Consider the following 576,716-nt stretch of genomic DNA (forward strand, 5'->3'; position numbering starts at 1 on the left):
CAACCATTTGGTAAGTCCAGTGCAGCTGTAAAGCCAAATTCCACCCCCCCACCAATCGCCAACCCCCACTGGGAGCACAGATTTAAAAATTAAAAGAGCCAAGGTAAATTGGGGACTCTTTGGTTTACAATTGTCTGCAAAATCATCCCTAGCAACTACTGACTAGGAGCCTAGAGATTCAGATTTACTCCCCCTCTTCTCCTTAGCTCTGTACTCTGAAGCCTTTGGAATAATTGGTCATAAAAAATAAATTGGGATATCCTAGAATGGCAGAAGGGTGACACCCTAAACGCCGTTGAGTTATAACAGCATCATTCCAATTCATAAAGCGCCAAGGGGCAAAGCCTTGTGGGGACTCTGGGCAACTGCTGAGTGTCAGAGCAGAAAGCAGCGGAGACAACATGTGCACAAATGGGAGGGGCTGCGTTCCGATAAAACTTTATTTGTGGGTATTGAAATTTCCATTTGAAAAATGGAAAAACGACCCTACAGACACAGCCATCAGGTCGGATTCTGCTCACTGTCCAGAACACCCACTCCTGATTTTTAAAAAGTATTTTTATTCATCTTACTTTATTATTACTTCATTTAAATAAAGTTGACACACATTGTTACATCAGCTTTGGGTGTACAACGGAGTGATGCATTAGGCTGTGCTCACCGCAAGTGTACTCACCACCTGTCACCATGCGACTCTGTGTCCTGGGCTCCCCTTTCGTCCCCATAATGCCTGCTTCTCTTTTAAAGGATGGTCCTTAAATAAACATTGAATCTTACCAACTCCTTAGAGAACAATGTACCTAAAGTGTCTCCTCTCCATGTTCTAGGGCTGAGGGGCTCTCTGTCTCCAGGGTTCAGGAAACCCCCTCCAAGTGACTCATGAGCTGTCTGGTACCGTTTGTGGCATCTCTCCCCTCCTTCCATAACAGGTGCTGTCTCAGAAGGAGCAGAGGGAAATTCAGAAAAATTCTTATCACTCCAAACGAAGGGGATCCCAGGCTGCCACCACCATTAAGAAAGAGCTTCTTTTAGCCTCGTGACTATTGCCAAAATGGAATAAGCTCTATTCCGTTGCTGTAACTCACTGCTACAGCATCCCCCTGCTGTGCAAGGTATGATGCTAGATGGATGCTCTCGGCTCCTAGCCTCGAGGAAAGGGACTTAGCATGTCCTTGGGGAGAGTGACATGTAGGGCACTAAGGATATAATATGCTATAGAAGCAACAGACCCACAGTTGCGTGGTTTTTTGATCTGTAATTGGGTTGGTTTGTATTTTGAAAGGTGTTTTGAAATGAGTCACAATAACCATGGGTGCAGCATTCACAGGTTGGTGCAGAATGAGGCGTGAGTGCTGGGTGAGAAGGGGAGAGGACAGAAAAGGAGAAGACGGGCTGGAGTGCCCTCCCCTCAGTCAGCACTGGCCCGGAGTGAGGGTTCATCTCCCTTGACAGAGAAGACAAGGCCACAAAGGCCAGTGGGTCTTCTAAGTTCACAGAGCTGGCAGCTGCACCCACTGTTCCTGGGTGGGAAGGACAGGTGGGCCGGACTTCTCTGATCAAACTGGCTGAACCCACGGGGTTGACATCAGTTTACACTGACTATCTCCAGTTCCTCCTCTTACGGAAGTGGACACTCAGTTGAGTGTCCGGTAGAGTCTCATGGATATTTTTTCCAGGTCGCTAAGAGCTCCCTCTTCACTCTCAACAGAGTGTGGCTGAGCATTAATGAAATGGTCATCCTACTATTTAATGAAGGTAAAGAACTTAAGGTTCTGGACATGCCTGCAAATGCCTGCCAAGCCTCCTGGACAAGTAAGAGGGAAGGAGTCCCCAGACCCAGCTGGAAGACCACAGGCCCCCTAAGATGGCCCAAAGCTTGTGTCCAATCATGCTTGTTTTCTTCATCCAGCTCTTTCCCAAAGTATTGGTTAAGTTCAAAGTCTTTTTCTTTTTTTTTTTTTTTTAAACACTGTGCAGCCATGTTCTTCATGCATACAAAGCTCATGGCTTGTTTTCCGAGAAACCAGTTCCGGAGCAAGACCAGACCAGGTGCAGCACATCTGCACATCTGCCCCACCCCTCCTCATGGAACAGTGCAGACCCTTCCAACAGTCCCGGGGAGCAGCGACAGCAAAGCTCGAAAACCCTTTTCACCTTGAAGTTCTGGTTTGACATTGGGTGCTCTTGGAGGAAGGAAAAGATTAGAAATGTTTGGTGTTGAGAACACTTGGTGTTGGACAGCAAATACCCAAGTCTGGACAGAAGAGAGTTAAAGGTAAACATCAAGTGGTCCCTAGAAATACAGTGGGACTCTGACCATCCTGGCACTCAACAAAGGGAGGAGAGACAGTGGGTGACAATAAGGGGAGGAGAGACAGTGGGTGACACTGCTCTGAGCAGATTTCTTGAAGCGTGAACTGAGGACTTCCTGGGGATGTGGTGACTACAGATTCTTGATCCGTGTCCAGGAATCTGAGAACAAGGTCAGAAGCTACATCTATAAAGACTCCAGGATCTTCTAATCTAAAACGCATACTTGAAAGAAATTGATTTTGAAACGTGTTTCAATACACTCTGACCATTCTTGTTATGCCTTTTCTACACCACCATGTGGTTGCTTAATGGGCCTTTTTCCCGAGATCCCTGAAGACACATTTTGATTAATGATGGAAAGAATCAATCAGTCAATCAATCCATCCATCACAGAGGGGCAAAGAAAAGCGAGGAAGGGAGAATCAATCATATGAACATCCAGCTGTCTACAGTGAATTGCCCCTCCCCCTCAGATAACACAGTTGACTGGGCTCATGGGATTCAGAGTATTTCCCCCTGGTATTGTCCTGGTGGGTTGCAGGCCTCATCTCCCCATGGCCTCACCTTCTGCTCAGCCTATTTGCTGCAGGGCGCCATCAGATATCTTTTTCTCCACGATGCAGAAAAGATGGAAAAGTGCTGAAATTATTTCACCACACACTGTTAACCTTCCAAGATTCTGCACCTAATTCTAAGGGGCACAGGACTCCCCACGGACGAGGAAGTCTCCCACAACAGCTGTGTGTTCTGCTATTGAACTCAAATCTGACGCTATCTACCCAGAGATAGCATCCAATCCCACAGGTTAAGGACTCGTTCCACAACACTTCTCCCCCAGCACCCCAACTTCAAATGCCAAGTGTAAGCCCAGATAGTCACCCATGTTTCTAACTGCCCAACTATGGATTGGAGCTTCCAATGACCCCCCTCCTTGGATTCTACTGATTTTCTAGTGTGGCACACAAAACTCAGAGAAACATTTTACTTAGTAGAAGAATAGTTTGTTAAAAAAGAATGTAACTCAGGCTGGAAGAGAGGCATAGGGCAAGGTAAGGGAAAAAGGGCAGACCTTTCATGCCCTCTCTGGGGCACCACTCTCCTGGCGCCTTTCTGTGTTCACCAGTCTGGAAGCTCTTCCAACCCCATTCTTTGGGTTTCTATAGAAGCTTGGTTACATACAGATGATCGATTAAATTATTGGCCACTGATGATTGACTCAACCTTGAGCCCCTCTCCCATGCCCGAGGTTAGGAGGTGAGATTGAAAGTTCTGAACTTCTGATCCCACATCTGGTTCCTCTGGTCACCAGCCCCCATCCTTGTGGCTACCTGGGGGAGGGGTGAGGAATGTTTTCCAAAAGAGACGTCATCTATAAAACAAGCAATGCCTTTATTGCTGTCATCACTTAGGGACTTTCAAGGGTCTTAGGAGCTCTGTGCCAGAAACAGGGATGAAGACCAAATATATAATTTTTATTATAAGCCACAGCACCACATCCTCTTTCACAGGTTGATTTTGGGTGGAAAGTGCTTTCCGTTCGCTTGTTACTGAGTGGGGCAGGGAAGCAATGATGTCTTATCCGTGTGTTCTTTGTCAAAGTCCAACCATCAACACAAGACTGGTTTATCACCAGAACAGATGGAAGGTTGTCTGTCTGCCCATAGCTTCTCTTCAGAAGAGGCTGAAGCTCACACACGAATTCGACCTGAAAACCTCGCATCTTACGCCTCCCTCTTCTCCCCCTGCTTTCCTTCTGAGTTCACTTCTCCTGCCACGTTTGCTGGAGGCTTGTGAGGTGTCGGCAATAAAAAGGAAAAGCGTGGGGTAGGGGTCGGGGGAGTATCTGAGTGGAGAGGAGAACAGGAAGTGCAGAGATGCTGCTCACCAGCCCTGCCCAGCCCAGCTGGTGCCCGTCTGCCTGGCAGTCTCAGCGGAAGGTCCGAGAAGCCAATGCATTTCAGACCTTTTATGTCTCTGCAAACTGTATGGCTCAAGGAGAAAAAATGAATATGGCTTTACCTCTGAGAGAACCCATTTAGGACCGATTTGCCCTTTCAAGTCCTGCAAGTGTGACGCCAGAAGATGTGGGAGGCTCTATTTAACCTCCACCCCAAACCCAAACCTCAGCCGTGGTCAGGGTGAGGAATCAGCCAGCACTGGCCTTCCCTCTCACCCACAATGGGGTCAAGCAAGGCCAGACCGGCTGGGAGCCCTCTGAAGGATATTTATTGGTAGCAAAGCCGCAGACACTGCTTTTTCCAGAGCAAGGCTGCAGCAGGCTAGCGGACTTGCCCTGGCCTGCTGTTTTCCCCTGGGGGAAGAGAAAGGAAACCATATGCTAACTTTTTGTGAGCTTCTGTAACGAGTCTGAACGGATGTTAAGGGAGTCATGGAGATGCTCCCTGTTTAGCACGACCTTTGTCCACACGCTCTGGGGAGAACGAAAAGCCCTTATTCATTCAAGGCTCTTCCTCCCACTGGCCAGACACAAGTCAGCCGCTTGACGATTCTACCAAGAGTCTTCTTTGTTGACTGGAGAAGACTGTGAGCCTTTCTTTATACCTTCCGGAGAGTGATGGCCAAATGCTATCTATCAGCATGGACAAAAGCCTAAACATACAGGCTGTAACTATACCAGTTTGTTTGTTTGTTTGTTTGTTTGTTTTTAGTTAGCTGTAAAAAATGAATTTGCGGGCGCCTGGGTGGCTCAGTGGGTTAAGCCGCTGCCTTCGGCTCAGGTCATGATCTCGGGGTCCTAGGATCGAGTCCCATGTCGGGCTCTCTGCTCAGCAGGGAGCCTGCTTCTCTCTCTCTCTGCCTGCCTCTCTATTTGTGATCTCTCTGTCAAATAAATAAATAAATAAATCTTTAAAAAAAAAAAAAGAATTTGCTCGGGGTGATGACTGCTACAACAGTAAGGGGTGACGTATGCCTCGAATGTGGATCTAGAAAGATCCGCATTCACACAACCACCTCACTCTGCTATATGTACCTGGGTCTTATTGGGTTGTTTTTAAAATCCCAGACTCTGAGGGAAAAAATGCCCAAATGTTACTGTGTGGGACAATTAAAATTAGTTTTCTCTTACTTCCTGTTAGACACATTTTCCAATGTTCTGCAAAAAGCCATCTAATACCTTTGTCATCAGAAAGAAGGAGACGTGTTCTTGGCACTGGGACGGCTCTATGTGGTGCCATGCAAATGGGCTCCCTTTGTGGCAGGTGCTCTGTTCCGTGGCATGGAGGCGTCACCTTCGTGAATCCTGCAGGTGGAATCCATCGTCAAGAAGTCTGCCACCACGTGGGCAGACCTGCCCTCCCTCAAGAATATGGCTAGACCCAGAACCAATCCAGCCCTGGAGTTAGGTAGGGAAGCAGAGGTTCATGAGGTGTGACTCAGCCACACTTCCAAATCCCATTGTAAGCAGGCTTCCAGAAACGATCTTGAAAGTTCAAGAGCCTCTTTCTCCAAAGAAGACATCCCAATGGCCAGCAGACACGTGAAAAAAAATGCTCCCCATCACTCGGCATCAGGGAAATACAAATCAAAACCACAGTGAGATACCACCTCACATCGGTCAGAAGAGCTAAAATGAACAAGCTGGGAAACAACAGATGTTGACGAGGATGTAGAGAAAGGGGAGCCCCTTGCACTGTTGGTGGGAATGCAAGCTGGTGCAGCCACTCTAAAAAACAGTATGGGGGGGGGTCGTCAAAAAGTTGAAAATAGAGCTATCCTAAAACTCAGCTATTGTACTACTGTGGATTTACCCCCCAAATACAAATGTAGTGATCTGAATGGGCACGTGTACCCCAATGTTTATAGCAGCAATATCCACAATATCCAAACCATGAAAGAACCTAGATGTCCATCAAGAGATGATTGGATAAAGAAGATGTGGTATGCACACACACACACACACACACACACACACACACACACTGGAAAATTACTCAGCTGCCAAAAAGAATGGCATCTTGCCATTTGTGATGACGTGGATGGAACTAGACAGTATTATGCTAAGTGAAATACATCATTCAGAGAAAGACAAATACCCTGTGATTTCACTCATATGTGGAATTTAAGAAACAGAACAGATTAATATAGGGGAAGAAAGGAAAAATAACATAAGATAACCATAAGAGACTCTTAATTATAGGAAACAAATTGACTGAGGGTTACTGGAGGAGAGGTGGGGGGGATGGGGTAACTGGGTGATGGGCACTAAGGAGGGCATTGAATATAGTGACCACTGTGTGTTATATGCAACTGATGGATCACTACATTCTACCCTTGACACTAATAGTACATTTTATGTTCACTAAATTGAATTTAAATTAAATTTTTTAAAGTTTGAGAGCTCTCAGCTTTAATGAGAGCTATCATCAACCATCCAGTCTTGGCGAGGGGTCTGGGAACAAGATTTGAAGAGAAAGAAAGGAAGATGAATGGGCTGCCTTTGGCCCAGCTGATTCTGTCTCTAGCTCATAATAGTGGCCATTGTCAGAAATCATCGTGAGACTTGCCTCACATTGGTTTAGCAAGTCATTTCTCCAAACTGTAGTTGCCTTGAGCACAAATTGGGTACAGTAAGTGTTTGGATTTTCTAGGTAGATCTATATGGGCTTCAGTTAGGAAACTCATGAAAATATTCCCTCTTTCCGTCTCCCAACACTAAGCTTTAATAGCATATACTAGACAAAGGCATATTCAGATACTTAGTGAAGTAGAAATGCTCACCTGGTAGCTCCTTACTCCAACATTTTTCTAAGCACTTTCATATATTATAGTCCTTTTGAACAGATTCTAAGCAGAATTTCCCAGACCCCTTGCAACTAGGGTTTCTGGAGGGATTGGAATTTACCACTCAAATGCACTCATGCAGCCTTGAAGAAGCACCTGAGTTAAGTTGGGGGGGGGGCGGTGGGGAGAAGCAGGACTCATAGGCATTGTTTAGTTTTGCAGCTAACAGGTTGGATAGTAGCTTTTTTTTTTTAATTTTTAATTTTTTATAAACATATATTTTTATCCCCAGGGGTACAGGTCTGTGAATCACCAAGTTTACACACTTCACAGCACTCACCAAAGCACATACCCTCCCCAATGTCCATAATCCCACCCCCCTCTCCCAACCTCCCTCCCCCCAGCAACCCTCAGTTTGTATCCTAGGATCAAAGCTGGGCCAGTGTGTTTCTGGAACCAGTATTTGGAATACCTACTTCCTGATCCTTGGAGTATGTCTAAGGGATAGGACCTGGAGCCTTGTATTTGTTACAGTTGCTTTGCCGATCCTCTAGATTCCTCAAATTTTCTTAGTGGCTCTGTCCTGCACTCCTGTTTTCCTGAGAGTCATTTCTGGGGGCCCAGCCTATAATCCCACTCCTTTAGCCCTTCTGACAATTTTGTAAGCAGCTAATTCTCTGTATTGAATCATTTTCTACTTAAAATAGCTATTGTGGACCCTGTTACCTGTAACGGAACCCCAGCTCTCAGTAGTGGTATGCTGAATGCCCATAATATGCCAGGATCTGTGCCACCGAGACTACAGATATGAATTAATCTGTATTGAGCACCTCTTCAGTTTCACACATCATTCTGATATCCCTTTCCTTCAAGACCTTATTGGTGATAACTACATTTGGATATGTGTAAAAATAATGACAGATGGTTCATTATTATGTAACCAGTTGGTGTTATAATAGGAGATCTAAATACAGTTAAGGAGGAGCAGAAAAGACAGAGAAAGAGTTGGTTTCGGAAGTGGGGTTGCACACCCCCATCCTTGTAGGACTACTACCAGCTGCTGCTGGACCTGCTACATTCTCTGCTTGTGCACCTGCTGCGGTTTGCCCCCTTCCACTCCAGCCAGCTTGGTCTTCTCATGATTTCCCACTTCTCTGTCTTTGCTCATTTTAATCCCCAACACTTTAAGTGTGCCTCCCTGCCAACCAAGATTGGCTTTCTCATTCAGCTCTACTTTCTCTGTGTTCCTGTATTACTGGGGGGCCACACTCACAGTTTTGGGCTCAGTCTCTGTCGTGTGGGGCCTGGATAGTTTGTCACTGTCATCATTCTGCTTATTCAGCTCCCCCGGCCCTTGGAAACAAGGGACTATTCATTAGGCATGTGACAGTCGCTGCACAAGTGGGTAGACACACTTGATTTGCGAGTAGCCACCATATCATGATTCACCTGCTTATGCACAGGCCCTCACCCTTGCTGTCCTGAAATGAGATCAACCACAACTGGAGTTCAAGGAAGATGGGGGGACCAGTTTAAAATTGAAGAGAGGACAAGAAAGGCAGGAAGAAAGGGAGTCATGCACAAGAAAGGAGATGAAAAAGGGAAAGGTAAAAAATACTTTGAACCTGGCTGGCTCAGTCTGAAGAACATGTGATTCTCGATCTCAGGGTTGTGAATTTGAACCCCGAAATGGGTGTCGAGCTTACTTTAAAAAATAAATAAGTACACTTAAAAATTAAAAAAAAAAAATGTTTGCTCTTAGTCTAGACAATACTTTTCTGTCTTCATTTGGTGGCATTTCTATCCTAGATGGTACCAGTCTGACTTTCTAAGGGCCCAGTCAGAATATATGAGTCATGCTGGATCCTTATGATGCCCACAGGAGTGTAAAAACAGAGTCCAAGTTCCCAAGAAGCCCCTCCCCACAAATTAACCCCCCCCCAGCCTGCTATTTGTAACCCTCATCAGCTAAGGTTATGCAAGCCACTGGCATTTTCTAAGCATCAGTTATTCTATTATCCCAGGACCAAGAACAAAACCCTATCCATCCTTTTCTGCCCACCATACCGCTAGGAAAATCAATCTGTCTCTCTTCCACCAGTAAGCTCAGAAAAATAGAATACTTCCCCTGGGAGCAAACTGGGGTTTGGAAGGTCTTACAATATTTAGGTCATCTACTCATCCTCCACATAGTCCCACACACAGTAGTCCATGTGACCAGCGAAATGTCTTGTCGGCAGCTGACCTGCATATGGCATGAGCATGGGTAAATACTAGCCGACACCCGGAGATACATGGGTCTTCAATGGGTCCAAGGTTTTTTAACCTGGAACTCATAGGCCCTTGCTTTTAACCCAGAGAGATTGCTTGTGCTGTTTTATGATTCTTCCCCAGGGTCTCTTTCTAGACATCACTTACTCATCTAGACACTCCCAAGAGTGAGATGCGGATATGTGGTATGACAGTGTGTATTCAGGGTTATCCAAAGACACAGAACCCACAGGCAATGAAAGGTGTGTGTGTGTGTGAAGGTATTTATTATAAGAAATTGGCTCACATGATTATGATTGTGGACAAGTCTTAAGATCCGTAGAGTGGGTCAACAAGCTAGAGACCACTGAGAGCTGATAGTTTCATTCCAGTCCAAGTCTGAAAGCCCAAGAACAGGACAGCCTATGGTGTAATTCCTGCCCAAAGACCAGCAGGCTAGAGATCCAGGTAGAGCTATAGTTCTAGTTCTCATCCAAAGGCAGAAAAAAACCCAAAGTCTCTGTTCAAGGCAGTCAGGTGGGAGAAATTTTTTCTTACTTGGGGAGAGTCAGCCTTTTTTTATCCTGTTCTGGCCTTTAATTGAGTGGGTGAGGCCCACCCACTGTAGGGAGGGCAATCTGCTTTACTTAGTCTACCAGTTTAAATGTTAGCCCCCTTTAAAAACACCTTTGCAGAAACTCCCAGAATGATGTTTGACCTAATGTCTGAGCACCCCTTGGCCCACATATTGACACATAAATTAACCATCACAGGGTGCCCTGAGGACAGACAGCTAGAAACCCAATCACGGGCTTCCATTATTCCCCCCAAGACCCCACTCAGGGTCTTTTCTCTCTGTTCCATAGTCCTCATCACAGCCCTTGTCAGAGCATAAAGCTGTTGGTTTGTGTGTCTCTCCCACTAGACTACAAGCTCCTCAGTGTTTCCACAGTGCTGCTAAGACCTTGCTATGAAGTCACACCAACTAGGTCAACGTCCTGGCTTTCCTACATTTCTTTCTTTTTTATTTTTCCTGAAGATTTTATTTATTTAATTGACAGAGAAAGAGAAAGAGCACAAGCAGGGGGAGCAACAGACAGAGGGAGAGGGAGACACAGACGCCCCGCTGAGCAAGGAGCCCGATGCGGGATCTGATCCCAGGACCCTGGGAACATGATCTGTTGGCTCTCCTACTTTTAGCTGGATACGTGGGCAAGTTTTCTAACAACACTGAGGTTCAGTTTTATTTGTGAAAAGGCAGCCTCACAGGAATGCCGTGAGGATTAAATGACATAGTAAATGGGAAGTGCTTAGTGCTGTCTGGTACACAGTAGGTCCTCAGAAAAGAGTGGCCATTACGGTCACTCACTGGGGAGCTCCCAGCATGTGACTAGCCCCATCCAGTCAGATCTTCTGTTCACAGAAAGACTGACTTCAATCAGGGAACTCGTTTTTGGCCAATCACTTTTGAAAGGAGCAGAGCCCCAGACAGTCCATTATCAAGCATTTGATTTCCACTTGAAGGAGAAACAATATTCAGGGGAATGAATCAGCGTGGGACAATTTCATCTTTTTCCATCAGTAAGAATGTGTCTTTCTCAAGAAAGAGACTTTAGTTCCTTGTTAGTCTGAACCCAGTGGTGGGTTCAGGTCGCCTACCACAACCTTCCACCTGCGGCTGCCGAGTGAGTCTAGGAGGGGGATCTCCCTTCAGACCCTGCCTCTCTCTACTCTGTATCTCAGTTACTGCACCTGTAACGTGGGGCCAATCACCTTGTCTATGCTTCAGGGTGATCTCTTGTGATAGGATACCTGTGTCAGGGAATAATGGTAAAAGGGGTGGGAGAGTACACAGTGTTACAAACACACACGCACACACACACACACACACACACACACACACACACAGCAGTAACACTACATGGGAGGAATTCAGCCTGAAGGCCTTGAATAACCAAAACTAATTCTTACATGGGAATAAATGTAAAGTGGGAGAAATAACTTCTCACAGCATGTAAATCAACAACCGAAGTTGTAATGCTTTAGAAAATTATCTGGCATCATCTCTAATTATTTCAGCGAGCTCCCTTTCTTCTGAAGCTAATAGCATAGTGTACCACAGTGCCTGGCCTTCATCATAGCTTTTTGTTTCTAGTTTTCATTCCAACCCATCCTTCAGCACTAGCACCACCAATTTAATAAGCTAAAGATATAAAGATAAGCAATTTAAAAGATGCTAAAACATAACCACAGTGAATTTCAAAATAACAGCACAGTGGCCCCCAGCTTCACTCTGGCTGGAGCCCCTGGGCATATTCCACTGTGTACTTTAGAATTAGCTCTTTATTTATCAGCTAGAGAGCACTGCCTCAGGGACAGAACATAAACACAGCTTATCATTCAATAAGCCCAGTATGAAAGCTGGGTATTATGTTTTGAACCATGTCCCTCTTAAAAGATACTGAAATCCTAAGCCCCATCCTTGTGAATACAACCTTATTTTGAAATAGCAGATTTGCAGATGATGAAGGTGTAAGATAAAGTCAGTAGGGTGGGCCTTAGTCCCGAATGACTGGTTTTCTTATGAGAAGGGGAAGTTTGGACACAGAGATAGACACACCTAGAAAGAGGATAAGGACGATGTGAAGACACAGGTAGAAGATGGCTACCTACAAACCAAGGAATGCCTGAGAATATTTTATCAATTATTTAAATATCAGACAGCGTATGATCTGCACAATAAGCAGTAGTAACCTAATGATCTAAAAAATGTTTGAGGAAGAAGGATGTGTGGATCTCTGGACTTCCTACAGACAAAGAGTGTGGGGCTCAGAGCGAAAGAATTAAGTGTTGATATGTACATAATAATAGAATTGATAACTAATATTTATTGGGTAGTGCCATGTGGGAGGCACTGAGTAAGCCCTTCACGTGCATTAATTCATTTAATGTGCACAAGAGCCCTATGTAATAGATACAGTGATCACCCCCATCTTTTGAATGAGGGGAATGGTCGCAGAGAGGTTTAGTTACTTGCCTAAGGTGGCATAGGTAGCAAGTGGGAATGCCATGCGTTAGTCCCTCACAGTCAGGCTCCAGAGCACACCTCTTATGGCCAGAAAGACCTGAAGCCATTGGTTTTACAAGTTGTGGTTAATTCCATGATTTGCCTCTGAGATAATGGGTGGGTGACCCAAGGCAGGTGGATACGTATTTACGGATGGCCTATGGTGACCAGGTACTATTCTGGGTGTCCAGGATCCCAAGCTGAACTTGATGTAGACCCTTCCTACAGGCAACACATCATCTATCAGTTTCATTTTCATCCCACTGTATTGTCTTAGTTCTGTCCCCCACAAAACTGAGACCTACTAGAAAGATTTCTATAATACCATTGTAATGGTTAGTTTTATGTATCAACTTGACTAGACCATGTACCCAGGTATTTAATCAAATGCTACTCTAGGAATCCCTGAGAAGGTATTTTGTAGATGTGGTTCATGTCTGTCATCTTGATGGTAGATAAAGATTAATCTTGACAGTGGGGGTGCACGTCATCCCATCAGATCCATTAGATCCATCCATTCAAGATCCTTAGAGCAAAAACTGAAGTTTCTCAGAGAACAGGAGCTCTGCCTGAAGACTACAGGGCTGACTGGTACTTGCTCCTGTCAGTGTATTGCAGAGAGCTCAACAGTCATCACTGGAGTCTTCCCGAAGCCTCCACTCCTCCCCCTTGTCTTCTCACATCCTTCACAAAGCCAGATGACATGGCGCCTGCAGGGCCACAGGACCACTTAGCTATCCCAGGTCTTCCAGGTTTTATCCAGGCCAACAGACTGTTTCTGAGAACAAAACGTTTTCTTTGCAGATCCAACAGAGCCAACACTCCTCTTATACTGTAATTATAATTTAAAAAGTGTCCAGTGTGGGGCACCTGGGTGGCTCAGTCGGTTAGGCTAACTCTTGATCTCCACTCAGGTCATGATCTCAGGGTCATGAGATCAAGCCCTGGGTCAGCCTCCCTGCTGGGTGTGGAGCCTGCTTAAGATTCTCTCTCTCCATCTTCCTCTGGTCTTCCCCACATGCTCACGTACACATGAGCTCACTTGGTCTCTCTCTAAGAAAAGTGTCCTGTGTGACTGGCATGGGTTTGTTGGACACCTCACTGCCCACAGGCTGGGATTTCCTCATTTTCTAGAAGCTCCTTACCATACATATTCATCATAAATATTGATCCCATACTTACCCCCTGAAGACTTGTCATACTTTTATATTTTCAAGACTGTTCAGTGTTAATATTTGCTTTGTCTTCCAGGATTACATCCATTCCCCATATATGCTTCCCTCTACGTAGTCATAAAAATCAAAAGCCTGAATCAGTATGCGCCATCAAGTATGCCAAATAGTTCAAGCATATTTATGGCTCCACGTCCAGTGGGCACTATCTACCCCATTGTCTCCATGATAGCATCTGCTCTGGAGCTCCGCCCCTAGAGGCAGCAGACTGTTTCCACACTGCACCCCTGGCCAGGCCATCACTTGGGTTTCTGGAAGTAGGATAAGCCTCATTCTAGAATTCTTCAAATATAATTGGTAAACATCTGAGTTTAAGCAAGAAGGTCCATTGTATAAAGAAATGATTGATGTGTGTGCAAACAGCATGTTGGAAGGAAGGAAGAGAGGTAGGAAGGAAGGAAATCAGTCATCATGGACCACCAGGCAGAAAACAGAGATGCCAGATTTTGTGCCTCTTCAAAATCACTGTGAGCATTTGATGATACCTGGTAAGTTTAGAGGTACAGATAGCCTCATTCCCAGCAGATGCCAGACCAGGGCCTGGCACTCTGCCAACAAGATGGCCAAATCCAGCTGGAGTAATATGTATGACCCTTAAGTTGAAAATGGTTTTTACATTTTTATAGGGTTGTTAAGAGAAGGGTGGTGGGGAGAGATGAAATGGTAGGACTTATCAAAAGCTGTGTGGCCTGCAAAGCTTAAAAATACACAGGATCTAGCCCTTTCCAGAGAAAGTTTGCTGCTCAATCTCAGGACCCTGAGATCATGACCTGAGCCAAAATCAGGAGTCTGACGCTTAACTGACTGAGCCACCCAGGTGCCCTGTAGCATTGCTTTTAATCACTAGAAGTCAGAGCTGGTCTCACTCATGAACAAATAGATACCTCCCTTAGAATAAATGAAGTGGCCATGAGTATTCAAAAAAGAAATTCTCACATGTAAAAAGCATATTGCAGATTAAGAAATGGAATATGATAGGCGCGCCTGGGTGGCTCAGTGGGTTAAAGACTCTGTTTTCACAGCATGGAGGTTCCTCAGAATGTTGAAAATAGAACTGCCCTATGACCCAGCAATTGCACTATTGGGCATTTACCCTAAAGATACAAATGTAGTGATCCAAAGGGGCACATGCACCCGAATGTTTATAGCAGCAATGTCCACAATAGCCAAACTATGGAAAGAACCTAGATGTCCATCCACAGATGAATGGATCAAGAAGATGTGGTATATATACACAATGGAATACTATGCAGCCATCAAAAGAAATGAAATCTTGCCATTTGCGACAACATGGATGGAACTAGAGCGTATCATGCTTAGCGAAATAAGTCAAGCAGAGAAAGACAACTATCATATGATCTCCCTGATATGAGGAAGTGGTGATGCAACATGGAGGCTTAAGTGGGTAGGAGAAGAATAAATGAAACAAGATGGGATTGGGAGGGAGACAAACCATAAGTGACTCTTAATCTCACAAAACAAACTGAGGGTTGCTGGGGGGAGAGGGGTTGGGAGAAGGGGGGTGGGGTTATGGACATTGGGGAGGGTATGTGCTTTGGTGAGTGCTGTGAAGTGTGTAAACCTGGTGATTCACAGATCTGTACCCCTGGGGATAAAAATATATGTTTATAAAAAACAAAAAGTTAAAAAAAAAAAAAAGACTCTGTTTTCAGCTCAGGTCATGACCTCGGGGTCCTGGGATCGAGCCCCGCATCGGGCTCTCTGCTCAGCGGGGAGCCTGCTTCCTCCTCTCTCTCTGCCTCTCAGCCTACTTGTGATCTCTGTTAAATAAATAAATAAATCTTAAAAAAAAAAAAACCAACACATTCTTTAAAAAAAAGAAATGGAATATGATATTCTTTCTATGAAATTTGAAGTGGAACATCATTTATGGAACTTACATAAGTAGTAAAAATATAAAGAAATACATAGGAAGGGTAAAGATCAAATCCAGGTTAACAGCTGCCCCTACAGAGGGAAAGGGGTAGAGGCTTCAATTTTATCTAGAATCACAAGTAGATGGACAGATCATAGATTGCTATAAACAGAGGTTGGTATTCCAATATCATTGCCTGGATTTTTCTGGACACCAGAAATAGTTTATAATAGTGATCTTTAAAAATATTACTGCTGATCTTCCTAATGGATATTCCAGGAAGCCAAAGTCTTTTAGGGTTACAGTGTGGGTCACATGAAAGAAACCCTGCATTTCCTGGTTCCCTTTTCAAGGATAAATTTATGGAGTGAGGGAGATTTTTAAAAATCAACCAGGTTTTTCTGATTTTAGGAAGAAAAGTCAGCAGGGTCCATGCCTGATTAAGGAGGTTTTTCTACCTCTTCTCCCAGAAATCCTTTTATCCCCTCGGAGTTTCTGGCTGAAAAAAGGGAATATCGCATCTTTCTGGAAACAGCAGGAAATGCTGGTCAACATCTTCATCAAAAGACTGTGGACAGGGGCACCTGGGTGGCTCAGTGGATTAAGCCGCTGCCTTCGGCTCAGGTTATGATCTCAGTGTCCTGGGATCGAGCCCCGCATCGGGCTCTTTGCTCAGCGGGAGCCTGCTTCTCTCTCTCTCTCTCTCTGCCTGACTCTCTGCCTACTTGTGATTTCTCTCTCTGTCAAATAAATAAATAAAATCTTAAAAAAAAAAAAAAAGACTGTGGACAGGTGGAGGCCAATGCAGGGGAAAGCAGGAGTGAGGGCCACTGGGGTGGTGATGAGCAGGAGGTGGGGAGTTAAGAGAGAGCAGGCTCTGCCCTTCAGTGGCTCACAGCCAGACCCACTGGAAGAGAACAGAATGCAAGCTGAGACAGCAAGAAGAAATCCTCCAGATGACGCTTCCAGATAGGAGCTGCCAGGGAGAGGCCAGACCTGTGAATAAAACCTCGAGGCCAGCGGGAGGTCTCTGCTAATTAGAGTATATAATTTAAGAGGTGAACGCAGCACAAAGCCCTCGAGGGACTGACTGCAGGTTTAATTAAAGATGATCTTCCACAACCTTGTCCTTCGTTTAAGATCACTGGCCCGGAGAAATGCTGGGGAAAACAGGTATGCCTCGTTAAACGAATCTCCTCCTTTTTTGAACCTCGGATCCGAAGGCCATTTCCCGCTCATAATTTGGCCCACTGGGATGGCTGTTGGATTTAGGATTTTTGCTCAAGGACCACCTCCCTATGCCTGCCAAATAGGACCCACCAGGAGGGAAAAGTAATACACGTACATTTCAATATTAAAAAGTAGAAAGTCTAACCCACAGACAACAACAATCAAAACACAAGTTTTTTCAGGACCTCGAAATGTCTGACTACAGAACTCCAGAGCTTGAGAATTCTGGGGTACGGATGCTTGTCCCTCACAGGCAAGTGCTCCAGACTTACTTCTAAAGACACCTCCTGCATGTACCCCAGTGCCTTACGATGCCCCTGAACTTCCTATGGATTCCTCTCTTGTGGGTTAGCAGAAGCAGATGAATCATGGGAACTGACCAAGAAGGAAAAAAAGGGAGGAGGAAGAATTAAGAGTCTTTAGGGAAGTGATTGTTTTTTTTTTTTTTAACTGAAAATGAGCAAGAAAAGTATTCTGAGTACTTACATGTCGTCTTTTCCTAATTATAGAATCGTAACAGGTGCTTTTTATAGAACAGGCTTATAGACCTGTAAAATCTAATCTTGGATTTAGATTGGAGTCTGCTTTAGACTCTCTCTCCCATTCCCTCTGCTCCTCCCCACCACTCTCTCTCTCTCTCAAAGGAATAAATAAGTGAATGATTAAGTGAATAAATAAATAAATCTTTTTTTTTTTTTTAAGGAAAGTAAATACTCAGACACGACAGAAATGTAATCAATAGTAAGTGGTCTCCCCAACACCTGACCCTATATTGTTATCAGGATAACAATTGATGACAAAGTATTCTTCTACTTTTTAAAAATGTATATGATCATATGTATATATTGTTTTTAAGAAGTGGGATTACAGGGACGCCTGGGTGGCTCAGTTGGTTAAGCAGCTGTCTTCGGCTCAGGTCATGATCCCAGCATCCTGGGATCGAGTCCCAGTCGATCCTTGCTTAGAGGGGAGCCTGCTTCTGCCTCTGCCTCTGCTGCCACTCGGCCTGCCTGTGCTCGCTTTCTCTCTCTCTGGCAAATAAATAAATAAAATCTTTAAAAATAAAAGTGGGATTACATTAAATTCTCCTGTGTAATTTCCTTTTCTCTCCTGGCGACCAACACCATGTTGGTGTATCTTTCTTAGAAAACCCATATAATGTTTGTAGATAGGCATGAGTTGGTTTCCATTTTTCTCTATTACAAAAACACTAACAAAGAAACTTTACACATATATTTGTATAAGTATTAGGTACATATTAAAAAGTGTAACTATTGAATAAAAAATATTAACATTTTATATTTTAATAAATATTTCGAAGTTGCCCTCCTAAAGTATGGTATCAGTTTATATGCCTCCTCTGCTCAGTCTATTGGCAAAGACTTTGCCCTCCTTTTAGCTTGACTTCTTGCAAATGGAACATGAAGCTGCTCACATCACAGGGTTGCTGTAGGAGATAACTGAAAGTCAAATGACATTCAAACTGCCATTGGTCAGGTCCCCATTTCCCACTTTAACTAGCCCTCACAGCCTCATAACCTAACCCTCCTCCAAAATAAGGAATTGGATGAAAGTAAACATGCTTATAGTTTAAGGCTTCTACCTGGGATATGGGCGGGTTAACTTGAAGGAGAATGGGTGTCTGGTTGTAGGATCTCTGGCACTGACGTGGTGGGGGTGTTACAGAATTAGAGCGGAAGGAGAGCTGGGCTTCTGGAAGTTCACCGACTGGTGCCGCTGACTCCATCAATTCTACTAACCTAAGCTTGTTCCTTAGAAGATTTTTCCTTTTGAAATCCAGGGCACACAGCTTAGCCTCATAGCCACCATTTAGGAGGAGAACAGAGGGAACCGGCATGACTTTAAAAACCTGATGGGCAGTATAGTGGGCAAGCTCCATTCATCTTCTTGAGAAGCCAATGTGCTCTGATAACTACAGGTAATTTAAAAGCTTTTATGGAGCCTTGGGTGGGACCCAGTGAAACTTCCAATCCCAGGCAATTCAATACAAGCATCTGAAAATTTAGTCATAAAACATCCTTTCCTAAACCATAGCAGACATTAACGTTGACTTTCCCAATGACCAATGAATAACCCTCAAGGACTTTTCACTAAAACTGACAACACAGAAATTATAAGCCCCTCTGTAATGAAATTAGTATCTGAGGGAGACACTGAATTGATTATTGGTTAGGATTTTAAAGCCCCTTCCTTTCTGCTTGTTTGTGTCTGGATAGTCATCACCGAATGAACATTAAGTTTGATATTATTGACAACAAAATGGGAATTCCAGTTCTTTCACAGTTTCTGCCTCCAGGGTCTGGATCTCATTAGAAATATGACTTTGTGTGGCCCACAGTAGGGGTGGATGGGTCATTCTGAATCTCAGGGAGTGGGAGGGGGAGCGAATACTCAGGCAGGGCCATTTCTGCTGCTAATATGACATGTGCCTCGTGGCATGAAGTATCTTTAGTATTTCCGCCATACAAAGACCATAAATCATGGACCTGTGCTTTGGATTAAATGAGACTCGTGATAAGACACAAGCAAAACAAACAGCTAAGAGCTTCCTTCCTCCTAGAAGGTATAAAATATTTTATGGGATTTAAATTCCCAGCCCCAATTAAACACCAGCCCCAATAAAACACAATAGTTTTCTTTCTTTGCACACCTATGAAACAACAAAAGAATGTTTCAAAGAAGTGGCTTGTTCTTGCCTTCTTTTCCTCTTTTTCTCCCCCCAGGGACAAGACGACCAAGTATGGACTTTTCTCCCACCCGTTGCTCTGCCCCGTATACCAGTATTCACATGCCCATCTCAACGTGTTTGTTTGAGAAGCTAAACAAGATGGCAGCAGGGACTGGAGGCGGGGGTTAGGCTGAGGAAAGATCTTTCTGCAGGTGCCCTCTGGCACCCACCGCAGGCTTGTTAGCCAACGGGGCTGGCGGTTGAAGCAGACTGTGGAGCTGGGCATGTTGGAGGTGAAGCTGTTCTGGAAGCTTATGATCATGGGAACCCCTGCACAGAGCCCAGTGCTGACGGCAGAAGAGGAAAGACACCTGGATCTGCCTCCAGAACATTGTGCCTGTTGTTCTCTGCCAGGCAGGCTGTTACTTGCTCCTGGGGCAGTGTGTCTGGGAGAGAGTCCATCATCCATGGAAGGAATTCAGCGAAGTGGAACATCTGAGCATGAGGTGGGAGGGAAGGAGTTTGGGGAGTGCATTCGGGGAGGTCTGAGGCTGAGGAGGAGAGGCCGGCCTTGCCACCAGCTCTTTGGGGGGCTCCTGGCAACTCTGGCTTCCTGCACAGCTGTGGCCTCCAAAGTTCCACGCCCTGGTTCTTCTCCAATTTTTTGGTATGGACATTTTGAAAACCCAGTGATAGCACAGACCCTCTCCTCCCCAAATTGTCCGTGCCTCTCTGCCACTTTTTGTATCCTTCTCCTTTCTGACACATGATCTCTCTCTGCTGCTCTGTGTATGGTTCCGTCTCAGTCTGTTCTCTCTCTCTTTCCTGCAAAGTCTCAGAGGTTTTGAGGACTCCCCGAAGCCTCCATGAGCTGTAGCTTTAGGAAAATTTAGCTTAAAGTTATTGGCAGGGAGTTCTCAGTACACCTATTCAAACAGAAAATAAGATTCAGAAGGGAAAAAAAAAACCAATTTCTCACTCATCACTAATTTCAGGAAGAGAGAGGTCTCTAGGGCTTTGAGGTATTCTGTTTAAAGTGAGGCAAACCTACACTACCGATTGTACATTTTGGTCCCCACCCCCACAGCCCGAACACTGATCCCCTCTGGGATTATAGCTGGAAAGATTAAGGCTCTGTGCGAAGGGCTATAAAAATATTTCTTAAAGATAAATTATCTTATTTATCTCCTTATCCATGAGCGATCAGAAAGGGGGTTTTGTCAGTGATGTCCCCTTTTAGGAATATAATCAGCCACAAAGGAGCATTTTCCTGCTACTAACAATAGAAAAACCAAATAATAAATCACTTGGGCTCAAGCCACTTGTGACCCAGAAGGGTGTGTTGGGTTACACTTTCTATGAATCATCCTGCGAACTGACAGGAACCAATCTGGTAGCAGCAGATATTCCATGAACTCTTTTTCTATTTTTGGCTTCAGAAACTGGGCGTACTGGGCTACACAAAGATATGACGGTCACATACCTGCTGTTGGAGTTCAGTTTGGGCACTTCAAAACTACAAGTGATAATGTGCTACTCGTATTATTCAGCCCCTGCCTGCTCTTTGTTTTAGAGGGAGAAATGTATTTCTGTCTTCCAATACTGACATTAATTCAAGCATGCAGAAACACAAGAGACCTGTGTAGAATTGTCTCCCAACAACAATCACACAGAATTAAAAATATGTATGTAGATGAGATCAAGTCTATATAGCCATGATGGTAAAAGTGTACTTTTCTTTACCCTCATGTGCTTGCTAGGAATATCTACCTCTAGAATCTACCAGAACAAGGTCAGTCCTGAGAAGGCCATCCAACAGAGTCACTCCTGAAGATGAAGGAAAACTGTACTTGAGATTAATCTAGACTTCTTTCTCCAATGGATCCAAGGAAAGCCCTAGAAAACCTGATTTCCAGGATTGGATTTGTAGTTGCTTTAACGTCAGTGTTCTAGTGAAATGCCTGTCCACCATGTTGTAGTGAGAACACCATGGAGACAAGAGAAGGGTTGAACGATCCAGTCTTTTAAAAATAATTCATCCTCAGTCGAGATATGCCATGATGGCTTAAGTACACTGAGAAAGTGAAACGTTTCTGGCATGTGCATCCAAATAGAGGTGGAAAGAAACCCCACCAAGTCTGGAGAGACTCTGAGAAGCCAGCCATTTTTTCACAGGCAGAATACAAACACACAGTAAGGGATATCCTGAAGCCCAAAGGAAATGGCACTCGTTTTTAGTAAAAACTCTGCAGGCCCCAAGTAAATTCGAGAAGAGGAAAGCAATGGGGAAACTACTGGTATTCCTACTTATGTCCAATTTGAAACGGGCTTTTTACAAAGTTTCAGTTACTGAATACATTGAATTATTTTGGTTTTTTAAGACTGCAGACCAGGGGTCCCTCCAACCCCAAAGTACTTCCCACCAGGCCTTCTTAGGTCCTTTGTGCCATTAGAGGGCCCTGAGTCTAGTGACCAAAGATGGGGAAAAGGAGGAGGCAGTGGGTTTGGGAAGAGGGGAGAGAGCACCTCCAAAGCGGCTGCTCTCAGAGAAGTTTCCTGAGAAGTGGAGGGAATCCTGAGGATCTTTGCCTCAGAAGCAAAAATGATGTGAGGATAGAGATGTGTCCATCAGCTGTGCGGCCTGCCTTTCCCCAGCTGTTAGTCACACAGAAGCCTGGCTCAAGGTCTGGGAGTCTTGCAGAGCAAGAAAGTGGCAAAATCCTAGCACTGGGTGGGGAGCAGTGCCCACCACAGAGCTAAGCCATGGAGCACATTTCTGGCCCCCCACTGGCAGCCTCACTGGGGGACATCTCCCAGAAGCTATCCCACCTGCTTCTCCAGGTGCTGGGCTAAGTGCCTGGGCCATACTGGCCGCTCTCGGTGGTGGCCCCTTTGGTCATTGTCTCCTGGGGACATGGTAGCCATGGTTCAAAACAGCACATGTTCCGAACCACTGGGTCTTCTGGGAAACAGCCAATATAATCGTGTACTTATCTATTGTTGATAACGGATTCTGCACAGCACGCTATCTTTTATGGGGGTTTTAGAAGTAAATGACAATCAGGTATCTGTGTTACAGGAATTGAGAAACACCTTCCTTGAGCTGTTCTTCCTCCCAATTTTGCCTCCTTGGGAAACTGATGGGAGGTATTCCATGCTGAGCCTCCAAGGCCAAGTCCAAGAGCTTTCTGTCAGGGGAGAGAGGGCAGGGGACAACAGCACAAAGCCTGGGAGCCCCTCTTCTCAGGAGTGAGAGAGAGCCCATAGGGAGCCAAGGAACTGCCAACCACAGAGCCTCCCACTCCCCACCTCTCAGCTCAGGGGCTTGGCTCACTTTTGATGCAGCTCCTGGCTTTTACTCTTATGGGGGGAGCTGAGAGCAATCCCCCTCTAAGGGGCAGAAAAGCCTAACAGTCAAGGGGCTTTGAATCAGACATAGCCCTGGGTTTCAGTATCAGCTCCGGGACCACATGACCTCCAGGAACCTGCTCAATGTGTCTGAGTTTACTTCCTCTTCCATAAAATGAGGATAATGCAATTTACCTCATAAGATTCATTTCAGGATTAAATGAAATAAGGCAGATAAGTACCCAGGACAGTGATAAGTAAGTGGGGACTATTATTATAATTGTTATAAATGGATCAAATTTAAACTTAGATTTCTTCACACTCAAGTGGAGCACCAAACTAGAAGTTGGGTACTTTGGAGTCATTCCCCTAGTGCTGGACTATAAACTCTTCTCCAGCAGAAGACAAAATGAGAAATAGTCAATGTGTTAAAGCCACAGATGCCACCTGCTGTAACAGCATCCAAGTGATGAACTGAGGTCAATGAGGTCAGACTTGTATGCCAGACTCCATGAGAATGAGCCAACGGCCCAGCTGGTGCTCAGTCTGGGAACTTGAAAAAGAAAAATGTCCAAGGTCTGTTCCTTCAAATTTTGATTAAATGGGCTACGACTTGTTTTTAAAGATTCCCAGGTGATACAAATGCATATTCAGTCCTAAGAACTGCTATCCCTGCCAAGAAGGAAACAGTTGAGTTTTCTTGAAGAATCTTTTATTATATTGATTCAGTTGCGAACATGTATTGACCCCTTGGATGGACCAGACTCAGGACTAGGTGCTGTATTTCTAAGACTTGGTCCCAATCGCAAGGATCCTAGAGTCTAAAAGAAGAGATGAACAGGCGAATAGACAGTAATAATATGGCAGGTACTTGCTGTGATTCGGGGTAAATACTAGAAGCTTGGGAAGGGCTGTAGACCAGTTTTCCAGATAGAACCCATGCATGGTCAGGGTATTCCAGACTGAGACAACAGTTTTGCAAAGCTTCAGGGGAGAAAATACCTATGTTCTGGAAACCCTAGTTATTCAGTAAGACTGGATGTTAGTGGAAAGCCAAAAGATGAGGAAGGAGAGGCAGGGACTAATGCCTTGTAAGAAATGCAGAGGAGTTTGGGTTTTAAGTAGGGGGTAGAGTGTAGAGTGATCTTAGCTGTCTTTCAGAAAAATTATTCTGGCTACTGAGCAGATCAGAGATAGGCAAGATTGGACATGGGGAAGCCAATCCCCAAGATGGTTACAGAAATCAAGGCAAGATTTAACTAGGGATATGAGAGGTATTAGCAGAGGAAGAAGAGCCTGGTGATTGAGGGTGTACTGGAGGCAGAGATAAGGAATCAAGGAGGGGTCAGGGGAGTCAGGTGATGCAAGGCCCTCAGTGACAGAAGGACAAGAGTAAGCTGTGTGGCAGCAACAAAGGGCTTCCTGCTTCATTAGCCTATAACCTGAGCTGGTCAGGCCTAGCGGAAATCTGGCACATGCAGTACTTTTGTGTTTCTAGGGTGCATGGCATTCTCGCATAATTGGAGTATCTGATTAATTTGAAATTTTCTTCAGAATTTCTATCATATGGGTAAAAGGGAGTTTAAGTTAAATGCAAAGCCCGTGGCCCGAGAGAGGCCCCAGAGCACACGGTCAGGCAGGACCAAATACACAGAGCTCATTCTCACTTTCCTTCCCAACCCAGGAACGTGTCCCAACACCTCTGCTCTCCTTAGGAGAGACCCAGGATCAAAGGCCTGAAAATTTCCGGGGAATGAAAAGCGAGGTGTAAGGACTCGGTACCTCTGTCTGCGGAACATCTCAAAGACTCAAATTATCCTTCAAACGTGGCTTGCAATGCAAAGGTGGAAGCAGATTTGTAAGCAGCTCCATTTATTTGAGTAAATAGCTTGTAAATAAATCATTGGTAAACATTACAAAATTAAATACATTTTCCAAAGCTTGCCAGTATACATAAAATTCACAAACATAGTTCTTTTAAAAAATAAAATATGTTCAGAGCACCCTTGTTATAAAATGTCTGACTCCTGTCCTCTGACAGGGCCGCCTAGAGATGCCTTACAGTAGGTGGAGTTTCTGTGGGGAGGCGGTGGGGGCCTCCGGGGGGGAAAGGGAGAGTTTCTACTCTGACCTTTTACCCAGCCCACATCCATCTGAATTTTGACCCGTCTCCAAGGAACTGATCTATCACTGGGAGGCAGGGGCCCTAAGCCTAGCTCCAAGCAAGGAGGCCGGGGTGCATAACTGGGGCCAGGAGCCAGAATCCTCAGCACATGCCATTGAGAGGAGCCAGAAATGCAATCTCCCCACCCTTCCAAAGCAGCCAACACTCCTATATCAACTTTCTTGAAAGCAGGGGAGGCTTTCTCACCTCTTACCATGTTCAACCCTCCGTTGACCCGCTCTGGTCTAATGCTACCCAGGCATGGAATTGACCAGAGCTATTTCTAAGGAGGAAAATAGGTGATTTGTTAACTTCCTTATGACCTGCTTTCATGGACAGAGAAGAATACACAGTATTTGGTTGAAAGCAGAGAGTTAATTGCTACACAGTGCTCCCTTTTTCCACTGTGAGACACCCCTTGCCGTGGGCTTCTCTAGAAATCTGAGTAGTTCTTCAAGTGAAGGGTTCATAAAATTTTAAAATACCACGAACGAGGCAAGAAGTACATGACCTGGCAAAGCATCTCAATGAATGAAATAATATGAAGTCCATGAATTAAGCCCTTGACCAACTCAACTTTTTGTGGCGTAGCTCATTAAAATAATGGATACGCTGAATTCTTTCACTTTGGTGCAGAAAGTGAATGCTGGAGGTCAGCTGAAGTCACATGAAGAATAGCTAGTGGCTTCTTGAAAACCCATGTGCTGTGACCTCCAATTAAAGGACAACCACAAGTGTATCCCATCAATGTGAAATAAAACCCACGTCTACATTTTAACTTAGTCGCATGTAGATATATACAAGTACGAGAAATTTGACATCTGAGACAACTGTACAACTTAAGAAAAAGTATTACCAAACGAGTCGTGAGAAAACCATCATCCCTGTATAGTTAGGTTCTAAACCTGCAATTTCTCAAAGAGTATGCTGCTGGGATCAACCCATTCCTGCGTGTCTGCCTGGTTTGATAATCCTTGGTCGTATTGAAACCAAAGACCTGCTGGTCTTGCTATTAAAATAGTACACTAACAAAACCTCCCCAAACAAAAAAGGAACACTCTTGAATAAATGTCTAATAGGCACCCCCCCAAAAAAGTTTCTCATAAGGGCAACTATGCTTTAATAAATGTCTTCATGAAGCCCAAATCCCAGGACCCTTCTTCGTCTCTGGGAGAGTTGCACCCTGTGCCAGCATTACATGGTCTTCTTCTGTGGAGGGCTCAGCTTCCTCATGCCTCTTATTCGAGAGAGCAGCTCCTGGATAAATTCCTAGAAGAGAGAAGAAGGAGTTAATATGACAGTCTCACTCTACTACAATTGGGGATTAAAATCTGCTTGAAGTCATTGTGGTCAATGGCAGTTATTTTAGGTTGATGAGTTTGGTGGGAGGTGTCAAGCCCAGGGTCTTCAGGAAAGGACATTTTTAAGCAAATGAAGCATGCTTGAACCTCCACTACCATCAATACCTTCTCCCTGTTGCTCTCTTTGGGGGAGAAACACAGGCTGCCTTCACCCACTGACAATGTCTACATGGCCTCTGAAGACATTTGTGGTTTTAGATCAGCCTTCTCAACCTTTAATAAACCTTTTATAGGAGCACACAGTCACCCAGGGAGCTTGTGGCTTCTGACTCAGTAGACCCAGGCTGGGGCCAGAAACTCTGCATTTCTAACTGGCTGCGAGGTGATGCCCATGTTAGTCTCTGGACCATGCCTGGAATAGCAAAGCTTGACCAGTGGTTCTCAGATGTAAGTCCTCATCTAAATCACCAGGGGGATTTATGAAACCAGAGTGCTGGGCCCAAGAATTTGATTCAGTAGTTCTTGGGATGGTGGTTGGGGGGCAGGGGGTGGGTCCTGAAAATGTGCACCACTGAGAAGTTCTCAGCAGACACCTGCTCCTGGCTCCAAGGATCCTTCTGAGAACCACTTACCTAAATCTCAAAAGAGACTTCTGACTTCTCTTGACTGCTAATCAGTTTTTTTTAAAAAAAGCCAAACACGTTTTACATTTACAATTCAGTATATTCAAACACATACCTGCAATAAAAATCTAAAGAATGAATACTTAATATATAGAATACACCCTCTATTTTCTATTCTAATTTCATTTAAAGGGGTTGCAGAGGGAGATCCACTAAAATGATTCCATGTCCTAGTCACAGACGAACACCCAAAGATCAAAGAACAATCTAGAATAGCTCCTATGTTCTACCATCAGGAATCTTTCCTTGTCACCTTCTGTTTTAAAATATTTGCTATCTAAACAGTCACATTTATTAGATAATAATTACTGTGTCTTTCTATTTTATATGTCACAGACAAAGAGGAAAGCCAGACTTTCTGATCAACAAGTGGCAGTCGTGGGTACATCAGGAATTTACCAAGAGTGAAAACACTAAGAAATCTTCCTCTCCACTTGGCCTTCTGAGAAACCATGCTCAATCTCCCCTTCCAGTCATGAGCTCCCATGAGCTCCCAGGCCAAGTGATCCCAGCAACTACTCTCCAGCTCTAAAACACAATAAGCTTAAGCATTCAGTATTTTGTTAGCCACCCAAATTTTAACGTTTTTGCTCTTATAAAGTAATATGTGCTTTTTCTAGACAACTTGGAAAATATAAGCCAGCAACAATTACCCTCAGAACGAACGACTAACGTATTTTCCCTTATGCAAATGGATTTTTACCTAATTAAGATCACACTGAATAAATATGCCCTTTTCTTCAACGTAGCATTATGCCAGAAGCTTTCTCCCACAACACTAAATAGCCTTCCTAAAAATTTACCTCAATGGTTATACGAGCCTTTATTATATGGATATTCTACCATCTGCTTAATTCCTCCATTATTGGATATGTGGTTGGTTCCGGACTTTTCAGAAGTAGAAACAATGTTACAATTAACATCTCTGTGTATAAATCTGCAGTTTTGAATATTCCCTTTGGAGAGCTTATCCAGAAAAGCGTTTGCATCACCACCATTTCTGATCTTGGGCAGAGTGGAACACATATGAGGCCCTGTTTTAACTTTCTGAACATTATTTTAATTTAAAAAATTCTTAGGATAAACTAAAGCCAAATTTTCACACTTACATTCAGTTTTCATTGTGTCAAGATAAGTGCATTTCCTGTTTCTCCTCTTGCTATATGGTTTCGACAATATAATTTGTAACATATACTTTCAGTTTTATTGATTTGGAACCTACTACTCAAATGAATTCTGTAGAAAGTTCCAGCACTTGAGTGTAGATCTCCTTTTTTTTTTTTTTTTTAAAGCAAAGGTCAGAATCACAAATCCTATCACTTATCCTGTTAATAGCTAGTAATTCTTCTGCACTATTTCTATAGCACATTTTTTATAAAGATCATTATAAAAATAAAGATTAAACATGATAAGAAATAATATATCCTAAACTACAGACCTTTCTTCTTCAAGACAAAAGTAATTTGGTAATTTAAATAAGATTCAAATTATCTCAAAAAAATCAATCATGAGGTATATTAATCTCAGTGATTAAAAAGTTCAATAAATAGGGGAGCCTGGATGGCTCAGTGGGTAAAAGCCTCTGCCTTCGGCTCAGGTTTTCTCCTGAGATCAAGCCCCACATTGGGCTCTTTGCTCCATGGGGAGCCTGCTTCCCTTCCTCTCTCTTTGCCTGCCTCTCTGCCTACTTGTGATCTCTGTCAAATAAATAAATAAATAAATAAAATCTTTAAAAAAAAAGTTCAATAAATAACTTGCATTTATAAGAAATTAACATCAATGAAACTCTTAGTTTTATGTCAACTAATTTATGTTAATATACTGTATTACACATATTTTAAAGTGTTCATTAAATTTGTATGAGGTATTCCGCAGAGTTAAAAAAAAATAGCAAGATCAGTACTTATGCCCTATATAGAAACTTATGCAGGATTTTAATGATTACAGATGATTCTCAAAGAAAAACCAAGAATCTCTAATCAAAAATACTTTGATGACTCTTGTTCCTGTTACTCAAAAATTCTCTATGTAAATAAGAACCTAGCTCATTTACTTCTAAAACAGGTCACTCAGCCTTGTGTTGTGGACAATACTTGAGTCAGAGAAGGGCTGCCCCTTTGAGGAAATGACATCTGATGTGAGACCTGCATTAACAAAGAGAGGCCAGCTCAGAGAAAGTCTGGGGGTCTGGGTCACGGCCCATGTTCAAAGGCCCTGTAGAGAAACAAGCAAAGAAGTGGGTGTTTCTGGCAAAAAAAAAGGCCAAGAGGAGTAGGGTGGGAGCCATGCTAGGGGTGTTAGGGGCAGCTTGCCAGGGTCTCGCTGTCCACAGTAATATGGGTCAAGGCCAGTTCATGGGTTACCACCCACAGTTTGTAAATACATGATGTAGACCAAGGCTAAGAGATGCTGTAACCCCCAAGCACATATACAAGTAGTATAAATATAAGTAAATATAGATCCATCTTCATAGTATATATGTAATATATATTTCTATATTCTATAATATGAATGACATAGTGTGACTACTTAAATGTAAATCAATTAAAATAAAAACATTTTAAAATTCAGCTCCTTATTCACACTAGCCACAATTCAAATAGTCAGTAGCCACATGTGGCCAGTGGCCACCATAGCAGACACTGCAGCTATAGAATATTTCCATCATTTCAGAAAATTCTATTGAATACGCAGGAGCAATGCTAAGGCTCAATGAGATAAGCTTGGAGGAAAGTGGAAATAGAGGGGAAAAGAAGGCTAAAGACCAAAGCCAGAGGTGCCCTAGCAAGCAAGGTCTGGAAGAAGCACTGGCCCAGCAAAGGAGACTGAAAAGGAGAAACCAAGGAGAAGGGGGGAAAACCCAAGACAATGTGCTGTTAAGAAGTCTTCTACTTTTTTGGTTTCTTTTATGCAACATAATTATTTTGAGATTCAGCCACATTATTGGATTTATTTATTAAAATAGCTCCTTTTGGTTGAGACTGAAATCCATAAATCAGTTTGTGGGGGAAAAAAAACAATGAATGTTCTCAGCAACGTTTTCTAAATCTCAGTGTACAGAGATTACACATCTTTCGTCAGATTTATTCCTATGTGTTTAAATTATTGCTGTTATTGTAAGTAGTATATTTTTATTCCAATTTCCAACTGTGGCCAGCCATAGATTTTCATAGACTTATCTCACATCCTGCAAGCATGATGAACTCCCTTGTTTATTCTAGCAGCTTTTTGTAGACATTTACCTTTTGCAGATGTTCTTTCTAGAGTTTAGAACTTTCCCTTCTATTCCAAGTTGGCTGAGAATTTTTAACCACGAATAGAGAGATTGCATTTTGCCAGATGTTTTTTCTGTATCAACTGACATAATTATAGGAAGGGCTTTTTTCCTCCTAGTTCCTTACCACAGTGACTTACATTGATTGATTTTTGATATTTTGAGCCTTCTAAGTACATATATGTACTGTTACATTCAATTGGACAAAATTTTCTTTAGAAATTTTTCAGCTATGCTCATGTGGAATAGTTGTGTACATTTCTTTTTTTATGTCTTTGTCTGGTTTTAGTATCAGAGTAGGACCGTCCTCATAGAATGAGTTAAGAAGTATTCCTTCTTTCTCAAGTTTCTGGAAGACTTTGTATAGAGCTCGTATAATTTCTTCCTTAAATGTCTGGTAAAAATTCCCCTGTGAAGCCATTTGGGTCTGGAGGGTTTTTGTTTGTTTGTTTGTTTTTTGTTTTGCTTTGTATTGGTAGGTTGTGTCTTTCAAAGCATTTGTCTATTTCATAGATGTCGTTGAATTTATTGGTAAGAGGTTCGTAACCTTGGTTGAAACTGTACTGATGTCATCTCTCTCATTCCTGACATTGATAATTTGTCTCCTATCTTTATTTCTATTTGGACTAGAGGTTTATCAATTATATTGCTCTTTTCAGAGAATGAGCTTTTGTTTCACTGATTTTCTTTATTCAGTTTCTGTTTCATATTTCACTGATTTCTGCTTTCATCTTCATTATTTCCTTTCTTCACCTTACTCTGCTTTTAATTTGTTCTTCTTCTCCTAGTTTCTTAGGTGTATTTTAAAGCCATTTATTTAAAACCTATTTATATTATATATAACACTAGAAATAGGTTATATATATATATATATATATATATATATATAAATTTATATATATATATTTTTTTTCACCTCTAATCACTGCTTTGGCTGCATCTCACAAATTTTGGTATAATGGGTTTTTACTTCATTCATTTCAAAATCATTTCAAATTTCATATTTGATTCCTTCTTTGGCCCAGGAGTTATTTAGGAGTATGTCATTTAGTTTCCAAATATTTGGGGATTTTCCAGACATCTTTCTGCTACCGATTTCTAACTTAATTCCATTATTCAAAGAACGCACTTTGTTTGACTTGAATCTTTTAAAATTTGACACTTGCTCTGTGGCCCAGAATATGTCTGTCTTGGTAAATGTTCTGTGTGCATTTATAAAGAAACAGGCTAACTTCAAGCAGACCTTCTACCACTGTATTCATATGGCCTCCTGCCATGTGACATGTACACATAGAGAACACACCAAAAGAAGGGATGAACAAAGTGGTTCCCCCAGATGCAATATTTCTACAAGAAAATGATTCCCTAACCACAGAGGTCATGATTTTTTGTGACACTCAAAAAAGGACCTTCATGACTCTTTTTTGACCTTTTAATCTCCAACTACAAGGAGAGGTGAAGATGGAGGCAAACCCCATGGTTCATGTGGGTTCCTGTATCAGGATCTGGCTCTGGTCATGCTCAGTCTTAAGAAAACAAAGGGAATTCCTATTTGCTGAAGGCCTTCTCCGTGTAGCCTACTTATACATACCACCGTATTTAATCTAATGTAGTTTTATCGTGTCTGTTGTACAGATGAGAAAAATAGATGTTCTAGTTCATTAAAAGCCCTCGTCCAAGGTCACAAAGCAAATATTTGTGACCGGATCTCTTGAAGTAAGTTGAACTCCATAACTAGGTACCAAGTCCCCATCATGTGCCAGACTCCACCCTACTTGCTGGGATGCAGAGGAAGGGAGAGGCCCCGCCTAACAGGGGCTCTCAGGCCAGCAGGGAAGGAAGACAGAGAAATAGGTTCTGTCCACCTAAGACACGGGCCCCAGTGCTCAGTGTGTATGTGAGAGCCCTGTGGGCAGGCGACAGCACGCAACATCCCTGACCAGCCCAGGCCTGGGACCGTCCCTGCCTCTCCCAGGGACGGTCATAAATCTAGGAGACTTTGAAAGAGGAGAAGTTCTGTATCAATACAAGGTATCTAGAATCTAGAACCACTGCCCTGGAGTGACAGCCCAGCTTCCTCTCCCTCCCCCTCTCTCCTTACAGGTATCCTTTTTTTTAGTTGAATCTCTCTCTACTGATCTGTAGGATCTGACCATTCTAGTTTCCTAATGTTTGAAACAGTATTTTATAGCAAACTGCTGGAATTTGAAGGAGGCAAACAGACATTGCCCTGACCCATCATTTCAGAATGACTGGCATCTATTTTGTTAGGCCACCTGAGCAGTTTTGTCCAAATACTCTCCAAGATCCCAGGTCTGCAACAACCACCCCCCACCACCCCCGCCCAGCTACACTGTCTCTGTGGGCTGCTGAGGGCCAGGCTGTGCTCAGGGCCCCGAAACTTGACTCTTGTTAAACATCTCGTGGGGCGCCTGGGTAGCTCAGTCAGTTAAGTGTCTGCCTCCAGCTCAGGTTCTGATCTCAGGGTTCTGGCATCGAGTCCCCGGTCAGGCTCCCTGCTCAGCAGGCAGTCTGCTTCTCCCTCTCCCTCTCCCTCCGCCCCTCCCCATGCTTGTGCTTGTGCTCCCCCCACTCTCTCAAATAAATAAAATCTTAAAACAACAACAACACCTTTCTAAATGACTCTGGGCCCCTACCCCCGACCTCAGTCCTGGGCACCACTTTCATATCTGAGCTGAGAACACTCTGCATTCCCGTTTCACCCATTAACCTACCTGAGGACGACTCCTTCCCACAGTATGTACCTTTCTATTTTGTCTGGCATAGTGCCATGTTCTCACGAGCACTGAATTTCTATCTGGGGTTCGGACACAACTCATACTTCCTGGGCACCCTCTATGTGACAAGCACTCTGGGCATTTTCATGTACTGTCTCATTCAATCCTTATAACAGTCTTATAACATAGACTCAGAGAGGTTTAGAGGTTTGCCCAAGGTCACAGAGCTACTGAATGGTCAGACTAAGGTTCAAACCCTACATTTCTAGAAGCCATCAGAAACCTGGTCTCATCACTGGGGAACGGATGGTACAATTCACTCTCTCTGTGTCATGATGCCCGGGGGGGGGGCATCTTTTTTAGTAAGCAACCAAGATGAGTAATTTTAGTCTAACTGCAAACCAAACTAAAATGACTTCAAGTGTGTGTGATAAACACAGTGATCCTTTAATGTTTACACATGGGGAAGGGCTGACCAGAGGTGTAGAGGACTGTTTCAAAGGTAAGCTCTGGGAAGCTGTCTCCAGGGCACGAACCTGCCCTCCATTCTGCTCACAGCCTCTTCCCAACACATGAATATCTCAGAAGCCCTAAGTTGCTGCCTTCTAGACTCTAGCGAACTCATAAATTAGAGAAGAAAAAGCGGAGGAGGAAGAGGACGGAGCAAAAAGGAGAGAATGAGAGAAGGAAACAGGGAGAGGAGAGGGAAGCCGGAGTCTTGACCTTTCTTCTGCCCACTGAAACCCAGGTTCTGCCCAGCCAGCCGACTCCTCGGGGCTCCCCACGGCCACGTGCCCCTGCCAAGCTCTCTTCATCGGACCCTGCTCTGATGGAATGTGGCCATTCCCCAAAGCCTGGTTCCCAGCCTTCTCAAGGCACTGTCTCCCAGTCAGCCCATTTCCTCATACTCTCAGGCCTCCTCTCTCTTCCCCCTTGAGATCCAGGCCTGCATTTCCTGTGGCTCCCGGAGGTCTCCACAGGGAAGTTCCATGGGCCCACCGGTCTCAAAATGACCAAAAGCAAACTCACTGTTACCTATCCTTTCTTCTAACTGTCCCTCACCCTGAGGAATTCACAGTTTTTATTATTGGGTCCTGAACAAACCATCATAAAGATCTCATTTACCCCCCAACTAATCTATAAGTTTAATGCAGTTCCATCAAAATATAAAAATTTAAGAATAGTCAAGATATTTTTAAATTTTTTTATTAACATATAATGTATTGTTTGCTTCAGGGGTACAGGTCTGTGAATCATCAGTCACACGTTTCACAGCGCTCACCATAGCACATACCCTCCCTGATGTCCATCACCCAGCCACCCTATCCCTACCCCCACCCCCCAGCAACTCTCAGTTTGTTTCCTGAGATTAAGACTCTCTTAATGGTTTGTCTCCCTCTCTGGTCCCATCTTGTTTCATTTTTCCCTCCCTTCTCCCTGCCCCCACCCTGTCTCTCACATTCCTCATATCAGAGGAATCATATGATAATTGATTATCATCAATTATGATGAGAGATCATATGATAATTGATCATATGATAATTGTGAGATCATATGATAATTGTCTGTCTCTGACTGACTTACTTCGCTTAACATAATAGCCTCTAGTTCCATCCACATTGTTGCAAATGGCAAGATTTGGGGGTTTTTTGATGGCTGCATAATATTCCATCCTATGTATATTGAATAAGAAAATCCTGGCCCTTGCTAAGAACTGATTATAAAGCCCTGGCAAGGGGCACCTGGGTAGCTCAGTCGGTTAAGCATCCACTCAGGTTGTGATCTCAGGGTCCTGGGATCGAGCCCCAGCATTGGGTTCCCTGCTTAGCAGGGAGTCTGCTTCTCCCTCTGACTCTCCACCGTCTGCTCCCGCTCATACTCTTCCTCTCTCTCTAAAATAAGTGAATTATTTTAAAATAAAATAAAACAAAATAAATTCCCAATAATTGTGATAGTGTGCAGTGATAGACAAACAGCAAGTTCTGCATATCAGGAAAATCTGATATAGAACACAAGATGATTTCCTATCAGTGGGAGTAAGGGCATAAGGATGGACTGACTGTGTAATAAACGGTACTAGAACAACACAGCTAAGGTCAAGTTAGATCTCTATTTCACACCATACACAAAAGTAAGTTCAAGATGGTTTAAATATCTGAGTGTGAAAAATAAAAGTGAAAAGTTGTAGCAAAAAATGTAAGATGATTATCTTTTTTTTTTTTTTAAGAGAGAGAGAGTTCAAGCTATGGGGGGAGGGGCAGATGGAGAGGGAGAGAGAGAATCTTAAGCAGGCTCCATGCCCAGCACAGAGCCCAACCCTGAGATCATGACCTGAGCCAAAATCAAGAGTCACTCACTCAACCTACTGAGCCAATCAGGTACCCAAAGGAGACTGTCTTTAAGACACTGGAGTAGTAAAATCTTTCTTAGGCGCACATCTTTTAAAAGCATATGCCATAAAGGATGTCAGGGATAAATCTGATTTCAATTAAAATGTAAAACTTCTATACACAAAAGACAACACAAGCAAAATAAGCTTCACAGTTTGTGAAACATATTTGCAACCTACACAAAGGTCAAAGGATTGTCATCCACAAAATATAAACAACTCTTAAAAATCAATAAGAAAAACACAAACAACTTGAAAGCAGACAAAGGATTTGAAATGGAAACCCCCAAAAAGGAAACATAAACAAACAATAAGCTCATGAGGAAAAAAATGTGTTCAATCTTACTAGCGAGCAGTCAGGAAAAGGTGTGCTAAAACAATGAGATCTCCTCAGATTGGCAAAAAATTCTACCGTTTGGCAATACCAGGTATGGGGATGACGAGGTTAAAAAGAATTCTTAAATTCTGCTGGTGGGCAAGTAAGCCGGAGCCAACTTTTAAGAGCAACTCCATTTCTTGGTATATTCCTGGGAGACTCTTTGTATGTGAGTCAACAGATCAGAAGTTTTTATCACATCACTATTCATAATAATAAAAAACTGGACACAGCGTAAATGAGTGTCCGCAGAAGAAGGGGGTAAGTACATTAATACATCGGAATGCCATAGAGCAGTGAAAATGAATGAACCAGAGCCTCCTACATCAGCAGGAGCAAATCTCAGAAATCTAATATTGGGCAAAATAAGCAGGCTGAAGGAAATTTGCAAAACATTACTTACATAGTTCTACAGCATGCAAGATAATCCACAAACCTTTCTATCTCTCCTGCTTCGTTGCCAGAGCCCCATTCCTGTCTTCCCTAGCATGCTGTGTAATATACAAGAGTTCCTGGGCAAAGGTTTGCAAAGTAAAGGAATACATGCGTGGACTCATTAAATCACACAATAGTGGCCGTGAGGGGAAGGGGCAGAGAGGGGAGTCACTGGCATCCCTGTGCACTGATTCTGCATGTGTGTGCATGCATGGGCATGTGTGTGTGTGGGGTAAGGGGGTTGTACAAAGTATCTATTGGCCCCCACTACTATGGAGGAAGGTTCTAAAGGTTCTCCTTTAAGCACTGGAAAACTAGCCAACATGGGGGAGTTAGGCAAGAGGAGAAGCATCCGGGGAAGCATGCAGCCCAGGAAGCGCGTGTGCACACACGGGTTCACAAGCGCATGCACACACGCACAGAGAGCTTAAAGAAACAATAGAAAGAAAAGAAACAGTTCCAGTGACCCCGTAAACCTGACTACATAACACGCAGCCCCCTGACTCATGAGAGACTTCAAAGAGCCAAAGCATGTTTGTGAAGGGATTTGGCAGCAGCCGTGAAAACAGACGGTCCTTCCTCGCTCTGGAGTTTCTGCCGGGTGGCACTGTCATGGGGCACGGCGTCCCAGTGCCACGTTCTGCTCTGCGCTCGCATCCCCGCATCCCTCCTGGGCCCCGTGGCTTTCAGCTTCCACCCCCTCCCGCCTGCCCCGGCCAGGACCAGAGGCGGCAGATGGACACTCAGTCTGTAATTACCACCGTGGCCAGGCGTCTGGGACCTTTCCCTTGTCACTCACAGTGATTCATGTTACATTCATTGATGTTCTGCGCTGCCGTAACAGTGATGGTTCCAACGGAAAGTAGGAAAAGGAGAAACCACAGTATCTTTGCAGATCACTGCTTTGTGCATAATTAAACCAACTTCTGTCATAATTTCAGTATTTAGAGTCATTTAAAAAAGACAAATGGATATTATGTGGCAGCCCTTGAATTATAAGTCTTTCCCCACAAAAGGACTTTTTGAAAGATATGCTTAAAACTGTTGCTTGGTGCGTACTGTCACAGATCACAATAGTTGTGCAGATCAAGTGAGCTCCCGTAAAAGGTGGGTATTATAGAGGGCACGGTTTGCATGGAGCACTGGGTGTGGTGCAAAAATAATGAATACTGTTATGCTGAAAATAAATAAAAAATAAAATTTTTTTTAAAAATAGGTGCCCAGCAGAACTCTGCAGAACTCTGAAGGCTCAAATCGCTTTTCCAAAAAATATCATCCACCCCTGATACAGAGTCCAGGGTGGAGTGGAGAGAGAGAGAGCAGGTGAAGATTCTGAAGGCTGGGATCCGTGTGGCTCAGTGACTCCCCCTTGTACTGTCCCCTCTTTGTCACCCCAATCAATGCATCAGTCACTTCCTTAAAAGGCATATTCACGGGGACCATCTGCTTAGTCTCTCTGCCCAACGACAGCAAACCCAAGTCAACCACCCAACTTTTACAGATCAACCTGACAGTTCCCAAAAGCCTGACATGCATCAGAAGACATGGGGATCAGGCAAAGCATGATCAGGGAGAGGGGAAGAAGAATTTCCAAATCCACTGAAGTTTAAATAGGTGAGGGTGATGGAAAGGCAGTACTCGCTTCTTTCAAAAGTGATGGCAACAACTGAGAACTATTCCAAATGGCAAAACGTCCCTGCTCCAAGAACCAACCAGGCATTTAGAAAAATCACACTGTAAGTTTTTATCAGCTTGCGTATGCACGTCACTGACAACAGACAGGCAGTGAATCAGCACTGACAAACAGCTTTGGGGGGGTTCCCCAGCCCTGTGTCCTCCAACCCAACCAGGATTTGCTCCCTACCCTCTGATGCATTTCAGAACCACAAGTGCCAGCATCACTCACAGGTGAATATTTAATTGTCCCCCTCTTTTTAGAGGGTTTGGGGAGAGTGTTGTTTATCTTTAGAGAGGTTCGTCTGCTCACCGTGCACAGCAGAACGGTCCATTTTCATGATCTGAAAAGAGGTTTATGAAATCTGTTACGGGGAATAGTTTTATGCCTGCTCTCATTATAACCCCTGCTGCCCACAGAAATTCCAGAAGGTCATAAGTGCATCCTGGTTGTTTCCTTCTTTCCTTCTTCAAACTTAAAGCCACTTGACACTGTGCTGTCCATTTATGTTCTCGACTGTCTGCCTTTAGAGATTAATTTGTTTTGCTGGTGAAAGTGGTCCCATTAATCTATTTTAGAGACTCGGGCCACTGCTCTTAGACTAATTATTTTGTACCCGGAGTCTAACCTTCATTTGTATGTGGCACAACCGTTCACCTGCCCTCTCCATACTCAGCCTCTTCGGCATTCAATTCTTCCTTCACTTACTAATGACTGGCTTCTCAGAACTAGTACACTTGCTATTTGGACAATGTAAAATAAAACCCACATCAATAATCCCACTGCAATAAACCACCAGTGGAGTAAATCCAGCAAAATTTTAATCTCTAACTTTATAATCACTAAGAAAAACTGAAATAATTTTATCAAGGGCCCCATTATCAATGAAAGAGAATATTACTTGTTACCAACACCTAAATCTTGTTAAAATGACATCTTACTGAATTTACAAGTGGTGAGATTTGTTTCTGATTATGACTCCCTTTTCTAACGATTTAGAAATCCAAAAGTCATGTGTCAAATTGTCTTTAATTGGCGTTCTCTCTTCTGTCCAAATTAAGTCCAAACTCAAGAAGAGAATGTGGAGCTGTTTATAATTTGGGTTGATCAGCTTCAAAAACATGTTCATTCTGAATTTAATGAACAAGGAAAAGGCCATAAAATCACCAACACTCAAAAATGCCAGCCGCTTAAAGACCCACTGTCCTTGAAAGCCTGTACTGCCTCCATCGTATGTTTTTTAAAAATAACCATCGTTAATTACTGGGGGGAAGGGGTTGGGTTCCCTGGGTGGCTCAGTTGGTTAAGCAACTGCCTTCAGCTCAGGTCATGATCCTGGAGTCCTGGGATTGAGTCCCGCATCAGGCTCTCTGCTCAGAAGGGAGTCTACTTCCCTTCTAATTCTCCCCTTCTCATGCTTTCTCTCTCACTTTCTCATTCTCTCTCTTTCAAATAAATAGATAAAATCTTTAAAAATAATTATAATAATTACTGGGGGGGCATCTAAAGCCAGACCTATATGGCTCATCCTATAATAGCATCTACCTCTTCTTTCCTTATGTTCCAATATTGTCATCATCATCATTATCACTCTTCTCATGCCCATCCTGCTTGGTAAAGAACTTCACCTTGCCCCAGAAGAGGTCGTCTTTGCCCTCAGTTTCTGGGAGGTGAGCTCTAAGCTCTTGGACTGCCTTGCCTGATTAAAGTATCTTTGTTTACCCCAGGGCTCTTGACCCACACTAGAGAGACTAACAGTGTGATTTATTGGGGGAGGGGCTTTGGGTGATGTGATATCAGCTCAGTATACCAAGGGACTGGTAACTGAAGTCAAGCTCATGGGCAGTCTATGTAACCAAGTCCCAGGAAAAACTCTGGGCATCAAGGACCTGGTGAGCTTCTTCCCTGGTTGGCAAGACTCTGTACACAGTGTTGCACGTCATAGCTAAGAGAATCAGTGCTGCCCAGGATGCCACCGAGACAGGACAGCTGGAGGCCCCGTGTTTGGAACTTTCCTGGACTTGTGTCCCATGTATCCTTCCCTTGGCTGATTTTTATCTGTAGCCTTTGACTGTAACAGAATGAAAGAAGCATATAGAAGCACACAGTGAGTGCCGTGGGTCCTTCTAGCACATTGTCAAATATGAACAGGGTCTTGGTGACCTCTACACTTACAATAGGTGCTGGAAATGAGGATGCGCTTGTGGACTGTTCCCTAACTCTACAGAACATGCTGAATAAAGACGGAAGGAGACATGTGGAGTTTTGCTCCATGACTTCATGTCCTTGGCAAGCTTACTTAACCCTTCCGGGTTGATTTCCTCAAGGAAGACAACCTGAACCAGGTTTACAAATATTCCAAAGGAGTGCTGGTGCTGACCTAGTAAGAGTTCAGAGAAAGGCAGTGAGAGACAGAGTGCAGATGGGGACTCAAATATGGGTCCAAGTGCGAGCTTCAGCACCTCCGGGCTCCTTCTCCCTGAGCAGAGGATGCCTGGTGCCTAAGGAGCCCTCAGGAGAAAGTATGTGAGTGACGGGCATATGGGGGCCAAAATCCTTTTGGCTACTTGGTAAAGCTACTCCTGTTTCTGGTTAATAAATCCCAGTCCTTTATTACTAGCCACCCTAATTACACTAGAATATAACAAGGCTTTCCTACCCAATGGCTACAACTTCTAGAATGTCATAGTCATTGATTCCAGGCTTTTCTTGGAAGCTCCCAATGTCCTCACTCTTCGGAAACATTGTTCTAAAGCTGACAGCTTCCAACAGGTGTATTTCAACTCATTAATCCAGCATTCAGGCTCTCTTCCCCATTCCAGCCCCAAACTACAGTCTTTCTTGAGCAAACCCCATGAGAGCTGAGAAGAAAGATTTCTCTGCATGGAGTCACTCTGACCCATTTATAATGGAGTGAAATGGCTATGCCCTTGTCTTTCTCTAGCAAGTGCGGAGCCACTCAAAGCACATTCCAGTAGGCAGTTTGGTAACTAACTTGGAAAGCGATGGGATAAGCTGACATCCTGGCATTTCTGGCCTTTATTCCTATTTTAATATCCTTTGAACAGTTAATTCTCACCACAGTCAACTGTGAACTTAGGAAAGACTGTTTTCTCAATGGATGCCCAGGTTCACTGCGTTATCTAAGTCCCTAGATTCATTATAGGCACATAGATGTTCAATAAACATTTGTTGGGCAAACGAGTAGAGAGAAGATAGCAAAATGCCAAGCCATGTCTCCTCTGGTCACACACGCAAACTTTCTATGTTAGAAATACCCAGTTTATCTCTTCTGTCCACCGCAATGAGCTCAGAACAGGAGCTCTGAGCACTACCATGACTTCCACGTATACACAGCGGAACGATATTTTGCAAGATGGCTTAAAATGCTAAATGGAGCAAGACCAATGTGAGCGGGGTGAGTAACAATGGGCCCCACAAAAGTCGGTCAGAAAAGTGAGATGCAGTCACCAAGATGCCGTGGCGAAAGAGGAAGATCCTACCTTCCCACCATCAACCTGGGTAGAACAACAATGTACGCCTGCATTTTCGAAACCACTAGTCAATTTCTACTGCAAACCACGATCAGACATCCATTTCCTGCATCATCATGTGGCTGTGACATTTCCGTGACCCCACAGATTACTAGGACCCAGATATGCCTCTCACCACCTACTCATAGGCAGTCATCCTGTGTAAAAGCCTGATGCGTATCAACCTACAGACTCTGATTGCTAAATGCACAGAAAAAAAAAATATGATGTTTATCAGAGAACAATGGCAGAGCCATCAACTATAAAAGGAGATTCCTACGAGTCCATTGACTGGACTGACAACTCCTGTAACAGATGGTAAGACAGATGCCCTCGAGCCCAAATTAAAAGCATTTTCTGTCCACCATAGCAGTAAGTGGAAATGCTCCTGTGTGATCCTAAGATTTCAAAACCATGCAAAGTAAGAATGAGAAATAGGACAAGAAGCTCTTCCCCAGCCTGGCTAGCTGGCCCCAATAGCCCATCTCAGATTTCTATAATGTTCACCAGGCTGTCACTACTGATCATTCAAATCCAAATATCAACCAAAATTAAATGACTCCTTTTCCTCTTGCATTATATAGAAACATTATTTTTCTACATTTAAATCAGCTCTGTTTTGGGATGCCTGGGTGGCTCAGTGGGTTAAAGCCTCTGCCTTCAGCTCAGGTCATGATCCCAGGGTCCTGGGATCAAGCCCCGCATGGGACTCTCTGCTCAGCCGAGAGCCTGCTTCCTCCTCTCTCTGCCTGCCTCTCTGCCTACTTGTCATCTCTGTCTGTCAAATAAATAAATAAAATCTTAAAAAAAAATCAGCTCTGTTTTAATATCAGCTACATCAGAAATGTCATCTACTCAGGGGGAAAAAAAATTAAAACACCATTCTTACTAATCAACCACAAATACATTAGTGTGGTGACCACAATTACATTGCTTTGTCTTGAAAGGCCTAGTCAGAAAAAATTTGCACATTGACAGTCCACAGCTAAGAATATGAATCAAAATGAGAACATACAAGTTCTTTTTTGATTAACCAGTGCCCTCCCTAAAATGAAACTATGGACCCAAAGCACATGACACACCAAAAACAATATCACTTCTGTGAAAATAGCAAGTTCTTTAAAGCCCACTCTTCAGGCTGAATAATTCAAGATGTCATTATTGGTGATCTGGGGCATTTTTCATATTTAATATGTAATGGAGAAATATTACCTTATATAGAACAAGATTTGACTAACATGTGTCAAGCTCTATGCTGGGTGCTCTTGTACATATCCTGACTTCTCCAACTATTAATTATATCACTTCAGGCAAATGACATAGTCCTTCTATGTCTCAAATTCCTGATAACAATAGTGTCAACCTCACAGTTTTGTTGTGGAGAAGAAATAAGTTAATACATGTAACGTACTTAGATCAGTCCCTGACATGTGCTTAGTAATTATTGAGCTATTATTATTATTATTACTATCTCTAAAATTATCAGTGCAAATACTGGTTATGAAAACCCAGAGAGGTGGTTATTACCTCCATTTTACAGGGGAGGAAATGGAGGCTCAAGAGGTTGAGAAAAGGCTGAAAGTCACACATATGTAGTGCTGTTGCTCACATAAAACTCTTGTTTTAGAGGGCGCCTCGGTGCTCAGACGGTTGAGCATCTGATTCTTGATTTTGACTCATGTCATGATCTCAGGGTCCTGGGATGGAGGCCTGGGTGGGGTTCCACGCTGAGCAAGGGGTCTCCTTAAAGATACTTCTCCCTCTCCCCCTTTCTCACTTGCATACTTTCTCTCTCTCTCTCTCTCAATCTCTCTTTAATTTTAAAGAGTATTGAGAGTCACACTTTAAAATTTAAAATTTTAAAATTAAAAAATTTTTTTAAAAATCTCTTAAAATTAAAAAAAAAAAAAAAAAAAACTCTTGTCTTAAAGCCCAGTCTTCCTACCACCCACCCCACCTCAGCAAGGAGACTATAAATAAATGTCCCTGAATCAGCAGAGATATTTTCCTTACATTGGTTAACTTCAAAGTGACATAAAACTGTATGCAAATTCCTTTGATCAAAAAAAATAGCACCTTCATAATGGGCTACTTTGAAAAGAACATTGTTAATTGGTAGGCACTTAGTTGAGATAGGACCAAGTCCTTTGAGGTCCTAAATGTCTTTCCAAGTCTAGTAGCTTAGGGAGCCAAGCAGGGGGAAAGAATGAGCACAAGATCAGGGGTCTGAAACTCAGGGTTGAGTCTTCCCTTTGCTCACTGCTGTGAGGTCAGAGACAAAATAACTTAACTTTCTTCTTCAGGTCAGGACTGTGAGGATTAAATAAGATAATGTTTATTACTGCGATGTGAACTCTAGAGCTTTGGGAAAACAATAAGCTATAATTTTTACCATCATAACCCAACTGCCAACCTTTTCTGAAATGACCCCTTTAATGGATGAATGAACTTGACAGAAATTCCTTAGCATTTGTCACCATTTCTATTTCTAGAAACCATGAGCTAAAGGACAGAGAGAAGTTCACATGTAAATGCTTTTTCTTCTTTCTTCCTTTGGAACTCCAAAGAGAATTCAAATATTACATCTTTCATCTCTTAAACCTCATCATAAAAACCAGATGAGGAATACTTTTATTCTTGGGGGAAGCAAGACTCATTGTTTTCATTTAACTGCCTGGCTTTTAACAAGTGTGAATATTTTGCTTCCTAGATACTGCACAATTGGAAGAGAATAGGTCTCATGAAAGCCCAACCTTTCTTACCTAAATACCAGAACATGAACTGTCCCACTAGAAGGAGAAGTGAAGAAGGGAATGATTAACTGAGTAAATGGCACGTCTACACCGAGTCTAAATCTACTTTCAACAGCAACCCTCCCACCCCCACATCACACGTGATCAGTGACACAATCTATCACCTTTCTTGACTATTCTACTATTCTTGTTTAACCTTTCACAACAATTTAATATAACTCTCCAAATATATAATTTCTTTTTTTAAGATTTAATATATTTATTTGAGAAAGAGAGGGAAAGCACAGAGAAAGCGAGAGGGAGAAGCAGACTCCCCACCCAGCAGAGAGCCCAACACGGAGCACGACCCCAGCACCGAGATCATGACCTAAAGGCAGACACTTTAACCAAATGAGACACCCAGGTGCCCCTAATTAATTTAACTCTTCCATTAATTCCCCAGATAACTATAAACAAAGAAGTTCTTTTCCCAAAAAAGCTGATGGTGAGGTCTCTTGCCTCCATCCTTGTCCTTGTCTCCAGAAAGCCTCTAATCTAACTATCAACTCCTCAAGGAGTTTATATGGTCCAACTCTTAAAAAAACAAAAACAAAACCTGAATCTTTTCAGTAAAAAAGTGTTCAAATAGTGACATTTTGAGTTGAGTTGGGACCACTTCTTTTGCACATATACACACCATCACCACCACCACCACCATCACCAAAAAAAAGTTGGTTTGTAACCTGATCACTCCATGGTGAGACCCACCAGTAGACAAGCTGTGCTCATGCTACATGAATTTAATCAGTTTACTGGGTCCTAACGCTCTTGGACAAGTTGCCAAAAACAGGCAAGGACAGATGAAAACAAAAAGAAAAAAGTGAGATTCAGAGCAAACAGAGACCACACAGGGAGCAGAAAAATCTTAAAAACAAAAATAAAGAAATCAAACATTTGTTAATATCCTCAAAGAGAAAAAAATTATAAAATGTGTCCATGAAACACTAAGAAATAGTAAAACAGAATAGTGAACAGAGAGCAAGAAAGTGCTCTTAAATATTAAAAATAACACAGCTGAAATTTTAAAATATCAGTAAAAAGACTAGATAGTAAAGTCAGAAATCTCTCAGAAAGTAGAATAAAAAATCAAGGAGACGGACAATGAAAGGAAAAAGATAAGAAATTAGAGGCTCCACCCAAAAGACGTAACATCTAAATAAAAGGAGAGCCAGTACTATAGAATACTGAGGAAGAAATTGATAATAAATAAATAAATAAATAAATTTTGAAGAATTGAAATACATATAACTACAGACTAAAAGAGTTTGCAAAGTACCCAGCATGTGAATAAAAAAGGACCCACACTGAGGTATATCACCGTAAAATTTCAAAGTGTGGATCATCTTAAATGTAATTGAGGGGGGAAAATAGGTCACATACAAAAGTCTGAGAATGGAAGTGGCATCAGACTTTTAATATGAGAAATGATTAAAAAATAGGATAATGCCTTAAAATCCCAGAATTCTATACCATCCAAACGATTAATCAAGATACATTTTTATACAAGCAAGGGTTCAAAACATTTACCTTCTATGCATCTTTTCCCAAAAACCTACTGGAGGATGTACTCCCACAAAAATGAGGAAGACTGGGATTTAAGAAACAAAGCATCAAACAGGACAACAGTGAACAGAAATCTTATTACAGTAGCTACTCAGTAGACCCAGAGAATAACTTCTCCAGATTGTTGCATAAGGGTACTACGAGGAAAGCCTGGGTGGGAGCATAGTAATGACAGGTTTGAGTATACAGAGAAGAATCTACCTGTTTGACAAAGATATTGGAGAGTTCATTAAAAAATAGCAATAGGCACTAGACAAAAATAAAAGACAAGATAGCATGAACTCCAGAAAAAACAAAGAGCTATACAAAAAAGGAGCAATGGTTATATGTTACTGTTTGGCTTAGCAGTGAAAAAATATCTGTTTAAATCATAATACTGTAAACCTTGACCACTGATTCAACAAAATACTGGTCAATAACTTTATCAAGGGGATGAGGAAAATGAATTACAGGGAAAGTGAGAGAGTTATCATATTTCTCCTTAGGTGAATAAATGAAAAAAAAAAGCAGTTGCATATTTAGGAATACAAGAGTAAATAGTAGGAAAACAGCCAAAAGTGTTGATGTATAAATCTATTTGAATATAATATATAAATATAAAATATATACCTTTAGGAAGAGGGACTGAAGAATGAAACAGGCAATGTTATATTTCCTTTATAAGCGTAGTTGTATATATGGCTTTCAAAACTATGACTATATGCTACATTGATTTAAAAAATATACTTAACATCTTTACAATTTTAAAATTAGAATTAAAGATCTCTACGATACAATCAGCATTAAGGAACACTGGAGACTATAAGAATAAAGCTCAAGTAAGTAACTGGCCCAAGCCAAACAATCACAAAACACCATATTCATTTTAATCTTATACAATCTAGGGGAAGTATGCTTTCCTCTCTCTTTGTAGCTACATCACTTCAAAAATCAGAAGTCCTAGTACCACTGCTCCAATGTTGCGAAAAACATTGGATGGATATTCTATTTCTCTGATTTATCATAGGATCAAATGAAAAAGACTTCCTTTATCAATTTTTTTCATGATTGATCAAATCCCTAATTTCTCCACCATGCTTTCACTCTTTGGAGTATACCTTAAATGCTTTGGTCTAACCAAACTAATACCCACTGTTTTTTATACTAATATTTATCCACTTGATGGTAAATACGCAAACACGGGCATAAAACTTCTTCCAATAAAGGCAATGCTTCTGAATGACAGACTTCACTTAATATTTCTTAAAAATGCATATCTATTTAATAAAAGAATGCATTCTCCAGTTACAGATCTAACACTTTACTAACATTTTCCTAAAACACTAACAAATCACTAAAATGATTCCAAACCCTCTCATAATTACCTTTGAATTTGGCTTTTGGGGATTACTGGGTGATTGGTATTAGGGAGGGCACTTGATGTAATAGGTGTTATGCACAACTGATGGATCACTAAATTCTACCCCTGAAACTAATAACAGAGTATATGTTAATAAAATCAGATATAAATAAAGAATTTTTTAAAAAGACAAGCAACACACCCAATTCCATTAGTTTTAAATCTTCTTGAACCAGATAAGCCTGGGCATACATTTAAGGAAGTTAATACTAGTCAAGCATGCACTTGACCTACAGGTAAGAAAAATTCCTTAGTATACATATAACCAAACCATGTATTGTTGTTTGGCTTTAAAAATATGCAAACTGGTTTAATAAAAACGAATTCAAACACAGCATTTAGGAAAAGCGATTTGTTTACCTCTGTTGGTTTGTAGCAGTCTACAAGAGCTTCCTAGAATAAAATACACAGAAGGTAAGTTTGATTATTTTAAAATCCATTATCATTTAAAAAGTGAAATTAAAAATTATTTTATCTTCATGGTGTTCTACTATGCATGGTAAATCCAGATTTTCTATCGACCATCTAGAAAAACACTTTATCTCAGCACCTGTCGGGTCGTCTTGAAGATATCGAAAGTTGTACATTCCTACGCACGAACGCTTTGCACTCTTCAGAACACACACGTGCCTTTCCTTTGGGCTACTAAAAGTAGCTAAAGCCCCTTTGAAGTCCTTAATTTTATAAAAAACCTTCTATAGGCCACTACATTTTCTGCAGAACCTGCTGCCTGCTTTACTTTTTCTAACTTTCGTAACTAGATGCTAATGCAATCGTAAATTTACCAACAAGGAATGATCACTAAGCTGAGACTGTTCACCACACAAGGGACACTAGTAATTATTAACACACGGGACACATTAATACATTAAAATGTGTCCTTTTGTTGCCTTTAGAGATCCCTTGCCGTTGGTGATGACCAACGACCATTAGCAGTAATTATCAGTGACCACAAAGAGCCATGACAGGGCAGAAGCTAATTGGTTTTAGAAACTCCCAAATGCAGATATTAAAATGATAGATCTGACCTCCTGTGGGAAGGGAAAGAAATGTTGTCTTGCTTTGGACTGAGGAAATAGGAGACAGCTTCAACATCCGCTGTTGTACTAGGAGGTTACCAGGCAAGTGTACTCTAACAATCTTTCTTTTATTAGGTTGTAAACAATCTGCTCTAGAAACTGATTTCCTGGGTGAGAAAATCCAAAACCGGGAGACCAGAGTCCTGGCTTGGGCGCCCCAGATCTGGCCCAGCACCTCTCCTCTCACATAACTGGAACATCACTTCCTGTCCTGGCAAACGGATTTCTGGAAGCAAGAACCAGCTCTTCCTCCAAGAAGATGTGGCTGCAGAATCTCATACCGGGTAGGCGGTTTGAGAACTGACCATAGTCAAGAACTGCTTTACCATCAGAGACGCCGTGCAGGGGGAACGGATACTGAGCACCCCCCCTCCTCTCCTCTCGGCCCACTGCCTGCTCGGGTCCTGGTGCTAACACCGCCCTAGGGCAGGATCAGTGCACACCGGGTTCCGGAGATGCAAGCCGATTCAAGCACTCACAACAGGCAAGTTCTAGATTTTGAAAGCGGCTTACCCGTAACTTTAAAGCTCTCTCTTCTTCACTGTCAGCATCAAGAAGATCATCAATGTCAATTTCTACTTCTGGCATTTCTTCTTCCTGGTTCGGGGAGGCAAATGGGGAGGCATTCTATTTAGTGAGAAACTACATCGCACCAAACCAACCTAGTTGACTTATTTAAAGAAATAACTAGATCACGGATGGGGCAGGGATCAACAATGGAAGGAGAGACCAGATGGAAGAAGAGGGAAAGCAGGGGATGGGGAAGAAGTAGGAGAAAGAGAGAAAGTGGGGAGAAAGGGGAAGCCAGAAGAAAAGGGAAGAAAAAGAGGGAGGGGGTGAGTGGAAGGAAGGAGGGGGAAAAGAAGGGGCAGGGGAGAGGGAGCAAAAAAGATTGAAGAGTCCCAGAACAGTAGAAAGTACTTCAAAGATGACAATTTCCTACGTTATGGCAGAAAGCTACAATTATGGGTAGAGGATGGGCGTCAGAAGATTACAGAAAGAACAGCGACACCTTCCCGGTAGGGGTCACCTCCTCCCCAGCTCCTCCCCGTCGCAGGGATGGGTCTGCAGAAGCTAGAGAGAGACCTCTATGAGGAACATCTGGGCTTAGTCGCTCAGTACTGGCTGCATCACGTGGTCCTCGGGGGCAAGGCTCACTTCCTGAGTGTCTCCTTTCTAGTTAGATGCGTTCACTAATAGTGCTCAACCATTCTCTTTTTTCTATTCCAACAAACAAGAGGACCCAAGCATTTGGAGGAAACCAAGGAATATGATATACTGGTGCGAAATGGTAAGAAATGTATGTATTGGTCTCTACCCTGGTTCCTGGCACAGAGCTCCTAAAACCCTCATGAATGGGGGTGCCAACATTTGTTCTAACATTTAGTCTCTGACCCCAGTTCCTGAAACAGAGCTCCTAAATCCCTTAGGATTTCCTGGCTGGTAGGAACATCTTGAGTTTTAATGAGGTAACTCTTGGTGGGCTCCTGGATGGGAGCTGCTCACAAGAAAGACCAAACCATGATCGGAAGTTTGGAACTTTCCACCACACCCCTCACCCATCCTTCTAGAAAAGGGGGGGCTGGAAATGGAGGGAGGCACAAACGTAGCCTCTATCCAGGTTGAGGCTGCTGAGCAGATCCGCACTCCATGGTCAGGTTGCTGGGAAACCCCACACTGGATGTGCGTGCTGCTTCCGTGCGTCCATCGGTGGCTTCCAGCCTCCCTGGCGGCCACCATGTCCCCTCCCCCACAAGCTGGTGCTCTGTCACTCAAAGCTGCCCATGCCCCACCTCCTATTTTTGTGTGTATGTGAAATCTCATCTGAAAGGAGTCATTTAGAAAGCCACAAACAGAGGGGTGTTAGAGCTCCAAAGGGTCTACCTGACTTCCCACAGTGAAAGGACGTGTGGAGACTGAAACACCAACAGAGAAAATCACCAGTTTCTGAAACAGCCAGTAGCCCACAAACACAGACCACAGCTAGGGAGCCACAGTGTGGACGGAGCCCACAGGGAACCTCCCCAGGCCCATGAATGCTGAACCAATGGCCATCAGAGCGGAGCCAGCGCACACTGGCTTACGTTCTGGTAAATGTGGTTAGAGTTACATCCACAGCGCAATGTGGCTCTAAAAACTACCATATAAGGCCAAAATACCCACAGCCAGTTTCAGCTGCTTCTACTCAAGGAAAGCAAAAGAGACAAACCCACAATTTCCTATCTGACAATCCACACAGAACCCTCTTCCGTTTCTCCACTCCTCCCCCCAAAACAGTCATCTGCATTTGGCATTAATTTTTGGTGAGGACACGAAGTCTATATTTAAGTCAAGGTTCAATGTCGGGGAGCAGGGAACAGAATACAGAACCTGCTTGAAGAATCACAGCTAGGGGAAGCTCAACGTCTGCTATTCGTAAAGGAAATGACAGAGTAAGTCAATAAGGCTCTCCTCAGAAGAGTAAGGCAGTGGGTTTCCCTGCAAACATTATTCAGCTCTGATGCCCGGCCAAATTTGGCCAAATGGGCCTTTACTTGCTAGCAAAGCAGACTCCCACCCCTGCAGGAGGCATCCGCCATACTCTCATTAAGGAACGCCGAGTGGCTCTCCCTCAGATACTATGTTTGACCCATTTTCTCCAGCCCGCGAGATCTGGGCTGTCCACTTTGGCAACGGCATGTGGTATTTTCATTTAAATTCACTAAATGAAATCCAATTAAAAATTCAGTTCTGCAGTCTCATTAGCCACACTTCAGTGCCCAGCGGCCACACGTGGCCCGTGGCTCCTGCGCAGATGCGAAGCCTTTCATTCCATTGGACAGGACTGCCCTAGAGTCCACTCACCACCTGGCCCAGATATTGGGAAGCAAAGCCTCCTTCCCTCTCAAAGGAGCTTGACAGGAGGAGAGAAAATGCCCGTATCACAAGGTCAATACCATTACCAAGGGTATATGGCAGGGAAAACCTAGGTTTGGCTTTCCTGAAGCAGACTGTCTTCACCGACTGAGTAATTACAACAATCATTGGGCATGGACACTTTCTACCAAATGAGGATGCTTCTCATTACCACCACCCCGTCTGTCAGTGGCTGGGAGGAGTCCGAGCTCCGTGTACACCCCAGGAGGGTGGAGTACGGGTGTGCTCTGAAGATCGGTGATGGCGAAACCAAAGCCCGTGGCACAATGACATGGAGACATGGGCCATGGAAGTAAACATGGGAGAGACCTGGGGAGCAAGGAATGATCTAGTATCAAGTAGAGAATCCTATGTATATTTGGAGGCACCTGGGTGGCTCAGTGGGTGAAGCCTCTGCCTTCACCTCAGGTCATGATCTCAGAGTCCTGGGATCGAGCTCCGCATCAGGCTCTCTGCTCAACAGGGAGCCTGCTTCCTCATCTCTCTCTCTCTGTCTGCCTCTCTGCCTACTTGTGATCTCTGTCTGTCAAATAAATAAAATCTTTAAAAAAAAATAACCCTATGCATATTTGGTATTTAAAATTTTTAATGAGGAATGCAGAAATAGTCCACATTTCATGGAAATTCTCTTTGGCGCTCTTCAATGTATAGAGCAGTGTCACCAAATAAACAACTTTAGTGACAGATCACATTGTCGACGAGGGAGTAACCACAGCCACAGCTTACTCCGATGTCCTCGTGTTTAGCTGTGTTTGAGGATTTCCCCACATTAAAAATAAACCAGGGGTTATGGTAACACTAAGTGAAACCATCTCCTCAGGATCCCTAGGCTAAGTCACCAGCCAACATATCCCCCTTTTAGTCATAGGCCTTCCTCTTGGTACCACAGAACAAGCCCCTTGATCATCACCACCCATCTTCTTGTTCATACATCTGTTGGGAACCCACTATACGCGAGACATTGTGGGTCAGGCCCTGTGAGACTCGGCCTGCAAGGGACTGTCTGTCAGTCGAAGCTTGAAACAAAATAACATACAATGGCACCTAAAGAGAAAGACAAACCCCAAGTTCTTGAGTAATTCAAGAGAGGGAAACCTTCCTCCAAGGGCTGCCTGGGAGGGTTTCACCAAGGAGCATGTAAGCTGGCCTTGAGGACTGGCAGGATTTGGAGAGGGTTGTGGGGGAAGGAGAGTGTCCACAAGAGGCAAAATGTACACAAGAGGCAAAAATACAATGTGAGTTGTAAATATGGCATGTAGAAAGGTCCTTGGCCCAGGAGTCAGACAGCTCTGTGTTGTCAATTTGAATGCCTATGGTGAGCAGAGGGGTTACAGAAATGAGCACTAAGGCAGCTGGGGGCACTATAAGGAGTAGTGAGGAGCAGGGCAAACTGGAATAAATATGCCATGAAGAAAAACAGCAAAGAACACTCTATTCCTGCCAATTAGAGCCACCAGATTTTCTAACTTCTCAGAAGTTGAAATAAAACATTGCAATATTTTAAAAGTTGGCTAATAATCCCTTAAAATCCTGTCAAGGACAAACAAAATCCATCCCCCTGCAGGCTGCAGTTTTTCCTCATCCTGCAGAGCCTGGCCCACAGAGGGCTCCGGAGCAAGGCTGGAAACTGCAAGAAGGGGAGCCCGCTGCAGGGCCGCGGGCCAAGGGAGGAGGAGAGGAGAAGCGGAGGCCTGCGGAGAAGCACACACTCACCCCAGAGTGAGCGAACCGGGCTTGAATGAGTTGTGGCAAGAACGAAAAGATCTTAAAGCAGGATTAACCGGGAGAGAAAACGGATGGCATCTGGAAGTGAGCAGGGTAGCAGGTGAGGGAGAAGGAAAGGGTAAGAGAAGATCCAGGTTTCAAGCCCCAGAGGTGTTGGGGGAAAATGCCATAATAAGGAGCACATCTGGGACCTGAAGTGCTGTTCACAACCAGCAAGCAGTTCAGAGGTAACCGATCTGCCATCCCCGCTCCCCGCCCCAAAGCTCCCAGCTCTGGAGCAGATGCCAGAGATGCAGGACCCCTGCCGTTGCCACTGCAAAGGGACACGCTACAGTGCTGAGCAGCAGAGGCCCAGCCCGGAGCGCGCAGAGGCTGCGGCCTGGAGGCGGCCATCTCTGCTGGGAGCGCACAACAGGCCCCGGCATGAGGACACGCTCAGGCCGCCCACGCAGGCTCCCAAAGCTTGGCCAGCCTGTGGGAACACACACACCCTTGCACACGCACACATTCTCACATACTCTCATGCATACATACACCCTCTCCCACGTGCATTACACACACACACACACGTGTGCATTCACATGCATACACTCTCATAGGCACATGTGGACACACTCATGCACATTCTCATATATATGAATACACTCACAAGCACACACTCACATACACCCACACCCAGGCTCATACACACACTGTCACATGCACACACACTCACATCTCTCACTCTCATGTGCACAAACTCATATACACACACTCTCACATGCAGTCTCCCATTGCGCACACACACACATGCTCACACTCTCTCACATGCACACATGTATACACACTCTTACATGTGCACATGCACTCAGATGCACACAGTGCCATGCTCATACACTCATGCACACACATTCACGTGCGCACACACACTCACATACCATATACACACACACTTGCCAGAAAATTTACACCATGAACCCTGTTCTGCGTCGTGTCAAGTGTGCTTGCATTTTAAAAAAATACAGCTCCGCGGCGATGATGGGGCCAGGAGCGCAGGAGCTAAACCAGCTTGTACACGGATTCTGGTTTTCTAGCTCTGGGACCCACTGCCTAACGGCTTCCCAGAAGTGCCAGAGGCTCCCGGTTCTCAGCAAGCCTCCAGCTCCAACAGGGCTGTGAAGGGCTGCGGGACGGGAGCCTGTGACCCTGGCGGGGCGCAGATGGACACACACGGGGTGGGACACGCAGGCGGCAGGGTAGAGCACCCAGGCGGCAGGGCAGGGCTGAGCAAGGGCCTGAGCCCACAGCCGCATTCACAGCCGCCTGCTGTGAACATGCAGGGCAACTGGCTTAGGAAGAACATAGAGAGAAGAGAGGCGAGCAGAAGCCCAGGGGTTCCGGGAGTTCCCTCTGAAAATATTTACATTTCAGGTTCTCATTTTAATGACAATCCCCAAAATTTCTGGTCTGGACGACCACCCTTTAACCTTCAACTCGACTCTGTCTACACATTGGCATCAAGCAGAACGATTGTAACCGTCCTGGGGCTAATGAGTGGAAGGCCAAAGGTTTAACACCGAATGGATGTTAAACACAGAGACCTGTTAGATTCCTACCCCCGCGAGTATGCCCACCAGGTGAGGCCAGAAGACCTCTCTCACGGGATGCACAGGGGCAGGGCGGGGCCTCCTTCCTCACTTCGAAGGAGTGACATTAGCTGCCACAGATAAATTCATGTTGTGTCCCTGCATTCCACTGGCTGGGTGCTTTCCAGTCAATTTGCAATTTTTATTTGATTTTATAACTGGAAAAACCATTAGCATGAAGAGTTACGCTTAGTTTTAAGTATCACATATTTAAATATTATATTACATGTTTAAGTAAGTCCTGGAAACTGCCAGAAATCCTTCCCACTTAAAAAGGAACCTGGCCTGCCCTACGGCACCTTGCTGTGGAATTTCAGAACATCGGGGATCAAGAGGAGACACTGGAAATGTCCAGAAAGGGAACAGGTCACGGAGGCAGGCAGAGAATCAGTGTCATCAAGCAGGGGAGCAGTAATTTCAAAATCCTGAGGGAAAACGATTTCCAAATGGGACGCCTCCATGCCCACAAACTGCCAACCGAGAGAGAAACACCACAGACATTTCAAGACACCTCAGGTTTTACATCTTAATAGATGCGCCTCCCATCTGAGGAAGAAGTGCTCCAGTGAAACAAAGAGCTAGGAAAGGCATCTGTGGTTGATCTGTGGTTGGCAATGGTGCAGACTGGAGGGCACACGCCCCAATCGAGCTGGAGGAGGGTACCTGGGAGGCCGGAAGTGAAGAACAAAGCGCGTGGGCCCTCAAACCTGGGAAGCTGAGCAGAAAGAACGGAGCTGAGTGTACTGGGCAACGGAGGCTTGGGGTCGGGCACACACCTGCCTGGGGCCAGGCATTGATGGCCTCACGTGGATCCAAAATGGGGCAACACATGAGGTCATCCCAGCTCCGATGCCCTTGGCAAGTCCTATGATCCCACATTACCAGCCTTTCCATTAATACCCACTCATTTTAAAATTTAAATAAGCTTCAAGGGTTGAAGCTGGCTTCAAGCCAAAAACAGTAACCCCCAAACTCTTCCTTTAAAAAAAAAAAAATGAAAGAGCCTAACGAAACTTGATCCTGTGGCGAAGGGACTGTTAAGGTAACACCCACGAAGGATGCTCTTCTTGCCATCCAGAAGAGCAAGTCTCTGTCTCCCTTTATCCCAGACACCTCCCAGCTGAAGTTCACCTCCAGAGCACGGAGAGCACCCCTCCATGGTCACCACCCACGTCCACCTAGTACCCCACACAGAGAGCCACCCCTGTCCTCTTGCAAAGAAAACATGATGTGATACAGGTGAGCAACACTGACGTGATTTGATAAACACCATAAACTGTTCTAATATGTTGATAGTTCACGTGCTTGATTTGGTACTTCCCACCATTATCATTGAACAAATGACCTGTCACACAGCCTCAAGTCACAGCAGCCCAGGGGAGAGCTGCCGCCTTAACATTCAACAACAGAAAATGAATGCCGACTCACAGAAAGATTCGCGTTACTGGTCTTGTGAGATTATTCTAGGAAAAGGCATATCTACGGCAAACGCTAAGAGCACCAGGAAGACCCACGCAACATCTACTGGCGGCATACCTACCACCGCCGAGCACTTTCTAGACGCCAGAGAGAAAGAACAGACAACCGACAAAAACACCCGTTCTTGTGGAGATCAAACCTTGGAAGGGGAAGACACACAAGAAACATGGAAGCACCACAGACAGCACAGCAGACAGCGGTAAATACTTTGGAAGAAAAATAGGCAGAGGGGAGGGACAGGGAGCAGCAAGACTAGAATTTTACCCCTGGTGAGAGAAATATCCGAATAAAAGACCTCGGAGAGAGAGAGGGACGCGGGTTGGAGGTCCGGAGGGAGACATCGAGGGGGACTAGCAAGGGCTCAGGTGTATCTGAGAGCTGCCAGGAGTCAGGCGTCACTAGAGTGGGCTTGAGGTGGCACCCCGGTGAGGACTGACTTGTCCAATCCGTGAGAGAAAAGCCACTCTGAGTTGGAGCAGAGTGGTGGTGCGATCTGAGTCACCTTTTAGAAAGGATCACGCCAGGCTCTGCGAGCTATGGGCGTGAGCAGAGTCCCCGTTAGAGGCGGCCGAAATCACCTGGTAAGAGACCATGTTGCCGTAGACCAGGCGACAGAAGTGCAGTACGTAATTCTCCTCCTACTTGGTTCGCTGGAAGTCAAGGCTGGCCGCTGAGATGCTAAGGAAAGGAGCCGCTGTGCGGGAAAGCAGCAGGATGGCGCCAAGCCGAGCTAGGGAGGTGCTTTCCTGGATGCGAACCCCATTCCCTCTCCCCCAGGTCAATTGTTCCTCTGCTGACGGGCTACACGGCACAGGCCTCTGCCACCCCCAATCTCTGCCACTCCCCAAACCTGCACAGACTCAAGGATCAGTAGTAACACGACCTCAGACGTGGCTAAGGTTTCCGAGTCCATCTGATCAGCGGATCCTTCTTTTAAAAAATTTAATGTAAATGTTTCTTCTGGCGCATCTTTCACTCCTTACCCCTGAAAATTGCATGTAAAGACCTAACACATCACCAACTTACTCAAAACCACAAGGATTAAACGGGCAGGGCAGGGACAAATGTAAGCAAAAATCCCCAGAAGCAGAGCTTTCAGGAAACAGTAACACTTTGCGTTTCTGCGTTCTGCGTATGAACGCTCAACATGCACAGCGGGTCATGAACAATGCCAGAGTGACCAGAAAAAAAATCAGAGGTTGTGTTCTTAAGCAGGTATTTGACAATAAGGGAGAGCTAAGGCAGTTCGCAGAGACGGCGAGGACGGCCTTCTCAGCCAAGGCAGAATGGATGTCCCAAAGGTTCTGGCTGCACTGGACGGCCACCGCCCCCTGTGCTGACTCACAGCAGGGGGACGCCTTTAGGTCCCCAGCCCCCAAGAGCAGCACCTGCATCACCAGGAGCACCATGTGCAAGCTCCCAGACCAGCACGGAGAGGGTGGTGGACACACACGCTCAGAAGCAGAGGACAGGAGGGATCAGGTGGGTCAAGAACGTGGACAAGACAGTGGGGCCATGAGCTCAAGTTGCTGTGAAGCCGCAGGCAACAGCTAAGGACATGGGGAGAGAATACAGGGCTGTCCCAGAAGAGAGGGCTGCTGTCACCCACGGGGAACAAGAGGCAATGGGTGTGCAGCCTGTCCCTAAGAAGTCACACTGGGCTATGACCTGCTTCTCCTCCCTTTAGTCATATGGCCGAGACGGTCTTTGGATGGATGATGATTCATTCCTACGCTGAAGGGCCCAGCAGAACTCTTCAGGCTGGAAACACTCAGACTCAGGGTGTCACAAAGGCAGACATCTGTTCCAGCTCAGTTCTTAGAAGGCAGTCCTCCCGCACTTTCAAACCGGTCACCGCACTGTTCGTGACTCAGTCGTTCCAATGGGAAACCGCGTGACCAGGGTGTTGGGATTACGGGAACACAGAATACTGAATGCGGACATTTTCCCATCTCCTATCTTGGGAAAGCTGCTACATCTGCTATGGCTACATGTGTTCGGGGTTGACAGGTACACAGAAGAGTAAGACCGAGAAGGAGTCGTAGAGCTGCTATTTGGAAGAGACGCCAGACACCAAAAAGAAACTGTGATTCCCCTCTGGAGACTTCCAGGTACAGACCAGCAGGCACGGCGCACTTGCAGTGTGGCAGGCAGACTGTGGGTAATATGAGCTCTCAGGTCACAAAAGAGACACGGAGGACCCTTATATACCTATCGCTAAGAGAAAGAAGCCAACAGGGAAAGGCTCCATGCCAGAGGATTCCCACCATATGACGTTCTGGAAAAAGGCAAAACTATGGAAGCAGTGGAAAGATCAGCGGTTGCCAAAGGCTTGAGGGGAAAGGAGGGATGAACGGGTGGGGCACAGGACAGTTAAGGGCAGTGAGAGTGTATGACATTGTCGTGGTGGATCAGTGTCCTTAGGGTCAAGCCCATAGAAGGGACAACACAAAGAGTGAGCCTCAATGAACACTCTGGAGAGTGGCTGAGAAAACTGTATCAAAATCCTTTTTAAGTGGAAGGCAGGCAGGCAGCGACAAGGGGTTCCCCCGGCCCCGCCCTAAGGGGAATCCATCTTTACTAGGATTTTACACCACCCTGGAAGGAGCCCTCCACCCTTTCCCATATTATAGATCGGTGACAAAACCCTGATTGGATGACAGGTGCGGGGGGGTGGTATTCAGAAGGAAACAGCCCGCCAACAAGCCCTTAAAACCCCCTGGACTTAGAAACTCTGGTGGCAACCCCCTTGGGCCCCCTCCCTCCTTGGGAGCTCTGTACTCTCACTTTGCTATCACTCAATAAACCCTTGCTTTGCTGCCCACCAAAATATATATATATATATATATATATATATATATATATATCAATACTGGCTCAACTGTTGTAATAAATACACCAGACTAATACTAGATTTAGCATCAGCGGAAGCAGGAGGAGGGAGTGTATGGGGGTACTTTCCGGAAGCTCGGTACCTTCTAGGGTACAGGTGAGAGCTCAGGGCCACCCACTGGGACGTTCTGCCTGAGGAAGAGAACTTGCCAGAAGTTCCTTCCATTACCTCCCTCACACGGCCAGGGAGGGGAGGGTCTAGAGGAGCTCTTGCTCCAGGGACCACAGTGGGGTCAGAGGGCGGGTCCCTGGGCACACTGGGCACATCCAACATTGGTCAAAGTCTAGACTCAGAAAGAAAGGCCAGCCAAAGAAAGTGACTCACCAGCACTTCTGTGCGAAAGGAACAGACCGAATGGAGCGCTGCTTCACTAACGGCCACGATCATTTCCACGTAATAAGTGCTACTCTGCCTCCGCGAGGTCACCGTTCCAGGAAGCGTGGCCCCGGACCCCGCCTGCTCCTCCATTCCCCTCATCTAATCCATCGCCAAGTCTATCTGTTCTCTGGCTTAAATGGTTCCTGAACCTGCACTTTCACCTCCTGCACTACCCCACACCTATACTAAATCATCTCTTGCCTGAATTATTGCCCGTTTCTCCCAACGGCTGCCACACATCCAGTCTCATCGCTCTATCGGTTCAGCCTCCACTCTGTACCAGGGTAGCAACTTTAAGAACACGAATCTGGCACTGCCCTGCCGAAGACCTTTCGGTGGCTTCCCATCAGTCTTTAAAACCCATAGAAGGGACAACACAGTCTTAAAACCAAAATTCCTGGCACGGCTTACGTGGCGTGCTGGGTGCCTGCCCCTTACCCCCCACCCTGCCCTGTCCTGATCCCTCAACATGCTCCCCGCTGAGGCCTCCACAGGGCCTTTGCACATGCATGTGTGATATGCTCTTCTCAATAGCTGAAGTCAGCAGTCACTTCCTAAGAGGGAACGTCCTTGGTCTCGCTTGTGCCAAGGTTAACCCCCCCACCCCTGAAACTGTATTCCTAAGACCACACACTTCTTTGTTGCAGGTACCACACAGGTCAAGTTTTACACTTGTTGGTGTCCCTCCCTAAACTGTAAGTCCCCAGCGCAGTGCCTTGCATGGAGTCCGGCACACGGGAAGCCCTTGCTAATCATTTCTTGAATTAAAGTCTGAACAATTCACTGAGTTAGGTCTTATCCTTGCTGCGGTTTCTGGAAATGTTTGAGTATCTTGACTCACGGGCTGAGGGCTTAGTTTCAAACTCAGACAAGCTGACCCCAATCTGCATGGCTTTATGCCAACATGTGTGTTCTCCACCTTTCAGAATGCAGCGTGCTGAGCAAAAGATGTGTCCCTGCCGATTTCAGCGACTGTGGGCGCAGCAGGAGAAGGGCAGAGCCCTTTCCAGAGTGCTGGACGGCGGCCAGAGGGCCCTCCAGGGACTGCTTCACTATCATGGCTTCTGGACGCTCCAACACATCAGAAATAGCCCAGGCACTCACCAATCTGGAACCCGGGAGGTGATTCCAAGTTTCCATGATAGCTGGAAGACCTGAGCCTCATGTGTTACAAACATGGTGGAGAGGGTCGGTGGGAGCACTGTTTTTTCCTGGGGCTGTCACAGAAAAGCCCACGTCCACACTGGAGGATATGATCCATCAGGACAGACAGTTGGGATGTGGGCAAGGGACCCGTGTCTGTACTCGTCTACATTACCTACTGGTCAGCAGTGCGGATGGGAACTGGACAGAGCTACCCTAGGGTGCCAAGTGAAACCTAAGTCTTGGACAGAGAAAGATTCAAGATTATAAGGGAGCGGGGAAAAGGCCAGTTGTTCCACAGAAGCAAGTAATTAGGAAGCTACTTGGGAAGTGGCTGTGATATATTGCCAGTCTCCTGGGGCTAAAATAGAGTTTATTTAAGATCTGGTGCTTTGGAAGTTTAGCCGATTTTTAATTGTAGGTCTAGTAATTTATTTTGTGACTGCTCTTCTACAAAAGTACTCAATTTTTTAAATGTCAACAGGTTTCAGCCATGCCACTGAATAGTTAGAGTGTACTTGAAGAGCACGGCAAAAGGGTCCCCACGGGACTCGATGGCGCAGTACACAAGAAATCAAAGGTGTGGAAAATTCCGGGTGTGTGATCAAAGCAGCGGGAATGAGTCAGAGTTCCTTCTTGGATTGTTGACTCCCCACTTGAAAAGCCTACTTTCAGAGCACTCTGCGGCGAGAAGCAGGAAGCACTCCTTCTCAAGTCCTGACCTGCAGAACACCTGCCTCAGAAGCCTCATGTGAAATCACAGACCCCTGAGCACTGCCCCCCACCCAAGAGCCACTGGACCACAGCCTCTACACAGGTAACGGGAGCCACAGAAGATTCACAATCCAATTAGTTTGCTTCAGAAGGGGTTGAGTGTCTTTGCAGAAAGGGAAGACATTCCATACCAGAGAAGGGCAACAAAAAGGAAGAGCCACTCCTCACATAGGGTGTCCACTCCCCATCTAGAACCTTCGTTCTACCATGGTGGGCTGGGTGCTGAGGATTCTACCACCAACGAGACATGAGACCCCCACCTGACGTTTGGGGAGCAAGACAAAGGCAAATGGAATGGCAGCTACACAGAAGAACACTGTGGCACGTGGTTTGGCTGTGAAACACAAGCAAGAAGTGGCTGTTCCGTCCTACTCAATCAGGGGCCACACAAAGACCGATACCCGCTCAAGGCCACTGTTGCTCGGCCGCATCTCCTTTCTGCTTTTCCTAGACCCTCCGTGAACAGATGGCACTGCTGGGCTCACCTGAGTGTCCCTCAGCTCCTGCCAGGGGCTCCATTTTGAAAGTGAGTCAAAAAACCCATCCTCCACAGCGTTTGTCATTGTACAGGTCTTCAACACAGGATGAGGCGCGATCAGGGGGAATGCCAAAAGAAAAACAAAGCTCTGGCAAGGGAACTGAGCCCTCTACACACCTCTCACCATGGAGCAGCCCTCCTGTCCCCGTGGAAGGAGGTCTTCTGATATCGGGTAGCCAGGCCACACACAAAACCCTGAAGCCAGTCTCCTCCTCACAGCCTGTGGTGACAGGGGGACAGATGTCATAACCAGATTGTTTCCACCCTGGAAAGCAATGCTTCAACCGCTTGCATACCCACCACCAGCTATCCCATAACAGTCTGGAAATCAGCAATTTGCCAATCCTATAAATCAACCCTTTAACTCTGGGGCCACCCACACCCATCTCCCTAATCCTACAGATCCCGGGCAAGCAGCAAACATTCAATTCAGTTCAAACTCAGTGCCTTCCCCACATGAGCCCAGAGCCCCCCGGAGCCAGAGATCCACTGGTGTGGACCTTCTGGGAGTGGCTGTTGATGAAGGGGGTACACAGCATCACTTCCTAGACAAACACCAGCAACTAGAAGATCAGCCTTCACCCACAGTGGATATGTAGCAGGTTTTCCTTGAACTCAACAGGCCAGAGCTGAGCCTCTTACACTGGGCTCTTCTGACTTTTTCCTCCCCAAGAAAATACTTCCCCCATCCTCCATCTTGAGGAATGCAAGTTCAGGAGATAATCCTTAGGAACACTGGGTTGAGATTTAAGTGCCCCCCACCTTAAGGTTATGGGTCTGGGAACCAAAAGGGGGAAGCCAGGGACAGAAGTTTGAGCTTCAGTCTGTGGCAGGTGGGAGGTCACGTTTATGTGAAGAGATGGGGAGAGAAAGAGCGAGCGCCCAGACCTTTCTTATACCTAGAAACTCTCATCTGTCTTCCAAAATGCTGTCAGCCCTGATTATGAAAGAGTTTCACCTTCGATTCCAGGCAAGTCGCACAAAACACAATTCCAGTCTTTCCAAAAAGGCCAATTCTGTTATTCTGATTCATCGCAAAGTAAGCTTCAACTAAGACAGCAAGTTGTTACCTCCTATGCATCTGTCACTTTTGCTACTGGAACAGACACTCATTTTAGCACACAAGTAATGGCAAATGCACAGAAAGAAAGGGATGCCATGCTTTATTTTTAATTTCCACAAATGGACTGATCTCCATGTCAAAGGAAAAAAGCGGTGACAGATAACAAAGGTGCCTTACTCCAATCTATGTTTTTATTCCCAGAAAGAGGGGTGACATGGTCAAAGCTTTCCCCAAATCCTTATTTAGTTTCTTCCGGGCGGGGAATAATTTGGATTGAAGATGACATCTTCTAAACAATCTTACAAATTAAAACAAAACAAAACAAAAACCCCAAAATCAAAAGTTCTCTGGAACAGAAATTAATTAGATTTAAGAATCTGATGCCCTGCAGTCTGCTAACTTCTGACATCAATGAGAGAGGAGACAGAAGGCCTCACACCTAGTGGGCACTCCATAATTGTCTGTTGAGTGTCCAATCACATGATTTATCTCAAGTCCCAAAGGCTCTTTGCACTTGCAAGCTAATTCAGTTGTCATAAAGGCAAGCAAGGTAGAAGATTTATGATTACCTGGTTACCCCAAATGACCACAAATCCTTGCCAACCTCTAGGCTGTTCCAAGCAGCCCAGCTAGTAGTTCGGCAGGCATAATGATGGTATATTATGAAGATGCCCTTTGGAAGGCCTTGGAGATGCTCTTATTTAGAAAGTGAAGGTCTACCAGGAGTACGGTTCTTAGTCGGCCTCTGTAACACAGACCAGGAGAATCCCATCTCTCCACTCACGGAGATGGGTTCTTCAGCCCAGAAAGGGACCAGCCTGAAGGATCTTGGGCCCTCCATCCTCGATACCCAGTGCACATCAGAAGATGGGGTGAAAGGCATTCGGGCTGACCCACTGCCCAGGACCCAATCTGGGTCTGGATCTCCTGTCCTCTGGCCTCCCACAGCTCTGCAGTCACGGACACATTACATTCCATCATGATCCCTAGCACATTAAAACCCTAAAGCCCATCAAGATGTATATATCCGTTGTCTCCACCACCACAGTAAGAGGTCCTTGAGGGTAGGGACTATGTCTTATTTTGTAACGCTCACACCTATCCGGCCCATGTACCTGCATGGTGAATTTTTTATCAAGTGAATAAATGGAAGTTCTCACCAAAATAAAATAGTTAGGCCTAGAACTACCTTTAGACACATTTTCTAGGATACTGACGTTAAGAATAAAAGGAAATCGTGTAACGCCATGAATACTTAATTTCTTCTTGAAATTGACCCAGAACTGGAGATAAAATGGTCGTGCAGGTTTATGTAAGAAAAGGGCTATAAATAGAAACTTCTCTAGCTGTGTTAGTAAAGAAAATGCGAGGGAAAGTAGAAATATATTCTTTTTATAACTCTTGCCTTCATTGATTGAGAGACAATGAGACAGCCTCTTGGATCAATTACAATTTATGAACTGGCTCCATCTCACCCAGAAATTTCTTGTCAATAACTACATTCAATGTGCATGAGCACTTCAGTGAGCAGACTTCCCCCTTGACTCATTGAGATGCTCAAGAACAGTAAATATCTAGCACCAAGCAATTTTTTGATTATTTTTTTTTTACCCAAGTGTAGTTGATGTACAATATCATATTAGTTTCCAGCATAGAACACAGTGACTCAACATGTATATTCATTACAAAGTGATCTCCACGGTAAATGTTGCTATCATCCCCCACCATACAAAGTTATTACATATTACTAACTATATTCCTATATGCTCTACATTGTATCCCTGTACCTTATTTATTTATTTTATAACTGCAAGTTTGTAGCTTCTGCGCCCCTTCTCTTATTTCCTTCATCTGCTCCCTCCCCATCCCCACCTTGTTCTGGCAACTACTGGATTGTTTTCTGTATCTATGAGTCTCTTTTGTTTTATTGTTCATTTGTCTTGTTTTTTTTAGATTCCACATACAAGGGAAACCTCAGGGTATTCTCTTTCTCTGATTTATTTCACTTGGAATAATACCCTTTGGGTCCATGGGAAATGGCAAGATTTCATTCCTTTTTGTGGCCAAGTAATATTCCATTGTATATAAATACATCTTCTTTATCCATTCATCTTATCAATGGACATGGACTGCTTCCATAACTTGGCTATTGTCATAAGGCTGAGGGCTAATCCCTGAGGCCTCCAGTAGGTAAAATTAGAAGTGGAGAACCAGCAAAGTGACTGAAGAGCGTTTGGTGCTTGGGAAGCCAGAAGAGGAACATGCCTTAAGGAGGAGGGAATGAGATCACCTGTGCCAAGCTATGAAAGTGAGACAAGGACCAAGACTGGACCATTGGGTTGAGCAACAGGGAAGTCACGGTTACTCAACAAAGCAGCTTTGGAACAGGGCTGAGGCAGAATCCCAGAGTCAGTTCCAGACACAGTAGGAGACTGGGACTGGGTTTGGTATTCAAGAAAGCAGCCATCCTACCCACCATCTCCAGTTTCAAATACCTGTGGTCAAAGTTGGTCTGGAAGCAGATGACCCTCCTTCTGACCAAGCAGCAAAAGTTCAAGAGCAGCCTAGCACTATATCACAAAGCTTAGGTCACTCCCCTCATCTCATCACACAGGCTCACACCATTACACTATCACACCACACAAGAAGCAGGCTGAGTGCAGTGCAGTAAGGTATCATGAGAGAGAGAGAGACCATGCTCGCAAACTTTTATTTCAATATGCTGCTGTAACCATTCTATTTCATTACTAGTTATTGTTGCTAACCTGTTACTGTGTCTAACTTATTAATTAAACTTTATCACGGGTAGGAACACATAAGGGAAAAACACAGTATATGCAGGTTTTGGAGTTAGGTCCAACTGGAGGCATCCAGGAGCAGTCTTGGCAGGTATCCCCTGCAAAAGTGGGGAGCCGCTGCGCAGAAAACTTTCTCAAGTTGTTTTGAAGAGAAGGACAGGGTTGTTAGCGAACAGGAGGAAGTGCGGTCAAGAAAGGATTCTAGACTTTTTTTTAGGGATGAAGAAATAATAGCATGTTTCTACTCCGCGGGGAACGAACAAAGCAGGAAAGTGAGGAAAAGCTACCAGAACAATATCCCTGAGTAGACCAGAAGGGTGGAGTCCTCTGCAGAAGGGAGGGTCCTTCTTGGGCTGGAGACAGCTCATCCGCCGCACTAGGAAGTGAGCAATGTGTGTGGGCACACGAGCCCGTGGGGCCCGGGGAGGGCCCTCCAACTGTCCCCGTTTTCTCTATGGGAAACCAGAAGGCTGAGGCGGGGCCTGTGGAACGTAGCTGCCTCTGGCATCTTAGGGAACAGGAGAGCAGCCAGCCTGGGCTAGCTGGTGCACGCAGGGCCTGTCTCCAGTTCATCATCGTGAATTTACAGTGTGTCCAGGCAGAGTGATAAGAGTGAGGAGAGAGCCCCAAGCCAGAATCTCTACACAACAAAGTCTGGCTGCCTCCCTTTTGTCCTCCAAGATGAAGTCCCAGCAACACTGGGTACCATAGGTAATGGGTCCTTTTCCATGGGCCTCAGGCACCTCCTTGCAAATTGCTGTCCTCTCATGAAATATCTGCTCTCAATAAATGCATATCCAACGTCACTTTTGCCTTCAAGTGGGAATAGTACTTCCAGAACACCGACTTGCGGCCGAGCAGACCAGGGGCTTGGTCCCAGCCCCGCCCATCACTCGCCATGTGACCTAAACCTCTCTGCGACTCTACTTCCTCATCCATAAAACGGGACTAAGTAAGAACAGTCCTCACTGGGCTGCCCAAAGGATTAAGTAGTATGTCCTGTGCCTCACACTGTGTCTGCCTTATTCTGTGTGCTTCACCAGCGAGAGCTACGATCAGTCTGAGGAAGTCAAGAGCAGACCCAGGCCAGAGAAAGATGGGTCCTGATCAAAATTCCTTATCACATCTGAGCAATGCCTTTGTTGGCAGAGCTCAAAATGTAAGTTTTATTAGTGGTTGTTCAGGGTTCCTGACCTCTGTCCAGATGACTGCTTAGTACCACCTGTCAACACCCGCTAAGATTCAGTAAATCAGTCCCAGAGCAGAGACTATTACGTTCATTGATTAATAATAAAAAGACAAAGTTTCAAGCCATAAATCAGCTGTGAATGAGTGACTTAGAGTCAATGTGTATATTTTCTTCAAGAAACTTGTGTAAAAGCCAAATTATCACAAAGCATGGTCCTAGATCTGGTCAAGAAGTACCAAGTGGGGTATTATTTTTTCAAAATAATAATAGTTCCTATTTGTAGTACCACTGTGCTGGGCACCATGCCAATAACTTCTACCATCAAGAATTTAATTACAGCTCATCTCGACCCTCGCAGCAGGTGCTATTATTACAAATGAGGACATGAAGACTTGGAGAGGTGACAGGATTTGTCCTGGGTCAGGCAGCTTGATCTACAGGTGGTTTGAACCAAAACCATCTTTCTTCCCTCTTTAATGTGCAAGTGGAGTGGGAAACTAAGGTCCAGCTAGGAGCCTTGCTGAACAGGGACCCTCTTGGCCTTCCCCTTCCTATAGCTTCCGGGACCTCTTCTTGTCTGGGAGGGGAGTGGACGACGACCCAGACCAGATTGGTGTGATCCAGTTCAACCCCACTAGGGAGGGGGTAGCTGAAAGAGTCAGTAGAGAACCAGCCAGAATTACAGTTCCAAGCTACGGTTGTTGATGTTAAGGTGTGTATGGCTTTCAAACTGCATCCAAAATTGTGTGGGGACAAGGAAACATTCGAAATTGGTCTGAAGGAAAGTTTTAAAGGTTCCAAATGAGAGTAGCCTAGAATGTGAAGTCAGAAAATGTTCCCACTGCAAGAGGAGTTAAAACACGGAGAGATGGAGAGGAAAAGGGAGTTGAAGGAAAATGGAGGAGGAGAAAACCAAGAGAGACTATGGACTCTGAGAAAAAATCTGAGAGTTTTGTTTTGTTTTTTTATTTGACAGACAGAGATCACAAATAGGCAGAGAGGCAGGCAGAGAGGAGGAAGTGGGTTCCCCGCTGAGCAGAGAGCCTGATGTGGGGCTCGATCCCAAGACCCTGGGATCATGACCTGAGCTGAAGGCAGAGGCTTTAACCCACTGAGCCACCCAGGCGCCCAGAATCTGAGGGTTTTGGAGGAAAGGTGAGAGGGAGGTTGGAGGGCACATATTGCATAAAGCACTGGGTGTGGTGCATAAACAATGAATTCTGGAACACTGAAACGAAATTTAAAAAATAAAAAATGTTTTAAAAAGAGAAGTTAAAACAATCGATATCAACATGATGAACTTAGCCGTCGCCAGAAATCCCTCTGTCATACAAGATGGTGTGGTAATATATTACAGATGAGACTTGGGTATTTTTCTAGCCCTCCACGAGGAGGCTAGAACTGTTGCTAGATTTAATCAGGGACACCCAGGTGTCTTCCTTATCCAATCAAGAGACCAGAGTCCCCCTCAAATCCAATAACTGTGACCATGAAAAATGGCACGAGGATGTCAATTAAGTCATCAAAGAACACTGCAAATCTTCTCTATTGCATTAGGTCCTCTGTCTGAGTGGGTGCTCTGTCAACAAAAAGAAATATAGGAGGATGGGGAGTGAACGCAAAACACTGGAAACTTATCGCTCTGCACCTGGCACTTTTGGGGAGAAGGGATTGCACAGACCCTCAAGGGTTGATTTCAGTTATATCCAGAAAAACGAGCGCAAAGGAGTGGGAATTTCGTGCGCGAACAAAGTATTGAGCAGAGGGAAGGCGGCTCCCTTTGTTCTGTTCATCACCAGCCAAGCTTCTGATTTCCATTCCCGTCTCCCAGGTGCACTGCCCACCTGGACAGCGTGTCCTGAGCAAAGGACCACTGTCACCTTCCTGCTGGACATCACGCCCTTCCACTGGCAAGTCCCGTCTATCCTACCTCCAAAGAACACCCCATCGGCACACCCCGCCACATCCCCACCGCTAACATCTTGGTCCCCCTCGGCCCCCTCCAGCTCTTCACTCCTCTCGACCTTTGCCACTTGCCATTCCCCACACAGCAGCCACACCGCACTTCTCAAAATTCTAATCTGCCGTCAAGTCATTTAGGAACATAACTTCAAGTTTCTGAACGTGTCGTATAAACGTTTGTGTGACCATCGGATTAAACTATTACCAAAAGAAGAAAGATTTGAATGAACAGAGTATCTCACCACAAAACTGACAAAAGCAGCAGCAGATTTGTCTGTTCTAAACTAGAAACCCTTCACGCTTTAAATCCATACGTACAAAGTTAAATTTTGACAAGATAATGAATTGTAGCAACCACCTAATGAAACAAGCCCTGAGAATAATCAGACCTCTCTCTCTCTCTCTCTCTCTCTCTCTCTCTGCTGTGACTGAGTCTCTGTTACCGTATAACATTCCACTTCAGTTTTCTCACATGGCTAAATTTTCTGTGTGAGTGGAAAAAAAAAATACTGGAAATGATCAGATTTAAATGCGGGTATTCGGTGTAAAATAGAACTTGAGGTTTAAAACAGAAAGTAATTAGTTGTGGAAATGTAAATCATACCAAGAAGTAAGGCATGTAAGAAGTAGTGAACAAATCCAGCATAAGTTAAATTTAAAATTTCAAGGCATTTTGTTTCGAGGCATCTTTGAGCTTGCCGAGCAGACACTATAAGCAAAACTCCTCTCCTGAGATGAAAAAAATTACGGGCCAGAAGTTATGGTCACAGTTAAATGGTGGCAGACGAGGCCAAGGAGTACTAAGGGCATCTGGTCCCTTTATGATTCTTTTGATGGATGACCGTGTGGGGATGAGGTGACGGAACTATGTGGGAATGATGGGGACAGGGGGGAAAGAGCCTTGGCGGGAGCACAGGTGACAGCCATGTTCACCCAGTGACAACCACTCTTTCTGTGTGTCTCCCTTCACAGCACCTTTTTTTCTAGGAGATAAAAATCCTAGGCGTGTACCTTCTAATAATGAAGTTTTCTGTTCAATACACTTTTGTAATAGTAAAAAAGTAAAATTCTGAACTGACCACCTCATTCCCCTGTGTCTGTGGTTTCTAACTAAACTTAAAATCTGACTCCCTTACTTGGCCCACAAAGTTCTCACGGTATGAACCCTCTGTGTCTCCCGATTCTACTGCGCCTGGAACCATCTCTGGACCACGCCCCTCCTCTTCACCTCAGGTGAGCAGATTTCTCAGCCTTGGAGAATCTTCTGGGGGAAGCCCTCCCCTATCTGCTCTCTCCTTCGCTTACTCTCTGGCATACTTCTCTTTGCTGCTTCTTCCCTCAGGCTGCCATCATTTTATTAGCCATTCTGCCACCTAACCTTAGAACCCCAGCTCCCAGCTCAGGACTGAGCCCAGAGGGGCCAGTCCCCAGAGGCTTGTTTATGCTTCTTACGGTGGATTAAAGGCCATATAAACCCTGAACACACGAAAGGTCTCAGCAAAAACCCAATAAAATAATGAGTCAACCGAGGGGCTTTTCATGTGAATCACTCTCCTTGGAGGCCCAGCTCTAGATTACTTAGGATATTTTCTCTTCAGACAGATAGTTATTTCCTTCAAAGTGGATGAGTTCCTCAGAGCTTTGGAAGGAAAACTCCATTTTGAAGCTTCCTGGGATTCATGCCTTTTCTCACAGACTAAATTATTTTGAATGAGGATGGAGATGCGGCATGGAACAATCCATTTGAAGAGTGACAGTAACAATTAGGAAACACTCTCTTTGTCAGCAAAATCTCTCTCTGGCCACAAGTATCTTAGTGGCTCCTTCAGGCTTGGCTGGTCCCTCTAAGGTTAGATGTGGAGTGAGACTGGCTTTGGCCAATGAACTAGGTGGTGGGAGCGATGGGTGCCCTTCCTGGTGGAAGCTTTTGGAGTCAGTGGGTGTCTCTCAGGGTCCTCGCCCTGGCCTACTAATTACAGAAGCATGTTTCTAGATGCAGCCTCATGGGTCTGGGTCCCCGAGTGACATTGAGGAGCGGAACCCCCACATCAGGTCAACACTGGTTACACAGCTTGAGTGGGAAATACAAAGTTATTATTTTTAGCTGGGAAAATTTGGGGTCACTCCTAGCCTATCTGGACTGACACAGCGAGCTGATTTGTCTCCAGTTGCCAGAATGATAAATGATCTTTCGGTTCCTGTCACAGGCAGGAGGCTGGAGAGCCACCATGCAGCAGCCTAGAGTCTCCAGTACGGGGCGAGGCCAGCTCACAATCTTCCAACTAACAGGTATTCACTGATGTGCGTTTTTCATCAGATGCTAAGCTGAGTGCTAGGGAGACAGTGGACTGTCGCTAGAAGTTTCCAATGGATGCTGTGAGGAGGGTCCCCCTGGCAAGCTGAACAAAGTCGGGAAAGCATGAGGTGGCTGGCAGGGTCAAGAGTATGGGGGAGATGGCCTGGGCCTCAGCGGGGGCAGCTGCACAGGTGCACGGGACAGGGTGGGTGACTCGGGGATCAGAACAGACTACCGCAGGCCCTCTCCCAGGCAGCCACTCCCTGCATCCCCCCAGAGCCTACGCGATAGGAAGCATCACCACTGTCATTTCCTACACAAAGAAAGTGACACAGAAAGAAGTTACATTAAAAAAACAAAACAAAACCCAGTTACATTAAATAACACCCCAGCTGCACTGAGAGGCAAGGGCGTGAAAAACACACACATTAGAAATTAGGAAGGGTAATAATAAGCTAGAGTGGAAAGGGGAAAGGCCTGCCGTACAGGGTGACAGCCGAGACCCAACCACAGGTGGCACGGAGCTGAGAGAAGCTGCTGGCTGCCCAGACAAGGAATCAAGCCTATGAAAGGGGAAGTGGCCATTCCAGTCCTGCTGGGGGAGTCAGGACCATGACTTCCTGCTTACTGGTCTCTCAGCTGGGCCAAAGGCATAAAGTCATCCATCCATTAACTCAGTCACCCATCCTCTGGGGCACCTGCCGTGTGTGTCACTGTGTGCTCCAAGATACAACAGTGAAGAAAATGGGGCTGTGGCTGCTCCGAAGGAGCCCTTCTTTCCAGTGGAGAAAACAGACCTAAACCAGAAGTGGGGGGTCGCACAAAAAACGGGGTTCTCTTAGCACATCTCAGGCAGGAAAAAAGCTCAAAACATGGGTCAAGAGGCACCTGGGTGGCTCAGTCGTTAAGCATCTGCCTTCAGCTCGGGTCATGATCCCAGAGTCCTGGGGTCAAGCCCTATATCAGGCTCCCCACTCAGCAGTAAGCCTGCTTCTCCCTCTCCCACTCTCCCTGCTGGTGTTCCCTCTCTCGCTGTATCTCTATCAAATAAATAAATAAAATCTTTAAAAAAAAAAAAAAGATTTTCTCAAAATAGTAAAAAAAAGAAGAAAACAACAACAGCAAAAACACATAGGTCAAGTGGATGCCACCCAAATGCAAGATGTGGTAAATCACACCCTGTGGTCACAAGGGGAATGAGGCAGGGGAGGGGACAAAGGGCCAGGCATCCATATTCACCGGAAGGTGACAGGAAGTGCTCACCCAACAGAAGTCAGACATGCCCCTGAGCAAGAGGCAGAGTCTGTGAGTGAGACCGCTCCCACACTCCATGCATGAGCCACCGCAGCTCGACATCGTAACAGGCCCAACGATGAGCGTCACATATCACATGCTACCTGGGACACCTGTTCACCAGGTGTGGTGTTCACAACACTCTGACATGACACCACCCCTGCAAACAGACTACCGCAGGCCCTCTCCCAGGCAGCCACTCCCTGCATCCCCCCAGAGCCTACGCAATAGGAAGCATCACTGCTGTCATTTCCTACACAAAGAAAGTGACACAGAAAGAAGTTACATTAAAAAAAACAAAACAATTAGTTTTGCAAATTAGTTCCTGGAGAGTACAGATATTAACTTCTGAGTCCATCTAGATCAAAAGAGAAAATACCCGATTTAGCTTGTCAAATTCGGCAACTCCTCTTCTTCGAAAGCTCAAAGAATCGCTCCCCTGACATCAAAAAGGACCACTCAAAATGGGAGAAATGTGTGAAGAGTCAAAAGGTGAGCATCACACCACAGCACATCCCTTCACCTTTGCTAAGTTGTTGACAATAAATAGGCTTAAAAAATAAAGTTAAATTGAATTAAGTTGAAAGGCTTATAAATGTTTGCCTCAATATGAATTTGATATAAACCACTGAATCTTTTCTATGCTGTGCTTACTTATTTCAAGAAATTCCCCAGTCTGATGATTCAGGTAGAAACCCACACTCAGATGTTAGACAGTTAGGTCTGTAATGACTCTACACCATGACATGTGGAAGCACTTTTCTGAACATTGAACTTGCCTGAATTCTTAAAACAAAATGCAAAATTTTATTTTCCATTCTATTTCTTTTCTGTCAAGGTAGAGAGTTAGAGTTGGATTTATAAACCCATTTTCCCCAACTCATTTTCCTTTTTTATAATTTTCAGGCGAACTGTACTATAGAAAAGTCAACTGAAATTTATAACTAACATTAGCCACAGTGGCTTGCTAACAGTCCAAGATAACTCATATTAAAAAAAAAAAAAACACTCCCTTTCAAAAGTGAAAAATGTAAGGTACCACAGTAATCAGGAAAGCTATAATCCACAAACCAGCCAAATATTTATGCTTTAAGTGGGTATTTATGGAGTGCTACAATTATATTGTGCTTACTTGGTGAAAGGTACTATACTCTGCACTACATTCACACCATACCATCTCATTTACTCATCACAGTGACCCTGTAACGTAGGTACACACCTATATTATTCCTATTTTATAGTTGGAGCAAGGTACCCAGCTTGGAGTTGATAGAGCCAGATTCAAACCCAGCAGGTCTGGAAGGACAGGGTGCACCTTCAGCCACCATTCTAAGATTATTCTGTTTTTGACCATAACCTAAAGATCTATACATACCAACTGATTTGGTGAAAGTGGCTGAATTCAGTCAAGTAACAAAACCAAGCTTTCTTTTTCTTTAATATAATTTGCACCCAGGCTAGTTAGCGGTACAACCCAGATCAGACATAGCACTTCTAAAAAACTAATTCATATTCTACCCCAGCATCGTGTTTCTCACTTTATCTAGCAACTGCTATGGGAGAAGAAGAAGAAAGGGGTAAACATATTGCAAACCATTTACTGCACAGAGTAATTTTATTTCAAGTCTTAAATTAGAGAAGCAATGAAAAAGAAAACCTGTCATAGCTCCAAATCCAAAATAAATCAAGTCACATTAATGAAAGATCTTAACAAAGATACACTCCAAGCATGCTCTGTTTGTCAGAAAGATAGCTCACACAGACTCCAAGCCAACATCAGTGGCTCAGCTCTCCAGCATGCTACAATCAAGGCGAAGGACAGAGCATCTTCTTATATCCGGAAACAAGACGGCTAGGTTCATATGTGTCGTTTTTCCTAATTAAGGTATAAGCAAGAAAACCATTACGTGCCAGAAACCATTTCGTAACTTGGGAAGTGGGCTACCTGGGGAACAGGAAGCGGACGAAAAGGGAAGAGCTAGGACAACAGAAAAGAACGATGTTCATTCACAGTTAAGTATTCAAGACAAGATTTTTCAAATGTTCTGCCATACTTTTAAAATGCCTCCTCTCAGGACATCCTGAATCTCAGAGCAGAAAGGAAGGAAGAGGCCCACTGGCAACCCCACCACTCACCCTGAAAAAGCACAAATATCCATTGCGCCAAGCAGGAACTCGGGTGCGTGGCAGGCTAGGCAATGCACACCCAGAATCTCTCCTAAAAACACAGCCTTGCTGGAAGCAGCCAGCCACTTCCTGGCAAATAGATGAAAATAGAGGGAATAAAAATTTCAATTCTGGGGACGCCTAGGTGGCTCAGTCTGTTAAGCGCCAGACTCTTTTGATTTCTGAACAAGTCATGATCTCAGGGTCATAAGAGCAAGCCCCAAGTCAGGTCCGCGCTGGGTATGGAGCCTGCCTTAAGGTTCTCTCTCTCCCTCTGCCCCTCCCCATCCTGCATGTGCTCTTTCTCTCTCTCTCTCTCTCTCTCTCTCTAAAAAAAAAAAGTAATTAAAAGAGTTGCAATTCTGAAGATAGAGATACTTGATTTCACCTAAAATACACACACACACACACACACACACACACACACACACATCACTTACTTCTAAATTTAAATCTGACCATTACTTCCAAAGGGAGAAGCTGTGGTTTCTCTACCTTCCTTTCACCCAAATCAACCCAAACTTTGACATTCTGTCCTTATTTCAGATGCACGGTGACAAGAATGTGGACACTGATGAATTTTCCTAGTGATGATGCAGAGTATCACTGTCACATCCTGTTTCACCCAGAGCCCCTCTTACACCTGCGGATGTGGTCCAGGATCACTATTCAGCAGTAAAAACGCACCGCTCCGAACAGGCTTCCTTCAAATTCAAACCTGCAGTCTGCCCACTCTACACGCTACTCCCCCAGCCACACTGCTGGTGACAGTCCTAAAAACCTCTGCAATCATCCTCATGTCACTCACATCAAGGAGCTTATTATAAAGACTGTGTTCCCTGTGTCACCCACCGAAGGGACCCCAGGTAGGTCCTCAAGACACACACTCAAAACAGCTACTCCAAGAAGGGCTTGTGTGGCTGGGACAACATTTGCCGCAGAGAAACCAACCAAAGGCAAACTTGGGAGCTCGTGAGGTTTATCTGCAAATGGAGAGCACCGTACGCAGCCCCGGAGAAGATACAAAACTACCCCACACCTTACACCCCAAAGGGCTTGCATTTCACTAAAGCACTCTCCCCAAACATGACCAGGTGTAGCTCTCGTGACTACGCTTTCATGGAGGGAGAACTAAAATTACCCCTTTTGACAGATGGAGAAACTGAGACTTGTCATATGTCCACAGTAACACAGCTGGAGGGGCAATCCAGACCTTTCTCCACTGCTACTCCTCTGCCTCAACTCTAGAAACAGCTGACATTTCCTGAGCGCTTACCATCAACGAGACACTATGATAAATGCTTTATTACATAGAACACCTTGGTTCACTCACAACATCTCGTTACCCACTATTTGACAAGTGGAGAAACCAAAGAGCAGAGAGGCCAAGTGATTTCCCCAATTGCACAGTCAGTGTGTGACTCAAACCACATCTTCCTCACACTATGGTTGGCATTATTCTTGGGTTTCATCACGCCTATTCTAAAAATACTAATAAGCTTGTTTCATCTCAGGGATGTAAGAGTCACCGTGCATAGAACCAATTATTTGTAACAGTCTGAAAAGCAATAAGACTTAACATGAGACATACACCTCAGATTCAGAGTCTAACAAATGGTAAAGCTACAGAGTTAGTTTCCATTTCAAAAGGCCCTTGTGGGGGCGCCTAGGTGGCTCAGTGGGTTAAAGCCTCTGCCATTGGCTCAGGTCATGATCTCAGGGTCCTGGGATCAAGCCCCGCATTGGGCTCTCTGCTTAGTGGGGAGCCTGCTTTCCCTTTTCTTCTCTGCCTGCCTCTTTGCCTACTTGTAATCTCTGTCTGTCAAAGAAATAAATAAAATCTTTAAAAAAAGAAAAGAAAAGATAAGGCCCCTGTGGCCAAGCCCCCAGGTCTAGACACTTACTGGGACTCTCCACACAGGGTAGTCCATCCTCCTCACTGTGAGGATGAAGGCCTCTGTGGGTGGTCTCTCTTCCCTGGGTCTCTTCCCATGCCTCCCCATGCTGGTTCTACTCTTAGGACAGGCAGACCTCACAGGCCTCTCTTCATCTCAAGAGGAAGTGAATTGGGAGGGTATTTTAGGAAGCAGAACAGAGCTTTGAAAAGGACTGCACTCATAGTAACAGGCAGACTCTAGAAAGCGAACAAGTGCAGCTGGCTGGCTTTCCCTGGAGAGCTCGCCCTGCCTGCGGCATCCACTGTTTGGAACCCATCCTCCGAGAGAGGTACCTCCAAGAGGATCTCATTTTTCTCCTTTTCTGTGAATGATGAGTCACCTGTAAGATCTGAAAATCCGCATATCAGATGTGGATGCCTCCAGACCTCCCTGAGCTGGGTCGGGGTTGGAGAGAAACCACTAGGAGCCACACTCTCCTCTTGGGTGACCACTTCAGTGCACTCACACAGTAACCAATGGCACAAAGATCCTCTGTAGTATTTCTGGACACAGAATTTTGTATTGCCATGATAATTTTGAAATCCAGGTATAATCTTATCTTTAATGATTCCCCAAAAACAAGAGAGGAAACAGAGAGCAATCAAGGTGATACGTCTATTACATGGTTAGGTCAGACACACAGCCATTTCTTTGGTTGAGATGTTTCCAGTAGGTCTATGAATGAATCGCACTGACTTAAGTTGAAGGACGGAGCTAAAGAGGCTCATGCATATTAGGAGAGTAACAAGTCTCCACCACTGTAACTCCTTTCCCCTCCAGGGATCGCCCAGAGATCCTTGAGCTGGTCCTGCCCCTCTCCGTCATCCCACATAGGGTTCCCATTGACCTTGTGGCCCCAACACCCTCCCCTGCCCACATGTGGTGTTTCCTCCAGCCTTTCTACATGAGCTGGGTTATCAGCCAGGCCATCTGGATGCTTCCTTCATCTCGGTCTCCCCACAAGGATCCCAGGTGGGCCCGAGACTGGTCACTGTAAGCCTTTCCAATATGGTGCCTATCCCCGATCACAGGACGCAGACAGACAGGAGGACACAAAACCTCCACACAAAAGCCCCACAGTATCTACTGGGGTGGTGAGGGGCCACACGGGGGTCAGGAGACACACACACAAAGCCCTCTAGGAGATGATGGTCACAGCACTCAAGTTGTGGCAGAAAGCATGTTCATGAGTAAGGTAAAACATCAGACTGATGAGCAACTGGACAACTGCCCAGAATAGAGGGAAGACATAGACCGCAAAGAGAAGCCCATCTCCTTGGCTGGCAATGGGGTCTTGGTAGTGAGGTCTGTCCCCATCTCCTCACTAGGAGAGTCACTGGACAGGTGGGCCTCTGGGGTTCTGATGTAGGTCTGATCAGTCCCATTAAGGTAGCTCCCCCAACCCACTCTCTAGCTCCCTCTGCCAGGAAGACAGGGACAGGAATGCACAGAAAGGAGAAGAGAAAAAAAGCCTAGGCATGAAACCATTCCATGTTCACAAAAGCTCTATCACCCGGGACACTCCACACATGACCCCGTGTTGTCAACAGAGAGAGGCGAGTCCTCCGTCACACTGGCAAGAATTCTCACTTCTTATCTACCAAGATAGTTCCCTTCCCAATATAAACCTGGCCTGAAGGTGCCACTAAGACCCATATATAGGCCCAAATTATCATTTCATTTTCCATCTCCTCTTCCCAGGTTGCTTCACAGAAACAACAACAGATAGAGAGAGAAGCAGTATATCTTAGTTCTTCCAGAACTTTCAAGATGCATCTCTTTTTTTTTTTTTAAGATTTTATTTATTTATTTGTCAGAGAGAGAGAGGGAGAGAGAGCGAGCACAGACAGACAGAATGGCAGGCAGAGGCAGATGGAGAAGCAGGCTCCCTGCCGAGCAAGGAGCCCGATGTGGGACTTGATCCCAGGATGCCAGGATCATGACCTGAGCTGAAGGCAGTTGCTTAAACAACTGAGCCACCCAGGCATCCCCAAGATGCATCTCTTGAAGCAGAAGCTCATTCCCATTCTGGCTGTCACACGGCATCTGGGAAAGGCCCGCTTCCTTTCCACTGAGTGTTAAGGCTGGCTTACTGGTGTCTGGAGGGCAATGTGGAGTCAGAAACTTCTAGAATAAAACCACCCAGAGAGAGATCTTGGAAAGTAGGTTTAAGTTGTAGGCTGGGTAACACGGACGTTAGAATTTCTGGTACAGAGAAGGCAGCGAACAGGACGTGGAGTTAGGAACACAGGAAGCCAGAAGCCGAAGGCTGGCTGACACACAGGGCCAACGTGGGCTACTTGCCTGGTGGGACTGCCTTAAATAATTGGCTGTTCCTAGTGATCCAGCTTCCCATTTCCCAGGGTGGCCTCATCGGTCCTCCACCCAGGGTCCTCCACAGCACAGGAGTCTCCTGATTCAGCCCCTCCGTCCAGTCCTCTGTTAGACAGACCTCTGTGGCAATGACAGGGGCCTGCCCTTCCATGGGTCTCACTCCCAATAACACTTAAAAGAACATCTCGTTTCTATGAAATGAAAGAGTGTGTCTGAATGGGAACGAGTTGAAGACGATCACAAAACTCTGCCGGCTCCAAGACATGAATCCACTGATTCACCCAAACATCACAGGAAGAAACAGGTTATGCATTCGACCAACAAGTCCTTCAAACAAACTAAGGAAGCTGTCACAATTACTGAGCCCGATTACCTCCTCGGCACTTTAAATAAGACTGCATGGAGTGCGGCATCTGGGGGGCTCAGCGCATTAGGTGTCTGCCTTCGGCTCAGGTCATGATCCCAGGGTCCTGGGATGGAGCCCCGCCTCAGGCTCCCTGCTCAGCAGGATGTCTGCTTCTCCCTCTGCCCCTCCCCCCCAACTCTGCTCCTGCGCTCGCTCTCTCTCTCTCTCGCTCTCTCGCTCTCTCTCAAATAAATAAATAAAAGCTAAAAAAAAAAAAAAAAAGATTTCACAGACAGAAACAGGATGTTGCTTTTCTGTCATCTCTTTGACACCAAGACCTACAGTCATGGGGAAAGGCCAAGTTAAACTGAATGATAAGCCGCGAAGCCGGAAAAAAGACAAGAGGTGGTTGCCGAGGGAGCCAGACACAAATTGTACCAAGGGTGACCTGCCTCAAGCTTAGTTTTTAGGGGCAATTGCTGGCTTGGTAACTCAAGGAGGCCATGGGGCACCCCTGCAGAGAGGGCATCCTTCCACACTGTTCTGTCCAGATTAGCCAACAGGGTGGCTGAAAACATTGCATGGGCTCCTCAATCCCAACCCCCGCCGGCCCCAGCCCCTCACCTCCTAGAGCCCAACAGGGTCCCTCCTATTCACTGTTATCAGGAGAACTCCTTCCCCAAAAAACCAGGTAATGAGTCAAAAGGGAAAACCTACAAGAACGGGGGGAAAAAAAAGAAAAGGACAGAGGCATGTCGGGCCAGTACTCTAAAAAGCCACAGTGGAGTTGTGAATTCTTCTTGAGCAGAGGAACATAATTATGACTTAGGTGTGGCAGCTGTGGGGATCCTGCTGCCAACATGGGCTACTTGCCTGGTGGGACTGCCTTAAATAACTGCCAAAGAGAGAGAACCTTGGAATGTTCGGGACCCACCAGAGCAATCGCAACCAGCAAGCCAAACATCAGTTCCAAATACCAGAGGTATGCTTGTGGTTAAACCGCATTACCCAAAACAGGCCACGGGTATGACATCCAGGTTTTATTTTAACTGATTCTAAGAAAAACACCAGCCTTAAACCTAGCAGAGTGAGAAGCCATGTGCTATGGTGACCCGATAACACAGGGTTAGATGCTGTAAAATGATTAAGCATTAGAACAGAGCAAACACACAAAGTAGGAGTTCTGATAATGCCCTACCACCCCCCACCCCCGGTCCTGGGGGGACCAAATCCCCACCCAGAAAATGCCAGAGCAACTTCCTTGCATTTAGAAATCCTCCACACTTGGGAGCTTGCCTTTATTTGGGTTTTTAATTGGTAAAGTATTGTATTACAAAGGAAGTTACTAAGCAGTCCTAAAGAGCAAGAAGTTAAAGATTTATAAAGACTTATACTGGCAATGAACTCAGAAAAAAAAAAAAAAAAAGACACTCAGCACATCCAAGTTCTGTAGTCTTTGTAGATGACCTCTGACCTCACAAAAAGAAGAGGTGAGTTCTGAGGCCACTGTGACCCCATTGAAGGAGACCCAGGAGATCCAGCCCACAGGGGACAGTCCTTCCTGCCCCCCAGCTCCTTGGTGTATCTCAGTGAGTTACTGATCTCTCTGTGCCTCTGTGCCTCGTTCCTACCCTTTTAAAATGGGACTGATGAAAATATGCGCCTCAGATGTTTGTTAAGAGGGATGAAGAGTTAATGTGGCCGGTGGGGGTGGTGGCACTGGGTGGCTCAGTCGGTTAAGCAACTGCCTTTGGCTTGAGTCATGATCCTAGGTTCCTGGGATCGAGTCCTGCGTCGGGTACCCTGCTCAACGGGGAGCCTGCTTCTCCCTCTCCCTCCGCCTGCTGCCCCCACTGCCTGTACGCTCTCTCTCTCTCTGTCAAATAAATAAATAAAATATTTTTTAAAAAAGAGTTAATGTGGGAAAGGCCTTAGAATTGAGCCCAGAACCTAAATAAACACTGATGACCATTATTATTGTTGGTTTGGGTTTTATTTGGTCAAGAGTGATTCAATGCCACAGCAGCTCTATAAGCAAAGCTCGAGCCATCAATAATATCTTTCAAATAGAATGAGACACTTTCACTATTTATTATCAAGTGATATTCCAGGAAATCACACTTAAAACACATTTATTCAACAGAGACTGTACACTGGAGTTTTTGGATGACATAATGACATAATACATTATAAACCAAAGTTCCCTGGAAAACAGTATAGAGATTCCTCAAAAAGTTGAAAATAGAGCTACCCTATGACCCAGAAACTGCACTAGGGGGATTTACCCCAAAGATACAAATGTAGTGATCCGAAGGGGCACGTGCACCCCAGTGTTTATGGCAGCAACATCCACAATAGCCAAACTATGGAAGAGCCCAGGTGTCCATAAATAGGTTAATGGATAAAGAAGATACACACACACACACACACTCTACACAAATATTATGCAGCCATCAAAAAACTGAAATCTTGCCATTTGCAATGACATGGACAGAACTAGAGGATATTATGCCAAGCAAAATAAGTTAATAAGAGAAAGACAATTATCATATGGCTCACCAATATGTGGAATTTAAGAAACAAAACAGAGGATCATAGGGCAAGAGAGGAAAAAATAAAACAAGACAAAACCTGAGAGGGAGACAAACCATAAGAGGCTCTTAATCATAGGAAAAAAACAGGTTTTCTGGAGTCTCTACCCACCTCCCCCTCCAGCAAACCTATTTATTTCCTATGGGGTAACCAGGTGATGGGCATTAGGGGCATTAGGGAGGACATGTGATGTAATGAGCACTGGGTATTATATAAGACTGATGAGTCACAGATCTGTACTTCTGAAACCAATAATATATGTTAATTTTTTAAGTTAAAAAAATAATAAAATAAAAAATTAACCAAGTTCCCACTCTCTAGGAGCTTACAGTCAAATTGGGAAGATTAGATGCACACCCATAAGAAATCACACACACAGGAAGCATATGGTAAGTGCCAGCTGAGAGATAAAGCCTTTATTCTAATTGATTTATAAGTATTAAGAAGGCTGGGTAAACAAACTGATTTCAGTCTAAAATGAAAAAAATAACTCTTGGAAATGAGATTTCAGTTTGGCTTTGGAGGATGAGTAGAATCCTCACTAAAAAAATGGAAGGGTTTGGTGAAGAAATGTGGGAATGGCATGAGCAAAACTCATGGGGCCATCTTGAATTTGAGACGAGAGACTGGAGTGCTCAAGAACTTAAGGTCCACAGTTAGACTCTCTCAATGCAAATCCTTGTTCAACTACATACTGGCTGTGTGACCATGGCCAGTTACTCCCGTTTCTATGCCTCAGTTTCTAACTGGTCTCCTTCATAGGTACTGCCCTAAAGACCGAGTAAGATAAATAATGAAAGAACATAGTTCCTGCACACAGCAGGACTCAAGGTTGGCAACTGTGAGATAGGAAGCAATGTTAGGGAGGCTGCCAAGAGATCCCCCAGTCTGCAGAAGAGGGCTAAAGTAGAATCTGGGAAGTAGTGCAAAATCATGTTTGAAGGGTTAGAAAAGAGGCTGTGAGGAGCTCAGCTTTCAGCCAGGAAGGGTCTGAGCTACCTCAAAGGGGTCCATTTTCCGATGGTTCCCTGCCCGTTCTGGGCAGCTCCCAAGAAGGTCAGAAAATCTGGGGACAGGAATCCAATAGTAATATGCCAGGGTCCACAAGCAAGTTAGTAGTAAGTAGCTGAGGCTAAGCTCAGGCACTTTCATGAGAATGGAAAAGCAGGGTGGGTATAAGGGACTAGATTAGGTGGCTGAGAGTGGGTGGGACATGAGAGGAGCCAACGACAAACACCACCAGATGCGATCTGAGAGATCCTGGATTAGGTCCTGCTAGAGAAAAAGGACATTAGTGGAAAAAACCCCAGGGAAATAGAAATAAAGACTGTGGTTGAGCTAATAGTATTCTACCAGTGTTGACTTCTTGGTTTTCATAAATGTACATGAAAAGATGTTAACATTGGTGACAGGGGAACGGGAAAACTCATCAGTGTCTCTGCAACTCTTCTGTAAATCTAAAATTACTTCAAAAACAAACACAACCCAGGTCTGTTGGGGTGATTCAGCACACCATCAATAAAAAGAGGGAAGCCATAGTAAGTGCCAGTTTGGCCTTAAGATGATTTGACTGAGTAACACTAAGAGCAATATGGCTGATGCTAGACCCAGGAGATACCCAAGCATGGGATGTGAGAACCTGACCTCACCCCCACATCTGGCCACCCGATGAAGCTGGATGAATCTGGCCTTTTAGGGACACGGAGCAGCCTGACTGTCCCTTCAGATTCCTTTCTGGGAGCCCATCTCTGCACCCATTATGCACAGCACCCACACACCCACTGCTTTCCTGTTACAGATCTGTGCCCACCAGGAGAGATGTCAGATAGAATTTCCAAAGAATTTTATCTTCAGACTAAGGAGCTTCTATTTTGAGGCCCATAATAAACCAAGTCTTCTTAAGGAAAGAAGAAATATCCATAACACCAACTCCCAATAGCCCAAAGGAAGAAGAATCACAAGCTGGTGAGCAGAGCAGAGCTGGGCTTCAGATTCAGGTATGCCTTGCTCTGCAGGCCATGTGCTTCCCACCACTCCACAGGGCCCCATATGGGAAGTCTAGTGTGGTCTGCCGCATTAACACACACACACCAAAATACAGCTTTACAGAAGAGCTCCACCACGTCATAAAGGCACCAGTGCCCCAGGGTTAGAAAGATCTAGAAATCTGTCTGGTTTCATTAGCCCAAGAGAATCAAATATTTCCTATCTATAGGAAATTAAAATATTAGTTCTGAATGTCAGAAATACCATATAATGAGTATATATGGATATATATATAGGTTTTATATATATACATACCTATGAATACATAAGCCTGTATAATAAATATCCTTTATAGATGGGTGTTGAAACAGTAAAATAAACTCTTCATCAAAAAATCGGAACTACAAACCACCCACCACATAACAAGCACTAATAAACGTTTGCTGATTTTACTTAATGACATGGAGGTCTTTGAATGAATCTTTTCCCAATAAAACATGTCTTGTCCTAAATCATGGAATCAGGAATCATGTTCTTTTCATGAGAATGAAGCTGGAGAGCAACAGGAGAAAGACACTAAATTCCAGGGATGGTTTGGGGCGGAGAAGCCCGTGTCCCTCCACCGTCAAGCGCAAAGGTCAGCGGTAGATTCTGTACCAGGACAGGAGAAACCTGAGCGGCGGAAGCCTGGGACTATCCTTTCACTGGCTGTAGATGGAATTCAAGTGGCGGGTGAAGAGGTCAGAATGGATGGGGGGGAGGGTCTCTCTTAACTAAAGGTTTCTGGGATTCTCTTGGAGAGTTGGTTGGACTGTGGTTATGCTCGGATAAGATGGTGTCACCTCCCTCAGCTACAAGGGACTGGGTATGTGCCGGAAACGGCTCACAGCTGACGAGAGACAACTGTTAACCTTCCAGGGATTTTATAAGCCAACTACCAAGCACAGCCCCTGAAAATTAAATTATATAAACATACAAGGAAGTTAGTGACAAGTAAAATAAAGTTAATAAATGCTCAAAGTTTAGCACTTTTTAATGACTTTATTACCTTTCACTCCAGTCTACACTTCGGAGGTTGCTTACATCTACTGGGTCTGTATGGAGGAAATATTCGTCCCTGCTCCACACTCGGTGACTTCACAGTGGTAGCCTGAGATCAAATTGGTGGGGTGGGGGGGAGGGGCACTAATCCACACCAACAAAAGGCACAAATGCTATAAATCAGGGTTGGTTGGTTGGTTTCCTGAGGACCAGCTGTTGAACATTTACCAGCAACCCACTGGATACCTGTGTCCTTCAGAGACAAATGGGAAACTGCACTGTGTTGGGCAGGGGTGGGGGAGGGGAGGAAAAGCAGTTGGGCAGGGGAGGGAGGTGGAGGGACCAGGGTAAGGAAGAGTGGGGAGACAGAACAGCAGGAAAGGAAGCAAGAAGAGCGAGACAGAGAGAGGGGGAGAGCGAGGAAGAGAGAAGGAAGACAGAGAGAGAGAAAAAAATACTTATTATCCTGAGGAAAACAATGGTTCTCTATAAGCAAGTTATTTTAGATAAACTACACTGTGCCTCTTTTTCTGAAAATCTCTCTAACATATTACTCATGTATCTGCCTTCTGAAGCAGAGGCTACCAACAGAATTAGTATTTTCTTAATGACTCAGGTCAGCTCTGTGAGCAGACGTTCCTTTGTGCTGCATTATTACCCTCCAGGCCACTGGCACGCATGGAGCTCTTTCTGTCTTCTGTGAGACGGCTCCAATCTTCTGAGCTTTTTATAGATTCTCTGTCAACCCCTCACCGTCAGGCTGTCAGCTGTCACTAGGAGACTTTTTCCCAGTACTTCAAGCGAGCAGCATGGTGTGCGGCTTCTAGAGCCTGGTGAGTTAAGAAGTCAGGAGGCCAAGCTTGTTGGAATTGTGGCTCAAGGAAGAGTTGACATGCTCTCCCCAGCCCAAGACTCCCCCCCCAATAAATGAAAACATAAACTGCAGGGCAGCTCCTCAGGTTCTCGAAATCCCCCATCTGCTTTCTCCCGGGTTCTTTGCTGTGTTTGAAATGGCTGAGGTTGCAGAATTAGTGGCCTCGGGATAGCTGAGGTTTCGCTAAATATGCTACACGTTCAAGGAGAGAAACTAAAAACAAAACAGAGCCGACGTTGACTAATATGAAAGCAAATAAAAGTTCTATCAAGTAAGTGACAGTCGATAGCACAGACACCCTGTTCTCTTGCCAGTCTCTTTGCTTTGCCTGAGGCAGAGGGCAGAGCCAGCCATGGCCCGGCTCCCTGGCTGTCTCTTCCAGAGTCCACAAAAGGCTCCGAACCGGAGGAACTGGAAACTATCAGAAACCAGGCAGCAGGGGCGCCTGGGTGGCTCAGTGGGTTAAGCCGCTGCCTTCAGCTCAGGTCATGATCTCAGGGTCCTGGGATCGAGTCCCGCATCGGGCTCTCTGCTCTGCAGGGAGCCGTCTCCCTCTCTCTCTCTGCCTGCCTCTCCCTCTACTTGCGATTTCTGTCTGTCAAATAGATAAATAAAATCTTTAAAAAGAAAAAGAAAAGAAACAGGCAGCAGTAGGTGAGAAAGAGCTGACAGGGGCAGCCCCACCTTCCAGCAGCTAATGCCAAGCGCAGGCCCCAGCTTAGACCATCAGCCCACCCCAGCCCACCCCACCACACCTCATGAACACCCCTGGGGGGAGGCAAGGAGCAGAGAGGTCCTGTGATGTGAACCAGGGCCCTACCATAACCAAGCAAGATGGCGGCAGTGGAGACGCCATCCATAGACAGGCCCCCTGATGGACAGGTACCAGCAACAGTGGCCCTTAGCATGCCCCCCATTTGTAGTGCAATCTGATGTAAGGACAACTGACTGGCCCCTTCTGGGCACAATGCCAGCCTCCAGAAAACACACGTCTCCATTACACTGGATGTGGTCTTGGGGCTGGCACTAAATTCTGAAAATAAGGAAAGCATTTAACTTCTCATTGGATCCACTAATAGTGCGCTTTTTAAAAATAAATAATGTGCTTTTTTTAAAAAAAATTTAATCACTTTTCTTTTGTAGGGTTCAATTTGTTTTAAAATATTCTGATAGCAACATAAAAGTTCTAATGCTTAGGCCTATTGCCTGTTTACCCAGACTGTCACACACAAAAAATTTTAAATAACTACAATAGAATAAGCTATCCTAGCAATAGAAGAAAATTCCAAAAATTGCCCTTCTTGTACTGAGTATTTAACTTGTAAAGAAAGAAGCATTTAGCTTATAAAGAAAGAAACAACAAATATTCTAAAATTAAAAATGGAAACTCTGGAAGGAATCCCATTATTTAGTAGTTCTCCTTTATGCCTGGTACATAGTAGACCCATAACAAATTTTAATGGGTGACTGGCTGGATGGTTGAATAGATACAGTACTACCGCCTAGATGGTCTGAAGTTAGCTGACCTTCCCTAGGACTTCCACCAGCAGGATGACTCCAAAACCATATTGGGGCATGTTGAAGAAATATAATTAACTAGTCAAAGTCTTTTCTAAAATGAAATCTGAGTATCTTTTCTTTGAGCCTGAGCCTAGAGATTTTAAATACACTTGTCTACAGGCAAGTTCAGACCTGCCCCTTGAATAGCTGATATTTACTAACCATTTACCATTTTAGTGCACGGGTCACCGTGCCAGGAAATGAAAACGGAAGTATTGTGCGCAAGACGGGAAGGCTTAACCCAACATGAAAACACACTCAGCAGAATCTGTAACAGACCCACAGAGAAGCGGTCCCCTGATTTGTGACAATAGTGCACTGGAGAGAGGATGACACTTAATGAATGGTACAGGGTCAATTGGAGGGGAAAAAATGAATCTCGATCCCTACCTTATACCATAAAAATCAATTTCAGATAGATTACAGATCTAAATATAAAAGGTTAATCAGCGAAGCTCCAAAAAGTAACATACAAGAACATCTCCATGACCTTGAAGCAAAGATTTCTCCAACAGGATGCAAAATGCAGAAAACTGGTAAACTGAACAATATTACTATTAAAAACGTCTATTCATCAAAAGACACTTACCATTACAAGAGTGAAAAAAAAGGCAGCTCACAAGGTGGGAGAAAATACTCAAACAACATGTTATTTCTGACCCAGGACGCTTATCTAGGATGTATAAAGATTAGTAGCCAGGATTCATAAAAATCAGTACGACTGACAACTCTACTCAACGTTTTACTTTTCAGTGGGCCAAAGATTTGAACAGGCAAAGAGGATCCCCAAAGTATCAATAAGCGTATGAAAAGGGGCTGAACTTTCTAAGTCCTTGGGTAAATGCCAACTAAAACCCCAATGTGATGGTCTCCCTAAGAGTGAAAGTGAAAAAGAGAAAGCACCAAGTGTTGGCAAGGATGGGAAACAACTGGTCGTCTCCTTACCTCGGTGGGAGTGTAAGTCAGTCTAATTACTCTTGGCTGACATATATACAATCCTCTGGAAATATACAGTCTGCAAAGCCGAACATATGCACTCCTACTAAGCCAGCAATCTCGCCACGATGCGTAGAACCCAGCAGAAACGCAGACATATGTTCACCAAAAGACGTGTGCAGTAACGTTCACAGCACCTCGATTCGGAACGGCCCCAAACTGGAAACCTTTCAAATGCCCATGAGAAGCAGAACAGATGAAAGAGAAGTGTGACCACTCACACGTGGAATGGGATGGCCACTAAAATGAGCAAACTTCAGTGACATGTACCCCCAGGGCCTTTGCCACTGCAGTCATCTCTCATCATAGAGGTTCAGGTGCCCGCGTGACCGCTTACCTTGGGAGGCCCATCTTTGGTCCCACCAAACAGGCCACAGCGTACCCTTTATCCCCCAGGCCTGTTCTGTTTCCTTCACAGCACTTCTCCTGAGCTGAACCCACTTCGGTTTGCTTACTGTGTTTGTGTTTGGAGCACAGACTCTTGGCGCCTTTGGTTCACTGCAGGGTCCCCGGCACCTGGGCCCTGCCGTCTGGCATAGTTACCCAACTGATCTGAAGCTTATATCCACAGAACAGCCTGCATGCAAATGTGTGTATCGGGTATATTTATAATTGCCCAAAACCCAAAGCAACCAAGATGTCCTCCAACAGCCAAATGGACAAATAAAATGTGGTACATTTATACAATGTGACATTATTCAGTTATAAAAAGAGCTGAGCTACCAAGTCACAAAAAGACGTAGATGATTATTAAATGCCTATTGCTAAGTAAAAGAAGCCGGGCTGAAAAGGCTTTATACTGTCTGGTTCCAGTTCTATGCCCTTCCAGAAAAGGCACAACTACAGCAATGCTAAAAAGATTGGCGGTTATCAGGGGCTTGGGGAGAAGTAGAAAGAGCTGAATGGGTGAGGCACAGGAGACTTTTTTACGGCGATGATATTATTCTATGTGATATTGTTTTTTATTATTAATTTTTATTTTTTATAAGTTTTTATTTTTTTATTAACATATAATATATTATTAGCCCCAGGGGTACAGGTCTGAATCATCAGGTTTACACACTTCACAGCACTCACCATAGCACATACCCTCCCCAATGTCCATAACCCAACCACCCTCTCCCTACTCCCTCCCCCCGGCCACCCTCAGTTTGTTTTGTGAGATTAAGAGTCTCTTATGGTTTGTCTTGTTTCAATTATTCCTTTCCTACCCCCCAAACTCCCCATGTTGCCTCTCAACTTCCTCATATCAGGGAGATCATATGATACTTGTCTTTCTCTGATTGATTTATTTCACTAAGTATAATACCCTCTAGTTCCATCCACATTGCCGCAAATGGCAAGATTTCATTTCTTTTGATGGCTGCATAGTATTCCATTGTTATTCTATGTGATATTGTGAGAGTACACATGACACTCTACATTTGTTGAAACCCAGAGAACTCTACAGTGCAAAGAGTAAGTCTTTCGTATGCACATTAAAAAAAAAAAATCATTTAGGGGATTGGGGGATCTCAGGAAGGGATGCAGAATGTGACAAACTAATCTTACCAAGGACACCATGATTTCCCAAAGCGTTACCAGTGCTTAGTTGGCAAAGGTAAAGAATAGAATATGAACAAAATTGTTAGCTTACTTTTTCCTTAATTATTTGCACTTGAAAATAAAAACATCTACTGGGTATTTACCCCAAAGATACTGATGTAGTGAAAAGAAGGGCCATCTGTACCCCAATGTTTATAGCAGCCATGGCCATGGTCGCCAAACTGTGGAAAGAACCAAGATGCCCTTCAATGGACGAATGGATAAGGAAGATGTGGTCCATATACACTATGGGGTATTGTGCCTCCATCAGAAAGGATGAATACCCAACTTTTGTAGCAACATGGACGATACTGGAAGAGATTATGCTGAGTGAAATAAGTCAAGCAGAGAGAGTTAATTATCATATGGTTTCACTTATTTGTGGAGCATAACAAATAGCATGGAGGACATAGGGAGATGGAGAGGAGAAGGGAGTTGAGGGAAATTGGAAGGGGAGGTGAACCATGAGAGACTATGGACTCTGAAAAACAGTCTGAGGGTTTTGAAGGGGTGGGGGGTGGAAGGTTGGGGTACCAGGTGGTGGGTATTAGAGAGGGCACGGATTAAACGGAGGACTGGGTGTGGTGCAACAACAATGAATACTGTTACACTGAAAAGAAATTTAAAAAAAAAAAGGAAAAAAATTTAAAAAAAATAAATAAAAACCTCTTGGCTGCCTCAGAAAGGGGAGAAGGCAAAGCCCCAGAAAATTTGCTCTTAACATGGTAAAGCTCTGTGACAGGGGAGCTGGTGTCCTTGAAGGCGGGGAGCCCTTTCCTCACAGGTGACGACAGGCATACCCACGCCCACCGCCTTTTTAAAAGAACCATAGATTTCTCACATACAAGGAATGCATTCATTGGTTTACATACATTGTAAACAAAATAAAAATTATAATAATGACACTAAAAACACTATTAATATTTATTACCCATCTTTGCAACCCTTTTTCTAGGCATACATGGAAGATAACCTATAAAAAGGACTTTGATCCAGAATGAATGTTATATGATAATAGATATATTATCACTTAACTCACAGGCAATAATTCTCTTGAACTGAAAAGGTAATTCTCTTGAAGCAGCCCGGCAACATTTTTTATCCCGAGGCACTGGCAAGGTTATTCCATAATCATAAACCCTGGTGTGTGACCAAAATTTTCAACCATGGCCTAATTTTTTTTTTTTTTCAAAACAAAAACTTCAAGAGCCTCTGTTCTCTTTTTGGCCAAAGAATGTATCTTTACCTTGAGTATTTGTAATAAGAAGACTGAATCGATCGTGATAAAAAGAGCAGAGATGTTGCTAATGGTACTTTCATAAATACCGCGCGCTTCTTCTGGGATGATTTTCTTAACGTTATTAACCCTCAAAACATCCCTGACAGGGCTGGATCATTTAAAAGAGGAAATTAAAGGAAGCCAAGGATGACGCCTCAGAAACTTACTGTGAATAAAGGCAGGTGCAGGGAGCCTGCTTCATCCTTCTGGGCAGACCAAGCCCATTTCTGCTCCAGGGCGATGCCCCATCTCCCTTATAATGTGATGCCCGCACCAGGCCGGACATCTAGGCATTTGTTTATTTTTTTTTTTTAAGATTTTATTTATTTACTTATTTGTCAGAGAGAGAGAGAGCGCACAAGCACGGGGGGGGGGGTGGGCAGCAGGCAGAAGGAGAGAGAGAAGCAGGCTTCCCACTGAGCAGGGAACCTGATTCGGGGCTCCATCCCAGAACCCTGGGATCATGACCTGAGCCAAAGGCTTAACCCACCGAGCCACCCAAGCCAGGCATTAAGCATTTAAAAGAAACCCAAGGTCAAAACCAATAAGGGATTCTGAAATGAGACAACTTATTTCCTACCACCAGCAGGAAGCCATATGTAGGAACTTTCCCATTTGTTCTGATTTTGTAAAGTGGGGCCAGAGAGAAAAAGACAGCCGGCATTCCTTGAGAAGAAGGCTGGTCTACACCCCACACACCAGACCTGCTCAGAGCCCCCAGCCTCGCACCTGCGGCGGGGGACAGTGGCTTCATCATAATAACTGACTTGAGAACCAATACTTTGCTAAATGTTCTATGTATTCTCTGTATCTCTTTTTTTTTTTTTAAAGATTTTATTTATTTATTTGATAGATCACAGGTAGGCAAAGAGATAGGCAGAGAGAGAGGGGGGAAGCAGGCTCCCCTCCGAGCAGAGAGCCCGATGCAGGGCTCGATCCCATGACCCTGAGATCATGATCGGAGTCGAAGGCAGAGGCTTAACCCACTGAGCCCCCAGGTGCCCCTCATTCTTTGCCCTCCTTCAGTGTCTTTAACTGCTTCAAGCAAGGTGTCAATGACAAACAGACCAGTTCCTCATTTTCTTCTTCTTTAGAGCAAAACGAGTTAATTCAAACTTGGGATATTTCACTTAACAAAGTGCAGCCCACTCTCCCTCTCTGATTTTTATATGAGAATATCCTAGAGGTTTGAGACATGAATGGCAGGTAAATGCTTTTAAAGTCTCAGGCTAGTTTAGACGATGTTCTGTTTACCTAAATACACACGTTTTTATTTAAACATCCATCCATACAAACTGCTTCTGGCAGAAGATTCCTGAATGCTGAACCATCTGGGCTTTGCTGCAGAAATGGGATATTCTAGCTTAACAAAAGGCACTTGTCTACCAGAGATAGTACATGTTATTTTATTTTTTAGTTGTAATATTTGTAGACTCTTTTCGTTGTGGCAAGCATAATCCTGTTTTCACACCAAATCAATGACTCATCTTCTCTTGACTTGTCAGAGAGCTGCCACACCCCATCACCAACAGAAGAAAAACCAGCTGACTAATGAGAATTGTTAGGTAGAGCACTGGCCCTAAGAACCAAAGATCACCTTTACCAATCTGAAATCTCAACACCTTACCTCTTTGGCTTGAAACAGATCGGATTCTTTTAACATCTGCAGAAATGAATGGAGCATCTACATCCATTGTACGACTGACACATAAAATAGAAAAGATATTAACAGATGATTGAAAAAGCAGCTCAGGGCAAAAATATCCTTTAACAAAAGCGAAGGAAGCTGGTAAGACGTCTGTACATTTTATTTAGAAGCCTCGTTTCTCTACTTCTATCACGTGACAGGTAAAAGCTGACGCTTTCAAACAGGTTGGAGAAAAGACCCACTGTGCAACCAATGCTTTATTTAAAGTGAGTTTCCAACTTCACCTCAAAACTCCATCTGTGTGGACAGCTGAAGAGCGCAAGGGCTCCCGTATACTGTTTGTGCAGACTTGGCCATCCAAGAAATACGCAGTACTCTTCCTATGATATGGACCTGAGAATTGATAGATTTGAATTTTTCCAAAGAAATGCCTGAATCCTGTTGATGATTCATCTAATGAATTGGGAACAAATATATAGAATGGGATCCTGTAAACTGTTCAACTAAGATGAAGCATGTTTGGAAATGTATCCAATGATTAGGCACAAGAACTCTGCTCGAGGCACGGGGGCAGACGTTCTAGAATAGCTGGAAATGACCAGAGTGGTGGGAGGTGACCCTCGAGGTCATGGTTTCCAAGTGTGAATCTTCCTCTTTTTCCTGCCAGTAACTTACACTCGGGCAGGGAACTGAGTCTCTCTGAGCCTCAGTTCTGTTGTTTTATTTTATTTTTTTTTAAGATTTTATTTATTTGAAGGGGGGGGGAACACAAGTGGGGGGAGAGGCAGAGGGACAAGAAGACTCCCTGCTGAGCACAGGTGTGGACTCCGGGCTCTTGGACTCCAGGACCTTGAGATCATAACTGAGTCCAAGTCAGATGCTTACCCGAATGAGCCACTCAGGTGCCCTTGAGCCTCAGTTCTGTTGTTTTAAAAATGAGGTAGCTACTGGGGCACCTGGGTGGCTCAGTCCGTTAAGCATCTGACTCCTGATTTCAGCTCAGGTCATGATCTCAGGGTTGTGGAACTGAGCCCTCACTAGGCTGGGAGTTTGCTTAAGATTCTCTCTCTCTCTCTGACCCTCCCTTCCGTGCTTGTGTTCTCTCTCTTTCAAACAAATAAATCTTTTTTAAAAATGAGGTAGCTGGGCGCCTGGGTGGCTCAGTGGGTTAAGAACACTGCCTTCGGCTCAGGTCACGATCTCAGGGTCCTGGGATCGAGTCCCATATCAGGCTCTCTGCTCAGCAGGGAGCCTGCTTCCCTCTCTCTCTCTCTCTGCCTGCCTCTCTCTCCGTCTACTTGTGATCTCTCTCTGTCAAATAAATAAATAAAATCTTTAAAAAAAAATGAGGTAGCTACTTATATGACAGAGTCTTTGTATGGATTGAAAGGGTTATCTGATGGATTGCCTTACGGATTGCATCATCATACAAAATAAACAAATATTATTAAGAGCAAAAAACTCTGCTTTCCACTCCCCCCCAGAACTGTGCATGAAAAATCTCAATTTATTTTATTTTCTATCCTGTGTCATGCTCATTCTCAAACTAACTATAAAATGTCATTCTAGGGATAAATTCCCCAGTGAAAATCAATTTGTTTATACAGATTTCTTCAGCCCCTTTTTTAGGCTACTTCATCTTTTTAAAAAAATTAAATTAAAAAAAATTTTATTTCCTAAAGCTGCTACCATTTGCCCTCTCAGATGCTCATTTTATATCAACGCAAGTTAAAAATAAATACCACTATTACTTCATTGTGAACGGCCAAGGTAAAGGACAAATAAAGGAAGAGGAAAAGCCTCCCAAGAGCCAATATTATAAGTTAGACACCAAAAATTTTTAACTCAAATACGCCAGCTCTTCTTAAAGGTTAACCTAATTAAATTTTTCTTTAAAAGGCAGATAGGGTACCTATGATATCAGCAGTGTCAAGATTTCAAATTTAACCTAGAAGTCAATAGTGGGAAGTGCTGGAGGAGGGAAATAAAGTGTTTTGTTTTTTTCTTTTGTTTTTTTTTTTTTTGATGATTTGAGAATTTATTTACAATCATTGAAAGGAGATGGTTCTAAAAAACATACAAGGAATTACAGTCTCCTTAAACTTGGAATGTTTATTACATATATTTCAACATTTAAATAGAAGCCCATTTTCAAAAGCAATTTTCTACTACTTTCTCATAAAAATATAAAAAGGGACAACATTCATATTTTTAAAAATCCATATTTAGCCCAAATCAGGGTTTTTCTACAAATGGTACCTCTTTCCAAAAAGCTTAAAAGACATCACAGAATGATGTCATGCGAAACTAAGTAATTTCACCACAGCAGATTATTTTACTTTTAAGAAACATTGTGCAGTATTTCTAACTTACATGCTACATTTCAACTGTGTATATGGTATGTAAACACACCAGATTAATCCAAGGCACTCATATTTATGTAGTAGAGTGTCAGATATGACCAATTTCCATGTAAACCATCAAGCTGAGATCAAGAGTTGGAAATAAGGTGTTTCAAAAGGCTTCTCAATCTGATTCTTCCTATCCAAGCCATGTTACCCAAGAGACTACACCAAGGGAAGGATGGATACACTCTCATTGAGCTACTGGAATTAGCTCTGCAAGTAGATGCTCCTTTGGTGAACTAGCCTAATGCCTGTCTCACGTTTGCCTTAAGAGAGAAAGACCCTTCGGTTACCGCTTTAAGTATCACCCTGTCTTCAATAAACCCCATTTTCTGCAGTGCAGGGCACCCCTATCATAGAAGCTCTGAAGCGTACAGCCTAAAAACCCTAGACCACCCTCATTTTTTCAGATAAGGAAAGAAAACCTGAAAACAGAAGTCTGGCATGAATATGACTTGCCAAGACCATCCAGCTAATTAAGCAGCATCCCAACTAGTTCAAGTCCCACAGGCCGGGGTCTCTTCCCATGACATCCTGGGAACAATGGACGTGCTTTGAGTCCATAGATTTCATAAATGCCAAGAAGGTTCCAGAGCCCACAAATAATATATTCATTGATTCCTGTTCATTGATTCCTGAAGTTCGCTTGTTAAGCGATTATTTTGTCTTACTTAAAGCCCTACTTCCTATAGATAATTAAAGTGTGCTTAGTCATTTACATTTTCAAGTGAACAAATTTATCATATCCTTTCCTGTGAAAGGGCTTTGAGTAAAAGAAGCAGCACAGAGTCACTATGTAGTAAAAGAACGTACTGAACTAAGACAACCGCAAACAGGACATAGGCTCTGCCCTCATAGGATTCGATCACATGGACACCTCCATTCTTCTCCTGTAACAGAAAGGATTCCTTTCTTTTTCTTTTGCCCTTAAACAATGTTAAAGGACAAAGGCTTCCTAGTCCCCTTTCCTCATTTTGCAAATATCTGCTGGAAATGAATGAACCCCATCAACCAACCCACCAATCCATCAATCTTCCAAAGTTCCTTCCACAGTTGGCCCTGAGGAATCTTCAAAAAAGGAAAAGCCCTTCATTGATCATTTTTTTCCTCAACCATAAAGTCATGTGTTAGAGATGAACCTGCACTCCGGTGTCTTCTTTTTTCTCAGGTCTTACACAGTGAAACAGATTTCCAGAGCACCAGTCCTGACTCAGAAAAACCTGGTGAGACCTTACTGGCCGAAACTTTGAAGCGGACGCAGCAATCTTGGCTCTCATTCCCTGTCCTAATAAGACTTGTATGAGCCTGTTGCTCTGAATCTTATCTCCTGATGGAAAAGAGCTCGGCCCCTCTTGGCCCAGCAAGCACAGCCACTCTCAGGGAAATGAACAGTGACTGTGCAAATAAAACAGGATTCTTGTACATACTGAAAATATAAAATTATAGAGAAGAATGGCAGTAACCTGTGATTACGTCCTCGGAAGACTTTCATCCCCCTGCCTCTGTGCTTTATTCCATTGCCACTTCCTTGCCATTCACGGGCTCATAGGGCTGCACAGATATAATTCACAACCAGGGGAGTGAGCTGAAAGTTTGAGTCAACAATGCAAAGGTAGACTTATAACCCAGGCAAATCCAAATGACATTAGTGTAGTTAATTGAGGTGTGTCTTTCTGAAACGCACAGTTCCAGAAAACGGTCTGGAGGACGAGTTTCGGTCACACTCACTTGAGGGCCAGGTGCTAGACACCTTAGGGCACCCAGGTGTGTGGGGCCTCAGGGACCACCCCCCCAAGATCATACCCTCATGAAGCTGCAAGAGACAGGATTACAGACGTGTTCCAAGAAAGGGGGAAGGAAGCACAAGCTCCTGGAGGCCAGTCAGACAAGCTGCCATGAGGCAGAGTAAGGTCTCACCAGAGAAGCTTCTAGAGGAGATACCCCAAGGGTGAGTCTGAAGAACAGGTAACAGGTGGACAAGTGAGGTAGGAGAGGTAGGGAGAGATGGTCTGGCAGAAGGAGAAGCAAGTCTGAAAGAGTCCTGTCTGCCCTGCATGAGGATCTCAGGGGGAGGGGACAGGGGCAAGAGATGGGGTTACAGAGGCAGCAGGCAGGGCGAGCCCCTGAGCACTGGTTGCAGCCGAAGGGCTCATCTTTTGCCATGAAGGCCCATGGGCCATAAGAGGATCCAGTCTGGATTTCAGAAAAACACTCTGAATGGCCGCAGTGAGGGACAGCTGGAGGGGAGGGCTCCGAGGGGGAGGTCCCGGCCCAGGAACCAGAGACCACTATCTGTTCCTGATTATGTCATCCAGAAGGACGTGGCCTCTGACCGGAGCCTATTGGTCAAGCCCTCCATAGCTCTATTCCTTGCAGAGTTACTGCAAGGATGGGTTATCCAGTAGGAACTCAATAAATGGAGCTGCTGGGCGCAGTGGCAGCATCACAGCTATGTGCCTCTGGGGTCAGCATGATCGTAGACAGGGACAGGTCACAGCTTCTCTGGTGCCCCACGATTGCAGAGGAAGAAGAGGAGGTCTGCATAGGAAGGTAAACTCATCTACCAACCAGGGAACCATGAGGTTTCCGTGGAGCATCTAAGTGCAGTTGTCCATTTCTTTCTTTTTTTTTTTTTTAAGGTTTTATCTATTTATTTGACAGAGAGAGAGAGCGAACACACAAGCAGGGGGAGCAGCAGGCAGGGGAGAGGGAGAAGCAGGCTCCCTGTTGAGCAGGGAACCCGATGTGGTACTCCATCCCTGGACCTTAGGATCATGACCTGAGCTGAAGGCAGATGCTTAACCGACTGAGCCACTCAGGCGTCCCTGGAGATGTCCATTTCAAAACTCTCTGAGTATGTCTGGTCCTCAGAAAACTGATCTGGGCTAAAAATACAGATTGAAGAGCTGTCAGCATATAGCCAGCAACTGAAGCCACGGGAATATTCGTACCACCCAGAAAGAGTGTGCAGGGTGGGGGGGGGGGAATCATCACAGAAGGCAGCGCAGGGGTCCAAAGACAGACCCTGTGCAACATCAGACCAAAGAGATGGACAGAGAAGGAACCCAGAAGGGGGCTGGCGGAGTGGGAGACCCAACGAGGCTGCCCCTGGAGCCAAAGGTTTCCCCAAGGAGGGGCAAAGGGTGCCTACAGAGGCAGGAGTCCAAGGAAAATAAAGACTCATGAGGTCCCCCTGGACTGAGGAACAGCACGGTCCTCAGGACAGCTGTGGTGCATCAACAGTGTCTGGAGAAGGATCCAGGAAAATAGATAGTAAGAGTAGCAACCAGAGGGGATACAGGATTGAGGAAGGGAAGCGTTTTTCATGGCAGGCAATGGCTGCTCCTGGTTCTAGCAGGGAGCTGGGCTGCAAACCCGTCCCAGGCAGGAGAGAGATGAAGGGAAGAGGGCCCTGGGCATCCGCACTGGCTGGTGCAGGACAGGGCCAAGGACTGGGCCGCAGGGAAGGAAAGAGCAGGGAAAAGTTGCCTTGAAAAGACAGATGATGGTTTGAAATAGCCGTGAAATAATCAAGCACGGCCTGGGGAGACTAGGGAGTAAACCGCAAAATGAGATGGTGCCCACAGTGGGAAGAAACCATGCAGACCTGGCTCTTCCCTCCTCTCCAAACAGGGGCTCCTCTGCGGAGCGCTGTCAATGAGGTCTGGTTGGCCAAGAGCAGCCAGGTGGTTTCAGAGCTGGGAGAAAAGCAAAAGACCCTGGAAGCAAAAAATGTGAATCTCAGGCAAGAACCCGAGGCAGAGCTGGTGTGTCGGGGCACAGCAGAAGCAGAGGGAAAGAGGGTGGGCAGGAGACAGGGGGAACATCAGATTCTCAAAAGAATTCCCTCGATCTAAGCTGAAAAAAATCAATGCACTGCAACCACAATTTGTAAACTCCTGTTTGGAGCAAGTAAGTCAATGAAGGTACGTGTACTTTTCAACAACGCTGAAATAAAACAGTCATAATGCAAAAGTGGGATATGAATTACTGTAACAAAACCATAAATCTGGTTTTTCTTTTCCTAGCCGTGACTCTTAACAAAGAAATGCCACCAACTCATTCAATGCTAAAACATGTTTTCTGGTGATTGACTCTTTTTCATTCATTTCAGTAAAGGCTTAATGACTGAAGAACTGTGCTCTACCACACCAGGACAGGCGCAGAGAAAATTAATGCAGATTGAAGTTTAATTTCTCTATACATACAAGAAAACCCACCAGAACTTCCAGAATAAGGAAGATTCTAGGAGAAAAGGGAATGATAGACGATTTGCCCATGTTCAAGTTCAAACACATACCAACATCCCTGACCCAAGTATCCACTCATCTTCTCCAAGTTCTACCAGCAAACAGATGTGAATGCCTTCTCTCTTCCTTCCTGTCCTCTGTCCACATGACAGAGAATAAGTGATAGTGGCTGGTTATGGTTCCAGGTCCAAGGGCAACTGCATACCTACTGTGTTCCAGATCTATGTTCCATGCCTTTCCCATCTGGTCCACACAACAACCCTGCCAAGAGGGCAAGGTGATCCCCTTAAATAGAAGGGGAAGATGGGGCTCCAAGAGGTTATGGAAATTGCCTAACTCTCACGACCACTGAATGCTGGGTCACAGTGAGACTTCAGGCTCTTCAAGCAATGGAGCACTGACTCTCTTAACTGCCGCCTTCACCCCGAATTTCCCTAACTCTGTTCCAAGGGGAAGCATGTGAAGTACTTTTCTTCCCTTGGCAATGGAGAATTCTTTTATTCATAGACTTCCGACATGCTTCATTGATTCCTTACAGATTGCATTTATGGAGGTTTAAAAAAAAACAAAAGCAGGTTTTTAAAAAAGTCTATTCATTCTCCAATACCCAAACCCATGATGCTTCACCAAATAACCCACAAACCAAGCTCTCGTCAATAGGTTCTACCTTCTGGCTCAGGTACTAAGAAAACAGCAAAACAGGAGAAGGTGATGTCGTAGAGTGGGACTCTATATACAAAACAAGGACCTGAACTTCAAACTAGAAGCCTCATCCAGGCATAAGAACAGCTCCCTGATGGTGGGATTTCCCTGTACACGCAAGATCAGTCAACTCAGGGGCTCCAACAGCCACTTCCGGGGAGTAGACAATACACGGAAGTTCTTGGAAGGTGCCCAGTGCTGTCCTGCCTTGAGGAGCAGTCGGTGCATGGGGAAGGGATGGGGGAACGTGGACCTGCACGGGCACGTTTCAGCCGTGGGCCCTGGGGCAACTTTCTGGCATCTCCATGACTCAGTTTCTATACACACAAAATGAGAATATCGGAAACTGTGACTAGGAGTACATGAACCATACTTGATGCATTGAGAGCATTTCATAAACACCAGCTAATTCTATTACATATGTTCAGGTTTTTCTTTCTAGAGGAGTATTTTTTTTTAAGATTTATTTATTTATTCTAGAGAGACAGAGGGGGAGAGGGACAAAGGGGGAGAGAGAGAGAATCTCAGGCAGACTCCCTGCTGAACATGCAGCCATGCGGGGGGCTCGATCTCACCACCCTGAGATCATGCCCTGAACTGAAATCAAGAGTCAAACACTTAACTGACTGAGCCGCCCAGGTGCCCCTTAAGGAGTATTTTTAAAACTGCATGCCACTGTCCAAAAATGTTATGGAATCTATTTATTTTTTAAATTAACTTACTTTGTTAGAGAGAAAAAGAGCATGAGCTGGCAGGGAGAGGGCTAGGGAGAGAGAGAATCTTAAGCAGGCTCCATGCCCCACAGAGTGGGAGGTGGGGCTCGATCTCACAACCCTGAGATCCTGACCTGAGTCAAAACCAGGCATCAGACACTTAACTGACTGGGGCACCCAAGTGCCCCTAAAATCAACTTAGAGAGTCACAACCAGCAATTCTGGAAAAAGAAATAGAACAGAATATTGTATTTAAACACGAATAAAGTCCTCTTTTGGATGACGCTTGTCATTTTTTCTCTAGCATCCACAGTAATATTGAGCACAGCTTTGTGAATCCATGTGTCTTTCATACATCCATGTGCCCGTGTGTCAGGCAGCAGTCTAAAGGGTATTTCTTTCTAGGGTCACCATCAAAACATTTGGAAAAACACTGATTTACAGAACGAACAATGACAGGGAGTCAGGGAATAGGCAAAGGTATAACATGACAGGAACCACATTTTAAAATGCAGACAGCTGGGGCACCCGGGTGGCTCAGTCGTGCAGCATCTGCCCTTGGCTCAGATCATGATCCCGGGGTCCTGGGATCCAGCCCTGCCTCCGGCCCCCTGCTTGGCAGGAAGCCTGCTTGTCCCTCTCCCACTCCGCCTGCTTATATTCCCTCTCCTGCTGTCTCTATCTCTCTCTCTCTCCAATGAATAAATAAAATCTTTGAAAATAAAAAAATAAATAAAATAAAATGCAGACAGCTGCAGAGGGAAAGCCTAAATGGACCCTCAGGGTAACCGAGGAAATGCCCTCCGCACACAAGTCTGTTTACGGGGAGCTGCTACAGGAATTGCAATAATCTGAGGTTAACAACAGGCTTTTATTTCCAAAGCAAACCAAATTGCAACACTGGAAGTACAGATGTTATCTGGATGCTGGGCAAGATGAGAAAAAATGATTATGACTTACCCATCTTGCAATACTTGTCAAAGGAGATACAGTGCCAGATTTCAAATGTTCTTAAAAACTGTCTGGGTTTGGACGAGATATGAAAATGTCTCAAAACAGAAATCCTTCAATGTGGCTACAGATCCATCCTCTAACAGTTCCATTATAACCAAATCCCTGGCTGGAAAATTTAACTATCTGTACAAGAAGATGAAATGGAAAATAACTATAAACATAACTAAGCATTTCAGAACTTAGAAAAACACTTCTCTATACATCCAAAAGCCTGTTTGATGTGGTGTGCCGCAATACTGCCCTTACACTGGTCCTGGGTCTTAATCTCCCCACACCCAGCCCCCTGCAGAGTTCCCAGGACCCACTGGACCCACCAGAAGTGCTGCCCTTCTTGTTTCAGGCCCCACTACAGCTCCCCAGAGTTTCCTGATCCAATACCAAGCCTTTTCCAGAGCATGAATAGGCTCCTCCTGGATCTGTCCCCCCAAGGGGGCCTTTGCCACCACTGGCCTGAGCCAAAGGTATGACAAAGAGGGACAGAGGGTATAGACAGAGAGTGGGTATGGGAGTGGACACAATGCTCTTCACCAGGTGAGACTGTACCACGGGGAGAAAAGAAAGCAGGCCCAAGGCCTGGGGATTCTCCAGCTGCATACCAGCTGTGAGCCCTGGGAAGTCCGAGAATTCAAAATTCAAACTTCGCCTTCCAAGTCACTATGGAGATATCACTGTCAAGGTAGGCAGACAGAGTAAATTTTATATCATGCTTGTTACAACTGCATTATCTTTAAATAGGTAGACCTCTGCTTTGAGGGCCTCCATCTGTTCTCTTTGCCTGGGCCCCTGCAAACTTACGAGGCAGGCCTGGTGCTGAGTGGGTTCATATGGCCATCCCTGTGCCCTGCCGTTCACCAGCTCTGCGGGCTTGGGAGAGCCGCTGACTCTGTGTCTCAGTTTCCTCGTCTGGAAAGCAGATAACAGCACCCTCTTCATAGGGTTGTTGTAAAGACTAAATCAATTAGTCCGCACACAGTGTCGAGAGCAGCGCCTAACAAGCACTCCACACATGCCGTCTCTAGATTTTTCTCCATATCGAATCGACGGTCACTGCAAACTTCGAACTCAGACTACAGCCAGGAAGGTGTTCTGTGTATTTCTTCCTTCCCACTCCTGATTTAAACATCGTGCTTTACGCCTCTCCAAAAGATCACTATTTTCTGTTCCGGAAAGGACAAGTCTTCCAACTGCTGACCGGCCTGATAGACATTCTTCTGAAATTAAATAGGGGTTCATCATCTCCCCCAGCTTGGCAGAAAGCTCAGGCCTCTGGCCAGTTTGAAGTCTGGCAAATTCGCTTTCTGTGTCAATTGCATGAAATGAAAATTTGACAACATTACCAATTTTAATTGTAAAAGGGACAGTCCCTACCCTCTGTATTCATGAAATTCAGAGCTATTAGCCCAAGACAGTCCCTCTCGATTAAGAGCAGAGGCTGAAATACTTGAAGCCATCAGCAAGGAAAGGCTACCAGACCAGAGAAACTAAGCTAAAAATAGAGCCCCACCAGTGCAGAAATAGAGGGAAGAAAACAATTCTCTATATGTCTACTTAGGAGCCCACATGCTTTTTGTCATTAAGGGAAGCTGTATTGTCAGCTTGGTAATTAATTACAAACTGCCAACAACCTTCTCAATGACCAATATTCCTCCAACCTACAGTGAGAGAGCAAACAACTTGAAGAGAACACTTGCCACATTGTAATGGCACACTGAGGGCACAGAGCCCCCTCTCAAATCTCTAGTTCGCTGTAGGTCAGAAGGTCTAAAACGGGAAGCGAAATGTACAAGGAAAAGATTCAAGGTCATGTTTACCCTTTCCAATATATTTTTAACCTACACATTCAATACAGTGAACATCCAATCCACCATCCACCCCCTCCGCCAATTATTCTGAAGAATTTTTAAGATTTTTGATTTGCCAATATGCTAAGGGGCCAGAACTCTCTAGCTTCCCCCCAACTACCCCTAATTAGTCTTCCCTAAAAGGAGTGCTGCTCAAGCACTGTGCATTTCAACAGCAGTATTTCTATTAAATCTTCTCCAAATCCAAAATGGAGTATAAAGGTCAGTATGAAATAAATAAAAATTAACTGGATTCTACAGAGGCAAGACCGAGCACATCCATCCACCCAACAGTCATCCCATCTAAATCAAATAGTGTTTCTTGCAAGAGTTTTGCCAACTTCCTACCAAAAAAAAAAAAAAAAAAAAAAAAATCAATCCCAGGAACACTTCCTGTGTTGGCCAGTGTTTATTTACGCAATTAAGATGGCTTTTTGTAAGAGCCAGGCTGGAGAAAAAATATATTTTTACAAGCCCATTAGTCATATAGTCAAGCTTCATTATATGCTGATCATTCATCAGTAGTCCCTAATGAGGATGCTGTTGCCTCCTACCATGAGAACGTGAAGGAAAGGATGTGTTCACAATAGGCCATAAAATGTGTGAAAAACAGAATACCCCAAACCAGGAGAAAAGCCAATGAGTTCATCTGGCTCTCTCGCTCTCTCTCTCTCTCTCTCTCTATTTTTTTTTTTTTTTTTTTTTTTTTTTTTTTTTTTTTTTGCTGAACAGCGTTAACAGCCCTATGGACACGAACCTGCTTTAACTGAGAAGCCGTCTCCTTAATTATTAATTCCCTCCATTTTCCCACCCTTCCCAAACTCCACGCCCTTCAGAGAAGTACAATACTTCATTCAGAATCGCTGTTATTAAAGACTCTCCTGGGCAATCATTTTGGCTTCAGGCATTTTTCTAGCAGACGTCTGCTACAGCTTATTCTAAATCTTCCTCCTAACACCAGGCATCTCTGCAACCGTCGGACTCGGGTGTGAACCTTAGCCCCTGAACGGTGGGAAGTCACAGGGTCCTCGCGGAGGGAAGCTGGTGGATTCCGAGCATCGCGCAAACCACCCGCAGAGCTACCTTCCTTTCATCCAGAACCTTTCGAGGCTGCCAAAAGCTCTCACTCGGCTCCCATCAATGGGAGTAACCGAGCTCGACCAAGGGAGTTAAAATCTGCTTCAACAAAGCCTAACGTGTGCGGCTTGGGGAAATGCAAGGATAAATTATGGGAGCGCGCGTCGGGGCTGGTTGCAAAAGGGAAAGCGTTCATCTCCTGATTTTGATGTAGAATTTCAGGAACCAAGGGGTCCTCTGGGATCCCCAGAACCTCTCCTCTCCGATAAGCAGCTTTCAGGTCCCTTCCCTGCTCCCTCCCCACAGAAGCCGGGATTGCTAGGATCTCAGCAGTTAAGAACTGTTCTTGTGGGGTTAGGCGCAGCTGGCGTGAGCCCTTCCGAGCCCCGCTGCGTGGAGCTGCCTCTGGAGCCTAGAAGCGCCCCCCCCCCCGCCCCCGGCTCCGAGAAAAGCAATGTGCTAAGCAAAACCCATCCTTCCTTACTGCCATCCAAGGGGCCCGCACCTCTGAGGGCACCGGGCATCTGGACCCAGGCAGAGGCGTCCCAACTGTCGCGCCCCGGCGCCAGAGGGCACCCCGGAGAGAGCACGCCCTGCGCCTAGCTCCCAGAGCTGGGTCCCAGGGGGTCAGGGGCCCAGGGACAGAGAATTCCTGTGTGGGCACCGAGCGGCGAGGGAGGCCCACGACCCTCCCGGCCCCGCGCTCAGGTACCTCGCAGCCATACAGCTGACCCAGCTGCTCCACGATCCACTCCTCCAGCACGAGCCGCTTCCGAAGCTCCTTGCGATCGTATTTCACTGTCACTTTTCCCTGCTGGTGGCGTCGCTGCTGCTGCTGCTGCTGAACCTGCCCCGCCGCGGTCGCCGTGGCCACCGGCGCCGAGTCCTCCCTGGAGGAGCCTGAGCCACTGCTCGAGCCCGGGCTGCCGGCGCCGCCCCGGGGACTCTGGAAGAAAACCCGCGCGCCGCCGCCGCCGCCGGCCCCACCGGCCGCCTCGCTGCTGCCCGTCGCCACCGACATGTCCCCGCGCGCGCCAGAGCCCGAGTGCTGCCCGGAGGAGGGGCGCGCAGAGCGCGCCCGGCGCCGCTACCACCTCCGGCCGGGCAGCGGCATGCGAGGGGCTCGCCCGCACCTGCTCCGCGCGCCGCGCACGCCCGGCAGCCCGGCTCCAGGGGAGGTCGGGAGGAGCCGAGGCGACAGCGAGGAGGACGGGCGGGGGAGGGCGGGGAACAGGGAGGGGCGGGGACCGCAGCCTTAAAGACGCCGCGGAGGACCCTCTCGCTCCAGCCCCGGGAGGCGGATCCCGCGCGTCGCAGGCACTGGGCCCGGGGCGTGGGAGCGGCGCGCGGAGGCGGGAATGTGTGCGCGCAGGCACGCGCAGCCGCCTGCGCGTAGACACCGGAGAGGGCTGTCTCGGGTCTGGTGCCAGAGATGGTCCGCCGCGCGGATGACGGTGTCCTCTCCTGCCAGAGACGCGGAATTGCGCTTTTGGCCCCCAGCGGTGCGGGAGCGCACGCTACCCGCCGCCTCCTGCGGCGTCGGCCCCGCGCTGCCCCGGGGGCAGGGTTCCGCCGGGAGCGGGACGCGCGGAGGGACGGCGCCGCAGGTTCCTCGCGAAGCTTTCCTTGCCTCTCCCTCTTCGGGTGGCGGGGAAGCGTCTCTCTCCCTCCTGGCCCCACCCTCCAGCTCCAAACACATTCCTATTCATGCCACTTCCTCTCTCAGATTGTGAGAAAAATTGACGAGGCGATGTTTGTGCAATCAGACGATCAAAGCGCCTGAGAAATTCTCTTCAGACCAGTTTTTCTCTCCTTACAAAGTGTCTGTTTATTCGGAGACAGAGCATTCTTATATCTTTGTATCTAAAGGACCGCAAGCTTGATCCACCGCTTGGCTAAGAGGCTGGGGACCTCCAGACAGCAAACATTTCTCTAAAGGAGTCAGTGCTGTTCACTGGGCTTACATTTCTAGTATTGTATTCCCTGCCTAGTTTGCTTTCCTCTCTCTCTCAATACCCCTGCCAAGCTACCCCTTTTTACCGGGGAAAGCTACCACACTAATTTTACTCTGAAAACATCAGGCTGCCAAGTAGAGTTACAAATGAATGAGCTTATTATAAGGTTTAGGGCAAAGAGATGGGAAGGGAAATTATAAACAGAAAAGTGCATGTGTATGTGTGTAAAATTATAGGGAGACACTACTATATGTCTCCTCTGCATTGCATTTCTGTTCAGGCAACAGAAAGGAAACACAAAGGTGCTCCAACACAGGTAAGTGGCTTTCAAGAACTTTTTGAAAAAGCTGGTGAGGTTTACCAGCAGCTACTCAAAAAAGTTTCTCGGAAGGAAAGTAGATAAAGTTGATTTCTTCTGAGCATTTTCTAGGGTATCCCTCTGTGGGATTCTAGACCAACAGCTGCAAAGGGAAATAAAAGACATAACCAGAAATTTTCTCCCCAGCTTTTCTGGCTCTGCAGTCAACTGGTGTGCAGGGCTTCTCTACCCAGATTTATGATCACCTTTGTTCCGTCCCTTTAAGGTTTTCACCAAGAGCCTGAGAAGGGATTTTCCCCAAGTTCCATGCCTGAAGTTCCTCAGCAGGACAAGGCAGGCCCTGAAGAGTGAAAGGAAAGGATCTAATGGGGGATTGTGTCAAATGGGATGGCTGGTGCGGGGGCCCTGGAGTCCTATCACCATTAGAGGGGGTCAAGGCTGAAACCTTTCTTCCCATGGCAGAAGCCAGCTGTCCTCAAGTTAGGTTCCCCACCCAACTTTTCACAGACAAGTACTAGGATTGGCCCCTAGAGACTGATGACTGTTTTCCACGTCACCTCCACACCCACCTGCCTGGGGCATCAGAGGTGTTCTAAATTCTGAGTGGGTAGCCAAGAGGGTGAGCTCCTCTGCTGGCAGGGAGGAAAAGGTTGGAAGGCAGGGGTGATCAATGACAGAATGAGCTTGTCTGTCTCCAGCCATCTGGCCCTGGTCCAAGTTAGCTAGCACCAGCTTTAAGCGGCCGAACCAACCAGGAGAATTTCAATCAAAACAAAATCAGCTAAAATTATAGTTAGCGAAGGAGAAAACTGCATAAAATCTGCATAAAAATCTGCCCCTCATTCTGGCACTAGGACCAGGCTCTACCAATATTTTGAAAAATTGTGCCTATGATCCAGGAGTATGGCAAAGAGTGGAAAATTCCAACCAATTCCAGCTCCTTTGAGTCTCTGGACAATGAGTTCAGTCATTCAAGAACAACTTCAAAGAGTTTATGAAAATTCACTAAGTTCTTTCTGAGAAATTCTTGTGTCAATTTTTTTTTTTTTTCACTGTGTAGGATCCTTTTTTCCTTTGTGCTTAAAACTCAGCTTTCTCTTACGACTTCAAAAATGACAGGTACTAAGAGATATGTAAGAAGAAACTTAGGGTTTTCGGCATCTTCACTTGTAGGAAAATAGCCTGTGAGGAGTCAGTCAGTGTCTTCCCTCACAAACACTGACCTTCAGTGGCCCAAATGAGTCACCTTGACTTACAATTAGGAGTTGAACTAACATGAAAGTTCCTTTTCCTGTAAATCCACTTGCCCCACCCAGGACATGATATACACTCGGAGGGAATTCCCCACCACACAGACACACACAGACAGACAGATACACACACACACATGCACACAAACACACACACGCACACTTTAATTCCATGTTTCAAAATATTTGGGAGTAAGGGGCTTATTCACAGACCAGAGACCCTTTACATAGATGACTATATTCAGCAAAACCAGCAATATTTCTCATCTTCAAGACTATTCATTTTTGTTCAAGGCAAGCATTTTCATTTCTAAACTTTTTAGACAAGATTTTTCACATGCTGGTTAATCAAAAACAATGAATGGTTTTTAGTGACTTGAATGGTCTGAGAATGTTCTAGAACACAAGAGATGAGCTTTTTCCTTAAGGCAGTTACTCACTACTGTGAAAGCAACCTAAGGAAGATTCATCAATATCTTTTCTTCATAGCTTCACACTTTCTTAAATTGCTCTCTGATTTGGAGAAAGTATCTTTTATGAATTATATATAGTTCCTTCATCTCTGAAAATGATCTTTATGCCCAAAGTTTGTTAAATAAGATGACTTTATCAGGGGTCCCAATTTTCTTCACCCCCCAAGGGAAGCAAAGATTAAATACAAATATTTATGCTCAGATGCAAATTTCCTTACTCCTTACAGACTAGATGTGGCAATAATTATGCAACACTTGGTAACCTACCTTGAGGCTGTGATAATGATAGTCCCTAGGGCCCAGGAACCTGAACAGAGAAATCTTATCTGGACTCGTGAATGTCAGCGATAAGCTTCCTACATCCGAATTCTCGGCAAAAGTGTGGTAAAGCCAAAAGACAAATCAAAAGTAATTTCAAGTCTGGTTTTCATTGTAAAAATAGAAGAAATTCAGTCTGTCCTGTTGGATTCTATCTGTTACCCATAGCATTTTCTCTTTACAGAACACAGTCCATTATTTCATTATTCTTTATGCAGTGAGAGCGCTAATGTTGATAGCCTACCAATGTCATTTTTCTTTTGGCTACCGTTTCATCCTCTTTTTCTTTTCCTCCTCTAAACTCTGGGATTTTGATTGTATTGTGCATTACAATTTGGAATCATAATTCCCAAACAAACTTGGCCACTGCTTGTATAAGTAACCAGAGCAACAGCAGTCATTGTGACCATTCTACAGTTTTGTCTCCACAATTACCAGAAGTTCTTACCCGACTGTTCAGAGAGGATGGGGGTTGGAGCTGCAAATCCAGAGCTTCATCTCATCCCTTCTAACAGAGGCTAAATGTCCTACACCTTCTTCTAAGCCTAGCTTATATTTTGTCTTTCTGTAACACTAGGGCCAAATTTGTCTGTGGAGGAGCCCGTTATCCCCCACTTGGCCGATACCTTCTTGCCCTCCCCATTTCATTGCCAGACATTTTGGAAGAGCTGCCCATTCCTCCCTTGTGTCTGTCTTCCCCGGTCACCATTAAGTCCCCCACAGTCCAGTGGCCACCACAGACTGAAGGCACCAACCAAAGTCACCAAGGAACTCCATGTTGCTCAATTTAATGTGTGCCTTCCAGCTCTTACCTAACTTGACCTCCTGCCACATTTGACAATCTTGAACCTCTCCAGGCTTTTCAAACTCTCTCCTCTTTTGGCTCTTGTGCCGACATCCTCCTGGTTTCCCTGCCACGTCTTTGTCTGTGTCTTGTGAACTCCTTTTCCAATACCCCTGCCTTTAAGATTCTATCCTCTTCTCTTTGATCATTCACACACTTTCTCCAGATGATTTTGTCTCTGGCTAAAGCTTCCATTTGGACAAGCTACCATCTACGTGCCACCAACCCCCCAAATCATGAGCTAGAGCAGGTTTCTGGTCGAAGCTTCAGATCCACAGAAATACTGTATTTCCTGCCAAAGCACTGAGCATAGATGTGTGTAGTTAAAGTACACAGGTGTACACCTATATCAGTTCCTTAGAGAACAAAATACAGTAGTCCCCCCTTCTCCACTGGGGTATATTCTCAGGAGCCCCCCTCATGGACATCAGAAACCACAGACAATACCAAACCCTATATATGCTATGCTTTTTTTCTCTACACACATACTTACGATAAAGTTTAATTTATAAATTAGGCATAGTAAGAGATTAGCAACAATAACTAACAATGAGGGCTCTTGGGTGGTTTAATTGGTTAAACGTCTGCCTTCGACTCAGGTCATGATCCAGGGATCCTGGGATCGAGCCCTGCATCTGGCTCTCTGCTCAGTGTGAAGCCTGTTTCTCCCTCTCCCACTCCCTCTGCTTGTGTTCCCTCTTGTGTTGTGTCTCTCTCTGTCAAATAAATAAATAAAATCTTTAAAAAAATAAATAAAATAAATAATGAAATAGAACAATTATAACAATATACTGTAATAAAAGTTGTGTGGATGTGGTGTTTCTGTCTCAAAATATCTTATTTGTACTGTACTCAGTACATCACTCTCGTGATGATGTGAGATGATAAAAGGCCCACGTGATGAATGACGTGAGGGGAGTGACATAGCGTTCGTTGTGCTGCTGTTGACCTTCTGACTTGTCAGAAGGAGGAACATCCACTTCTGGACCGCCCTTGACCATGGGTAACTGATACCACAGGTAAGGGGTAGGGGAGCTACCATACATAGTTCAGTGAGTGTGTGTTTGGCCATGGACTGCCCAGTAAAGGGTGCTCTGGCTCAGCATTTTCCAGACATTCAATAAAAAGCACATTTATGTCATGACCCAAATATATATGCATCCACATAACTTACCCAGATTCCATGTAATACACTCCTGACATGACCTAGTCTCTTCTGTCCTTTTCATTATTTGGAAGGAATGCCGGTTACGATCTACTGACTGATTTCCCAACCCACTGAAGGGTTGCAGCCCTGAGTCTGGAAAGAGCTGCTGCCAGCCAGAGCTGTGCCTACGAGAACAGGTCTTGGCTCTCCTTGGTCTTCATGGCACACTCCAGGCTGGTTATTTATTCCCCTGGCACTCTCTTCCTGCCGTGATTAGGTTATCAAGTGTTCTGGTAAACAACTCTGACCCAAAATGGCTGACCTAGGGCATGTGTGTGATCCTCCTGAAAGCGCCATGAGAGAACTAAAGAGGAAAAATATTCTGGACATAAAGGTATACCTTTTGCCGGACCTCCGTGCTCCTCACTCAGGAAATGGTGGAAGGCCTGGAGGGTAAAGATCAGGAGGACACTAGGCATTGGTAGAGCCTCCGGCTTGAGGACAGGTATGTTGTGGTGGTTGTCAGCCTGAATCTTGCCTCCAACATGCCTGGATTGAATCTGGCCTCTGCCACTTAGGCACTGTGTGACCTTGGCAAGTCACTTCACCTCTCTGTGCCTTCACGTCACCATCTGGAAAATGAACAACAGTGCTTGTCTAACATGTTATTCTGAGTGAAAATGAGTCACAGGAAATAAAACAGTGCCCTCTGTTATGCGTGAACAAAACATGCCATAAATGCAGAGGAGAGGACACACTGTTGTTCCAACCATGTCCCCAAGAAATTATGGCCACAGGCACATCGTGATTTCAGAGATGTGAAGCAAGCAGTTGGAAATCATCTCCATAGGCATCCTGTTGAGAGCCACTCTACAGGTGACTCAGCTGTTGTTCCCATTGGCAAATCCCAGTAAAGAAAGGTAAGATGTGTCTCCAACGGCTTACTCAGTTGGGACCTGCACCTGCATGTCTTGTAGTCACCCCCAGTTAATAGAGTCAACACCATCTATCCCAGCTGAACCTACTTCACTTCCAGTTTCCCTTCTGGAGGGGCTGTCTAACAACACTAGAAGTTCAACAACTGTCTAACAACATCTAGAAGTTCCTGGTCTTATCCACCATGTCCAATCCACCCGTAAGCAAACCCTAATGATCCCATGCTTGTCTGGGTCCGATCTGCCCCTCCTCTCTGACCACGCATTCCGCCTGGGTCTCTCCTATGGTCTCCTCACTTGCCTCCACACCTTGCCTTCCACTCATTCTTTCTATTGCTCCCACAGAGAGCTTTCTAAAAGCAAATGTGATCATATCATATGCTTAAAATTCCCTCCATTTTCCCTGTTCCCGTCAGGCTATAGTCCAAAGAACTTCACATCGCCCATAAGGCTTTTCTTGCTTTCTTTCCTAGTACCTGTTCTTCCCACTGCATCCCCAGACACAAACCCCTCACTCTACCCAACACCTTACATAGCCTGGGGTTCCCAAATACAGAACATTCCCTGCCTGATTTTGTCTGTGCCTACAACATCCCATGCCAGTTTCCTGTGGCGCCAGCCTGACCCCTCACACCCCCAGCTGGGGTTAGTCACCTCCCTGACTAAGCCCTTCCCACTTTCCTAACAAGGTCTCACTCTCATGTCTGCCCCTTGGCCACCACCCATCACATCGCGCATCAAACCTTTCTGTGATCAAGTCTCTGCTCAAATGTCACCTCCTCAGACAGGCCTTCTCTCTGCACCTCTTGCTCTGGCCTCTTGCTCTCTTTCTTTCTCTTTTTTGCTCTTATGACCACTTGAAAATTATTATATGTCCTGCCGAAGCGAGCACCCACTTGAAAATTATATGTGTAATTATGGAAGATATTACATTTTATATATTACATGTGTATTACATAACAGCACACATTATAGGATGACGGAAGGAGTCTATTGGGTCATCTGTCTCTCCCACCAGATTATAAACCCCTGAAGACAAGTATGTGGCCGAATGGAGTGCGTGTTCTCAGGACCAACAACAGTGCTTACAACAGGGTCGGCACCCCAAACAGTGCGTGAGTAAGACTATCTCCACTTCTGGTTTGGCACATTTTTTTTCTTGATCGTCCAATAAAAATATGCAAAAATGCAGATCTCATCACTCCTCAGTACAGACCCAATCTGGTGTTGGGTGTTCTTATAAATCATAGGAAGTTATACTTCTCCCTTCTACAGAAACACTTCCAGGATTCTTACTAGGTTTCTGTAGGAAGCAAAGGAAACGGTGACCACCCAAACTTCCCAAGACCCTATACTTGAGCTGGAGTCTTCTGTTCCTCCAGCATTAGTCTTGGCTTTGGAGCACCTGGTTTGTTGGAGGTTGTTATGAGACACGGCTGAGGCATCAGGTGTGAAATCAAATTATCATTCCAACTCTACTCCTATCAAGACTCCACCATCAGTTGGTGGCAGTTTCCCCAAGCTATTATTTTCAAGCTGTAAAAGGAGGACTGGTCAGAAGGCCACCAGCTTAGGCCATCTGTGAAGCAGCACCAGTTTTGTTTCTTTCCAGGTCATTGTGGGAGGAGGTGTGGTCTTTCCTGTGGGGCACAGCTGGTCTGTAGCTTGAACTACCTTCAACACACTGAATCTGATTTCTGCCTTCTTACCCCGGGCTGTACCACTGGTCCTATGACAACGTCAAATGTCTCTAGAACTTTTTAGACACCATTTCTTGAGTTCTGCACTTACCTCAGCAAGGACTAGACACTAACAGTTCTCAAGTTGGCACCAGGTCAGGAACCACGCCCCACAAAGCACCGTGCCATTTTGTAATTACAAATGGCTTATAAACTTCAGTAGTTATAGTAATAGCAATAATAATTGGGCATCGTCCTCTAGTTAAAGAGAAAGAGCCACTGGTTTTATTTCCTCCTCTGGAAATCTTTGATAAATTCAAGCTTAGTCCAAAGCTATAAGCAATTTAAACGGAATGGTATTGGCATAAAGACAGACACACAGATCCCTGAAACAGAATAGAGAGTCCAGAACAGAGCACCTGGGTGGCTCAGTGGGTTAAGCCTCTGCCTTCAGCTCAGGTCATGATCCTAGGGTCCTGGAATCGAGCCCCGCATCGGGCTCTCTGTTCAGGGGGAGCCTGCTTCCCCTTCTCTCTCTGCCTGCCTCTCTGCCTACTTGTGATCTCTCTCTCTATCAAATAAATAAATAAAATCTTTAAAAAAAAGATATAAACCCACATATATATGGCCAATTCATTTATGACAAAGTAACCAAGAATACACAATGAGGAAAGCATTCTCTCTACAATAAATGGTGCTGGGAAACCTGGACAGCTACATGCAAAAGGATGAAACTAGACCAGGATCTTATTATAAGGTCATAAGATACAGAAAAATTAACTCAAATGGATTAAAAATTAATTCCAAATGCTTGAGTGTAAGACCTGACACCATTAAACTCCTAGAAGAAAACATAGGTAGTAAACTTCTTGATATCAGTCTTGGTAATGTGTGTGTGTGTGTGTGTGTGTGTTTAAAGACATCTTTTTTTTTTAAGATTTTATTTATCTATTTGACAGAGATCACAAGTAGGCAGAGAGGCAGGCAGAGAGAGGAGGAAGCAGGCTCCCTGCTGAGCAGAGAGCCCGATGCGGGACTCGATCCCAGGACCCTGAGATCATGACCTGAGCCGAAGGCAGCGGCTTAACCCATTGAGCCACCCAGGCACCCTGTGTGTGTGTGTTTTAATCTGACAGCAAAAGCATAAGTAAATAAGTGGGACCATATCAAACTACAAAGCTTCTGCTCAGCAAAGGAAATCATCAACAAAATGAAAAACAATCTGCTGAGTGAGAGAAAATATATGTAAATCATGTAACTGACAAGGGACTAATATCCAAAATATATAAAGAGCTCATACAACTCAAGGGCAAAAAAAAAAAAAATCTAAATTAAAAAGTGGGCAGAGATCTGAACATTTTTCCAAAGCAGACATACAGAGAGCCAACTGGTACTTAAAAAGATGTTCAACATCATTAATCCAGGGAAATGCACAACAAAACCACAAGATATCATTTTCTATCTGTTAAAATGAGAATATCAGAAAGACAAGAAATACTAAGTGTTGATGAGGATGTAGAGAAATATGAGCCCTGATGCATTGTTGGTGGGAATGCAAACTGATGCACCCACTCTGGAAAACTGTATGGAGGTTCCTCAAAGAATTAAAAATGGAGCTACCATAATATCTGGCAATTTCACTTCCAGATATTTATCCAAAGAAAACAAAAACACGAACTAAAAATACCTGCATCACGTGTTTATCATAGCATTATTTACAATAACCAAGATATGACAACAACCTAAGTGGCCACTGATGGATAAATAGCAAAGAAAATGGGACATAGATCTCTTTGCACACCATTGCTGGAGAGAAGGGCGTGAGAATCCTTGCTTTAGAAATCAGCATCCCTATTCCCATATGCGTCTCTCAAGACTGTGGGGATTATCATGTTGTGTTGATTGTGTTGTAGTGTATGTTGCATTGTGTTACGATGGGCTCCATCCCAGTGGACAGCAGGCTGGTTATTCATGAAGGGCTTGACATTCCCAGTGTCAATTGTCTCAAGATCTGGAAGGTCCTTCTTCTGTAAAGCGAACTCTAGTTGCTGCAGAGGGGGATAGGAGAAAATGTTTTTTTCCTTGGCCTTGTGATTACACTGGAGAAGATGTCTAGAACTAATTCTGTTCTACTTACGGTGTCCTCCATGGGTCAGTAGACCCACAACAGGGTCGGCAGGCCCTGAGTTGGTCTTATCTGGAGCAAATGATACAGGGTGAGAATATTTTGAGTCTAACAATAACAAAAAGCTACTCATCACTGACCTCTATTAGGTGTCAGGCATTTTATTATAAATGCTATCTCATTAAACTTCCTACAATCCCACATGATTATGTACCTACAACAATGATGACTATGTTCATTTGAAAGATAAGGAAATCAAGCTACTGGAAGCTAAGTAACTTCTACCTCTAACCTAAGGTTTTATAGGAAGTGGAGCTGGGATCTTATTTTGCATCTGCGGGCCTAGTTAATAATAAAATCTGACTTGAATGTCCCCTGTCTGCCCTCAGTTCTATGCAGGGGTTAGGACAGGGCTATGTTTAGGGCAAGGCCACTGTGTTGTGGGAATACAGCATCTCCTTTCCTTCCATTTTGGCTTGGCTCGGTGGAGCCTGGAATCATTGTGAGAGACCCCCAGGGGGACAGTCAGCCTCAGAGGAGCCTAAGCCCACCCCTCCCAAGATTGCTAGTCTACTTCCAAGTCTAGAGGAGCCAAGTTTTGTTTTTATGGACGAAAAAACTTTTCCTCTCCCCTTCTCTTCTTTGAAAACTGATAACCTCTGAAAAGATCAGCAATTATATATGGCATCTGCTGGCTGTCCAGTTCCATGTTCCCTGCCACGTGGGAGGCAAACCTGGTGCTAGGCCCACCCCACACAAATTAGGTCAAAGCCTCTGGAGGCCAGGACTGGGAGCTGGTGCTGCTCGGAATTCCTGGGTGATTTCCCCGTGCAGCTGGGGCTGAGGACCACCACCACAGACCACCTGGGGACAATCCTATGTGTGACAACTTTCTCAGCCTTCCTTCATTCTTTCCCACTCTTAACTCTCCTCTGGAGTTTTGCTCCACCAAAACTTTGGAATCATCATCATTGACTCTGCAAAAGTGCTTAATCAAGTATGCCAATTTCTCTAAAATCTGCACTATTCAGTCACAGTGTGCATCTCACTGTTCCATCTGAAACCAGCAAAGCAATTTGCCCACCGTTTTGAAATATAAAGGGTAGATACTTATTGATAGACAAAACACCTTGATTATAGAATAATAAAGGAATTACATAGAGTTATATGATGGTATAAATAAGTAAATCTCTCATATCACCAAAAAATCGAATTAACTAACTAGGAGGGGAAAAAAAAAAAAAAACAACCTTCCAGGGTATGGTCTATCAGAACAATGTGTAGAAAATCGTATCGAGGGACACCTGGGAGGCTCAGTCTGTTAAGCATCTGCCTTCAACTCACATCATGATCCCAGTCCTGGGATTGAGTTCCACATTGGGCTCCCTACTCAGTGGGGAGCCTGCTTCTCCCTCTGCCTGCCACTCCACCTGCTTGTGCTTTCTCACTCCCTCTCAAAAAAATAAATAAACTCTTAAAAAAGGAGAGAGAGAAAAGAAAATCGTATTGATCGAATGATAACGTGTTGAAAAAGTAGAGAATGGTGTGTCTTTCTGGCTTTCATATTTAAGATAACAGAAAAATCCATCGTGCTGTGTTGCATAAATAATGTTTGGAAAACAGACTGAATTATAACGTTCTATGTCATGGTACAACAATAATGCTACAACCCAGAAAATAAGCCAAGCAGTAAGTGTGCCTGATGTCCTCAGTGTAGACAGCCAAGCAGTAAACTGTGGAGTAAGTAATAAATGTCATTAACTTCCTCTGCCCCAACTGCCCTACCCATAGGCAGGGAAAATTATTATTATTATTTTTAAGATTTTATTTATTTATCTGACAGACAGAGATCACAAGTAGATGGAGAGGCAGGCAGAGAGAGAGGAAGGGAAGCAGGCTCCCTGCTGAGCAGAGAGCCCGATGCCGGGCTTGATCCCAGGACCCTGGGATCATGACCTGAGCTGAAGGCAGAGGCTTTAACCCACCGAACCACCCAGGTGCCCTGACAGAGAAAATTATTAAAATTTCCACAAATGCCCTTTGGCTGTCTGAACCCTTCTGAAGGTTTCATACAGAAAAGCCCAGAAAGGCTGCAGAGCATAATGAACGGAGATAAGCCTCAAGGAACTTCCAAAACTGTCACTGTATGTATCACAGAACTGCGATTATAATCACAGCCATCGTTTCAGAAAATAAAAATGCTGGTACATTCATGCTTCTGGCGAACCAAGAAATGTAGAGTCTTTCCGCGAATGAGGGTGAGGATCTAATTCGCCTGTTTGTGCCTTATCCCCTATTCCGTCCTATACAATCGGTCAGGCTGGGCCGTCTGCCATGGCTAATCCCGGCATGCAGCAGTGGGTGGGTCCCAGGCTGTGAGCCAAACTGTGAGTGGGTGATGTGTGTCCTTCTTCCTGATTTCTGGGTCTCCCAGGGGCATATTGCAAGTGCCTGTCCCTCCATCACAGCATTTCACCCGCAGAGGTTTTCACAAAGCTCTCTCTCCCCTGCCAAATGCCTTCGGCTCCTCCCCTCCTCCCTGCCCCCCAACTTCCCAGCCCCCATCCCCCACCAGCCCTTTCTCATCTTTCAGCACAAATGCAGATATAATTAGCCAGGATGAAGCCATCCTGAAGTAGGGTGGGCCCTTAATCCAACATGCCTGGAGACCTTATAAGAGGAAAAGAGACCCAGGGATGCAGACACCCACAGAGAAGACCGTGGGTGACAGAGACAAAGATCAGAGTGACGCACCTCCAAGCCAAGGAATGCCAAGCATTGCCAGGAGCCCCTAGAAGCCAGAAGAACCAAGGAAGTCTCTTTGCCCAGAGTCTTCAGAAAGATCATGGCCCTGCCAACAACTTGATTTTTTTTTTTAAGTGTGAGCTTCCAGAACTGGAAAAGAATAAATTTCTGTGGTTTGAGCCACCCAATTTGTAGTACTTGGTGAGTCTAGCCCTAAGAACTAATACAGAACTGAGAAAAGCAAAAGTGTCCCTGGTGGCAGGCCAGAGCCTCCTGCAGACTCGAGGTGGAGATGAGTTTCTTCTCCAATGTCAGCTCAGGTTTCCTCACAGGGCCACTTAGCACGAGGCTTGGAACTGGGTTATGAAGCCATGTCCATGCTCCACAGGGAAGAATGACATCAGGCACTAGCATTGTCCACCATGGACCGCAAAGAGAGAGGGACAGCTCACGCCCAACCTGCTGGTGGCACTTCCCAGGCTCACAGCCCACGTTTTCTGGTCGGTGACACCCACTCATCCATGATCCCTCATCCATGGTCCTACCACGTTGCAGAGTTTTCTGTTTTTCACTTTATAGGTAAAAAAAAAAAAAAGAAAGAAAAGAAAAAAGAAAAGAAAAGAAATACAACATAATATACTTAAAATTAGAAGTTAACTTTTTCAGGACGCCTGGGTGGCTCAGTTGGTTAAGCAGCTGCCTTCGGCTCAGGTCATGATCCCAGCATCCTGGGATCCAGTCCCACATCGGGCTCCTTGCTCCGCAGGGAGCCTGCTTCTCCCTCTCCCTCTGACTCTGCCTTCCACTCTGTCTGCCTGTGCTCGCTCTCGCTCTCTCTCTCACAAATAAATAAATAAAATCTTTAAAAAAAAAAAAAGAGTCAAATTTTCTAAAAAAAAAAAAAAAGTTAACTTTTTCAAATATAATCTGTAAGAAAAGGTGGAATTATTCATTCTGATACAAAGGGACTGAATGTCAGCTGATTTCTTAATAACTGGAAACCAGACCCAATACCTTGTTAGTAGACTAAAGAATGTTGCAGAAAGATCTGGCAAGAGAGGACCAGCTTGTAAAAGTTTAAATAGATAAGACACAAAGTCAAAATGGTTCCATAAAATTTGTGAGGCTGGAAAAACACCATCTCTAACCAGTAGGGTTAAGATGATAAAATCTTGGAAGAAAAACAAAGAATGATTTGGCTTACTTGGTACCCCTACTATCTAGCATAGTATTTGGCAAGTAGTAGATTTAATAATGAATACATGACTACATATGTTAATTTAAAAAAACTCATTTATTTAAATACCAAATACTACTTGGACATAAAAATACCATCTTGATAAGCTGTAACTCACTATATTCTTCCACTCAAGCTTATTAAGAGAGGAACATTGAGAATCACGTCAACATTCTGAAAGTCAATACTCAAGGAGAATATTAATACTACCACTGTAATAACAACAGCTATCCTCATGTACGCTCCTAAATGTCAGCTACTTTCCAGATTGTTTCTCTACATCTACTGACTATGCAATCATCACAACTCATTATTTGTAGATAAGGCAACGGAAACACAGAGAGGTCAAGTACTCACCCCAATGTAACTTGCCAGGGTAGCTCCCAATGCTATGCAACCTCTGATCAGAGTCATTCCTCCAGCAAATCCTCCGGGAGTACTCATTCATCGCAAGTCTGGCCATTGCACTGAGACAAGCACCACGGAGTCGTGGCAGGGAAAATTACTCCTGGTCGCAACGCACCCATGTTCCTGCAAATGCCAGATTTGGACACGCCATGACATCCTTCATAAAGCTGATGTTCAAACTCAGCAAGCTTTCACTTCCTCAATTCTCTCTCCTCACTGAGTAAGGCAAGCACAAAGGAGCCTTTCCAGTATAACACACCATGAACAAGGTATGAAGCATGGTGTGATTGGAAAGGACCTGGAGATGTGACTTGGTCTTCCTGCAGGAGAAAAGGCAGTGTTTGCAAATAAATTAATTTAGTTTATTTAAAAAGCTGAACCATTTGTCTGCTTAAGTGGCTATCTTTGCAGATGTCACAGGTCCCCTGGACATGGTAAGAATGGCCAGATTGCAACTAAATTTTAGACAGGTGAGGGCACAGCAGTGATGGTTCTATTTGCATGATGAAGTGATGACTTCCTTTTGCCAAACCTCCTGCAAGTTTAAGTAAATGTTTTTTAGTACAAATGAGAAATTAGAATGGGATGGAGGGGATTTTTGCTAATGGGTATGCTTTACCTGATGGGTAAGATAATATGTGGAGTGTATTTATTTATGGACTCCTGGAATGGGCTCCCAGGACACCTCCTAGGTTAGAGTTAGGCAGCTGAGCCTTTACTGGCATTCAGTGATATCTTAAAACTATTCAGAAGTACTGTAATCAACACATTCATTTTCTTGGAAATAAATACCATGCATGGATTTTACATGGCACTTGTCCCCACAAGTGTGGCCATCAGCCACACGCTCTGCTTATGCACCTGCTTACTATCTGTAATGCAGTGTGTGTTCATGAGAAGAGCTAACTGCTATGGCCAAGACCCAAAATACATAATGGTTCCACCCCTCCAGAAGTCTGTGCTGGACTCCCATATTAACTCTGGTTGGATGAACAGCCCCCCCCCCCACAACAGCCCCCTCCATGCAGTCACTTAAAAGAGACTCAGGCTATGAAAATTCTGTCATCGCCAACTATGACTTTCAAGGGAGTCCCAGGTATAGAAAGCAAGCCTTTCCAGAAAAGGAAAGCCTGGAAGACAGCGTGGGGTAGGTTTCCACAGACCAGGCCAGGAGATGGCACACATCACATTCTGTTGGGTAGGACTTTGTCACAGGTACCACCTCTAAGGGCAGGGTGTGAAATTTGATTTATAAGAAATATTTATTGGGTCATTTAGATGGCCAGAGTATATTTCTTATATGTATTTGGGTTTCCTCCATAGTTTCTGTCTCAAAGCTCCCAAAACCCTTGCAATGTTTTAAGTGTTGAGAGTGATAAAGGTATCTTCTGTTACGTTAGTAACCTGGCTTTGGAAGCTCACCAGGGGATGGCGGCCCCTGGAGTCCGCCCTGTGAATACAGGGTTGGAACTTCGGGTCTCACTTCCTGACCTCTGGGGAGAGGCAAAGGACTGGAGGTTGAATCAGCTGCAGATAGCCAATGATTTAACGAACCACGCCTAGCTAAGGAAACCTCCACAGAAACCCCAAAGGGCAGGGTTTGGAGAACTTCCCGGTTGATAAACACTTGGCAATTTGGAAAGGGTGAAGCCCCAGGGAGGGCATAGTAGCTCCACACTCTTTTCTCACTCCTCGCCCGATGCCTATCTCCCATCTCTCTGTTTCTGAGGTACACCCTTTTCCACTAAACCGGTGCTCGAGTAAAATGTTTCTGAGTTCTGTGAGCCAGTCTAGCAAGTAAATCAAACCCAAGGAGATATGGGAACCTCTGATTTATAGCTGGTCTGTCAGAAGTACAGGTGACACCTGGAACTTGCAACTGGCCTCTGAAGGTGGGGGGTGTCAATTGTATGTGACTGAACCCTTAACCTGTGAGATCTGGTACTATATCTGGGTACTATCAGAGCTGGGTTGAGTTGAGGGCACCTGGGTGGCTCAGTTGGGTAAGTATCTGCCTTCAGCTCAGGTCATGATCCCAGGGTCCTGAGACTGAGTCCCTCATTGGGTTCCCCACTCTGTGGAGAGTCTGCTTCTCCCTCTAGCCCTCCCCTCTTCTTGTGTGCTCTCTAATGCCCTTGTCTCAACCCAATTCTGACAGTACCCGGATATAGTATCAGATCTCACAGGTTAAGGGTTCAGTCACATACAATTGTCCCCCCTCCCCCACCCCACCTTCAGAGGCCAGTTGCAAGTTCTGGGTGTCACCTGTACTTCCAACAGACCAGCTATAAATCAGTGGTTCCCATGCCTCCTTGGGTTTGATATTTGCCAGACTGGCTCACGGAACTCAGAGAAACATTTTATTTACTCGAGCACAGTTATTTATTTGAGAGAAATAAATAAAATATTAAAAAAAAGAAGTGACTTGAGCTTAATTCTCATACACCCTACTGGTAAAAGAGAATTGCTTGGTGTTCTGTGGGAAACACACACACACACACACACACACACACGCTGGAGTTGGGTCCAGGAACCTAAAAGGCAAGGACACCTTGGACACCTGGGAAATAGAGTTCAGCCATGAAGTCTCCAGGGAGAAAAGGGGAACACAGACTTTGATGAGCCCCCCCGCCCAATGGTCTTTGCTACATAGAGCTATGAGATTATGAATAAACCCTGAACCTTATGTCCCACTTGCAATAAAGATGTTCCATTCTGAACAGTATAGCTATAGGAAGAGTTTTAGTTGCTACTTTCAAGTTCTGTTTTTAGGCCTTTTCTGGACAAATAAAAACTGACAAAAGTCTTCACTATTGCAGTAACCCTATTAGGTCCTGGCATTAGAGAAACCTGGATTAGAATCTGGGCTTTGACAGTAGCTGCTGGATCTGGGCAAGATACTCAATTTTCTTAGCCTCAATAAAATGAGTACAAGAATAATAGCTGTCACATAGAGGTCTTACAAGGATGAAATAAAATCATGGGCTTAGATTCTGTATTATGGAGTGATTAGCATGGGGCCTGGCATGGCTGTTCCCACATTCTCCTAGGAGATCTACCACCAATTGACGGAATTCTGATTTCACTAAATTGCACAGAATTACACAGTGTTACACAAAATCACGCTCTGCTCAGAACACCAGAGCTACCGGGCGTCCATCAGTGGTTTACATCTCCTTAAAGCATCCAGTCTCAAAAATACCATCTTGATGAGGTAGGGGTCCCACTCTGGTTAAGCTCTGCCAGGACCGGCTCTACCATCTGGGGCGGGTGCCTAGTATGAGGCCCTTGTTCAAAGATAGTAATAATTTCAAGAGCATTAAACCTTGCATGAGGCCCTTCCAAGCATGGGTGCTGTGTGACTGTTCAGGTCACACACGCATAAGGTCAGCCCTGGGCTCCACCCATACCACCCCAACCGGCTGCCTCCCCAGAACTGATTTTCTGTGACTTTTAAGGAACTTCCCAAGCAATACAGCTTCTGAGTTGGTTAGAAGTGTTGATATCAGCCTCTCCGTGAACCATGTTTCATCAGGTCCTGCTCGTGCTGGGGCGGGGAGGGAACAACAGGACAAGCCCACCCACTTCGGAGTTTCACCCCAGGCCATCCTCAGAGGTCCAGGCCACCTCAGAGAACTGGGGACAGACAATAAAAGCCTTTTTTCCTCCCCCACTCCCCCGCAGATGGTTTGTGCGCCTGGAGAACAGTGCTCCCTTCCAGACGTTCCCTACCCAGGAGTGAGAGCCTGACTCCTGACTGTGAGTTCGGGTTGCTAGCTGTGAGCTGGAGGCCCCAGCGCCTTGGCCGGGTGAGAGGCACAGAGCGCTCTCCTACCCCAGCAGCCCCAGGAGGAGCAAACACTTTAGGATTTGTTCATGCTTTCACTGTGGGTTTCTGTTTGATTAATTCTGCATTCCCAGGAAGTGCCCGTGGCAGTTTCAACAACACAATAGCTCTTGTGGAGGTGTGGGTGGAGTGGATTTGGGGGGGTGGTGACAGCTTTGAGGGCACCTGATTGATGCCAGGAATAGGAAAAGGCAGTTGGCCCCATTCTGTCCCAGAAGCATGCTGTGCCACCAAGAGCCAGTCTGAGCAGGCCAGCCCTGGGGGACCGGGAAAGATGGGGCAGGAGCTAGAGGGGCAAACAGCTGACCCCACCCACAGGCTCAGGCTGGCAGCTTTCTCTCCCAGACCATGGGGCCTAGGACATTATTAGGACAGAGAGTTAGGGCCATGTGCGGGCTGGCCTGGAGTGGAGCATGAGCTTCAGAGAGGATCTGAGCTTCCAAGGACGACTGGAAGGACTTAGAACCCTCTGTGGCCCCCTTACACCCTAGGGCTCAGATAAGTTATCAGACTGCCTAAGGCCACTGTTAACTGATGCTTAGCCACATTTGACCTAAGTGAGCATCAGTAGATTAAAAACCTAAGTGGTTTGAGGTGGGCGAGTGATTAGGGGTTGTCTGTATTCTTATACTGGAATTATTAACACCGTTTCCAAAAATCTATCCATGCAATATGGAGCCAAGTGAAAATTTGCCAATATGGCATTTTGCAGATTCACTCAAAGTAAATGAGGTATATTATCTTGCCTAAATTACCCAGTATGGTTTGAACACTGACTACATTAACCATAAAGACTTTAACTTTCATTTCTCTCTAAATTGTATAGCTCCGTGGCAAATGTTTAAATTAGAGACGGCTTGTGTTAGCAAACATTTTAAAGGAAACGTGCGTACCCTTAAAGTATTTGTTTCGATTTTTAGCTTTCTAAAGTAGGAGAATTAATCCTTACAGAATTTCGTGCAGTGTTTTCCATAATCCTTGCCTCTAAAGCAATGCAGAATTTCCACTAATTAACTGAATGATTCAAATGCACTGGTTAGGATCGTAAAGATCCAGCTTATGACTGCGCCTGGTGTGTGAGAGCGTAGAGAAGGAAGAAGGTAGAGAAAGGGAAAACAAGGTGCGGGGAGATTCAGTGTCTCATCTCCCCATCAGCCAGGGCCCCTTCAGAAGCAGATGGCAGTGGGCCAGGCCACCTTTTTCAAGGCCAGAAGGAAGTAGCCCACGACCTCATTCTAGCTCATTCCTTTCATTCTAGCTGGGTTTGTCTCCAGGCATACTTGTCAAGGCAACACTCCTGGCACGTCCACATGTGCCACCTTGTCTTTTGCAGGTTAGCTCTAGGGGGGTTTCACCCTTGTATGGACTTCTCAGCACATTTTCTCTCTTTCTGGGTTTGATGAAGAATGTCTTCCACAAGGTTCTTCAAAGTCATGCCATCTCCAGCAAAGCAACCAGGCACGATGGTAGACATAAGAGGCACAGAGGTCCAGGTTGACCTGATGGGCCCTAATGGCAGTAATAATGTATCTGAGGGAGGAGCCAGGGTGGTCCCGTGGAGGGAGCAAAGAGAGTCTTGTGGGGGGAGCAGGTAGGACAAGCAAGCCAGGAGGCAGTGCTAGGGGTCCAGGCACAAGTGAAGCAAGAAACTGAGGCAATCTCTCTATGCTGAGCATTTGACCAAACCGTGATGATTTATCCTTTATACCACTGAGTTTTACTTCTACCAAATGAATAGTCATATGCTACATATTGCTAAAAATTGATAGGACTGAAAACACAAGACTATGGATTCACAAAGAACCAGTAAAATCAAACTGCACATGGCATGTATATTTGTTGTCTACTACCACACAGCAGATTACCTCAAAACTTAGTGGTTGAAAACAAATATAAGCATTCGTCATCTGCCCCAGATGGTATAGGTCAGGATTTGCAGAGCAACTTGGCTGGGATGGTCTAGCTTCCATCTTTCCTGAATTAAAGACAAGATGTTGGTTGAGGCTGTAATCACCTGGAGGCCTAGCCAAGGATGGAGCATCTACTTCCAAGAAGGTTCACTCACATTGCTGTCAAGTCAGTGCTGGCTGTTCATTGGCACATGGACCTCTCCAAATGGTTACTTCAGGTTCTCACAACCTGGAGACTGGCTTCTCCCACAGCAAGTGATCTAATAGGGCAAGGTGGAAACCAGAATGTCTTTTATAATCTAGCCTTAAAAGTTATACCCCATCAAAACCACAATATCCCATTGTTTAACATGGGATTGCTCCCTTATTCAGTGAGTCATGGGAGAAGAACCAGAAATACCAGGATGCAAGGACTATTAGAGGTCATCTTGGAGGATGGCTGCCATACCATGGGAAATGCATGTGTAGGTAAAAATTCACTTAACACACATTCTTGAGGGAAAATGATCACCTGAAATCTTCAAAAAATTTGTTCAAGTTTCAATTCCATCCTGCATTTGAGCCAGAAGTCCTTGTGGCAGAAATGACCAAACTCTACATTCCTTTCAGCTTCATGCCCACCCATGAGAGACGAGGGCTCAGGCTTCATAAAATACTCAAAGGTCATTGGAGGAGAAAAGGCAGGAACACCTTTCAAGCACCACATGCTTGAAAAATACCGCCACGATAAAAGACTGCTCTTAATCAATAAATCAAAGCTAAGGAATAATTGAAATCCATTGAAACTCAGTTCTAATACAAAAGCCAAAGAGCAATTTGCTAACATAACACAGATGAAAAGTGATAGCATCAAACTCAGAGAAATGGAAGAGATAAAGGAATGAAGAAAAAAATGTCCTGATGTTAACAAAGTCACTTTCACTAAGTGTGATTGGGAATTTTAAGCCATGGTGGCCAAAGTGAGAAGGGGGAACATTATTATATTCTGTTAAGTAGCAATGCGTTCAAAGAAAGTTTCAATTAATTGCAAGTGACATCCATAAATCAACAATTATGTGCAATCCAGTGATACATATTATCTATAGAGGAGATCTAAAAACCAAGAAAACATGGTTCCTGTGTTCAGGGAATTTATACTTCAGGGAGAGAGATAAACAAACAAGATACGCACATAAGCAAACCATGAGTCCCCAAAGGAAAGTATAGGCAAGGGATTTGGGGAGTACTGAATGAAGATGAACCAAGGAAGCCTTCCCAGAAGAGGTAGCAAAGGAGGGAGGCATTGAAGGATACACAGGAAGTAGACAGGGAGGACCAAAGGGGAGAGGAATGGGAAATAGAGCGATTCCGTGGAAGAGCTTAAACAATGAAACAGAGATTGGCAAACGCAGGACTGGTTTGGAGAAACCATCTAGACTGTCAGTAGAGTAAGAGATTGGAAGTAGTCAGGGTAGAGGGTTGTCCTTGACGGGAGAAGAGAGTGAGGGTGTGCATTGGGATTAGAAGGGAACTTAATGCCATGAATTTATGGGAAAGCCATGGAAACCAGATTGGCAAGATTAAATCCCAGCTCTATCACTTATCAGTTGTATGAACTTGAACAAGTTACCTAAACTCTCTGTCCCCGAATTTCTTCACCTGAAAAGGGGGATGAAAATAATAGTACCTACTTTATTGGTTATGTAATTCAATGACATCATATATGTAATGTGCCACAGGAGTGCCTGGGGCAATGAGCCGCCATTGTCGGCTTCTTCTTCTCCTTCTCTTCTCCTTCTCTTCTCCTTCTTCTTCTTCCTCTTCTTCTTCCTCTCCTTCTCCTCCTCCTCCTTCTCCTCCTCCTCCTCCTCCCCTTCTCCTCCTTCTCCTCCTCCTCCTCCTCTTCCTTCTCCTTCTCCTCCTCCTCCTCCTTCTTCTTCTCCTTCTCCTTCTTCTTCTTCGTCATCATCATCACTATCATTTGTTCTGTGAATAGAAAGTAGGGCAGATCTGTGGAATGTTGCAAAAGTAGCATGGAAAGGACTAATGACCTATCAGATGTGGAATTATGAAGTGAGAGGAGTGCAAATGGATGGTTAAATTTATATTCCCAGGTGAACTGAGAGGATAAAGATTGCACTGAACATGCATGATGAACACAAGCTAAAGAAACAAATTAAGCCTCCAAATCCTAGGCTTAATACAGTAATGAATTATTTCTCACCTGGGAGACATCCCCTGCACTGGGTTGTGGGAAAATTCAATCGACTCAGTCACCCAGGGAGAGGGAATGCCCACCATCTTGGAGCTCCAGCTCTGGAAGAGTAGCCTCCCTGGTCACTGTGACAGGGGATAAGATTGGTGTCATTCACCGACCAGATCACTGCTGGCCCACCTAACCGCAGGGGAAATTATATGGCTATTCAGTGAACAGTAAATGCCTCTGAGGGCCATGGAATGACTGAATGAGTTTGAACGAGGAAAGAATAAATTTGGTTTGGGATGTTGTGTTAGTCCTCTAGGGCTGCCATAAGAAAATGCCAAAGATTGGATGGCTTAAACCATGGAAATTTATTTTCTCACAGTTGTAGAGGCCCGAAGCCCAAGGTCAAGGTGCCAATAGCTTTGTTTACTCCTGAGACTTCTCTTCTTGGCTTACAGATGGCCTCCTTCTTGCTGTGTCCTCACTTGGTCTTTCTTCTGTGCCCATCCCTGGTGTCTCTATGTGCATCCAAATTTCCTCTTCCTACAGGAACACCAGTCCAGTTGGATTAAAGTCTCAACCAACAGCTTCGCTGTAACTTGACCTCCTCTTTAAAGGTTCTATCTTCAAATACAGTCATGGTCTGAGAAATGAGGGGTTGGGGCTTCAACATATAAATGGTCGAGGTGGGGGCCACAATTCAGCCCATAACAGATGTGCAGAGTTTGGCCCAACTGAAGCAATCATCTCACGGTTGCCTTAATAATAAATCATTTTTATCAGATGTTGGGAAGTTTTGCCTTAAATCAAATGAGTCCATTCAATCTAAGAAGCAGTGATCATAAATGCTATTTCTGTCTAGTTTCTGAAAGAACCAACAAGTTAAATGCCCTAACCATGCAACAAAAGTAAATTTTCCTGTTAGGTGAAAAAAGAAAAATCTGACTTCTGGAATACACATGTGTTAGCGAAGAATGGAACTCATTCACAGCTGGGAAGTAAGTAATGGATTTAACCTGGCATTCATTAAAGAAATTGAGGCCACACTGATGATTCTAATTAAAATAAAATTATTCTCCATGTCACGCAGTAAATACCGACAGAAGGCAACACGTCCATACTTACTTCCTTAACGGCTTTTGTTAGACTCTGACTGGAATCTCTCCTAGAGATTTGTCCTTTCTCAGTCTACAGGCTGCACACACTTGAAAGAACAGTTTCAAATTCAGTCCTGAGTAATGTACAGAATTGCCTAACCAATATGTTGTCACAATTGAAACTAATATAACATCCTATGTTAATTATCCTTCCATAAAATAAATAAAAATTACAAAATAAAAAAATTCAATCATACAAAGTAAGCAAAGAAAAACAGATGACTGAATTTCCTTTCATTCACATGTTTTGGCATCACAGAAAAATAGCTGAATTTTCTTATAACTAGAGTTATAAGAAAAGGTGCCTCGTGAACCTTCAATGAAACTCAGTCCGGTTGCCCCCTGCATTTTGAGGGGGCTGTATCTTCCATATTTTACATCTCTCAATGCCTCTGCTCAAGGCTGAACATAGCTGGCCCACGGGAAATCTGTGTTATTGCAACATTAGCAATAGCTTACATGTTAACTGCTTTCCAACAGCCACTCAGTTAAATCTACCCGCCCCCCTCGCCAAGGGAGTTTGACCAAAATCATCTTTTTTTCCTCCCAACCGGTAAGTGAAACAGGAAAGTAAGGTCAGGCTAAGTGCCAAGAAAGCCCTCCTGGACAGAGACTGTCTTCTTTGGGTGTGCCTTCCTGTGGTGTTCATGAAGAATGTTCTGTGTTGTAGTCAAATATCACCACCACATCTCCAGACACCACTAAATGAATACACATAGTCACACTGTAGCATGTCATAAACACTTGTGTATGGGGGACCAAGAGCAGTCCTGAGTGTCTAAGAGCCCACCTCCCAGCAGGTTACAAGTACATAAGCCATGGTAGGAAGGAGAGGGAATCACCTCACAATTATGGTAGATGTGGTGAACAAGCAAGAGACAATTTTGGTAATTGTTATAAAAAACCTCAGGTCCCACCCAGGCAACTTCTTTTCTGTTGGTTGAGGATTGCCAGACCACGTGACTTCTCCTGTTCCATGCCCCACTCCCAACCCCCTACTACGGGTCTCTGGACAATCAGTGACATCCTCCCAGAGTCCTCCCAAGACAACTGGCAGAAGAGACTAAAAGCAGAGCAATAGTCAGGAGGCCACTTGTGCCGCAACCCAGAGCAGAGGATACGAGGGCCTGGACTAAACCACCTCAATGAAGAGAACAGAGAGGACAGACTTCCAGATAGGAAGGGGTGGACTTGGGACTTCACAGCTAGCTGACTGTGGGAAAGGGTTCCAGCCCTGTGTTCCAGTCAGATGCCTCTGACCAGGCAAAAGGGCAAAATATTGGTGTTGGTTTCTGTCTCCAATAAGTTGCATGGTAAATTCTAGTGGAAAGATTTTTTTTTTAAGATTTATTTATTTAAGAAAGAGAGAGAGAGAGAGAGAGAGAGAGAGAGCAAGCATGTGGGGGGAGGGGCACAGAGAGGGGGAGGAAAAAGTCCTGAGCAGACTCCATACTGAGCATGGAACCCAATGTAGAGCTCAATCCCACAACACTGAGATCATGACCTGAGCTGAAACTAGCAGTCAGAGGACTAAACAACTGAGCCACCCATGTGTCCTTCCTATGGGAATATTCTTAAGGATAATAAAGTAAATGGACCCTCAGCTCAGAAGAGAGACTGAGATGAAAATTTTGAGATGGGAATCATACAGACATCTGGGCTGCGGACAGGCTCTAAGGGACAGTATGTGTCTTGTGAGGCACCACCAGGTGATGGCATTCAGAAGTGTGATGTCTTGGTAAATCTTCAACTGGAACATTGTGTTGTTTTTCTAGTTCTGAGTAGACATATTAAGAAAATTTTACTGTACTAAGACTACTACCAGGAAGAAATAAAACAAGGCTGAAGACAATGGCTAACTAAATATTTTCGATCTATTTCTAAGATTTTCTATCTTGATGACCAAACCATTGTCCCATGCAATAAACTTGTGTGGTGTTACTGCTTCTCCATCTGTATGGGACATCTTATTTACCACTTTGGACCCCCTCAACCTCACCTGTCTTTTGTTTCAGCCTCCACTAGGGTACCCACTGATGGCTCCAGTCAGCTCCACGTACACTTCAAAGCTCTTACCACCCAAACTAGCACCTCTCTGTGGATGCAGAGCGGGATGCCTCAGAACCCACCTGGTGCCCACAAACATGGACGATGGGACAGTTAACATCTCACAGGCAAACCCACAGAAACTGGGGGCCAGTCCTTCCCTTTCCTTCCCCAGATGGGCAGTCTTGAGATGCATTTCCTATGGCTCCTCAGGGTGTCCCAGTGATCCAGGGACCAGTGACCACTGCTGCAGGCAACTCAGTAACACAGCCTTCCTTCTTTCCCAGAGACCACACTCCCCAGGAAATTCTCAATACGCTTTCCATTCTTCCTCTGCCTGTAGCAGTCAGACCCATTCCTCCTCAGCCTTCTATCAGCTCACTCACACAGAAGCAGTCTTGGCCCAAAATGATATCCTGGCACAGATCCTGTTTTCAGGGATCCCTTGGTCTTTTCTCTGGAAGGTATTACTGAGAATAAGAGCCTCTGTAATTCACTGCAGAGATCTGGGATCCCTATCTGGGAAACCACCAACTCCCACGCATTCTGGTCCACCAGGCTGTGACCTCCTGTCCTCCGGAATCAGTGAATTCCAGGCCTTTTTTTTTTTTTTTTTAATCCTGATGCACAGAAAGAAAAAATATTTTACATAGTGCTTAAAACTTTTTATCAATCTACTTATGAACACATTTCAGAGTTATTTTTACAGTCTTGCTGTTCAAAACACCAAAGGCCTCTAGCGAGCCACTCAAAGATTTACTTGTGGTGGGGACATTTTGTGGACAAAGAGAATGGTTATTCTTAAACTAACAACTAAAAGAAAAGGAATGTTTAGATAAAGGTCACTAGATCCTTAACTGATACTGACAGTCAGTTGGGTGGGTAAGTAACCAGTGTCCTTGATCAAGTCTTAATCCCATTAACTTCAGAAAATCTTCAATGTTCTAACAGAAATGCTAGTTTCTTCCCGGAAAGAAGTTGTAGATTCCATCACTTGGGGATCCAGGACAATTTTCTTTTTATAGTTACAACCCAGAAAATGCTTGCCTATATCACTGAACCAGAAGTCTGAAGATAACGATTTTTGTCCTTATCAAGCTAAAAATGTTTGAATTTTCTCTTACTTTCTCTTTCCTAGAAAAAAAAAAAAAGTGTTTTTCTTCCTTCACAACACACTGGTAGTTCCCAATCTGTAGTATGCAAAACGCTGCTGGGAACTATTCTGCTTGTGTGCCAAAGAGAAAAATAATGCCAGGGACTCACTTTACGACGTTGTGATTTACTTACAAGAATTTGAATTTGGCATTTGAAATGGTCATTGCCCTTAAAGTGCGGAAGCCTTCATTTAAATGTTTGATGTTTCCTATTACTTGTCAAGGTCAAAGTGTCTTCCAGGAGACACATCTGAAATGTATAATAGAAGCCAATATTAAAAGATAAGAAAGTTCACATCAGTTCTACTCATAATAGTGGAAAACTGGACAAATGTCCATCAATATTAGAATGACTATGCAGATGGAAGAATTGTGATAAACAAAGGGATGATCCTCACCATTTCAAAAACAAACAAACAAATAAAAATACTGGCACACATAGCCATAATCATCATGGTGACAAAGCAAGTCAGACATGAAAGAGAACACACTGTATGATCCCATTTATAGAAAGTTACAGAATGGGCAGAAATAAATCAATGGTGACAGAGTGGCCACCTCTAGAGGGGAGGGGTATTGGCTCTGAAGGGGCATGGAAACATTGATTTTTAATCTGGGTAGCAATTACATGGAGATAAACATATACAAAATTGTGTACTTTTGTATATTATAGCACCCCCCCAAAGAAAACTAAAAAACACAAGGAATATGCTCTAAAGGAATTCTCTTTAAAGATAACTTCTTTAGGAGTGAGTATATGATGAATTCCTAAGTTTCATGAACGACATCACACGCTTCATAATGCCACGGGCCTTTGCAGCATGCTTTGCCTGTGTCCCCTCGCATGAATATGCATGGCTTGTTACTGGTTCATTCCATCCTCACTTTATCTCTACATGGTGCAAAAAGTCAGGCGTTCTCACTCTAATTATATAAACAAATTCAGGCTCAAAAATATGAAAAGGCTTCTTCAAAATGACACAACTCCTCATGGCCAACCAGAACTACACCTCAGTCACCTGAATGCAAATCAAACAATTCTTCACAGTTATCAGCCATCTTTCTTTCACCCAAGAATGCAAGGACAACCCTAGGAAGACCCTCATTGTCATCTCCTTCTGATCCCCCCCTCTCCTTCCCCCCAACCTCTCATCCCCCCTTTCTTACTTAAAGGAATGACTGGCGGGTGGCACTTATCGGGTAACTGCTCGCAAAATGAGTAAAAGAAACCTCATTTAAAGTGGAGTTTGCAAGCCCTGAGTGGGAGCTTTCATGCACTTGCCCAGAACCAGCCAGGAGCAAGCCTAGCTTGCGTTCCTTAGCGGGAAGAAAGAAGAGTTTCTCCCGACCCAGCAACAACCCCGCCAATGAGAACTGCATAACTCAGCCAATGAGAAGTAGCCACGACTCCAAACCCTTACTCTCCTCCAATGGACTTTCCTTCTAAACAGCTCCTCCCATCTATCTCCTTTCCTCTATAAAAGCAAGATCCTCTTTTGTTCTACAGACTTGCTTAAAGGTTATCACACTTTGGCCAACCTGGTTTGCAAATTCTTCTGCTTTTCCTGAATAAATGCATTTTGCTGACAAATTAACTGGCTATTTTATTTTTAAGGTTGACACTATGAATAAAGCTACCATGTGTTACAGATATATTACATGCAAATAATGTTTCCCATTGTCACGGTTGGTTTACTCCTCTCAACAAACTTATGGGTATATTTATCACCACTTTATAATGGCAGTAACTGATATGGGCAGAGACTCAGTAATCTGCCCAAGGTCACAGCAGGTAAATGGGAGGCCTGGGGTGATTCAAATCTGGATCTGCCTGACTTCAAAGTCTGAGTTTCATTGTTTTTGTTGTTGTTGTTGTTGTTGTTTCTGTTTTTGTTTGATTGTTTATTTGTTTAAACGAATCATTTTTCCAAACAGGATGAGGAAGTTTTGTTTGGGGATTTTTTTTTTTTTTTAAAGAGATTTTATTTATTTATTTATTTATTTGAGAGTGAGAGAGGGAGAGCATGCACAAGGCGGGGAGGAATGGGGACTAAGAGGTAGAAGCAAACTCCCTGGTCAGCAATAGCCTGACACAGGGCTTGGATCCCAGGACCCTGGGATCAAGACTTGAGCCAAAGGCAGACACTTAACTGACTGAGCCACCTAGGTGCCCCCAAAGTCTTGGTTTAAACAGTAATACTCCTACCTCTATTAGGATACTCCTGGTTCTTCTATCAAGTTTCAACACGAAGCAATTTCTTTAAGTGCACACAACGGTGTCCCATCTCGGGCCTCTTTGTTGAGCTCCAGGTCTTCAGCCTGTGGACAAACTGTCACCTAGTAGAACTCTTGTATTTGGATCCCAAGAAAAGAAATCCTTCTTGATGCACCACGAAGATATTGATGGGGTCAGAAGCAACAGAGAATCTGAGAAGACAACACTCTTGCCAACATTTAAGTAAACCTATTTACTTGTACAAAATTAGAGAAAAATTATTCCATGTTCCCATATAGGCAGTACCAACTAAAATGTTAAATGCAAATCTCATCCTTCATAAAAGAATATGTATTAAAAATGGAACCTGTATTTTAGTACTGAGAGTTTTGAGGTGAGACTTTTCCATGTGCTGCTCCAATATCATTCACATGGCTCCCATAGGTTGTCCATATCATGACAGAGGCTTCCCCTCAGCTCTCTGTGATTTGGTGGTGGGAAAGAGAAGCTCTTGACCTCCAGGAGCTGGCCTGACATGCACAGCTAGGCCCGGACGTTATTCTGTTAGACATAAACAATTTCACAGAATATCAATACCAGACAAAGTCATTGTGTGACCAGGATGGACCACGACAAAAAACAAGAGTCCTTCATAATAATGTCTGAGTACGAGTATAGACAAAAATAAGAACACTGCTTAAACAAAAATGACCACCATCTTCCTGTCCCAGGTAATGTCAATGACTGTTGCTTCTTTACCAGTCATAGCTCTAGCTAGCCTCCTCTGTTCTTTTTGCCTTCCCAATGAGAATTATTATGATACCCAATCACAGAATTGTTTTAACTTAATGACAGCATCCAATGCAAAGCAAAGTTACCCTTCCTCAAGCCGTCCCAAAAAATCAATGAATGCAAGACCAGACGCTATAATTCTTTTCTCATGTTCACTTACTAAGATGCCTCAAGGTTGCCATGGAGTGTGTCCTCCCCACCACAACGAGTAACAAATCCAACCTTTTCAACCACATGTGAGTTCCTGGTGCCCTTTGGCTAAAAAGCAATGTCATCACCATCATCTACCTGCCTTCCCTTTTCCACCACTGTAAATAACAAATTTAGGAAACAAGATGAAACATATTTCAGTATAAGTTGATTAATCCTTCTTTAAAGATTGACTTCTCTGTAATTACATTATAAACCAATGTCAAAGGGTATCAATGAATGAGCAAGCGCTTTTACTTATGAACAAAAACCTTAATGAGGACCTATTAAGCAGGTTTTCCTTCCAGCTTCTATGCTATGTAAGGCTCAACCTAAGATGAAGTACAGAGGGGGATGATAAAGAGTGTTCGCATCTGGAGGAAAGACCCCAAGGAGGGGCATGCAGAAAGCCTAACCCAACAACTGGAAGGAAGTAAAATGTAGGTCCCTCACTATTCCAGGCATGAACACAGCAGTGAGCCAGGTGGAAAGTTCCTGCTCACTGGAGGCTTACAGGGACAGACAACCAAGAAGCAAACAAACAGGTTAATGTAGATCATGAAAGGAAAATGAGACTAGGGGATAATGTGAGAAGGGCTCCCTTACATGGTGTGGGCTCGTAAAAGATCAGTTAAAACTATTTAGAAATACCTGAAGAATAATAAAAAGATGATGAGCTTTATCTTTTCCTTACGATGCATAGATGCCAGTTCGGTGCCACCAGACTTCTGGAAATTTCTATGAAGAATTCTAGGTGACATAACAACACTTTTTAAAACCATATCATATCCCATGACCAGTTGGAGCTGGTTGCCCACTGGGAGCCCAGTTGGTGCCATCACTCCTGGACCCTGTCTGACTGACCACAGTTTTAAATACATGTGTTATCCACCCCTCCTCAAAATGAATATGGATGACGGCCCGCTGCCCTGCCCTACGCAAATATCCAGCTTCTAGATAACACTTCGTTGTACTATGGGATTGCTCACCTTGTGGGGAAAACCCAACACTGAGGAACACAAATGATCTGGTCATGGTTACTGAGCATTGTACTCTTCCACAAATTGGCTCAGAATCATGTCCTGGAGTTCTTCAGAATTCCGGTGTGGAAGGTCAGCAGGGCGGGGGAGACAGAGCAGCCATCCAAAGAACAGTGATGATGTGTATGTGTTTAAAGCATTTGCCCTACCGCCCGGCAACTCCCTCATGCTTAATTAACGTGTAGACTCTTCCTAAAAGGGGATAAGATACTAAGACACTAAGATACTAAGCAAGTGAGGTCCAAAACAGAACAGGATTCAGATCAAACCACCACTGAGAAGCGGAGATGGGGTCATGAGAATCCTTCATGCAGCATCACACCAAGTTGCCTCTCCAGGGCCCTGCCTTTTGTAACTTCCTTCTCACCTGGAGTTCTCCTACAGGCAGTGGCCACCACAGCCAGAAGCAGCCCAGAGGCGCCTGGTTGCCCGGATGATTACCTGGATGATGTCATCATTTGTCATGAGCAGGGGAGGTGGGCTTCTGCAGTCACCCTGCCCCAGAGCATTCCCCACAGCCTGCATGCCACTTCTTCCAGCCACGTCTGCAGGCCCAGGGTTCCCAGTGTCTCCTCATTGCCCAAGAAGGAATTCCAGAACCTCCCGATCTTGGCTCAGAACCTCATTCCAACATAATTTTTTCCCACCCCAGTCACCATCAGGCTTCCTTTGGGCCAGGCTTTCTCCTCTCACTGAGACCTGCACCATCTCATGCTGAGCCTTAGTCCTTAATGTTCTCCCCACCAAGGCTATTCCACCAGGTTGACATGACCAAACCCCACCTGCCATGTTTTAATACCCAGTTCTTCAGACTTCCTTCCCTGTAAGCCTTTCCCCTACTGTCCCAGATGAGACCGATCCTGCCTTCTCTGAGTTCCATGGCACCAGCTCTGGACCTCCATCTCCCACTTGTCACCACCTGCCTGTTAGGTGATTCAACTCCCCTAAAGGCCCTGGCTTCTCCAAGTCTAATTCCTATATATTTCCTCCAGAGCAAACAGTGTGGTTCCCTGGCATGGTGGAGTGTTTAGTAAATACTTATTGAATAAGTGGAAGATTGCATAGTCATTGCATATGATAAGACACATGACATTGGAATAACGTATCTGTTCTCTCTTTACTCTTTCTTCCTTTCTTCATTTGTTTTGTTTATTAACCTGTGGTTGTCTTCTAAACTAAGATAGCCTCTGTTTCCAAAGTTCCACCTGTAAAGTCCAGCTGTTCCAAGAAGTCTGTTTCTTTCTTCTCTCCTCCTCAGCTCCATATAAAATCATAGTCTTTAATGAGAACGGATAAAAACAGAAGATGAAAAAGCCAAGTTCAGAAGGAGGTGGAATGTTACCAGGGCTATATCAAGATGCTGTGAACTTCACTGAGAGTCAACAAGTATGTTGGAGAGCACGCTGAGATTCATCTCAGTTCTCACCTGGTCTTTCCACCACTGAATGTCAGGGTCCTTTCTGAGACCCCAAATCACTCTGCATCCTGCTATCTCTTTCTTAGTCCAGGTGGCCAAGACTCAGACTGCCTTTGTCCCTTGACAGAGTAGCCCTCCTCACCTCCCCTCAGGGCTGTGCTCCCCCAGGCTCCTAAGACTCAACCATCACCTTGCCACTGTCTCCTCCTCATATTTTTTTGCTGCCCAGGAAGCAAGCATGGGTAATTCACAAAGTATTTTCACAGTGAGAAAACTAGCTAAGCAAACACAGAACGTCCACAGCGACTCCAGAAGTTCTTATGGCCATGGTTCCTGATATCTGGGACATAGCCCTCCACTTCTGAGCTTAAGTTTGGGGTTCATCTCTCCCCTCACTCTCCTCTGTCCCATGAAGTGTCACAAGCCTTTGCCTCCCCTGCAGTCTCTGTTCCTGTGACAATCAGGTGGATAAGCCATCACCCCCTCTACCAAGTGGGAAATCCTTGGCCCATTTCTACTTAAAGAAAAATAATTAGAAATGAATTCATAGTTGCCAGGTGGGAGAATTCGAGTTGCTACTAGAAATATCACTTAGCTGTTACACACCTGTTACAGGGAAGAGTGGGACCTCTTCCATGAATGCAGGGGAGGGGCAGAAGGAGAGAGTGACTCTTAAGTGGGCTGCACACCTAGCACAGAGCCCAATTAGGAACTTGATCTCACGACCCTGAGATCATGACCTGAGTGGAAACCAAGAGTCAGACACTTAAACAGAACCCCACCAGAAAGCCTTTTAACCTGGTAGAATTTCATGTCTCTGGAACAATTAGATACATTTGCCCAAAGCCAGGGAAATAAATGAACCAGTTGTGTCGTCCTCCTACTTCTCAGCAACCACCTTTTATGTTGACAGTTTCCTCTTATTTCTTTGAATATCCATTCCATCCAGCCCAATACAGTGTCTTCTCCATCACAGGTTTGTCATAACACATGTCAAAGCAGTTGGGACCATCCCAACAGAAACACTTTCAGGAAACCAAGAGTCACACAGTGATGGATTTACTCTGGCAGAGGGGCCGGTGGGGGGCCTGGCAGTCGCTGAGGAAGCTGTTTCTGCCTGGATGGCTTCCCGGGGCATCAGGCAGAACAGTGCAAAAGAGGGGAGACTCTGCCCCCAAGAAGGGGAGGACCTACCTCATCCCTCAAATGTGATTAGGACTCAAGACTCAACTTCCCACCAGGTTGAAAGAACAGAGGAGGTCTGTGCCAGTAGAGTCAGTCATCTCCCTTATGAGCAAACATGTGGATGTGGCTTTAGAGAAATCTGTGGTAGGAACAAGAAAAGTTTAAAAAGGGGAGACATCGTCTGTAGCACCACGGGTAAGAGCTCAGAGAGCTCTGGCTGGAATCTGGCTCCAGCCCTACTTTGCACCTCGTCCTAGCGATTAAACCTTAGGAAGCTTCATTATCCCAGTTCATGAGTAAGAATAAAACACTTCCCACCTGACCACATTGTCATGTGGTTTTTAAGGCCAGGAATCCATGCAAAACGCTTAGCCCAGCTGTTTACACAAAGTCCAGGCTAAATGAATGTTGGCTGCTAGTATTGTCGTGATGATTATGATTATGATTTTTAGCACATATGATGTTCCCTGGAAGCTCCAGCTTCGAGGGCATGGAAAGAAAAGGGGACTTTGTCCTTGGGCTAAACTGGGAAGTATCAGTAAATTAAGAAAAATCAGGGGTGCCTGGGTAGTGCTGTCGGTTAAGCACTGGACTCTTGGTTTCTGCTCAGGTCTTGATCTTGAGATCTTAGGGTCCTGGGACCCAGCCCCACAGTGGGCTAGGCACTCAGCACTCGATCCCAGGACCCCTGAATCACCACCTGAGCCAAAAGGAGACTTAACCTACTGAGCCACCCAGGCGTCCCAATAAATAAATATTATTTTAAAAAATCAAAGTGGCCCTACATGTTTATATACAGGCCATATGGGGACTCATATCTCAGACCCCACGTTTCATGGCTGGATTTCTTGGGACTAATTATCTCACGGAGTGATGAAAGGACCTGATCTGGACAATAGCCCTAACCCTTTAAAAGCTTTTCTCAACCTTTTCTTCTCAAGGTGCTTATTCTCAAGTTTTAAAACATAATTGTAATGAGCACCACAGTAAAATCCTTGCCTTCAACTAGACTTCAGAGTGTCAATAAATAACCTAACTTTGCACTTACTTCTCTGAGAGGCTAGCAAGCCTTGGTTGGAGGAAACATCTCCCTTCCAGGCTAAGCAATAAAGCCAGCTTTATCTTCAAGAAAAATACCACAGACTTAACACAAAACAAAAAGCACAGCTGTTGAGTGTGCATTGATTCTAGAACATCTCTGCTTCCGAACTGAAGAGAGTTGTCATGTCATGGCCTCCTGAAATGCCCCTCTTTGGGGTCTTGTAAAAAAATATTCCCAAATTGCACATCATTTTTGACAGTTTAACTATGAAATATGTGGGCAGATTGAAACGGAGCCCCCAAACTGGTTGACTTCCAAAGAAAACTACCATAAATTGGAAACCTGAATATAGCTATTCATCCATGGGCCTTGGGATATGAATGGATCATTAATTAGGGCCAGGAAAAAAAAATGATGCTGTCTCGGACAGGATGGCAAAAAGGAAAGACTTTCCCTAACTAGCAGGAGTTCCTTGTAGGCAGGGACCATGGCTGATGTCCGCCCCCGCTCCAGGCCCTGGAATAGATCCACAAATGGGGAATGAATGAAAACAAAATGGGTGTGCAAAAGATTTGGGCTTGAGCCGCTGCTCTACCTCTTTCAGAGAGTGCACTCCTAGAAAAATCCTCCTAGAAAAAAAGTTCCACCTCGGTAACACAGAAACTAAAAACAACACACGTCCCTTAAAGATCATTATGAGAATTATAAGCTAATTCAGATGCAACTTTATGACAAGCTACAAAAAAAGTTGTAGAAGAAAGGGAGAAGGGGAAGTGGCATTCCCTTAATGCCTGTTATCTGCTCAGTGTACTGACAAAGTTGTTTCCTGTAGGTTATCTTATGCAACAGAATACAACGTGAATGACTACTACGTGTCCGTTAGTGAATATGTCTTGATCGACTTATTTTCTAAGTGGATTCAGCTCTTTCCCCCAAATCCATCATCTTTTTGCTGGTGAAGTGGGCCCAACTCCTTGACCAGTATTGCTCAAAACCTGCCTGAGGCTCCCAATACCTGGGATAAGCCACATCTGAAGGGAGAATGCCAAGAGCTGGGGGTCTGGCCCAGGTGTTCAGGCGCCCGAACGCTGGGAGGCCAGGGATTATGTGGGTAACTCACTCCAAGGCAATTGTATCTTGGTTTCTGACGGCCTCTTTGAAATCTAAATTGTTCTCGGCAGGTGTAATGAACAGGTCAAATTAGCCGTGAACAAACAGTTCAATAATGAACCTCAGAAAAGATAACCCAACTTATCTTTTAGGCTCAAACAGAACTTTTATAAAGATCTGTTTGTCTTCCTCCTCATCTCACCGCTGTTCAACCACACCTTACATTCCCCTTCTAGAAGGTGGTGAAAGGATATGCCAGCAAGTAAGATTCCTAGACTTATTCAAGAAAGGACAACCCCCCACCTACAGCAATGCTATAAGAACTAAAGGAGGCAACATATTTAGAGAAAAAGAACAATTCTCATGTGATGAGCCCTTGCCACATGACAAGCACTGTGTGAGGTGCTTTATATGTGCGAGGGAATCTACATGAAATAGCTAACATCCCCACTCTACAAATAAGGAAACAGTGGCTTAAAGAAGGTAAATAATTTGTCCAAGGTCAGAAAGATGTATTGAGTAACAGACCCAGAAATGAAATCAGATCTGACTCTCCAATCTCTTCTTAACCAATTCCCCCACTTCTGCACCCCCCCCAGAGCCTCTGGCACTTACAACCACTCAGTCGATGTTAATTTCCTTTATGAAAACTTGCCCATCGATTTGAACGTGTGTATGTGTGCATGTGGTATATGAATACGTGTGTGTATGAGTGTGTGTGTGTGTGTGTGTGTGTGTGTGTGTGATCACTATTGAGCTCTCTGATCACTGATGTGCTTGGAAATCCTTTTTCTCACAAAGGCATGAACTAGACAGGGTTTGACAGTTGCTCAGATTCTAATCACCTTTTCAGGTATAGAATACGTGATGGTTTACAGTATCTGAGAGACTCATTTAAATTCTGATTCTACCTCTTCCTGGCTACGTCAGTAGAGTTTCCAATTCCACACAAGAGAAACCGTCTGTAGCAGAGAGAGCCTGTTGAAAGACAGTCCCCCTGAACCCCGTGGGAGGGACTGGAAATCCAGGTTTGCCAACCACCGAAACCAGACTGGGCAAGGCCCCTCCAGGATCCCCCATAGAACATTCTGTCTAGGAAGCCACACTTGCCCAGTGGTCACTCGCCCCACACTGCTGCTGTCAGTAATCCTGTCTGTCCCTGCACTCAGGGGCCTCTCCTTCCAAGCTGGAATCGCAGGCAGAAGCATTAGTCAGCTGGCTCCCACCACAAGCCAACCACACACTGCCAGAGAACAGGAAGAGAGAATACGGTCCTCACCGTCTCCACTCTTCCCACTGTGGAGCTGGGGTCCCATAAACATTAACCCCCTTCCCACCTTTACTTTCCTGGCCTTGTACAGAGTCCTGCAAACAGCCCAGCCACCGGCCAGCCTCTGGAAAGAGCAAGCAGGTTAACAGGGAGCCATCCTCTCTTCACACACCCCGCTCTTTGCTAGAGTGGCCGCGGGATGTAGGGTCTGCACAGGCTCTGAACTCTTGTAAAGCATAGATCACAAAGAACGTTGTTGGCATTCTGCTAGAAGTTTAATAACAGAAAGGCAGCAGCAAATCAGTGCAGGAAGCATTCTGAGAGTTTCTTTTAGAAGTAACCAGGAATGCAGAGAGACCATTACACTTGTTGCCAAGCAATGGGAAGTTCAAACCTGCCGGCTCTGATGAACCAGCGTCTTCTTCGACTTTTCAGTTCACCTTTCCATGGAGTAAATGCAGACATGGAGTAAATTATTTTCTGTGCCAACTTGCAAGACAAGGGCCAAGCGGGTGCCTTAGAAGGAGCTGTCCAAACAGGAGCTTGGCTTTGCAAGGGTGGAAATAGGGCCATGTAAGGGAAGGGCAGAGAGGAGGAAGGCACCAAAGCTCCGGCCTCAGCCTGCTGTGCTCAGGCCAAGGGCAGATCTGACATTGGTTTCCCTGACTCGTGCCCCAGCGTGCCTGTGTGTGTAGACTTCTCCATCCCCATAAACAGGGCTGCAAGGAATCCTGCCTCCTTACAGCCAGGCTCACTGCCTCCACGGAGCTTCCAATGGCTGGTCCTGATGCATAAGCTAAAAAAAAAAAAAAGTAAAAATAAATAATAATAAATAAAAATGTAAAATAAATAAAAATTAAATTAAATTAAAAATAAATAAATAAATAAAAATTTAAAAATAATAACAAGCATTAAAAAAATTTGGTATTTCTTTTCCTTTCACTCTGGATATATCATACCGGGTCTCGCTGTGGAACAGCTAACATGGTGAACACAGTCTAAAAGAAATTGCACTTAATCCCAGATGACCGTTTCCATATTCTCATCCAAGAGCGCATAAAGACAGATCACCTTGTAAGAAGAATGAGCTTCTGCCCCCCACCACATCCTGGAGTGAAGTAACCGTGTTTACAGGAAGAAAACACACAGCACCAAGGTTTGCTTCTTTCTTTTTTTAAAAAATATTTTATTAATATTTTATTTATTTATTTGACAGACAAAGATCACAAGTAAGCAGAGAGGCAGGCAGAGAGAGAGGAAAAGAAGCAGGCTCCCTGCCGAGCAGAGAGCCTGATGTGGGGCCTGATCCTAGGACCCCGGGATCATGACCTGAGCCGAAGGCAGAGGCTTCAACCCACTAAACCACCCAGGCGCCCCTAGGTTTGCTTCTTTCTGAAGCTGGAGAGTAGGTTTGGAAAAATGAATGGCAGCTCAAATTTGAAATGGAGAAACAGCCTGGTTATTCCTAAGCATGCTTGGCAGGGGAGTAAAATAATATTCCTTCCCCCTGTAAGATACTTTGGGCCACCTTTTTTTCTTAAAATTTTCTTAAAATTTTTAAATTTTATATTAAAATTTTCTTAAAATTTTTAAATTTTTAATTTAAAAAATAATGATAATTTGCATACCCCTCCACATTCTGAATTCTAAGATGCATCGTTCATATTTGCACTTTCTCCTGTATCATCTCCTGGGGGCCCATAGCTTGGCAGCTGCTTGGCAGAAAGGAAATGGGCAGAAAACAAAGGATCTATAGTTGTTACTGGCTATTCACCGCCATCAAGTACATTTTTAAAAACACAATTTTCAAAAGTATGGATCGTTTCAAAACCCAGATTTTAAGAATAAACAATGACCTTTCTCTGACTACACCGTATGTAGAGAGATTGGGAAAAAGTCATTCAGTAGAGAGGAATTGCATAAACCATCTTCAGAAAAGCTCTGCTGTAAGACTTTGCTTTAGGGCAGCCCTCTCGGGTCCCCTCTCTCTTCGGGAGCTTCATACTATCACTTTACTCTCGCTCAATAAACTTTGCTTTTCTGCCCACCAAAAAAAAAAAAAAAAAATACAAAAAAACAAAACAAATCTTTGCTTTAGACTTTCAGTGCCAAATGCAGTGTCACCTTATATCCAAATGAGCAAACTGACTCGTGGCAGTCAATCTATTTGTCCCAGTGCTACCGAAATCCACGTTTGGCAGCCCCTGCCTCAAAAGACCAACACTCGGGACGTGAGTTTTGGTTGACAAGGAATATGAGCTTCATATGAGGGTCTGGAGACCTGGGGAGATGGCAGACTCTTTTCCGAAGACCTGCTCAGAGGTTTCCTCCTGGCCCAGGGACTTAAGGGAGCTTCCTCAGTTAAGGGAATGCAGTGGTCACTGACATTTCTTGATTATGTGCAGACTGATGATGTCAGCTACAGAGTTCTCTTGGTGCTCCCAGGTTGTGTGAGAAATTCTAGCTCCTTGGTGTGGGGACCAGAAGTGGAGGGAGGGGCATTATGCAAGAAAGCCAGAGTTTTTTCTGGTGGTGACAGATTTTAGTCTAATTTGTAGGGGAGCAAAAAAGATGCATGGATTATCTTTTCTCTCAACAATCTCAGACCGCTAGCTTTTCCTTGTCAAACATACCCCTCTGTTGAATGTTCTGGCCAACCCTAATTTGTGTTTATAAGTGTTACAACAATCAAGATTTTAGGGACACCTGAGTGGCTCAGTCAGTTAAGCATCTGCCTTTGACTTGGGTCTTGATCTCGGGGTCCTGGGATCAAGCCCTGTGTTGGGTTCCTTGCTCAGTGGGGAGTCTGCTTCCCCCTCTGCCGCTCCCCCTGCTTGTGTTCATTCTCTCTCTCCCTCTGTCAAATAAATAAATAAAACCTTGAAAAGAAATTTAAAATTTGTTTTGAACCTAAAATCATTAACATTATTATACCCTCAACTTCTAAACAGGTGGCATTCAGAAGGTCGTCTGCCTGCCATTTTTATTTTTATTTTTTAAGATTTTTATTTTTAAGTAATCTCTGCATCCAACTTGGGACTTGAACTCACAAACCTGAAATCAAGAGTCACATGGTCTACCAACTGAGCTAGCCAGGAGCCTCTGCTTGCCATTTTTAGAACCCAGAACTTGCCTTCTATCAGAAGTCATTCTACAAGTGGGAACTGGATTCCCAGCTCATTCTTGCCAGGGGTCTAAATCCATATTTCACTGAAAGAGCTCCACTAGCTCACTGAGCATGTAGGGCCCTGAAATAGGAGGCCATTTCTTTCCCATGCCTTCATTCCTATGGAGACCAACACTATTCCCTTTCTTTACCTCTCCCAGTTTTCACTTAAAATTTATTTTTATTAAAAAAAAAAAAGAAACCAGATACGAAATTCCAACTGTCTGATCAAAGCAAAAGCCAATTCTTCAATGATCATGCACTGATTTTTTTTCATTGGGACTCTTCCTGCTGTTGGGTGAGAAGAACCTCCCTAACTCCCGTTATGATCAGACAAACGGGGAGTGGACCGTGTGCATTAGAAATAGAGGAAAATTTTGTATTGCAAATCCGGTAGACAAAGAAGGTTCCTGAAAATCCCACCACTTTCCTACCACTGTCCAATGTGCCATCTATGGAAGATACTGAACACTTGGAAGCACTTGGATCTGGCATTTGGTGTTTCTTATGGTTTGGCGCCAGTTTCCTTTTCGAACTGCACCTTCCATCACTTTGCCGCAAGGAGCTGTTATAAGTGCTCCCCCAAACACGCTCTGCTTACAGGATCATTTCTGTACGCTGGCAGGAATCCCTGCCCCATCCTGTTGACATGTCATCCAATGCCTACTCCAAGTCTACCTCGCCCTGAACCTTGTCTGATTTCTCTAGGCTCTCATGTTCTGATTGCAGTCTAGTTGTTTATGTTATTCATGTTATTTATTTATTTATTTATTTATTTATGCTAAATATCAGTTCTTTGAAGACAGAGGCTATGGTGCAAGAACAAGAACATGTCTTGTTTGTCTTGTTCTTTCTATAGTGGCTTGCACGTGGTCTTTAGTGCCATGGGTGTTCACTAAATAGCTCTTGGATGTAATTCAATCATGAGTTAAAGACTCCTAAGTTCCACTCTAACTGGTAGGTGCCCTGTCACCAGTATGTTTATTCCAATTCGAAAGCAGAGGAAGACCTTTTAAAAGGTACTCACAGGGGCTCCTGGGTGACTCAGTTAAGCAACTGCCTTCAGCTCAGGTCATGATCCAGGGTCCTGGGATTGAGCCCTGCATCAGGCTTCCTGCTCATTGGGGAGTCTGCTTCCCCGTTACCCTCTCTCCCTCCCCCCAACTAGTGCTCTCTCTGTCTCTCTCTGTGTCTCTCTATCTCTCTCTCTCAAATAAATAAATAGTACTCACCAAAGGAACAGCAAGCTTTCAAAGATCTCTCTCAAGCTTCAGTTCTTCATGGTTTGCTGGGGTAAAGAAGAGGGGTGTCAGCCTCCTTCAGAGGAGGACAGACCAAGAACGAAGGAAAACCAAACTCCGCTATCCCACCCTGACTGGGCCCCCCTGTTCATCAAGCCCTATTCTCATTACAGATCAGTTCCCTGAGCATGTTGTGAAAGGAACCATCACAAATCCTTTTGGCACCTTGGAGTACCTTGAAAACACTGCACCTGCCTATTCTTCATTGTCATCAAAAGTACTTGCAGGGGCACCTGGGTGGCTCAGTGGGTTAAGCCTCTGCCTTCGGCTCAGGTCATGATCTCAGGGTCCTGGGATCGAGCCCCACATCGGGCTCTCTGCGCTGCAGGGAGCCTGCTTCCTCCTCTCTCTCTCTGCCTGCCTCTCTGCCTACTTGTGATCTCTGTCAGATAAATAAAGAAAAAATCTTTTAGGAGAAAAAAAAAAAAAGTACTTGCAAACCTGGGGATTTTCCCTGTGCCAACTAGGAGGGCCATTCACTGAATCACGTGTGGTTGTTTTATAACAGACCCATTCACTTCTCCTGGCAAAGCCCTCTGATGTGCCAAAACCTACTTCAGACGCCACCACCTCCGTAAGGCTTTTCATGACCCCTCGTTCATTCAACTCATTAAACACCTGTGATGTGCTAATCACTGGTTAGTGCTGGAAGCACAGCTGAGCAGGGGCACCATGGTTCCTGCGCTGTGGATGTCATATCTAGCACAATGCAGAGGCTTGTAAGAGTGAGTCAAACTTGTGGGAAATCAGAGTAAGCTTCTTTGAGGAAACAGTGTTTTCTACTCTGTCTGTATTGCCCTTGCCCGTTACAGCAGTCATCCCAGAGTTTGGGGACCATGGACCCAATCAAAATGTGCGTCCAAGATAGGGACACTTACCAATAACATACTAACCACAGAGCTGGGCACGTGGTGGGGCCCAGTAAATGAAATGAGTGGCCCAGCCCTGGCCTCTGGGTCACAAGCAGACAATGGTCATCTAAGAAAGATAAGCACCAGAGTATCATATCCCAATCATATCAAACAGATGTCATGGGGGAGCTTTTGGGGGGTGTACTTAGAAATAGCTCTGGGTGACCTGCCCGCAGGCCAAGAGGAACTCGCATCCCAGTTACTCAGCTGTGGGGTCATCAGCCTCTGATCCTGACAGAGACCCAGCCATGAGACAAAGCCTTCCATCTAAATGGTCTAACTTTGGGATTAGAGGGAACTCACACCTCAAAAATATTAAAGGGCCTCTCTGCACCCAGCATGTCCCTCTCCCGCACATTGCCATCAGCTAAGGTCTTGGATGGAGAGCTGCGTTCTTCTCTCCCCCTGCCCTGACTCCCCCCACATCCCCTTCTGCAGTGTGACTGGGGCTGAGAAGTCAAGTTACTGCCCTACACGACCTTGCAAACTAAGTCCCAAGTGTAAGGGTGTTTCCTGGCCTTTCTAGAAGCAGTCAACTTCCCATCCAAGTTATTTTATCCCACACAAGTTGAGAACTCCTAAAGGCTGTCAAAATCTTCTCTGAGACCAGCACCATCTCCAGAGAATTTGCTGTCTTTCTAAAGAGCACACAGAACTAATTAGTACAAAATTAATTAAGGAAGGCTGAAAACAATTGCCAACAGATGAGCTGCTTTACATCGGCTTACTATACTCAAATGTGTGTTCTTCACAGACGCTGTTCCATCAAGGAACTTTCTAGCATCAGGTTCAGCAACTACCTGGGCTGGAGCCAGCAGGATCTGAACAAATTCCCCTTTCTAAATATTGTCTCAGTGATGTTTGAACTCCTACCAGCTGGGATGGGGCCAAAACCAAAGAGAGGGAAACTTGATAAAAAGTTCTAGAGAATCATAAACCAGAATAATTTTACATTTGGGGACCTACTATTAAAATATTTATTTATTTGCTCATGCATCCATTTACTCATTTATTCATGGATTTTAAAACATTCTCCATGCCAGACTGTGCTAGGTGACAGGGACACGGAGTCATACAGGCACAGCTCTCAAGCCATCTCAGGATACAGTCGCACAAACACAGGGGAGAAAAAGGGGGAAACCAGGTGTGCCACCTGGCAGAAGCACATAGCAGAGGTTCCTTGGAGAGGTGACATGGAGCTGGGCTGTAAGTGGGGGACAGGAGTTCACCAGCCATTGAAGTGGGGGGACACAGTGCAAATAGAATGGACCCATGAATAGAACATGTAACTTCTGTAATCTTCAATTTCTTTAGGAATAAAGTGAGAGAAGTCATCGTCCCAATCTAATGACGTTCCAGAGGGGACTAGAGAGCTATGCGGAGCACAATGCCTGAAAATCACTGAGCACTCCCAGGGCTCATGCTCCAGAGGATCCTGGTTCCCATCAGTCGGGAGTAGACTGATGGAGATTCCTGCTTGCTCTTACCCATTCCTGCTCTGGCCTGGGTGTCTGTTTCTAGGTGTCATGACTCAGAATTAGCCAGTAGCCAAGGAATAATACGAAGCTTGGCAGTGGAAGCAAACTGATGAATCACAAGTCATAGACCATGCAGGCAAAGCAGCAGTCTTTTCTGTTTCAAGATTTTATTGATTTATTTCAGAGAGAGAGAGAGAGAGAGAACATGAGCAGGAGGAGGGGCAGAGGGAGAAGCAGCCTCCTCACTGAGTGGGGAACCCTGCTCCCTGACACGGGGCTCGTTCCCAGGACCTTGAGATCACGACCTGGGCTGAAGGCAGATGCTGAGCCACCCAGGTGCCCCAGCAAGCAGCAGTCTTGAAATCACTCGTGGTGAACCCGCATCCATCCCTCAACAGAGTGCCTTTGCCAGATTCCAGTTTTGGGCTCCACCTCTCTGTTTAATTGTGCTACAGTACACATAAAATTACCATCTTAATTTTTAAGTAGACACCTCAGTGGTATTAAATACCGTCACATTACTGTGGAACCATCCCCCCATCCATCCTCATAACTCTTGGTCTTCTAGAACTGAAATTCTATACCTGTGGAACACTAGCTCCCTATTCTCTCCTCCCTCCAGCCCCTGGCCACTGCCATCATACTTTCTGTCTTCATGATTATGACTGCTCTAAACTTCCTCATGTAAGTGGAATTATACAACACTGTGTGTGTGTGTGTGTGTGTGTGTGTGTGTGTGTGTGTACCACATCTTGCTTATTCTTTCACCCATCAATGTACCTAAGTTGCTTCCATGGTTTAGTTATTGTGAATAATGCTGCTATGATCATGGCATACAATCACCTCTTTGAGACCCTGCTTTCAATCCTTGTGGGTGTATATTCAGAGATGGATTTGGCAGATCATATGGTAACACTAACTTTAATTTGTTGAGGCACTACCATACTGGTCTCTACAGCAGATAGACCATTTTTACATTCCTACCAACAGTACACGAGGGTTCCAATTTCTCCACACACTCGCCAACACTTGATTTCAGTTCTTTTGTTTTCTTCTTTTAATATTTTCTTTTTAAGAAATCTCTACACCCAGCATGGGGTCAAACTCTCACCCTGAGACCAAGAGTCTCATCTTTTTCTAACGGAGCCAGGCCGGCGCCCTTTCCTGTTCTTTTGGTAGTAACCATTCTAACGGATGTGAGGTGATATGTCGTCGTAGTTTTGATTTGTGATGTTGAACATCTTTTAATGTGCTTCCTGGACATTCGTGTATCTTCTTTGGAGAAATGTCTGTTCAAATCCTTTGCCCATTTTCATTTTTTCTTCAGGGTCTGAAGAGTTTTATTCCAAAACTAGAAAGTTCACTTGCTCTTGTGTTGTATGCCAATATTATATTCCCACTTGGTTTTTTTCTCCTGGGGCAAACAGATAACTGGTCTTCCTTTCCCACTAGCTGGAGTAATCCTTGTATTCATGGATAAAATCCAGCAAATCCCCAGCAGTGGCAACGTCTCATGCTAGAATTTAATGAAGATAGTAGAAATGATTTTCAGAAAGGCCACATAGACACTAAATGCTAAATAATTAAAGTTGGGATTCCAATACCAGGTAAATAACTCTGATCCTCTAAGATGATTTAAACGGTCTGTAGAATAGTTCAATAAATCTCAGGATTACTAATAGAAATGCAAAAAAATGACTCCTTGAACACTACATCAAAAACCAGTGATATACAGTATGGTGACCAACACAACACAATAAAAAAAATTAATGCAGAAACAAATTCCTGATTTCTTCCTCTTTCTGTAGCATATATAAATAAAAAGTTATAAATATTACCTTTTACATCCTTATTTAACCTATCATTTTCTATGAAACTTTGCCTATTTTCAAACTGGGTTGTTTGTCCTTTTGCTGTTGAGTTTTAGGAGTTTTCTATTTATTCTCAAGTTTAATTATCATTTATGTAATTGGCAAATATTTTCTCCCATTCTGCAGGTTGCCTTTTTACTCTCTTGATATTGTCTTTTGTGCAAAAATTACTTTAATTTTTATGAAGTCCAGTTTGTCTATTTTTTCTTTCATTACTTATGCCTTTGGTGTCCTATCCAAAAAATCACTGCAAATCCAATGTCAAGAAGCATTGGTCCTATGTTTCCTTTCCAGAGTTCTGTTGGTTTTGGTCTGACATTGGGTTAATTTTTATGTATGGCGTGAAGCAAGGGTCCAGTTTCATTCTTTTCATATGGATACCCAGTTTTTTCAGCACCATTTGTTGAAAAGCAGATTGTGCCTCTTTCCACAGCATTTTAAACTACACATCTGTTACCTGGTTTGAGCTAACAATCATGCCAGGCAAATACAATGGGTATTTTGATTTCTTTACTTTTAAGTGCATGTCTTTATTGCCGAGGGACCGAGAAACTAAATCCCTTGCCTAAGTCATACAATTGGTTAGTGGCAGAGCAGGGACTAAAATTATGGACAGCACAATGTTCTTCATTCCCACCAGACCATATTTTTCTGAACTTTTTAATTGGCTATTGCTGGGGTTGGGAGTGGGAAGGAATAGCCAAGGTTAAATCAAGAAGGAAGGTGTATAAAGCCCAAACCACATACATAAATCAGAAGTTTTCTTTTTGTGCTTTAGTTTTCTTGGATATCAAATGAGATTGTTAAGGAAGAATTCCTAATGTTTCCCCAACGTATCACTAGTGGCAGAAAAATGCAACAAGCACTTGCTGTATATCTAAGGACCAAGAAACCTAGCCCAAAGCAGGCCTCTTCAGGACAGAAGTTTCTTTGAAGTTCCATGATTTCACTAAAGAAAAACATATGTACAGGTCCGCATTTTGCTCCACAATATCCTTGGATTTGTTTTTAATATTAGTAAGCTTATCTCATACAAATTTCTGGCTAAAACTAATTCTCCAGGGAGACATATGGCCTTTTCCTATGGATTTTTTGGTACTTCCTGTCACTCGAGTGTGTACTAACACACACTCCATGTGCAATGCAGGCAATTAGAGATCTCTTCAACCTCCATCTCCACATCTTATCATCCTGTGCCTACACTTCAAATAAAAGGGTGTGAAATCACACTTAAGTTTCGTAATGAGTACTGATGCATGAACCATTAAAAGTAATGATTTTTAGATTTGAATGAGCTCCCAAATGAGAAGAACCCCACCACCCACCTGTACCCACACCAGCCTGGCCCAGGACCAGAATATCTCCTGAGAGAGGACAAGTCAGGTACCAGGTAAAGAGTGGTCTACATGAAAGTCATCTACATGCTGATGAACAAGCATCCCACTGATCTTCAGCATAGCTCGCAACAGCTGGGACTTCAGACCAGACGTGAACCACCACTCCATCCCTTATTCAGCACCCAGCCAGTCTATCATCACCTGCTTATGAAGAGCATCCGTGCTTCTTTTGATAGCTCTGAGGAACCAAAAGGATTTCTAAAATTGTCCTTCAGTTCTTCCTTTCATGGAAGTCCCCAGTGCATAAATAAACATCTGCTCAGTTTGGGCAACTGTCATATGTCAAAGCCACAGTGACAGTTACAATTCCCTGAACATGCAGCACTGAGATTAATTGTCGGCGATAGTTAATGGAAACATTTTTTTAACCTGGGAGATGTTTCATTTGCCTAGATTTTCATTATTTCTGAACTGGAGGGCAGTTTAGTGTATTATTAAAGGTCATTTATATAGAGACATTTATTTGTTCCCTTGAAATTATGTTAACTGGGAAAAAAGAGTATAGGACATTATATAAACCCTTATCACAGAAACAGATACTGAAAGGTAATCTACAATGAAGTTGCTTATATTTCTTGTTTTTTAGAAGTATCATCTCTGTGAGAGTTAAAAATGATTCAATTAAACATATTATCTTAATTAATTATTTTCAATTATCACTCATCCATCTTTATCCATGTCCAATATTTATTACAGTCAAATGTGCATTTCTTTGAAACAAATTTTCTTTGGGGACTCAAATCGCTGTGTGTATCCTACCACAAGGTTAATTCATTTCCAGAGGTCATCTCCCCTAAGTATTCCGAAAGCCTATAGTGCTGTCAGACACTGTAAATAAGGACATTTTGTCATTCACCAAATATGAAAATCCTGGGAGCACTTCTCGCTGCATGAGAATCCACAGCAAAAAATAAAGTCTTTTTGTTTTTGTTTGTTTTGTTTTATGAATGTGACTCTTTAAGCTTTGTAAGAACAGTCCAGATGAGTATAACAAAACCATCCACAACCACTTTCCCAAGCCACACACATGCAGGCAGCCAAGGAAAAAAGAGCATTTCTTCACTTGGTTGTCACAGAAGACTACATTCACTTACAGGATCTGCTCACACACTTTTCTCACCCTCTAAAAAGACTGACTGCATTCAACCTTACTGTCTTCCACCTCACCATTTAGCAGAAGTGCCCTCTGGTGTTATTCTTGATGTTAGCTACCAAAATCACCGGCTTCTTTGTCCTGTTTCAAAGAGCTTAGTGGTGGTGGTTCTATACTGTTTCTCTTAAGTAGCATCTAGAGATAAATTAGAAGTATAAGACTTTGAGGAAAAAAGAAAAAGGAAGAAAGAAAGAAAGAAAGAAAGAAAGAAAGAAAAGTGCCTAGAAGCCAGACTCTCTAACCTATTTACTTTTTTTCTTAAAGATAGATTTATTTATTTATTTATTCATTCATTCATTCATTCATTCATTCATTCATCTGGTGGGGGGGGGCACACAGATGGAGAAGAGAGGCAGACTCCCGCCAAGCAGAGAGCCCAATGTAGGGCTTGATCCCAGGACTCTGAATCATGACCTGAGCCAAAGGCAGACGCTTAACCCACTGAGCAACCCAGGTGCCTCTCTAACTCACTTACATAATAAAATGCTGATAAATATCCTCCCCCAGTGCCTCATGCTGTCCAGTAATGGACTTGGAGGGAAGACAAAAAGACAAAAAAATTAGGACCCTGAGAAATTAAATGACTTGCGAAGGTGATACAATGAGTGGGTTTATCATGTAGATCCTCTGTTACCATGCAGTATAAAGAGCTAAAATAAAAGTCCTCAGGACTTATCACGAGCCAGGCAGCATGCTAAGTCTTTCACACACATCCTCTCCTTTGAGCCACACTGCGAACGGTCTGAAGTAGTTACTATCATTATACCTACTTTTCAGAAAGAGAAGAATAAACTATGGAAGAGGGGTGGTGGAAACGTACATGCTTGGGCTCACACAGACACAAGGTTTGAATTAAGTAGCCTGATTTCAGAACCTATGCTTGAAACCACTACGAATCTCACTGCCTGTACAGAAATGTGTGCGTACATGTAGATATGTAAGTATAGACACAGATGTGGGGATATGCATATACTTTATATGCATGATATACCAAAAAGCAAGATGTAGGGTATTTTGCATATTTTAAAAATATGTGGACACAAATGTTGTTGTTGTTTTTTTTTTAATGGGCAACATTAAACAATAACATGTGTGAATGTTTGCACTTGGACCCAAACACAAGGAAGTGGTTACTTTGGGGGAAGGTCGGGGTTAGGTTGGGATGGGGTACTGGGGGACCCGCAGGGGTGGCTGGCAAAAGTCTACCCCTTAATCCAGATGATGGATACATGGGTGTTCGCCTTATAACAACTCACTAAACTCATTAAGCAACACCAAAAAAATAAATCAATAACATGATGACTGCAGGTCCCTGGGTTCCACGAGGCAGGGGAGCAGCGCCTGACCTGACATCCCCTCTTCTTTCTGGTGAGCCTTCCTAGGCTACAGAGACTCACAAATCAAAAATTCTATTTCCCAGACTCCTCCACAACCCGAGTCTTGGATGTGACAAATGTCGCAGAGTTGGAGCAGAGGCCGGGTTTCTGTGGTTCCTGCTTGTGAACCTGCATTAGCTGAGGTCCTGGGCTCTGGTCAGTGGCTTTGTGGAGCACAGGGCAGGGCCCATGGCACCCTTTTGTGCAAATGGCCACAGGCACAGTGTGGTTCTGGAGACAGCAGCCCCAGCTGTGGTGTCCGCTGTCAGTGACCTCCTGGTTGCACTAGTTTCTTATCCTTATCTTGGTGGCTTCCTAATTGTGGCAGTCGTGGTGTGGTCATGGAAACAGCAGCTCTTTGAACATAGAAGGGGTAGGTGTTTGTGGCTTCTGCAGGCTTCAGACAGACTCCTGGGGCAAAGCAAAGCAAAGGCATATTGAAGTCCAGGGCTTGCCAACAGTGGAGCCACTGAGGAACCCCCTCCCTGCTCTTTGGGTGGGAGTCCTGAGACACTGGACCTGAGGCCAAAGTGGACTGCAGTAAACCAGTCCTCCAACACACTACAGTCCAGCTCCAAAGCGTCTACACTGCCAAAAATATCTCAATTCCTACAAAGTAATGAAAGGGATTCTGGATTCAGAGTTACCAAGTGCCCAATAGAAGTCATTTCTGGAGGAAGGAAATAATAATCCTAGACTTCTTATTCTCTCAGCAGCTGTTTCCAAAATATAAAGTCCAGCATATTGACGAAGATAGCCAAACACAGGGGAAATAAGACAGGAACGAGAACTGGCTGAAAATTACACGAGAAACAGGAAACACACCGCAGATCTAGATTAGTGCTTTAACTATAATGCAAGCCACAAATGGGACCTCACAGGCAACTTTAAATGTTCTAGTAACCACATGGAAAGAGTAAAAAGAAACAAGTGAAAATAATTCTTAAAACCATTTTATTTAAAACAGTGTATTTTACATCAAATTTTTATTCTTCCTAAATTTTTACTTTGACATGTAATCAATATAAAATTATTAATGAGATAGTTGAATTTTTTTTACTAAATCTCTAAAATACTAGAGTGCATTTTACACATACACTACATCTCAGATCAGACTAGCTGTATCTCAAGCGTTCAACAGCCAAAATGACTAGTAACTGCTGTCTTGCATCCTGCAGCCTCAGGTTTTAGAATCATCAGGCAAGAGTGTTGAAATAGCTATGCTCACTGTGCTTAAAGAGCTTCTAAGAAGTGAGATTGGAAAACATGAACATAGAACTGGAAGTTATATAAAAGTGACCCAGGCTATTTCAACTACGGAATAATCTATACCTGTAAAATCCAGTAGCTAAAATTAAGAACACAGAAAACGCCTTTCATAGCAGATTATACATGCCTCAGGAGAGAACTGTCCACTGGAAGGCAAGTCAGAAGAAATTATCCAGAATAAGGCACAGAAAGACCAAAGAGTGGGAAAATACCGAAGAGTGAGAAAGAGAGTACACACCGTGAAATGGCTCAGCACACAATGAACTGCGATCCTAAAGGGAGAGGTAAGAGAAACAAGGGAAGAAGTCAGATCTGGAGAAATAATAGCTGAGAATTTTTCAAAACTGCTTAGAACTCTCTTGTCGACTTGATTGGCTTCCCACTGAAGGTAATTGTATCAATAGTTGCTTTTAAATTTTTTCTCTTTTTTCTTCTTGAAGAGCTTGAAGATTTTCTGCAGTTTCACCAGATTGTGCCTTCAAGTGAATTTATTTTTCTATATCCTGCTTGGGATTTCTTGTGTTTCCAGAAATTGAGGATTAATGTCAAAAGATTCATATCATGACATGATTTAATGTCCACTAAGTCATGAGTTCCCTTTGGCAGAGCTCCATCTCTAGGAAATCTCGGTAGCCTATTGGAGGTTGTATTATCATGTATATTTCGGAGGAATATTATGTGTGATTTTGCTAAATACACATGGATCTCTGCCCAGCCAGAAATTATTTTTAGGTTATTTTGTGGCTTGGAGATTCCTGGATTGGTCAGGCAGAGTGAATTCTAAACTGAAAGCCAAGTAAGGACAGCATATAGTTATTAATTCTTAGGGGAGTCCTTTATTTGTTTATTTTCTTTTTACACACAGGACCCAGGCCAAGACAGAGAAATATGCCTGCTTGGTCCTTTTGCATTGTGTCCTTGTGCTGCTGAGCAGATCTTTTTCTAACCCACCTTTGTCCTGTATCTCACCTATATGCCACCTCAGTTCCAGCTCCTCACCTTGATAAAGCCCATAGCCTAGCCTCTGGTCCCTGAGTCGGAGTAAAATCTCACCCTCTTGCGTCCCTTTCCTACCCTTCCAGCGCCCTCTGGGAAAAACCACAGTGTCCACCCTTGGCTTACCACTCTGCTTTTCAGTTCTTTTTTTCATATTTGGCCCTTATAAATTTCCCTCTCATGTAAACTCAGTTGTGCTTATTAAAAAGGATTTATATATTCCTCTCACCTTGGAGATGGAGAGCCAAAACTCTGAACCTAAAATATCCTACCTCTCACTTAAAGATGGGTAAATTCATCCTGAATCTTAACCAGCTAGGACACATAGGAATAGCAGCGATGGATGATTTTCATGTGGTCTTATCCAGGATAAATTCCAAGAGAATAAATTCTAACCTGACCTATGTCAGTGGAGTGGGCTCTATCACAGCAACCTAAAGATAAACATTAGACTGTTATGCTGAAAATAAATTTTAAAAAATTAGATTTTTCTCTGCATTTCCCTCTTCCCTTCTCCCCACCTAAGCAAGTAGCTTTCAGGGCCCTTTTCCTCAGGGGGCAGAGTAGAAAATAAAAAAGACCTCTTTCTTTTTTCCAAAATCCTAAGCTCTGAGAGAAAGGCCTAGGCAGAGTCTTTAAGAAACATCAAGAGATTTCCCCCCCATACCTAGAGGGAGCCCACGGGGATGGTAATGAATCAAAAAAGTCTAAGAAAAAAGTTTATTATACACACTGCCACCTGAAACCTCTGTTTAGGATTCCTGTAATTCTGCCACAGGTTTCTGCCCTTTTACCCTTCTTTATCCTCTTCCCTCTCCTCCTCCTCTTTTCCCAAGACATGTCTCTGACTACTCATACTATGGCCCAGCCCTTTTGCTTCCCCACCAATGGCTACCAAACAAATGATTAGCCCTGGCTTTGTGAGAAAATGAGCATCAGTTACAGTAAACTTGGACTCAGCTGTGGAGTACCAGTGGCTGGTTTAATGTTTTCTAGGAGGGGAAGTAGAGAGGCTATTAAAATTGCAAAGGTGAGGGGTCCCTGGGTGGCTGAGTCAGGAGGGCATCTGACTCTTGAATTTGGTTGGGGTCAAGATCTCAAGGTCGTGAGATCAAGCTCCTTGTCAGGCTCCACACGGAGCACGGAGCCTGCTTAAGATTCTCTCTCCCCATCCTCCCTTCCCCCCCACCCCACTCACATGTTTTCTCTCTCTCTCTCTTAAAAAAAAAAAAAATTTGCAAGATGAATCTTACGGGCTCAGAATGGAGACCAAGGAGAGTCCTCATAAAAAAGAAGATAGTTAAGGGAGAATTCAAATAACATGTAAAAAAATGTTCTCCGAGCAGGAACCAAACTGCAAGTAGACGCCTTTGAGACAAGGTTTACTGTTATGAAGAGTTAATAAATATTTTGACAGTAACTAGAATGGATGGCATTCTCTGACAAGAGTAATTTTTTAAGATGTTCAATATTGTGGGACAAAAAAAGAAAATGTAACACAAACACAAAAAATCAGAAAAACTGGAAAATAAAACGATCTGATTCATTAAATACAGGTATAATTACATGTTTAGCACATGCCTGCTAATAAAGCAAAATATCTTCATGAAAAATACATATTACTAGTTTTTTATTTGATGTCCATACTCCTTTTTATTATAAACATACATTCCCTCTGTTGATCATCTCCATCCCTTCCTGCAGAAATCAGATGTAACTCTTGTCATTCTTGTTGCTGTTCTTTGCTTGTTAGTTTGTAGGGAGGAGCAGGGACCTTACCCAGAATGCTTTGCAAAAAAATAATTTAAAATCATCTGATTTCTAACAGAAAATTTTCGTGGTTTTCTTGCTCAGCTGTTGCTATGCCACGTGGTATCTGCCACCTTGAGCTGAACAGTCGATTATGCAGTTTCTAGGCAGAAAAATGCTCACATTGCAAGCCAATGTCTAAGCACGCCATGCTAACTCTGGTAATATGTATTTTCAGTCCTCATTTGAAGCCCTAAGGGTACAGTTCTCTGGACCTTATATGTTTTCCTATAGTGACACTCTGCATGTAAATCCAAAATTAGTGATTGCTCCTCGGATGCAAAGCATTCCTACAGGTCACACAGTTTAGGTAGGCTTTTTAAATATATTTTAACCTATTTAAAATTATTCATTTAGCTTCTATGTTATAATTCTTAACCCTTAAAAACCTAAATTTCTAATGAAAATTAAGAAATAAATAGTGGTGGACTGTCTCTTCTCCTAGCATTCCTAGCCAATTAGCAGATTTATAAATCCTTTTCACAATTTTTAGAAACGTGACTTCTCATAGTACATTTTCTAGTTTGACACAGAGCATGCTTACCAACAGACCCACATATCTTGAATTCCTCTGTAAAAGGAAACCAAAAGTAGATAAATCAATGTTCCACGAATAAATAAATAAATAAAATGTAAGCTAGAGCAGTTTATCCAGTTCATCCAACTTCTGTTAGAGCCCTACACATATGTGATCACACATAGGTGTGATCTAGGGTCACACCTAATTCAGGCAGTTGAGTTCAGTTTCTCCAGATGCTGTTGTTTCCAATGTGGCTATTCAGTTCTCAAAGCCCAGAACTAACAGAAGTGTTTCCAGTGACTAATGGGGATGGGATACTTTATTATCTATCATACTTACAATAAGTCTAGCATTATGTGGCTGATTTTATACAATTTATAGGATAGGAAGATGATTGTGAGTGAAAATGGTGTACTCTTACTCCAACACTCACTTTGTCTCAGAGCTAAAGTGTGGTCACTGAAAAAAAAAAAAATCACTCATTTCTTTTCTCCTCTGCACACCTGAAGGTAGCACTGCTTGGAAATAGGATTCTCTGTAGAATTTATGGGTTGCTTAGCAGGGGTAGCTGGAGGAATAGCATTCCTCTGCTTTTACGTCCAGACCCTGAGAATGTACATTAGAATATGGCCAGATGCCCATATGCTTCTCCTACACTTCTAAAGATAAGGGACTTGACACTACATGCCTTCAAAAAGAAGGAGAACATTTTCCGTGAATTATATCTCAACAAACCTGATTCTTTTAAAAGGTGGAGTGAAGGAAGCCTAGTGGTACCTGAACAAAAGAAAACCAGTGAACTTGTCATCCCCGTAAGCACATCTATCTGTCTAGTACTTGGAAAAGTGTTGAAAGTCTTCATCCAACTCCATGAAACTATGTCTGTCACCCTAGTGTAGTACAAGATCAAGCAGACAGAGATGACAAAGGAGCAGCCTTCTGGCTCCCGCCCGCAAATGAACCCTGAGGAACTAGGAAGGTAAGAAGGAAATAGATCAACAGCAATCTTCCCAACAGCCATCTGGTTGCAGGAGGCCCAAGGAGTCTTCCCTCACAAGTGTTGGTGGGAAAGAGCTTTGGGCCTAGAATTTTATATGCTGTCAAATTCTCCTTCAAGGAGGAGAGTGTATGTATTAGATTTTATTGCAGCCATAACACATCATCACAAAATTAGCTACTTAAATCAACACCTACTTCTTGTGTCACAGCTATGTAAATGAGATGTCTGCTCTGACTCAGTTTCCTGCTCTGGGCTTCCAAAGCCAATGACAAGGCACCGACCAGCTGGGCACTTATCCAGACAAACTGGGAGGAATCTGCTCATTCAGATTGCTAAGGAAATCCAGTTTCTTGGAGTTTCTGGAGTGAGAGCCCCAGTTCCTTGCTGATTGCCAGCTGGGGGCCCTCCTTAACTCCTGTAGGGGCCTCCATCTTGCATATGGCCCACTTCATCTCAGGGCCAGCAGCAGGGCGCCAGAGCTCTCTGCCTCTCCTTCTGCCACACCTCTCTTGCCTCCAGTTTGAGCAAGTCTTCATTTTGAAGGGCTCATGGGATTCTCTGGGCCCCTGAGATGATCTAGAATAATCTCCCTGTCTTAAAGTCAACTGAGTTGCCATGTTAATTAGATTTGTAGGGCCCCTTCATAGCAGTACCTAAGTTCATGTTTGACTGAGTGACCACTTGGGGGAAATCTCCAGAATTATGAATATCACTGTGTATTAAAAATATTTTCTCTCTCTCTCTCTCTTTTTTTTTTCTTAGAGAGTGAGAGAGAGAATGAGAGGAGAGAAGGTCAGAGGGAGAAGCAGACTCCCACTGGAGCTGGGAGCCTGATGTGGGACTCGATCCCGGGACTCTGGGATCATGACCTGAGCCCAAGGCAGTTGTTTAGCCAACTGAGCCACCCAGGCAGCCCTAAAAATATTTTTGAAAATATAAAACCTAAAGAATAGTTTTCCCAGAAAGACCCAACTTGAAAATAGCTTTTGGATAAAGTAATCCAAGAGTAAGAGAAACACATCGAGGAGATGGAACAAGAGAAAGAAGGAGAATGAGTAACCGATTTCGCTAAAATTTTCACTTATTCAAGATAGCTAAAGTTTTGTTAAAAAACAATTTTTAAATTGGTAGTTTGTTACCGATTACTGTTGCCTTTTTTAAAAAGGGTGAAGGATGAGGGGCGTTTCTATCGCAGAAAAGAAGTATAACAATCATTGAGAAGTAAAAATCAGGGTAATATCAGGAAAATGGGGTGGGAGGAAGCACACAAGAGAGATGAAAACATCCTAAATAATGTTTTGGGAATGACCAAAAGCAATGATAAATAAATGTAAATAGACATTAGTGTGAATCAAAGGTTAAGGGCAATGATTATGAGAAGAAAAATTGAATAATGTTTATATTAGCAGAAGAAAACTCCATACAGTGAAAGGAATGCAGGCAGGGAGAGGGAATTTTTTTTTAAAAGCATAGTAAATGAAAAAGATGATGGCTGAGATAATTCCTACTATACTAGTAATCACAATAAAGGTAAACTGTAAACTCTCCAATTAAAACCTGAAATTCTTAGGTTAGATTGAAAAATAATCCAGTGCACACATTGTTTTCAAAAGACACCCTGAAAGGGGGGGGGCAGAAATATAAAAAATAAAAGGCCTAACAATCAGGGTACACTAGGTTTATTGTAGAAACAACGTTAATTGTTGAGATGTTTAAAACTAACGTCACCCAAAATGACCCAGATGTAAATTTTATGTGGTTTGACCACATTTACCATTTTTTAAAATTATTTTAAAATTTAATGCCATTTGTCCTCCTCGGGGGCCAAAGGTCCAGTGCGCTCAGCAGGAAGACTGCTTATTAACTAGAAGGACAGCACTGAGAACCTTCCTCTCAAGGTTTCAAAGACCCAAGGAGGCCTGGGCTGCTCTGTCAATTACGCGTCTGTCTTTGGCTGCGCCCAGATGCGGAATTCTGGGGTTGAGCCCGCCTGAGTACCACCTTCGCCCCGCCTCCAGCACCCAGAGCACCCGGAGCACCCAGAGCACCCGGAGCACCCAGAGCACTCCAGCACAGGTAAATCACTCCTCCACGCCCTTCTGAACCCCTCCTGGGAAGCTCGCGGAGCTTGCGAGCACGGGAGCAGCCACCGACCCGCCTGGGGCTCCGCCCCGGGGCTCCGCCTGGGAAGTCCGCGAGCCTCTCCTCCGCGGCCGCCAGCTCCAGGCTCCCGCGCCCTCTCCTCTCTCTTTCTCTCTCTCTCTCAAATATAAAAAGAAGATTGGAAGAAACATTGCGAAGCTTCTCCTGGACCTGCCGAGATGCAGTCCCACCCGTGTGAAACAGACGTGAACTCCTGCGAACCCCGGGCCCGGCCACAGGAAGCGCGCCCCGGCTCCCCGCCCGCGGGTTCGTTCAGAAGCCGCCGCCGGCTCGGGGTCGCCGCGGAGCCCACGGGAGCCACCAAGTTCACGTGGTGTCTGCGGCTCCTGTTTCTCGTGCGCGAGATCAAGGCGGCGCCAGCCGAGTTGGTCGTGGGCGAGACGCCGAGCGGAGGAGAGACAGGTGAGTCCCGGGGCGTTGGGAACCTGTCGCTGGCTGGGGCCGCCTTCTCCTCTCCCTCCGCCGACTCCACCAAGTCCCCGCCGCGGGCTCCTGTCCCGCTCCGCGGAATCCGTCGGGACTTCGTCGCCCTGTGGGACGGAAAAGAGGGGACCTGGGCGACCACGGACTGCCCGGCTCTAGGCGCGCGGAGCAGGGCGGGGAGAGGGAGAGGCCGCCGCAGGGAGTCCGCTGTCGCCCCCAGCCCCCGCCTGCCCCCTCAGGGAGCCGGAGCCCGAGCCCCCGAGCTCCGGACTGTGGGCAGGACAGGGCGATCGCACAGGGCCTGGACCGGGCACAACTCCACGACTCTGCCACTGACGCAACTTCTCCACGAGTCACCAACCCCACTGCTGTCCACCATTACACTTCCCAGCTATGGCTTATGCAGCTCTAGGCGCTCCTTCACCAGCCACATCCCAGCACCACCCAGCTCAGGGTAGGCAGCTCTGATACCCCAGGACTACACCTGCCCCTTAGGGGCTGTGATTTCCCCTAACTCAACTGTCATTCCCTCCGTTCATCACAGGGTGGTGTCACTACCTAACATTCCAATGTTAGGATGTGACAGAGGGCATGGAAGAACATTTTCCTATAGTAACTGTGTCACAGGGTGGTGTGGCCCAAGGAGCAGGTCCAGCCACACAATCATCCACATATTGTCTCTGGCTGCTCCCCTGCGAAGGACACAGACTTGAGCAATTACAACACAGACGTATGCAATATTAATATATACAGAGAATCTTTGCACCAGGCCCGCATTTCAATGAAAATAGGATAGGGCTCACACCCCTGTGTCCTTACAGAGGTTTTAGCGTTGATGCTCAACTCTCATTTCATCCAGGGTAGGGCACAGTTTTAACATTGTGCTTGGAGAAAAGAGTAGACAGTGTGAGAATATTGGACTTGAATGTCCCTGCCACCCAGCCCCCAACCCACAGGTAATTCAACTACAAACAGTTTTCACTCCTGTAACAAGTGTGGTGAATGGGAAAGGACCACTACACGGGTACCTGAGCCAATGGTGTCACTGTGAACAGGACCTGGGGCAGGTGACTTCTCATCATCTGCAATACCAGCTGCCCCGCACCATTTCAATGACAGGGCCCTGATGACACTAGGATCCCTGAGGATGATGTCAACTCACACACTAGGTCCACTGACAATGTCTGCATGGTCTCTGCTCCCGTGTCTACCCACCCCTGCGAATGACCACATGACCCTTTGCAGAAGGCCAGCAGGAAGCACGGCACGTGCTGTTGACCTGAAGGGTCCCTCCTGCTTGGAAGCAGCCTTGTGCTTCTACTACAGGGTTCCAGCTCTGAGAAGGGGCTTGGGTCTGGAACCCAGGCAGAGAATCCAGACTCTCTCTTGGGTGTTTGCTTTCAGGCTCCTCCTTGTTCATACTGGGGACGATGTTTTCATTGTTCAAATCCAGCAGCGTCTGGTTTGGCCATCTGGCTAATTTGCCTCTAGGATCACTTTGTTCTTTGAGCCCAAGGGATGGAGAGCTTTCTGTGGGGCAGGCCTGGCTGGCATTGCAGCCTTAGGATCATTTCAGTCTTTGCCGCCTCCCTGCTTCAGACAGTTGAACACTGCATCTCAGATCTCTTATTTTGCGAGTTTTCACCCTATTACTACTGGGCGCTATTTCTGTAACACCGCCTCCTTCAGCCAATCAGACATCACCGACCTTCTTGACAATGCTGGTGCCCTTCTCCCAGTGCAGTCTTTATGACTTTGGTGTAAAGAGTTCTCCAGACCTCTCCATGAGCACAGTTGGAGGACATGTTTTAGTTTCATGTTTGGCATTTCCTGCAATGTCTGTTCTATGAAAGGCTGAGGTGCTGGGTATCAGCCTGATAGACACAGGGGACATTTCAATGGCTATGTGGCCTCCTGCCAGACAGAGGCATCCTGATCCTATCCCAACAGGGGAAGGGCAGCAGCCTCTACTACTGGGGGGAGGAGCTATGCAGGGACAGTCCTTGCTCTGCAGGCGCAGCCCTTCAGGGATGTCACTGCTGTCACCTGGGTGGCAGAGGGGTGCCTGCTGCTTTTTCTCTTCCAGCCCCAACCTCCACCTGTGTTTTCCCTTCACAGCTGCTCTCTCGCTTTCCTACAATTTCTCCATCACATCTCAGCCCAGGCCTGGACCATCATGGTGTGAGATTCAAGGCCAGGTGAATGGAAACAAGTTTCTTTCCTATGCCTGTGGGAGCAAGGAGATCAAACCTGTTGGTTCTCTGGGGATGAAGCTGAAGGACACAGCATTTTGGGGGACACAGAGGGAACCTCTGAAAGACCTGGAGGAAGAGCTCAGAAAGAAACTGCTGGACATCAAAACAGAAATTTTCACTAAAAGCGGTGAGTCTGAAGGCCCACGGCAGAAGGAGAATGCTTTCTCAGGGCCAGGGAGGTATGGTGTTCATGTAAAACTTTGAAGTGGGTCCCATGCATGCGGCCCAGTAGCCCAGACAGACAAGGAGGCCAGGACCAGGAGTGTGGAAGGGGAGCTGAGGAGTGTGCAACGGGTGGGGCAAAGGATTGGTCAAGATCAGAGGCTGACCTGTTTCTGCTGGTGGGGGCGGGGGCAGATTCTCTCACCCTGCAGGGCAGGCTCATGTGTGAGCGTGGGGCCGACGGACACACCAGAGGATCCTGGCGGTTCGCCTTCAATGAGCAGTTCACCTGCCTCTTTGACCCGGAGAACAGGAAGTGGACAGTGGTTCCTCCTGGAGGCCAATGGTTCAAGGGCACGTTGGACAGTGACGGAGAGCTGACCAAGCTCCTCATGGGGACCGCAAACGGAGACTGTAAGAGCTGGCTCCAGCACGTGTGGGAGCGCTGGGATGAAACGCAGGAGACCACAGGTAACTCAGAAGACTGGATGGAGTGCTGGTTCTCTTGAAATGACCTCGACCTACCCCACAGTGTGGGTGGTGTGTATGTGTGTGTCTATGTGTGTCTGTGTGTGTGTGTCTGTGTGTGTCTGAGGGAGACAGAGATATTCATCCATCCATGGCAAATGTTCCTGGCAGAATAATGGCCACAGGAATGTTCTAGCATCCTTCCTTTCCCTTCTTACCTCCTGGAATTTTTTCCTCGCTGCACATACCTTTGTGCTTGGGTATTTCTTGGATTTCTTGCTGCCCCAAACAGGGGAGCATCAGTCTTTTCCAGAGATGGTGTTCTTACTGCTCCCTTTTCTGAGAATCATTGTCTTTTCCATGCCACCCGGTGTATTGCTGGAAATCCTTCATTGTCACCTGGACAGTCGCTGTCACCATCCTGTCGCATCACCTCCTGTCTGTCATAGCAGGAGCGACTGCTTACATTGCAAACCCTGCTTCCCCTTTTGGCTGGAGGAGCCCCTTGGGGACAGGGCGCATCTCCTCCTCCCTCCCGACATCAAGACCGGTCGCAGCAGCCGCCACAAGGACAGTGATAGACAGACAGACACCATCTGCCTGGTAGGGTGGACCTGGGCCAGCAGGAGCTGACGAACCCTCCCCCAGTTTGGAGTCCAGAGACAGGGGCTCTGATCCTTGCATTTTCATTTCAGTGGCACCAACCACGTGGCCAGACTCGGCCCTGACCAGGAACATCAGGATGGTCATTGTTGCCATTGTCGTCATCGCCATTGTCGCCATTGTCGCCATTGTCGTCATTATAATTTGCTGTCATCAAAAATCAACACCTGCGAGGAACTTCTTTAGAAGGACAGGTAGTGAGAGCAGATTGAGAGGGAAGGGAGAGGCAGATGGCCTGGTGTGAGCACAGGGAAGGGTGAATTCCCAGGCTCACCCCTGCCCACTGCCTGAACCTTTTCAGAAGGCAGTGGGACTAGATGAATGAGATCTCATTTCACATGTTGGCAACTACTTGTACAGGCTTGGCTCTGAGGCCTGATATGGCCTCACTCACTGTTAAGGCCTCTGGGAAAGAGGAGGGGCCCACACCACAACTTAAGGCCTGTTGGTGCTAAAGGGATTGAGGGAAGTCAGGCTGGCTCTGACCGGGTTCTTCATTGGAGAGAGTCAATTAGGGCCCGGGGTGGGTGGTGTGGGGACAGCGGGGACACACAGCATGGGCCGTACTCCCCTTTGAGAGAGAGCAGCATGGCGGCTCCATGGGACATCTCAAGGAGAAGGGGACTCCATCCTGGCAGTTACAAGGACAAAGGGCCGAGGTCTTATCCCAGGTAGAGGGAGTGCGAAGTCCTCTGCAGACACCTCAAAGGGCTGGACAGTAGTGCCGTGTTCCCCCAGAATGTGGCTTGGGTCTTCACATGTGAGGCAGCATGTGGGTAGTAGAGACCCTGCATGATGGAACTAGAAGGAGGTCAGTTCTCTGTGCAACAGTGGGAACCCTGGCTGAGGCTGGTGCCGTCCCTGGCAGCCAGCTTCCTGCAGACCTCAGATCCTGAGCCCCTGAGCAGCCCCAGCTTTGAGCAGAGCTGAGCTGGGGGATGGGTAACTGAGCTCCCCTGTGAGCTCCCAGCTGAGCCCGACCAGGAATGGATGGGATGGGGGCAGGATCATCAGACGAAGAGCTCTGCGTGCTGCTTGCAGGAGGCTGGAATGGAAGGGAAAAGAAGGATCTTTGCCCACAGGGTTCCCCAAGGTTAGAAGTGTCAAGTGCAGGCCCCTGTCTTCTGTCACATCCCCCAGCAGGTCCTTTAGGATCTGCCATAAGAGATAGCATGGGATCCTGAGTCATATGAGCACATTGGTTTCTTACTCACTTTGGTCCTGAGCCCAGACCATTGGTAACAGGGTCTGGGGCTGACTCCTTGATTTGGTTCAGGAGGGAGGAGGTTTATAAAAGTGATGGGCCCAGGGCTAAGTTCATGGCTGTGGGGAAATGCATGCCCCCTGGGTGAGGCTGGGCCCTGAGGTGGGGAGTGCTGGTGAAGGGCAGCCCCAGGACAGGGGACCCAGGATTTCCTCAGCCACAGAGACAAATAAATACCTGTTCTTTTCTCAGGCTGCCAAGGCTACCAAGAAGCCCCTGAGAGTGAGGATTAGCTGAGAGACTCTGCTTCTGGGCCAGCTGCCTTTGGATGAGCTGCTGTTCATCATTAGACCAACAGCACTTCTAAGTTTACAATTCCAGAGACTTCAGTCCAATGACCTGGTGCAGGACACAGAACCTCCCATGTCCCTTCTTGCATTTCGTGCCTCTCCTATTCAGCACTTTCCACTGGCATATTCTATGCCGTTTCCTCCGGTGCTAAGTGATGGAATTCCTGCACTTAAATTTTAGATACTTGACTAAGGAATCTCAACAAAGGGAACATCTTCCATCTTGTCCTTTGGTTCTGCAATATCGGATCCTTCTCTGTAAGAGGATCATGTCCTTGCAGACAGTCAGTACAGGTCACAGCCACTGCCACGAGGACAGGGATAGACCCCGTCTATTGTTTGAATATTGTTTGAAGCTATAGAATGAAAAAGATATTGTTTGAAGCTATGGAACTTCAGGGATTTTTTTCTGTGTCCTGAGAAACAACCTCATTGATTTTTAAATGGAATAACATTATATTTGTGACTGATTTCTACAGTAAGTTATGACCATGTACGTATACCTAAATAAATTTCTACAGTAAATTATGACGATGTACATATAACTAAATATATCTCTATTATAAAAAATAAATTAATTTCTAATTTGTTTTCTTGATTATTAATTAGTTTTTCAAAGGTTTTATTTATTTGAGAGAGAGAGACTGAGGGAAAGAGAGATCACAAACAGGGGGAGGGGCAGAGGGAGAAGAAGACTCCCCACTGAGCAGGGAGCCAGTTGTGGGGCTCCATTCCAGAATCCTGGGGTACTGACCTGAAGACAGATACTTAACTGGCTGAGCTACCCAGGTACCCTGGTTTTTTTTTTTTTGTTTTTACTAGATTTTTATCCATTTGCTTTAGTGAGAGAGCACGTGCGATTCTGCCTGAGTTAGGAAGGGAGGGCAGAGGCAGAGGGACAAGCAGGCTCACCTCAGGGCAGGGAGACTAGCAGGAGGCTTGATCCCAGGACCCTGGGATCATGACCTGAGCTGAAGGCAGACACTTAACCAGCTGAGCCACCCAGGCACCCCTGTAATTTGTTTTATATCCCATAAAAATTCATGGAATTTTGCTCTTCTTCCACTGTATGGGGTACATATAAGTGGTGATTCTGCTAAATTTCTTGTGGAAATAAAGACTTTAAGGATCACTCAAAAATCCACTTTCAAGCAGTTATCTGTCAGTCTCAAACATGATCCTGACAGGCCAGAAGTAAACAAATATTCTGGGAAAGAAGGAATTGAGAATCTTTCTGATGACCCCAAATCTCCTATGTACTACACTGACTTTCCTGTAATCCTCCTTCAGTGCACAGTGAGTCTTTAGAGCAAAAACAGATCTGCTTCTAAAAGTTAATTTGTTCCCTCATGAACAAAAGATCCATATCCAGAATATACAAAGAGCTCAATTAAATAAATAAGTTATTCTCCTAAGATTTGTGCAAATGCTTAGAGCAAGTCATAGAGTGTAAAGATTTTATTTATTTTTGAAAGAGAGAGTGAGCACAAGTCAGTGGAAGGGCAGAGAGCAAAGCAGGCTCCCCACTTAGCAGGGAGCCAATGAGTGTCTCAATCCCAGGGCCCTGGGACTGTGACCTGAGCCAAAAACAGACACTTAATTCACTGAGACACCCAGGCATCCCCTCTTTGTTAAAGATTTTATTTACTTATTTTGACAGTTAATAAGCCTACAGAATCATTGAACACATCCCAAGCAATCAAGATAACATGAAGAACAAGGGGCTTACCTTATACAGGTATCAAACTGACAAAATTTTAAAGATATCTATGGCAAGGGGTGCACTGGAAATGGAATAACAGGAGTTCTCCTACATGTTGGTAGGAGTATAAATGAAATCAGCATGGATATAAGTAAGATGTCAGAACTAGAGTTCAGAGTAATGATTATAAGGATACTAGCTGGGCTTGAAAAAGGCAGAGAAGACACTAGAGAATCCCTTTCTGAAGAAATAAAAGAACTAAAATCTAATTCTGTTGGAATAAAAAAGGCTATTAATGAGGAATAACCAAATGCAGGCTCTAACTGCAAGGATAAATGTGAAAGAAGAGACTTAGTGATGTAGAAGACAAGATGATGGAGAATAAGGAAGCTGAGAAAGAGATAAAAAACTACTGCATCATGAGGGGAGAACTCTAGAGGTAAGTGATGTCATAAAGCAAAATCATATTAGAATAACTGGGATTCCAGAAGAAGAGGGAAGAGAGAGAGAGAGGCAGAAGGTATATTGGAGGAAATTATGGTGGAGGACTTCCCTAACATGGGGAAGGAAACAGCCATTCAAGTCCAGGAGGCACAGAGAATACCCCTCAAAATCAATAAAAATACATCAACACCTTGACATTTAATACTGAAACTTGCAAATCTCAGAGACCAACAGAAAATTCTGAAAGCAGCTCAGGACAAGAGGTTCCTAACCTACAAGGGTAGAAACATTAGACTGATAGCAGACCTAGCCACAGAGACCTGGTAGGCCAGAATGGACAGGCATGAAATATTCAGGGTAATAAATGAGAAAAATATACAGCCAAGAATACTATACAGCCAAGAATACTATACCCAGAAGGCTATCATTCAAAATAGAAGGAGATGGGGAGCATGGGTGGCTCAGTGGGTTAAGCCTCTGCCTTCTGCTCAGGTCATGATCTCGGGGTCCTGGGATCAAGCCCCGCATCAGGCTGTCTGCTTGGTGGGAAGCCTGCTTCCCCCTCTTTCTCTCTGCCTACTTGTGATCTCTGTCTGTCAAATAAATAAAATCTTAAAACAAAAAAAAATGAAGAGATAAAAATCTTCCAGGACAAAGAGAAAATAAGAGATTTTGAGACCACTAAACCAGCCCTGCAAAAAATATTAAAAGGTATCCTTAAAGCACAGAGAGAGCCCAAAAGTAACATAGACCAGAAGGGAAGGTAGACAATCTACAGAAACAGGGACTTTACAGGTAATATAATGGCACCAAAATTGTATCTTTCCATAGCTACTCTGAATATAAATGGGCTAAATGGTCCCAAACAAAAGACACAGGGTATCAAAAACCATCGATATGCTGTCTACAAGAGACCGATTTTACAACAAAGACACCTCCAGATTGAAAGTGAGAGGGTGGAGAACCACTTATGATAATGGACATCAAAAGAAATCTGGGATAGCAATCCTTATAACAGACAAATTAGATTCTGAACCAAAGACTGTAACAAGGGATGAGGAAAGGGATGCCTTGGCTCAGTCAGTTAAGCATCTACCTTCAGCTTGGTCATGATCTTGGGGCCCTGGAATCAAGTCCCACATTGGGGTCCTTGCAGGGAGCCTGCTTGTGTCCTCTTTCTCTCTCTATCTCTCAGGCTCTCTGGCAAATAAATAAAATCTTAAAAAGAGAGAGAGAGACAAAGAAGGATACCATATCATACTTCAATGGTCTGTCGCACAATAAGACCTGTGAATTATAAATATTTATGCCCTAACATAACAGCAGCCAATTATATAAACCACTTAATAACAAAATTAAAGAAACTCATTGATAATATACAATAATAGTAGGGGACTTCAACACCCCATTCACAGCAATGGACAGAAATACAAACAATTGTAAGAGCGTATTATGAGCAACTATATAAATAAGGCAATCTGGAAGAAATGGATGCATTCCTAGAGATGTATAAACTACCAAAACTGAAACAGGAAGAAATAGAAAACCTGAACAAAACCTCCACCTCCTTATGCGTGTGACTGTGAGGTTGCCACCGTCTGTACTTTAAGCTCTCAGTCCAAAGGTGGCCATGACCAAGACCACCTTAATGTTCTAGTTTTAGCTGGACTAAACTTAAAAATAATCTCCTTCCTGGCTCCATGCTCCTGACCTCCCTTTTCTTAGAACATTTTATTTATTTTTATTTTTTCTTTTTTTGCCTTTTAAGTAGGCCCCATGCCCACCAGGGAGTCCAAAACAGGGCTTGAATTCATGACCCTGAGATCAAGTCCTGAGGTGCTATCAGGAGTCAGATGCTTAGCGTCACCAAGACTGAACCACACATGAGCCCCTAGAACACTTTTTTAAAAAATTATAATTGTAAATTCTTTCTCCTCTTACAAGCCTTATAGCCCATGACTATCTTTCTCAAGGCACTAACAGCAATCTTTTTCAACTATGAACATCAAAGGATCAGATAGGTTCCTCACCTCCTGGTTTCTGCAGGAGGGAAGGAGCATTTGTTTGATAAGACCACCAACTGGGAGGCTTAAGCAAGAGAAACATTTTTTTTCCTCCTTTTTAAAAAAATTTTTTATTTCTTTTCAGTGTAACAGTATTCATTGTTTCTGCACCACACCCAGTGCTCCATGCAATCTGTGCACTCTCTAATACCCACAACCTGGTTCCCCCAACCTCCCACCCCCTGCCCCTTCAAAATTTTCAGAGTCCATAGTCTCTCATGGTTCACTTCCCCTTCCAACTTCCTTCAACTCCCTTCTCCTCTCCATCTCCCCTTTTCCTCCATGTTATTTGTTATGCTCCTCAAATAAGTAAAACCATATGATAATTGACTCTCTCTGCTTGACTTATTTCACTCAGCATAATTTTTTCTAGTCCCATCCATGTTGCTACAAAAGTTGGGTATTCATCCTTTCTGATGGAGGCACAATAGTCCATAGTGTATATGGACCACATCTTCCTTATCCATTCGTCCATTGAAGGGCATCTTGGTTCTTTCCACAGTTTGGCGACCGTGACCATTGTTGCTATAAACATTGGGGTACAGATGGCCCTTCTTTTCACTCCATCTGTATCTTTGGGGTAAATACCCAGTAGTGCAATTGCAGGGTCATAGGGAAGCTCTATTTTTAATTTCTTGAGGAATCTCCACACTGTTCTCCAAAGTGGCTGCACCAACTTGCATTCCCACCAACAGTGTAACAGGGTTCCCCTTTCTCCACATCCACTCCAACACATGTTATTTCCTGTTTTCCTAATTTTGGCCATTCTAACTGGTGTAAGGTGATATCTCAATGTGGTTTTAATTTGAATTTCCCTGATGGCTAGTGATGATGAACATTTTTTCATGTGTCTGATAGCCATTTGTATGTCTTCATTGGAGAAGTGTCTGTTCATATCTTCTGCCCATTTTTTGATATAATTGTCTGTTTTGTTTGTGTTGAGTTTCAGGAGATCTTTATAGATCCTAGATATCAACCTTTTGTCTGTACTGTCATTTGCAAATATCTTCTACCATTCCGTGGGTTGCCTCTTTGTTTTGTTAACTGTTTCCTCTCTGTGCAGAAGCTTTTGATCTTGATGAAGACCCAAAAGTTCATTTTCACTTTTGTTTCCTTTGCCTTTGGAGACATATCTTTAAAGAAGTTGCTGTGGCTGATATCGAAGAAGTTACTGCCTATGTTCTCCTCTAGGATTCTGATGGATTCCTGTCTCACAGTGAGGTCCTTTATCCATTTTGAGTTTATCTTTGTGTACGGTGTAAGAGAATGGTTGAGTTTCATTCTTCTACATATAGCTGTCCAGTTTTCCCAGCACCATTTATTGAAGAGACTGTCTTTTTTCCACTGTATATTTTTTCCTGTTTTGTCAAAGATTATTTGACCATAGGGTTGAGGGTCCATATATGGGCTCTCTACTCTGTTCCACTGTCTATGTGTCTGTTTTTATGCCAGTACCATACTGTCTTGGTGATCACAGCTTTGTAGTAAAGCTTGAAATCAGGTAACGTGATGCCCCCAGTTTTATTTTTGTTTTTCAACATTTCCTTAGTGATTCGGAGTCTCTTCTGATTCCATACAAATTTTAGGATTATTTGCTCCAGCTCTTGGAAAAATACCGGTGGAATTTTTATCGGAATGGCATTAAAAGTATAGATTTCTCTAGGCAATATAAACATTTTAACAATGTTTATTCTTCCGATCCAAGAGCATAGAATGGTCTTCCATCTTCTTACGTCTTCTTCAGTTTCTGTCATGAGTGTTCTGTAGTTCCTCGAGTACAGTTCCTTTACCTCTTTGGTTAGGTTTATTCCCAGGTGTCTTATGGTTCTTGGTGCTATAGTAAATGGAATTGATTCTCTAATTTCCTTTTCTGTATTTTCATTGTTAGTGTATAAGAAAGCCACTGATTTCTGTACATTGACCTTGTATCCTGCATGTTACTGAATTGCTGTATGAGTTCTAGTATAGTCTCCAAAGGCAAAGGAAACAAAAGCCAAAATGAACTTTTGGGACTTCATCAAGATCAAAAGCTTCTGCACAGCAAAGGAAACAGTCAATAAAACAGAGAAGCAACCCATGGAATGGGAGACAATATTTGCAAATGACAGTACAGACAAAAGGTTAATATCCAGGATCTACAAAGAACTTCTCAAACTCAGCACACACAAAACGGTAATCATATCCAAAAATGGGAAGAAGATATGAACAGACACTTCTCCAATGAAGACATACAAATGGCTATCAGACACATGAAAAAATGTTCATCATCACTAGCCATCAGGGAATTTCAAATTAAAACCACATTGAGATACCACCTTATACCAGTTAGAATGGCCAAAATTAACAAGACATTAAACAACAAGTGTTGGAGAGGATATAGAGAAAGGGGAACCCTGTTACACTGTTGGTGGGAATGCAAGTTGGTGCAGCCACTTTGGAGAACAGTGTGGAGATTCCTTAAGAAATTAAAAATAGAGCTTCCCTATGACCCTGCAATTGCACTACTGGGTATTTACCCCAAAGATACAGATGGAGTGAAAAGAAGGGCCATCTGTACCCCAATGTTTATAGCAGCAATGGCCACGGTCGCCAAACTGTGGAAAGAACCAAGATGCCCTTCAACGGACAAATGGATAAGGAAGTTGTGGTCCATATACACTATGGACTATTGTGCCTCCATCAGAAAGGATGAATACCCAACTTTTGTAGCAACATGGATGGGACTAGAAGAAATTATGCTGAGTGAAATAAGTCAAGCAGAGAGAGTCATTTATCATATGGTTTTACTTATTTGAGGAGCATAACAAATAACATGGAGGAAAAGGGGAGATGGAGAGGAGAAGGGAGTTGAAGGAAGTTGGAAGAGGAAGTGAACCATGAGAGACTATGGACTCTGAAAAACAACCTGAGGGTTTTGAAGGGGCGGGGGGTGGGAGGTTGGGGGAGCATGTATTGCATGGAGCACTGGGTGTGTTGCAGAAACAATGAATACTGTTACACTGAAAAGAAATAAAATATATATATATATATGTATATATATATGTATATATATATGTATATATATATATATATACATAATGTGATTATTTTCTTCAGCAACTTATTTCCATCTACATATATTGAAAGAAGCATATCTCTTATAAAAGATGAATTAATCTGGAATTTGTTTTATATCCCATAAGAACTCTTGGAATTTTTTTCTTCCTCTACTGTATGGGGTAAAAATAAGTATGATTCTGCTAGATTTCTTGTGGAGACACAATTTAAGGATGGCTCAGAAATCAACTTTAAGGCACTCATCTGTAAGTCTCAGACATGATCCTGACAATTTGGAATTTAATAGATATTCTAGGAATAAAGCAGTTGAGAATCTTCCTGATTTCCCTAAGTCTCTTACTACAGCACTGACTTTCCTGTCATCCTCCTTCAGTGCACAGTGAGCCTACACAGCAGAAACAGATCTACTTCTAACAGTTGATTTATTTCCTCATGAGCAAAGGATTGCTATCCAGAATATACAGAGCTCATGCAAATAAATAAGTATAAATCTGAGATCTGTGCAAATGCTTTGAGCAGGTCATAGACAGTAAATCAGCCTATGAAATCACTGAACACATCCCAAACATACAAGATAACATGAAGAACGGTGGGCTTGCTTTATACATGCATCAAACTGACAACATTTTAAAGAGGGTTATAGCAAGTGGCGGACAGGAAATGGATAACAGGAGTTCTCTTGCGTGTTGATAGGAGTTTAAATGGAATCACTGTTTTGCCCTTTATTTCACCCTATCTGAATGGTGGTTCGTGTGTTCATCCCACTGCGTGGCAATCCCGGTGTTAATTTGAGGCTGGAAACACAAGGGGACCAAAAAGCAATAGAGATGTAGGATTGTTTACTGCAGTGCTATGTGTCATAGCAAAAAATTAGCCATAGGATATCCAACTGAGGTAAAATATATACAGTATGTTAGGAGATTTCTGTTTCTCTCTAAGACTAAATTATCTGAACTACGATTAAAAAAAAAAAAAAAAACGACCAAAGTGAGTTAAAACACCAGCTGAACAAAGCTTTCAAATGTATATTTGTGAACTTTTGGACAAAATACTGTATGGACCTATTTAGCCAGAGTGACTCTATCTTGGTTAAAAGCCATTTTGTTGTTTCTGCAGTAAAACTTAAACTGACCCTGCCTCCCACCCCCAAAGAAACTTACTTAGAAGCAAGTCTGGGAAACCAATAAAATATGGTTGGCTAGTTCCTAATAACAGAGCCCAGAATACAAGGACAAGTCAGGCCAAGTGGAGACATTCAATCAGTAAAAGTACACATATTGTCTCCCTAACCATCAAAGAATGTAAACCCCGCCTTTTGGGGGCCAAACTTGAGCGCCAATTCTGACCAGAGTGATAGCTTAGTTCAAACAGCTATTATAGGATAAATTGCAATTCAATTGGCCACCTGCATGCGGCCTAACATGACTACGCAATGTTACAATCTCATTGGCCACCTATGTGTGGCCAGGCTTTTGATCTATAAAAGTTAGCCTGTAATATGGGGTAGTCTCTCTCTTCGGAGACAGCCCTGACTGGTCAGTCAGTCAATTCTTGAGCCTGTAAAATGGTGATGGTCACCCTCTTCAGAGGCGGCCCTGACCGGTCAGTCAGTCAGTTCTTGAGCCTGTAAGCTGGGGGTGGTTTGCTTTCTTTAGAGATGGCCCTGGCCAGTCAGTCTGACTTCAAAGGCTGGGCATAGAATAAAGCTTTGCATGACTTTAACTTTGTTGCAGTCTCGTTCCCCTGGCAGATCAGTCTAACTTCTAATACTTCTTATAAAATAAAGCTTTAAATAAACTTTCACTTTGTCTCAGTCTCATTTTGTTTAATAACAGACCTAACAATACAGTCCCAGTGGCCTCCTACATCTAAATCTCTTCACCTACATTTACAGATTTAAACCAATCCACCAACAGGGCAAATAAAACACTCTAACCCTCATCTTCAGCACATCCAAGAAATGGAAGATGCCCAAGTCCGTCGATCTTTTTGGTCATATTGGGCATTGCTAGAACAACTTGAAGCAGAGTATGAAGATGAGAAGGCCCTCAGGTACCATGAGACCTACTAGGAGATGATCCTGTGGTGACCCAGGGGAATGTCCCAGTGTGGGGAAACTATATCCTAAAATGTTGGCATCAGGACATCACGAAAACTGGGAGGACATCAGTGTGACAGCTCTGTCATGTGGTTCAGGAGAAAAGGTGTTCTGTGCAAGATTCACAACATCTTAAGAAGTTTAGGCTTGTTTCAAAAATGTGTATGGTTCTGAAAAATGGGAACACAAGAAATACATCAGTTTCAGAATTTGACGTGACAAGTTAAATGGCTCCAAACAGCTCCTGGTCATTTTTTTGTCAGGTCCTCCCTCTTTGTTCCCTTCTCCCTCTCTGTGCTCCAGCCGTGGGCAGCCTCTCCCTCCTGCCCCTCATCAGCATGGTCACCCCAGGCCTTTTGAGAGAGGAGAGCAGCTGAGGACGGGAATTGGGAGGTGCGCATCCTTAGTCTCTAGAGACCCTGACCCTCACTTTGGTGTAGGAGATGGCAGGCACCTGAATCAGCTCTTTGGAGATGAGATCACCCTCTAAGCCTTCTGTGGATAGTGTATTCCCAATGATATTTCTGCTTGAAATTCATGGCTGCTAAGGGATTTCCCACACAATCTCTCTGGCCCTATTCACCTCCTGAAATCTCTTCCTCTCCAAAACCCTAAGGTTCTCACCTTCGGCCTCCAGGCTTTCTGTTCTAGAACTTTCCTCTGTCAGGTAGTTTGGATCACATGGGCCAACAGCCTGTGTCCTGTGAATGCTGGGCACCAATATCACATGCTTTTAAGTCTTCCTCACGCACCTATTTTAGTCAGACTTCCCCAGAAAATAGAAGCAGTATGACGTGCAGACAGGCAGAGAGATAATGAGAGATTTACTCATGCGCCTGTGGAGGCCGTCAACTCCACATCCTGAAGCCATCCTGAGACTCAGCGGTGCAGATGGAGTCTGAAGGCAGTCTGTGGGAGAGCTCCCCGTTCTTTGCGGGAGGTCATTCTTGTTCTTTTCAGGCCTTCCACTGATTTGACAAGGCCCGGCAATGTTCTGAAGGACATTCTCCTTTACTTGAATGTCACCATTTAAATGTCAATTTTATCCAAAATATTCTCCAAGTGAACAGGCAAAATTAACCACCCCACATCCCTAGGCTTCCTCTCTTCCCTTCTGCGGGGCCTCACAAGTGAGTCCAGAGTAAGAATATCACACCCGGTACTCGCTTCAGATCCCTGCCTTCACCCTGTGTCCAGGCCACCTGCCACCCACCCCCCGCCCTCCCCCGCAATGCCTCCCCCTGTTCTATGCCAAACACACTGGCTGTGTTCCAAGTCTGCAAACTTTAGGAACCTGGTGTGGCCAGGACTCCTACTGATCCTTTGGGGGAATGTCTCCCATGTTGGGACAGATGAGTCTTTCTCCCAGAGAGAAGCCACACCAAGGAAAAGGAGCTTGGAGTTTGGAGTAGAGTGCAGCCAAAAGCCAGCCTCAAGGTTAGCCACCCTCAGGAGGTGTCTCTGCTGCTATGCTAAGGGGCTGGGGGAGGGGAAACACAATGAGGCCCACTGGTTCTTCTGTCCCCTCAGAGGCAATGCCACCTCTCTCAGATGCTCCCTAAGAAGCAAGAACAGTCTTTCCCAGTGCGTCCCAAGGAAACCTCAGATCAGGCTCTCAGCTCCCAGGCTGTCCGCCCTCCTTCTCCACAGGACCGCTGCTGTGCCTGTCAGACTCCACACCGGCCACACCGCAGACTTCTGAAATTCCAGTCTTTGAGCTCCGCTGGTTGTCAAAACTCTCATCAACCCATCTTGTTTTCCCAGTCAATGGCTTTGGGGAAGTGTTTGCCTTGTGCGATCCCCTGTGAGCTCCTCTCTCCCTCTGTCTTTCTAAAGCTTCTCTCCACGACCAGGGCTGCTTCCCCTCTGCAGCACCTGCAGTACCCTTCTCCCCCAAATCACACCTCGGCAACCCCTACCCTCCATGATGACGTGGCCTCTTTTCTCCCCCTCATTGTGTAGTTTGTACTGTCCATCCTCAGATCGCTGTGTGGGGTGTTCAGGATGATTTGATGTTTATCTAGCTGTGTTTGAGGGATGAGGGAAGCCTTGGTCCTCCCACTACTCTACCCCCTTAGCTCTCCTCTCTTTGAAAAAAAAAAAATTCTTGTTTAAGCAGTTAGAAGGCAAACTGTTGGGATTCCAGCAGTCAGCCCCAACAGAAAACAGTGTTCATGTTATGAAAGAGTGTGGAGGTGGATTATCATGACCAAGAATGAAGGCAATGAAATGTTCCATCTCCTCCATAGTCATGGTGATCTGGAGGGTTCTCCCTCCACCCTAGGGATCAAAGCTCCTGTTGGTTAAGGTGAACAACAGATGGTGGGAAGACCACCCCCCAGGAGGGACAGTGGGTGCAGGAGAGCACATGCCAGGGGCTCCTTGTAGCAACCTCAGCCTCTAAAAGGCAGACAGACAGCTTGTTCAAGTGGCTGAGGAGATCCTGGGTCAGTCCAACTGCCCTCCCCACCCCCCAGTCACTCCCTTTCTCAAAGACCTGTCCTCACTGATGGCCCAGCACCCCCTCCCCCACAGCTCCCAACCCTGGATCCAGAGCCTGAACACCTTCTTCCCTCATTAGCACAACACAGAGTCAGCTCCAGGCCCCTACCAAAAAGTGGGGCTCAAGACTAAAACCAGGGGGGTGGTGTCTGGGTGGCTCAGTCCTTAAGCATCTGCCTTCTCCTCAGGTCATGATTCCAGGGTCCTGGGATTGAGGCGCACATCTCATCGGGGTCTCTGTTTAGTGAGAAGCCTGCTTCTCCTTCTCCCTCTCCCACTCCCCCTGCTTGTGTTCCCTCTTTTGCTGTGCATCTGTCAAATAAATAAATAAAATCTTAAAATTCAAAAAGAGTAAAACTGGGAATGAATCATCTGTTCCCTTTCATTAGATCTTGATCCACCCTTTGGATCAGAAGCCATAAAGGAGCAGCTGGGAGGCTTACCCGAAGAGAGGGACCTGGATCCTGGTTTCTGGATCTTTAGGGGAGGCTTCTAGACACAAATCCATCTTCCCTTGTCTTCAGCCTCTCCTCCCCTTGGTAGCTAAACACAAGGTCTGAATGTGACCATCCTTGCCCTGCCACACCCTTTCCTGGTCCGATCAGGTGACAGCATCCCATTCCAAAAGCAGCTCAAGCCCCCTCCTGAGGCACTCTTAGGCACCTCTGCTCAAGGCAGGGGCAGTTCAGCTGGCTGGGGCTCTGGGCTCTGCAGGAGGCTAGCTGCCAGGTTCTGAGAGCACCAGGGCTGAGCCAGGTGTCCCAGGGGACCCTGGAGCTCTGGCCTTCAAATCTCATCCTGGAGAGTCTCTCCCATGGGCCCTCTGTCTTAGCTGCCACCACCCAAGGAGAGCTGTGTGTTCTGCCTCCTCGAGGGAGAGCTGAGCGTGCTGCTGCCTGTGGGTGGTCCTGGGCTTTGCCCCATCCCAGGAGCACATGGCTTTTACACCAGTGTTACTGGACCTAGAAACTCAGAGAAACCCAATGACTGTTCCATATTTTTTATTTGAGAGAGAAGGAGAGAGAGAATGATAGGGTGGGGGTGATGCGGGGTATGAGGGGGTAGGGTGGGGTTGGACCCTGAGCACTGAGAACGAGGCAGGCAGAGGCCACCAGGGAAGCCTTGCCTCTGCAGAAGGCAGATACTTACTGGACTGAGCCACCCAGGTGCCCCAATAATGGCTTCCAATAAAAAAAATGAGATTTTATCATACCAATCAGTAAACAAGATAACCTATTTATTAAGCCACTAATTGACCTGAATTATGTAAATGTGATAAGAATTGGCTTCCAATTTTAGGCTAAATTTGATAAGTAAAAGTTTAATGAAAATTTTAAGCAACGTGACATTAAAGATTTGTCGTAATAAAAGATGGTGTGTTTTAGGAAATAGTTCTGGCGCAACTTAGTTAATAGTTCTGGCGCACCCATCCCTCCCACCCTCCCCCTCTAAAACTCTCAGTTTGTCAGAGTCCACAGTCTCTCATGGTTCATCTCCCCCTCCGATTCCCGCCCCCTTCATTTTTCCTTTCTTTCTCCTAATGTTCTCCAGTGTATACCTTATGATCCACAAGTAAGTGAAACCATATTATAATTGACTTTCTCTGCTTTACTTATTTCACTCAGCTTAATTTCCTCCAGTCCTGTCCAGGTTGATGCAAAAGTTGGGCATTCATCCTTTCTGATGGCTGAGTAATATTCCCTTATGTATATGGACCACATCTTCATTATCCATTCATCTGTTGAAGGGCAGCTCAACTTTTAGAAGCAGATCTGTTTCCTTCTTGAAGACTCACTGTGCCTTGAAGGAGGTGAGTCAGAGGGGAGGAATCAAAAGAGAGTCACTACTGGAGATGTCTGGTCTGGGGAAATTCTAATCTCATTGCTTCATTTCCAGAGTTTCTTCTGCATCCAGAGTGTCAGGATCATGTCTGATACTGACACATGACTATTTGAGAGGTGGTTTCAGAGAGATTGAATGCCATTTCTAATGTAAACTTCTGAAATAATGTAACCTTTAATATTTTATTTAAATACCTATTTAAAGGATAAATTTCTAAAGGAAACTATCATAAATACAATCTTGTCCTACTCAACAGATCTGAGTGTCAGAAGAAAGAAGCCCTGAGATTCTCCACTTTCACAGAGTATTCTTTTAGCAATGAGCAGCTCATGATATTGACGAGTGTCTGATTTCCAACACTGAAGGAGAACTTGGGAAATATTCTCTTTGTTCAGAATTCTTGTTCAGGCAGTTAGAAGGCCAAGTACAGGAATCCCAACAGTTAGCACCAGAGCATCCATGATACGAAAAAATGCAGAGGTGGATCATCAAGATGGAGAACAAAGGCAGGGAAATACTCCACCATAATCACGATCTCCTGGAGGACTGGAGGATTCTGCCTTCGCCACAGAGATCGAAGGTCCCATCGGTGGACACGGACAGCAGGTAGAAGCAACTCATCAGAAGGGAGAGCGAGTGCAGGAGAGAGATCCTCAGGCCTTCTGTAGCAACTTCAGCCTCTAAAAGAGGAAGAGGAGCTTGTTCCTGTAGCTGAGAAAATTTTGGGTCAGTTTTCTTGGGCTTCTCCCTCCCCAGTTACTGCCTGGCTTAAAGCCCAGCTCACACCGAAGGTCAAATAACACCCTACACTACCCCCACCTCCAACCCTGGGACACCCAAACCCGGGGTCCAGCAGCCTGACCAAACCCTTCCCTCATTACCACAAAACAGTCAGATTCAGGCCCTACTACTCAACACCTAGGCTCAAGACAAAAGCCACCAATGATTCATCTGTTCCCATGACATAGATCCTGGCCCCCCTCTGGCCAGGTGAGAAGGCCCAAGAGAGTGGCTGGGAGCCCTCCCCAGAGAGGGACCTGGATCCTGGTTCCTGTAGCCTTGGGGAAGATTGTAGGCAAAGAACCATCTTCCCTTGTCTTCAGCCTCTCCTCCCCTTGGTAGCTGAACACAAGGTCTGAGTATGACTGTCCTTGCCCTGCCACACCCTTTCCTGGTCCGATCAGGTGACAGCATCCCTTTCTAACAGCAGCTCAATGGCCTCTCCTGAGCCACTCTGAGGCATCTCTGCTCAAGGCAGGGGCAGTTCAGCTGGCTGGGGCTCTGGGCTCTGCAGGAGGCTAGCTGCCAGGTTCTGAGAGCACCAGGGCTGAGCCAGGTATCCCAGGGGACCCTGGAGCTCTGGCCTTCGAATCTCATCCTGGAGAGTCTCTCCCATGGGCCCTCTGGTTAGCTGCCACCACCCAAGCAGAGTAGCATGGGAGCAGAGCCCTGCAAGCCAGCCTTTGGTTGGATGGACAACGGCCTTCCCACCCCTCTTCTTTGGTTCAGACATGGACCCCTCTCCTGGACGCAGCATGGAGAGGTCCCCCATCCCTAGGACACATCATGTGCAGCCACCTGCTGCTGTCCCCCAAGCCAGAGTGTTGTCCTTGCCCGGTGCTCCTACTGTTTGCACACCACCCTTCACTCGGGCCCTTCCCAGGTGAAAAGTTGTTCTGAGCCAGGCCTGATTTTGCTCAATCCCTTAGCAAAAACAGGATGCAAACTTTGGGGTCAGGAGCAGGGGAGCCCTGTGCTTTCCCACCAGCCTTAGCGAGGCACTATCAGAGCTCAAGGATAAGTTTGCCCTGGTAACAGCTATCAAGCATGTGAGAACTTGGTCTTGCCTCCTTTTATGGGTCAACTTGATGGGCCAAGAGATGCCTCCCAATAGCTGGGAAAACATTCTTTCTGGGTCTATCTAGAGAGTGTTTCTGGAAGACATGAGCATTTGAATCAGTAGACTGAGTAAAGGAGACTGTCCTCATCGAATCCACGAGGGCCTGAATGGAACAAACGGTGGAGGAAAGGTGACTTTGCTCTCAGTTTGGCTGGGCCATCCTTCTCCTGCCCTCAGCGTTGGTCATTAGGACTCCTGGTGTATGGGTCTTCTGGCCAGGACCTAGACTTACACCACAGATATCCTGATTCTCGAGCCTTTGGGTTTGCACTGGAACCCCACCACCAGCTTCCCTGTTTCTCCAGCTCACAGACCTCCCAGTCGTGAGCCAATCCCTTGTAATAATTATCTACCTCAACTTCTACATCAACAGTTCCTGGTGAGTCTCCTTCTTGGGAGAATCTAATACAGTCCAACGCATCTGGTCTCGTGTTCAGGTGAGAAGGTTCAAGCAATAGGACCAGGGCTGGCCATTCGCCTTTCTCTGTGCTCACCCCAGGCCATCTGCCTCTCACTTCTGACTCAGTTCTGCCCACAGTACCTGTTACTCAAAGGATTATGCCTTGGACAACAAGGAGGATTAAGTGCGTGAGGACCACAAGGAGGACAGAAGTGATCGGCCTGATGGCGGCGCCTTTGACCAGAGGTACATGCAGGGTTGTGGCCGGTGCTCCTGAAATGAAAACACAGTAGTGAGAGCCCTGATCAGGGGCCCCAAACCGGGGGCAGGAGTCTTTAGCTGCTGCTTCCCCACGTAATCCTACAGCCCAGATGTCTTCCTTCTGCCATGTTTGTGGCAGCCGCTGTGACTGGTCCTGGGGATGGAAGGTTCATGCAGATCATATAGCTAATGGGGGAAGCAAGGCTTTCCGTATAGACAGCCACTCCTGCTGTGACAGAAGAGGAGGGGACACGTATGGATGGTGACAGAGACATCTTGTCAGGAGCTGACATTTCACCTGGCACTGAAGGAGTTCGAGAAAGAGACCAGGGGACACAAAAAACAACAATGAGGCTCAGAAAAGGGAATAGTGAGAAGTAAATCTCTGGAAACAGAATGAGGCCTGCAGGTTGGGGCCAGGAAGAAATCCAGAGAGAGAACTAAAGGTATGTGCAGTAGGGAGAGATGCCAGGAGGTGAGCAGGGAAAGGAAGGACACTAGGACACACTAGTGGCCCTTGTACTCCTAAGAACAACTCATCATGTATGCATCATCACACACACTCACACACACACACACACACACACACACACACACACATACACACACTATGGTGGGGTCAGCCAATCTTTTCAAGAGAACCAGCACTCCATCCAGTGTTCTAGTTACCTATGGTCTCCTGCATTTCATTGCTGTGCTTCCGCAGTTTCTGGAGCCATCCCTTACAGTCTCCGTTTGTGATCTTCATGAGGAGCTCGGTCAGCTCTCTGTCACCGTCCAACTTGTCCTTAACCTGTTGGTTTCCAGGAGGACTCTCTATCTGCTTTCTGTTCTCCGAGTCAATCTCTTGTCTCTTGAAGACAATCTGCCAGGATCCTCTGGTGTGTCCATCGGCCCCACGCTCACACATCAGGCTGACCTGCAGGGTGAGAGAATCTGCCCCCACCCCCACCAGGGGAAACAGGTTAGCTTCTGGACCTGACCAATCCTGTGCCCCACCCACTGCACACTTCTCAGCCCCCCTTCGCCCTCCTGCTCTGCCCTCCTTGTCTGCCCTGGCTGCTGGGACCCACTTCGAAGTTTTACATGAACACCATAGCTCCCCAGTCCTGAGAAAGTGTTCTCCTTCTGCCCTGGGCCTTCGTACTTACTGCTCTCAGTGAAAATCTCTGCTTTGATGTCCAGCAGTTTCTTTCTGAGCTCTTCCCCCAAGTCCTCCAGAGGTTCCATCTGTGTGTCCCAAAATGCTGTGTCCTTCAGCTTCATCCCCCAAGGACCAACGGATATGACCCGCTTTTTTCCACAGTCATAATAAAGAAACTTGTTTTCATTGACCTGGCCTTGAATCTCACACCATGGTTGTTCAGAACTGGCCTGAGGTGTGATGGAGAAATTGTAGGAAAGCGAGAGAGCATCTGGGAAGGAAAAACACAGGTGGAACTTGGTGCTGGAAGAAAAAGAGCAGCAGGCACCCCGCTGCCATCCAGGTGACAGCAATAGAATGTGTGCAAGACAGAGCAAGGACTGTCCCTGCACAGCGGCTCCCCCAGTGTAGAGGCTGGTGCCCTTCCACTTTTGGGATAGGATCAGGATACCTCTGCCTGGCAGGAAGCCACATATCCCCAGTTGGGATTCCGCACCTACCAGGCCACAAGCTGCATCAGTCACTCTACCCAGTGCAGGCACAGGCCAGCCTGGCCATGGCAGAGGAGGCCTGCATGTCACAGGACTGTCAGGACACAGGCCAGTGTCCTGTAGGAAGATGAGGGGCAGGGAGGGGGCTGCTCCTGACGAGCTGGGGCAGGGTAGGGGCAGTGAGGATAGAATCCAAAGTCAGAGAAGGGAGAGTTCAAGACCATGGGTCACAGGATTCCTTAGGACCCAGCAGATGGCCCTAATGAGATCTAAGGATGAGTCCAGGTAAAGTGAAGAAAGGCCTGTCCCCTGTTGCACGGACTAGATTATCAAGAATTTTCTGAGCAGAGACTAGAGGAAGGGATCACAAGGCTCAGAGAAATGCACAAGTCAGAATGATGTAAAATAGAAGCAAAACAAACAAAAACTCCCCAAACAGGAAAACCCAAAAAGGTCCACAAAATATATCCAGGGGGAGCATGGGAGGGGCGGGGGTGGGGACTCCTGGAGAAGTTGCTTCAGTGGCAGAGTCGCAGGGGTGTGCGGGGTCCAGGCCCTGTGCGATACGCAGGGCGGGGCTCCAGGGCTGGGCTCCCACTTCCCAAGGGGGCAGGCGGGGGCGGGGGCGACAGCGGACTCCCCGCCGCGGCCTCTCCCCCGACCCCCTGCCCCCCCTCCCAGTCCCCCGCTCCATCGCCCAGAGCCGGGCAGTCCGTGGTCGCCCAACTTCCTCTTTTCCACAAGGCGGCAAATTCCAGGCAGCGGACCCCGCGGAGCAGGAAAGGAGCCCGCGGGCGGCGGCGGCGGCGGCGGCGGCGGCTTGGTGGGGGATGGGGGGTCGGGGGGCGGCCCAAGCCGGCGACAAGATTCCCAAGATCCCGGGACTCACCTGTCCCTGCTCCGCCGCGCGTCGCGCCCACGACCGACCCGGCCGGCGCCGCCGTGATCCCGCGCGGCAGCCGCAGGAGAAACAGCAGGAACAGGAGCCCCGAGCGCCCCGTGAGCGTGGCGGCGGCCGTGGGCTCCATCGCGACCCCGAGCCGGGGTGGGGGGTGCCAGGGGAGGCGCGGAGCGGCTTCCGAAGGAGCCCCGGTGGGAAGCAGACGCGCTTGCTGGGCCGGGCGGGCTGCGCGGGAGGGCGCCTGTCTCCCGCCGAGAGGGACCCGGTCTCTGTCCCGGAGAAGCTGCTCACCGTCGCCCAACTTCCCCTTCTTACGCTTGCGGCAGAGGCGAGGGACGCGCGCGGACCGAGGCGGGAGAGGCAGAGGAAGCGGCCGAGGACCGAGCCCCAAGGGGAGCCACGGGCAGAGCTGAGGGGCAGAGCGGAGGTGCCGAGCGCCGCTGTCAGGGGGAGGCGGCGACAGACTGAATCGTGCCAGGGCTTCTGCAGCCGCCTCTGTCAGCATCTCTGGGAAGGGGCGGGCTAGGAAGGGTTTTCATGCGTGAAAACCACTAGACAGAGCCACATGGCCCTATGGGTGTGACAAGTTAACTGGATTCTTTGGGGGGCACGAGGTGAATTTTACCCCCATCTTTTGTAAGCATCAAGTTTGGTGAGATATCATTTATAGGCAATTCTCCCTCCTTTTTGAAGGCACCTAGCTTCATGTCCCCTTTCTTTGCAAGTGTAGGAGAAGCATCTGGGCCTGTGGCCACTTTTAAAACACGTTCTCAGGCTCTGAAAGTAGAAGGAGAGGAATGCTATTCCTCCAGCTGTGAAACCCCTTAGCAACCCGTAAATTCTACAGAGAATCCTATTTCCAAGCAGTGCTACCTTCAGGTTTGCAGAGGAGGAAAAAAATGAGTGATTTTTTTTTTTTTCAGTGACCACACTTCAGCTCTGAGACAAAGTGAGTGTTGGAGCGAGAGTACATCACTTTCACTCACGATCATCCTCCTATCCTACAAATTGCATAAAATCAGCCACATAATGCTCGACTTATTGTAAGTATGATAGATAATAAAGTATCCCATCCCCTTCAGTCACTGGAAACACTCTTGTTAGTTCTAGGCTTTGAGAACTAAATAGCCACATTGTAAACAACAGCACCTGGAGGAACCAAACTCAGCTGACTGAATCAGGTGTGACCCCATGTGTGAGGGCTGTAACAGAAGCTGGATGAACTGTTCTAGCCTGCATTTATTTATTTATTTATTTATTCATGGAACATAGATTTATCTACTTTTCGTTTCCTTTTACAAAGGAACTCAAGATACGTGGGTCTGTGGGTAAGCATGTCCTGTGTCAAACTGGAAAATGTACTATGAGAAGTCACGTGTTTCTAAAAATTGCGAAAAGAATTTAAAATCTGCCAATCAGCTAGGAATGCCAGGTTAAGAGTGAACTACCGTTTACTTCTCAATTTCCACCAGAAATTTAGGTTTTTAAGGGTTAACAATTCTAGTATAGAAGCTTAATGAATAATTTTAAATGGTTAAAAAGATATTTAAGGAATATACCTACACTGTGTGAATTGTAGTACTACTTTGCCTGTTGAGGAGAAATCACTAATATTGTTTTCTTTTTCCTATTTTTAAAAATTTAAACTCAATTAAATGATATATAATGTATTCCCAGCTTCCAAGGCAGAGGCTAGCGGTTCATGTCTCACAAAACACACAGTGCTGACTGCACCACGTGGCCTCCTCCCCCACAGTGTCCGCCACCTAGTTTGGCCATCCTGCTCCCCCTCGCCCCTCCAGCAGCCCTGTTTATTTTCCATGAGCTCATAGCGCTTGCTATCTATGTTCTCCTCTACGATTTTGATGGATTCCTGCCTCACATTTAGGTCTTTCATCAATTTTGAGGCGGTTTTTGTGTAGGGTGTTAGAAAATGTCCAGTTTGGGGGCACCTGGCTGGCTCAGTGGTTAAGCCTCTGCCTTCCGCTCACTTCATGATCTCAGGGTCCTGGGATCGAGCCCTGCATCGGTCTCTCTGCTTAATGGGAAGCCTGCTTCTCCCTTTCTCTCTGCCTGCCTCTCTGCCTGCTTGTGATCTCTCTCTGTCAAATAAATAAATTAAATCTTAAAAAGAAAAGAAAATGGTCCAGTTTCATTCTTCTGCACGTGGCTGTCCAATATTCCCAACACCATTTGTTGAAGACACTGCCTCCCCCCCAACCCCATAGGATATTCTTTCCTGCTTTGTCAAGGATTCGTTGACCATAGAGTCGAAGGCCCATTTCTGGCCTCTCTATTCTGTTCCATTGATCTATGTGTCTGTTTTTGTGCAGTACCATACTGTGTTGAGGATTATAGCTTTGTAAGAGAGCCTGAAGTTCAGAATGTGATGCCACCAGTTTTGATTTTCTTTGCCAACATTGCTTTGTCTATTTGGAGTCTTTCTGGTTCCATACAAATTTTAGGATTCTGTGTTCCAGCTCTGTCGTTGATAGTATTGTCATAGGGACTGCACTGAATGTGTAGATTGCTCTGGGTAGCACAGACACTTAACAATATTTGTTCTTGCAATCTGTGAGCATGGAATGAATGTCTTTCCAACTCTTTGTGTCTTCCTCAATTTCTCTCATGAGTGTTCCGCAGTTTTCTATACTTCTGTAGTTTGCTTCTTTGGCTAGGCTTATTCCTACATATCTTAGGGTTTTATGTGCAACTATAAACGGGATCACCTTTTTAAATTTCTGCTTCTTTTGTCTCATTGTTAGTGTATAGAAATACAACTGATTTCTATGCCTTGATTTTATATCCTGCCAGTTTGCTGAATTCCTGTATGAGTGCTATCAATTTTGGGGTGGAATCTTTTGGGTTGCGCATATAGAGTATCATGTCATCTGTGAAGAGTAAGAGTTTGACTTTTTCTTTGTCAATTCAGATGGCTCCTTATTTCTTTTCGTTGTCAATTGCTGAGGCTACGACTTCTAGGACTATGTTGAACAACAGTGGTCAGAGTGGATATCCCTGCCTTGTTCCTGAGCTTATGGGAAAAGCTCTCAGTTTTTGTACTTTGAAAATGATATTCACTATGGGCTTTCCATATATGGATTTTATGGCATTGAGGTATGTTCCCTCTATCCTTACACTGTGACGAGTTTTCATCAGGAAAGGATGTTGTACCTTGTGAAATGATTTTTCTGCATCTTTTGAGAGGATCGCATGGATCTTGTCCTTTATTTTAAGAAGGTAGTGTATCATGTTGCTTGGTGTGTGGATGTAGAACCATCCCTGTAGCCCAGGAATACCAACCACCTGGTCATGGTGAAAAATCCTTCTAATGTACTGCTGGATCCTATTGGCTGGTATCTCAGCTGTCACACTGATGTCCTCCCAGTTTTGGTGATGTCCCCTGATGCCGACATTTTAGGATGTATTTCTCCCACACCAGGACATTCATCTGGGTCACCACAGGATCATCTCCTAGTAGGTCTCATGGTACCTGAGGGCCTCCTCATCCTTAGACTCTGCTTCGTATTGTTCCAGGAATGTCCAATACGGTCAAAGAGATCGACATTTTCCATTTCCATTTCCATTTCCTGGATGTGCTGAAGATGAGGGTTAGAGTGTTTTATTTGCCTTGTTAGTGGATTAGCTTAATCTGTAAGTGTAGGTGAAGAGATTCAGATGTAGGAGGCCACTGGAAGAGTATGTTGTCCAGAAGTTCTCAATATATATTTGAAAGCTTTGTTCATCCTGTGTTTTGGCTCACCTTTGTGTCATTTTTTGACAAGAGTTCAGATAATTTAGTCTTAACTAGAGAGAAACAAAAATCTCCTAACACATTGTATACATTGTACCTCATTTGGGTATCCTATGGCTAATTTTTTGCTATGACACATAGCACCACAGTAAATAATCGTACACCTCTATTGATTTTTGGTCCCCATGTATTTCCGGCCTCAAATTAACACTGGGATTGCCATGCAGTAGGATAAACACAACCAACCACCGTCTGGCTAGGGTGCACTATACGGCAAATGAAGTATTCCATTTTAACTCCTACCAACGCAGAAGAGAACTCTTGTCACTCCATTTCCTGTTCACCATTTGCTATAGCTCTCTTTAAAATCTTGTCAGTTTGGGGCGGCTGGGTGGCTCAATGGGTTAAAGCCTCTGCCTTTGGCTGGGGTCATGATCCCAGGGTCCTGGGATTGAGCCCTGCATGGGGCTCTCTGCTCAGCAGGGAGCCTACTTCCTCCTCTCTCTGCCTGCCTCTCTGATTACTTGTGATCTCTGTCAAATAAATAAATAAAACATTTTTTAAAATCTTGTCAGTTTGATGCATGTATAAAGCAAGCCCGATGTTTTTCATGTTATTTTGATAACTTGGGATGTGTTCAGTGATTTTTGAGGCTGATTTACTGTCTGTGACTTGCTCTAAGCATTTGCACAGATCTTGGGAGAGCCAGACTTACAGATATTTATTTGCAGGAGCTCTTTGTATATTCTGGATACCAATCTTTTGCTCATGAACGAATAAATCAACTGTTCGAAGCAGATCTGTTTTTGCTGTGAAGACCCAGTGTGCTCTGAAGGAGGTGAGTCGGTGGGGAGGGATGACAAGAGAGACAGTGGTGGGGGATCCAGCACACTCAGAAAGATTCTCAACTGCTTCATTTCCAGAACGTTTGACTGTATGTGGCCTGTCAGGATCATGTCTGAGACGGACCGATGGCTGCTGGAAAGCGGATTTCTGAGTGATCCTTCAATTCTCTATCTCCACAACAGATCTAGCAGAATCACACTTTTATTTACCCCGTACAGTGGAGGAAGAACACAATTCCATGTGTTCTCTTGCGATATAAAAGAAATTCTGAAGGCACTTGTGCGGCTCAGCCAGTTAAGTGTCTGCCTTCAGCTGAGGTCATGATCCCAGGGTCCTTGGATGGAGTCCCACAACAGCTCCCTGCTCAGTGGGGAGTCTGCTTTTCCCTCTCCCTCTGTCCCTCCCCCCAGCTTGATATGTCTCTTTCCCTCTCTCAAATAAACAATATCTTTGAAAAAAAATAAAAAATAATAGTAAAATTCCAAATTAAGTATACTATATAATAAAGATAATATTTATTTAAATATACGTTCCTGGACATAATTTACTAAAGACAACAATCACTATATGTCAATGAGCCTGTTTCACAGTACACAGAAGAAAAAAATCCCTGAGGATCTAGAGCTTCCATAAATATCTTTTTGGGGATACTGTCTGCAAGGACATGATCCTCTTACAGAGAAGAACCCGATATTGCAGAACCAAAGGACAAGAAGGAAAATGTTCTCTTTGTAGAGATTCCCCATTCAAGTGTTTAACACTTCAGTGCAGGAATTCCATCACTTAGCAATGGGAGAAAACGGCATAGAATATGCCAGTGCAAAGTGCTGAACGGGAGAGGCACAAAATGCAAGAAGGGACATGGGAGCTTCCCTGTCCTGAACCAGGTGGCTGGACTGAGGTTCTGGACTCGTAAACTTGGAAGTGCTGCTGGTCTAATGATGAACAACAGCTCATTTAAAGGCAGCTGGCCCAGAGGCAGAGTCGCTGAGCTGGTCCCCACGCTGAAGGGCTTCTTGGTGGACTTGGCAGCCTAAGAAAAGAACAGGTGTTTGTCTCCATGGTTGAGGAAATCCTGGGTCCCCTGTCCTGGGGCTGCCCTTCACCAGCACTACCCCCCCCCCCAGCCCAGCCCTCGCCCAGGGGCATGCATTTCCCCCAGCCATGACCCCAGCCCTGGGCCCAGCCACCATTACAAACCTCCACCCTCCTGAACCAAGTCACGGAGTCAGCCCCAGGCCCTATTCCCAATGGTCTGGGCTCAGGACCAAAGTGCGTAAGAAACGTGTGCTCACGTGACTTAGGTTCCCAGGCTCCCTCTCATGGCAGATCCTAAAGGACCTGCTGGGGGTTGTGGCAGAAGACAGGGGCCTGCACTTGACTCTAACCTTGGGGAACCCTGTGGAAAAGTCCTTCTTTTCCCTTCCCTTCCAGCCTCCTGCAAGCAGCACGCAGAGCTCTTCGTCTGATGATCCTGCCCCCATCCCATCCATTCCTGGTCCGGCTCAGCTGGGAGCTCACAGGGGAGCTCAGTTAGCCCATCCCCCAGCTCAGCTCTGCTCAAAGCAGGGGCTGCTCAGGGGCTCAGGATCTGAGGTCTGCAGGAAGCTGGCTGCCAGGGACGGCATCAGCCTCAGCCAAGGTTGCACAGAGAACTAGCCTCCTTCTAGTCCCATCATGCACGGTCTCTACTGGGCATTTGCTGCCTCACATGTGAAGACCCAAGTCACGATGGGGGGAACACGGCACTACTGTCCAGCCCTTTGAGTGGGTCTGTAGAGGCCTTCCCACTCCCTCTACCTGGGATGAGAACCTGGCCCCCTGTCCTTGTAACTGCCTGGATGGAGTCCCCTTCTCCTTGAGATGTCCCATGGAGCTGCCATGCTGCTCTCTCTCAAAGGGGAGTACGGCCCATGCTGTGTGTCCCCGCTGTCCCCACCCTGCCACCCCGGGCCCTAATTGACTCTCTCCAATGGAGAACCCAGTTAGAGCCAGGAATGACATCCCTCAATCCCTTTAGCACCAACAGGCCTTAAGCAGTGGTCTGGGCCCCTCTCCTTTCCCAGTGGCCTTATCAGTGAGTGAGGCCACATCAGAGATCAGCATGGAGCTAGTCCAAGCTGTTCTCAACACATGATATGAGATCCCATTCATCTAATCCCACTGCCATCTGAGAACCTTCAGGCAGTGGGCAGAGGTGAGGCTGGGAATTCACCATTCCCTGTGCTCACACCAGGCCATCTGCCTCTCCCTTCCGTCTCAATCTGCTCTCACTACCTGTGGATCTAGTGGTCTCCGACAAGGATGCCCATTATGACCGCACAGCTGAGGAGCAACGGGAAGATCCAGGTGCAGGGTCCGATGGCTGTGGCCTTGCCTGGGGCTGTACCTTGTCGCGTGGCTGGTGGCACTGAAATGAAAATGCAAGGATAGGATCCTCAGTCAGGACCCCAAACTGGGGGAAGCTTCCTCAGCTCCTGTAGTTGCATCCTACCAATCAGTGTCTATCACTGTCCTCGTGGCGGCGGCTGTGACCAGTCCTGATGTCGGGAGGGAGGAGGGATGCGCCCGTCCCCGAGGGGCTCCTCCCGCCAAAACGGGAAGCAGGGTTTGCAAGGTAAGCAGTCGCTCCTGCTGTGACAGACAGGAGGTGATGCAGGACAAGGATGGTGACAACGACAGTCCAGGTGGCACTGAAGGATTTCTGACAGCACACCAGGTGACATGAAAAAGACAGTAATTCTCAGTAAAGGAACACAAGACCATCTCTGGAAACAGGCTGATGCTCCCCTGTTTGGGGCCAGCAAGAAATTCAAGAAATGCCCAAACACAAAGGTGTACGCATCGAGGAAGTGATTCCAGGAGGTGAGACGGGAAAAGAAGAATTCTAGAACATTCCTGTAGCCATTATTCTGCCAAGAAGAATTTCCCATGGATGGATCAATTTCTCTCTCTACACACACACACTGCCCACACTGTGGTGTAGGTCGAGGTCATTTCAAGAGAACCAGCACTCCATCCAGTCTTCTGAGTTACCTGTGGTCTCCTGCATCTCATCCCAGTGCTCCCACACGTGCTGGAGCCACCTCTTACAGTCTCCATTTGCGGTCCTCACGAGGAGCTTGGTCAGTTCTCCATCATTGTCCAACGTGCCTCTGAACCGTTGGCCTCCAGGAAGAACCACTGTCCACTTTCTGTTCTCCGGGTCAAAGAGGTGGGTTAACTGTCCATTGAAGGCGAACTGCCAGGATCCTCTGGTGTGTCCATCAGCCCCTCGCTCACACATGAGCCTGCCCTGCATGGTGAGAGAATCTGCCCCCGCCCCCACCAGCAGAAACAGGTCAGCCTCTGGTCTTGACCAATCCTTTGCCCCACTCGCTGCACACTCCTCAGCTCCCCTTCTGCCCTCCCCGTCCTGCTCTGGCCTCCTTGCCTGCTGTGGCTACTGGGCCATGTGTGTGGGACCCACTTCTAAGTTTTACATGAACACCATAGCACCCCAGCCCTGTCAAGTGTTCTCCTTCCCTGGGCCTTCGGACTCACCGCTCTTAGTGACAAACTCTGCTTTGATGTCCAGCAGTTTCTTTCTGAACTCTTCCCCCAGGTCCTCCAGAGTTTCCATCTGTGTTTCCCAAAATGCTGTGTTCTTCATCTTCATCCCATAAGGACCAGTGGGTATGACCTGCTTGCTCCCACAGACATAATAAAGAAACTTGTTTCCATTGACCTGGCCTTGAATCTCACACCATGGTTGTCCAGGCCTGGGCTGAGATGTGATGGAGAAATTTTGGTTAAGCGAAAGAGGACCTGGGAAGGAAAAACACAGGTGGAGGTTGCGGCTGGAAGAAAAAGCGCAGCAGGCACCCCGCTGCCAGCCAGGTGACAGCAATCCCCCTCACCCCCCAGAGGGCTGACCTGGCAGAGAAAGGACTGTCCCTGCAATATGGTTCCCCATAGCCTTGGAGGCTGGCGCTCTTCCCCTGTTGGGATTGGATCAGTATGTCTCTGCTTGGCAGGAAGTCACACAGCCCCAGTTAGGATCCTGTGCCCACCAGGCTGACACCCAGCCTCACACGGTCTCTACCCACTGCAGGCACAGGCCAGGCTGGCTATGGCAAGAAGAGGTCTACATGTCAGAGGACTGTCAGGAGGTAGGCCACTGTCCTGTAGGAAGATGAGGGGCATGGAGGGGGCTGCTCCTGAGGAGCTGGGGCCTGGTGGGGACAGGGTGAGGATAGAATCCAAAGTCAGGTGAGGGAAAGTTTGGGATCATGGGTCAGAGCAAGGCCCTGGAGATGCTGATAACCTGCCCTTAGGATGGGTCTTGGAAGCCTGGAAAGGGTGGTCTACACATCACAGACTAGAGTAGCAGGCATTGGGAAGGCAGATAGAAGCTCAGAGAAGTGCATATGACAGAACAGATAGAGCAAGAAATGCCAAACACAAAACTAAAAACATGTCGTGCTACTATGCTCATGGACATGTCTGGAGGGCTCCTTACAAATAAAATAAATAAATACAAAAGTATCCTATCTTCGGTGCAAGGACAGAGATGAGTACCAGCCTCAAAGCTCCTCTCAGGGTGCAAGGATGTGATGAACCCTATTTGATTTTCATTGAAATGCCAGCCTGGTGCAAAGATTTTCTGTGTCTACTGAATATTGCATAGGACTCTGTTGTAACCACTCAATGTGCTGTTGTAGCCGACAAGCAGTCACAAACAATCCATGGATGAAGGTGCCGCTGGACTGGCTCCTTGGGCCCCAGGACCCTTAGAATCCACACCACAGAGCCCTGTGAGAAAAGGGGCTCTGTGCGCTTTGTGACATTCTGATCTGAATATCAGGAAGTGAGCCCTAGTGCTCCAGGGAGGCAATGACACAGGAGGGAAAGTCACACCCTGTAAAAGAGGCTGGGGGCAAGTGGGAACGGAGTGAAGAGGTCTCTGGCCAGAGGACATCAGAGCTGTGCACCCTGAGCTGGGAGGTGCTGGTGAAGGAGCACCTGGAGTCCCACGGGGAGGGGAGAAGGGTTATCCGCTGCCCAAGCGTGCAGGCAAGGCCATCCCACTTGGACTGGTTAACTGTGGTGGGGTATGAGGTGACTCATACCAGGAGAACCCTGGGAATGGCTTTGAGGTAAGGGGTCCTGTGGAGGTCCCCTCCCTGGGAAAGCCTCGGGTCATGAGTAGGGGCAAGGGGACTCAGTTTCCCCAGGGCTCCGAGGGGAGGCTCCAGGGGCTGGGGTGGACCACAGATCTCCAGCGGGGCCCTCTCTCCCTTCGCCATTGCCTGGCTTAACTTTCGAGGTTTTTCGCTAACCCTCAGCTTCCCCTCCCTTACCGCCACCCCTGCTCCACTTCCTCCCCGCCCCGTTTTTAAAATATTCATTGATTTACTTTAGAAAGTGTGAAGGGAAGGGGCAGAGGGAGAGAGTGAATCGCCCACAGAGCTCAAACTGAGCACAAAGCCTCAGGTAAGACTCCACCCAGGGACCCTGACAGCAGGACCTGAGCCCAAATCAAGAGTCCCGCGCTGAACCCACTGAGCCCGCCAGGTGCCCGGAAGCTGCCTCTGTTTTCGGTCCCTCTCCTGGCCCAGGCGACAATTGCCCACAGTCACCCTGCAGGCAGAAAGCGGCCCTCAGAGAATAACTGAGGAGTCCGGGTTAGAAGAAGAATTTACGAGAACCGCTCCGCGGACGCCGGTTCCGCTCCCCGGTCTGACCGCTCCCTCCCCAACTCCCCGCTCCCATCCCGGGTTCTACCGCTGAACTCACGGCTGCAGCTTGCTGTAGCACAGACCCGCAGGAAAAACCAGAGCAGGAGGCCGAGACCCCGTCCGCTGGGGACCCCAATCCACCCTGTTCGCCTCGGGAAGCTCATCGCAGCTCTACTGTGCCCAGATTTGCAGTTCCTAAAGAAAATTTCCACTTGGGGCTTGACCCCGCCCCGGGACCCGCCTCCTGCCGTATTTCCTAGAATATAACAGTCCTTTCCGGTGCTGCTGCTCTGCTCCTTTTCACCCATTGTCCTGACCACCTATCTTTCCCATCTTCATTTCCACCACCACCATCTTCCCTTCTCGTGGCCAACAGGTATAAGCTTCCAGTTATGAACTTAAAAAGTTATGCGGGGGCGCCTGTGTGGCTCAGTGGGGGTAAGCCTCTGCCTTTGGGTCAGATCATGATCTCAGGGTCCTAGAGTCAGCAGGAGCCTGCCTCCTCATCTCTCTCTGCCTGTTGCTCTGCCTACTTGTGATCTCTTTCTCTCTGTCAAATAAATAAATAAAAGTCATGTGGATATAGAGCACAGCATGTTCCCTGTAGTTAAAGATTCTGTGTTGTATATTTCTTTTTGTGTGTGTGTGTGTGTGTGTGTGTGTGTGTTTTTAAGATTTTATTTATTTATTTGACAGACAGAGATCACAAGTAGGCAGAGAGGCAGACAGAGAAGGGGGAGGAGGCAGGCTCCCCACTGAGCAGAGAGCCCATGTGGGGCTGGATCCCAGGACCCTGGGATCATGACCTGAGCTGAAGGCAAAAGCTTTAACCCACTGAGCTACTCAGGCACCCGTGGATGACAGCTGTTTAAAAATGTTTAGGTTTTGGGGTGCCTGGCTCAGTCAGTAGAGCATGTAACTTTTTTTGCTTTTTTTTTTTTTTTAACAGATTTTATTTATTTGAGAGAGAGAAAGAGCATAAGCAGGGGGAGGTGGAAAGGCAGAAGGAGAAAGAAAAGCAGGGGCCCAACGCAGGGCCTGATCCTGGGACTCTGGATCAAGACCTGAGCCAAAGGTAGATGCTTAACTGACAGCCACCCAGGCGCCCAGAGTATGTTAACTCTTGATCTCAAGTTTGTGAATTCAAGCCCACATCGGCCTAGAGTTACCTTAAAAAAACAAAAAAACCAAAACCCATTTAGGTTTTAGTAGCTGTGTACTTCCGTGTATGTAAAGTCCCATGTAAACCATGATGTCCTCATTAGCGTCTACTTAAAAATAAGGTCAGTCATCTTTTGATTATTTTATATGTGCTGACAGTATGTGCTTCTTACAGATAGGATGCAAGAACAGAGATAAGGAATAAAGAGTACAGTTCATGAGCCAAACCGCTTGTACTGGAATCCTGGCTCCTCTGCTTTTAGGCGGTGTAGCTTAGCAAATTAAGCTCTGTGCAACACAATTCCTCATGTGTAAGATGGGGCTAATATTATCTTTGTATTTTTAAAAAGATTTTATTTATTTGAGAGAGAGAGAACAAGCAGTGGGGAGGGGCAGAGGGAGAGATAGACAGAGAGAGAGAAGCAGACTCCCCACTGAACAGAAAGCCGGCTCCATCCTAGGACCCGGAGATCATGCATGATCTGAGTGGAAGGCAGATGCTTAACCAACTGAGCCACCCAGGCACCTCTATCTTCCTATTTATTGTGTGTGAGAATTTAATAAGTTAATATTTGTTAAGCATTATGGACAGTAGCTGATACAGCAAATACTCAAAATGAGTAAAGTTATTATTACTGTTATCGTAATATAGTTTACTGAAAATGTATTAATATTTTTTTTAATGTATTATTTTCTCAAGAAAACCCAAACAGAAAACTCACCCTTTATTTGCAGATTCCCAAACCACTGTTGCACCATTTCAGTCTGAGTTGTCTGGTCTGGAAATGGAAAAGGAGTTTTCCCTGGACAAAGACGATTGGAGCAGGCTTCAAAGTCACTGAGAGAGTGGATCTCGAAACGAGACTTACTGTGCTGATCATTTCATAATACATACAAATATCCAATCACTATCTTGTACATCTGAAACTAATATAATGCTGTATATCAATTATATCTCAATAAAAAATAAATTCAAAAAGAAAAAATAGTACAAAACAGGATTTTCTTCCCTTCCGGTTCTGAAGGCTGAAACATTGAGAGCAAGGCATCCTCAGAGCCATGTTCTGTCTCCTGGCTTCTGGGTCTTTCCTGCCATGCTTGGCATTCATTGGCTCTAGTCGGCTGCCTTCTAATGTCTGTCTCTGTTGTCACAGGGACGGCTGCCCTCTCTGCCTCTGTGCATCCACTTGACTTCCTCCCTGTTTGTCTCTGGTCCCTTCTTACTAGGACAAGAGTCCTACTGGACGGTGTTTCATCCTAACGATCTCATATTCATGTGGATACAACTGCAAAGGCCCTATGTCCATATAAAATCAACTTCCCAAGACCAGGAGTTAGGACTTCAGCATAACTTTTGGGGGACCACAATTCAGCCCATAACAAAAGTCATAGACTCTATCATCCCACGCTTACACCACCAAAAAAAGAATCGTCCCTTTTTTCTTTACTTCTAAAGTTTCTTATTGAGATATTAATGACATATAACAAATTATTTTGAGGTGTACATGAGTCAGTATTTGTATATTATTAACTATATTTATGTACCATATTATACATTATATCTCATGACTTGTTTATTTTATAACTGGAAGTTTATACTTTCTGACCACAAGAAGGGATGATTTGGAAAGTGGGAATGAAGACAGAAAAGAGAGGTTGGGAGGAGAATGGGATGAAGAAGGAAAGAAGAGCAGGAGAGACGATTGAAATATTTCAGGAAGTATGACCTGGCAGGAGTAAGCAGGTGGTTTGATGCTGGCTGGGGTCCCAGAGTGGGTGTGGCAAGGTTTCCTCACAGCCTCCTCAAATTGCTGAGGAAAGTGTCTACCACACTCCTGCTGGGAGCAGTTAGGGAGAAACAGGGAGGGGAGAGGGGATGGGGTTAAGACTGGGGCAGGGGTGGAGGGGTGGGGGGAAACCATATAGGAGAAGTTTAAAAGAAGTTTTAAAACTCTGTTGATGGCTCCTGCCCAGTCATCAGTCTTCCCCAGCCTTGCTTCTGCCTTGGATTTTTATTTGTTTGTTTGTTTTCTTTTCTTTTCTTTTTTCAGTGACTTTGGTCTCTGGGCAAAAGGAAGATGGAAAAGATTTTTTCAACTTGAAAAAAATACTGCCAGGAGATGGGAGCCAGAGGGCAAGAGAGGGAGAGAGCGCCTGGTGGGAAGCAAGGCTTAAGACTTGTCCAAGCTGGAGAGTTTTAGAAAAGTCAGTCTGACACCGCACAGATTATTTGCCAGGTCAGGAGGGTCGGGGGGAGGGCAGAGGGCAGGCACACCTGTGGCTGACATTACTCCCATTTGGGTGAGAACTGCACAGACTCCCAGTGAGATGCCAACTGGAAGAGGGGTTCATCCAGGAACTAAGAGGAGAGGGTCCAGGGTTTAATCCCAGGGAGAGGAGCTGCACTCAGAGCATATACAGCCTTCTTTCTGGATGACTTGGCCTCACTCCTGCAACGCATTACCACCTAGCCAGCAGTGGGACTGTCCAAGAGTCTGCCAAGCCAGCTGCTTCCGAGATGGGGAACATGGTAAGGCCAGCAAGTCCATGAGCAATGGGTCCACTGCCACATTTCTTTTCTTGTGAAACAAGTTCCTTGATCAGAGCAGAAGGGTAGGGAAGACTGTGAGAGTGGGGAAAAGAATTATGTAGGTCCCACGGATGGTAGTTTTGGCAAAATCATTGCAGGCAAAGAGGATAAATTATTATCTGTGGTAAGTATCTGTTTCAAAAAAGAGGAATGCTGTGCCTTACTGTTATGAAAGTGCCCCAGGGCTATGAACCTGCCAACAGGCTGGTCACCCTGGGGAACTGTGCCATATCAGGGCACCCTGTTTGTCTCTGTGGCTGGCAGGCTGGGCACTCAGCAGTGGGCCTGGCCTACTCATCTTCCATGGACTTAGCAGCAACAGGACTGTGCTGCTAAGCCCGTGCCTGACATCCATTCCTGCCCCTTTGTTCTGAGCCCACTGGACAATGTGGGTTGTCCTGGGGACACAGGCTGACTGATAGCCCCGGAATGGTCATCCTAGCAACTTGATTCCTAAAAATCCTCCTCTTCTGAGGTCACCCTTTGGGGAGCATTCCTGTGGGACACAAATATCCTTCTATTCTCAGAGAATTCTATCTACATACCTTTCCCCTAAATTTCTGTCACAAGTTTCCAGTTGGACTTTCCAAGTCCCTGGCCATCCAGCCAAACCATTGAAATGGGCATCTACTTGCACAGGTGTGCATTTCTCCTTCCCCAGCAACGTGTACCACCTGGGGTACCGCTCAGCGTTGTGCCCACTGAGAACATTTCCTTATACACTGTCTTTTGGGAATAGTCTGGAGAAGGGCTATAATGCTGCAGCTGTTCCCTTTCAGGCAGGACCTAAGGATCCTACAGAAGCATCTGGAAACCAGTCACCAGTCCTCTCTTCCTCTGTTGGGAGCTTCCCATAAGGCCTAGGTACAGGCTGGGAGAAGGAGGCTGTGGGGTAGAAGTGGGGACCACAAGCATTCAGGCAACTTCTTCAGGGAACTTGCTTGTGCCCCGGGACCTGATCAGGCCATATCATGTACCTACTGCTTCCATCTGATGATAGAGGGCTGCTGTGCTTACCACCCTCAGGCAATGGGTCAGAAAGCACCCAGCTCAGGAGAGGCAGATCAGGTCACCTGGTGACTCGGCAGCCCAAGGTCAGTGTTCAGTCCCCATAAAGGCCCCAGGCAGGCCAAGACTGGTTTTTCAAAAAGAGTGTAGTTATATGTAGCTGATGGCAGTGCCTTACTCCACATCCTAAGACGCCTACTGTGCCTTACTCCTAGAGGCTTGCCAAAGTTTCCAGTGTCCTCTTTACTTGGAATAAGATGTGCATTGTAGCCATGTCAATATCCTGGATGTGATATTGCACCACAATATCTGTAATTTGTTTCCCTTGGGAGAAAAGAGAAAAAGAATACCTGGGACATCTCTATATTATTTCTGAGAACTGTCTATAGATTCATTGTATAGTTATCTCAAACTATAAATTTAGCTGAAAAACTTTTAAACTAAATAAAACCTATTCCAATACGAAAAGTGAAAAAAAAATCTGTAGAAACCAATAATATCCCTATTTACCATTGATACTTCAGGCACCTTTAAATCTCCTGGAATATATGCCGATGGAAGAGTGGCCCATACACCACCTTGGATCTGTCACGGAACATTCTCTGAGTCTGGACCTAGAATACTAAGAATTCTACGAACTACCCCTTTTGTATGTGGGGTAGGGAGACAGAAAATATATGTTAGGAAGTACAGGATGCATGGATGGATGGATGGATGGATGCATGGATGAACAGATGGATTATTGGTAGAATGTCTTGTGAATTTTCTCTGTGCAGCATCTATGACTCCAGATATTTCCCACCTGGTCTCCTGACACCTCCCTTTGCTGTAAGATCTTCTTCCACAATGATTCATGGTCCAGTCATCCTGATCTCATTCAAGATTTTTGACTCAGAGATGCCTGTAAGCTCTTTAGTTTGTCTTCATTCTTTCCCCAGGGATCACACTCCCCATCATCCCACGGGCTAAATATTATATTCCCCCAGGATTTATCTCCCATGAAGTCTTCACTTCTCTCCTGGAGAGAATCAAGCATGGCTTCTTTTGTGTATTAATGTCTCTGACCATTGTGGTCAAACAAGTGGTACTGTCAGCCTCCCTCAGTAGAAATATTAGTTTCTTTAGGTTATGGAGAACTGAGTACATCCTACTAAAACAAAGTAAATGTATTCATTTTAAGGTGTTTTTTTTTTTTTTTGGTTTGTTTGTTTTGGAAAAAAATATATAAGCCAAATACACTGATTACGATGAGGAGAGGCTTGTGATATGGAATTGCACTGAAACGGTGAATTTAGACATTCCCTAACTCTGAATGTAGGGGAAGGTCTGAGGTGTGCAGAGACTCGGTTGAACCTAGCCCCAAGTGGAGTTTCCCTAGGTCCTTAGAAAAAAAGAGAGGATTCTCTCCTGAAGACCCAAGGATCATGTGAAGACCAGAGAGTTCAACTCAGCTCAGTAGTAATCAATACAATGGGCAGAAATTTTTTCACTTTCTCTTTCTCTCCTGGACAGCAGGGAGCTAGCTGTCTCTCAGCAGGGACCCTGGGAAATGCCAGATCCTTCTATTGGCGGCACTCTCTATTGATCCCTATACTATCCTACTGGTTCAGGATACATGGAAAAATTATTTCCTTTTATTACTTCTATTCTATTATATTACATTTCTTAATATGCGTTGTTATTTCCCCAAAAGTTAGTGGCTTAGAACAGCAATAACCATTTATTATCTCCCACAGTTTCTGTGGGTCAAGCATTCAGGAGCAGGACCACAGGCAGGCTCTGGCTCAGTGTTCCCCATGAGGCTGCAGTCAAGTGTTAACTGAAGTCACTCTCATCAGAGGGTTTGACTGGGGCTACAGGGGGGCTATAGGGCATATAGGTTAGATGGTGCTTCTAAGCTGGATCCCTTCTATGGCTGTTGGCAGGAGACCTCAGCTTCTCATGACAAGGAATTCCCTATAGGGCTGCTTGAAGAAAATGACAGTTGAGGGCCCCTGGGTGCCTCAGTCAGTTAAAACCATCTGCCATAGGCTCAGGCCAAGTTCCCAAGAGCCCTGTGTCAGGCTCTCTGCTCAGCACGGAGTCTGCTTCTCCTTCTCCCTCTGCCCCTCCCCCTGATAGTGCTTTATCATTCTCTCTCTTGCTGTCTCTCTCAAATAAATAAAATCTTAAAAAAAAAAAAAGTTATGCCAGGTGGCTTTCCCTAGAGTGAGAGAACGTAGAGAGAAAGGTGGAAACCTCAATGTCTTTCGTGATATGGTTTGAAAGTCATGTTCTAGTATTTGCATTCTATCCTGAGCATTGCAGCCATCATCCCTGTTCATTGTGGCTGGGGATTACACGGGGCATGAGTACCAGGAGGCCAGAATCACTGAGAGCCATTTTGTAGGTAGGCTGTCACCATTCCTTTACTTGGGTCATCCTTGTCTTCACAGGGCTGCCCCTGTGGACAGAGGGGGACAGTAGACAACAGGAGTAAGAGTCAGAATCCAGAAGGAATGCCTCCAACATGAGTCATTTGGGTGGCACTGGGATTGAGGAAAACATAAGGAAATATTTTTTCCAAGTACCCGGAAGCAGTAGGATAAGACAGGGGATAATGGGAGAGTGCCTTCAATATTCAGTGTCAGAGCTGGCAATGGCCAGGGTCCTCGCGAAGACACAGCTCTCGGTGGTCCAATAGAGAAACACAGTGAAACAATGACTGCCCATTTTTTTAAGCTTTCATTTATTAATGGGAGAGAGAGCGTGCAAGTAGGGTGAAGGGCAAAAGGAGACGCAGAATCCTTGTTGAGCATGGAGCCCAAAGCAGGACTCAATCTCAGGACTCCAGGATTATAACCTGAGTCAAAGGTAGATTTTAATCCACTGAGCCACCCAGGAGCCTGTCTGCTCATTGTTTTGATTATTATTGAGCTGAGCTGAGCTGAACTCTCTGGTCTTCACGTGATCCTCAGGTCTTCAGGAGAGAAACCTGCACTTGTTGGAGGACCTAGGGAAACTCCACTTAGGGCTAGGCTCCCCCCAACCCCCGTCTCCGCACACCTCAGATCTTCCCTATTTTCAGAGTTAGAGAATAGTCTCAGTGCAATTCAATATCATAATTCACAGATTTTTATACTTGGAAGTGGAACTAACTGTGCAGGTGGCTTTGCAAATGGAAAGTAGGTGGATGCTGGGAGCACATTGATCTAAGAGTCAGGGAAAGCCTGAAGAGCTTTGAAGAAACTGTCATAGGAGCCTCATCACATCTGTGGAAGCTGCCAGTAGGGAATCCAAAGAAAAGTGAAATATCAGGGCTCTTCTCTCCCCTTCATAGCCAAGGTTGTCCAAGACATGAAATTTCAGAGGAAAGAGTGGGAGCTCTTTTATACCTGGTTAGTTACAGATCAAGAGGAGATCAGTTAGAGAGGGCAGGCAGGGGAGTGGGTGCTCAGGAGAACAGAGACGTGGTTAGGGCCATGGATTGTAGGTTTGAGAGACATCCAGTGAAGGCTTTTGTCAACTCCTTAACACCAAGGAGAGGCTATCCTCAGCACTTGCTATGTCCAATGTAATTCCATACATCAATTCTGTAAACACTCACTGAATATCTAGAATGTTTAAGATCTTCTCCTAGAGAGTCAAGGCAACAAGAATGTTCTGTTTCCTCTTCGGAAGGGAGCTAAGAGAACTAATGAGCCCAGGGTGAGAGCCAGCTAGATATCCATGCACCTAGAACACTGGTTGGTATTCTAACAGTTGCCAGAATTCGTAGAACTTAGAAGAGGGGAAATTAGTTCATCAGAAATGGTTGAGAAGACTCAGGTGACATTATCTGAGCCCTGCAGGAATTTTGCCACTTGTTCAGACAGAAAAAATAATCTAGACAAAGGGATGAGCCAGAGTCAGTACAAAGATGAGCACGAGGGTGGAATCAGCAAGTAGGCTGCACTGGAAGGCCTGGGTATACAGTGCAAGTGTGTTGATGGGCTGTTCTCCACTGGCTTACCCTTCCCCTTCTCTGTGGGGCACAGACGTCTGGCCTTGCTCCACACAACCTCCCTCCCATAATTTCAAAAGCCAACAGGAGGGGATTACATCTACACAGAAACACTCTGAATATCAAATTAGAAGGGTCTCAGTAAACTTGTAAAGCAGTAGATTAGCATTAACTAATATTTTCTTAGGATGACTATGTTGTAGTTCCTTGTTGATATTAACGATTTCTGACAACCTGGTTATCATGAGATTCACTAATTCCTTTTGGTCACATTCAGAGGCAGATAAGAACTTTAGTTATGGACGTGCCAGCTGAAGCATTTGGGACAACTTTGTAATGTTTTCCACGTTGAGATGCAGAAAAGAGGATACCTTGAAGGAAGAAGGGAAGAATGACCAGGTGAATAATCTGTGATAAAGCATGTCTAGTGCAATGTTAACTGTAGCATCTTGGGGGATCAATATACTGGTGTTCACTCTAAAATTCTAGCAATTTTCCTGTATGCTTTTGAAATTATCTTACAAATGTTGGGGGGAAATATACTAAAATTATTCTGGCACCAACACAATATAATTCTTTAAGAGCTCCGAAGGAGCAAGGTAATTTCTGCTAAATAAAGCAGAGACACCCATAATAAACAGGGTAACTTTTAGAAGGAAGGTGTGCAGAAACTTATCATGGATGTTAGTAGGAAAGAGAACCTGACTACATCTGTACATACCAATTGTGAAAGCCAAAGTGCACGAGACACCATTGAACACACCAGGAAGACTTTACTGAAGGCTGCTGTAATAGGCGAGAGAGGCCTGTACTCAGCCTGAACTCCACTCCACTGAAACAGGAACAGGGGGGGTGGTTTAAGAGGTGAGGAAGCTAGCGGGAAAGTCCTGGAGGTTGAGCAACAGGCTGTGTTGAGCACATGGAGTTATTTCCTGAGCTTTTAAAGGTACTTCTCTGTAATTAGATCACTCTGTAATTAGTGGCTCCCATCAAACTTAGTCGCTGTTACAGACTCCACCATGTCCCCTGAAGAATCATAGTTTGAAGCCCTCACCCCCAGGGTGACTGTATTTGGAGACAGGGTCTGTAAGAGGTAAGTGAGGATGAATGAGGTCATACGGGTGGTCCAGTTGGACTGGTGCCTTCTGAGAAGGATAAGGGACATCAGAAGTGGGTGCACACAGAGGAAAGGCCATGTGAGGACACAGCAGGAAGGCCTCCTTGTGGGAGCCCTGGAGAGACGTTTCAGGAGAACCAACCTGCCTGCATCTTGTTCATGGACGTCGATTCTCTAGAACTGGGAGAAAATGTTTGTTTTGCTCTTTGCAGAGACTAGCATTTTCCTGTTGCTTAAAATGGTTTTTGAGACAAACAATGGTATTCTAGCCTGGTAGAGTCAGCTATGTCATATAGATTGACTCTATCTAGGAAGAGTTGATTTGATCATATAAAGAGCCTACTTAAATGTATGTAATTTTTAGTTTCCATAAATGAGAATTATCTATTTCTTGGAATTTCTATGCACAGGCCAATGAAAATGCAGTTACAAAAATGCGCAGGTAGACAGCATTGACATACAAACGTAGACTCCTGGATGACTGAAAAAAAGTTGATTTAAACATAATATTATTTCTTGCTAAGATTGAGTCTAAGATAGAGAGCTAATTTCAAAATTATCTTCAGATAAAAATTTGCATGATCATTATTGAATTAACAACTGACTGTGTCTTTTAGCCTTCCTTTTTGTTTTCAAGTAGTTCTGATATATTAGCTAATCGTACTAGACTTGGCCCCACACAGTGGCAATGTAGACCTCAAGTATTTGATGGTTTCAGTTCAAAAAGATGAACGAAGGTGGCTTTAGGAGGGGCCCAATCCTAAAACATGGGTAGCCCTTGCTGCTTGTGTGCAAACATTAAGGAAAATCACCAGATGTATCACTTCTGTTCAACTCTGCTGGATGTGGCTGGACTCAAGTGTATCCAGCCTGAAGAAGGAGCCACAGAAATACAGATACTCCAATGCTGCTCGTCCACCAACTGCAAGTGCATTAATCAACTTGTAGATACTCCTGCTAGAACTCACCTCTGCTTAGATGCCCACTAGATACAGGAGTCTATCATTTGCAGTGCTCATAGGGGTTTAGAATAGAGGATTTTTAGATCATTCAATCAGGTACTCAATTTTTCAATAAATAAACTTCTTTCAAAAAAAAAAAAGGAGGAAATAGAAAATGTTTCTGTTGCTTCAGCCTCCCAGTTGATGGTCGTCTTATCAAATAAAAGCTCCTTCCCTCCTGCAGAGACTGGGAGGTGAGGACCCCATCTCCTTTGATGTTCACATTGGAAAAAGATGGCTCCCGGGGCCTTAAGAAAGATAGTCATGGATTATAAGGCTGTTAAGAGGAGAAAGAATTTACAATTACAAGTTTTTAAAATTTTTAGGGGATCCTGGTGAAACTAAGGATCTGCCTCCTGATAGCAGCTCAGGATTTGATCTCAGGGTCATGAGTTCAAGCCCTGTGTTGGACTCCCCGCTGGGCATGGGGCCTACTTAAAAGGTAAAAGGAAAGAATAAAAATAAATAAAATATTCTAAGACAAGGGAGATCAGGAGCCTGGAGCCAGGAAGAAGATTATTTAAAGTTTAGTCCCACTGGAAACTAGAACATTAAGGCAGTCTGGGTCATGGCCACCATTGGACTGAGAGCTTAAAATGCAGATGGTGGCAACCTCACAGCTGCACACATAAGGAGGTGGAGGTTTTGTTCAGCCAGGGTAAAAGGAAGCCAGATGCGTGAGTCCCAAGCCAGTCTCCAGAATGTCAACAGATACAGAGACTCACAAATATGATGATGAAGATGGTGACAAAAGCTGAGTTTAGTCGTGTGACATTTGCATGTTAAACATGTGGTTGGAGGGGCCCCTGGGTAGCTCTGTCCATTAAGTGACTCGTGGTCTTGGCTCAGGTCCTGATCTCAGGGCTGTGGGATGGAGCCCCCTGAGTCAGGCTCCGTGCTCACTGGGGAGTCTGCTTCTCTCCCTCTCCCTCTAACCCTCCCCCTACTCACTCAGGCTAGCATGTGTGCTCTCTCCCTAAAATAAGTGAATAAATCTTCTTTTTTGGAGGTGGGTTGAAATTTATTTTCTATGTGAATATCCTGTTCCCCCAAAACTTTTCAACCCATGATTTTAGCATCTATTGATGATGTTGGACTAATACCTTTTTCATAAAGACCAGAAAAGGGACATTTACTAAATATAATGTATTGAATAAGTGTCTACTAGGCAGTGTGGCAGGGCTGAGGACGGGGAGCTGGGGAGGCAGGGAAAACTGGCAGCCCTTGCTGACCTCAGCAACTTGTTCAGTGTGGCCCCAGGCTCTGTGCCAAGTGCAGTTCCTCATCTGAACCACAGGTCCCAGGAACCGACCTCAGTGAGTATTTCATCCCTGCTGACAGAGGACACAGAGCAGGAACCTGATTAAATGCATAGGTGAGCAGTTATTCATGACATAGACTGGATTCATGACATACCAGGGTTTTCTCCAATGAATTAGACCGATGAAATCAGGGAGAAAGGGACCCAGTCTCCTTAAGAAAGTATTTTCCTGGGGTGCTTGGCTTGCTCAGTGTGTTAAAGCCTCTGCCTTTGGCTCAGGTCATGATCCTGGGGTTCTGGGATGGGGCCCCGCATCAGGCTCTCTGTGAAGCAGGGAGACTGCTTCCCTTCCTCTCTCTCTGCCTGCCTTTCTGCCTGTTTGTGATCTCTTTCCATCAAATAAATAAATAAAATCTTAAAAAAAAAAAAAAAGAAAGTATTTTCCAGGTGTTGAGTGTAGACCATAGGACATTCTATGCAACTGTTTAAAAAAAAAAAAAAAAAAAAGAGAGAGAGAGAGACGCGTGTGGGACAGGGAAGGAGAGCCATGATTTGCCGGTGAGTGAACCAAAGTACTGATGAGCAGGATAGCCCTCTCTGCGATGGAAATGGAAATTCCCTAAAATGGAAAGCCAAGTTGGGTCTGTTAAATGACAAATTGGGGAAAGATTTTGCCCCTGGACAGTGAAAGTAAGAGAAATCAGTGGGTGAGCAAGGTTGAACGTTGTGTCCCGGCTCACTTTTCAATCTGCATTTGCCTCCTTGGCTGTTGAGAACCCTGCAGAGAAAGGCTGGGGCCCTTGGATCCTGTAGGCCCAATGGACAACCCTAGAGTCCCAAGCTGCCCAGAAATAGCTTAAGGGGCTGCATGTGACCGTCTCGGGGGAGGACCATTGCCATCTGGAACTGTTGAATTCCCAGTCCCTGGCGTCACCACGGAAGTCCACACAAGCTGTGCTACGCCAGTGCATGACTGGGGTGAGTCCCCAGCCCAGAATCCCCTCTTTCCCTCCTGCTTCTGCCGCTGTGGGTCCCATCCCCCAACGAGGAGCAAGATCTCGAAGGTCAGGAGGAGGGAATGGCTTCGGGCCTGGGGTCACACAGTGCCTGTCTCTGACTCCTATGTGATACACATTCTTTTTTTAAGACTTTTTTTTTTTTATGCCCCCTTCAGCTCACAACTCTGAGATTCAGACCTGAGCTGACACCCACAGTCAGATGCTTAACCCACTGAGCCCCCCGGGCGTCCCTGGATGACATCCTTGCTAGTGCTCTGGCTTGCAAACATGGGTGTGGGATGGTGCTTGGAGCTCACAGTCTCTTCTCTCTCGCTGAATTCATCATGATCATGATCTGCTATGTCCCGTCGGTCCTACTGGGAACGTTTCTGTCTTGGGGAAGAAAAACATTCAGGTCCTTTTCATCCTTTTCCAAATCTTGGGAACCGGATGTGTAGGGCTTTGCCTCTTTCTTTGTTCAGGCGTGTCTGTCTATCTGTCTTCCATATGTGTTTTAGTGAGGCTTGTGGATTCCCAGGGCAGTGACGAGGGAAGCTGTTCCCACTCAGGTCCTGGAGAGCCCAGCCTAATCTCTACTTTCAACTCTTATCCCCCCAAAGTGGCAATCCTTCCTCACACTGCTCCCCTCACTCTCTGGACATTCTGGAAAGCAGAGCCTTCATTTAGGACTCCTCCTTCAAACCCTCCCACTCTTCACCCCTCCTGTTGCTAAGTCCTGCCTTCTTCACAGAAGGCATCTGACCAGGCCATATTCCGTATTCATTGACCACACACCCCCGAATCATTGCCTGTTCACTTTCTGCTAACCATCCTGTGGGTCCGGCTAGAAAGTAAGGCCCTGGAGGGCAGAAAATGTCTTGTGCTCTTGAAGTTCACCCTCTACCCAGCCCCATGCCCTGCTCACAGTATTTTGAGCCCCAGAAATGCTTGTCAGATTAATGCACCCAGCAGCAAGGGACACACTGCATGGTCTGGAGAATTTGCCATTGTCCCTAAACCTCGGACAGCTGGAGGGGGATTAGGTTGAGGATCCTGAGCTGAGGATGGAGAGATGGAGAAGGGACGCTCCTCCCTCTCGCAGCCCCGCCCTTCTCAGGGTTCCTTGTGGTGTCACAGAGCCTGGGGGACTTAAAGGGATATTTTCCCCCCATCCGGCCCCACCTGTTTCCCTCAGCGGTGCTCACTCTCTTTGCTCCGTTCCACGCTCCTGACTCAGTTCAGACCTGGACAGCCTGGTTTCATTTTTATGCTCCGCCTTCTTATTTTTCTCCTTGTACTTAATGTGTTGAAGAAACAAGATGGTCTTAGAGAATTTTCATATCTTGGACTTGTCTGGTTGAATCCCTGTACCTGTTTCTATTGTTCTGCTGATAATATTTTCTATAAACCGGCTGTGAGATCTGGAGACTTGATTAGTTTTCAATATGATTTTGATTTTGCAAAGTTACTTCCTATTTGGTGTTGTAAATCCATATCCTATTATATTACATCAAAAGATTGGGCTGGACCTTCAGGTGGGTCCCTGGTACACATGAGAACTTGTGTACCTGTGGGCAAAGGACTGTGAAGAACTGTTCAGCTGTGATGACACAAACAGTGTCCCCTTCCCAGACGTTGTGGTGCTCTTGAGAAGCAGGAAGCTCAGGACCATCTTTCATGGGGACTGAGAAATTTACTCCAGAACCGGTCTACCAAAGAAACTTGAACTTTGGCTTATTCATAGTTTTACCTCCCTACACCTTTCAGATCAGAGTTGATGCTTTCTACTTTCTTATGGATTCCTGTGCCCCCTGAAACAAAGCTTCAGAATTACCCCGAAGACGTATAACTTTTTCAAGATTGGACAAATGAATAACATTTTGATGCAATTTCTGTTTTCAAGAGCTATGACCAACTGAAACATGTCATTTTACAGCATTGTCCAAATCACTTACATAGAATGAAAACGATTAAAAAAGCTGAATCTGCATTAGAATTTAAGGGCCCCAATGACCAAGTAACAAGGTTATCACTTTTCATGTGTTAAAGGAAATGTGCAATGTTAGTTGTTATCAGAACTTCAAATATAATGACATAAATTTTCAGGCAATTAATCCATCTGATGGTCAGTCCTGAGAAGCAGAAACCTAGATAGGATTAACATGCAGGGATTTCAATGGGGGAAACCCCTGTGAGAAAAATGGAGGAGGTCTGTGGGGTCCAGGAGACCATTCAGATCAAAGCAATTCAAACCCCAAGTGCAGGAGGGGCAACCTTTGTGCGGTGGCGTCCTGTACTGCCATCTAGTCTAAGGAAAGTTCGACAAGGTCTCAGGAGAGTCCGTAAGGAGAAGTGGGCCATCAGAGGAGTCTCGTGTCTCCCAGGAAGAGGCCTGTATTAGTTCCCTGTCTGGGAGCAGTCCTAGGGAGAGTGACCTTGGTACATCCACAGCAATGAGCTTCAGAGCGGGGCCTGTGGTCAAGTGAGTGCCCTGTAGTTGAAGACCTGAGGGCCACGTTCTCATGGCCACCACAGCACAAGCCAGATCATCCCGCAGCTTAGGAAAGAAAGGTTTTGTTTTTGTTTTTGTTTTTTTAATATTTGTATTGCAGGGGAGGAAAAATAATTTTCTCTCTTCCTTTCTGAGTTCTTGGCCTAGACCCCTGTCAAATTGTCTTAAATACCATCTTAATAGAGAAAGAGGAGCAGAGATACAGGCCTCTTAGGGGAGACTGAGGACATGATTTTTAGAAAAGATGAACAGGCCCTTAGAAGAACACATGGGAGGTGTGAGGGTTTGGGACAGAGTTTGTGTGTGGTGTTGACTTTCAATGTCCTCTCCTAAGATTGAGAGTCGATCCTTCCTAAGACTCAGCCTGACAGATGAAGAAATCCAGGGGAGACACTTGTCAAGGGCACAGCAAATCAGCAGCCGGATCAGGCTACTTGAAGCTCTCTCAGGACGACCCCTGTGAGAAAACTGACCTCCTTGCTGCCACTGGATGCTTCCACCAAAACACCCTTGAGGCCCTGCAGGGCTGGCCTCCCCCTTTTCCTGGACAAGAACAAATCGACCCCTGTAAGCAGGCTGCATGTTCCTACTGAACTGCAGTTTTTCTACAATAGTATTTTCTTTTTAAGATTTTCTTTATTTATTTGAGAGAGACCGTGAGAGAGGGAACACAAGCAGGGGGAGTGGGAGGGGAAGAAGCAAGCCTCCCGTCTAGCAGGGAGCCTGATGTGGACTCGATCCCAGGACCCTGATATCATGAACTGAACTGAGGGCAGACATCGAACTCCTGAGCCACCCACGTACTGCCCCCCCTTTTTTAAACATTTTATTTATTTATTTGACACAGAGAGAGAGAGAGAGAGAGACTATGAGACACAGAACACAAGACGGGGGACTCTAAGGGAAAAATCACGTTCCCCACCAAGCAGGGAGCCCAATGAAGAGCCCCATCCTAGGACCCTGGGATCATGAACTGAACTGAAGGCAGATGCTTAATGACTGAGCCACCCAGGTGCCCCTACACTAGAGCTTTCTGATAGGGACTGATCTGCCTGGGAGCTTTTCTAACCCCGGATGCCTACTGAATACCTTCACATGGTTTTGTGAAGAAAGCCACAAATTTGGCTTCTTGGAGCACCTGAAGGGGCAATCTTCTCTTATTCAAGTCTTTTCTTTTGTTTATTTTTTTATTTTTTTAGAGAGAGAGTGAGTGAGCAAGAAAGTGCTCACTAGCAAGAGTAGAGGGAGAGGGAGAAGCAGACTCCCTGCTGAGGAGAGAGCCCAATGAAGGGCTCCACCCCATTACCCTGAGATCATGACCTGAGCCGAAGGCCGATGTCCAACCCACTGAGCCACCAAGGCACCCTTCAACTCTTTTTTTTAAGGATCACCTGGGACCTGACCAACACCTTAATCACAGCCTCATGGGACCCCAAGCAGAGAAACCCACCTCAACATGCTAGACTTCTAACCTACAGATCTGTGAGCTAATGACTGAGTGCCATTAAAGCAGTTGAGTTGGTGGTCGTCTGTCACACAGCAATAGAAAACTATTCACATACCTTTAGGCTGTGAGGAGAAGGATGAAGAGAATCATTTAATGTTTAAAATAATATCCCTATACTGAGCCTAGACTGGCTAAGCTCAGTCTATACTTTTCAAACCATGTTTCTCTTTCTCTACCCACATTGCCAAGCAGGTGGCATAGGACAGATAAGCATGGCTATGCATACTGTGGCCCCATACCTTTTGTGTGACCTCCAGAGTTTCCCCATAGCAGGCTGGTCCCACTTCTGCAAGATTAGCAATTGGGGCACCTGGCTGGCTCAGTTGGTGGAGCGTCAGACTCTTGATCTCAGGGTGGTGAGTTCACGCCCCATGCTGGGTGTGGAGCCTACTTAAAAAGCATATTAAAAATAAATAAATAGGGGCACCTGGGTGGCTCAGTGGGTTAAGCCTCTGCCTTCAGCTCAGGTCATGATCCCAGGGTCCTGCGATCAAGTCCCACATCGGGCTCTCTGCTCAGCGGGGAGCCTGTCCCCTCTCTCTCTCTGCCTGCCTCTCTGCTTACTTGTGATCTCTCTCTGTCAAATAAATAAATAAATAAAATCTTTAAAATAAATAAATAAATAGAACACATTTTTAAAAAAGAAAGACTACCAAGAACTTAACGATATATGAACTTATAGTAAAATAAAACTGCCCCAGATTTGCCAGAGTTTCTATAAAAAGCCTTAGCTTCCTGAGACACAGAAATGTATAAAAGATGTATTAGAACAGCTGGATGTTATTTCCCTTGGAAGCATTTTACTCATCTGATACTGTGAGAATTAGACATGAAGCCACTCAGCTAGGAAATTGCTCCTAGGCCAAGGGATTACAGGCTGAACTTTGACCTTAGGCTAAGCCCAGTGTGGGGCTTGAACTGTGTAGGGGTTACACCTGTGTATGAATTAGAGTGTGGAGGCTAAGCCCAGTGTGGGGCTTGAACTGTGTAGGGGTTACACCTGTGTATGAATTAGAGTGTGGAAATCAGGTGGAGAGAAGGTGGGGGAGAATGTGAGATTAGGGCGGCGGGGAGGTCAGGATCTGATAGAGTGGCTGCCACATCATGAATCAATAAATTTGGGCGTGACATGGGTTGCCTGGGGAAAGTGGGTGCTCAGGAAAGTATTTTATTATTTTTATTGAAATACAATTAACATGCAAAACATGTTAATTTCACATGGACAATATGATGATTCAACAATTCTATACATTAGTCAGTGGTCATCAAGTGGATTCTTAAGCCCCTTTACCTGCTTTGCCAACTCCCCCCCAGCAAGCATCCTGTCTGATAGCATCAGGGTTTTTTTGTTGTTGTTTGTTTGAGAAGGTTTTCACTTTTTGTTTGTTTTAGCACCATCAATAAATGTTCCAGATGCCAACCAGCCTTCATCCCTCCTGGAAACTGCATGGATCATCCAACAATCTTCATCAGCTTAACCCTAATTTACATCTGCATCCTTAGCAAATCAGGAAAGTGTGTAGCAGGCTGGCCTCTGGCTGTGGGGGAGAATGCTGTCTGCTAAGGACTTGGAGAGGTGAGCCAGGAGTCTCACCCAAGTCCCTGTCCCTGATGCATGTCTACACAGAAATGACATACTTTCAGTGTTGAGCCCCCCACCCCTCATTGGGGCTGAGGTTACTCTGATGTTGGGATGGTGGAGGCTGGTCCAGGCAGCACAATAGTGCAGTGAGGGGAGGGGCAAACCAAGTGTCTACTCATAACGTGGGGTAGGGTCTTGGATCTACGTGTGGGGACCGGGTGTTATCTTGTCACAATCTAATTCAAGGTTCCCCTAGACCTTTGATGCTCTCTGAGGATAGCTCGATGTAGTTCACTAATTTTTGTAATGTCACAGCTGTTCCATTATCTGGCAAGTCTATCTAGACCATCAAAAGGTGATGATGTTAAACCAACCCTCAAGTGGTGAGAACAGACATTGGTGACAATCTGGCTGCCACAGATCTCCTACCACAGGTGGGTTTTGCTAAGAAGCTAATGAGACTTCAGCTTCATTTCCTTTACTCTGCTTCCTCTTCCCATGGCCCTGCAAGGGGCCCTTGCAATATGTTGCCTTGGTCATTTTGAAAAATTGGCAAAAGTAAGCTATTTGCTCACAATCACTAAGGCCTGTCAGGTTTTCACTCTGATGCTCCTTCTGTCAGACATCCCGCCTGCCATGTCAGATGGAACTGGACTGGCTGCTGGCAAATTTTAGATTCAGTTAAGAGGGAAAGGAGGAATATATTTATTTCAGTTAGTGAGATATTTTATTTAATAATGGTCACTTTCTTATACAACTTAAGTCATTGCTAGGATTTTGTGGCCAGAATTGTGTTCCTTCACATTCACATGTAAAGCCCTAACTTCACCAGTATCTCAGAATGTGACCGTATTTAGAGACAAGGCCTTTGAAAAGATAATTATATTAAAATGAGGCCATTAGGGTATACTCCTAATCCAATCTGATTGGTGTCTTTTTTTTTTTAGATTTGTTTGTCTGTTTGAAAGAGAGTCTGTACAGGGCTCAATTCCAGGACCCCAAGATCACCACCTGAACCCAAACCAAGAGTCACCTGTTCAATTTGACTGTGCCACCCAGGTGCCCCTCATTGGTGTCCTTATAAGAAGAGGACATAGAACAAATATGTCACATGGAAGGTCCTATGAAGACACAGGAAGAAGATGTACAACTATAAGCTAAGGAGAGAGACCTCAAAAGAAACCAGCCCTACCAAGATCTTGATCTTAGACTTCCAGCCTCCAGAACTATGAACTGTGAAAAACTATGAAAAAAAAAAAGGAAAAGGAAGGAGGGAAGGAAAGTAGGTATATGTGGTCTTGGTCCTAATTCCTGACAGAATTTCTTCTTTTTCTTTTTAAGATTATTGTTGGGGTGGCACCTGGATGGCTCAGTCCATTAAGCATCCAGCTCTTGATTTTGGCTCAAATCATGATCTCAGGGTTGTGAGATCAACCTCTGCATCAGGCTCTGTGCTCAGCAGAAAGTCTGCTTTAGATTCTCCCTCTGGGCCTTTGCTTGTGTGTTCTCTCTCTCTCTCTTTAAAATCAATAAATAAACAAATCACTTTTCTAAAACATTCTTTTAGGAAGACTGGTGTATTTATTATTTTAAAAAAAAAATTTTTTTAAGTAAACTCTACCCCCAACATGCAGCTTGAACTCAATCCTAAGATCAAGAGTCATGTGCTCTACCAACTGAGTCAACAAGACCTCCCTTGGCACAGAGTCTAAAATCCTTGTAACTTCCTGTGTGGTAGGTATGAGAGGAGTGTCTTTTGTTACTCGTGATAAGCACCTTGCACCACACCTGAGCTTATGTTAATGAGCTGACCTTGGAGAATGGGAGAGGAGCCATGTGATTAAAAGGCAGAACTCAGACCAAACACGAATGCACATATGTGCACACGCACACACACACACACACACCCCTCATGAGAGGGAAGAAGGGTTGGAGATTGAGCTAATTACCAATGGCCAATGATTTACTCAACCATACCTACATAATAAAACCTCCATAGAAACCCTCATGGAAGCAGTTTGGAAAGCTTCAAGATTGGCAAACATATCCATGTGCCAAGAGGATTGTATACCCCAAACTCCACAGGGACAGTTTTTGCACTCAGGACCCTTGCAGATCTATGTGCCTTTTCATCTGGCTGGTCAATTTGTATTACATTTGTATTTAAAATATCCTTTACAGCAAATCAGTGATAATAAAGTGTTTGCCTAAATTCTATAAAACTCTATAGCAAATTATCAAGGTTGCAATCATGGGAATTCTTGATTTGTGCCTAAGTCAGTCCTAACTGGATAATATGCAGACCTACCCCCTGCAAGTATATTTAAGCAGGTGGGGACAGGTAGATTTGGAGAGTGAGGCTTATCCTGTATGATCTGCAATGACTCTGGGTAGTAAGCATCAGAATTGAATTAAATTGTAGGACACCCAGTTGGTAGCTCCAGAAAGCTGGAGAATTGCTTAGTGTGGGAAATAAACATAAATGGTGTCAGAAGTATTGTGAGTATAGAAAAACAGTTTTCCCTTATAGACCTAGTCAACTCTTACACAAACAGAAATTAGTCAACTGTGCTGATGGACCAATATCATGACATGGAACACAAGACTACAGGTTGGATTAACATGGCAATCAATGTCCATGTTTAATCAATTGATATTGGGCGTGCCTGGGTGGCTCAGTGGGTTAAAGCCTCTGTCTTCGGCTTGGGTCATGGTCTCAGGGTCCTAAGATCAAGCCCCACATCGGGCTCTCTGCTCAGCAGGGAGCCTGCTTCCTCCTCTCTCTCTGCCTGCCTCTCTGCCTACTTGTGGTCTCTGTCTGTCAAATAAATAAATAAAATCATTAAAAAAAATAAGCAATAGCTATTTTCTCTGTCACCCCATATGGAAGAAAGGATAAAATGTGATGGATTTACAAAGGAATCATTAAATAGAAATAAAGAATAATCTGCTAAAAAAAACATGAGTAATTCATAAACAAAATATTGAAAGGAAAATGCCAGACACTAAAGAATATATAGTCTATGATTCCATTTATGAAGTTCCAAAAACAGACAAGACTGACCTTTGGTAATAGAAATCAAGAATAGTGGATTCTGATTGGTAATGATCTCTCACTTAAGCTGATAGGTGATGGTACAGGTGGATCCATTTTTTATTATTATTTATCTGAAAGGGAGAGAGGGAGAAAGAGAGTACAAACAGGGTGAGGGGCAGAAGGAGAGGGACAAGCAGACTCCCCACTGAGTGAGGACCTGGACCTGGGCCTCGATCCCTGGAACCTGATATCATGATCTGAGCCAAAGTCAGATGCCTGAGCCACTCAACCATCTAGGTGCCCCAAGGTGAATTTCATTTTTAAAAATAAATCAAGCTAAATAAACCTGTCGGGAACCCTCTCACTCTTGAGAGTTTTTTCTATATGTTCACTTAATAAACTTCTATTGCTTTATTCACAAAAAATAAATACATAAATAAATAATAATAATAAATAAAAATACATCAAGCTGACCATTAAAGGTTAGCGTACTTCACTGTGGAGGTGTTTTACATTTCAACAACAAAAAAGTTTTTAAAGAATATAAGTGAGGGGGAGAGTGGTGCCTGGGTGGCTCAATTGGCTAACCATCTCCCTTCAGCTCAGGTCATGATCTTGGGGTCCTGGAATCCCCCACATTGGGCGCCCTGCTCAGTGGGAGTCTGCTTCTCTCTCTCCCTTTGCCCCTCTTCCCCACCCTGCTTGTACTCTCTCTCTGTCTCTCTCAAATAAATAAATAAAATCTGTAAAAATAAATAAATAAAAATATTTAAGTAGAGGTTTCAGTTCCATTACTGTGTAGACAAACCAGAAGATTTCTTCTGTCAGGAATACACTCAATGATGCATTGAACTAAATTATAAATATATGTGCTATCTCTTTCAGATGAGACTCACCTGGACATTTATTAAAATTCTTTTATTTCTAGGTCATAGTTGTATAGAATACTACCAATTGGTAGTATTGGATGGATGCCGTGACCTGAATTGTGTCCACCCTTACCATTATGAGACCTTATTTGGGGTTAGGATGTTGGGAAATGGAATCCAATTATGATGAAGTGATACTGAATATGGGTTGGCCCTAATCCTATGGCTGAGCCCTTTTAAGAAGAGAGAAACTTGGACACATAAAGAAGAGAAAGCCATGTGCGGACAATAATACACAAGAACAAGGCCATGTCAGGACAGAGGCAGACCTTGGAGCCACACAGTGCCAAGGACTTCTGGCAACCACCAAAAGTTAGAAAGGGGCAAGGAAGGATCGCCCCTAGAGCCTTCAGAGAGAGCGTTGCCCGACTGACACCTTGTCTTCAAGACTTCTACCTCCATAACTGTGAAAGAATAAATTTTTGTTGTTTTCAGCCATCCAGTTCATGGTCATTTTTAATAGAAAGTGACAGAAAAGGGCTTAACTTCCCCAACCAAGTTTGGGGTTTAGGCTGCATTCTCAGTAGCAAAGGGGATTGGCATCCAGGAAGGAAGGCAAAAGATTAGTTTCAGAAAAGGGAGCCAAGAAGAAGATCGAAGTATGTGCAGACACTTGATATCTGATAGAAGTGGCAAGAAATATGGGTGAAAAACAGGCTAACCATCATATGGCACAGGTACAACTCATTCTCCACGTAACTCACAGGGAATCTCTAACACACAATACAGAAATGGATTCTATGTTGATTAAAGATGAAATAATTAATGGAGATCACTAAGGTCTTTTTTTTTTTTTTTTTAAGAGAGAGCATGTGTGACCATGAGTACAAGTAGGGGGAAGGGCTGAGGGAAAAGGAGAGAGAATCTCAAGCGGGATCCAGGTTCAGTGTGGAGACTGACATGGGGCTCAGTCTTACGACCCTGAGATCATGACCCGAGCTGAAATCAAGAGTCAGATGCTCAACTGACTGAGCCACCCAGGTGCCCCTGGATATCACGAAGGTCTTAAATGATGACTGTAAACAACAACCTGGGGAATTCCTGGACCACGTGGGGAAAACAGTGGACTGACAAGTAAAGGAACACATGAAAAAGGAAGGGGGAGGGAGTGAACAGTAGAGGGGCTTCTAAGTATGTCCTTCCTCAGCTCCTCCCTTCCCTGAGATCCTGGGTTACCATATGGCATCTCCTGTTACAGTCCCTGTTTTATATTGAAGTCCCCCCTCTTTACATCATGGTTCGGTACCCATCTCTGTCTCTATCTGTTACACGCACCTTTTTTTGTTTTTTTTAAAGATTTTACTTATTTATTTGACAGAGATCACAAGTAGGCAGAGACACAGGCAGAGAGAGACAGAGAAGCAGGCTCCCTGCCGAGCAGAGAGCCTGCTTCGGGACTCGATCCTAGGACCCTGGGATCATGACCTGAGCTAAAGGCAGAGGTTTTAACCCACTGAGCCACCAGGTGCCCATGCTACATGCACCCTTTTCACACTCTGCTGAGCCCTCTCCCCAGAGGGCTGAGAAAAGTGGATTAAGCCCTCCTACTTCATATGGCCTTCAGTTGAGTAAAACAAGCTTGAAGTTTTGAGTCCATACTGTCCATGGGCATTAATCTATACCAATGCTTGGTGCCCCTTCTGATTTAGAGCTAGGCAGGGTGTTGAACAGGCACTCTGCACTTTTGTGTAGGAGGGAGCAAAGAAAATCTGGTCTGAGTCAGACTGCCATCTGCATCCACCAGGGCCCTGTCACAGGTGGGTGATGAGAGTGTGAGCATGTGAGCAAGTTCTTTAGGTTCTTCAGGGAGGCCAGGAGCATGTAGGCAGTGCTCTGACTTGGGTGGGGCAGCTGTAGCACCCTACAGATCTCGTCATTGGGAAGAGACATCTAATGTTAGGGCTGGAGAGATGTGACCTGGAGTTCAAAGAGTTCAATCCCTGAAAGGAGGCAGTTGGGGAGGGTGTGGCCCTTCCCAACCTCTGGTGACAGTCAAGGCTGTCCTGACCATAAGAGAATGGCCTGGGCAGCAGCTTGAGAAATAGGGTGGGAACATCGAAAGTAGCAGTCATCCAGGTAGGTTCTAAATAAATACCTAATGATTTCCAACTCAGGCCTGGGGCAGAGCTCCTGGCCTCCCTGAAGGCCCTGAAGAACCTCCCTTAAGACCTGAGTGTGCTCTGAGGCTGCTGAAGGGCCCAGAATCTTGGGCAGGACTGGTCAGAGTGTATGAAGCCATCCTACGTTGTTGATGATCAAGGCCAGGATGACTCAGAGGGAGACCACCTCTGGTGATGACAACCAGTCTATAAAGAAGGCAACTAAAGAAGCATGGGGGAGGGGCGTGGACATCCTCTGACTCACAGGGTGTGTGTGTGGCGAGGGATGTGCTGGATGGAGAGAGGAAAATGTATTGTGGCAGTGACACTAATTTACTTGTGACTGAGGAAGAGTGAGAGCAAGGAGAGTGAGGGAACACCAGGGGAGTCTCTCGGGTGTGAAAAGAAACAAAAAGAAAAACAAAAACAATCTCACTTAAAATGGAATTTGAGAGGCAGAGTAGGGGGTTGGGGGGGTAGGAAGGAATCAATGAAACAAGAAGGGATCCAGAGGGAGACAAACCAGAAGAGACTCTCAATCTTACAAAACAGACTGAGGGTTGCTGGGGGGAAGGGAGTGGAGAGGGGGGTGGGGTTATGGACATTGGGGAGGGTATGTGCTATGGTGAGTGCTGCGAAGTGTGTAAGCCTGATGATTCTGAGACCTGTAAAAATTATACAAATAATTTTTTAAAAATGGAGGCAGAAGCCCTGTAGGGGCACTCTCATACACAAGTCATTCCTTGCAGGCTGCATACCATATCTTTCTACCTAGGGCAGAAAGATCATTTTTTTTTTCCTAATTATTTTCTAATTATTTTTATTAACATATAATGTGTTATTTGCCCCAGGGGTACAGTTCTGTGAATCATCAGGCTTACACATTAACCTATCCCTCCCCGCCCCCGCTACCTCCAAGCAACCCTTGGTTTGTTTTGTGAGATTGAGTCTCTTATGACTCTTATAAGTTGGGCTGCCTGCTTCACCCTCTCCCTCTGCCTGATGCTCCCACTGCTTGTGCTCTCTGTTAAATAAATAAATAAAGCTTAAAGAAAAAAAAAAAAAAAGGAACATCTCCCCCTACCCTAGCAACAACCCACTTACCACCACTTGGCACCAAAAAGAAATCTCCGCAACCCCAAACTCTTGCTCTTCTCCAATAAACTTTGTTGAAAACAACCCTCCCCCAAATTCTCCTAAACCCTCATCAAAGCTGACCTTTCCTTTCTCTCTTGGGACTTGCCTACGGTTTGCCACAGTTTGATTGTCTCAAATTGCAATTCCTCTGCTATTCCTGAATAAACTTGTTTTGCTAATAAAATAACTGGTTTTTGACTTTTAAGGTTCATGTGGGTGAGTGTGAGAGACACCTACCAATTTTATGTGAGAAAACGTTGTCAAGTTTTGTGTGTGCATGTGCGTGTGCGTGTGTATGTGCCTGTAGTGTTTCCCAGAAGTGTCTTGAAAAACTGTCTCTGCGTCTCTGGACAGGTCCAGCATGGGATCGAAGGGGAAGGTGTGCTAGATGTCTGCCACGTGGGGAGTGGGATGAACTTGGGCGGGACCATTGTGTACCAGGAAGTGTGTGTCAGAGGAATGCCTGTGAGAGAACAGTCCCTGGAGACTGCAGTGGAAGTAAGTTGGAATCTTTTGTGTGGAAGAATTTTGCGGCAGGCGGGGCAGGACTTTGTGTAGAAGGAGTGTGTACGTGTGTACCGAGTGTGAGGAAGAAAAGGTATGTGGGGAGGGGGGAACAAGTGTGTGTTTGTAGGGGGTGTGGACTGGGTGTGTGAGGCAAGCAGGCTGGAGAGTAGGGGAGAAAGGATATGCGGTAGAGGGGGCATGAGGAGACTTTCTATACCGAAGGCATTGTGAGGGGTGATTGGTGTGTGTGCCGAAGGAGGGTGAGTGAGAAACAGGAAGGCTATGTAGGGAGACATGTTTCTTTGTGGGGCTTTGGGGTGCAGGCTGTATGGAGCCACACAGTCAGGGTGGAGGGTGGTGATAGTGTGAAATGCAGGAGGTAGGGGTGCAGGCGTGTCTGATAGAGGAGGTCTAAGTGTGAAAAGTGAACTCAGTTGTAGAAAGGGCAGGGTCATTACAGATGACAATTAGTGTATAAAGAAGTCTACTTAAGAGGCATGGGGTGTTGGGTGGTCTCCCTCTGACTCATCCTGCCCTTGATCATCAACAAAGTGGGATAGCTTCACAGTGAAATTATAATGGAGCCAATAAAGGGGAGGGATGGTGGAGAAACTGGGTGTCCCTTTCCTTTGATTTTTTTTCTGGTTTCTTTGTGCATGTGTTGGGGGGGGAGGGAGAGAGTGGTTTGCCTTGATTTCCAAAAAACTTTACCCAACAAAGGCAGAGGGAGCCGTTGCCACGTGGTGCCCAGGAGTTCAGCAACGCTCCCCCCACAGAGCCGGTCCCACCCATGCCCAGTGACTGAACTGGTTTGTCTGCCCTGCTAGTGTCTGCTCCTCAGAGAGTCTGCCTGTTGCCTGAGCAGTGATAGTCTCTTCAATCCATTAACCCTCCAAAGGGCAGAAGGGGGGTCCATCTCCTGCCCTACAAGAAAGTAGAGGGGGGCCGGGGCACCTGGGTGGCTCAGCAGGTCATGATCGCAGGGTCCTGGGTTCAGTCCCACCGGGAGTTCCAAGCGGACCCTACTTCTCCCTCTGCCTCTGATCCCCCCCCCACACACGTGCTCTCCCTTGCTCTCTCTCTCTCTTTCTCTCTCTCTGAAGTGTAAAATGTAGGGTGGGGGTGTAAAATTAGAAGTGGGCTAAGGGAATGCAAGGAGGCAGGGGGAGGAAGAGGGACAATGGCTGCTGGAAGTGAAGTAGGACAGCTGACAGGTGCCAGCCCGAACCCCAGTGGGGACCCAGCCCTCCGGCCTTCGCCCCTCTCCACGCCCACCCTCCCCATTGCTGTTTGCCCACTTTCGTGGGGAGACTTCCTGTTTCAGTCCCCATCGCCTTCCTATGCCCCTGCCCTGCTCCCCAGCCTCTCCCTTTCCACTTTACTCCTCCTCCCCAGGATTGCTCAGGTCTCCTGCCTCCTGTTAGTCCTCAGCGCTGCCTGTGGGAGGAAGGGTGACAGGGGGACTGGGGGAGAGGGCTGGCTGACCCCCAGGCCCCACCCTTAGACACTACAGGCCATGTTGATCCCGGAGCGCCCTCCTGGAGCAGCAACAGCGGTGGGTGGGCCAGGGAGAGGATTCTGGGCCCTGGGCCAGTGCTGGTGGATGGCTTTCCCAGCTAGCTGCACCCTGTGGAGGATTATTCACACCAAGTCCAGGCATCTGCCCACAGGCAAGCTCTGGGAAAATCAGAGGCAAAACAGCCCACACCGCCCCCTCATGCCCATTCATCCTCCAGGTACTTCAGGGCTGGCCTCCCAGCTTTCCTGAAAGGCTCTTCCTGGCCAGAAACCAGTCAACTCCAGGGTATTTATGGAAAAATATGTGTGTACTTTCTGGTTCGGGCTTCATTTTTTCGGCTAGGTTATTAGACAGGAGCAGGTACTGTGGGGGCCTTGGCTGCGTTGATGCTATTCTCCCAACATAGCCGGTGCCTTCCCCACGTGTTGTTAGACCTACTGCGCGGGCATCAGTATGTACACTGTGTGAGCGTCTTGGGAAAAGATGCCTTTCTCCTCCGCACCAGTCCTGCCTTACAGAAGCATGGTACCTGGTATCACAGACACTAGGATTCAAACTCCCTTATTCCCTCTCGTGATCCCATGGGGCTGCTGTGACGAACTGTCAGAGACTGGGTGGTTTATAAACAACAGGAAATGTTTTCCCACAGTTCTGACATCTGGGAAGTCCAGGCTCAAGGCTCTAGCAGGTGTCTGGTGAGGGTCTACTGCTTGGTTGGTAGAGAGCTGTCTTCTCACTGTGTCTTCACATTGTAGAAGGTCCAGGGAACTCGGGGCCTGTTCATGGCCTGTCCTCCTGGCCTAGTCACTTCCCCAAGGCCCCATCATCCAATACCCCCACTGCAGGCAGATCCTCTACCTCAATAACTGACAGATAGGTCACCTGGAATTCCTGAAATCAAAGTGCACAGTTACACCTCTGGCCTTTTGTTCATGCTCATCCCCTGCCTAGAATTCTCTTTCTCCATACACACTACTTGGTCAAATTCTAATAATCCTTGAAGACTCACTCAAAAATCACCTCCGATGAAAACATTCCACCTCTTCAGGATAGAATGCATCACCCCCTTTCTGAGCTTTGAAAGCTCTGAGCCCAAAAAGTGTCCCATTGTGTCCTAATTAGGATATGTGTCTGTCTCCTTTGTTGGTTCGTGAGCTCCTTCCTAAGGGGCCCATCCCTTGTCCACTTGTGTGTCCCAGAAAATGATTAGTGACTATTCATGACAGAGGATCAGTAAATTTGGAAAGAACAAAGTGTTCTCATTAAACTGATAACACCAGGATCTGGGAACAACTTCGTTGTAGTACTCAAGTCTAGATAAGGATTTTCATTTTCTGTTTGCCTTTGCAACACTCCCATCCACACCTCCATCATCTGTCTTAGGTCTGTGAATGGAGTAATCTCAGCAATCATCACTTGCCAAATATAATTACGAAAGAAACATTAGGAGAACTCCAGATACTGTTAAGACAAGAAGGCGGTGGACAAGAAGGTGGTTTCCTGCCTGTTGGAGATTACATCCTTTTCATTTCTTGCCAGATTCAGGAGATGCTATGGAGATTAAGAATCAAGGTGAGGCACCTGGGTGAATCTGTCAGTTGAGCTTCCAACTCTTGATTTTGGCTCAGGTCATGGTCTCAGGGATGTGGGTGCCCTGCTTAAGATTCTCTCCCTCAGCCCCTCAACAAACTGAAGTTTATTTAAAAAAATACACGTATACATATATAATATATACAATTTATATAAAATATATATTATTATTAAAATATATGCTGAATGTACACAGGGGAGATATTCAGGGAAAAATTAGTGACTCCTGGAAGGGGCTAAAAAGCAAGGATTAAGTGGCATATTTAATAGAGAAATGGGGAGCAGGGATATGGTCTTTTTAGGAGAGAGTAGCTGATTTTTTAGAAAAGATGAATGAACCCTCGGAAGAATAGATAAGAGGTATAATAGTTTGTGACAAAGCTGTCTCCACTCCTGTGATGAGTAAATCCTGGTTACCAGGAGACTGTGGACATGTGAGTTCCTTTCCAAGTATCTCTTTTCAGACAAATGGGGGTGGGGGGTGGAAGGGAGTTCAGAGACAGCCTCCCCCTGCATTAGCTGTTTCTCAAAATAAACAATATGTCAAAGCAGTAAATGTGAGGGTGCTGTATTCTACCAACCTTCACACCATACACACAAAAATAACCCAAATTGGATATATATGTAAGGGATAAACCTATGAATGCATTAGAAGAAAACATAGGAATAAATCTTTGTGAGCTTTTTTGGAAAGATCTTCTTAAATGCACCAATAGCAAAAGTAACAACAACAGCAAAAGATGAAATCAACTTCCTCAAAATTTAAAACACGTGTGCTTCAAAGAGACCATCAAGAAAGTAAAAGAGAAAACCTACAGAAGGAGAGAAAGTAATTGCAAATCATCTATCTGGTAACACTGGATTGGAGTATGCATTTCTCCAAAGAAGTGTATAAACGGACAATAAGGACATGAAAATTCCTTAATATGCTTAGCCACCAAGAAAATACAAACCCAAACCACAGAGAGATACCACTTCACATCTCGTAGCATGGCTGGCATCGAGAAGACAAGACGCTGACAAATGCTGGAGAAGATGTGGAGAAACCAGAACCCTCCTATGGGGCAGCAGATGAGGTCGATGGAGTCAGCGTGGGTGACAGTGTGAGGCAAGAGGTCCATGTGTGCAGGGTCAACCTGTGTGTCTGGGACTGCGGAGGTTCAAGGGTGACTAGTATGGATGTGGAGCAGGTAGGGAATGTTGCTGGACAGCCACGGGTGGGGATCTGCTCCTCCTGCTTCTCTTCTCTTTTAGAGTTTCTCTTCTGAACGTGGTATCCAAACCTGCATAGCCATCAATGGTTTTTCCTTGGACAGTTTAGTTCCCTCATCTTTCATATTCCACAGGGTCTACATCCAATAAACCACTTGCCTCTTAACCATTTTCATTTGCTTGCTGTTTCATTTCCTGTATTCTTCTATAATTTTTTTCTTACATAGCTGCCCTGGGGATTAGAGTTAATAGGTCTACCTAAATCAGTCTAGTTCAGAGTAACACCAGCCTTGCTCCATTATCCTTTGATTTCCTCTCCCTCTTTGTGCCATCATTGTTATACAGATAACCTCTTTATGCAGTTTAAATCCACATACCTCTTAAGCCAAACAGGTTTATCACTGTTGCTTATGCAATTGTCTTTTAAATCAGACAGCAAATATACAGACATCAAATCATTATGTTGTTAGCCTGAAATGGATACAGTGTTATACATCAATTATGACTCAATTTTTCTGAAAATCAACAGGAAATAAACAATTACAGGAATGTCTGGGTGGCTCAGTTGGTTACGTGTCTCCTTCAGCTCAGATCATGATCCCAGGGTCCTGGGATTGAGCCCTGCATCAGGCTCACTGCTCAATGTGGAGTCTGCCTCTCCCTTTGCCTGCTGCTCCCCCTTCTTGTGCTCTCTCTCTGTGACAAATAAATAAAATCTTAAAAAAAAAAAACAACAATTAATTACAAGTAAGAGTAAATGTGTAGTGTCTGTCATGTCTATTATGTAGCTACTTTTATCATTGCTATTTATGTCTTCATATGGATTTAAGGTACTGGCTAGAGCTTAGGCTTAGGTTTGGGACTTCAGACTCACTCAGTGACTGTAGAAAATGTTGGCCCCTTTATAAGCTAAGATGGACAAAGTCATACATAGCCTGTCCATGAGCCCAACCCGCTAGGTGTTCTTAGCAGCTGCGTGAGTCACCCTTCTTACCCACAAGTAGCATACCATACACGGAACATGCTCCAACAGGAATCTGTGGTCCTTCTGCCAGGCCAGGGTGGAAACGTGTTCTCAGATAGAGTTCCTCCAGTTTTACTAGTCGGGAATGTTAGATGTAATTCCAGACCCCTTCAGACACACTGACCCTGAGTCGTCTAGGCAAATAAGCCCCCTTTCCCAGAGAGAAAGCCCTGCACATAGTCTATGGTTACTTTCTTTGAAGTTTGTTTGTTGCCAGGCGACTTGGGGAGACCCTGTGCCTCAGGAACCTCGACCCAGCCCATCCCAAGGAGTCACTGAAGGTTCTTGGTCTTGTCTTGAGAATAATGATTCAAGGACAGACATTCAACACAGTGGATGAATGACACAAGCAGGAGAGTTTATTAAAGAGATTCTCTCAAAATGTGAGAGCGGGAGAGAGAGTAAGAGAGAGAGAGAATGCACAGGGGTTGGGTTTCTATCATTATTGACAGTTGTTAACTAAGGGTGGAATATTTATTACTTGGGATGGTGATACAGGCTTTCCTCCTTTTTCTTCTTGTTTGGTCAGGGGTTCCTTGTCCTGGCACTCGCCATCTTGGGTCTGACTGGTTTGATCTGGGTCCTTGTGGAATGCAACCAGGCAGGCCCCTGACATTCCTGATAGCTCCTGAGAGCTACCCCTGACTTCCTGATTGGTAGCCTCTAGGTAGGTGGTTGAAAACTGATGGCTGATTCTAAAACATTTGATCTAGTTAAAGGAAGGTCAGTGATACAGCCCACTTACTGGGCATCAGGAGAGCCCTCAAGCCAGACTCACAAGATATCACCAAATGGGTGTGACTTGCATTTTAAATAACCAGCAGAATACCAGGCATACAGTGAAAAACCTAACTGTGGGAGGGACAGATAGTATTTGACATTTTGACATTTTTATCCTCTAAAATTCTTGTTGAAATCCTTAACATAAAGGTATTAGGTGAGTCATTCAGAAGTAATTAGGATAGGAGGCTGCCCCTCACTGCTGCCTATAAAAAGAAAAGGAAGTGCTTGTTGTTTCCTGCTACAATTCACCAGGTTGAAGACACAAGGAGAAAACTGCCCTCTTCAAGCTAGGAAGGGGTCCTCACTGAACAGAGGATCTGCTAATGTTTTGATCTTGAACTCCCCAGCCTCAGGAACTGTAAGAAATAGACACTTGCTTTCTCAGCTGCCAGACATGTGCTATTCTGTTATAGCAGCTGGAGCTTACTAAGATGGCTAGGTGGAATGGGGAGGGGGGACAGCTGTAAAAGTGAGGGGGGGAATGTGCTGAAAAGCATTAAGTCTTCAGAGGCACTTTTTTGAGAAAAATGACATGAGAAATGTCACAGTGACACCAAAGCTTTCTTTTTTTTAAAAATTAAGTTAATTTTTTTATTTTCAGAAAAACAGTATTCATTATTTTTTCACCACACCCAGTGCTCCATGCAGTCCATGCCCTCTATAATACCCATGACCTCGTACCCCAAACTCCCACCCCCCGCCACTTCAAATCCCTCAGATTTTTTTTCAGAGTCCATAGTCTCTCATGGTTCACCTCCCCTTCCAATTTACCCCAGCTCCCTTCTCCAAAGCTTTCTTTGTTCTTAGTCTAATTTGCACAACTCAAACACCAGAACCCCAAGACTTTCTCTAATCATAAAATACTTGGCTTTTCTTGGGTTTACAAGTCTTGGCTCCAACAGCATTGCTGGACTCAAGATTGTCAACCTGTCTTTGATGACAGACCTGGTGCTCTGTGTCTCCAGGTCCTTTGATTAACCTGTGTGCACTTGAGAAGTGTGAATCTCAATCAGACATGAGGGATGAGATCCAGTAGACAAGGAAGGGGGTGGGAAAGGGGAGAGTGGAGAAAATGTGGGAAGATGGAGGAGGAAATGGGAAGATCAGGGAGGGAAGAAGAGGCAGTGTGGGAAGACAGGAAGTTGGTGGCAGCATGGGGGAGTGGGGGAGGGGAAAGGAACTCACTTCACTGCCAACAATCCCCACTTAGACTGGGAGTGGTTTTGAGGAGAGTGGAGAGGGATTTTTTTCAAGTGAAATTTGCTTTGTGATGTCTTCTCTCTTTCTTGTCTTAAATGAGTAATCTTATCATGAAAGGTACAAAACTCTCCCTCAGCACCACTTGTTTCTGTCAGATTCCTGCAGGACTGTCAGCCATCTTGTATGACACCATTGGAAAGGGCCCCACACCCACGTCCTGTAGTGTGCTGTCCAAGGGGGCCGCTCCTCAGGAATGTTGCCAGTATCTTACACTGCAGGTTCTGTTTTGTTATTGCCGCTGCTGGTACAAGCCCGGAAGACAGTGAGCCGTGAGTGTCCTGAGATCTGGGGACCTAGCTGGGTTGAGGGAAGACAGGAGAAAAGGGCTTCCCCACATTTCAGGCAAGTGCCAACCTATCCATGTGCTCTGAAGGACCAGAACCCCAGGCTAAGGCACTCTCCTTGTACGGTGCTCCATAGGGCAGCTCCCCCTCTCCTGCCAGTTCCTACCTTCTATTCCAGGAAGCCTCTCCTGGTTACCCCCAGGAGCCATCAGGAGTTTGGCATGTGTCCTATACTGTCTTTTTATTATTTTTTTTTTCTTTCTATTGAAAGTCCTGTCTGGTGAGCTAGATTTTAAGTCCCAGGAAGACAGACACTGGTTTGTAGTTTTTCTACCTAAGAACTTGACAGATGTCACTAAAAGTATTTGTCAGATGTATCCTCCTGGTAATAGTATGCATCCCTGAGAGGTCTATGGTAGGTAACACCAAAGTACTTTCCTGAAGCTCAGACAGTAAAAGGTGGGGACTAAGGATCCAGAAGTGGATGGGGCTGGGATGGAGACGCCTGTCCCCTCCCTCTGCAGTGAGCCTTTCAGAGGGAGTCTTGGGGCCCCAGCAGGCATTTTCTTTCACAGACTCTCACTCTCTCTGCCTTGACCTCACTGTCACATCTCAATCCAGACCTGGACACCGCTGCTATGAAGTGCAGGGCTCAGTAGACAAAAAGCTTCCTTCAGTATGACAGTGACAACAACAATTTCAGACCTTTGGGTCTCCTGGGGCAGAAGGCGAATGCCACCAAAGCATGGACAGAACTGACAGAGACACTGGAAGAGGTGGGGTAAGAGCTCAGGATGATCCTGCCTGACATAAAACTGGAGAATAGCATGACCAGGGGTGAGTAGGGGAAGGGGCTGGGGCGAGGGAGACAGTCAGCAAGAGAGACAAGGAGCATGTGAAGGGAAGGGGCTCCTGTACAAGAACTCAACACTGGCTCCACCTGAGAGACACGCTGGACCTCATAGGAGATCATGGTGTTAAGAGTCCAAGCAGATGACTTTGTGTGTGGATTGCAGGTCCTCCCTCCCTGGACAACCAGCTGTGTTGTCAGCATGAAACAGAACGGTGCCCCGCTGCATCTTGGCACTTCAACATCAATGGACAGGCGGCCCTCCTCTTTGACGTGATGAGTGTGAACTGGACAGTCGTGAACCCTGGAGCCAGAGGCATCAAGGAGGATGGGAGGACAAGGGACTGTCTGACTATTTCAGGAGGATCTCAATGAGAGTCTGCAATCACTGGCTCAGGGCATTCTTAGAACACTGGTAGAAAGTGCTAGAACCCTCAGGTAAATGCGCAGGGTGAGGTGGTTGCTCTCTTTAAAGGTCAAATACCTTCCTTCTCTGTGTGGATAGGAGTACGAGTGTGCAATTGATTTGATGGATTAGTCAACTAACTGAGCTCTTGGTGGACCGGAGATGCAGTGACCGCCATAGGCCCTCTTATCGCACTCCTTTCCATTCCCCTCCCTCCATGCAGAGGTCCCCTTCCCCTATAACCAATGATCCAATCACCCGGAACTTCTAGGTGGTTCCCAAGTCTACCAGCTACATGGTGCTTACAGCCTTCTCTTCTTCCTCTGTTTTACTTATCCTTTAAGCAGCACAAAAGCCACATCTGAGGAAGCCCTCCCCACCTCCCCCAGACAGAATGAAGCACCCCCAGTTCTGTCATCCTCAGAAAGCTCTGCACACAGTGTATATCTCACACTCTGTGATAATCAGATGGACATCAGCTATCCCCTCAGTAGAAATATGAGCTTCATGAGGACAGGGCAGAGCCCCGCATTCCTCCATAGACCCCAGGATCGGATAGAGCAGCTGCCACATCATGAATCAATAAATTTGGAGGTGACATGGGCTGCCTGGGGCAAGTAGGTGCTCAGGAAGGTATTTTATTATTTTTATTGAATCATAATTAACATCCAGAATATATTAATTTCACATATGTAAGATAATGATTTACCAATTTTATACATTACGCAGTTCTCATTGGGATAAGTGGATTCTTAAGCCCCTTTACCTGCAAGGATCCCCTCTGGCGATCATCAAGAAGGTGTTTTCTTAGGTTGAACAGGATTTTCACTTTTTGTTTGTTTTAGCACCATCAGTAATTATCTCAGAACCCAAGTCTTCATCCATCTGGGAAACTCCAAGGATTATTTTAGCAATCTTCATCAGCTCAGTCTGGATCTTCTTTGGCATCTTTATGAAATAAAGTAAGTGTGCAGCAGACTGCCTCTGGCTGTGAGGGAGGATGAAGTCTAGTAAAGACTTGGGAGAGGTGCACCATGCGTCTCACCCATGCCTTTGTCCACTGATCCCACAGTGACATGTGTCCTATGTCACCTGGCTTAGTTGCAAAGATGAATAATAATGTGATACATTTACAAATTAAACATCATGTAGAAATCAATAAGGAGTGAACTGCTACACATACCACGAATGGTCCCATAGATAGAAAATTCAGAGGAAAATGTCAGACACAGAAGAATATATACTCTGAGTTTCTATTCATGTAAATTTCAGAATTGATAAAACTGATCCTCAATAATAGAAGTCAGAGTAGTGGGCCCTGATTGGGAAATGATCTATAACTTCATCTGACAAGTGACTATACAGACACAATTCACCTTTAATAAAACATCAAGCTGACCATTAAAAGATTTATACACTTTACAGTATAAGAACTGAAACAATTCATGGAAACCAATGAGAATGAACACTTCGGTCCAAAACCTATGGGATACAGCAAAGGCGGTCCTAACGGGGAAATATATAGCCATCTAAGCCTCCCTCAAAAAAATTGAAAAATCCAGAATACACCAGCTGTCTCTACACCTTAAAGAACTGGAAAATCAATAACAAATCAAACCAACTCCACATATAAGAAGAGAAATCATCAAGATTAGAGCTGAGATCAATGAGGTAGAAACCAGAGATACAGTAGAATGTATCAATGAAACTAGAAGCTGTTTTTTGAAAGAATCAATAAAATTGATAAACCATTGGCCACACTAATCCAAAAGAAAAGAGAGAAATTCCAAATTCATAAAATTATGAATGAAAAGGGAGAGATCACAACTAACACCAAGGAAGTTATTCTCAACAGTTATATGCCAATAAGCTAAGCAACCGAGATGAAATGAATGCTTTCCTGGAAAACTATAAACTCCCAAAATTGAACCAGGAAGAAATTGACAACCTGAATAGACCGATATCTAGTAACAAGATTGAAGCAGTGATCAAAAACCTCCCGAAAAAACAAGAGCCCAGGACCTGACAGATTCCCGGGGAAATTCTACCAAACTTTCAATGAAGAAATAACACCTATTCTTCTTAAGCTATTTCAAAAAATGGAAGCAGAAGGAAAACTTCCAGACTCTTTCTATGAAGCCAGCATTACCCTGATCCCCAAACCAGGCAAAGACCCTACCAAAAAGGAGAATTGCAAATCAGTATCACTGATTAATATGGATGCTAAGATTCTCACCAAGATCCTAACAAACAGGATCCAACAGTACATTAAAAAGATTATCCACCATGACCAGGTGGGATTCATCCCTGGGTTACAAGGATCGTTCAACATTCGCAAATCAATCAATGTGATAGAACAAATTAATATGAGAAGAGAGAAGAACCACATGGTCCTCTCAATCGATGCAGAAAAAGCATTTGACAAAATCCAGCATGCGTTCCTGATTAAAACGCTTCAAAGTATAGGGATTGAGGGAACATTCCTGAACTTCATCAGCTCTATCTATGAAAGACCCACAGCAAATATCATCCTCAATGGGAAAAAGCTTGCAGCCTTCCCGTTGAGATCAGGAACACGACAAGGATGACCACTCTCACCACTCTTGTTCAACATAGTATTAGAAGTCCTAGCAACAGTAATCAGACAACAAAGAGAAATGCGAGGTATCCAAATTGGCAATGAAGAAGTCAAACTCTCTCTCTTCGCAGATGGCATGATTCTTTATATGGAAAACCCAAAGACTCCACCTCCAAACTACTAGAACTCATACAGCAATTCAACAACATGGCAGGATACAAAGTCAATGTGCAGATATCAGTGGCTTTCTTATACACTAACAATGAAAATACAGAAAGGGAAATTAGAGAATTAATTCCATTTACTATAGCACCAAGAACCATAAGATACCTGGGAGTAAACCTATAAATTAGGAGTAAACCTAATTTATTCTATCACCTTGATTGATTTGCGAATGTTGAACCATCCTTGTACCCAGGGTTGAATCCCACCTGGTCATGGTGGACAATCTTCTTAATGTGCTGTTGGATCCTGTTGGCTAGGATCTTGTTGAGAATCTTAGCATCCATATTCACCAGTGATATTGGTCTGAAATTTTTTTTTTTTTTTTTTGGTAGGGTCTTTGCCTGGTTTGGGGATCAGGGTAATGCTGGCTTCATAGAAAGAGTCTGGAAGTTTTCCTTCTGCTTCCATTTTTTGAAACAGCTTAAGGAAAATAGGTTTTATTTCTTCATTGAAAGTTTGGTAGAATTCCCCCAGGAACCTGTCAGGTCCTGGGCTCTTGTTTTTTTGGAGGTTTTTGATTACTGCTTCAATCTCGTTACTAAATATCAGTCTATTCAGGTGATGCCCACTTTCACCACTCTTGTTCAACATAGTATTAGAAGTCCTAGCAACAGCAATCAGACAACAAAGAGAAATAAAAGGTATCCAAATTGGCAATGAAGAAGTCAAACTCTCTCTCTTTGCAGATGAGGCCTTTGATTCTTGATGGGACTTTGGTCAGGTTCTGTGCAAGAAGAATCAACATGGAGCACCATAGAAGGAGGTTAAGTATCAAGCCATTCTTGGTGCAGGGCTGATGGGTGCTTGCATCGCCCAAATCCCCAAGGATTGGTGCCTAAAGAATGTATATAATGATGCTTCACTAGGTGGGCTGCGCTGAGGACAGCAACAAGTATTCAGAGGACTGAAAGATAATGTGAAGAAGAAAACCCTATCATCATCTCAAGGGGACTCCATTCAGCAACTGACCAGGCAGCTCAATTCCTAGACCTTTGAAAAGGCCAGTTGAAGGCCAAAGGTGATCAGAGCTAGTTCTGAGGACCTCAGTCTTAAGCACAGATGCTAAAAGAAGTAGAAAGGATGATTCCAGATCACTGTGTTTTTGCCAGTAATACATCAGCTCTCCCAATCAATGAAGTTGCCACTGTCAGACAAAGACCTGAGCAGGTGATTGGCAGACATTACTTCTCTCCTGTGGAAAAGATGCAGCTGCTGGAGATGATCACCCCCAAAACCCCCCAAAACATCTAAGGACACAATGTTTCTGCTGTAGCACTCCTTCTCAAGCAGGGCAAGGTCACCATTGTGATTAAGGATGGGCCTGTCTTCTGGACCAACAAGTGTCTCATACCCATGATGTCTGCAGTCATCAGTATTCTCCACAAAGGAGATGACCCTAAGAAGCTGGATTCCCTTACCAGGAGCTTCGGCTTTCCTGTGGAAGCTGCCACACTGGTGGGATGAAGTTGGCATGGATGTAGCCAACTTCATAGAAGAGGTAGGCAAAGCTTTTAGGGAGAGGGTTGAAGGTAGAAGCCTAGAGCTTCTGAAGCAGATGGTATCCCAGGGCTTCGGAGGTCATATGTCTGGAAGGGCTTTCACATCTACCAGGAAAGTGTGAAAAATCAGAGTTTGAATTCTGAGATGCATAGTAGTTTGGTAAGCCAGAATCTATCTCCTATCTCTGATGGTTCCTCTGACAATGACATCGGGTACTGCCTGGTGACCAGACTCATGAATGAGGCCATCAAAGCCTGCCAGAAGAGATGTTGGCCACACCAGCAGAGGGATATGTGAGGACAGTCGTTGGACCAGGATGTCCCCTAGCCAGGCCCCTCCTTGGAAGGTCCTGCTTCCACCCTGTGTTTCTGTGGGGAGCTCCGGAGAATGTGGACCAGCTCAGGAAGTACAAGGCTGCCTACAGAAAGAAGCTTACCCCAAACCAGCTGCTAACTGGTCTAATAAATGCTACCAGCCCTAATAAAAAGTTTTACTAGTGAACGGGCACTCACACCCTTCTCCTTGCCTCACTAACTCCACTGGGATGTTATCTACATTTATCAGAGTAACCAGTGGGAAAACAAACTCTGGCACTGGCCATGCACCTTGATTAAAGTGCCTTCAGCTATCACTGTCTCTCCTTCCCGGGAGAGTCTGGCTGTGAATCAGTTTGCACTTCATGTTGGAAGGTGAAACTCACCTGTTTGTGAATGTTTAAACCCCAATGCCCAAAGTGGCAGAGACCCTGGGGCCATCTTTGCGGCCTATTCCTCCTGGGCCAGTGGTGGCCAACGGTGGGAAAGACATGTCTGCCCCCAGGGAGACATGATTAACGAGGAAACTAAACTCTTTATCTGTCAAAAGAATGTGTATATACACTTTAAATGGAAATAGGAGAAGAATCACACCGTGCATCCGTGGAGAGGTTTTAAACTTTGTGATCATCTCTGTGATTTCATCCAGGATGAGATGCTTTTTTAACACTGTATTTGGAGGAAAGGGGTAGAGAGTGTAAGAAGATTATACTTGAATTTCCCTATTATACAGCCCCCAACCCACAAGAAGTTCACTACTGCCAAGATTAGTCATTCCTGTTACAAATCCCAAGAATGTGAAGTGGTCACTGTGCAGATTTCCTGAGCCACACGACACTGCTATGAATGGGACCTGGACATTGTTACCTGCTCCCTGCTCTCACCTCTCCTGCCATTCACTCCTTCAACAAAAGGGCCATGATGATCCTTCAGTTCTCCAGGGATGATGTCACTCGCTTACTTGTACCACATAAATGTCTGGGTGGTTTCTGGCTTTCTGCATATAATTACCCTAGTAAACGGCCATGCAGCTCTTGGAAAAGGCCCACAGGAATCATTGCATTTGTTGTCCACTTGAAGGGTTCCTCCTCACTGGAACCTGGCCTCTCTTTCTAGATCCGTGTCCCAGATCAGAGAAGTGTCTTAGGTCTGGAACCCAGGCAAAGGATTCAGACTTTCTGTTGGGCAGATGCTTTTATCCGCCTCTTTATCTACTCTGCGGTCTTGTCTTGGTTTTTATTGTGTAAATCCAGCAGTCTCTGGATTGGCTGCCTAGCTATTTATGATCACTGTGTTATATCACATAAAGAATCTAGTGTTCAGGCTGCCTGGGTGGTTCAGTGGGTTAAAACCTCTGCCTTCAGCTCAGGTCATGATCCCAGGGTCCTGGGATCGAGCCCCACATCAGGCTCTCTGCTCAGTAGGGAGCCTGCTTCCCCCTCTCTCTCTCTCTCTGCTGGCTTCTCTGCCTTCTTGTGATCTCTGTCTGTCAAATAAATAAAATCTTTTAATAAAAAGAATTTAGTGTTCAAGACTTAAGGAACAATTGGGTTTCTGTAAAAATTGGAAGCGGGTCCACCCAAGAGCCCAGAAGCCAGGGCGGGTCATAGAAGACAGAGCAGGACTAGGAGATAGGAAAGGAAGGAGAGGGATGGATGGTGGGGGAGGGACTTATTATGACAAAACCAGACGCTGACCTCTTTCCTAAGGGGAAAGTGGGATGGGGCAGACCCTTCACTGGTCAGGACAGGATGATGTGTTCCTTTGAATCCGAGGTTCTTTTTATATAAAGGATTTACTTATTTTTCAGAGAGAGAGCACAAGCAGGGGAAGCTGCAGGCAGAGTGAAAAGCAGACACTCCGCTGAGCAAGGAGCCCAGTGTGGGACTCGATCCCAGGACCCTGGGATCATGACCTGAGCTGAAGGCAGATAGAAGCTTAACAAACTGAGCCATCAAGTGAAAGCACCACTGGGCTCTGGCTGTTTGGCTTCAGTAGCTATCTCATCTCTGTGACTCAGAGAACAGAAACAGGACAGAGATTCATTCTGGAGGCTGACTTAAGAGACATGGAAAATGATAGAGAAGTGACCGAGTTCCTCATGGATCTCAAACAGAGACTGTAAGAGCTGCCTCCAGCACGTGTGGGAGAACTGGGATGAGATGCAGGAGACCACAGGTAACTCAGAAGACTGGATGGAGTGCTGGCTCTCTTGAAATGAGGCTGACCTACCTGACAGCGTGTGTGTGTGTGTGTGTGTGTGTGTGTAGTGTGGGATGTTTGTGTGTAAGTGATAGATCCAGTAGGGCTTCTTGGGAGAATAATGGCCACAGATATTTTCTAGCATCCATCTTTTCCCTTGTCACCTCCTGGCATCTCTCCCTCACTGCACATACCTTTGTTCCTCTCACTCTGGATCTCTTGCTGGCCCCAAACCTGAGGGCAGCAGTCTGTCTCCAGAGATTATCTTCTTTCTGTTATTTTTTCTGAGAATCATTATTCTTTTTCATGTCATCTGGTGTCTTGCTGGAAATCCTTCAGTGCCACCTCGACTGCCGGCTTCTGAGTACTGCCTCCTCCCATGTCCCCTCCTCCACTTCCATCACAGCGGGAGTGACTGGTCATACTGTGACCCTTGCTTCCCCCACCAGCTGTGTGACCCCTTGGCTACCCAGCTCCTCTGCACTGCCAACCCTAAGACCTGTCAGAGCAGCTGTCACAAAACCCATGGGTATAAACCAGCTGCACGGTAGGATCTCACTTTCTGTTTTTCACCAAAGAGCAGTGATAGCCATCCCCTGAGGTTGAACTGCCAGCAACTGCAACTATGTCCACTAGCTTTGGGCTGACAGATCATCCCGCCCTCTAGGGTGAGTGGACTTCCCACATGCAAGGATCTGCTGCCAGTTGTCCCAAATTCAGAAAGAGGTTGTGACGTGGGGCTGAGGAGCAGTGCCTCTGAGGGGAGGCAGCTAGGATGTGTCTGGTGATGGGAGCATGTGGTGCGGCAGGTGCAGTGATCTTCTGCGCTGGGAAGTTCAAGGAGGAAAGTAGTTGGGTCATTGGCTTGTGGGGGAGACCCCCGTGAACAGAGCAGAGGTGCCAGTTGTCTGGGGTCCCAGCACTGCCGGATAGACCTCTGTCCCGCCACGCCATGGGTCCAAGGGCCTCAGGCTCCCTCTCCCCTAGGAGCACACAGGGGCTGGAAGCATCTGGGCATTTCCTGCTGGCATTCTACCCTCCCCTGTACCCAATTTATTCTCCAGAGTAAATATCCCACCTGTCCCTGCCTGGCTCCTCACCCAGAGACCAAACCAGCCCTACCCACGCTGTCTAGCCAGGAAAGAGCCAACACATCCCTTACCATGCCTCCGCCTAGAAGGTTCCTGAATGCCCCATGTCTTCAGGAGACCTCCCTTGTGATGCATCCCTGGATGCCAGGACTGGCATTGCCCAGACCCAGAATATGTGGCTGCAGAAGGAGGACGTGACTGAACTTGGTTCCAGCAGCCATGCCACAGGATGTGGAGCCTTTTGTGTTGGGGGCGATGTATGAGAGACCCCCTCCCCATGGTCCTCCTGAGTCAAAGCTCAGGCCTCAAACATTTTCATCTTTCTCCTTCTCCTGTCCCTCTCCACTCTTCCTCTATCCTACCCCCTGGCCCCACAACCTCTCCTCATCTCCACTAGGGCTTTCAGACTTTACTTTTTGTTTTAAGTCTTTATTTTATTTTTTAAAGAGGAACCAGGCACAAGGAGGGGGATGGGGGCAGAGGGAGAAGGAGAGAATCTTAAGCAGGTTCCATGGGCGAGTGAAAAGCCCAAGGTGGGACTAGATCTCACAACCTTCAGACTATGGCCTGACCTGAAATCAAGATTCAGTGGCTTAACTGACTGAGCCACCCAGGCACCCCTTAAGTTTTTATTTAAATTCCAGTTAGTTAACATGCAAGGTCATATTAGTTTCAGGTGTACAATACAGTGATTCAGCACTTCCATACATCACCCAGTGCTCATCACAAGGGTGCTCCTTAATCCCCATCACCTATTTCCCCCACCAACCCCAACACTTTCCCTCTAGTAACCGTCAGTTTGTTCTTTATAATTAAGAGTTTCTTTCTAGGCTTTGCTCTCTCTTTCCTTCTCCGCCCACCCCCCATCACCATTTGTTCCTTTGGGGTTTGTTTGTTTTAAGATTTTATGTATTTGAAAAAGAGAGAGAGCAGAGAGAGGAAGAGAGAGCATGGGGGGAAGGGCAGAGGGAGAGAGAGAAGCAGATTCTCCACTGAGCAGGGAGCCCAATGTGGGGCTCGATCCCAGGGCCACAGGATCATGACCTGAAGTGAAGGCAGATGCTTAATCGACTGAGCCACCCAGGAACCCCTGTTTATTTCTTTCTTTCTTTCTTTCCTTCTTTCTTTCTTTCTTTCTTTCTTTCTTTCTTTCTTTCTTTCTTTCTTTCTTTCTTTCTTTCTTTCTTTCTTTCTTATTTCTGCATTGAACATGGGCCCCTATGCCCATTGAACATGGACTCCATCTCAAGACCCTGACATTATGACCTGAGCTGAAACCAAGAGTCAGGAGCTTAACTGAGCCACCCAGGTGCCCCTGGTTTGTTTTGTTTCTTCAATTTCACATGTCGGTGAAATCATACGGTGCTTGTCTTTCTCTGACTGATTTTGCTTAGAATTATAACCTCCAGGTCCATCTGTGTTATTGCAAATGACAAGATCTCTTTCTTTTTATGGCTGAATAATATCCCATTGCAACTAACCCTTATTATTTCCTTCCTTTTCCTGGTTTTTGGTTTTATTTGCTTTCCTTTTCTAGGTGTGAGTTTGGTTGTTTTTTGATAATTTTTTCTTGCTTCTTTTTTTTATTAAGGTAGGCCCCACACCCAGCATGGAGTCCAGCATGGGGCTTGAGTTCACAACCCTGAAATGAAGACCTGAGCTGAGATCAAGAGTCAGATGCTTAATCTCCTGAGCCACCCAGGCACCCCAAGATTTTTCTTGCTTCTTGAGGTCTGCCTGTAGTGCTATAAACTCCCCCTCTTAGAACTGCTTTTGCTGCATCCCAAAGGCTTTAGACCATAGTGTTTTCTTTTTCATGTAATTTTTATTTCTTCTTTTATTCCGTGGTTGACCCATTCATTCTATGATAGTATAATACTTAACCTCCATGTATTTCTGCTATTTCCATATTATTTTCTTGTGGTTGACTTCTAATTTCATAGCATTGTGAACAGAAAAGATGCATGGTATGACTTCAGTCTTCTTGAATTTGTTGAGGCTGGTTTAGTGGGTTAATATGTGACCTTTTCTGAAGAATGTTCTACATGTACTTGAAAAGAATGTGTATTCTGCTGTTTTAGGATGGAATGTTCTAAATATATCTATTCAGTCCATCTTTTCCCAAATGTCATTCAAAGCCATTCTTTCTTTCTTTTTTTTCTCAATTAAATAAAATCTTTTTATTTATTTTTTTATTTTTTAAAAACATATAATGTATTTTTATCCCCAGGGGTACGGGTCTGTGAATCACCAGGTTTACACATTTCACAGCACTCACCATAGCATATACCCTCCCCAGTGTCCATAACCCCACCCCCCAAACCCCCTCCCCCCAGCAAACCCTCAGTTTATTTTGTGAGATTAAGAGTCACTTATGGTTTGTCTCCCTCCCTTTCCCATCTTGTTTCATTCATTCTTCTCCTACCTCCTTAACCCCCCATGTTGCATCTCCACTTCCTCATACCAGGGAGATCATATGATAATTGTCTTTCTCCGATTGACTTATTTCGCTAAGCATGATACCCTCTAGTTCCATCCATGTCGTCGCAAATGGCAAGATTTCATTTCTTTTTTTTAAATTTATTTTTAATTTCCAGTACAACAGTATTCATTATTTTTGCACCACACCCAGTGCTCCATGCAATCTGTGCCCTCTATAATACCCACCATCTGGTACCCCGACCTCCCACCCCCCGCCCCTTCAAAACCCTCAGATTGTTTTTCAGAGTCCATAGTCTCTCATGGTTCACCTCCCCTTCCAATTTCCCCCAACCCCCTTCTCCTCTCTATCTCCCCATGTCCCAACTTTTGTGGCAACATGGACGGGACTGGAAGAGATTATGCTGAGTGAAATAAGTCAAGCAGAGAGAGTCAATTATCATATGGTTTCTCTTATTTGTGGAGATTTCATTTCTTTTGATGGTCAAAGCCATTCTTTCTTCATCACTTTTCTCTTTAGATGATCTGTCTATTGATGTGAGTAGGATGTTAGGGTCACCTACTATTATTGTATCATTATGTATTAGTTCCTTTAGGTTTGTTATTAACTGATGTATTTGGGTGTTCCCATGTTGGGTGCATAGATATTTACAATCGCTATATCTTCTTGTTCGATTGTCCCCTTTATTTTTATGTAGTATCCTTCTTTGTCTCTTGTTACAGTCTTTATTTTAAAAGTCTACTTTGGTGGTGCACATGGATTGCTCAGGTGGTTAAGCATCTGCCTTCAGCTCAGGTCATGATCTCAGGGTCCTAGGATTGAGCTCCCAGGCTCCCTGTTCAGTGGGGAGTCTGCCTCTCCTTCCTCTCTCCCTCTCACTTTCTCTCTCTCAAATAAATAAATAGAATCTTAAATGAATGAATGAATGAATGAATGAATAAATAAATAAAATTTTTAAGTGTCTACTTTGGGGCTACCTGGCTGGCTCAGTCTGTAGGGCATGGGACTCTTGATCTCAAGATTGTAGGATCAAGCCCCATATTGGGTGTAGAGATTACTGAAAAGAAAAACATTTTAAAAAATAAAAAACAAAATGAAAGTCCACTTTGTCCAATGTAACTATTGCTACTCTGGTTTTCTTTTGACAATGAATTGCATGATAGATTTTTTTTTCCTTCATTTTCAATCTGAAGGTGTCTTTAGGTCTAAAATGAGTTTCCTGTAGACATCATACAGATGGGTGTTGTTTCTTATCCATTCTGTCACCATATGTCTTTTGATTATGTGTTTAGTCCATTTACATTCAGAGTAATTATTGTTAGATATACATTTAATGTCCTTTTATTATTTGTTTGTTGTTGTTTCTGATAATTTTCTCTGATTCTTTCTCTTTCACTTTTTCTAGTTTTCTTTATTGATATATTTGGATCTCTTTCTCTTTTTTCTTTGCATATTTGTTAGTGGGTTTTGATATATGAGTACCATTAGAATTCTATATAACCTCTTCCTCATTAGAGCAGTCTAGATAAAGCTGAAGGTCATTTAGTGGCACCTGGATGGCTCAGTCTGTTGAGCACCCAATTCTTGATTTTATCTCAGGTTATGATCTTGGGGTGGTGAGACCAAGCCCTGCACTGGGATCTACACTCAGCAAGGAATATGCTTGAGATTCTCTCTCCCTCTTCTTCTGCCACTCCTCCTGCTCATGCACATTCTCTAGAAATAAATAAATATTTCTTAAAAATTATTAAAAAATGAATTAATGAATCCATTCTTTACTCTTCTCCTCTTCACATTTTCCTACTGTCATTTTGATCTCTCCTCTCCACCCAGAGAGTCCCCTTTATCATTTCTTCATCATTTCTTGCAGGTCTCTTTTGGTAGTCATGAACTCCTTTAGTTTTTGTTTACCTGAGAAACCCTTCCTCTCCCCTTCTGTTCTGAATGACAGCCTTGCTGGTTAGAGTATTCTTGACTACAGATTCTTCCCATTTCCCACTTTGAATATATCATGCCATTCCCTCTGGCTTGTAAAGTTTCCACTGAAAAATCTCTTCCTAACTTTATGGGTTTTTTCTTGTCTTCTTTTGTCTTGTTGCTTTAATTTTTTTTCTCTATAACTATATTTTGCCAATTTAGTTATGGTATGTCTTCATAATTGAAGTCTGTTTTGGTAATTTGATTAATTTTGTTAGTTTTGATTGCTTTTGTTAATTTGGGGGGGATTCCCTGTGCCTCCTAGACCTGGATATCTGTTTCCTTTCCCAGGTTTTAGGGAAGTTTTCAGCTATTATTTCTTCAAAGAAATTTTCTGCCCCCTTTTCTCTTCTTCTTCTAGGACTGTCCTAATAAGAATGCTATCATGTTTTATGGAGTCCCTTAGTTTCCTAAGTCTATTCTCATTTTACATAGTTCTTTTTTTTCTCTTTTATTCAATTTGGTTACTTTCCATTACTCTCTCTTCTAGGTAAGTAATTCATTCCTCTCCTCTTCCATCCTGCTATTTATTCCATCAAGGGTGTTTTCACTTCTTTTATTGTACCCTCTATCTCTTCCATGTTATTCCTTATCTCTCTGTTCAGCATCTCGATCATAACTTCCACTCTTCTCAAGTCCAGTATCCTTATGATCATTGCTTTAAATTCTCTATCAGGCATGTTACTTGTATCTGTTTTACTTGGATCTCTAGCTGTGTCCTCATCCTGCTCTTTCATTTGGAATAAATTTGTATCCTCCATTTGTCTGCCCCTCTGTGTTTGTTTCTCTGTGTCAAGAAAGTCTGCTGTGTCTTTTGCCCTTGAAAGTACTGACTTTATGAAAAAGAGTTGCTGGAGAGCCCTACAGTGCAGTAATATCCCCTGTTCATCAGAACCTAGCACATTAGGAGATTATCCTGTGTGTATTGCTTATGGCTTGCTATTGTTTTGGGGCCACCTGTACAGACTCTCTGCCTGTTGTGGCCTATGCTTGCTCTCCATGGTGTTAGTGGAACCCAGACACACCAGATCTGATGAAGCACATCCACCAGGGAATGTGGGAGTGGGGCGGTGGTGTTAGCAAAATTTGCTTTGGGCTATGCATCCTATGCCTGATCCCCTGGAGGACAGTGGCAGCTGGGGGCTGTGAGCCAGGGCAGTTGAGGGCTGAGACTGGATGTGTCATGTGTGTGTGTATGCCTGGGCACAATTCTTGGCGATAGCTGGGCATGGCTAGGCCTGATGGGAGACAGCAGGTGAGATCATGCTGCTGCCTAGCAGCATGGGAATGTTGACTCAGCACAGGGCTATAACTGGGGGTGGCACAAGACAGTGTGGTGCCTTGGCTGCTGGGCAAGATATGCCTGTGCACACCCACTGCTATAACAACATTTGCCCTGAGCCCAGGGCCAAGGCCAGCAAGCACAGAGTGGGTGAGCCATCATCAATCATAGATGTGGCACAGAACCAGCTGGTTAGGTAGCAAGTGTCTATGTAACCCCCACACCAAGATGGTCTCACGTCTATGCTGGGGATGTAGGAGGAAAATGGCCCTCCCTCATTTTTTAAGAAGTCCCCAAACGCACTCCAAAATCCATATGAACAGATCTGTTCCCCTTAGAACCCCATCATTATTAAGCTGCCATTTTCTTGTTGCCTCTCTGCATGGGCTCCTGTCCTTTAAACAGTGTCAATCTAGCTATCATTTGCACTGACATGCTCCTGGCTCACCTTGTGCCAGGTCAGCAAATTTTTTTTAAGATTTTATTTATTTATTTGAGAGAGAGAGAGAGGAAGAGGAAGACCAGATGGAGAGGGACAAGAAGGATCTGCTGTGCATGGAGCCATATGCAAGACTCGATCTCAGGACAATTAGCTCATGACCTCAGGCAAAATCAAGAGCCAGATGCTTAACCAACTGAGCCACCCAGGTGGTCCAAGTCAACTGAATTCTAAAATTCGGGCTCCAAGTCTCACTGGTTATATCAGCTTACAGAATACAGTCTAACTGGTTTTCAGAACCAAATATTATAGGAATTAATCTTCCCTTTGTGAGGGGAAGAGTCCAAGATGGCACATAGTTAGGAGGCTTTAGATATGTCTGGTTCCTGGAATTCTGCTCGATAGCTATCATATCAATCTGAACACTTAGGAACTCAACCAGAGATCTAAGGAAAGAACTGCTGCAATTCTACAAATAGAAAAGCAACCACTTTCTGCAAGGCAAGAGGTGTGGAGAAGTGAATCCTGGGCTATATATGGAAAGATAAGCCACTGGGGGACTGGGGGGGCCTCCAGAAGTCAGCTATCAGAAAGTGAGAGAGTAGCAGAGCACAGTTCGAACTTTTAGAGTCTATTCTGGTGAGGGACTTCTCTCCCTGAAAGGCACTCAGTTTCTGAAGTGGGGCAGAATTCTAGTTGGGACAGTGTGGTCTCAAGATCCCCCAGGTCACAGAAGGAAGGGGGGGTCCTAAGCAGCAGAGCAGGGAAGCCAGCTGCAATCAGCAAGCTCAGGAGTGGCCTCTCAGACACAAGTTGCCATATACCTCAAACCATAAACCATGGCATAGTCCGACATCTGCTGTCCAAGCAAGAGCCCATCAGGTGAAGAACTATGTGAGACCACCCTTCCTCCCCATAAAGAGTGTGGCTGGAACACACTGCATGGGTCTGCAGGGTTCAGAGACTGAAAATGGGGTTGTGTGCCTGAGAAAGAAACACTCCTGTACAGGCTGGTTAAGCAGAGAGGAATGCAGACAACAGAGACCAGGGAGATGGGAGTGATTGATTGATTCTCCCTGAGGGTGCAGAGAGGAAAAAAGACTCAGTTCGGGAGGCTGCTGTGTTCATTTTCATCTTCTAAAGCAGCAAGAAAACCCTTCAGAGAACAAAAGCCACAGAGAGCAATCTGGAGCAGAGACTTAGGCTGGCCCCCTAGCAAGGGCAGTATAATTCTGCCCTGGGAAAAGACACTTGAGAATCAATGCAATAGGTCCCTCGCCCAGAAATTCAACAAGAACAGCCAGCCAAGACCAAGTTTACCGATCAATGAGAACCTCAGAACTCCAGTGCTAGGGGAAAATAGTGCATAGAATTCATGGGATTTTTTTTCTCATGATGCCTTAGTCTTTCTAATTTTATTTATTTTTTCTTTCCTTTTCAACCAATCTCTTATTTTATCAACCCTTTCTTTTTCATTTTTATGGTTACATTCTATCCTTTCATTGTATGTTTCTTTGCAATATGGGGATGCAGTTTCTTCTAACAGAACAAAATACACACAGAATCTAGTGTATGGCTCTATTCTCTTCATCTGTCTGATTATAGTCTATTTTTTTAAAACTCTTCCTTGATTTTCATCTTTACCATTACATTCTATCCTTCCTAGTATACACTTCTATATTTGTATATATGTAAGTTTTTCTCCCATTACACTGTTGAGATGTAATTTCTTCTAACAAACAGGCCAAAATACACCCAGGAGATACTTATTGCTGTGTTCTGTTCACCTGGCTGTTTATATTCTCCCTCTCTCTTTCTTTCAGTTTCCGATCTCTCCTGATTCGTTTAGGGTATATTTCCCTGGGATCATTGTTGCCATATCATTAAGTGACCTGTATCTCTGTTCCCCTTTCTCTATTCAGATGGTACTTAAGACAATTCTAAATGGCCTCAGAAGTTATTTTTTCCCTGGGTCTCTCCCATGTGCACATGTGGTGTACATAGTAATAAATGTATATTTCTTTTTCTCTTGTTAATCTCTCTTATGACAGGGGTCTCGGCCAAGAACTCAGAAGTGTAGTGTGAAAATTATTTATCCTCCCCTGCAATACTAATATTAAAAAAAAAAAAAACTCTTCCATTCCCACTATTATTCTCAAGGGGCTTCACCCATTGACATCCCTGCACGTTAATCCCAGAGAGGTTTCTGCCTCTTAAGACTGACCGTCAGATGGATTTATTGCCTGAAATTCTATGTCATTATATTTCAAGTTCTGATAACCACTAACATTGCACATTTCCTCTAAACATCAAAAGTGATAAGCTGGATTATTTAGTCATTGAGGCCCTTAAGCTCTTCTATAAATTCAAATTATTGAATTGGTTTTCATTGTATGTAAGTAATTTGGCAATGCTATAAAATGACATTATTTGTCCAGTCATAGCTCTGGAAAATAGAAATCGCATCAAAATGTTATTCATGGGCGCCTGGGTGCCTCAGTGGGTTAAGCTGCTGCCTTCGGCTCAGGTCATGATCTCAGGGTCCTCGGATCGAGTCCCGCATCGGGCTCTCTGCTCAGCAGGGAGCCTGCTTCCCTATCTCTCTCTCTCTCTCTGGCTGCCTCTCCGTCTACTTGTGATTTCTCTCTGTCAAATTAATAAATAAAATCTTTAAAAAAAATGTTATTCATTAGTGAAATCTTGAAAAAGATTCACATCTTCGGGCTAATTCTTTTTTTTTTTCCCCCAAAGATTTTTTAATTTTTTATTTGTCAGAGAGAGAGAGAGAACACACATAAGCAGGCAGAGTGGCAGGCAGAGGCAGAGAGAGAAGCAGGCTCCCTGCAGGGCGAGGATCCTGATGTGGGACTTGATCCCAGGACTCCAGGACCAAGGCCTGAATCAAAGGCAGTGGCCCAATCAACTGAGCCACCCAGGCATCCCAGTCTTTGGGCTAATTCTGAAGCTTTTATTCAGTTTGCACAGGAATCCATAAGAAGGTAGAAAGCACCAACTCTTATCTGAAAGGTGTAGAGACGTAAAACTATTAATAAGCCAAAGTTCAAGCTTCTTTGGTAGACCGGTTCTGGAGTAAATTTCTCAGTCCCCCTGGAAGATGGTCCTGAGCTTCCTGCTTCTCAAGAGCATCACAATGTCCAGGAAGGGGACACTGTCTGTGTCATTGCAGCTGAATAGCTCCTCACAGTCCTTTGCCTGCAGGCACACAAGTTCTCATATACACTAGGGACCCACTTGAAGGTCCAGCCGGATCTTTTGATGTAATATAATAGGATATGGATTTACAACACCAAATAAGAAGTAACTTTGCAAAACCAACATCGAATTGAAAACTAGTAAAGTCTCCAGATCTAACAGCCGGTTTATAGAAAATATTGTCAGCAGAACAATAGAAACAGGCACAGGGATTCAGGCAGCCAAGTCCAAGATATGAAAATTCTCTAAGACCATCTTGTTTCTTCAACACATTAAGTACAAGGAGAAAAATAAGAAGGCGGAGCATAAAAATGAAACCAGGCTGTCCAGATCTGAACTGAGTCAGGAGCGTGGAACAGAGCAAAGAGAGTGAGCACCGCTGAGGGAAACAGGGGGGGCCGGATGGGGGAAAAGATCCTTTTAAGTCCCCCAGGCTCTGTGACACCACAAGGAACCCTGAGAAGGGCGGGGCTGCGAGAGGGAGGAGCGTCCCTTCTCCATCCCTCCATCCTGGGCTCCAGATCCTCAACCTGATCCCCCTCCAGTTGTCTGAGGTTTAGGGACAATGGCAAATTTTCCAGACCATGAAGTGTGGCCACTGCTGCTGGGTGCGTTCATTTGACAAACATTTTGGGGGCCCAAAATACCGTGAGCAGAGCATGGGGCTGGGTAGAGGGTGAACTTCAAGAGCACCAGACATTTTCTGCCGTCCAGGGCCGTACAGTCTAGCCGGACCCACAGGATGGTTAACAGAAAGCGAACAGGCAATGCTTCGGGACATGTGGTCAAAGAATACGGGACATGTCCTTGTCGGAGGCCTTCTGTGAAGAAGGCAGGACTTAGCAACAGGAGGGGTGAAGAGTGGAAGGATTTGAAGGAGGAGTCCTAAATCAAGGCTCTTCTTTCCTGAATGTCCAGAGAGTGAGGGGAGCAGTGTGAGGAAGGATTGCCACTTTGGGGGGGATAAGAGTTGAAAGTAGAGATTAGGCTGGGCTCTCCAGGACCTGAGGGGGAACAGCTTCCCTGGTCACCGCCCTGGGAATCCACAAGCCCCACTAAAACACATGTGGAAGACAGACAGACACACACACACCTGACTAAAGAAAGAGGCAAAGCCCTACGCATTTGGTTCCCAAGATGTAGAAAAGGATGAAAAAGACCTGCGTGTCTTCCTTCACCAAGACAAAAGCGTTTCCAGCAGGAAATGAGACATAGCGGAGCAGGACCATGATGAATTCAGTGAGAGAGAAGAGACTGCGTTCTAAGAACAATCCCACAGCTGAGTTTGCAAGCCAGAGCACTAGCAAGGATGTCGTCCAGGGACGCCCGGGTGGCTCAGTGGGTTAAGCATCTGACTGTGGGTGTCAGCTCAGGTCTGGATCTCAGAGTTGTGAGCAGCAGCCCTTTGTTAGGGGCCTACTAAAAAAAAAAAAAAAAGAATATTAATAAAAAGAAAGTGGATCACCTAGGGGTCAGAGACAGGCATTGTGTGACACCAGGTCTGAAGCCATTTCCTCCTCCTGACCCTCGAGGTCTTGCTCCTTGTTGGGAGATGGGACCCACAGCAGCAGATGCAGGAAGGAAAGAGGGGATTCTGGGCTCAGGACTCACCCCCATCATGTATTGGCATAGCACTGCTTGTGTGGACTTCTTTGGTGACCCCAGGGACCTGGAATTTAACAGTTCCAAATGATAAAACCCCTCCCCCCAGCCGGTGACATGCAGCCCCTTGAACCGTTTCTGGGCAGTTTGGGACTCTGGGCAGTCCTGAAGCCACCTTCACCTTCTTGAACTGAAACCATCAAATACTTGAGGTCTATATTGCCACTGTGTGGGGCCAAGTCTAGTAGGATTAGCTAATATATCAGAACTACTGAAAGAGATTATGCTGAGCGAAATAAGTCAAGTAGAGAGAGTCAATTATCATATGGTTTCACTTATTTGTGGAGCATAACAAATAGCATGGAGGACAAGGGGAGTTAGAGAGGAGAAGGGAGTTGAGGGAAATTGGAAGGGGAGGTGAACCATGAGAGACTATGGACTCTGAAAAACAATCTGAGGGTTTTAAAGGGGCGGGGGGTGGGAGGTTGGGGGAACCAGGTGGTGGATATTGAGAGGGCACAGATTGCATGGAGCACTGGGTGCGGTGCAAAAACAATGAATACTGCTACGCTGAAAAGAAATAAAAAATTTAAAAAAAAAAAAGAACTACTTGAAAAAATAGGGAGGCTAAAAGAAACAATCAGTTGTTAATTCAATAATGATAATGCAAATTTTATCTAAAGATAATTCTGAAACTAGCTCTGTATTTTAGCATCAATCTTAAGAGGAAATAATATTATGTTTAAATCAACTTTTTTCAGTCATGTCAACGTGTCTATGTTTGTATGCTGACGCTGCCTACCTATGTGAGTCTGTAACTGCATTTTCATTGGTCTGTGCATAGAAATTCAGATATAGATAACCCTCATTTATGGAAACTAAAAATTACATATATCTGAGTAGCCTCCTTGCATGATCAAATCAACTCTTCCTAGATAGAATCAATCTAAATGACATAGCTGACTCTCCCAGGCTAGAATACCATTGTTTATCTCAAAAACCATTTTAAGGAACAGAAAAATGCTAGTCTCTGCCAAGACCAAAATGAACATTTTTCTCCCAGTTCTAGAGAATGGATGTCCATGATCAAGATGCAGGGCAGGTTGGTTCTCCTGAAATGTATCTCCAGGTCTCCCACACGGAGGCCTTCCTGCTGTGTCCTCACATGGCCTTTCCTCTGTGTGCACCCACTTCTGATGTCCCTTACCCTTCTCAGAAGGCACCAGTCCAACTGGATCAAGACTCCACCCATGTGACCTCATTCATCCTTACTTACCCCCTTAAAGACCCTATCTCCAAATACAGTTACCCGGGGGTTAGGGCTTCAAACTATGGCTCTTCAGGGAATATGGTAGAGTCTGTAACAGCAACTAAGTTTGATGGGAGCCACTAATTACAGAGTGGTCTAATTACATAGAAGTACATTTAAAACTTTGGAAATAATTCCATGTGCTCAACACAGCCTTTTGCTCAACCTCCAGGACTTTACCACTAGCTTCCCCACCTCTTAACCACCCGCCCCTGCCCCTTCTTTCAGTGGAGCGAAGTTCAGGCTGAGTACAGGCCTCCCTCCCCTATTACAGCAGCCTTCAGTAAAGTCTTCCTGGTCTGTTCAATGGTGTCTCGTGCACTTTTTCTTTCACAATTGGTATGTACAGATGTAGTCGTGTTCTCTTTCCTACTAACATCCATGGTAAGTTTCTGCATACCTTCCTTCTAAATGTTACCCTGTTTCTTATGGGTGTCTGTGCTATATTTACCAGAAATGCCACAGCTCACAGTCTCAGGCAATTCCATATCACAAGCCTCTCCTCCTGGCAATCAGGGTATTTTTTCCTATATATTTTTTTCCAAAACAAAACAAAACACCTTAAAATGAATACATTTACTTTGTTTTAGTAGGATGTACTTGGTTCTCCAAAACCTAAAGGAACTAATATTTTTACTGAGGGAGACTGACAGTACCACTTGTTTGACCACACTGGTCAGAGACGTTAAAACACAAAAGAAGGGACGCCTGGGTGGCTCAGTTGGTTGAGCAGCTGCCTTCGGCTCAGGTCATGATTCCAGCGTCCTGGGATCAAGTCCCACATCAGGCTCCTTGCTCGTCAGGGAGCCTGCTTCTCCCTCTGCCTCTGCCTGCCATTCTGTCTGCCTGTGCTCTCTCTCTCTGATAAACAAATAAAATCTTAAAAAAAAAAAAAAAAACACAAAAGAAGCCATGCTTGATTCTCTCCAGGAGGGGAGTAAAGACTACATGGGAGATAAATCCTGGGAATTTATGGGAATTATGGAAATTACAGGAATGGGAATATAATATTTAGCCAGGTGGGACAAGGGGAAAGTGATTTCTGGGGAAAGAATGAAGGCAAACTAAGGATCTTACAGGCATCTATGAGTCAAAAGTCTTGAGATCAGAATGACTGGACGATGAGTCACTGTAGAAGAAGATCTTATAGCTAAGAGAGGTGTCAGGAGAACAGGTGGGAAATATCTGGAGTCATAGATGCTACACAGAGAAAATCCACAAGACATTCTACCAATAATACATCCATCCATACATTCATACATACAACCATACGTCCTTTTGTATATCCATCCATTCATCCATCCGTCCATCCATCCATCCATGCATATATCCACACATCCATTCATCCATCCACCGATCCAGCCAGTCAGCCATCTATCCATACATCCAATCATCCATCCACCATACATATATTCATACATACAATCATCCATCCACATATACATATATCATACACACACATCCATACATACATTCATCCATCCATCCATCTATACATACATACATACATACATTCTGCATTTCCTAACATATATTTTCTCTCTCCCCACCCCAAGCACAAAAGGGGTAGTTTACAGCATTCTTAGTATTCTAGGTCCAGAACCAGAGACTGTTTCGTGACACATCCAAGGTGCTGTATGAGCCACTCTGCCATCGGCATACATTCCAGCAGATTTAATGGTACCTGAAGTATCAATGGTAGATAGGGATGTTATTGGTTTCTACAGATCTTTTTTTCATTTCTCACATGGGAACAGGTTTTATTTAGATTGAAAGTTTTTCATTTAAATTTTTAGTTTGAGATAACTATACAATGAATTCATAGATAGCTCTTACAAATAATATAGAGATGCCCCAGGTATTCTTTCCCTAGTTTTTCCTAAGGGTAACAAATTACAAATACTGTAGTACAATATCATACCCAGGATATTGACATGGATACAATGCATATCTTATTCTAAGTAAAGATGATACTGGAGCCTTTGGCAAGCTTCTAGGGGTAAGGCACAGTGTAGGCCTCTTAGGATGGGGAGCAAGGCCCTGCCATCACCTACATAGAGCTACTCTCTTTTTGAAAAACCAATCTTGGCCTGCCCAGGGCCCTCATGGGGATGGAACACTGACCTTGGGCCACTGAGTCACCAGGTGACCTGATCTGCCCCTCCTCAGCTGGATGATTTCTTGCCCATCAGCCTGAGGGTGGTAAACACAGCAGCCCTCCATCATCAAATGGAAGTGATAGGTACATGATCTGGCCTGATCAGGCCCTAGGGCACAAGCAAGTTCCCTGAAGAAGCTTGTAGTTTACAGCATTCTTAGTATTCTAGGTCCAGAACCAGAGACTGTTTCGTGACAGTCTACAGCTTCCTCTCTCTCAGTTTATATCTACGGCCTCATGGGAAGCGCCCAACTATCGGTGACAAGAGAATAGAAGACAGGGGCCGAGTTTTCAGATATTTCAGTAAGATCCACAGTTCCCTCCTGAAAGGGAAGAGCTTCAGCATTATAGACCTTCTCCAGACTATTCCTGAAGGACAGTGGGTGAGGGAAATGTTCTCAGTGGGCACAACACTGGGTGGTACCCCAGGTGGTACACTTTGCTGGGAAGGGGAAATGCACACATATGCAATGCGATGCCCATTTCAATGGTTTGGCTGGATGGCCAAGTTTCCAAATGGAAACTTGTGACATAGAAATTTGGAAGAGAGGTTTGTGGATAGAAGTCTCTGAAAACAGAAGAATATTTGTGTCCCACGGGAATGCTCCCCAAAGAGTGACCTCAGAAGAGGAGGATTTTAGGATTCAAGTTGCTAGATGACCATTCTGGGGCTATCAGTCAGCCTGTTTCCCTGGGGACAGCCCTTATTGCCCAGTGGGCTCAGAACAAAGGGGCAGGAATGGATGTCAGGCATGGGCTTAGCAGCACAGACCTGCGTTCACCGAGGCTGAGGGGGCCATGCCCACTGCTGAGTGCCCAGCCTGCAAGCTGCAGAGACTGACGCTGTGCCCTGATATGGCACCATTCCCCGGTATGATCAGCCCACTGGCAAGTTCATGACCCTGCACTGCTTTCATCACAGTAAGGCACAGCATTCCTCTTTTTGAAATAGATACTCACAGTGGATATTGGATTGTCTTTTTTGCTTGCAATGATTTTGCCAAAACTACCATCCATGAACCTACATAATTCTTTACCCCACCCTCACTGTCTTCCCTGCCCTGCTGCTCTGATCAAGGAACTCGCTTCACAAGAAAAGAAATGTGGTGGTGGGCCCATTGCTCATGGACTTACTGGCCTTACCATGTTCCCCATCCTTCAGAAGCAGCTGGCTTGGCAGACTCTTGGACAGTCCCACTGCTGGCTAGGTAGTAATGCATTGCAGGAGTGAGGTCAACTCATCCAGAAAGAAGGCTGTATATGCTGTGAGTGCAGCTCCTTTCCCTGGGATTAAACCCTGGACCCTCTCCTCTTAGTACCTGGATGGACCCCTCTTCCAGTTGGCATCTCACTGGGAGTCTGTGCCGTTCTCACCCAAATGGGAGTAATGTCAGCAACAGGTGTCCCTGCCCTCTGCCCTCATCCCACCCTCCTGACCTGGCAAATAATCTGTGTGGAGTTGGACTGAGTTTTCTAAAACCCTCCAGCATGGAGGAGTCTTTTTTTTTTTTTTTTTTTTTTGACAAACAGAGATCACAAGTAGGCAAATAGGCAGGTGGGGTGGGGCAAGTAGGCTCCCCGCTGAGTGATCCCAGGACCCTGGGATCACGACCTGAGCGGAAGGCAGAGGCCTTAAACCACTGAGCCACCCAGGAGCCCCCAGCATAGAAAAGTCTTAAGCCTTGCTTCCCACCAGGCACTCTTCCTCTCCTGCCCTCTGACTCTCATCTCCTGGCAGTATGTTTTTCAGGTAGAAATAATCTTTTCCATCTTCCTTTTGTCCAGAGGCCAAAGTCACCCTGAGGCAGGAGCAAAGCTGGGGAAGACTGATGAGAGGAGGGTAACCAGCAACAGGGTTTTTAACTGCCCATATGGTTTCTGGCCCAGTCTTAACCCTGTCCCCTCTCCCTAATAGTTCCAGCAGGAGTGTGGTAGACAATTTCCTCAGCAATCTGAGAAGGCTATGAGGAAACCTTGTCACAGGGCACTCTGGGATGCAGGCCAGCACCAAACCACCTGCTTACTCCTGCCAGGTCATATTTCCTGGAAGATTTCAATCTTCTTTCCTGCCCATCTTTCCCTCTTCACCCCATTCTCCTCCCAACCTCTCTTTTCTGTCTTCATTCCCACTTTCCAAATCATCCCTTCTTGTGGTCAGAAAGTATAAACTTCCAGTTATAAAATAAACAAGTCATGAGATGTAAAATATATAATATGGTGCATAATTATAGTTAATAATATACAAATATTAACTCTTGTACACCTCAAAATAATATGTTACATGTCAATAATATCTCAATAAGTAACTTTAAAGGTAAATGAAAAGAAGGGATGATTCTCTTTTTGGTGCTATAGCAGTGGGATGACAGATTTTCTGGCTTTTTTTATGGGTTGAATTGTGTTCCCCCAAAAGTTATGCTGAAATCCTAACTCCTGCTCTTGGGAAGGTGATTTTATTTGGACATAGGGTCCTTACAGCTATATCCACATGAAGATGAGGTCATTAGGGTGAAACACCATCAGGTAGGACTGTTGTCCTACCTGAGACAAACAGGGAGGAAGTCAAGTGGATGCACAGAGGCAGAGAGGGCAGCCGGCCCTGTGACAACAGAGACAGACATCAGAGGGCAGCCGACCACAGCCAATGAATGCCAAGCATGGCAGGAAACACCCAGAAGCTGGGAGACAGAACAGGGCTCTGCAGACGCCTTGCTCTTAATGTTTCAGCCTTCAGAACGGGAATGAAAGAAAATTCCGTTTTGTATTATTTTTTCTTTTTGAATTTATTTTTTATTGAGATATAACTGATATACAGCATTATATTAGTTTCAGATGTACAATGTAGTGGTTGGATATTTGTATATATTGTGAAGTGGTCAGCACAATAAGTCTCGTTTCAAGATCCACTCTCAATAACTTTGAAATATATAACACAGAATCTTTAACTGCAGTGAACATGCTGTACACTATATACACATGACTTTTTTTTTTAAGATTTCATTTATTTATTTGACAGGAAGACATCACAAGTAAGCAGAGCAGCAGGTAAAGAGAGAGAGGGCTGCAGGCTCCCTGCTAAACAGAGAGCCCTATGTGGGGCTCCATCCCAGGACCATGAGATCATGACCTGAGCCAAAGGCAGAAGCTTAACCCTCTGAGCTACCCAGGCGCCCCTCACATGAATTTTTAAGTTCATAACTGGAAGCTAATACCTGTTGGCCATAAGAAGGGAAGATACTGATAGTGGAAATGAAGATGGGAAAGATAGGGTGGTCAGGAAAATGGATGGGTGAAAGGGTAGCAGACCAGCAGCACCAGAAAGGACTGATATATTCTAGGAAATACGGCAGGAGGGGGCGGGTCCCGGGGCGGAGTCAAGCCCCAAGTGAGAAATGTTCTGCAGAAACCTCAGATCGCGGTGCAGTAGAGCTGCGATGAGCTTCCCGGGGCGAACGAACGGGGTGGACTGGGGTCCCCAGCGGACGGGGTCTCGGCCTCGTGCTCTGGTTTTTCCTGCCGGTCTGTGCTACAGCAAGCTGCAGCCGTGAGTTCAGAGGTAGAACCTGGGGTGGGAGCGGGGTGTTGGGGAGTGAGCGGTCAGACCGGGGAGCGGAACCGGCGTCTGTGGGGCGTTTTTAGGTTTTCGTCTTCAGACCCGGTATCCTCAGTTATTCCCTGCGGGCTGCTTTCTGCCTGGAGGATGTCTGTGGGCGGTGGTCTCCTGGGCCAGGAGAGGGACCGAAAAGAGAGGCAGCTTCTGGGCACCTGGCGGGCTCAGTGGGTTAAGCGCGGGACTCTTGATTTGGGCTCAGGTTCTGCTCTCAGGGTCCCTAGATGGAGCCTTACCTGGGTCTCTGTGCTCAGTTTGAGCTCTGTGGGAGATTCACTCTCTCCCTCTGCCCCTTCCCTTTGCACTTTCTAAATCAATGAATCTTTTAAAAAGGCAGGGTGAGGAGGAGGAGGCGGGGGAAGAGGAAGCTGAGGGATAGTGAGAAACCTCAAAGGTTCGGCCAGGCGCAGGGGGCCAGGAGCATGGTGGAGGGAGAGAGGGCCCCGCTGGAGATCCCTGGTCCTCCCAGTCCCTGGAGCCTCCCCTCAGAGACCAGCCTGACAGGAGTCCCCCAGCCCTAACCCTGGGCATGACTCAGGGCTTTCCCAGGGAGGGGACTGCCACAGGATCCTGTGCCTCAAAGCCTCTCCTGAAGTTCTCCTCCTATGAGTCACCATCCCCACTGCCCTCAACCAGTCGAAGTGGTTGAACTTGCCTACACACTTGGACAGTGGATTACCCCCTCCCAGCTCCCCGTGGGACTCCAGGTGCTCCTTCACCAGCACCTCCCAGCTCAGGGTGCACAGCTCTGATGTTCTCTGGCCAGAGACCTCTTCACTCCGTTCCCACTTGCCCCCAGCCTCTTTTACAGGGTGTGACTAACCCTCCTGTGAGTGCCATTGTTCCCCAGAACACTAGGGATCTCTTCCTGATATTCAAATCAGGATGTCACAAAGGGCACTAGAGCCTCTTTTCCCACAGGGCTCTGTGGGGTGGATGCTAAAGGTCCTGGGGCCCAAGGAGCTGGTCCTGCTGCACCTTCATCCATGGATTGTCTATGACTGCGTGTCTGCTACAACAGCACATTGAGTGGTTACAGCAGAGTCCTATCCAATATTCAGTAGACACAGAAAATCTTTGCACCAGGCTGACACTTCAATTAAAATCCAATAGCTTTTGTCACATCCTTGCATCCTGAGAGAGGCTTTAAGGTTGGTACTCATCTCTGTCCTTGCATCCAGGATAAGATGCTTTTCTATTTATTCATTTTCTTTGTAAAGAGTCCTCCAGACCGCTCCATGAGCGTAGTAGCAGGACATGTTTTTAGTTTTGTGTTTGGCATTTCTTGCTCTATCTGTTCTGTCATATGCACTTCTCTGAGTCTTCTATCTGCCTTGGCAATGCTTGCTGCTCTAGTCTGTGACATGTGGACCACCCTTTCCAGGCTTTCAAGGCCCATCCTATGGGGAGGTTATCAGGATCTCCAGGGCCTTGCTGAGTCCTGTGACCCATGATCCGGAACTCTCCCTCATCTGACTTTGGATTCTGTCCTCACCCTGTCCCCACCGTGTGCCAGCTTCTCAGGAGCAGCCCCCTCCGTGCCCCTCATCTTCCTACAGGACACTGGCCTACCTCCTGACAGTCCTCTGACATGTAGACCTCTTCTTGCCATAGCCAGCCTGGCCTGTGCCTGCACTGGGTAGAGACTGAGAGATGCTGGGTGTCCGCCTGGTAGGCGTGGGTCCCTTTCTGGGGCTGTGTGACTTCCTGCCAAGCAGAGACATCCTGATCCAATCCCAACAGGGGAAGAGCACCAGCCTCCAAGGCTATGGGAAACCATATTACAGGGACAGTCCTTACTCTGCCAGGTCAGCCCTCTGGGGGGATTGCTATCACCTGGCTGGCAGCGGGGTGCCTGCCACTCTTTCTCTTCCAGCCCCAACCTCCACCTGTGTCTTCTGTTCACAGATGCTCTTTCGCTTTACCACAATTTCTCCATCACATCTTTGGCTGGACCTGGACAACCGTGGTGTGAGATTCAAGGCCAGGTCAATGGAAACAAGTTTCTTTATTATGCCTGTGGGACAAAGTGGGTCATACCCGTTGGTCCTTGAAGGATGAAGCTGAAGGACACAGCATTTTGGGACACACAGAAGGAACCTTGGGAAGACCTGGGGGAAGAGCTCAGAAAGAAAGCGCTGGACATCAGAGCAGAGTTTGTCACTAAGAGCAGTGAGTCCAAAGGCCTAGGGCAGAAGGAGAATGCTTTGGCAGGGCTGGGGAGCTATGGTGTTCATGTAAAACTTTGAAGTGGGTCCCACACACATGGCCCAGCAACCGGAGCAGGCAAGGAGGCCAGAGCAGGACGGGGAGGGCAGAAGGGGAGCTGAGGAGTGTGCAACGGATGGGGCAAAGGATTGGTCAAGACCAGAAGCAGAACTGTTTCCGCTGTTGGGGGTGGGGGTAGATTCTGTCACCATGCAGTGCAGTCTGATGTGTGAGCGTGGGGCCGATGGACACACCGGAGGATCCTGGTGGTATGCCTTCAATAGACAGTTAATCCACCTCTTTGACCTGGAAAACAGAGAGTGGACATTGGTTCCTCCTGGAGGCCAACAGTTCAAGGGCACGTTGGACAATGACGGAGAGCTGACCAAGCCTCTTGTGCAGAAGTCAAACGGAGATTGTAAGAGCTGGCTTTAGCAAGTATGGGAGCACTGCGATGAAACGCATGAGACCACAGGTAACTCAGAAGACCCAGTTGCTCATTCTCCTGAAATGACCTCGACCTACCCCACAGTGTATGTGTGTGTATGTGTGTGTGTGTGTGTGTGTGTGTGTGTGTCTGAGAAGAGAGAGAAGTTGATCCATCCATGGGAAATTCTTCTTGGCAAAATAAAGGCTATAGGAATGTTCTAGAATTCTTCCTTTCCCTTCTCACCTACTGGAATCACTTCTTCGCTGCATACACCTTTGTGTTTGGGTTTTTCTTATATTTTTTACTGGCCCCAAACAGGGGAACATCAGTCTGTTTCCAGAGATGGTCTTATGTTCCTTTATCTGAGAATTACTGTCTTTTTCATGTCACCTGGTGTATTGTCAGAAATCCTTCAGTGCCACCTGGACTGTCAGCTCCTCAGAGGTGGTCGCTGTCACCATCCTTGTCCTGCATCACCTCCTGTCTGTCACAGCAGGAGCGACTGCTTACATTGCAAACCCTGCTTCTCCTTTTGGCGGGAGGAGCCCCTGGGGGACAGGGCGCATCCCTCCTCCCTCCCGACATCAGGACTGATCACAGCCGCCACCACAAGGACAGTGAGAGACACTGTCTGCCTGGGAGGTTGCACCTGCAGGAGCTGAGGAAGCTTCCCCTAGTTTGGGGTCCTGACTGAGGCTCTTATCCTTGCATTTTTATTTCAGTGCCACCAGCCACGTGACAAGATACAGCCCCAGGCAAGGCCACGGCCATCGGACCCTGCACCTGGATCTTTCCCCTGCTGCTCAGCTGTGTGGTCATAATGGGCATCCTTGTCAGAGACCATTAGATCCAGAGGTAGTGAGAGCAGATTGAGACGGAAGGGAGAGGCAGATGGCCTGGTGTGAGCACAGGGAATGGTGGATTCCCAGCCTCACCCCTGCCCACTGCCTGAAGCTTCTCAGAGAGCAGTGGGACTAGATGAATGAGATCTCATATCATGTGTTGGCAACAGCTTGGACAAGCTCAACCCTGAGGTCTGATATGGCCTCAGTCACTGATAAGGCCACTGGGAAAAGGGAGGGGCCCAGACCACTGCTTAAGGCCTGTTGTTGCTAAAGGGATTGGGGGAAGTCAGGCCTGGCCCTGACCAGGTTCTCTATTGGAGAGAGTCAGTTTGGGTCCAGGGTGGGTGGTGTGGGGACAGCGGGGACACACAGCATGGGCTGTACTCCCCTTTGAGAGAGAGCAGCATGGCAGCTCCATGGGACATCTCAAGGAGAAGGGGACTCCATCCAGGCAGTTACAAGGACAGGGCCCAGGGTCTCATCCCAGGTAGAGGGAGTGGGAAGGCCTCTGCAAACCAACTCAAAGGACTGGATAGTAGTGCCGTGTTCCCCCAGAACGTGGCTTGGGTCTTTGCATGTGAAGCAGCATGTGGGCAGTAGAGACTGTGCATGATGGGACTAGAAGGAGGCCAGTTCTCCCTGCAGCAGTGGGAACCCTGGCTGAGGCTGGTGCCGTCCCTGGCAGCCAGCTTCCTGCACACCTCAGATCCTGAGCCCCTGAGCAGCCCCTGCTTTGAGCAGAGCTGACCTGGGGGATGGGATAACTGAGCTCCCCTGTGACCTCCCAGCTGAGCTGGACCAGGAATGGGGGAAGGATCATCAGACTAAGAGCTCTGTGTGCTGCTTGCAGGAGGAAGGGAAAAGAACTTTTGCCACAGGGTCCCCAAGGTTAGAGTCAAGTGCAGGCCCCTGTCTTCTGTCAGATCCCACAGCAGGTCCTTTAGGATCTGCCAAGAGAGGGAGCCTGGGAAGCCAAGTCAGGTGAGCACATTGGTTTTACTCACTTTGTTCCTGAGCCCAGACCCCTGGTAACAGGGCCTGGGGCTGACTCCGTGATTTGGTTCAGGAGGGAGGAGGTTTGTAAACATGTCTGGGCCCAGGGCTGGGGACATGGCTTAGTGAAGACTGGGCTCTGGGGTAGAGAGTGCTGGTGAAGGGCAGCCCCAGGACAGGGGACCCAGGATTTCTTCAGCCTCGGAAACAAACACCTGTTCTTTCTTAGGCTGCCAAGTCCACCAAGAAGCCCCTCAGTGCGGGGACCAGCGCAGCGACTCTGCCTCTAGGCCAGCTGTTTTTGGATGAGCTGCTGTTCATCATTAGACCAGCAGCACTTCCAAGTTTACAAATCCAGAACCTCAGTCCAACCACCTGGTTCAGGACAGGGAAGCTCCCATGCCCCTTCTTGCATTTCGTGCCTTTCCTGTTCAGCACTTTCCACTGGCATATTCTATGCTGTTTTCTCCCGGTGCTAAGTGATGGAATTCCTGCACTGAAGTGTTTAAATACTTGAACGGGGAATCTCTACAAAGAGAACACTTTCCTTCTTGTCCTTTGATTGTGCAATATCAGATTCTTCTAAGAGGACCATGTCATTGCAGACAGTATCATCACAAAGATATTTTTTGAAGCTCTAGAACCTCAGTGATTTTTTTTTCTATGTACTGAGAAACAGGCTCATTGACTTTTTTTTTTAATTTTTTATTTTTTATAAACATTTATTTTTATCCCCAGGGGTACAGGTCTGTGAATCACCAGGTTTACACACTTCAGAGCACTCACCAAAGCACATTCCCTCCCCAATGTCCATAATCCCACCCCCTTCTCCCAAACCCCCTCCCCCCAGCAACCCTCAGTTTGTTTTGTGAGATTAAGAGTCACTTATGGTTTGTCTCCCTCCCAATCCCATCTTGTTTCATTTATTCTTCTCCTACCCACTTAAGCCCCCATGTTACATCACCACTTCCTCATATCAGGGAGATCATATGATAGTTGTCTTTCTCTGCTTGACTTATTTCGCTAAGCATGATACGCTCTAGTTCCATCCATGTTGTCGCAAATGGCAAGATTTCATTTCTTTTGATGGCTGCATAGTATTCCATTGTGTATATATACCACATCTTCTTGATCCATTCATCTGTTGATGGACATCTAGATTCTTTCCATAGTTTGGCTATTGTGGACATTGCTGCTATAAACATTCGGGTGCACGTGCCCCTTTGGATCACTACGTTTGTAACTTTAGGGTAAATACCCAGTAGTGCAATTGCTGGGTCATAGGGCAGTTCTATTTTCAACATTTTGAGGAACCTCCATGCTGTTTTCCAGAGTGGCTGCACCAGCTTGCATTCCCACCAACAGTGTAGGAGGGTTCCCCTTTCTCCGCATCCTCGCCAGCATCTGTCATTTCCTGACTTGTTGATTTTAGCCATTCTGACTGGTGTGAGGTGATATCTCATTGTGGTTTTGATTTGTATTTCCCTGATGCCGAGTGATAGGGAGCACTTTTTCATGTGTCTGTTGGCCATATGGATGTCTTCTTTGCAGAAATGTCTGTTCATGTCCTCTGCCCATTTCTTGATTGGATTATTTGTTCTTTGGGTGTTGAGTTTGCTAAGTTCTTTATAGATTCTGGACACTAGTCCTTTATCTGATATGTCGTTTGCAAATATCTTCTCCCATTCTGTCAGTTGTCTTTTGATTTTGTTAACTGTTTCCTTTGCTGTGCAAAAGCTTTTGATCTTGATGAAATCCCAATAGTTCATTTTTTCCCTTGCTTCCCTTGCCTTTTGCGTTGTTCCTAGGAAGATGTTGCTGCGGCAGAGGTCGAAGAGGTTGCTGCCTGTGTTCTCCTCAAGGATTTTGATGGATTCCTTTCGCACATTGAGGTCCTTCATCCATTTTGAGTCTATTTTTGTGTGTGGTGTAAGGAAATGGTCCAATTTCATTTTTCTGCATGTGGCTGTCCAATTTTCCCAGCACCATTTATTGAAGAGGCTGTCTTTTTTCCATTGGACATTCTTTCCTGCTTTGTCGAAGATTAGTTGACTGTAGAGTTGAGGGTCTATTTCTGGGCTCTCTATTCTGTTCCATTGATCTATGTGTCTGTTTTTGTGCCAGTACCATGCTGTCTTGATGATGACAGCTTTGTAATAGAGGTTGAAGTCCGGAATTGTGATGCCACCAATGTTGGCTTTCTTTTTCAATATCCCTTTGGCTATTTGAGGTCTTTTCTGGTTCCATATAAATTTTAGCATTATTTGTTCCATTTCTTTGAAAAAGATGGATGGTACTTTGATAGGAATTGCATTAAATGTTAGATTGCTTTAGGTAGCATAGACATTTTCACAGTATTTATTCTTCCAATCCAGGAGCATGGAACATTTTTCCATTTCTTTGTGTCTTCCTCAATTTCTTTCATGAGTACTTTATAGTTTTCTGAGTATAGATTCTGTGTCTCTTTGGTTAGGTTTATTCCTAGGTATCTTATGGTTTTGGATGCAATTGTAAATGGGATTGACTCCTTAATTTCTCTTTCTTCTTTCTTGCTGTTGGTGTAGAGAAATGCAACTGATTTCTGTGCATTGATTTTATATCCTGACACTTTACTGAATTCCTGTATAAGTTCTAGCAGTTTTGGAGTGGAGTCTTTTGGGTTTTCCACATATAGTATCATATCATCTGCGAAGAGTGATAATTTGACTTCTTCTTTGCCAATTTGGATGCCTTTAATTTCCTTTTATTGTCTGATTGCTGAGGCTAGGACTTCTAGTACTATGTTGAATAGCAGTGGTGATAATGGACATCCCTGCCGTGTTCCTGACCTTAGCGGAAAAGCTTTCAGTTTTTCTCCATTGAGAATGATATTTGCAGTGGGTTTTTCATAGATGGCTTTGATGATATTGAGGTATGTGCCCTCTATCCCTACACTTTGAAGAGTTTTGATCAGGAAGGGATGCTGTACTTTGTCAAATGCTTTTTCAGCATCTATTGAGAGTATAATATGGTTCTTGTTCTTTCTTTTATTGATGTGTTGTATCACATTGACTGATTTGCGGATGTTGAACCAACCTTGCAGCCCTGGAATAAATCCCACTTGGTCGTGGTGAATAATCCTTTTAATGTACTGTTGAATCCTATTTGCTAGTATTTTGTTGAGTATTTTCGCATCTGTGTTCATCAAGGATATTGGTCTATAGCTCTCTTTTTTGATGGGATCCTTGTCTGGTTTTGGGATCAAGGTGATGCTGGCCTCATAAAATGGGTTTGGAAGTTTTCCTTCCATTTCTATTTTTTGGAACAGTTTCAGGAGAATAGGAATTAGTTCTTCTTTAAATGTTTGGTAGAATTCCCCCGGGAACCCATCTGGCCCTGGGCTTTTGTTTGTTTGGAGATTTTTAATGACTGCTTCAATCTCCTTACTAGTTATGGGTCTGTTCAGGCTTTCTATTTCTTTCTGGTTCAGTTGTGGTAGTTTATATGTTTCTAGGAATGCATCCATTTCTTCCATATTGTCAAATTTATTGGCGTAGAGTTGCTCATAGTATGTTCTTATAATAGTTTGTATTTCTTTGGTGTTAGTTGTGATCTCTCCACTTTCATTCATGATTTTATTTATTTGGGTCCTTTCTCTTTTCTTTTTGATAAGTCGGGCCAGGGGTTTATCAATTTTATTAATTCTTTCAAATAACCAGCTCCTAGTTTTGTTGATTTGCTCTATTGGTTTTTTTGGTTTCTATTTCATTGATTTCTGCTCTGATCTTTATGATTTCTCTTCTCCTGCTGGGCTTAGGGTTTCTTTCTTGTTCTTTCTCCAGCTCCTTTAGGTGTAGGGTTAGGTTGTGTACCTGAGACCTTTCTTGTTTCTTGAGAAAGGCTTGTACCGCTATATATTTTCCTCTCAGGACTGCCTTTGTTGTGTCCCACAGATTTTGAACCGTTGTATTTTCATTATCATTTGTTTCCATGATTTTTTTCAATTCTTCTTTAATTTCCCGGTTGACCCATTCATTCTTTAGAAGGATGCTGTTTAGTCTCCATGTATTTGGGTTCTTTTCAAACTTCCTTTTGTGGTTGAGTTCTAGCTTTAGAGCATTGTGGTCTGAAAATATGCAGGGAATGATCCCAATCTTTTGATACCGGTTGAGTCCTGATTTAGTACGCAGGATGTGATCTATTCTGGAGAATGTTCCATGTGCACTAGAGAAGAATGTGTATTCTGTTGCTTTGGGATGAAATGTTCTGAATATATCTGTGATGTCCATCTGGTCCAGTGTGTCGTTTAAGGCCTTTATTTCCTTGCTGATCTTTTGCTTGGATGATCTGTCCATTTCAGTGAGAGGAGTGTTAAAGTCCCCTACTATTATTGTATTATTGTTGATGTGTTTCTTTGATTTTGTTATTAATTGGTTTATATAGTTGACTGCTCCCACGTTGGGGGCATAGATATTTAAAATTGTTAAATCTTCTTGTTGGACAGACCCTTTGAGTATGATATAGTGTCCTTCCTCATCTCTTATTATAGTCTTTGGCTTAAAATCTAATTGATCTGATATAAGGATTGCCACTCCTGCTTTCTTCTGATGTCCATTAGCATGGTAAATTCTTTTCCACCCCCTCACTTTAAATCTGGAGGTGTCTTCGGGCCTAAAATGAGTTTCTTGGAGGCAACATATAGATGGGTTTTGTTTTTTTATCCATTCTGATACCCTGTGTCTTTTGACAGGGGCATTTAGCCCATTAACATTCAGGGTAACTATTGAGAGATATGAATTTAGGGCCATTGTATTGCCTGTAAGGTGACTGTTACTGTATATGGTCTCTGTTCCTTTCTGATCTACCACATGTAGGCTCTCTCTTTGCTTAGAGGACCCCTTTCAATATTTCCTATAGAGCTGGTTTGGTATTTGCAAATTCTTTCAGTTTTTGTTTGTCCTGGAAGCTTTTAATCTCTCCTTCTATTTTCAATGATAGCCTAGCTGGATATAGTATTCTTGGCTGCATGTTTTTCTTGTTTAGTGCTCTGAAAATATCATGCCAGCTCTTTCTGGCCTGCCAGGTCTCTGTGGATAAGTCAGCTGCCAATCTAATATTCTTACCATTGTATGTTACAGACTTCTTTTCCTGGGCTGCTTTCAGGATTTTCTCTTTGTCACTGAGACTTGTAAATTTTACTATTAGGTGACGGGGTGTGGGCCTATTCTTACTGATTTTGAGGGGCATTCTCTGAACCTCCTGAATTTTGATGCTCGTTCCCTTTGCCATATTGGGGAAATTCTCCCCAATAATTCTCTCCAGTATACCTTCTGCTCCCCTCTCTCTTTCTTCTTCTTCTGGAATCCCAATTATTCTAATGTTGTTTCGTCTTATGGTGTCACTTATCTCTCGAATTCTCCCCTCGTGGTCCAGTAGCTGTTTGTCCCTCTTTTGCTCAGCTTCTTTATTCTCTGTCATTTGGTCTTCTATATCACTAATTCTTTCTTCTGCCTCATTTATCCTAGCAGTGAGAGCTCCATTTTGATTGCACCTCATTAATAGCTTTTTTTATTTCAACTTGGTTAGATTTTAGTTCTTTTATTTCTCCAGAAAGGGCTTTTATATCTCTTGAGAGGGTTTCTCTAATATCTTCCATGCCTTTTTCGAGCCTGGCTAGAACCTTGAGAATTGTCATTCTGAACTCTAGATCTGACATATTACCAATGTCTGTATTGATTAGGTCCCTAGCCTTCGGTACTGCCTCTTGTTCTTTTTTTTTGTGTTGAATTTTTCCGTCTTGTCATTTTGTCCAGATAAGAGTATATGAAGGGGCAAGTAAAATACTAAAAGGTTGGCAACAACCCCAGGAAAATATGCTTTAACCAAATTAGAAGAGATCCAAAATCGTGAGGGGGGAGAAAGGGGATAAAAAGAGGTTCAAAAAGGAAGAAAGAAAAAAGAAAAAAAAAAGAAAACACCTAAGAAAAATGTAAAAAAGAAAATATATATATATTAGATAAACTAGTAAAAAATCGTTAAAAAAGAAAAAGGTAACAGTTAAAAAAAATTTTTACCCAAAGGCGAGAAAAAAAAAACAATAAATGAAAAAGAAAAAAATTAAATTAACTGCAAGACTAAAAAAATCACAGGGAAAACGCCATGAGTTCCGCGCTTGGCTTTCTCCTCCTCTGGAATTCTGCTGCTCTCCTTGGTATTGAAACCGCACTCCTTGGTAGGTGAACTTGGTCTCAGCTGGATTTCTTGTTGATCTTCTGGGGGAGGGGCCTGTTGTAGTGATTCTCAAGTGTCTTTGCCCCAGGCGGAATTACACTGCCCTTACCCGGGGGCCGGGGTGAGTAATCCACTTGGGTTTGCTTTCAGGAGCTTTTGTTCCCTGAGCACTTTCCGCTTTCCATAGAGTTCTGGAGGACTGGAATACAAATGGCGGCCTCCTGGTCTCCGGCCCAGAGGAGCCAAGAGCCCAGGGCCGCACTCCTCAGCGCATCCTCAGAGAACAGCGCCCAGTTACTGCCGTCTGCCTGACCTCCGGCCGCACTCCGAGCTCACTGAGCCTGCGACCTGTTCAAGGTCACCCCAAGCTGTGAGCTTACCAGGCTCATTGACTTTTAAAGAGAATGACATATTGTGACTATTTTTTTCAGTAAATTATGTCCAGGTATGTATATTTAAATAAATATTATCTTTATTATACAATATACTTAATTTGAAATTTTTTTTTTTCAAAGATATTGTTTATTAGAGAGGGAGAGAGATATCAAGCTGGGGGAAGGACAGAGAGAGAGGGAAAAGCAGACTCCCCACTGAGCAGGAAGCTGTTGTGGGACTCCATCCAAGGACCCTGGGATCATGACCTCAGCTGAAGGCAGACACTTAACTGGTTGAGCCGCACAAGTGCCTTCATAATTTCTTTTATATCGCAAGAGAACTCATGGAATTGTGTTCTTCCTCCACTGTACGGGGTAAATAAAAGTGTGATTCTGCTAGATCTGTTGTGGAGATGGAGAATTGAAGGATCACTCAGAAATTCGCTTTCCAGCAGCCATCTGTCCATCTCAGACATGATCCTGACAGGCCACATACAAACAAATGTTCTGGAAATGAAGCAGTTGAGAATCTTTCTGAGTTTCCTGGATCCCCCACCACTGTCTCTCTTGTCATCCCTCCCCACCGACTCACCTCCTTCAGAGCACAGTGGGTCTTCACAGCAGAAACAGATATGCTTCTAACAGTTGATTTATTCCCTCATGAGCAAAGGATTGGTATCCAGAATATACAAAGAGCTCCTGCAAATAAATATGTGTATGTCTGGCTCTCCTAAAACCAGTGCAAATGCTTAGAGCAAGTCACAGACAATAAATCAGCCTCAGAAATCACTGAACACATCCCAAGTTATCAAAATAACATGACGAACAATGGGCTTGCTTTATACATGCATCAAACTGATAAGATTTTAAAGAGAGCTATAGCAAATGGTGGACAGAAAATGGAATAACAAGCAGTCTCTTGTGTGTTGGTAGGAGTTTAAATGGAATCACTCTGTTGCCATATACTTCACCCTATCCAGACAGTGATTGGTGTGTTCATCCCACTGCATGGCAATGCCAGTCTTAATTTGAAGCCGAGAATACATGGGGACCAAAAAGCAATAGAGATGTAGGATTGTTTACTGTGATGCTATGTGTCATAGCAAAAAGTTAGCCATATGATATCCAACTGAGATACAATATATGCAATGTGTTAGGAGATTTCTGTTTCTCTCTACTTAAGACTAAATAATCTGAACATTTGTCAGTTAATGACACAAAAGTAAGCCAAAATACCAGATGAACAAAGCTTTCAAATATAGAGAACTTATGGGCAACATACTCTCTCAGTGGCCTCCTACCCCTGAATCTCTTCACCTACTTTTACAGATTAAGCCAATATACCAACAAGGCAAATAAAACACTCTAACCCTCATCTTCAGCACATCCAGGAAATGGAAATGGAAATTGAAATGGAAAATGTCGATCTCTTTGGCCGTATTGGACATTCCTGGAACAATACAAAGCAGAGTCTAAGGATGAGGAGGCCCTCAGGTACCATGAGACCTACTAGGAGTTGATCCTGTGGTGACCCAAATGAATGTCCTGGTGTGGGGTATCCTAAAATGTTGGCATCAGGGGACATCACCAAAACTGGGAGGACATCAGTGTGACAGCTGAGATACCAGCCAATAGGATCTAGCAGTACATTAGAAGGATTTTTCACCATGACCAGGTGGTTGGTATTCCTGGGCTACAGGAGTGGCTCAACATCCACACACCAAACAATGTGATACACTACCTTCATAAAATAAAGGACAAGATCCATACAATCCTCTCAAAAGATGCAGAAAAAGCATTTCACAAGGCACAGCATCCTTTCTTGATGAAAACTCATCACAGTATAGGGATAGAGGGAATATACCTCAGTACCATAAACATATATGGAAAGCTCACAGTGAATATCATTTTCAATGTGCAAAACCTGAGAGCTTTTCCCCTAAGCTCAGGAACAAGGCAGGGATATCCACTCTGACCACTGTTGTTCAACATAGTCCCAGAATTCGTAGCCTCAGCAATTGACAATGAAAAGAAATAAGGAGTCATCTGAATCGACAAAGAAAAAGTCAAACTCTTACTCTTCACAGATGACATTATACTCTATATGGAAAACCCAAAAGATTCCACCCCAAAATTGATAGCACTCATACAGAAATTCAGCAAACTGACAGGATATAAAATCAAGGCATAGAAAGCAGTTGTATTTCTATACACTAACAATGAGACAAAAGAAACAGAAATAAAAAAGGTGATCCCATTTATAGTTGCACGTAAAACCCTAAGATATGTAGGAATAAACCTAATCAAAGAAGCAAACTACAGAACTATACAAAACTACAGAACACTTATGAGAGAAACTGAGGAAGACTCAAAGAGTTGGAAAAATGTTCCATGCTCATGGGTTGCAAGAACAAATACTGTTAAGTGTGCTACCCAGAGCAATCTGCACATTCAGTGAAGTCCCTATGACAATACTATCACCTTTTTTCACACAGCTGGGACAAGTAATCCTAAAATTTGTATGGAACCAGGAAAGACTCCAAATAGCCAAAGCAATGTTGGCAAAGAAAATCAAAGCTGGTGGCATCACAATTCTGGACTTCAGACTCTATTACAAAGCTGTAATCCTCAACACAGTTTAGTACTGCACAAAAACAGACACATAGTTCAATGGAACAGAATAGAGAGTCCAGATATGAACCCTTGACTCTATGGTCAACTAATCCTTGACAAAGCAGGATAGAATGTCCAATGGAAAAAAAAAAAAAAAGGCAGTCTCTTCAATAAATGGTGTTGGGAATATTGGACAGCCACATGCAGAAGAATGAAACTGGACCATTTTATATTTTTTATTAAAGATTTTCTTTATTTATTTGACAGAGAGAGATGACAAGTAGGCAGAGAGGCAGGCAAAGAGAAAGGAAGAAGCGGGCTTCCCGTTGAGCAGAGTGCCCGATGCGGGGCTTGATCCCAGGATCCTGAGATCATGACCTGAGCTGAAGGCAGAGGCTTAACTACTGAGCCAGCCAGGCGCCCCCAAACTGTACCATTTTCTAACACCCTACACAAAAACAGCCTCAAAATGGATGAAAGACCTAAATGTAAGACAGGAATCCATCAAAATCCTAGAGGAGAACACAGACAGCAAGCTCTATGAGCTCGCCTGCAACAACATCTTATAAGACATGTCTCCAGAAGCAAGGGAACCAAAGGCAAATAAAAAAGTTCTAGGCTTTGTTGTTATTGTTGTTTTAAAGATTGTATTTATTTATTTCAGAGAGAGAGCACTAGTAGGGGGAGGGACAGAGAGGGAGGGAATAACATACTCCCTGTTGAGCAGGGAGCCCCATGCAGGCCTCGATCCCAGGACCCTCAGAATATTATCTGAGCAGAAGGCAGACACTTAACCAATTAAGCCACCCAGGCATTCCATAAAAAGCATTTGGATAGCAAAGGATCAGTCAACAAAAGCAAAAGACCACTACAGAATGGGAGAAGATATTGTAAATGACAGATAAAGGGCTATAATCCAAAATCTATAAAGAACTTACCACCTCAACACCCAAGAACAAACAGTGTAATCAAGAAATGAGCAGAAGACATGAGCAAACATGTCTCCAAAGAAGACATCCAAATGGCCAACAGACACATGAAAAAATGCTCTACATCACTCAACTTCAGGGAAATACAAATCAAAACTACCTAGAGATACCACCTCACACCAGTCAGAATGGCTAAAATTAACAAGTCAGGAAAGGACAGATGTTGGTGACAATGTGGAGAAAGAGGAACCGTTCCTTTTACATTGTTGGTGGGAATCCAAGCTGGTACAGCCTCTTGGGAAAACAGTATAGAGGTTCCTCAAAAAGTTGAAAATAGAGCTACCCTATGACCCAACAATTGCACTACTGGGGATTTACCCCAAAGATACAAATGTAGTGAACCGACAGGGCAACTGTACCCCAGTGTTTGTCGCAACAATGTCCACAATAGCCAAATTATGGAAAGAGCGCAGATGTCCATCGACAGATGAATGGATAATGAAGATGTGGTATAATATACTCAGCCATCAAAAAAATGGGATCTTGGGTGCCTGGGTGGCTCAATGGGTTAAGCCACTGCCTTCAGCTCAGGTCATGATCTCAGGGTCTTGGGATCGAGTCCCACATCGGGCTCTCTGCTCAGCAGGGAGCCTGCTTCCCTTCCTCTCTCTCTGCCTGCCTCTCTGCCTACTTGTGATCTCTGTCTGTCAAATAAATAAATCTTTAAAAACAAAAAATGGGATCTTGACCTTTACAACAAGCACAGAACTAGAGGTTATTTTCCTAAGCGAAGTAAGTCAGTCAGAGAAGACAAGTATCATATGATCTTACTCATATGTGGAATTTAAGAAATAAAACAGAGAGGGAGATAAACCATAAGAGACTCTTAATCACAGAAAACAAACTGAGGGCTGCTGGAGTGGAGAGTGGCAATGGGATGGACAAACTAGGTGGTGGACACTGTGGGGGAGGAGGCCACGTGGTGCAGTCAGCTCTGTGTGTTATGTGAGACATGAACCGCTAGCCTCGACCTTGGAAGCTAGGAATACATTATATGTCACTTAATTGAATTTAAATTTTAAAAAAAATAGGAAAAAGAAAACAATATTAGTGATTTCTCCTCAACAAGCAAAGTATTACTACAATTCACACAGTATTTTAAATGTATTTTAAGCTATTTAAAATTATTCATTAAGCTTCTATACTAGAATTGTTAACCATTAAAAACCTAAATTTCTGGTGAAAATTGAGAAGTAAATGGTAGTGTACTCTTATCCCAGCATTCCTAGCTGATTTGCAGATTTTTAAATTCTTTTCACGATTTCTAGAAACACGTGACTTCTCCTAGTACATTTTCCAGTTTGACACAGGACATGCTTACCCACAGACCCACGTATCCTGAGTTCCTCTGTAAAAGGAAACCAAAGTAGATAAATCTATGTTCCATGAATAAATAAATAAATAAAATGTAGGCTAGAGTAGTTCATCCAGCTTCTGTTACAGCCCTCCGACATGGGGTCACACCTGATTCAGTCAGCTGAGTTCCTCCACGTGCTGTTGTTTACAACGTGGCTATTTAGTTCTCAAAGCCCAGAACTAACAGAAGTGTTTCCAGTGACTGAAGGGGATGGGATACTTTATTATCAATCATACTTACAATAAGTCTAGCATTATGTGGCTGATTTTATGCAATTTATAGGATAAGAGGATGATCGTGAGTGAAAGTGATGTACTCTCGCTCCAACACTCACTTTGTCTCAGAGCTGAAGTGTGATCACTGAAAAAAAAAAAAAAATCACTCATTTTTTTTCCTCCTCTGCAAACCTGAAGGTAGCACTGCTTGGAAATAGGATTCTCTGTAGAATTTATGGGTTGCTAAGAGGTTCCACAGCGGGAGGAATAGCATTCCTCTGCTTTTACTTCCAGAGCCTGAGAATGTGCATTAAAAGTTGGCCACAGGCCCAGATGCTTCTCCTACACTTGCAGAGATAAGGGACTTGAAGCTACGTGTCTTCAAAAAGAAGGGAGAATTGCCTATAAATTATATCTCACCAAACTTGATTCTTAGAAAAGAGGAGGTAAAAATGACCTAGTGCCCAAAAAGGAACCAGTTAACTTGTCATACCCATAGGCGCAGACGCGGGCCCCGGCCCTCCGCGCCCCCTCCCAGAGCTCCGGACGCAGGCGGCTGCAGTCGCCCAGGATGATTCAGTCCGTCGCTGCCTCCAGCTGGCAGCGTCGCCCAGCGAGTTCGCTCAGCTGGCAGCTCCGCCTTTGGCTGCGTCCTCGGCCGCTTCCTCTGCCTCTCCCGCCTCCGTCCGCGCGCGTCCCTCGCCTCTGCCGCAAGCGTAAGAAGGGGAAGTTGGGCGACGGTGAGCAGCTTCTCCGGGACAGAGACCGGTCCCTCTCGGCGGGAGACAGGCGCCCTCCCGCGCAGCCCGCCCGGCCCAGCAAGCGCGTCTGCTTCCCACCGGGTTCCTTCGGAAGCCACTCCGCGCCTCCCCTGGCACCCCCCACCCCGGCTCGGGGTCGCGATGGAGCCCACAGCCGCCGCCACGCTCACGGAGTGCTCTGAGCTCCTGTTCCTGCTGTTTCTCCTGCAGCTGCTCCGCGGGATCACGGCGGCGCCGGCCGGGTCGGTCGTGGGCGCGACGCGCGGCGGAGCACGGACAGGTGAGTCCCGGGATCTTGAGAACTTTGTCACCGGTTTAGGCCGCCCTCGCCTCCCGCCGGGTCTCCGCCGCGGGCTCCTTTCCCGCTCCGCGGAGTCCGCCGGGACTTTGTCGCCCTGTGGGACGGAAAAGAGGAGACCTGGGCGACCATGGACTGCCTGGCTCTGGGCGATGGAGCGGGGGACTGGGGGGGGGGGGGCAGGGGGGAGGGGGAGAGGCCGCGGCGGGGAGTCCGCTGTCGCCCCCGCCCCCGCCTGCCTCCTCGGGGAGCCGGAGCCCAGCCCTGGAGCCCCGCCCTGCGTATCGCACAGGGCCTGGACCCCGCACACCCCCGCGACTCTGCCCCTGAAGCAACTTCTCCAGGAGTCCCCACCCCCGCCCCTCCCATGCTCCCCCTGGATATATTTTGTGGACCTTTTTGGGTTTTCCTGTTTGGGGAGTTTTTGTTTGTTTTGCTTCTATTTTATATCATTCTGACTTGTGCATTTCTCTGAGCCTTGTGATCCCTTCCTCTAGTCTCTGCTCAGAAAATTCTTGATAATCTAGTCCGTGCAACAGGGGACAGGCCTTTCTTCACTTTACCTGGACTCATCCTTGGAGCCCATTAGGGCCATCTCCTGGGTCCTAAGGAATCCTGTGACCCATGGTCTTGAACTCTCCCTTCTCTGACTTTGGATTCTATCCTCACTGCCCCCCTACCCTGCCCCAGCTCCTCAGCAGCACCACCCCCCACCCACGCACCCCTCATCTTCCTACAGGACTCTTGCCTGCCTCCTGACAGTCCTGTGACATGCAGGCCTCCTCTGCCATGGCCAGGCTGGCCTGTGCCTCACTGGGTAGAGTGACTGATGCAGCTTGTGGCCTGGTAGGCGCGGAATCCCATCTGGGGATATGTGGCCTCCTGCCAGGCAGAGGTATCCTGATCCTATCTCAAAAGTGGAAGGGCACCAGCCTCTACACTAGGGTGAGCCTCTGTGCAGGGACAGTCCTTGCTCTGTCTTGCACACATTCTATTGCTGTCACCTGGATGGCAGCGGGGTGCCTGCTGCTCTTTTTCTTCCAGCACCAAGTTCCACGTGTGTTTTTTCCTTCCCAGATGCTCTCTCGCTTTCCTACAATTTCTCCATCACACCTCAGGCCAGGCCTGGACAACCGTGGTGTGAGATTCAAGGCCAGGTCAATGGAAACGAGTATCTTTACTATGCCTGTGGAAGCAAGCAGGTCATACCCGTTGGTCCTTGGGGGATGAAGCTGAAGGACACAGCATTTTGGGACACACAGATGGAACCTCTGGAGGACCTGGGGGAAGAGCTCAGAAAGAAACTGCTGGACATCAAAGCAGAGATTTTCACTGAGAGCAGTAAGTCCAAAGGCCCAGGGCAGAAGGAGAACACTTTGGCACGGCTGGGGAGCTATGGTGTTCATGTAAAACTTCAAAGTGGGTCCCAGCAGCCAGGGCAGACAAGGAGGCCAGAGCAGGACCAGGAGGGTGAAGGGGAGTGGAGGAGTGTGCAGTGGGTGGGGCAAAGGATTGGTCAACACCAGAGGCTGATTGGTCAAGACCAGAGGCTGATGTGTTTCCCCTGGCGGGGGATGGGGGCAGATTCTCTCACCCTGCAGGGCAGCCTGATGTGTGAGCGTCGGGCCCACGGACACAGCAGAGGATTCTGGCGGTTTGTCTTCACTGAACAGTTAACCTACCTGTTTGACCCGGAGAACAGAAAGTGGATAGAGATTCCTCCTGGAGGCCCACAGGTTAAGGACATGTTGGACGGTGACAGAGAGCTGACCGAGCTCCTCATGAAGATCGCAAACGGAGACTGTAAGGGATGGCTCCAGAAACTGCGGGAGCACAGCAATGAGATGCAGGAGACCACAGGTAACTACAAGACTGGATGGAGTGCTGGTTCTCTTGAAGAGATTGGCCGACCCCGCCATAGTGTGTGCATGTGAGAGTGTGTGTGTGTGTGTGTGTGTGTGTGTGTGTGTGTGATGATGATGCATACATGATGAGTTGTTCTTAGGAGTACAAGGGCCACTAGTGTGTCCTAGTGTCCTTCCTTTCCCTGCTCACCTCCTGGCATCTCTCCCTACTGCACTTACCTTTAGTTCTCTCTCTGTGGATTTCTTCCTGGCCCCAACCTGAAGGCCTCATTCTGTTTCCAGAGATTTACTTCTTACTGTTTCCTTTTCTGAGCCTTATTGTTGTTTTTTGTGTCCCCTGGTCTCTTTCTCGAACTCCTTCAGTGCCAGGTGAAATGTCAGCTCCTGACAAGATGTCTCTGTCACCATCCATACGTGTCCCCTCCTCTTCTGTCACAGCAGGAGTGGCTGTCTATACGGAAAGCCTTGCTTCCCCCATTAGCTATATGATCTGCATGAACCATCCACCACTTCCATCCTCAGGACCAGTCATAGCGGCTGCCACAAACATAGTGGCAGGAGGACATCTGGGCTGTAGGATTACATGAGGCAGCAGCTCCTAAAGACTCATGTCTCCAGTTTGGGGCCCCTAATCAGGGCTCTCACTACTGTGTTTTTATTTCAGGAGCACCGGCCACAACCCCGCCTGTAGCTCTGATCAAAGGCGCAACCATCAGGCCGATCACTTCCATCCTCCATGTGGTCCTCACGCACTTAATCCTCCTTGTTGTCCAAGGCATGGTCCTTTGAATAACAGGTACTGTGGGCAGAACTGAGTCAGAAGTGAGAGGCAGATGGCCTGGGGTGAGCACAGAGAAAGGCGAATGGCCAGCCCTCGTCATTTTACTTGAACCTTCTCACCTGAACATGAGACCAGATGCGTTGGACTATATTAGCTTCCCCCAAGAAAGAGACTCATCAGGAGCTGTTGATGTAGAGGTTGAGGTAGATAATTACTACAAGGGATTGGCTCACGACTAGTGGGTCTGTGAGCTGGAGAAACAGGGAAGCTGGTGGTGGGCTTCCAGCGCAAACCCAAAGGCCTTAGATTCAGGACATCTGTGGTGTAGGTCTAGGTCCTGGTCCAAAGAACCAAACACCAAGAGTGCTAATGACCAACGCTGAGGGCAGGAGAAGGATGGCCCAGCCAAATTGAGAGCAAAGTCACCTTTCCTTCACCGTTTGTTCCATTCAGGCCCTCGTGGATTCGATGAGGACAGTCTCCTTTACTCAGTCTACTGATTCAAATGCTCATGTCTTCCAGAAACACTCTCTAGACAGACCCCCAAAGAATGTTTTCCCAGCTATTGGGGGGCATCCCTTGACCCATCAAGTTGACCTATAAAAGGAGCCGGGACCAATTTCTCACATGCTTGATAGCTGTTACCTGGACAAGCTTAGCCTTGAGCTATGATAGCGCCTCGCTAAGGCTGGTGGGAAAGCACAGGGCTCCCCACCCTGACCCCAAACTTTACATCCTGTTTTTGCTAAAGGGACTGAGCAAAATCAGGCCTGGCTCAGACCAGCTATTCACCAGGGGAGGGGCCCAAGGAAGGGTGGTGTGCAGACAGTAGAAGCACCGGACATGGACTACACTCTGGTTTGGGGGAGAGCAGCAGGTGGCTGCATGTGATGTGTCCTAGGGATTGGGGACCTCTCCATGCTGCGTCCAGGAGAGGGGCCCATGTCTGAACCAAAGAAGAGGGGTGGGAAGGCCGTTGTCCACCCAACCAAAGGCTGGCTCGCAGGGCTTTGCTCCCACACAACTCAGCTTGGGTGGTGGCAACTAAGACAGAGGAGCCCTGGGAGAGACTATCCAGGATGAGATTCAAAGGCCAGAGCTCCAGGGTCCCCTGGGACACCTGGCTCAGCCTGGTGCTGTCACCTGGCAGCTAGCCTCCTGCAGAGCCCAGAGCCCCAGCCAGCTGAACCACACCTGCCTTGAGCAGAGATGCCTCAGAGTGCCTCTGGAGGGGGCACTGAGCTGCTGTTAGAATTGGATGCTGTCACCTGACCAGACCAGGAAAAGGTGTGGCAGGGCAAGGACAGTCACACTCAGACCTTGTGTTCAGCTACCATGGGGAGGAGAGTCTGAAGACAGGGGAAGATGGATCTTTGCTTGTAACCTCCCCAAGGCTACAGGAACCAGGATCCAGGTCCCTCTCTGGGGAGGGCTCCAAGCCACTCTCTTAGGCCTTCTCACCTGGCCAGAGGGGGGCCAGGATCTATGTCATGGGAACAGATGAATCATTGGTGGCTTTACTCTTGAGCCTAGGTGTTCAGTAGTAGGGCCTGGATCTGACTGTTTTGTGGTAATGAGGGAAGGGTTTGGCCAAGCTGCTGGACCCAGGGATTGAGTCTCCCAGGGTTGGGGCGTGTGGCTATTGTCAGGTGATACTCGACCCTCGGTGGGGGCTGGGCTTTGAGCCGGGCAGTAACTGGGGAGGGAGAAGCCCAAGAAGACTGACCCAAGATTTTCTCAGCCACAGGAACAAGCTCCTGTTTCTCTGTTAGAGGCTGAAGTTGCTACAGAAGGCCTAAGGATCTGCTCTCCTGCACCCGCTCTCCCTTCTGATGAGTGGCTTCTACCTGCTGTCCATGTCCACCAACGGGACGTACAATCCATGTGGCAAAGGCAGAATCCTCCAGTCCTCCAGGAGATCGTGATTATTGTGGAGATGGAGATTTCCCTGCCTTCATTCTCAGTCAGGATGATCCAGCTCTGCACTTTTTCGTAACATGGTTGCTCTGGTGCTAACTGTTGGGATTCCTGTACTTGGCCTTCTAAGTGCCTGAACAAGAATTCTGAACAAAGAGAATATTTCCCAAGTTCTCCTTTGGTGTTGGAAATCAAACACTCGTCAATATCATGAGCTGCTCATTGTTGAAAAAATACTGTGTGAAGGGGCGCCTGGGTGGCTCAGTGGGTTAAGTTGCTGCCTTCGGCTCAGGTCATGATCTCAGGGTCTTGGAATCAAGTCCTGCATTGGGCTCTCTGCTCAGCAGGGGGCCTGCTTCCCTTTCTCTCTCTCTGCCTGCCTGTCTGCCTACTTCTGATCTCTGTCTGTCCAATAAATAAAATCTTTAAAAAAGATAAAAAAAATAAAAGTTGAGATGCCCTTCAACCGACGAATGGATAAAGAAGATGTGGTCCATATATATGTATATAAGGGAATATTACTCAGCTGTCAGAAAGGATGAATGCCCAACTTTTGCATCAACATGGACGAGACTGAAGGAGATTATGCTGAGTGATATAAGTCAAGCAGAGAGAGTCAATTATCATATGGTTTCACTTATTTGTGGAGCAGAAGGAATAACATGAAGAACATTAGGAGAAGGAAGGGGAAAATGAAGTGGGGGGGGGAATCGGAGGGGGAGATGAACCATAAGAGACTGTGGACTCTGAGAAACAGAGTTTTAGAAGGGGAATTTGTGGGGGGATTGGGTGAGCGAGCTGGTGGGTATTAAGGAGGGCACATATCACATGGAGTACTGGGTGTTAAATGCATACAGTGAATCATGGAGCACTACATCAAAAACTAATGATGTGCTACTTGGTGACTAACATAACTACAAAATAGTAATAATAAAAAAAAATTTATCATGGACAAAGGATCTTTATCCAGAATATATAAGGAGCTCCTACAAACACATTGGAACAAGTCTGGTTCTCCAAAGCTGCAGTACATTGCAAATAAGCCTATGAAAGGATTGAAAATCTCACAAATAATCAAGAAAACTCTACTTGGAAGGACAATGGGAATGGAAAAAGGTGGTAAAAGGTACAAACTTGCAGGTATGAGACTCCTAAATTCTGGGGATTAATGTGCAGCATAGTGGCAATAGCTAATATTACCAAACTGGGTATTTGTTCTTTATCTTTTTGAAACACAAATATCTATTAGTTTAATATATTAAAAATTCAAATTCTATCCAGCCAACTTAAAATATTATATAACCAGAGCATATGAAAGGGGAAAAAAAAGCCACTGATTGGAAACTGAATCTTATCTAGAAAATTCAAGAGGAAACTTTTTATACATTTATATAATTCCAAGATTAACTAAATCCTGCCAGAACTATTTCCTAAAACACACCATCTTGTATTACGACAAATCTTTAATGTCATGTTGCTTAAAATTTTCATTAAACTTTTACTTATCAAATTTAGCCTAAAATTGGAAGCCAGTTCCTCTCACATTTACATAATTCAGATCAATTAGTGGCTTAATAAATATGGTATCTTGTTTACTGACTGATATGAGAAAATCTGATTTTTTTTAAAGATTTTTATTTTTTATTTGACAGAGATTACAAGTAGGCAGAGAGGCAGGCAGAGAGAGGAGGAAGCAGGCTCCCTTCTGAGCAGAGAGCCCGATGCGGGGCTTGATCCCAGGACCCTGGGATCACGACCTGAGCTGTAGGCAGAGGCTTAAACCCACTGAGCTACCCACGTGCCCCGAAAATCTGATTTTTTTTATTGGAAGCCATTATTGGGGTGCCTGGGTGGCTCAGTCCTGTAAGTATCTGCCTTCTGCTCAGGTGAGGATCCTGGGATGCTGAGAGGCAAGGCTCCCATCTTGGCCTCTGCCTGCCTCGTTCTCAGTGCTCAGCCTGCTCCCCGCTCTCCCTCTGTCACACTCCCCATTACCCCTACCCTATCATTCTCTCTCTCCTTCTCTCTCTCAAATAAAAAAAAATGGAACAGTCATTGAGTTTCTCTGGGTTGCTAGGTCCAGTAACACTGGTGTAAAAGCCATGTGCTCCTGGGACGGGGCAAAGCCCAGGACCACCCACAGGCAGCAGCACGCTCAGCTCTCCCTCGAGGAGGCAGAACACACAGCTCTCCTTGGGTGGTGGCAGCTAACCAGAGGGCCCCTGGGAGAGACTCTCCAGGATGAGATTTGAAGGCCAGAGCTCCCCCTGGGACACCTGGCTCAGCCCTGGTGCTCTCAGAACCTGGCAGCTAGCCTCCTGCAGAGCCCAGGGCCCCAGCCAGCTGAACTGCCCCTGCCTTGAGCAGAGATGCCTCAGAGTGGCTCAGGAGGGGGCACTGAGCTGCTGTTAGAATGGGATGCTGTCTCCTGACTGGACCAGGAAAGGGTGTGGCAGGGCAAGAACAGTCACACTCAGACCTTGTTTTCAGCTACCAAGGTGAGGAGAGGCTGAAGACAAGGGAAGGTGGATTTATGTCTAAAAGCCTCCCCAAGGCTTTTACCCCTCTCTTTGGGTAAGCCTCCCAGCTGCTCCTTTATGGCTTCTGATCCAAAGGGTGGATCAAGATCTAATTAAAGGGAACAGAGGATACATTCCTAGTTTTAGTCTGTTTTTTAAGATTTTATTTATTTGACAGAGGCACAGCAAAAGAGGGGGAGTGGGAGATGGAGAAGCAGACTTCCCACTTAGCAGAGAGCCTGATGAGATACGGGGCTCAATCCTAGGACCCTGGGAGCATGACCTGAAGAGAAGGCAGACGCTTAAGAACTGAGCCATCCAGACATCCCCCTGGTTTTAATCTTGAGCCCCACTTTTTGGTTTTTGATGTAATGTCCACTAAGTCATGAGTTCCCTTTGACAGAGCTCCATATCTAGGAAATCTCTGTAGCCTATTGGAGGTTGTATTATCATAGAGATTCTGGAGGAATATTATGTGTGATTTTGCTAGACACACTTGGCTCTCTGTTAGCCAGAAATTATTTTTAGGTTATTTTGTGGCTTGGAGATTCCTGGATTGGCCAGGTAGAGTAAATTCTAAACTGAAAGCCAAGTAGGGATAGCATATAGTTATTAATTCTTAGGGGAGTCCTGTATTTGTTTATTTTCTTTTTACACACAGGACCCAGGCCAAGACAGAGGAATGTGCCTGCTTTGTCCTTTTAAATTGCCTCCTTGTGCTCCCGAGCATATTTTTTTCCTAACCCACCTTTGTCCCATATCTCACCTATATGCCACCTCAGTTCCAGCTCCTCACCTTGATAAAGCTTAACCTCTGGTGCCTGAGTATGAATAAAATCTCAGCCTCTTGCATCCCTTCCCTACTCTTCCACCACCCTCTGGGAAAAACCACAGTGTCCACCCTTGGCTTATCGCTCTGCTTTTCAGTTCTTTTTTTGTTTTTTTTTTTTGTTTTTGTTTTTGTTTTTTTTTGCCCCTTATAAATTTCCCTCTTGTGTGAACTCAGTTGTGCTTATTAAAAAGGATTTATATATTCCTCTCACTTTGGAGATGGAGAGCCAAAACTCTGAACCTAAAATGTCCTACCTCTCACTTGAAGATGGGTAAATTCACCCTGAATCTTGACCAGTTAGGACACATAGGAATAGCAGCGATTGATGTTTTTCATGTGGTCTTATCCAGGGTAAACTCCAAGAGAATAAAATCTAAGCTGACCTGTCAGTGGGGTGGGCTCTATTATAGCAACATAAAGATAAACATTAGATTTTTCCTCTGTATTTCCCCTTCTCTTCTCCCCACCTAAGCAAGTAGCTTTGGGGGCCCTTTTCCTCAAGGGACAGAGTAGAATATAAAAAAGACCTCTTGCTTTTTTCCAAAATCCTAAGCTCTGAGAGAAAGGCCTAGACAGTGTCTTTAAGAAACATCAAGAGATTCCCCCCATACCTAGAGGGAGCCCAAGGGGATGGTAATGAGTCAAAGAATTCTTAGAAAAATGTTTACTATACACACTGCCACCTGAAACCTCTGTTTAGGATTCCTGTGATTCCGCCAGGGGTTTCTTACCCTTTACCATTCTTCCTCCTCTTACCTCTCCTCCTCCTCTTTTTCCAGGGCATGTCCTTGACTACTCATACTATGGCACTGTTCTTTTACTTTCCAACCAATGGCAGCCCACAAATCCCACAGAAGATTAGCCCTGGCTTTGTGAAAAAATGAGCATCAGTTACAGTAAACTTGGACTCCATTGTGGAGTACCAGTGGCTGGTTTAATGTTTTCTAGGAAAGGAAGCGGAGAGGCTATTAAAATTTCAAAGATGAGGGGTCCCTGGGTGGCTGAGTTGGGAGGGCGTCTGACTCTTGATTTTGGGTGGGGTCATGATCTCAAGGTCATGAGATCAAGTTCCTTGTCAGGCTCCACACTGAGCACGGAGCCTGCTTAAGATTCTCTCTCCCCATCCCACTCACATGTGTTCTCTCTCTCTCTCTCTCTCTCGTAAAAAAATAAATAAATAAATAAATTGCTAGATGAATCTTTTGGGCTCTGAATGGAGACCAAGAAGAATTCTCATAAAAAAGGAGAAAGGTGAGGAAGAATTCAAATAACATTGGATAAGAATGTTCTCCGAGCAGAAACCAAGCAGAAAGCAAGCACACACCATTGAGACAAGGTTTACTGTTACAAAGAGTTAATAAATATTTTGACAGTAAGTAGAATGGATGGCATTCTCTGACAAGATTAATTGTTAAAGGTGTTCAATATTGTGGGATAAAAAATAAAAGAAAATGTAACAAAAACACACCAAAAATCAGATGAACTGGAAAATAAAATGATCTGATTCATTAAATTCAATTGTAATTCAATATTTAGCACATGCCTGCTAATAAAGCAAAATATCTTCATGAAAAATACATATTACTAGTGTTTTATTTGATGTCCATACTCCTTTTTATTACAGGTAAATATATATTCATCTATAGATCATTTCCACCCATAACTGCAGAAACCAGAAACGTAACTATTATCATTCTTGCTGCTGTTCTTTGCTTGTTAGTTTGTAGGGAAGAGGAGGGACCTTACCCAGAAGGCTTTGCAAAAAATAATTTGAAATCATTTGATTTCTAACCGAAAATTTTCGTGGTTTTCTTGCTCAACTGTTGCTATGCCACGTGGTATCTGCCACCTTGAGCTGAACAGTTGATTATGCAGTTTCTAGGCAGAAAAATGCTCTCATTGCAATGAAATGTCTCAGCACCCCATGGTAATTCTGGTAATATGTATTTTCAGTCCTCATTTGAAGCCCTAAGGGTACAATTCTCTGGACCTTACATGTTTTCCTATAGTGACACTCTGCATGTAAATCCAAATTAGTGATTTCTCCCCAGATACAAAGCATTCCTACAGTTCACACAGTTTAGGTAGGCTTTTAAAATATAGTTTAAACTATTTAAAATTATTTATTAAGCTTCTACATTAGAAATATTTTTTTTAATTTTTAAATTTTTTAATTACTTTTCAGTGTACTAGAATTCATTTTTTATGCACCACGCCTAGTGCTCCATGAAATAAAATATCCACCACCTGGTTCCCCTAACCTCTCACCCCCTCCCCCTTCAAAACCCTCAGATTGTTTTTTAGAGTCCATAGTCTCTCATGGTTCATCTCCCCTTCCAATTTCCCTCAACTCCCTTCTCCTCTGCATCTCCCTATGTCCTCCATGTTATTTGTTGGCTTCACGCATTCCGCCCTGGGTGGGCCGGGCGTTCCCAGCTGCCCAGCTTCATGGTTGTATATCGTTCTTCTCCCCAAAGACCTGTTGCCAGCATGTTTTTCTTAAGGCCATATCTAAATGTACTTGGCAACTAGTAAAATCCTCCAGGGTTACAGTTTAAGTAACAAATTGTTCCGAGGGGCAGTAGCATCTCCACACTGTTTTCCAAAATGGCTGTACCAACTTGCATTCCCACCAGCAGTGAAAGAGGGTTCCCCTTTCTCCACATCCTCTCCAACACATGTTGTTTCCTGTCTTGTTAATTTGGGCCATTCTAACTGGTGTAAGGTGGTATCTCAATGTGGTTTTAATTTGATTCTCCCTGATGGCTAGTGATGATGAACATTCATGTGTCTGATAGCCATTTGTATGTCTTCACTGGAGAAGTATCTATTCATGTCTTCTGCCCATTTTTTGACATGATTATCTGTTTTGTATGTGTTGAGTTTGAGAAGTTCTTTATAGATCTTGGATATCAGCCTTTTGTCTGTACTGTCATTTGCAAATAACTTCTCCCATTCTGTGGGTTGCCTGTTTGTTTTGTTGACTGTTTCCTTTGCTGTGCAGAAGCTTTAGATCTTGATGAAGTCCAAAAGTTCGTTTTCACTTTTGTTTTCTTTGCCTTTGGAGACATATCTTGAAAGAAGTTGCTGTGGCTGATATCGAAGAGGTTACTGCCTATGTTCTCCTCTAGGATTCTGATGGATTCCTGTCTCATGTTGAGGTCTTTTATCCATTTCGAGTTTATCTTTGTGTATGGTGTAAGAGAATGGTTAAGTTTCATTCTCCTACATATATCTGTCCAATTTTCCCAGTACCATTTATTGAAGCATCTGTCTTTTTTCCACTGTATATTTTTTCCTGCTTTGCCAAAGATTATTTGACTACAGAGTTGAGGGTCCATATCTGGGCTCTCTACTCTGTTCCACCGGTCTATGTGTTTGTTTTTATGCCATAACCATGCTGTCTTGGTGATCACAGCTTTGTAGTAAAACTTGAGATCAGGTAACGTGATGCCACCAGTTTTATTTTTGTTTTTCAACATTTCCTTAGCAATTTGGGGTTTCTTCTAGGTCCATAGAAATTTTAGGATTATTTGCTCCAGCTCTTTGAAAAATACCTGTGGAATTTTGATTGGAATGGCATTAAAAGTATAGATTGCTCTAGGCAGTATAGACATTTTAACAACGTTTATTCTTCCAATCCAAGAGCGTCAAATGGTCTTCCATCTTTTTGTGAGTGTTCTGTAGTTCCTTGAGTACAGATCCCTTACCTCTTTGATTAGGTTTATTCCCAGGTATCTTATAGTTCTTGGTGCTATAGTAAATGGAATCGATTCTCTAATTTCCCTTTCTGTGTTTTCATTATTAGTGTATAAGAAAGCAACTGATTTCTGTACATTTTTGTATTGTACCACATTACTGAATTGCTATATGAGTTCTAGTAGTTTGGGGGTGGAATCTTTTGTGTTTTACATATAAAGGATCATGTCATCTGCAGAGAGAGAGAGTTTGACTTCTTCATTGCCAATTTGGATACCTTTTATTTCTCTTTGTTGTCTGATTGCTATTGCTAGGGCTTCTAATACTATGCTGAACAAGAGTGGTGAGAGTGGGCATCCTTGTCGTGCTCCTGATCTCAATGGGAAAGCTGTGAGCTTTTTCCCAATGAGGATGATATTTGCTGTGGGTTTTTCATAGATGGGTTTTATGAAGTTCAGGAATGTTCCCTCTATCCCTATACTTTGAAGCATTTTAATGAGGAACAGACGCTAGGTTTTGTCAGATGCTTTTTCTGCATCAATTGAGAGGACCATGTGGTTCTTCTCTTTTCTCTTATTGAATTCTTCTATCACATTGGTTGATTTGCAAATGTTGAACCATCTTTGCAAAGCAGGGATGAATCCTACCTGGTCATGATGGATAATCTTTTTAATGTGCTATTGGATCTTATTTGCGAGGATCTTGTTGAGAATCTTAGCATCCATATTCATCAGTGATATTGGTCTGAAATTCTCCTTTTTGGTAGGGTCTTTGCCTGGTTTGGGGATCAGGGTAATGCTGGCTTCATAAAAAGAGTCTGGAAGTTTTCCTTCTGCTTCAATTTTTTGAAATAGCTTCAGGAGAATAGGTGTTATTTCTTCTTTGAAAGTTTGGTAGAATCCCCCAGGGAATCCATCAGATCCTGGGCGCTTGTTTTTTATGAGGTTTTTTTTTATCACTGTTTCAATCTCGTTACTAGATATCAGTCTACTCAGGTTGTCAATTTCTTCCTGGTTCAATTTTGGAAGTTTATAGTTTTCCAGGAATGCATCCATTTCATCTAGGTTGCTTAACTTATTGGCAGATAACTGTTGATAATAATTTCTGATGACTATTTCTATTTCTTTGGTGTTAGTTGTGATGTCTCCCTTTTCATTCATAATTTTATTAATTTGGGCTTTCTCTCTTTTCTTTTGGATTAGTTTGGCCAGTGGTTTATCGATCTTATTGATTCTTTCAGAAAACCAGTTTCTAGTTTCATCGATGCGTTCTACTGTATCTTTAGTTTCAATCTCATTGATCTCTGCTCTAATCTTGATTATTTCCCTTCTTGTGTGTGAAGTTGGCTTAATTTGTTGTTGGTTCTCCAGTTCTTTAAGGTGTAGAGACAGCTGGTATACTCTGGACTTTTCTATTTTTTTGAGGAAGGCTTGGATGGCTATGTATTTCCCTCTTAGAATGGTTTTTGCTGTATCCCATAGGTTTTGGACTGAAGTGTCTTCATTCTCATTAGTTTCCATGAATTGTTTAAGCTCTTCTTTGATTTCCTTGTTGATCCCAGCATTCTTAAGCAAGGTGGTCTTTAGCTTCCAGGTGTTTGAGTTCCTTCCAAACTTTTCCTTGTGGTTGAGCTCCAGTGTCAAAGCATTGTACCTGAGAATATGCAGGGAATAATCTCAGTCTTTTGGTATCGGTTGAGTCCTGATTTGTGACCCAATATGTGGTCTATTCTGGAGAGGGTTCCATGTGCAGTCAAGAAGAATAAGTGTTCTGTTGTTTTAGGGTGGAATGTTCTGTATATATCTATGAGGTCCATCTGGTCCAATGTGTCATTCAATGCTCTTGTTTCTTTATTGATTTTCTGCTTGAATAATCTATTACTGAGAGTGGCATGTTAAGATCTCTTACCATTAATTAAGGTATTCATAGCAATATGACTCTTTATCTTGATTAACAGTTTTCTTGTGTAATTGGCAGCTCCCATATTGGGGGCATATATATTGACAATTGTTAGATCTCCTTGGTGGATAGTCCCTTTAAGAATGATGTAGTTTTGGGGCACCTGGGTGGCTCAGTGGGTTAAAGCCTCTGCCTTTGGCTCAGGTCGTGATCCCAGGTTGCTGGGATTTAGCCCCGCATTGGGCTCTCTGCTCAGCAGGGAGTCTGCTTCCCTTCCTCTCTCTCTCTCTCTCTCTCTCTCTGCCTGTCTCTCTACCTACTGGTGTTCTATGTCAAATAAATTAAAGCTTAAAAAAAAAGAATTATATAATGTCCTTCTGTATCTCTGACTACAGTCTTTAGTTTAAAATCTAATTTATTTTGTGTCAGAATCATCACTACCCCAGCCTTCTTTTGAGGCCCAATGGCATTAAAGATGCTTCTCCATCCCTTCAGTTTCAGTCTGGGTCTATCCTTAGGTTCAAAATGTATCTCTTGTAGACAACATATGGATGGGTCCTGTTGTTATATCCAATCTGCAACCTTGTGTCATTTTATGGGTGCATTTAGGCTATTGACATTGAGAGTGATTATTGAGAGATATGTTTTTATTGACATCATGTTACCTGTGAAGTCTTTGTTTCTATAGATTGTCTCCATATATTTCTGTTCAATGATATTCTTGGAATTTTTCTTCTTTTATAGAACCCCCCTTAATATTTTCTGTGGTGTCGGCTTGGTGGTTGCATACTCTTTTAAACCTTGGTGGTCTTGGAAGCCCTTTATCTCTCCATCCATTTTGAATGTCAGTCTTGCTGGATAAAATATTCTTGGCTGCATGTTCTTTTCATTTAGTGCCCTGAATATATCTTGTGAGCCCTCTCTGGCTTCCCAGGTTTCTATGGACAGGTCTGACATTATTCTGATGGGCTTTCCTCTGTACATAAGGAATTTCTTTGCCCTAGCTCCTTTCAAGAGCTCCTCTCTACAATTATGATTCATCATTTTCATATCAGGTGTCTCAAGGTCTTTCTAGATTTTATGATCTTGGGGGGCAGACCTTTCTGCCTCTAGTACATGAATGCTGGTTCCATTCACGAGATTGGGAAAATTTTCATGGAGAATTTGTTCTACTATATCTTCTAGTCTTCTTTCTTTCTCCTCCCCTTCAGGGATTCCAATAATTCTGACGTTGGAACGTTTCATGGCATCATTTTTTTCCCTAATTCTGTTTTTGTGGCTTCTAAGCTGTTTGTTCCAGGCTTCCTCCTGATCCTTTTTCTCTATCTGTTTGTCCTCCAGATCACTAATTCTATCTTCTGTCTCAGTTACCCTAGCTTTTAGGGAATTTAGATTAGATTGGAACTCATTGAGAATATTGTGAACATCATCCTGGTGGCTTTCACTTCTGCCCTAATCAATTCCATTTTGTCATCCATGGCTTTCTCCAACCTAGTTATTGCCTGGATAACTGTTAGCCTGAATTCCCTTTCCAACATACTGTCTGTGTCCATATCCAAGAGCTCTGATGCAGAAGGCCCAGTCTCTGAATTTTTCTTCTGTTGGGCATTTCTTTTCCTAGTCATTTTAGTGAGAGATGGCTGAATGGATGTGTAGCTGAATGTATCAACCGTGGTGCAGGCAAGGTGCACCCTGAAAGGCTTCTAACAATCAAGTGTCCCCACCCAAAAGAAATTAAAAAGAAAAAAAGGGGGAAGGAAAAAAAAGAAAGGTAAAATAAAAGAGAAGGCCCAACCAAAATGGGCCCCAAGGTAAGATTTATGAAGTATAGAAACAAAAACAGACAAACAAAAAGACTGACAAAAGTAGATGACAAGAGAAAAAATAAATAAGTAAAAACAAACAAAAAAAGAACCTCATCATAAAGAACCCCAAGTACAAGATTTATATACTACCAGGACAAAAACAAATATACAGAAACGCTGGCAGAAGCAAAAGATGGGAGAGTGCTTATAAACTCTCAGTGTGGATAAGGAAGGTTATTTTGATTCTTCCTGGATGTATCTTGATATCTTTGCTAAAGGACTCAACTTTCCTAAGATAAAGGGGGATTAAAAACTGTTTTACCTATGGGGTAACATTGATTGAGGAAAAGGGATTACCTTGAAGCATATCTCTATATGAATATTTAAAAAAAAAAAAGATTAAACTAAACTAAACTAAAATTCAATTAAAATTTTAAAAATAGAAAATCAAAAGAAAAACACAGGTATATGTATCAAAAAGTTCAGGTTAAAAGGTTATTATGGAATTTGATATACTCGACATCTTACTGTGATGGTAAATAGGTTAAAAAGTTATATATATTTAAGAAATGAACCAGAATAGTGGGGATGAATTAAAAATAAAACTTGTATCTATCTATGGTTGTCCTCTTGTCTTTTTGTGTGTGCTCGCGCTCGCGTGTGTGTGGCTTTCTGGGGGAGGGGTCTGCCACGTGGTTTTCAGGGAGTCTTGCTAGAATGATGTCCTTCTGCCCCCCTCAAGGGGGTGGGCTTTGAGGAAACCGGTTTTTCAGGCTTTTGTTCTCTAGAGGTTTTTTTGTTTGTTTGTTCATTTGTTTTCTCTCCCCTTGGCAGCTTTGGATGGTTTTCGGAGGTTCAGAGGAAAGCAAACTGCACCCAGACCTCCCTCTCAGAGAGAAGCCTCAGTCTGTTCCCCTCTGGATACTCCAGAGCACATACATTCCCCCTCTGCCACTGGCAGAGCACTTTCCCTGCCACAGTCTCTGGGGCCACAGGAACTTCCGCTTGTACCCAAAACAGCTCCAGACCACCAGAGAGGTCCTAAGCAGCGAGAGTGCACTGAGATTTTCCCGCTGGCCCCGGCTGGGAGTGCTCAGACTCTAAAGTCCGAGAGACCCCCGGCTGGTGCCTGCGCACACCTCTCTCAGGGGAGGATGTAGGGCGCAACTCAAACTCTGGTAGCATGACTCGCGTGTAGAAGTGCAAAAGGCTGTAGTTCTGCTGGCTGGTGAGGCTCCCTTACCCTCATGGGAGCCGCCGTGCAGATGCTCTCAGGTGTCCTGGAGGCTCAGGGACCAAGACCTGGCTTCTTTGCCGCACTCTCTGGCTCAGCGCCAGGGTGGCTGTCCTGGGTCCGGGGACTTAAGCCCCTGTCCCTAACCGCCCCGATTCCCACAATTTCCCCTGCGATCCTTTACTCTTTTTGAGTGATTTCAACAAGACTCCATGTTAGTGCTGGTCCCCAGTTTCAGGGCACTCTCGTATTGGGGTATTACTTTCCAATGGGTCGCTTCTGGTGGCTCCCTCCCCCTTTTGGTTATCTTCCAATATCAGTCTGACACTCCCACTCCACTTTACCTGCCTACTGGTGTCTTCTGCCCCCATAGAGATCCAGACATGTATAATTCTGATCTCAGGCTGATTTCATGGGTGACCAGAGTTCTTTGGTAGGTAATCAGCTCACTTTAGGGTAGAGGTTGAAAAGGCACCTCCTCCTACTTGCCTGCCATCTTGTCTCCTCCCCTACATTAGAATTCTTAACCCTTAGAAACCTAATTTTCTAGTGAAAGTTAAGAAGTAACAATGGTGGACTGTCTCTTATCCTAGCATTCCTAACCAATTGGCAGATTTATAAATCCTTTCACAATTTTTAGAAACTGTTAAGTCCATTATTAAACAAAACGAGACTGAGACAAAGTGAAAGTTATTTAAAGCTTTATTTTATGGTAAGTATTAGAAATCAGACTGATCAGCCAGGGGAATGAGACTGAAACAAAGTTAAAGTTTTGCAAAGTTCTATTCCATGTCAAGCATTAGAAGTCAGACTGACCAGGCAGGGCTGTCTCTGAAGAGAGTGAACACCCCCAGCTTACAGGCTTATGAATCAACTGACTGGCTGGTCAGGGCCACCTCCGAAGAGGGCGACCCCTCCCAATCTTACAGGCTACCTTTTATTGGGTGAAACTGCAACCTGTACTCTGGTATCTCAGCCCACCGGGTTTGTGTATCTTATTGATTGTCAAGTTTCATCTGGTCTGGTGACATGTTATTCAAGATTACCCCATACCAGAAATCATTACAAATAGTACTTTTTGGGAAGGCTTGGTCAGTTAACATATTCAGTGTGAATAATAAAATTGTCATCCTTCCCAAGGTGGAGTCATTTAGGTTTGGGCAAGACCTTTTCACTGTTACAAACAGTACTTCATACTGATTAGATGTTTCCGTCTGGCCTGACTCGTCCTTGTATTCTGGGCTCTATTATCAGGAACTAGCTGACTACATTTTACTGGTTTCCTGGACTTGTTTCTAAGTAAGCTTCTTTGGGGTGGGGGAAGATTCAGTTTAAGTTTACTGCACAAACAACAAAGTGGCTATTTACCCAAGATCAAGTCACTTTAGCTAAATAGGTCCTTACAGAAACATGTGAATTCCCATTGTAAATTGTCCATGGAAAATCCAAGGACATGCTTACCAATAGACCCAAATATGTTGAGTTCCTCTGTAAAAGGAAACCAAAAGTAGATAAATCTATGTTCCGTGAATAAATAAATAAATAAAATATAAGCTAGAATAGTTCATCCAGCTTCTATTAGAGCCCTACATATATCTGGTTACACCTAATTCAGTCACCTGAGTTCGGTTTCTCCGGGTGCTGATGTTTACAATGTGGCTAAGAACCTACGTAAGGCCCAGAACCTACGTAAGTGTTTCCAGTTACTGAAGGGGATGGGATACTTTATTATCTATCATACTTACAATAATTCTAGCATGTGGCAGGTTTTATGTAATTTATAGGATAGGAAGATGATCGTGAGTGAAAGTGATATATTCTCGCTCCAACACTCACTTTGTCTCAGAGCTGAAGTGTGGTCACTGAAAAAAAAAAAAATCACTCATCTTTTTCTCCTCTGAAAACTTGAAGTTTGCACTGCTTGGAAATGGGATTCTCTGTGGAATTTATGGGTTTCTAAGAGGTTCCAGGGCTGGAGTAATAGCATTCCTCTGCTTTTACTTACAGAGCCTGAGAACATGCATTAGAATTTGGCTAGACGGCCATATCCTTCTTTTACACTTCCCAAAATAGGGGACTAGAAGATACGCACATTCAAAGAAAAGAGGAAGATTGCCTATGAATTATATCTCAACAAACCTGATTCTTATAAAAGGTGGTGGGAAGGAAGCCTAGTGGTACCTGAATAGAAGAAAACCAGTGAACTTGTCATCTCCATAAGCACATCTATCTGTCTAGTGCTTGAAAAAATGTTGAAAGTCTTCATCCAACTCCATGAAACTATGTCTGTCATCCTAGTGTAGTACAAGATCAAGCAGACTGAGATGACAAATGAACAGGCTTCTGGCTCCCGCCTATAAATGAACCCTGAGGAACTAGGAAGGTAAGAAGGAAATAGATCAACAGCAATCTTCCCAACAGCCATCCTGGTTGCAGGAGGCCCAAGGAGTCTTCCTTCACAAGTGTTGGTGGGAAAGAGCTTTGGGCCTAGAATTTTATATGCTGTCGAATTCTCATTCAAGGAGGAGAGTGTATGTATTAGATTTTATTGCAGCCATAACACATCGTCACAAAATTAGCTACTTAACTCAACACCTACTTCTTGTGTCACAGCTATGTAAATGAGATGTCTGCTCTGACTCAGTTTCCTGCTCTGGGTTTCTGAAAGCCAATGTCAAGGCACCGATGAGCTGGGCTCTTAGCCAGCAACATTGGGAGGAATCTGCTCATTCAGATTGCTAAAGAAATCTAGTTTCATGGAGTTTCTGGAGTGAGAGACCCACTTCCTTGCTGGTTGCCAGCTGGGGGCCCTCCTTAACTCCTTCCTGTAGGGACCTCCATCTTGCATATGGTCCCCTTCATCTCAGGGCCATCAACAGGGCACCAGAGCTCTCTGCCTCTCCTTCTGCCCCATCTTTCTTGCCTAGAGTCTGAGAAAGTATTTATTTTGAAGGGCTCATGGGATTCCCTGGGCCCCTCAGATGATCTAGAATAATCTCCCTGTCTTAAAGTCAACTGAGTCACCATATTAATTATATTTGCAGGGCCCCTTCATAGCAGTACCTAAGTTCATGTTTGACTGGATGAAGGGGAGCTGAGGAGTGAACAGTGGGTGGGGCAAAGGATTGGTCAAGACTAGAGGCTGACCTGTTTCCCCTGGTGGGGGCGGGGGCAGATTCTCTCACCATGCAGGGCAGGCTCATGTGTGAGCGTGGGTGCGACGGACACACCAGAGTATCCTGGCAGTTTGTCTTCAATGAGCAGTTAACCTACCTCTTTGACCCAGAGAATAGAAAGTGGATAGAGGTTCCTCCTGGAGGCCAACAGGTTAAGGACATGTTAGAAAGTGACAGAGAGCTGACCGAGCTCTTCATGAAGATCTCAAATGGATACTGTATGTTTCTGGATGGCTCCAGAAACTGTGGGAGCACAGCAATGAGATGCAGGAGACCACAGGTAACTACAAGACAGGATGGAGTGCTGGTCCTCTTGAAGAGATTGGCTGACCCCACCATAGTGTGTGTGTGCATGTGTGTGTGTGTGTGTAAGTGATGTATACATGATGAGTTATTCTTAGGAGTACAAGGGCTGACTAATGTGTTCTAGTATCCTTCCTCTCCCTTCTTACCTATTGGCATCTCTCCCTACTGCACATACCTTTTGTTCTCTCTGTGTGGATATCTTGCTGGCCCCAACTTGAAGGCCTCATTCTTTTTCCAGAGATTTACTTCTTAATATCCTCGTTTCTGAGCCTCATTGCTGTTTTTAAGCTCCCCTGGTCTCTTTCTCGAAATCCTTCAATGTAGGTGAAATAGGTCCTGACAAGATGTTTCTGTCACCATCCATACAGGTCCCCTCCTCTTCTGTCACAGCAGAAGTGACTGTCTATATGGAAACCCTTGCTTTCCCCATTAGCTGTATGATCTGCATGAACCACCCTGCCTTTCATCCCTGGGACCAGTCACAGTGGCTGCCACAAACATGGCAGAAGGAAGACATCTGGGCTGTAGGATTACATGGGGCAGCAGCAGCTAAAGACTCATGCCCCCAGTTTGGGGCCCCTAATCAGGGCTCTCACTACTGTGTTTCCATTTCAGGAGCACTGGCCACAACCCTGCATATACTTCTGGTCAAAGACGCAGCCATCAAAAATGAAATTGGACTATTTCATTACACCACACACGAAAATACACTCAAAATGGATGAAGGACCTCAATGTGTGAAAGGAATCCATCAAAATCCTTGAGGAGAACACAGACAGCAACCACTTCGACCTCAGCTGCAGCAACATCTTCCTAGGAACATCGCCAAGGGCAAGAGAAGCAAGGGCAAAAATGAACTATTGGGATTTCATCAAGATCAAAAGCTTTTGCACAGCAAAGGAAACAGTTAACAAAATCAAAAGACAACTGACAGAATGGGAGAAGATATTTGCAAACAACATATCAGATAAAGGACTAGTATCCAAAATCTATAAAGAACTTAGCAAACTCAACACCCAAAGAACAAATAATCCAATCAAGAAATGGGCAGAGGACATGAACAGACATTTCTGCCAAGAAGACATCCAGATGGCCAACAGACACATGAAAAAGTGTTCCATATCACTCGGCATCAGGGAAATACAAATCAAAACCACAATGAGATATCACCTCACACCAGTCAGAATGGCTAAAATCAACAAGTCAGGAAATGACAGATGCTGGCGAGGATGCGGAGAAAGGGGAACCCTCCTACACTGTTGGTGGGAATGCAAGCTGGTGCAGCCACTCTGGAAACAGCATGGAGGTTCCTCAAAATGTTGAAAATTGCACTACTGGGTATTTACCCTAAAGATACAAACGTAGTGATCCAAAGGGGCACATGCACCCGAATGTTTATAACAGCAATGTCCACAATAGCCAAATTATGGAAAGAACCTAGATGTCCATCAACAGATGAATGGATCAAGAAGATATGGTATATTTACACAATGGAATACTATGCAGCCATCAAAAGAAATGAAATCTTGCCATTTGCGACAACATGGATGGAACTAGAGCATATCATGCTTAGTGAAATAAGTCAAGCAGAGAAAGACAACTATCATATGATCTCCCTGATATGAGGAAGTGGTGATGCAACATGGGGGCTTAAGTGGGTAGAAGAAGAATCAATGAAACAAGATGGGATTGGGAGGGAGACAAACCATAAGTGACTCTTAAACTCACAAAACAAACTGAGGGTTGCTGGGGGGAGGGGGTTTGGGAGAAGGGGGTGGGATTATGGACATTGGGAAGGGTATGTGCTTTGGTGAGTGCTGTGAAGTGTGTAAACCTGGTGATTCACAGACCTGTACCCCTGGGGATAAAAATATATGTTTATTTAAAAAAAAAAATTAAAAAAAAAAAATGACGCAGCCATCAGGCCGATCACTTCTGTCCTCCTTGTGGTCCTCACGCACTCAATCTTCCTTGCTGTCCAAGGCATGGTCTTCAAGTAACAGGTACTGTGGGCAGAACTGAGTCAGAAGTGAGAGGCAGATGGCCCAAGGTGAGCACAGAGAAAGGTGAATGTCCAGCCCTTGTCCTATCGCTTGAACCTTCTCACCTGAACATGAGACCAGATGCGTTGGACTGTATCAGCTTCTCCCAAGAAAAAGACTCATCAGGAGCTGTTGATGTAGAGGTTGAGGTAGATAATTATTACAAGAAATTGGCTCATGACTAGTGGGTCTGTGAGCTGGAGAAACAGGAAGGCTGGTGGTGGGGTTCCAGTGCAAACCCGAAGGCCTGAGAATCAGGGCATCTGTGGTGTAAGTCTAGGTCCTGGCCAGAAGACCCATACACCACGAGTGCTAATGACCAACGCTGAGGGCAGGAGAAGGATGGCCCAGCCAAATTGAGAGCAAAGTCACCTTTCCTCCGCCGTTGGTTCCATTCAGGCCCTCGAGGATTCGATGAGGACAGTCTCCTTTACTCAGTCTACTGATTCAAATGCTCATGTCTTCCAGAAACACTCTCTAGACAGACCCCCAAAGAATGTTTTCCCAGCTATTGGGGAGCATACCTTGGCCTGTCAAGTTGACCTATGAAAGGAGCCAGGACCAATTTTTCACATGCTTGATAGCTGTTACTTGGGCAGGCTTAGCCTTGAGCTCTGATAGCGCCTCGCTAAGGCTGCTGGAAAAGCACAGGGCTCCCCACCCTGACCCCAAACTTTACATCCTGTTTTTGCTAAAGGGACTGAACAAAATCAGGCCTGGCTCAGACCAGCTTTTCACCAGGGGAGGGGCCCGAGAGAGGGTGGTGTACAAACAGTAGGAGCACCGGGCATGGACAACACTCTGGTTTGGTGGAGAACAGCAGGTGGCTGCACGTGATGTGTCCTAGGGATGGGGGACCTCTCCATGCTATGTCCAGCAGAGGGGCCCATGTCTGAACCAAAGAAGAGGGGTGGGAAGGCCGTTGCCCACCCATCCAAAGGCTGGCTTGCAGGACTTTGCTCCCACACAACTCAGCTTGGGTTGTGGCAACTAAGACAGAGGACTCATGGGAGAGACTCTCCAGGATGAGATTTGAAGGCCAGAGCTCCAGGATACCCTGGGATACCTGGCTCAGCCTGGTGCTGTCACCTGGCAGCTAGCCTCCTGCAGAGACCAAAGCCACAGCCAGCTGAACTGTCCCTACTTTGAGCAGAGGTGCCTCAAAATGCCTTGGGAGGGGGCACTGAGCTGCTGTTAGAATGGGATGCTGTCACCTGACCAGACCAGGAAAGGGTGTGGCAGGGCAAGGACAGTCACACTCAGACCTTGTGTTCAGCTACCAAGGTGAGGACAGGCTGAAGACAAGGGAAGATGGATTTTTGCCTGTAACCTTCCCCAAGGCTACCGGAACCAGGATCCAGGTCCCTTTCTGGGGAGGGCTCCCAGCCACTCTCTTAGGCCTTCTCACCTGGCCAGAGGGGGGCCAGGATCTGTGTCATGGGTACAGATGACTCATTGGTGGCTTTACTCTTGAGCCTAGGTGTTCAGTAGTAGGGCCTGGATCTGACTGTTTTGTGGTAATGAGGGAAGGGTTTGGCCAAGCTGCTGGACCCAGGGATTGGGTGTCCCAGGGTTGGGGGGTGTGGCTAGTGTCAGGTGATACTGGACCCTCGGTGGGGGCTGGGCTTTGAGCCGGGCAGTAACTGGGGAGGGAGAAGCCCAAGAAGACTGACCCAAGATTTTCTCAGCCACAGGAACAAGCCCCTGTTTCTCTGTTAGAGGCTGAAGTTGCTACAGAAGGCCTAAGGATCTGCTCTCCTGCACCCGCTCTCCCTTCTGATGAGTGGCTTCTACCTGCTGTCCATGTCCACCAACGGGACGTACAATCCATGTGGCAAAGGCAGAATCCTCCAGTCCTCCAGGAGATCGTGATTATTGTGGAGATGGAGATTTCCCTGCCTTCATTCTCAGTCAGGATGATCCAGCTCTGCACTTTTTCGTAACATGGTTGCTCTGGTGCTAACTGTTGGGATTCCTGTACTTGGCCTTCTAAGTGCCTGAACAAGAATTCTGAACAAAGAGAATATTTCCCAAGTTCTCCTTTGGTGTTGGAAATCAAACACTCGTCAATATCATAAGGTGCTCACTGCCCAAAGAATACTGCGTGAAAGTGGAGAATCTCAGGGCTTCCTTCCTTTGACACTCAGATCTATTGATTAAGACAAGATTGCATTTATGACAGTTTTCTTTAGTAATTTATTTTTTAAATAGGTATTTAAATAAAATATAAATAAAGTTTACATTATTTCAGAAGTTTACAGTATGACGCAGTGGGTATAAATGGCATTCAGTCTCTCTGAAACCACCTCTCAAGTAGTCATATGTAAGTGTCAGACATGATCCTGACACTCTGGATGCAGAAGAAATTCTGGAAATGAAGCAATGAGATTAGAATTTCCCCAGACCAGACATCTCCAGCAGTGACTCTCCTTTGATTCCTCCCCTCTGACTCACCTCCTTCAAGGCACAGTGAGTCTTCAAGAAGGAAACAGATCTGCTTCTAAACGTTGAGATGCCCTTCAACAAATGGATAAAGATGTGGTCCATATACATAAGGGAATATTGCTCAGCTGTCAGAAAGGATGAATGCCCAACTTTTGCATCAGTATGGATGGCACTAGAGGAGATTATGCTGAGTGAAATAAGTCAAGCAGAGAAAATCAATTAAATATGGTTTCACTTACTTGTGGAACATAAGGAATAACATGGGGAATATTAGGAGAAGGAAGGGAAAAATGAAGGGGGCGGGAATTGGAGGGGGAGATGAACCATGAGAGACTGTGGACTCTGACAAACAGAGTTTTAGAGGGGGAGGGAGGGGAGGATGGGTGAATCTTGTGGTGGGTATTAAGGAGGGCTCATATCACGTGGAGCACTGGGTGTTAAATGCATACAGTGAATCATAGAACACTACATCAAATACTGATGATGTGCTACATGGTGACTAACATAACTTAAAACAAAATAGGTAAAGAGTTCTTTTATCATGGACAAAGGATCTGTATCCGGAATATATAAAGAGTTCCTACAACCACATTGGATCCAGTCTCGTTCTCCAAAGCTGCAGTACATGGCAAATAAGCCTATGAAAAGTTTGAAAATCTCACAAATAATCAAGAAAACTCTACTTTGAAAAACAGTGGGAATGGAGAAATGTGGTAAAAGGTACAAACTTGCAGGTAAAGACTCATAAATTCTGGGGATTAATTTGTAGCATAGTGACAATAGTTAATATTACTGAGCTGTGTATTTGTTCTTTACCTTTTTAAAAACACAAATATCTATCATTTTAAAATATTAAAAATACAAGTTTTATTCAGCCAACTTAAAATATTATATTATATAACCAGAGCATATGAAAGGGGGAAAAAAGCCACTGGTTGGAAACTGAATCTTACCCAGAAAATTCAAGAAGAAACTTTTTATACATTCATATAATTACAAGATTAACTAAGTTGCGCCAGAACTATTTCCTAAAACACACCATCTTGTATTACGACAAATCTTTAATGTCACATTGCTTAAAATTTTCATTAAACTCTTACTTATCAAATTTAGCCTAAAACTGGAGGCCAGGTCCTCTCACATTTACATAATTCAGATCAATTAGTGGCTTAATAAATATGGTATCTTGTTTACTGACTGGTATGAGAAAATCTGATTTTTTAATTGGAAGTTATTATTGGGACACCTGGGTGGCTCAGTCCCATAAGTATCTGCCTTCTGCTCAGGTGAGGATCCTGGGACGCTGAGAGGCAAAGGCTTCCCTCGTGGCCTCTGCCTGCCTCGTTCTCAGTGCTCAGGATCCAGTCTGCTCCCTGCTTTCCCTCTGTCACACCTCCCATCACCCCTACACCTTTCTTTCTCTCCTTCTCTCTCTCAAATTAAAAAAAAAATGGAACAGTCATTGAGTTTCTACCAGTTGTTAGGTCCAGTAACACTGGTATAAAAGCCATGTGCGGCAGCACGCTCAGCTCTCCCTCGAGGAGGCAGAACACACAGCTCTCCTTGGGTGGTGGCAGCTAAGACTGAGGGCCCCTGGGAGAGGCTCTCCAGGATGAGATTCGAAGGCCAGAGCTCCAGGGTCCCCTGGGACACCTGGCTCAGCCCTGGTGCTCTCAGAACCTGGCAGCTAGCCTCCTGCAGAGCCCAGAGCCCCAGCCAGCTGAACTGCCCCTGCCTTGAGCAGAGATGCCTCAGAGTGGCTCAGGAGAGGCCATTGAGCTGCTGTTAGAATGGGATGCTGTCACCTGACTGGACCAGGAAAGGGTGAGGGTGTGGCAGGGCAAGGATGGTCACATTCAGACCTTGTGTTTAGCTACCAAGGGGAGGAGAGGCTGAAGACAAGGGAAGATGGATTTGTGTCTAGAAGCCTCCCTAAGGATCCAGAAACCAGGATCCAGGTCCCTCTCTTTGGGTAGGCCTCCCAGCTGCTCCTTTATGGCTTCTGATCCAAAGGGTGGATCAAGACCTAATTAAAGTGAGTCTTGTACTGAACACTTTTCTCCTGAACCACATGACAGAGGTGTCACACTGATGTCCTCCCAGTTTTCGTGATGTCCTGATGCCAGCATTTTAGCATATAGTTTCCCCACACTGGGACATTCCCCTGGGTCACCACAGGATCATCTCCTAGTAGGTCTCATGGTACCTGAGGGCATCCTTGTCCTCAGGCTCTGCTTCAAGTTGTTCCAGGATTGTCGAATACGGCCAAAGAGATTGACGGACTTGGGCATTTTCCATTTCCTCGATGTGCTAAAGATGAGGGTTAGAGTCCTTTATTTGCCTTTCTGATGCATTGGTTTAATCTGTAAATGTAGGTGAAGGGATTTATATGGAGGAGGCCGCTGGGACTGTATGTTGTCCAGAAGTTCTCAAAAATACATTTTGAAAGCTTTGTTCAGTTGGTGTTTTGACCCATTTTTGTGTCATTTTTTGACAATAGTTCAGATGATTTAGTCTTAGAAACAGAAATATCCTAACACACTGTATATATTATACCTCTGTTGGATATCCTATGGCTAATTTTTTGCTATGACACATAGCAGCACAGTACACAATCCTACATCTCTATTGTCTTTTGGTCCCCATGTGTTTCCAGCCTCAAATTAACACTGGGGTTGCCATGCAGTGGGATGAACACACCAACCACCGTCCGGATAGGGTAAACTATAGGGCAAAAGAGTGATTCCATTTAAACTCCTACCAACACAGAAGAGAACTCATGTTATTCCACTTCCTGTCCACTACTTGCTATAACCCTCTTTAAATCTTGTCAGTTTGACGCATGTATAAAGCAAGCCCATTGTTCTTTGTGTTATCTTGATAATGGGATGTGTTCAGTGATTTCTGAGGCTGATTTACTATCTGTGACTTGCTCAAAGCATTTGCACGGATCCTTGGACAATCAGATTTATACTTACTTATTTGCAGGAGCTCTTTGTATATTCTGGATATCAATCCTTTGCTCATGAGGCAATAAATCAACTGTTAGAATCAGTTCTGCTTCTGCTGTGAAGGCTCACTGTGCACTGAAGGAGGAGGACAGGAAAGTCAGTGCTGTAGGTAAGGGACCTTAGGGAAATCAGGAAGATTCTCCACTGCTTCATTCCCAGAATGTCTGTTAAATTCTGAAGAGTCAGGATCATGTCTGAGACTGACAGATGACTGCCTGAAAGTTGATTTCCAAGCCATCCTTAAATTGTGTCTCCACAAGAAATCTAGCAGAATGACACGTATTTTTTTCCCCATATAGTAGAGGAAGAAGAAAATTCCCAGAGTTCTTACAGGATATAAGACAAATTCCAGATTAATTAGTCTTTTATAAGAGATATGCTTTCTTCAACATATGTAGATGGAAATAAATTGCTGAAGAAAATAATCACATTATGTATATTTCTTAAAGATTTTTTTTTTTTTATTTACTCATTTTTGAGAGAGAGAGAAAGCATGTGTGAGCAAGAGAAGAAGGTCAGAGGGAGAAACAAACGCCCTGCTGAGCAGGCAGCCAGATGCAGGACTCCCCCCAGGACCTGAAGATCAAGTCCTGAGCTGAAAGCAGATGCCCCAGCAACTTGGCCACCCAGGCTTGGGAAAGTAATCACATTATAAAATATATCATTTAGAAGTCAAAAAGGTTAATGGATTGATTTCAAGGTAAATAAAATATGTTAATAAATATGTTAATAAAGTAAATAACATTAGAAAATATATTTTTAAAAAGGCAATGAGGACACAGTCCTGAAGGTACTGTTGTCCCTGAAGTTCTAGAGCTTGAAACAGTATCTTTTTGGCGATACTGTCTGCAAGGACATGGTCCTCTTACACAGAAGAATCTGATATTGCACAACCAGAGGACAACATGGAAAACGTTGTCTTCGTTGAGATCCTTCAGTCCATTATTTAAACATTTCAGTGCAGGAATTCCATCACTTAGCACCAACAGAAAATGGCATAGAATATTCCAGTGGAAAGTGCTGAACAGGAGATGCACGAAATCAAGAATGGACATGGGAGGTTCCCTGTCCTGCACCAGGTGGTTGGACTGAGGTTCTGGATTTGTGAACTTGGAAGTGCTGCTGGTATAATGATGAACAGCAGCTCATCCAAAAACAGCTGGCCCAGAGGCAGAGTCAATGCACTGGTCCACACACTGAGGGGCTTCTTGGTAGACTTGGCAGCCTAAGAAAAGAACAGGTGTTTGTCTCCATGGGGAAGAAATCCTGGGTCCCCTGTCCTGGGGCTGCCCTTCACCAGCACTCCCCACCCCAGAGCCCAGCCCTCGCCCAGGGGCATGCATTTCCCCCAGCCATGTCCCCAGCCCTGGGCCCAGTCACCTTTACAAACCTCCTCCCTCTTGAACCAAATCACAGAGGCAGCCCCAGGCCCTGTTACCAATGGTCTGGGCTCAGGACCAAAGTGAGTAAGAAACCAATGTGCTCACATGACTCAGGTTCCCAGGCTCCCTCTCAAGGCAGATCCTAAAGGACATGCTGGGGGATCTGACAGAAGACAGGGGCCTGCACTTGACACTTCTAACCTTGAGGAACACTGTGGGCAAAAGTCCTTCTTTTCCCTTCCCTCCTAGCCTCCTGCAAGCAGCACGCAGAGCTCTTCGTCTGATGATCCTGCCCCCATCCCATCCATTCCTGGCCCAGCTCAGCTGGGAGCTCACAGGGGAGCTCAGTTAGCCCATCCCCCAGCTCAGCTCTGCTCAAAGCAGGGGCTGCTCAGGGGCTCAGGATCTGAGGTCTGCAGGAAGCTGGCTGCCAGGGACGGCATCAGCCTCAGCCAAGGTTGCACAGAGAACTAGCCTCCTTCTAGTCCCATCATGCACGGTCTCTACTGGGCATTTGCTGCCTCACATGTGAAGACCCAAGTCACGATGGGGGGAACACGGCACTACTGTCCAGCCCTTTGAGTTGGTCTGCAGTGGTCTTTCCACTCCCTCTACCTCGGATGAGACCCTGGCCCCCTGTCCTTGTAACTGCCTGGATGGAGTCCCCTTCTCCTTGAGATGTCCCATGGAGCTGCCATGCTGCTCTCTCTCAAAGGGGAGTACGGCCCATGCTGTGTGTCCCCGCTGTCCCCACACCACCCACCCTGGGCCCAAACTAACTCTCTAATGGAGAACCCAGTCAGAGCCAGGCCTGACTTCGCTCAAACCCTTTAGCACCAACAGGCCTTAAGCAGTGGTCTGGGCCCCTCCCTTTTCCCAGTGGCCTTATCAGTGACTGAGGCCACATCAGAGCTCAGGGCTGAGCTTGTCCAAGCTGTGGCCAATACGTGATATGAGATCTCATTCATCTAGTCCCACTGCCCACTGAGAAGCTTCAGGCAGTGGGCAGGGGTAAGGCTGGGAATCCACCATTCCCTGTGCTCACACCAGGCCATCTGCCCCTCCTTTCTCTCTTACTGCCTGTGGATCTAGTGGTCTCCGACAAGGATGCCCATTATGACTGCACAGCTGAGCAGCAGGGGAAAGATCCAGGTGCAGGGTCTGATGGCCGTGGCCTTGCCTGGGGCTGTGTCTTGTCACGTGGCTGGTGGCACTGAAATGAAAATGCAAGGATAAGAGCCTCAGTCAGGACCCCAAACTGGGGGAAGCTTCCTCAGCTCCTGCAGGTGCAACCTCCCAGGCAGACGGTGTCTCTCACTGTCCTTGTGGCGGCGGCTGTGACCAGTCCTGATGTCGGGAGGGAGGAGGGATGCGCCCGTCCCCGAGGGGCTCCTCCCGCCAAAAGGGGAAGCAGGGTTTGCAATGTAAGCAGTCGCTCCTGCTGTGACAGACAGGAGGTGGTGCAGGACAAGGATGGTGACAGCGACCACCTCTGAAGAGCTGACAGTCCAGGTGGCACTGAAGGATCTCTGACAGCACACCAGGTGACATGAAAAAGGCAGTAATTCTCAGAAAAAGGAACATAAGACCATCTCTGGAAACAGACTGATGCTCCCCTGTTTGGGGCCAGCAAGAAATCCAAGAACTACCTGAGCACAAGGTATGTGAAGTGTTGAAAAAATCCAGGATGAATTCTGGAACATTCCTATAGCCATTATTCTGCCAAGAAGAATATCCCATGGATGGTTCAACTTCTCACTCTTCTCAGACACACACACACACACACACACACACACTATGGGGTAGGGCAAGGTCATTTCATGAGAACCAGCACTCCATCCAGTCTTCTGAGTTACCTGTGGTTTCATGGGTTTCATTGCAGTGCTCCCATACGTGCTGGAGCCAGCGCTTACAGTCTCCATTTGACATCCACACAAGGAGCTTGGTCAGCTCTCCGTCATTGTCCAACGTGCCTTTGAACTCTTGGCCTCCAGGAGGAACCACTGTCCACTTTCTGTTCTCCGCATCAAAGAGGTAGATTAACTGTCCACTGAAGGCAAACCACCAGGATCCTCTGGTGTGTCCATCGGCCCCACGCTCACACATAAGTCTACCCTGTAGGGTGAGGGAATCTGCCCCTGCACTCACCAGGGGAAACAGGTCAGCCTCTGGTCTTGACCAATCCTTTGCCCCACCCACTGCTCCCCTTTGGCCCTCCTGGTCTTGCTCTGGCCTTCTTGCCTGCCCCAGCTGCTGGGCCATGTGTGTGGGACCCACTTCTAAGTTTTACATGAACACCATAGCTCTCCAGCTCTGCCAAAGTGTTCTCCTCCTGCCCTGGGCCTTCGGACTCACCGCTCTTCGTGATAAATCCTGTTGTGAGGTCCAGCAGTTTCTTTCTGAGCTCTTCCCCCAGGTATTTCAGAGGTTCCATCTGTGTGTCCCAAAATCCTGTGTCCTTCAACTTCATCCCGCAAGGATCACTGGGTTTGACCTCCTTGCTCCCACAGTTATAATAAAGAAACTTGTTTCCATTGACCTGGCCTGAATCTCACACCTCCGCTGTCCAGGCCTGGCCAGAGATGTCATGAGATGATTGTGCTTAAGCGAAAGAGCATCTGCGAGGGGAAGACACAGGTGGAAGCTGGGGCTGGAAGAGAAAGAGCAGCAGGCACCCAGCTGCCAGCCAGATGACAGCAGTGACATCCCTGGAGGCCGGTGCTGGCAGAGTAAGGACTGTCCCTGTAATATGGTTTCCAATAGCCTTGGAGGCTGGTGCTCTTCCCCTGTTGGGATTGGATTATGATGTCTCTGCTTGGCAGGATGTCACACAGCCCCAGATAGGATCCCGTGCCTACCAGGCTGCACCCAGCATCACTCGGTCTCTACCCACTGCAGGCACAGGCCAGGCTGGCTATGGCAAGAAGAGGTCTGCTTGTCAGAGGACTGTCAGGATGCAGGCCAGTGTCCGGTAGGAAGATGAGGGACATGGAGGGAGCTGCTCCTGAGGAGTTGGGGCCCTGTGGGGACAGGGTGAGGACAGAATCCAAAGTCAGGTGAGGGAGAGTTCAGGATCATGGGTCACAGGACTCAGCAGGGCCCTGCTGAGATCCTGATAACCTGCCCTTAAGATGGGTCTTGGAAGCCTGGAAAGGGTGGTCCACATGTCACAGACTAGAGCAGCAAGCATTGCCAACGCAGGTAGAAGCTCAGAGAAGTGCATATGACAGAATAGATAGAGCAAGAAATGCCAAACACAAAACTAAAAACATGTCCTGCAACTATGCTCAAGGACAGGTCTAAAGGGCCCCTTACAAAGAAAATAAATAGAAAAGCATCTTATCCTGGATGCAAGGACAGAGATGAGTACCAACCTTAAAGCCTCTCTCAGGATGCAAGGATGTGACAAACCCTATTTGATTTTCTGAATATTACATAGGTCTCTGTTATAACCACTCAACATGCTGTTGTAGCCAACAAGCAGCCACAGACAATCCATGATGAAGGTGCTGCTGGACTGGCTCCTTGGGCCCCAGGACCCTTAGAATCCATACCACAGAGCCCTGTGGGAAAATGGGCTCTGTGCCCTTTGTGACATCCTGATCTGAGTATCAGGAAGTTAGTGTTCCAAGAAGGCAATGACACTCCAAGGAAGGAAAAAAGAGGCTGCAGGCATATATGATCCTGGGACAGGGAAGGAGGAGGTCTCTGGCCAGAGGACATCAGAGCTGTGCACCCTGAGCTGGGAGGTGCTGGTGAAAGAGAGCCTGGAGACCCACGGGGAGGGAGGGGAGGGAGGGGAGGGAGGGGAGGGAGGGGAGGGAGGGGGTAATCCGTTGCCCAAGTGTGCATGCAAGTCCACCCACTTGGACCGGTTGAGAGCAGTGGGCACACTGACTCATACAAGGAGAACCCTGGGAGAGGCTTTGAGAAACGAGGTCCTGTGGCGGTCCCCTCCCTGGGAAAGCCCTGAGTCATGCCCAGAGTTAGGGGCTGAGGGACTCAGGTCCAGCTGGGCTCGGAGGGGAGGCTCCAGGGGCTGGGAGGACCACAGATCTCCAGAGGGGCCCTTTCTCCCTCTGCTATGCTCCTGGCCTAACTTTTCAGGTTTTTCCACTATCCCTTCGCTTCCTCTTCCTGCCCCGCTTCCTCCTCCTCCCCACCTCCTTCCTTCTTCCTCCTTCCTCCTTCTTCCCCTCCCCCTCCCCCCCCTCCTCCTCCTTCTTTTTTTTTTTTTTTTAAGATTTATTTATTTACTCTGGAAAGTGCCAGGGGAAGGGGCAGAGGGAGAGGGAGAGAGTGAATCTCCCACAGAGCTCAAACTGAGCACAGAGACCCAGGTAAGGCTCCATCTAGGGACCCTGAGATCAGGACCTGAGCCCAAATCAAGAGTCCCGCGCTTAACCCACTGAGCCCGCCAGGTGCCCAGAAGCTGCCTCTGTTTTGCCCAGGAGACCACCACCCACAGACACCCTCCAGGCAGAAAGCGGCCCGCAGAGAATAACTGAGGAGTACGGGTCTGAAGAGGAAAACCCAAAAACTCTCCACGGACACCGTTTCCGCTCCCTGGTCTTACTCCTCACTCCCCAACACCCAGCTCCAACCCCGGGTTCCACCTCTGAACTCAGGGCTGCTGTACCACAGAGCAGCAGGAAAAACGTGAGCAGGAGGCTAAGACGGAAGCCGGAGACCCCAGCCCCGGCCGTTCGCCCCGGGAAGCTCCTCGCAGCATCACTCACCCGCCATCTGCAGTTTCTACGGAAAATTTCTCACTTGGGGCTTGACTCCGCCCCGAACCCGCCCCCTCCTGCCGTATATCCTAGAATATATCATCCGTTGCAATTGCACTGAAACTGTGATTTGTGGCATTCTTGAACTCTGAAAGTAGCAGAAGGTCTGAGGTGTGCAGAGACTGGGTTGAGCCTAGCCCCAAGTGGAGTTTTCCTAGGTCTTTCAACAAATGCAGGTTTCTCTCCTGAAGACCGAGGATCATGTGAGGACCAGAGAGTTCAACTGAGTTCAGTAGTAATCAATACAATGGGCAGAGATTTTTTCACTTTCTCTTTCTCTCCTGGACCACAGGGAGCTAGCTGTCTCTTAGCAGGGACCCTGAGAATTGCCAGATCGTTCTACTGGCAGCACTCTCTATTGATCCTTATACTATCCTACTGGTTCAGGGTACATGGAAAAATTATTTCCTTTTATTAATTATGTTATAATGTATTATTATATTATATTACATTTCTTTATATGTATTGTTATTTCCCCAAAAGTTAGTGGCTTAGAACACCAATAATCATTTATTATCTCCCATAGTTTCTGTGGAGCAGGACCACAGGCAGGTTCTGGCTCCGTGTTCCCCATGAGGCTGCAGTTAAGTGTTAACTGAAGTCGCTCTCATCAGAGGGTTTGACTGGAGCTACAGGGGGGCTATAGGGCATATAGGTTAGGTGGTGCTTCTAGGCTGGATCCCTTCTATGGCTGTTGGTAGGAGACCTCAGCTTCTCATGACAAGGAATTCTCTTTAGGGCTACGTGAGGAAATTGACAGTTGGGGGGCCTCTGGGTGCCTCAGTCAGTTAACCATCTGCCATAGGCTCAGGCCAGGTTCCCAAGAGCCCTGTGTCACGCTCTCTGCTCGGCATGGAGTCTGCTTCTCCTTCTCCCTCTGCCCCTCCCCCTGCTGGTGCTCTCTCATTCTCTCTCTTGCTCTCTCTCTCTCAAATAAATAAAATCTTAAAAAAAAAAAAAAGTCACAGCAGTTGGCTTTCCCCAGAGTGAGAGAACCTAGAGAGAAAGGTGGAAACATCAATGTCTTTTGTGATGTGGACTTGAAAGTCATATTTTAGCATTTACATTCTATCCTGAGAGCTGCACCCATCATCCCTGTTCAGTGTGGTTGGGATTACACAGGGCATAAGTACCAAGGGGACAGAATCACTGAGAGCCATTTTGTAGGTAGGCAGTCACCATTCCTTTACTTGGGTCATCCTTGTCTTCACAGGGCTGCCCCTGTGGACAGAGGGGGACAGTACACAAGAGGAGTGGGAGTCAGAATCCAGAAGGAATACCTCAAACAGGGGTCATTTAGGTGGCATTGGGATAGAGGAAAACACAAGGAAACATTTTTTTCCATGTACCTGGAACCGGTAGGATAAGACAGGGGATTAATGGAGAATGCCTTCAATATTCACTGTAGAGCTGGCAATGGCCAGGGCCCAGGTAAGAGACAGCTCACTGTGGTCCAATGGAGAAACAAAATGAAACAATGACTAACCATTTTCTTAAACTTTTACTTATTAATGGGAGAGAGTGCGTGCAAGTAGGGTGAAGGGCAGAGGGAGGAGTAGAATCCCTGTTGAGCAGGGATCCAACTCCAAGATATAACCTGAGGCAAAGGTAGATGCTTAATCTACTGAGTCACCCAGGAGACTGTCTGCTCATTGTTTTGATTATTACTGAACTGAGCTGAACTCTCTGGTCTTCCCATAATCCTCAGGTCTTCAGAAAAGAAACCTATACTTGTTGAAGGATCTAGGGAAGCTCTATTTAGGGCTAAGGTCTCCCCAGTGTCTGCACACCTCAGACCTTCCCCCATGGTCAGACATAGAGAATGCCACAATTCACAGTCTCAGTGCAATTCAATATCATAATTCACAGATTTTGTACTTGGAAGTGGAACAAACTGTGCAGGTGGCTTTGCAAACAGAAAGTAGATGGACACTGGGAGCACATTGAAAGAAGACTCAGAGAAACCCTGAAGGCCTTTGAAAAAATTGTCACAGGAGCCTCATTGCATCTGAGGAAGCTGCCAGTAGGGACTCCAAAGAAAAGTGAAATACCATGACTCTTCTCTCCCCTTCAGAGCCAAGGTTGCCCAAGACATGAAATTTCAGAGGAAAGAGTGGGAGCTCTTGTATACCTAGTTGGTTACAGATCAAGAGGAGACTCCATTAGAGAGGGCGGGGGAGTGGGTACTCAGGAGAACAGAGACGAGGTTATGGACATGAATTGTAGGCTTGAGAGACATCCATTGAAAGCTTTTTTCAACTCCCTAACATCAAGGAGAGGCTATCTTCATCATCTGCTACGTCCAAAGTAATTCCATTCATCAATTTTTTAAATATTCACTGAACACCTAGAATGTTTAAGATCTTCTCCTAGAGAGTCAAGGCAACAAGAATGCTCTGTTTTCTCTGAGGAAGAAAACTAAGAGAACTAATGAACCCAAGGTGAGAGCCAGCTAGATGTCCACTCACCTAGAGCACTGGTTAGTATTCTTATAGTAGCCAGAACTCTTAGAACATAGAAGAGAGGAAATTAATTCCATAAGAAATGGTTGGGAAAACACAGGTGACACTATCTGAGCCCTACAGGAATTTTACCACTTGTTCAGACAGAAAACATAATCTAGACAAAGGGATGAGCCAGAGCCAGTACAAAGATGAGCACGAGAGTGGGAATCAGCAAGTAGACCACACTGGAAGGCCTGGGTATACAATGCAAGTGTGCTAATGTGCTGTTCTCCACTGGCTTACCCTTCCTCTTCTCTGTGGGGCACAGACATCTGGCCCTGCTCCACACAACCTCCCTCCTATAATTTCAGAAGCCAACAGGAAGGGATTACATCTACACAGAAACACTGTTAAGAGCAAAGTAGAAAGACCTCAGTAAACTTGGAAACCAATAGGTTAGCATTAACTAATATTTTATTAAGATGAGTATGCTGTAGTTCCTTGTTGATATTAAATATTTACGACAAATTGGTTATCATAAGATTCACTAATTCTTTATCGTCACATTCAGAGGCAGATAAGAACTTTAGTTATGGACATGCATGCTGAAGCATTTGGACCAACTTTTTAATGTTTTCCACTTTGAGATGCAGAAAATAGGATACCTTGAAGGACGAAGGAAAAAATGATCAGGTGGATAATCTGTGATAAAGCATGTATAGTGCAATGTTAACTGTAGTATCTTAAGGGATCAGTATACTAGTGCTCGCTATAAAATTCTAGCAATTTCTCTGTATGTTTTTCAAATTGTCTTATAAATGTTGGGGGAAAACGTATTCCTAAAATTGTTCTGGCACCAACACAATATAATTTCCTGAGAGCTCTGAAGGAACAAGGTAATCTCTGCTAAATAAAGCACAGACACCCATAACAACCAAGGTAACTTTTGGAAGGAAGGTATGCAGAAATTTATGGTGGATGTTAGTAGGAAAAAGAACCAATCTACATCTGTACATACCAATTTTGAAAGCCAAGGTGCATGAGATACCATTGAACAGACCAGGAAGACTTTATTGAAGGCTGCTGTAATGGGGTGGGGGGAGGCCTGTATTTAGCCTCAATTCCGCTCCACTGAAACAAGGGGCAGGGTGTGTTTAAGAGGTGAGGAAGCTAGTGGGAAAGTCCTGGAGGTTGAGCAACAGGATGTGTTGAGCACATGGACTTATTTCCTGAGCTTTTAAAGGTACTGCTCTGTAATTAGACCACTCTGTAATTAGTGGCTCCTGTCAAACTTAGTTGCTGTTATGGACTCCACTGTGTCCCCCCAAGAGTCATAGTTTGAAGCCCTAACCCCCAGGGTAACTGTATTTGGAGACAGGGCCTATAAGGGGTAAGTAAGGATGAATGAGGTCATATGTGTGGGGCCCTGATCCAGTTTGATTGGTGCCTTCTAAGAAGGGTAAGGGACATCAGAAGTGGGTGCACACAGAGGAAAGGCCTCCATGTAAGGACACAGCAGGAAGGCCTCCATGTGGGAGCCCTGGAGAGACATTTCAGGATAAACAACCTGCATGGATCTTGATCATGGACATCCATTCTCTAGAACTGGGAGAAAATGTTCGTTTTGGTCTTTGCAGAGACTAGCATTTTCTTGTTCCTTAAAATGGTTTTTGAGACAAACAATGGTATTCTAGCCTAATAGAGCAGCTGTGTCATATAGATTGACTCTATCTAAGAAGAGCTGATTTGATCATGTAAAGAGCCTACTCAGATGTATGTAATTTTTAGTATCCATAAATGAGGGTTATCTATATCTTGCGATTTCTATGCACAGACCAATGGAAATGCAGTTACAGGTATGCAGCATAGGCATACAAGCATAGACACGTTGACAGGACTGAAAAAAGTTGATTTAAACATGTTATCTCTTCTTAAGATTGAGGCTTAGATAGAGAGCTAGTTTCAAAATGATCTTCAGATTAAAATTTTCATTAACATTATTGAATTAACATCTGATTGTTTCTTTTAGGCTCCCTTTTTGTTTTCAAGTAGTTCTGATATATTAGAAAATTCTACTAGACTTGGCCCCACAGGTGGCAATGTAGACCTCAAGTATTTGATGGTTTCAGTTCAAAAAGATGAAGGTGTATATGGACCACATCTTCCTTATCCATTCATCCATTGAAGGGCATCTTGGTCCTTTCCACAGTCTGGCGACCATGGCCATTGCTGCTATAAACATTGGGGTACAGATGGTCCTTCTTTTCACTACATCTGAATCTTCGGGGTAAATACCCAGTAGTGCAATTGCAGGGTCAAGGGAAGCTCTATTTTTAGTTTCTTAAGGAATCTCCACACTGTTCTCCAAAGCAGCTGCACCAACTTGCATTCCCACCAAGATTGGAAGAGGTTTCCCCTTTCTCCAATCCTTTCCAACACACGTTGTTTCCTGTCTTGCTAATTTTGGCCATTCTAACTGGTGTAAGGTGGTATCTCAATGTGGTTTTAATTTGAATCTCCCTAATGGCTAGTGATGATGAACATTTTTTCATGTGTCTGATAGCCATTTGTATGTCTTCATTGGAGAAGTGTCTGTTCATATCTTCTGCCCATTTTTTGATATGATTATCAGTTTTGTGTGTGTTGAGTTTGAGAAGTTCTTTATAGATCTTGGATATCAGCCTTTTGTCTGTACTGTCATTTGCAAATATCTTCTCCCATTCCATGGGTTGCCTCTGTTTTGTTGACTGTTTCCTTTGCTGTGCAGAAGCTTTTGGTTTTGATGAAGTCCCAAAAGTTCATCTTTGCTTTTGTTTCCTTTGCCTTTGGAGACATATCTTGAAAGAAGTTGCTGTAGCTGATATCGAAGAGGTTACTGCCTATATTCTCCTCTAGGGTTCTGATGGATTCCTGTCTCACGTTGAGATCTTTTATCCATTTTGAGTTTATCTTTGTGTACAGTGTAAGAGAATAGTTGACTTTCATTCTTCTACATATAGCTGTCCAGCTTTCCCAGCACCATTTATTGAAGAGACTGTCTTTTTTCCACTGTATATTTTTTCCTGTTTTGTCGAAGATTATTTGACCATAGAGTTGAGGGTCCATATGGGCTCTCTACCCTGTTCCACTGGTCTATGTGTCTGTTTTTATGCCAGTACCATGCTGTCTTGGTGATCACAGCTTTGTAATAAAGCTTAAAATCAGGTAACGTGATGCCCCCAGTTTTATTTTTGTTTTTCAACATTTCCTTAGCGATTCGGGGTCTCTTCTGATTCCATACAAATTTTTGGATCATTTGCTCCAGCTCTTTGAAAGATACTGATGGAATTTTGATTGGAATGGCATTAAAAGTATAGATTGCTCTAGGCAGTATAGACATTTTAACAATGTTTATTCTTCCGATCCAAGAGCATGGAATGGTCTTCCATCTTTTTGTGTCTTCTTCAATTTCTTTCATAAGTGTTCTGTAGTTCCTCGAGTACAGATCCTCATATGGATCCTCGTATGGTTAGGTTTATTCCCAGGTATCTTATGGTTCTTGGTGCTATAGTAAGTGGAATGGATTCTCTAATTTCCCTTCCTGTATTTTCATTGTTAGTGTATAAGAAAGCCACTGATTTCTCTACATTGTTTTTTGTAGCAACATGGACGGGACAGGAAGAGATTATGCTGAGTGAAATAAGTCAAGCAGAGAGAGTCAATTATTATATGGTTTCACTTATTTGTGGAGCATAACAAATAACATGGAGGACATGGGGAGATGGAGAGGCGAAGGGAGGTGAGGGAAATTGGAAGGGGAGGTGAACCATGAGAAATTATGGACACTGAAAAACAATCTGAGGGTTTTGAAGGGGTGGGGGATGTGAGGTTGAGAGAACCAGGTGGTGGTAGTGAGCACATATTGCATGGAGTACTGGATGTGGTGCAAAAACATGAATACTGTTACACTGAAAAGAAATTTTTTAAAAATTCTCAAAAAAAAAAAAAAAGAACACCCATCATGATTTGAAAAGGCTATTAAAACACACTTCCCTTTTCTAAAAAAAAAAAAAAAAAGATGAAGGAGGCTTCAGGAGAGGCCCAATCCTATAACATGTGTAGCCCTTGCTGTTTGTGTGCAAACATTAAAGGAAACCACCAGATTTATGAGTTCCGTCCAATTCTGCCGAATGGAGCTGGACTCATATGTATACAGCCAGGAAAGGGAACCACAGAAATACATACACACCAATGCTGCTCGCCCTCCAACTGAAAGTGCATTAATCAACTTGAAGATACTCCTGCTAGAACTCACCTCTGTTTAGATGCCCACTAGATTCAGGAGTTTATCATTTGCAGTGCTTGTATTGGTTTAGAACAGGGATTTAAAGATCATCCAACCCTGAACTAAAGCTTTTCAATAAAATCATGCTACTTCTTTCAAAAAAAAGGGGGGGAGGGTAGAAAATGTTTCTGTTGCTTCAGCCTCCCAGGTGATGGTCTTTTATCAAAGTTCCTTCCCTCCTGCAGAGAGACTGGGAGGTGAGGATCCTATCTTTTTTGATATCCACATTTGAAAGAGATGGCTCCCAGGGCCTTAAGAAAGATGGTCATGGGTTATACAACTGTTAAGAGGGGAAAGAATTTACAGTTACAAGTTTTTTAAAAAAGTTTTCTAGGGGCTATGGTGAAGCTAAGCATCTGACTCCTGATAGCAGCTCAGGACTTGATCTCAGGGTCATGAGTTCAAACCCTGTGTTGGACTCCCCACTGGGCATAAGGCCTACTTAAAAGGTAAAAGGAAGCTTTTGATTTTTATTTTGATGAGGTCCCAAAAGTTTATTTTTGTTTTTGTTTCCTTTGCATTTGGAGACATATCTTGAAAGAAGTTGCTGTGGCTGATATTGAAGAGGTTACTGCCTATGTTCTCCTCTAGGATTCTGATGAATTCCTGTCTCACGTTGAGATCTTTTATCCATTTTGAGTTTATCTTTGTGTATGGTGTAAGAGAATGGTTGAGTTTCATTCTTCTACAGACAGATGTTCAGCTTTCCCAGCACCATTTATTGAAGAGACTGTCTTTTTTCCACTGTATATTTTTTCCTGTTTTGTCGAAGATTATTTGACCATAGAGTTAAGGGTCCATATCTGGGCTCTCTACCCTGTTCCACTGGTCTATGTGTCTGTTTTTATGCCAGTACCATGCTGTCTTGGTGATCACAGCTTTGTAATAAAGCTTAAAATCAGGTAACGTGATGCCCCCAGTTTTATTTTTGTTTTTCAACATTTCCTTAGCGATTCGGGGTCTCTTCTGATTCCATACAGATTTTTGGATTATTTGCTCCAGCTCTTTGAAGAGTACTGGTGGAATTTTGATTGGAATGGCATTAAAAGTATAGATTGCTCTAGGCAGTATAGACATTTTAACAATGTTTATTCTTCCGATCCAAGAGCATGGAATGGTCTTCCATCTTTTTGTGTCTTCTTCAATTTCTTTCATGAGAGTTCTGTAGTTGCTTGAGTACAGATTCTTTACCTCTTTGGTTAGATTTATTCCCAGGTATCTTATGGTTCTTGGTGCTATAGTAAGTGGAATCGATTCTCTAATTTCCCTTTCTGTATTTTCATTATTAGTGTATAAGAAAGCCACTGATTTCTGTACATTGACTTTGTATCCTGCCATGTTGTTGAATTGCTATATGAGTTCTAGTAGTTTGAGCATGGAGGACGTGGGGAGTTAGAGAGGAGAAGGGAGTTGGGGGAAATTGGAAGGGGAGGTGAATCATGAGAGACTATGGACTCTGAAAAACAATCTGAGGGGTTTGAAGTGGCGGGGGGTGGGAGGTTGGGGTAATAGGTGGTGGGTATTATAGAAGGCACGGATTGCATGGAGCACTGGGTGTGGTGAAAAAATAATGAATACTGTTATGCTGAAAATTTAAAAAAAAAAGTAAAAGGAAAAAATAAAAGTAAATAAAATATTCTAAACAAGGGAGATCAGAAGCCTGGAGCCATGAAGGAGATTATTTTAAGGTTAGTCCAGCTGGAAACTAGAACATTAAGGTGGTCTTGGTCATGGCCACCATTGGGCTGAAAGCTTAAAATACAGACTGTGGCAACCTCACAGCCACATGCATAAGGAGGTGGATGTTTTGTTTAGCCAGGGTAAAAGGAAACCAAGTAAGTGAGTACCAAACCAGTCTCCAGAATGTCAACAGACACAAAGACTCAAAAAATGATAATGATGATGGTGATAAAAGCTGAGTTTAGTTATGTAACATTTGCATGTTAAACATGTGGGTGGAGGGGCCCCTGGGTAGCTCTGTCCATTAAATGTCTGACTCATGGTCTTGGCTCAGGTTCTGAACTCAGGGTTGTGGGATGGAGCCCCCTGAGTCAGGCTCCATGCTCACTGGGGAGTCTGTTTCTCTCCCTCTTCCTCTGCCGCTCCCCCTACACACTGTGAAATAAATGAATTAATCTTTTTCTAAGATGTGGGTTGAAATTTATTCTCTGTGTGAATATCCTTCTCCCCAAAAACCTTTCAGCCCATGATTTTAGTATCTATTGATGATATTGGACTGATACCCTTTTTGTTAAGAGCAGAAAAGAGACATTTACTGAATATACATGTATTTAATAACTATCTGCTAGTGTTGGGGCCAATTCCACATTAAAACCTGTTAAACCACTAGGTCTGCCTGGGCCTACTTAGCCATACTGACTCCATGTTGCCTAGGTAGCCATTTTGTTGTTTTAAATGCCTCAGCAGTTACTGATACCAGTTCCGGGTAACTGTTGCTAAAAGACACACCTACAACAAGACCATTTTGTTGTTTGATAAATGCCTCAGCAGTTACTAGTATCAGTTCCGGGTAACCGTTACTAAAACACACAGGTAGGAGACATCCAATCAGCCAAAGCCACATACATAGAGGTCTGTGGTTGTGTCCTATACAAACTAGCCTGTAAGACCAAGGGGGGTCTCTCTTTTTGGAGGCGGCCCTGGCCGGTCAGTCCAATTTCCAATGCTTGGCATAAAATAAGACTTTGCATAACTTTCACTTTGTCTCAGTCTCGTTCCTTTGGTAACAGACCCAACATTTGGGGACTCGTCCACGGTCAAATGATGAGAACTGAGCCAACATCAGAATTTCTGGGAAAAGCCTCCGGAGATAAGATCTCCAGATTTTATTGTGAGATCCAGTCTGTCTGTCTGGTTGTGGAGCTCCAGGGTATGGCCCACCAGGGAGAAGCTGGACGCAGCCAGGCTCCCCAGGGCTGGAGTGGATTCGGAGATGCCCCATCTCTTTTCTGGTAGATCGCCAAGGGGTTTTGAGTCCCCCTAAGCAGTCAGGGGACTGAGAAAATCCCCACCAGCCACTGGGTCTGCAGTTGTCTTTGTCTTCTCTTTTTGTTGTCTGTTGTGTTACTCATTTGTAGGGGACTGAGAAAATCCCCACCAGCAGCAGGTTCTGGGTAAGGGCCGCTGGGTCTATGGTTGTCTGTGTCTTGTCTTTTTGTTGTCTATTATGTTGTTTGTTGTGTTTGAAAAAAATGGGGTAAGCAGAAAGTAAGGGGACTCTGACTTTCTTCTCTCTGTTCCTCCTAATAGATGTGGGACTTCTCCCTTGCTCATTTCTTGTGTTAATTTCTATAACTGGAGCCACCTGTGGTTAGTCTAACTCAAGACAGAGACTTTAAGGAATATTCCCAAGCAGCTGCCAAAACTCCTTTTGTTTCATGGAAGTTCCTTGCCTTCTCTGGCACAACCTGGATTGCCTAGCCCCTCCCCCTTGCTGGTGGGGTCTTCTGGCAGCACTTTGTTCTTCTGTCTCCCCCTTCCTTTTCTGCACCAACTTGGGTGTGGCCTGCATAACTGGCCTCTAGAACATCCTCGGTGCTTCCTGCACACAGCTCCTTCTCCCTTCACTGTCAAGGAATGAAAAGAACAGCCCCTGGACCTAACATCCCCTACTCCAGATCTTCCCACCTGTGTCTCAGGTAAACATTCAAAGTGGAGTGGTCCCAGGTGGAACGTAAATTAGAATTTAAACTAAGTTAAGTTTGTTGGTTTAATTAAGATAGACATATCTTTAAAGTTATAGCAGTAAATGTGAAACTTCAATCAAAGTTTACTGAAGGTCAAATAAGCCCATGTTATTTGTTAAAATCTGTTAGCAAAGAAATAGCTGAACTGATAAATAATTGTCTGTCCCAAAGTTTTAATGAGTTATTATTAAAGTAACTTTCAAAGTCTTTGGCAACCTGAAACTTTAAAGGTTTGCTTGGATGACAAATGGAATTAAATTTGTTGGACATCTAGGTCTTAACCAAATAGGATAAATTGCTAAAGAATTGAATACTAGATGTAGGTTTGTGCTCTTGACTTCTTGCTGCAAAAAATATTTAAATCTGTTGGTAAACATGTTTTGTGCTTAACTGATTCATAAATTTGCCATCTACAGAATTCTGTTGTAACTGTTCACAATTGGTTAATACTTAGCCATCACTGGAGACTAAAGTGTTTCTAAGAATAAAAAATTCTGCTAACTGTAGCTAAGACTGATGGAAGTAAGAAAAATAACCCTATATGTAAAAAGTAGGAGATACATTAAAAAACAAAAAAGGAATGGAAATACATTTTGATAAAAGGTAATTTTGTCCTAAATGAGATAATTGTTTGGGGGAACAAATGGCTTGGGACAAAACCTAGATGCAAAAAAAAAGTTGTAAAAGCTTTATGAAGGCAAATTTTCAAAAAGAAATTTTAAGTATATCAGGATGGACTAAGATTAAAATGAATTTTAAAATGTAGCACATCAGAATGATAAATACAAATAAAATGACTCCATGGTTTCTAGACTACCAAAAGAAAAATGCCATTAAGGTTTTTATTAAAAGTTTTAATGTTGTCTAAAAAAACAGAGGAAAGGCAATTAACTGATAACTGATAGTAAGTTTAGAAAAATTGTATACACACACAAAAAAAGAGGGGTTAAGAGAGTAGCTTTGTCTTAAAATAAAAATGTCTGGTTGCCCAAGAACATGAAAGGAAATAATAAAAACTAAACTTGAGGGTATTTAGTAAGTCATAGAAGGTTTGGGGATAGTGACCTTTATTTGCCTTGGTTTATAGGTTTGAAAGAGAACAATGAAATATATTGGAAATTTAACCGTATTAGATCAGTTTTGATGGATGTATTCACAAGAAGGAAAAAAAGACTAATAAATCTTTTCCTGTGAAATGTTTCTATTCAAATGAGGCATAGTATTTAAGAAAGGAAGACTAAAGCCGTGTGTCATGGTAAATCTATATTGGTGATCCACTCAAATAAATGATGACTATTATGTAAACTAAAAAACACTGGTAAAAAAACAACAACAACAACAACAAAAAAAAAAAAAAAACAAACTCTTTTCTCTCTGTTCAGAAAGAAAAGGTTTTCTTAGATTAATTGATCTACTATTAAAAAGAGAATATAAATGGTTTTGTCTTTGCCTGCCCAGAGAAACCAGTTTCTATGTTTTGTTTTATCCATAATCCTATTTAAGTATGTGGTTTAAAACTTAAATTTTAGCAATTGCCAACAAGATTTAAATTGTAAATAAGATCTCTTTGACTCCTAAGGCTTTTCCTTGGTATGCTAAGTTACTCAGGAAGCACTGCTAAACCAGTGATAAACCTTGGGTTACATATGGATAAATGTTATAACTATTATAGAAATTCTATGCATTTCCTAAAGTTTGAACCTTTTGATAAGGTCATAACTTGATATTGTAATTATTGAAATGTTATGTGTCACAGAAGTAACCTGATTTTCTTGCCAGTTAAACTGTAAAACCATATCTATTCTGAATTTTTGTCACTTATAATTGTTTTAATTCTTTTGTAAAATAAGTTTTACCTTAAAATAGATTCATATAAAGACTTTCAGGACAAATACAGGTGTTTTATATGTTAAAAATCCTTGAACTAAAATGGGTAAGAATTTCCAGAACTAAGTAAAAGCTGCATTCAGACTAAACCAGAATTAGTAACATGGGACTAGATGAACTGATGTTTGCTCTTCCACACTAGGGAAACTTTTTCTTAAGTTATCTGTAACTTACAGAGATGCAAAAATATTTATCTGCAAATAAATCAAAGCATTCAACTTTTCTCTTTATCTGAACCCTCTGAAACTCAAAAGGTCTCAGCAAGTATTCTTTCTACCACAGCAATCAGTCATTTACATAAGTTCAACAAGGATCTGTTCTCCTTGTAACAGGACACCATTGGAAACGCTGGTTATTTTACCAAGGCTTTGACTGGAATATCATATTTGAGAAAGACTCAGATATGACCAGACAGCTTGAAGGAACTAAGGTTGACCATAAAACCTAGAGCCATAAAGTCCCTTGAAACTGTTGGCCTGATACCTTGTTTACAGAGTTCCCAGCAGCCTCACCAAGTGAGTAAAGAATGTCACTTCCTAGCAGGTGCAGGAACCTCAGGATACATTGGGGACCTCAGAAAGAGGAATTCACCCAAATTGATTGGTATTTCAGGCATATCCGGTGGCAAGTACTTGGCTTGGCTTCTGGCCTGGAGAGGCTATTACAAGTTCAACCTAGAGATTGCTTATAAAAAGTTCGAGCAAAGTAGATTCTAAAAAATCTATATGATCACTCAATGTTCTTGCTAAGCTTATGTAAATAATTAGGCCAAGTTTGTTAAAACTGGACTTGTTTTTCAAATAAATTAGTCCTGATTTGACTACTTTTGAAAATGAGGGTTATTTTAGAAAAAAAAAATATGTTTCAGTAACACACCTTTTTAAATATTGAGTTCTAGATTTTGTTGTCTTTAAATGTTTGTTTACCTAAGCTAGACAACTTGAGGTAGACTTCGGAGAAGTTACACAACAGCTCGCTTAGATTATCCTACCTAATATTCTGTAGGGATAATAACAGAACCCATTGGACACAAATGTTAGTTTTTATAGATACCTTTTCAGGCTAGGTAGAGACTTTTTTCGCCAAACATGAGATGGCAGAAATAGTAGCCCAAAAAACCACAAAAAAAAAAAAACTACAAAAAAAATTTATTCCTAGGTTTGGATTGCCTCTCGCAATCAGGTCAAACAATGGCCCTGCATTTGTAAGTTCAGTCTCACAGGCATCAAAATTAAATTAAAAACTACATTGTGAAGACAAGATGGTGGAGAACTAGGAGGAGGCGCCTTTTCAACCTGTACCCTAAAGTGAGCTGATTACCTATTTCATGATTTCATCCATGAAATCAGCCTGGGATCAGAATTATACATGTCTGGATCTCTACAGGGGCATAAGACACCAGTGGGCAGGTAAAGCAGAGTGGAAACATCAGACTGATATCGGAAGATAACCAAAAGGGGGAGGGAGCCACCAGAAGCGACCCATTGGAAAGTAATACCCCAATACGAGAGTGCCCTGCAACTGGGGACCAGCACTAACATGGAGTCTTGTTGAAATCACTCAAAAAGAGCAAAGGATTGCGGGGGAAATTGTGGGAATCGGGGCAGTTAGGGACAGTGGCTTAAGTCCCCGGACCGAGGACAGCCACCCCCTGGCTCGGAGCCAGAGGAGTGGGGCAAAGAAACCAGGTATCAGTCCCTGAGCCACGAGCAAGCGCACCTGAGGGCACGTGGGGTGTGGCTCCCATGAGAGGCTGGGAGCCTCGCCATCCAGCAGATGCAATCACACCAAGCTATCAGAGCCTGAGTCATGCCCCACACCCTCCCCTGAGAGAGGTGTGTGCAGGCACCAGCCAGGCACTCTTGGTCCTGGAAAGGCTGAGTACTCCCTGCCCACCTATCAGGAAAATCTCAGTGTGTGATCGCTGCTTGGAACCTCTCTGGTGGTCTGGAGCTGCCCAGACAGCCACCGCTGTTGTGGTTTTGGGTACAAGCAGAAGTTCCTGTGTCCCCAGAGACCGCGACTCAGAATGTGCTCTGCCAGCGGCCAAGGGAGAACTTATGTGCTCTGAAGCACCCAGAGGGGAAAAGACTGAAGATTTTCTCTGAGAGGGAGGTCTGGGTACAATTTGCTTTCCTCTAAACCTCCAAAAACCATCAAGAGCCACCAAGGGGAGAGAAAACAAATGAACAAACAAACATAAAAACCTCCAGACAACAAAAGCCTGAAAAACTGGTTTCCTGAGAGCCCACCCCCTTGAGGGGGAGGTGGAAGGATTTAACTCAGGAAACACTGCCTGGAAACCAACACGGCAGGCCCCTCATCCAGAAAGCCAACCAGAAAAAGAAAAATAAAATAAAAAGGATGACAAGAGAACAACCACCACTACTTCATACGATACAACGCTTATTTTTAAGTCGTTCCCACTATTCTGGTTCATTTTTTAATTTTTTTAAATTTTTATATAGATAATTTTTTAGCCTATTTACCATCACAGTGAGATGTCCAGTACATCAAATTCCATAATAACCTTTTAACCTGAAATTTTTGATACATATACCTGTGTTTTTCTTTTGCTTTTCTATTTTTTAAAAATTTTTAAATTGTATTTTAGTTTAGTTTAGGTCATTCTTTTTTATTTTTATTTTTTGATATTCATATATTGTTAAACTTCAAGGTAATCCCCTTTCCCCAATCAATGTTACCCCTATAGGTAAACCAATTTTTAATCTCCCTTTATCTTAGGAAAGTTGAGTACTTTAACAAAGATATCAAGATACATCCAGGAAGAATCAAAATAACTTCCTCACCCACACTGAGAATTTATAACCACTCTCCCATTTTTTCCTTCCTCCAGTGTTTCTGTGTATTTGTGTTTGTCCTGATAGTATATAAACATTATACTTGGAGTTCTTTTTGACAGGGTTCTTTTTTTGTTTGTTTGTTTTGCTTTTATATATATATATATTTTTTCTCTTGTCAGTCTTTCTCTTTTTATCGTTCTTTTTGTTTGTCAGTTTTTGTTTATATACTTCATAAATCTTACCTTGGGGCCCATTTGAGCTGAGCCTTCTCTTTTATCTTTCTTTTTTTTCCCTCTCTCTCTCTCTCTCTCTTTCTCTTTTTTCTTTTTCCTCTCTTTCTTTTTTTCTTTCATTTGGGTGGGGACACTTGATTGCTCAGAAGAGTTCCAGGGTGCACCTTGACTGCACCACGGTCGATACATTCAGCTACAATCATTCAGCCATCTCTCATCAAAATGACTAGGAGGAGAAATGCCCAACAGAATAAAAATTTAGAGGATGGGCCTTCTGCAACAGAGCTAATGGCTACTGACATAGACATCATGTCAGAAAGGGAATTCAAGCTAATGATTATCCACGCAATATCTAGGTTGGAGAAAGCCATGGATGACAAAACAGAATTGATGAGGGCAAAACTGAAAGCCACCAGGGATGATGTTCACAATGTTCTCAATGAGTTCCAATCTAATCTAAATTCTCTAAAAGCTAGAGTAACTGAGACAGAAAATAGAATTAGTGATCTGGAGGACAAACAGATAGAGAGAAAGGATCAGGAGGAAGCCTGGAACAAACAGCTTAGAAGCTGCAAAAACAGAACTAAGAAAATAAATGATGCCATGAAACATTCCAACGTCAGAATTATTGGAATCCCTGAAGGGTAGGAAAAAGAAAGAAGTCTAGAAGATATAGTGGAACAAGTTCTCCATGAAAATTTTCCCAATCTCGCTAATAGAACCAGCATTCATGTACTAGAGGCAGAACAGTCTCCCCCCAAGCCTATAGATTCTCAAAAGTCCTTGACACACCTGACAGTAAGAATGAAGAATTATAATTGTAGAGAAACTCTCTTGAAGGCAGCTAGGACAAAGAAGCTCCTTATGTACAGAGGAAAGCCTATCAGAATAGCGTCAGACCTGTCCACAGAAACCTGGCAAGCCAGAAAGGGCTGGAAAGATATATTCAGGGTACTAAATGAAAAGAACATGCAGCCAAGAATACTTTATCCAGCAAGACTGACATTAAAAATGGATGGAGACATAAGAGTTTCCAAGACCGGCAAGGCTTAAAAGAGTATGCGACCACCAAGACGACACTGCAGTTAATATTAAGGGGCATTCTATAAAAGAGGAAAAATCCTAAGAATATCATTGAACAGAAATATAGAGAAAATCTACAGAAAGAAAGACTTCAAAGGTCACACGATGTCAATAAAAACGTATTTATCGATAATCACTCTCAATGTGAATGGCCTAAATGCACCATAAAATGACACAGGGTTGCAAATTGGATAAAATGACAAGACCCATCCATATGTTGTCTACAAGAGACCCAGTGTGAACCTAAGGATACACCCAGACTGAAAGTGAAGGTATGGAGAAGCACCTTTCATGCCAATGAGCCTCAAAAGAAGGCTGGGGTAGTAATTCTCATATCAGATAAATTAGATTTTAAACTAAAGACTGTAGTCAGAGATACAGAAGGACACTACATCATTTTTAAAGAGACTATCCACCAGGATGATGTAACAATTGTAGGTATCTATGCCCCCAATATGGGAGCAGCTAATTACATAAGAAAACTATTAATCAAGATAAAGAGTCATATTGATATGAATACATTAATAGTAGGAGATCTTAACATGCCTCTCTCAGTAATAGATCGTTCAAGCAGAAAATCAATAAAGAAACAAGAGCATTGAATGACACATTGGACCAGATGGACCTCTTAGATATATACAGAACATTCCACCCTAAAACAACAGAATACTCATTCTTCTCAAGTGCACATGGAACCTTTTCCACAATAGACCACATAGTGTCACAAATCAGGACTCAACGGATACCAGAAGACTGAAATTATTCCCTGCGTATTCTCAAATCACGATGCTTTGAAACTGGAGCTCAATGACAAGGAAAAGTTTGGAAGGAACCCAAACACCTGGAAACTAAGGACCATCTTGCTTAAGAATGCTTGGATCAACCAGGAGATCAAAGAAGAACTTGAACAATTCATGGAAACCAATGAGAAGGAAGACACTTCAGTCCAAAACCTATGGGTTACAGCAAAGGCAGTCCTAAGGGGGAAATATATAGCCATTCAAGCCTCTCTCAAAAAAATTGAAAAATCCAGAATACACCAGCTGTCTTTATGCCTTAAAGAACTGGAGAATCAACAACAAATTAAACCAACTCCACATACAAGAAGGGAAATAATCAAGATTAGAGCAGAGATCAATGAGGTAGAAACTAAAGATACAGTAGAACATATCAATAAAACGAGAAGGTGGTTTTTTGAAAGAATCAATAAGATCAATAAACCATTGGCCACACTAACCCAAAAGAAAAGAGAGAAGACCCAAATTAATAAAATTGTGAATGAAAAGGGAGAGATCACAACTAACACCAAAGAAATAGAAATAGTCATCAGAAATTATTATAAACAGTTATATGCCAATAAGTTAAACAACCTAGATAAAATGGATGCATTCCTGGAAAACTATACACTTCCAAAATTGAACCAGGAAGAAATTGACAACCTGAATAGACTGATATCTAGTAACGAGATTGTAGCAGTGATCAAAAAACTCCCAAGAAACAAGCACCCAGGACCTGATGGATCCCCTGGGGAGTTCTACCAGACTTTCAAAGAAGAAATAACACCTATTTTGCTGAAGCTGTTTCAAAAAATTGAAGCAGAAGGAAAACTTCCAGACTCTTTTTTTGAAGCCAGCATTACCCTGATCCCGAAACCAGGGAAAGACCCTACCAAAAAGGAGAATTTCAGACCAATATCCCTGATGAATATGGATGCTAAGATTCTCAACAAAATCCTAGCAAACAGGATCCAACAGCACATTAAAAAGATTATCCACCATGAACAGGTGGGGTTCATCCCTGGGCTACAAGGATGCTTCAACATTCACAAATCAATCAATGTGATAGAACAAATCAATAAGAGAAGAGAGAAGAACCACATGGTCCTCTCAATTGATGCAGAAAAAGCATCTGAAAAAACCCAGCATTTGTTCCTAATTAAAATGCTTCAAAGTATAGGGATAGAGGGAACATTCCCAAACTTCATAAAATCTATCTTTGAAAGACCCACAGCAAATATCATCCTCAATGGGAAAAAGCTCATGGCCTTCCCACTGAGATCAGGAACACGACAAGGATGCCCACTCTCACCACTCTTGCTCAACATAGTATTAGAAGTCCTAGCAACATCTTGACATTGGGGAGGGTGTGTGCTTTGGTGAGTGCTGTGAAGTGTGTAAACCTGGTGATTCACAAACCTGTACCCCAGGGGATAAAAATACATGTTTATAAAAAATTAAAAAAAAAAAAAAGGAAGTCCTAGCAACAGCAATCAGACAACAAAGAGAAATAAAAGGTATCCAAATTGGCAATGAAGAAGTCAAACTCTCTCTCTCTTTGCAGATGACATGATACTTTAAATGGAAAACACAAAAGACTCCACCCCCAAACTACTAGAACTCATACAGCAATTCAGTAATGTGGCAGGATACAAAGTTAATGTACAGAAATCAGTGGCTTTGTTATACACTAACAATGAAAATACAGAAAGGGAAATTAGAGTATCCATTCCATTTACTATAGCACCAAGAACCATAAGATACCTGGGAATAAACCTAATCAAAGGGTAAAGGATCTGTACTCGAGGAACTACAGAACACTCATGAATGAAAATGAAGAAGACACAAAAAGATGGAAGACCATTCCATGCTCTTGGATCGGAAGAATAAACATTGTTAAAATGTCTATACTGCCTAGAGCAATCTATACTTTTAGTGCCATTCCGATCAAAATTCCACCAGTATTTTTCAAAGAGCTGGGCCAAATAATCCTAAAATTTGTATGGAATCAGAAGAGACCCCGAATCGCTAAGGAAATGTTGAAAAACAAAAATGAAACTGGCAGCATCAAGTTACCTGATTTCAATCTTTACTACAAAGCTGATCACCAAGACAGCATGGTACTGGCATAGAAACAGACACATAGACCAGTGGAACAGAGTAGAGAGCCCAGATATGGACCCTCAACTCTATGGCCAAATAATCTTTGACAAAGCAGGAAAAAATATACAGTGGAAAAAAGACAGTCTCTTCAATATATGGTGCTGGGGAAATTAGATAGCTGTATGTAGAAGAATGAAACTCGACCATTCTCTTACACCATACACAAAGATAAACTCAAAATGGGTAAAAGACCTCAACATGAGATAGGAATCCATCAGAATCCTAGAGGAGAACATAGGCAGTAACCTCTTTGATATCAGCCACAGCAACTTCTTTCAAGATATGTCTCCAAAGGCAAAGGAAACAAAACCAAAAACGAACTTTTGGGACTTCATCAAGATCAAAAGCTTCTGCACAGTAAAGGAAACAGTCAACAAAACAAAGAGTCAACCTGGAATGGGAGAAGATATTTGCAAATGACAGTACAAACAAAAGGTTGGTATCCAAGATCTATAAAGAACTTAAACTCAACACACACGAAACTGATAATCATGTCAAAAAATGGGCAGAAGATATGAACAGACACTTCTCCAATGAAGACATACAAATGGCTATCAGACACATGAAATAGTGTTCATCATCACTAGCCATCAGGGAAATTCAAATTAAAACCGCATTGAGATACCACCTTACACAAGTTAAAATGGCCAAAATTAACAAGACAGGAAACAGCATGTGTTGCAGAGAATGTGGAGAAAGGGGAACCCTCTTCTACTGTTGGTGGGAATGCAAGTTGGTGCAGCTGCTTTGGAAAACAGTGTGGAGATTCCTCAAGAAATTAAAAATAGAGCTTCCCTATGACCCTGCAATTGCACTACTGGGTATTTACCCCAAAGATTCAGATGTATTGAAAAGAAGGGCCATCTGTACCCCAATGTTTATAGCCGCAATGGCCATGGTCGCCAAACTGTGGGAAGTACCAAGATGCCCTTCAACAGACAAATGGACAAAAGGAAGATGTGGTCCATATACACTATGGAGTATTATGCCTCCATCAGAAAGGATGAATACCCAACTTTTGTATTAACATGGATGGGACTGGAAGAGATTATGCTGAGTGAAGTAAGTCAATCAGAGATAGTCAATTATCATATGGTTTTACTTATTTGCGGAGCATAACAAATAACACGGAGGACATGGGGAGATGGAGAGGAGAAGGGAGTTGAGGGAAATTGGAAGGGGAGATGAACCATGAGAGACTATGGACTCTGAAAAACAACCTAAGGGTTTTGAAGGGGCAGGAGGTGGGAGGTTGGGGGAGCCGGTGGTGGGTATTATGGAGGGCACGCATTGCATGGAGCACTGGGTGTGGTGCAAAAACAATGAGTTCTTTCACGTTGAAAAGAAATAAACAAACAAACAAACAAAAAACTACATTGTGCCTACCGGCCCCAGAACTCTGGACAAGTAGAAAAAATAAACTGGACTCTCAAAGTGACCTTGACAAAGTTAATTCTGGAAACTGGCAGTGGATGGGTGAATATCCTTCCCCTCGCCCTCCTTAGGCTACCATGTACACCCTATTTAAAGAAAGTTATCCCGTTTAAAATAATTTTGGGGAGACCTCTTCCACTCTGCCCATGACTACAAAAGTTTACCCTAACAAAAATGACTGATCAGTCTGTACTCCAGTCCCTGCAGACACTACAGTCTGTCTTAAAAACAGCCCATGCAAGGATCTTAACTGCCTACACTGAGACAGAGACAGAGATGGAACCACATCCTTACCAACCTGGAAACTTGGTTTGGATAGGCTGCCATGGAATAAAAACTTGAAGCCTCGCTGAAAGGGACCATTCGCTGTCATGATGACCACCCCCACGGCAGTAAAAGTAAAAGATGTCAGGACCTGGATTCACACGTGTCACACCAAACGAGCTGAAAGCAAGAACACACCCCAGAAAAAGAGCCACTGCCAGTGGACCCCACCAACTGTGGACTAAAACTAAGACTCAAAAGGGTTTCATAACTTGGTCACTTTTAACCCTGTTCCTACTCAGCAACAGCCAGGAAACACCTCATCAGCACTAACTTCCTTAAGGCCCCCCCACTGGAGCCTGGTTTGCTTTCAGTTCAGGAAGAGTCAAAGAACTGACTAATTTCCAAAGAAAAGGGGGTATGTTGGGGGCTGATTCCACATTAAAACCTGTTAAACCCCTAGGGCCTGCCTCTGCCTACTTAGCCATGCTGACTCCATGTTGCCTAGGTAGACATTTTGTTGTTTAATAAATGCCTCAGCAGTTACTGATACCAGTTCTGGGTAACCATTGCTAAAACACACACCTAAAACAAGGCTATTTTGTTGTTTAATAAACACCTCAGCAGTTACTAGTATCGGTTCCAGGTGACCGTTACTAAAACACACAGGTAGGAGACATCCAATCAGCCACATATATAGAGGTCTGCGGTTGTGCCCTATAAAAACTAGGCTGTAAGACCAAGGGGGGTCGCTCTCTTTGGAGGTGGCCCTGGCCATTCAGTCTGACTTCTAATGCTTGGCATAGAATAAAGCTTTACATAACTTTCACTTTGTCTCCGCCTCATTCCCCCCGCTGGTGAGTCTAACTTCCAATGCTTGGCATAAATTAAGACTTCGCATAACTTACACTTTGTCTCAGTCTTGTTCCTTTGGTAACAGACACTGGGCAGTGTGGCAGGGCTGAGGACAGGATCTCGGTAGTCAGGGAAAACTGGCAGCCCTTGATGAACTAATTTCTTCATTCAATGTGGCTCCAGGCTCTGTGCCAAATGCAGTTCCTCCAATGAACCACAGGTCACAGGAACCGACCTCAGTGAGTATTTTGTCCCTGCTCCCAGAGGACACAGAGCAGGAACCTGATTAAACGCATAGGTGAGTAGTTATTCATGACATAGAATGGATTCATGACATACCAGGGTTTTCTCCAATGAATTAGACTGAGGAAGTCAGGGAGGAAGGGAACCAGTCTCCTTAAAAAAGTATTTTCCAAGTGTTGAGTGCAAAGCATAGGACATTCTATGCAACTGTTTAAAAAAAAAAAAAAGACAAAAAGGAGACATGTGTGGGACAGGGAAAGAGATCCGTGATTCCACCGGTGAGTGAACCAAAGTACTGAAGTGCAGGATAGCCCTCTTTGCAATTTTAGTAATTCCTGGAGAAACGAAGTTGGGTCTGTTAAATGACAAATTGGGGAAAGAGTTTGCCCCTGGAGAGTGAAAGTAAGAGAAAACAATGGATGAACAAGGCTGAATGTTGTGTTCCTGCTCACTTTTCAATCTGTATTTGCCTCCTTGGCAGTTGAGAACCCTGCAGAGAAAGGCTGGGGCCCTTGGATCCTGTAGGCCAAAAGACAACCCTGGAGTTCCAAACTGCCCAGAAACAGTTCAATGGGCTGCATGTGACTGTCTGGGGGGAGGGCCTTTGCCATCCAGAACTGTTAAATTCCCAGTCCCTAGCATCACCACAAAAGTCCACACAAGCTGTGCTAAGCCAGTGTATGACCAGAGTCCCGAGCCCACAATCCCCTCTTTCCTTCCTGCTTCTGCTGCTGTGGGTCCCTTCTCCCAATGAGGAGCAAGACCTCAAGGGTCAGGAGGAGGGAATAGCTTCAGGCCTGGTGTCACACAATGCCTATCTCTGACCCCTAGGTGATACACATTCTTTTTTTTTTTTTTTAATATTCTTTTGTTTGTTTGTTTGTCTTTAAGTAGGCCCCTAGCTAGGGGCTGGAGCTTACAACTCTGAGATCCAGACCTGAGCTGACACCAACAGTCAGATGCTTAACCCACTGAGCCACCTGGGCATCCCTGGATGACATCCTTGCTATTGGCCTGACTTGCAAACACGGGTGTGGGATGGTTCCTGGAGTGCACAGTCTCTTCTCTCTCACTGAATTCATCATCATTCTGCTCCACTATGTCCGGTCAGTCCTGCTGGGAACGTTTCTGTCTTGATGAAGAAACACATTCAGGTCCTTTTCATCCTTTTCCAAATCTTGGGAACCAGATGAGTAGGGCTTTGCTTCTTTCTTTGTTCAGGCATGTCTATCTATCTGTCTTCCACATCTGTTTTAGTGGGGCTTGTGGATTCCCATGGTGGTAACCAGGGAAGCTGTTACCACTCAGGTCCTGGAGAGCCCAGCCTACTCTCTACTTTGGACTTTTATCCCTCCAAAGTAACAATCCTCCTTTACACTGCTCCCCTCACTCTCTGGACATTCTGGAAAGAAGAGCCTTGATTTAGGACTCTTTCGAATCCTCCGGCTCTTCAGCCCTCCTGTTGTAAGTCCTGCCTTCTTCATAGAAGGCCTCTAACCAGGCCATGTCCCATATTCATTGACCACACACCCCAAAGCTTTGCCTGTTTGCTTTCTGCTAACCATCCTGTGAGTCTGGCTAACTGTAAGGCCCTGGAGGGCAGAATATATCTTCTACTTTTGCAGTTCACCCTCTACCCAGCCCCATGCTCTGCTCATGGTATTTTGAGCCCCCAAAATGCTTGTCAAATGAATGCACCCAGCAGCAGTGGACACACCCCTGTCTGGAGAATTTGCCATTGTCCCTAAACCTCAGACAGTTAGAGGGGGGATCAGGTTGAGGATCAGGAGCTAAGGATGGAGAGATGGAGAAGGGACACTCCTCTCTCTCGCAGCCCAACCCTTCTCAGGGTTCTTTGTGGTGTCACAGAGCCTAGGGGACTTAAAAGGATCTTTTCCCCCATCCGGTCCCACCTGTTTCCCTCAGCGGTGCTCACTCTCTTTGCTCCGTTCGACGCTCCTGACTCAGTTCAGACCTGGACAGCCTGGTTTCATTTTTATGCTCCGCCTTCTTATTTTTCTCCTTGTACTTAATGTGTTGAAGAAACAAGATGGTCTTAGAGAATTTTCATATCTTGGACTTGGCTGGTTGAATCCCTGTACCTGTTTCTATTGTCCTACTGACAATATTTTCTATAAACCAGTTCTTAGATCCGGAGACTTGATTAGTTTTCAATTCGATTTTGGTTTTGCTAAGTTACTTCTTATTTGGTGTTGTAAATCCATATCCTATTATATTACATCAAAAGTTTGGGCTGGACCTTCAGGTGGGTCCCTGGTACACATAAGAGCCTGTGTGCCTGCAGGCAAAGGACTGTGAGGAGCTATTCAGCTGCAATGACACAGACAGTGTCCCCTTCCCAGACATTGTGGTGCTCTTGAGAAGCAGGAAGCTCAGGACCATCTTCCATGGGGACTGAGAAATTTACTCAAGAACTGGTCTACCAAAGAAGCTTGAACTTCGGCTTATTGATAGTTTTACGTCCCTACACCTTTCAGATCAGAGCTGGTGCTTTCTACCTTGTTATGGATTCCTGTGCCAACTGAAACAGGCTTCAGAATTAGCCCAAAGATGTGAAACTTTTTCAAGATTTAACAAATGAATAGCATTCTGATGCAATTTCTGTTTTCGAGAGCTATGACCAACCAAAACATGTCATTTTACAGCATTTCCCAAATTACTTACATAGAATGAAAATCAATTCAACAAGCTGAATCTGCAGAAGAATTTAAGGGCCCAAATGACCACTTAACAAGGTTATCACTTTTCACGTGTTAAAGGAAATGTGCAATGTTTGTTGCTATCAGAACTTGAAATATAATGACATAGATTTTCAGGCAATGAATCCATCTGATGGTCAGTCCTGAGAAGCAGGAATCTAGACAGGACTAACGTGCAGGGATTTCAATGGGGGAAACCCCTGTGAGAAAAATGGGGTAAGTCTGTGGGGTCCAGGAGACCATTCAGATCAAAGCAATTCAGACCACAAGTGCAGCAGGGGCAACGTTTGTGCGGTGGGGTCCTGTACTGCCATCTAGTCTAAGGAAAGTTCGACAAGGTCTCAGGAGAGTCCGTAAGGAGAAGTGGGCCATCAGAGGAGTCCCGTGTCTCCCAGGAAGAGGCCTGCCTTAGTTCCCTGTCTGTCTGGGAGCAGCCTTAGCTAGAGTGATCTTGGTGCATCCATAACAATGGGCTTCAGAGCGGGGCCTGTGGTCAAGTGAGTGCCCTGTAGTTGAAGACCCAAGGGCCATGTTCTCATGGCCACCACAGCACAAGACATATCAACCCACAGCTTGGGAAAAGTTGTTGTTGTTATTGTTGTTGTTGTTTTTAATATTCATATTGCAGGGGAGAAAAAATAATTTTCTCTCTTCCTTTCTGAGTTCTTGGCCTAGACCCCTGTCATAAGACAGATTAACAAGAGAAAAAGAAACATAAGTTTGTTACTATGTACACCTCATGTGCACATGGGAGAGGCCCAGGGAAAAAAATAACTTCTGAGGCCATTTGAAAATGTCTTAAATATCATCTTAATAGAGAAAGGGGAGCAGGGATACAGGCCTCTTAGGGAGACTGAGGACATGACTTTTAGGAAAGATGAACAGGCCCTTAGAAGAACACATGGGAAGTGCGAGGGCTTGGGACAATGTCTGTGTGTAGTGTCGACTTTGAATCTCCTCTCCTAAGGTTGAGAGTTGATCCTTCCTATGACTCCATCTGACAGATGAAGAAATAAAGGGGAGACACTTGTCAAGTACACACCCAATGAGCAACTGGATCAGGCTACTCTAAGCTCCTTCTGGGGAAATTGTGAGAAAACTGACCTCCTTGCTGCCAGTGGATGCTCCGCCAAAACACCCCTGAGGCCCTCCAGGGCTGGCCTCCCCCTTTCCTGGACAAGAACAAATCGACCCCTGTAAGCAGGCTGCATGTTCCTACTGAACTATAGTTTTTCTACAATAGTGCCTCATTTTTTTTAAGATTTTATTTATTTATATGACACAGAGAGAGAGAGATTCAGAGAGGGAACGCAAGCAGGTGAAGTGGGAGAGGGAGAAGCCTCCCGTCTAGCAGGGAGCCTGATGCAGGCTCGATCTAAGGACCCCGGGATAATGAACCGAGCTGAAGGCAGACATCCAATGCCTGAGCCACTCAGGCACACTCCCCCCGACTTTTTTTTTTAACATTTTATTTATTTATTTGACACAGAGAGAGAGAGACTATGACAGATGGAACACAAGAAGGAGTACTCTGAGGGAACATCACGTTCCACACCAGGCAGGGAGCCCAGTGAGGGGCTCCATCCAAGGACCCCAGGATCATGACCTGAGCTGAAGGCTGATGCTTAATGACTGAGCCAGCCAGTCACCCCTACACTAGAGTTTTCTGACAGAGGCTGATCTTACTGGGAGCTTTTCTAATCCTGGATGCCCACTGAATACCTTCACATGGATTTGTGAAGAAAGCCACAACTTTGGTGTCTTGGAGCATCTGAAGGGGCAATCTTCTCTTATTTAACTCTTTTCTTTTGTTTATATCTTTATTTTTTTTAGAGAATGAGTGAGCAAGAGAGAGCACACTAGCAGGGGTAGAGGGAGAGGGAGCAGCAGACTCCCCTTCTGAGGAGTGAGCCCGATGAAGGGCTCGACCCCGTTACCCTGAGATCATGACCTGAGCAAAAGGCAGATGTCTGAGCCACTGACTGAGTCACGGAGGCACCCTTCAATTCTTTTCTTTTAAGGATCACCTGGGACCTGACCAACACCTTAATCACAGCCTCATGGGACCCCAAGCGGAGAACCCAACCTCGTCATGCTAGACTTCTGACCTACAGATCTGTGAGCTAATGACTGAGTGCCATTAAAGCAGATGAGATGGTGGTCATCTGTCACTCAGCAGTAGAAGACTATTCACATTCCTTTAGGCTATGAGGAGAGGGGTGAAGGGAATCTTTTATTTTTTTAATTTATTTTTTATTTATTTTCAGCATAACAGTATTCATTATTTTTGCACCACATCCAGTGCTCCATGCAATCCGTGCCCTCTCTAATACCCACCACTTGGTTCCCCCAACCTCCCACCCCCCCTCGCCACTTCAAACCCCTCAGATTGTTTTTCAGAGTCCATAGTCTCTCATGGTTCACCTCCCCTTCCAATTTCCCCCAATTCCCTTCTCCTCTCTAACTCCCCATGTCCTCCATGCTATTTGTTATGCTCCACAAATAAGTGAAACTATATGATAATTGACTCTCTCTGCTTGACTTATTTCACTCAGCATCATTTGATGTTTAAAATAATATCCCTAGACTGAGACTAGACTGGACTAAGCTCAGTGTATACTTTTCAAACTCATTCTCTACACACATTGCCAAGCAGGTGGCATAGGACAGATAAACATGGCTATGCATACTGAGGCCCTGTATCTTTGGGTGCGACCTCCAGAGTTTCCCCGCGGCAGGCTGGTCCCACTTCTGCAAGATTAGCAATTGGGGCACATGGCTGGCTCAGTTGGTGGAGCGTCAGACTCTTGATCCCAGGGTGGTGAGTTCAAGCCCCATGCTGAATGTGGAGCCTAATTTAAAAACATATTAAAAATAAATAAATAGGGGCTCCTGGTTGGCTCAGTGGGATAAGCCTCTGCCTTTGGCTCAGGTCATCATCCCAGGTTCCTGGGATGGAGTCCCGCACTGGGCTCTCTGCTCAGCAGGGAGTCTGCTCCCTCACCCCTCTCTGACTGCCTCTCTAATTGTGATCTCTCTCTGTCAAATAAATAAATAAAATCTTTTTTAAAAAAATATAAATAAATAAATAAATAAATAAAATACATTTTTTAAAAGACTACCAAGAACTGAATGATATATGAACCTATGGTAAAATAAAACTGTCCAGATTAGCCAGTTTTCATAAAAAACCCTAGCTTCCCAAGACACAGAAATGTATAAAAGAATGAATTAGGAACTTCTGGATGATATTTCCCCAGGAAGCATTTCACTCATCCGATACTATGAGAATTAGACATGAAGCCACTCCGCTAGGAAAATTGCTCTGTGGCCAAAGGATTACAGGCTGAACTTTGACCTTAGGCTAAGCCCAGTATGGGCTTGAACTGTGTAGGGGTTAGAATGAATTAGAGGGTGGAAATCAGGTGGAGAGAAGGTGGGGGAGAATGTGAGATTAGGGAGGCCGGGAGGTCAGGATCTGATAGAGTGGCTGCCACATCATGAATCAATAAATTTGGGGGTGACATAGGCTGCCTGGGGAAAGTGGGTGCTCAAGAAAGTATTTTATTATTTTTATTGAAATATAATTAACATACAAAATATGTGAATTTCACATGTACAATACGATGATTCAGCAATTCTATACATTAGTCACCAAGGGGATTCTTAAACCCTTTTACCTGTTTCACCAACTCCCCCCGTAACAAGCATCCTGCCTTACAGTCATCAGGAGTTTTGTTTTGTTTTGTTTTGTTTTTGAGAAGGTTTTCACATTTTGTTTGTTTTAGCACCATCAATAAATGTCTCAGATGCCAACCAGCCTTCATCCCTCCTGGAAACTCCAGGGATCATGCAACAATCTTCATCAGCTTAATCCTAATTTACATCTGCATCTTTAGCAAATCAAGAAAGTGTGTAGCAGGCTGGCCTCTGGCTTTGGGGAAGGATGTTGTCTGCTAAGGACTTGGGAGAGGTGAGCCATGAGTCTCACTTAAGCCCCTGTCCGCTGATCCATGTCTACACAGAAACAACATACTTTCAGTGTTGAGCCCCCCACCTCACACTGGGGTTGGGGTTACTCTGATGTTGGGATGGTGGAGGCTGGTCCAGGTGACACAATAGTGCAGTGAGGGAAGGGGCAAACCAAGTGTCTACTCCTAAAGTGAGGTGGAGTCTTGGATCTACACGTGGGGACCGGGTGTTATCTTGTCACAATCTAATCCAAGGTTCCCCTAGACCTTTGATGATCTCTGAGGATAGTGCGATGTAGCTCACTAATTTTTGTAATGTTGTCACAGCTGTTCCATTATCTGGCAGGTCTCTCTAGACCATGAAAAGGTGATGATATTATACCAACCCTCCAGTGTTAAGAACAGACACTGGTGACAATCTGGCTGCCACAGATCTTCTACCGCGGTGGGTTTTGCTAAGAAGCTAATGAGGCTTCAGCTTCAGAACATTTCCTTTACTCTGCTTCCTCTTCCCATGGCCCTTCAAGGGGCCCTTGTAATATGTTGACTTGGTCATTTTGAAAAATTGGCAAAAGTAAGCTATTTGCTCACAATCATTAAAGCCTGTCAGGTTTTACTCTGATGCTCCTTCTGTCAGACATGTCACCCACCATGTCAGATGGAACTGGACTGGCTGCTGGCAATTTTTTGATTCAATTAAGGGGAAAAGGAGGAATATATTTATTTCAGTTAGTGAGATATTTTATGTAATAATGGTCACTTTCTTGTACAACTTAAGTTATTGCTAGGATTTTGTGGCCATAATTGTGTTCCTTCACATTCAAATGGAAAGCCCTACCTTCCCCAGTATCTTAGAATGTGACTGTATTTAGAGACAAGGCCTTTAAAAAGATAATTATATTAAAATGAGGCCATTACAGTATAGTCCTAATCCAATCTGACTGGTGTCCTTTTTTTTTTTTTTTTAATTTTTTTGTCTATTTGAAAGAGAGAGCCTGCATGGGGCTTAATCCCAGGACCCCGAGATCACCACATGAACCCAAACCAAGAGTCACCTGTTCAACTTGACTGTGCCACCCAGGTGCCCCTCATTGGTGTCCTTATAAGAAGAGGAAGTAGACCAAATATGTCACATGGAAGGCACAGGGAGAAGATGTCCAAAGCCAAAGAGAGACACCCCAGAAGAAACCAGCCCTACCAACATCTTGATCTTAGACTTCCAGCCTCCAGAACGATGACTTGTGAAAAACTATGGGAAAAAAAAAATGTTTGTTGTAGACCTGTCTGTGGTATATTGTTTTGGCAGCCAGTTATGTGACATAATAGGAAATGTCTATGTTGGGGGAAATGAGTTCCCAGTTGGTTAAATGTCAGACTCGGGTCATGGTCTCAGGGTCCTGATATCAAGCCCCATGTTGGGCTCCACACTCAGTGTGGAGTCTGCTTAAAGTTTCTTTCTCCCTCTCCCCTTCCTGCTATTCTCTTTTTCTCAAATAAATAGGTAAATAAATAAATAAATAAATAAATAGAGAGAAAGAAAGAAAGAAAGAAAGAAAGAAAGAAAGAAAGAAAGAAAGAAAAGAAAAAAGGAAGGAGAGAAGAAAAGTAGGTATATGTGGTCTTAGTCCTAATTCCTGACAGAATTTCTTCTTTTTCTTTTTAACATTATTGTTGGGGTGGCACCTGGGTGGCTCCTTCCATTAAGCATCCAGCTCTTGATTTTGGCTCAAGATCCACCCCTGTGAGATCAACCCCTGCATCAGGCTCTGTGCTCAGCAGGAAGTCTGCATTAGATTCTCCTTCTGCCCCTTTGCTTGTGTGTTCTCTCTCTCTCTCTCTTTAAAATCAATCAATAAACAAATCATTTTTTTAAAAGATTCTTTTAGGAAGACTGGTATATTTATTATTTTAAAAAATTTTTTCATTGATTCTTCTCCTACCCACTTAAGCCCCCGAATCAATGAAACAAGATGGGATTGGGAGGGAGACAAACCATAAGTGACTCTTAATCTTACAAAACAAACTGAGGGTTGCTGGGGGGAGGGGGGTTGGGAAAAGGGGGGGTGGGGTTATGGACATTGGGGAGGGTATGTGCTTTGGTGAGTGCTGTGAAGTGTGTAAACCTGGCTATTCACAGACCTGTGCCCCTGTGGATAAAAATACATGTTTATAAAAAAATAAAAAATTAAAAACAAATTTTTAAGTAAACTCTATCCCCAACATGTGGCTTGAACTCAATCCTGAGATCAAGAGTCCCATGCTCTACCAACTTAGTCAGCAAGACCTCCCTTGGCACAGAGTCCAAAATCCCTGTAACTTCCTCTGTGATAGGTATGAGAGGAGTATCTTTTGTGACTCCTGATAAGCACCTTGCACCACAGCTGAGCTTATGCTAATGAGCTGACCTTGGAGAATGGGAGATGGTTGTCAGAGGAGCCATGTGATTAAAAGGTAGAACTCAGACCAAACACGAATGCTCATATGCACACACACACACACACACACACACACACACATACCCCTCATGAGAGGGAAGAAGGGTTGGACATTGAGCTAATTACCAATGGCCAATAATTTACTCAAGCATACCTACATAATAAAACCTCCATAAAAACCCTCATGGAAGGGGCTTGGCAAGCTTCCAGATTGGCAAACATATCCATGTGCCAAGAGGGTTGTATACCCCAAACTCCATAGGGACAGTTTTGCCCTCAGGACTCTTGCAGATCTATGCACCTCTTCATCTGGCTGGTCAATTTGTATTATATTTGTATTTAAAATTCCTTTACAACAAATCGGTAATAGTAAAGTGTTTGCCTAAATTCTATAAAACTCTATAGCAAATTATGAAGGTGGCAATCATGGGAACTCTTGATTTGTGCCCAAGTCAGTCCTAACTAGGTAATATGTGGACCCACTCCCTGCAAGTATATTTAAGCAGGTGGGGATGGGTAGATTTGGAAAGTGAGGCTTATCCTGTATGATCTGCAATGACTCTGGGTAGTAAGCATCAGAATTGAATTAAATTGTAGGACACCCAGTTGGTAGCTCCAGAGAGCTGGAGAATTGCTTAGTGTGGTAAATCAACATAATTGGTGTCAGAAGTATTGTGAGTATAGAAAAACAGTTTTCCCTTATAGACCTAGTCAACTAGTACACAAGCAGAAATTAGAGTCAACTCTGCAAGCAGAAATTAGAGTCAACTCTGCTGATGGACCAATGTCACGACATGGAGCACAAGAGTGCAGGTTGGATTAACATGGCAATCAATGTCCATGTTTAATCAATAGTTATTTTCTCTGTCACCCCACATGGAAGAAAGGATAAAGTGTGATGGATTTACAAAGGAATCACTAAATAGAAATAAAGAATAATCTGCTACAAAAACATGAGTAATTCATAAACAAAATACTGAGGGGAAAATGCCAGACACTACAGAATATATAGTCTATGATTCCATTTATGTAAGTTTCAATAACAAACAAGACTGACCTTTGGTAATAGGAATCAAGAATAGTGGAATCTGATTGGTAATGATCTCTCACTTAATCTGATAGGTGATGGTATAGGTGGATTCCATTTTTTATTATTATTTATCTGAGAGGGAGAGAGAGAAAAAGAGAGTACAAGCAGGGTGAGGGGCAGAAGGAGAGGGACAAGCAAACTCCCCACTGAGTGAGGACCCAGATGTGGGCCTCAATCCCAGGAGCCTGAGATCATGATCTGAGCCAAAATCAGATGCCTGACCAACTCAGCCACCCAGGTGCCCCAAGGTGAATTCCATTTTTAAAATTAAATCAAGCTAAATAAACATGTCGAGACTCCTCTCACTCTTGAGAGTTTTTTCTATATGTTTACTTTATAAGCTTCTATTGCTTTATTCACAAAAAATAAATATATAAATAAATAATAATAATAAAAATACATCAAGCTGACCATTTTTTTGTACTTCACTGTGGGGGTGTTTTACATTTCAACAACAAATAAGTTTTTTAAACAATATTTAAGTGAGGGGGAGGGTGGTGCCTGGGTGGCTCAGTTGGTGAACTGTCTCCTTCAGCTCAGGTCATGATCTTGGGGTCCTGGGATCCCCCACATCGGGCTCCTGCTCAGTGGGAGTCTGCTTCTCCCTCTCCTTTTGCCCCTCTTCCCCCACCCTGCTTGTTCTCTCTATCTCTCTCTCCCTCAAATAAATAAATAAAATCTTCAAGATAAATAAATAAAAATATTTAAGTAGAGATTTCAGTTTCCATTACTGTCTAGAAAAAACAGAAGTTTTCCTCTGTCAGGAATACACTCAATAATGTGTATTATAAATACATGTGCTATCTCTTTCAGATCAGAATCACCTGAACATTCATTAAAATTCTTTTATTTCTAGGTCATGGTTCTATAGAATACTACAACACAGCATGGATGCTGTGACCTGAATTGTGTCCACCCTTACCAATACGAGACCTTATTTGGGGTTAGGATGTTTGGAGACGTAATCCAATTAAGATGAAGAGATACTGGATGTGAGTTGGCCCTAATCCTATGGCTGAGCCCTTCTAAGAAGAGAGAAACTTGGACACATAAAGAAGAGAACGCCATGTGCAGACAGTAATACACAAGAACAAGGCCATGTCAGGACAGAGGCAAACCTTGGAGCCACACAGTGCCAAGGACTTCTGGCAACCACCAAAAGTTAGCAAGAGACAAGGAAGGATCGCCCCTAGAGCCTTCAGAGAGAGCGTTGCCCGACTGACACCTTGACTTCAAGACTTCTATCCTCCATAACTGTGAAAGAATAAATTTTTGTTGTTTTCAGCCATCCAGTTCATGGTCATTTTTAAAGGAAAGTGACAGAAAAGGGCTTAACTTCCTCAACCAGGTCTGGCGTTTAGGAAGCATTCCCAATAGCAAAGGGGATTGGTGTCCAGGAAGGAAGGCAAAATACCAGCTTCAGAAAAGGGCCAAGAAGAAGATCCAAGTATGTGCAAACACTTGATATCTGATAGAAGTGGCAAGAAATATGGGTGAAGGACAGGCTAACCATCAAATGGCACAGGGACAACTGGTTCTCCACATAACTCACAAGGAATCTCTAACACACAATACAGAAATGAATTCTATGTTGATTAAAGGTGGATTAATTAATGGATATCATTAAGGTCTTTTTTTTAAAGAGAGAGCACACGTGACCGTGAGTGCGAGTAGGGGGAGGGGCTGAGGGAGAGGGAGAGAGAATCTCAAGCAGGCTCCAGGCTCAGTGTGAAGACCAACATGGTTTTACAGTTCCTGTTTTATATTGAAGTCCCCCCTCTTTACATCATGGTTCAGTATCCATCTCTATCTTTGTCTATCTGCTACACTTACCCTTGTCACACTCTGCTGAGCCCTCTCCCCACAGGGCTGAGAAAAGTTGACTAAGTCCTCCTATTTCATATGGCCATCACTTGAGTAGAACAAGCTTGAAGTTATAAAGAGTCCATACTGTCCAGGGGCATTAGTTTACACCAAGGCTTGGTGCCCTTTCTGATTTAGAAGCTAGGCAGGGTATTGAACAGGGCACTCTGCATTTTTGTGTAGGCGGGAGCAAAGAAAATTCTGGCCTAAGTGGAACTCTCATCTGCATCCATCAGGGCCCTGTCACAGGTGGGTGGTGAGAATTCCAGCATGTGTGCCGTGCTCTGACTCGGGTGGGGTCGCTGTAGCACCCTACAGATCTCATCGTTGGGAAGAGACGCCTAACGCTAGGGCTGGAGAAATGTGACCTGGTGTTCAAGAGGAGGTAGTTGGGGAGGGTGTGGCCCTTCCCAACCTCTGGTGACTGTCAAGGTTGTCCTGATGATAAGAGAATGATCTGAGCAGCAACTTGAGAAATAGAGTGGGACCATCAAAAGTATTCATTTTTCCAGGTAGGTTCTAAATAAACACCTAATTTTCCAACTTAGCCATGGAACAGAGCCCCTGGCCTCCCTGCAGAGCCTGAAGAACCTCCCTGAAGACCTGAGTGTGATCTGAGGCTGCTGAAGGGCCCAGTATCTTGGGCAGGACTGGTCAGGGTGTATGAAGCCATCCTACATTGTTGATGATCAAGGCCAGGATGACTCAGAGGGAGACCACCTCTGGCAGGCAGGGTCATAAAGGATGAAACCGGTGTATAAAGAAGGGTACCAAAGAAGCATGTGGGGAGGAGCGTGGTGTCCCTCTGACCCACAGGGTGTGTGGAGGGAGGGATGAGCTGGATGGGAGAGGAACAGGAGAGAGGAGGGCATACTGTGGCAGTGACACTAATTTACCTGTGACTGAGGAAGAGTGAGAGCGAGGAGAGTGAGGGAACTCCAGGGGAGTGTCTTGGGTGTGAAAAGTAATCAAAACAAAAACAAAAAACAACCTCACTTAAAATGGAGTCAAGGAATTTGAGAGGCAGAGTGGGGGGTTGGGGGGGGTAGGAAGGAATCAATGAAACAAGAAGGGATCCAGAGGGAGACAAACCAGAAGAGACTCTCAATCTTACAAAACAGACTGAGGGTTGCTGGGATGGAGGAGGTGGTGGGTTATGGACATTGGGGAGGGTATGTGCTATGGTGAGTGCTGTGAAGTGTGTAAGCCTGACAATACACAAACCTGTAAAAATTATAAAAATATTTTTTTAAAACTGGAGTCAGAATCCCTATAGGGCACTCTCATACACAAGTCATTCCCTGAAGGCTGCATACCTAGAGGGGGCAGAAAGATCATTCTTTTTTTTTTCTAATTATTTTCTAATTATTTTTATGTTAATAAAAATAATTAGTACAGGTCTGTGACTCATCCAGTTTACACACTACACAGCACTCATCACAGAACATACCCTCCCCAATGTCCATAACCCAACCACCCTATCCCTCACCTTCTCCCCCCAGCAACCCTCAGTTTGTTTTGTTATGACTCTTATGAGTTCAGCTGTCTGCTTCTCCCTCTCCTTCTGCCTGCTGCTCCCACTGCTTGTGCTCTGTCAAATAAATAAATAAAACTTAAAGAAAAAAAAAAGGAACATCTCCCCCTACCCTACCAACAACCCACTTACCACCACTTGTTGCCAAAAAGAAATCTCCACAATCCCAAACTCTTGCTCTTCTCCAATAAACTTTGTTCAAAACAACCCTACCCAAATTCCTCCTAAGCCCTCATCAAAGCTGACCTTTCCTTTCTCTCTTCAGACTTGCCTATGGTTTGCCACAGTTTACCTGTCTCAAATTGTAATTCCTCTGCTATTCCTGAATAAACTTGTTTTGCTAATAAAATAACTGGTTGACTTTCAAGGTTCATATGGGTGAATGTGAGAGACAATGACCAATTTGTGTGAGAAAACTTTGTCGAGTTTTGTTGTGTGTGCATATGTGTGTGTGTGCGCGTGTGTGTAGTGTTTCCGAGAAGTGTCTTGAAAAACTGTCTCTGCATCTCTGGACAGGTCCAGCATGGGATGGAAGGGGAAGGTGTGGTAGATGTCTGCCACGTGGGGAGTGGGAGGAACTTGGGCGGGACCATGTGTGTACCAGGAAGTGTGTGTCAGAGGAATGCCTGTGAGATAACAGTTCCTGGAGACTGCAGTGGAAGTAAGTTGGAATCTTTTGTGTGGAAGAATTTTGTGGAAGGTGGAACAGGACTTTGTGTAGAAGGAGTGTGTACGTGTGTACGGAGAGTGAGAAAGCAAAGGTATGTGGGGAAGGGGGAACAAGTATGTCTTTGTAGGTGAGAACTGGGTGGATGTGTCGGGCAAGAGGGCTGGAGAGTAGGGGAGAAAGGGTATGTGGTGGAGGGGGCATGAGGAGACTTTCTGTACTGAAGGCATTGTGAGGGCTAATTTGTATGTGTGCCAAAGGAGGGTGAGTAAGAAATGGGAAGGCTGTGTAGGGAGACATGTTTATTTGTGGGGCTTTGGGGTGCAGGCTGTGTGGGGCCACACAGTCAGGGTGGAGGGTGGGTGATAGTGTGAAATGCAGGAGGTAGGGGTGCATGCGTGTCTGAGAGCAGAGGTCTATGTGTGGAAAGTGAACTTGGGTGTGGAAAGGGCAGGGTCATTACAGATGACAATTAGTGTATAAAGAAGTCTACTAAAGAGGCATGGCATGAGGGGTGGTCTCCCTCTGACTCATCCTGCCCTTGATCATCAACAAAGTAGGATGGCTTCTCAGTGAAATTATAATGGAGCCAAAAGTGGGGAGTGAAGAAACTGGGTATCACATTCCTTTGATTCTTTCTGGTTTCTTGTGTGTGTGTGTTGAGGGGGAGAGTGGTTTGACTTGATTTCCAAAAACCCTGCCCAACAAAGGCTGAGGGAGCAGTTGTCATGCGGTGCCCCAGCATTTGGCAGCACTCTCCCCATAGAGCTAGTCCCATGCATGCCCAGGGGCTGAACTGGTTTGTCTGTCCTTCTAGTGTCTGCTCCTCAGAATCTGCCTGTTGCCTGAACAGTGATAGTCTCTTCAATCCTCTTACCCTCTAAAGGGAAGAAGAGGGTTATATATCCTGCCCCACAAGAAAGTAGAAGGGGCCAGGGTACTTGGGTGGCTCAGGAGGTCATGATCCCAGGGTCCTGGGATCGAGTCCCACCTGGGGTTCCAGGGGGGACCCTACTTCTCCCTCTGCCTCTGATCTTCCCCCCACACACTCCTGCTCCCCCTTGCTGGCTATCTCTTTCTCTCTCTCTGAAGTGTAAGATGTAGGATGGGGGTGTAAAATACCAATGTGGGGGGCGCTGTGCATGCATTGTTTGTGAAGAAAGGAACCTGCAGAAATGGGGTGGAGAGAGGGTGGGGAGGCTAGTGGATTGGAAGTGGGCTAAGGGGAAGAAAGGAGGCTGGGGAGAAGGAGAGAAAATGGCCACTGGAAGTGAGGCAGGACAGCTGACAGGTGCCAGCCAGAACCACATTGGGGCCCCAGCCCTCTGGCCTTTGCCCCTCTCCAGGCCTGCCCTCCCCATCACTGTTCTCCCAGTTTCTTGGGAAGACTTCCTGTTCTCTGTCCCCATCTCCTTCCTATGCCCTTGCCCTGCTCCCCAATCCCTCTCCCTTTCCACTTTACTCCTCCTCCCCAGATTTGCTCAGGTCTCCTGCCTCCTGTTAGTCCTCAGCTTGGCCTATGAGAGAAACGGTGAGGGGGGTACTGGGAAAGGGAGGCTGGCTGACCCCCAGGCCCTACCCTTAGATACTAAAGGCCATGTGCATCCCCAAGCGCCCTCCTGGAGCAGCAACAGGGGCAGGGTGGGCCAGGGAGAGGATTCTGGGCCCTGGGCCAGCGCTGGTGGATGGCTTTCCCAGCTAGCTGCACCCTGTGGAGGTTTATTCACACTAAGCCCAGAGGCAAGCCAGCCCACACACCCCACCCACACACCGCACCCACACCCGTTCATCCTCCAGGCACTTCAGGGCTGGCCTCCCAGCTTTCCTGAAAGGCTCTTCCTGGCCAGAAACCAGTCAACTCCAGGGTATTTATGGAAAAATATGTGTGTACTTTCTGGTTCGAGCTTAATTTTTTCGGCTAGGTTATTAGACAGGAGCAGGTACTGTGGGGACCTTCGCTGCGTTGATGCTATTCTCCCAACATAGCCGGTGCCTTCCCCACGTGTTGTTAGACCTACTGTGCGGGCATCAGTATGTACACTGTGTGAGCGTCTTGGGAAAAGATGCCTTTCTCCTCCGCACCAGTCCTGCCTTCCAGAAGCATGGTACCTGGTATCACAGACACTAGGATTCAAACTCCCTTCTTCTTTGTCTTGGTCCCATTGGGGCTGCTGTGATGAACTGCCAGAGACTGGGTGGCTTATAAACAACAGGAAATGTTTTCCCACAGTTCTGACATCTGGGAAGTCCAGGCTCAAGGCTCTTGCAGGTGTCTGGTGAGGGTCTGCTGCTTGGTTGGTAGACAGCTGTCTTCTCACTGTGTCTTCACATTGTAGAAGGATCCAGGGAACTCGGGGCCTGTTCATGGCCTGTCCTTCTGGCCTAGTCACTTCCCCAAGGCCCCACCATCTAATACGCCCACTGCAGGCAGATTCCCTTCCCCAATAACTGACGGATAGGTCACCTGGAATTCCTGAAATCTAACTGTGCAATTATGCCTCTGGCCTTTTGTTCATGCTCATGCCCTGCCTAGAATTCTCTTTCTCCATATGCACTACCTGATCAAGTTCTAATAAACCTTGAAGACTCACTCAAAAATCACCTCCGATGAAGACGTTCCACCTCTTCTAGACAGAATGCATCACCCCCTTTCTGAGCTTTGAAAGCTCTGAGCCCAGAAAGTGTCCGATTGTGTCCTAATTAGGCTATGTGTCTGTCTCCTTTGTTGGTTCGTGAGCTCCTTGCTAAGGGGCCCATCCCTTGTCCACTTGTGTGTCCCAGAAAATGGTTAGTGACTATTCATGACAGAGGATCAGTAAATTTGTAAAGAACAAAGTGTTTTCATTAAACTGTAAACACCAGGATCTGGGAACAACTTCTTTCGGGACTCAAGTTTAGCTAAGGATTTTCGTTTTCTGTTTGCCTTTTCAACACTCCCATCCACACGTCCACCATCTGCCTTGTGTCTGTGAATGGAGTAATCTCAGCAGTCGTCTCTTGCTGAATATAATTACGAAACAGTCATTAGTCATTAGGAGAACATCAGATACTGTGAAGACAGAAGGGTGGTGGACAAGAAGGTGGCTCCCTGCCTGCTGGAGATTATGTCATTTTTTTTTTTTTTTTTTTGCCAGATTCAGGAGATGCTGTGGACATTACATCCTTGATTAAGAATGAAGGTGTAAACCTGGTGATTCACAGACCTGTACCCCTGGGGATAAAAATATATGTTTATAAAAAATAAAAAGTTAAAAAAAAAAAAAAAAAAAAAAAAGAATGAAGGTGACACACCTGGGTGAATCTGTCAGTTGAGTTTCCAACTCTTGATGTTGGCTCAGGTCATGGTCTCAGGGATGTGGGTACCCTGCTTAAGATTCTCTCCCTCAGCCCCTCAACAAACTGGAGTTTATTTTAAAATATATATGTATAATATATAAAATTTATATAAAATATATATTTTTATTAAAATATATACGTCATGTACACAGGGGCGATATTCAGGGAAAAATTAGTGACTCCTGGAAGGGGCTTAAAATCCAGGATTAAGTGGCATATTTAATAGGGAAAAGGGGAGCAGGGATGTGGGCCTTTTAGGAGAGAGTAGCTGATTTTTTAGAACAGATGAACAAACCCTCAGAAAAAAGATAAGAGGTAAAATAGTTTGTGACAAAGTTGTCTGGGTGTGTTGTGGACTTCTAGTCTCCACTCCTGTGATGAGTAAATCCTGGTTGCCAGGAGATTGTGGACATGTGAGTTCCTTTCCAAGTATCTGTCTTCAGACAAATGGGGGCGTGGGTGGGAATGGAGTTCAGAGACAGCCTCTCCCTGCATTAGCTGTTTCTCAAAATAAACCATACATCAAAGCAGTAAATGTGAGGGTGCCATATTCTACCTCCCTTCACACCATCCACAAAAAAATAACCCAAATTGGATATATATGTAAGGGATAAACCTATGAAAGCATTAGAAGAAAACATAGGAATAAAACTTTGTGAGCTTGTTTGGAAAGACCTTCTTAAATGCACCAATAACACAAGTAACAACAGCAGCAAAAGATTAAATCAACTTCCTCAAAATTTAAAACACTTTTGGTTCAAAGAGACCATCAAGAAAGTAAAAAAGACAACCAACAGAAGGAAAGAAAGTAATTACAAATTGTGTATCTAGTAACACTGATATCCAGAATATATAAAGAACTCTAACATGAGATAATATACAGGTCATAGCCCAGTTTAAAAATGGGGCAAGGATTGGAGTATGCATTTCTCCAAAGAAGTGTATAAATGGACAATAAGACATGAAAATTCCTTAATATGCTTAGCCACCAAGGAAATACAAATCCAAACCACAGAGAGATACCACTTCACATCTCCTAGCATGGCTGGCATCGAGAAGACAAGACGCTGACAAATGCTGAAGAGGATGTGGAGAAACCAGAACCCTCCTATGGGACAGCAGATGTGGTCAATGGAGTCAGCATGAGTGATGGTGTGAAGCAAGGGGTCCATGGGTGCAGGGTAAGCCCGTGCACCTGGGACTGCGGAGGTTCAAGGGTGACGTGTGGAAACCAGTATGGATGAGGAGCAGGTAGGGAATGTTGCTGGACAGTCACCGGTGGGGATCTGCTCCTTCTCCTTCTCTTGTCTTTTGGAGTTTCTCTTCTGAACGTGGTATCCAAACCTGCATAGCCACGAATGGTTTTTCCTTGGATGGTTTAGTTTCCTCATCTTTCATATTCCACAGGGTTTACGTCCAATAAACTACTTGCCTCTCAACCACTTTCATTCATTTGCTGTTTCATTTCCTGTACTCTTCTACATTTTTTTTTCTTACGTAGTTGCCCTAGGGATTACAGTTAGCAGATCGGCCTAAACCAGTCTAGTTCAGAGTAACACCAACCTTGCTCCATTATCCTTTGATTTCCTCTCCCTCTTTGTACCATCATTGTTATACAGATAATCTCTTTATGCAGTTTAAACCCACATACCTCTTAAGCCAAACAGGTTTATTACCGGTGCTTATGCAATTGTCTTTTAAATCACATAGCAAATATACAGACACCAAATCATTATGTTGTAAGACTGAAATTGATACAATGTTATATGTCAATTATGTCTCAATTTCTCTGAAAATCAACAGGAAATAAACAATTACAGGGATGCCTGGGTGACTTAGTTGGTTAAGTGTCTCCTTCAGCTCAGATCATGATCCCAGAGTCCTGGGATTGAGCCCCACATAGGGCTGTCCGCTCAGTGGGGAGTCTGCTTCTCCCTCTGCCTGCTGCTCCCCCTTCTTGTGCTCTCTCTCTGTGACAAATAAATAAAATCTTAAAAAAAAAACCAATTAATTACAAACTAGGGTAAATGTGTAGTGTCTGTCATGTTTACTATGTAGCTACTTTTACCATAGCTATTTATGTCTTCATATGGATTCAAGGTACTGGCTAGAGTTTAGGCTTAGGTTTGGGACTTCAGACTCACTCAGTGACTGTGGAAAATGCTAAGATGGACAAAGTCACACATAGCCTGTCCATGAGCCCAGCCCACTGGGTGTTCTAGCAGCTGTGTGAGTCACTATTCCTGCCCACAAGTAGCATACCATACGCGGAACATGCTCCAACAGGAATTTATGTTCCTTCTGCAACATGCTCCAACAGGAATTTATGTTCCTTCTGCCAGGCCAGGGTGGAAACGTGTTCTCAGTGTTTATCCAATTTTACTAGTTGGAAACATTAGCTATAGTTCCAGATCCCTTTAGACACACTGACCCTTAGTTGTCTGGGAAAATTAGCCCCATTCTCCCAGAGAGAAAGCCCTGAACATAGTCTATGGTTACTTTCTTTTAAGTTTGTTGCCAGGTGACTTGGGGAGACCCTGGGCCTTGGGGTCCTCAACCCAACCCATCCCAAGGAGTCACTGAAGGTTCTTGGTCTTGTCCTGAGAATAATTCAAGGACAGACATTCAACACAGTGGACGAATGACACAAGCAGTAAAGTTTAAGAGATTCTCTCAAAATGTGAGAGTGGGCCAGAGAGAGTAAGAGAGAGAGAGAATGCGCAGGGGTTGGTTTTCTCTCATTATTGACAGTTGTTAACTAGGGGTGGAATATTTATTACTTGATATGGTGATGCAGGTTTTCCTGCTTTTTCTTCTTGTTTGCTCAGGGGTTCCTTGTCCTGGCACCCTCCATCTTGGGTCTGGCTGGTTTGATCCGGGTCCTTGTGGAGTGCAACCAGACAGGCCCCCAACATTCCTGATAGCTCCTGAGAGCTGCCCCTGACTTCCTGATTGGTAGCCTCCAGGTAGGTGGTTGAAAACTGATGGCTGATTCTAAATCATTTGATCTAGTTAAAGGAAGGTCAGCGGCACAGCCCACTTACTGGGCATCAGGAAAGCCCTCGAGCCAGACTCACAAGATATCACCAAGTGGGTGTGACTTGCATTTTAAATAACTAGCAGAATGGCAGGCACACAGTGAAAAACCTAAATGTGGGAGGGACAGATAGTATTTTGCATTGTCATCCTCTGAAATTCTTGTTGAAATCCTCAACATAAAGGTATTAGGTGAGTCATTCAGAAGTAATTAGGATAGGAGGCTGCCTCTCCCTGCTGGCTATAAAAAGACAAGGAAGGACTTGCTGTCTCTTGCTGCAACCCACCAGGTTGAAGACTCAAGGAGAAAACTGTCCTCTGCAAGTTAGGAAGGGGTCTTCACTGGACAGAGGATCTGCTGATGTTTTGATCTTGAACTCCCCAGCCTCAGGAACTGTAAGAAATAGACACTTGCTTTCTCAGCTGCCTGACATATGCTATTCTGTTATAGCAGCCTGAGCTTGCTAAGATGATTGCATGGAATGGGGCAGGGGGATAGCTCTAAAAGTGAGGGGGAATGGGCTGAAAAGCAATAAGTCTTCAGAGGTGCTTTCAAGAGAAAAATGACAGGAGAAATGTCACAGTGACACCAAAGCTTTACTCTTAGACTAACTTGCACAACTCAAACACCAGAACCCCAAGACTTTCTCTAATGATAAACTACTTGGCTTTTCTCGGGTCCACAAGTCTTGGCTCCAACAAGATTGTTGGACTCAAAATTGTCAACCTGTCTTTGATGATAGTCTAGGTGCTCTGTGTCTCCAGGTCCTTTGATTAACCTGTGTGCACTTGGGAAGTGTGAATCTCAATCAGACATGAGGGATGAGATCCAGTAGACAAGGAAGGGGGTGGGAAAGGGGAGAGTGGAGAAAATGTGGGAAGACAGAGGAGGAAATGGGAAGATCAGGGAGGGAAGAAGAGGCAGTGTGGGAGGACAGGAAGTTAGTGGCAGCATGGAGACGTGGGGGAGGGGAAAGGAAATGGACTGGCTTTGCTATGTGAAGTAGGATATTCTCACCCACTATAACTCTGGGATAGTCATGGCATATGCGGCATGAAGTTGTTGCAAGGCAAGAAGTCAGTGCAGAACTCAAAACAGTTCTTGGTAGTCCCTAACACAACACTTCTTATAAGTGTCTCTTAAGTTTAAAATAAAAATCAAAAGAAGTATCCAAGCAAACACTGGGCATTGACTTAGTCAGTGATAAGAAAACTTTCCAGGAATTTCTCAGCTCCATACCACTGCCTTTGTCTCACTCCATCCCCAGTGGGGGAGGGATACCTGGGCCAGAAGCCATGTTTCACCTTCATGTTCTCTGCACCTCAGTCACAGCCCCGGGGGAGTGGGGGGGATACTGGACCAAACCAGACTCAACAAGAATCTCCCTCCCAGGACCAACTGTTGCTGACTCAGTTTTAGTGCCTTCCTGGAATTGAGGTGAGGTACACTCAGGCTTTGCACAAAGAGGGCAGTCAAGTCCAGACTGAGAGAAGCAGGAGTCGTGGTGGGCACAGACAGAGGTGGACATCCAAGACCGTTTGGTCCTAGAAGGGAGAAGTATTGCCTGGGAGACCAGCTGCCAGGTTGATCCACGCTCCCCGACTTCGGGTCTAGGCCCTCCTCCAGGCCCAGCAGATCATCCATGCTACCTCTGAGTCATGTCACAGGGTTATGCACAATGGCTCTTTTACCTTGAGCTGAGATTCAATCAGGCCAGATCTGGATCACTTGCCTGCAAGGGAGAAAAGCACCTCAAGTTTAAGATTAAGAAAGGAGGCTCTCAGGGAAGCCATCTGGGCCTTTAACGTTGTCAGGCCGCTCCTGCCTTCACTCTATTCCTGTCTGGGGCTGTGTGCTTGCTGTTCTCCCTTGCCCCTCTGGACTGCTCCCTTTGTCATCCTCTGCTGAGCCATTTCTCGGCTCCATCCCCCCTTCCACGGAGCCCTGGAACTCACCTGGCTTTCCAGCTATGCTGTTCTCACTGACTCCATGTTTCTCAATTCTGTACTGGATGCTCTTGGGAGAGAGTATCTGAGGGGCTCTGCTTGGCCCTGGTGCTCCTTACTGGTTCCCTGAGCCAACAGGGGCTGGTACCTGGAAGCTGGGGCTGCCCCTTCCAGGGAGATGGACAGAGTAGACTCCAAAAGTGGTGGGCAAGCAGGAATCACAGTATAATGACCGTCCGGCTGATAGGTTGTACGAGAGTCAGGCTTCAGAAGGGTCAAACACCTTCTAATCCTGGGGAATCTCCTTCATTTCTGTGAGCCCTAGCTTTTGTAATTTTGACATATGTGTCCTCACATACGAATGCTTCATTCATCGATAAGGTGTTGATGTTTAGGTTTTCAAAACAAAGATACTTTGCTTCAGATAAAAATGAAAGGAGAAAAACCAGAAGTTGGAGATACATGATTTATTTGCTCTATCACATACCGGAATCAGCCCAATCCTCCCTCCTAATACACCATGCAAAGACACTTGTTTTTTCAGAGTTTTATTAAAGTGTGATTGAAGACGGTAAGCTATATGTACTTCAAGTATACGGTCTGATGGGGCTTCACATACGCATGCTCCAGTGAGACCATCACCACAGTCAAGGCATGAACATCTGTCTATCACCTGCTAGCTCAAGTGTCCTTGAACGTCTTTGTAATCCTTCCCCCTGACATCCACCCCTCCACCCCTGCACCCTGGAATTACAGGTTTCTCCACTCAGGCTGCCCAGAACATCAACTATTCCCAGGCCTGTGCAGCTGGGAAATTGTTCTGTCTGCTTCTTTCCAGTGGTTCTTTCTCTGGCCTTGGATGTTCTCCTCACATGCATGTAGTCGACCAGTACTCTGGGGAAGGCTTGGGGTGGGGCAGGGGGCCTCTGCACATCTCCAGAACTCTTTCTGTATAGTTCTCTCCCCTCCGGTACTCTGCTCCGTGGATTCTAGGCACCTGGCCACCCCCTCCGAATTCTCAATTCCATCTGCTCTGCTCAGAGAGACTGCCAGGCTCCCTTTGGGTTCCCCGCCCAGCCCTGCAGTTTGGAATCCCTCCCTGGGTAGGAAGCCAGGACAGTCGAAAGGATCCCTTCCTTAGTATCCCTTCTCCTGGGTGCTCTGCTGCCTATCATCTGATGTCCAAAGCACATTGTTACTTTTTATCCTTTTTTTTCTGGATTTTTCTTTTTTTTTAAGATTTTATTTATTTATTTGTCAGAGAGAGAGAGAGAGCACACAAGCAGGCAAAGTGGCAGGCAGAGGCAGAGAAAGAAGCAGGCTCCCCTCTGAGCAAGGAGCCTGATGCAGGACTCGATCCCAGGACTCTGGGATCATGACCCGAGCCTAAGACAGCGGCTTAACCGACTGAGCCAACCAGGCGTCCCCTTTTCTGGATTTTTCATCTAACTTCATAGGCTAAATCTAACCCCTTTGTTCTATTATGACTACAGAAGAAGAAAGGGACTGCTTTTTTAAAAAATGTAAAATGCTTTGTGACAACAACCTCCTTGAAAAGATTTCAACTGATATGAAGTCTTATAAAGTAAAAAAGTACCTATCCCCCTCCACTGTTCCCATCTCACACCCCAGAAATAACCAGGGTTCATACTAAACACATTAAGTCATTTCCACTTTTCTCCAAGGGACCCTGTTGAAGTTAGAGAGGGGGCAACTTTAGCAGTGCTTGCAGGATTGGAAATGAATGCTCCTGAGGAACCTTGTCCCTCCCACTGTCCCTCATTATCTCCTCCGTGGAGCACATGAGCTGAGTCTCATTCTGTACTGACTTCTCTTCCACTGTCCCAATAGCACGAGCAAACATCCTGTGTTCTTCTTCTTTTTTTTTTTTAATTTTATTTATTCCTTTGACAGAGACAGATCAGAAGTAGGCAGAGAGGAAGGCAGAGAGAGGAGAAAGCAGGCTCCCTGCCGAGCAGAGAGCCCGATGCGGGACTCGATTCCAGGACCCTGAGATCATGACCTGAGCCGAAGGCAGAGGCCTTAACCCACTGAGCCACCCAGGCACCCCGTCCTGTGTTCTTCTTAAGATCTCTGTGAAGGCCATATGAAATCACGTACCTGAAAGTGCTTGGCAAACTTTGAAATAATTACAGTTGTTAATTAATGCTATAGCCTAGTATCATATATGTCTATTTTATTAATAATTATTTTATCACAGCTCATATTTAGAAGATTTGAATGCTACCTTCAGGATCTACTTTTATACCTTCAGCATCCTTTTTTATCACCAAGACAGTTTCTCCTTATCATAAGCCTACTGGAGCTCTCTGAGGTCTAAGGTGAAAGGAATCCTTATGCTGTCAAGGACATCATTAAGTGGCTTCAGTTGCATGGGGTGAATATCTCTGAGGTGGAAGAACCTGTAACCCAAAGTGGGCCACTCCCTGTACGGCTAAGAGGTCAATATTTCAGCTTCAGACCCATGCATGTACACAACCTCATGAACTCTATGAATTTTCCTTTTCATGGAATAACAAGAAATAATGGATTATTTTCTTTTGTCTTCTTTTGTATTTTTACCTTTAGTTCTATCTCCTTCTCTGTTCTAGATCTGAAAGCAATGGGTGCCTAAATATAACTCTAAAACCATATATATATATTCAGTAACTATTTTCTATCCAATTATTTTCTCTTTCCCTCTAAAAAGGATACTGAACCATGTGGAAATTACAATGTTCATGCATCCAATCAAAAAAACTTCTGAACACGCCAAAAAGCAAGAAATTGTGCTCCATAATCAGGAGAAAAATGAATCGATAGAAACTCTGAAAAAAGAGATGTAGAAGCTGCTGGCAGTTACAACGCAGGTGTGGTCTCCAGGGGATGGGATTTTGATAAACCTTACTAAGCCATTTAAAACACTACTGCTCTGGCGCCCCTAGGTGGCGCTGTGGGATTAGCCGCTCGCTCCTGGTGTACCCTGAGGTGAGGATCTCCAGGTCACGGGATCCACCTGCGTGGCGGTGAGACCTTGTCCAAGCTGGGCTGTCAGCTTGAGATTCTCCCTCCATCTCCCTTTGCCCCTCCCGCTGGTGCTCTCTCTCTCTCTCTCTCAAATAAATAAATCTTTAAAAACAGAACAGAACATTGCTCAGTTTTGTAACCGTGTATGGTGACAGATGGTGGTGATCCGTGAACGGTATATACAAGTGCTGAATCATTGTGTACACCTGAAGCTAACCTGTTATATGTCAAGCGTATCTCCGTAAAGGAAAAGGTTATCTGCTAAATTTAATTAAATAAAATGCATCTTCACGAGATCTTACATGATCCAAGCTGAAGGCCTCTCTACACGCCATATAGAGATCATCAGGTCCTCGTAACTGGATGTGTTCGGATGTCCGGTTATGTCAGTGGAAATACGACTGCACGTGACTACTTGATTTTTATATTTTTCAGCAGCGTTGCCCGCCTTGTGCTACCCAAGTGCATCTGGGGACCCGAACGTGACGGGGATATTGGAAGTGAAGGACCAAAGACTGTCTGAACTGGTTCCCCAGTTCAAGTCCCTTTTCTAAAGCCGACCCTGAGGTCACAAAGATCTGAGCTTCCCCAAGCACGGTCGCATGTCAATAAAGCCGAGTGGATTTAGGCACAGTCCCCCGTCCAGACTCGGAGGGCCGCGGTCGCCCATGCAGGCTCAGTATACACAGCACCCCTAGAATCTCACACAGCAGGTCTCCCTCCTGCGCGCTCCCGGTTTGGAGGAGTCTGCAGAGGGCGGTGTGCGCCTGCGGTCTTTGCCAGCTGGGAGCAAAACTGCGCGCGAGAGGGGCGGGGCCGTCGGAGGCGGGGCCGTCGGAGGCGGGGCCGTCGGAGGCGGGGCCGTCGGAGGCGGGGCCGTCGGAGGCGGGGCCGTCGGAGGCGGGGCCGTCGGAGGCGGGGCCGTCGGAGGCGGGGGCGGGAACGCACGTGGGCGGAAGGAGGGGGAACTGGGCGGGGCTTGGCGCGCCTCCGAACACGCCGGAGCCGCTGTTCACAGGACCGGTGCTGAATCGCGCCGAGACCGTCTCCTCAGAGACCGCCCGGGTCCCGGCGGAGAGGCGCGGGCCTTCACGGAAGCCTCCCCAGCCACCAGCGGCGGTGCCAGGCGGGGCCGGTAGTGCCTCTCGTGGCTGTGGTTCCCGCCCGCGACCGCGCGCCCGCGGCTCGGGGGCTCAACCGGGGCCCGAGGTGGCCGCGCTGTGAGGCGCCGGGGCGTAGCGGCCGCGGCCACACCGGAGCGGCACAGGGTCCCGCGCTCGCCCGCCTTCCTCGCGCTCTGCGGCCGCTTCTAGGCCCGCTGCCTCAGCTGCCGGCTGCCGTGGCCCTCGCCGCTCGGGAAAGCGCGGGCTCGGGCGGCCGCCGAGGAACCCTGCGCTGCGCGGGCTGCGGCTGCTCTGCCCGTGGCTGCCGAGGGGCCGTGGGGCCGTCCCGCCGTCCGCGCCGCCGTCCGAGCTGCAGGCGCAGCTCTCGGGAGTGGAGCCGCTGCTGGAGGAGTTCCGCCGGCTGCTGCAGCAGGAGCGGCCGCAGGAGGAGCGGGAGCGGGAGCTGCGCGCCGGCGTCTGGCTCCCGGAGGAGGGAGCTACAGCGCCACGCCGGACGCCATCATCCGCACCAAGGACTCCGCGGCGGCCGGCGCCCGCTTCCTGAGCCCGCCGGCAATCATGGGGGACTGGCGGCTGCTGCTCGGAGCCGCGCTGCTCAGTGGCCGTGGTGGAGCTGCCCCGGCGGCCCGCGTCGCCCGCCGCCGCAGCCGCGCTTGGCTGCTGCCTCGTCAACTGCACCGCACGTGGCCGCAGCGTCTGCAAGTTCGCGCTGCACCGGGGCTATAGCAGCTGCAGCCTCTGCCGCGCTTTTACCGCCGGCGGGGAGACCGGGGAGCCTCTTGGCACACGGGTGAGCACTCCGCTGGAGGAGGCCGGGCCAGACCTCCAGGTCCTGCTGCCCTGGCACCTGTTGAGTGGCGCCCAGGAGGAGACCACTTGGGCAGTACACTTTGGCAGTAGAGCCAAGTGAGAGACGAAGCATCCTCCTTTCAAGGGATTTTTAGTTCGGGGCCATCCAGAGGAGTGGCTTTGACTGTGATGAGGGAGCAGGAGGCTGGCTGAGGACAAAGCAAAAGCTGGCACCTTGCACCCCTTCTCCACCCGCTCCCCTCAGTAATATGTGTGACATTCCTCAGGCACCCCTGGCTGCCCTAAAAGAAAAACAAATAGTTAACTTGCAGAGATCACAATCCTGCAAACAGGAGTTTCCCTTGGTTCACAAGTGTCCTAGAGATTCACAACAAAGAAGCTCTCTTAACAATAGCACAATTTCCAGAGGCAAATAACTCAGTTCCTCAAGCCCTAACATCACCCTCCCCTCCATAAAACGGAAGGAGGTAAGGTAGAAGGAAAAGTAAATCAAGTTAGATTTCTTCTAAACCCAAATCTTACTAACAAGGACACTTGATAGGAGGAATGTTAAACTTTATCCCTAAACTTCCTAGATAGTGTCAGCAATCATTCCCAAGCATATGATCCACTGATATGCATCTAAAGGATCTCAGGAGATTTTTATTACTAAGATTTTTATTACTAATTTACTAATAAATTACCTTTCTCCCAACAATAGCTACCCCTCAAGGTCCTGGAGACCTTGCTTCCAAAATTCCTTAGAGACTAACATCATCCCTTTGTCCTCACCTACCCAACTCCTGTGTATATAATCAGCAACTCCTCAGGATAGCGGGGCAGCAGCTCTTTCTGCCCATGGGTCCTGTCCTGTGTTTTAATAAACCACCATTTTGCACCAAAGATGTCTCAAGAATTCTTTCTTGGTCATCGACTCCGGACTTCAGCCCACAGAACCTCACCTATGTTCTAGAACTTTATCAACTCCTATTTTATAGATGGCTTCTGAGAAACCCAGAAGGTTGGGCAGAGAGGACACCATGGCCTGCTTCTGGATTTTCTAGCCTGAGGCTAATCTGAAAGGATTCACAGAAATTCTATTTAAAAGAGGAGAAAAGCTCTGAGAAAAAAAAAATAAGTTTACTTTAGGCTCAATTTTTTTAAATAAAGATTGCATTTATTTATTTGACAAGCAGAGATCACAAGGAGGCAGAGAGGCAGGCAGAGAGAGAAGGGGAAGCAGGCTCCCCACTGAGCAGAGAGCCCAATGCAGGCCTCTATCCTAGGACCCTGAGATCATAACCTGAGCCAAAGGCAGAGGCTCAACCCACTGATCCACCCAGGAGCCTCTACGCTCAGATTTTTATAAGTAGTGGTTTGTGTCGAGTAATCGCAGGAACAAAATTTAATTAGATGCCAGACTGCTCATGGTACACTCTTTCTTAGCTTGGCACTCACGACTCATGATTCCATCTGCAGTGGCTTTCATTAGACAAAAATGAGAAGGGAAACTTGGTGTCTGAAATTTTGAAGTGGGTCCAGCTGATTCCCATGAACTACAGTCCCTTTTGTAAAAAGGGGATAGGAAGGGATTTGATTTAATTGAAAGAGGATGTTGAAGGCAGATTTCTTTTTTAAAAAGTTAATAATGAAGTGTTTGGGGGGGGGGGGTTGTTTTGTTTTGTTTTGTTTTTGTTTTCTTGTTATTCCGTGGTTTTACTTCTGGCAGATGCTCTGAATGATAGTCAAGGCCCATACAGGCGGCACACACAAAAAATATGGTAGTTGGAGATTAAAGCTACTGAGGCAATAAAAGCTCATTTGGTCCCACATGTGGTTGGCTGTGTGTTTCATTGCATTCTGCTCTTTGAGTTATGATAACATAAAAATGATATAGCAACATTGGGGGTAGTTGGGGGAGCCTCAGCCACTTGGGAAATCTGGAGTCTCTAGGACCTCAAGGTCCAAAGAGAAGGGTCTGGGAAACCATACCAACAAAGGCCCATCTCCTTACTCACCTCCACCTGAGAGAAAGTTCAGGACCTTTGTCGGGGGAACAGACATCAAAAGCCACCCTGTGACTGCTCAGTCCTGAGGCAGACATTGGAAAGTACCCCAGAGTTTTCTCCTTGAAGCAAAAGCAAGAGACACGTTCACTTGGACCTCCACCAACATCCCGGAGCCTGTTCCATGGCTATTACACACACATCCTTCCTCCTTGCTCAAACATGGACTAAAATAATCCCAGCATCGAAGAAACAAAATCGCTTTCTCTTGTTCTCAAAGCACATCTGGAAGAAATCAACCTCACCAAAGGAGCTTTCTTGTAAGTTAGGGGAAATCAAAAGGATAATAAGCAAGTGAAAATTAAAAAAAAAAAAAAGTTAAGTTTACTAGTAGGAGTTTCTGAGTCACTTTTCTTTCTCCTCCTTCTTTGCCCTTCCCTTCCCTAGGGGATGTTTGTCTGGGAATTCAATTATGTAGATGTTAGGGATAAAAATGTGTGACCAGAGAGTTTGGTCCTCATTCTGGAAAACACTGTCATACTCACATCCCCAGCAACATGTTACTAGAAGGGTGCAGCTCGGGTCCCCAGGTGCCCTCATTTGCAGTCAGGTCAAAGATCTATCTACCCACATGCCCTGAATTTGCTTTGCCTAGATGCTTAACCTCTTGAAGCTCTTTATGCTTCTGAAACTTGTATATTTTTCCTTCTAGAACTGCCTCTTTTTCCAAATCTTGTGAGTATACAGACTTGGAGGCTAACTGAGCATGAATATCGTTTAGAAAAGCTCTTGCAGAGAATTTGTCAGGGGGCCATTTGAGATGAATAAAACCATCATGAAATGATGGGGGCAGGTGGAATGAGATGGCACAAATTTATGGCTGAACTCATCAGCCACGTTTGTCGCGGCTGCTGATTTGGGTGTTAGGCATTATTGTAAGGTCCTTAGACACATGAACTCACTCTCCTCACACCAGCCAAAGATCTAGGTTCCGTTATGATCCCCAGTGTACTGGAAGACTCTGTGAGAGGAAGCAATCTGCCCTAAAGGACCCTGCCACACATGAGTCATGGAGCCGTGTCCAAGTGTCTCGGAGAAATACGTAGCAGACACCATTAAAATGGTCATTTGTTCTTCTGGGATATTTTTATGGGAAAGTGATCCATACTAAAGAAAAAGTAGGAGCCAGAAAATTTATCGTGCCATTATTTATAATGGTGAAAAAATTGATAAAGTGTATGTCTGATAACAGAGGTTAAAAATTAAAGAGGCAACTGTGAAGTTTATGTGGTAACATAACTAGGTATGTTACTAGAATAGATAAGTAAATGTAATTATTTATTGTTATTTACTATTAATAGCAATATTTATTGTTATTAATGTTAATGTTACTAGAATATATTAATAAATGTCAATAAGTAGAACATATTGACAAGTTCATAGACTAATTGAAGATATAAATTTATATTTCCTATAACTGGATATACTTTGGGAACCCCCAAAGTATATTTAGAAAGATCTGGGCTGACATCCAAACTGACAAATTGATCATTTCTATCATCTTGGGCAACGAAGCCTCTGACTCTCATTTCCTCACTAGTCTAATGCAGATGATAATACCCCCCTGACATTTGTGACATTAAGTTGAGTGACATTAAGGCTCATGAGCATGGTGCCTGATGCCTGGTACAAAGAAATCACTCAATAAATGGCACCTCTTACTTATTATCGTCAGCTCATACAGAGAAACACCATAACGATAAACACCAAAAATGATGATAGTCACACTGCAGTTGTGAATAATCTTTTCCTGAAGTGTTACAATTAGGAAAAAGACACACTGAAAAAAGAAAATCATAGAAACCAACCAACTACATGGATTTTTGACACATAGTGTCTAAGCCTCTTCCCTTAGTCTGGCCCCACTGCTGAGTCCTGACTTCAGGAGGCTCTGTTAATTTCTCAACCTCCACTGTATCACCTGTGTTCACACAGTACAGATCTAGATCGCAAAACCTCCTTGATATTAAGGCTCCATTCACAGCAGAGTGTTGTAAATCAAATTACTTAAAAATATTCTTATCTGTATAAAATGTCTTAACTTGATATGCTTCAAAATTGATCTGAGTCTTTTTTGCCTCTGACCTAGTGTTTTCAAAAGAAATCAGTGTTTCTGTAGTAACACTTATTTATTGCAGTTTACGATGAAAATTCAAATCTACCTTTATCTTGTTTTTATCAGCAAGTCAAGTGTTTTTAAAGACTTTTTTTTTTTTTTTTTTTTTTTTTTTTGTGGAGACAGGGAGAGTGGGGGTGGTGGAAGAGGCAGAGAGAGAGAATCTCAAGCAACCTCCATGGTCTGTGCAGAGTCCCATGCCGGTCTCCATCTCAGGACCCTAAGATCATGACCTGAGCCAAAATTGAAAGTCATACACTTAACAGACTGAGCCACCCAGGCAGCCCTTCAAGATTTTAAGTAATCTCCACACCCATTGTGGTGCTCAAGCTCACAACCCTGAGATCAAGAGTCCCTCTCTCCACTGACAAAGCCAGCCAGGTGACCCAGCAAGTCAAATACTTTTAAATGATAGCACACTCCTTTCCTCTTTTGATCGTTGTTTATTTTTAAGATGTGTTCCTGAGTAGTTAAGCTCTGACTTATTTCAGAATACATTATGCAGCATAATTTGCCCAGATTTGAACTGAGGAGGGAATGTACCTCTCTTGCTTTGGTTGCAATAGTGTGGAAGAAATGAGGCTTTTGCTATGCTCATAAATCATATCTTAAAGCTTACCTAAAGAAAAGCAAACAATAAAAGAATGATTTTTTTTCTACTTCTTCCAGGAGAGGCAGGAAAAATTAGTTTTGTAGTTATGTGGGACATTTTAGAATTTACCTAATTTTTCCAATTTAAGACTTCAAGAACTTAAAAATATAACATTCATTGAGAGCTTAAATTACATCTTTGAGAGCTTAAAAATATAGCATTCATTGTTGTTTATATCATGCAGGTATATTTTCATTTGTTTACTTATAAAAAGTATTTTAAAATAAATTTTCATGCAAATAGTTGCAAGCTATAATGTATTACTGCGGATTATAAGATGATTTCCAGAATTATGAAGTGGTAAATCCTTGTGTAGAAAACAATGTAATTTCCAGAGCCAAAAGAAAGTTCTCTGTTGCACTCTGTAAAATGGCCTATTAGTAGTGAAATTGTCACCTCTTTCCTTACCTGGGAGAAGCAGAATAAAGACCTCAGACACTAGGTCTTTGCTCTGAGATGAAAAAGGCAAAACAAATTTCTTCTTAGGCAAAGGTTGTTTGTGTGGCTTATTTAAATTTGAGTTATGAGTCCTCATTGTTTTAAATGACTCTAAAGATGGGACTTGGTTGGAATGCCTGGGTGGTGCAGTCAGTTAGGCATCCAACTCTTCATTTCAGCTTAGGTTGTGATCTCAGGGTCATGCCCTATGTCCAGCTCCATCCAGCTCTGCTTTCAGTGCCCAATCTGCTTAAAAACTCTCTTCCTCAAGGAGACAAGATGGCAGAGAACTAGGAGGAAGCGCCATTTCAGCCTGTACCCTAAAGTGAGCTGATTACCTAGCAAAGAACTCCGATCACCCATGAAATCAGCCTGAGATTAGAATTATACACGTCTGGATTTCTACGGGGGCAGAAGATGCCAGTGAACAGGTAAAGCAGAGTGGGAATGTCGGACTGATATCGGAAGATAAACAAAAGAGGGAGGGAGCCACCAGAAGTGACCCACTGGAAAGCAATACCCCAATATGAGAGTGCCTTGTGTCTGGGGACCAGCATTAACTTGGAGTCTGGTTGAAAGCACTCAAAAAGAGCAAGAGATCGTGAAGGGAAATTGTGGGAATTGGGGAAGTTAGGGACAGGGTATTAAGGCCCCAGACCCAGGACAGCCACCCCTGGCGCTGAGCCAGAGAGAGTGAGGCAAAGAAACCAGGTCTTGGTCCCTGAGCCACGAGTGTGTCTGAGAATGTGTGGGGTGCGACTCCTGGGAGGGGCTGGGAGCCTCTCCAGCTGGCAGAAGCACAGCCTTTTTGCAGTCCCCATGCAAGTGCCATGCTGTGCTATCAGAGCCTGAGATGTGCCCCACACCCTCCCCTGAGAGAGGTGCACGCAGGCAGCAACCTGGTGCTCTCCATCAGGCTGAGTACTCCCTGCCCGCCCAGCGGGAATATTTCAGTGTGCGATCGCTGCTTGGAACCTCCCTGGCTGTCTGGAGCTGCCTGGACAGCCCCTGCTATTGTGGTTTTGGGTACAAGCAGGAGTTCGTGTGTCCCCAGGGACCAGGACTCTGAATGTGCTCTGCCAGAGACCGAGGGGGGAACTTAAGTGCCCTGCAGCACCCAGAGGGGAACAGACTGGGACTTCTCTCTGAGAGGCGGCGGTCGGGGTGCAGTTTGCTTTCCTCTAAACCTCCAAAAACCATTAAAAGCTGTCAAGGAGAGAGAGAAGAATGAACAAACAAACAAACAAAAAACCTCCAGAGAACAAAAGCCTGAAAACCCGGTTTCCTCAGAGCCCACCCCCTAGAGGGGGGGCGGGAGGACTTAGCTCTGAAAACACTGCCTGAAAACCCGTGGGGCGGGCCCTTTCCCCAGAAAGCCAGACAGAAGGGGGGAGGGAAGACAAGCGGACAACCACCACTACTTATTAGACACAACTTTTATTTTTAATTCTTTACCACCCAGAATGGTGGGAAAGAATTAAAAATAAAAGTTGTTACGGTTTATCTTCCGATATCAGTCCGACATTCCCACCAGAATGTTCATTTTTTTATAGATAATTTTTTAACCTATTTACCATCATAGTGATATATCCAGGACATCAAATTCCATAATAACCTTTTAACCTGAACTTTTTGATACATATACCCGCATTTTTCTTTTCCTTTTCTATTTTTTAATTTTTTTTAAATTTCATTTTAGTTTAGTTTATTCTTTTTTAAATTAATATTCATATAGAGTTAAACTTCAGGGTAGTCCCCTTTCCCCAATCGTTGCTACCCCTATAGGTAAACCAATTTTTAATCCCCCTTATCTTAGGAAATTTCAGTCCCTTAACAAAGATATCAAGATACATCCAGGAAGAATCAAAATAACCCTCCTGCCCCACACTGAGAATTTATAACCACTCTCCCATCTTTTTCTCCCACCAGTGTTTCTGTGTATTTGTGTTTGTCCTGGTAGTATATAAATCTTATACTTGGTCTTATACTTGGGGTTCTTTTTGACGAGGTTCTTTTTTTTTTTTTTTTTTTTGGTCTTGCTTTATATATATTTTTTTCTCTTGTCATCTACTTTTCTCAGTCTTTTTATTTGTCTGTTTTTGTTTGTTTACCTCATAAATCTTATCTTGGAGCCCATTTGGACTGGGCCTTCTCTTTTATTTTATCTCTCATTTTTTCCTGTCTGTCTCTCCCTCTCCCCCTTTTTTTTTTCCTTTTTTCTCTCCTTCCTTTTTCTTTCATTTGGGTTGGGACTCTTGATTGCTCAGAAGTGTTCCAGGGTGCACCTCAACTGCACCACAGTCAATACATCGAGCTACATTCATTCAGCCATCTCTCACCAAAATGACTAGGAGGAGGAATGCCCAACAGAAGAAAAATTCAGAGGCTGGGCCATCTGCCACAGAGCTAATGGCTATCGACATAGACAATATGTCAGAAAGTGAATTCAGACTAACAATTACCCAGGCAATAGCTAGGTTGGAGAAAGCCATGGAAGACAAAATGGAATTGATTATGACAGAACTGAAAGCCACCAGGGATGATGTTCACAATGATCTCAATGAGTTCCAATCTAATCTAAATTCTCTAAAAGCTAGGGTAACTGAGACAGAAGATAGAATTAGTGATCTGGAGGACAAACAGATAGAGAGAAAGGACAAGGAAGAAGCCTGGAACAAACAGCTTAGAAACCACAAAAACAAAATTAGGGAAATAAATGATGCCATGAAACATGCCAACATCAGAATTATTGGAATCCCTGAAGGGGAAAAGAAAGAAAGAAATCTAGAAGATATAGTGGAACAAATTCTCCATGAAAATTATTGCAAACTCTGAATGGAACCAGCTTTCATGTTCTAGAGGCAGAATGGTCCCTCCCCCACAAGATTATAGATTCTAAAAAAACATCAAGGCACCTAATAGTAAAATTGAGAAATCATAATTGTAGATACAATATCTTGAAAGCCACTAGGACAAAGAGGCACCTTACATAGAGAAGAAAGCCCATCAGAACAACGTCAGACCTGTCCACAGAAACCTGGCAAGCCAGAAAGGGCTGGCAAGATATATTCAGGGCACTAAATGAGAAAAACATGCAGCCAACAATACTTTATCCAGCAAGACTGACATTCAAAATGGATGGAGAGATAAAGAGTTTCCAAGACTGGCTAGGCTTAAAAGAGTATGCGACCACCAAGCCGATACTGCAGGAAATATTAAGGGGGGTTCTATAAAAGAGGAAAAATCCTGAGAATATCTTTGAACAGAAATATGGAGACAATCACAGAAAGAAATACTTCAAAGGTAACACGATGTCAATAAAAACGTATCTATCAATAATCACTCTCAATGTGAATGGCCTAAATGCACCCATAAAACGTCACAGGCTTGCAGATTGAATAAAAACGACAGGACCCATCCATATGTTGTCTACAAGAGACCCATTTTGAACCTAAGGATACACCCAAACTGAAAGTGAAGGGATGGAGCAGCATGTTTCAGGCCAATGGTCCTCAAAAGAAGGCCGGGGTAGTCATTCTCATATCAGATAAATTAGATTATAAACTAAAGACTAGTCAGAGATACAGAAGGACACTACATCATTCTTTTCTTTTTATTTCTTTTCAGTGTAACAGTATTCATTGTTTTTGCACCACACCCGGTGCTCCATGCAATCCATGCCCCCTCTAGTACCCACACCTGGTTCTCCCAACCTCCCACCCCTTGCCCCTTCAAAACCCTCAGATTGTTTTTCAGAGTCCATAGTCTTTCATGGTTCACCTCCTCTTCCAATTTCCCTCAACTCCCTTCTCCTCTCCATCTCCCCATGTCCTCCATGCTATTTATTATGTGCCACAAATAAGTGAAACCATATGATAATTGACTCTTTCTGCTTGACTTATTTCACTCAGCATAATTTCTTCCAGTCCCATCCATGTTGCTAAAAAAGTTGGGTATTCATCCTTTCTGATGGAAGCATAATACTCCATGTTGTATATGGAACACATCTTCCTTATCCATTCGTCTGTTGAAGGGCATCTTGGTTCTTTCCACAGTTTGGCGACCATGGCCACTGCTGCTATAAACATTGGGGTACAGATGGCCCTTCTTTTCACTACATCTGTATCTTTGGAGTAAATACCCAGTAGTGCAATTGCAGGGGCATAGGGAAGCTCTATTTTTAATTTGCTGAGGAATCTTCACACTGTTTTGCAAAGTGGCTGCACCTACTTGCATTCTTAAAGGTATTATCCAACAAGATGATTTAACAATTGTAAAAATCTATGCCCCCAATATGAGAGCAGCCAATTACATAAGAAAACTGTTAATCAAGATAGAGTCATATTGATATGAACACATTAATAGTAAGATATCTTAACACACCTCTCTCAGTAATAGACAAATCATCCAAGCAGAAAATCAATAACGAAACAAGAGCATTGAATGACACATTGGACCAGATAGATCTCATAGATATATACAAAACATTCCACCCTAAAACAACAGAATACCCATTCTTCTCAAATACATATGGAACCTTCCCCAGAATAGACCACATATTGGGTCACAAATCAGGGCTCAACTGGTAGCAAAATATTGAGATTATTCCCTGCATACTCTCAGGTCACAATGCTTTGAAACTGGAGCTCAACCACAAGGAAAAGTTTGGAAGGAACTCAAACACCTGGAAGCTAAAGACCACCTTGCTTAAGAATGCTGGGATCAACCAGGAGATCAAAGAAGAACTGAAACAATTCATGGAAACCAATGAGAATGAAGACACTTTGGTCCAAAATCTATGGGATACAGCAAAGGAAGTCCTAAGGGGGAAATACATAGCCATCCAAGCCTCCCTCAAAAAAATTGAAAAATCCAGAATACACCAGCTGTATCTGCACCTTAAGGAACTGGATATTTAACAATAAAGTAAACCAACTCCACACACAAGAAGGGAAATAATCAAGATTAGAGCAGAGATCAATGAGATAGAAACTAGAGATACAATAGAACGCATCAATGAAACTAGACACTGGTTTTTTGAAAGAATCAATAAGATTGATAAACTATTAGCCACACTAATCCAAAATAAAAGAGAGAAAACTCAAATTAATAAAATTATGAATGAAAAGGGAGAGATCACAACTAACACCAAGGAAGTAGTAACCATCACCAGAAGTTATTATCAATAGTTATATGCCAATAAGCTAAGCAACCTAGATGAAATGGATGCATTCCTGGAAAACTATAAACTCCCAAAATTGAACCAGGAAAAAATTGACAACCTGAATAGACCGATATCTAGTAACAAGATTGAAGCAGTGATCGAAAACCTCCCAAAAAACAAGAGCCAAGGACCTGACGGATTCCCTGGGGAATTCTACCAAACTTTCAAAGAAGAAATAACATCTATTCAGAAGCTAGTTCAAAAAATTGAGGTAGAAGGAAAACTTCCAGACTCTTTCTATGAAGCCAGCATTACAAGAATGGTTCAACATTCACAAATCAATCAGTGTGATAGAGCAAATCAAGAAGAGAAGAGAGAAGAACAACATGGTCCTCTCAATTGATGCAGAAAAAGCGTTTGGCAAAATCCAGCATCTGTTCCTGATTAAAACGCTTCAACGTATAGGGATAAAGAGAACATTCCTCAACTTCACAAAATCTATCTATGATAAACCCACAGCAAATATCATCCTCAATGGGAAGAAGCTCACAGCCTTCCCACTGAGATCAGGAACACGACAAGGATGACCACTCTCACCACTCTTGTTCAACATAGTATTTAAAGTCCTAGCAACAGCAATCAGACAACAAAGAGAAATAAATGGTATCCAAATTGGCAATCAAGAAGTCAAACTCTCGGGGCGCCTGGGTGGCTCAGTGGGTTAAGCCGCTGCCTTCGGCTCAGGTCATGATCTCAGGGTCCTGGGATCGAGTCCCGCATCGGGCTCTCTGCTCAGCAGGGAGCCTGCTTCCCTTCCTCTCTCTCTGCCTGCCTCTCCGTCTACTTGTGATTTCTCTCTGTCAAATAAATAAATAAAATCTTTTAAAAAGCTAAAAAAAAAAAAAAAAGAAGTCAAACTCTCTCTTTTCACAGATGACATGATTCTTTATATGGAAAACCCAAAAGACTCCACCCCCAAACTACTAGAACTCACAGCAATTCAGTAATGTGGCAGGATACAAAGTCAATGTACAGAAATCAGTTGCTTTCTTATACACTAACAATGAAAACACAGAAAGGGAAATTAGAGAATCGATTCCATTTACTATAGAACCAAGAACCATAAGATACCTGGGAATAAACCTAATCAAAGAGGTAAAGGATCTGTACTTGAGGAACTACAGAACACTCATGAAAGAAATTGAAGAAGACACAAAAAGATGGAAGACCATTCCATGCTCTTGAATTGGAAGAATAAACATTGTTAAAATGTCTATACTGCCTAGAGCAATCTATACTTTTAATGCTATTCTGATCAAAAATCCACCGGTATTCTTCAAAGAGCTGGAGCAAATAATCCTAAAATTTTTATGGAATCAGAAGAGACCCCAAATTGCTAAGGAAATGTTGAAAAAGAAAAACAAAACTGGCGGCATCACGTTACCTGATTTCAAGCTCTACTACAAAGCTGTGACCAAGTGTCTTGAGACCAAGACAGCATGGTACTGGCATAAAAACAGACACATAGACCAGTGGAACAGAGAAGAGAGCCCAGATATGGACCCTCAACTCTGTGGTCAAATAATCTTCAACAAAGCAGGAGAAAATATACAGTGGAAAAAAGACAGTATCTTCAATAAATGGTGCTGGGAAAATTGCACAGCTATATGAAGAAGAATAAAACTTGACCACTCTCTTAACCGTATACAAAGATAAACTCGAAATGGAAAAAAGACCTCAATGTGAGACAAGAATCCTTCAGAATCCTAGAGGAGAACATAGGTAGTAACCTCTTTGATATCAACCACAGCAACTTCTTTCAGGATATGTCTCCAAAGGCAAAGGAAACAAAAGTGAAAATAAACTTTTGGGGCTTCATCAAGATCAAAAATTTCTGCACAGCAAAGTAAACATCAACAAAACAAGGAGGCAGCCCACAGAATGGGATAAGATATTCATAAATGACAATACAGACAAAAGGTTGATATCCAGGATCTATAAAGAACTTCTCAAACTCAACACACACAAAATAGATAATCATGTCAAAAAATGGGTAGAGGACATGAACAGACACTTCTCCAATGAAAACATACAAATGACTATCAGACACATGAAAAAATGTTCATCATCCCTAGCCATCAGGGAGTTTCAAATTAAAACCATATTGAGGATGGCGCCTGGGTGGCTCAGTGGATTAAAACCTCTGCCTTCAGCTTGGGTCATGATCTTGGGGTCCTGGGATCGAGCCCCATATCAGGCTCTCTGCTCAGCGGGGAGCCTGCTTCCCTTCCTCTCTCTCCCTGCCTGCCTCTCTACCTACTTGTGATCTCTGTCAAATACATAAAATCTTAAAAGAAAAAAAAAAGAAAAAGAAACAAGAGAAGAACATGTTAAAAAAAAAACACACACACACATTGAGATAACCCCTTACGCCAGTTAGAATGGCCAAAATTAGCAAGAAAGGAAACAACATGTGTTGGAGGGGATGTGGAGAAAGGGGAACCCTCTTACACTGTTGGTGGGAATGCAAGTTGGTGCTGCCACTTTGGAGAACAGTGTGGAGATTCCTCAAGAAATTAAAAATAGAGCTTTCCTATGACCCCTGCAATTGCACTACTGGCTATTTACTCCAAAGATACAGATGTAGTGAAAAGAAGGGCCATCTGTACCCCAATGTTTATAGCAGCAATGGCCATGGTCACCAAACTGTGGAAAGAACCAAGATGCCCTTCAACGGACGAATGGATAAGGAAGATGTGTTCCATATACACTATGGAGTATTATGCCTCCATCAGAAAGGATGAATACCCAACTTTTGTAGCAACATGGACGGACTGGCAGAGAGTATGCTGAGTGAAATAAGTCAAGCAGAGAGAGAGTCAATTATCATATGGTTTCACTTATTTATGGAGCATAACAAATAGCATGGAGGACATGGGGAGATGGAGAGGAGAAGGGAATTGAGGGAAATAGGAAGGGGAGATGAACCATGAGAGACTATGCACTCTGAAAAACAATCTGAGGGTTTTGAAGGGGCGGGGGGGGGGGGATGGGAGGTCCTGGTAGCCAGGTGGTGGGTATTACGGAGGGCACATATTGCATGGAGCACTGGGTGAGGTGCATAAAAAATGAATTCCATTACACTGAAAAAAAATAAATAAATAAACCTCTCCACCTCTCCCTTTGCCCCTTCCCCTAACCAATCTCCCTCCCCCTCTCTCTCAAATAAATAAATCTTAAAAAAACAAAAACAAACAAACAAACAAAAAACACCAGGGAGCCTGGGTGGCTTAGTCATTAAGTGTCGGACTTAGCTCAGGTCATGATCCCTGCTCAGGCACCCTGCTCAGTGGGAAGCCTGCTTTTCCCTCTCTCACTCCCCCTGCTTGTGTTCCCTCTCTCACGTGTCTGTCTCTCTCAAATAAATAAATAAAATATTAAAAAACAAAAATGAAAACAAAAAACAAACAACAGCACATGGGGCTCATCTTTTCAGTAGACAAATGTCACCATTGGCAGTAGCACATGTGCTCATTCCCTGTAAATGGGCTCATAAAAAAGCCATCTCTCTTTGAGGCTACCAACAGCATTCTGACTCAGAAAAGCCACAGTTCTAAGAGCTGCTGGCACCTTAGAGAAAATCTCTGTGTCTGGGTATTGGGAGGATCAGTGGATGAGAAGATAGGGCTGGACCAGCAGGTCTCTAAACATCTGAAAGGTCATGATAAAGTGTTGAAGGGTTTTTCTTAAGCAGGGAGATAACCCAATCAGATTAGAATCTCAGAGACGTCATTTTAGCTGTAGTGTGTCCACAGTGACACATTTGTGGCCTAGGGAGAAACATGTAGGATTGCTGCTAGCCTCAGGTGCTGGGATATTTGGGTTGGCCCTTAGATGTTTGCTTGGGAAGCAGCTTGGGGCTCTGGAGGAAGAGAGCAGTGTCTCAGCAACGTCATTCAGAGAAATTTCGGAAGAACAAATCCAGGCCAGAATCTGTGTAGAGCTTCAGCGCTGCAGGAGAGAGGAAATAGTGGATGCCAAAAAGGATATATTACAAGAACCTATAGATTTCCCTCCCAGTTACTAAATTACTAAATTTCTTTAAGATATAAGCGCATTTGAGAAAGTTTACTAATAAGCCTAAATCAATAAAATATTCACAACTCTGCTCTTAGATATGTTTTCTGTATGCAGCTTCTCCTACCCATCAGCACTAAAGCAGCGATCAGTTAAAGATTAGTGGTTAGCAGACACTACTTCAAGTTAGCCTTGAATTATTTAGTACCATTCCAGATCAAAGGTAAATACGTACTTCTTTTGCTGCCATACAGAAACTCTGTGCCAGTTTCTGTTATAAAAATCAGTTGTCCAGGGTGCCTGCTCCTGGGGAGCCTGCTACTCCCTGTCCCTGCCGCTTCCCCTGCTTGTGTGCCTTCTCTCTCTCTCTCTCTGTCTGTCTCTGTCTCTGTCAAGTAAATAAATATGTAAGATCTTTTTAAAAAGGAATTAAAAAATAAACAAATAACAGTTAGTTGTTAGAACCTGTGAATGTTTTCTATGTTCCAAGATGAAAAATTATATTCTGGAAACTTTCTAAGTGAATTTTATATTGTGTGAATCCAAGAACTTGCCTTAACTTTCCAAACTTTACTTTCTACACATTGAACACTTTATATCACTTCTATTTTAAAAACTTGAGGATAAGGAAAAAAAAAAAATCTGTATCAGAGGAGGATTTAAAAAAAAAAAGATGTGTTTCAGAAGTCTTTTCTTGATAAATTCATTTGATAGAATTTTGAACTTAAATTATTTATGAATTAAGTGAAAATCTGACTCTAGAGAAAAAAAGTACTCCAGATTGGATAGCCTAGTACTGGGTCTTGTACCCACCACCTTGTTCTAGCTACTGCCACTAGCTGATACTCTACACTGCCTCGTCTCCACCGTTATAGTTAAAGTCCATATTCCTACTATGTTGCTATTTTATTGTTCATTATGTAAAGAGAATCTGATGAAAACCAGCAAGTAAATGACTTCTAGTTTCTATGCAATCTCTTAGTAGTTGTTCGCCGGACTACATCTATTTTACCCAACAAGATACTTCTTTAAATAAATTATTTTTAAAAATAGGGGATCGTCTTTCTTGTGAACTGTTGATTTTCTTTCACAGAAAAGGATAAGCCCCACTTAGCATGGCCGGACAGGATGTGATCTTGCCACCACCTACGTTTTGGACGTCTGCAAGAGCACGGATGACCACGCCATCATCCAGTACGAGTGGACACTGCTGCAGGGTGACCCGTCAGTAGACATGAAGGTACTTCGTGATGTCACTGTAACGACCACAAATATTTCCATGAGGAGATCTCTCAGAATGTTTTTCTACTCCTGTTCCCAAAATATCTGTAAGCTGGTGGAAGAGTTGTAAGAAGAACACACAAGAGTGATGGTTAAAAAAGTGGTTTATTATATGAATTTACTTTCGGACCGAGTAAACAGTGATTCTGATCCTTTGTTTTGAAGCTTACTCTTGTTCTTCCTGCTTTTTTTGGCAAAACACCTCAAGGGAAAAGACTCGGGCTTGTTTTAATGACTCAGATTACTTTTTAAATTTTTTATTTCTTTTCTTAGCTCAAGGTGCAGGTAGAAAATTTTAAAAATTTGAAGGAATATAAAGAGGAAAATAACAATAAAATAAACAAATTCTTCACTCGCTCCAGAAAGCAACCACCTCACCAAGCAATGAGGCCTGCGTGAGGTAACTGAGTCAGCAAGTGAGGGGAAGTGTGCCTGTTTAGGCGCCTCCCACTGATTTTCCTCAGGCTTATGTGGGTAGATCTAGAGTTTCTACAGATGAGAAAGAGTCACTCTCCCCTTGGTGGCCTACGTCCAGGAGTCATTCGGGGTTGGTTTTTTTGTTTTTAGTTGAACTATAAAAAATATTATATTAGTTCCAGAAGCACAACATAATGACTCAACATCTATACATATTGTGGGTGTGGGATGATCACCACAACAAGCCTCAGTAACATCTGTTACCTCACATAGTAACACGTTTCTTGGGATCAGAACTTTTTGTTTGTTTGTTTGTTTGAGGAAGGCTTTGAAAACTTCTTTGTAAAGATTTAATCTCAGTGATGTCCAAATACACAGTACAGTGTTATTAACTATAGTCACCGTGCTGTACAGTACATCCCATGACTTATTTATTTTATGACTGAGGGTTTGTTATCTTTGACCCACTTCACCAGTTTCACCCATGCCTCACACCCTGCCTCCTCCAACTGCGCATCTATTCTGTGTATATGAGCTCAAAGTCTTTGCTATAAAGAGTTCTCCAGACCTGTCCATGAGCACAGTTGGAGGACATGTGTTTAGTTTCATGTTTGGCATTTCCTGCTATGCCTGTTCTGTGAAAGACTGAGATGCTAAGTATCAGCCTGATAGACACAGGGGACATTTCAATGGCTATGTGGCCTCCTGCCGGGCAGAGGCATCCTGATCCTATCCCAACAGGGGAAGAGTTCCAGCCTCTCCTGCTGGAGGTAGGGGCTCTGCAAGGGTAGTCTTTATTCTGCCAGCTCAGCCCTACAGGGATGCCACTGCTGTCACCTCCATGACAGAGGGGTGCCTGCTGCTCTTTTTCTTCTAGCCCCAACCTCTGCTTCTACTGTTTTCCCTTCACAGCTGCTCTCTTGCTTTCCTACAATTTCTCCATCATATCTCAGCCCACGCCTGGACCATCATGGTGTGAGATTCAAGGCCAGGTCAACGAAAACAAGTTTCTTTTCTATGACTGCGGGAGCAAGGAGGTCAAACCTGTTGGTTCTCTTGGGATGAAGCTGAAGGACACAGCATTTGTGGGACAGAGAGGGAGCCTCCAAAAGTCCTGGGGGAAGAGCTCAGAAAGAAATTCCTGGACATCAAAGCAGAGATTTTGATAAAGAGTGGTAAGTCTCATGGCCCAGGGCAGAAGGAGTACACTTTGGCAGGGCTGGGGAGTTATTGTGTTCATGTAAAACTTCAAATTGGGTCCCATACTGGTCAAATTGGGTCCCATACATGTGGCCCAGAAGCTAGGGAAGACAAGGAAGCAAGAGCAGGACCAGGAGGGCCAAAGGGGAGCTGAGGAGTGTGCAGTGGGTGGGGCAAAGGATTGATCAAGACCAGAGGCTGACCTGTTTTCCCTGGTGGGGGCGGAGGCAGATTCTCTCACCATGCAGGGCAGCCTGATGTGTGAGCCTGGAGCCCACAGACACACCAGAGGATCCTGGCAGTTTGTCTTCAATGAGCAGTTAACCTACCTTTTTGACCCCAAGAACGGAAAGTGGACAGGGTTCCCCCTGGAGGCAAACAGTTCAAGGGTATATTGGACAATGACTGGAGCTGACCAAGCTCCTTGCGCAGACATCAAACGGAGACTGTAAGAGGTGGCTCCAGCACGTATGCGAGCACTGGGATGAAATGCGGGAGACCACAGGTAACTCAGAGGACTGCATGGAGTGCTGGTTCTCTTGAGATGACCTCGACCTACCCACAGTGTGGAATTGTGTGTGTGTGTGTGTGTGTGTGTGTGTGTGCGTGTGTCTGAGGGAGAGATAGAGATATTCATCCATCCATGGCAAATGTTCCTGGCAGAATAATGGCCACAGGAATGTTCTAGCATCTTTCCTTTCCCTTCCCACCTCCTGGAATTTTTTCCTCGCTGTATGTACCTTTGTACTCAGGCATTTCTTGGATTTCTTGCTGCCCCAAACAGGGGAGCATCAGTCTTTTCCAGAAATGGTGTTCTTACTGACCCTGTTCTTGAGAATCATTGTCTTTTCCATGCCACCTGGTGTATTGCTGGAAATCCTTCAGTGCCACCTGGACTCTCCCTTTCACCATCCTTGTCCTGCGTCACCTCCTGTCTGTCACAGCAGGAGCGACTGCTTACATTGCAAACCCTGCTTCCCCTTTTGGCGGGAGGAGCCCCTGGGGGACAGGGCGCATCCCTCCTCCCTCCCGACATCAGGACTGGTCACAGCCTGGTCAGGACAGTGATAGACACTGTTTGCCTGGTAGGATGCACCTGGGCCAGCACCTCCCCCAGTTTGGAGTCCCAACTGGGTCTCTGATTCTTGCAGTTTCATTTCAGCGCCACCAACAACGCAGCCAGATGTGGCCCAGACCATGAACATCTGGATAGTCATCTTGAACCTTGATGTCATCATCATCGTTGTCATCATAATTTGCATAATCATCAAAAATCGACACTCTGTGTGGAACTTCTTTAGAAGGACAGGTAGTGAGAGCAGTTTGAGAGGGAATGGAGGGGCAGATGGCCTGGTTTGAGCACAAGGAACAGTGAATTCCCAGCCTCACCCCTGCCCACTGTCTGAACCTTCTCACAGAGCAATGGGACCAGGTGAATGAGATCTCAAGATCTCATATCACATGTTGGCAACAGCTTGGACAAGCTCAGCCCTGAGCTCTGACATGACTTCACTCACTGTTAAGGCCACTGGAGAGGGGAGCGGCCCACACCACTACTTAAGGCCTGTTGCCTAAAGGGATTGACAGAAGTCGGGCCTGGCTCTGACCCTGTTCTCCATTGGAGAGAGTCAGTTTGGACCCAGGGTGGGTGGTTTGGGGACAGCAGGGACACACAGCATGGGACGTACTCCCCTTTGAGTATGAGCAACATGGTGGCTTATTGGGACATCTCAAGGAGAAGGGGATTCCATCCAGGCAGTTACAAGAACAGAGGCCAGAGTCTAATCCCAGGAAGAGGGAGTGGGAAGGCCTCTGCAGACAATCGCAAAGGACAGGACAGTAGGGCCATGTTCCCCCAGAATGTGGCTAGTGTCTTCTCATGTAAGGCATCAAGCCCCCAGTAAAGACTATGCATGATCGAACTAGAAGGAGGTCAGTTTTCCATGCAACAGTGGGAACCCTGACTGAGGCTGGTGCCGTCCCTGGCAGCCAGCTTCCTGCAGACCTCAGATCCTGAGCCCCTGAGCAGCCCCTGCTTTGAGCAGAGCTGACCTAGGGGATGGGCTAACTGAGCTCCCCTGTGAGCTCCCAGCTGAGCCCGACCAGGAATGGATGGGATGGGGGCAGCATCATCAGACGAAGAGCTCTGCGTGCTACTTGCCAGGAGGAAGAGAAAAGAAGGACCTTTGCGCACAGTGTTCCCTAAGTTTAGAGGTGTCGAGTGCAGGCCCTGTACTCTGTCAGATCCCCTAGCAGGGCCTTTAGGGCCGGCTATGAGAGGGAGCATCAGCATCTGAGTCACATGAGCACATTGTTTTCTTAATCTTTTTGGTCCTGATTCCAGACCATCGATAACAGGGCCTGAGACTGACTCAGTGATTTGATTCAGGAGGAAGGAGGTTCCTAAAGGTGGCTGGACCCAGGGCTGGGGACATGGTTGGAAGGGAAATGCATGCCCCTGGGCGAGGGCTGGGCTCTGGGGTGGAGAGTGCTGGTGAAGGGCAGCCCCAGGACAAGGGATACCGAGGACTCCTTCAGCCATGGAGACAAACACCTGTTCTTTTCTTAGGCTGCCAAGTCCACCAAGAATCTCCTGACAGTAGGACCAGCTTTGGACCAACTGCCTTTGGATGAGATGCTGTTTATTTTCAATCCACCAGCACTTTCAAGCTTATAAATCCAGAAACTTCAGTCTGACCACGTGGTGCAGGACAAGGAACCCCCCGTGTCCCTTCTTGCATTTGGTGGCTCTCCTGTTCAGCACTTTCCCTTGGCATATTCTATGTGATAGGTGATGGAATATTTGGTGCTAGGTGATGGAATTCTTGTGCTGAGATATTTAAATGCTTGACCTAGAAATCTCAATGGAGAAAACGGTTTCCATCTTGTCCTTTGGTTGTGCAATATCAGATTCTTCTCTGCATCATGACCATATCCTTGCAGACAGTACCAACAAAAAGATTGTTTAAAGCTGTAGAACCTTGGGCATTTTTTTCTATGTAGTGGGAAACAATCTCATTGAATTTTTTAAAAAATGACAAATTTGTGCTTGTTTTCTTCAATAGATTATGACCATGTACATATACCTAAATAAACATACATCTATTATAAAACATTTCATTAATTTGAAATTTGTTTCCTTGATTATTGACTAGTTTTTCAAAGATTTTATTTATTTGAGAGAGAGAACACAAACAGGGGGAGGGGCAAAGGGAGAGGGAGAAGCAAACTCCGCACTGAGCAGGGAGTCAGTTCGGGGGCTCCATCCCAGAACCTTGAGATCCTGACCTGAGCTAAAAGCAGATGCTTAACTGGCTGAGCCACCCTGGCTCCCTGGAATTTTTTAAATTTTTCTTAAAAAAATTTATCTATGTATTTGAGAGAAAGAGAGCATGTGCTCCTGTCCGAGTTGGGGAGGAGCGGCAGAGGGAGAGGGACAAGCAGGATCCCATCTGAGCAGGGAGACTAGCAGGAGGCTTGACCCCAGGACCCTGGGATCATGACCTGAGTTGAAGGCAGATGCTTAACCAGCAGAGCCACCCAGGCACACCTGGAATTTGTTATATATCCCATAAGAACTCATGGAATTTTGCTCTTCCTCCACTCTATGGGGTAAATATATGTGGTGATTCTGTCAGATTTCTTATGGAAATAAAGACTTTAAGGGTCACTCAAAAATCTACTTTCAAACTGTTATCTGTCAGTCTCAAACATGATCCTGACAGGCCAGATATAAACAAATATTCTGGGAAGATGGAATTGAGAATCTTTCCAGATCTTCCAGATCTGCTACCTACAACACTAACTTTCCTGTCATCCTCCTTCAGAGCACAGTGAGTCTTCACAGCATAAACAGATCTGCTTATAAAAGTTATTTATTCCCTCATGAACAAAAGGTCCATGTCCAGAATACACCAAAAGCTCTAACAAATGTATAAGAATAAGTCTTATTCTCCTAAGATTTGGGCAAATGCTTAGAACAAGTCATAGACTGTACAGATTTTGTTCATGTACATTTGAAAGAGAGATAACAAGAGCAAGCACATGTCAGGAGAAGGGCAGAGGGCAAACCAGGCTCCCCACTTAACAGGGACCCCGATGTGGGTCTCAATTCCAGGATCCCAGGACCATGACCTGAGCCAAAGGCAGATGCTTAATGGACTGAGCCACGCAGACACACACCCCCTTTTTATAAAGGATTTATTCATTTATTTTGACTATTAATAAGCCTATTAAATCATTAAACACATCCCAAGTAATCAAGATAACATGAAGAACAATGGGCTTGCCTTATATATGCATCAAACTGACAGCATTTTTTTTAAAGATTTATTTATTTATTTATTTATTTGACAGAGAGAGATCACAAGTAGGCAGAGAGGCAGGCAGAGAGAGAGGAGGAAGCAGGCTCCCTGCTGAGCAGAGAACCTGATGCGGGACTCGATCCCAGGACCTGGGATCATGACCTGAGCCAAAGGCAGCGGCTTAACCCACTGAGCCACCCAGCATTTTAAAGGTATCTATGGAAAGGGGTGGACTGGAAATGGAATAACAGAAGCTCTCCTATGTGTTCATAGGAGTATAAGTGAAACCAGCATGGATACAAGTAAGGTGTCAGAACTAGAGTTCAGAGGAATGATTATAAGGATGCTAACTGGGCTTGAAAAAAGCAGAGAAGACACTAGAGAATCCCTTTCTGGATTAATAAAAGAACTAAAATCTAATCATATTGAAATTTTTAAAAGGCTATTAATGAGAAGCAATCAAAGATGGAGGATCTACTGTAAGGACAAATGTGGCAAAAGAGACAATTAGCAACATTGAAGACAAAATGATGGAGAAAAGGAAAGCTAAGAAAAAGAGAGATAAACAACTATTGCATCATGAGGGGAGAATTTGAGAGATAAGTGATACCATAAAGCAAAATAATATTAGAATAATTGGGATCCCAGAAGAAGAGAAGAGAGAGAGAGAGGCAGAAGGTATATTGGAGGAAATTATGGTGGAGGACTTCCCTAATCTGGGGAAGGAAACAGCCATTCAAGTCCGGAAGGCACAGAGAACACCCCTCAAAATCAATAAAAATAGATCAACACCTCGACATATAATACTGAAATGTGCAAAACTCAGAGACCAACAGAAAATCCTGAAAGCAACTCAGGACAAGAGGTCCCTAATTTACAGTAGAAACATTAGACTGATAGCAGACCTAGCCACAGAGACCTGGCAGGCCAGAATGGACAGGCAAGAAATATTCGGGGAAGTAAATGAGAAAAGTATACAGCCAAGCATACTTTACCCAGGAAGACTGTCATTTGAAATAGATGGAGAGATGAAAAGCTTCCAAAAAAAAAAGAGAAACTAAGGGATTTTGTGATCACTAAACCAGCCCTGCAAAAAAATTAAAAGGGATTTTTAAGCAAAGAGAGAGCCCCAAAATAGCATAGACCAGAAGGGAAAAGAGACAATATACAAAAATGGTGACTTATAGGTAATACAATGGCACTAAACTTGTAACTTTCCATAGTTACTCTGAATGTAAATGAGCTAAATGCCCCAAACAAAAGACACAGGGTATCAAAGATCCATCGATATGCGGTCTACAAGAGACTCATTTTACAACCAAAGACACTTCCAGATTGAAAGTGAGGGTGTGGAGAATTACCTATTATGATAATGGACATCAGAAGAAAGCTGGGGTAGCAATCCTTATATCAGACAAATTCGATTTTGAACCAAAGACTGCAATAAGAGATGAGGAAAGGGATGCCTTGGCACAGTCAGTTAAGAATCTTCCTTCAGCTTGGGTCATGATCCTGAGGCCCTGGAATCGAGTCTACTTATAGTGAGACTGTTTCGTGCTCTTTCTTTCATTCTCTTTAACAAATAAATAAAGTCATTTGTATATATCTTCTCCCATTCTGTGGGTTGCCTCTTTGTTTTGTTGACTGTTTCCTTTGCTGTGCAGAAGCTTTTGATCTTGATGAAGTACCAAAAGTTCATTTTTGCTTTTGTTTCCTTTGCCTTGGAGACATATCTTGAAAGAAGTTGCTGTGGCTGATATCGAAGAGGTTACTGCCTATGTTCTCCTCTAGGAGTCTGATGGATTCCTGTCTCACATTAAGGTCTTTTATCCATTTTGAGTTTATCTTTGTGTATGGTGTAAGAGAATGGTTGAGTTTCATTCTTCTACATATAGCTGTCCAGTCTTCCCAGCACGATTTATTGAAGAGACTATCTTTTTTCCACTGTACAATTTTTCCTGTTTTCTCAAAAATTATAGGCCATAGAGTTGAGGATCCATATCTGGGCTCTCTATTCTGTTCCACTGGTCTATGTGTCTGTTTTTATGCCAGTACCATGCTGTCTTGGTGATCACAGCTTTGTAGTAAAGCTTGAAATCAGATTACGTGATGCCGAGAGTTTTAGTTTTGCTTTTCAACATTTCCTTAGTGATTCGGGGTCTCTTCTGATTCCATACAAATTTTAGAATTATTTGCTCCAGCTCTCTGAAAAATACCGGTAAAATTTTGACTGGAATGGCATTAAAAGCATAGATTGCTCTAGGCAGTATAGATACTAAAAACAAAATCTTAAAAAAAGAGAGATGAGGAAGAACACTGTATCATACTTAAATGGTCTGTCCAACAAGATGATCTATCAATTATATATGCCCTAACATGACAGCAGCCAATTATATATACCAATTAATAACAAAATTAAAGAAATGCATTGACAATAATACAACAATAGTAGGGAATTTCAACGCCCCATTCACAGCAATGGACAGAAATACATTAGAGAGGGCACAGATTGCATGGAGCACTGGGTGTAATGCAAAAACAATGAATACTGTTATGCTGAAAAAAATAAATAAATATAATGGTAAGAGCATATTAGGAGCAGCTATATAAATAAGGCAATCTGGAAGAAACTGATGCATTCTTAGAGATGTATAAACTACCAAAACTGAAACAGGAAAAAATAGAAAACCTGAATAGACCAATAACCAGCAAGGAAATTGAAGAGAATTGAATTGAAGGAATTGAAGAGAGATTGAAAAATCTCCCAAAAGAGTCCAGGGCCTAAGACTTCCCAGGTAAATTTCTACCAAATATTTCAAAATAAGTTAATACTTATCTTCTCAAACTCTTTCAAAAACTGGAAATGGAAGGAATACTTCCAAACTCATTCTATGAAGTCAGCACTACCTCAATACCTCAAAAAACCTGACAAAGACCCTACTACAAAAGAGAATTACAGACCAATATCCCTGATGAACATGGATGCATGGATTCTCAACAAAATCCTGGCAAATCAAATCCATTGAAAGAACCATTCACCATGATCAAGGGGGATTTATTCCTGGGCTGCAAGGGTGGTTCAATACTCACAAATCAATCAACGTGATATATCATATTAATAAAAGAAAGGTAAAAACCATATCATTCTCTCAGTAGACACAGAACAAGAATTTGAGAAAGTGCAACATCTGTCTTGATAGAAACCCTCAACAAAGTAGAAATCGAAGGCAGCAATACTGCAACATCATAGAGGCCACATACAAAAGACCTACAGTTAATATCATCCTCAATGGGAAACAAACCTGACAGGTTTTCCTTTATGGTCAGGAACAAGGCAGGGATGTCTACTCTCATCATTATTATTCAACATAGTACTGAAAGTCCTAGTCACAGTAATCAGACAACAAAAAGAAATAAAAGGCATCCAAATTGGCAAGGAAGAATTCAAACTTTCACTCTTCACAGACAACATGATACTCTATGTAGAAAACCCAAAGACTCCACCAAAAAATTGCAAGAACTGATACACAAATTCAGTAAAGTCACAGGATACAAAAATCAACATACAGGAATCTGTTGCATTTCTTTACACTAATAATGAAGCAGCAGAAATAGAAATTAAGAAAACAATCCCATTTACAATTGCACCTAAAATAAGGAGAGACCTAGGAATTTGTGGTGCATAATAATCCTAACCAGAGAGGGAAAAGATTTGCACCCTAAAAACTATGGAACACTTAAGAAAGAAATTGAAGACGATGCAGAGAAATGGGAAGGCATTCCATGCTCATGGTTTGGAAGAATAAATATTGTTAAAATGTCTATACTACCAAAGCAATCTACACATTTAATGCAATCCTTATCAAATACCACCAGTATTTTTCATAGAACTAAAACAATCCTAAAATTTGTATGGAACCAGAAATGGTCCTGAATAGCCAGAGGAATCTTGAGAAAGAAAAGCAAAGCTGGAGGCATTACAATTTTGGACTTTAAGTAATATTACAAAGCTTTAGTGATCAAAACAGTATGATACTAGCACAAAAACAGATACACAAATTGATGCAACAGAATAGAAAACCCAGAAGTAAACCCCCAAACTACACGGTCAATAAATCTTCAACAAAGCAGGAAGGAATATCCAGTGGAAAAAAGACAGTCTCTTCAACCAATGGTGTTGGGGAAACAGGAGAGCAACATGTAAAGGAATGAAACTGGACACTTCCTTATATCATACACAAAAGTAAATTCAAAATGGGTGAAAAACCTAAATGTGAGACAGGAATCAATCTGAGTCCTAGAGGAGAATACAGGCAGCAACCTCTGATATCACCATAGTAATTTCTTCTATACATGTCTCTGGAGACAAGGGAAACAAAAGCAAAAATGAACAATTGGGACTACCTCAAGATAAAAAGCATCTGTCAGTGAAGGAAAGAATCAATAAAACTAAAAGTCAACCCACAGAATGAGAGAAGATATTTGCAAATGACATGTGATAAAGGGTTAGTATCCAAAATCCATAAGGAACTTATAAAATTCAATGGCCAAAACCCAAATAATCCAGATAAGAAATGGGCAGAAGACATGAATAGATATTTTTCCAAAGAAAACATTCAGATGGCTAACAGACACATGAAAAGATGCTAGACATCACTCACCGCAAGGAAATACAAATCAAAACTAAAATGAGATATCACCTCCTCCTTTCAGAATGGCTAAAATTAACAACATAGGAAATGACAGGTGTTGGTGAGGATTTGAGAAAGAGGAACCCTCATGCACTGTTGGTGGGAATGCAAGCCAGTGCAGCCTCTATAGAAGAAAGTACGCAGGTTCCTCAAAAAATTTTAAAAAGAGCTATCCTACAATCCAGCAATTTCACTACTAGGTATTTACCCAAAGGATACAAAAATAATAATTTGAAGGGACACATGCACCCCAAATGTTTGTAGCAGGACTATGGACAATAGCCAAATTATGGAAAGAGAGCAAATGTCCAACAACAGATGAATGGATAAAGAAGTTGTGGTGTATACACACAATGGACTATTATTAAACCATTAAAAAAGTGAAATCTTGGGACACCTGGAGGACACAGTCAGTTAAGCATCGACTCTTGGTTTCAGCTCAGGTGGTCAGCTCAGGTGGTAATCTTAATGCCCTGACCTCAGGATTGTGAGATCAAGCCCTGCACTGGGATCCACACCTGGCACAGAATTTGCTTGAGACTCTCTCTTCTCTCCCTCCTGCTTTCACTGTTTCTCTCTCTAAAATAAATAAATAAATAAATAAATAAATAAATAAATAAATAAATCTTTAAAAAAAAAAAAAAGAATGAAATCTTGCCATTTACAAGGACATGGATAGAGCCAGTGCATGATGCTTAGCAAGAAATAAGTCAGAGAAGGACAAATACTGTATGATTTCACTACTACATGGAATTTAAGAAATGAAACAGATGAACATAGTGGGGGAAAGAGCCAAACCATTAAACAGCCTTTTAACTATACAGAACAAACAAAATGAGGGTTGCTGAAGGGCAGGTGGTTGGGGGATGGGCACAAAGGGTGATGGGAATTAAAGAGGGCATGTACTGTGATGATCACTGGGTCTTGAATGTACGTGATAAATCTCTCAATTCTACTCCTGAAAATGATATTACACTATATGTTAACTGAGAGGAATTTAAACAAAAACTTGAAACAAAAATACATAAAAATGAAGTAAGATTATATATACAATAGCTTCCTTTAGTTATTTATTCTGCAATGGATACTTTACATAAACATCTTATTTTTGAAAGGTCAAATGATTTCAGAATCTTGCATTATAACCCAGTAGAAATTCAGTCTCCCTCCATGTTATGGAGTAAATAGAACCAGTGATTCTGCTGATTCTGAGTGGAAACAGAATTTAAAGATCATTCAGACATCAACTGTGAAGCAGTCAACCTGATCCTGAGAGTCGGCACACAAATAGCTATACCAGGAAGGAGAATCTTTCTCATTTCCCCTGAACCTCCACCTCCAGCCCTCACTCTCCTGTCATCTCTACCCACTGACTCATCTCCTTCAGGGTACAGTGAGCCTTCACAGAAGAAATATCTCCTTCTAAAAGGTGCCTTATTCCCCCATGTACAAGGGATCGTATTCAGACGATAGAATCACCTCCTGCAAATAAATTGGGACAGGTCTGGTTCTCCAAAGAAGCAGGGAAAATGATATGAGGAGTTAATACATGGCAAATAACCCTATGAAAAGACTGAAAATCTCACAATAATCAAGAAAACTCTAATTGGAAGGACACTAAGAATGGGTGAAGGTGGTCACAAGGTACAAACTTTCAGCTACGAGATTAATAAATTCTGGGGATTAACGTTATAGCATGGTGACAACAGTTAATACTACTGAATTGTATATTTGAAAGTTGCTAAGACACTAGATCTTAAAATTTCTTGTTTCCAGAAAAAAAACTCTAACTATTAAGGTGATGGATGTTTACTAAACTTAATGTGGTGACCATTTCAAGGTATTTATAATTATGTTGTGCACCTAAAATGAATACAATATTACATCCCAAATCTGTGTGTGTATTTGTGTATGTGAGTGTGCATTTAAAAACTGAAGGAGAGGGGTGCCTGAGCAGTTCAGTCAGTTAAGCATCTACCTTCAGCTCAGGTCATGATCCCGGGGTCTTGGGACTGAGCCCCATGTCAGGCTCCCTATTCAGTGGGGAGTCTACTTCTCTCTCTCCCTCTCTCTCCTGGCTCGTGGTCTCACTCTCACTCTTTCTCTATCTCAAATAAATAAATAAAATCCTTAAAAATAAAATAAAACAAAAACTGAAGGAGAGAGAAAGAAAAAGACAATGAGATACTTTCACCCACTTGTAACAGTGGCAAATATTTTTAAGCCTATCAACACCTATCAACGCCCAAGAAATGGAATGACAGGAAGTTCCTTGCATTATGGGATCAAATCAACCTTTAAAATAGAATTTCACACTATCTGGAAAAGTGGAAGATGTGCTCACCCGACCACACCGCAATCCCCATATTAGAACCCATCTGGGTAGTAATTTCCAAACAGCAGGTAGATGTAGCGTGCTTCCTGTAGTGCTGTTTCTCACAGCAAAAAATATAGTAGCCACCTAAATACCAAAACAGGAGCATATATTTAAAATACTGGTGGAAGACTTCTGTTTCTCTCCACGAGACTCGATGCTTTGAGCCACTGTCAAAAATCAACAACCAATAGCCTTTGAGACAAAATTTTAAATCTTTCAAATGTTCCAATGGGGACTTCTGAGTAACATACAGTAGAATTGGTCACAGAATACAAATCTCTCCACATACCCATACAAATTAAACTCATCAATGAAAGCAGGCAAAGAAAACACTCTATACCCCCACCTTCCACACAAGGAGGAAGCTGAAAATACTGAGATGTGACAGACCCTTTAGCTATGAGGGACAATATTTGTGACAGTTGGATGGGGTCTGTGGGGGAGAGAGTAGGACTGTAGTGATGTGAGATCTGTTTTGGTGATTTTTTGTTGGTCCAGGAAAGTATTTTCCTTGTTTGTAAGAAACATGCACTAAAGTACTTGGCAGTGAATGGGACATCAGGGTGACAGCTTCTCAATCCTTCCCAACCCTTCCACGTCCTTCCAACTTCATGAGATCTTTGGAGATAGATTGTGTCTCTCTATCACATTCTTATTATAGGATGAACACATGCTATAGCTAATTCATTCTGTGAAATACCAGGAGGAGAAGGAACTGAGGGAAGGTTCTTCTTGAGATTTAGGGCTCACTTCCCTGGACAAGCAGGCATGGCCAGACATTCCTGACTCCACAGGTTCCACCTCATGTTCATGCATTCATCATTGTGACCATTTCAGTCACCCACAAAGGGAAAACCTAATCACAACCTTATCTTTGATGACAATAGTGGCTTCTGGCTGTTGTGACCTTAACCTGATACAAAGACTGAGAAGATCCCACACATCCCCAACCTGCCTCCATCCACTGAGCCCTTAATTCACCTGGGATGAGACAAAGAGACACTCCACACATTCACATAGCACATGCTGTCATTAAATCCTCACCATCCAAAGGCTGTGGACAACTGGAGGAGGCCTTTACCAGACACAGGGCCCATCTCTATTTGAGGACATGGAAGGAGGATAGCAGGAAACTCCAAATAGGCATCTATTCACGCATTTAAAGGGTTCTGGCCTGATTGTCTATAGTCTCTCTCCAGCAAGTGCATACTCTGGAAGACTCGGAGGATTTAAAAAAAAAAAAAAAAACGTAAGGGATAGGAGTTCTCAGGCCCAGGGTGAGATGACAGCTTAGTAGTTGCAGGTAATCTGTCTAAGAAGGAAGCCCCAGGCATAGACCTGGAAATGGGTGGGAGCTCGGGTCTGTCTCTGGGAGGAGGGAACCTGGAAGGGCCTGACAGTGCCACTGGGAGAATGGGGGGAACTGGAGGAACCCCTGGGACCAAGATTAAAACCTCCAGTGGAGGTGGCTCAGTCTGTAAAGTGTCCGACTATTAGTATTGGCTCAGGTCATGATCTCATAGGTTGTGAGATCAAGTCCCATGTGGGGCTCCACGCTCAGTGGGAAGTCTGCTTAAAGATTCTCTCCACCTGCCCCTCGCCCCACTCAGGCATGCTCTCAGGCCTTCTCTCTCTCTAAAATAAATAGAAACAGACAGTTGAATATCTAGAAGAAGTTGCAACTACTTTTGCCAAACGACTAGCTGATAAGAAAATCTCTCCAAAAACACACAAGAGGTTGGTACAAAAAGTACCATCACAAGCCATGAGAATTCCATTTGTCAGGCAACAGATTTACAAAAGAAGGATGAAAAGGTAGAAAAGCAAACCAAAGTTCTTTATCCTGCATATCTAAAGATAACCTGTCAGGTAAAGAATAGAACCGAGCAAGGGAAGGACACCGACTATCTCTGAATCTCAGAAATTTGGAGAACTTGCAAAGACCAAAGAATCAAAGGCCTTGATGGGACTTTACCACGGTCAGGGCCTGTGCAAGAAGAATCAACATGCAGCACCACAGAAGGAGGCTAAGCATCAAGCCATTCTTGGTGCAGGGCTGATGGGAACCTGCATGGCCCAAATCCCCAAGGGTTGGGGCCTAAAGACTGTATCTAATTATACTTCACTAGATGGGCTGGGCTGAGGACAGCAACAAGGGTTCAAAGGACTGAAGGATAAAGTGAAGAAGAAAACCCTAACATCATCTCAAGGGGACTCCATTCAACAACTGACCAGGCAGCTCAATTCCTAGACCTTTGAAAAGGCCAGTTGAAGGCCAAAGGTGATCAAAGCTGGTTTTGAGGACCTTGGTCTTAAGCACAGATGCTAAAGGAAGTAGAAAGGATGATTCCAGATCACTGTGTTTTTGCCAGTAACACATCATCTCTCCCAATCAGTGAAGTTGCCACTGTCAGACAAAGACCTGAGCAGGTGATTGGCAGACATTACTTCTCTCCTGTGGACAAGATGCAGCCCCTGGAGATGATCACAACCCCCCCTCCCCCGCAAAATCTAAGGACACAATGCTTCTACTGTAGGGCAAGTAGGGCAAGGTCACCATTGTGATTAAGGATGGACCTGGCTTCTGGACCAACAAGTGTCTCATACCCATGATGTCTGCAGTCATCAGTATTCTCCACAAAGGAGATGACTCTAAGAAGTTGGATTCCCTTACCGGGAGCTTTGGCTTTCCCATGGAAGTTGCCACAGTGGTGGGATGAAGTTGGCATGGATGTAGCCAACTTCATAGAAGAGGTAGGCAAAGCTTTTATGGAGAGGGTTGAAGGCAGAAGCCCAGAGCTTCTGAAGCATATGGCGTCCCAGGGCTTCTGAGGTCATATGTCTGGAAGGGCTTTCACATCTACCAGGAAAAGTGTAAAAAATCAGTTTGAATTCTGAGTTGGATAGTATTTTGGTAAGCCTGAATCTGTCTCCTATCTCTGACGGTTCCTTTGACGATGACATCTGGTACTGCCTGGTAACCAGACTCATGAATGAGGCCATCAAGCCTGCCCAGAAGAGATACTGGCCACCAGCAGAGGGATATGTGAGAACAGTCTTTGGTCCTAGAGGCACCCTCACCAGGCCCCTCTTTGGAGGGTCCTGCTTCCACTCTGTGCATCTGTGGGGGGGAGCTCAGAACATGGACCAGCTCAGGAAGTACAAGGCTGCCTACAGAAAACAGCTTACCCCAAAGCAGCTGCTAAGTGGTTTAATAAATGCTACCAGCCCTAATAAAACGTTTTACTAGTGAACAGGCACTCACACCCTGCTCCCTGGCTTACTAACTCCGACAAGATGTCATCTACATTTATCAGAGTAACCAGTGGGAAAACAAACTCTGGCACTGGCCATGCACCTTGATTAAAGTGCCTTCAGCTGTAACTTTCTCCCTCTCGTTAAATCAGGAAGACAGTGTAAGAGGATTATACTGAATTTCCCTATTATACAGCCCCCAACCCACAAGAAGTTCACTACTGCCAAGATTGGTCATTCCTGTTACAAATCCCAGGAATGTGAGGTGGCCACTGTGAAGGTTTCCTGAGCCACACGACACTGCTATGAATGAGACCTGGACACTGTTACCTGCTCCCTGCTCTCACGTCCCCCACCATTCACTCCTTCAACAAAAGGGCCATGATGATCCTTCGGTTCTCCAGGGATGATGTCACTTGATTACTTATACCACATGAATGTCTGGGTGGTTTCTGCCTTTCTGCATATACTCACCCTAGTAAATAGCCGTGTAGCTCTTGGAAAAGGCCAGCAAGAATCATTGCATTTGTTGTGCACTTGAAGGCTTCCTCCTCACTGGAACCTGGCCTCGCTTTCTGGATCCGGGTCCCAGATCAGAGAAGTGGCTCAGGTCTGGAACCCAGGCAAAGGATTCAGACTTTCAGTTGCGTAGCTGCTTTCATCCGCCTCCTCATCTATCCTGGGGTCTTGTCTTGGTTTTTATTGTGTAAATCTAGCAGTCTCCGGATTGGCTGCCCAGCTATTTTTGATCACTGTGCTATATCACTTAAAGAAGCTAGTGTTCAGGCTACCTGGGTGGCTCAGTGGGTTAAAGCCTCTGCCGTCAGCTTAGGTCATGATCCCAGGGTCCTAGGATCGAGCCCTGCATTGGGCTCACTGCTCAGCAGGGAGCCTGCTTCCCCCTCTCTCTCTTTGCCTGCTTCTCTACCTACTTGTGATCTCTGCCTATCAAATAAATAAATAAAATCTTTTAATAAAAAGAATCTAGTGCTCAAGATTTAAGGAACAACTGAGTTTTTGTAAAAATTGGAAGCGGGTCCACCCAAGAGCCCAGAAGCCAGGGCAGGACATACAAGACAGGGCAGGACTAGGAGATAGAAAGGAAGGAGTGGGATGGATGGTGGTGGTGGTGGTGGGGAACTAATTATGACAAAACCAGAGGCCGACCTCTTTCCTGAGGGGAAAGTGGGATGGGGCAGACCTTCTCACTGGTCAGGACAGGATGATGTGTTCCTTTGAAGCCAGGGTTCTTTTTATTTAAAAGATTTTATTTATTTGTCAGAGAGAGAGCACAAGCAGGGGAAGATGCAGGCAGATGGAGATGCAGACACTCTGCTGAGCAAGGAGCCCAATGAGGGACTCCTTGCCAGAACCCTGGGGTCGTGACCTGAGCTGAAGGCCCATAGAAGTTTAACCAACTGAGCCACCCAGTGAAAGCACCAGTGTTTGGCTTCAATAGATATCTCGTCTCTGTGACGTAGAGAACAAAAACAGAACAGTGATTCATCCCAGAGGCTGACTTAAGAGACATGGAAAATGATAGAGAAGTGACCGAGTTCCTCATGGATCTCAAACAGAGACTGTAAGAGCTGCCTCCAGCACGTGTGGGAGCACTGGGATGAGATGCGGGAGACCACAGGTAACTCAGAAGACTGGATGGAGTGCTGGTACTCGTGAGATGAGGCTGACCTACCTGACTGTTTAACATCCGTCTTTTCCCTTGTCGCCTCCTGGCATCTCTCCCTCAATGTACATACCTTTGGTCCTCTCACCCTGGTTTTTTGCTGGCCCCACACCTGAGGGCAGCAGTCTGTTTCCAGAGATTATCTTCTTTCTGGTTTTTTTTTTCTGAGTCATCTGGTGTCTTGCTGGAAATCCTTCAGTGCCACCTCGACTGCCGGCTTCTGAGTACTGCCTCCCCCGGTGTCCCCTCCTCCACTTCCATCACAGCGCGAGTGACTGTTCATACTGTGACCCTTGCTTCCCCCACCAGCTGTGTGACCCCTTGGCTGCAAGACACAGCTCCTTTGAACTTCCAACCCCAGGACCTGTCAGAGCAGCTGTCACAGAACCCATGGGTATAAACCAGCTGCACGGTAGGATCTCACTTTCTGTTTTTCAGAAAGCCATCCCCTGAGGTTGAACTGCCAGAGACTGCAACTATGTCCACTAGCTGTAGGTTGACAAATCATCCCGCACTCTAGGGTGAATGGACTTCCCACATGCAAGGATCTGCTGCTGGCTGTCCCAAATTCAGAGGGTGGTTGTGACTTGGGGCTGAGGAGCAGTGACTCCCAAGGGAAGGCAGTTAGGATGTGGCTGATGATGGGAGCACATGGCATGGCAGGTGCAGTGATCTTCTGCGCTGGGAAGTTCAAGGAGAAAAGCAGACGGGTAATTGGCTTGTGGGGGAGACCCCTGTGAGCAGAGCAGAGGTGCCCGTTGTCTGGGCTCCAAGCACTGTGAGATGGACCTCTGTCCCACCAAGCCCCAGATGCAAGGGCCTCAGGCTCCCTCTCCCTGAGGAGCACACAGGGGCCAGAAGCATCTGGGGATTTCCTGCTGGCCTCCTACCTTCCCCTGTACCCATTTTATTTTCTACGATAACTATCTCTGTCCCTGCCTGGCTGCTGTCCCTGGCTCCTCACCCATGGACCAAACTAAACCCACTTACGCTGCCGAGCCAGGAAAGAGCCAGCACAGCCCTTACCATGCCTCTGGCTAGAAGGTTCCCCAATGCCCAACGCCTTTGGGGAACCTCCAATGTGATGCACCCTTGGATGCCTGGACTCACATTGACCAGTGCAGAATGTGTGGCTACAGAAGGAGGATGTGGCTGAACTTGGTGCCAAAAGCCATGCCACAGGACATGGAGCCTTTTCTGTTTAGGGGAATGTCTAAGAGACCCCCTCCCCATGGTCATCCTAAGTCAAACCCCAGGCCTCAAACATTTTCCTCTGCCACCTTCTCCTGCCCCTCTCCACTCTTCCTCCATCCCACCCCCTGGCCCAACAATCTCTCCTCATCTCCACTAGGGTTTTCAGATTCTACTTTTATTTTTGAAGTTTTTATTTTATTTTAATAAGAAGAACCAGGCATGAGGAGGGGGATGGGGGCAGAGGTAGAAGGAGAGAATTTTTTTTTTCCAGAGGAATATTTATTAGCTTTTTGTTGTAGATAATCAACATTTAGGGTTGTTTTTTTTATTTTATTTTTTATAAATCTATAATGTATTTTTATCCCCAGGGGTACAGGTCTATGAATCACCAGGTTTACACACTTCACAGCACTCACCATAGCACATACCCTCCCCAATGTCCTTAACCCCACCCCCTTCTCTCAAACCCCCTCCCCCCAGCAACCCTCAGTTTCTTTTGTGAGATTAAGAGTCACTTATGGTTTATCTCCCTCCCAATCCCATCTTGTTTCATTCATTCTTCTCTTACCCCCTTAACACCCCATGTTGCATCTCTACTTCCTCATATCAGGGAGATCATATGAGAGTTGTCTTTCTCCGATTGACTTATTTCGCTAATCATGCTACCCTCTAGTTCCATCCACATTGTCGCAAATGGCAAGATTTCATTTCTTTTGATGGCTGCATAGTATTCCATTGTATATATATACCACATCTTCTTGATCCATTCATCTGTTGATGGACATCTAGGTTCTTTCCATAGTTTGGCTATTGTAGACATTGCTGCTATAAACACTCGGGTGCATGTGCCCCTTAGGATCACTACATTTGTATCTTTAGGGTAAATACCCAGTAGTGCAATTGCTGGGTCGTAGGGTAGTCCTATTTTCAATATTTTGAGGAACCTCCAAGCTGTTTTCCAGACTGCACCAGCTTGCATTCCCACCAACAGTGTAGGAGGGTTCCCCTTTCTCCACATCCTCGCCAGCATCTGTCATTTCCTGACTTGCTAATTTTAGCCATTCTGACTGGTGTAAGGTGATACCTCATTGTGGTTTTGATTTGTAATTCCCTGATGCTGAGTGATGTGGAGCACTTTTTCATGTGTCTGTTGGCCATCTGGATGTCTTCTTTGCAGAAATGTCTGTTCATGTCCTCTGCCCATTTCTTGTTGGATTATTTGTTCTTTGGGTGTTGAGTTTGCTAAGTTCTTTATAGATTTTGGACACTAGCCCTTTATCTGATATGTCATTTGCAAATATCTTCTCCCATTTTGTCAGTGGTCTTTTGGTTTTGTTAACTGTTTCCTTTGCTGTGCAAAAGCTTTTGATCTTGATGAAATACCAATAGTTCATTTTTGTCTTTGCTTCCCTTGCCTTTTGCGATGTTCCTAGGAAGATGTTTCTGTGGCTGAGGTCAAAGAGGTTGCTGCCTGTGTTCTTCTCAAGGATTTTGATGGATTCCTTTCTCACAATTGAGGTCTGTCATCCATTTTGAGTCTATTTTCCTGTGTGGTGTAAGGAAATGATCCAATTTCATTTTTCTGCAAGTGGTTGTCCAATTTTCCCAACACCATTTATAGAAGAGGCTCTCTTTTTTCCATTGGACATTCTTTCCTGCTTTGTCGAAGATTAGTTGACTATAGAGTTGAGGGTCTATTTCTGGGCTCTCTATTCTGTTCCATTGATCTATTTGTCTGTTTTTGTGCCAGTACCATGCTGTCTTCATGATGACAGCTTTGTAATAGAGCTTCAAGTCCAGAATTGGGATGCCACCAACTTTGGCTTTCTTTTTCAATATTCCTTTGGATATTGGAGGTCTTTTCTGGTTCCATATAAATTTTAGGATTGTATGTTCCATTTCTTTGAAAAAAAATGGATGGTATTTTGATAGGAATTGCATTAAATACGTAGATTGCTTTAGGTAGCATAGACATTTTCACAATATTTGTTCTTCCAATCCAGGAGCATGGAACATTTTTCCATTTCTTTGTGTCTTCCTCAATTTCTATCATGAGTACTTTATAGTTTTCTGAGTATAGATTCTTTGCCTCTTTGGTTAGGTTTACTCCTAGGCATCTTATGGTTTGGGGTGCAATTGTAAGTGGGATTGACTCCTTAATTTCTCTTTCTTCTGTCTTGTAGTTGGTGTAGAGAAATCCAACTGATTTCTGTGCATTTATTTTATATCCTGACACTTTACTGAATTCTTATATAAGTTCTAGGAGTTTTAGAGTGGAGTCTTGTGGGTTTTCCACATAGAGTATCATATCATCTGCGTAGAGTGATAGTTTGACTTCTTTACTGATTTGGATGCCTTTAATTTCCTTTTGTTGTCTGATTGCTGAGGCTAGGACTTCTAGTACTATGTTGAATAGCAGTGGTGATAATGGACATCCGTGCCATATTCCTAACTTTAGCGGAAAAGCTTTCAGTTTTTCTCCATTGTGAATGATATTTGCGGTGGGTTTTTCATAGATGGCTTTGATAATATTGAGGTATGTGCCCTCTATCCCTGCACTTTGAAGAGTTTTGATCAGGAATGGATGCTGTACTTTGTCAAATGCTTTTTCAGCATCTATTGAGAATATCATATGGTACTTGTTCTTTCTTTTATTAATGTGTTGTATCACATTGATTGATTTGCAGATGTTGAACCAACCTTGCAGCCCTGGAATAAATCCCACTTGTTCGTGGTGACTGATCCTTTTAATGTACTGTTGGATCCTATTGGCTAGTATTTTGGTGAGAATTTTCGCATCTGTGTTCATCAAGGATATTGATCTGTAGTTCTCTTTTTTGGTGGGATCCTTGTCCGGTTTTGGGATCAAGGTGATGCTGGCCTCATAAAATGAGTTTGGAAGTTATCCTTTCATTTTTATTTTTTGGAACAGTTTCAAGAGAATAGGAATTAATTCTTCTTTAAACATTTGGTAGAATTCCCTTGGGAAGCCATCTCGCTCTGGGCTTTTGTTTCTTTGGAGATTTTTGATGACTGTTTCAATATCCTTACTGGTTATGGGTCTGTTTAGGTTTTCTATTTCTTTCTGGTTCAGTTGTGGTAGTTTATATGTCTCTAGAAATGCATTCATTTCTTCCAGATTGTCAAATTTCTTTGTGTAGTTGTTCATAGTATGTTCTTATAATTGTTTGTATTTCTTTGGTGTTAGTTGTGATCTCTCCTCTTTCATTCATGATTTTATTTATTTGGGTCCTTTATCTTTTCTTTTTGATAAATCTGGCCAGGGATTTGTCAATCTTACTAATTCTTTCAAAGAACCAGCTCCTAGTTTCATTGATTTGTTCTATTGTTTTTTTGGTTTCTATTTTGTTGATTTCTGCTCTGATCATTATGATTTCTGTTCTTCTGCTGGGTTTAGGGTTTCTTTCTTGTTCTTTCTCCAGCTCCTTTAGGTGTAGAGTTAGGTTGTGTACCTGAGACCTTTCTTGTTTCTTGAGAAAGTCTTGTACCACTATATATTTTCCTCTCAGACTGCCTTTGCTGTGTCCCAGAGATTTTGAACCATTGTGTTTTCATTATCATTTGTTTCCATGAATTTTTTCAATTCTTCTTTAATTTCCTGGTTGACCCATTCGTTCTTTAGAAGGATGCTGTTTAGTCTCCATGTATTTGGGTTCTTTCCAAATTTCCTCTTGTGAAGTTCTAGCTTCAGAGCATTGTGGTCTGAAAATATGCAGGGAATGATCCCAATCTTTTGATACCAGGTGAGACCTTATTTAGTACGCAGGATGTGATCTATTCTGGAAAATGTTCCATGTACACTAGAGAAGAATGTGTATTCTGTTGCTTTGGGATGAAATGTTCTGAATATATCTGTGATGTCCATCTGACCCAGTGTGTCAGTTAAGACCTTTATTTACTTGTTGATCTCTTGCTTGGATGATCTGTCCATTTCAGTGAGGGGAGTGTTAAAGTCCCCTACTATTATTGTATTATTGTTGATGTGTTTCTTTGATTTTGTTATTAATTGGTTTATATAGTTGGCTGCTCTCACAATTAGGGGCATAGATATTTAAAATTGTTAGATCTTCTTGTTGGACAGATCCTTTGAATATGATATAGTGTCCTTCCTCATCTTTTATTATAGTATTTGGGTTAAAATCTAATTGATCTGATATAAGGATTGCCACCCCCGCTTTCTTCTGATGTCCATTAGCATGGTAAATTGTTTTCCACCCCCTCACTTTAAATCTGGAGGTGTCTTCGGGTCTGAAATGAGTTTCTTGTAGGCAACATATAGATGGGTTTTTTTTTTTTAATCCATTATGACACCCTGTGTCTTTTGATTGGGGCATTTAGCCCATTAACATTCTGGGTAATGATTGAGAGATATGAATTTAGTACCATCGTATTCCCTGTAAGGTGACTGTTACTGTATATTGTCTCTGTTCCTTTCTGATCTACTACTTTTACGCTCTCTCTTTGCTTAGAGAACCCCTTTATATTTCCTGTAGAGCTGGTTTGGTGTTTGCAAATTCTTTCAGTTTTTGTTTGTCCTGGAAGCTTTTTATCTCTCCTTCTATTTTCAATGATAGCCTAGCTGGATATAGTATTCTTGGCTGCATGTTTTTCTTGTTTAGTGCTCTGAATATATCATGCCAGTTCTTTCTGGCCTGCCAGGTCTCTGTGGAGAAGTCTGCTGCCAATCTAATATTTTTACCATTGTTTGTTACAGACTTCTTTTCCCGGGCTGTTTTCAGGATTTTCTCTTTGTCACTAAGACTTGTAAATTTTACTATTAGGTGACGGGTTCTGGACATATTCTTCTTGATTTTGAGGGGTGTTCTCTGCACCTCCTGGATTTTGATGCTTGTTCCCTTTGCCATATTAGGGAAATTCTCTCCAATAATTCTCTCAAATATACCTTCTGCTCCCCTCTCTCTTTCTTCTTCTTCTGGAATCCCAATTATTCTAATGTTGTTTTGTTTTATGTTGTCACTTATCTCTCGAATTCTCCCCTCATGGTCCAGTAGCTGTTTGTTCCTCTTTTGCTCAGCTTCTTTATTCTCTGTCATTTGGTCTTCTATATCACTAATTCTTTCTTCTGCCTCATTTATCCTAGCAGTGAGAGCCTCCATTTCTTATTGCACCTCATTAATAGCTTTTTTTATTTCAACTTGGTTAGATTTTAGTTCTTTTATTTCTCCAGAAAGGGCTTTTATATCTCTTGAGAGGGTTTCTCTAATATCTTCCATGCCTTTTTTGAGCCCCGCTAGAACCTTGAGAATCGTCATTCTGAACTCTGTACCTGACATACTAACAATATCTGTGTTGATTAGGTCCCTAGCCTTCAGTACTGCCTCTTGTTCTTTTTTTTTGGTGAGTTTTTCTGCCTTGTCATTTTGTCCAGATAAGAGTATATGAAGGAGCAAGTAAAATACTAAAAGGGTGGAAAGACCCCAGGAAAATATGCTTTAACCAAATCAGAAGGGACTCCAAATTGTAGGGGGGAGAAAGGGGATAAAAAGAGTTTCAAAAAAAAAAAAAGAAACAAAAAAAGAAAACGAATAGAGAAAAATATTTAAAAAGAAAAATATATATATATTAGATAAACTAGATTAAAAACGTTAAAAAAGAAAAGGGTAAAAGTTAAAAAAAAATTAGCAGAAGAAGAAAAAAAATTGAAAAAGAAAAAAAACATCAAATTAAATTAACTGCAAGACTAATGAATCATGGGGAGAAAGCCATGAATTCAGTGCTTTGCTTTCTCCTCCTCTGGAATTCCGCTGCTCTCCTTGGTATTGAACCTGCACTCCTTGGTAGGTGAACTTGGTCCTGGCTGGATTTCGTGTTGATCTTCTTGGGGAGGGGCCTGTTGTAGTGATTCTCAAGTGTCTTTGCCCCAGGCAGAATTGCACTGCCCTTACCAGGGGCCTGGCTGAGTAATCTGCTAGGGTTTGCTTTTGGGAACTTCTGTTCCCTGAACGCTTTCCGTAGAGTTCTGGAGGACAGGAATGAAAATGTTGGCTTCCCAGTCTCTAGCCCAGAGGACCCGAGAGCTCGGGGCCCCACTCCTCAGTGTGTCCTCAGAGAATAGTGCCCAATAACTCCCGTCTCCCTGGCCTCAAACCACGCTCTGAGCTCACCAAGCCTGTGACCGGTTCAAGATAGCCCCAAGCTGAGAGCTCACTCCTCGGCTCTGTCTCTGTAGCTGGCTTCCCCCATTCTAATACCTGTAAGCTCTGTGACACTCAGACACCCCCGATCCTTCTGTGACCCTGTGGGAACTAAGGCCACGCTGACCCCGGGTGGGCTTCACCGCAGTTTAGCCTGTGGAGTGATGTCCCACAGCGGAATAGACTTTTAAATGTCCCAATTTTGTGCTCCGTTGTTCTACCGCTTGCCGGGAGCCGACCCCTCCCCCTAGGGTCTATCTTCAGGTCGCTTTGGATTCACTTCTCTGCCAGTCCAATGTTTCAGAAAGTGGTTGATTTTCTGTTTCTGGAATTGCTGTTCTTCTTCTCTTAGATCTCCCATTGGATTTGTGGGTATTTGCAATGTTTAGATAAGCTATCTAGCTGATCTTCTGCTATCTGATTTAGCCTCAGCCTGCTACTTCTCTGCCATCTTGACTCCTCCTCCAGAAGGAGAGAATCTTAAGCAGGTTCCATGGCCGAGTGAAAAGCCCAAGGTGAGACTAGATCTCACAACCTTCAGACTATGTCCTGACCTGAAATCAAGAATCAACGGCTTAACTGACTGAGCCACCCAGGCAACCCCAAGGTTTTTATTTAAATTCCTGTTAGTTAACATACAAGGTCATTTTAGTTTCAGGTGTACAATACAGTGATTCAGCACTTCCATACATCACCCAGTGCTCATCACAAGGGTGCTTCTTAATCCCCATCACCTATTTCCCCCACCAACCCCAACACTTTCCCTCTGGTAACCGTCAGTTTGTTTTTTATAATTAAGAGTTTCTTCCTAGGCTTTGCTCTCTCTCCCTCTCCCCCACATTTGCTCATTTGGGGTTTGTTTGTTTGTTTTAAGATTTTATCTATTTGAAAGAGAGAGATAGCAGAAAGAGAAGGAGAGATCACGAGGGGAAGGGCAGAGGGAGAGAAAGAAGCAGATTCTTCACTGAGCAGGGAGCCTGATGTGTGGCTCGATCCCAGGGCCACAGGATCATGACCTGAGGTGAAGGCAGATGTTTAGTCGACTGAGTCACCCAGGAGCCCCTGTTTCTTTCTTTCTTTCTTTAAGATTTTATCTATTTATGAAAGAAAGAGAGAGAGAGTGGGGTGACAAACAGTTTCTGCATTAAACATGGGCCCCTATGCCCATTGAACATGGACTCTATCTCAGGACCCTGACATCATGACCCGAGCTGAAACCAAGAGTCAAGAGCTTAACTGAGCCATTAAGGCACCCCTAGTTTGTTTTGTTTCTTAAATTTCACATTTGAGTGAATTCATATGGTACTTGTCTTTCTCTGACTGATTTTGCTTAGCATTATAACCTCCAGGTCCATCCATGTTATTGCAAATGAAAATAACATTTCTTTTCATAATAACTCTTTTTAATAACTTCTTAATAACTTTTAATAACTTTTTAATAACTCTTTATAATAACTCTTTTTAATAACTTTTTCTTTTATGGCTGAATAATATCCCATTGCAACCATGTACCATTCCTAATACTTATTATTTCCTTCCTTCTCCTGATTTTTTATTTTATTTGCTTTCCTTTTTCTAGCTTCCTTGGGTATAAGTTTGGTTGTTTTTTGATAACTTTTTCTTGCTTCTCTTTTTTTTAAGGTAGGCCCCACACCCAGCATGGAGTCCAACATGGGGCTTGAATTCACAACTCTAAAATGAAGACCTGAGCTGAGATCAAGAGTCAGATGCTTAATCCACTGAGCCACCTAGGCATCCCAAGATTTTTCTTGCTTCTTGAGGTCTGCCTGTAGTGCTTTTGCTTTGTAGTGCTTTGGACCATAGTGTTTTCATTTTCATGTAATTTTTATTTCTTCTTTTATTTCGTGGTTGACCCATTCATTCTATGATAGTGTAATACTTAACCTCCATGTATTTCTGCTATCTCCAGATTTTTTTCTTGTGGTTGACTTCTAATTTCATAGCATTGTGGACCGAAAAGATGCATGGTATGACTTCAATCCTCTTGAATTTGTTGAGGCTGGTTTAGTGGGCTAATATGTGACCTTTTCTGGAGAATGTTCTACATGTACCTGAAAAGAATATGTATTCTACTGTTTTAGGATGGAATGTTCTAAATATATCTATTAAGTCCTTCTGTTCCCATATGTCATTCAAAGCCATTCTTTCTTGATCAGTTTTCTCTTTAGGTGATCTGTCCATTGATGTGAGTAGGATGTTAAGGTCACCTACTATTATTGTATTATTATGTATTCGTTCCTTTATGTTTGTTATTAACTGCTTGATGTATTTGGGTGCTCCCATATTGGGTGCATAAATATTTATAATTGCTATATCTTCTTGTTGGATTGTCCCCTTTATTTTTATGTATCCTTCTTTGTTTCTTGTTACAGTCTTTATTTTAAAAGTCTACTTCGGTGGTGGACCTGGGTTGCTCAGACAGTCGGTAAAGCATCTGCCTTCAGCTCAGGTCAGATCTCAGGGTTCTGGGATTGAGCCCCATATTGGGCTCCCTGCTCAATGGGGAGCCTGCCTCTCCTTCTGCCTCTCTCACTCTCTCTTTCTCTCTCTCTCTCTCTCTCTCTCAAATAAATAAAATATTAAATGAATGAATGAATGAATAAAAATTTTAAAAGTCTACTTTGGGGTTCCTGGCTGGCTCAGTCTTTAGAGCATGGGACTCTTGATCTCAGGATTGTAGGATCAAGCCCGATATTGGGTGTAGAGATTATTGAAAAGAAAAATCTTTTTAAAAATAAATAACAAATAAAATAGAAATCCACTTGTCCAATGTAACTATTGCTACTCTGGTTTTTTTCTGCCAATGCATTGCATGATAGATGTTTTTCTTTCCCTCATTTTCAATCTGAAGGTGTCTTTAGGCCTAAAATGAGTCTCCTGCAAACATCATATAGATGGGTGATGTTTTTTATCCATTCCATCACCATATGTCTTTTGATTGGAGTGTTTAGTCCATTTACATTCAGAGTAATTATTGTTAGATATGCATTTAATGTCATTATATTATTTGTTTGTTGTTGTTTCTGATGATTTTCTCCGATTCTTTCTCTTTCACTTTTTCTGATTTTCTTTAGTGATATATTTGGATCTCTTTTTCTTTTTTCTTTGCATATTTGTTAGTGGGTTTTGATATTTGAGTATCATTAGGATTTTATAATACCTCTTCTGCATAGAGCATTCTAGATAAAGTTGAAGGTCATTTAGTGACACCTGGATGGCTCAGTCTGTTGAGCACCCAATTCTTGATTTTGGCTCAGGTTATGATCTTAGGGTGATGAGAACAAGCCCTGCATCGGGATCCACACTCAGCAAGGAGTCTGCTTGAGATTCTCTCTCCCTCTCCTTCTGCCCCTCCTCCTACTCATGCACATTCTCTAGAAATAAATAAATAAATATTTCTTAAAAATTATAAAAAATGAATTAATGAATCCATTCTTTTCTCCTCTTCACATTTTCCTACCTTTGTACTGTCACTTTTGGCCTCTCCTCTTCACTCAAAGAGTCCCCTTTATCATTTCTTGCAGGTCTGGTTTGGTGGTCATGATCTCCTTTAGCTTTGTTTACCTGGGAAACCCTTCCTCTCCCCTTCTGTTCTGAATGACAACCTTGCTGGTCAAAGTATTCTTGACTACAGATTCTTCCCATTTCCCACTTTGAATATATCATGCCATTCCCTTCTGGTTTGTAAAGTTCCCATTGAAAAAGGTTTTCCTAGCTTTATAGGTTTTCTCTTGTCTTCTTCTGTCTTATTGCTTTAATTTTTTTTCTTTATCACCATATTTTGCCAATTTAATTATGATAGGTCTTCATAATTAAAGTCGATTTGGTTAATTTTGATTAGTTTTGTTAATTTTGATTGCTTTTATTAATTTGGGGGAAATTCCCTGTGCCTCCTGGACCTGGATATCTGTTTCCATCCCCAGGTTTTAGGGAAGTTTTCAGCTATTATTTCTTCCAAGAAACTTTCTGTCCTCTTTTCTCTTCTTCTTCTAGGACTATCCTAATAAGAATGCTATCATGTTTGATGGAGTCTCTTAGTTTCCTAAGTCTATTCTCATTTTGCACAATTCTTTTTTTTTCTCTTTTGTTCAATTTGGTTACTTTCCATTACTCTCTCTTCTTGGTCACTAACTCATTCCTCTCCTCTTCCATCCTGCTCTTTATTCCATCAGGTGTGTTTTTCACTTCTTTTATTGTGCCCTCTATCTCTGCTGTGTTATTCCTTATCTCTCTGTTCAGCATCTCAATCATAACTTCCACTCTTCTCAAGTCCAGTATCCTTATGATCATTGCTTTAAATTCTCTATCAGGCATGTTACTTGTATCTGTTTTACTTGGATCTCTAGATGTGTCCTCATCCTGATCGTTCATTTGGGATAAGTTTATGTCCTCATATTGTCTGCCCCTCTGTGTTTGTTTCTGTGTGTCAAGAAAGTCAGCTGTGTCTTCTGCTCTTGAAAGTAGTGACTTCATGAAAAAGAGTTGCTGGAGAGCCCTACAGTGTAGTAATATCCCCTGTTCATCAGAACCTAGCACATTAGGAGATTATCCTTTGTGTATTGCTTATGACTTGCTATTATTTGGGGGCCACCTGCACAGACTCTCTGCCTGTTGTGGCCTATGCTTGCTCTCCATGGTATTAGTGGAACCCAGACACACCAGTTCTGATGGAGCACATCCACCAGGGGATGTGGAAGTGGGGCGGTGGTGTTAGCAAAATTTGCTTTGGGCTATGCATCCTATGCCTGATCCCCTGGAGGACAGTGGCAGTTGGGGACTGTAAGCCAGGGAAGTTGAGGGCTGAGACTGGATGTGTCATGTGTGTGTCTATGCCTGGGCACAGTGCTTGATGATAGCTGGGCATGGCTGGGCCTGGTGGGAGACAGCAGGTGAGAACATGCTTCTGCCTAGCTGCATGGGAGAGGTGACTCAGCACAGGGCTATAACTGGGGGTGGTGCAGGGCAGCTGTGGTGCCTTGGCTGCTGGGCAAGATATGCCTGTGCACACCCACTGCTTTAACAACATTTGGCCTGAGCCAGGGCCAAGGCCAGCAAGCACAGAATGGGTGAGCCATCATAAATCATGGATGCGGCACACAACCTGCCAGTTAGGTAGCAAGTGTCTGTTTAACCCCAACACCAAGATGGCCTCATGTTTATGCTGGGGTATGTAGGGGAAAAATGGCCCTCCCTCATTTTTGAAGAAGTCCCCAAACCCACTCCAAAATCCATATGAACAGATCTGTCCCCCTTATCACCCCATCATTATATAAGCTGCCATTTTCTTGTTGCCTCTCTGCATGGGCTCCTGTCAAGTGTAAACTAGCTATTATTTGCACTGACATGCTCCTGGCTCACCTTGTGCTAGGTCAGCAGATTTCTTTCTTAAGATTTTATGTATTCATTTGAGAGAAAGAGAAGAGGAGGAGGACCAGAGGGAGAGGGGCAAGCAGGATCTGCTCAGCATGGAACCATGTGCAGGACTCCATCCCAGGATGGTTAGCTTATGAACTCAGGCAAAATCAAGAGCCAGATGCTTAACCAACTGAGCCACCCAGGTGGTCCAAGTCAACTGAATTCTAAACATCCAGGCTCCAAGTCTCACTGGTTATTTCAGCTTACAGAATCCAGTCCACCTTGTTTTCAGAGCCAAATATTATAGGTATTAATCTTTCCTTTGGGAGGGGAAGAGTCCAAGATGGCAGAGAGTTAGGAGGCTTTAGATACGTCTTGTCCCTGGGATTCTGCTAGATAGCTATCATATCATTCTGAACACTTAGGAACTCAACCAGAGATCTAAGAAAAGAATTGCTGCAATTCTACAACTAGAAAAGCAACCACTTTCTGCAAGGCAAGAGGTGTGGAGAAGTGAATCCCAGGTGATATATGGAAAGATAAGCCACTGGGGAGAGGGGGAGCCTCCAGAAGTCAGCTATCAAAAAGTGTGAGAGCAGCAGAGCAGAGTTCGAACTTTTAGAGTCTATTGTGGTGAGGGACCACCCTGCCTGAAAGGCACTCGGTTTCTGAAGTGGGGCAGAATTCTAGTTGGGACAGTGTGGTCTTGGGATCCCCCAGGTCACATAAAGAATAAGGGTGCCTGAGTGTGGCAGAGCTCCCAAGCAGTGGAGCAGGGAAGCCAACTGCAATCAGAGAGCCCAGCAGTGGCCTCTCAGACACATGTTGCCATATACACCAAACCATGAACCATGGTATAGTCCGACATCTGCTCTCCAAGCAGGGGCCCATCAGGTGAAGAACCATGTGAGATCACCCTTCCTCTCCATGAAGAGTAGGGCAGGAGCACACTGCATGGGTTTGTAGGGTTCAGAGACTCAAAATGGGGTTGTGTCCCTGAGTAAGAAACAGTCCATCACAGGCTGGGTAAGCAGAGAGGAATGCAGACAACAGAGACCAGGGAGATGGGAGTGATTGATTGCTTCTTCCTGAGGGTGCGGAGAGGAAAGGAGACTCAGTTCAGGAGGCTTCTTGGTTCATTTTCATCTTCTAAAGCATCAAGAAACCCTTCAGAGAACAGAAGCCACAGAGAGCAATCTGGAGCAGAGACTTAGGTTGGCCCTCTAGCAAGGGAAGTATAATTCTGCCCTGGGAAAAGACACTTGAGAATCAATGCAACAGGCCCCTCACCCAGAAAATCAGCAAGAACATCCAGCCAAGACCAAGTTTACTGATCAATGAGAACCACAGAACTCCAGTGCTAGGGGAAAATAGTATATAGAATTCATGGGGTTTTTTCTCATGATGCCTTAGTCTTTCTAATTTAATTTATTTTTTTCTTTCCTTTTCAACCAATTTCTTATTTTATCAACTCCTTTTTTTTTTTCATTTTTACAGTTACATTCTATCCTTTCATTTTATGTTTCTCTGCAATTTAGGGATGCAGTTTCTTCTAACAGACCAAAATACACACAGAATCTAGTGTATGGCTCTGTTCTCTTCATCTGTCTGTTTATAGTCTATTTTGTAAAACTCTTCCTTGATTTTTATATTTACCATTACATTCTATCCTGCATAGTACGCACTATTATATTTGTATATATGTAAGTTTTTCTCCCTTTACAATGTTGGGATGTAGTTTCTTCTAACAAACAGACCAAAATACACCCAGGAGATACTTATTGCTGTGTTCTGTTCACCTGGCTGTTTATATTCTCCCTCTATCTTTCTCTCTCTCTCTTTCTTTCAGTTTCCTATCTCTCTTGATTTGTTTATTGTATGTTTCCCTAGGATCACTGCTGCCATTTCATTGAGAGGCCTGTATCCCTGCTCCCCTTTCTCTATTCAGATGGTATTTAAGACAATTCTAAATGGCCTCAGAAGCTATTTTTTCCCTGGGCCTCTCCCATGTGCACATGAGGTGTACATAGTAACAAGCGTATGTTTCTTTCTCTTTTGTTAATCTGTCTTATGACAGGGGTTTTGGCCAATAACTCAGAAGGGAAGAGTGAAAATTATTTATCCTCCCCTGCAGTATTAATATTAAAAAAAAACTTCCATTCCCAAACTGAGGGGTTATCTAGCTTGTGCCATGGTGGCCATAAGAACGTGGCCCTCAGGTCTTCAACTACAGGGCACTCACTTGACCACGGGCCCCGGGCCACACTCTGAAGCTCATTGCTATGGATGCACTAAGGTCACTCTCCCTAGGGCTGCTCCCAGCCTGACAGGGTGCTAAGGCGGGCCTCTTCCTGGGAGACATGGGACTCCTCTGATGGCCCACTTCTCCTTACAGACTCTCCTGAGACCTTGAGGGACTTTCCCTAGACTAGATGGCAGTACGGGATGCCATCACACAAACTCTGCTCCTCCTGCACTTGGCGTCGGAACCACTTTGATCTGAATGGTCTCAAAGACGCCCCAGACTTCCACTATTATTCTCACAGGGGCTTCACCCATTGACATCCCTGCATGTTAATCCCAGCGAGGTTTCTGCTTCTTAAAACTGACCACCAGATGGATTTATTGCCTGAAACTCTATGTCATTATATTTCAAGTTCTTATAACCGCTAACATTGAACATTTCCTCTAAACATCAAAAGTGATAAGTTGGATTACTTAGTCATTGGGGCTCTTAAATTCTTCTGTAAATTCAACTTATTGAATTGGTTTTCATTTTATGTGTAATTTGGCAATGCTATAAAATGACATTGTTTGTTCAGTCATAGCTCTGGAAAATAGAAATCGCATAAAATGTTATTCATTTGTCAAACCTTGAAAAAAATGTTTCACATCTTCTGGCTAATTCTGAAGCTTTGTTTCAGTTGGTACAGGAATCCATAAGAAGGTTGAAAGCACCAACTCTTATTTGAAAGGTGTAGGGAGGTAAAACTATTAATAAACAAAGTTCAAGATTCTTTGGTAGACCTGTTCTTGAGTAAATTTCTCAGTCCCTGTGGAAGATGGTCCTGAGCTTTCTGCTTCTCAAGAGCACCACAACGTCTGGGAAGGGGACACCGTCTGTGTCATTGCAGCTGAATAGCTCCTCACAGTCCTTTGCCCACAGGTGCACAAGTTCTGATGTGTACTGGGGACCCACATCCAGCCCGATCTTTTGATGTAATATAATAGGATATGGATTTACAACACCAAAAAGAAGTAACTTTGCAAAACCAAAATCGAATTGAAAACTAATCAAGTCTCCAAATCTAAAAGCTGGTTTATAGAAAATATTGTCAGCAGAACAATAGAAACAGGCACAGGGATTCAAACAGCCAAGTCCTAAATATGAAAATTCTCTAAGACCATCTTGTTTCTTCAACACATTAAGTACAAGGAGAAAAATAAGAAGGCGGAGCATAAAAATGAAACCAGGCTGTCCAGGTCTGAACTGAGTCAGGAGCGTGGAACGGAGCAAAGAGAGTGAGCACCGCTGAGGGAAACAGGTGGGGCCGGATGGGGGGAAAAGATCCTTTTAAGTCCCCCAGGCTCTGTGACTCCACAAGGAACCCTGAGAAGGGCGGGGCTGCGAGAGGGAGGAGCGTCCCTTCTCCATCCCTCCATCCTGGGCTCCGGATCCTCAACCTGCTCCCCCTCCAGCTGTCCGAGGTTTAGGGACAATGGCAAATTCTCCAGACCATGCAGTGTGTCCACTGCTGCCGGGTGTGTTCATGTGACAAGCATTCTGTTCATTGTGACAAGCAGAGCATGGGGATGGGTAGAGGGTGAACTGCAAGAGCACAAGACAGTTTCTGCCCTCCGGGGCCTTACATTCTAGCCAGACCCACAGGATGGTTAGCAGAAAGTGAACAGGCAATGATTCGGGGGCGTGTGGTCAATGAATACGGGACATGTCCTGGTCAGAGGCCTTCTGTGAAGATGTCAGGACTTAGCAACGGAGGGGTGAAGGGTGGGAGGGTTTGAAGGAGGAGTCCTAAATCAAGGCTCTGCTTTCCAGAATGTCCAGAGAGTGAGGGGAGCAGTGTGAGGAAGGATTGCCACTTTGGAGGGATAAGAGTCGAAAGTAGAGAGTAGGCTGGGCTCTCCAGGACCTGAGTGGGAGCGGATTCCCTGGTCACTGGCCTGGGAATCCACAATTCTCACTAAAACACATGTGGAAGACAGACAGACAGACACACACCTGAATGAAGAAAGAGGCAAAGCCATATGCATTCGGTTCCCAAAATGTAGAAAGGATGGAAAGGACCTGCGTGTCTTCCTTCACCAAGACGGAAATGTTCCCAGCATAGCGGAGCAGGACCATGATGAATTCAGTGAGAGAGAAGAGACTGTCATTCCAAGAACTATCCCACAGCCATGTTTGCAAGGCAGAGCAATAGCAAGGATGTCATCCTGGGACACCCGGGTGGCTCAGTGGGTTAAGCAGTGGGTTAAGCTCAGTGGGCTAAGCTGACTGTCGGGGTCAGCTCAGGTCTGGATCTTAGAGTTGTGAGTTCCAGCCCTTTGTTAGAGGCCTACTTAAAAAAAAAAAAAAAAGAAGAATCTTGAAAAAAAGAATGTATATCACCTAGGGGTCAGAAGGGAAAGGGGATTCTGGGCTCAGACTCACCTCCATCAGGTATTGGTATAGCACAGCTTATGAGGATTTCCGTGGTGACACCAGGGACCCAGAATTTAACAGTTCTGGATGACAAAAGCCCTCTCCCCAGCCAGTCACATACAGCCCCTTGAACTGTTTCTGGGCAGTTTGGGACTCCAGGGTTGTCTGTTGGCCTACAGGATCCAAGGGCCCCAGCCTTTCTCTGCAGGGTTCTCAACAGCCAAGGAGGCAAATGCAGATTGAAAAGTGAGCAGGAACACAACATTCAGCCTTGTTCATCCACTGTTTTCTCTTACTTTCGCTGTCCAGGGGCAAACTCTTTCCCCAATTTGTCATTTAACAGACCCAACTTGGTTTCCCGTTTTAGTAATTACACATAGGGCTATCCTGCTCTTCAGTACTTTGGTTCACTCACTGGTGAATCATGGCTCTCCTTCCCTGTCCCACAGACATCTCCTTTTTTTTTTTTTTTTTTTTTAACAGTTGCACAGAATGTCATAGGGTCTGCACTGAACACTTGGAAAATACTTTCTTAAGGAGACTGATTCCCTTTCCCCATGACTTCATCAGTCTAATTCATTGAGAAAACCCTGGTACGTAATGAATCTATCCTATGTCATGAATCCAGTCTATGTCATGAATAAATGCTCACCTATACGTTTAATCAGGTTCCTGCTCTGTGTCCTCTGTCCGCAGGGATGAATATCTCACTGAGGTCGGTTCCTGTGGCCTATGATTCAGATGAGGAACTGCACTTGGCACAGAGCCTGGGGCCACATTGAACGAGGAGCTGAGGTCAGCAAAGGCTGCCAGTTTTCCCTGCCTCCCCAGCTCCCCGTCCTCAGCCCTGCCACACTGCCTAGTAGACACTTATTCAATACATTATATTCAGTAAATGTTGCTTTTCTGGTCTTAATAAAAAGGGTATCAGTCCAACATCATCAATAGATGCTAAAATCATGGGCTGAATGGTTTTTGGGGAATAGGATATTCACATAGAAAATAAATTTTGGCCCACATTTAAAAAAAAAAAAAGATTTATTCATTTATTTTAGAGAGAGAGCACATGAGCTCGCCCAAGTGAGTAGCCGGAGGGTCAGAGGTAGAGGGAGAGAAGCAGACTCCCCAGTAAGCACAGAGCCTGACTCTGGGAGCTCCATCCCACAATCCTGAGATCAGGACCTGAGCGAAGACCAGGAGTCAGACACTTAATGGACAGAGCTGCCCACGGCCCCTCCACCCACATGTTTAACATGCAAATGTCACACAACTAAACTCAGCTGTTATCACCATTATCATCATCATATTTGTGAGTCTTTGTATCTGTTGACATTCTGGAGACTGGCTTGGAACTAACTCACCTGGCTTTCTTTTACCCTGGCTGAACAAAACCTCCACCTCCTTATGCATGTGGCTGTGGGGTTGCCACAGTCTGTATTTTAAGCTCTCAGTCCAATGGTGGCCATGACCAAGACTGCCTTAATGTTCTAGTTTCCAGCGGGACTAAACTTTAAATAATCTCCTTCCTGGCTCCAGCCTCCTGATCTCCCTTTTCTTAGAATATTTTATTTATTTATTTTTTCCTTCTACCTTTTAAGTAGGCCCCATGCCCAGCATGGAGTCCAACACAGGGCTTAAATTCATGACCCTGAGATCAAGTCCTGAGTTGCTATCAGGAGTAAGATGCATAGCTTTACCAAGAGTGAACCACCCAGGAGCCCCTAGAAAGCTTTTCTAAAAAACCTAGTAACTGTAAATTCTTTCTCCTCTTAACAGCTTTATAATGTATGACTATCTTTCTAAAGGCCTGGAGAGCCATCTTTTTCAAATGTGAACATCAAAGGAGATGGGGTCCTCATCTCCCAGTCTCTGCAGGAGGGAAGGAGCCTTTATTTGATAAGATGACCATCAACTGGGACACTTAAGCAACAGAAACACTTTCTACTTCCTCTTTTTTTTTTTGAAAGAAGTAGCATGATTTTATTGAAAAGCTTTATTACAGGGTTGTATGATCTTAAAATCCTCTGTTCTAAACCAATACGAGCACTGTAAATAACAGATTCCTGAAACTAGTAGGCATCTAACCAGAGGTGAGTTCTAGCAGGATTATCTGCAGGTTGATTAATGCACTTTCCATTGGAGGATGAGCAGCATCGGAGTGTGTGCATTTCTTGGTTCCCTTTCCTGTCTGGATACACATGAGTCCAGCTCCACTCAGCAGAGTTGCACAGAACTGATAAATCTGGTGGTTTCGCTTAATGTTTGCACACAAGCAGCAGGGGCTACACAAGTTTTGGGCCACTCCAGAAGCCACCTTCATCTTTTTTAACTAAAACCATCAAATACTTGAGGTCTACATTGCCAGTGTGTGGGGCCAAGTCTATTAGGATTAGCTAATATATCAGAACTACTTGAAAACAAAAGGGAAGGCTAAAAGGAAAAAATCAGTTGTTAATTCAATAATGATAATGCAGATTTTTATCTGATGATAATTTTGAAACTACCGCCCTCTCTTAGCCTCAATCTTAAGAAGAAATAATATGTTTAAATCAACTTTTTTCAGTCATGTCAATGTGTCTACGTTTGTATGGCTACACTGTCTACCTGTGCATGTTTGTAACTGCATTTTCATTGGTTTGTGCATTTCATTTGCATTGGTTTCTTGGAATCAAGAAACATAAGCCCTCATTGATGGAAACTAAAAATTACATACATCTGAGAAGGCTCTTCACATGATCAAAGCAACTCTTCCTAGATAGAGTCAATCTATATGACATAGCTGAATCTACCAGGCTAGAATACCATTGTTTGTCTCAAAAACCATTTTTCTCTCCTGGGCTCCCACATGGAGGCCTTCCTGCTGTGTCCTCACATGGCCCTTCCTCTGTGTGCACCCACTTCTGATGTCCCTTACCCTTCTCAGAAGGCACCAGTCCAACTGGATCAGGACCCCACCCGTGTGACCTCATTCATCCTCACCTACCCTTTACAGACCCTGTCTCCAAATACAGTTACCCTGGGTGAGGGCTTCAAACTATGACTCTTGGGGGGACACAGTGGAGTCCATAACAGGGACTAAGTTTGACGGGAGCCACTAATTACAGAGTGGTCTAATTACAGAGAAGTACATTTAAAAGCTCAGGAAATAACTCCATGTGCTCAACACATCCTGTTGCTCAATGTCCAGGACTTTCCCAATAGCTTCCTCACCTCTTAAACACCCCCTGCCTCTTGTTTCTGTGGAGCGGAGTTCAGGCTGAGTACAGGCCTCCCTCCCCTATTACAGCAGCCTTCAGTAAAGTCTTTCTGGTCTGTTCAATGGTGTCTCGTGCACTTTGGCTTTCACAATTGGTATGTACAGATGTAGATGGGCTCTCTTTCCTACTAACATCCATGATAAGTTTCTGCATACTTTCCTTCCAAAAGTTACCCTATTTGTTATGGATGTCTCTGCTTTATTTAGCAGAAATTATCTTGTTCCTTTGGAGCGCTTAGGGAATTATATTGTGTTGGTGCCAGAATAATTTTAGTACATTTTCCCCCAACATTTATAAGCTAATTTCAAAAACATACAGTGAAATTGTTAGAATTTTATAGTGAATACCAGTATACTGGTCCCCCAAGATGCTACAGTTAGCATTGCACTAGACATGCTTTATCACAGATTATCCACCCGGTCGTTCTTCCGTTCTTCCTTCAAGGTATCCTATTTTCTGCATCTCAACGTGGAAAACATTACAAAGTTGTCCCAAATGCTTCAGCTGGCACGTCCATAACTAAAGTTCTTATCTGCCTCTGAATGTGACCAAAAGGAATTAGTAAATCTCATGATAACCAGGTTGTCATAAATCGTTAATATCAATGAGGAACTACAACATACTCATCCTAAGAAAATATTAGTTAATGCTAATCTATTGCTTTCCAAGTTTACTGGGATCCTTCTAATTTGATGTTCACGGTGTTTCTGTGTAGATATAATCCCCTCCTGTTGGCTTCTGAAACTTTGGGAGGGAAGTTGTGTGGAGCAAGGCCAGACGTCTGTGCCCCACAGAGAAGGGGAAAGGTAAACCAGGGGAGAACAGCACATGAACACACTTGCACTGTATACCCAGGCCTTCCAGTGTGGTCTACTTGCTGATTCCACCCTCGTGCTCATCTTTGTACTGACTCTGGCTCATCTCTTTGTCTAGATTATTTTATTATTTTTTCTGTCTGAACAAGTGGTAAAATTCCTGCAGGGCTCAGATACCATCACCGGAGTTTTCCCAACCATTTCTGATGGAATTAATTTCCTCTCTTCTATGTTCTAAGAGTTCTGGCTACTGTAAGAATACCAACCAGTGTTCTGGGTACGTGGACATCTAGCTGGCTCTCACCCTGGGTTCATTAGTTCTCTTAGTTCTCTTCCTCAGAGAAAATGGAAAATTCTTGTTGCCTTGACTCTCTAGGAGAAGATCTTAAACATTCTAGATGTTCAGTGAATGTTTAAGGAATTGATGTACTGAATTACTTTGGATGAAGCAGGTGCCAAGGATAGACTCTCCTTGGTGTTAGGGAGTTGACAAAAGCCTTCACTGGGTGTCTCTCAAGCCTACAATCCATGGCCCTAAGCATGTCTCTGGTGTTCTCTGGAGCACCCGCTCCCCTGCTCACCCTTTCTCACTGAGTCTTCTCTTGATCTATAACTAACTAGGTATACAAGAGCTCCCACTCTTTCCTCTGAAATTTCATGTCTTGGACAACCTTGGCTCTGAAGGGGAGAGAAGGGCCCTGGTATTTCACTTTTCCTTGGAGTCCCTACTGGTAGCTTCCTTAGATGCGACAGTTTCTTCAAAGCTCTTCAGACTTTCCCTGACTCTTAGATCAATGTGCTCCCAGCATCCACCTACTTTCCATTTGCAAAGCCACCTGCACAGTTAGTTCCACTTCCAAGTACAAAACTCTGTGAATTATGATATTGAATTGCACTGAGACTATGAATAGTAGCATTCTCTAACTCTGAAAATAGGGGAAGGTCTGAGGTGTACAGAGATGGGGGAGAGCCTAGCCCCAAGTGGAGTTTTCCTAGGTCCTTCAGCACATGCAGGTTTCTCTCCTGAAGACCTGAGGATCATGTGAAGACCAGAGAGTTCAGCTCAGCTCAGCTCAGTAATAATCAAAACAATGAGCAGATGGGTTCCTGGATGACTCAGTGGATTAAGCATCTACCTTTAGCTCAGGTTATGATCCTGGATCTGGAGACTGAGTCCCGCATCAGGCTCCCTGCTTAACAGGGAGTCGGCTTCTCCCTCTGCCCTTCCCCCAACTTGCGCTCTTTCTCTCCCATTAATAAATGAAAGCTTAAAAAAAAATGGGCAGCCATTGTTTCACTTTGTTTCTCTGCTGACCACAGAGAGATGTCTCTTAGCCACAACCCTGGCCTTTGCCAGCTCTTACAGTGAATATTGAAGGCACTCTCCTTTTATTCCCTGTCTTATCCTACTGGTTCTGGGTACGTGGAAAAAATATTTCCTTGTGTTTTCCTCAATCCCAGTGCCACCCAAATGACTCGTGTTGGAGGCATTCCTTCTGGATTCTGACTCCCACTCCTGTTGTGTACTGTCCCCCTCTGTCCACAGGGGCAGCCCTGTGAAGACAAGGATGACCCAAGTAAAGGAATGGTGACAGCCTACCTACAAAATGGCTCTCAGTGATCCTGGCCTCCCGGTACTCATGCCCCGTGTAATCCCCAGCCACAATGAACAGGGATGATGGATTCAGCTGTCAGGATAGAATGCAAATACTGAAACATGACTTTCAAGTCAAGCCACAAAAGACATTGAGGTTTCCACCTTTCTCTCTAGGTTCTCTCACTCTGGGGAAAGCCAACTGTCATGACTTTTTTTTTGTTTGTTTGGTTTTGTTTTAAGATTTTATCTATCTGAGAGAGACAGCAGGAGAGAGAATGAGAGAGCACCAGCAGGGGGAGGGGCAGAGGGAGACAGAGAAGCAGACTCCATGCAGAGCAGAGAGCCTGACACAGGGCTCCGGGGATATTGGCCTGAGCCTTTGGCAGATGCTTAACTGACTGAGGCACCTAGGGGCCCCGGATCTCATTTTCCTGAAGTAGCCCTGTAGAGAATTCCTTGTCATGAGAAGTTGAGGTCTCCTGCCATAGATGGGATCCAGCTTAGAAGCACTATCCAACCTGTATGCCCTATAGGCCCACGAGTAGCCCCAGTCAAACCCTCTGATGAGAGCGACCTCAGTTAACACTTGACTGCAGCCTCAGGGGGACTCTGAGCCAGAACCTGCCTGTGGTCCTGCTCCTGAATTCTTGACCCACAGAAACTACGGGAGTTAATACATGGTTATTGGTGTTCTAAGCCACTAACTTTTGGGGAAATAACAACACATATAAAGAAATGTAAAATAATAGAATTGAATTAATAAAAGGAAATAATTATTCCATGTACCCTGAACCAGTAGGATAATATAGGGGATCAATAGAGCATGCGTGCCTTCAATAGAAAAGATCTGGAAATTCCCAGGGTCCCAGCTACGAGGCAGCTCCCTATTGTCCAGGAGAGAAGGAAAACAAATAAAACAATGACTGCTCATGTTTTTAAGCTTTTATTTATTAATTTGAAAGAGAGAGCACAAGTGGGGGGAAGGGCAGAGGGAGAAGGAAACTCCCTACTGAGCAGAGAGCCTGATGCAGGACTCGATCCTGGAACTCCAGGATCATGACCTGAGCCAAAGGGAGATGCTTAACCCACTGAGACACCCAGGTACCTGTCTGACTATTGTTTTGATTATTACTGAGCTGAGCTGAACTCTCTGGTCTTCACATGATCCTCAGGTCTTCAGGAGAGAAACCTGCACTTGTTGAAGGACCTAGGGAAACTCCACTTGGGGCTAGGCTCTCCCCAGTCTCTACACACCTCATACCTTCCCCCACTTTCAGAGTTAGAGAATGCCACAACTCACAGTCTCAGGCAATTCCATATCACAAGCCTCTCCTCATGGTAATCAGTGTGTTTGGGCCTATATTTTTCCTCCAAAACAAAACACCTAAAATGAATACATTTACTTTATTTTAATAGGATATACTTGATTCTCCAAAACCTAAATCAATTAATATTTCTATTGAGGGAGACAGTGCCAATTGTGAAACCACACTGGTCAGAGTCAGTAAAACACAAAAGAAGCCATGCTTTATTCTCTCCAGAGGGAAAGTGAAGACTATATGGGAGATAAATCCTGGGAATTAATGGGAATTATGGAAATTATGGGAATGGGAATATAAAATTTAGCCGGGTGGGAAAATGGACAGAGCAATCTCTGGGGAAAGGATGAAGTCAAACTAAAGAGCTTACAGGCATCTCTGAGTCAGAAATCTTGAATTCGATCAGGATGACTGGACCATGAATCATTGTGGAAGAAGATCTTATAGTGAAAAGAGGCGTCATGAGAACAGGTGGGAAATATCTGGAGTCATAGATGCTGCACAGAGAAAATCCACAAGACATCCCACCAATAATCCATCTGTCCATCCATCCATCCATCCATTCATCCATTTCTGCATTTTCTAACATATATTTTCTCTCTCCTCACCCCAAGCACAAAAGGGGTAGATTGTAGCATTCTGAGCATTCTAGGTCCAGACCCAGAGACTGCTCCGTGACAGATCCAAGTGCTGTATGAGCCGCTCTACAGTTGGCATACATTCCAGCAGATTTAATGGTGCCTAAAGTATCAATGGTAAATACGGATGCTATTGGTTTCTACAGACTTTTTTTTTTTTCATTTTTCACACTGGAATAGGTTTTATTTAGATTGAAAGTTTTTCAATTAAATTTTTAGTTTGAGATAACTATACAATGAATTCATAGACAGCTCTTACAAATAATAGAAAGATGTCCCAGGTATTCTTTTTCTCATTTCTCCCAAGAGTAACAAATTACAAATACTATGGTGCAATATCACACCCAGGATATTGACATGGATACAATCCACATCTTATTCCAAGTAAAGATGATACTGGAGCCTTTGGCAAGTCTCTAGGGGTAAGGCACAGTGTCGGCCTCTTAGGATGGGGAGCAAGTCCCTGCCATCACCTACGTAGAGCTACTTTCTTTTTGAAAAACCAGTCTTGGCCTGCCTGGGGCCCTCATGGGGACTGAACACTGATCGTGGGCCACCGAGTCACCAGGTGACCTGATCTGCCCCTCATGATCTGGGTGCTTTCTGGCCCATCAGCCTGAGGGTGGTAAGCACAGCAGCCCCCCATCAGATGGAAGCCATAGGTACATGATCTGGCCTGATCAGGCCCCGGGGCACAAGCAAGTTCCCTGAAGAAGTTGCCTGAATGCTCGTCATCCCCACTCCTACCCCACAGCTTCCCCTCTCTCAGTCTGTATCTACTGCTCAGGGGAAGGTCGCAACTATCAATGACAAGGGAATAGAGGACAGGGGCCCTGTTTCCAGATGCTTCTGTACGATCCACAGGTCCTGCCTAAAAGGGAAGAGCTTCAGTATTATAGCCCTTCTCCAGACTATTCCTGAAGGACAGTGGGTGAGGGAAATGTTCTCAGTGGACACAATGCTGAGCGGTACCCCAGGTGGTACACTTTGCTGGGAAGGAGAAATGCACACCTGTGCAAGTAGATGCCCATTTCAAAGGTTTGGCTGGATGGCCAGGGACTTGGAAAATCCAAATGAAAACTTGATGACATAGAAATTTGGGGGCAAGGTATGTGGATAGAATTCTCTGAGAATGGAAGGATAATTGTGTCCCATGGAAATGCTCCCCAAAGGGTGACCTCAGAAGAGGACGATTTTAAGAATCAACTCACTAGGATGACCATTCTGGGGCTATCAGTCAGCCTGTTTCCCTGGGACAGTCCTCATTGCCCAGTGGCCTCAGGAATAAAGGGGCAGGAATTAATGTCAGGCACGGGCTTAGCAGCACAGACCTGCGTTTACCGAGGCTCAGTGGGCAGTCCCCACTGCTGAGGGCCCAGCCTGCCAGCCACAGAGAGCAACAGGGTGCCCTGATATGGCACCGATCCCCAGGACGATCAGCTCGCTGGCAGGTTCATGACCCTGAACCACTTTCATCAAGGTATGCACAGCATTCCTTTTTTTTTTTTTAATCGACACTTACCGCAGATATTGGTTTGTCTTTTTTACCTGCAATGATTTTGCCAAAACTACCATTGGTGGATCCACATAATTCTTTACCCCACCTTCACTGTCTTCCCTACCCTGTTGCTCTGATCAAGGAACTCAGCTTCACAAGAAAAGGAATGTGTCAGTGGGCCCATTGCTCATGGACTTACTGGCCTTCCCATGCTCCCCATCTTTTGGAAGCAGCTGGTTTGGCAGACTGGCGGATAGTCGCAGTGCTGGCTAGGTGGTAATGTGTTGCAGGGGTGAGGCCAAGTAGTCCAGAAAGAAGACTGTATATTCTCTGAGTGCAGCTCCTCTCCCTGGGATTAAACCCTGGACCCTCTCCTCTCAGTTCCTGGATGGACTCCTCCTCCAGTTGGCATCTCACAGGGAGCCTGTGCTGTTCTCGCCCAAATGGGAGTAATGTCAGCCACAGGTGTGCCTGCCCTCTGCCCTCCCCCCGACCCTCCTGACCTGGCAAATAATCTGTGCGGTGTCAGACTGACTTTTCTAAAACCCTCCAGCTTGGAGAAGTCTTAAGCCTTGCTTCCCACCAGGTGCTCTCTCCCTCTCTTGCCCTCTGACTCCCATCTCCTGGCAGTATTTTTTTCAAGTTGAAAAAATCTTTTCCATCTTCCTTTTCCCCAGAGCCCAAAGTCACTGAAAACAAAACAAAACAAAAAAGCACCTGAGGCAGAAGTGAGCCTGGGGAAAACTGATTGACAAGAGGGCGATAGCCGACAACAGGGTTTTTTCACTGCTCCCATATGGTTTCTTGCCACAGTCTTAACCCCATCCCCTCTCCCCTCCCTGTTTCTCCCTAACTGCTCCCAGCAGGAGTGTGGGAGACACTTTCCTCAGCAATTTGAGGAGGCTGTGAGGAAACCTTGTCACAGCCACTCTGGGACCCCAGCCAGGATCAAACCACCTGCTTACTCCTGCCAGGTCATACTTCCTGAAATATTTCAATCTTCTCTCCTGCTCTTCTTTCCTTCTTCATCCCATTCTCCTCCCAACCTCTCTTTTCTGTCTTCATTCCCACTTTCCAAATCATCCCTTCTTGTGGTCAGAAAGTATCAACTTCCAGTTATCAAATAAACAAGTTATGAGATGTAATGTATAATAAGGTGCATAACAATAGTTCATAATATACATACAAATACTGACTCTTGTACACTTCAAAATAATATGTTATATCTCAATAAGAAACTTTAAAGGTAAATGAAAAGAAGGAATGATTTTTTTTTTTTTTTTGGTGGAATAGCGGTGGGGTGATAGAGTCTATGCCTTTTGTTATGGGTTGAATTCTGGTCCCCCAAAAGTTACGCTGAAGTCTAACTCCTGGTCTTGGGAAGGTGATTTTATTTGGAGATAGGGTCTTTGCAGCTATATCCACATGAAAACGAGGTCATTAGGGTGAAACACCATCGAGTAGGACTGTTGTCCCTGTAAGAAGGGACCAGAGACAAACAGGGAGGAAGTCCCGTGGATACTGAGAGGCAGAGAGGGAAGCCAACCCTGTGACAACAGAGACAGACATCAGGGGGCAGCTGACCAGAGCCCAAGAATGTCAAGCATGGCAAGAAACACGCAGAAGCCGGGAGACAGAACATGACTCTGCGGACGCCTTGCTCTCTATATTCCAGCCTTCAGAACAGGAAGGGAAGAAAATCCCGTTTTGTATTATTCTTTCTTTTTCAATTTATTTTTTATTGAGATATAATTGATACACAGCATTATATTAGGTTAGGATGTACAAGGTAATGGTTGGATATTCCTATATATTGTGAAGTGGTCAGCACAATAAGTCTCGCTTCGAGATCCACTCTCTCAATAACTTTGAAATATACAACACAGTATCATTAACTACAGTGAACATGCTGTACACAATACCCACATGAATTTTTTTAAAAAGATTTTATTTATTTATTTAAAGGTTTTATTTGTTTATTTGACAGAGATCACAAGTAGGCAGAGAGACAGGCAGAGCGAAAGGAGGAAGCAGGCTCCTTGCTGAGCAGAGAGCCTGATGTGGGGCTGGATCCCAGGACCCTGGGACCATGACATGAGCTGAAGGCAGACGCTTTAACTCACTGAGCCACCCACGTGCCTCATAAAGATTTTATTTATTTATTTGACAGAGAGAGAGAGATCACCAGTAGGCAGAGCAGCAGGTAGAGAGAGGGGGGGAAGCAGGCTCCTTGCTGACCTCGGGACCCTGAGATCATGACCTGAGCCAAAGGCAGAGGCTTAACTCACTGAGCCACCCAGGCGACCCCCCCACATGACTTTTAAATTCATAACTGGAAGCTTATACCTGTTGGCCACGAGAAGGGAAGGTACTGATGGTGGAAATGAAGATGGAAAAGTTAGGACAATGGGTGAAAGGGTAGCAGACCAGCAATACCAGAAAGGACTGATATATTCTAGAATATACGGTAGAAGGTGGGCGGGTCCGGGGCGGAGTCAAGCAGGAAGTGAAAAATGTTCTGCAGAAACCTCAGATCTCGGTGCAGTAGAGCTGCTAGGAGCTTCCCACGGAGAATGGGGTGGAGTAGGGTCTCCAGCGTCCGTCCTGGCCTCCTGCTCTGGTTTTTCCTGCCGGTCTGTCCTACACCAAGTTGCAGCCCTGAGTACACAGGCAGAACCCGGGGTGAGAGTGGGGTGTTGGGAAGTGAACAGTAAGATCGAGAAGTGGAAATGGTGATGGTGTTGGGGGGGGGGGGCTGTTCTAGAGCCTTCTTTCGATGACGCCTCCTCAGTCACTCATTGTGGTCACTTTCTGACTAGATGTTTTCTAGAGGTTGTGGGCAACAAAACCACAAAGATAGAAGAGGAAATCTCAAAAAGTTTGAAGTTGGGCCAGGCTGTGGGGGCGGGAAGCAAAGCACAAGAGAGAGGGCCCCCTGGAGGTCTGTGGTTCTTTTTCTTTTATTATTTATTTATTTACTTACTTACTTACTTATTATTTATTTATTTATTTATTTATTTATTTCAGCGTAACAGTATTCATTGTTTTTGCACCCACCACACCCAGTGCTCCATGCAATCCGTGCCCTCTCTCGTACCCACCACCTGGTTCCCCCAACCTCCCACCCCCCTACTACCCCACCCCTCCCACCCCCGCCCCTTCAAAACCCTCAGATTGTTTTTCAGAGTCCATAGTCTCTCATGGTTCACCTCTCCTTCCAATTTCCCTCAACTCCCTTCTCCTCTCCATCTCCCCTTGTCCTCCATGCTATTTGTTATGCTCCACAAATAAGTGAAACCATATAATTGACTCTCTCTGTTTGACTTATTTCACTCAACATAATCTCTTCCAGTCCCGTCCATGTTGCTACAAAAGTTGGGTATTCATCCTTTCTGATGGAGACATAATACTCCGTAGTGATATGGACCACATCTTCCTTACCATTTGCCCGTTGAAGGGCATCTTGGTTCTTTCCACAGTTTGGGGACCGTGACCATTGTTGCTATCTGTAGATGGCCCTTCTTTTCACTACATCTGTATCTTTGGGGTAAATACCCAGTAATGCAATTGCAGGGTCATAGGGAAAGTTTTTCAATTAATATTTTAGTTTGAGATAACTATACAATGAATCCATAGACAGCTCTTACAAATAATATAGAGGTGGGTAAAAATAAGTGTGATTCTGTTAGATTTTTTGTGGAGACATAATTTAAGGATGACTCAGAAATCAACTTTCAGGAAATCATCTGTCAGTCTCAGACAAGATCCTGACACTTTGGAATTTAACAGACATTCTGGGAATGAAGCAGTGGAGAATCTTCCTGATTTCCCTAGGTCCCTTACCTACAGCACTGACTTTCCTGTCAGATTTTTTGTGGAGACATAATTTAAGGATGACTCAGAAATCAACTTTCAGGAAATCATCTGTCAGTCTCAGACAAGATCCTGACACTTTGGAATTTAACAGACATTCTGGGAATGAAGCAGTGGAGAATCTTCCTGATTTCCCTAGGTCCCTTACCTACAGCACTGACTTTCCTGTCATCCTCCTTCAGTGCACAGTGAGCCTTCACAGCAGAAAGAGAACTGATTCTAACAGTTGATTTATTTCCTCATGAGCAAAGGATTGGTATCCAGAATATACAAAGAGCTCCTACAAATAAATAAGTATAAATATGGTTCTCCTGAAATCTGTGCAAATGCCTGGAGCAAGTCACCGACAGTAAATCAGCCTATGAAATTGCGGAACACATCCCAAGAAATCAAGATAACATGAAGAACAATGGGCTCGCTTTATACATGCATCAAACTGACAACATTTTAAAGAGGGTTATAACAAGTGGTGGACAGGAAATGGAATAATAAGGGTTCTCGTGTCTGTTGGTAGGAGTTTAAATGGAATCACTCTTTTGCCCTATAATTCACCTTATCCGGATGGTGGTTGGTATGCTCATCCCACTGCATGGCAATCCCGGTGTTAATTCAAGGCTGGAAACACAAGGGGACCAAAAAGCAATAGAGATGTAGGATTGTTTACCGCAGTGCTATGTGCCATACCAAAAAATTAGCCATAGGATATCCAACTGATGTACAATATATACAGTGTATTATTAGGAGATTTCTGTTTCTCTCTAAGACTAAATAATCTGAACTACTCTAAAAAAAATGACACAAAATTGGGTTAAAACACCAGCTGAACAAACCTTTCAAATATACATTGAGAGCTTCTGGACAACATTCAGTCCCAGTGGCCTCCTACATCTGAATCTCTTCACCTACATTTACAGATTAAACCAATCCACCAACAAGGCAAATAAAACACTCTAACCCTCATCTTCAACACATCCAGGAAATGGAAAACACCCAAGTCCATCGATCTCTTTGGCCATATTGGATGTTGCTGGAACAACTTGAAGCAGAGCCTGAGGACAAGGAGGCCCTCAGGTACCATGAGACCTACTAGGAGATGATCCTGTGGTGACCCAGGGGAATGTCCCAGTGTGGGGAAACTGTATGCTAAAATGTTGGCATCAGGACATCACGAAAACTGGGAGGACATCAGTGTGACAGCTCTGTCATATGGTTCAGGAGAAAAGGTGTTCTGTACAAGACTCACAATGTCTTAAGAAGTTTAGGCTTGTTTCAAAATATGTATGGTTCTGAAAAATGGGAACACAAGAAATACATCAGTTTCAGAATTTGACGTGACAAGTTAAATGGCTCCAAACATCTCCTGGTCATTTTTTTTAAGTCAGGTCCTCCCTCTTTGTTCCCTTCTTTCTCTCTGTGCTCCAGCGTTCAGCAGCCTCTCCATCCTGTTCCTCATCAGCATGGTCACCCCAGGCCTTTCTAGAGGGGAGAGCAGCTGAGGACTGAAATTGGGAGGTGCGCACTCTTAATCTCTAGAGACCCTGACCCTCACTTTGGTGTAGGAGATGGCAGGCACCTGAATCAGCTCTTTGGAGATGAGATCACCCTCTAAGCCTTCTGTAGATAGTGTGTTCCCAATGATATTTCTGCTTGAAATTCATGGCTGCTAAGGGATTTCCCACACAATCTCTCTGGCCCTATTCACCTCCTGAAATCTCTTCCTCTCCAAAACCCTAAGGTTCTCACCATCAGCCTCCAGGCTTTCTGTTCTAGAACCTTCCTGTGTCAGGTAGTTTGGATCACATGGGCCAACAGCCTGTGTCCTGCGAACGTTGGGCACAACTATCACCTGTTGTTAAGTCTTCCTCACCCACCCGTTTTAGTCAGACTTCCCCAGAAAATAGAAGCAGTATGACGTGCAGACAGGCAGAGAGATAGTGAGAGATTTACTCATGCGCCTGTGGAGGCCGTCAACTCCACATCCTGAAGCCATCCTGAGACTCAGCGGTGCAGATGGAGTCTGAAGGCAGTCTGTGGGAGAGCTCCCCGTTCTTTGCGGGAGGTCATTCTTGTTCTTTTCAGGCCTTCCCCTGATTTGACAAGGCCCGGCAATGTTCTGAAGGACATTCTCCTTTACTTGAAGGTCACCATTTAAATGTCAATTTTATCCAAAATATTCTCCAAGTGAACAGGCAAAATTAACCACCCCACATCCCTAGGCTTCCTCTCTTCCCTTCTGTGGGGCCTCACAAGTGAGTCCAGAGTAAGAATATCACACCCGGTACTCGCTTCAGATCCCTGCCTTCACCCTGTGTCCAGGCCACCTGCCGCCCTCCCCCCTGCTCTGTGCCAGGCACACTGGCTTTGTTCCAAGTCTACAAACTTTAGGAACCTGGTGTGGCCAGGACCTCTTCTGATCCTTTGGGGGAAGGTCTCCCATGTTGGGACTGATGAGGCTTTCTCCCAGAGAGAAGCCACACCCAGGAAAAGGAGCTTGGAGTTTGGAATAGAGTGCAGCCAAAAGCCAGCCTCAAGGTTAGCCACCCTCAGGAGGTGTCTCTGCCACCATGCTAAGGGGCTGGGGGAGGGGGAACATGATGGGGCCCACTGGTTCTTGGAAGCAATGCCACCTCTCCCAGATGCTCCCTAAGAAGCAAGAACACTCTTTCCCAGTGCATCCCAAGGAAACCTCAGATCAGGCTCTCAGCTCCCAGGCTGTCCACCCTCCTTCTCCACAGGACCGCTGCTGTGCCTGTCAGACTCCACACCGGCCACACGGCAGACTTCTGAAACTCCAGTCTTTGAGCTCCGCTAGTTGTTGTCAAAACTCTCATCAACCCATCTTGTTTTCCCAGTCAACGGCTTTGGGGAAGTGTTTGCCTTGTGCGATCCCCTGTGAGCTCCTCTCTCCCTCTGTCTTTCTATCGCTTCTCTCCATGACCAGGGCCGCTTCCCCTCTGCAGCACCTGCAGTACCCTTCTCCCCCAAATCACACCTCGGCAACCCCTACCTTCCGTGATAACGTGGTCTCTTTTCTCCCTCTCATTGTGTAGTTTGTACTGTCCATCCTCAGTTCTCTGTCTTGGGTGTTCAGAATGATTTGATGTTTATCTAGCTGTGTTTGAGGGATGAGGGAAGCCTTGGTCCTCCCACTACTCTAGGCCCTTAACTCTCCTCTCTAATCTTGTTTTACTGAGGGACTTGAGGTTGAATCACAGAAGAGAAAGAACCCCCAAGGTTCTCTAATGTCACATAATATTTTTTTTAACAATGAACAGGATCATGATGCTGACAAGTGTCTCACTTTCACTAGCAAAGGAAAAGCTGCATAATATTCTCTTCCTACAAAATTCTTGTTTAAGCAGTTAGAAGGCAAACTGTTGGGATTCCAGCAGTCAGCCCCAACAGAACACAGTGTTAATGTTATGAAAGAGTGCGGAGGTGGATTATCATGACCAAGAAAGAAGGCAATGAAATGTTCCATCTCCTCCATAATCATGATGATCTGGAGGGTTCTCCCCTCACCCTAGGGGTCAAAGCTCCCATTGGTTAAGGTGAACAGCAGATGGTGGAAAGACCACCCCCCAGGAGGGACAGTGGGTGCAGGAGAGCACATGCCAGGGGCTCCTTGTAGCAACCTCAGCCTCTGAAAGATAGACAGGAGCTTGTTCAAGTGGCTGAAGAGATCCTGGGTCAGTCCTACTGCCCCCACCCCCCAGTCACTCCCTTTCTCAAAGACCTGTCCTCACTGATGGCCCAGCACCCCCTCCCCCACAGCTCCCAACCCTGGATCCAGAGCCTGAACACCTTCTTCCATCATTAGCACAACACAGAGTCAGCTCCAGACCCCCTACCAAAAAGTGGGGCTCAAGACTAAAACGGGGGGGTGGGGGGCGTCTGGTTGGCTCAGTCCTTAAGTGTCTACTTTCTCCTCAGGTCATGACCCCAGGGTCCTGGTATTGAGCCCTGCATCTCATCAGGCTCTCTGCTCAGCGGGAAGCCTGTTTCTCCCTCTCCCACTCCCTCCTGCTTGTGTTCCCTCTTTTGCTGTACGTCTGTCAAATAAATAAATAAAATCTTAAAAAAAAAAAAAAGACTAAAACCAGGAATGAATCATCTTTCCATTTAATTACATCTTGATCCACCTTTTGGATCAGAAGCCATAAAGGAGCAGCTGGGAGGCCTACCCGAAGAGAGGGACCTGGATCCTGGTTTCTGTAGCCTTGGGGAGGCTTCTAGACACAAATCCATCTTCCCTTGTCTTCAGCCTCTCCTCAACTTGGTAGCTGAAAACAAGGTCTGAATGTGACCATCCTTGCCCTGCCACACCCTTTCCTGGTCCGATCAGGTGACAGCATCCCATTCCAAAAGCAGCTCAATGCCCCCTCCTGAGGCACTCTGAGGCACCTCTGCTCAAGGCAGGGGCAGTTCAGCTGGCTGGGGCTCTGGGCTCTGCAGGAGGCTAGCTGCCAGGTTCTGAGAGCACCAGGGCTGAGCCAGGTGTCCCAGGGGACCCTGGAGCTCTGGCCTTCGAATCTCATCCTGGAGAGCCTCTCCCAGGGGCCCTCTGTCTTAGCTGCCACCACCCAGGGAGAGCTGTGTGTTCTGCCTCCTAGAGGGAGAGCTGAGCATGCTGCTGCCTGTGGGTGGTCCTGGGCTTTGCCCCGTCCCAGGAGCACATGGCTTTTACACCAGTGTTACTGGACCTAGCAACTCAGAGAAACCCAATGACTGTTCCATTTTTTTTATTTGAGAGAGAGAATGATAGGGTAGGGGTAATGAGGAGTGTGACAGAGGGAGAGCGGGGAGCAGGCTGAGCACTGAGAACGAGGCAGGCAGAGGCCAAGATGGGAGCCTTGCCTCTCAGCATCCCAGGATCCTCACCTGAGCAGAAGGCAGATACTTATGGGACTGAGCCACCCAGGTGCCCCAATAATGGCTTCCAATAAAAAAATCAGATTTTCTCATACCAGTCAGTAAACAAGATAACCTATTTATTAAGTCACTAATTGAACTGAATTGTGTAAATGTCAGAGGAATTGGCTTCCAATTTTAGGATAAATTTGATAAGCAAAAGTTTAATGAAAATTTTAAGCAACATGACATTAAAGATTTGTCGTAATAAAAGATGGCTTATTTTAGGAAATAGTTCTGGCAGGACTTAGTTAATCTTGGAATTACATGAATGTATAAAAAGTTTCCTCTTGAGTTTTCTGGGTAAGATTCAGTTTCCAAGTAGTGGCTTTTTTTCCCCTTTCATATGCTCTGGTTATAAAATATAATATTTTAAGTTGACTGGATAGAATTTGAATTTTTAATATATTAAACTAATAGATATTTGTGTTTCAAAAAAAGATAAAGAATACACAGTTCCATAATATTAACCATTGTCACTTTGCTGCACATTAATCCCCAGAATTTATGAGTTTCATACCTGCAAGTTTGTATCTTTTACCACCTTTTCCCATTCCCACTGTCCTTTCAAGTAGAGTTTTCTTGATTATTTCTGAGATTTTCAATCCTTTCATAGGCTTATTTGCCATGTACTGCAGCTTTGGAGAACCAGACTTGTTCCAATGGTTGTAAGAGTGCTTTAAATATTCTGGATACTGATCCTTTGTCCATGATAAAACATTTTTTTATTATTATTATTTTGTATTATGTTATGTTAGGCACCATACAGCACATCATTAGTTTTTGATGTAGTGTTCCATGATTCACTGTATGCATTTAACACCCAGTGCTCCAGGTGATATGTTCCCTCCTTAATACCCACCACCAGGTTCACCCATCCCCCACCCCCTCCCCATCTAAAACTCTCAGTTTCTCAGAGTCCACAGTCTCTATGGTTCATCTCCCCCTCCGATTTCCACCTTCTTCATTCTTCCCTTCCTTCTTCTAATATTCTCCATATTATTCCTTATGTTCCATAAGTAAGTGAAACCGTATGGTAATTGACTCTCTCTGCTTGACTTATTTCACTCAGCATAATCTCCTCCAGTCCTGTCCATGTGTCTGATTTCCAACACGGAAGGAGAACTTGGAAAATATTCTTTGTTCAGAATTCTTGTTCAGTCAGTTAGAAGGCCAAGTAGAGGAATCCCAACAGTTATCACTGTTAGGTCTGTTATTAAATAAAATGAGACTGAGACAAAGTGAACGCTACTTAAAGCTTTATTTATGATAAGTATTAGAAGTTAGACTGATTGGTCAGGGGAACGAGACTGAGACAAGGTGAAAGATGCAAAGCTCTATTCTATGCTAAGCATTAGAAGTCAGACTGACTGGCCAGGGGTGTCTCCAAAGACAGTGACCCCTCCCAATCTTACAGGCTACCTTTTATTGGGTAAAACAGTAACCCATATTTTGGTATCTCAACCCATTGGGTTTGTGTGTCTCTTGCTGATTGGCTAGTTTCATCCGGTCTGGTGACGTGTTATTCAAGATTACTCCATACTAGGACAGTTACAAACAGTACTTTCTGGGAAGGCTTAGTCAGTTAACATATTCAATGTGAATAATAAGATCGTCGTCCTTCCCAAGATGGAGTCATTTAGGTTTGGGCAAGACCTTCTCACTGATACAAACAGTACTTTGTACTGATTAGATGTCTCTATCTGCCCTGACTCGTCCTTGTATTCTGGGCTCTGTTATCAGGAACTAGCAGACTACATTTCACTGGTTTCCCAGACTTGTTTCTAAGTAAGTTTCTCGGGGGGTGGGGGGCAGGGTCAATTTAAGTTTTATTGCAGAAACAACAAAAATGGCTATTTACCCAAGATGGAGTTGCTCTGGCTAAATAGGTCCTTACAATCACCAGAGCATCCATATTATGAAAAAGTGCAGAAGTGGGTCATCATGACCGAGAACGAAGGCAGGGAAATACTCCATCTCCACCATAATCATGATCTCCTGGAGGACTGGAGAATTCCGCCTTCACTACAAGGATCAAAGGTCCCATCGGTGGACATGGACAGCAGGTAGAAGCCACTCATCAGAAGGGAGAGCAGGTGTAGGAGAGAAGATCCTCAGGCCCTCTGTAGCAACTTCAGCCTCTAAAAGAGAAACAGGAGCTTGTTCCAGTGGCTATGACAATCTTGGGTCAGTCTTCTTGGGCTTCTCCCTCCCCAGTTACTGCCTGGCTCAAAGCCCAGCTCACACTGAGGGTCAAGTATCACCATACACTATCCGCCCCTCCCCCAACCCTGGGACACCCAACCCCTGGGTCCAGCAGCCTGACCAAACTCTTCCCTCATTACCATAAAACAGTCATCCAGGCCTTACTGCTGAACACCTAGGTTCAAGAGTAAAGCCGCCAATGATTCATCTGTTCCTATGACATAGATCCTGGCCACCCTCTGGCCATGTGAGAAGGCCTAAGAGTATGGCTGGGAGCCCTACCCAGAAAGGGACCTGGATCCTGGCTCCTGTAGCCTTGGGGAAGGTTACAGCAAAGATCCATCTTCCCTTGTCTTCAGAATTTCCTCCCCTTGGTAGCTGAACACAAGGTCTGAGTGTGACTGTCCTTGCCCGCCACACCTTTTCCTGGTCCAGTCAGGAGACAGCATCCCATTCTAACAGCAGCTCAGTGCCCCCTCCAGAGGCACTCTGAGGCACCTCTGCTCAAGGCAGAGGCAGTTCAGCTGGCTGGGGCTCTGGGCTCTGCAGGAGGCTAGCTGCCAGGTTCTGAGAGCACCAGGGCTGAGCCAGGTGTCCCAGGGGACCCTGGAGCTCTGGCCTTCGAAGCTCATCCTGGAGAGCCTCTCCCAGGGGCCCTCTGGTTAGCTGCCACCACCCAAGCAGAGTAGCATGGGAGCAGAGCCCTGCAAGCCAGCCTTTGGTTGGGTGGGCAACGGCCTTCCCACCCCTTTTCTTTGATTCAGACACAGGCCCCTCTCCTGGACGCAGCATGGGGAGGTCCCCATCCCTAGGGCACATCACGTGCGGCCACCTGCTGCTCTTCCCCAATCCAGAGTGTTGTCCATGCCTGGTGCTCCTACTGTCTGCACACCACCCCTTACTTGGGCGCCACCCAAGGTGAAAAGCTGGTCTGAGCCAGGCCTGATTTTGCTCAATCCCTTGAGCAAAAACAGGATGTAAAGTTTGGGCTCAGGGGAGCCCTGTGCTTTTCCAGCAGCCTTAGCAAGGCGCTATCAGAGCTCAAGGAATAAGCTTGCCCAGGTAACAGCTATCAAGCATGTGAGAACTTGGTCCCGGCTCCTTCTATAGGTCAACTTGACGGGCCAAGGGACACCCCCCAGTAGCTGGGAAAACATTCTTTCTGGGTCTGTCTAGAGTGTGTTTCTCGAAGACATGAGCATTTGAATCAGTAGACTGAGTAAAGGAGACTGTCCTCATCGAATCCACGAGGGCCTGAATGGAACAAACGGAGGAGGAAAGGTGACTTTGCTCTCAGTTTGGCTGGGCCATCCTTCTCCTACCCTCAGCGTTGGTCATTAGCACTCCTGGTGTTTGGTTCTTTGGACCTGGACCTAGACTTACACCACAGATGCCTTGATTCTCAGGCCTTCAGGTTTGCACTGGAAGCCCACCACCAGCTTCCCTGTTTCTCCAGCTCACAGACCCCCTAGTCATGAGCCAATCCCTTTTAATAATTATCTACCTCAACCTCTACATCAACAGCTCCTGATGAGTCTCTTTCTTGGGAGAAGCTAATATAGTCCAACGCATCTGGTCTCATGTTCAGGTGAGAAGGTTCAAGTAAAAGGACAAGGGCTGGCCATTCGCCTTTCTCAGTGCTCACCTCGGGCCATCTGCCTCTCACTTCTGACTCAGTTCTGCCCACAATACCTGTCATTCAAAGGACCATGCCTTGGACAACAAGGAGGATTAAGTGCGTGAGGACCACAAGGAGGACGGAAGTGATCGGCCTGATGGCGGCGCCTTTGACCAGAGGTACATGCAGGGTTGTGGCCGGTGCTCCTGAAATGAAAACACAGTAGTGAGAGCCCTGATCAGGGGCCCCAAACCGGGGGCAGGAGTCTTTAGCTGCTGCTGCCCCCACGTAATCCTACAGCCCAGATGTCCTCCTTCTGCCGTGTTTGTGGCAGCCGCTGTGACTGGTCCTGGGGATGGAAGGTTCATGCAGATCATATAGCTAATGGGGGAAGCAAGGCTTTCCGTATAGACAGTCACTCGTGCTGTGACAGAAGAGGAGGGGACATGTATGGATGGTGACAAGACATCTTGTCAGGAGCTGACATTTCACCTGGCACTGAAGGATTTCAAGAAAGAGACCAGGGGACACAAAAAACAACAATGAGGACCAGAAAAGGGAACAGTGAGAAGTAAATCTCTGGAAACAGAATGAGGCCTGCAGGTTGGGGCCAGGAAGAAATCCACAGAGAGAAAACTGAAGGTATGTGCAGTAGGGAGAGATGCGAGGAGGTGAGCAGGGAAAGGAAGGACACTAGGACACACTAGTGGCCCTTGTACTCCCAAGCACAACTCATCATGTATGCAACACACACACACACACACACACACACACACACACACACACTCACATACACACACTATGGCGGGGTCGGCCAATCTCTTCAAGAGAACCAGCACTCCATCCAGGCTTGTAGTTACCTGTGGTCTCCTGTGTCTCGTTGCAGTGCTCCCGCAGTTTCAGAAGCCATCTCTTACAGTCTCCGTTTGCGATCTTCATGAGGAGCTCGGTCAGCTCTCTGTCACCGTCCAACATGTCCTTAACCTGTTGGCCTCCAGGAGGAAACTGTATCCACTTTCTGTTCTCCGGGTCAAAGAGGCAGGTGAACTGCTCATTGAAGACAAACCGCCAGGATCTTCTGCTGTGTCCGTGGGCCCCACGCTCACACATGAGCCTGCCCTGCAGGGTGAGAGAATCTGCCCCCGCCCCCACCAGGGGAAACAGGTCAGCCTCTGGTCTTGATCAATCCTTTGCCCCACCTGCTGCACACTCCTCAGCTCCCCTTCACCCTCCTGGTCCTTCTCTGGCCTCCTTGTCTGCCCTGGCTGCTGGGACCCACTTCGAAGTTTTACATGAACACCATAGCTCCCCAGCCATGCCAAAGTGTTCTCCTTCTGCCCTGGGCCTTTGGACTCACCGCTCTTAGTGAAAATCTCTGCTTTGATGTCCAGCAGTTTCTTTCTGAGCTCTTCCCCCAGGTCCTCCAGAGGTTCCATCTGTGTGTCCCAAAATGCTGTGTCCTTCAGCTTCATCCCACAAGGACCAACGGATATGACCCGCTTGCTCCCACAGTCATAATAAAGAAACTCGTTTCCATTGACCTGGCCTTGAATCTCACACCATGGTTGTCCAGGCCTGGCCTGAGATGTGATGGAGAAATTGTAGGAAAGCGAGAGAGCATCTGGGAAGGAAAAACACAGGTGGAACTTGGTGCTGGAAGAAAAAGAGCAGCAGGCACCCCGCTGCCATCCAGGTGACAGCAATAGAATGTGTGGAAGGAGGAGCAAGGATTGTCCCCACACAGCGGCTCCCCCAGTGTAGAGGCTGGCGCCCTTCCCCTTTTGGGATAGGATCAGGATACCTCTGGAAGTACACATATCCCCAGATGGGAACCTGGGCCTACCAGGCCAAACCATCAGTCACTCTACCCAGTGCACACACAGGCCAGCCTGGCCATAGCAGAGGAGGCCTGCATGTCAGGACTGTCAGGACGCTGGCCAGTGTCCTGGAGGAAGATGAGGGGCAGGGAGGGGGCTGCTCCTGAGGAGCTGGGGCAGGGTAGGGGCAGTGAGGATAGCGTCCAAACTCAGATAAGGGAGAGTTCAGGAGATGGGTCGCAGGATTCCGTAGGGCCCAGCAGATGGCGCTAATGTGCTGCAAGGATGAGTCCAGGTAAAGTGAAGAAAGGCCTGTCCCGTGTTGCACTAACTAAATGACTAAGAATTTCCTGAGCAGAGACTAGAGGAAGGGATCACAAGGCTCAGAGAAATGCATAAGTCAGAACGATATAAAATATAAGAAAAAACAAAACAAAGCAAAAAAAAACTCCCCAAACAGAAAAACCCAAAAAGGTCCACAAAATATATCCAGGGGGAGCGCTGGAGGGGCAGAGGTGGGGACTCCTGGAGAAGTTGCTTCAGTGCCAGAGTCGCGGGGGTGTGCGGGGTCCAGACCCTGCGCGATCGCCCTGTCCGGTAGGCAGCCCGGGCCTCCAGGGCTGGGCTCCCGCTTCCCGAGGGGGTAGGCGGGGGCTGGAGGCGACAGCGGACTCCCCGCCGCGGCCTCTCCCCACCCTCGCCCCCGCTCCAGCACCCAGAGCCGGGCAGTCCGTGGTCGCCCAGGTCCCCTCTTTTCCACAAGGCGACAAAGTCCCGGCGGACTCCGCGGAGCGGGAAAGGAGCCCGCGGGCGGCGGCGGCGGCTTGGCGGGGTTGGGGAAGTGAGGGGGCAGCCCAAGCCGGCGACGAGGGTCCCAAGATCCCGGGACTCACCTGTCCCTGCTCCTCTGCGCGTCGCGCCCACGACCGACCCGGCCGGCGCCGCCGTGATCCCGCGCGGCAGCCGCAGGAGAAACAGCAGGAACAGGAGCCCCGAGCGCCCCGTGAGCGTGGCGGCGGCCGTGGGCTCCATCGCGACCCCGAGCCGGGGTGGGGGGTGCCAGGGGAGGCGCGGAGTGGCTTCCCAAGGAACCCCGGTGGGAAGCAGACGCGCTTGCTGGGCCGGGCGGGCTGCGCGGGAGGGCGCCTGTCTCCCGCCGAGAGGGACCAGACGCCAGTTGGCGACAGGAATTCACCCAACTTCACCTTCTTACATGTGTGACAGACGCGAGGGAACGCGCGCGGGCGGAGGCGGGAGAGGCAGAGGAAGCGGCGGAGGACCGAGCTAAAGGCGCAGATGCAGGAGTCGCTGAGCCCGAGGCCGCGAAAGAATCCAGCTGGGGGCCCTGCGGTCGCCTGGGTTCGGACCTCCGGGTGGGCGGGGCGCGGACGCGCGGGGCGCGGACCTGCCCTCGCAGCAAGGAGTACTTTCTGCCCTTGAAAACCGCTAGAGAGAGACACGTGGGCCTATGGGTGTGACAAGATAACCGGATTCTTTTTTGAGCACGTGATGAATTTTACCCCCATCTTTTGTAAGAACCAAGTTTGGTGAGATAATTTATACACAATCCTCTCTTCTTTTTGCAGGCACCTAGCTTCAAGTCCTGTATCTTTGTAGGAGAAGCATATGGGCCTGTGGCCAACTTTTTTTTTTTTTTTCTTTTGAGCATAACAGAATTCATTGTTTTTTGCACCACACCTAGTGCTCCAGGCAATACGTGCCCTCCTTAATACCCACTTTTAACGCACGTTCTCAGGCTCTGGAAGTAAAAGCAGAGGAATGCTATTCCTCCAGCTATGGAACCACTTATCAATCCGCAAATTCTACAGAGAATCCTATTTCCAAGCAGTGCTACCTTCAGGTTTGCAGAGGAGGAAAAAAAATGAGTGATTTTTTTTTCAGTGACCACACTTTAGCTCTGAGACAAAGTGAGTGTTGGAGCGAGAGTACATCACTTTCACTCACGATCATCTCCCTATCCTATAAATTGCATAAAATCAGCCACATAATGCTAGACTTATTGTAAGTATGATAGATAATAAAGTATCCCATCCCCTTCAGTCACTGGAAACACTCTTTAGTTCTGGGCTTTGAGAACTAAATAGCCACATTGTAAACCACAGCACCTGAAGGAACCAAACTCAGCTGACTGAATCAGGTGTGACCCGATATGTGTAGGGCTCTACCAGAAACTGGATGAACTGTTCTAGCCTGCATTTATTTATTTATTTATTTGTTTATGGAACATAGATTTATCTACTTTGGTTTCCTTTTACAAAGGAACTCAAGATATGTGGGTCTGTGGGTAAGCATGTCCTGTGTCAAACTGGAAAATGTACTATGAGAAGTCACGTGTTTCTAAAAATTGCAAAAAGAATTTAAAATCTGCCAATCAGCTAGGAATGCCAGGATAAGAGTGAACTACCGTTTTCTTCTCAATTTCCACCAGAAATTTAGGTTTTTAAGGGTTAACAATTCTAGTATAGAAGCTTAATGAATAATTTTAAATAGTTTTAAAAGACATTTAAAGAACATACCTACACTGTGTGAATTGTAATAATACTTTGCCTCTTGAGGAGAAATCACTAATATTGTTTTCTTTTTCCTATTTTTTAAAATTTAAACTCAATTAAATGACATATAATGTATTCCTAGCTTCCAAGGTAGAGGCTAGCGGTTCATGTCTCACATGAACAGAGCTGACTGCACCACGTGGCCTCCTCCCCCACAGTGTCCACCACCTAGTTTGGCCATCCTGCTCCCCCTCGCCCCTCCAGCAGCTCTCAGTTAATCTTCTGTGATTAAGAGTCTCTTATAGTTTATCTCCCTCTCTGGTTTCGTCTTCTTCTATTTCTCCCTCCCTTCTTCCATGATCCTCTGTTTTCTTTCTTAAATTCTACATATGAGTAAGGCCATGTGATACTTGTCTTCTCTGACTGACTTACTTCACTTAGCAGAATACCCTCTAGTTCCATGCTTCTTGTTATAAATGTCAAGATTCCATTTTTTTTTTTTTGACGGCTGAGTATATTATACCACATCTTCGTTATCCATTCACCTGTTGATGGACATCTGCGCTCTTTCCATAATTTGGCTATTGTGGACATTGTTGCCATAAACACTGGGGTGCACTTGCCCCATCCGTTCACTACATTTGTATCTTTGGGGTAAATCCCCAGTAGTGCAATTGCTGGGTCATAGGGTAGCCCTATTTTCAACTTTTTGAGGAACCTCCATACGGGTTTCCTCAGAGGCAGCACCAGCTTGCATTCCCACCGACAGTGTAAGAGGGTTCCTCTTTCTCCACATTGTCACCAACATCTGTCCTTTCCTGACTTGTTAATTTTAGCCATTCTGACTGGTGTGAGGTGGTATCTCATGGTGGTTTTGATTTGTATTTCCTTGATGCTGAGTGATGTTGAGCATTTTTTCCTGTGTCTGTTGGCCATTTGGATGTCTTCTTTGGAGACATGTCTGTTCATGTCTTCTGCTCATTTGTTGATTACATTGTTTGTTTTTGGGTGTTGAGGTGGTAAGTTCTTTATAGATTTTGGATTCTGGACCTTTATCTGTCATTTACAATATCTCCTCCAATTCTGTAGTGGTCTTTTGGTTTTGTTGACTGATCCTTTGCTATCCAAAAGCTTTTTATGGGGTGCCTGGGTGGCTTAGTTGGTTAAGTGTCTGCCTTCTTCTCAGGTAATAATCCAAAGGTCCTGGGTTTGAGGCCTGCATGGGGCTCCCTGCTCAACGGAGAGTATGTTCTTCCCTCTCTCTCTGTCCCTCCTCCCTGCTTGTGCTCTCTCTCTGAAATAAATAAACACAATCTTTAAAACAACAATAACAACAAAACCTAGAGCTTTTTATTTTGAGGAAGTCCCAGTAGATCATATTTGCCTTTGATTCCCTTGCCTCTGGAGACATGTCTTATAAGAAGTTGTTGCGGGTGAGCTCATAGCGCTTGCTGTCTATATTCTCCTCAAGGATTTTGATGGATTCCTGCCTCACATTTAGGTCTTTCATTGATTTTGAGGCTGTTTTTGTGTAGGGTGTTAGAAAATGGTCCAGTTTTGGGTTGCCTGGCTGGCTCAGTGGTTAAGCCTCTGCCTTAAGCTCACGTCATGATCTCAAGGTCCTGGGATCAAGCCCTGCATCGGGCTCTGTGCTTAATGGGAAGCCTGCTTCTCCTTTTCTCTCTGCCTGCCTCTCTGCCTACTTGTGGTCTCTCTCTGTCAAATAAATAAATAAAATCTTAAAAAGAAAACGGTCCAGTTTTATTTTTCTGCATGTGGCTGGTCAATATTCCAAACACCATTTGTTGAAGACACTGCCTCCCCCTCCCCATAGGATATTCTTTCCTGCTTTGTCAGGGATTAGTTGACCATAGAGTCGAAGGCCCATTTCTGAACTCTCTATTCTGTTCCATTGATCTATGTGTCTGTTTTTGTGCAGTACCATACTGTGTTGAAGATGATAGCTTTGTAATAGAGCCTAAAGTCCAGAATGTGATGCCACCAGCTTTGATTTTCTTTGCCAACATTGCCTTGGCTATTTGGAGTCTTTCCTCGTTCCATACAAATTTTAGGATTACTTGTTCCAGCTCTGTGAAAAACGCTGATAGTATTGTCATAGGGACTGCACTGAATGTGTAGATTGCTCTGGGTAGCACAGACACTTAACAATATTTGTTCTTGCAATCTGTGAGCATGGAATGTCTTTCCAACTCTTTGTGTCTTCCTCAATTTCTCTCATGAGTGTTCCGCAGTTTTCTATAGTTCTGTAGTTTGCTTCTTTGGTTAGGTTTATTCCTACATATCTTAGGGTTTTTTGTGCAACTATAAACAGGATCATCTTTTTTATTTCTGCTTCTTTTGTCTCATTGTTAGTGTATAGAAATACAGCTGATTTCTATGCCTTGATTTTATATCCTGCCAGTTTGCTGAATTCCGGTATGAGTGCTATCAATTTTGGGGTGGGACCCTTTGGGTTTCCCATATAGAGTATTATGTCATCTGTGAAAACTAAGAGTTTGAATTTTCCTTTGGCAATTCAGATGGCTCCTTACTTCTTTTCATTGTCAATTACTGAGGCTACGACTTCTAGGACTATGTTGAACAACAGTGGTCAGAGTGGATATCCCTGCCTTGTTCCTGAGCTTAGGGGAAAAGCTCTCAGTTTTTGCACATTGAAAATGATATTCACTGTGGGCTTTCCATATATGGCTTTTATGGCATGGAGGTATGTTCCCTCTCTTCCTACACTGTGACGAGTTTTCATCAAGAAAGGATGCTGTGCCTTGTGAAATGCTTTTTCTGCATCTATTGAGAGGATTGTATGGATCTTGTTTTTTATTTTTTATTTTATTTTTTTTTTAATTTTTTATTTTTTATAAACAGGATCTTGTTTTTTATTTTATGAAGGTAGTATATCATGTTGCTTGGTGTGTGGATGTTGAACCACCCCTGTCGCCCAAAAATACCAACCACCTGGTCATGGTGAAAAATCCTTCTAATGTACTGCTGGATGCTATTGGCTGGTATCTCAGCTGTCACACTGATGTCCTCCCAGTTTTGGTGATGTCCCCTGATGCCGACATTTTAGGATGTATTTCCCCCACACCAGGACATTCATCTGGGTCACCACAGGATCATCTCCTAGTAGGTCTCATGGTACCTGAGGGCCTCCTCATCCTTAGACTCTGCTTTGTATTGTTCCAGGAATGTTCAATACGGCCAAAGAGATCGACAGACTTGGGCATTTTCCATTTCCTGGATGTGCTGAAGATGAGGGTTAGAGTGTTTTATTTGCCTTGTTAGTGGATTAGCTTAATCTGTAAGTGTAGGTGAAGAGATTCAGATGTAGGAGGCCACTGGGAGAGTATGTTGTCCAGAAGTTCTCAATATATATTTGAAAGCGTTGTTCATCCTGTGTTTTGGCTCACCTTTGTGTCATTTTTTGACAAGAGTTCAGATTATTTAGTCTTAACTAGAAAGAAACAGAAATCTCCTAACACATTGTATATATTGTACCTCATTTGGATATCCTATGGCTAATTTTTTGCTATGACACATAGCACCACAGAAAACAATCGTACACCTCTATTGATTTTTGGTCCCCACATACTTCCGGCCTCGAATTAACACTGGGATTGCCATGCACTGGGATGAACACACCAACAGCTATCTGGATAGGGTGGACTATATGTTAAATGAGGGATTCCATTTAAACACCTACCAACGCAGAAGAGAACTCTTGTCATTCCATTTCCTGTCCACCATTTGCTATAGCTCTCTTTAAAATCTTGTCAGTTTGGGGTGGCTGGGTGGCTTAGTGGGTTAAAGCCTCTGCCTTCCGCTCAGGTCATGATCCCAGGGTCCTGGGGGATTGAGCCCTGCATGGGGCTCTCTGCTCCGCAGGGAGCCTACTTCCTCCTCTCTCTCACCTGCCTCTCTGTATACTTGTGATCTCTGTCAAATAAATAAATAAAATATATTTTTTAATCTTGTCAGTTTGATGCATGTATAAAGCAAGCCCCATTGTTCTTTGTGTTATATATATAGCCCGTTGATATATATATATATATATATGTATATATATATATATATAGCCCTTTGTTCTTTGTGTTGAAAACTTGGGATGTGTTCAGTGATTTCTGGGGCTGATTTACTGTCTGTGACTTGCTCTAAGCATTTGCACAGATCTTGGAGAGCCAGACTTACAGATATTTATTTGCAGGAGCTCTTTGTATATTCTGGATACCAATCCTTTGCTCATGAGGGAATAAATCAACTGTTCGAAGCAGATCTGTTTCTGCTGTGAAGACCCAGTGTGCTCTGAAGGAGGTGAGTCGGTGGGGAGGGATGACAAGAGAGACAGTGGTGGGGGATCCAGCACACTCAGAAAGATTCTCAACTGCTTCATTTCCAGAACGTTTGACTGTATGTGGCCTGTCAGGATCATGTCTGAGACGGACCGATGGCTGCTGGAAAGCGGATTTCTGAGTGATCCTTCAATTCTCTATCTCCACAACAGATCTAGCAGAATCACCACTTTTATTTACCCCGTACAGTGGAGGAAGAACACAATTCCATGAGTTCTCTTGCGATATAAAAGAAATTCTGAAGGCACTTGTGTGGCTCAGCCAGTTAAGTGTCTGCCTTCAGCTGAGGTCATGATCCCAAGGTCCTTGGATGGAGTCCCACAACAGCTTCCTGCTCAGTAGGGAGTCTGCTTTTCCCTCTCCCTCTGTCCCTCCCCCCAGCTTGATATGTCTCTTTCCCTCTCTCAAATAAACAATATCTTTGAAAAAAAATAAAAAATAATAGTAAAATTCCAAATTAAGTATATTGTATAATAAAGATAATATTTATTTAAATATACGTTCCTGGACATAATTTACTAAAGACAACAATCACTATATGTCAATGAGCCTGTTTCACAGTACACAGAAGAAAAAATCCCTGAGGATCTAGAGCTTCCATAAATATCTTTTTGGGGATACTGTCTGCAAGGACATGATCCTCTTACAGAGAAGAACCCGATATTGCAGAACCAAAGGACAAGAAGGAAAATGTTTTCTTTGTAGAGATTCCCCATTCAAGTGTTTAACACTTCAGTGCAGGAATTCCATCACTTAGCAATGGGAGAAAACGGCATAGAATATGCCAGTGCAAAGTGCTGAACGGGAGAGGCACAAAATGCAAGAAGGGACATGGGAGCTTCCCTGTCCTGAACCAGGTGGCTGGACTGAGGTTCTGGACTCGTAAACTTGGAAGTGCTGCTGGTCTAATGATGAACAACAGCTCATCCAAAGGCAGCTGGCCCAGAGCCAGAGTGGCTGAGCTGGTCCCCACGCTGAAGGGCTTCTTGGTGGACTTGGCAGCCTAAGAAAAGAACAGGTGTTTGTCTCCATGGTTGAGGAAATCCTGGGTCCCCTGTCCTGGGGCTGCCCTTCACCAGCACTCCCCACCCCCGAGCCCAGCCCTCGCCCAGGGGCATGCATTTCCCCCAGCCATGACCCCAGCCCTGGGCCCAGCCACCATTACAAACCTCCACCCTCCTGAACCAAGTCACGGAGTCAGCCCCAGGCCCTATGACCAATGGTCTGGGCTCAGGACCAAAGTGCGTAAGAAACGTGTGCTCACGTGACTTAGGTTCCCAGGCTCCCTCTCATGGCAGATCCTAAAGGACCTGCTGGGGGATCTGACAGAAGACAGGGGCCTGCACTAGACTCTAACCTTGGGGAACCCTGTGGAAAAGTCTTTCTTTTCCCTTCCCTTCCAGCCTCCTGGAGAGTAGCACGCAGAGCTCTTAGTCTGATGATCCTGCCCCCATCCCACCCACTCCTGGTCCGGCTCACAGTGGAGCTCAGTTAGCCCATCCCCCAGCTCAGCTCTGCTCAAAGCAGGGGCTGCTCAGGGGCTCAGGATCTGAGGTCTGCAGGAAGCTGGCTGCCAGGGACGGCACCAGCCTCAGCCAAGGTTCCCACTGTTGCACAGAGAACTCCTAGTCCCATCCTAGTTCCATAATGCTTGGTCTCTACTGGGCATTTGCTGCCTTACATGTGAAGACCCAAGCCACGACGGGGGGAACACGGCACTACTACTGTCCAGCCCTTTGAGTGGGTCTGCGGAGGCCTTCCCACTCCCTCTACCTCGGATGAGACCCTGGGCCCCCTGTCCTTGTAACTGCCAGGAGGGAGTCCCCTTCTCCTTGAGATGTCCCATGGAGCTGCCATGCTGCTCTCTCTCAAAGGGGAGTACGGCCCATGCTGTGTGTCCCCGCTGTCCCCACACCACCCACCCACCACTGTCTCCAGTGGAGAACCGGTCAGAGCCAGGAATGACTTCCCTCAATCCCTTTAGCACCAACAGGCCTTAAGCAGTGGTCTGGGCCCCTCCGCTTTCCCAGTGGCCTTATTAGTGACTGAGGCCACATCAGAGCTCAGGGCTGAGCTTGTTGAAGCTGTTGCCAACATGTGAAATTAGATCTCATTCATCTAGTCCCACTGCCCTCTGAGAAGCTTCAGGCAGTGGGCAGAGGTGAGGCTGGGAATTCACCATTCCCTGTGCTCACACCAGGCCATCTGCCTCTCCTTTCCGTCTCAATCTGCTCTCACTACCTGTGGATCTAGTGGTCTCCGACAAGGATGCCCATTATGACCGCACAGCTGAGCAGCAGGGGGAAGATCCAGGCGCAGGGTCCGATGGCCATGGCCTTGCCTGGGGCTGTACCTTGTTGCGTGGCTGGTGGCACTGAAATGAAAATACAAGAATAAGAGCCTAGGTCAGGAACCCAAACTGGGGGAAGCCTTAGCTCCTGTAGTTGCATCCTACCAATCAGTGTCTATCACTGTCCTTGTGGCAGCTGCTGTGACCAGTCCCACAGGGGTTTCTCCCGCCAAAAGGGGAAGCAGGGTTTGCAATGTAAGCAGTCACTCCTGCTGTGACAGACAGGAGGTGATGCAGGATAAGGATGGTGACAGTGACCACCTCTGAGGAGCTGACAGTCCAAGTGGCACTGAAGGATTTCTGGTAATACACCAGATGAAACGAAAAAGACAGTAATTCTCAGTAAAGGAACACAAGACCATCTCTGGAAACAGGCTGATGCTCCCCTGTTTGGGGCCAGCAAGAAATCCAAGAAATACCCAAACACAAAGGTGTATGCATTGAGGAAGTGATTTCAGGAGGTGAGACGGGAAAGGAAGAATTCTAGAACATTCCTGTAGCCATTATTCTGCCAAGAAGAATTTCCCATGGATGGATCAATTTCTCTCTCTCTACACACACACACACACACACACACACACACACACACACACCGCCCACACTGTGGTGTAGGTCGAGGTCATTTCAAGAGAACCAGCACTCCATCCAGTCTTCTGAGTTACCTGTGGTCTCCTGCATCTCATCCTAGTGCTCCCACACGTGCTGGAGCCAGCTCTTACAGTCTCCGTTTGCGGTCTGCACAAGGAGCGTGGTCAGCTCTTTGTCATTGTCCAACATGACTCTGAACTGTTGGCCTCCAGGAGGAACCACTGTCCACTTTCTGTTTTCTGAGTCAAAGAGGTAGGTTAACTGTCCATTGAAGGCGAACTGCCAGGATCCTCTGGTGTGTCCGTCGGCCCCTCGCTCACACATGAGCCTGCCCTGCATGGTGAGACAATCTGCCCCCACCTCCCAGTGGAAACAGGTCAGCCTCTGGTCTTGACCAATCCTTTGCCCCACCTGCCGCGCACTCCTCAGCTCCCCTTTGGCCCTCCTGGTCCTGCGCTGGCCTCCTTACCTGGCACAGCTTCTGGGCCATAGTTTGGGACCGTTTTGAAGTTTTACATGAAAACAATATCTCCCTAGCCCTGCCAAAGTGTTCTCCTTCTGCCCTGGGCCTTCAGACTCAATGATCTCAGTGAAAATCTCTGCTTTGATGTCCAGCAGTTTCTTTCTGAGCTCTTCCCCCAGATCCTCCAGAGGTTCCCTCTGTGTCCCCCAGAATACTGTGTCCTTCAGCTTCATCCCCCAAGGACCAGTGGGTTTGACTCGCTCGCTCCCATGCAAGTAAGAAGAAAACTCGTTTCCATTGACCTGACCTTGAATGTGAAATCTCAGTTGTCCAGGCCTAGGCTTAGATGTGATGGAGAAATTGTAGGAAAGCGAGAGAGCATCTGTGAAGGGAAGACAGAGGTGGAGGCTGGGGCTGGAAGAGAAAGAGCAACAGGCACCCCGCTGCCATCCAGGTGACAGCAATCGCATCCCTGGAGGGCTCACCTGGCAGAGTAAGGACTGTCCTGCAGTATGGCTCCCCATAGCCTTGGAGGCTGGCGCTCTTCCCCTGTTGGGATTGGATCAGGATGTCTTTGCTTGGCAGGAAGTCACACAGCCCCAGATAGGAGCCCACAGAGAATAATTGAGAAGAAGACTCCAGAACCGCTCTGGGGACACTGTTTCTGCTCCCCGGTCTTACTGCTCACTTCCCAACACCCCTCTCCCACATCCCCACGTTTTGCCTCTGAACTCAAGGCTGCAGCATGCTGTAGGACAGACCACAGGAAAAACCAGAGCAGGAGTCCAAGACAAATGGTGGAAACCCCAGTCGCCAGACACCCCAGGAAGCCATCTCAGTTGCAGTTCTACTAACCACAAGGTGCAAATTTACGGAAAATTTCCACTTGGGGCTAGACTCTGCCCTGGGACCCGCCCTCTCCTGCCATATTTCCTGGAATTATGATGCTGCTAGTCTGCTCCGCTTCCTTTTTTCTTTTCTTTTTTTTGGGGGGGTGAGGGAGGCTGGTCATTTTTTAAAAATTTTCATAAACATATAATGTATTTTTACTCTCAGAGGTACAGGTCTCTGAATCGCCAGGTTTACACACTTCACAGCACTCACCATAGCACATACCCTCCCCAATGTCCATAACCCCACCACCCTCTCCTAAACCCCCTCCCCCCAGCAACCCTCAGTTTCTTTTGTGAGATTAAGAGTCACTTATGGTTTGTCTCCCTCACAATCCCATCTTGTTTCATTCATTCTTCTCCTACCCCCTTAAACCCCCATGTTGCATCTCCACTTCCTCATATCAGGGAGATCATATGATAGTTGTCTTTCTCTGATTGACTTATTTCACTAAGCATGATACCCTCTAGTTCCATCCACGACATCACAAATGGCAAGATTTCATTTCTTTTGATGGCTGCATAGTATCCCATTGTATACATATACCACATCTTCTTGATCCATTCATCTGTTGATGGACATCTAGGTTCTTTCCATAATTTGGCTATTGTGAACATTGCTGCTATAAATATTCGGGTGCACATGCCCCTTAGGATCACTATGTTTGTATCTTTAGGGTAAATACCCAGTAGTGCAATTGCTGGGTCATAGGATAGCTCTATTTTCAACATTTTGAGGAACCTCCATGCTGTTTTCCAGAGTGGTTGCACCAGCTTGCATTCCCACCAACAGTGTAGGAGGGTTCCCCTTTCTCCACATCCTCGCCAGCATCTGTCATTTCCTGACTTGCTAATTTTAGCCATTCTGACTGGTGTGAGGTAATATCTCACTGTGGCTTTGATTTGTAATTCCCTGATGCCGAGTGATGTGGAGCACTTTTTCATGTGTCTGTTGGCCATCTGGATGTCTTCTTTGCAGAAATGTCTGTTCATGTCCTCTGCCCATTTCTTGATTGGACTATTCTTTGGGTGTTGAGTTTGCTAAGTTCTTTATAGATTTTGGACACTAGCCCTTTATCTAATATGTCATTTGCAAATACCTTCTCCCATTCTGTCAGTTGTCTTTGGGTTTTGTTAACTGTTTCCTTTGCTGTGCAAAAGCTTTTGATCTTGATGAAATCCCAATAGTTCATTTTTGCCCTTGCTTCCCTTGCTTTTGGCGATATTCCTAGGAAGACATTGCTGTGGCTGAGGTTGAAGAGGTTGCTGCCTGTGTTCTCCTCAAGGATTTTTTTCTTTTTTTTTTTCCTAAAGATTTTATTTATTTGACAGAGAGAGATCACAAGTAGGCAGAAAGGCAAGCAGAGAGAGAGGAAGGAGGAAGCAGGCTCCCTGCCGAGCAGAGAGCCCAATGCGGGACTCGATCCCAGAACCCTGAGATCATGACCCTAGCCGAAGGCAGAGGCTCAACCCACGGAGCCACCCAGGCACTCCTCCTCAAGGATTCTGATGGATTCCTTTCTCACATTGAGGTCCTTTATCCATTTTGACTCTATTTTAGTGTGTGATGCAAGGAAATGGTCCAATTTCATTTTTCTTCAAATAGCTGTCCAATTTTCCCAACACCATTTGTTGAAGAGACTGTCTTTTTTACATTGGATATTCTTTCCTGCTTTGTAGAAGATTAGTAGACCATAGAGTTGAGGGTCTATTTCTGGGCTCTCTATTCTGTTCCATTGATCTATTTGTCTGTTTTTGTGCCAGTACCATGCTGTCTTGATGAAGACAGCTTTGTAATAGAACTTGAAGTCCAGAATTGGGATGCCACCAACTTTGGCTTTCTTTTTCAATATCCCTTTGGCTATTCTAAGTCTTTTCTGGTTCCATATAAATTTTAGGGTTATTCGTTCCATTTCTTTGAAAAAAATGGATGGTATTTTGATAGGAATTGCATTAAATATGTAGATTGCTTTAGGTAGCATAGACATTTTCACAATATTTGTTCTTCTAATCCAGGAGCATGGAACATTTTTCCATTTCTTTGTGTCTTCTTCAATTTCTTTCATGAGTACTTTATAGTTTTCTGAGTATAGATTCTTTGCCTCTTTGGTTAGGTTTATTCCTAGGTAACTTATGGTTTTGGGTGCAATTGTAAATGCGATTGACACCTTAATTTCTCTTTCTTCTGTCTTGTTGTTGGTGTAGAGAAATGCAACTGATTTCTGTGCATTGATTTTATATCCTGAAACTTTACTGAATTCTTGTATAAGTTCTAGAAGTTTTGGAGTGGAGTCTTTTGGGTTTTCCACATATAGTATCATATCATCTGCGAAGAGTGATAGTTTGACTTCTTCTTTGCCGATTTGGATGCCTTTAATTTCCTTTTGTTGTCTGATTGCTGAGGTTAGGACTTCTAGTACTATGTTGAATAGCAGTGGTGATAATGGACATCCCTGCCGTGTTCCTGACCTTAGCGGAGAAGCTTTCAGTTTTTTCTCCATTGAGAATGATATTTGTGGTGGGTTTTTCATAGATGGCTTTGATAATATTGAGGTATGTGCCCTCTATCCCTACACTTTGAAGTTTTGATCAGGAAGGAATACTGTACTTTTCAAATGCTTTTTCATCATCTATTGAGAGTATCATATGGTTCTTGTTCTTTCTTTTATTAACGTATTGTATCACATTGATTGATTTGCAGATGTTGAACCAACCTTGCAGTGCTAGGATAAATCCCACTTATTCATGGTAAATGATCCTTTTAATGTACTGTTAAATCCTATTGGCTAGTATTTTGGTGAGAATTTTCACATCTGTGTTCATCAAGTATATTGGTCTGTATTTCTCTTTTTTGATGGGATCCTTATCTGGTTTTGGGATCAAGGTAATGCTGGCCTCATAAAATGAGTTCAGAAGTTTTCCTTCCATTTTTATTTTTTGGAACAGTTTCAGGAGAATAGGAATTAGTTCTTCTTTAAACGTTTGGTAGATTTCCCCAGGGAAGCCGTCTGGCCCTGGGCTTTTGTTTGTTTGGAGATTTTTGATGACTATTTCAATCTCCTTACTGGTTATGGGTCTGTTCAGGTTTTCTATTTCTTCCTGGTTCAGTTATGGTAGTTTATGTCTCTAGAAATGCATCCATTTCTTCCATATTGACAAATCTGTTTGTGTAGAGTTGCTCATAATATGTTCTTATAATTGTTCGTATTTCTTTGGTGTTAGTTGTGATCTCTCCTCTTTCGTTCATGATTTTATTTATTTGGGTCCTTTCTCTTTTCTTTTTGATAAGTCTGGCCAGAGGTTTATCAATCTTATTACTTCTTTTAAAGAACCAGCTCCTAGTTTCATTGATTTGTTCTATTGTTTTTCTGGTTTCTATTTCATTGATTTCTGCTCTGATCTTTATGATTTCTCTTCTCCTGCTGAGTGTAGGGTTTCTTCTTGTTCTTTCTCCAGCTCCTTTAGGTGTAGGGTTAGGTTGTGTACTTAAGACCTTTCTTGATTCTTGAGAAAGTCTTGTATCGCTACATATTTTCCTCTCAGGACTGCCTTTGCTGTGTCCCACAGATTTTGAACCATTGTGTTTTCATTATCATTTGTTTTCATGAATTTTTTTTAAATATTCTTTAATTTCCTGGTTGACCCATTCATTCTTTAGAAGGATGCTGTTTAGTCTCCATGTATTTGGGTTCTTTCTAAATTTCCACTTGTGATTGAGTTCTAGCTTCAGAGCATTGTGGTCTGAAAATATGCAGGGAATGATCCCAATCTTTTGATACCAGTTGAGACCTGATTTAGGAACCAGGATGTGATCTATTCTGGAAAATATTCCATGTACACCAGAGAAGAATGTGTATTCTGTTGCTTTGGGATGAAATGTTCTGAATATATCTGTGATGTCCATGTGGTCCAGTGTGTCATTTAAGGCCTCTATTTCCTTGTTGATCTTTTCCTTGGATGATCTGTCCATTTCAGTGAAGGGAATGTTAAAGTCCCCTACTATTATTGTATTATTATTGATGTGTTTCTTTGATTTTGTTATTAATTGGTTTATATAGTTGGCTGCTCCCATATTAGGGGCATAGATATTTAAAATTGTTAGATCTTCTTGTTGGACAGATCCTTTGAGTATGATATAGTGTTCTTTCTCATCTCTTATTATAGTCTTTGGATTAAAATCTAATTGATATGATATAAGGATTGCCACCCCTGCTTTCTTCTGATGTCCATTAGCATGGTAAATTGTTCTCCACCCCCTCACTTAAAATCTGGAGCTGTCTTTGAGTCTGGAATGGGTTTCTTATAGGCAACATATAAATGGGTTTTGTTTTTTTATCCATTCTGTTACCCTATGTCTTTTGATTGGGGCATTTAGCCCATTAACATTCAGGGTAATGATTGAGAGATATGAATTTAGTGCCATCGTATTGCCTGTAAGGTAACTGTTACTGTATATTGTCTCTGTTCCTTTCTGATCTACTACTTTTAGGCTCTCTCTTTGCTTAGAGGACCCCTTTCAATATTTCCTGTAGAGCTGGTTTGGTGTTTGCAAATTCTTTCAGCTTTTGTTTATCCTGGAAGCTTTTTATTTCTCCTTCTATTTTCAATGATAGCCTAGCTGGATATAGTATTCTTGGCTGCATGTTTTTCTTGTTTAGTGCTCTGAATATATCATGCCAGTTCTTTCTGGCCTGCCAGGTCTCTGTGGAGAAGTCTGCTGCCAATCTAATATTTTTACCATTGTTTGTTACAGACTTCTTTTCCCGGGCTGCTTTCAGGATTTTCTCTTTGTCGCTAGGACTTGTAAATTTTACTATTAGGTGACAGGTTCTGGACCTATTCTTGTTGATTTTGAGTGGGATTCTCTGCACCTCCTGGATTTTGATATACAAGCATCAAAATCAGGAGGTGCAGAGAACCCCCCCTCAAAATCATTTATATGTTGGCAACATTTATATGTTGCCTATAAGTACATCCCTTTGCCATATTAGGGAAATACTCTCCAATAATTCTCTCCAATATACCTTCTGCTCCCCTCTCTATTTCTTCTTCTTCTGGAATCCCAATTATTCTAATGTTGTTTTGTCTTATGGTGTCACTTATCTCTCGAATTCTCCCCTCGTGGTCCAGTAGCTGTTTGTCCCTCTTTTGCTCAGCTCCTTTATTCTCTGTCATTTGGTCTTCTATATCACTAATTCTTTCTTCTGCCTCATTTATCCTAGCAGTGAGACACTCCATTTTTTATTGTACCTCATTAACAGCTTTTTTGATTTCAACTTGGTTAGATTTTAGTTCTTTTATTTCTCCAGAAAGGGCTTTTATATCTCCCAAGAGGGTTTCTCTAATATCTTCCATGCCTTTTTCTAGCCCAGCTAGAACCTTGAGGATCATCATTCTGAACTCTGTATCTGACATATTACCAATGTCTTTATTGATTAGGTCCCTAGCCTTCGGTACTGCCTCTTCTTCTTTTTTTGTGGTGAGTTTTTCTGCCTTGTCATTTTGTCCAGATAAGAATATATAAAGGAGCAAGTAAAATACTAAAAGGGTGGCAAAGACCCCAGGGAAATATGCTTTAACCAAATCAGAAGAGACCCCAAATCGTAAGGGGGAGAAAGGGGATAAAAAGAGGTTCAGAAAAAAAAAAGAAAGAATTAAAAAAAGAAAACAAAGAAAAAATATTTAAAAAAAATATATATATATATATATTAGATAAACTCGTTAAAAACATTAAAAATGAAAAGGGTAAAAGTTTTAAAAAATTGAGCAGAAGAAAAAAAATTAAAAAAAATAAAATAAATTAAGTTAACTGCAAGACTAATGAATCATGGGGAGAAAGCCTGAGTTCAGTACTTTGCTTTCTCCTCCTCTGGAATTCCGGTGCTCTTTTTGGTATTGAACCTGCACTCCTTGGTAGGTGAACTTGGTCTCGGCTGGATTTCTTGTTGATCTTCTTGGGGAGGGGCCTAGTGTAGTGATTCTCAAGTGTTTTTGCCCCAGGCGGAATTGCACCGCCCTTACCAGGGGCCGGGCTGAGTAATCTGCTCGGGTTCACCTTCAGGAGGTTTTGTTCCCTGAACTCTCTCCGTAGAGTTCTGGAGGACAGGAATGAAGATGGTGGCCTCCGGTCTCTGGCCCGGAGGAGCCGAGAGCTCGGGGCCCTACTCCTCAGTGCGCACTGAGAGAACAGTGCCCAATAACTCCCGTCTACCTGGCCTCCGGCCGCACTCTGAGCTCACCCCAGACTGCGACCAGTTCAAGGTAACCCCGAGCTGAGAGCTCACTCCTCGGCTCTATCTCTGTAGCTGGCTTCCCCGTTCTAATACCTGCAAGCTCTGTGACACTCAGACACCCCCGATCTTTCTGTGACCCTGCAGGACCTGGGGCCACGCTGACCCCGCATGGACTCACCCCGGTTTAGCCTCTGGAGCGATGTCCCTCAGCAGAAGAGAGTTTTAAAAGTCCTGATTTTGTGCTCCGTTGCTCCACCGCTTGCCGGGAGCCAGCCCCTCCCCCTGGGGTCTATCTTCCCATCGCTTTGGATTCACTTCTCCGCCAGTCCTACCTTTCAGAAAGTGGTTGATTTTCTGTTTCTAGAATTGCTATCTCCCGTTGCATTTGTAGGTGTTTGCAGTGTTTAGATAAGCTATCTAGCTGATCTCCTGCTACCTGATGTGGTCTCAGCCTGCTTCTTCTCCGCCATCTTGTCTCCTCCCTGCCTCTTTCACCCATTGTCCTGACCACCATAATTTTCCCATCTTCATTTCCACCACCAGTATCCTCCCTTCTTGTGACCAACAGGTATAAGCTTCCAGTTATGAACTTAAAAAGTTATGCGGTGGTGCCTGTGTGTCTCAGTGGGTTAGGCCTTTGCCTTTGGGTCAGGTCATGATCTCAGGGTCCTGGAGACAGCAGGAGCCTGCCTCCCCCTGTCTCTCTGCCTGCTGCTCTGTCTACTTCGGAGCTCTTTCTCTCTTTCAAATAAATAAATAAAATCTTTTTTAAAAAGTCATGTGGATATAGGGTACATGTTCCCTGTAGTTAAAGATTCTGTGTTATATATTTCAAAGTCACTGAGTGGATCTTGAAATGAGACTTATTATGCTGACCATTGCACAATATATACAAATATCCAACCACTAAATTGTACATCTGAAACTAATATAATGCTATGTATATCATAATGTATATCAATCATATCTCAATAAAAAATAAATTGAAAAAGAAAAAATAATACAAAGCAGAATTTTCTTCCCTTCCCTTTCTGATGGCTGGAACATTGAGAGCAAGGCATCCTCAGAGCCATGTTCTGTCTCCTGGCTTCTGGGTGTTTCCTGCCATGCTTGGCATTTATTGGCTCTGGTCGGCTGCCCTCTAATGTCTATCTCTGTTGTCACAGGGACGGCTGCCCTCTCTGCCTCTGTGTATCCATCTGACTTCCTCCATGTTTGTCTCTGGTCCCTTCTTACAGGGACAACAGTCCTATAGGACAGTGTTTCACCCTAATGACCTCACATTCATGTGGATACAACTGCAAAGGTCCTAAGTCCATATAAAATCACCTTCCCAAGACCAGGAGTTAGGACTTCAGCATAACTTTTGGGGGACCACAATTCAGCCCATAACAAAAGTCATCATCCCATGCTAACATGACCAAAAAAAGAATCATCCCTTTTTTCTTTACTTCTAAAATTTCTTATTGAGATATTAATGACATAAACAAATTATTTTGAGGTGTACATGAGTCCATATTGGTATATTATTAACTATATTTATGCACCTTATTATACATTACATCTCATGACTTGTTTATTTGATAACTGGAAGTTTATACTTTCTGACCACAAGAAGGGATGATTTGGAAAGTGGGAATGAAGACAGAAAAGAGAGGTTGGGAGGAGAATGGGGTGAAGAAGGAAAGAAGAGCATCAGAGACGATTGAAATATTTCAGGAAGTATGACCTGGCAGGAGTAAGCAGGTAGTTGGTGCTGGCTGGGGTCCCAGAGTGGCTGTGACAAGGTTTCCTCACAGCCTCCTCAAATTGCTGAGGAAAGTGTCTACCACACTCCTGCTGGGAGCAGTTAGGGAGAAACAGGGAGGGGAGAGGGGGTGGGGTTAAGACTGTGGCAGGGGTGGAGAGGTGGGGGGAAACCATATGGGAGAAGTTACAAAACCCTGTTGATGGCTCCTGCCCATTCATCAGTCTTCCCCAGCCTTGCTTGTTCCTTGGGTTGTTTTGTTGTTGCTGTTGTTGTTGTTGTTTTCAGTGACTTTGGGCTCTGGGCAAAAGGAGGATGGAAAAGATTTTTTCAACTTGAAAAAAATACTTCCAGGAGATGGGAGCCAGAGGATTGGACAGGGAGAGAGCGCCTGGTGGGAAGCAAGGCTTAAGAATTCCAAGCTGGAGAGTTTTTAAAAAGTCACCCGACTCCACACAGATTATTTGCCAGGTCAGTAGGGTGTGGGGGAAGGCAGAGGGCAGGCACACCTGTGGCTGACATTACTCCCTTTTGGGCGAGAACAGCACAGGCTCCCTGTGAGATGCCAACTGGAGGAGGAGTCCATCCAGGAACTACGAGGAGAGGGTCCAGGGTTCAATCCCAGGGAGAGGAGCTGCACTCAGAGCATATACAGTCTTCTTTCTGGATGACTTGGCCTCACCCCTGCAACACATTACCACCTAGCCAGCACTGCGACTGTCTACCAGCTGCTTCTGAAGGACGGGGAGCATGGGAAGGCCAGCAAGTCCATGAGCAATGGGTCCACTGCCACATTTCTTTTCTTGTAAAACAAGTTCCTTGATCAGAGCAGAAGGGTAGGGAAGACTGTGAGAGTGGGGGAAAGAATTATGTAGGTCCATGGATGGTAGTTTTGGCAAAATCATTGCAGGAAAAGAGGATAAATTAATATTTGTGGTAAGTATCTGTTTCAAAAAAGAGGAATGCTGTGCCTTACTGTTAAGAAAGTGGCCCAGGGTCATGAACCTGGCAGCAGGCTAGTCACCCTGGGGAACTGTGCCATATCAGGGCACCCTGTTGCTCTCTGTGGCTGGCAGGCTGGGCACTCAGCAGTGGGCATGGCCTGCTCAGCTTCCGTGGACCTAGCAGCAACAGGACTGTGCTGCTAAGCCCGTGCCTGACATCCATTCCTGCCCCTTTGTTCTGAGCCCACTGGACAATGTGGGTTGTCCTGGGGACACAGGCTGACTGATAGCCCCAGAATGGTCATCCTAGCAAATTGATTCTTAAAAATCCTCCTCTTCTGAGGTCACCCTTTGGGGAGCATTCCTGTGGGACACAAATATCCTTCTATTCTCAGAGAATTCTATCCACATACCTTTCCCCTAAATTTCTGTCACAAGTTTCCAGTTGGACTTTCCAAGTCCCTGGCCATCCAGCCAAACCATTGAAATGGGCATCTACTTGCACAGGTGTGCATTTCTCCTTCCCCAGCAAAGTGTACCACCTGGGGTACCGCTCAGCGTTGTGCCCACTGAGAACATTTCCTTATACACTGTCTTTTGGGAATAGTCTGGAGAAGGTCTATAATGCTGCAGCTGTTCCCTTTCAGGCAGGACCTAAGGATCCTACAGAAGCATCTGGAAACCAGTCACCAGTCCTCTCTTCCTCTGTTTGGAGCTTCCCATAAGGCCTAGGTACAGGCTGGGAGAAGGAGGCTGTGGGGTAGAAGTGGGGACCACAAGCATTCAGGCAACTTCTTCAGGGAACTTGCTTGTGCCCTGGGGCCTGATCAGGCCAGATCATGTACCTACCGCTTCCATCTGATTACAGAGGGCTGCTGTGTTTACCACCCTCAGGCGATGGGCCAGAAAGCTCATGAGGGGCAGATCGGCTCACCTGGGGGCTTGGCAGCCCAAGGTCAGTGTTCAGTCCCCATAAAGGCCCCAGGCAGGCCCAGACTGGCTTTTCAAAAAGAGAGTAGTTATATATAGGTGATGGCAGGGCCTTACTCCACATCCTAAGAGGCCTATACTGTGCCTTACTCCTAGAGGCTTGCTGACGTTTCCAGTGTCCTCTTTACTTGGAATAAGATGTGCATTGTAGCCATGTCAATATCCTGGGTGTGATATTGCACCACAGTATCTGTAATTTGTTACCCTTGGGAGAAATGAGAAAAAGAATGCCTAGAACATCTCTATATTATTTCTGAGAACTGTCTGTGGATTTATTGTATAGTTATCTCAAACTATAAATTTAATTGAAAAGTTTTTAAGCTACATAAAACCTGTTCCAATACGAAAAATGAAAAAAAAATCTGTAGAAACCACCTTAGATTTGTTATGGAACATTCTCTGGGTCTGGACCTAGAATGCTAAGAATTCTATGAACTACCCCTTTTGTACATGGGGTAGATAGAGAAAATATATGTTAGGAAGTACAGAATGGATGGATGGATGAATGGATGGATGCATGGATGGATGGATGGATACATGGATGGACAGATGGACTATTAGTGGGATGTCTTGTGAATTTCTCTGTGCAGCATCTATGACTCCAGATATTCCCTACCTGGTCTCCTGACACCTCCCTTTGCTGTAAGATCTTCTTCCACAATGATTCATGGTCCAGTCATCCTGATCTCATTCAAGATTTTTGACTCAGAGATGCCTGTAAGCTCTTTAGTTTGTCTTCATTCTTTCCCCAGAGATCACACTCCCCATCATCCCATTGGGCTAAATATTATATTCCCCCAGGATTTATCTCCCATGAAGTCTTCACTTCTCTCCTGGAGAGAATCAAGCATGGCTTCTTTTGTGTTTAACGTCTCTGACCATTGTGGTCAAACAAGTGGTATGTTGGCCTCCCTCAGTAGAAATATTAGTTCCTTTAGGTTATGGAGAACCGAGTACATCCTACTAAAACAAAGTAAATGTATTCATTTTAAGGTGTTTTTTTTTTTGTTTGTTTGTCTGTTTGTTTGTTTTGGGGAAAAAAATATGTAAACCAAATACACTGATTACCATGAGGAGAGGCTTGTGATATGGAATTGCACTGAAACTGTGAATTTAGACCTTCTCTAACTCTGAAAGTAGGGAGAGTCTGAGGTGTGCAGAGACTCGGTTGAACCGAGCCCCAAGTGGAGTTTCCCTAGGTCCTTAAACAAAGTAAAGGATTCTCTCCTGAAGACCCAAGGATCTTGTGAAGACCAGAGAGTTCAACTCAGCTCAGTAGTAGTCAATACAATGGGCAAATTTTTTTTCACTTTCTCTTTCTCTCCTGGACAACAGGGAGCTAGCTGTCTCTCAGCACGGACCCTGGGAATTGCCAGATCGTTCTATTGGCGGCACTCTCTATTGATCCCTATACTATCCTACTGGTTCAGGATACATGGAAAAATTATTTCCTTTTATTAATTCTATTCTGTTCTATTCTATTATATTTTTTAATATGCATTGTTAGTTCCCCCAAAAGTTAGTGGCTTAGAACAGCAATAATCATTTATTATCTCCCACAGTTTCTGTGGGTCAAGAATTCAGGAGCAGGACCACAGGCAGGTTCTGGCTCAGTGTTCCCCATGAAGCTGCAGTCAAGTGTTAACTGAGGTCACTCTCATCAGAGGGTTTGACTGGGGCAACAGATGGGGCTATAGGGCATATAGGTTGGATAGTGCTTCTAAGCTGGATCCCTTCTATGGCTGTTGGCAGGAGACCTCAGCTTCTCATGACAAGGAATTCCCTATAGGGCTACTTGAAGAAAATGACAGTTGGGGGTCCCTGGGTGTCTCAGTCAGTTAACCATCTGCCATAGGCTCAGGCCAGGTTCCCAAGAGCCCTGTGTCGTGCTCTCTGCTCAGCATGGAGTCTGCTTCTCCTTCTCCCTCTGCCCCTCCCCCGCTAGTGCTTTCTCATTCTCTCTCTTGCTGTCTCTCTCAAATACATAAAATCTTTAAAAAAAAAAAAAAAAAGTCACAGCAGTTGGCTTTCCCCAGAGTGAGAGAACCTAGAGAGAAAGGTGGAAACCTCAATGTCTTTTGTGGCTTGACTTGAAAGTCATGTTTCAGTATTTGCATTCTATCCTGACAGCTGAATCCATCATCCCTGTTCATTGTGGCTGGGGATTACACGGGGCATGAGTACCGGGAGGCCAGGATCACTGAGAGCCATTTTGTAGGTAGGCTGTCACCATTCTTTTACTTGGGTCATCCTTGTCTTCACAGGGCTGCCCCTGTGGACAGAGGGGGACAGTACACAACAGGAGTGGGAGTCAGACTCATTTGGATGGCACTGAGACTGAGGAAAACACAAGGAAATATTTTTCCCATGTACCCAGAACAAGTAGGATAAGACAGGGGATAAATGGAGAGTGCTTTCAATATTCACTGCACACGCTGGCAATGACCAGGGTCCTAGATCAGAGACAGCTCCCTGTGGCCCATCAGAGAAACAAATTGAAACAATGACTGCCCATTTTTTTAAGCTTTGATTTATTAATGGGAGAGAGAGAGCACAAGTTGGGTGAAGGGCAGATGGAAATGCATAGTCCCTGCTGAGCAGGGAGCCTGAAGCAGGACTCAATCTCAGGACTCCAGGATCATAACCTGAGCCAAAGGTAGATTCTTAATTCACTGAGCCACCCAGGAACCTGTCTGCTCATTGTTTTAATTATTACTGAGCTTAGCTGAGCTGAGCTGAACTCTGGTCTTCACATGATCCTCAGGTCTTCAGGAGAGAAACCTGCACTTGTTGAAGGACCTAAGGGCTTAGGCTCTTAGGCTAGGCTCTCCCCAATCTCTGCACACCTCAGACCTTCCCCTATTATCAGAGTTAGAGAATGCCACAATTCATAGTTTCAGTGCAATTCAATATCATAATTCACAGAGTTTTGTACTTGGAAGTGGAACAAACTGTGCAGGTGGCTTTGCAAATGGAAAGTAGGTGGATGCTGGGAGCACATTGATCTAAGAGTCAGGGAAAGCCTGAAGAGCTTTGAAGAAACTGTCATAGGAGCCTCATCACATCTGAGGAAGTTGCCAGTAGGGACTCCAAAGAAAAGTGAAATATCAGGGCTCTTCTCTCCCCTTCAGAGCCAAGGTTGTCCAAGACATGAAATTTCAGAGGAAAGAGTGGGAACTCTTGTGTATAGTTAGTTACAGATCAAAAGGAGACTTGGTTAGAAAGGACGGGCAGGGGAGTGGGTGCTCAGGAGAGCAGAAACTTCGTTAGGGCCATCGATTGTAGGCTTGAGAGACATCCAGTGAAGGCTTTTGTCAACTCCTTAACACCAAGGTGAGGTTATCCTCAGCACCTGCTATGTCCAATGTAATTCCATATGTCAATTCTGTAAACACTCACTGAACATCTAGAATGTTTAAGATCTTCTCCTAGAGAGAAGAGTCAAGGCAACAAGAATGTTCTGTGTCCTCTTAGGAAGAGAGCTAAGAAAACTAATGAACCTAGGGTGAGAGCCAGCTAGATGTCCACGCACCTAGAATACTGGTTGGTATTCTAACAGTTGGCAGAACTCATAGAAATTAGAAGAGAGCAAATTAGTTCATCAGCAGCAGATCCTGCATCCCCAGGGACTGTGACTTGGAACCTGCTCTGCCAGCGGCCAAGGGGAAACTTATTTGGGCTCTGCAGCCAGACTGAGGCTTCTCTCTGAGAGGGAGGTCAGGGTGCGGTTTGTTTTCCTCTAAAACTACAAAAACCATCAAAAGCGGTCAAGGTGAGAGGGAAAAGAAAGTGAACAAACATAAAAACCACCAGAGAACACAAGACTGAAAAAACCAGTTTCCTCAGAGCCCACCCCCTTGAGGGGGGCGGGGGACTTAACTCAGGGTACATCATTGACTGACAACCCACATGGCAGGCCCCTCCCCCAGAAAAACCAACCAAGAAAGGAAAAAAAAAAGACTACAAGAGAACAACTCCCACTACTTCATAGGACAACTTTTATTTTTAATTCGTATCCACTATTCTGATTCATTTTTTATATAGATAATTTTTTAACCTATTTACCATCACAGTGAGATGTCCAGTACACCAAATTCCATAATAACCTTCTAGCTGAACTTTTTGATACACACACCTGTGTTTTTCTTTTGGATTTCTATTTTTTTAATTTTTTTAAAATTTTAGTTTAGTTTAGTCTAGTTTATTCCTTTTTATTTTTATTTTCTAATATTCATATAGAGTTAAACTTCAAAGTAATCCCCTTTCCCCAATCAATGCTACCCCTATAGGTAAACCAATTTTTAATCCCCCTTTATCTTAGGAAAGGTAAGTCATTTAACAAAGATATCAAGATACATCCAGGAAGAATCAAAACAACCTTTCTTGCCCACACTGAGAATTTATAACCACTCTCCCATCTTTTTCTTCCACCATTGTTTCTGTATTTTTGTGTTTGTCCTGATAGTATATAAATCTTACACTTGGGGTTCTTTTTGATGAGGTTCTTCCTTTATTTGCATATATATTTTTTTCTCTTGTAATATACTTTTATCAGTCTTTGTGTTTGTCTGTTTTTGTTTGTATACTTCATAAATCTCACCTTGGGGCCCATTTGGGCTGAACCTTCTCTTTCATCTTCCCTTTCTTTCCTGTCTCTCTCTCTCTCTCTCTTTTTTTCTTTTTTTCTTTTTCTTTTCTTTTGTCTCTCATATGGGTGGGGAATCCTGATTACTCAGAAATGTTCCAGGGTGCATCTTGACTGCACCACGGTCGATACATCCAGCTACATCTGTATCTGGAATAAATAAATAAATCTCTCACCAAAATGACTAGGAGGGGAAATGCCCAACAGAAGAAAAATACACAGGATAGACTTTCAGCAACAGAGCTAACGCCTATCAACATAGACAATATGTTGGAAAGAAAATTCAGGCTAACAATTATCCAGGCAATAGCTAGGGTGGAGAAAGCCATGGATGACCAAACGGAATTGATTAGGGCCGAGCTGAAAGCAACCAGACAGGATGTTCACAATGTTAGGGCGGAGTTAAAAGCTACCAGGGCTGAGGTTCACAATGCTCTCAATGTGTTCCAATCTAATCTAAATTGTCTCAAAGCTAGGGTAACTGAGACAGAAGACAGAATTAGTGATCTGGAGGACAAACAGATAGAGAGAAAGGATCAGGAGGAAGCCTGGAACAAACAGCTTAGAAACCACAAAAACAGAATCAGGGAAATAAATGATGCCATGAAACATTCCAACGTCAGAATTATTGGAATCCCTGAAGGGGAAGAGAAAGAAAGAAGTCTAGAAGATATAGTGGAACAAGTCCTTCATGAAAATTTTCCCAATCTCGCGAATGGAACCAGAGTTCATGTACTAGAGGCTGAAAGGTCTCCACCCAAGATTATACATTCCAAAAAAACATCAAGGCACCTGATAGTCAAATTGAGGAATCATAATTGTAGGTATAATCTCTTGAAAGCTGCTAGGATAAAGAGGCTCCTTACCTACAGAGGAAAGCCCATCAGAATAATGTCAGACCTGTCCACAGAGACCTGGAAAGCCAGAAAGGGCTGGCAAGATATATTCAGGGCACTAAATGAGAAAAACTATGCAGCCAAGAACACTTTATCCAGCAAGACTGACATTCAAAATGGATGGAGAGATAAATAGTTTCCAAGACTGGCAAGGCTTAAAAGAGTATGCGACCACCAAGCCAACACTGCAGGAAATATTAAGGGAGGTTCTATAAAAGAGGAAAAATACTAAGAATAGCACTGAACAGAAATAAAGAGACAATCTACAGAAAGAAAAGGCTTCAATGGTAACACGATGTCAATAAAAACATATCTATCAATAATCACTCTCAATGTGAATGGCCTAAATGCGCCCATAAAATGGCACAGGGTTGGGGCGCCTGGGTGGCTCAGTGGTTTGGGCTGCTGCCTTCGGCTCGGGTCATGATCTCAGGGTCCTGGGATCGAGCCCCGCATCGGGCTCTCTGCTCCACAGGAAGCCTGCTTCCCTCTCTCTCTCTCTCTGCCTGCCTCTCTGCCTACTTGTGATCTCTGTCTGTCAAATAAATAAATAAAATCTTTAAAAAAAAATGGCACAGGGTTGCAGATTCGTTAAAATGATAGAACCCATCCATATGTTGTCTACAAGACACTCATTTTGAACCTAAAGATACACCCAGACTGAAAGTGAAGGGATGGAGAAGCATCTTTCATGCCGATGGGCCTCAAAAGAAGGCTGGGGTAGCGATTCTCATATCAGATAAATTAGACTTTAAACTAAAGACTGTAGTCAGAGATCTAGGAGGACACTACATCATTCTTAAAGAGACTATCCACCAAGATGATCTAACAATTGTAAATATCTATGCCCCCAATATAGGAGCACCCAATTACATAAGAAAACTGTTAAGATAAAGAGTCATAATGATATGAATACATTAATAGTAGGAGATCTTAACATGCCTTTCTCAGAAATAGACAGATCATCAAAGCAGAAAATTAATAAAGAAACAAGAGCTTTGAATGACACATTGGAGCAGATGGGCCTCATAGATATATACAGAACATTCCACCCTAAAACCACAGAATACTCATTCTTCTCAAGTGCACATGGAACCTTCTCAAGAATAGACCACATACTGGGTCACAAATCAGAACTCAACTGATACCAAAAGACTGAGATTATTCCCTGCATATTCTCAGGTCACAATGCTTTGAAACTCGAGCTCAATCAAGGAAAAGTTCCAAAGGAACTCAAACACCTGGAAGCTAAAGACCACCTTGCTTAAGAATGCTGGGATCAACCAGGAGATCAAAGAAGAACTGAAACAATTCATGGAAACCAATGAGAATGAAGACACTTCAGTCCAAAACCTATGGGATACGGCAAAGGCAGTCCTAAAGGGGAAATGCATAGCCATCCAAGCCTCTCTCAAAAATATTGAAAAATCCAGAACACAGCAGCTGTCTCTATACCTTAAAGAACTGGAGAATCAACAACAAATCAAACCAACTCCACACATAAGAAGGGAAATAATCAAGTTAGAGCTGATATCAATGAGGTAGAAACCAGAGATACAGTAGAACGTATCATTGAAACTAGAAGCTGGTTTTTTGAAAGAATCAATAAGATCGATAAACCATTGGCCACACTAATCCAAAAGAAAAGAAAGAAAACCCAAATTAATCAAATTATGAATGAAAAGGGAGAGATCACAACGAACACCAAGGAAGTAGAAACAATCATCAGAAGTTATTATCAATAGTTATATGCCAATAAGCTAAGCAACCTAGATGAAATGGATGCATTCCTGGAAAACTATAAACTCCCAAAATTGAACCAGGAAGAAACTGACAACCTGAATAGACTGATATCTAGTAACAAGATTGAAGCAGTGATCAAAAACCTCCCAAAAAACAAGAGTCCAGGACTTGACAGATTCCCTGGGGAATTCTACCAAACTTTCAAAGCAGAAATAACACCTATTCTCCCTAAGCTGTTTCAAAAAATGGAAGCAGAAGGAAAACTTCCAGACTCTTTCTATGAAGCCAGCATTACCCTGATCCCCAAACCAGGCAAAGACCCTACCAAAAAGGAGAATTTCAGACCAATATCCCTGATGAATATGGATGCGAAGATTCTCAACAAGATCCTAGCAAACAGGATCCAACAGTACATTAAAAAGATTATCCACCATGATCAGGTGGGATTCATCCCTGGGCTACAAGGATGGTTCAACATTCGCAAATCAATCAATGTGATAGAACAAATCAATAAGAGAAGAGAGAAGAACCACATGGTCCTCTCAATTGATGCAGAAAAAGCATTTGACAAAACCCAGCATTGGTTCCTGATTAAAACACTTCAAAGTATAGGGATAGAGGGAACATTCCTGAACTTCATAAAATCTATCTACGAAAGACCCACCAGCAAATATCATCCTCAATGGGAAAAAGCTTGCAGCCTTCCTGTTGAGATCAGGAACACGACAAGGATGCCCACTCTCACCACTCTTGTTCAACATAGTATTAGAAGTGCTAGTAACAGTAATCAGACAGGAGAAATACAAGGTATCCAAATTGGCAGTGAAGAAGTCAAACTCTCTCTCTTCTCAGATGACATGATTCTTTATATGGAAAACCCAAAAGACTCCACCCCCAAACTACTAGAACTCATACAGCAATTCAGCAACATGGCAGGATACAAAGTCAATGTACAGAAATCAGTGGCTTTGTTATACACTAACAATGAAAATACAGAAAGGGAAATTAGAGAATTGATTCCATTTACTATAGCACCAAGAACCATAAGATACCTGGGAATAAACCTAACCAAAGAGGTAAAGATCTGTATTCGAGGAACTACAGAACACTCATGAAAGAAATTGAAGAAGACACAAAAAGATGGAAGACCATTCCATGCTCTTGGATTGGAAGAATAAACATTGTTAAAATGTTTATACCGCCTAGAGCAATCCATACTTTTAATGCCATTCCAATCAAAATTCCACCAGTATTCTTCAAAGAGCTGGAGCAAATAATCCAAAAATTTGTATGGAATCAGAAGAGACCCTGAATCGCTATGGAAATGTTGAAAAACAAAAATAAAACTGGGGGCATCACGTTACCTGATTTCAAGCTTTACTACAAAGCTGTGATCACCAAGACAGCATGGTACTGGCATAAAAACAGACACATAGACCAGTGGAACAGAGTAGAGAGCCCAGATATGGACCCTCAACTCTATGGGCAAATAATCTTCGACAAAACAGGAAAAAATATACAGTGGAAAAAAGACAGTCTCTTCAATAAATGCTGCTGGGAAAACTGGGCAGCTCTATGTAGAAGAATGAAACTCAACCACTCTCTTACACCATACACAAAGATAAACTCAAAATGGATAAAAGACCTCAATGTGTGAGACAGGAAACCATCAGAATCCTAGAGGAGAACATAGGCAGTAACCTCTTCAATATCAGCCACAGCAGCTGCTTTCAAGATATGTCTCCAAAGGCAAAGGAAACAAAAGTGAAGATGAACTTTTGGGACTTTATCAAAACCAAAAGCTTCTGCACAGCAAAGGAAACAGTCAAGAAAACAAAGACGCAACCCACGGAATGGGAGAAGATATTTGCAAATGACAGTACAGACAAAAGGTTGATATCCAGGATCTATAATGAACTCCTCAAACTCAACACACACACATATCAAAAAAGGGCAGAAGATATGGACAGACACTTCTCCAATGAAGACATACAAATGGCTATCAGACACATGAAAAAATGTTCATCATCACTAGCCATCAGGGAGATTCAAATTAAAACCACATTGAGATATTACCTTACACCAGTTAAAATGGCCAAAATTAGCAAGACAGGAAACAACATGTGTTGAAGGGGATGTGGAGAAAGGGGAACCCTCTTCTACTGTTGGTGGGAATGCAAGTTGGTGCAGCCTCTTTGGAGAACAGTGAGGAGATTCCTCAAGAAATTAAAAATAGAACTTCCCTATGACCCTGCAATTGCATTACTGGGTATTTACCCCAAAGATACAGATGTCGTGAAAAGAAGGGCCATCTGTACCCCAATGTTTATAGCAGCAATGGCCACGGTTGCCAAACTGTGGAAAGAACCAAGATGCCCTTCAAAAGACAAATGGATAAGGAAGATGTGGTCCATATACACTATGCAGTATTATGCCTCCTTCAGAAAGGACGAATACCCAACTTTTGTAGCAACATGGATGGGACTGGAAGAGATTATGCTGAGTGAAATAAGTCAAGCAGAGAGAGTCAATTATCATATGGTTTCACTTATTTGTGGAGCATAACAAATAGCATGGAGGACAAGGGGAGTTAGGAGAAGGGAGTTGGGGGAAATTGGAAGGGGAGGTGAACCATGAGAGACTATGGACTCTGAAAAACAATCTGAGGGTTTTGAAGGGGCGGGGGGTGGGAGGTCAGGGTACCAGGTGGTGGGTATTAGAGAGGGCACGAATTGCATGGAGCACTGGGTGTGGTGCAAAAATAATGAATACTGTTATGCTGAAAATAAATTTTTAAAAATCCTCAAAAAAAAAAATTAAAAATAGGGCACCTGGGTGGCTCAGTGGGTTGAACCTCTGCCTTCAGCTCAGATCATGATCTCTGGATCCTGGAATCAAGCCCCACATCGGGCTCTCTGCTCAGCGGGGAGCCTGCCTCCCCCTCTCTCTGTCTGCCTCTCTACCTACTTGTGATCTGTCTCTCTCTGTTACATAAATAAATAAATAAAACAATTTTAAAAGATTAAAAATAGAATTACCATAAGACCTACCACTCCCACTTCTGGGTATTTATCCAAAAACATTGAAATCAGGATCTTGAAGAGATATTAACACCCTATATTCATTGCCGCACTTCGCACAATAGCCAAGATGTGGATACAACATAAAAGGCAGTTGGCCAATTAATAGATTTTTTAAAATGTGGTATATACATACAATGGCATACTTTTAAGAAAGGGACATTCTGCAATGGGAAACAACATGGTTGAACCCAGACACAGAAAAACAAATACTGCAGGATTCTTCCTAGATGAGGTATCTAAAATATTCAAATTTATAGAACTGAAGTGGGGAATGATGGCTTCAGGGAGGAGGAAACGGGGAGTTATTAACCAATGGACATGAAGTTTCAGTCAAGCGAGATGAATGAGCTTTAGAGGTCTGTGGTACAACATTGCACCAGTCATCAACAATAACATATTGTCCACTTATAAATGTGTTAAGAGGGTGGATCTCATGGTAAGGATTCTGATCCCAATTTTTAAAAAGCTTGAAAGAAACAGGTCTGTTTGATGTAAAACTAAGAACATTCACTTTCCAAATATCTCTCCTCTGAACTTTTTACATCTTTTTTTATTTTTCTCATGTCATGGAAATTCTTATCTGTTCCTCCTGTCCTCAACAAACCCAGAAAGTTCTACTCCTTTGCAAGATTCCTTCTCGCAATGAAGAAAATATTTTGACAGCCTTACCCTTCTCTTGTGCAGAGGGGTTGCCTCCTGGCCTTTGCCCTCTCCTGCAGAGGTCCGATCTCCTTCCTCTTTGCCATTTTCATTTCTCGAGCAGCATGTTCTTTTACATGTGGGAATGATGTCACCCAAGTCAGAAGCGCGTTAACACAGAGGAAGGGGCAGACCTTAGTTATATACTCGCCTCTGATAATTGGTTTTTATAATGGCAGGCTTCATTAGAAGGTCTGGCCCTCAGCAGCATCATCTCACTCATCCTTGTGAACTCTCCTGAGCGGAGGCAGGTGTCAAATGTTAGAGTCGGTTTTAGAGAGGAGGGGAGCAAGGTCGGAGGAAATTTACCATAGTCACGTGCTGCCGGTGGAGCATAGCAAGGTCAGGAATAGTACCTAAACCTTTACTTTTGTATGGCTGACCCCTCAGACCATGCCCTCAAACAGAACACCGTCATCATCCTTGCGTATCAGCATTTTGACGAGCTTTAGACTTCAGATGGCGCCATCTAGTGGTGGGAAGAGAAATCCCATGACAGAGGCCAAACCTGTTTCAAAAAAGGCTTGTCATCAGGCCTTACATTTTGTATAAAAAAGAGACGACAGGTTAATTCTAAAGCCATATTCTGGCAACGTTAAAATGTATCCATTTTAAAAATATGGTTTAATCACATACAAGTCTATTTTTGTATTGATTGCCCCGAAGTGCTTCAAACGTTAAAGAAGATGTGTAATTTATAAAGGTTGTCAACATTATTATAATGATGTTAAAAAACTATTAGTAATACAGCACCTTTCCTTAGAAAAGCTCAAAGTAATTGCCACCTATTATTTTTTTTCCCTTTCAAGATTCTTGTGAAGTAAAAACGATAGCCATCATTAGCCTCATTTTACTGATGACATAATTGAGTCTTAGAATATTTCATCATAGCTACATAGTCCAAAAAGCCTGCTGAGAATTTAATTTTTCAGATCTTATTCCCGTGCTTTTCCCAAATTAATTATTTCTTTAAAATGTACCTGTGGGCTACAGTACACTTTACACTTTACACCTTACACTTGTGTGACTTTACACCTCGTGTGACTTTACACTTCACGTGACTCAGTTGGTTAAGCGTCTACCTTCTGCTCAGGTCATGATCCCGGGGTCCTGGGATCGAGCCCCATGTCTCAGGCTCTCTGCTGAGTGGGGAGCCTGCTTCTCCCTCTCCCTCTGCCTGCACTCCCCCTACTAGTGTGTGCTCTCTCTCTCTCTGTCAAATAAGTAAATAAAGTCTTTTTTAAAAAGAATATTAAAATATACTTTTAAACATTTTCTCCTGTTATGATCACTGTTCTGAGAAAACTGAAAATGTGGAATTTGCAGTAGAGTCACCGTAGTATTGAAACACTGGAGAGTTTAAATATAATCTAAAACATAAATCTTTCAGTTTATAATAAAAACAAGTTGAAAATACAATTGTGCCTCACTCTGGCCTAAGGTCTACATCACACCTCCTTATTTACACAAAAATATATTTCACGATTTCCAAACACATCCATGATAAATGTATTATGAAGAGAAGCTAATTAGAGATCAACATCATCCTTTAAAGTCAAGATGACCATATAGGGTAGGCTTGACATGAGATATTATACCTCTGTCTTTTAAAAGTAATTAAAATGCAAGAAGCTCTGACCCTCATCAGATAAGTGATCATCTAGCCAAGGCCAGTGTAGTCAAGATGAAGAGAAGAGTCCACTTCCTACTCAGCCACATTCCCATCGCGTGCCCCCAAACAAGTCCTTAAGCCTGTCTGAACCTCAGCTTCCCTGTCTGTCAGGTGGCACCTCCTTCAGCGGTGGTTCTTGTGAGTTTCAGGCTTTGCAGGCAGAATGTGGAAGTGGCTATAATCACACAGAGCTGAGTGTGATGCGTGAAGTTTCCCAAGCCCCTCGCAGAGCATCCATACCGTCCAGGTACTGGTGCCACTTACAGGCTGGGCTTAGCACAAATTCTGCTCATCAAAGCTGGGAAAGCTTTTTACTATTAGGTCAATGTCATCATGATGTCACTATAAGGGTTAGAAGGAATGTATGATTTTTCAGTATAAACATCACATCAGGGTGTTGTCCCAGTAAGATGAGATTTTTATAAGAAAAATATATGACACATGAAAAATAGGAAAAGACTTGTAAAACTCGAAATTCAATCTTTAGGTTAAAAAAAATTGGACCCCGATATATTGTCCCTGGAAATTTTGAAAAGCAAAAATGCAATCTTTTCCTTTTAATAGCATAAACTGAAATTTTGCCTTAATTATATAATGGGAGCAATGATTTTTTTTTGTGAGTGATATAAAATTAATGAAATAACCGAAAGGAAGTATTTGTAGGAGGCCATATAAGCAAGGATGCCTAAAGCAGGGAGGAAATCTAAAACAGTGAATGTTAGGAGCATAAACTCGAGGGTAAAAGATTTAGGAGTATTATCCAAAGAAGAACTTGAATGGCAGAAGGGTTATTTTTTAATGGGATGACCATTTTTATTTCAATAAATTGGTCCATTTAAAATTAGAGTTGAGGCTACACAGCAGGATTCCAGCAAATCATACCGGCCTTATTTCTTCCTTTGTCTTGTTCCGATCTGAACACACAAACTACCATGGCTGGATCGATGTAGATAATTTGAATATTTTGAAACCTAAAACTCCCGAGTCACTTCAGAATTGTGGCAGCTGCAGAGCCACAGAATTACAATCTCCAATACAAGATTTGTACCCAAAGCTCTGATTCTATGCTTCTGCAAGAACATCCAAATCTGACTTTATTAGACATTTTCAGAGGAGTATGCCATGGCTTGGAAGGTAGACCAGGGAGGACGCCATCAAGAGAAAGAAACCGCACGATCATTTCAATTGAGAAGTTTAATAGAAAGCATTATTAATTATTTCTATGGAACTAGCTACTAAGAAAGGGGGAAAATGCTAAAGAATTTCCTTGTGCTGAGAGAAAGTGCCCAAAGAAATACCAGTTTGAAGAGGAACCCTCTTCCCACGGTTGGGGTTCAGAGACACGGGATTGAGCCCACGGGTGCTGGAGACGGACTCTGGGTTGTCAGGCTGAGATGGGGCTTAGGGAATTATGGATCAAAACGGTAAACCGCAACCCCCCACAGGGGGGTGAGTGGGCTGGGGCTGGCCATGAGGGAACCACGGAAAGGGAGCCAGAACTCGGAAGGGAGGGCCACTGGGTGTCCCAGGCCCAGCCGGTCACCATTTCCAGCAGGAAGTCAGCCAGGAAAAGGCACTCCAGGGCCAGGAAGAGGAGTCTGTCCTCCTGCCGTATCCCCACAGAACCCTCTACTGCCTAAGGAGAAATGTGTGCAAGGTCTACGACCGGCCTCACTAGCAAGGCAAGGAAGATTAGGTTTGGAGCCGCGGGACGAACATCGGACACCCAGCTCAGAAGGCCTGTGTCGGTGTGATTGTCACGAACAGTTCCGTGGCCATTGTTTTGACTTTCGTGGTCTCGTGTTTGACCCTGTCCATACTGCGGGGTCCAGGAACTACTCTCCCCCCTCAGCGCGGTCCGCTCACGCTGCCTGGGGGATTTCAGATGAGAGGAAGAAGGCTGCCTTCTTCTCGTAGCAGGATGCTGTCAAGTCCTTCCCAACCATCTGCAAACTCCGGACATAAAAAGCGCCCGTTACACGCTGACATTTGTTAAATCCAGCCACTGCCTCTTCCCAGATTTCTCTACAACCAAATCTCTTCTGTCTCCCATGCTATTAAACCTCTCCTCTCTTTCATGACTGTCCAAAGTGCCATTGAGTGACGTCATGGGCCGCGAACCTCAGAACAGGACTGGCTCCCCACCTGTGCTCTCTTCCCTGAAGTCCAAAGGAGCGAGAGGAAGGCACCGTGGTACATTAGCACCTCAGTGGCCGCCCCGTGGAAGGTAGAGCGGGGCCTAGACTCACCATCTGGGCGAGGGGCTCCGACGCTTGAAATGGACCAGGTCTGTTTTCTGAAATGTGCCAAAGGGTGAAACTTAGTATTCTTTGTAGGAGGCAGGAGTTGACAAGTCTGTGAGTTAGCAAACATGACCAAACAACTTCAGAAACATGAGGGAACCCATGATTATTACCCTTACTGAGAACATTTTTATTGTGAAAAAGAGTAACGCGAGTCTGCCTTTTAGCTTAATGTGTTAGTCTGTGAATAGAATTTTGCCGGGTTTGGGGCCTGCTGATCTTTCAAGAAGTTGCAGCTGACCAGCTTTTTTCTTTGTTTTCTTTCTTTCTTTCTTTCTTTCTTTTTTTTTTTTTTTTTTTGGAATATATTTCTATTCTCCATCTAATTAACTACAACCAAAGTATTATACAAAGAAGGGAAATAGTACAGAATTTTCTTGAGTTTCTTTGATTTGACCCTGGAGTGAAGTTATCTCTCATTTCTGGGAAATCTCATTGCCCTGTCCCATCTGTAAGCTTTTCAAAAAGGAGGGATAATGTCAAACGTTCTTGGGGTTTGGCCCACAGGGCCATGGCAAGCCAGAACAAAAATTTGGAAAATATTTGTAGGTCTTTTCCCTCAAGGACAGGATGTTGCTCCTCATCTTCTGTCCAGCAGAGGGCAGTGGTCCACATGCATCCTCAAATTAAAGCCGCCTACCCCTCCCGTCCTGGCTCCCACCACCTGCAGAAACTCTTATTTCAAGCAGTGCTTATTATATTGAAAATGCAGCGCTTCAAACCTGTCTGTTGGCTCGCAACAGCCGATCTGCAATAACACTATTGAACCGAAAGAAATAGGATCCCAGACAGGAAAAGAGCTGATTCTTATTAAATAATGGACACTGAACTCATCTTGGTAATTTTATTGAAACACTCGGGGTTTTTTTCACCACTATTTATATGAGTGTAGAGAGTTCTAGGAGAGGAGGAAGATTGAGCCTTGCTACCCTGAGGTCAATAGCGACTACAAAATGCGAGCATTAAATAGGTAATCAAATCATTAGCTACCACATTTCACTTCCAAACAGGCATCGATCACTTCCAGTTTATATAAGGGCAGATAGAAAATATAATTATACCTTTCTCTAGTCCAAGAGCTAAAAATCATCTCCTTAGTTGCATAAAAACATATTTCGTACTTTCCACAACCACGTATGGTAAGATTTCATGATGAAGAGAAGCTAATTAAAGATAAAACTGATCATTTAAATAAGTCATTTCCATGTATTATAGAAAATATTTGAAATGTTTCCGAAAATTCATCATAGAGCCAAATTGGGTTGGATTAGACTCCTTTACACCACTGGCTGGTGGGTGACGTGAGGTCGTCTAGTTGATTAAGGATGTTCTGGGACACAACAGCGAGGCCTCATGGCAGAGCAGAATCAGGGAGTCCCTCAGTCATCCCGGTCATGTCAGGAGCGGGCATCTGTGGCTCCTTGCTTCAGTCCTGGCCGTTTTGGTGACTCAACTATTCTGTTTATTTTGCTCTTGCAAAACCTCCTGCTGACGTGTCCTATTCTGTATGTTCTCTCCACCCCTGTGACTCTGCTGCCTCAGGACTTCTGCTTACTCTCCTTGACTCTCCTCTCTCTGGCGTCTTGTCTTCTGTGACTCTCTGCGTCTCATAGTCAACGTCCCAAAAAAAGTCTCTAACCTGTCCAGTCAATCACTTGCCTTCCGTGGGTAACGCTCCCACGCCACGCGTCTTCCGGCCCGTGGCCAAGCTGTGGACTGGCTGCCCAGGCTCTCACACGCCCATCCTCGTCCATGACCTGTGGCCAGAATGGCAGTGGAGTGAGACGCAGAGCTGGTCATCACAAGGAGCCCCCCAAGAAGGGGACTCGGGCATGACAAACATTCTGAGACCCCCAAAATGGGGCAAAGCAATTGGAAAAGACCTCGTCCTTCCTGTCTAGGAAACTACTTGCGATCTTCCTTACCTTATGAAACCTCTGCTCATGTTCTTTGTCTTACCGAGGCTGGTACAGGTTTTTCTTTGTTCCAGAGGGTAGAATTCCTGTGTCGAAGAGTGTAGCAGGCTCCAGGTAGCATGCTAACTGTAGAATATGGAAATCAGGAGAAATGTTCTTGCCATGTGTTTTACAGGTAATAATCAACTATGAAAACTTAAAAAAAAAAAAAAAAAGCCCCACCCACCGGAGGCAATCCAAGCCAAACCACATTATCTGTTGGAAATAAGTGTTTTAGACCACTAGCTAAGGGTGGGGCAGACCCTTCTCAGAACAGTAAACTCCGAGGGGTGCTTCGATGGAAGGGAGGTAGCCAGACTGTCCTGAGAAAAATGATGCTGTGCTACAACACATAGTATTAGGTTTTCTTTTGAATTTCTTATAAAGGAACCAATCATAACAGTTTATTCTGGTCCTCTAATCCCATGGGGCTTTTGCATTTGTTTCTTTTTCTATATCCTTTTCAGTCCCTTTTCTTGGCATTCTCTCTTTCTGGTTTATTTTTCAAAGAATGTTACCAGAGATGACCTGATTTTTTTTATGTGAATAGGAGAACTGCCCAGGTGACATGAACTTGAACCAGACCATTCAACACAGAGACATCAGCCTATCTTAGGTTTCTTTCTTTCCCTTAAAAAGAAAACAAAACAGGTTTTGTTCCTTATGTTTCTCTATCTTATTTTTCCTCCTTTCTTTTTTAAAAATTTTTGAAAGATTTATTTTAGAAAGAGAGAGAGTGTGTGTGCACGGAGGGAGGGGGCTGCACAGGGAAAGAGAGAATGCCAAGCAGACCCCTCGCTGAGCGCAGAACCCCATCTCCCAACCCTGAGATCATGACCTGAGGCGAAAATCAAGAGTCAGACGCTGAACCCCCTGAGCCACTCAAGTGCCCCTCCTTTCTTTTTTTCAGATTATATTTGTCTTCCTTCATTTTCTAAACGCTGTACATGTTTAAAAAGAAGGCTTTTTCCTAAGAGACATCATATCTCACAATTCTGGGTGTAAGCTTAAGTGTAATGCACCCAGCACAACTCACAACCCTTGAATTGTGTCCACATCCTAATTCTTTGCACAAAATTGAGAGACTCTTTTCTGTCCTTTGCATATTCTTGCTTTAACCAGGATGAAATTTTCCATCTCCATTCTAAAGTTGCCTCCATTCCAACCCACCACCCCCACCCTCCCCCTCCCCCCCATCCATGCACACACGCTCCTCCTCCTTACACACACTTTATTTGAAGGGATGAACTCAGAAATGTGACCTGAATGGCACAGAATAGAGGGAAACCTGGAAGCTTTTTATGACCAGGCAACGGCTGCCCTTTGTTAAAATCTCCCACTGATGGCGGAGGTCTGGTCTTTGCTGATGATCCTCTCCGAAGGTAAGGATCTCTTCAGGGCTGGGAGCCCCTCACTGCCCCTGCCCTGCGGATCGCATCAGCAGATGATACGCCCTGGCCCAGCCTTCTGCCTTCCGGGACGCGGGGAATTGGGTACGGTGGGCTAACCACTCCCCTCAACTACAGTCCCAGCAGTTGGGACTGTCGGTTCAAAGACCCACCCCTACACACCGCCATCCCAAAATGTTTAGGTGTCCTGCCACTGTCTTATGCCAGAATAATCTGTAAATGGATGTTTGAGAGTGGGGCCTTAATTGTATGTGCCTCCCACCCGCGCCCAGAAGACTGGAGTGAAAAACGGAGGTATTAGAACAGCAGGGTCCTCAGAGCCTGGGATGGATTTGGGCCCCGGACATTCCCCATCATGGGACCTGCGTGGGGAGCTGAAGGGGTGGGGGTGGGGAGAAAACCAGTGAAAGCCTGAGCCATCAATCCAAAAGGTCTGGACGGAAGTGGCACGTGAATGTTCACAGGTGACAAGGTACAACTGGAGAGACCAGGTCCCAGAGAGCTCCGACCCCTCCTCCTCCACCCTGCCCCACGGAGCAGGTAGGGCTGGATCCCAGGAGAGGGCACTGTCCGGGCTTCACCCTTAGCCATCCTACAATTACGCTTCCTTTCTTCCCTTCCCCAACCGTGGAAGCTACTCACAATTAAGCCCAGGCAGAATATCTTCTTTTGCTATTAGTTTATTTTTCTTTTCTTTTCTTTTTTTTTTAAATTTATTTATTTGACAGAGAGACAGCCAGAGAGGGAACACAAGCAGGGGGAGTGGGAGAGGGAGAAGCAGACTCCCCCCTGAGCAGGGAGCCTGAGACAGGGCTGGATCCCAGGACCCTGGGACCATGATCTGAGCCAAAGGCAGACACTTAACGACTGAGCCCTTCAGGAACCCCTAATTACTGTTTTTCAAAGGCTAACTCACAATGCAACGTGGAGGGCCTACTGAATTGCTTTACTTTTTCCACTTTTCCAACAGATGATATTAAAATAAATGGGAGCCCTTGATAAACAGGGATCGAATTCCATGCAAGTCACGGCCCAGCACCACACAGCATTCCAGAGAAGCCCAGCCATACAGCTCACTGAATGTCAGGCCATTTTCCTATTTAGTCACATTTCTGAGCAGGGAAGAAGGGAGTGGAAAAAACTAAATGGAAAGAAAAACCTTTATAGTCCTAAAATTCTCTGTATTTAAAAAATGATGAATATTAACAGCAAAAGGAACTCATCAAGTATATTCAGAAATCTTCTCCTTGGGGCCAGAAATAGAGCAGATGGATTATTAAAAGTAAGAAACTTGTTTCAAGGAATATAACCTTTTAGGCTTAATCCCCCCCACTGCGTAGGCAAGCACTATAAGCACCCACACGCGCTTGATCTATTCCCCTTTGTACCTCTGGGAGGGGTGAGAGACGAGAGCGTAGGAAGATTTCTTCTGTGGGAAAGCGTGTGCTCGCACGGTCTGGGGACCACGAGGTCTGGGGACTCTGCCGACTGCTTGGGCCTCACCCAGCAGCGCATACCAGTTACTCACGGCAGAGCTCCCAAATCGAAGCGAGGCACCTGGGGGAAAATTACCCCGTAAGCTTTTATTAGGACGACACTTGTGTTATATTATTTTCCCTTTAGTCTCCGAAAAGTGTCTCTCAAGGTTCAGTTGTCAGTACATTCTGCAACTCGTCCCACCGCTTTCCTACACAGGTCCATGTTCCAGTTTTCTGCGTATCATCAGGTGTCCTGGCACATCTGGCTTTTTCTAGACATCTTATCTCCTTGGCGCCATTACCAAGGATGCCTCAATGCTCCAGATATGCCAGATATGAAAATCTGGGCTGTGCTAACTTCCCGTTGGAGAGCCTCAGCTGTATTTCAATCTCTTAACTCATATGGTTGAAATTCATGAGAGCCTGATTTAAAGACAAACCGAAGTGTGTGCATTGAAAACAGCAATAAGGTTGGGAGCATCCTTCCCAGGAGATGAATACGGCCGAGGGAATACTCTGGGAGAATCAAAGCCCAAAGGCTCAAGAGGTACATCTGGGCCTAAGGGTTCAGAGACACATCAGGAAGGCAGACACTCTGGGGCCTCCCTGCTCAGTATTCTTAATGCCTGTCGGAAGATTTTGTTCAAACTCGCCCTGACCTCTCCGTGATGCTCCAGGGTAATGGTTCTCAATTCTTACTGTTCCATAGAACCACTTAGAGCTTTTAAAAAAAAAAAAAAAACCACCAGATGCCCAGGCTGAGTTTGCCAAGCTGAGTGATGGTCTCTGGAAATAAGATGCAGGCATCACAACTTTTAAAAAGCTCCCAAGCATGGGCGCCTGGGTGGCTCAGTGGGTTAAGCCTCTGCCTTCAGCTCAGGTCATGATCCCAACGTCCTGTGAGAGCCTGCTTCCCCCTCTCTCTATCTCTCTGCCTACTCTCTACCTACTTGTGATCTCTGTCAAATAAATAAATAAAATCTTTTAAAATAAAATAAAATACTCCCAAGCGATCTTAGTGGGCCCCTTCTGCTTTAAAGCAAAAGTTTGCAAACTGTGTTCCTGGGTTGGTGCTTCGGGTGATTGCTGGAAAGGCAGGAACACCACGTGAAGGCTGCTCCTCTCCAGACTCTCAGTCCCAGTCCCTCCAGAGCTGCCTCTCCTTTTATCTCTTTAAGTGTTTCAAATAAAATACAGTGTCATTGGAAAAAAAAAAGGGACAGTCTTGATTGAAACAAAGCCCACCCCACCAGTGGCTGGGATGACTAGCTTACCTCGTGGGATGGAGGTAGGAAGAGAAGCTGGGTCTTCTAGGACATCACCCCAGAGTAGGTGGAGAATGATCAAACACAGGTTCATTACTATATATATATATATACATATATATATATATATATATATATATGCAGTTAATATATATATATATATGCAGTTAAAAAAATATATATATGCAGTTAACATATATATATGCAGTTTATATATATATATATATATATATATATATATATATATATTTTTTTTTTTTTTTAACTGCTTATTTCCTATACAGGGTCAGTGAGACCCACTCATAGTTAGCCAGGTGTTTAGGGAAACAAGTTTTTTTAAACACTAATTACTTTTCCTCATGTTTCCTCCCGCAATTCAAATGCCAGAAAACAAAACAAAACAAAACAAAAACCCTGGGAGGAAGAACCTTGTTCTGTTGATACCAACAGCAATCCTTATTAATGCTGATGCACATCCATTCGTGTTAAAATCTAGGAATAGGGCTCAGTTGGTTAAGTGACTGCCTTTGGCTCAGGTCATGATCCTGGAGTCCCAGAATCCAGTCCCACATTGGGCTCCCTGCTCAGCATGGGGTCTGCGCCTCCCTCTGACCCTCTTCCTGTCTCGTGCTCTCTCTTTCTTTCTCTCTCCCTCTCAAATAAATAAGATCTTTAAATATATATATAGGAATAAAATGTTATAGTGCAACTAGAAGCTATTTCATGGGTTATGTACTCTGCCCAGAGATGTATTTATTTTGAGGTATCATTCTTTTTTTTTTTTTAAGATTTTATTTATTTATTTGACAGACAGAGATCACAAGTAGGCAGAGAGGCAGGCAGGGGGCGGGGGGGGGGGCAGGCTCCCTGCTGAGCAGAGAGCCTGATCCCAGGACCCTGAGATCATGACCTGAGCTGAAGGCAGACACTTAACTCACTGAGCCAACCAGGTGCCCCTTGAGGTATCATTCTTAAGCAGAATTACTCATATCACCAGAGTTCATAGTTTTCTTACTTAATCCTATTCCTGGAGATGATCTAGAGAATGTGATTAGGCAAAATAATTAATTCATTTCCTCCCATTTTCATCTCGGTTTTCATTACAATGTAAAACTGTTAAAGATTTTTCTCTAGCATGGGTGTGGCTGTAGGGTCCAGAAATCTAAAATCGTAAAAAGGTGGTTTGTCATATGCACAGACAGAAAGATGGGCTCAAACGATATAAAAATTAAAGTATAGAGACTACTCCAGATCTTTTGTGAACTTCCCAGTGCTGAAATCCCTTCTCTAGCAAGTATAATTTTTATCAAAGGAAATATTAGGAAGTTGACCTTATTGATACAGGGAACTGGAAGCATAGATTGAGCACAACTATTGCAAATAATTTAGAAACCCAAGGTGGAAAAGCTGTGCCAAATGGGAAAGGGGCCAGGAACCTTCGAGCTGGACATTAATTCCCAGGGGTACCCCAAGAAGCCCATGATGGAATTCATGTGCTACTGATGTAAGATTTAGGACAACAGAGTTGAAACTCAGAGATGTCCTCATCCAACACTCAGATTTTAACAACAAGGAAACATGTTGTTAAAAGTTAAAATAATGACTTGAGAAGACGCCAACATGAGACAACATTCCTGGGGTGGAAGTTAAGAGATCAGACGAACCCAGATTCACATTTAGGTTCTATTCTCTTACCTGCAGCTTAACCTTGACCTGTTTGAACTTCAGAGTTCTTTGTAAAAATAGAAACAATAATCCCTCCTCCCCAGTATGTTTGAGAAATTTTAAATATAAACCAGATGTAAAGTATCTGTCGCATAATAGGTCGTCAATAAACATTAATTCTGCCTTCCCTCTTTAGTGGAAGAGCAAAATTTAGAATGTGATCTCTCTTACAGCTGCTAAGTGTTCTTTCTGCGTAACTCAACCTTAACCAACTGAACAGTGAAAATATTATTTGAGGGGGGCCTCATTCTGTTCAGCGTCTGCCTTCTGCTCAGGTCATGACCTCAGGGTCCTGGGATCAAGTCCCACATTGGGGGTGGGGGATGGCTTCTCCCTCTGTGCTCTCTCTCTCTCTCTCTGTCAAATAAATAATAAATAAAATCTTTAAAAAAAAAAAGAAAAAGAAAAAGAAAATATTATTGAAGCTGCCTAAAAATAGATTTCCTTCCAGACTCAAATAGGACATTTTATATTTGTAATAAATATGTTCCAATTCTGAAAGGGATTAAACTAAGTCAATGCTCTTGATCAAAATCCTACTCAAATAGGTGTCCGTGCAAAGCCCCACTAAATCTCTTGCGTGAAGGCTTCTTTCTGGGGCTTTCCTCCATGCTCAGGCTCCAGCTTCCGTAGTTCAGCTTGTTCTCTTGACTCTCTGAAAATCTCGCTGTGTCCCAGGACACATTTTGGGCTTCATTAAGGTTTAGTCAGAAACCACAGCTATAATGATTAGAACCAGAGCCAGATCCTTTCTTTCGTCAGCACCTCAAGGCAGTCTAGGCTCCCTTGGGAACTTCGGGCAATGATGGGATTGGGTTAAATCTATGGTAACAATCAAGACCACCACCACACACAGAGGGAAGTCTTCACCCTTGCAGCTACCATAGACGAGGTCCATATGTGGGTCCCCTGCTCTTTGCTATTTACCTCATAGGTCAGGGGCTACAAATGTCAAAAAGTGGTGACTCTTCTGGTTCTAGAGGCAGGCAGAGGGAAGGGAGAGGGTAGGAATAGATGAAATAAGAACCAAGACCACAAGATTAATTTAGTTTTTTAAAAATTTTTAAATTAATGAAATTCCAGTAAGAGCACAGCAGTGGCTTAGTTCTGAATCCAAAACCATGAAGTTTCTTGCAAATCATATGATGTAATAAGGAGAGGAAGAGGAAATTTACAAATCCCAGTTTCTTAAAACAAGAGAAAATGTTTCTCCACAATGAAAGAATGTAACTTGGAGCAGGGAAAGCTGATGCAAGAGACCTACCTGAAGGCCAATCTAGTAACACTATTGGACTTTAAAGACTTTGAAGATGTGAAACTACAGGTTGCCTGGGTGGCTCAGTCAGTTAAGTGTGCCTGCCTTGACATACTGGGTCTCAAGGTCCTGGGATAGGGCCTAGCACTCGGGGTTAGTCTGCTTCTCCTTCTCCCTTTGCCCCTCCCCCCTACTCCTTGCACTCTCTCTCTCAAATAAATAATAAAATCTTTAAAAAAAAGAAAGTGAAAATACAGGCAAAAACATATTAGAAATAAATAGGGATGGCATTGGATTTTTCCTCAGAAACATCCAGTAACAAAAGAAAATGGACTAACAGCTAAAACATACTCAAGTAGAGAAAGTGTGAACCAGCTAAGCTGTCCTTCAAGTAGAGAACATGCCAACATGTGACTAAGAATTCAGGGAATAGTATTCCTGAGAACCTTTGCTGAGAATGATACTAGAGGATCCAACCAGGGAAGCAGAAGTTGACTAACAACACTTCAGCAGAAGAACTGAGGTGAGCATACCATTTATTTCATCACATAACTCTTATGAAAATTTTTAAACACAAATGTTAAGAGAACCCTTTATAAATCCCATGTACTACCTATCCGGCTTCAATAAGTATCCATCTTTTGCCATTTCTCCTTCTTTCAGCTACCCTTTTTTGTGCTGAAATATTTTATTTTATTTTTTTAAGATTTTCTTTATTTACTTGACAGGCAGAGATCACAAGCAGGCAGAGAGGCAGGCAGATAGAGAGAGAGGAGGAAGCAGGCTCGCTGCTGAGCAGAGAGCCTGACGCGGGACTTGATCCCACGACCCTGAGATCACGACCTGAGCCAAAGGCAGAGGCTTTAACCCACTGAGCCACCCAGGTGCCCCGAAATATTTTATTTTTTTAAGATTTTATTTCTTTATATCAGAGAAAGAGAGAGAGAGAGAGCACGCGCATGCACACGCAAGTGAGGGGGAGGGGCCAAGGGAGAAGCAGACTCCTCACTGAGCAGGGAGCCCAACTTGGGGCTTGATCCCAGGACCTGAGGTGAAGGCAGATGCTTAATGGCCTGAGCCACCCAGGCACCTCTGTGCTGAAATATTATAAAGAAAATTCCTTTTCTTTAAGATTTTATCTATTTATTTGAAAGAGAGAGAGAGAGGGAGAGCGCACAAGTAGGGGAAGGGGCAGAGGGAGAAGCAGACTCCCACTTTAGCGAAGATCCTGATGTGGGACTCTGATCCCAGGACCCTGAGATCGTGTCCTGAGCTGAAGGCAGATGTTTAATGGACGGAGCCACTCAGGCCTCCTTAAAGAAATTCTAAATAATACGTTAATTTACACAGAAACAATATGCGTCTGTAACTGGAAGGGACTTTTTAAAAAATATAAACCACCGTGCTACTATTATACATAACATGGTATATATTTTCTATACATGTGTTTAATTTATAATATTATTATAAATAATTCCATGAAATCATCTAACACCCATTTAATACTCATTCATCTTCCCCTAAATATCGCAACGCTATCCTGTTAGAGCTGGCTGTGTGAAACAGTTCACACACATGGCTCATGCGCTGCTTCTGTTATGTCTCTCCTTTCTCTTTTTTTCCCCCTTTTACATGCCATCTGTCTATAGAACACTGTGTCATGTGTCACACAGAATGTCCTGTATCGTAAGTTTACTTGGTCGCTTCCTCATTAACTTGTTCCCTTTGGCCTGTATCTCCTACAAAGCAGTAATTGGGTCTTAATACTCGATTTGATTCAGACCGAGTTTTTCAGGACACATTTGACAGGTGATCCTGGGGACCTGCTCTCTCACTGTGCAGCATAGGGAGGCATGGAACCTCTGGCTGTTCCATTTTTAGCGACGCTAAAAAACATGAGTGGCTTCAAGTGGTGTGGGCCGCATCCCACTGTGCTTTCCCCTAGGAGCTGAGAATTCGCTATTTCTTGTGTAGGTCCATTATGTCCGTAGGGGTAGCACAATGGTTATTTTCTAATTCTGAAGAGCTCTACAAAGAATCAAATCATGAGGGGCGCCTGGGTGGCTCAGTGGATTAAGCCTCTGCCTTCGGCTCAGGTCATGATCCCAAGGTGCTGGGATCGAGCCCCGCATCGGGCGCTTTGCTCAGTGGGGAGCCTGCTTCCTCCTCTCTCTCTGCCTGCCTCTCTGCCTCCTTGTGATCTCTCTCTGTCCAATAATAAATAAAATCTTAAAAAAAAAAAAGAATCAAATCATGATATACATAAAGAAATAGCTTTTTCATGTACTCAACTAAGCACAACTTAGAAGATATCATGGGAAAAAGAAACTGTGGACTAGAGCAGAAAAGAAGAATGTCTAGAAATACAGAAAAGTTACAAAACTTGTGTGAGGAAAACTTGAAAGGACAAAGGGTAGCTTTGAATACATGGAAAAGAAATGGGAGGGCATCCCCTGTTCCCAGACAGGTTGATAACATCATAACCGAGGTGTCTAATTCAGGAGGACTGGGGTGGGACCCAAAATTCTGAATCTCGTCTAGCCTGCCTTCCGCAGCATGGCCTCTTTGTACTTTCGAGCAGCTCTCAAGGTGTGGTCTGTGGGCCAAGAGCATGAGCAACCACTGAGAACTTGGTTACAAATTCTCTTGCCTCACCCCAGACCTACCAAATCAGACACTCTGGTCTCAGCAGTCTCCATGTTAACAGAATCTGGAGGATTCTGACATGAGCTAAAAGTTTGAGAACAACGGCTCTAGCATTTCTAAAATTTAAGTTGTGTAGGAATCACCTAAGATCCTGTCAGAGTGAAGACTTGATTCAACAGGTCTGGGATGGGGTCTGATTGTGCCCGGTTGGCCACCTCCCTCATGGTGCTGATGGTCTGAGACAACACTTGAAGGAGCGAGACTAGAGGAAGAATCTGTTTCTAGTTCACTCAAGGCCAGTTCAACCTGTCCCCTCTGCTCCCGTTTTGTTCTAGGTATTCACGACAAATCATATGTTACTTCTCTCAGTGGTATGTTTATTTGAAACAGAATTTAGCCCACAGAAGTGTGTTTCTCTCACAACAAATTTAGCCAGAAGTAGCTAGAAATTAATCTCAGGCTTTGGTGGAACAGTTTTGGAGAGACACCTATCTGGGGTCTGTTAAATTGTGCCATTGAGGATATACTGTTAAATGGAACCTAGATGAACAAATTAGGGAAAAGCTTATGCATGAATAGAATCTTTGTATAAATCTATGTCTAAATTTGATTTGCCTCCACTTTCTCTCCCTTAATAAATTCTGATTTTCCTGAATTAGGTTTAGGCTATCTATTGATTCCTGGTGTCCCCAAATTTGGTGGTTTAAAACAACCAACATTTATTTGAGCTCACGATTTCCTGCATCAGGGATTTAGGCAAGACAGAAAGGCAGTGCCCTGCAATGTCTGCAGCCTCCAAAGGAGCAGCTCAAAAGTCTGGATGGCTGGAAGGGCTCCATTAGGATCAAAGACCTGTGATCTTTGTTCTGGATGTTGGTTGGGTTCTCTGGTTCTTCTCTAGGTCATGGCTACTGAGGCTGGCTGGGATGACTTCTTCACTGATGCATCTGGCATCTAAGCTAGAATGACTGGGACAGCTGGGCTGACCAGGCTCCTCTGTCTCTCTTTCCTGGTTAGTTTGGCCTTCTTCAGAACTTGGAGCTTTCAGGGTAATTGGACCTCTTGGATGGCGGCTGGCTTCTGCCAGGCCGAGCATTGCCTGCGACAAGGCACAAGCTGCAACACTTGCACAGTCTGGCTTCATTCTGCCAGAGGCTGTTGGTTGAGGAAGGCCAGATTCAAGGGGGGAAGGATAAGAGACTCCATCTTTCCATTGGATCCAATGAGCTGTGCTACCATGGTTAGGTTTTATTAAAGTGAAACCCAGATGCACCAAAGATGCAGTGAAGTTGGTTGGTTAGAATCAATGTAAATGGGAAAAAAAAAAAAGCTAGCTTTATGAGCTTCTTTGAAAGGCTCAAGGGAGCCTGTGGTTGGCATCTCTTCCTCACTCTGCTTTCAGTGATCTCAAGGGGGTAACTTAAATCTGTGCCATAGAAATTGGCAAACAGTTCAAATCGGGATTTTTTAAAGAGCCAGTTGTTAAATATTAATCACACACCATGTTTAAAATCCAAGTAATACATCAAATAGATTGCTACTTTCCATCCTCCACCTTCCACTGTCCCACCTAAACACACACACACACACACACATACACACACACACACATACACACACACCCCTGAGCCTGCTCTAAGTTCCCAAGGATATATTCTGGGTCTTAGTACCTTTAGGGTCCTTTCTTCAACTGGGGATAAGGTCCATGGTCATAAAGGTTTGTTCCCCGGATTCACCAGCTAGGGGGCCAGGACTCTTTGTGATATAAGGTGTGAGCCATAGTGTAAGATATAATGTCTCTTCCTTACACATTAGTTCTGCTAAGAGATATGGGGGGGAACTTAAATATAAACATATACATATATATAATATATACATATATTAAATACATATGTATAGATTTAAACTAATGTATATGTTAGTAAACATGTATAGATTTAAGCTATACATATATGTATATATACATATAACCTTGGACCCCCATACATATATGTATGTCTTTACATATGTGTATACATCTATATTTAAGCTAACATGGGTATATTACATAATAGAATACACAAAATTTGCATTATTTCTGATAAACATAAAACTGCAGAACAGTTCTACACTAGCACTGCCTTGACAGTTTCCCCAAACACCTGGTCAGGGCCGACTGACCCATTCGTCATAGCAGGTACTATGCCTAGGGCCCGTGATACTTGTAGGGGCTCGTGAAAGTGTTTTTAATTTCTTTTAAAATCAGAAGAAAATAAATGAACTTTTGGGTTGAAAAATGTTTTAGTATATACTATAAATATACTTGTCTTTATATTAACACATTCATAAATGTGTGTGCATGTTTTAATGTAGAAAGGGGTCTATGAAGGCAGAAGTGCCTAGGGCCCCCAAAAGCCATAATACGGCCCTGCCTGTAGAAACATACTTTCAGTGCACAGTGGAATCATGTGAAAAGCTCTGAATTTTAGGCATCATATACTTTCAATGTGTTATTCTTGAGAACTGCTGACTTCAGATTCCAAGGAAATGAATTCCAAATGGTAGAACTTCATATGTCCTTGAAAGGCAGTAGAATAGATTTGCAGGACAAGGATTTCCTCTGACTACACCGCAGATCCCACTGTCTACGGCTGTCTGTTAAGAGTCTTGTACTTAGTCCCACGTTACCACTTTTACCCCCAGATGCCACAACCAATATTTACATAAAGTGGCCAAACTTCTAGCATGAGTCCCGCTGTCAAAACATAAAATCTTAGAACTTGAAGCCACTGGGGATGCCTGGGTGGCTCCGTCCATGAAGCATCTGCCTTTGGCCCAGGTCATGATCCTCACATCCTGGGATCAAGCCCCGAGTCATCATTGGGCTCCCCGCTCAATGGAGAGTCTACTTCTCCCTCTCTCCCTCTGCCCCCCGCCCCCGCTGCATGCATGCTCTCTCTTTCTCTCTCAAATGAATAAACAAAATTTATTTTAAAAAACAAAACAAAACAAAAAAAAAACAGAAGAACCTGAAGCCACTGAACCCCAAGTCACATCAGTGGAAGAGCACCTTCCTCACCATCCTTGACCACACACACTGCATCCGTTTCAGCACATCCAGCCACTGCCTGCCCTTGGGAGCTGCATATCTCTTCCCTTCGGGTTCTTGTCCTCAAGGAAATACCGTGAGAAAACACAGAGACACAGTGGTCACTACTGATGCAGCAAAAATGTCAGAATGAGTGTACCGCTGAACGCCACGAGTCCGCGGCCATGGATGCGCTACACGCTGTGGGCAGTACCCACAAGCACCATTGTGGTCTCATCGTCCTCAGGGCCAAGGTCCAGGCTGTCCTCCACCACCCTATGCAGGGTGCTGTAATGCTGCTGGCTTTGGTGGAAAGAATGGAGCTTGGAAGCCGCCTCCCAGGCTGCAAAGGTGGGCATGGGGAAGACATCTGGCCTCTTTTTTTCAAAAAAGCATTTCACGTTTCTCTCACTCAGCTTGTTGGCATACTCCAGGAATGTATTTTCCAACTGCTCCTTCTCCTTTTGTGCATACGTCTTCCAAAAATTCAGCTGAAGGTAGCTAACTTTAGATCGGCAGCGAGCGCAACAAGTGGTGAGCAGAGAGAAGAAAGATGCCGAACAAATGATGAACCAACCTAGAATCTAAGAAAGAAAGATATTGAGGACGTGCAAAGGCACAGCCACTTCCCAGGGGGCACCGATGGGGCTACCGGTCAGCGTAGGACCCAGTTAAGACCGCTGTCATTACCGTTATCTCAGTGGAAACCCTTCATATTCGTGTTTTAATCATTCTTGTTTAATGAAAACTTTAAGGAATGTGAGGGTTTACCTAATCCCTATCATTCATCCGACCCACCACGGCTGGTATGCAAAGAAATAACCAGAAGGCAGACAAATGGGAAAGAGCAAAAATATAAATTATCCAAAAATCAGCTAAAGCACCCCCCGAAAGAGTATTAATTGTTGAAGGAAAGAATTCCATGCATGAGTGAATACGGGCTTTGGAGGAGGAAATGAGCATTTCCTCGGCCCGGAGCTGTCAGCGTTGGTAAGTACGTGTTCATGGCTAGTGACTGATTTTTCCATATTACATTGTTTGCAGAGAAAAACAGATCCTCTCTGAGAGAAATCCCATGAGTGACCGTCCATGATAAAGTGAGAGAGACATAATACAGTGGGGAAATTGAAGCTAAAAGAATTGAAAGGCCTCCAAAAAGCCAAGGGAAAAAAAAAAATTAGAGTCAGTCTAAACCTTCAGCATAATTGGTTCTGAATTTTGGTAATTGGGGAAAAAAAAATTCCTTTCTGAATACAAACTGGTTCAAATGGCTTTTTTTCCCCCTGAATTTTAAGAGCGGAACTCTAAATAGCTCCTCTGACCTTCTAAACTTTCTTACTATTCTTAATTCTATTTGTCACAATTGGAATTAATCTCCTATTAATCTCCCAACTAACAGAGCCCTTTCACAGTCTCTCTTGACATTTTCATTAAGTGACTCTTGGTATTTCTCAGCAAATGGGCCTATGTGAAAACAGAAGCAATAATCTGCAAATGAACCCATTCAGACCCTAACAGAACTACCCACAAGCCCTGATGCTTTAAATCCGGAGTTCCCGGGGCTCCTGGGTGGCTCAGTGGGTTAAGCCGCTGCCTTCGGCTCAGGTCATGATCTCAGGGTCCGGGGATCGAGCCCCGCATCGGGCTCTCTGCTCAGCAGGGAGCCTGCTTCCTCCTCTCTCTCTCTGCCTGCCTCTCTGCCTACTTGTGATCTCTCTGTCAAATAAATAAATAAAATAAAATAAAAATAAATAAATAAATCCGGAGTTCCCACCCGCTGCCTCCCACGGCAGCGCCATCGTGAAGGCCCCAGACTCCCGCGAGCGCCAGCTCCGGACCGGGCACGAGGTGGGTTTCAATCTCCATCTTCCCCCACAACGGGTGTTCTCATGTCCTCCATTGTAAAATGGTGGTTCCCCCACCTCAGAGGAGAATTTGGGGGGATTAAAATAAGACAATGCGGACACACACACACATTCAGGAAGCGTTAGCTGGTATCACGTGCTGCTATTTTTCAAACATACTGATGTTTACGTAAAAGCGTTTCTGAACTCATGGTTCTTTGTGACATGATTTATGAATGAGGCACCGCTCCTACCCTGTGAAAGTCCCATAGTTACCTGGAATCACTTGGGGTCTTCCCCGTCTCTTCTACTTCTACCTTCCTCTTTTTACACAGCCGGGCTCCCTGTGGGCCAGCAGGCCATCTCACCTCAGTATCCGAGCCAGTCCTGCTCGAGTCATACTATTTGATGGACCACAGATCTCGGTCTGATCTCAGCGTCACCGAGCTCTCACCTGAGGGCTGAGCCCTGTGCCCTCTTGTTCGTCCCCAGTGCACAGTACGGAGACTCCGGCTAGACGTGGTGGACGCTCCTGCCCCAGCATGTTCCATTCTGCATGACTCCCCTCTCTCAAACCCTGGCAGTTTGCTCATTCCTTTAGAACTCGGACTGTGTGCCGGCAGCTCTACGCCCATGTATGTCCAACATCTCCACACCTTCCAACAACCTCCCAAGGGAGGTGTTATTCGTCCCAACTGTGAGGAAACAGGGGCTCAGAGGGGTCAAACCATGAGCTTGGGTCACAGAGTGGTAAATGGTGAACTCAGGATTCAAACCCCAAGCTGGCCAACTCGAAGACCAACCTCTGACCACTAGTCCTCTCGACTTGCTTAAAATAGAGAGCCGCCCAGCTGGATTTCTTGTTTCCTTGGCCCAGCCACGGTTGGGGCACTTTTTCCACCCCCACCCACACACCCCACTATTGATCTGGACTGTTTGTCACTCCTTCCTGGCTGAACCACTGCGGTCAGCACCTGCCGTTGGCACCGCTCCCCTTGTCCCCATCCCACACGCATCCTCCCCTAGAAATCAGCCCCAGGTCCTTCTCATTCTGCTGAAAAGTAAACAGGTGGTGTGCCCGGGCTAAGCGATGACAGGATGTGCATGATTTCCTTATGCCTCTGTTTAGAGAAGAAAAGCTCACACGGTGATAAGTGTTTGGACCTGGCACTGACTGAATAGAGTCTGGTGCCCGAGGACATAAATCATAAATCACTCATTGTATCATAACATTCGGATTTAATACCTTCCTTGAACAGAAGAAGGAAGACGTTTGGGATCCTGGCAGGTGTTTATCTCGGATGTGCTTTATGCATTAAACAAAAGCTTTTGTCTGGGGGGCATTTTTAAGCTTATCTGTTCGTGTAAAAAGTACGGTGTGACTCTTCTGCTGACCAGCTTTAGAAAGTCTGATTTTAAAACCAGACTGCCCAGATGGGTTGTTGAAAAGGCGAGTCCTTGTTGAAAAAGTAAAAAATTATACTCCTTTCAGTGCACTTTTTTTTTCTGAAACAAATGGCATCTGACAAATTGTGGGTCTGTTTATCTACTCTGATCAGCTGTTGTGGTTTGGGGAATGTAACCCCACGACTCACGAGGAGGAACTCAGTCTTTTCCTGAGGCCAGGGAAGGCGTCCCATCTGGATTTGTGCACAGGTACCTGGAAGTATGACAAGCTACTTCCTGGTGTCCAGTTAGGTAGAACTACGGTTTCCCTCTGTTCAACAAAACAGTGTCCCAAATAAAGCATTACTTGAGCTGCTCAAGTAATGTAAGAACATTTTCAGCTGTAGCGGGTAGAAAGAGCAGAGGACGGAACCTCCCTAGAGAATACGGTCCCTTTTGACTAATGGCTATTTAAAGACTGCCAACGCCCATGAAACACAGGAAATTTTTCTCAATCTTGACAATATTTATACACAGAGATAACAGTCGCCAGAAATCATTTGAGGGGATCTCTACACTGATTATATTACATGCCTCTTTGAAAAACAGTTGGTTCAGCTCTATTTTAATAGATGAATGCTATCTGCACGTGTTTTTCTAAGAAACCAGTTTGAAAACAAATAATTGATAGGAGGCAGTGATTTCTAATTACAGCTCTGTCATTAACACTCAATTATGAGTTAGTGTCATGCATTATTTACCAAGTCAACCCGGAGAGATTGTTCTAAAAGCACTTAAGGAGTTGCATATGTATAACCCAGAAGATATTATCTTTTTGGAAATAGGAAAGACCATCCCATCAGCAATTTTACCAAACCACCAACCCCTAAAAAGCTTTTCCTGAGATTGTCTTCATGCTGCACTGTGTTCCCATTTTTCTTTCACTTCAAAATGTTCTAGCAGGATTCAGACTCAGCTCTGCCTGAAAGGAGTCCCCGAGAGAAGAGAGAATCCTTCAAGCTCCTGCTGGGAGAGAAAGGAGAGTCTGTCCTTCCTTACCTGAGACTGGGCTTGAAGGGACAGCTTCACTTCTTCGTTGTCCGCGGGAGTCATGCTGGTTTTGCCACAGGAGACTTTGTGAAGTTCATCCCAGCACTCTTGGGGTTTGCCCTTGCAAATCAGTCCCAGGAGTCTGGAACTTTTGGTCCCGCTCATGGCACATTCATAAAATGTCCCATTGAGCAGAGCCACAGAAAGCCACATCGTCGGAGCCACCAATGAACTCAGAGCGATCTGGCTGAGGACATAGACAAAGCGGCAGCTGTGGCCTTTGGCGAAGATTTTCCTGGGATTCACACAGCAGCCTGTGAAGAGCCTCCAAAACTTGCTGTTCAGAAAGAATCCCAGAATCAGCAACACCCAAGCAGGAGCAAACAGGAAAACCAGCCCATAGACCAAGTTCTCAGTGCTGCAGGGACACTTAAAAGCCACCAGCGAAAAGAGACGCTCACTCCCCAGGGTCAGCAGAGCCATGAAGCTGTAGCCAATAACAGTTTTCTGGTTGAAGAAGAATTTTAAAATCCCTTGAAAAGCATCCATGCTGAAGGCATACCAAGGGAAAAGGCTTTGCTTATTTATCTGGGGAGCAGCTGCGGCAGTGGCCAGGGGTGGAGCTCTTTCTTCCTTAGAAACAAACATTCCTCCTTCTCAGACTGAATTCAGCCAGATAAGGAAACAATGTCATTCCCCAGGAATGACTGTTTCCCAACTGTGTCCAGATAATGCCTCCTACTGGTGGATTTCACGCTGTGGAACCTGGACCGAGACAGAGACTCGGAGTAGACTCAAAGGGCAATGCTTCCATTTTCTATTATTTTCACATGGCTTGGATTCTCAATCACAGCAATAACAGTCCAGGAACTTTCCAGCCAGAGGAATCAACATGAGCAGAACAAAGTTTCAGCCAGTTCACTGGGAGCCAAAGCACGTCTCTAGGCGGGAGTTTCATGATGGCTTTTCCCCTCACTGCTTAAGACCTGCTGCTTTGCCTTAAGATCTGGAAGATTCATTTTGCATCCTCTTCAACTGACGACTGTCAGAGATTTGAGTCAAATTTTAGGATTTGGGCTATTTGAAATTTAGATGGAAAAGTTTAGGGAACATTTGAGTTTGAATGAAAGACAAAATGAGAAGGGAGATCCTACGATCAGGAGCTCGTAGCAACCTCTCAATTAGTACCTCTGCCCTTGACCTCACATCCACCCTTACCCTCAACCCTAATGATGACTAATATTTTAATTTCTTACCCTCCTGAACGATATTTATTTTTGAAAATGATTTTTTGAGAAATAATGCTTAACTCTGATTCATAAAGCATATTGTTTCGACAGAAAACGGGTCCCTTAGGATATTCCATAAAAATGAAAGGATTTAAGACGTGTACAGGTCACAGGGTCAGTACATTTCAAAGCTGAGTATAAGCCCAGACTTCCCAACTATAAACTCCACCTGCTTAACCATCGTGCTGTCCCGCCTGGAACAGAATATTTGGGTGCTCAGCTAATAGATATTTGTTCTAGACCAAGTTTTGTAGAATTTTTTTTTCCTCTTTATGAGGTCGCCTTTAAGATGTACTTGGGGATTACACCAAGTGTGACATGCAACAACTTAAGCAGGATTGAATTTTCCCTGATCCTAGACAAGAATCCGCTGGTAGAGTCTGTGGAGGAGCTCCCCACTGGGTCATCCTTTCTGTGCTACTGCCATTTACTCTGTGGGATTATCAGAAGTGCCATGGAAATGGTTTAAGTACTTATTTCATTGGGCCAAGTTTATTTGTTAGCCAGTGCTGTGTAACAAATGACCCCCCCTCAAAAAATACAACTGCTGAAAACAACAAACACTTATTATCTCACACAGTTTCTAAGAAGCTGAAATCTGGAAAGGGTTTTGCTAAGAGCCTGTAGCTCTAGGAGCCTTTCAGAGCTTAATCCCCATGTAGTCCAGCCCTTGGTCAGGGCCACCGTGGTGAAGACTTGATCCAGGCTAAGAGAAACCACCTCCATGCTGCTTACATGGCCTCAGTGCCTGGCTGGCTGTTGGCTAGAGGCCTCAGGAAATTCCTTGCCCCATACGCACCTAGGTAGATCCAGTCACAACAGGTGCTGTCTTCCCCGGTGCAGTGTGGGAGGGCATTACCTGCGGGTGTGAGTAACAGGAGGCAAGATTGTTGGAGTCTGTTTGGGAGGCTGGCTTCCACACCTGGATTATTCATTGGCTTAACAAAGGCAGTGATCAGCATCTGTTCAAAGGCACTGGGCATACAGGATGAGTTAGACATAGTCACCGCCCTTCAAGAGTTTCTGTCCAGTAGAGAAGTCAGATGTGTAAAGAAGTGTGGATAATGGCTATGTGAGGAGCTGGGTTGGGCTGGGTGGTGGGGCAGGGACGACTTCCTAGAGAAAGTCTGGGCTGGCTCATGAAGGATAAAGAGGAGTTAGGGGAAGCAAGGCCTTTGGGTGAGGGGAAAATAATATTCCCAGTAAAAGGAAGAGCATGTCCAAAAGCACAAGAAGAAAGTTTCATTCAAGAAGAAGGCACTTGAATGAGTCAGTATGGGTGACATAGGAGAGATTCTCCAGTCAGTATGGGTAGATTGAGGGAGATATTGTCGTGAAAAAGGAAGTTTCACTTCTTTACAGAGGCCTGATTTTTGAAAAGTGGTAGGGGGCCTTCATATGACCCAAGCTTAGAAATTTAGACTTCTGTGACGAACACAGCAGAGACCCATTATAGGTTGGTAAACAGGGAATGATATTTTGAAATTTGCGGTTTAGGAATTTCATTCCTTTGTCGGCAAATTGAAAGCATATAGGAGGGTACGAAGCTGGCAGGAAGAAGGGGGCAGTTGGGGAGCTGTGATGGTAACCTCAAGAAAAACCAGATTAAAGTCCTGACAATAGGAGCGGACGGGAAAGACCAATTTGAACAACATTAAGGAGATTAGTAATCCGACTGAAGACTAGGTTATCAGTTCACTGAAAGAGACAAGATTGGGAAAAAGAGTCAGGAATTATTCCGGGTTCTGAGCAAAGCAAGGAGAGGTACAGTGGGGGTTAGGAGAGAAGACATGAGGAGTTCAGCTTGGGAGTTCTGGCGCTGAGGTGTCTCACACACAGGCAAGTGACGATATCCAATAAGCAGTTGTTGCACATGTCTGAAAGCCACAAAGAGATGTGGAGCAAAGAGGCATCGGAACTGTCAAAGGATGCGTCACGGTGTGTAGAGGAAGAAGGGAAAGGAGTCACAGGTGGAGACCTAGGAAGCAATAACATGGAATCAGTAAGTTGGAGAGAGAATACAAAGGCGGCAAAGGATACCAAGAAGGAAGAAGCAGAGGTGGGAAAACACGAGGACGGGGCGGAGTCCGAAACAAAGGAGGAGAGGCTCTCAAGAGGGAGCGATCCACAAGAGCAAGGACAGCGGAGACGCGAAGTGAAGAAGACCTGACAGATAGTCAACACACGTAGGGATGGAAACATCAGGAAGGACCTCAGTAAAAGCTGGTTTGGGAAAGTGGAGGAAGAAGAAGGCAATCTGTCAAGACTGTCCAGGCAAGGGCAGTTCAGAAAGAGGTAAGAGTCCACAATCTCGTTTTTCTCCAAGTTTAGCTATTGAACGTGGTGGGACCAGAGAGTAGCCAAAGACTCGACACGCGTTGACCTACCCAATAATGAGGCATTCGTGTAATTTTCAATTATTGGTGATAATTAGAGGAAGGATATAATAACGGGGAATCCAAAAGAGTAAAACAATTGAAATAATGTATTAGTCACACGGATCTTCCACGCTTCTCTCTGACCAAATGTTTAGGTTTGCCCTATAATCCAGTAATCAAAAAAGGGGAAGGGAAATATTCTGAGAGTTTATAAGCAAAGAGATAAACCATAAAACAAAGGCAAAAATAGGATAAAGAATTCTCCAGGTTTCATGGATAACACTTGATTCTAACACTATAGGACAAACAGGTATGAGACTTCATGTGGCCTCAAACACACATCCAAATAGCGTCAGCGTAGCCTCCTGATTTATCTTACTTGAGCTTCTGTTAAATTTTGACAAAGAGAAAAAAGATCTCATGGGGCAGGGCGAATGAGGGTGAATAAAGCTTTGATATTTCAAACACTTACTAGACTCAGGCTTTATCACTTATTATCTGCTTTTACCAACCAGGTACTTTTGCTGGGTTAACTTCTTTATCCCAGTGACTTAAAATAGCTGAATGGACACTCTGCTGAGGATAGTAGGTCAGCAGCATGCTGCTCTTATGTGAATACATTTTAATAAATAGAGAAGTAAGCCCTGTGGGATTACTTCCATGTATGGGAAGTAGGAAATGCTTTACAGTGGAAAAGAAGGGTTGGCCGTCAAATATTCATCTCTGTAATTTCAATCTTTAATTTTATGTTTGTAATTATTTAGTTGAGGCTTTTTCAAAGCTCTCAAAGCCCTAAGTGATTGCTCAGTGTTGTTAGGACAAGTGATTCTGTTATTTAGCTGATAAAAGAATGACTGAATGCAAGTCAGTTGGAAAGAAATTGTTTAAGAATCCATTTATCCTTGGGGCACCTGGGTGGCTCAGTGGGTTAAGCCGCTGCCTTCGGCTCAGGTCATGATCTCAGGGTGCTGGGATCGAGTCCCGCATCGGGCTCTCTGCTCATCGGCGAGCCTGCTTCCCTCTCTCTCTCTCTGCCTGCCTCTCTGCCTACTTGTGATCTTTCTCTGTCAAATAAATAATCTTTAAAAAAAAAAAAAAAAAGAATCCATTTATCCTTGAAGTTCTGCTTGACAAGGCACATTGGGTCAAGGCTATCTTTGAGTTAGGAATTTGTGTTCTTCTTGAGATTCACCCATAATTCAGCTGTGCTGGAGTGGGCCCCTATCTCTGGGCTGGCTCCAGAAACGTCTGGGTTGGGCCTGGCCCACCCTTCTCTTTGCAGACTCACACCACAGAGCTGACACACAGCCGGATCATTCCTGGAGGACACGCAGGAAAGGGCCCTTCATCCACACAGCCAGATCTTTTCTGTCATTCCATAAGGAAAGTCAGCCCCTTACTGGATGAATAAAGCTGAAAATAGAGAAAAATTTAGAGAGTTTTTTTTTCTTTTCTTTTCTTTTTTTTTTTTTAGAGAGTTTTTTTTCTTAAACCTAAATGACACAGGCCTGGTTTTTTTCCCCTTTCTTAGGTTCCTTTGGCTGCTGATGTTACATTCTTGCAAGACAGACTAAAAGGCGACCATGTGACCGAAATAGGAGTAGCATTTCTGGAAAAGCTAGATGAGAAAAAATACAGACGGAAAAAATGAAGTATTGTGTGGAAAGTGCCTCAGGATGACCAGCTAAGGAGTTAATATTATCGAAACATACAGAGTCATAGAAATTCCCAGTTGTTTAATAATGGGTTGTAAAAGGCTTATTTATCAGCCAGAAATTTGAAGTGCAGGGCACTAGGGTTTAAAGCTGTTTTTTTTTTTTCTTTGCTGATAAGGTATACATTTTCAGTCTTATGTCCACAAGATTTCATACACAAATAACTCCTTATAAGATAGCATACATGAATTCACACATCATATAGTCCGTCCTCACAGAGTCCCCTGATTTCTTTTACTTATGGTAATAGGAAAAAAGCCTACCAACTACACAGTTGGTGTATTATCTATTCTCATTGGAAAAAATAGATGAAATGATACAATATAGAGGTTACTATAGACAATTTCTAGATACTGAATATTGCATTCTTTATAGAAACAGTACCATTTATAACACTTTCCTATATTTTTAAAATAACTATGGATATAATTTCTCTCATATATTGGCTTGGTTTATCACTTCGGCCTCCTGAAACTACTCTCTCTTGATAATTTGTAATTTACCAAGGCAAGGCTCTTTATTTACATGCTATTTCTGGAATATTTTTAAATAGCATTCAGTTTTTTGTTTTTGATTCTGTTTTTTAAAAGATTTTATTTATTTATTTGACAGGCAGAGATCACAAGTAGGCAGAGAGGCAGGCGGGGGTGGGGAACAGGCTCCCCACTGAGCAGAGAGCCCGATGCGGAACTCGATCCCAAGACCCTGAGATCACGAACTGAGCCGAAGGCAGAGGCTTAACCCACTGAGCCACCCAGGAGCCCCATAAATAGCATTTAGTTTTAATTCATGTGATTTTTAGATAGTATCAACCAAATGTCTTCCTATTCTCATGATACATTGCCAATGGTCAGGCTAAGGAAACCTCCAAAATGAGATGTAAATAATGTTTTTTTGAAAATACTTTCTTACCCCAAAGCTTATTCAGTTAGAATTTTTGCTGTCATTTTTATTCTCCAAAAAAAAAACAAACCTTACAATGCATGCTTTGTCTGTGACCAGAACATACTTAAATTTCCAAATGTACTGGATTAAATAAACAATAATCTTTACTAAACCATCACACAGGGGGCCTCTATGTGGTCCAGAGTCTACTGGGCTCTGCAGAGAACTGAAATTCCAAGTTACAAGTAGTGTGGACACTTCAGTTAGAACTGGTGTAAGTGATGTGATTATGGTAGACCTCAGCTAGGACTCAGGACCCTGAAGACACAGTCTCAGGTCTGTTTCTAGTGGATTTAGTTGATCCTAACTAATGGCCTCTCTCATGTATAAAAATGGCATAATTGCATATGACAAGTATCTTAAATTATATAAATGAGTTTAAATGGCATCAAAAACAACTGAAATTCTGCATTTTTGGATTTCGAAGACTCTGAGGATATGGTTTGTTTTCTACCTGTGCGGCTGTCTGTTCAAGGGACATCAAGGTCAGTACTAAGGACTCACTAGGGTCACTGGGGCAGCTGTGGCAACCATGGAAGGAACTTCAAGCCAGTTCCACAGAAGACCAGGAGTTGAATCAAGAAGATGAATATTACCTGACATCAGAAGGGATATCACAATGCCATGTATTTTAAACACTTTCCTCCAGAAGAATGTTTGCTGCCATCCATCCCAAAGCTTCTTTTCGGGATGTTTCCAACTTCTGTTCTGTTTCCTCTTTCTCTACATTCACCCCTCCAGGAACCCCAAATACTCGTGTCTAAGGGCCTCCCTCTTAAATCAGTACCCATCTAGCCCTCTTGAAAATGCTCTGGAGCATTCTGTTACCTGGCTACACCGTGCTCTCCTTTCTGTTCCAACCCAGTCATCCCACTGCCTTGGCCCGCTGTCTTCATAGCCTGCCCACCTTAAGATGACTAAATCTGATATTCTCAATGATGTGGAATGTTAGAACTGGTGATGGCTTCAGGATAAGGCTCGTTCTCCATCCTTTTTTCCCCCTCACCTTGGAGAGGGAGACCAGTCTTTGGATTGAACTTGTGGTATGGGCAAGTGACCTACTTAACCAAGAAAGAAAACTGAGTGGTCGTCCCCCATTATCCACAAGGGGTATGTTCTGAGACCCCCAGTGGATGCCTGAAGCCACAGATAGTACTAAACCCTATATGTACGATGTTTTTCCTATATGTGATAAAGTTTAATTTTTAAATTAGGCACAGTAAGAGATTTATAACAATAACAATAAAACAAAACTATTACAATAATATAACGTAATGAAAGTTATCGAAATGTGGGCATTTCTTTATCAAAATATCTTACTGTACTATGTTCACCTTTCTGTGATGATGGGAGGTGAAAAAATGCCTATGTGATGAAATGAAGTGAGGTCACTGATGTAGGCATTTTGATGGAGAGTTCGGTTACTGCAGATCTTCTGACCAGAAGTCAGAGGGAGGATAATCAACTTTTGGATTGTGATTGACTGTGGAAAGCAAAACTGCAGGTAAACAGAGACTACTGTATTTAGTAAATGCTCTATCCTAAAGAAGGGGAGAATGTAAAAAGTGTTGTTTATTAGAAGTAGAACCACATATATGAATTTTCTAATAGGTCCATTCAAAAAGTTAAAAGGAGGGGCACCTGGTGGCTCAGTCAGTTGAGCGTCCAACTCTTGATTTCAGCTCAGATCATGATCCTGGGGTCCCGGGATGAATGTGCTCAGTGCGGAGTCTTCTGAAGATTCTTTCTCTCCCTCTCCATCTCCCCCCAACCTCAAATAAATAAATAAAAAGTTTAAAAAGTAAAAAGGAGCAGGGAGCATTAATTTTAATAATATACTTTATTTAGACTAATTATCCAAAATTTTCAAAAATAGACTATGCAAAATATTACTACTGCAACATTTGGTCAATATAAAAATTATTGAGATGATTTACATCACATCCTCTTTCTAAATGTCTTTAAACTATGTAGTATTTTATACTTTTAGCACATCTCAATCTGATGCTAAATTTTCAAAGCCTCCATTACAATGTAGTGCTACCAAAACAATAAAACTGTGCTTATCATTGTTTAATAGCTTCAATGTTAAAATTTAAATGCACTAAAATTAAATTAAAAAGTCATTTCCTCGGTCACACTAGTCACACTTCAAGTGTTCAGTAGCCGTGTGTGGCTAGTGGCTACTCTAATGTACAACACAGGTCTGTAATTCCCAGCCAAAGATCTATTGGGTCTCTTGACCTTGGACACAAAGAATTAATGAGGAGTATCTGGGTTAATAGGGAGGAAAGAGATAGAAAGGAAAAGGTAAGAAAGACCATCAGAGATCAATGAAATGCTGAGAGGTGACCCCTAAAAACAGAAACGTTTCCATGTAAAGGTTTCATACTAAAGAAAGTCTCACATCATCCTCTGGATTCCAAGTGTATTTTCACCTGCTTCGTGTGAAGAGGAGTCTTTCTGATAAAGGTCTTGTGGAAGTTGCACGACATAACTATAGAGTTATATGATATTTTTATTTCATAAAAGTCTTCACTCTGAACCCCAAATCTTGATCACTGAGAGATTTTTATCACCTTAGCGAAGCCAAAAGGGAAGAAAATTTGGGGCAGAGAGAGGGTTTATTGCTACTCAAACGACATCATCAGGTGGCTGCCTGTGCTGTTCACTGGCGAGACCTGCTGTGGTGGCCTATTCACTACTCAGCACTGCCAGGAATCAGAAATCCTTCCCTCAGCAGCCCGCACACTAATTTATTGTCTCCTCAAATCTCTTCGGTTCTTCTGTTAGTTATTAGAAGCCTGGATCTCTTTAGCAGTTGGAACAGACTATTATGAATAAGTGGAAAGTTCCCTTTTCTCTCTGTTTATGAAGGACCCGTGTAGAAATATGGAAAAACAGATGCGTGAAGTGAGAGAATGACATTAAAACTCTTAGAACCCAAGAGACCATTTTAATCAAGCTGTGCTAAATGTTAACGAACACAGTAAACGTTCAAAGAGATCGTATTAGTCACTGTTAAGGGTCTGTCAGTTGGAACGCTAGACTTTGAGTGGTGGTTATGTTTCACAGCCTCCTCCGTCAGCGATGGAGGCTAATTCCTTTCTCCTTCATAACACCAAAGTCCAAGATAGGTACCGACCCAATCCTAGAAACTTGGTAGGTCAAACACTTGCTTCTTTAAAAAGAGAGCCAAGTGGGGCACTGGGTGGCTGTTGGTTGGGCATCTGCCTTGGGCTCAGATCATGATCTCAGGGTCCTGGGATTATGTCCTGTGTTGGGCTCCCTGCTCAGCAGGAAACCTGCCTCTCCTTCTCCTCCTGCCTCTCCCACTATTCATTCTCTCTCACTCACTCTCTCAAATAAATAAGTAAATAAAAACTTTTTTAAAGAAAAAAAAGGAGAGCAAAGTTTGCTTATGCTGCTTAGTTGACTATTAAAAGAAAGAAAAAAAATCTGTCCAGTTGCTGTAGTTCTTCATTCTGGTGAACCTTCCAGAACTTCAGCAGGACGTTCACAGTGGTTGACTAGCAGTGACTAGGACAAATAAGCGGACAGAAGGAAAGGGGATGTGGCAGTATAGTACACAGTCTATAATCTGAGGAGACACCCAGTTCTCATTCAACCAGCAATAGTCACCCTACAACTGAGAATAAGGCAAAGCCACAGCAATCATTCGCAAAACTTTCTTTTTCAAGTGTTCACTATGAAAGGAGGAGCTAAACAAAACACATCAAATGTTGGAAATCCTTCACTAAAAACAGATAAGAAATAAATGCCCTAGGATAATTTCTTGTTCCCCCTCAAACTCAAACTCGGTCTTTCCCAATTAAATCTTTCTTTGTTTTTCTTTTCTCTTGTCTTCCATTTTTCCCTTCCAGGATCTCTGTTGCCACTATCTCTGCTTCTTTTCCTTTTTTCCCCAAAGATTCTTCTTGCAGCTCCTTTACTTCACCCTTTATTCCCCCTTCCACTTCCTTTGCTATCATTCTGCTTCATGTAATGGATATTTGTTGGCGGCTTATATCTCCACTAATAGAATGATGTCTTTCCTTTTCAGCTGCCCACCATTTTATTAGGCAACCCATCCTTCAGGAAAAGTCATCATTATCCCCTGTCCCACTGCCATCCCCTGGGCACAGTGACTCTTCCCCAGTTGAAAGCTAACGCTCAGCCAATCAGAGCTGAGGCGGTCAGGACCTGGTGTTCCCCAGACCGCCATCATTGCTGCTGACATAGGGCCGAGGGCCAGGATGAATGGACTGAAAGAAGAAAATTCTGCCTGTTACGTGAGCTACTAAATTTACTGCACTCTTTGAGCAAGTAGTGTTGTGTTTGTGTTTCTGTTACAGAAATGCCACGAAGTTCACTGTGTGATAAACAGGTGAAAGGTCTAGGTAATTTGCAACATACTGGAGAATACCAAAGTGAATAAACCTTATTACATTTTTCACACGGTTGAATGCTCATTGAAATAAATTTGGCTTTACAATCGCCCTCCTCCTCACAGAAAGGAAAGGGTCACAAGAGAGACCTAGAAACCATGCAAGATAGTGTACATCTGTCCAGCACACAAGTCGCAGGAAAGGTAGACACCATAGGGAGAAGACATTTTGAATCAGTGGTAGCTCTTTAGAAACAAACAAAACTCATACGTTTCTGGTACTTTGACTATTTTTCCTGGAAACTTAAATCCCATCAGGAGTCACCCAAGGATTCCAAAGCCAGAACAATCCTGATTTCTAGAACCTCCCAGTGGCCTAAATCTTTCAAGCCAGCAGACTACTTAGTAACTTGGTGTTTCCAAGCAGTGTGTGAATCACATGGATTTTAATGGCTTAAAAGAGGAAGTGCTAATTCCCTGTGGTCTGTATATACCAAACAATAGAAGCACCTGGAAATGCTGCTTTCTTGGTTTTGGATTCAATTAAGATTTTTATCTGGTGCCAGGCACATCCATTATGTGGTGTGTCACTTAATTTTCAGTACAACCTTGTGAGACACGAGGTGGGTAACAAAGACAAGGAGTTGGATATGAAATGACAAAGGAGCTAAATTTGCTGGTGCTTGAAGCACATTAAGACCAGGCTGGTGAGTGGAGGGAGGGTCCTGCGAGTCTCTTGTCTCCCTTGAGAGGGTGAATGAGGGACCACAAGAAGAGGAGACGGCTTAGGAAAGAAGCTAATAAGCTGTGACTATTCTGAATCTGAGGTAACTTTGAAACATTCAGACAACCTCAGAGGCTCAGAAGAGAGGACTGGACTGGAGACGGGCTTTGGAGTCATCGGTGCGTGGATAATAATAAAAGCAGCGGATGTGGAGGGCAACATCTGAGGAGAGCGTGGACTTCAGGAAATGCAAGGAAGAAAGAATCTCAACAAACACCACCAATCAAGAGGCAGCCGAGAAAGAACAACACAGGTGAGGCTGACCTTTCCATCACAGAAGGACATGGGAGAACCTGGTGACATGAAAGCTGGGAGAGTCTCAAGGAGAGCAGAGTGGCCAGAGGCAGCAGATGCCTCAGAAAAGCCCAGAAAGGCCAGAGAAAGGACATTGGAGTTGATAAGGAGAGGGCCTCTGCCTCAGAGCAATCTCAGGGCAAGATGGAAGCAGCAGACCTGCTGTAGTGGATTGAGGAGTCAGCAGGAAGAGAGGTACCACGTGATTATTCCAGATGGTTCTTGGACCTTGACTGTAAGTAGAAAGAGATGGAGAATACCTGGGTAAAGCTGGGTGGTTGTTTGCTCTTTTACTTATTTTATTTTATTTTATTTTTTAAAGAATGCAGGCATTTGAAGATCCGGGAGAAAGGGAATGACCAAGGAAGCAAGGCTCTGGGGAGGTGGAAGGGGTCAGGATCCAGATCAGAACAGTTCGGCTCTGAATAACACGAAGGCGACGCCATCCCCTGAGAGAAGAGCGAAGAAGGTGGGAGGGGGCTTGGCGGGAGGGGGCGTGGCTGGAGGGGCGTGGCTGGAGGGGCGTGGCTGGAGGGGCGTGGCTGGAGGGCGTGCCTGGGAATGGGCTGGGAATGGGCTGGGAGGTGTTAGAGGAAGACCTCGACAGAGCTCGTAGTCTGTGGCCTCGATCTCCCCTGAGATGGAGGGGAGGGGATCGAGCAGGGTCTTCGTGGAGAGGGCGGTGGCGGGAAGCCAGAGGAGGTTACCTTCTGCAGCAGCCCGTGGCTCACGCTCTGCCACTCCCACCCAGAAGTAGAAAAGAGCCCAGGCTTCAGGTGGAGCGATCCTGCTCATGTCCGGGGAGAAAACCTCGGTCCCCTACACTTCTGTGCTCCAATGAACCCTTCTCCACCCGCACCCCAACGCAGAGGGAACAACATCCTGATGGGAGGTGCTTACCTGAGACTCCACCTGGATCACAAGCAGCGTCTCCTCTGTCTCCAAGGAAAGAGACGCACTGGGTCGCAGGCCCGCTTGGAGAGCGCTCCCACGCAGCACATGGATTTGTGGCTTCCAAGTTGCCCCAGCTTCTCCTGCGCTGCTGTACCGCGGCTGGTGCGCACAGAGAGACGATCCCTCAGGGATGTAACTGTCCCTCAGAACAACGGATTACTTAAAATATAACCCCTGGGAAATTTTACTGGTTACCAAGCACATTTAGATGTAGCCTCCAGAAGAACACACACTGGCAACAGGCCTCTGGAGGAGAGGACAGTATATATACAGCCTTGAAGCCCAGCAGCTGGAACACCCCGCCCGCTCAGGACTGACCTCCGCCTCCTTCATTTTCCCGTTATCTCCCCTTCCCCCCCTGCCCCAGAGCACCTGCAGCTAATTAGATAAGTCCTTTGAACGTGCTTGCTCAGCTGTAAACTTTATGCGGCTTGACCAGACATATTTTGCCTTCCTTCTTGTTGATCTACAAGGCCTATGAGCAGCGTTTAGCCTTCTTCCGCTCTTCTGCTGATTACTCTCTGTATCTAATAAAAACGGGACTGAGGAGTTGTTGGGGCCAACAGTCTTTGCTAGTGGTGTCCCCCGCTCCCTTTCTCTGGCAGCTGACTTGGTCGTGCCTCATTCTTCTCCTATGCGCTGTCAGGAAGCAGCAAGGAAAGCCACAGAAACCCCCAAAACCGGACTACCAAGGCTTGTCAGGCGATTTTCCCGAAGATGTAAAATAAATGACATTGTTTCCCTTTGGGAAAGATTTTCCAAGGGTTGATAGAGAATTCTGTGAAAAGCTAGCAAATGCTACCATTGGGGGGGAGAATAAAACCATTCCAGGGAAAGCCACACAAGAGCTGGAGTTAAAAAGTAAAAAGTGTCCATAGACTTAATTTTTACTGCTGCAGATGCTTAAAACTGACAGGAAGAAGCAAACTTCCTCTCCCACCATCAGTAGTTCCTGTCAAGTGTGACCTGTGACTGTCTTCCAGCAGCCCAGGGCATTTCTGGTGGCCAGGAAAAGCTCCGGCTATAAACAATATATTTTTCAACCTCCTCGCGATGTGAAAAACTGGCTTTTTTTTTTTTAAGATTTTATTTATTTATTTGACAGAGAGAAATCACAAGTAGATGGAGAGGCAGGCAGAGAGAGAGAGAGAGGAGGAAGCAGGCTCCCTGCCAAGCAGAGAGCCCGATGCGGGACTTGATCCCAGGACCCTGAGATCATGACCTGAGCCAAAGGCAGCGGCTTAACCCACTGAGCCACCCAGGCACCCCCGAAAAACTGGCTTTTTAAGATTTTCTGAACACCTGCGGGGTGGTGTCCCTCACAAAGATGTCAAACGCAAAGAATGAATGAGAGGAAAGGAGCCCCCAAACCGGTCGCTTGAGTTTCCACAACTCAAAACACAATTCTTTGCCAAGAATTCAACTACTTCAGGCCCGGCAGTTGATTAAGATGGTGTTTCTGTGCATAGACGGGGCCAACTGTCTCTTGGCAAAGATTTATATTCCATAATCTAAAGTTAAATATAGTTGAACAGAGTTGAACTAAGTCTTGATTCTGTGTCTGGTAGCTACCTTCTAGAGGCAGAAACATCTGCAGCAGATTTAGCCTGGAGGCAGGGAAAGAGACGTACAATAACTCAGAAAGAGCTTTTCAGTTCTGGGATGGTGCACTTTACAGAGAAAGCTATAAAAAGAGAAGCTTAGGACCAAACATGGTCTTGGAGAGATCTAAAGTGGACTACTTGTTTACATTAATAAGGTTACTGAGATCTGAAAGGTGATAACGATGTCTTAAGAAAGACCCCAGAAAACAGCAAATTGAATAAATAAATACTAACCTGTGGAATTGCTTATTCTGACACAGACCCAGGCGTATCCGAGTTCCCACTACCTCACTGGGGACTTCACTCTGTCACCGATGCACTTTCATTCTCCATTGGGCTCCTTCTCATAAGCCTAAAAATAAACTCAAGACTCTACCATCCTAGGAAAAAAAAACATTCTCTTAACACTCTTTGCCTTCTTCTACTGGCAAACCTTAAGAAAGTATGATGTAGTAAGAAAATGTTCTATGGCCTGAATGTTTGCCTCCCACCACGCTTCATAATGTTGAAGCCCTATCTCCCAATGTGATGGTTTTTGGAGGTGGGACCTTTAGGATGTGATTGCGGTTAGATTAGGACGTAAGGGTGGGGCCCTCATCATGGGACTAATGCTCAGAAAAAGAAAAAGAGACACAAGATCTCTCTCTCCCCACTCTGGGTGATAATACAATAGGACAGCCACCGGTAAACCAAGGAGAGGGTCCTCACTAGACACTGAATCTGCTAGCATCTTGATCTTGACCATCCCAGCCTCCAGAACTGTGAGAAATAAATGTCTGCTGTCGTGTAAACCACCAAGCCTGTGGAGTTCAGATACAGCAGCCCGAATTGCCAAAGAGAGCCGGCTTCGAAAGTGTCTAATTCTATGTTAAAATGCTTACCAGTGCTTATCTTAAATTTCTCGATCCTGACTCCTCTCTTGCATTTCAGCTGACTGTTGATTCTAAGTCTCTCTCATTCTTCTCCAGTTCCTCTTCCTTGCCCAAATTTTGCTATATGCAGGCTGTGTTTGGCACTTTGCTCAAAGGAGACGTTGTCCCTGGGTAGTACCACCTGGCCCAGAAAACCTCTCCTCTCTACCCTCTTCATCCAACTGCTCCTATTCCCTACTCTGCCTACATGTCCCAGAGGCATACATTTGGTACATCCCAAAGCCAGCGCATCATGTCCTCTCCCTCCATGTAAAACCTCTTTTCCCTCCAACACCCTACGTCCTAGATAAGCATCCCATTGTTAACACTAAAAGCCTGGTGTTAATTTCTGATTCCTCCTTCCCTCTTACACTTACATCTAATTTGTCACCATGCCCTGTTAATCCTACATCCTAAACTCCCTCTGATCTTTCTTTTCCTCTTAGTTTAGGACCTCATCTGTACTCTTTAAGCTGCTTCCTGATGTGATTTTTTCATGTCTATTTCTCTCCACTCTGGAATCAAGTGATCTCTATCATATACAAATCAGATACCACTGCAGCCACACTGCAAATCTCTGTTTTCCTGTCTATGGGATACAGCTTCTAGACCATACTATAGTCCTTACCCGTCAGGCGAAGTCTAGTTCCCCCTCCTACGTATGTCCACGATTCGGTAAAAACTATCCTAAATGGCCCATCTCCCCACCCCATCCCCCGAACTGAGTGACTTGCCCACTTATTTCCGATCTCTTTAACCTTCTACATATTTCTACCCTATATGCTGAGTATTTTCTCACATGGCTTTTTCCCCCAGTTAGTCTGTGAGTTCTTCTTTGGCAAAGAGCACATCTTTTTTTTTTTTTTTTTTTAAGATTTTATTTATTTATTTGACAGAGAGAGAAATCACAAGTAGGCGGAGAGTCAGGCAGAGAGAGAGAGAGAAGCAGGCTCCCGCTGAGCAAAGAGCCCGATGCGGGGCTCGATCCCAGGACACTGAGATCATGACCTGAGCCGAAGGCAGCGGCTTAATCCACTGAGCCACCCAGGCGCCCCCAAAGAGCACATCTTATGTATCTTGGTCTTGCAGCACCTGGCACAGTCCCTGACAACCAACACTTACTGGGATTTTTTGAGTGGAAAATGTACTGAGTGAATGAGTGAGTGAATGACTGAGATGTTAACTTCTAGGTCTCACTGGCCCACTTTGGAAGATTGTTCTACATTTTGTCTTCTTTGTGTGGCATTCTATTGCTAAGGTCAAGATTTTAGGGAAAGGCTTCCCAAAACACCCGTATAAAGCACATGGAATGTGTCTGTGAAGTTACAGACTCCTCCGGCCATGAGGATCGCTAGGGTGCCTACACTGATCGCTAGGGACTCTGCTTTGCTCAAGAAGGAGCCGATTAGGCAGGAGAACCAACTTCACTGCGGATTTGCTCTACCCCTGAATTTTCTGGCATGACCAGAGGCTCCACAACAAATAGGGTGAATGTTCCTTATTCTACTTGTCCTTTGGCTCCCTCAAGGGTTCATTTTCCTCAAGTCACATGTTCTAAAATTAAGAAACATAGGGGCTATAATAAAATGAAAGTGCGCACATTCTCAAAACAGATTTTATTGACCCTCATAGGTAAATTGAAGTAATCTTTAAAAACCCAAGTAAGAGTGCTCATTATATCACCCAGTCTTGCTAAATAATACCTCGCCTTCTCTAAACATCAGGTTCCTCTTTTCCCTACACACTACCACAGCCTTAGCTGTCATCCTTATCACCACAGCGGTGATCCTCTTGTCCTGCTTTCTCCTGAAAAGGCACCACTGTTTTCTTCCTTATGTTGTGTGTGAGTGGTATGGTAGTCATTTAGGATATTGTCATCTCTTTACAGATAGATGTTAAACAACTTTGGGAAAAGACAACATATTTGTATTTGTCTTTAAGTCACAAAAAATATTAATCAAACATTGGCAAAATATTATAGATGTTTGCACAAGGTGATTAATTTGTGTTAACTTAAAAAAAAAAAGTCTGCCTGGAGGAGGCTGATCGAATAAACTAGAGTTTGTTGGAGTACTATACTGCTATCAAAAATGAGTAATATCTTTTTTATTGTATAGCATGATGACTTCTAGAATATATTGTTGCATTAGGCTTTTTGCTCAGCAGGGGGAGCCTGCTTCTCTCTCTGCCTGCCACTTCCCCTGCTTGTACTCTTTCTCTCTGACAAATAAAATCTTAAAAAAAAAAACAATTTTTTTTTGGTTCAGAATTTGATTTGGAAACTATCAATATAATGTATCTTAATTTTTAAAAATCCAGCTATGATACCAAAAACACAGGCAAAAATAGGAAAAAGATAGGCAAATTGTATTAAAAATTCTGTGCATCAGGGCTCCTGGGTGGTTCAGTTGGTTGAGCAACTGCCTTCAGCTCAGGTCATGATCCTAGAGTTACCAGATGGAGACCCGCATTGGGGTTGGGGGGGAGGTCCCTGTTCAGCAGGGGGCCTGCTTTTCTCCCTCTGCCCTTCCCCCATCATGCTCTCTCTCTATCATTCTTTGTCTCAAATAAATAAATAAAATCTTTAAAAAAAAATTCTGTGCATCAAAGGACACAGTGGTGAAAAGATACCCTGTGAAGTAGTAGAAATATTTTCAGATAATATATCTGATAACAGGCTAACATCCAGAATATGTAAAGAATTCCTTTCATTCAGGGATGCCTGGGTGGCTCAGTTGGTTAAGTGGCTGCCTTCAGCTCAGGTCATGATCCCAGTGTCCCGGGATCGAGTCCCACGTCAGGTTTCTTGCTCAGCAGGGAGCCTGCTTCTCTCTCTGCCTCTGCCTGCCACTCTGCCTGTGCTTGCACGCTCTCTCTCCCTCTATCTCTCCAACAAATAAATAAATAAAATCTTAAAAAAAAATTCCTACCATTCAACAATAAAAAACAAACAACTCAATGAAAAAAAAAATGGGCAAATACCTTGAATGGTTTGATCATCAGGGTAACGCAAATTAAAACCACAATGAGATAACTATCTCATGCCTATTGGGATGGCTATTACCAAGAAACAAACAAAACAGATTTTTTTTTTTTAACCAATATGTTGAGGATATGGAGAAACTGGAATCCTTGTGTAGTGTTATTGGGAATGGGAAATTGTGCAGCCTCCATGGAAAACAGTGTGGTCATTCCTCAAAAAGTTAAAAATTGGACTAAAAATATGATTCAGCAATTCCAATTCTGGGTATAGACCCAAAAGAATCAAAAACAGAGTCTCAAAGAGAAGTCTGTACCCCCATGTTTATAGCAGTATTATTCACAATAACCAAAAAGTTGAAACAGCCCAAGTGTCCATCAAAGGCTAAATGAATACACAAAATCTGGTATATACTTATGATGGCATATTATTCAGCCTTAAAAAGGAAGAAAGTCCTGAAAGAAGCTACAACGTGAATGAACCTTGAATACATTATGCTAACTGAAATAAGCCAGTCACAAAAAGATGGATACCGCGTGATTCCATTCCCATGAGACTCCTAGAGTAGTCAAACGCATAGAAACAGAAAATAGAACGGAGGTTACCAGCGGTTCAGGGAAAGGGGTTGGGAAGTCATCGTTTAATGAGTATGGAGTTTCAGTTTTGCAAGATGCAGATGGAGATGGACAGTGGTGATGATTGAAATACTTAGTACTACTAAAGTGGACACTTAAAAATGATTAAGGTGGTAAATTTTACATGGTATGTATTTTACCACAATTAACAATTTTTAAAATACTGAATCAAATGACTACAATAAAGAATTGATATTTTGGGCGTGCCTGAGTGGCTCAGTCAGTTAAGCATCTGCCTTCAGCCATGATCTCAGGGACCTAGGATGGAGCCCCCCAAATTGGGCTCCCTGCTCAGCGGAAGCCTGCTTCTCCCTCTCCCTCTGCCTGCCACTCCTCCTGCTTGTGCTCTCTCTCTCTGTCAAGTAAATGAATAAAACCTTAAAAAAATAACTGATATTTTAAAAAAGACATTTAAGGAACAAGCCAATGTGGTATATGGACCTTATTTGAATCCCAATTTAAACAAATAATATCTTAGGAGCACTTGACTGGCTCAGCCAGAAGAGTGTGTGACTTTTGATCTCAGGGTCATGAGTGTGAGCCCTCTTTTGGGTGTAGAAATTACTAGAGCATAAACAAACTTTAAAAAAAAAATGAAGTAATACCTTTATAAGGGTTGTGGGAACTTAAATACAGACTGGATATTTAATGATATTAACGAATTATTGTTTTTTAGGTATGATAAGGGTATGATGGATTTTCTTTGTTTGCTTTCTGGGGTGGTTTTTGTTCTAGTTTTTGTTTTAATTAAGAATTTGTTTTTTAGGGGTGTCTGGGTGGCTCAGTCAGTTGAGCATCTGCCTTTGGCTCAGGTCATGATCCCAGGGTCCTGGGATGGAGCGTCGCATTGGGTTCCCTGCTCAGCAGGGAGTCTGCTCATCTCTCTGCCCCTCCCCCTGCATGCTCTCTCTCTCTCCCTCTCAAATAAATAAATAAAATCTTTTTTTAAAAAAGACTTTTTAAAAGCAGTTTTAGGCTCCCAGCAAAACTGAGGGGGAAGGTGCAGAGCTTTCCCATTGACCAGCCCCCCCAACACACCCGCATGCACAGCACCCCCCATTACTAACTTCTCCACCAGAGTGGTACGTTTGTAAGACTCGGGAACTTCTACTGACCCATCACAATCCCCCAGAGTCTGCGGTTCACACCGTTCACACCCAGTGGTGTACATCCTGTGGGTGTTTTAAGTACTCTTTTTCTCAGACATATACTCATATATTTACCGGTGGAATTGTATGACCTTCTGGATGTGCCTCAGAACAATCTGAGAACGGAGGGAAGTGCAACTGCCTGTCAGAACAATGTATTACTTATAACCCCCGGGAAATTTTACTAGTTACCAAGCGCATTTAGATACAGCCTTAAGAAAAACAGATACTGCCACAGGCCTCTGGGGGAGAGGACGATCTATGGCCTTGAAGCCCAGCAGCTGGGGATGCCCGGCTCGCTCAGGGCGGAAGGCCGCCTGCTTCATTTTCCCGTTATCTCCCCTTCCCCCTGGAGAGCACCTGTGGCTACTTAGCTAAGTCCTTTGAATGTGCTTGTTCAACTATAAACTTTATACTGCTTGTACAGATATATTCTGCCTTCCTTGTTTATCTACAAGGCATATGACTAATGTTTGACCTTCATCGACTCTTCCGTTGGTTACTGATTTTACTTAATAAAAGCCAGACTGTGGAGCTGCTCGGGGCAGCAGTCTTTCGACTGTGGTCCCCCGCTCCCAGTCTCTTGCAGCTGACTTGTTTGTGCCTCATTCCTCTCCCGTTCGCCGACTGGCAGCGGCAGGGAAGTGTGTTGGAGGGTAGATAAGATGGTTATGCGTTGATAACTGTTGAAACTGACTTAGGGGTACAAGAGGCTTCCACACATTATTTTCTCTGTTTATGTTTATTTTTGATATTTTGGAGTAATAAACACTTTTTAAAAATGTTTACAGTTCTGAAATCTGCGTTTAGAGTGATTCATTATACTATTCTCTTTGCCTCTGTGTTTATAAAATTTTCATAATACCAAGTCTAAAAAAATCCTTCACCAGGATGATCACCTCTACCCAATGGTATCCCCACTTTCCTTACTGCCTCTCCACTGTTGGCAGGGCCAAGTGTAAGTTCCCTGTGATGACTCCCGAGGCCCTCCATGACCTGCCCTCGGCTCTGCTTCCCAGCCCTTGCCTTCAGGGCAATGCAAAAGTAATTTGGTCCCTAAGTACATAGGGCTGTTGGTGCCTCTGACTTTTCATGTGGTCTTCCTTGTTCCTGCAATATCCTTTCCCTCCTCATCCACCTGGGGAGCAATTCTTCTTCCAAAACCCTCATCAGGGCTCATGTTTTCTAAAAGCTTCCCTTCTCACCTCTCTCAACTCCTTAAATATCTGTGGCAGCTCTCTGGCAAATTATCACTCTCCCATTTCTCTGATGTGCACAGACATTAATCTTCACACAAATTTCACTACATTATAATTTTTTTATTATGGGGCTGCCCCCCCACTAGGTTATGGTCATACTATGGATGCATGATAAATATTTATTAAATCAACTCCTGCTTCAAAAATTTCTGAGTGACATTGCAAAGAGAAGGAAAGGCTAAAATGAAAAAAAACCTATTCAGTAACCAGAATGTTTTTTTCATACTCTAAATCAACAGAGAAAACAAAACAGTCACCAGAGCTAAAGAGGTCATTAAAGATTTTGTGTCATCTCAGGAAACAAACAAAATTCCTCTCTACAGCACACCATGATGGCTCCAGTCACAAAATTATTTTTAAATCACTTCAGAAAACACAGGAAGATCTTAAGTGGAAGCTAACGTCATGTAGATATTCCTCTCAGGAGATTAAGAACCTTATTTGGAGGACCCCTGAAAGCGACTTGGGGTTTGTTGAAGATGGAAAGCGCCCATTAGGAACATTGGTAACATTTGTGGATTCTTGCCATACATTCTAATTGATCATTTTAGTGATTCTCTTGTTTCTCTTTTCTTTCTAAGTTTACTTTTTAAAAATGTATTCACACACTTCAAGGTCCAATGAGAATACAAACCATTTCCTGCCTCCTCTCCCTGACCTCCCCCCACTCCTGCCCTCCACTATTTCCTGAGTCACATCAGCACCTCCTTTCTACTCCTGTCAACCAATTCTTCTGGCACCTACCTTCTATTTTTTTATGTCATAGTCTTACATAGCTTTTCCTGATTTCTCAGCTGGAGGCACCATTTTTTATTTCCACATAGAAATAGAAGGCTTTCTCACACACCAGCCTTCATCCTAACCATGCATATAGGCCAACTTCCTGACCTGCATCCCTCCTATTATATGGGAACTGGTCTGAGAATGATATTCAGTGGTTCCACGCCATGACTGTGTAAACACTATAGACCACTGGACCATGCGGCATCCTAAGAGGAGATTTCCTTTCCTCCACAACTTTTGGTTTTCCCTGGAGTTCACAATAGAACTTTTTCATATTTTCTTAGCTTTCTCTCTGCTAATCACTAACCCTCAAATTTGTGACTTACATAAATGTTCCCTCAATGTATTCAAATCCATTACGTTTTCTATCAATTTACCTTCTTAAAGAAGTCTCAAGCTTGGGCGCCTGGGTGGCTCAGTGGGTTAAAGCCTCTGCCTTCAGCTCAGGTCATGGTCCCAGGGTCCTGGGATCGAGACCCCCATCAGGCTCTCTACTCCACGGGGAGCCTGCTTCCTCCTCTCTCTCTGCCTGCCTCTCTGCCTACTTGTGATCTCTCTCTCTCTGTGTTAAATAAATAAATTTAAAAAAAAAAAGTCTCAAGCCTTCTAATGTTGTCTTGCTGTTTAGCTATTACAGTCAGAGGGGAAAGTTACTCAAAATTGAAACTAAGATCTCGATATTGCTGAGAACTACACGTGGAAGGCTGGAGAGATGCTCACACCAGTCGGTAGCTGGTCATATGCAAACCCCATTTCCTTAACCCGTCAAAATTATGGATCTTTTTCACATGAGTAGAGTCCAAAACTCTCTTGAAAAATTGCCCCATGGCCAGCAGAAGAAAAGTCTATGACACTCAGGTAGAGGAAATGAGATGTCCTGTCACTTAGCAAAATTCAGGAGGGTGGACCTTAGTTAGAGTCAAGTGAGCAGATTTCAGTAGGCTTTACCTTGGAATAAATCACCTCATAACCTAGTGGCTTATGACAATGATGTATTATCCCACTGTCTCTGTGGGTCAGGAATTTAGGAACAGGGGTGCCTGGGTGGCTCAGTCAGTTAAGCCTCTGCCTTTAGCTCAGATCATGATCCCAGGGTCCTGGGATTGAGGCCCACATCAGACTACTTGCTCAGCGGGGAGCCTGCTTCCCCCTCCCGCTCTGCCTGCGACTCCCCCATGCTGTGCTCGCACTCTCTTTGACAAATAAATAAATAAAATCTTTAAAAATAACGATAATTTAAGAGGAGCTCAGCTGGATGGTTCCTGTTCAGGGTTTCTCTCAAGGTTTCTCTCTCAGGGTATCAGTTAAGTCCACTGTCATATGAAGCCTGCCAACAGCCGGAGGATTTAATTTCAAGACCATTTCAAGGCCACTCACGTGGCTATGGGCAAGAGGGTTTGGTTTGTCACCACATGGGCCTCCGCAGAAGCTGCTTCATCATCCTCACAGCCTGGAGTGAATTCATTAAGAGAGCCGTCCAGGAGAGAGTGAGAGCCAAGAGGCTGCAGCGCCTTTGATGGCCCATGCTCTGAATATGCATATCGTCCTTTCTGCTTTTTCTTATTCCTCAGAAACAAGTCATTAAGTCCAGCACAAAACCAAGGGAGGGAACTCATCTCTACCTCTTGAAGGAAGGCATTTTGCAGAATCTGTGGACATGTTTTAAAGCCACCGTACACTATTTGAAAGAGGTTGCAGTGATTTTCCAGGAAAATATTAAAACTCGTAATTTGCTAGAATTTTTATTTTTTCCTGTCTAATCCTTGATTAACCCATACAGGACTAATCTTGTTATGGAGGGACAAATTACCACCATTTTTATTTATACATACACACACACACATACATACATATATATGTATATATACATATATAGACATATTCATATATATATACATATATATATTTTTTTTTAAGATTTTATTCTTTTATTTGACAGGCAGAGATCACAGGTAGGCAGAGGCAGGCAGAGAGAGAGGGGGAAACAGGCTCCCTAATGAGCAGAGACTGACGTGGGGCTCAATCCCGGGACCCTAAGATCATGACCTGAGCTGGAGGCAGAGGCTTAACCCACTGAGCCACCCAGGCGCCCCATTATGGTAGTTTTTTAAAAAGTTTTCTTAAAAGTGTATAATTTTGGGGCACCTGGGGGGCTCAGTCGGTTGCGTGTCCTACTCTTGGTTTCGGCTTAGGTCATGATATTGGGGTCATGGGATCAGTCCCACATCAGATTCTGAGCTCAGCACCGAGTCTCCTAGTGCCGCCGCCCACCCACCTCTCTCCCCTCCCCCACCCCGCCCCCCCTGCCGCCCTGCTGGCTCACGCCTGCGCATATACTCTCTCACTCTCTTTCTCTCTAAAATAAATAATTTTTTAAAAGTGTGTAATTTCTGCTCTCTCCAAGTAGACTTTTCTCTTTGTTTTGACTTCTGTCTTTCTTATTTCTTTCAAATCTCTGGAGATCCTTGGTTATCCACTCAAATTGGATAAAATATGAACTTTGATAGAGTTTGTAGATTATGGACTTCAACATAAGATAATAAACTGGGGAATTTAAATGTGAATCTCAAAATGTGTTGTTTTATGGAAATCTCTTTTCTTGGGCAGCCAGATTTACTAGATCTGGCTCCTCTGATCTACTGTCCAGAGAATAAAGACCTGAATGCCAACATTCTGGGAGCCAGGTTGGGTAAGAAGGCTGGGAAAATAAAAATTTGGTATCTACATTTTAACTTAATTCCCATGTGTTCAATATAATGTCCCTGCCTTCAACTAGCCTAGCGTCCCTCAGTTCAGAAATCTTTTTGAAAAACCGTATCTAGAGCTTAAAATTCCCATCTTTTCCTAGGGTATAGAGAAGTGGTTGCCCAGCCACTTGGAATGGGGACAGAGATCTGGGATTGGCTGAAAGCTGGTTTTAGCCCCACCACCAGCCCCATTTCCAGGGGTGACAGATGCTGCTAATTCTTGGGCTTTTTAAAAGAGTCCCATGTACAAATCATTTCATTTCTTATCTCTCTCCACTTCTGGCTTGGGATTTAGATTTCTCAGTTCCATTAGGAAAATTACCATTTACCGTCTGCTTTCCAACTTCAAAAATTGTGTCCCTTTCTCTTCTCCTGTTCTCTACTTGCTTTCTGAGGCAAAAAAAAAAAAAAAAAAAAAAAAAAAAAAAATCCTTTGCTTTGTTTCATTGTGGTTGAACATGTACTTTCAAATGAACAGCTTTAACCAGAGTACCTTTTTCAGTTGTCTTTCACTGCCAATAACCCTAACCCTAACATGAATTCTAATAGATGTGAATTATTCGATCTCCAGTTGAAGTGGGAACATAGAGGAACTGGAATGAAGTTTTGGATTTTAAGAAAATAAAAGACTTTTATAGAAAGTTTCATTATGCATCTGCATATGCATTAGGCAGTTGTTAGCTGGGATAAATGTGCTTATGACCCTGCAAAACTGTGGAATTCTGTTGGTATGAACAGTGGCAAACAGATTTAATGTTAAAGAATATGGACTCATTTTAAGCTAGTCTTAGATTACATATGAATTGAATAGGAACAATCATCTCATCAGGAAATCTTCAGCAGAGCTGGGAGCTGAGAAAGAGGTTAGGATTGTTTTGATTTTTGAGAGGAAAAACATCTGTTTTTGATTTTATGTACTGCCCTCTCTCCAAGTGCTTTTGGGGATCTTTAAAGATGCTTAGACACATGATGATCTGGTCTCTGTGAAATAAAGTATGGCTTAATGAATCCGGAATGTATCCATCTACTTGCTTGGCCATCAAAATAAGTTGCCCCCACAGCCTGACCATGTCTCAGACTTGAGTTTATTCAGTTTGCTATTTTTGGATAGGCTGTGATATTTAAGAATATTATGAAGGAAGCCAAACAACGGTTGATTTTCCATCTGCCTCTGATTATCTGAGGTAATGTTTCCCAAACAGTGTTCTGTGGAACATCAGAAACCGAAATTGCTGGTGAGTACATCATGAAAGAAAAAAACAAAACAAAACAGAAACCAACTTCTGTCTTTTAAATTTTATTCCTTTACTATGTTTATTAGACATATTTATATAATTGCTTTTCTTATTCTATAATCTGCCTTTAAGAAATGCAGTGTCCTACAGAAAAGATCAGCAAATAATATGCGATCGCCTCATCTGGGAACATATTTTCCAGTACAGCAATGATAATGTATTTATCAAAGTGCAGATTTACTATCTATGGATATGTATCTTGTCTCTTAAAATTTCAAGAAGCATTTGTCATATTTAAAACTTTTTTCATTTTTTTTAAAGATTTTATTTATTTATTTGACAGAACACAAGTAGGCAGAGAGGCAGGCAGAGAGAGAAAGAGGGGGAAGCAGGCTCCCTGCTGAGCAGAGAGCCCGATGTGGGGCTCAATCCCAGGACCCTAGAATCATGACCCGAGCCGAAGGCAGAGGCTTTAACCCACTGAGCCATCCAGGTGCCCCTAAAAATTTTTCATCTTAATAAAATTTTTAAAAATATTTAAATCTTAATTGTTTTTATCAGTTTTGTTGCTGTTTGTGGGATTTGTAAGATGTTTTTTAAGTTCAGAAGGCAAAAAATCCTGCTAGAAAGAGAAAACACAGTTACTGTAACACAGAGAGATACATGATGAATGCTACAGCGACTATGAGAGGTGCAGTCATAAGAGTTCAGAGAAAGAAGTTAGTGTGGACTGATGACATTGGGGAATGTTTTGAGTAGGAAGTTGATCTGAAAGAGGGCTTGAAAGACAGAAAGTACTGTTCGTGCTCTCACATGTCTCACTAGTAGGCCAGGAATGCAAGGCTCTGACTGCTTTTTACCCAGGCCATTTCTCAGGGTGTGTTTGCAGCAAGCAATATTGAGAGATAAAATAATATCCTTCTTAGACAAGGAACATGCTTGATTACTACTTGCTCTAAAACGATGTTGCCCCAGCGCCCAGGTGGCTCAGTTGGTTAAGCATCCAACTCTTGATTTCAGCTCAGGTTGTGATCTCCGGGTCATGGGATCAAGCCTGCCGATAGGCTCCACGCTCAGAGCGGAGTCTGCTGAGATTCTGTTTCCCTTTTCCTAAGGCCCTCCCCACTGCTCTCTTTCTCTCTCTAAAGTAAATAAATATTTTTTTTAAATGATGGTGTCCCAAGTTCTGTGTTCTCTCAAATAATACAATCCATTTGGTGTGATGGAATTTAGAGGCAACTAGGTCATAAGGACAGAGCCCTCATGTAAGGGGTTAGTGCCGTTATAAAAGAGACCCAGAGAACTCCCTTGCTCTTTCTACCTTGTGAGAAGACAGCTATCTATGAACCAAGAAAGGAACACCCACCAGACACTGAGCTTGATGGTGTCTTAATCTTGGACTTCTCAGCCTCCAGAACTGTCAGAGATGTTTCTGTTGGTCATAAGCCACCCAGGCTACACTACTTTGTCTCCAGTGACTGAGCTGTTAATCACAGTATTGTAAAGACTCCCACGTGTGGTAGGTATTCTCAATATATGTTTGGATGTTTCTCAAATGACTGAAAATGAATATACTAAGAAGTTAATGGTGAACATAAAGACATTGGCTGAGTGGAGCCCAAAACTTGACAAGGAGAATCGTTTAAAAATAACTCACAGAGTTTTATTTTTTAAATCTTTTTCCAAGGCTTTCTAAATCACACATATGTAATCATTTGGATTAGAAACAAAACTACATACACACACACACACACACACACAAGGATAAATAAAAGTCATACCACAAAATCTATTGCAAAAAAATCATTCCTGGAGTAAATAAATACAGTCTTTAAAATATGACAAATTCAAAACTTATTTAACCTAAATTGAAAATCAATGAAATCCAAAAATTATCACCACTATTGTGCTACTGGCTCTATTTTTATTTTTTTATTTCTTAATGTAAATTGAAGTTAATTTACATACAGTGTAGTATTGGTTCCAGGAGCAGAATTTAGTGATACATCACTTACATATAACACCCAATGCTCATCCCAACAACTGGCCTCTTTAATGTTCATCACCCATTTAGCCCTTCCCCCACCCACCTCCCCTCCAACAACTCTCAGTTTGTTCTCTATATTTAACAGTCTCTCATGGCTTGTTTCCCTCTCTTTTTTCATCTTATTTTATTTTTCCTTCCCTTCCTCTTTTTTTATCTGTTTTGTTTCTTAAATTCCACATATGAATGAAATCATATCATATTTGTCTTTCTCTGACTGATTTCACTTAGCATAAAACACTTTAGTTCCATTCACATTACTGCAAATGCCAAGATTTCATTCATTTTGATGGCTAAGTTATATATATATGTACATATGTATGTATATGTATGTACATATAACTTCTTTATATCTATATAAAGAAGATGTAGCCATATCCATTACGTGTGTGTGTGTGTGTGTGTGTGTGTGTATAAAGAAGATGTGGTATACCATATGCATTCATCTGCCTATGGACATCTGGACTCTTTCCATAATTTGGCTATTGCTGATAGTGTTGCTATAAACATCAAGGTGTGGCTGCCCCTTCATATCAGCATTTTTGTTTCCTTTGGATTAATACCTACTAGTGCAATTGCTGGGTCATAGGGTGGTTCTATTTTTAACTTCCTGAGGAACCTCCACACTGTTTTCCAGAGTGACTACATAAGCTTGCATTCTCACCAACAGTATAAGAGGGTTCCCCATTCTCTGCATCCTCGCCAACACCTGTTGTTTCCTGAGTCAAGTTTTGCTACTCTGACTGGTGTGAGGTGGTATCTCATCACGGTTTTGACTTATATTCCCCTGATAATGAGTGATGTTGGGCATTTTTTCATGTGTCTGTTGGCCATTTGTATGTCTTCTTTGGAGGAATGTCTGCTTATGTCTTCTGCCCATTTTTTCACTGGATTATTCTTGGGGTGTTGATTTTGATGAGTTCTTTATAGATTCTGGATACTAGGCCTTTTTCAGGTATGTTGTTTGCAAATATCTTCTCCCATTCTGCAGGTTGCCTTTTAGTTCTATTGATTGTTTCCTTCAATGTGCAGAAGACTTTATCTTGTTTTTTTTTAATTTAAATTAGTCAACATAGAGTGTGCATCATTAGTTTCAGATGTAGAGTTCAGTAATTCATCAGGGGCATATAACACTCAGTGCTCATCACATCATGTGCCTTCCTTAATGCCTGTCAGAAACGGGCATTTCTTGATGATCCCCCAATGGTTCATTTTTGCTTTTGTTTCCCTTGCCTGCCTCTCAGTGTACTTGTAATTTCTCTCTGTCAAATAAATAAATAAAATCTTTAAAAAAAAAAATCCTCACACTGGCCCAAAGTGACCTTTATGTGACCTGCCCCCACCCCCTCAACTCTCTGACCTCATGGTCTTCTTCTGTCCCCTAGCTCAATACTTAGGCCGACTAACTCCTTAAACTCCTCCTCCAAGGCTCGGCTCAAAAGTGACTACTCAAAAGTGAGTGAGGACAGCAGCTCTCAGAACTCCAGCGTTTCTAATGGCTCTTAGAGTATTCTTTCTCTGTGTTTTTTTTTTCCCCCTACAGTCTTCTTTCTCTTTGGTACATTCAATTATTTGCTTATTTGTTATCCTTACTATTTGCTACCTCTCTCTTCCCTTAGAATGTAAGCTTCACAAAGTCAGGGTCTTTGCTCTTGGTCTGCTGATGTATTCCAAGTGTCAAGAACATGCCCAGAACAAAGCAAGCACTCAATAAATATTTGGTAGTCTACGTGTATAAATAACAATGATATCACATAAATAAATGGGAAAAAGACAATCCAAAAAGGAAAAAAAAAATGTGCAAAAGCCCTAAATAGGCATTTTGTGTAAAAGGGTATCCAAATGATTGGGAGATCTAGGAAAAGATACCAAAAAGCTTTAATGGTTAGGAAGATGCAGAGGCGAGAAACAGTGGGAACTCTCTTAATAGTGTAGATTGGTACACCTTAGGGCAAACATTTGATATTATCTAGCAAACTGAAGTATGTCTACACAAACTGAAGCGACACTTGCACACGTATACTAGAGTTCAAAGCTTCACCCCAATATTGCTTGTAAGATCCAGAAACTGAGAACAAATCGAATGTCCATCAGTAGTTAAATGGACAACTGGATTGGGGTATATTCATGTAGTAGAATACTATCCAACAATCAAAGTAAATAAGTTGTTCTAAATGGACTATGGGTGAATCCATCAAATAAAAGTGAAAAAGGTGACAAAAATTCTCAGGGAAATGATTAGAGAATGTTTTCATTCATATAAAGTTCAAAAACAGATACATTAACTTAGGAATGAACACATAGATGGTAAAACTATAAATAAAAGTAAGTAAATGATTACCATCCCCACCACCACCACACACATACCACTTTTAGGCAGGGAGAGTTAAGACTGTAGAGTGACACTTGGAGCAGGTGTTTTCTGGGGTGCTGGAGGTGTACCCTTTCTTTCCGCTCTGCAGTGGTTAGATAGATGTTTCCTGTGTAATTATCCTGTGAAATGTACACAAATGTTTCATCTACTCTTCTCTATGTTGGATATCCACAATTTTTTAAATGACAATAAATTGCCGAATCTTAGAGAAATTTCTTTCATTTGGAACTTTTAATGTTTTCTTCCTTGTGGCAAAGGATCTTGACAGACCATATCCCTTTTTTGACTCAGTTCTCTTGCCTTAGATAAGAATGTCATATAATCAATTCCACTGTCTTTACATTGCAATTCACAAGAGAGATTTCGTAAGGAGGCAATGAAGAGGAAGAGACAGAAGACGGTCAACTTAAGGCTGAGCTTTCAGGGCAGACCCAGTGTCTGACACATGCAGCCACTCTGTGGGAGTCTGCCCCGATGAAACAGGCAGGGGCAGCTGGGGCTGGGGCTGACTCAGGGAGCATTTCTCCATCTTTTGCTTCGGGAAGAGTTTTTTACAATAGACACCTGGTAGATAAGGTGTTATGAAACTTGGGGGTTTCGAGATGTCTTCCAGCCAGAGACGTTTGTGTAGGGGGCTAAGTCTATCTGCCGATGCTCCCTCAGGACTTACTTCTTTAGTCAGTTTGTAGAGCACTGATGTATCTACATGACTTTGAACAGAGCAAAGAGACCATGCCTCATCTTATGATGCTCTGTAAATTGTATCATCTTGCCGAATCCAGCACAGCACGGAATCATCCGTGCTGTGACTGAATTTTTTCTGAAGTTGAGTCTTCAGGGCAGCAGGAAACCAAGGTGATTCTAAAGAATCATTTGGCAAGCCAGCAAATAAATGCAGTTGGCCCTGGAGCAGTATAGATGGGAACAGCACAAGTCCACTTATATGTGGAATTTTTTTGATACGGAACAATACTGTAAATATACTTTCTCTTCCTTACAACTTTCAAAACATTTTCTTTTCTCTAGATTATTTTATTGTAAGAATATAGTAAATAATACATAGAACATATAAAATACATAGTTACGTGATCATTAATGCTTCTAGTCAACAATAGGTGAGTATTAAAGTTTGGGGGGAGTCAAAAGTTATACATGGACTTTTGACTGTGTGGGCATCAGTTCTAAGCCCCAGTTGTTCAAGGATCAACTGTATGCACCACCTGTAGAAATGCTTGTGGGCCTGTGATGAGTCTATATGGGAACAGGCTCCCAGGAGTAGTGTGTCCTACCAAACAGTGGTGACCATGTTCCCACCATGAATTAACTGCTATGTCCTGATATCACTGTTTATTCAAAGTGGTCTCAGCTATCTACAGTTGTCAGGATCCTGAATGGGATGAAAAATATTAAGGGTCACTAAAGACATCTGCATCTTTCTGCACATGAGAGCATGTGGGTTAAAAAAGGAAAAACCTGGCCCAGGAATAAAAACACCAAGTGACCACTTTGAACCATGTGATCCAGAGAGGCTCAGTTCCCTAGTTATAGTTCTGCCTTCCACTGACGGTATGACCTTGGACTAGTACTACAACCACTCCAACCTTCAATTCTTCCACTTGGAAGTGTCAGTCATGTGTTTCACGGGTATCCCACAAACTTGTGAAAATGAAATGAAGAGAGACATACTAAACTTCCTGTTGACTGCAGGACTTACATATCTGTAAGCCTTTAATCTTTTAATCTTTTTTGGATCTTAATCTTTTAATCTTTTAATTTAATCTTTTTATATCTTAATCTTTTAAACCTTTTCTAATTATACAGTTAACATTTATCATTCCCTACCAAAAAAAAAAAAAAAAATGAGGTTTAAAGAAAAAAATCTTCTGCCTCATTAGTAGTCTTGAGAACTGACCAAATTTGACAAATTTATATATACTTTATATATATACTTTATTTGAATGTATGTGTATGCGTATTTTTTAACAAAAAAGGGATCATATCCTACTAATCAGTACAATACCATGCAGCAACTTTTAATGAGAGGAACTGTTCCATACAGACATAGAACAAGGATACTTTATGTGACAAAGTTGCAGAACCACATTTAGAATACAACAATATTTGTGTAGACACAGAGTTCATGGCTTCCTCTGGTAAAAATATGTTGCAAATGAGTGAAGTATTTTTTACTTCACACAGCTCTCTACCATTATCATTTCTTCTCTTAACCATATATACTTTAACAATAATTAATAATTAATAAATAATTAATAATGTGCAAGATAAAGTGCTGCATAAGTCAGCCAAAAGGAGACTATGCCATTGAAGTTGAAAGGAAAATATAGCAGACCAGGGGCGGGGGGAACACTGAGAGAGAAGATTATACCAAAGAAATGGGAAAATGAAATAAAAGAAGCAAAGTAAAAGTAAGCATGTTACAATTTTCAAAACTACTCATTGGGGAATAGAAAGAAACTGATCATGCAGTTTCTGCCATCAACTTTCTTGTAATACATGGCACAGCAAGAAGATACTCAGTTCTGCTGACTAGTTCTTTTTAATGACCCTGTGCAACAAAGGCAAGTAGAGGCCAACACAGATCTGCTGAGAGTAAGAAGGCCTAAGTAGGGCCGGTGCTCAACTCTTTCCCAATTTTCATGTCTTTTTTTTTTCTTTTTAAGATTTTATTTATTTGACAGAGAGACACAGCGAGAAAGGAAAGAAGCAGGGGGAGTGGGAGAGGCAGAAGCAGACTCTCCACTGAGCAGAGAGCCTGACGTGGGGCTTGATCCCAGGACCCTAGGATCATGATCTGAGCTGAAGGCAGCTGCTTAACGACTGACTGAGCCACCCAGGTGCCCTCATGCCTTATAAAAATATACAAAACAGCCATAAATTTGGGGGATGTGCATAAATGACAATCTATTGTCCCCTGGTATTTTCAAGCAACAGAATTTTATCTATAGACGCCCTTGCTTTCAATAAATCTTTGTATCCTCTCCAACAATAAAGCCTGTATGTCTATGTTCAAAATCTACTTTGAACCTCTCTACGTCTGTTTTCATCACCAGCAACCCAGTTCAAGTTCACTCCCACCTCTTTTCACGACAGTGGTGCTCTGACCAGTCTCTCCATTCCCATGTTGGCTCTTCCTATCCCCCACCATAACTTTCCCACAAGAATATCAGAACAATCTTCCTAAAATGCTCATGGCATGAAAACTAAACTCCTTTGCACGACTTCAAGGAGCTACATGACCTGTCCCTTGCTTTGCCTCTTCCAGTTACCTTTAAGGCTCCCAGCTGCGCTAAGATTTTTCTCACCTCCGTCCTTGCCATGCTATTCTACAAACAGAAATGCTCTGCTGTTTTTTCGGTTTCAGTTTCTCACAGATTTCTTCAGTCTCCTCCCGTCCTCTAAATCTGGTCATAACCTGTATTTCTACATTTATTTGTATGGTAAATGTTTTATCGGGCTTCTGTACTATGTCAAAGAGGCGTCATGACTCTACAGGGGTTCATAACACTATCCTCTCTACTCTTGTGTATATTTGAAATTTTCCATTATAAAATCCTTTAAGAATACATGAAACAAGATGGCCTCGGGAGGGAGACAAACCATAAAAGACTCTTAATGTCACAAAACAAACTGAAGGTGGGGGGGAGGGGTAGGGGAAGGAGAGGGTGGTGGGGTTATGGACATTGGGGAGGGTATGTGCTATGGTGAGTGCTGTGAAGTGTGTAAACCTGGCGATTCACAGACCTGTACCCCTGGGGATAAAAATATATGTTTACAAAAAATAAAAAATTTTAAAAAAAAGTAAAAAAAAAAAGAAGTTGGAATTGGAAAAAAAAAAACACTGGATTTCACAGACACAATTTCACACACACACAAAAGGCAAAATAGCTCATTAATAATTCTCAAGATTGATGATATGTTGAAATGATAGTATTTTGGCTATCTTGGGTTAAATCAATAAATCACTAAATTAAATAAATAAATAAATAAAATCCTTTAAAATTTTCCCTTGGATCCTGCAAGTGAAAACCAACAGTTTTGCTTGCAATTATCCTAGTTTTCCATGTTTTGTATTTTTTTAATTTTATTTTCCTTTTCATGATGATTTTTTGGGTTTTTGTTTAGTAACCACCACAAAATGCCAGTTTTTTTTTTAAGAGAATTTATTTATTTGTTTGACAGAGAGAGATCACAGGTAGGCAGAGAGGCAGGCAGAGAGAGAGGAAAGGAAGCAGGCTCCCCGCTGAGCAGAGAGCCCAATGCGGGGCTCGATCCCAGGACTCTGGGATCACGACCCGAGCCAAAGGCAGAGGCTTCAACCCACTGAACCACTCAGGCACCCCAAATGCCAGTATTTTAATGTTCTAAACAAGGTGTAATCTACAAGACAGTGAATTTGAGGGGCGCCTGGGTGGCTCAGTGGGTTAAGCCACTGCTTTCGGCCCAGGTCATGATCTCAGGGTCCTGGGGTCGAGCCCCGAGTCGGGCTCTCTGCTCAGTGGGGAGCCTGCTTCCTCCCTCTCTCTCTGCCTGCCTCTGCCTACTTGTGATCTCTGTCAAATAAATAAATAAAATCTTTTTAAAAAAATCATTAAAAAAAAAAGACAGTGAATTTGAAGTTAACATCAGATAACCTAAAAGAAAGGTCAGAAGTTCGTTTGTTCTTTCAGTTTCTGCTACTGAAGTCTTTTATTTGACTTCATTATTATTCAATGAAAGGGACCCTAGACCAGGGATATAAAATTTCTGACCTAGCTCCAGTCTGTCATTTTGAGTGAGTCACCAGACTTTGCTTCCTTTTTTTATAATTAATATAAGAAATAGGTAAAGTACTAATTTTTCATTTGATTTAAAATTGTTTCCACAATTTGAAAAATCTAAAAAAGAGCAGTCATACACGATACCAAAGCTTTTTATTTAATGAAGTGAAAACTCAAAAGAACTTTCCCTATATTCATTCATAGGGTCATAACTCGGCAGCAGTGTTCATACCGGGTGTATCTACAAAGCCAAGAATGGGAATCACTACATCTCCTTCGTTAGATCTGATACTCTGACTCTTCTCTTTTCTGTTGACATATTTGTGCAACATGCTGTAGTACTGGTCCTTTGGATTGAAAGTATACAGTGAGGAAATTTGCTGCCAGTCTTTGACACTGGGGGTGTTGTACTGCTTTGGATGCGTGCATTCAAAGAAACATTTAATATTCTCTTTGGCCAGTTCTGTTGCATGCTCTGTGGCCTGACTTTTAAGGATCTGCTGCTCCTGTTCCAAATAGATTTTCCAGAATTTCAGCTGCAGAAAACTAACTGGAGATAGGCATCGGGAGACAGATGTAAAGATCAGAAGGAAGATGATGACAACTGCTATCAGGATCCAGCCCAGAACCTGAGGGAAAAAAAAAACACAGAAAAAAAAACAGCAATTTAGCCACATTTATTATATATATGTATATATATATATATATACATATATATATATATTCCTTTTTAAAAAGATTTTATTTATTTATTTGAGAGAGAGTGTGTGTGTGCACGCACACGCGAGAGAGAGAGAGAGAGAGAGCAAGCACACTCAGGAGCAGGGGGTAGGGCCAGAGGGAGAAGGAGAGGGGGAAGCAGACTCCTGGTTGAGAAGGGAGCCCACCCAGGGCTCCATCCCGGGACCCTGGGATCATGACAGGAGCCAAAGGCAGACGCTTCACCGACTGAGTCACCCAGGCGCCCCCAAATTTTAAAATTCCTACCTAGAGTTTGAACTACTCACAGTGATTATGATGATCAAGCAACAGTTTTAGGTCTTAGTCTCTCTCTCCTTTTTAAAAATCTATTTATGAGAGAGAGAAACAGATTCTCTGTGGAGCAGAAGTCCGAGGTGGGGCTCAATCCCTAGACCCTAGGATCCTGACCCGAGCAGAGGGCAAAAGATTAACCCACTGAGCCACTCAGGCGCCCCAGGTCTTGGTCTCTTAAGAAGTGGCAATAACTCCCAAAACCCTCGGTAGAACTGCTTGACAAATCATTTTCCAAGTCATGTCCAAGGCCCAGAGAATTCACTATGCTAGAATTCAAAACGTGGAATTTTGACAAATCCAAAGAAACAAGCATTCCTGTTCAAGAACCTCTTAGCGTGGGGCGCCTCAGTGGGTTAAGCCTCTGCCTTCGGCTCAGGTCATGATCTCAGGGTCCTGGGATTGAGCCCCGCATCGGGCTCTCTGCTCAGCGGGGAGCCTGCTTCCTCCTCTCTCTCTCTCTGCCTGCCTCTCTGCCTGCTTGTGATCTCTCTCTGTCAAATAAATAAATAAAATCCTTTTAAAAGAAGAGAGAAGAAGGGAGGATCAGGAGGAAGGAGGAGGAAGGAAGAAGAAGAAGAAGAACCACCTCTGAGCTTTACATGCCCAGAAGCACCGTGGGGTGGTGGCTTTAGAGCCAGGTCAACCCATTTTATTGTAACAATTCGGCCTTCTTCTGGCTGGCTGGACGAACAACACGACCTGCGCAGGCGCATCAAGAAGATAAGGTAGGACTGGAGGTCAAGGGCCCCCGGCGCAGGTGCCTGCCATTGTCCGTGCGCCTTCCGTCCTTCTCACTCGCGCTACGGAAACAGTCGCCCTTCTCTTCTGTCCTCCGGGGCCCGGGGTCTGGAGCCAGCCGCCCCCCCACCCCGCAACCCCGCTCGCCCCTCACCCCGGCCCTCTCCCATCCTCCCGACCGTGGCCCGCGGCCGGCGCCTGACCTGCGACTGGGCCTTGAGCACCTTCAGCAGGTCCTGCACGTCGGCCGCCTGCGCGGGGCTGCAGGGCGCCAGCGGCAGCCGGGCCTCGCAGGTGGGGTCGCGGCCGCGGCACAGGCGCCGCGCCAGGGGGCCGCTCCCGGAGGCGGCGCACTCGTAGAAGGCGCCCCCGAGCAGCGCCACCGACACCCAGGTGAGCGGCGCGACGGCGGCGGTGGCGCTGAGCTGCGCGAACACCAGGACGGCCCGCCGCGCCGCGCCGCAGCCCCCCGAGCGGGCGCCGCGCGCGCAGCAGCCGGTCAGCAGGCGCCAGGTGCGCGCGTTGAGCACGTAGCCCAGCAGGAAGAGGGCGAGCGCGGGCACCAGCAGGAAGACCAGGCCGTAGGGCAGGTTCCAGGTGGCGCTGCAGGGACACTGGAATACCGCGGTGGAGAACACGCGCTCGCCGCCCGCCGTCAGGAGGGTCACCAGGCCGTAGCCCAGCGTGCTGTGATGCTTGAGGTGCAGGTCCAGCACCGCCCGGAACTTATCCATGGGCCGCCTGCCCCCCGCGGGCGCCGTGCACAGGCCGCTCAGCGTCTGCCTCTTCGGGGCCCCGCTCCTGCAACGGTTTGGGTGGGCTGAGGTCGAGGGCTTTCCACTCTGCTCGGCAGCAGCTTCCGGACTGGGGAGAAGGGCTTCTTGGGCCTCTGTGAGCTTTCGCTTTCTTATTTCAAGCCGGCCAAGTCTGGCTGATACACCCTTGACCTCTCAGGATCCCTGGTTTGGCTGATTCCATGGTTACCTTTGTTTCTACCCAACGGACAAGAAACCAGGGGACTTTCCTTACCCTTCCTGATTCGATGCAGCTACCCAAAGAAAAGAGAACAAAATTCTACTTGCATAAACGCAGAATGCCAGATTGTCCCCCATTACAGCCCCCTTCCTTCTAAGCCGGCTCTCAGACCCAAACCATTACAAAAAAACTAGTCAGTTACAGGAAACATTACTCAAGGACAAACTTCTGGTTCCTCTTTCATAAGCTAAATCACAACAAAGCCTAGCTCAAGTTCTAGTACTTCCATGATCTTCTGGCCCCTCCTGTCCCGCTCCTGGACAGAATCACTGGCCTCATTCACATCTTGACTATTGTCACCTCTGATCTCCCACAGGGCATTAGACTAAACCTATTGGACTGAGTTCTGCCTTTTTTATAACCCCCAGGGACGTCCTAACACTGTTAGTACCTGGAGGGCAGAGCTACATCCCACTACCCCTGCCTGGCCCCAAACCACCATTCTGTAGCATTTTGAGGAAAAGCGATTCTCTCTGTGTGAGTCCAAACTGTCATGCAGCACAGTTAGGCCCCCTTCTCTGAGATGAAACCGGGTCCTGCCTGTAAACTTGCAGCAAAGCTCCGTATTTGAGGCACGTCATTTCTGCTTTATTCCTACATCTCAAAAAAATATATATATTTTTTTCTTCTCTTGTCCCTCAGTTGACCCTGCCCCTCTTACTGCTAGATGATTCTTTACTCCTGCCACATTCTCCCAAAGATGTTGCCTCCCCGCTCCACACTTTCGGCATACCACCATGAACAAATCCCACTCTATCCACAATCTTTATGCAAATGGCCTTATCCACATCTCCCTCATCTGTAACCTAACTAAAATGTGCCCTTCCGCCCTCTTCAATCCTCTTCAGTAACACATTTCACAAAACAAGAGGGAGGGTTGGCTGGCCTCCTCCCATTACAATGTGCAAACCCAGGCTTTTCTGTTATCTTCTAATAGTTCATTCTCCACCGAGGCTCAAGCTATTCCCCACAACCTCCTGCCTCACCTCACTCCTGCCATCTGTGCCCGCTCCTTTCATTCATTAAGACTTCTGCGTCTGGTGACAGCTTACCTCTTCCCCCTGGCTCCTCTTATTTCGTCAAGGATTTGGTTTCAAATATTTTTAGTTCCAGAAACTTCCATCTTGTCAGTCTTCTCTCCTAGCTAGAGTAACCCATTTGTTAACAGTTAACTAGTTCATTTGTTTATTCAGTCATTCATTTAAATGTTTAATAAGCCCCCAGAATAAGATAGGAACATATGAAAGTGCCTGCTAGTATTGGGTGCAATAAAGAACAAGACAAACAGACACCTTCCTTTCATTGAGCTTGTATTAGTGAGGATAGATAATGAGGAGGAAAGTCCTCAAGGTTATGAAAATAATTCAAATGGAATCACGTGGTAGAGAGTGTCCTGAGAAAGCCTTTGTAAGGAGAGGACGTTTAAGGACAAATGTGATTGAGGAAGGCTGGGGGCTCCAAGGGAACTTAGCAGTCTCTGGTTGGAAAACACGCCAGAGTGAAGGAACATTAAAGGTGAGGTCATGAGGTCGAGCTGCAGGGGGAAGGTCAGGTTTAGGGGCCTCTGTAGACCAGAGTATGGGGTTTGCAACCCTGCCCATGAAACTCATTACAGACTGAGCCGCCTCCTGCCCTATTATCCTATCAGCTTGTGTCTCCAAACACTACCTCCTGAGGTCGCCACCACTGTGCTCCCCCGATCGTGGTTCTCCCAGATACCAATGATCACTCTGTACTTATTACAGGTTACCGTAATTGTGAGAGTCTGGGCTCTGCCTGCCGGCCTAAATGTTCTCCCAGTACCAGCCGATGAGTCTAGTCCCTGACCTCTACCCCTGCCCTCACTGAAGCAGTGGGCGGTTCTAGTTTGGAGTCTACTGGACATTGCTCAGCCCCTTATACCCAGCTCTGTCCGGAGAAGACATTGCTGAGCTCAGTACTTAGTGGAAACAGTAAAATACTAATGGTGTGGAGGGATTTAAGGATTTTTTCTTGAGAGTAGACTAAATAATACTTGAAAGACCTTCACACTTTTGAGAATCTGTAACTTAACGCCAATTTACTTTAGCTTTTAAAAAATGAGTGTGGGATTCTCATGGTAGGCACACTGGAACACCAGTAGTTATGGGTTTGGTTTGGTATGGTTTGAACTGTAGGACTTTGTTTCTCAGCACTGTCATTATCACTGTCAGGAATGGGTTTCAGAAACCTCAAAAAAGTCATGGAAAAGAAAGGAAAAGAAACTCTTGAAGGAATTTCACTCTGTGAATCTAAAAGTTCCTTGTAGTCATCTTCAAGTGAGCTAGATCTCAAATGTTATTCTCTGTAGTCTTCAAGAAAACTCGGACTAATGGTGTGACCCTGCTTGGAATATGACTTCTTGATTCTAGCGAAGTGTCAATCCCAGTCCCAAGACCCACCTGTAAGAATCAAATCAAATCAAATCAAAACTCATCTGTATTTTAAGTATCTACCATGTGCAAGACCCAAATTTAGATGTCAAAAAATAACAAGTAAATTTAGATCTGACACTCTTAATCTTGGGGAATAGTTTATTGTGCGTTATTGTTTATGCTATGTATTTGAAAATTCGAGCCTGTTATTTTAAGATTCTTGAATGCTTATAAAAGTCCTTCCAGTGCAAGTATAAAGCAAGAAGGGAGAAAGATCAGACCTTTTCCCTGACACAGGAATGTCATTTGTTAAATGGCAATCCCATGACATTTCAAGTAACCTTTTTACAGATTATTTTCCCCTTTTCTTAGCATGAATTGTCTAAACCTATCATAAAATCTTAAATATTCATAGATTCACACACTTAAAACGTATTTTCTTACAGAAGATGATTATTTTAACCCTGAGAACCTAGATGTGGTCAGTCTTTGCTGTCATCACTGTTGTCATCGTCATCATCATCTGACACCGTAACCATATAAAGGTTCTAGTTTTCCTTCCAAGGTTCTTTTTTTCTTTTTCTTTTTCTTTTTCTTTTTCTTTTTTTTTTTTTTTTTCGAAAGAGTGCAAGCAGAGGGTGTGGGGGGCAGAGGGAGAGAGAGAGAATCTTAAGCCGACTCGGTGCTGAGCATGGAGCCCAACACGGGGCTCAATCCCACAACCCTGTGATCATGACGCAAGCCAAAATCAAGAGTCGATGCTCAACCAACTGAGCCACCCAGGTGCGCATCCTTCGATGGCCCTTAAACCCCATGTCTAGCTTCCTTTCCAACCAGGGCCCAGCAGGATGGCTCCCACCAAGAAGGGTGGTAAGAAGAGGAAGGATCGTTCGTTCTGCCATCAGAACGAGGTGGTGACTAGAGAATACACCATCCACAGTCACAAGTGCATCATGAGTGGGTTTCAAGAAATGTGCCCCTTGGGCACTCAAAGAGACCCAGAAATTTGCCATGAAGGACATGGGAACTCCAGATGTGCACATTGACACCAGGCTCAACAAAGTTGTCTGGACCAAAGGAATAAGGAATGTTCCATACTGTACATCCATGTACAGTTGTCCAGAAAACATAATGAGGAGGAAGATTTGACAAACAAGCTCTGTCCATTGGTTACCTATGGTACCTGTCACCACTTCTAAAATCTACAGTTAATGTTGGATGAGAACTAATCGCTGATTGCCAAATAAAGGGATAAAACAAGAAAAAAAATGTCTATTAGGAATTTTGGTAAATTACATTACATTTTTCCATTGACTCAATTGTTTCACAGGTGATTTTAAGTATACTAGAGCTTCACTGTCAATGGCCACTTACTTATACTTTGATTCATCACAAGTCCAATTACCCTCCTGTCAAATTTGGTTTACTAGTTTGCAAATTGTGACCAAAGATTTGGATTTCCAAAGATAACAGTAATAAATAACAAATAAGATTAAAGTTTAAGAATAAAGAAAAAAGTAAATCGGGGCTCCTGGGTGGCTCAGTGGATTAACCCTCTGCCTTCGGCTCAGGTCATGATCTCAGGGTCCTGGGATCAAGCCCCACATCAGGCTCTCTGCTCAGCAGGGAGCCTGCTTCTCTCTCTCTCTCTCTCTGCCTCTCTCTCTCTGTCTACTTGTGACCTCTGTCTAATAAATAAATTTAAAAATCTTTAAAAAAAAGAATAAAGAAAAAAGTAATTTTTTTAAAGGTTTTATTTATTTATTTGACAGAGAGAAATCACAAGTAGATGGAGAGGCAGGTAGAGAGAGAGAGAGAGAGAGGGAAGCAGGCTCCCTGCTGAGCAGAGAGCCCAATGCAGGGCTCGATCCCAGGACCCTGAGATCATGACCTGAGCCGAAGGCAGCAGCTTAACCCACTGAGCCACCCAGGTGCCCCAAGAAAAAAGTAATTTAATAGGAGGAAATTTGGATTTCTTCAAATTATAAATGACATTATTGGAAAATATCAAAAATCTACACTAACTCAATGGAGAACATAAAATGTTGTGGAAGATCTTCCCTAAAAGAATGTATCACATGAGAGACGCCTGGCTGGCTCAGCTGGTAGAACATGCAACTCTTGATCTCAGGGTTCTGAGCTCAAGCCCCATAGTGAGTAAGCAGATTACTTAAAAATAAATAAGTGAAACAAAATGAAAAAAAAATATGTCACATGAAATACGCTGCATATTTAAAACAGTCACATCTATGCAATGGAATACAAAGTAGGTGCATATGATTGAGGTAGATCAGTGTGTGCTGGTATGGGTGTAAAGACAAGAGTTGACATGTTAATTGGAAGAGGTGAACAGAAAGACTGCATGCCATACATTTGTGTGAGAACTCTGAGAAACAAACTGAGGGTTTTGGAGGGGAGGGGGGTAGGGGGTTGGGTGAACCTGGTGGTGGGTATTATGGAGGGCACGTATTGCATGGAGCACTGGGTGTGGAGCATAAACAATGAATGCTGGAAGAGTGAAAAGAAATAAAAGAAAATGGGGGGGGGGAGAAAATGTATTTATGTCCCTTGCAGATTTGTATAATATTCTGCAAGTTTAAAAAATACTGTCAAATTTTTACCTCTTGAGTGTAAAGAAGAGGGTTGTGAATGAATGCAGGGAGAGAGACTTGTAGCACATCTTTCTTAGTGATTGTCATTTTTTTAAATGTGCATATGTTCCTTCTACAATTAAAAACACGTGAAATGTTTTGATCTAATGAAGAATCTCTGAGGAGGAAGTCCGGGAAGAGGCAATTTCCTGGGCTCTTCCTTGTCCTTCCTTCTCTGCACACAGAGCTGGTATAAAGGGTTGCTCCCTGAACCTGGAATGCTAACAATTCACCCCTTCTTGCCAAAAGTAACAAATTCTAGTGATAAAGTGTGTTTGAAGAATACAGAAGATAAAGAAACTGAGAGTTTGAGAACTGGAAGACGGCAAAAAGCAGTAGGAAGAGAAGAGAAGATCAAACAAAAAGGTGGGACTGGGTGGCATTTATCCAAGTCCTGAGGGAAACAAGATGGAAGACCCACTGTCTCCTTCAGAGACGGCTTCACCTGTGCTCTGTAGGGTCTTCTACGTACCCATTATTGGCACAGATACAAGGCAGAGAGGAAAGGCAGGTGGAGAAGAATGGAGGTGGGTGAGCAGTTAGATTGTGGAGCTTTAAAGTGCTATTATTTTCTTCCCATAGGAGGAGGGAGTTGGGTAGATATTAAAAGCACTTTGGAGATCATTACAGAATTGAAGTGGCTTCTCATGCATACATACTGACACATAATCTTCAGGGCAACCAGAAAACCAGGCCAGAGGGACACGGCTGTCTTCCAGTTGGTCTTCTTAGGAATCCCATACTCTCCTAGCTCCAGCTAGGAAGGCTTAATATTCTCCTTTTAAGAAGTAACTCTCTCCCCTTTAGGGATTGCTTTTTGATGATGAACATATAGATCATCATCTCTGCGTCTACATTCCTCTCCTAGGCAACCTTTGCATCTTGGCAAGGTTTGGATAATTCTGTAACACCCTGTCTTTAGGGCATTTTCTGTTCCTTCTTCCTGCTCACTACAGACAGTGCTGTGGTCAGACTATGTCCCCCGTCCTCCAAATTCATATGTTGGAGCTCTGACCACCCCCCCCCAAAGTGATGGTATTAGTAAATGAGACTGTTTTGAGGGGCTTATGTCTTGAAGGTGGAGTCCTCATAAGTAGGATTAGTGCTCTTATAAAAGAGGCCCCCAGTGAGACCCCTCACTCCTCTGGGGGAGAGGGTATCCTCTCAGTAGCCATTAAATGCTTCAGCACAGTCTGGTGGTCCACCTTACTGCAAGGGGACAAGATTATATAATCTTCCCATTTGCCAGAAGGAAAGGAATGAACATTAGTTCTACTACTGTAGGCCACTCTTTTGTTTCACTCTTCTTCCCACTCCACGTCACTAGCCTTCTTTCCAAAAGAAACAAACCAGAAGTCCAAACATGGAACTCACAGTCCTGACTCTGGGTAGTGCGTGGCAGTCTCTACATCAGGTTTCATGTGGCCCATCTTGAGCTACAGAACCATGAACTAACAGTAATAGATTAATCTGTCCCCCACAGGCAATGTACAGTGGAGGAACAGGGCCAGAACAACCACACAGAACACTCTATTCTGAGAGGGAGAAATGGAAGCCAGCAGGGGACACTGACTGATGTGTTATGTTTCTGAAGTTATTCCTGGGCAAAAACACCAGAAGGGCCTCTTTCCTAGGCAAGGGGGGTGAAAAACATCTGTTGAATCTCTTGACTCCCCCCTCTGGAGGGTTTTCTTCTGTTGTCACCATTGGCCGTGTAGTCAGTGGGTATATGCCCTTAGTTCATGTGCTACTTGTACAATGTTGGGAGACTACAAGTCCAGGGGGGTTATGATTCCTTTGACAGTAAATCTCTCCCAAAATTATTTAGTAAGCTTCTTGTCTCTTATTTCAGTAAACTGTAATTGCCAATACTGTTATAGTTCTTTTTAAAACATGATTCTCAGATCTACTATATTCTTTTGCCTTCCTGCCCCATTCTCTCTCTCTCCCCTCTAACTTGTATGTATCTTTCTCTCTTGCCAGTACAGGTACCCTGAGTAAACATGAGACTATACCTTTCTGTGGGAAAGCTACACTTTTATTTCGATCTTTCTGAGGCGCTTTACCATTGTATATCTTAATTTTATCTTTGTCCCAAAGTTTCTGAAGTGATTGAGAGGTATTACCAATTGGTGTAAAAGCCATACTTTTAATTTGGCCTTTCCATTGGTTTACTTTAATGGACATTGTCTTTCAAGGTTTCCCCAAACTCTCTCTTTTAAAATTTTAGGGTCTAAAACCTGTCAAGTTTTCCAATTTTGCAAGCTCTCATTTTTCTGAAATATCTCTATTCCTTTTCATTTCCGCTTACAGATCAACCAATTCCTTTTTAAGCTTATAAAGTCTTTCCAAAACATAGCCAGTAGCAACCAACACACTAGAAACGTGTTTTCTAATTTTTCCCCCTAGGGCCACATTTTCTTTAGCTGCATAATCTTTCCAAATTAATGCAGGAGTTAGTTTTATTAGCAGCCGAATGAGAGTTGCTGTCTCTCTAGACCTCCACTATCAGTTTCCATGCTGCTCACCACGAGACTGCCAAACTAATGTCACATATTTGGGGAAAGGAAGTGAAACCTCCATAAGAAACCTAGGAATAAATCAGAGAAAAAGTTATTTCCTCTTGGTTGTTGTCTACAGCTAAAGTAGAAAGAAAAATCCTTCCCTTAATTCATTCCCTTATGGGTGGGAATGGGGAGATAGTGGAGAAGTGGGGCAGACAGTGGGGAAGATGCGAGATGATTTTTATCGAGGAAGAATCCTGCATCAAATACCAGTACTTGGTCCGAACTAGTCACCAGCCTCCAACAATTGGCAAGGGAAGGGGGCAGTATGGTCCTCTCCTATGCATTAAAGGCAGAGAGAACTGGACACGCGTGAGCATAGGAAGTCTACCGTGTGTTGTGTGATCAGTTTTTCTAAATTCCCCCATCCACCCTTTAATCTTTTGTACCCTCTTGCATGACAGCTTCAGAATCTTTAATTTACTACATACTATTTTTTCATCTCCCCAACTAGATTATATGTTTCATGAAGGCAAGGGTCATGCTTGGTTTAATCCCTTTTGGATTACACAGGTCTTAGCCTCGTGCCCAGGACATTATAGGTGTTCAGTAAATATCTGTGGGTGTGATGAGTGAATCAATCAATGAACAGATGAACGAATGAATGAGAATCAGACTTGGATTTTCTCTTCTCCTACTGCAGAGTCAGGATCGTGTCTTTGCTCAGCTCAGAACTTGACCCCTTCTACAGAGATCCTGCCTGATTGCCAACCTTGTAACAGACAGAAGGGAGGGGCAGACCCAGGGAGGAGCAGGACAACACCATGGAGAAGACAGGGCCATGGGACAGGTTCCAGGTGCAGCTGAAGGGCCATCTGGACACCCACTCCCATTCACTTGCGTCAGAGTGACCAAGCCCCAGGAGGGGGCGGTGAGCTGCAGGTGCCGGCACAGGAGGGACTCTCCCACCACTTCCTCCTTCCTGCCCAGCTCAGCCTATTTACTCAGCAGAGCTGCCTGGCACAGAGAGGGCCCTCGCCTTCCCCACCACCAGCCCCATTCGTCCACCATCTTCCCCTGCCTTGCTTAACTGAATTTCTCAAGGGAGGCATTTTTCTTTTTACTTTAGCTGTAGACAGCAACCAAAGGTAAGTAACTATTTTTCTATATTTAATTATTAGATTTCCTTAAAAAGGTTTCACTTCCTTTCTTGGAAGCCATGAGCTAAGCAATCGGGTTTGTTGACACCTAATCGCCAGCTTGGCTATTATGACTGCACTCTAGCACGCTGACCCCCTCCAGCCAGGCACCTGATGAACCTTACCCAGTTAACTTAAGCTAGACTCCTGGCTCTCCTCCCAACTTGGTGACTGTTCAGCTAAGTGTCCCTACCAGGCTCCTCCTCACAACCACCGATATCGGTACTCGCGAGAATTCAATCCTCTCCACCTGGAGCCACCACTAGCTAGATCTATGATCTTGGGCAAGCTTTCGACCTCTCTGTGCCTCAGTTCTTTCATCTGTAAAATAAAAATAACAGTATTCTGTGACTCCTTGGGCCATTGTGAAGATGAAATGAGTTGATACATTTAACATTCTTTTTTTTAATTTTATTAAGCTTTTTAAAATTCCAGTAGAGTTAACATACATTGATCTATCCGTTTCGGACACACGATATAGTGATTCGATAATTCTGTGTACTGCTCAGTGTGCATCCGTGCACTCTGACTCCCCATCAACTATCCGCATCCCACCACCCCCTGCCTCTGGTAAGCCTCGGTTTGTTCTCTATAGTTAAGAGTTTGTATCTTGGTTTCTCTCTCTCTCTCTCTTTTTCCTTTGTTCATTTGTTTTGTTTCTTAAATTTCACGGATGAGTGAGATCATACAGGATTCATGTTTCTCTTATTTTGCTCAGCATTGTGCTGTCTAACTCCATCCTGGTTGCTGCAAATGGCAAGATTTCATTCTTTTTATGGCTGAATAATATTCCCTCATGTGTATATACCACGTTTTCTTCATCCATTCATCCATCACTGGATACTTGGGCTGTTCCATTGTTCGGCTATCATTAATAATGCTTCATTAAACATAGGGGTGCATGTATCCTTTCAAATTAGTGTCTGCATATTCTTTGGGTCAATACTTTGTTGATAGTGCCGCCATAAACACTAAAGTACATGTGCCCCTTCAAAGCAGCCTTTTTTTTTTATCCTTTGGGTACATACCTAGTAGTGCAATTGCTGGGTCATAGGTAGGGTAGCTCTATTTTTAATTTCTGAGGAATTTCCACGCTGTTTTCCACAGTGGCTGCACCAGTTTGCATTCCCACCAGCAGTGCACAAGGTTTCTTTTTCTCCACATCCTCCCCAACGCTTGTGTTTCTTGAGATATATGAAGCATTCTTAGACTAGTCCCTGTCAGAAAGTGCCGTCCGTCAATGACTGTTTTTCTCTTTCCACGTATCTTTGACAACCAATTGTACGTTACCATTTCACACCTTTCCCTCCAGCCTGTCCCCTCCCAAGTTCTCAACAGGCTTCTCTGATTGCCTCACAGACATTTCTGCCTATAGGTGCAGAAGTCACCTCAAACCCAAAATAGAACTCATTTCTCCCCCTAAAACTTACTTCTCCCCCAGAATTTTTCTGTGACTTAAGGATATCAATCTTTTAAGCTGGAAAACTCAGAGTCACCTGTAGGTGCCACTCCATTTCCTACACAGCTCCACGCCGCCTCAGGACCATCCCTCCGATCGGACCTCTTCTCCCCCCTCACGGGAAGTGGACCAGGCCACTATTTCCTCGCTCCCCTCGGGTGGATGCCACGCACTGCTATCAGAGTTCACGTCCTGAAAGAAATTGAAGTCGGCTGGAGAAACTGTTCTGCACATGTGAGTAGGACACAAAGCACAGAAAGCTCATGGCAGGAGTGTTCGTGTTGGTCAAGAGCTCATTTAAAAAAGTCAAAGAACAAATATCCGACAGCATCATACAAGAGAAATTGCAAAGTATTCAGACAGGAGAAGGCTGGTCAGCAGTTCACATAAATAAACGGCCGTGACAGCAACAATCAACAAGCACGAATGTTACAGACATTATGCAGAGCAGTAACAATCAAACACAAGGAAAATTTTAAGTGCCATTCCATTTATAAAAACTTTGCAAGCAGTTAAAAGGAAATGCTATTTTCTGAGGAAGTATATACAAGTAATGAAACAGTAAAGAAAAACCAAGTAGTGATAAGGGTCACAAAGACAGTGGTTATTGTCTTTGGGGGCTTGAGTGGGATTATAACTTGGGTATAAAGAAGGACTGAGTGTTCACAGTGTTGTATTTCTATACCAGAGTGCAGGGTACAGAACTGTTGGCTTTATAACTATGCTTTATACAGCATGTTTGTTTTAGTAGTCTTCTGACCGTGGGTTATATTTCTCAACTTCTGAGGCAGAAAAAAAAAGAAATCCAATTATATTATTTTCCAGTTGAAAACCCCCAATACTCCCATTGTCAAGAAAACAAGTTCCATATTCGCTGTGTGGTCACAGAAGCCTTTCCCAGTGCTGCTCCGGACACCTCTGTCCCCCCCATCCCATGCACCCCGGTTTCCAACAGCACTGACCCCCTGCATTACTCATACTTAAGTACCAGAGTGTTCTCCAGTTGTGTGCCCTTTCGCTTGCCCCTGTGGCTGCTCTGAACGTTTCTCTGTTCTTTACCCGTCAAACTACTCTCCTCTTTTAATTCTTTGTCCAGTGTCATCTCTTCACTGACGCTATCCTCACAACCCCCAAGCAGACTTAGTGGTTCTGTTTCCTTGCTCCCACACTCTTAAAAAATACAATAACTTGCAATAGTTCTTAAGGTGCCTATTGCAACATTCCTTTCTGGAATTCTTTTTTTTTTTTTTTTTTTAAGATTTTATTTATTTGTTTGACAGAAAGAGAGATCACAACTAGGAAAGAGGCAGGTGGGGCAGCGGGGGTGGGGGGGGGAGCAGGCTCCTCGCTGAGCAGAAAGCCCAATGCGGGGCTCCATCCCAGGACCCCGAGATCATGACCTGAGCCGAAGGCAGAGGCTTTACCCACTGAGCCACCCAGGTGCCCCCCTTTCTGGAATTCTTTCTCTCCTACTAATCAGGGAGCCCCCAGAGGACCAGGACCTCTTCATATTCATCAGTGTCACTCAGGAAAGTTAGTCATTCCCCGTCCACAGCTCTTCTCACTCCCGAGGGAGCCCTCACCACACTAATTATTGGCTTTCTCTCCTTACACCGCTGTCTCAATGGATGTCATACAATTTTTGTGAGAATTAAACGTGAGACAGTGTAAAGAACCCAGCGCAGTTTCAGTTACATTTTATACGATTTTTTGGCAGTAGTAACTCAGAAATGTGCTAGAGGGCGCTAATTCACTGCCGTAATAGGCTATTGCGCTTTATGGGGTGTTAACCCTTGACTGGGTCCTCTAACAGAGACCAAAGAAAGTTTAGTAAACAAATTATCGGCCATCTCTAGTCTGTGAAATAAATGATATAGTTCAGGAATTTAAGTCTGCAACTCACTTGAGATTATTTGGGGGAAGAACAGCTGGATCGATGATGTCATAAACTTGTTTTCATCCCTGTTTGTTTATTCCCCAACCCGGGGCTGGTCCAGCTTGCAATGTAAATGTCAAAGCAATTAACATTGATTTTGGTGATGCCTTCATCCGCACTAAAGTGAAGAAATGCCAAATAAGGTGTTTCCTCAACTGTGAAACAAGAGGCTTTGACTAGACCGTCTTCAGGGTCCCTTTCAACTCTACCATTCTGTAATACACAATTCTAGTTCTAGAAGGAAACAGGTGTGATCTCTAAAAATACAAATATTCAACCAAAAAGTGAAAAGTTTAATCAAAAGTGAAAAGTCACTGTTTAAATTTTCCCAACTGGAAGACAAAACAAAACAACAGTTACATTGTTCCTTCCATAGAATGCTGGGGTTTAAAAAGCAGTAGGAGGGCACCTGGGTGGCTCAGTGGGTTAAAGCCTCTGCCTTTGGCTCAGGTCATGGTCCCAGGGTCCTGGAATCAAGCCCCGCATCAGGCTCTCTGCTCAGCCAGGGAGCCTGCTTCCTTCTCTCTCTCTGCCTGCCTCTCTGCCTACTTGTGATCTCTGTCTGTCAAATAAATAAATAAAATCTTTTTAAAAATAATAAAAATAAAAAATAAAACACAGTGGGGGTGACAAGTGGTTGTCCGAGAGATGCTTTGATGCTGAAGTATTTTCTAGCCTCTTTTATATTTCACACCAGTAATAATTATTTCAGACGAATCTTTGTCTTCTTTAGAAGAGGATGATAAAGTAGGCTTATTTTATGTCAAGTAACAGCCAGCCAATCGAAAGCATTATATGATGTCACTCATTTCAACCACCTGAAAAACCGCATTTATGAGTAAGAGCAAAGTCCAGATAATAACACTAAGCTAAGAGATGACTATGAAGAAATTAGCAAATAATTTGATTTTATGTTTATGAAGCATTTCTACTTCATATAAATCAAAGTGACTCACAGTTTGGGTATAAGAAACCATGCAAAAGTCTGACTTTGCACTGATGGCATATCATGCTCTCTGTAAGCTGTGCTGCGGGATCTTAAAGTATGACAAGTACTTGTAATTTCCAAAATATGGGGATGTCTTTTAGAGGAGGGGAGGCAGAGTGGGACCCAAGCAGGTACCACAGTAAAAATACGGCTTCAGTGGGTGATGCGGTACATGCTTAGAAGGGTATTCGTTACAGTGGAAAAAGCATGGGGAACAGGAGCTGTGGCAGAAGACAGGAAAGAGCCCAAGACTGAGCCAGATGCTAAGAAGGATAAGGAGGGAGCAAAGCGAAATGAAAGAGAGGCAGCAGGAGAGGCACCAATTCTGTATGAGGACCCCCTCACCACCAGATCAGAAAACTTCACCCGGTGGCAAATCAGCCACACTCCAGAGCTGCTCCTGGAACGTGGATGGGCTTCAAGCCTGGATTAAGAAGGAGGGTTTAGACTGGTCTAGGAAGAAGCCCCAGATATCCTGTGCCTCAGAGAGACCGAATGTTCAGAGGACAAACTATCGGCTGAACTTCATGAGCTACCTGAACTATCCCATCAGCCCTGGTGAACACCGTCGGACGAGGAAAGGTACAGGATACAAGGTGCAGGTCTGTTCCCCTACCAGCACCCACTCAAAGTCTCCCATGGCACTGGGCTCATGGAACATGATCAGGAAGGCTGAGTGACTGTGGCCAGATTTGACACATTTGTTCTGGAACAGCTGATGTACCCAAAGCAGGTAGAGGTCTAGAGTCCCAGTAGTGCTGGGAGGTAGCCGTTTGCAAGTTCTGGAAGGTTTGGCTTTCTGCAAGCCCCCTGTGCTACGTGAAGACCCCAGTGTGGCTCATGAAGAAATCCACCTTCTCTACCCCAAGGGAAACAAAAAGAAGGTTGGCTTCACTCCACAAGAACATCAAGGCTTTGGGAAATTGCTAAGGCTGTGCTACTGCGGAGGGTTTGGGACACCCCTACTCCAACACCGCCTATGCCTACACCCTCTGGGCCCACGTGATGAATGCTCAGTCCAAAAACGTTGGTTGGCCCCGAGATTACTGTCTCTTACCTTGCACTTTGTTACAGCAAGATCCATTCCAAGGCCCAGGGCACCGACCACTGTCGAATCACCCTAAACCTAGCACCGTGACACCTCCCCTAAATTACTTTAAGCCTGGGAAATAAGCCCTCCAAGCTAGCTTTAAAACATAGTCTCCTACCACCAACTTCTTTAAAAACTGCTATCTGGAGAAATCTGCATGTATTTCCTTTCCAAAAATGTAAATCCTTCAATCTGGCTTCTAGTGACACTTAGGTTTCCTTTAAACCCATTTTTTCCCCCTCTCTCTCTCTCATATATACTTCCTTTGAACTGTCTGCAGGAAAATAGAGCCATTGTTTCAAAAAATGAATAAAATAAAATATAGGGATATCTTTTAGTCTATCTAACTTTTTAAAGTCTATTTTGACAAAAAAAAATTTGCTTACTCTGTTCAGTGTCACAAGATTAAAGGTAAAAATTGCAGCGAGATTTTAAGCTTCAGCATGTCTATGCTCATCACTCAATAGTTTAAATTATTATAATGTGGCATTTTGAACATTTCAAATAATTAAAAGAAGTATTAAAATGTTGTATTTTGAGCTTCGTCACACGGCCCATAATAATTGCTGGGTATCTCTGGTCCCATTTGTTGATCTCTCTGAGCCTCGCTTCCTAATTTATGACAGGGCTGTAGCTTCTATCTTCCTTACATCCTTACTGAATTGGTGTGCAATCGTGTGCAAAATTCTTGCTCTAAGGTTCTTAGTAAGATGGCTGTAGTTACCGTCACTAGCCAGTACGCTTTAACAACATCATGGCCTAAGTAAGAACAAAGCTGTGTTTTCATGAATTATTGCACATTTCATAAAATAAGTCTCATATTGGGGCTCCTTATACCCCATTTTAAAAACACAACTCAGTTTGCAGAATTATTAAGTACTCTTTCATTCCCGATTTCTTCCCCTGGCATCCAAATTATTTTTTTAAATCAAAAATGACCTCGCCTAAGCAGTGAATTCACAGAGGTCCTCTCATCACCTATAAGACTTGTAAAAACACCCCTGGAGCAACACAGAAAGGCTATTTAGAAGTAGAGAAGACGTGTGTAAATTCTGGGAGCGACTCCTCTTGCGGGTTTCCCTGGGGAAGGCAGCTGTGCGCGCAGCTCGACTGGGCGCGCGCCGAGGTGTGGCTGCAAAGCCCGCGGACTGTCCAGCGTCCCCGCACCCGCGCCGCACTGTCCCCTGCTGGTCAGGACGTCAGCTGTGCGGGCGGCGCCGGGCTTGCTGGAATTGCACAATGCCCCGAACTCCAAAGGCGTCTTCACCGGCAGTTCCCGGAGCTTAGCAACCGTCTGCCGATGACTGGTGGTTTACAACATCCCACACAAATGGTGTGTTATTTTAAGTCGCGCTGTGGCATCTGGGCTCTCTAGCCCCCCCCCCCCCCCCCGAGACCACCACGTGTGTAACAGCCATACAGCAGCTGCCTGTGGGCCGCGTTAGCATCTGTCTCTCTCACGCGCCCTGTCCTGGAGGTTGAATTTTCCAACCACCACGCAGCCCGGAGGGGGCAATGTTGGAACAGCTCTGGGATCTCGCTGGAGCATCTCTCTGGGCCAAAGTTCACGGCTACGTGGGAGGTTCCTGACGTTCTTGTGCTGGCTGCAGCTCTGTGCCTTAAGGTCTTCTGAGAGCACTGTGGTCTGGGCTTCATTCATGCATTTAGGCAGTTCCTCAAGTGTTTTGTGTTGTTGTTGTTGTTGTTGTTTAATAAGATTTTGTTTATTCATTTGTCCAATAGAGAGGAGAGAGCAGAAGCTGGGGGAGCAGCAGGCAAAGGGAGAAGCAGGCTCTCCGTGCAGCAAGGAGCCTGATGTGGGATTCGATACGGGGACCCTGGGATCATGACCTGAGCCAAAGGCAGACGCTTTAACCCACTGAGCCACCCCGGCGCCCCTCCTCAAGTGTTTTTTGAATACCATGTGTGTGCCAGGCACTGTGCAAGGATCATGCACATACAACGAGCAGGGGACCCAACCCCGGCCCTCAAGGAGGGCAGCCTAATGGGGAAGTCAGAGTAGTGATTTTTATGTTCTCTTTGTGTCTTCTAAGTGTGAACTACCCGAGGGCAGTATTCGATAACAGTAATGTTTTGAGTTGCTATTGCAATTTATATTTCAACTTTGATGAAAAGTTCTACGAATTCATCTTTCAAAATAATCACGTTGTCCTTTCTTCAGTCTTTTTTGTATCAGGAACAGAGCTTTGAATATATACAGTGTTCCAAGGATTCTCCCCAGAACTCTAATAAATGGCACGGATCTATCCTTCTGTCATTACAAGAAATTCTCCCTTTGAGAGTGGGGGTGAAGGAGCTAAGAAGTCAGGATTGTCTGCATAGGAAGGCAATCAATTTATTTTACTGGATGTCTCTTATCCTGGACAAAATTAAACAGTGGTAAACAACACGTGCTGAAAAGTGAAAAGTAGAGAAGACTGACAAGATGTTCCCTCCACAGAGAAAGTTAGTTCCTGTTCCTATACTTTGTTTGAAAGAAAATGAAGATGCCTAAACCACTGGGAACATTTCTTGTTCAGAATATAATTCCTAAATACATGCTAAAATCACTTCTCATTGTTTAATTTGGAAAGTGTGAGCTAACTGAAATGTTTTTAGAAGCTTTTACCTTTTTTTTAACATCTTAATTTTATTTTTTCAGTGTTCCCAGATTCATTGTTTATGTACCACACCCAGTGCTCCATGCAATACGTGCCCTCCTTAATACCATAAGAAAATCCCCATAAAAAACCAAAGCCTCAGAGGCCCATCTTAAAACATTAACATTTCCCTTAGGACCCGCCTTTAAAATTATGTGATCCTTCTATGGATCCCTCTCTAGACTTGGAGTTTTGGAGCTGATTATCTCCTACCTGTGGAAGGAGCCAGACTATGGAAATAGCTTCCTATCTCTTCCCCATTGGGTCCATCCTCTTTGTCTTTCTAAAATGCAAATCCGGTTATTTAAAAGAAAATCCTTCAGTGGCTGTGCACGGCCTGCAATGATCTCCCACCAGAGGGGGAACCTCCCGCTAGACTGAGTGTATGGGAAATGGGAGCACATCAGCGCCACCTCAAGGATTTTTCAAACCCCCACCCCCACCCCCACCACACACGTGTAAGACATCATCACCTTCCCTCTTTCGAGTCCTTTCGGCCACCACATCCACATAACCCACCTGGTGAAAGTCACTGCCATGTTGGCTCGGCGATGAGCATTCTTTGTCTCCCTCGGTTACACTAAAGCATGAAAAAGCCTGAGGAGCCCTCACTGCAGAATCAAGTCCCAATTCCTCAACATGGCATACAAAGTTCCCTTTAACATCCTCCTGGCTTTCCATTCCAGTCTCATCTGCAACCACTCCCCATTTCGTACTCTATGGGCCAGCCACACCAGTCTGGGTAAGTTCTTGAACAAGACCTGGTTTTTCAGACTCGTGTCTTGTATCATTTCAGACTTGTGTCCATTTACCCAGAATTCCTTCCTCCACTTACACAGTAATGATTTTCCATTTAACCTTTAAGAAGCCGGGTGGCTATCTTCCGCCAGACCCCATTCCTGGATTCTAGGACCAACTGGGTGTTTAGACAAAATATCTGAGCTCCTGGACTCACCTCCCCCTAGCTATTCCAGCTAAAGCTGGCCACATCTCAGTTATCCATAACGCCATTCTTCCGGCTGACTTCTCACCTCAAAATTCAAGTCTTTGTTACAACCTATGAGGGCACGTGCGATCAGATCTCGCTTCCCACCATCCTCCCTCTCACACTCCGCTCCAGCCACTCTGGCCTCCTATCCCTGAAACACACTGAACACCTACTGAAAAAAGTTAGATGAATGGTAATGTCACTAAAGAGGAGGCCGAAATCCTAGCCAGCAAGAGAATAGGGTTGTCATCAACAGCAACAAGCCAGTTTGCTCTGCGGGGCTGCAACCAGGCTCAGGAATTGGCAGCAGGTACCTCTGATGGGGAACGCAGCTGGATGTGGAAAGTGGGGCCGGCGGTAGGCAGAGCGTACTCGGACTCCAGCCCAAGATGAGGTTTTGACTCCCTAGAGACACCGAGAAGAGGGATTCTGGTTTAAAGACATAGCACAGCTGACAGTGGACATGCTGTACTTAATCAGAGGGTAAGGGGGACCTCTAGCTCCCTTCCTCCATGACTTTGAGAGCAAGAGCAGTCTGGCCTTTTAAGTACCTCCTTCTGTAGCCTCCCTCCACTGAGGTCACCAGGGAAGACAATGAAGACTTCTTCTGGTTCCCGTTGCTCTGTGCAGGGGAAGACTCAGTAATATTTAGGAAGTCATGGAGCCATGCCCTCACAATTCTGAGGAAAAGTGATTTCCAACCTATACTTGTTGGTTAGATCAAGTGAAGGAGAGAACAGTTTCTTCAGCTATTCAAAGGGGCAAGATATTTACTGCTCATGCGTTCTTCTTCGGAAATCGCAGGGGATATATGTTCCACTAAGATGAGATATTAATCAAGAAAAAGGAAGCACGGGGCTCAGGAAACAGAAGATTTGGCCAACAAAAGGCATTGAGAATCCTTAGAATGATGGGGAAAGGAGATCTGAGGACAACCAACATAGGAGGAGGGCTGATCCCAAGAACAAGAAGAACCATAGAAGTGATTGAGCAGAGTAAAGAGATTCCCACGCATATTGGAAAAGTTTGAGGATAAAATGAAACGGGTTGGCAACTAAGCAAATGGAAAAAAAAAAAAAAAGAAATAGTCCTCAACTTTGGGGAAACCAAAGTTCTGCATGAAAGGAAGTAAGACGGTATTCTACGTGGCTAACTGGCAAGTCCTGTTGACCGTAATTACGGCATGTAAATACCGAATACTGATGTAACCGAAACTATGGTTGCTGTGTTGGAAAGTTAGGGGTAAATGAAACAGGTGTGAAGAGAGGGGAGATGGACAGAGAGCTAAATCCTCTTCTTCCCTGATAGGAAGATTTAGACTTTACCGTAAACAAGGACATCATGGACACAACAGCTAAGGCGATCAGAAATTGGTTACTTTCAGAAAGCACAAGTGTAGAGTGAGGAAAGGAGTGGCAGGAAATGTTTAAAAATACAAGCCTTTTAGATTTTTTCAATCATGTATGTTTATAACTTAGGGAAAAAAATCCAAAACCACAAAAGACACCCCTAAAACAAAGAGAGGGAAAGTATATAGCCAAGAAGAACAAGAAAGTCCTAATGCAACTTGGGCCTTTATGCCTCATATGATGTCTTGTTTAACAGAGCTTGAACCTATTAAAATAGAATGTCTAAAAATTAAATATTTAGACTATGTAGTAGACTGCATGATTTCTCAGTCATTTCCTGAGAAATGTCAGTAGCTGATTAGCGTTATAACATAAAGCAGATATCTAGCTGAAACATTGCTTGAAAAGTATGTTATCTTTGCCAGTGAGCTAAATAAGCTGCAGAAACTGACCTCTTCTCAATATGGACATAAAGACTGGAGAATCTAGCAGATGGGCTTTGCCAAAAGAAATGAAACAAGCGCAGGGATAAGCACAGACAGGAAGTGGGAGAGAGCAAAGTCCTCCCTTGCTGGAGACTCTTTCCCCCCTTGCAAATTTTGGACACTCAACCAGATCATCTCAAGTTCCTTTTTTAGCACTAAAGTTCAAGTTAGACCTTCACAAGTACCACCCTAACCCCTTTTATTTCCTGAATTAATAATCTATGGCATAGGGTACCTGGCTGACTTGATCGGTTGAGTGTCTGCCTTTGGCTCAGGTCATGATCCCAGAGTCTTGGGATCCAGCCCCACAAGTGGGCGCCCAGCTCAGCAGGGAGTCTGCTTCTTCCTGTCCCTCTACCCCTCCCCACGCTCATGTTCTCTCTTTCTCTCAAATGAATAAAATCTTAAAAAAGAAATCTATGGCATAGATGGCCATATGTCCTAGTGTTTCCAGAACAGTCTTGGTCTATATCTGTTGTTTGTTTCTCCTTCAACTCTTAAAATTGCCTAGTTTAGATGATAAATTATATGGTCCTTCTGCCCATGATCATATCCATTTTAATCTTGTTTTATATGTCTAAAGAAAAACATAAATTTACTTTTTAACTTACAAATACAACATTTCACAACTTGCTTTGTCTGAAAAATTTGTGGAGAAATCTCAAACTCCTTTGTGGGTGGTTTGTGAACCATCAACTATTTTTTTTAAAAAACAGAATAAATCATAATGTAAGTTTTTCTATTAAAAAACATTCAGTGGGCATAACAGTCTATTAAAACTATTAAACTTAGAATATTTGCTACTTCTTTAAAATCCTGGCTGAAGTATTTGTAGAAGAATAAATATCTGAGGTGATACAACAAACTTTAAATATTAAAACGGTCCCAGAATAAGGTCTCCCACCTGAGTTTATCAGTGGTCCTAAGAATGTTGATCTCAAAAGAATGTTCGCAACAGGTGATAAATCCATCTATCATCATCATCATGGTTGCTTATAAGCTAAATAGTTACCAGCCGGGGGAATATGCCCCTTCCACTGCACAGACAAGCTCTGTATGCTAATAACGCCCAAATTTTCTTTTTTTTCTTTAACTTTCAATTTTTTTATTATGTTTTATTAGTCACCATACATCATTAGTTTTTTTGTTTTTGTTTTTTACATCATTAGTTTTTGATAGTATTCCAAGATTCATTGTTACGGATAACACCCAGTGCTCCACGCGATACGTGCCCTCCTTAATACCCAAATTTTCTTTAAGGCTAGGACTAAGAGTCCTGCCAATTCCCCAAACAACAGCTTACATATTCAAGGAGCTTGAAACACTCCTTTCGTAGTGAGCAGTGCTGAAACAGGTTCCATAATTGCTCACTCACTTTACAAGAGAGGTTGAACATTGCTGGGTTTTCTGGAAGATACAAAGAGTTCTTTAGTTTTATTCAAATATGTACTATCCCTGATATAAAACATGTCTCATTATAAAGAACTGTGATTCTTTTTAGCTTTTTCTTTTTCTTTTTTTTTTTTTTTTCACTTAACCTCTTAAGTCCCTGCCTGTGGAAATTTCTTTGTAAGTGAAATATGAGGTCCAATTAGGAAGAAAAAACTTATTTAATCAATTTTGTTTCAGAGATGCGTGATTACCCTATTTTTAAAAATTACTTGAAGAATGAACTAAGGTGTTAGACTGGAACATGGTCTGATGACTAATTTACTGTCACCCCCGACCTAACCAAAACAAAAGGAAAGTTGGATTTGGCGCTCACTTGTGCTTTTCATCCATATTAGAAAGTATGCCTTGAGTTTTTGAATCTGAGATCAGGTTCGCTTGGTAGCCTCAAAGAGCAATTTTCCCCTTTTTTTTTTTTTTTTTCAAAATTTGCTTTTGATCATTTCAGACAATTCACCCTTTGGAATGAGAAAGAGGAGAGAGGAATGTTGAATGAGGTTAAGTAAACGGAGAATCTGTCACATAAAGCAAATTTAAATCCCAGTAACAGCATCCATGCAGGACAAACGGAAGCATTATTCTTTTGAAAACATTATTCTTTTAAACACTGTGTAACAACATCCTCCCTAGAGATTTCCTCCATGAAAGAAGAAAAACTACTTCCTCAGAAGTCATCTTCTAGATGCCAAGTGTAATGAAGTGAAGTCAAACCTTGTTTTCTTTATGTAAGAAGGTTCAAAATTAGCACTGCAAAAAGGTGTTCCTGAGGGTTTCTCCATATCCCTGTTTTCCATTGCATACTAGTATCTCCATGAGTAAAAAGGATAAGGAAAAATAAATGATTGCCATTATGACTTTAGACTTTCAAATCAGAGAATGTGTCCTTACTATAAACTTTGAGCCAAGTGTATTTTCTGTTTTCAAGAAAGAATTCTGCAAGACTCGTCTATGTAGAATGTAAGATAATTACTCTTAAGTTCCCTATAAGTAGATCATTTTCTTCTGCTGAAATCTAACCTGTGGGACATGTTCCCAGCACTCTCTGCTCCTGCTACCACAGGAGAATTTGAATGACCATAACTATGGCAATTTTATGTTTTTAATTACTTAAATATCAGAAGTTGGCTTTTGTTTGCAATGCCACAAAAAGGTAAATAAGCAGAGAAATTATTTCTTTCGATTCAAAGAAAGAAATGGAACAAAGAAGGAAGACACGATAGATAAATCATAATTATGTTTATTTAGCAAAATAAACTTAAAGTTTTCTATTAAAAAACATAAGAATCATATCCAAATTTTAGCTTCCCCATCTTCTTTGGTATTGAAATCAACGTTTGGGATATAAAATATTTTACTTTGAAGTTGAGCCACTGGGTCTTACAACAGTTTTCCCTATAAGGAAAAGAGAAAATTAAGTTACCCGGAACTGTCTTATTTACTGGACAACCAGTGGATGCATTATGTGTGTGCAGAGACCAACATCGCCAAGGAAATATTCATCACGGATATGTGTTTTTCTACTGAAAACACATTTTAAATTTTTAACGATTGTCTGCCATGATTTTATTGTTTTGTCTGAATAGGAATCCGATATGGAGATCCTGCTCTCATTTAATTAATGAACTACTCTCCAAGGAAGTTCACACCCCCACACCAGGACTTAATATTTATTTTTCAACAAAACTACCCGATTAAAAATCTTTTTTTCTGAACTTATCAGAATTGTGTGTTTCAGTCTTTTCCATAAAACAGTATCTGGAGGTTGCTAATAACATTAAATTAATATTAATAAAACCCAATCTATCTAAATCTTTTTCTTAAAACCAGATTTCTTGTTTCTCCTAAGGGTAGTATCACAGGGATTGCTGAATTAGCCAACGCAAATACTTCCAGAAATGCCATGGGACAACCAAGCTGCTCTTACTCCTCTGATAAACCTTCGTCTTTCCAATTCTGATTTCTCCATATCCCTTCCTTTTTGTGTGAAAATACGTTCCCCCTTAATTTGTTAAAAGGAATCTGAGATAAAAACTCCAATAGCAAACTGCGGCAAGTTTTGTTTTTTGCATAGACTCTTGGGACCACAAAACGACCAAACAATGGCTGGCTTTAGTGCTAACACTGGGACTGGGAACAAGAAGAGTACAGCCACAGTAAAATACAGCTGTCTATTAGGAGGACTGCGTAAAGACATCTTTGGCCATGCAGGCTCTGGGCCCTCTGGAAGTAAGTCAGTTGCATTGCCAGCATGACAAAGAAAATAGCAATGTTCAGGATCAGGAAGAGCCTGGTATAGGACGACGACAGCGACGGGGCCCTGCTGCGCGTCGTCGTCACCATCCGGGCCTGTCCAAAGCGGCCGTTCAGGGAGCCACCGCTTTTGTGTTTCTCATACGTCACATCTGCAAAGTCCAAAAGGTCTTTCATCTCTTCATCCTCGTCGATGGGCAGTTCTTTCTGTGCCAAAATCTGAGCTTTCTGGCGGATCTTCTTCTCGTTGACTTCGATCTGTGCAAAAATATCGGGGACGGCGTCCACGAATTGATAGCGTTTGCCTCCCCTCCGGTTCTTCTTGGACTTGCTCTGCTGCTGCTGCTGCTGCTGCTGCTGCTGCTGCTGCTGCTGCTGCTGCTGCTGCGAGATGGCAAAAATCCGGTCGATGGCCTCCTCCGTCTGCCTCTTGTCGGAGAACCTCAGCAGGCGCTCGGCGGTCTTCCGGAAGCCGGCCGTGTTGCGCACGCGGGACAGGATCTGCTTCTCCAGCAGCTGGAAGACCGGCTTGAAGCGCTGCAGGCTCCGCTCCACCAGCGCCGCGTGGTCCCGCAGCTCGGGCGGCGGCGCGCTCCGCACCGCGCAGCTCCGGTCGAACAGGATCTCCCGCCGGTCGGCGATGACCTGCGCGAAGGCCGACTGGCCGCTGCTCTCGCCGGTCCAGAGGTAGGCGGCGTAGGCGTGCCGGCGGGTGGCGACGAACACGTCCAGCTGCTGCGCGTCCCCGTGGAGGCTGAAGCTCTGCACGTCCAGCGACGGCCCGATGAACAGGTAAGCCGTCCGCGTGACCGGGCGCCGCAGGCGCACCGTGACGTTCACGTAGTTGGTCCCGTTGTAGGGGTAGCCGCGAGGGTACGTCACCGAAGCGAAGGTCGCCTTCTCGCTGGAGCCCGTGTCGTCCATCCAGTACATCTTGTAGAGCCCGTCCCGCTGCCGGAGGAAAGCCCCGTGGACCCCGTCCACCGCCGTCTCCTCGAAAGGAACGTCCACGTTGTGGAAGAAGCTCGCTGCCGTCTCCAGCGGGCTCCGCTCTCCCAGGCGGATCTGGTCCACCAGGAGCAGCAGCTGCGGGTGCAGGAGGATCAGGTTCCTCTGCACGCTCTTGAGATCCAGCTGGGGGCTGTAGGCGCCCACTCCCTCCCCTCGGATGAAAACCACCCCGCTCTTCTCCACCGCGGCCACCACCCTCCCCTGGCAGCTGGCTGCCGGGTCGTGCTTGTATTTGGACCATTTCGAGGAGCAGTCTTCCGTGACCTGCCCCTCCCAGGGAGAGAAGCAGCTCTTGGCCGCAGCGGGCGAAAACATCAACACGTTGTTGAAGAAGGTGTACTTTGGCCCATAGAGAGCCTCCGTGATGAAAGGCACGCCGTTGGGGGCAAACGTGAATGAGTTTTGATCGGGATGCTCGTGCCCTGCGTTAAAGTTTCGCCATCCTTTGATCCAGTCTTTGTACTTGTTTCTGTGGACGATGTCATATATGGCACGGCCCCCGAGTTTTCCCGACTTGAAGGAAAGAAAAGACCTATTGATTTCGGCAGGGAGTGCACTCCCGTAGGTCACAACACCCCAGTCTTCAAAATAATGCAACGTGGGGGTGCCAAAATCCGGGGGAGGCACAGATTTCAAGCTGGCGTCATACCTGAAGGGATGAATTGTTCAAAATTAGATGGTTTTTCTGGTGGAAGTTAAAATAAGCCATAGAACTGGCGTGCGGGGGGCGCCTGAGTGGCTCAGTGGGTTAAAGCCTCTGCCTTCGGCTCAGGTCATGATCCCAGGACCCTGGGATCGAGCCCCACCTCGGGCTCTCTGCTCTTTGGGGAGCCTGCTTCCTCCTCTCTCTCTCTCTCTCTCTGCCTACTTGTGATTTCTTTAAAAAAAAAAAAAAAAAAAAAAGAACTGGGGTGCCACTCTGTAGTGTGGCTGGAGGACACAGCACAGATGCTACCCAGAGTGTTAGCAGTGTCCTCTGGAGGAGGGACATTTCTGGAAACACCCATGGATGAGCTTGCGCAGGGGAACACCCTTAGTGTTAGAGAAGGGAGACGAGTCTATCTTCATAGTTGTGAACCTGTGAACCTGCTCGTGGCTACTGGGACCTTCTTCACTGAATGATTTCAGAGCTGCCCTCCAAACAGCGGGGGCTCACAGAATCACACTTCCAAATTTCTAGCCCAGGGACTTCTATCCTGGAGAACCCAGTGTTAGGATCAAGACTCGAACAAGCCACAGTTGTAAGGAACTACTTACTGTTCTGTGACAACCGGTACTACTGAAAGTTTGTTAGACTAATTTTCACCCTCTAAAAAAATAAATGTTAGCAGAGTTGAACTTTACATATTAGATAAAATTTACTGCCTATACCGCATCTAAGAAGGTAAGTAGATGAAATTCAAGAAACTATTCATACTGGGAGATTTATAATTGTGGTTACCCCTGCTTACCAGAAGCCATGGGTTCTGTTTGAATCTGTAGATGAGATCATGGATTTTGGACCCAAAAAATGGCCTCTCGTTTTTATTTATGACAAATATTTATTATCATATTAATATAAGAATTAACAATAAACTTCCACAGTGATTAAGAACACAGTATTGTGAGTCAGAGAGGGCCCCTGAAGGAATCATAAACATGATGATTGAGATGAACATTTCTGATGGGTGTAGATGATTTCCTGCTCAAGGGAAGAAAGGCAGGCCTATACTATTAGCTCTTAGATACTTTTCTCTAAAATGAATTGATCACCTATGTTTAACCTTACTGGTGTTTGATTTTGGCTGTTTCGTCTGCTGTTCTAGAGTCTCAGGCCATCAGAGATCGTATCTTTACTTAGGTCTAGTTAATAACGTTGGTTTAATTATTGTGATTTAACAATTCCAGACACAAGATGAATTAATTGGCCATACCTCTCTGATTTGGTCAGTCTGCATATTCCTATAAATGGCAGATTTTGAACTAAGTTAGACTTAGCATTAATCTGACTCCTAAACCAAAAACTGCCAAGAGTAATGAGATATAGAACTATCCTGGTTGTTTATTTAGGATAAGTGAAATTACTACTAAATAATTACTTCATACCCCTAAAAGGAGTCAGAAATGGTTGCATATTAATATATTTGCTCCACCTGTGACAATAGTTTTAAAAAATGTTGGTTAAATTGTAACTGGTTGTAACTCTATTAATATTTTTTTCTTCTTAATTGTTTAAACTAAAAAAGAATAATGAAGAGAAGCCAATCAAAACAGAAGCATACTTTGGAATTGAATACACATTTCAATAGCTTGAAAAGAAATCAAGAATTAATGATTAACCAGTTCCCTGTAATTTTTATTTTAATTTATTGGATGCCAACAATATACTTGGCAGTACTTTAAAAAGGAGATCCTGGCTTCTCTTTCTAGGCTTAAAGGATTAAGGCAGGAAAAATTACATGGTTCTTTTATTATCAAAGTGAAACTGTCAAATACTGTCAAACACTTTTAAACGGTTTTGGAAATTTAGTAACAACTTTGCTATTAAAAGATTATAATGCTCCATTTACTAAAACAAAACATTTTCCTACCTTTATTTCTCTCTTTGCTGTGATTGCCAGGGTAACCTAGTCTACATTTTGTGCTTTTTCTCTTTATAGGATTTCAAAAATGATGTAAATTGAAACATGACCATCTATGAAACAGTGGAAGCCCAGGACATCTCTAACACAAGAAAACCAAAAACTGCCAAGAGTAATGAGATCCTACACGTAAGGATATGTTTCCAGCAGAGCCTCCAAAGCTGCAACAGGAGCCGAAGCTGAGCTGGCGGCATATGGAGTAGGGGTTACAAAGTGCTTTATGTAGTTTTCATTTTAAATGCAGGAATCTAGCACACGTTCGCCCTGGGTATAATTTATTTTTAAAGGCCGCCCAACATGTCCTACCAGAGAAATTCCGTGTGAAGAGTACACCAGCGCTGCCCTTTGGATGGTGTCCCTGGACCTTCAGTCACACGGTTCCTCCTGATCTGGTCAGCAAGCCAGTTGCCACTGCCGTTCCGCATGACAAATTTATCCAGGAACACTAATTGGCTTTCTGGACCATAAAACCAGTTGTAATTGGAGTCTGCAATAGCCACAGTTCTTTGAAACCCTGGGGAGAGAAGTTCGACAGAATGAAGATAGATTTAAAACTCCACACTCCACTGAAGACCTAAACAATGATTTCCAATCCTGGTTGCAAATTGGAATTGATTGTGTACCTTGAATTTAAAAAACCCAAAAGCATGACATCCACGTTAAGGAGACCCAGTTAATGAGACCCAAACCAGTTAATGAGACCTCTGACCTGACCTCTTTCACAAATCTTGTGCGCAAGTTTGTATTTGCTACGTGGCTACTTATCACTGGGAAGTGATAAGCCACAATTCTTAATGCTTCTGTATGCTGCCCACCTTCCTCATTTTCCCACCTTCCTCATTTTCCGGTGTCCATGCTATGCGACATCATATCTGCAGAGACACAGAGGTTCTCCTCTGGAGCACAGTGAGTTCCTGAACCTGGACTGAGCTCTAGCTGTCTTACCCACTGTCCCATATTCTACACCAAGATGATGACACAAGGTGCTTCAATGTGGCATCCAATAAAGTGGAAGTTATAAGGCTTAAGGGAGACACTGCATTTCTACAGGAAGAAACTTTTTCTTAAATATTTTATTTATTTGACGGAGAGAGCAAGAGACAGAGCAGAAGCAGGAGCGAACAGGGGAGGGAGAAGCAGGCTCCATGCTGGGCAGGGAACTCCATGTGGGGCTCAATCCCAGGACCCTGGGATCATGACCAGAGCCAAAGGCAGACACTTAACTGACTGAGCCACCCAGGTGCCCCCATATAGGAAGAAAACTTCCTAATTCCCACAGAAGATCCTGCTAATATATACCGCCACAAGTTAAAGAAAGAAAATGCAAAGATCATACGGGAATAGGTCATCAAAACAAAAGCAGGTAAGACTGGATATACTCCAGTTTTTCATGAAAAAGAATAGGAGACAGCTCTGAGCCAGACAGGAATAATCATTACTAGAATATCCATTGAGGAAAAGAAAAAAAAAAGGGGGGAGAGAGAGAGAGAGAGAGAGAAAGGTTGTTAAGAATAGACTGACTTTTGGGTGCCTGGGTGGCTCAGTGGGTTGGGCCGCTGCCTTCGGCTCAGGTCATGATCTCAGGGTCCTGGGATCAAGTCCCACATCGGGCTCTCTGCTCAGTGGGAAGCCTGCTTCCCTCTCTCTCTCTCTCTTTCTCTCGCTTTCTCTCTGCCTGCCTCTCTGCCTACTTGTGATCTTTCTCTGTCAAATAAATAAAATTAAAAAAAAAAAAAAAGAATAGACTGACTTTTAACACACAATCCCTTCTAAAATGATACCATGACCATATTTACATAATTTACAGCTAATGTTTTTCCTCTGCCAGTTTAGTAAATGCTATTCCAAGTAAATCTTATGATAAAATGTGATTTCCTGAATCTTCTACTAATCTGTGAATTCCCTGAAAGCAGATATATTTTATTTCTCTTTGAATCCCCTCTCTGGAACAGTGCCTGACACACAGATGTTCGGTAATGTTTTGTTGGATTAATTGACAGAAATACACGAATCCCCCTCGCGGAGGTGTTCCCCTATCCTTTCCAGTTCCGAATGCAGCCACAGACACAGCTCACAGCCCTGATGCGGCCGGCTGTTAGATCTCAGATCAAATGACAAAGCACTGAGACCTCTCCAAGGTCCCTGGCCTCATGGCCTTTATCAAGATAAGCTACAAAACAGGCCTCTCCTGCATATCTAAGAATAAGCAATAAAACAATGGGGTTCTGAAAGTTAATTCTCAACTAAACTTTAAGAAGCTTATCATTCTTTTGCTCTGCAGTATTTTTTGGATACCTAATCAAATAATAGAGATTCTATTCAGAGCAGAAAGATTTAAAGACTGGATTCTTTAGTGTAGGGCTAGAATCACCATCTAATAATTACATTTCACTGGTTGGGGGGTGGTGGGGAAGATTCTCCATCCTTTTTTTTTTTTCTTTTTCCTTTACAAATTTTTATTTAAATTCTAGTTAGTTCACCTACAGTGCAATACTGATTTCAGGAAGAGAATTCAGTGGTGCATCACTTACAGACAATACCCAGTGGTCATCACAGCAAGTACCTCCTTGATACTCATCCCCTATCCAGCCCAGCCCCCACCTACTTCCCTCCACCAACCCTGTTTGTTCTCTGTCTTTGAGTCTTTTATGGCTTGTTTCCCTCTCTTTTTTCTCCCTTCCCCACTACCCATATGTTCACCTGTTTTGTTTCTTAAATTCCACATGTGAATGAAATATATATTTGTCTTTCTCTAACTGACTGATTTCACTCAGCATAATATGCTCTAGCTCCATCCATGTCATTGCAAATGGCAAGAGTTCATTCTTTTTGATACACGCCACATCTTCTTTATTCATTCATCAGTCAATGGCCATTTGGCCTCCTTCCTTAGTGTGGCTATTGTGGAAATTGCTGCTATAAACGTCGGGATGCACGCACCCCCTAGAATCAGCACTTTTGTGTCCTTTGGGTAAATACCTAGTAGTGCAGTTGCTGGGCAGTAGGGTAGCTCTATTTTCAACTTTTTGCGGAACTTTCATACTGGCTTCTGGAGTGGCTGCACCAGTTTGCATTCCCACCAACAGTGTGAGAGGGTTCCCTTTTCTCCATATTCTTGCCAACACCTATTGTTTCTTGTGTTGTTAATCTTAGCCATTCTGACAGGTCTGAGGTGATATCTCAGGCTTTTGTTTTTCCCCGATGACAACTGATGTTTTCATGTGTCCTTTAGCCATCTGGATGTCTCCTTTGGAAAAATGCCTATTTACTTCTTCTCCCCCATTTCTCAACTGGATTATTTGGTTTTTGGGTGTTAAAAAAATTCCCATCTGATGAAGATCTACCTCCTAAACTTTTTCTAACATCTTAGTCCTGTTTAGAAACAAGGAGAGTTTTAAGACTGTCCTAGAAATCAAAGTGTTCTTAAATCATATACATCTTTTTTTAGAGCTAGTTCTCTTAGAAGACTGAGCTACATGACAACAAGGAATTAGAAGTTTTGTAGCAACTCATTTTTTGATTTTTTATATTTTATATTATGCATTTCACTAAACTATTTAAAGAAAATACTGAAGCTCCAACAAATATGTAGGCACAGTCTTTCATTTTGAGTATCTATATAGCTTAGAAATAAAAACTAAAACCTAAAAAACAAGAGGATCAATTTGGGATTGCATGTAAAGGAAAATGAACATGTAACCATAAATGCTTACATCTTGTTAAGATTCAAGAAAAGGAAATGTTATTTTTGCACATGAATCAGAAAAATACAAAGTTATTGTTTTGGGAGCTATTTCAAATATGCAAAAAATAAACACAATAATATTTTGAAAATTAAAAAAAAAGATTCATGAAAAGGAATTAGTATATGTACCCAAGTTTTACATCTACAAAAATAAAAGTACTGTGGGGGCTACGAATTATATTTGATCCATTACGCTCCGAGCTTTACAGTACATAGATCACAAATCCTCACAGTCACTTCCCAAATGTTCTGGTTAGATACAACTCTTGCATTCTTTGATTTTTTATAAAAAAAAAATCCCTTTCATCTCGACATGACTCGAACCCCACATTTCTTTTCCTGGTCTGACCCATTTTCATAATCGGGAAGAACTATCATAGTTAATTGCTCTCCCAATTCTGATTCCTCACTATACCTGGAAGGATGGTTCTGTACATAAATGCGAAGTGTTGTTTAAGCCACGGGTGGCCAAAGTGGTTGATGTCAAAGTGCCTCTGAACAAGAAACATATACTGGAAGAGTGATCTAGTGGTGTAGCTGCCGTAGGCAACGCCTTCGTAGAGGGAACCATCTGTCACCTCTCGGAGCAAGACCAGAGACTTCTCCATGATGGTCAGAACTTGTTTGGTCCATAAGTAGGCTTCTTGAAGATACCCTGCAGAATGAAAACACATGGAAACACTGACTCTAGCTATAAGGAAGCATAAACAAAATTATGAGCAAAAAAATGCTCTGAGTTATCTGACTTCAGTACAAAGAGCATTTTGTAAAACTCGGACTTATCAACAATATAAATAACATTCTGCTAATTCAGGCTTGTGTCCGGTCCATGATTTAAGTTAAAAAGTTCTTGAATACAAGTCATTTATTAAATGAAGATAAACCCTGAAATGAGCTTCAGTTTCCAATCTTTAATCAATTTGAAACCCCATCACATCTAAGATTACAAACTGCCTGTAACTTTGTGTCTACAAGAAGAGCTCTGTGTATTAAGACTTTTATTCAATTTTTCTAAAAACTACTACTTGAAAATATTTTGGAAGCTTATCACCTCATAAAACTTGCACCATTAGTTCAGAGGATTTTTAATAAGCTGCAAATACTATAAAGGCTAAGCAGATAGCCTTCGATCTGTTCTGTCATTAGAGGAAGATCTCTCATCCTTTATGTGCCACAGGATTTCACGGGATTTCAAAAGGCAGCATAGTGGGTCAGAGACACCACTGGAGTGGTGTCTTTTACTCTGATGGTAAAAAATATCAACTGGGAGTCCTGAGTCTACCAAAAATGAGCTAAAATTTTGTTCAAGAGCTTTAACCCATCACATTTTTCTACTTCTGCAACTGAAAATTAAAGGCCTTAAAATTTTAATGAAATACTTTTGACTCAAAAATGCTAGCTTCCTATAAATTCTTGTGACTAGCATTAGGTAACAATCACAATTCACATTTCTAAAACATTTGCAATTTACACAGCACTGAACACAATCTTACTTAATCCTTTTACCAATTCAATTAGGCATTATTGCTCCAAAATTACAGAAAGCTTGACTTGTTCAAGACCTCTGACACATGACTAAAAATGAACAGAACTTTGATCTGAACCTAGGTCTTTAGATTTCAGCTTTGTTTTGTTTGTTTTTTTGTTGAAAAACATACAACCAGTGAGGGTGAAAGTAAGCTCATCACCTCCGGGTGTGGATAGAATCTCATTGCTTTGCTCGCACAGATGTGTGTGATCACCAGTGCTGAACACTACCACGGCCCACCACGTGTGTGCTGGGTGTGAGGGCTTCCAGGGCCCCTGGGACCACCAGATCCCAGCCTAAATCCCAGGTGCCAGGCTCTAGACCTGGCTCCCATCTCCTGAGGGAAGCACTGTTTGGGCTCCACCTGGAGAGGTGACTGTGAATTGTTCCCCGACTCCTCCTGTCCAGCTGTACACCTGCCAGGCCAGTCTTCTGGAGAGTTTTTAGTTTCCATTCTATAATCATTAGGGTTTAGAGTTCTAATCATTTTCCTCTTTTTCTTCTCTGTATCCTCCATATCTAACCAGACTCCACAATGTGATACCTAAAATCAGGCCTGCTGGGGTGCCTGGGTGGCTCAGGGGGTTAAGCCTCTGCCTTCAGCTCAGATCATGACCTCAAGGTCCTGGGATCGAGCTCCGCATCAGGCTCTCCGCTCAGCGGGGAGCCTGCTCCCTGCCCCGCTCTCTGCCCGCCTCTCTGCCTACTTGTGATCTCTGTCAAATAAATAAATAAAATCTTAAAAAAAAAAAAATCAGGCCTGCTACTTATCACCCTGATATCATATGACCTGGTTTTTCCTTCTTTCCCCCCTACCCTGCCAAAGACAACCCTGTTCGGGAGAGATGAGGCAACGTCTACCTTTGTAAACTTTGAATCTGTCAGTATGAGACACTGATACTCTTACTGCATTTCAGTTTTAGTTAACATACAGTGCAACCTCGGTTTCAGGGGTTGATGTTGTTAATGATGCTTTGCCCTGAGCTCGCCCACCATCCATACCCCTTGCTGGAATGTTCTTCATTTCTTCATTTATCCAGACTTACCTCTATTTCAAAGTTCTGTGAACCTTCTCAAACTCACATAAAAAACACAGCTCTCCTCAATTCAAACTGAATACCCTCAATCAGGATTTAACCAGAGTTTCATGACAGCTCTTCTTTCGTTCTCTGGTACTGCTGTAACTCCTGCATGTTCGTGTAAATGTTTCACAACTGGCTTCCTTCCCACTGATTTGCAAACGGCTCATGTGTGATCCTGTGGTCCCTGATCCTTGAGCCTGAGAGAGAGTTAGCAGAGCAGAGAGAACATTCTGATTCTCCCCCTTCTGAGATTTTGTGGGAGTCCTGTGGGAATTACTGGTACACTAAGCTCTGCCAGCATCTGTGAGGCCAGTCTGGAGAAGGTGGGATTGTCGAAACAGCCTGTGAGGAAACTCCTCATGGTGGTGTGTTTGCCAACAGAGCCAGGACGGCGAGCCCGGTTATTAACTGAGATGGGCCCGGCTGGGGATTTCACTTCTTCTTCTGTCCACTCGTCTTATGAATGTGTACACTGCCTGCGTGAGAGTTCTAGAAACACTGTCTTGCTGAGCACATCGTAACCTTCGTCAGGAAATAAACGTACTCGCAAACTCCTGTGAGAGGAGGACTACACCTTTTGACCCCAACCTGAACTGGTATCTTTTTTTTTTTTTACTTTTTTTTTTTTTACTTTTTTTTTTTTTTTTAAGATTTTATTTATTTATTTGACAGAGAGAGAGATCACAAGCAGGCAGAGAGGCAGGCAGAGAGAGGAGGAAGCAGGCTCCCGGCTGAGCAGAGAGCCCGATGCGGGGCTCGATCCCAAGACCCTGGGATCATGACCTGAGCTGAAGGCAGAGGCTTAACCCACTGAGCCACCCAGGCGCCCCCTGAATTGGTATTTTTGATGTCTGCATAGTATCTGGAGCAATCTTATCTACCACAAAGAATGAAGAAATAAGCTCTTATCTTGCTACTAAAGAACTCAACATTTTATAAAGAAACAAGACTACGAGGCTGACACCCAAGGCCCTGGCTGAGAGCCAGCTTGTCCTGGGTTCTTTCCACCATTTCATGAGGGTGTCTTTCACAGGCCTTGGGATTTATTTATCAATAAATAAATACTTTTATATTTGTTTATTGATTTGATATTTTGTGTTTTGATCTTTTATTTTTTATTTCGCATTTTGATCTTTTAAATCCTGTTTATTCTTGTGAGAATAGGGGGCAAAGGAAGCCAAGATGAAACTTGGCTCTCTTAAAATATGGCTTAAATCACTATAAATTGAATCTCTATTCTAAGAGAGGCAACAAAATATAGATGGGGAGGGCACTCTGAGTTTCGACAAAACTGGGTCCAAATCTGATACCTTATATGGTTGATGTGACAAATAAAATAGGGACAAGGAATAACACGTGCCACATGCTCAGTTAATATTAGTTTCTTTTCCTGTAAGACTAATTAAAAGTGATGGCTGGCTGATCATTTACAGGCCTGTACCCCTGGGATAAATAATACATTATATGTTAATAAAAATAGTTTTTTAGGGACGCCTGGGTGGCTCAGTTGGTTGAGATGCTGCCTTCGGCTTGGGTCATGATCCCAGCATCCTGGGATGGAATCCCGAGTTGGGTTCTTTGCTCGGTGGGGCGCCTACTTCTCCCTCTGCCTCTGCCTGCTACTCTGTCTGCCTGTGCTCGCTCTCTCTCTCTGACAAACAAATAAATAAAATCTTTAAAAAAAAATAAAAATAAAAATAATTTTTTAAAAAGTGATGGCTGGTTGATAAGACGAGAGAGAATGCTAGACTTGAGGAAATCTGATACTGGATAATCTACAAAATGCATACTAATTCTTGTGGGGAAGTTGAGTTCTGTCAGATTTTCCAGCCCCAAGTATAGGTTTAATATCCCAATAATTCACTGTGATCTTAGGGCTGCTTTTCTTAAATACAGTCAAATTTAATCATGCGCAGACTTTTAAAGTGTTGTAATTAAATCAGAATTACAAGAACAGAGACAATGTAGTATCAGCAATTATGTAATACATTAAAGCAAAATAGTTACATGATCCACAAAAGTCACTTACAAATTTGACCTAAATGACCCCGATTGGTTGTTTTAGGTCCTTAGAGAAAAAAAAAAAAATAGTGTTGTAATGACAGACATCTGTGTGCAAAGAAGATTCATTTCAAATAATAAACTTCTCGTTAAGCTTTTAAAAACTCCATTTACCCAGGATGGCTATGTTCACTGTCACATTGATTGGGGCAATCAAAAGCCTGACTTAAAAAACCTGCAGGCTGATATAAGTAGCAGAAATGAGGAAGAGATGTCTCTCAATTGTCTAAGAGATGCCCTGGTATTAATTCAACTCATAAGCTCCGTTAGGATCCAAATATGAACACGTACTAGGGCTGGTATAAAAACGCTCTGCGCACAAGGCAACTAGGACCAGCGCTTAGGCATTCCCTCGGTTGTGTCCACACGCACCTTGATTCATCAGGACCAGGCTTCCCGTGAGCAAGGCCATGCAGTTGGTGGGCTGATGATTGTGCAGGTACTGAAATCCCCATCCTCTCCTGTAGGACGTTTCATACATATATCCCGAGACGTTGGCAATCACTTCAAGAAACTTCTCCTGCTGTGACTTGCTCAAGTAGTTGTACAAGAAGTCGTAAGCAGTGGCAAAACCAACCAGGGAGTGAGCAAGTGGGACTTCATCCCAAGGAGCATCTTTGACCAGCCTGCAGAGGGAAATCAACCACGTGAATGAGCACAACACTTTCAGAGCATTTGTCACACTTTTCGAGTGTCTGTTTCTCAGGAGGAAAGGGCACAATCGAAGATACAATCCGAAGGGTTGAGGGCCTCAGAATTAGCTGCCTTCCACATTAGACACAAGCATAAAGCTTGTCCCATGGGAAAATTACATAGCGAATGCTTTTTTGGGGTTTCTGGCAACATCAAGAGATGCTGAGAATTTTTCCTTTTGATTTTTTACTCTTGATGAGAGGTAGACTATGTTCAAATAGATCTAAAGCACAAAATGTGTGCTTAAGTGGCAGGGCAAAATTCTCGGGAATATCCATCCAACTAGTACTCACCCTCCTCTTTTTACACATAGTTACAGGGTCTCAGTTCTGTTCTTACGGCTACTTTGGCAAACCAGTGGAACGCAAATATCCCATCTTATTTCCCATAGGCTGGTCAAGGTGCAGGTATCCTGGCCTCAAGTTTATGACCTCTCCATCTGGACAGACCCACTTGGTCAAGGCCGTGATGAGGAGGGTGGCTAAAAATCTGGTGTGAGTGAAATGAGCTGATTCTAATTCTGATTTCTACATCTTGTTCTTTCTCATAAGATGAACTACATTGCCTTTAAGGTCCTTTGAGTATCTCTCAGAGAAGTGTAAAAGCTGACCTGTGAAGGAGGACACCATTTTTCTAGGAAGCCAAGTTTCTGCTTGGCTGGCAACATTATTCTGTAAGTAGTTTTACAGTGTGTGGCCTGCATTATATAGGAAGCTTAGATGGGATTTTTCACAACCACAATTCAATGGAACTATCTAGAAAGCCCTCGCCATGTGCTCAAGACATATTTGAGTAATCTTGAGGACAGGAACACCCATGAAGAGTGTGCTGTATAGATGGGAGGCATAAGAAAACTCAACTAGGGATTAACTGAAAGCTTGCCTCTTGACCTCTGGGCAATCTCATGAAGGTTCAGCCTCTTTCTCAATGCTTTAAAATGCATAAGCTAGAATATGAAGTGATATAAGGAAATCTGTTACTTTGACATGTAGCTATCTTTACAAATTTTTTTAAAAGATTTTTATTTATTTATTTAAAGATTTTTAAAAATTTATTTGACAGACAGAGATCTCAAGTAGGTGGAGAGGCGGGCAGAGAGAGAGAGGAGAAAGCAGGCTCACCACTGAGCAGAGAGCCTGACGCAGGGCTCGATCCCAGGACCCCGGGACCACGACCAGAGCAGAAGGCAGAGGACTTAACCCACTGAGCTACCCAGGTGTCCCAAAAAGAATTTTTAATTTTTATTTATTTGGCCAACAGAGATCACAAGTAGGCAGAGAGACAGGCAGAGAGAGGGGGAGAAGAAGGTTCCCCACCGAACAGACAGCCTGATGCGGGGCTCAATCTCAGGATCCCAAGATCATGACCTGAGCCAAAGGCAGAGGCTTAACCCACTGAGCCACCCAGGCGCCCCTTAATACAGATTTTTAAAAAAAATTGTTATCTCTGTCCTTTATTACAGTACCAAAAAACAAGATTTAATAGCAGAGCTAGTACACTATAATTTATGTTGTGATAAACATAAATAATAGTATCTGTGATAAGTATGATGCGATATGCAAATATCTGTACCTACCTATGACAAAGTTACACGTTCTCCCAGTATCCCTCTAGGGGTCACCTATGTTCATGATTTGGAAGAAATGCTAAATTTCATGAAACTTAAATGCCATGAACTAGCATTTCAATAAGAAATGCTAAAGTTCATGCAAATTAGGATGCTGTGTTTCTCCCATACAAACCGCACAGATCCCAGGACAGAATACTTAAAAATGCTCTGAGAGACCACCTCCTCTAGACTATATTCCTCTTTTAGGAGTTTTGTATGGAAAATGTGATTTTAGTGACGCCTTCTGTGGTCACCTGCAGAATTTCAACGTCACTCTCCACCTGACTGCCTCATTTCCCTTTCTTTTTTGTCCTCTTCAGTGTTTGTGTGTGTCTATGTATATGCGGCCTCTACTAGATTTTAAGTTCTACAAGTGCAGGGTCTTATTTTTTCCTCTATTTTATTCACTATTGGATCCCTAAATCCTACAACAGTGTCTGACACATAGTAGATGCTCAGTAAACATTCTTGGAAACCAAAAAAAAAAAAAAAAGAAGGAACAGGCCTATAAAACTAGGCTACACTATTAACAGTGACTATATGATCATCACAGAATCAGGAATTTGGAGGAATCTCTTAGTACTTAATAATAATTCCCGTGTTTGGTTAGCAGTGGTGATATGGCGTGGTGCTCAAATAACTAAGGTTGATGAGGTTTTTTTTTTAAACTGTTTGGTCACAAATAAAGCCACCTTGCCAGTTAGCTTGCTAGTGTGGACTGGCTGGAAAGAGACTATGGAGAGGGTGGACTCATTCCCCACTTCTAGGGAAAAAAACAACTTCTCCGGCAAGCTCACTGTCAGGAAGTTAGAACACAGTCTTCAGTGACTCCTGGTGGTTGGTGAGCCAAGAAGAGAATCTGAGTCACTTGCTTCCCAGCCTGTGTCTTCGTGCCATGTCACGATGCATCTATAAATGACAGCTATAAAGTCCACCTAACAACGGCAGAGCTGACATCAAGGAACAGCTACCATCTGCCCAACTCTGACCCATCTGATTACCCCATGAACTTATTGTTTTCTTTTTTAACCAGTGAACTTATTTTTATAGATCAAAGAACATATTATCATTCTCATCTTGCAGGAAGTATTACTATGCAATTTCTGTGAAAATCTCCAAACTCCCCCATATACTTGTTTATTCCAGGCAGTTTCCAATCCAATAAAATGCTCATATACCAAATTTTTAAAAAAGCTTATATCATCAGGCTCATCGCTCTATCATTATAAAACCAGAACTGTAATAGTTACAGTTCTAAAAGGTTATCTAACTCCTTTACCAATACAAGCTGACCTAGCTGTCAGCTTCTGCAGTGATGGGAAAGAGCATATTTTAAGGTCATGGAAACCAAAGGAAATTTGCTTCTAGCTCATAGATGGCAGCAAAGAAACTATCTGATTCAATGTGATAATGACTACTGGTTAATAAATCTACTGGGAAAGCTGGCTGAGTGGGCTATTTAAAAAAAGGGGGGGATACAGATAATAATTTATGAATTTTATTCCAGCTTAAAATACCTATATGTATACACATTCACCAAGCTTTTGAAGGTGAGCTACAAGCCTTTCTTTAAAAATAGGTCTACAGATCAGTTCATTGTTCTTTCCTGCAAAGGACACACAAAACACATCCTCACAATTTTAAGCCTTAGTTTCTCTGTAAGATAAGAATTAAAGATATTTGTGAGGGGTGCCTGGGTGGCTCACTGGGTTAAAGCCTCTGCCTTCGGCTCAGGTCATAATCCCAGGGCCCTGGGATCGAGCCCCGCATCGGGCTCTCTGCTCAGCAGGGAGCCTGCTTCCTCCTCTCTCTCTCTGCCTGCCTCTCTGCCTACTTGTGATCTCTGTCTGTCGAATAAGATTATTTATTTATTTATTTATTTGACAGAGAGAGATCACAAGTAGGCAGAGAGGCAGGCAGAGAGAGAGAGGGGAGGAAGCAGGCTCCCTGCCAAGCAGAGAGCCCGATGCGGGGCTCGATCTCAGGACCCCGGGATCATGACCTGAAACGAAGGCAGAGGCTTTAACCCACTGAGCCACCCAGGCGCCCCGAATAAATAAATAAATCTTAAAAAAAAAAAAAAGAATTAAAGATATTTGTGAAGGGGGGCGCCTGGGTGGCTCAGTGGGTTAAAGCCTCTGCCTTCGGCTCAGGTCATGATCCCAGGGTCCTGGGATCGAGCCCCGCATCGGGCTCTCTGCTCTGCAGGGAGCCTGCTTCCTCCTCTCTCTCTCTCTCTCTCTCTCTGCCTCTCTGCCTACTTGTGATCTGTCAAATAAATAAATAAAATCTTAAAAAAAAAAAAAAAGATATTTGTGAAGGAATATAAAATCCTTCCAGATTTTTATGTTTTTTTTCTAAACTTTTACAAACGCTACTAAAATATGATAGCAATCTTTTACAGTAAGTTATTCCAAAGCATTTAAGTTAGTTTTAGAAACATATATTCTTTTTTTTTTTTGAACTCACACTCATTCTATTTACATATTACTAAAATTGTGTAATTACGAGTATTAATAAACTAGGCATAAACTTGTTTGAGAACAAATACAACTGGTACTTGCAAAGCACATTATCCTACTGGCAGAACAGAGATGAGTGGACATAGCAGCCAACCGGCCTTGACACTGAGCATTCTGGGAGGATTGCTGCTAGATTACATGAACAAGGGTGGTGAATTTCACCAGCAAGTCAGTTAAGAGGAAGGTTAGGAAAATTTTTACTGTAGTCCTCTTTTTATAACTTATACCTTCTCTTCCTAAGAGCCATTCTTAAAGAAAGGTCCATGGACCCCCAGCATCTCTGAAGGAATCCTCAAATAAAAATTACTTCCCTAATATAAAGATGTTATATGTTGATATTCCCATTGATGATGCCAAAGCACTAACAGGTTAAAAATGCTGGCACCTTGGGGCGCCTGGGTGGCTCGGTGGGTTAAAGCCTCTGCCTTTGGCTCAGGTCATGATCCCAGGGTTCTGAGATTGGATTGAGCCCTGCATCGGGCTCTCTGCTCAGCAGGGAGCCTGCTTCCCCCTCTCTCCCTGCCTGCCTCTCTGCCTGCTTGTGATCTCTGTCTGTCAAATAAATAAATAAAATATTAAAAAAATAAAATATGCTGGCACCTTTAGCAAGAATCCAGGCAGGGGCACCAAACTCTAACCAACCTTGTGTGATTCTACATGCAGTCATGCACTCTAAAGTTAAAAAAAAAAAAAAAGAAGAGCCAGTTTCATTTAAGGATATCCTTGGAAAAGTGGTAAAATGAGAATTTTACAAAATCTCAATCCTTTGGGTAGATCTCTCTTCCATATTCTGTGTGATGAAATGGGAAGTATTATTTTAAAAATGCAGTGGATGTCAAAGTGCAGGAACTGTCACGATGAAAAGAAATTGTGCATCGGGAGCTGAGCTCGCTCCTTTTTTCATGAAACATCATTTTTATGTGTGAGAATGAGGAACTGACAAATTCTAGTTACTTAGACTTAGGTATGTAAGCAGAAGTTTCCTTGAAAATGTACAAGAAAGCCTGTGAGTTTAAAGAAAACTGAAAGCCTTTGCTGCCTATGACAAAATTTGAGCTTTTTCAAGAGAAAATAAAAATTTTAGAAAACTTGTATCTGCTGCCATGTTCTTAAGAGTTTACCAATACTTACAAATTTTTCTGATGAGGTCAGTGATAACAAATGTGATTTATTTTTATGTTGTATTACTAAACATGTCAACACTCAGAAGACTAGAATAACTCAGCAAACAAACATTCAAAATAAAAAAAGCATGATATTGCCAAACCACACATAAAAAAATCCACTGTAGGGGCGCCTGGGTGGCTCAGTGGGTTAAAGCCTCTGCCTTCGGCTCAGGTCATGATCTCAGGCTCCTGGGATTGAGGCCCACATCAGGCTTTCTGCTCGGCAGGGAGCCTGCTTCCTCCTCTCTCTCTGCCTGCCTCCCTGCCTACTTGTGATCTCTGTCTGTCAAATGAAAATAAAATCTTTAAAAAAAAATCCACTGTAAGTGCAAAATATACCAATGGATTTTTCTACCAATGAAAAGATAACATGGTTTCAGATTCCACACTGAAACTAACTTTTCTGACCCAGAGTCCATTTAAAATTAACTTTCATGAAACCACCACTTGTCAAGTCCTAGTACAGTAACAAAGAGCATCCAAGGGCACCTGGGTGGTTCAGTCAGTTGGGTGTCTGCCTTTGGCTCAGGTCAGGTCATGATCTCGGGTTCCTGGGATCGAGCCCCAGGTCTGGCTCCCTCCCTGCTCAGTGGACAGTATGCTTCTCCCTCTGCCCCCCCCCTCCACTCATGCTCTCTCTCTCAAATAAATACATAAAATCTTAAAAAGAGAATATCCATAATTATCTGAAAAGATTCTTCAAATAGTCCATCCTTTACAATCACATTGTTTGTAAAAAAATACAGCTATGAAGCAGCTGTATTTTCTTCATATAAGTCAACCAAAACACCACACTGCCACAGGCTGGATACAGCAGACATGTAAAATGTAAAACAATGACCTCCTTCACACTAAGTACTTTGTTTTAAAAAATACAGTTATTTCTTCCTAAAAATGTTATTTAATGTTACTATGAAATGGACTTTTCACCCTAAAGGATAAAAAAAAGAAAGAAATGGACTTTCCCAATGAGTGCATACTTATTTTAAATATTTCTGGCTTTAATTTTTAATACGGTGAATATTGATATTTAGATATTGGTCCAGACCAAAGCCCTCTGACATCTTCATTCATTTTTAAGAATGTAAAAGAATTCTGAGTCCAGAAAGTTAAAAAACTGTTCCTAGAATGGTTTCAAAGATGAGTTAAGCAAATTTATGTGACACAGAATGATGTGAACAGAAAAATGAATAATGAATTGTCCAAGTTCAGGGGCATGGTGTTGGTAGGGAAGGGCACAGAGCTGATCAAGATGGCTGCTTCCATGACTCCTGCTGACTGTCAAAGGAAGAAAAGAGGCATAAAAATCCTTCCAAAATGTAGCTTCATTGATTCAAATTTTTATACCAGTTTTATATGAACAGACTGCCTCCCTTATGATAAATGCCTTTTGAACTATCCATTAGGTATGGAGTACAATAGGCAAGCTCAGTCTCTATTACTTAAAGGTGAACAGCTTACTTGATTAAGAAAGCTAATAAAAAGAAGTCAAATAAAAAACAAAACAAAACAAAAAAGAAGTCAAATAATAATGTTGGCCTCTATTTTTACTTGTAGAGATTGAAGAATGATCAAATGAGTATATTTAAATTTTTTCATATAGTTTTAATAGACAATAATTTAGAAACTAACCATCTGTGAAAAGATTAACATTTAGGATTACAAAGTTTACAGAACTCCTTATATAATCTTGTTTAACTTTTTATACATTTATTTCATTTACACAAGTACTGTAAAAGTAAATACGTGGAGTAATATAAGTTTGGTATTTAAAACCTAAGAGGGGTCAAGAAACACTGATATTTATTTAAATGAATCAGTAGTATACAAAAAATAAACACGAGAAACAATGGGGCAACTTGTAACACCCTTTAAAATATTATTATGGGGGGCGCCTGGGTGGCTCAGTGGTTAAGCCGCTGCCTTCGGCTCAGGTCATGATCTCAGGGTCCTGGGATCGAGTCCCGCATCGGGCTCTTTGCTCAGCGGGGAGCCTGCTTCCTCCTCTCTCTCTCTCTCTCTGCCTGCCTCTCTGCCTACTTGTGATTTCTCTGTCAAATAAATAAATAAAATCTTTAAAAAATATATATATATTATTATGGTTATTAGTTTAGTTTCCTAGCACATTTTACAGCTTAACAGTTTTACATAAGGCTTTTCCATATGTGACTATATTGTAAAGATCATTATGTGATCCATGGTATAGGCAAAGTTATCTACTTTTATGCTTAAATGAAGTTCTATTGTTTGTTTAACCTTTATAAAAAAGCGGAACTCAAAACAATCCTTTTTCTCATTTTGAGACAACATAGTTTTATAAGCCCATAACGTATTTCCTAAGTGAATTCATAAAGTAGAAGATTCATGTTAAAAAATCTGGTTTAGGGCGCCTGGGTGGCTCAGTGGATTAAGCCTCTGCCTTTAGCTCAGGTCATGATCTCTGGGACCACGGATCGAGCCTTGCATTGGGCGCTCTGCTTGGCAGGGAGCCTGCTTCCCCCAGCCCCTGCCTGCCTCTCTGCCTACTTGTGACCTCTCTCTCTCTCTGTCAAATAAATAAATAAAATCTTAAAAAAAAAAAAACTGGTTTAATCTGAAGTGCTAGATTATGACTTAAGTTATGACACCAATGAAGTAATTGCAAAGAAGCCAACCTCGCTATGCTGGACTTCAGTCCACATCATAGAACAAGGGAGCCGAGTTGGCTGCCTGAGCAGCTCATTGTGTCATGGCTGGGAAATCAAACAGAGGAGCCTGGGATCAGTTGTTCTGGTCCCAGCCTAATGTGAAGAAGCCCCAGAGCTACTACAGACTATCTGTCCTTTTTTTTCTTTTCTTTCTCTCTTTTTTTTAAAGGATTTGTCCTTCATTTAAAATCTCACTTCTTTTTCCCCCCACCTTTTAAAAAACGTATTCAAAATGGATCATAGACTTTAATGTAAAATGCAAAACTATGAAACTTTTAGAAGACAACATACAAGAAAATCTATGCAATTTTGAATTCGGCAATGAGTTATTTCTTTCTGTTTTTTTGTTTGTATGTTTTCATATTCCCCCTTTTTCAGCTGTAATGAGTTGTAATATATAAATAAAATTTGTGTGTACCTGAGGTGTAAAAAAATCTGATTTATTTATTTTTTACAGTAGATATTTACATCAATATAAATGTTAAGAGAAAAATGAAAGAAGGCTAGAGCAGTAGCAACCCCCTTTTGTCAGCTTCACTGCAACTATGTCTACGTATATATGCCACACCTCTGCTTATGAGGTGCACTTGGTCACACCACCCAAATATGCCAAAATAAGGTCACATCTATCTTAAAATGTAAATTAGTCTATTCATTCTAAAAGTGTCTGGAAGACAGTAATCTGATAGAAAGTCATTCCATTTTCCACCAGATGTCTTCGTGTGTTTGCAAACAACAACTTCTATGAGTTAGGAGAGCCCTATATGACCACTGTTTCTAAAAACATGACTAATGGGGGTTATGATTCATCTTTTTTCCCTCTTTAAGTTAAACGTGAAAACTAACCATGAATGTTAAATGTCAGTAATACAGTAAATTTTCTAAGTTATTCCCGTAAACCTTAGCCAAAGGAAGTGGATTTCTAAGCTGTGGGGCCTCACCTGTGAAGCACACTGGGGCCTTCACAGTGATTTGCCAAGAAGAGCCGAGGGAGCCTGGAATTTAGAGAGACTGGATGTGGCGACCTCTGAGTGGGTGGCCAGGTATCCAAGGGGTAGATTCAGCTGAATTCTGGCCTGGCTTGGTGTCCATATTCTAAGTGTTTGATCAGTGGCTAAGCGTGGGATTAGCATCATCGAGCAAAATTCCCTATTTATAGCTAGGAGGAAAGAGAGAAATCGTACTTCATATTAAGTAAGCACATAGTATGTGCCAAGCCCTTTATATACTTTATTTCATCTGATCTTCAAATCTCATATTAGGTTATTACATGCCCATTTTACAAATTGTAAAACTGGCATTTAGATAGGAAAATTCCATGTTTAAGATCAGAAAGTTAAGTTAAATGGTGAGGCCAAGAATGGAACCCAAGGCTATCTGAATCTAGAATTGTTTTTTATTTCTTCCTGGTGAGGGAAAGCACAGTGCTTTCAAAGATAGTCACCACGTTTACAACAGGAACCCAGCTAGAAGAAAGTGCTAGAGTTAGGAGACCTACCAAGAGCCAGGCAGAAATACAGTCCAGGGTTCCAAGCTCTGCCATGTCCATGATACCAAGTGAGATACAAGGCAAGAAATGTGAGAAAAGAGGGAGATATTAGAAGAGATACCATGACTCCATGTTCATATGGTTGCTCAAGACCCACTCAAAGAACATGAGATACCAATCACATGGAATGCCCGGAACAACTGTTCCTCTCCCCACAGATGTCTGCTCAACCTGGGGCTCCTAATGTACTACTCCAAGTATAGCTGGTACAAGGGCTAGTGGGCCTGACACTGGACACTCAGAGCCATCAGTTCCTTAAGCTGGACAGGGCTATAATAAACATAAATGGACAATGACCTTTTTCCCCAACATCTACTTTATTCCCAACTTGAAAAGTAGTGCTAGAAGGATAACAGTATGAAAGACTGGAAATTGACTGTATTAAGAAATCGGGGCACTTGACTGGCACAGTTGGTTGAGCATCTGACTCTTGGTTTTGGCTCAGGTCGTGATCTCAGGGTCATGAGATCGAACCCCATGTCAGGCTCTGCACTCAGAGTCTGCTTAAGACCTTTTCCCCCTCCCTCCCCCCATTTCCCATCCTCTGCCTTGTTCTCTCTCCAAAATAAATCTTTAAAAGAAAAAAAAATCTTCAGGAAAAATAACTTATCAGCCCTAAAATGTAAAAACATATTCTCTCACTATCCATATTTCTATATTCATTAAATTACTAGATTCAGTATAACAGAACACTACAGTAATTTCATTTCAAAGTTTAGAATTCAATATCCCAAGTATTAAATTCTAAAATGCAAAAATTTAGGTCAGGTTGGCTCTACTCAAGCAGAATACTGAGGAATCAATTATGCAAAGGCAAAAACCAAAGAGAATTTTTTTTTTACTTAAAATAGTACTCTAAATAATGTGTAGAGAAAATGAATTAATTTGAATGTCAAAATATACCAAGCTAATGTGAATAAAATGTACAGTAGTATTGTTAAATGGGAAAAGGCACTGCTATGTCATTATTCTAATGTTTAATTAACTGACACAAAGTCTTAACCAAATATCCAAGTATGCCATCCAAGCACAATATATTTAAATAGAATCAAACACATTTATAATTGTAATCCCTTTTAACTGACCAGTGGGCTAGTGTCCAGCCTGGGCTAGTGTCCAGCCTGAAAAGATAAGAGGGAGAAACATGATAGGCAAGATGACTCAAATTTGATAACAAGACCTCTGTGTCACTGGAGTGGCAGAGCTCAAAGGACTGGGGTTAGTCCTTACCTATCAGATTCTAATGAAAAATTATCAAAGAGCTCATTATAACATAGAAATCCTGAAACCTACAAAGAAAAGGAGAGAATAACACAGATTTGCCTCTATTGTTCACAAAGCTTAATCAAATGATTTTTTTTGCCCATTTAAAAAACTACCTTGGAGGGGCGCCTGGGTGGCTCAGTGGGTTAAGCCGCTGACTTCGGCTCAGGTCATGATCTCAGGGTCCTGGGATCGAGTCCCACATCGAGCTCTCTGCTCAGCGGGGAACCTGCTTCCTCCTCTCTCTCTGCCTGCCTCTCTGCCTACTTGTGATCTCTCTCTGTCAAATAAATAAATAAAATCTTAAAAACAAAAACAAAAACAAAAAAACTACCTTGGTATTTTATAAGTTTAACATACTTTATATTTATATGTATACAATGTAAAATATGTTTCAAAGAGTTTCGTGGGTCACCTTATTGCTGTCATTGCTTTACTCAATGACTATGCAACTATGCAGTGACAATATAAGAAACAATGCCTGGGGGGAAAAAAGAAGAAGAAACAATGTCTAGAAATAGTCAATTTGATTGTAAGAGAAAAATTAACCATGGAAGAATAGCCAGGGAAGTCAATTAAAAAGAACAATGATGGAAGGTGATTAACTCTGTTAGAGAAAAAAATAAACTATAAAACGTCACCAATAAAAACTGGGTGGACGGACATACAAAGAGACAGACACACTAATGAAGCCAAAGAGAAAAAGGTGCAAAACATAAAGAAATTCTGTAACAGCAAAAATAAATAGGAGAAAGAAGTAACTTCAAAAAAGTTATATTGGAACAACTGGATAGGCATTTGAAAAAAGATAAAGTTGAATCTAAAACTCTCAGAGTAAAACAAAATAAACTCTAAATAATTTAGGCATCTCAATGTAAAATATGAACTCATACTACTATTAGAAGAAAACTTGACTTCCTTTGTGACCTGGAGAAGGGAAAGCCTTTCCAGCTATGATTTAATAATAATAATAATAGAAAAATAAAGCAACATATAAAAGTTTAAAAAAAAACTTCTGTCTTTTGAGGAAAGAAAAAAACAACAACAAATGAAATCAAATACAAAGAACAAACTGGTAAAAAATATTTGCATCATATATCTTGAATATAGTTACACTTACCCAAACATACAAAAAGCTCTTAAAATTTAAGAAAAAGATCAAAATCTCATTAGAAAAATTAACAAAAGACAAAGAAGACAGTTGACAAAAAAGAAAGGTAAATATCTCCTCTCCCAAATTCTCATCTCCACTTATTGTAAAAGAAATGAAAATTAAATCAACAACAAGATAACATCCAGATTAATAAAAACATCAAAATATGACAAACACTCCAGTAAAGCTGTAGAGAAAACAGGGACTCTCTTAAAATGCTGTTAGAGGTTCAAAACTTACAATTCCTATAGGGTAGAGTTTGGGAATAATTTAACACAACTATGTACACATTTTATCTTTTGTCCTGGTTATATCACTTACAGAAATTCACCTCAAAGATACACCTCTATGAATATGAAAGCACATATGCATAAGGTTGTTTATCATGGAATTATGTGTAATATCTGTAATATGATTCTGACATGGCACATTGTAAACTATGTAAATGTTTCAAATATTTAAAATTAAATATGTCAGAAATAAATACTAAAATGTTCAAAATAAAATAAACAAATAGGGCAAATGCTCCCAAAAAAGAACAAGATAAATCTCTAGAAAGCAATCTTAATGAAATGAAAATGAATGATTACCTGATAGAGAGTTTAAAATAACCATCATAAAGATGCTTGCCAGAGTCAGAAGAGCAATGTATGGGAAACGCAAGCATTTCAACAAAAAGGGAGAAAATATTAAAAAATACCAAATGGAAATCACAGAGCTAAAGAATATAACAATACAAATGGAGGGCACCTGGGTGGCTCAGTGGGTTAAAGCCTCTGCCTTTGGCTCAGGTCATGATCCCAGGGTCCTGGGATCGAGCCCCACATCAGTATCCCTGCTTGGCAGGGAGCCTACTCTTCCCCCCTCACCCCCACTCCCCGCCTGCCTCTCTGCCTGCTTGTGATCTCTGTCTGTCAAATAAATAAATAACATCTTAAGAAAAAAAATACAACTGGAAAATTAAAGAGAGATCCATCAGCATACTAGATCAAGTGGAAAGAATGACCAGGGCAGTGGAATTCATCC

General features: G+C 44.2%; 10 protein-coding genes, 2 long non-coding RNA genes and 2 pseudogenes across 20 annotated transcripts in view; 7 read left to right on the forward strand and 7 right to left on the reverse strand.

Annotated features, from left to right (window-relative positions):
- Nucleotides 1-24,603: 24,603 nt before the first annotated feature.
- On the reverse strand, nt 24,604-105,718 carry PPP1R14C (protein phosphatase 1 regulatory inhibitor subunit 14C). Its single transcript, XM_082730391.1, has 4 exons — nt 105,279-105,718; nt 48,663-48,746; nt 47,431-47,463; nt 24,604-26,181 (listed from the first exon to the last, which is right to left on the reverse strand). Exons 1-4 carry the CDS (start codon nt 105,585-105,587, stop codon nt 26,107-26,109), a joined length of 501 nt encoding a protein of 166 aa, XP_082586517.1. The 5' UTR covers nt 105,588-105,718; the 3' UTR covers nt 24,604-26,106.
- LOC309864241 lies at nt 80,535-84,532 on the forward strand. Its single transcript, XR_014311409.1, has 3 exons — nt 80,535-80,593; nt 81,918-81,985; nt 83,938-84,532. It is a non-coding gene; the product is annotated as an uncharacterized lncRNA (long non-coding RNA).
- Nucleotides 105,719-162,840: 57,122 nt separating the features above from the next.
- On the forward strand, nt 162,841-169,036 carry LOC309864018 (UL16-binding protein 3-like). Its single transcript, XM_082729333.1, has 5 exons — nt 162,841-163,369; nt 165,509-165,772; nt 166,003-166,278; nt 166,971-167,132; nt 168,395-169,036. Exons 1-5 carry the CDS (start codon nt 163,126-163,128, stop codon nt 168,433-168,435), a joined length of 987 nt encoding a protein of 328 aa, XP_082585459.1. The 5' UTR covers nt 162,841-163,125; the 3' UTR covers nt 168,436-169,036.
- Nucleotides 169,037-181,836: 12,800 nt separating this feature from the next.
- LOC309864613 (UL16-binding protein 1-like) lies at nt 181,837-435,650 on the reverse strand. The gene is made up of 5 exons (XM_082730253.1): nt 435,235-435,650; nt 433,882-434,145; nt 433,385-433,660; nt 432,599-432,730; nt 181,837-182,880 (listed from the first exon to the last, which is right to left on the reverse strand). Exons 1-4 carry the CDS (start codon nt 435,371-435,373, stop codon nt 432,606-432,608), a joined length of 804 nt encoding a protein of 267 aa, XP_082586379.1. The 5' UTR covers nt 435,374-435,650; the 3' UTR covers nt 181,837-182,880; nt 432,599-432,605.
- Nucleotides 182,845-187,747, reverse strand: LOC309864615 (UL16-binding protein 3-like). Its single transcript, XM_082730256.1, has 4 exons — nt 187,286-187,747; nt 185,913-186,176; nt 184,642-184,773; nt 182,845-182,911 (listed from the first exon to the last, which is right to left on the reverse strand). The coding sequence occupies exons 1-3, from the start codon at nt 187,422-187,424 to the stop codon at nt 184,649-184,651; spliced, it is 528 nt and encodes a 175-aa protein (XP_082586382.1). The 5' UTR covers nt 187,425-187,747; the 3' UTR covers nt 182,845-182,911; nt 184,642-184,648.
- LOC309864614 (UL16-binding protein 3-like) lies at nt 192,396-197,821 on the reverse strand. Of its 2 annotated transcripts, none has more exons than XM_082730255.1 (5): nt 197,676-197,821; nt 195,441-195,704; nt 194,934-195,209; nt 194,175-194,307; nt 192,396-192,930 (listed from the first exon to the last, which is right to left on the reverse strand). In XM_082730255.1, the coding sequence occupies exons 1-4, from the start codon at nt 197,779-197,781 to the stop codon at nt 194,183-194,185; spliced, it is 771 nt and encodes a 256-aa protein (XP_082586381.1). In that variant the 5' UTR covers nt 197,782-197,821; the 3' UTR covers nt 192,396-192,930; nt 194,175-194,182. The 2 variants fall into 2 exon arrangements, with proteins under 2 accessions (XP_082586381.1, XP_082586380.1); XM_082730254.1 differs by having other exon boundaries at nt 197,664-197,787.
- Nucleotides 276,050-280,704, forward strand: LOC309864093 (UL16-binding protein 6-like; the record flags this gene model as incomplete). The annotated part of the gene is made up of 5 exons (XM_082729441.1): nt 276,050-276,188; nt 277,284-277,547; nt 277,791-278,066; nt 278,736-278,867; nt 280,625-280,704. The coding sequence occupies 4 exons, from the start codon at nt 276,050-276,052 to the stop codon at nt 278,858-278,860; spliced, it is 804 nt and encodes a 267-aa protein (XP_082585567.1). The 3' UTR covers nt 278,861-278,867; nt 280,625-280,704.
- A 46,906-nt stretch (nt 435,651-482,556) lies between the features above and the next one.
- On the reverse strand, nt 482,557-490,198 carry CALHM5 (calcium homeostasis modulator family member 5). Its single transcript, XM_082731412.1, has 2 exons — nt 489,557-490,198; nt 482,557-485,851 (listed from the first exon to the last, which is right to left on the reverse strand). Exons 1-2 carry the CDS (start codon nt 490,193-490,195, stop codon nt 485,462-485,464), a joined length of 1,029 nt encoding a protein of 342 aa, XP_082587538.1. The 5' UTR covers nt 490,196-490,198; the 3' UTR covers nt 482,557-485,461.
- Nucleotides 490,199-490,278: 80 nt separating this feature from the next.
- TRAPPC3L (trafficking protein particle complex subunit 3L) lies at nt 490,279-494,865 on the forward strand (the record flags this gene model as incomplete). The annotated part of the gene is made up of 3 exons (XM_082729851.1): nt 490,279-490,335; nt 491,114-491,299; nt 494,746-494,865. 3 exons carry the CDS (start codon nt 490,279-490,281, stop codon nt 494,863-494,865), a joined length of 363 nt encoding a protein of 120 aa, XP_082585977.1.
- A 5,747-nt stretch (nt 494,866-500,612) lies between these two features.
- Nucleotides 500,613-502,999, forward strand: LOC309865202. Its single transcript, XR_014311975.1, has 3 exons — nt 500,613-501,574; nt 501,662-501,808; nt 502,091-502,999. It is a non-coding gene; the product is annotated as an uncharacterized lncRNA (long non-coding RNA).
- Nucleotides 503,000-524,927: 21,928 nt separating this feature from the next.
- On the reverse strand, nt 524,928-527,756 carry CALHM6 (calcium homeostasis modulator family member 6). The gene is made up of 2 exons (XM_082730123.1): nt 526,768-527,756; nt 524,928-525,420 (listed from the first exon to the last, which is right to left on the reverse strand). Exons 1-2 carry the CDS (start codon nt 527,296-527,298, stop codon nt 524,998-525,000), a joined length of 954 nt encoding a protein of 317 aa, XP_082586249.1. The 5' UTR covers nt 527,299-527,756; the 3' UTR covers nt 524,928-524,997.
- Nucleotides 527,757-530,640: 2,884 nt separating this feature from the next.
- On the forward strand, nt 530,641-531,204 carry LOC309865127 (large ribosomal subunit protein eL31 pseudogene; annotated as a pseudogene). Its single transcript has one exon. The product of its transcript is annotated as a large ribosomal subunit protein eL31 pseudogene (transcript).
- A 9,563-nt stretch (nt 531,205-540,767) lies between these two features.
- On the forward strand, nt 540,768-542,258 carry LOC309864524 (DNA repair nuclease/redox regulator APEX1 pseudogene; annotated as a pseudogene). Its single transcript has one exon. The product of its transcript is annotated as a DNA repair nuclease/redox regulator APEX1 pseudogene (transcript).
- A 7,713-nt stretch (nt 542,259-549,971) lies between these two features.
- The window catches only part of DSE (dermatan sulfate epimerase), an 86,524-nt gene continuing 59,779 nt past the window's right edge, over nt 549,972-576,716 (reverse strand). For all 6 annotated transcript variants that reach the window (XM_082730117.1, XM_082730114.1, XM_082730113.1 and 3 more), the window contains 4 exons: nt 563,421-563,674; nt 558,793-559,032; nt 554,939-555,146; nt 549,972-552,660 (listed from right to left, as the gene is read on the reverse strand). In XM_082730117.1, coding sequence (XP_082586243.1) covers nt 550,866-552,660; nt 554,939-555,146; nt 558,793-559,032; nt 563,421-563,529 — 2,352 coding nt within the window. In that variant the 5' untranslated portion in view covers nt 563,530-563,674 and the 3' untranslated portion in view covers nt 549,972-550,865. The remainder of the gene's footprint in view (nt 552,661-554,938; nt 555,147-558,792; nt 559,033-563,420; nt 563,675-576,716) is intronic.

This window comes from Mustela nivalis (genome assembly GCF_964662115.1).
Source record: "Mustela nivalis genome assembly, chromosome: 5".
In the NCBI taxonomy this organism is placed as follows: domain Eukaryota; kingdom Metazoa; phylum Chordata; class Mammalia; order Carnivora; family Mustelidae; genus Mustela; species Mustela nivalis.

Bases quoted from the DNA above. Each gene is read 5' to 3' on its own strand.
- LOC309864613 (XM_082730253.1), bottom strand. From the start codon at position 435,373: ATGGAGCCCACGGCCGCCGCCACGCTCACGGGGCGCTCGGGGCTCCTG. The intron at 433,661-433,881 runs GTGAGTCCAAAG...GGGCGGGGGCAG, and splicing joins AGAGATTTTCACTAAGAGCG to ATTCTCTCACCCTGCAGGGC. The intron at 432,731-433,384 runs GTAACTACAAGC...TTTTCATTTCAG, and splicing joins CGAGACACAGGAGACCACAG to GAGCACCGGCCACAACCCTG.
- PPP1R14C (XM_082730391.1), bottom strand. From the start codon at position 105,587: ATGTCGGTGGCGACGGGCAGCAGCGAGGCGGCCGGTGGGGCCGGCGGC. The intron at 48,747-105,278 runs GTACCTGAGCGC...TCCCCGAACCAG, and splicing joins GTCAGCTGTATGGCTGCGAG to GAAGAAGAAATGCCAGAAGT. The intron at 26,182-47,430 runs GTAAACAAATCG...TCTCTCTTCTAG, and splicing joins ACTGCTACAAACCAACAGAG to GAATTTATCCAGGAGCTGCT.
- LOC309864614 (XM_082730254.1), bottom strand. From the start codon at position 197,781: ATGAGCTTCCCGAGGCGAACAGGGTGGATTGGGGTCCCCAGCGGACGG. The intron at 195,705-197,663 runs GTAGAACCCGGG...TTTCCTTCCCAG, and splicing joins CTGCAGCCGTGAGTTCAGCG to GTCCTCTTTCGCTTAACCAA. The intron at 194,308-194,933 runs GTAACTCAGAAG...TTTTCATTTCAG, and splicing joins TGAGATGCAGGAGACCACAG to TGCCACCAGCCACGCGACAA.
- LOC309864615 (XM_082730256.1), bottom strand. From the start codon at position 187,424: ATGGAGCCCACGGCCGCCGCCACGCTCACGGGGCGCTCGGGGCTCCTG. The intron at 186,177-187,285 runs GTGAGTCCCGGG...TTTCCTTCCCAG, and splicing joins GCGCGGCGGAGCAGGGACAG to ATGCTCTCTCGCTTTCCTAC. The intron at 184,774-185,912 runs GTAAGTACGAAG...TTTTCATTTCAG, and splicing joins AGAGATTTTCACTGAGAGCA to GAGCACCGGCCACAACCCTG.
- CALHM5 (XM_082731412.1), bottom strand. From the start codon at position 490,195: ATGTTTGTTTCTAAGGAAGAAAGAGCTCCACCCCTGGCCACTGCCGCA. The intron at 485,852-489,556 runs GTAAGGAAGGAC...TTTCTTTCTTAG, and splicing joins CCCTTCAAGCCCAGTCTCAG to ATTCTAGGTTGGTTCATCAT.
- LOC309864018 (XM_082729333.1), top strand. From the start codon at position 163,126: ATGCAGTCCCACCCGTGTGAAACAGACGTGAACTCCTGCGAACCCCGG. The intron at 165,773-166,002 runs GTGAGTCTGAAG...GGGCGGGGGCAG, and splicing joins AGAAATTTTCACTAAAAGCG to ATTCTCTCACCCTGCAGGGC. The intron at 166,279-166,970 runs GTAACTCAGAAG...TTTTCATTTCAG, and splicing joins TGAAACGCAGGAGACCACAG to TGGCACCAACCACGTGGCCA.
- CALHM6 (XM_082730123.1), bottom strand. From the start codon at position 527,298: ATGGATAAGTTCCGGGCGGTGCTGGACCTGCACCTCAAGCATCACAGC. The intron at 525,421-526,767 runs GTCAGGCGCCGG...TTTTTCCCTCAG, and splicing joins TGCTCAAGGCCCAGTCGCAG to GTTCTGGGCTGGATCCTGAT.